The 576,716-nt window shown below is 36.0% G+C and overlaps 16 protein-coding genes, 4 long non-coding RNA genes and 14 pseudogenes across 50 annotated transcripts; 10 read left to right on the top strand and 24 right to left on the bottom strand.

Annotated features, from left to right (window-relative positions):
- Positions 1-3,349: 3,349 nt before the first annotated feature.
- Positions 3,350-4,688, bottom strand: LOC145187874 (dnaJ homolog subfamily C member 15-like). The gene is made up of 3 exons (XM_080064393.2): positions 4,528-4,688; positions 3,769-3,930; positions 3,350-3,593 (listed from the first exon to the last, which is right to left on the bottom strand). Exons 1-3 carry the CDS (start codon positions 4,562-4,564, stop codon positions 3,442-3,444), a joined length of 351 nt encoding a protein of 116 aa, XP_079920519.2. The 5' UTR covers positions 4,565-4,688; the 3' UTR covers positions 3,350-3,441.
- A 4,875-nt stretch (positions 4,689-9,563) lies between these two features.
- On the bottom strand, positions 9,564-10,094 carry LOC149892107 (uncharacterized). The gene has a single exon (XM_090078062.1). It carries the CDS (start codon positions 10,092-10,094, stop codon positions 9,564-9,566), a length of 531 nt encoding a protein of 176 aa, XP_089934188.1.
- Positions 10,095-13,062: 2,968 nt separating this feature from the next.
- On the top strand, positions 13,063-15,982 carry LOC149892106 (uncharacterized). Of its 2 annotated transcripts, XM_090079358.1 has the most exons (4): positions 13,063-13,341; positions 13,649-13,698; positions 14,101-14,999; positions 15,084-15,982. In XM_090079358.1, exons 2-4 carry the CDS (start codon positions 13,655-13,657, stop codon positions 15,962-15,964), a joined length of 1,824 nt encoding a protein of 607 aa, XP_089935484.1. In that variant the 5' UTR covers positions 13,063-13,341; positions 13,649-13,654; the 3' UTR covers positions 15,965-15,982. The 2 variants fall into 2 exon arrangements, with proteins under 2 accessions (XP_089935484.1, XP_089935483.1); XM_090079357.1 differs by lacking the exons at positions 13,063-13,341; positions 13,649-13,698 and adding an exon at positions 13,766-13,994.
- Positions 15,983-16,168: 186 nt separating this feature from the next.
- LOC149892105 (uncharacterized) lies at positions 16,169-22,797 on the top strand. 2 transcript variants are annotated; one of them, XM_090079359.1, is made up of 9 exons: positions 16,169-16,191; positions 16,375-16,626; positions 16,767-16,862; positions 16,962-17,121; positions 17,201-17,256; positions 17,389-17,561; positions 17,660-17,819; positions 18,044-18,198; positions 22,461-22,793. In XM_090079359.1, the coding sequence occupies exons 2-8, from the start codon at positions 16,413-16,415 to the stop codon at positions 18,070-18,072; spliced, it is 888 nt and encodes a 295-aa protein (XP_089935485.1). In that variant the 5' UTR covers positions 16,169-16,191; positions 16,375-16,412; the 3' UTR covers positions 18,073-18,198; positions 22,461-22,793. The 2 variants fall into 2 exon arrangements, with proteins under 2 accessions (XP_089935485.1, XP_089935486.1); XM_090079360.1 differs by lacking the exon at positions 16,169-16,191 and adding an exon at positions 21,999-22,117 and having other exon boundaries at positions 16,238-16,626; positions 22,461-22,797.
- A 114,398-nt stretch (positions 22,798-137,195) lies between these two features.
- On the bottom strand, positions 137,196-143,888 carry LOC149892104 (uncharacterized). 2 transcript variants are annotated; one of them, XR_016449720.1, is made up of 9 exons: positions 143,487-143,888; positions 143,251-143,346; positions 142,992-143,151; positions 142,857-142,912; positions 142,552-142,724; positions 142,294-142,453; positions 141,939-142,094; positions 137,991-138,109; positions 137,196-137,648 (listed from the first exon to the last, which is right to left on the bottom strand). XR_016449720.1 is itself a non-coding variant. In XM_090078228.1 (8 exons), the coding sequence occupies exons 1-7, from the start codon at positions 143,698-143,700 to the stop codon at positions 141,985-141,987; spliced, it is 969 nt and encodes a 322-aa protein (XP_089934354.1). In that variant the 5' UTR covers positions 143,701-143,887; the 3' UTR covers positions 137,196-137,648; positions 141,939-141,984. The 2 variants fall into 2 exon arrangements, 1 of the variants encoding a protein (XP_089934354.1); XM_090078228.1 differs by lacking the exon at positions 137,991-138,109 and having other exon boundaries at positions 143,487-143,887.
- On the bottom strand, positions 143,716-146,465 carry LOC149892103 (uncharacterized). Its single transcript, XM_090078227.1, has 4 exons — positions 146,390-146,465; positions 144,232-146,013; positions 143,922-143,996; positions 143,716-143,738 (listed from the first exon to the last, which is right to left on the bottom strand). Exon 2 carries the CDS (start codon positions 146,004-146,006, stop codon positions 144,957-144,959), a length of 1,050 nt encoding a protein of 349 aa, XP_089934353.1. The 5' UTR covers positions 146,007-146,013; positions 146,390-146,465; the 3' UTR covers positions 143,716-143,738; positions 143,922-143,996; positions 144,232-144,956.
- A 33,176-nt stretch (positions 146,466-179,641) lies between these two features.
- Positions 179,642-180,961, bottom strand: LOC149892102 (uncharacterized). The gene is made up of 2 exons (XR_016450028.1): positions 180,736-180,961; positions 179,642-179,984 (listed from the first exon to the last, which is right to left on the bottom strand). It is a non-coding gene; the product is annotated as an uncharacterized LOC149892102 (long non-coding RNA).
- Positions 180,962-181,554: 593 nt separating this feature from the next.
- LOC149892101 (uncharacterized) lies at positions 181,555-185,287 on the bottom strand. Its single transcript, XR_016449413.1, has 2 exons — positions 185,046-185,287; positions 181,555-184,122 (listed from the first exon to the last, which is right to left on the bottom strand). It is a non-coding gene; the product is annotated as an uncharacterized LOC149892101 (long non-coding RNA).
- Positions 185,288-188,945: 3,658 nt separating this feature from the next.
- LOC149892100 (uncharacterized) lies at positions 188,946-196,688 on the bottom strand (annotated as a pseudogene). The gene is made up of 3 exons (XR_016449679.1): positions 196,680-196,688; positions 189,932-191,714; positions 188,946-189,700 (listed from the first exon to the last, which is right to left on the bottom strand). The product of XR_016449679.1 is annotated as an uncharacterized LOC149892100 (transcript).
- A 112,692-nt stretch (positions 196,689-309,380) lies between these two features.
- LOC145182634 (serine/threonine-protein kinase Nek1-like) lies at positions 309,381-433,837 on the bottom strand. 10 transcript variants are annotated; one of them, XM_090080281.1, is made up of 37 exons: positions 433,637-433,837; positions 433,023-433,143; positions 424,158-424,193; positions 420,149-420,209; positions 412,595-412,636; positions 407,123-407,178; positions 405,980-406,063; positions 405,569-405,636; positions 401,437-401,523; positions 393,657-393,711; positions 388,165-388,208; positions 387,062-387,142; positions 379,364-379,436; positions 377,125-377,197; positions 374,989-375,037; positions 357,522-357,555; positions 356,552-356,689; positions 348,838-348,900; positions 347,951-348,039; positions 347,466-347,577; positions 347,324-347,363; positions 345,417-345,469; positions 342,584-342,730; positions 341,948-342,022; positions 341,252-341,280; positions 340,960-340,997; positions 335,271-335,350; positions 335,076-335,184; positions 326,879-327,253; positions 326,261-326,309; positions 321,070-321,124; positions 318,360-318,436; positions 314,528-314,673; positions 314,385-314,441; positions 314,157-314,278; positions 311,264-311,387; positions 309,381-309,621 (listed from the first exon to the last, which is right to left on the bottom strand). In XM_090080281.1, exons 2-37 carry the CDS (start codon positions 433,137-433,139, stop codon positions 309,590-309,592), a joined length of 2,970 nt encoding a protein of 989 aa, XP_089936407.1. In that variant the 5' UTR covers positions 433,140-433,143; positions 433,637-433,837; the 3' UTR covers positions 309,381-309,589. The 10 variants fall into 10 exon arrangements, 8 of the variants coding, with proteins under 8 accessions (XP_089936407.1, XP_089936409.1, XP_089936410.1 ...); XM_090080283.1 differs by having other exon boundaries at positions 347,984-348,039; positions 433,637-433,819; XM_090080284.1 differs by lacking the exon at positions 341,948-342,022 and having other exon boundaries at positions 433,637-433,819.
- LOC149892099 (uncharacterized) lies at positions 353,279-355,086 on the bottom strand (annotated as a pseudogene).
- On the bottom strand, positions 354,960-355,920 carry LOC149892098 (uncharacterized; annotated as a pseudogene).
- Positions 361,203-362,337, top strand: LOC149892097 (uncharacterized; annotated as a pseudogene).
- LOC149892084 (uncharacterized) lies at positions 367,517-544,037 on the bottom strand. The gene is made up of 2 exons (XM_090080299.1): positions 541,872-544,037; positions 367,517-368,166 (listed from the first exon to the last, which is right to left on the bottom strand). Exon 1 carries the CDS (start codon positions 543,174-543,176, stop codon positions 542,106-542,108), a length of 1,071 nt encoding a protein of 356 aa, XP_089936425.1. The 5' UTR covers positions 543,177-544,037; the 3' UTR covers positions 367,517-368,166; positions 541,872-542,105.
- LOC149892096 (uncharacterized) lies at positions 390,951-393,022 on the top strand (annotated as a pseudogene).
- On the bottom strand, positions 398,582-399,680 carry LOC149892095 (uncharacterized; annotated as a pseudogene). The gene is made up of 3 exons (XR_016450284.1): positions 399,554-399,680; positions 399,436-399,443; positions 398,582-399,336 (listed from the first exon to the last, which is right to left on the bottom strand). The product of XR_016450284.1 is annotated as an uncharacterized LOC149892095 (transcript).
- Positions 407,541-409,918, bottom strand: LOC145186444 (uncharacterized). The gene is made up of 2 exons (XM_090080293.1): positions 409,182-409,918; positions 407,541-409,068 (listed from the first exon to the last, which is right to left on the bottom strand). Exons 1-2 carry the CDS (start codon positions 409,774-409,776, stop codon positions 407,675-407,677), a joined length of 1,989 nt encoding a protein of 662 aa, XP_089936419.1. The 5' UTR covers positions 409,777-409,918; the 3' UTR covers positions 407,541-407,674.
- Positions 426,267-428,712, bottom strand: LOC149892094 (uncharacterized; annotated as a pseudogene). The gene has a single exon (XR_016450219.1). The product of XR_016450219.1 is annotated as an uncharacterized LOC149892094 (transcript).
- LOC149892093 (uncharacterized) lies at positions 435,715-439,674 on the top strand (annotated as a pseudogene). The gene is made up of 4 exons (XR_016450220.1): positions 435,715-435,975; positions 436,135-436,303; positions 437,987-439,388; positions 439,519-439,674. The product of XR_016450220.1 is annotated as an uncharacterized LOC149892093 (transcript).
- On the bottom strand, positions 440,846-442,559 carry LOC149892092 (uncharacterized). Its single transcript, XM_090080300.1, has 2 exons — positions 441,576-442,559; positions 440,846-441,442 (listed from the first exon to the last, which is right to left on the bottom strand). Exon 1 carries the CDS (start codon positions 442,557-442,559, stop codon positions 441,858-441,860), a length of 702 nt encoding a protein of 233 aa, XP_089936426.1. The 3' UTR covers positions 440,846-441,442; positions 441,576-441,857.
- On the bottom strand, positions 440,846-443,849 carry LOC145184933 (uncharacterized). Of its 2 annotated transcripts, XR_016450223.1 has the most exons (4): positions 443,290-443,532; positions 443,001-443,168; positions 441,247-442,769; positions 440,846-441,174 (listed from the first exon to the last, which is right to left on the bottom strand). XR_016450223.1 is itself a non-coding variant. In XM_090080303.1 (3 exons), exons 1-3 carry the CDS (start codon positions 443,388-443,390, stop codon positions 442,733-442,735), a joined length of 306 nt encoding a protein of 101 aa, XP_089936429.1. In that variant the 5' UTR covers positions 443,391-443,849; the 3' UTR covers positions 440,846-442,732. The 2 variants fall into 2 exon arrangements, 1 of the variants encoding a protein (XP_089936429.1); XM_090080303.1 differs by having other exon boundaries at positions 440,846-442,769; positions 443,290-443,849.
- Positions 446,571-447,875, top strand: LOC149892091 (uncharacterized; annotated as a pseudogene).
- On the bottom strand, positions 466,799-468,451 carry LOC149892090 (uncharacterized). Of its 3 annotated transcripts, none has more exons than XR_016449981.1 (4): positions 467,844-468,451; positions 467,291-467,349; positions 467,065-467,133; positions 466,799-466,974 (listed from the first exon to the last, which is right to left on the bottom strand). It is a non-coding gene; the product is annotated as an uncharacterized LOC149892090 (long non-coding RNA). The 3 variants fall into 3 exon arrangements; XR_016449982.1 differs by lacking the exon at positions 467,844-468,451 and adding an exon at positions 467,514-467,837; XR_016449980.1 differs by lacking the exon at positions 467,844-468,451 and having other exon boundaries at positions 467,291-467,470.
- LOC149892089 (uncharacterized) lies at positions 468,878-469,549 on the top strand. The gene is made up of 3 exons (XR_016450118.1): positions 468,878-469,057; positions 469,215-469,283; positions 469,374-469,549. It is a non-coding gene; the product is annotated as an uncharacterized LOC149892089 (long non-coding RNA).
- On the bottom strand, positions 478,120-478,719 carry LOC149892088 (uncharacterized). Its single transcript, XM_090078061.1, has one exon. It carries the CDS (start codon positions 478,717-478,719, stop codon positions 478,120-478,122), a length of 600 nt encoding a protein of 199 aa, XP_089934187.1.
- Positions 490,786-493,046, bottom strand: LOC149892087 (uncharacterized; annotated as a pseudogene).
- On the bottom strand, positions 498,187-528,318 carry LOC145189367 (NF-X1-type zinc finger protein NFXL1-like). 8 transcript variants are annotated; one of them, XR_016450218.1, is made up of 25 exons: positions 528,013-528,275; positions 527,588-527,846; positions 525,833-525,930; positions 520,138-520,268; positions 516,650-516,719; positions 515,799-515,907; positions 515,467-515,628; positions 515,063-515,163; positions 513,900-514,014; positions 513,480-513,604; positions 513,245-513,367; positions 513,064-513,154; positions 512,840-512,960; positions 512,163-512,193; positions 510,739-510,868; positions 509,760-510,360; positions 506,521-506,640; positions 501,617-501,705; positions 500,992-501,013; positions 500,470-500,601; positions 500,297-500,387; positions 500,004-500,079; positions 499,748-499,928; positions 499,481-499,618; positions 498,187-498,388 (listed from the first exon to the last, which is right to left on the bottom strand). XR_016450218.1 is itself a non-coding variant. In XM_090080291.1 (23 exons), the coding sequence occupies exons 2-23, from the start codon at positions 527,769-527,771 to the stop codon at positions 498,206-498,208; spliced, it is 2,493 nt and encodes an 830-aa protein (XP_089936417.1). In that variant the 5' UTR covers positions 527,772-527,846; positions 528,013-528,317; the 3' UTR covers positions 498,187-498,205. The 8 variants fall into 8 exon arrangements, 3 of the variants coding, with proteins under 3 accessions (XP_089936417.1, XP_089936416.1, XP_089936418.1); XR_016450216.1 differs by lacking the exon at positions 528,013-528,275 and having other exon boundaries at positions 527,588-528,008; XR_016450217.1 differs by lacking the exon at positions 528,013-528,275 and having other exon boundaries at positions 500,475-500,601; positions 527,588-528,008.
- Positions 502,182-505,288, top strand: LOC149892086 (uncharacterized; annotated as a pseudogene). The gene is made up of 3 exons (XR_016450283.1): positions 502,182-502,442; positions 502,809-503,012; positions 503,397-505,288. The product of XR_016450283.1 is annotated as an uncharacterized LOC149892086 (transcript).
- LOC149892085 (uncharacterized) lies at positions 528,260-532,479 on the top strand (annotated as a pseudogene). The gene is made up of 3 exons (XR_016450222.1): positions 528,260-528,527; positions 531,399-531,614; positions 532,432-532,479. The product of XR_016450222.1 is annotated as an uncharacterized LOC149892085 (transcript).
- Positions 544,038-546,764: 2,727 nt separating the features above from the next.
- On the bottom strand, positions 546,765-547,474 carry LOC149892083 (uncharacterized; the record flags this gene model as incomplete). The annotated part of the gene is made up of 1 exon (XM_090080304.1): positions 546,765-547,474. A coding segment is annotated over one exon (585 nt), but the record flags the coding sequence as incomplete, so codon positions are not given.
- A 201-nt stretch (positions 547,475-547,675) lies between these two features.
- LOC149892082 (uncharacterized) lies at positions 547,676-551,341 on the bottom strand (annotated as a pseudogene). Its single transcript, XR_016450212.1, has 3 exons — positions 551,162-551,341; positions 550,357-550,414; positions 547,676-550,285 (listed from the first exon to the last, which is right to left on the bottom strand). The product of XR_016450212.1 is annotated as an uncharacterized LOC149892082 (transcript).
- A 2,646-nt stretch (positions 551,342-553,987) lies between these two features.
- LOC145184205 (uncharacterized) lies at positions 553,988-556,704 on the top strand. The gene is made up of 2 exons (XM_080059825.2): positions 553,988-554,724; positions 554,838-556,704. The coding sequence occupies exons 1-2, from the start codon at positions 554,130-554,132 to the stop codon at positions 556,229-556,231; spliced, it is 1,989 nt and encodes a 662-aa protein (XP_079915951.2). The 5' UTR covers positions 553,988-554,129; the 3' UTR covers positions 556,232-556,704.
- A 4,361-nt stretch (positions 556,705-561,065) lies between these two features.
- LOC149892081 (uncharacterized) lies at positions 561,066-564,053 on the bottom strand (annotated as a pseudogene). Its single transcript, XR_016450213.1, has 2 exons — positions 563,661-564,053; positions 561,066-563,502 (listed from the first exon to the last, which is right to left on the bottom strand). The product of XR_016450213.1 is annotated as an uncharacterized LOC149892081 (transcript).
- A 4,674-nt stretch (positions 564,054-568,727) lies between these two features.
- LOC149892080 (CGG triplet repeat-binding protein 1-like) lies at positions 568,728-569,057 on the bottom strand. The gene has a single exon (XM_090078060.1). The coding sequence runs from the start codon at positions 569,055-569,057 to the stop codon at positions 568,728-568,730; it is 330 nt and encodes a 109-aa protein (XP_089934186.1).
- Positions 569,058-576,716: the final 7,659 nt, after the last annotated feature.

The raw sequence follows: 576,716 nt of genomic DNA, 5'->3' as shown, positions 1-576,716 counted from the left end.
TTGAAAATGGCTGTCATAAGATGATGTTGCAGAATGTTGATTTACTGCAAAATATAGTGTCTGCATTTCAGACTGTTGGCTTTTTGAGACATTTAGAGCTTTCAAGGAAGTTGTTTTGACATTCTTAGGCATAAACCTGAATCCCAACTTTTCTAGCAAAATTGAAAAATTTAAAGAATCTTATTTGAAACTTTTCATATCTGTTACTCCAAAAGCTCATGCTTTTGGATATGTTTTTCATCATCTCCATCAGTTTATTACAAAAAAGAAGACAAAGTCTTGGAGTGTACTAGGTCAGATATAATTTTAATTTCACACCCAGAATATGTAAATCAGCTTCTCTGATGTGTTATTGATTACAATGCCAAACACTTATGCTAACACAAACAAACAAAACCTCATTTATTTAGAATGATTCTTAATTTTTGATGTTGCAAATTGAAGAAAAGTTATTAAAATATTGTTAAAGTTACAGTTAGAATATCAAAATAACAATTCAATTGTTATTGATTTTGTAAAACTTATATATTTTATAAATTGAAAAAAAAAATATTAAAAAAATTCCTTACTCTGTGTTAACCACGAATTTCAGTGTAAATTTTTGAATCAACTTGTCTTCTCACTACGAATTTAATGCAAAAATTTACACTGAGATTATCTTCATAATTGTGAAGTTACAGAAAAAAAAAATTCATGAAATAATTTTTGTGTAGATACAAGTTATCTTTCTTATTTTATAAGACGTGAAAAAAATGTCATTTAGGTGGTCAAAAATGGAGAAAAAAATCCTGACGAAAATGGTGTTTTAACCATAAACTTTTGAGAGATAACTACTTGAAAAGATGAAATTAGCTGATTTAAATTTTTTGTCACCCAATGGTATCTAGTTTCATCCATCCAAAGGGTTTCTCCTGTGTATCCAAGTGAGATTAGAGATAATTATAAGTTCTATTTCTTAATAATTTAACTTATTTTCAAAAAACGATAACAAATTTTACACAATAATTGTTAGAGCAATTACGTTTAGGATTAACTTATTCCACTCAAACAAAAATGGCGTTCACACGCTTCTGATTCTGCAAGTGTCTTAATCAACGCGTTGCACAACTCAACTTTTGGATATTGGTTGAAAATAAATTTAGTGTGATGGATATAAATTTACTGTGATGGAAATAAGGACAAATATACTGTAATAACGTTCAGTGATTTATTACAGCTATTTAACAACGTTCAGTTATTTAATCATTTTGTTCCGCTATTTACAATTAAATTAAAATCATCTGTTTAGAATAAGGCAAAAAAATATAAAGCAATAAAAATTCAAAAGCCAAGTGTTTTAACTATTGTGTAGCATGAAATACACTGATTTAAAGTAAGTAATGTAGTGAAGTTAATTATAAAAACAAAAATATCATACATAGGTTACTTGGACTATTGTTGCACCTCGGCTGAACTCATAGTAATTTAAAAATTCAAAATCGAAATTCATATCAACAAGACAAAAAGAGCGCTCTGTTGGAATAGTTAAAACGCAACGAAAGTGTCGATTCAGAGATAAGAGTTTGGAAAATAAAAAAGACTTATCGAATATGTGTACATAGACTACCAAATAAAGATTTTGACTCGCGTTTTTTCAAAATTTGGTGGAGGAAGCATTGTCGAGCAGGGATTTTTTTTATCATCTGGTGTTGATTCTATTCACTAAATAACAGGCATTATGACAGCTGATACTTATATATACATACTTAAAGAAATAATACTTCTATACGCTGAGAATAACATGCCTTTGGAGCATGTTCTTTACAGTATATAGAAGTATTGTTTCTTAAGTATGAATCGAAATCTCAAGATTTAATCCGATAGATAATTTATGAAAAATTGTAACAGCTGAGGCAGCAAAGTAAAAGCATTGGAACAAAAAAGATCTGTTGGAAGTCGTAAAAACATTGTGTGTCTATCCGGTATCTACACGCTAATAAATGGTCAACAGCATTTTCCCAGAATGTTTATTTTCTTCTAATTGTCAATCGTTTAACCCTTTGGTTAAACAACATTCATTATTAATTTTGCTCAGTACAAAATTAAAAAAAAAAAATTTCTGTATTTAGTACTTTTTCCATTAACTCTCGACTTTATGTTCTACCGCTGTAACTTTTGTTGTTGTTGTAAAATAAAAAAGCATCAAATGAATCTGGTCCACTGCTTTTCTTTTGAAAATGCAAAAGACTGCAAACCACAATAGTTATCACAAACTTTTTCATTTGTAAAGGAAACGTTTGTGACAGCTATTGTGGTTGATATTTGGAGTGAGTTCCTTTAATGCTTTTTTGAACTGATGCAGGATGAAGGGATTGGGATGTTTCTGCCCATTTTTCTTAACTATGGTTGAGTGCAGTTCTCTAAAGGGCTATTTTGAGATTTAAGGTACTTTTAACACAACCAAACGTAAAATTCTTGTGGGCGGATACAGACTGTAGTTTTTTTATGTTGAATAAAAAGGATATTACGATAAATTATTACGTAATTAGTAAGGGTAGCAATTTCGTCGATTGCCAAAAACCAATTTACGTTAACATTTATTGAATGTTATGGTTAAAACTACTAAAACATCACAAATTGCAAATTATTTGTTAAGTATTCACTTTTAGTAGCATCCCAGGACAAAATGCTCTATTTCAAAAGTACGAATTATGTATGAAGCTTAAAGAAGTTATTTAGAACTCCTATAGAATCCCAACTCTTAAGACATTCTATATGATTAAGAACTTTTTGATCTTGGGTTGAATTTACAATTGATATCCTTGCAAGTTTTCTTGATCTTCTGGATGAGTGAGGGTTTTTTTTTCACATGTCCTGCTAAGGCTTACTACTGATAAGTTACGTTCTGGATTGTTCAGCAGGACTATCATCTAAAGCACGAGTCCAATCATGAATCAAAGCATGACTAAATCCGATCGAATAAATCTGGGAATAACTTGAGCAAAAAGTGAGAAAACATTCTGAAAAAAATATATATAGCACTCAGGAGAAACTACTCTTGGTATTAAAAGATCCATGACCAGGGCATTGCAGTCTATGTTTAAGGAATTTGTTTTGATTTTAAAACTAATTTAGACTTTAGTGGCAAGGGTTTCAAATAAAAACCTAAATTCTTTATTTCATTTTTATTAATTTTGACATCAAATCTGGTTTGCTAAAGAAATAAATACATATCTCTTTAAATATTTGTCTACTTTTATAAATATGAACTTTGTTAGGGTGATGAAGACTTTTATGACCTGATTGTATAATTAAATGATGTCTCAGAAAATTCATCACAACTATAAACACATGTTAAGATAATTATACATAACACAGAATAGATTTTAATTTAATGTCATACAGAATAATACAGTACTTTACAATTAAGGGTTTCTGCAACTTTCTTAAGGTTCACTTTAATTACTGAGCTTTTGTTTTTCCTTCTAATATATCCTTAGCTTCATTTATCTTTGATGCTAAATAAGGAGAACCTCCTTTATCAGGATGGTTTACAATCATAATTCGTCGATGAGAATCACGTATTCGTTGAAGATTAGCGCTTGGACTTACTCCTGTAAAAAATATTATATTTAGAATATAGCAAAGGGAAAAACGGAACTCTTTTTTTATCATCATATAGTTTATAAGAAATACAAACTTGAGTATAGCCAAAATACAAAATAATATAGGATTAAGCAATCTAAAATCCTATCTGTTTTTGTTAAGAAAAAAATAAAAAATTATTGCCTAAAATTAAAGATGCTTCGCGTTTGGACATTTTCTGTTCAAACCCTCCTCTATAATAAGCATTGATAGAAATATCTGTAATGGAAGGCATTGCTTTTTGTACTTGGTTCCAATTGACCTTTTTAGCAACATTCATTGCAAGTTTTCCAGCATATGCAACACCTAAAATGTAAATTAACAAAACTTTATACACTTGGAATATGATGGAAAAAATTGGATAAAAAACAGAAAATAAAATAACAAAGTATGAGCCAGTTGCAGGAAATGTTAAAATAATAAGTTAAATAGACACAGCATTCATTTACATTCTTTTAAATTGATTGCAAATTGGTTAGAAACAAAAGAAGACTAGATTTTTTTCCGGAACTATTTTATTTAATAAATTAAAAAGTTTGATTAATAAAAGGAGCTTTTTTTTGTGAAGATAATAAAGAAGCAAAACAAAGGTTGAACTTTATAAAAATATACTTAAAAAGAGGTTAAATATAAAAGAATCACACAGAAAAATTTCTTTAAAAAATTGTTTAAAGCTCACTTGCAGTAAATAATGGGTTGCACAGTTTTGCACAAAAAATTTCCCCGGAATTTTTAAAAATTCTTTAAAAATAGATACGTCAGTTTTATTTTCTTTTGTGTTCTCACGTGAAGATTGAATATAAATTTTTTCAAGTTAAGATTACCTGTCTAATATCAGTAACCATACTGAGCTACTAATTTTACAAAAAACAAATTATTAAATAATATTAAATTTTTACATACCTGCAATGCTTAGTCCCGCAACTATAAGACTAGTCATTTTGAAAGCTACTCTTTTAGAAAGTTTAAACAGTTAGTTGGTTATGACTGTAAACAGTTGGTTATGACTGTAACAGTTAGTTGGTTATGACTGTAAAGATCAAAATATTGAGTATTATTGACAAAGATAAATTTAAATATAAATTTAAAAATTCAACAATGTGAAAAAAAAACAAAAACTTTTTACAAAATATGCAAAATTTGCTTTAATGTAATTCCATGAAATTTAATCTTTTTTCTCGTTTGAGGTTTGTTCTTATAGGCAATACCGCTTTTTTTTTTTTTTAAAAAAAATTAAAATTTACGGTAAACATTTTTATGATAAATATTTGCGTCTGAGAATTTCGCTATTTTTGATACCGATACAAGCAACCTTGATTTTGTTTAAACTAAAAAAGAAACCTAAAATATTTCATCTTCTTAAAACGATATAATACGAAACGAAACGAGAAACAACGATACTAAACAGATTCTCTTTCCTAAGATTTAAAAACAAGAGTTGGCCACTACTTTTTCATGACTTTTAATACTAACTTAGAAAAATTTCTTTTCAGGCTCAAAATGAAACCTAGTGCTCTGGTGATTTAAGGCCAGTCTAAATTTTTATGGTAGTTCGTCCTACCTTCTATAACTTCTTTTAAAAAAAACTGTTTTTGAAAATTTGTTGTCTAAGCTGAATAATACTTAGCAAAAGTTAGGCTAAGTTGAAAAAAATATTATTGACAAAAATATGGTGGATGGCGTATATTGTCCTTAAACTTAAAGATAAATGTTTCAGAAAATAAGGTTTTAAATTGTTAAGCACAACTTTTCTAATTATCTACAAGCTAAAAGACATCGATATTGAATTACATTGTTTTTTCATACTTTGATTCAGAAGGTAGGGTAGAAAATCCGACGTTTAATTATTTCATTCAACAACGAACACTGAAGTGTCGAGAACTCGGTAATACTTAGCGATTTTGTTTTGAAAGGATTTTCGATGACCGCATAAACAGAATGGTTTCAGTGGAAGTTATTCGTAATAAACAAAATAGAGCGTGTGGTCATTATATATATATATATATATAAATGTAAATTTATTATTTTTAATGTTTAGAATTAAATAAGTTTGGTTAATAAGTTTGGTCATTTGTTTTTATAATTTTTTAAAAGGTACTTATTTTCATGTCTGCATTTAGAAATAAGTTCAGTTTTTTTTTATTTAGTAAATTTTCTTGATCTAAAAAAGTAATAATTTCAAACTTTTTTTGTTAACAAAATATACAATTTTGAGATATGCTATTATAGGTAGGCGCAGTTTTTAGAATAGACCAGTTTAATTTAAAGTTAATATTTTTTTCTTTTAGTTGCAAAATATACTTTGACAGCATAGTCTCTTTTGAGTACTTTTCATGATTTTTTTAATTTTTTAATGTTGTTGATGGAACTTCCTGGTCAAAGAAATTAATAACAATTTTACAATGCTTACTATCCCACCCAACATAAGACGACTTTAAGACGTATGTAACTTGTCTTTAACTCGTCTAGACGTCTACAACTAGTTAAAGACGTGTTTAAGACGGCTTTTCAACACCTCATTAAGACATCTTCCAACAACCAGTTTAAGATGTCCTTAAGACATCTTAACAAGACGTCTGTCGGAACAACAAGTTTAAGACATCCTTTAGACATCTTAATAAGACGTCTCTCGGAATAACCAGTTTAAGACGTCTTTCGGAATAACCAGCTTAAGATGTCTTTCAGAATAACCAGTTTAAGACATCCGTGAGACATCTTAACAAGACGTCTTTTGGAATAAGCAGCTTAAGATGTCTTTAATCGTGAAAGTATTAGAGATGGACGTGCAAAATTTTTGTTTTTTTGCAAACCATGCTAGTTGCGCATTCTTAAAAAACTATTGTTGTAAACAATAATATTTTAAGAAATAACGCGGATGATGAAAAAAAATTGAGATCATTTACTTGAATACATGTATAACTTGAGAGGTAATAGTTAATACGAAATATCAAGAAGTTTTGTAGCTACCTAGAGCACAATATTTCCATGTTTAGTGAACTGCTCCATCTACCATATTGCTGCAGTCTTCTGGTTTATGAATATTAATGAATTTTCTATTTGGGCTTGCTCCATTAGACACTATAGCCCTTAGTTTAAGTCCAATGGATTCTAACATCGTATATATATATATATATATATATATATATATATATATATATATATATATATATATATATATATATATATATATATACATGTTTAACAACAATAATATATACAGTTTAGGATAAATAACTTATACATAAAATGAATGTAAATACAAGAAAGAAAAAACAATTTGTCACAGTTTTAAAGAATTTAGCAAAACCAGTTTATGGCAAACCGCAAGAATAACTTAGTACTTAACATTAACATAACATGATTTACCAGCTATATATAAGCTAAGTTTTATTTGACAAAAACTAATGGGTTATTATGTGCTTTTTATAATAAATAAAATAATATATGAAGTATGAAAAACGAAAACATGAAATATCTGGCGCATTTTGCAAGATAATTATAAATTTGAATAACTTTTTAAAAGACTTTGCATTATCAAATAAGTTAAAAAATTCCCATTAGAAAATGCACCTACCAATAAACAACTCACAGTGGAACATATATTGGGGAGCTTATAGGGTAGTCGACGCAAAAAATGGCGGCACATGGGAATAAATCTTTAAAAATACATAAATTTAAGGCTGGTGAACGAAAGACCAAGGAGTTGAATGAAACCAGATCTTGACAAAAAATTATATTTAAGTTTTTTTATGTTTCGCTATACTTTTTTTAGTCATTTTAAAATTGTTTTTACAGGTCTATTTCATCATTGACAGACTTTGTTTACACGAAAAAACGTGTCCGAATTTAAAAATGTTTATCTTAAAAAAATGATAAAATCTGTTCGTGCCGACAACTAATTTCCTTTACCTTGGAGTAATTTGTTTAATAATTTGTCAACACGAGAAGTAGTTACTTTATCCTGAACAGACTTATTAAACAAATACTATGAAAGTTTAAACTAATACTAATAATTTAAACTATAATAATAAGTTGCACGTCCATCTCTTACACGTCCATGCTTTAATTCCTTCCTTAAACGAGTCTTTAATTACGTCTTTAATTCCAATTGCGGAAGAATGACAAGAATTGTATGGTTTAAAGTTATGCGGACAATTTTATCTGACAATAAAATCAGTTGTACACACTGTTAAAGTTTGAGCTTTTTTCTGTGATGCACCAGGAAGATCATTTTTAAAATTAACTGTTGCGCTCATACTGGATATTATTCTTGTGAAAGAGGCATTATCAAAGGTTCTTGGGAAGGAAGGGTAGTGTTTAATGAAGATCATAAATTTTGCAAGCGGACAGATTACGATTTGAGCTGCCAGTCGTATAAGCAACATCAGAAATATGTCTCCTCTTATAGCTGCTGGTTTTAAATGTGTTTTTTCGGATTTCTGCCTCGACAATATGCAAAAGACCAACTAATAATTCAAAAAAATTTTGAATTATTTTGTTAAGGTCCTATGGCTAGGTTATTACAAGCACATATTTTACAGATTTGTGAGAAACTAATCAAATTTAGAAATTAGATTGTTCACTAATGATTAATTTCAACATGGATCTACAGAGAGGCGGAAAGAGAAGTTTTAAAAAAACCCACCTTTTCAAATGTGTAATTGGTAAGTGTCTTCGAATGCTGCTTTCCAAAAAAACAATGATTTTCTTGACCAATTATTTTTTTTATTAATTTTCTCTTTTTAGCGACTGTTCGAGCGATATATCCAAAAGAATTGAAGAAGACTGTCCATAAATTTATACAAAACATGTTAAAAACCCACCAGCATTACGAAAATCTTATTAAAAATATATTCATGTACTCTTTTTTGTGGATGTTGTGAAATATTTCTATAGTAAATCATGTCTCTTTTTTTCATTTATTGCATTTTGATAGTTATTATTTTTCACACCTTCCTATATTCAGTCTCCACCTTCCAGTCTCTTTCTAACACAATATAAAAATATATATTTATATTGTACTGGAAAGAGACTGGAAGGTAATATATATATATATATATATATATATATATATATATATATATATATATATATATATATATATATATATATATATATATATATATATATATATATATATATATATATATATATATATATATATATATATATACACCTTGTACAGAAAGTTTAAACGCACTTGTTTTTTTGTATGTTATGGTAAATTTGGACTGGTGCAAAGAGAAAATCTGATGCAAGGTCTTCGTTTTTTGTTTTTTTTTTTTCTTAGCCAATTATTAATTAGGAAAAAAACGCAACTTTGAAAGAAAAAAACACAAAATCTTTTTTGAAATGTAATATCAAATAGAAATAATCAAAAAATTGATGAGAAGAAAGTGCAATAAAGTTTAAACACACTTATTAATTTTTTGTCATGGAAATATGTTAATATGGGATATGACCCCCGTTGATTTTGATACATGCTTGTAATCGCCTTGCCATTGATTCAATAAGATTTTCAATCATCTTGATTGGTATTTCAAGTCACAAATTTGTTAGTTCTTTTTTAAGCAGTTCATGACTAGTTATTTGCTTTTTGATAGTTGTTAATCCATCCAGCTCCAAAAATTTTTAATCGGGTTTAAGTCAGGTGATCGTGCTGGCCATGTCATGAGTCGAATATTATTTTCAACAAAATAATTGGTAATTGAATGTGCTGTATGACATGGAGAATTGTCTTGTTGAAATAACCAGTTTTGATCAGCCTGGAATAAATCGCAACTAGGGATAAGCGAGTTTTCCAAAATGTCGCGATACCCATATTGGTTCAATCTTCCTTCGTATATAAAATATAACCAAAGCCTGAGCCTTGATATGCATCCCTAAATGCCGACAGAGCCACCACTTTTTTGAATACAGATTTGTATGTGTTACTTCAATTATTTTTCCGTATTTTTGCGACAAACAAATCTCTTGTTTTTTCTGTTAATAATTTCAAAATTTGACTTATCGCTAAAGATACTCATTTTTGATTGTTCCACTGAATAATTTAAACGCTCTTTGCACCATTTTTTTCGTTTTAGACGATCGGTTAACGACAACATAGGCTTTCTTACAGCATGAAACGAATTTAATTCTTTTTTGCGTAATAACTTACTTATTGTCGTACGACTAACTGTTTTCTCCACAAGCGAACTATCAATTTCTGCACTCAAAGCTGATACTCCTGCTTTTGGGTTGCGTCTGCTAAGCGTGTAAAGCATGTTTTCATCGCGAGCAGACAGTTTTTTTGGGCGCCCAATTCGAGGTTTATCATTGACACTACCAGTCGATAAGTAATTTTTTATTGTTGTACGAACGCTAAATTCAGAAATATTCAAGTGTTTGCCGATTTCTCGATTGCTTATTTTCATTTTATGCATGCCAATGACTTGCCATTTATTTTTCGATGAGAAAGCTCTTTTACCCATGAAAATATGACCTTTTGATAAAGTTTTATCAGTTAAAAATTGCTGAAGGTTGAATCAAATTGTAGACTCAGTTTTTTTTGAAAAATAAAAAAAGAATAAAGATGCAAATACAATATGCTAACGAAAGCAGGCTGTTGAGTGATGAAAATGCGACTGCAAAAAAAAAAAATCAATCAATTAACAAGAGTTACAAGTTTTCCAATCAAAGTGCGTTTAAACTTTATTTCAAAAAATTGAAAAGGACTTAATTGCTCCGTTATTTTTCTGACCACTCTCCACCTCCTTTATGGTATTCTTACATTTTTTTTCTTCTCTAAATCATTAAATTAAACCATTAGTATAAATAAACATAAAAAATGTGGACCACATCTCATCGATTTATCGGGTTATCGTTTCTTAAAAAAACTATACACGTTAAAAAAACTAGTGCGTTTAAACTTTCTGTACAAGGTGTATATATATCTTCTCATTAGTTTTATATTTTTTTAACCTACGACATTTTTCGTTTGCATAAGCATTAGGTAGGTTTAGCAAACAACTCTTTATGTAATAATGAAATGGATATCATTGCTGTTGATTTTGTATTATAAATAGAGAATAATTAGTTGGAACCAAAGAATACAAGTTAATCACAGCGCAAAAGTTCTTAGGGGCGATTGAAAGTGAAATTAATCTTGTATATTCACTCGTGAGAATGTTTTTGATTTAGCGTCTATAAATTTAAAGTAAACTTAGCCTTTGGGATCTTTTATTTAGCAAAGAGGAAAGGAGGGGCAGGTGGAGGGGAGGGAGAGGAAGGGGATAAGGATGAGCAGTAGTAATTTTTTTTATATGAGATAAACAAAAATATTAACCTAAATTAATGAACAACATAAATAAAACTCACTGAAATATTTTTTAATTCAAAGCATCGTATGTTTACAAAATTATAATTTCACCTGTTAGTTATATTACCTATAATTATCATTTCACCTGCTTTACAGTCTGAAACATATAATTGTTATTTTCTTATAATGATGAGAAAATGTTACTAAACCAAACAAATAATTCCATTTAAATTTTATTTCAAAATAAGAAAAAAATCAGAAAACAACAACACAACTAAATGAAACTTTTTTAAACTATAAAATATATTTACAACTAGATCATTTAATGCAGATTCTTTGCCAGATGATGTTGCAACAGTGGTACATAAATTTTTTTAAAAAATATTGCACAGTATTATACAATTATGTTCAACCATATCCATTAAATAATAGTCTGATTTCATCATAATTACTTAAAGTTTTTCTGCAAACATGATCTTTAACTATTTGAAAAGTTAGAACAAAGAAATTGGCAAGAATTAGCTGATGGAAATTTAATCCACCCTAATCCAAACAAAAACAAAAAGAAACAAACAAAACAAAGCAAAAACAACTATATTTAAAGATAATCAATAATTACAACATTGAATAATAAAAAAGCATTCTAAAACACAAACAATTTTAAAAGTTTAACAAAAGCAATAACCATAAAAGTAATAATCAATTACAAAAATGGTAAGTGATTATTTTTACAAATACAAAAATAATTTACAAATTTACAGTTACAAAAATGATAAGATAAAAAGGATAAAGAAAATTGATATTATAACCATGTTAACTTAAAAGTATAACAAAGATAATAAACAACAACAATAATTAAAAATATATCAAAGTGAAATAGAAACCTTAACTAAGAACAACAGCAACAAAAGCCCTGTAACAACAAAAAAAAGCATAGTAACTGTATATTTGAAGAAGGAAAAAAAAAAAAAAAAAAAAATCTAATGATAAATGAAATTTTAAATACTGAAACAGATGATGAAAATAATACAGAAGAACAAGTAAAAATATCAAAAACAGAAAATTTAAAACTTGATAAAAATATTAGAAATAGTAAGTAACAAATAACAAAAATAAAAAGAACTTTAAGATATAACAATAATGAAGATACTAAGAAAATGTCAGAATCTTGTGGATCTCGGCCTTACATCTCTTGATGATGAAAAATATGCCAAATAAGCACATAACTATGTCTGATGTTTAAATTTGATCTCCAATTATTTTTTGTCCAATAACCAAAATATGTTGCAAAATTACCTTTTTTTTTTATTGTCCATTTTCAAGGAACATAAAAGTCAAGTATCTTACCAAACTTTGACCAGGTTTCAACAGTTATCATTAGATTGATTGTTAAAATAGAAACATTACGCTTAACTCCATTATGAAATGTCTCAAAGTGAAGATTTTTATAAACTCATCATATTATGTATTTCTAATGCCACTTAAAGATATTATGGTAGTTCTTTGAGTTGGACCAGCAGTTGGAATCTGAGATAAGGATACTCCCAGCCAAGGAAATGGAGCTTTTTTGGTCGATTTTTTCCTCCACATACTGTAACTGTTTCAAACTTTGGAGGCCAGTGTAACTCACGGATAACAGTGCTATTGTTAACAACTGAATTAGAGATTGGAATGGCTTTTATCCGTTTTTCACGCTCAACATTGTAATTTAAAATATGATGCACTGATACACTTTACTAGCTTCACTCGATACATCTATTTTGTTCATTTTGATAATTATTGTGACAGGCATACACACAACAGTTTTTTTGGCACGATATAAAAACTTAATCTGAAATCAAAAATATATGTATATCACTTGCTTTAAACGAATTCTAAAACTCCACGCTAAAATTATCCAAGTTCGTTTGCATTACATCATGCAACAGCAATTCACAACATATGATAAACAACATTGCATTTTCTCTTTTAAAACAAATCTAAACAAATAATTGTCTACAACCGTAAAAAAATAGGCCTGCACAAAAAATTCCAGTTGCACGACGAATAGGCCTGTTGTAAGAGGGGTGAGGGGGAGCGAGAGGGGTAAAGAAAGAGAGAGAGAGAGATAGTAAAATTTTTGCAAGACCCCCTCCCCTTTGGTCACGTGAATGTCGAAAATTGCTAGGTTTGTGCGGATCCAGCGTCTATAGAATGAAATTGGTACATTCACGTGGGCCGTTTCCTGGTGTGTTATTGGTTAAGGCAAACAATGAGCTTGGAAGTTCGCCTCTGCCACAAATGTCTATCCTCCCACAAGAGGTTTGTCCTAATGAGCCAATTATGGGAAATACACCTACGTTAATAGGTTTTGAAAATAGACATAAAAAGGGCTTCTGTGATACAAGTTTCAAAATCTGCAAATGCCAGGAGTAAACTGAGTAAGTTTTTGTTTTGATTTTTCGAGTTGTTTGGCTGTTTTACAGAGTTACTTTAGCTAGCTTGAATAACCGGGGGACAATAATTTTCTTTGACGTGCTAGTTTTACTTTGCAAAATTTTATTTTTTTACGTTTTATCGATTTTCTCACGGTGTTTGTGTTTGTTTTATGAAGGCGATTTGGAAATGTTGTGTTACTATTTAATAAGATAGAATTTTTAAAGTTGATAAATAAGAATGCTTCCTGCAGATCTTGAGCTTTTGCCTTCTCCCTCCCCGGTTTCTTATATAGTTGTTGTTTTTTTTTAGTCTTGAATGAAAAAAAGTTTCAAAATCTGCAAGTATCAGGAGGAAACTGTGTAAGTTTTTTGTTTTGCTTTTTTGAGTAAGTTTTTGTTTGGCTGTTTTACAGAGTTGCTTTAGCTAGCTGGAATGACCGGGGGACAAAATTGTTATTAGACATGCTGGCATCTCTTTGCAAAATTTATGTTATTTACGGTTTATCAATTTTCTCATGATGTTCGTGTTTATTTTATGAAAATGATTCGGTAATGTTGTGTTGCGTATTTAATGAAAGAGAGTTTTTAAATATAACGAATAAGAATGCCTTCTGCAGGTCTAGAGCTTTTACCATCTCTTCCTCCCCGGCTTTTTTGTAAGTTTAAAGTTTGCCTTGCGGACGCAATGTACACAAGATTTTGATACAAGTTTGTTTGTTTGTTGTTGTTTTTTTACTTTTACTATCATCGTTATGTTTATAGCACTGAAATGAACGAAAGAGCAAGAGTATACAGTAAAAAGTATAGGAGAATCCAGTCCGGGATTACCAAGATGCTAACTTCGACTGAGCCTTCTAGTGGTGATGTTGCAGTACCAGACAAACATGATCTTCACGTTGATGACGTTTTATCTTGCAGCGAAATTGTTAGCGATGTTAGCAGTGCTGATCGATCGAAGACATCACCTCTAAACATCGAATTAGCTAGGTGGGCAGTTAAGCACAATGTATCTCGTGAGTCCTTCAATGATCTGCTTTCAGTTCTCAATAGACATGGTTATGAGCATTTACAAAAGGATGCTAGAACGTTGTTAAAGACTCCCAGACGAATCTGTACTCAAGAAATCTGCGGTGGCTCCTATACTTACTCTGGAATTCAGGAAGGTTTGATTCAATGTTTAAAAGAAATGGATGTGATTGATGTTACTGAGATTAAGTTAAATGTCAGCATAGACGGTTTGCCTTTGTTTAAATCATCGCTTGTACAAATGTGGCCTATTTTGGGCATGTTTCACTCTAATGTTTTCATTGTTGCACTATACTGTGGGAAATCTAAGCCCCATCCTGTAGATGATTTTTTGAAGGACTTTGTTCTAGAAGTCAAGCACCTCTGTGTAGCTGGTATAACCTTCAACAAAACAAACTTAAAGTTTGGTCTTGGTGTTTTTATCTGTGATGCTCCAGCTAGAGCATTTTTGAAACAAGTTGTTGGACACACCTCAAAGCACGCTTGTGAGCGTTGTGAGATTGTTGGTGAGTATGTTGCTCATCGCGTGGTGTTCAAGCCCCAAAGTTCATATCTGTTAAGGTCTAATGCTTGTTTTGATCAGCTGTTGTATTTAAATGGTCATCAAGTTGGTGTATCCCCTCTCTCAAGTTTAGGTGCATCTTTGATCAATGATTTTGTTTTAGATTACATGCATTTAGTTTGTCTAGGAGCAACAAAAAGAATTTTGACTTTTTTAGTTCAGGGTCCAAGAGTATGCAGGCTGTCAAACTTTTTAATAAGCGATGTTTCTAACAGACTGTTATCTTTAAATGGCAAGTTACCTTCTGACTTTGCTCGCCAACCACGTTCATTGTCTGAGCTAGACAGATGGAAAGCCACAGAATTCAGGCAGTTTTTACTTTATACTGGTCCTCTGGTGTTGAAAGCTGTGCTTCAAAGCGACATGTATCAACATTTTCTTTTGCTGCATGTTTCTATTTCTATTTTGTTGAGTTCTAATAGTGAGTTCAGGCGTCATTACTTATCTTATGCTAGGGACTTGCTTAACTGTTTTGTAGAAAACGCTGCAACTTTTTATGGTGAAACCTTTGTGGTTTATAACATTCACAGTTTGGTTCATCTCTCAGACGATGTTGAAAATCAAGACTGTTCACTCAATGAAATGTCCGCTTTCCCTTTTGAAAATTTTCTGCAAACATTGAAGAAACAAGTTCGAAACTGCAACAACCCAATATCACAAGTTGCAAAGCGTCAGTTTGAATTGCAAAATGTCAGAACTGTATTTAAAACTTCAAAGCGTACAAACCTGTCTGTAAGTTTTCGAGATTCTTGTTTTCTACATCAGAACTATTTTTTTGTGATTGTTGAAAATCTTGCAGATGATAACTACTTGTGCAATCGTTTAAAGGTGAAATATACTAAAAGCTTTTATACCAGCCCAGTGGATTCTAAAGTCTTTGACATTGGTTTTGTTGAGAAGTTTGACGAAGTGGCATTTACATCCAAAAGGGTTCTGGTTCTCAAGACTGAACTTGTAAGAGTAAAGAAGGTTTCAGTATTGCCTTTCAATAATGGTTTTGTATATTTTCCTCTTTTGCATGAATCAGAGCAAAAATAATTTTTTTTTTGTGCATTAGTTGTTGTTGTTACTTTGTTTGTTTTTTATTTGTTTTAGTTTTCTTTGTTTTTTATTAGTTTAGTTTTTTTTTTTTTTTATTTAGTTTTTAACTGCAGAATTAAAGTTTTTCAAAATCAATTTGCTTATTTTAGCACAATGCAACATCCTTAACCAATTTCAACTTGCTCAATTTTTATTCTTCTTCAATATGGGAATTTAAGAATTAGGTTACATTGAAATGTTTTTCATAACAACAGTTTATTGATCATTTTAGTATTTCAAAAATGTTTTAGAATAGATTTATAGTATTTCTGAATTACATTAACAGTTGCATTACTTGTGATCATAATAATCAATTTAATATTGTCCTTTGTTTGGAGCTGTTCTCATCTTAAAATTGTTTTCTTTAGATTGATTAACAATACTTAGTAAAAAGGTTTGACGAAAGATGGAACCAGTACCAATGAAAAAGTGGGCTTGTGCGGTATGGCAAGAGAAGAGCAAAACAGAAATAGGAGTAGTTTTAAGAAAATGGATTGATACAGAAAAAAAGGTTGTTTATTGGCCAAGTGGTGTAGATGTATTACGGGCTGAGAGATACAATCTTTCACCAAGTTCACACTGGAAGCAGTTTAGACTTATAAAAATGAAATGTGAGGATGGTAGGTCTTTTTTCATTTTTTCAAGTTGCTATTACTTTTATTGTATTTGTGTGAGTAAGATTTTAAATCAGCTATGTGTTTGTTATTTTTTTTTGTTTTTGTTTTTTTTTTAAAAAAGTAAATGTCTACTTTTGTTAAAGATGACATTGAAGTGTGTAAACTATCAGACTTGTCTGCTTCAGAAGATGAGCATGGTTTTGTTGTTGACAATACATTGACCTCAAATGAAACATCAGGTTAGAAACTGCACCCTTTGTTGGATTTTTTATAATAGGTTTACATCAAATGCATGTCATTTAATAAAAATAAATGGTTTTTTTGTTTGTTTTTTTCAGACATTCCATTGATACCAGCTTCTGCTCCTCACAAAACCAAATTAACAGCATTTCCAACTCCACCATCTTCTTTTGTCCCTTCGTCCTCAAAAGTCAGTCAATCATCGCAAAGTTTCAGAGAAGCAACACGCTCTCGGTCTAGATCCCCTGTGACCAACAGGTAATTTAACTGAGTTTTATCACATTGAACTCTGCATGATTAAACAATGCAGTGATGTGATATTTTATTTCATGTTAAGGACACCTCAACCTGTTGCATGCAGCTCCTCCCAAGGTTTTCCTCTTGAAACTGCACGTAAGGAAAATTGTTTTGACTAAAGCGGTTTATTTTAAATATGATTGAGCTTGAGAGTTGCAATAAAGAATTGTTTGGAACATGTTCTGTTCAGGTGACTTCTACTCAATATTTTTCAATTTATTCTAACAGAGTTTCAAAAAGCTGTTCTTAACAATTTGGGAGAGATTGCAGTATTCATGAATGAGCTACGCGAAAGGAGAGCTGTCCATAATGACACCAAACAAATCTCAGCTCTTTTGAGCATAGAAGAGTTTGAGACAGTAGAAGAGCAACTGAAGGATGAAAACTACAGAAAAAATTTGGTAATTTCACCACTGTTGTTTTTTTAACAATTGTTGGACAGAAAATCTACTTTTTTTTTAAAGATAGTTCCTAATTTGCAGTTGGTCTTTGTATACAGGTAGAACAGCTCTCTCAAATTGGGGGTGTAGATGTCAAAGATGCAACTTCAAAAATCATTGACAGAATGTTTTCTGTGAAACTGCAATGTAAAATGAACATGAAAGGGAGTGGCGGAAAGTTAGCATTAGAAAAGTCTGGGTTATGGAGAGTTGTAATTGGTAAATATGCTTTTGTGTGTGTGTGTGTGTGTGTGTGTGTGTGTGTGTGTGTGTGTGTGTGTGTGTGTGTGTGTGTGTGTGTGTGTGTGTGTGTGTTTGTGAGAAACATCTAGAAAATTAGCTAATGCAGTATTTTGTGGGTAAATTCTTTACAGAAGTTAAAAGGAACTAAAACTTGTTTAGATATTTTGCTTTCTTTAATTGTTTATCTAATTTACTTAAAGATGCTGTGAGAATAACATTTCTGCTATGAAAGAGTCCAGTATGAGAGAACGTGTAATGGTTAAGCTAAAGAATGCGCCAGGTCGAAAAGATGGTACAAAAAACCAATAAAAGGTTTACTTCGATCAACGGTCTGATGTTGGGAGAATTGTAATTGGTAATTATACTTTTATTTAAGACTAAGAAACAACTGAAATGGTAGCTAATGCCATGCATAGTTTGTAATGTTTTTACCAAAGAAATAATGAACTGAATTAGTTGTTCTTTTAAAATTGCTTTTAATTTTGTTTTTTTTTATTATTGGATTTTTTTTTAATTGTTTATCATTTTTACTGTTTATTTTTAAACTCTTTTTTGTATTTATAATTGAAATGCTGCCTGCACAAACTGCATTAGTCACACTATTTTCATTTTGAGATGTAACCATTTTAAGATTACTTGTAATAAACTAAAATAAGTTCACTGCTTTGTTTATTTTTTAAACTTTCTTGTCAAGAAATTCACAAGTCTGTTTTGTTTTTCTAAAGATAGTAAAAAAGATATAAAAAGAGAAAATAACTTCAATTTTATTGTTTAAATATATAAAATAAATGGTTGATGAATTTAATAACTATAAAATCCATCATAAATTTTTTAATATGCAGAATTTCGTTGCAAGAACCAATAGTATTGATTGTTTATTTTAAAAAATAAATTATTAAACAAATACTTTTGTTCAAAAAAAAGAAAGGATAAGCACCAAAATATCATTTCTATATTTTAAGTATTAAAACTTTCAAAATGTTGAATTAAAAAGAAAAAAGAAAATATCTCGCAGTTTATTTTTAAAGAACAAAACAAGGATAACTTTGCATGGATTCTTTTTGTTACAAGATTTCATTATATTAACCCATTCATATGGTTTGCTTATTTCTCCACTTTTTTCTTCTTTTTTCAATTCTTGCAAAGCATCAGTTAATAAGTGTTATGAAATAGGGTAATTAATTATTATTCTTTGAAAAGCTCCATTGTACAAAGGTTAACCAAACAATACAAAAGATATATTTTGTTTTGACTGTAGCACTTCTAGGCAAACAGAGTTATCTTCTCGTTTCTATCATTCTTGTTTTCTTTAATATAATCATCTAAAAATGTTATTACTTCATTGGGTCCTTTATCTGCAGCATTTTCTACATTATAATAGAAGGTTGTTTTTTAAGAAACAAGGTTAATGATACCAAAATTGTGTACCCATGTGTCTTTTGTAATATACTCCACTAACATTAGTTGCTTACTTGTAGTTAGTTACTTTTTGATAATTCGTACATAATACAAGACTGCTGTTACTTTTTGATAATTCGTACATAATACAAGACTTGTTTGTCCAACTCATATTTTTTTGTTTCATCATAGAAAACCTGTGCTTTTCAGATATGCATATCATGTTGGAGTGTGAAGTTTTTTGCTAGAAGTATACCTCCTTTCAAAAGTTAGCATTAAAAAGAGTAATCTAAATATAAATTTGATAAAGTTATCATTAATTTATAACAAATTTGCTATTAACTTATACATTAAAAAAAATTTAAAATGCAACTTTATTACAACTTAGAGACTAAATTTAAAAAGCTAGACTAGACTAAACTGAAACATTATTAATTAATGATTTCTTTAAGGTAACTTAAAATATTACTTTAGTTTTATAATCATTACATGTAAACATACATTCAATATTTTTTTAATTGAAAATATGTCCTTAAAAATAGATGAACAAACTGAATTCCTAAATTGAAATTTTATTATATATCTATGAACTATTATATTTTACTTATTTACTTAAGTTAAAGTCATTTATAATGTATCTATAAGTAAATTAAACAGTAAATAGTATTTTCTATGCTAAAATGTTAATCTTTTTTCAAACATATTTCAAGTAAGGGATGAAATAGTTTGTAATTTAATAAAATTAACAATAATACCATGAAATATCATATAGTTATAATGACTGCTAATGGTAGTTACAACTTCAACAAAACAAATGTATAGGCATTACAAACACTAAAGATTAATAATGAAAGATTAATCAATAGCATGCTACAATTATCACAAGTGTTGATCCTTTGTTTAAACTTATTAATACAGTAGTATTGTTCCTTTTACCAATTAAGAGTTTCCATTATAACAACTGTTAATCATTATAATTGTAGAACAGATTTTCTTCACATTTTTTTTTAATCTTTTTATTTGTATTTCTGCACCAGTTTTCTTCAACTCTTTTTCTTCTTTTGGATGCCATGATAGCTTGTTTGTATTCGGCAAAAATATTAGATCTATTTGTCACTTGTAAAATCCCTTATTGAAATTGATTCTATTTTTTATGCAGCTCAGATATTTTTTTTGTTCAAAATAGCTGGTACACATGAAAGTTTATTAGTTCATTATTGAAGTGACATAGTTATCTCTGTTTTTTTTTTTTTTTTTTTTTTTTTTTTAATGGACTTAAGGAGTTTTTGCTGGCAGCACTTCATTTGCTATTGTTTATTGTTTTAATTGTTTATTGCTTTTGTTGCAATTTTATTTTCTTGTGTAGTTGTCGTTGTTATTTATTACCTGTACTCTCAAAGAAGTTAAGTTTTGTTTATAATTGTTATTGTTTGGTATTTTTATCACATTTTAAAATTAACTAGTTTATATTTTTAAGTTCTTTTTCTTACTTATTATTGCTATTGCTTGTTAACTTCATTTTTTATTGCTTTTGATATAATTTTAAAATCTTTGTATTAATGTTTTTGTTTTTAATCATTATTGTTAAGTTTTAAAGTTTTTTTTAACTACTTCTTTATTAATTATTGTTGTTGTTCTTTTTATTATATTTCTATGTTTTTTTAATATTTATTGCTTATTGTATTTACTCTTTAATAACTCTTATTGAATTTAAAAATAAATTTTGACTACTTTATATTGCTAATATTTGAGATTTTTTTTTTATTGTAAAAACCTTTCTTGCTGTTTATTATTGTCATTGCTTATCATTTTTGTGATGCTTTTTTGTATTAATTACTATTGTTGTTTATTACTTTTATCACATTTTAAAGCTCTTGCTATTATTTATAGTTGCTGTTGTTTGTTAGTTTAATTATCTTTGTATAGTTTTGATTTATATTTACAAGCTACACTTGATTGTTCCGTTATTTTGTTAATACATAGAGCTGCTGCAATTTTTTTATTTTTGTAGCAACAAAGCGCTGTTTTCAACTCCTCATTCAAATCAACAATCCCTTTCATCCAGATTATCCTCTCTCCTCCTCCCCTGCCTCCTTGCCAAAAATGAGGCCAGAATGATACATTTATTTTTCTCCTATGGAGCAAGATCCACAACATTCTGACACTTTTTTTATTATCTTAATTATTGTTTTATCTTAGAGTTTTTTTGTTTTTTTGTTTTCTATCTTTTATTACTTATCACTTCTCATTGCTAATGTTTTTATCAAGCTTAAATTTTTTTTTTTTAGTTGTTCTTCTATATTATTTTCATCATCTGTTTAAGTTTTTAAAGTGTCATTTTTTTAAAATTTCTGTTCCTTTATTCACATAGGCAAGTGCTATGCTTTTTTTTTTTTTTTTTTTTTTCAATCACCTAGATGCTAGTCTCAACTCCTAAATCAAATCAATAATCCCTCTCATCCAGATTAATCCCTCTCCTCCATCTCTGCCTTCATGTAAGGCTGGAAAGATACATTTATTTTCATTCTATGGACACGAGATCCACAACATTCTGACATTTTTTTGTTATCATTATTATTGTTTTAACTTTTTTTTTTTTACCATTTATCTTTTATTATTGTTAATAATTTCATCAAGCTTTAAATTTTTCTCTATAATTTTTAGTTTTTCTTCTGTATTATTTTCATAATCTGTTTCAGTTTTTAAAACTTAATTTATTTATTTATTTATTTTCTTTTATGTTTTTTTTTTTTTCAGGCAGGGTTTTTATTGTAGTTGTTGTTGTTGTTATTGCTGTGGTTGTTGTTGTTGTTGTTGTTGTTATGGTTGCTGGTGTTGTGGTTGTTGTTGTTGCTGTTGCTGTTGTTGTTGATGAGGTTAGTTAAGATTTCTATTATATTTTGCAACAACTTTAACTATTGTTGTTGTTTATTATCTTTGTTACACTTTTAAGTTAATGTTGTTATAATAAAAAATTCCTTTTATCCCTTATCATTTTTGTAATTGATTATTACTTTTATTGTTTATTGCTTTTGTTAAACTTTTTAAATTCTTTGTATTAGTATTGTTGTTGTTGGGTGTTTTTATTGTGTTTTTAAAATGCTTTTTATTATTCAATATTGTAACTATTAACTATCTTTAAATATAGTTGTTTAGTTTTTTTTTTATTATAGGTTTGAATTGTTCTTACTTACTAAAAATGTTTACGTATTTTTGCAGATGCTGTAAAAGTTTCCGTTATTAAAAGAGTCGTTATTGCACGTTCGAGCATTAGTTAAGCTAAAGAATATATCAATCCAAAAAGATGTTATGAACTGTATTTGAACGCATTACTTTGAGGAGTTTAATACGAATGTGGTTCGAACAAGTAGAAACTCCTAAAATTTTAACAATTCGTACTTATATTTTTCAGCCACTGTATTTGTAGGATAGAAGTAATATTTCTTGTTAATGTTTTAAATAAGTATGCTTGATATTTGTGCTTTTGCATTTCCATTTAAAAGTTTTATTTAAGAAACTCTATAATCTAACTGATATAAGAACAAATAAAGTTCCGTGTTAGTCCTATTTTTCTACTAATAATGAATAGTTAAAATAACACATTTCTCTTTGAATTTTAGTATGTATTACGGTTGTAAACTATTTGCATTTGAAAAATAAATATGTATGACATGAATAAATATGCGTTTTACTATTATTTTCCAAATAGATGATAACATTTACAAAGAATGTATTTTATGAAATATTCCTATGCATTAACTATTATTAACTTGATATTATTGAAAGACATTAAATTATAAAATTTATTATAAAATTCCTTTCCGTAATATTGAGTTAATAATAGTTATGAAAAGAGATCATAAAGAAAAAGGTTACAGGCAAGCTAAGAAAAAGAGCTCTAAAAAACGCAATAACAAGACCTCTTTAAGAAAACTTTCCGTAAGCGGCTTATCGTCTCACGTTTTAGACGTCTACGGAGACGATTTCAAAACCAAAAAAATGCCAATAAAAAATATCTTTTAAACGTCTTAGTGCCGGCTGGGCTGTTGATTGTCTTTGTCATTTTCGTGCTCAGCCTGACAGGATACAAGAAAATAGGGCCAAGGGATCCAAGAGGAGTCGGTGAAAGCCTCGAATTTGGCCACATTTGGCCCAAATTTCGACGTTTTGTATGGAAATTGAGCCAAAAACGGGGTTTTGTCGCCAAATCCGGTACTTGCCAGCCTCTCTGTTGATTGTCTTTGTCATTTTCGTGCTCAGCCTGATAGGTTACAACAGAATATGTCCAAAGGCTCCAAGAAATCTCGGTGAAAGGCTCCAATTTGACGAAATAATCACAGAATTGACATTACAAGCAAATTCTAAGCATTTCTGTGCATTTGTCGCAAAAATCGGTACTTACCACTGAATTGCTTGATGCCCTTGGGCATTTTTTTGCTCAGCCTGACATGATACAACAGAATATAGCAAAGGGATCCAATGGGAGTCGGTGAAAGCCTCGAATTTGGCCACATTTGGCCCAAATTTCGGCGTTTTGTATGGAAATTGAGCCAAAAACGGGGTTTTGTCGCCAAATCCGGTACTTGCCAGCCTCTCTGTTGATTGTCTTTGTCATTTTCGTGCTCAGCCTGACAGGATACAAGAAAATAGGGCCAAGGGATCCAAGAGGAGTCGGTGAAAGACTCGAATTTGGCCACATTTGGCCCAAATTTCGACGTTTTGTATGGAAATTGAGCCAAAAACGGGGTTTTGTCGCCAAATCCGGTACTTGCCAGCCTCTCTGTTGATTGTCTTTGTCATTTTCGTGCTCAGCCTGACAGGATACAAGAAAATAGGGCCAAGGGATCCAAGAGGAGTCGGTGAAAGCCTCGAATTTGGCCACATTTTGCCCAAATTTCGACGTTTTGTATGGAAATTGAGCCAAAAACGGGGTTTTGTCGCCAAATCCGCTACTTGCCAGCCTCTCTGTTGATTGTCTTTGTCATTTTCGTGCTCAGCCTGATAGGTTACAACAGAATATGTCCAAAGGCTCCAAGAAATCTCGGTGAAAGGCTCCAATTTGACGAAATAATCACAGAATTGACATTACAAGCAAATTCTAAGCATTTCTGTGCATTTGTCGCAAAAATCGGTACTTACCACTGAATTGCTTGATGCCCTTGAGCATTTTTTTGCTCAGCCTGACAGGATACAACAGAATATGGCCAAGGGATCCAATGGGAGTCGGTGAAAGCCTCGAATTTGGCCACATTTGGCCCAAATTTCGACGTTTTGTATGGAAATTGAGCCAAAAACGGGGTTTTGTCGCCAAATCCGGTACATGCCAGCCTCTCTGTTGATTGTCCTTGTCATTTTCGTGCTCAGCCTGACAGGATACAACAGAATATGGCCAATTGATCCAATGGGAGTCGGTGAAAGCCTCGAATTTGGCCACATTTGGCCCAAATTTCGACGTTTTGTATGGAAATTGAGCCAAAAACGGGGTTTTGTCGCCAAATCCGGTACTTGCCAGCCTCTCTGTTGATTGTCTTTGTCATTTTCGTGCTCAGCCTGATAGGTTACAACAGAATATGTCCAAAGGCTCCAAGAAATCTCGGTGAAAGGCTCCAATTTGACGAAATAATCACAGAATTGACATTACAAGCAAATTCTAAGCATTTTTGTGCATTTGTCACAAAAATCGGTACTTACCACTGAATTGCTTAATGCCCTTGGGCATTTTTTTGCTCAGCCTGACATGATACAACAGAATATGGCCAAGGGATCCAATGGGAGTCGGTGAAAACCTCGAATTTGGCCACATTTGGCCCAAATTTCGACGTTTTGTATGGAAATTGAGCCAAAAACTGGGTTTTGTCGCCAAATCCGGTACTTGCCAGCCTCTCTGTTGATTGTCTTTGTCATTTTCGTGCTCAGCCTGACAGGATACAAGAAAATAGGGCCAAGGGATCCAAGAGGAGTCGGTGAAAGCCTCGAATTTGGCCACATTTGGCCCAAATTTCGACGTTTTGTATGGAAATGGAGCCAAAAACGGGGTTTTGTCGCCAAATCCGGTACTTGCCAGCCTCTCTGTTGATTGTCTTTGTCATTTTCGTGCTCAGCCTGATAGGTTACAACAGAATATGTCCAAAGGCTCCAAGAAATCTCGGTGAAAGGCTCCAATTTGACGAAATAATCACAGAATTGACATTACAAGCAAATTCTAAGCATTTCTGTGCATTTGTCGCAAAAATCGGTACTTACCACTGAATTGCTTAATGCCCTTGGGCATTTTTTTGCTCAGCCTGACAGGATACAACAGAATATGGCCAAGGGATCCAATGGGAATTGGTGAAAGTCTCGAATTTGGCCACATTTGGCCCAAATTTCGACGTTTTGTATGGAAATTGAGCCAAAAACGGGGTTTTGTCGCCAAATCCGGTACTTGCCAGCCTCTCTGTTGATTGTCTTTGTCATTTTCGTGCTCAGCCTGATAGGTTACAACAGAATATGTCCAAAGGTTCCAAGAAATCTCGGTGAAAGGCTCCAATTTGACGAAATAATCACAGAATTGACATTACAAGCAAATTCTAAGCATTTCTGTGCATTTGTCGCAAAAATCGGTACTTACCACTGAATTGCTTGATGCCCTTGGGCATTTTTTTGCTCAGCCTGACAGGATACAACAGAATATGGCCAAGGGATCCAATGGGAGTCGGTGAAAGACTCGAATTTGGCCACATTTGGCCCAAATTTCGACGTTTTGTATGGAAATTGAGCCAAAAACGGGGTTTTGTCGCCAAATCCGTTACTTGCCAGCCTCTCTGTTGATTGTCTTTGTCATTTTCGTGCTCAGCCTGACAGGATACAAGAAAATAGGGCCAAGGGATTCAAGAGGAGTCGGTGAAAGCCTCGAATTTGGCCACATTTGGCCCAAATTTCGACGTTTTGTATGGAAATTGAGCCAAAAACGGGGTTTTGTCGCCAAATCCGGTACTTGCCAGCCTCTCTGTTGATTGTCTTTGTCATTTTCGTGCTCAGCCTGATAGGTTACAACAGAATATGTCCAAAGGCTCCAAGAAATCTCGGTGAAAGGCTCCAATTTGACGAAATAATCACAGAATTGACATTACAAGCAAATTCTAAGCATTTCTGTGCATTTGTCGCAAAAATCGGTACTTACCACTGAATTGCTTGATGCCCTTGGGCATTTTTTTGCTCAGCCTGACAGGATACAACAGAATATGGCCAATGGATCCAATGGGAGTCGGTGAAAGCCTCGAATTTGGCCACATTTGGCCCAAATTTCGACGTTTTGTATGGAAATTGAGCCAAAAACGGGGTTTTGTCGCCAAATCCGGTACATGCCAGCCTCTCTGTTGATTGTCCTTGTCATTTTCGTGCTCAACCTGACAGGATACAACAGAATATGGCCAATTGATCCAATGGGAGTCGGTGAAAGCCTCGAATTTGGCCACATTTGGCCCAAATTTCGACGTTTTGTATGGAAATTGAGCCAAAAACGGGGTTTTGTCGCCAAATCCGGTACTTGCCAGCCTCTCTGTTGATTGTCTTTGTCATTTTCGTGCTCAGCCTGATAGGTTACAACAGAATATGTCCAAAGGCTCCAAGAAATCTCGGTGAAAGGCTCCAATTTGACGAAATAAACACAGAATTGACATTACAAGCAAATTCTAAGCATTTCTGTGCATTTGTCGCAAAAATCGGTACTTACCACTGAATTGCTTGATGCCCTTGAGCATTTTTTTGCTCAGCCTGACAGGATACAACAGAATATGGCCAAGGGATCCAATGGGAGTCGGTGAAAGCCTCGAATTTGGCCACATTTGGCCCAAATTTCGACGTTTTGTATGGAAATTGAGCCAAAAACGGGGTTTTGTCGCCAAATCCGGTACTTGCCAGCCTCTCTGTTGATTGTCCTTGTCATTTTCGTGCTCAGCCTGACAGGATACAAGAAAATAGGGCCAAGGGATCCAAGAGGAGTCGGTGAAAGCCTCGAATTTGGCCACATTTGGCCCAAATTTCGACGTTTTGTATGGAAATTGAGCCAAAAACGGGGTTTTGTCGCCAAATCCGGTACTTGCCAGCCTCTCTGTTGATTGTCTTTGTCATTTTCGTGCTCAGCCTGATAGGTTACAACAGAATATGTCCAAAGGCTCCAAGAAATCTCGGTGAAAGGCTCCAATTTGACGAAATAATCACAGAATTGACATTACAAGCAAATTCTAAGCAATTCTGTGCATTTGTCGCAAAAATCGGTACTTACCACTGAATTGCTTGATGCCCTTGGGCATTTTTTTGCTCAGCCTGACAGGATACAACAGAATATGGCCAAGGGATCCAATGGGAGTCGGTGAAAGACTCGAATTTGGCCACATTTGGCCCAAATTTCGACGTTTTGTATGGAAATTGAGCCAAAAACGGGGTTTTGTTGCCAAATCCGGTACTTGCCAGCCTCTCTGTTGATTGTCCTTGTCATTTTCGTGCTCAGCCTGACAGGATACAAGAAAATAGGGCCAAGGGATCCAAGAGGAGTCGGTGAAAGTCTCGAATTTGGCCACATTTGGCCCAAATTTCGACGTTTTGTATGGAAATTGAGCCAAAAACGGGGTTTTGTCGCCAAATCCAGTACTTGCCAGCCTCTCTGTTGATTGTCTTTGTCATTTTCGTGCTCAGCCTGACAGGATACAAGAAAATAGGGCCAAGGGATCCAAGAGGAGTCGGTGAAAGCCTCGAATTTGGCCACATTTGGCCCAAATTTCGACGTTTTGTATGGAAATTGAGCCAAAAACGGGGTTTTGTCGCCAAATCCGGTACTTGCCAGCCTCTCTGTTGATTGTCTTTGTCATTTTCGTGCTCAGCTTGATAGGTTACAACAGAATATGTCCAAAGGCTCCAAGAAATCTCGGTGAAAGGCTCCAATTTGACGAAATAATCACAGAATTGACATTACAAGCAAATTCTAAGCATTTCTGTGCATTTGTCGCAAAAATCGGTACTTACCACTGAATTGCTTGATGCCCTTGGGCATTTTTTTGCTCAGCCTGACAGGATACAACAGAATATGGCCAAGAGATCCAATGGGAGTCGGTGAAAGCCTCGAATTTGGCCACATTTGGCCCAAATTTCGACGTTTTGTATGGAAATTGAGCCAAAAACGGGGTTTTGTCGCCAAATCCGGTACTTGCCAGCCTCTCTGTTGATTGTCTTTGTCATTTTCGTGCTCAGCCTGACAGGATACAAGAAAATAGGGCCAAGGGATCCAAGAGGAGTCGGTGAAAGCCTCGAATTTGGCCACATTTGGCCCAAATTTCGACGTTTTGTATGGAAATTGAGCCAAAAACGGGGTTTTGTCGCCAAATCCGGTACTTGCCAGCCTCTCTGTTGATTGTCTTTGTCATTTTCGTGCTCAGCCTGATAGGTTACAACAGAATATGGCCAAGGGATCCAATGGGAGTCGGTGAAAGTCTCGAATTTGGCCACATTTGGCCCAAATTTCGACGTTTTGTATGGAAATTGAGCCAAAAACGGGGTTTTGTCGCCAAATCCGGTACTTGCCAGCCTCTCTGTTGATTGTCTTTGTCATTTTCGTGCTCAGCCTGATAGGTTTCAACAGAATATGTCCAAAGGCTCCAAGAAATCTCGGTGAAAGGCTCCAATTTGACGAAATAATCACAGAATTGACATTACAAGCAAATTCTAAGCATTTCTGTGCATTTGTCGCAAAAATCGGTACTTACCACTGAATTGCTTGATGCCCTTGGGCATTTTTTTGCTCAGCCTGACAGGATACAGCAGAATATGGCCAAGGGATCCAATGGGAGTCGGTGAAAGCCTCGAATTCGGCCACATTTGGCCCAAATTTCGACGTTTTGTATGGAAAATGAGCCAAAAACGGGGTTTTGTCGCCAAATCCGGTATTTGCCAGCCTCTCTGTTGATTGTCTTTGTCATTTTCGTGCTCAGCCTGACAGGATACAAGAAAATAGGGCCAAGGGATCCAAGAGGAGTAGGTGAAAGCCTCGAATTTGGCCACATTTGGCCCAAATTTCGACGTTTTGTATGGAAATTGAGCCAAAAACGGGGTTTTGTCGCCAAATCCGGTACTTGCCAGCCTCTCTGTTGATTGTCTTTGTCATTTTCGTGCTCAGCCTGATAGGTTACAACAGAATATGTCCAAAGGCTCCAAGAAATCTCGGTGAAAGGCTCCAATTTGACGAAATAATCACAGAATTGACATTACAAGCAAATTCTAAGCATTTCTGTGCATTTGTCGCAAAAATCGGTACTTACCACTGAATTGCTTGATGCCCTTGGGCATTTTTTTGCTCAGCCTGACAGGATACAACAGAATATGGCCAAGGGATCCAATGGGAGTCGGTGAAAGCCTCGAATTTGGCCACATTTGGCCCAAATTTCGACGTTTTGTATGGAAATTGAGCCAAAAACGGGGTTTTGTCGCCAAATCCGGTACTTGCCAGCCTCTCTGTTGATTGTCTTTGTCATTTTCGTGCTCAGCCTGACAGGATACAAGAAAATAGGGCCAAGGGATCCAAGAGGAGTCGGTGAAAGCCTCGAATTTGGCCACATTTGGCCCAAATTTCAACGTTTTGTATGGAAATTGAGCCAAAAACGGGGTTTTGTCGCCAAATCCGGTACTTGCCAGCCTCTCTGTTGATTGTCCTTGTCATTTTCGTGCTCATCCTGACAGGATACAAGAAAATAGGGCCGAGGGATCCAAGAGGAGTCGGTGAAAGCCTCGAATTTGGCCACATTTGGCCCAAATTTCGACGTTTTGTATGGAAATTGAGCCAAAAATGGGGTTTTGTCGCCAAATCCGGTACTTGCCAGCCTCTCTGTTGATTGTCTTTGTCATTTTCGTGCTCAGCCTGATAGGTTACAACAGAATATGTCCAAAGGCTCCAAGAAATCTCGGTGAAAGGCTCCAATTTGACGAAATAATCACAGAATTGACATTACAAGCAAATTCTAAGCATTTCTGTGCATTTGTCGCAAAAATCGGTACTTATCAGTGAATTGCTTGATGCCCTTGGGCATTTTTTTGCTCAGCCTGACAGGATACAACAGAATATGGCCAAGGGATCCAATGGGAGTCGGTGAAAGCCTCGAATTTGGCCACATTTGGCCCAAATTTCGACGTTTTGTATGGAAATTGAGCCAAAAACGGGGTTTTGTCGCCAAATCCGGTACTTGCCAGCCTCTCTGTTGATTGTCTTTGTCATTTTCGTGCTCAGCCTGATAGGTTACAACAGAATATGTCCAAAGGCTCCAAGAAATCTCGGTGAAAGGCTCCAATTTGAGGAAATAATCACAGAATTGACATTACAAGCAAATTCTAAGCATTTCTGTGCATCTGTCGCAAAAATCGGTACTTACCACTGAATTTCTTGATGCCCTTGGGCATTTTTTTGCTCAGCCTGACAGGATACAACAGAATATGGCCAAGGGATCCAATGGGAGTCGGTGAAAGCCTCGAATTTGGCCACATTTGGCCCAAATTTCGACGTTTTGTATGGAAATTGAGCCAAAAACGGGGTTTTGTCGCCAAATCCGGTACTTGCCAGCCTCTCTATTGATTGTCCTTGTCATTTTCGTGCTCAGCCTGACAGGATACAAGAAAATAGGGCCAAGGGATCCAAGAGGAGTCGGTGAAAGCCTCGAATTTGGCCACATTTGGCCAAAATTTCGACGTTTTGTATGGAAATTGAGCCAAAAACGGGGTTTTGTCGCCAAATCCGGTACTTGCCAGCCTCTCTGTTGATTGTCTTTGTCATTTTCGTGCTCAGCCTGATAGGTTACAACAGAATATGTCCAAAGGCTCCAAGAAATCTCGGTGAAAGGCTCCAATTTGACGAAATAATCACAGAATTGACATTACAAGCAAATTCTAAGCATTTCTGTGCATTTTTCGCAAAAATCGGTACTTACCACTGAATTGCTTGATGCCCTTGGGCATTTTTTTGCTCAGCCTGACAGGATACAACAGAATATGGCCAAGGGATCCAATGGGAGTCGGTGAAAGCCTCGAATTTGGCCACATTTGGCCCAATTTTCGACGTTTTGTATGGAAATTGAGCCAAAAACGGGGTTTTGTCGCCAAATCCGGTACTTGCCAGCCTCTCTGTTGATTGTCTTTGTCATTTTCGTGCTCAGCCTGATAGGTTACAACAGAATATGTCCAAAGGCTCCAAGAAATCTCGGTGAAAGGCTCCAATTTGACGAAATAATCACAGAATTGACATTACAAGCAAATTCTAAGCATTTCTGTGCATTTGTCGCAAAAATCGGTACTTACCACTGAATTGCTTGATGCCCTTGGGCATTTTTTTGCTCAGCCTGACAGGATACAACAGAAAATGGCCAAGGGATCCAATGGGAGTCCGTGAAAGCCTCGAATTTGGCCACATTTGGCCCAAATTTCGACGTTTTGTATGGAAATTGAGCCAAAAACGGGGTTTTGTCGCCAAATCCGGTACTTGCCAGCCTCTCTGTTGATTGTCGTTGTCATTTTCGTGCTCAGCCTGACAGGATACAAGAAAATAGGGCCAAGGGATCCAAGAGGAGTCGGTGAAAGCCTCGAATTTGGCCACATTTGGCCCAAATTTCGACGTTTTGTATGGAAATTGAGCCAAAAACGGGGTTTTGTCGCCAAATCCGGTACTTGCCAGCCTCTCTGTTGATTGTCTTTGTCATTTTCGTGCTCAGCCTGATAGGTTACAACAGAATATGTCCAAAGGCTCCAAGAAATCTCGGTGAAAGGCTCCAATTTGACGAAATAATCACAGAATTAACATTACAAGCAAATTCTAAGCATTTCTGTGTATTTGTCGCAAAAATCGGTACTTACCACTGAATTGCTTAATGCCCTTGGGCATTTTTTTGCTCAGCCTGACAGGATACAACAGAATATGGCCAAGGGATCCAATGGGAGTCGGTGAAAGACTCGAATTTGGCCACATTTGGCCCAAATTTCGACGTTTTGTATGGAAATTGAGCCAAAAACGGGGTTTTGTCGCCAAATCCGGTACTTGCCAGCCTCTCTGTTGATTGTCCTTGTCATTTTCGTGCTCAGCCTGACAGGATACAAGAAAATAGGGCCAAGGGATCCAAGAGGAGTCGGTGAAAGCCTCGAATTTGGCCACATTTGGCCCAAATTTCGACGTTTTGTATGGAAATTGAGCCAAAAACGGGGTTTTGTCGCCAAATCCGGTACTTGCCAGCCTCTCTGTTGATTGTCTTTGTCATTTTCGTGCTCAGCCTGACAGGATACAAGAAAATAGGGCCAAGGGATCCAAGAGGAGTCGGTGAAAGCCTCGAATTTGGCCACATTTGGCCCAAATTTCGACGTTTTGTATGGAAATTGAGCCAAAAACGGGGTTTTGTCGCCAAATCCGGTACTTGCCAGCCTCTCTGTTGATTGTCTTTGTCATTTTCGTGCTCAGCCTGATAGGTTACAACAGAATATGTCCAAAGGCTCCAAGAAATCTCGGTGAAAGGCTCCAATTTGACGAAATAATCACAGAATTGACATTACAAGCAAATTCTAAGCATTTCTGTGCATTTGTCGCAAAAATCGGTACTTACCACTGAATTGCTTGATGCCCTTGGGCATTTTTTTGCTCAGCCTGACAGGATACAACAGAATATGGCCAAGGGATCCAATGGGAGTCGGTGAAAGCCTCGAATTTGGCCACATTTGGCCCAAATTTCGACGTTTTGTATGGAAATTGAGCAAAAAACGGGGTTTTGTCGCCAAATCCGGTACTTGCCAGCCTCTCTGTTGATTGTCCTTGTCATTTTCGTGCTCAGCGTGACAGGATACAACAGAATATGGCCAAGGGATCCAATGGGAGTCGGTGAAAGCCTCGAATTTGGCCACATTTGGCCCAAATTTCGACGTTTTGTATGGAAATTGAGCCAAAAACGGGGTTTTGTCGCCAAATCCGGTACTTGCCAGCCTCTCTGTTGATTGTCTTTGTCATTTTCGTGCTCAGCCTGATAGGTTACAACAGAATATGTCCAAAGGCTCCAAGAAATCTCGGTGAAAGGCTCCAATTTGACGAAATAATCACAGAATTGACATTACAAGCAAATTCTAAGCATTTCTGTGCATTTGTCGCAAAAATCGGTACTTACCACTGAATTGCTTGATGCCCTTGGGCATTTTTTTGCTCAGCCTGACAGGATACAACAGACAATGGCCAAGGGATCCAATGGGAGTCGGTGAAAGCCTCGAATTTGGCCACATTTGGCCCAAATTTCGACGTTTTGTATGGAAATTGAGCCAAAAACGGGGTTTTGTCGCCAAATCCGGTACTTGACAGCCTCTCTGTTGATTGTCTTTGTCATTTTCGTGCTCAGCCTGACAGGATACAAGAAAATAGGGCCAAGGGATTCAAGAGGAGTCGGTGAAAGCCTCGAATTTGGCCACATTTGGCCCAAATTTCGACGTTTTGTATGGAAATTGAGCCAAAAACGGGGTTTTGTCGCCAAATCCAGTACTTGCCAGCCTCTCTGTTGATTGTCTTTGTCATTTTCGTGCTCAGCCTGACAGGATACAAGAAAATAGGGCCAAGGGATCCAAGAGGAGTCGGTGAAAGCCTCGAATTTGGCCACATTTGGCCCAAATTTCGACGTTTTGTATGGAAATTGAGCCAAAAACGGGGTTTTGTCGCCAAATCCGGTACTTGCCAGCCTCTCTGTTGATTGTCTTTGTCATTTTCGTGCTCAGCCTGATAGGTTACAACAGAATATGTCCAAAGGCTCCAAGAAATCTTGGTGAAAGGCTCCATTTTGACGAAATAATCACAGAATTGACATTACAAGCAAATTCTAAGCATTTCTGTGCATTTGTCGCAAAAATCGGTACTTACCACTGAATTGCTTGATGCCCTTGGGCATTTTTTTGCTCAGCCTGACAGGATACAACAGAATATGGCCAAGGGATCCAATGGGAGTCGGTGAAAGACTCGAATTTGGCCACATTTGGCCCAAATTTCGACGTTTTGAATGGAAATTGAGCCAAAAACGGGGTTTTGTCGCCAAATCCGGTACTTGCCAGCCTCTCTGTTGATTGTCCTTGTCATTTTCGTGCTCAGCCTGACAGGATACAAGAAAATAGGGCCAAGGGATCCAAGAGGAGTCGGTGAAAGCCTCGAATTTGGCCACATTTGGCCCAAATTTCGACGTTTTGTATGGAAATTGAGCCAAAAACGGGGTTTTGTCGCCAAATCCGGTACTTGCCAGCCTCTCTGTTGATTGTCTTTGTCATTTTCGTGCTCAGCCTGATAGGTTACAACAGAATATGTCCAAAGGCTCCAAGAAATCTCGGTGAAAGGCTCCAATTTGACGAAATAATCACAGAATTGACATTACAAGCAAATTCTAAGCATTTCTGTGCATTTGTCGCAAAAATCGGTACTTACCACTGAATTGCTTGATGCCCTTGGGCATTTTTTTGCTCAGCCTGACAGGATACAACAGAATATGGCCAAGGGATCCAATGGGAGTCGGTGAAAGCCTTGAATTTGGCCGCATTTAGCCCAAATTTCGACGTTTTGTATGGAAATTGAGCCAAAAACGGGGTTTAGTCGCCAAATCCGGTACTTGCCAGCCTCTCTGTTGATTGTGCTTGTCATTTTCGTGCTCAGCCTGACAGGATACAAGAAAATAGGGCCAAGGGATCCAAGAGGAGTCGGTGAAAGCCTCGAATTTGGCCACATTTGGTCCAAATTTCGACGTTTTGTATGGAAATTGAGCCAAAAACGGGGTTTTGTCGCCAAATCCGGTACTTGCCAGCCTCTCTGTTGATTGTGCTTGTCATTTTCGTGCTCAGCCTGATAGGATACAAGAAAATAGGGCCAAGGGATCCAAAAGGAGTCGGTGAAAGCCTCGAATTTGGCCACATTTTGTCCAAATTTCGACGTTTTGTATGGAAATTGAGCCAAAAACGGGGTTTTGTCGCCAAATCCGGTACTTGCCAGCCTCTCTGTTGATTGTCTTTGTCATTTTCGTGCTCAGCTTGATAGGTTACAACGGAATATGTCCAAAGGCTCCAAGAAATCTCGGTGAAAGGCTCCAATTTGACGAAATAATCACAGAATTGACATTACAAGCAAATTCTAAGCATTTCTGTGCATTTGTCGCAAAAATCGGTACTTACCACTGAATTGCTTGATGCCCTTGGGCATTTTTTTGCTCAGCCTGACAGGATACAACAGAATATGGCCAATGGATCCAATGGGAGTCGGTGAAAGCCTCGAATTTGGCCACATTTGGCCCAAATTTCGACGTTTTGTATGGAAATTGAGCCAAAAACGGGGTTTTGTCGCCAAATCCGGTACTTGCCAGCCTCTCTGTTGATTGTTCTTGTCATTTTCGTGCTCAGCCTGACAGGATACAAGAAAAAAGGGCCAAGGGATCCAAGAGGAGTCGGTGAAAGTCTCGAATTTGGCCACATTTGGCCCAAATTTTGACGTTTTGTATGGAAATTGAGCCAAAAACAGGGTTTTGTCGCCAAATCCGGTACTTGCCAGCCTCTCTGTTGATTGTCTTTGTCATTTTCGTGCTCAGCCTGATAGGTTACAACAGAATATGTCCAAAGGCTCCAAGAAATCTCGGTGAAAGGCTCCAATTTGACGAAATAATCACAGAATTGACATTACAAGCAAATTCTAAGCATTTCTGTGCATTTGTCGCAAAAATCGGTACTTACCACTGAATTGCTTGATGCCCTTGCGCATTTTTTTGCTCAGCCTGACAGGATACAACAGAATATGGCCAAGGGATCCAATGGGAGTCGGTGAAAGCCTCGAATATGGCCGCATTCGGCCCAAATTTCGACGTTTTGTATGGAAATTGAGCCAAAAACGGGGTTTTGTCGCCAAATCCGGTACTTGCCAGCCTCTCTGTTGATTGTCTTTGTCATTTTCGTGCTCAGCCTGACAGGATACAAGAAAATAGGGCCAAGGGATCCAAGAGGAGTCGGTGAAAGCCTCGAATTTGGCCACATTTGGCCCAAATTTCGACGTTTTGTATGGAAATTGAGCCAAAAACGGGGTTTTGTCGCCAAATCCGGTACTTGCCAGCCTCTCTGTTGATTGTCTTTGTCATTTTCGTGCTCAGCCTGATAGGTTACAACAGAATATGTCCAAAGGCTCCAAGAAATCTTGGTGAAAGGCTCCATTTTGACGAAATAATCACAGAATTGACATTACAAGCAAATTCTAAACATTTCTGTGCATTTGTCGCAAAAATCGGTACTTACCACTGAATTGCTTGATGCCCTTGGGCATTTTTTTGCTCAGCCTGACAGGATACAACAGAATATGGCCAAGGGATCCAATGGGAGTCGGTGAAAGCCTCGAATTTGGCCACATTTGGCCCAAATTTCGACGTTTTGTATGGAAATTGAGCCAAAAACGGGGTTTTGTCGCCAAATCCGGTACTTGCCAGCCTCTCTGTTGATTGTCCTTGTCATTTTCGTGCTCAGCCTGACAGGATACAAGAAAATAGGGCCAAGGGATCCAAGAGGAGTCGGTGAAAGCCTCGAATTTGGCCACATTTGGCCCAAATTTCGACGTTTTGTATGGAAATTGAGCCAAAAACGGGGTTTTGTCGCCAAATCCGGTACTTGCCAGCCTCTCTGTTGATTGTCTTTGTCATTTTCGTGCTCAGCCTGATAGGTTACAACAGAATATGTCCAAAGGCTCCAAGAAATCTCGGTGAAAGGCTCCAATTTGACGAAATAATCACAGAATTGACATTACAAGCAAATTCTAAGCATTTCTGTGCATTTGTCGCAAAAATCGGTACTTACCACTGAATTGCTTGATGCCCTTGGGCATTTTTTTGCTCAGCCTGACAGGATACAACAGAATATGGCCAAGGGATCCAATGGGAGTTGGTGAAAGCCTCGAATTTGGCCACATTTGGCCCAAATTTCGACGTTTTGTATGGAAATTGAGCCAAAAACGGGGTTTTGTCGCCAAATCCGGTACTTGCCAGCCTCTCTGTTGATTGTCCTTGTCATTTTCGTGCTCAGCCTGACAGGATACAAAAAAATAGGGCCAAGGGTTCCAAGAGGAGTTGGTGAAAGCCTCGAATTTGGCCACATTTGGCCCAAATTTCGACGTTTTGTATGGAAATTGAGCCAAAAACGGGGTTTTGTCGCCAAATCCGGTACTTGCCAGCCTCTCTGTTGATTGTCTTTGTCATTTTCGTGCTCAGCCTGATAGGTTACAACAGAATATGTCCAAAGGCTCCAAGAAATCTCGGTGAAAGGCTCCAATTTGACGAAATAATCACAGAATTGACATTACAAGCAAATTCTAAGCATTTCTGTGCATTTGTCGCAAAAATCGGTACTTACCACTGAATTGCTTGATGCCCTTGGGCATTTTTTTGCTCACCTTGACAGGATACAACAGAATATGGCCAAGGGATCCAATGGGAGTCGGTGAAAGCCTCGAATTTGGCCACATTTGGCCCAAATTTCGACGTTTTTTATGGAAATTGAGCCAAAAACGGGGTTTTGTCGCCAAATCCGGTACTTGCCAGCCTCTCTGTTGATTGTCTTTGTCATTTTCGTGCTCAGCCTGACAGGATACAACAGAATATGTCCAAAGGCTCCAAGAAATCTCGGTGAAAGGCTCCAATTTGACGAAATAATCACAGAATTGACATTACAAGCAAATTCTAAGCATTTCTGTGCATTTGTCGCAAAAATCGGTACTTACCACTGAATTGCTTGATGCCCTTGGGCATTTTTTTGCTCAGCCTGACAGGATACAACAGAATATGGCCAAGGGATCCAATGGGAGTCGGTGAAAGACTCGAATTTGGCCACATTTGGCCCAAATTTCGACGTTTTGTATGGAAATTGAGCCAAAAACGGGGTTTTGTCGCCAAATCCGGTACTTGCCAGCCTCTCTGTTGATTGTCCTTGTCATTTTCGTGCTCAGCCTGACGGGATACAAGAAAATAGGGCCAAGGGATCCAAGAGGAGTCGGTGAAAGCCTCGAATTTGGTCACATTTGGCCCAAATTTCGACGTTTTGTATGGAAATTGAGCCAAAAACGGGGTTTTGTCGCCAAATCCGGAACTTGCCAGCCTCTCTGTTGATTGTCCTTGTCATTTTCGTGCTCAGCCTGACAGGATACAAGAAAATAGGGCCAAGGGATCCTAGAGGAGTCGGTGAAAGCCTCGAATTTGGCCACATTTGGCCCAAGTTTCGACGTTTTGTATGGAAATTGAGCCAAAAACGGGGTTTTGTCGCCAAATCCGGTACTTGCCAGCCTCTCTGTTGATTGTCTTTGTCATTTTCGTGCTCAGCCTGATAGGTTACAACAGAAAAAGTCCAAAGGCTCCAAGAAATCTCGGTGAAAGGCTCCAATTTGACGAAATAATCACAGAATTGTCATTACAAGCAAATTCTAAGCATTTCTGTGCATTTGTCGCAAAAATCGGTACTTACCACTGAATTGCTTGATGCCCTTGGGCATTTTTTTGCTCAGCCTGACAGGATACAACAGAATATGGCCAAGGGATCCAATCGGAGTCGGTGAAAGCCTCGAATTTGGCCACATTTGGCCCAAATTTCGACGTTTTGTATGGAAATTGAGCCAAAAACGGGGTTTTGTCGCCAAATCCGGTACTTGCCAGCCTCTCTGTAGATTGTCCTTGTCATTTTCGTGCTCAGTCTGACAGGATACAAGAAAATAGGGCCAAGGGATCCAAGAGGAGTCGGTGAAAGCCTCGAATTTGGCCACATTTGGCCCAAATTTCGACGTTTTGTATGGAAATTGAGCCAAAAACGGGGTTTTGTCGCCAAATCCGGTACTTGCCAGCCTCTCTGTTGATTGTCCTTGTCATTTTCGTGCTCAGCCTGATAGGTTACAACAGAATATGTCCAAAGGCTCCATGAAATCTCGGTGAAAGGCTCCAATTTGACGAAATAATCACAGAATTGACATTACAAGCAAATTCTAAGCATTTCTGTGCATTTGTCGCAAAAATCGGTACTTACCACTGAATTGCTTGATGCCCTTGGGCATTTTTTTGCTCAGCCTGACAGGATACAACAGAATATGGCCAAGAGATCCAATGGGAGTCGGTGAAAGCCTCGAATTTGGCCACATTTGGCCCAAATTTCGACGTTTTGTATGGAAATTGAGCCAAAAACGGGGTTTTGTCGCCAAATCCGGTACTTGCCAGCCTCTCTGTTGATTGTCTTTGTCATTTTCGTGCTCAGCCTGACAGGATACAAGAAAATAGGGCCAAGGGATCCAAGAGGAGTCGGTGAAAGCCTCGAATTTGGCCACATTTGGCCCAAATTTCGACGTTTTGTATGGAAATTGAGCCAAAAACGGGGTTTTGTCGCCAAATCCGGTACTTGCCAGCCTCTCTGTTGATTGTCTTTGTCATTTTCGTGCTCAGCCTGATAGGTTACAACAGAATATGTCCAAAGGCTCCAAGAAATCTCGGTGAAAGGCTCCAATTTGACGAAATAATCACAGAATTGACATTACAAGCAAATTCTAAGCATTTCTGTGCATTTGTCGCAAAAATCGGTACTTACCACTGAATTGCTTGATGCCCTTGGGCATTTTTTTGCTCAGCCTGACAGGATACAACAGAATATGGCCAAGGGATCCAATGGGAGTCGGTGAAAGCCTCGAATTTGGCCACATTTGGTCCAAATTTCGACGTTTTGTATGGAAATTGAGCCAAAAACGGGGTTTTGTCGCCAAATCCGGTACTTGCCAGCCTCTCTGTTGATTGTCCTTGTCATTTTCGTGCTCAGCCTGACAGGATACAAGAAAATAGGGCCAAGGGATCCAAGAGGAGTCGGTGAAAGCCTCGAATTTGGCCACATTTGGCCCAAATTTCGACGTTTTGTATGGAAATTGAGCCAAAAACGGGGTTTTGTCGCCAAATCCGGTACTTGCCAGCCTCTCTGTTGATTGTCTTTGTCATTTTCGTGCTCAGCCTGATAGGTTACAACAGAATATGTTCAAAGGCTCCAAGAAATCTCGGTGAAAGGCTCCAATTTGACGAAATAATCACAGAATTGACATTACAAGCAAATTCTAAGCATTTCTGTGCATTTGTTGCAAAAATCGGTACTTATCACTGAATTGCTTGATGCCCTTGGGCATTTTTTTGCTCAGCCTGACAGGATACAACAGAATATGGCCAAGGGATCCAATGGGAGTCGGTGAAAGCCTCGAATTTGGCCACATTTGGCCCAAATTTCGACGTTTTGTATGGAAATTGAGCCAAAAACGGGGTTTTGTCGCCAAATCCGGTACTTGCCAGCCTCTCTGTTGATTGTCTTTGTCATTTTCGTGCTCAGCCTGACAGGATACAAGAAAATAGGGCCAAGGGATCCAATGGGAGTCGGTGAAAGCCTCGAATTTGGCCACATTTGGTCCAAATTTCGACGTTTTGTATGGAAATTGAGCCAAAAACGGGGTTTTGTCGCCAAATCCGGTACTTGCCAGCCTCTCTGTTGATTGTCCTTGTCATTTTCGTGCTCAGCCTGACAGGATACAAGAAAATAGGGCCAAGGGATCCAAGAGGAGTCGGTGAAAGCCTCGAATTTGGCCACATTTGGCCCAAATTTCGACGTTTTGTATGGAAATTGAGCCAAAAACGGGGTTTTGTCGCCAAATCCGGTACTTGCCAGCCTCTCTGTTGATTGTGTTTGTCATTTTCGTGCTCAGCCTGACAGGATACAAGAAAATAGGGCCAAGGGATCCAAGAGGAGTCGGTGAAAGCCTCGAATTTGGCCACATTTGGCCCAAATTTCGACGTTTTGTATGGAAATTGAGCCAAAAACGGGGTTTTGTCGCCAAATCCGGTACTTACCAGCCTCTCTGTTGATTGTCTTTGTCATTTTCGTGCTCAGCCTGATAGGTTACAACAGAATATGTCCAAAGGCTCCAAGAAATCTCGGTGAAAGGCTCCAATTTGACGAAATAATCACAGAATTGACATAACAAGCAAATTCTAAGCATTTCTGTGCATTTGTCGCAAAAATCGGTACTTACCACTGAATTGCTTGATGCCCTTGGGCATTTTTTTGCTCAGCCTGACAGGATACAACAGAATATGGCCAAGGGATCCAATGGGAGTCGGTGAAAGCCTCGAATTTGGCCACATTTGGTCCAAATTTCGACGTTTTGTATGGAAATTGAGCCAAAAACTGGGTTTTGTCGCCAAATCCGGTACTTGCCAGCCTCTCTGTTGATTGTCCTTGTCATTTTCGTGCTCAGCCTGACAGGATACAAGAAAATAGGGCCAAGGGATCCAAGAGGAGTCGGTGAAAGCCTCGAATTTGGCCACATTTGGCCCAAATTTCGACGTTTTGTATGGAAATTGAGCCAAAAACGGGGTTTTGTCGCCAAATCCGGTACTTGCCAGCCTCTCTGTTGATTGTCTTTGTCATTTTCGTGCTCAGCCTGATAGGTTACAACAGAATATGTCCAAAGGCTCCAAGAAATCTCGGTGAAAGGCTCCAATTTGACGAAATAATCACAGAATTGACATTACAAGCAAATTCTAAGCATTTCTGTGCATTTGTTGCAAAAATCGGTACTTATCACTGAATTGCTTGATGCCCTTGGGCATTTTTTTGCTCAGCCTGACAGGATACAACAGAATATGGCCAAGGGATCCAATGGGAGTCGGTGAAAGCCTCGAATTTGGCCACATTTGGCCCAAATTTCGACGTTTTGTATGGAAATTGAGCCAAAAACGGGGTTTTGTCGCCAAATCCGGTACTTGCCAGCCTCTCTGTTGATTGTCTTTGTCATTTTCGTGCTCAGCCTGACAGGATACAAGAAAATAGGGCCAAGGGATCCAAGAGGAGTCGGTGAAAGCCTCGAATTTGGCCACATTTGGCCCAAATTTCGACGTTTTGTATGGAAATTGAGCCAAAAACGGGGTTTTGTCGCCAAATCCGGTACTTGCCAGCCTCTCTGTTGATTGTCTTTGTCATTTTCGTGCTCAGCCTGATAGGTTACAACAGAATATGTCCAAAGGCTCCAAGAAATCTCGGTGAAAGTCTCCAATTTGACGAAATAATCACAGAATTGACATTACAAGCAAATTCTAAGCATTTCTGTGCAATTGTCGCAAAAATCGGTATTTACCACTGAATTGCTTGATGCCCTTGGGCATTTTTTTGCTCAGCTTGACAGGATACAACAGAATATGGCCAAGGGATCCAATGGGAGTCGGTGAAAGCCTCGAATTTGGCCACATTTGGCCCAATTTTCGACGTTTTGTATGGAAATTGAGCCAAAAACGGGGTTTTGTCGCCAAATCCGGTACTTGCCAGCCTCTCTGTTGATTGTGCTTGTCATTTTCGTGCTCAGCCTGACAGGATACAAGAAAATAGGGCCAAGGGATCCAAGAGGAGTCGGTGAAAGCCTCGAATTTGGCCACATTTGGCCCAAATTTCGACGTTTTGTATGGAAATTGAGCCAAAAACGGGGTTTTGTCGCCAAATCCGGTACTTGCCAGCCTCTCTGTTGATTTTCTTTGTCATTTTCGTGCTCAGCCTGATAGGTTACAACAGAATATGTCCAAAGGCTCCAAGAAATCTCGGTGAAAGGCTCCAATTTGACGAAATAATCACAGAATTGACATTACAAGCAAATTCTAAGCATTTCTGTGCATTTGTCGCAAAAATCGGTACTTACCACTGAATTGCTTGATGCCCTTGGGCATTTTTTTGCTCAGCCTGACAGGATACAACAGAATATGGCCAAGGGATCCAATGGGAGTCGGTGAAAGCCTCGAATTTGGCCGAATTTGGCCCAAATTTCGACGTTTTGTATGGAATTTGAGCCAAAAACGGGGTTTTGTCGCCAAATCCGGTACTTGCCAGCCTCTCTGTTGATTGTCTTTGTCATTTTCGTGCTCAGCCTGATAGGTTACAACAGAATATGTCCAAAGGCTACAAGAAATCTCGGTGAAAGGCTCCAATTTGACGAAATAATCACAGAATTGACATTACAAGCAAATTCTAAGCATTTCTGTGCATTTGTCGCAAAAATCGGTACTTACCACTGAATTGCTTGATGCCCTTGGGCATTTTTTTGCTCAGCCTGACAGGATACAAAAGAATATGGCCAAGGGATCCAATGGGAGTCGATGAAAGCCTCGAATTTGGCCGCATTTGGCCCAAGTTTCGACGTTTTGTATGGAAATTGAGACAAAAACGGGGTTTTGTCGCCAAATCTGGTACTTGCCAGCCTCTCTGTTGATTGTGCTTGTCATTTTCGTGCTCAGCCTGACAGGATACAAGAAAATAGGGCCAAGGGATCCAAGAGGAGTCGGTGAAAGACTCGAATTTGGCCACATTTGGCCCAAATTTCGACAATTTGTATGGAAATTGAGCCAAAAACGGGGTTTTGTCGCCAAATCCGGTAATTGCCAGCCTCTCTGTTGATTGTCTTTGTCATTTTCGTGCTCAGCCTGACAGGATACAAGAAAATAGGGCCAAGGGATCCAAGAGGAGTCGGTGAAAGCCTCGAATTTGGCCACATTTGGTCCTAATTTCGACGTTTTGTATGGAAATTGAGCCAAAAACGGGGTTTTGTCGCCAAATCCGGTACTTGCCAGCCTCTCTGTTGATTGTCTTTGTCATTTTCGTGCTCAGCCTGATAGGTTACAACAGAATATGTCCAAAGGCTCCAAGAAATCTCGGTGAAAGGCTCCAATTTGACGAAATAATCACAGAATTGACATTACAAGCAAATTCTAAGCATTTCTGTGCATTTGTCGCAAAAATCGGTACTTACCACTGAATTGCTTGATGCCCTTGGGCATTTTTTTGCTCAGCCTGACAGGATACAACAGAATATGGCCAAGGGATCCAATGGGAGTCGGTGAAAGCCTCGAATTTGGCCGCAATTGGCCCAAATTTCGACGTTTTGTATGGAAATTGAGCCAAAAACGGCGTTTTGTCGCCAAATCCGGTACTTGCCAGCCTCTCTATTGATTGTCTTTGTCATTTTCGTGCTCAGCCTGACAGGATACAAGAAAATAGGGCCAAGGGATCCAAGAGGAGTTGGTGAAAGCCTCGAATTTGGCCACATTTGGCCCAAATTTCGACGTTTTGTATGGAAATTGAGCCAAAAACGGGGTTTTGTCGCCAAATCCGGTACTTGCCAGCCTCTCTGTTGATTGTCTTTGTCATTTTCGTGCTCAGCCTGATAGGTTACAACAGAATATGTCCAAAGGCTCCAAGAAATCTCGGTGAAAGGCTCCAATTTGACGAAATAATCACAGAATTGACATTACAAGCAAATTCTAAGCATTTCTGTGCATTTGTCGCAAAAATCGGTACTTACCACTGAATTGCTTGATGCCCTTGGTCATTTTTTTGCTCAGCCTGACAGGATACAACAGAATATGGCCAAGGGATCCAATGGGAGTCGGAGAAAGCCGCGAATTTGGCCACATTTGGCCCAAATTTCGACGTTTTGTATGGAAATTGAGCCAAAAACGGGGTTTTGTCGTCAAATCCGGTACTTGCCAGCCTCTCTGTTGATTGTGCTTGTCATTTTCGTGCTCAGCCTGACAGGATACAAGAAAATAGGGCCAAGGGATCCAAGAGGAGTCGGTGAAAGCCTCGAATTTGGCCACATTTGGCCCAAATTTCGACGTTTTGTATGGAAATTGAGCCAAAAACGGGGTTTTGTCGTCAAATCCGGTACTTGCCAGCCTCTCTGTTGATTGTCTTTGTCATTTTCGTGCTCAGCCTGATAGGTTACAACAGAATATGTCCAAAGGCTCCAAGAAATCTCGGTGAAAGGCTCCAATTTGACGAAATAATCACAGAATTGACATTACAAGCAAATTCTAAGCATTTCTGTGCATTTGTCGCAAAAATCGGTACTTACCACTGAATTGCTTGATGCCCTTGGGCATTTTTTTGCTCAGCCTGACAGGATACAACAGAATATGGCCAAGGGATCCAATGGGAGTCGGTGAAAGACTCGAATTTGGCCACATTTGGCCCAAATTTCGACGTTTTGTATGGAAATTGAGCCAAAAACGGGGTTTTGTCGCCAAATCCGGTACTTGCCAGCCTCTCTGTTGATTGTTCTTGTCATTTTCGTGCTCAGCCTGACAGGATACAAGAAAAAAGGGCCAAGGGATCCAAGAGGAGTTGGTGAAAGCCTCGAATTTGGCCACATTTGGCCCAAATTTCGACGTTTTGTATGGAAATTGAGCCAAAAACGGGGTTTTGTCGCCAAATCCGGTACTTGCCAGCCTCTCTGTTGATTGTCTTTGTCATTTTGGTGCTCAGCCTGATAGGTTACAACAGAATATGTCCAAAGGCTCCTAGAAATCTCGGTGAAAGGCTCCAATTTGACGAAATAATCACAGAATTGACATTACAAGCAAATTCTAAGCATTTCTGTGCATTTGTCGCAAAAATCGGTACTTACCACTGAATTGCTTGATGCCCTTGGGCATTTTTTTGCTCAGCCTGACAGGATACAACAGAATATGGCCAAGGGATCCAATGGGAGTCGGTGAAAGCCTCGAATTTGGCCGCATTTGGCCCAAATTTCGACGTTTTGTATGGAAATTGAGCCAAAAACGGGGTTTTGTCGTCAAATCCGGTACTTGCCAGCCTCTCTGTTGATTGTCCTTGTCATTTTCGTGCTCAGCCTGACAGGATACAAGAAAATAGGGCCAAGGGATCCAAGAGGAGTCGGTGAAAGCCTCGAATTTGGCCACATTTGGCCCAAATTTCGACGTTTTGTATGGAAATTGAGCCAAAAACGGGGTTTTGTCGCCAAATCCGGTACTTGCCAGCCTCTCTGTTGATTGTCTTTGTCATTTTCGTGCTCAGCCTGATAGGTTATAACAGAATATGTCCAAAGGCTCCAAGAAATCTCGGTGAAAGGCTCCAATTTGACGAAATAATCACAGAATTGACATTACAAGCAAATTCTAAGCATTTCTGTGCATTTGTCGCAAAAATCGGTACTTACCACTGAATTGCTTGATGCCATTGGGCATTTTTTTGCTCAGCTTGACAGGATACAACAGAATATGGCCAAGGGATCCAATGGGAGTCGGTGAAAGCCTCGAATTTGGCCACATTTGGCCCAAATTTCGACGTTTTGTATGGAAATTGAGCCAAAAACGGGGTTTTGTCGCCAAATCCGGTACTTGCCAGCCTCTCTGTTGATTGTGCTTGTCATTTTCGTGCTCAGCCTGACAGGATACAAGAAAATAGGGCCAAGGGATCCAAGAGGAGTCGGTGAAAGCCTCGAATTTGGCCACATTTGGCCCAAATTTCGACGTTTTGTATGGAAATTGAGCCAAAAACGGGGTTTTGTCGCCAAATCCGGTACTTGCCAGCCTCTCTGTTGATTGTCTTTGTCATTTTCGTGCTCAGCCTGATAGGTTACAACAGAATATGTCCAAAGGCTCCAAGAAATCTCGGTGAAAGGCTCCAATTTGACGAAATAATCACAGAATTGACATTACAAGCAAATTCTAAGCATTTCTGTGCATTTGTCGCAAAAATCGGAACTTACCACTGAATTGCTTGATGCCCTTGGGCATTTTTTTGCTCAGCCTGACAGGATACAACAGAATATGGCCAAAGGATCCAATGGGAGTCGGTGAAAGCCTCGAATTTGGCCGCATTTGGCCCAAATTTCGACGTTTTGTATGGAAATTGAGCCAAAAACGGGGTTTTGTCGCCAAATCCGGTACTTGCCAGCCTCTCTGTTGATTGTCCTTGTCATTTTCGTGCTCAGCCTGACAGGATACAAGAAAATAGGGCCAAGGGATCCAAGAGGAGTCGGTGAAAGCCTCGAATTTGGCAACATTTGGTCTAAATTTCGACGTTTTGTATGGAAATTGAGCCAAAAACGGGGTTTTGTCGCCAAATCTGGTACTTGCCAGCCTCTCTGTTGATTGTCTTTGTCATTTTCGTGCTCAGCCTGATAGGTTACAACAGAATATGTCCAAAGGCTCCAAGAAATCTCGGTGAAAGGCTCCAATTTGACGAAATAATCACAGAATTGACATTACAAGCAAATTCTAAGCATTTCTGTGCATTTGTCGCAAAAATCGGTACTTACCACTGAATTGCTTGATGCCCTTGGCCATTTTTTTGCTCAGCCTGACAGGATACAACAGAATATGGCCAAGGGATCCAATGGGAGTCGGTGAAAGCCTCGAATTTGGCCACATTTGGCCCAAATTTCGACGTTTTGTATGGAAATTGAGCCAAAAACGGGGTTTTGTCGCCAAATCCGGTACTTGCCAGCCTCTCTGTTGATTGTCTTTGTCATTTTCGTGCTCAGCCTGATAGGTTACAACAGAATATGTCCAAAGGCTCCAAGAAATCTCGGTGAAAGGCTCCAATTTGACGAAATAATCACAGAATTGACATTACAAGCAAATTCTAAGCATTTCTGTGCATTTGTCGCAAAAATCGGTACTTACCACTGAATTGCTTGATGCCCTTGGGCATTTTTTTGCTCAGCCTGACAGGATACAACAGAATATGGCCAAAGAATCCAATGGGAGTTGGTGAAAGCTTCGAATTTGGCCACATTTGGCTCAAATTTCGACGTTTTGTATGGAAATTGAGCCAAAAACGGGGTTTTGTCGCCAAATCCGGTACTTGCCAGCCTCTCTGTTGATTGTCTTTGTCATTTTCGTGCTCAGCCTGATAGGTTACAACAGAATATGTCCAAAGGCTCCAAGAAATCTCGGTGAAAGGCTCCAATTTGACGAAATAATCACAGAATTGACATTACAAGCAAATTCTAAGCATTTCTGTGCATTTGTCGCAAAAAAGGTACTTACCATTGAATTGCTTGATGCCCTCTGGCATTTTTTTGCTCAGCCTGACAGGATACAACAGAATATGGCCAAGGAATCCAATGGGAGTGGGTGAAAGCTTCGAATTTGGCCACATTTGGCCCAAATTTCGACGTTTTGTATGGAAATTGAGCCAAAAACGGGGTTTTGTCGCCAAATCCGGTACTTGCCAGCCTCTCTGTTGATTGTCTTTGTCATTTTCGTGCTCAGCCTGACAGGATACAAGAAAATAGGGCCAAGGGATCCAAGAGGAGTCGGTGAAAGCCTCGAATTTGGCCACATTTGGTCCAAATTTCGACGTTTTGTATGGAAATTGAGCCAAAAACGGGGTTTTGTCGCCAAATCCGGTACTTGCCAGCCTCTCTGTTGATTGTCTTTATCATTTTCGTGCTCAGCCTGATAGGTTACAACAGAATATGTCCAAAGGCTCCAAGAAATCTCGGTGAAAGGCTCCAATTTGACGAAGTAATCACAGAATTGACATTACAAGCAAATTTTAAGCATTTCTGTGCATTTGTCGCAAAAATCGGTACTTACCACTGAATTGCTTCATGCCCTTGGGCATTTTTTTGCTCAGCCTGACAGGATACAACAGAATATGGCCAAGGGATCCAATGAGAGTCGGTGAAAGCCTCGAATTTGGCCAAATTTGGCCCAAATTTCGACGTTTTGTATGGAAATTGAGCCAAAAACGGGGTTTTGTCGCCAAATCCGGTATTTGCCAGCCTCTCTGTTGATTGTCCTTGTCATTTTCGTGCTCAGCCTGACAGGATACAAGAAAATAGGGCCAAGGGATCCAAGAGGAGTCGGTGAAAGCCTCGAATTTGGCCACATTTGGCCCAAATTTCGACGTTTTGTATAAAAATTGAGCCAAAAAAGGGGTTTTGTCGCCAAATCCGGTACTTGCCAGCCTCTCTGTTGATTGTCTTTGTCATTTTCGTGCTCAGCCTGATAGGTTACAACAGAATATGTCCAAAGGCTCCAAGAAATCTCGGTGAAAGGCTCCAATTTGACGAAATAATCACAGAATTGACATTACAAGCAAATTCTAAGCATTTCTGTGCATTTGTCGCAAAAATCGGAACTTACCACTGAATTGCTTGATGCCCTTGGGCATTTTTTTGCTCAGCCTGACAGGATACAACAGAATATGGCCAAAGGATCCAATGGGAGTCGGTGAAAACCTCGAATTTGGCCGCATTTGGCCCAAATTTCGACGTTTTGTATGGAAATTGAGCCAAAAACGGGGTTTTGTCGCCAAATCCGGTACTTGCCAGCCTCTCTGTTGATTGTCCTTGTCATTTTCGTGCTCAGCCTGACAGGATACAAGAAAATAGGGCCAAGGGATCCAAGAGGAGTCGGTGAAAGCCTCGAATTTGGCCACATTTGGTCTAAATTTCGACGTTTTGTATGGAAATTGAGCCAAAAACGGGGTTTTGTCGCCAAATCCGGTACTTGCCAGCCTCTCTGTTGATTGTCTTTGTCATTTTCGTGCTCAGCCTGATAGGTTACAACAGAATATGTCCAAAGGCTCCAAGAAATCTCGGTGAAAGGCTCCAATTTGACGAAATAAACACAGAATTGACATTACAAGCAAATTCTAAGCATTTCTGTGCATTTGTCGCAAAAATCGGTACTTACCACTGAATTGCTTGATGCCCTTGGCCATTTTTTTGCTCAGCCTGACAGGATACAACAGAATATGGCCAAGGGATCCAATGGGAGTCGGTGAAAGCCTCGAATTTGGCCACATTTGGCCCAAATTTCGACGTTTTGTATGGAAATTGAGCCAAAAACGGGGTTTTGTCGCCAAATCCGGTACTTGCCAGCCTCTCTGTTGATTGTCTTTGTCATTTTCGTGCTCAGCCTGATAGGTTACAACAGAATATGTCCAAAGGCTCCAAGAAATCTCGGTGAAAGGCTCCAATTTGACGAAATAATCACAGAATTGACATTACAAGCAAATTCTAAGCATTTCTGTGCATTTGTCGCAAAAATCGGTACTTACCACTGAATTGCTTGATGCCCTTGGGCATTTTTTTGCTCAGCCTGACAGGATACAACAGAATATGGCCAAAGAATCCAATGGGAGTTGGTGAAAGCTTCGAATTTGGCCACATTTGGCTCAAATTTCGACGTTTTGTAAGGAAATTGAGCCAAAAACGGGGTTTTGTCGCCAAATCCGGTACTTGCCAGCCTCTCTGTTGATTGTCTTTGTCATTTTCGTGCTCAGCCTGATAGGTTACAACAGAATATGTCCAAAGGCTCCAAGAAATCTCGGTGAAAGGCTCCAATTTGACGAAATAATCACAGAATTGACATTACAAGCAAATTCTAAGCATTTCTGTGCATTTGTCGCAAAAAAGGTACTTACCATTGAATTGCTTGATGCCCTCTGGCATTTTTTTGCTCAGCCTGACAGGATACAACAGAATATGGCCAAGGAATCCAATGGGAGTGGGTGAAAGCTTCGAATTTGGCCACATTTGGCCCAAATTTCGACGTTTTGTATGGAAATTGAGCCAAAAACGGGGTTTTGTCGCCAAATCCGGTACTTGCCAGCCTCTCTGTTGATTGTCTTTGTCATTTTCGTGCTCAGCCTGACAGGATACAAGAAAATAGGGCCAAGGGATCCAAGAGGAGTCGGTGAAAGCCTCGAATTTGGCCACATTTGGTCCAAATTTCGACGTTTTGTATGGAAATTGAGCCAAAAACGGGGTTTTGTCGCCAAATCCGGTACTTGCCAGCCTCTCTGTTGATTGTCTTTATCATTTTCGTGCTCAGCCTGATAGGTTACAACAGAATATGTCCAAAGGCTCCAAGAAATCTCGGTGAAAGGCTCCAATTTGACGAAGTAATCACAGAATTGACATTACAAGCAAATTTTAAGCATTTCTGTGCATTTGTCGCAAAAATCGGTACTTACCACTGAATTGCTTCATGCCCTTGGGCATTTTTTTGCTCAGCCTGACAGGATACAACAGAATATGGCCAAGGGATCCAATGAGAGTCGGTGAAAGCCTCGAATTTGGCCAAATTTGGCCCAAATTTCGACGTTTTGTATGGAAATTGAGCCAAAAACGGGGTTTTGTCGCCAAATCCGGTATTTGCCAGCCTCTCTGTTGATTGTCCTTGTCATTTTCGTGCTCAGCCTGACAGGATACAAGAAAATAGGGCCAAGGGATCCAAGAGGAGTCGGTGAAAGCCTCGAATTTGGCCACATTTGGCCCAAATTTCGACGTTTTGTATGGAAATTGAGCCAAAAACGGGGTTGTGTCGCCAAATCCGGTACTTGCCAGCCTCTCTGTTGATTGTCTTTGTCATTTTCGTGCTCAGCTTGATAGGTTTCAACAGAATATGTCCAAAGGCTCCAAAAAATCTCGGTGAAAGGCTCCAATTTGACGAAATAATCACAGAATTGACATTACAAGCAAATTCTAAGCATTTCTGTGCATTTGTCGCAAAAATCGGTACTTACCACTGAATTGCTTGATGCCCTTGGGCATTTTTTTGCTCAGCCTGACAGGATACAACAGAATATGGCCAAGGGATCCAATGGGAGTCGGTGAAAGCCTCGAATTTGGCCGAATTTGGCCCAAATTTCGACGTTTTGTATGGAAATTGAGCCAAAAACGGGGATTTGTCGCCAAATCCGGTACTTGCCAGCCTCTCTGTTGATTGTGCTTGTCATTTTCGTGCTCAGCCTGACAGGATACAAGAAAATAGGGCCAAGGGATCCAAGAGGAGTCGGTGAAAGCCTCGAATTTGGCCACATTTGGCCCAAATTTCGACGTTTTGTATAAAAATTGAGCCAAAAAAGGGGTTTTGTCGCCAAATCCGGTACTTGCCAGCCTCTCTGTTGATTGTCTTTGTCATTTTCGTGCTCAGCCTGATAGGTTACAACAGAATATGTCCAAAGGCTCCAAGAAATCTCGGTGAAAGGCTCCAATTTGACGAAATAATCACAGAATTGACATTACAAGCAAATTCTAAGCATTTCTGTGCATTTGTCGCAAAAATCGGTACTTATCACTGAATTGCTTGATGCCCTTGGGCATTTTTTTGCTCAGCCTGACAGGATACAACAGAATATGGCCAAGGGATCCAATGGGAGTCGGTGAAAGCCTCGAATTTGGCCACATTTGGCCCAAATTTCGACGTTTTGTATGGAAATTGAGTAAAAAACGGGGTTTTGTCGCCAAATCCGGTACTTGCCAGCCTCTCTGTTGATTGTTCTTGTCATTTTCGTGCTCAGCCTTACAGGATACAAGAAATAGAGCCAAGGGATCCAAGAGGAGTCGGTGAAAGCCTCGAATTTGGCCACATTTGGCCCAAATTTCGACGTTTTGTATGGAAATTGAGCCAAAAACGGGGTTTTGTCGCCAAATCCGGTACTTGCCAGCCTCTCTGTTGATTGTCTTTGTCATTTTCGTGCTCAGCCTGATAGGTTACAACAGAATATGTCCAAAGGCTCCAAGAAATCTCGGTGAAAGGCTCCAATTTGACGAAATAATCACAGAATTGACATTACAAGCAAATTCTAAGCATTTCTGTGCATTTGTCGCAAAAATCGGTACTTACCACTGAATTGCTTGATGCCCTTGGGCATTTTTTTGCTCAGCCTGACAGGATACAACAGAATATGGCCAAGGGATCCAAGAGGAGTCGGTGAAAGCCTCGAATTTGGCCACATTTGGTCCAAATTTCGACGTTTTGTATGGAAATTGAGCCAAAAACGGGGTTTTGTCGCCAAATCCGGTACTTGCCAGCCTCTCTGTTGATTGTTCTTGTCATTTTCGTGCTCAGCCTGACAGGATACAAGAAAATAGGGCCAAGGGATCCAAGAGGAGTCGGTGAAAGCCTCGAATTTGGCCACATTTGGCCCAAATTTCGACGTTTTGTATGGAAATTGAGCCAAAAACGGGGTTTTGTCGCCAAATCCGGTACTTGCCAGCCTCTCTGTTGATTGTCTTTGTCATTTTCGTGCTCAGCCTGATAGGTTACAACAGAATATGTCCAAAGGCTCCAAGAAATCTCGGTGAAAGGCTCCAATTTGACGAAATAATCACAGAATTGACATTACAAGCAAATTCTAAGCATTTCTGTGCATTTGTCGCAAAAATCGGTACTTACCACTGAATTGCTTGATGCCCTTGGGCATTTTTTTGCTCAGCTTGACAGGATACAACAGAATATGGCCAAAGGATCCAATGGGAGTCGGTGAAAGCCTCGAATTTGGCCACATTTGGCTCAAATTTCGACGTTTTGTATGGAAATTGAGCCAAAAACGGGGTTTTGTCGCCAAATCCGGTACTTGCCAGCCTCTCTGTTGATTGTCTTTGTCATTTTCGTGCTCAGCCTGATAGGTTACAACAGAATATGTCCAAAGGCTCCAAGAAATCTCGGTGAAAGGCTCCAATTTGACGAAATAATCACAGAATTGACATTACAAGCAAATTCTAAGCATTTCTGTGCATTTGTCGCAAAAAAGGTACTTACCATTGAATTGCTTAATGCCCTCTGGCATTTTTTTGCTCAGCCTGACAGGATACAACAGAATATGGCCAACGAATCCAATGGGAGTCGGTGAAAGTTTCGAATTTGGCCACATTTGGCCCAAATTTCGACGTTTTGTATGGAAATTGAGCCAAAAACGGGGTTTTGTCGCCAAATCCGGTACTTGCCAGCCTCTCTGTTGATTGTCTTTGTCATTTTCATGCTCAGCCTGAAAGGATACAAGAAAATAGGGCCAAGGGATCCAAGAGGAGTCGGTGAAAGCCTCGAATTTGGCCACATTTGGTCCAAATTTCTACGTTTTGTATGGAAATTGAGCCAAAAACGGGGTTTTGTCGCCAAATCCGGTACTTGCCAGCCTCTCTGTTGATTGTCTTTGTCATTTTCGTGCTCAGCCTGATAGGTTACAACAGAATATGTCCAAAGGCTCCAAGAAATCTCGGTGAAAGGCTCCAATTTGACGAAATAAACACAGAATTGACATTACAAGCAAATTCTAAGCATTTCTGTGCATTTGTCGCAAAAATCGGTACTTACCACTGAATTGCTTGATGCCCTTGGGCATTTTTTTGCTCAGCCTGACAGGATACAACAGAAAATGGCCAAGGGATCCAATGGGAGTCGGTGAAAGCCTCGACTTTGGCCACATTTGGCCCAAATTTCGACGTTTTGTATGGAAATTGAGCCAAAAACGGGGTTTTGTCGCCAAATCCGGTACTTGCCAGCCTCTCTGTTGATTGTCCTTGTCAATTTCGTGCTCAGCCTGACAGGATACAAGAAAATAGGGCCAAGGGATCCAAGAGGAGTCGGTGAAAGCCTCGAATTTGGCCACATTTGGCCCAAATTTCGACGTTTTGTATGGAAATTGAGCCAAAAACGGGGTTTTGTCGCCAAATCCGGTACTTGCCAGCCTCTCTGTTGATTGTCTTTGTCATTTTCGTGCTCAGCCTGATAGGTTACAACAGAATATGTCCAAAGGCTCCAAGAAATCTCGGTGAAAGGCTCCAATTTGACGAAATAATCACAGAATTGACATTACAACCAAATTCTAAGCATTTCTGTGCATTTGTCGCAAAAATCGGTACTTACCACTGAATTGCTTGATGCCCTTGGGCATTTTTTTGCTCAGCCTGACAGGATACAACAGAATATGGCCAAGGGATCCAATGGGAGTCGGTGAAAGACTCGAATTTGGCCACATTTGGCCCAAATTTCGACGTTTTGTATGGAAATTGAGCCAAAAACGGGGTTTTGTCGCCAAATCCGGTACTTGCCAGCCTCTCTGTTGATTGTCTTTGTCATTTTCGTGCTCAGCCTGATAGGTTACAACAGAATATGTCCAAAGGCTCCAAGAAATCTCGGTGAAAGGCTCCAATTTGACGAAATAATCACAGAATTGACATTACAACCAAATTCTAAGCATTTCTGTGCATTTGTCGCAAAAATCGGTACTTACCACTGAATTGCTTGATGCCCTTGGGCATTTTTTTGCTCAGCCTGACAGGATACAACAGAATATGGCCAAGGGATCCAATGGGAGTCGGTGAAAGACTCGAATTTGGCCACATTTGGCCCAAATTTCGACGTTTTGTATGGAAATTGAGCCAAAAACGGGGTTTTGTCGCCAAATCCGGTACTTGCCAGCCTCTCTGTTGATTGTCTTTGTCATTTTCGTGCTCAGCATGACAGGATACAAGAAAATAGGGCCAAGGGATCCAAGAGGAGTCGGTGAAAGCCTCGAATTTGGCCACATTTGGCCCAAATTTCGACGTTTTGTATGGAAATTGAGCCAAAAACGGGGTTTTGTCGCCAAATCCGGTACTTGCCAGCCTCTCTGTTGATTGTCCTTGTCAATTTCGTGCTCAGCCTGACAGGATACAAGAAAATAGAGCCAAGGGATCCAAGAGGAGTCGGTGAAAGCCTCGAATTTGGCCACATTTGGCCCAAATTTCGACGTTTTGTATGGAAATTGAGCCAAAAACGGGGTTTTGTCGCCAAATCCGGTACTTGCCAGCCTCTCTGTTGATTGTCTTTGTCATTTTCGTGCTCAGCCTGATAGGTTACAACAGAATATGTCCAAAGGCTCCAAGAAATCTCGGTGAAAGGCTCCAATTTGACGAAATAATCACAGAATTGACATTACAAGCAAATTCTAAGCATTTCTGTGCATTTGTCGCAAAAATCGGTACTTACCACTGAATTGCTTGATGCCCTTGGGCATTTTTTTGCTCAGCCTGACAGGATACAACAGAATATGGCCAAGGGATCCAATGGGAGTCGGTGAAAGACTCGAATTTGGCCACATTTGGCCCAAATTTCGACGTTTTGTATGGAAATTGAGCCAAAAACGGGGTTTTGTCGCCAAATCCGGTACTTGCCAGCCTCTCTGTTGATTGTCTTTGTCATTTTCGTGCTCAGCCTGACAGGATACAAGAAAATAGGGCCAAGGGATCCAAGAGGAGTCGGTGAAAGCTTCGAATTTGGCCACATTTGGCCCAAATTTCGACGTTTTGTATGGAAATTGAGCCAAAAACGGGGTTTTGTCGCCAAATCCGGTACTTGCCAGCCTCTCTGTTGATTGTCTTTGTCATTTTCGTGCTCAGCCTGATAGGTTACAACAGAATATGTCCAAAGGCTCCAAGAAATCTCGGTGAAAGGCTCCAATTTGACGAAATAAACACAGAATTGACATTACAAGCAAATTCTAAGCATTTCTGTGCATTTGTCGCAAAAATCGGTACTTACCACTGAATTGCTTGATGCCCTTGGGCATTTTTTTGCTCAGCCTGACAGGATACAACAGAATATGGCCAAGGGATCCAATGGGAGTCGGTGAAAGCCGCGAATTTGGCCACATTTGGCCCAAATTTCGACGTTTTGTATGGAAATTGAGCCAAAAACGGGGTTTTGTCGCCAAATCCGGTACTTGCCAGCCTCTCTGTTGATTGTCCTTGTCATTTTCGTGCTCAGCCTGACAGGATACAAGAAAATAGGGCCAAGGGATCCAAGAGGAGTCGGTGAAAGCCTCGAATTTGGCCACATTTGGCCCAAATTTCGACGTTTTGTATGGAAATTGAGCCAAAAACGGGGTTTTGTCGCCAAATCCGGTACTTGCCAGCCTCTCTGTTGATTGTCTTTGTCATTTTCGTGCTCAGCCTGATAGGTTACAACAGAATATGTCCAAAGGCTCCAAGAAATCTCGGTGAAAGGCTCCAATTTGACGAAATAATCACAGAATTGACATTACAAGCAAATTCTAAGCATTTCTGTGCATTTGTCGCAAAAATCGGAACTTACCACTGAATTGCTTGATGCCCTTGGGCATTTTTTTGCTCAGCCTGACAGGATACAACAGAATATGGCCAAGGGATCCAATGGGAGTCGGTGAAAGACTCGAATTTGGCCACATTTGGCCCAAATTTCAACGTTTTGTATGGAAATTGAGCCAAAAACGGGGTTTTGTCGCCAAATCCGGTACTTGCCAGCCTCTCTGTTGATTGTCCTTGTCATTTTCGTGCTCAGCCTGACAGGATACAAGAAAATAGGGCCAAGGGATCCAAGAGGAGTCGGTGAAAGCTTCGAATTTGGCCACATTTGGCCCAAATTTCGACGTTTTGTATGGAAATTGAGCCAAAAACGGGGTTTTGTCGCCAAATCCGGTACTTGCCAGCCTCTCTGTTGATTGTCTTTGTCATTTTCGTGCTCAGCATGACAGGATACAAGAAAATAGGGCCAAGGGATCCAAGAGGAGTCGGTGAAAGCCTCGAATTTGGCCACATTTGGCCCAAATTTCGACGTTTTGTATGGAAATTGAGCCAAAAACGGGGTTTTGTCGCCAAATCCGGTACTTGCCAGCCTCTCTGTTGATTGTCTTTGTCATTTTCGTGCTCAGCCTGATAGGTTACAACAGAATATGTCCAAAGGCTCCAAGAAATCTCGGTGAAAGGCTCCAATTTGACGAAATAATCACAGAATTGACATTACAAGCAAATTCTAAGCATTTCTGTGCATTTGTCGCAAAAATCGGTACTTACCACTGAATTGCTTGATGCCCTTGGGCATTTTTTTGCTCAGCCTGACAGGATACAACAGAATATGGCCAAGAGATCCAATGGGAGTCGGTGAAAGCCTCGAATTTGGCCACATTTGGCCCAAATTTCGACGTTTTGTATGGAAATTGAGCCAAAAACGGGGTTTTGTCGCCAAATCCGGTACTTGCCAGCCTCTCTGTTGATTGTCTTTGTCATTTTCGTTCTCAGCCTGACAGGATACAAGAAAATAGGGCCAAGGGATCCAAGAGGAGTCGGTGAAAGCCTCGAATTTGGCCACATTTGGCCCAAATTTCGACGTTTTGTATGGAAATTGAGCCAAAAACGGGGTTTTGTCGCCAAATCCGGTACTTGCCAGCCTCTCTGTTGATTGTCTTTGTCATTTTCGTGCTCAGCCTGATAGGTTATAACAGAATATGGCCAAGGGATCCAATGGGAGTCGGTGAAAGCCTCGAATTTGGCCACATTTGGCCCAAATTTCGACGTTTTGTATGGAAATTGAGCCAAAAACGGGGTTTTGTCGCCAAATCCGGTACTTGCCAGCCTCTCTGTTGATTGTCTTTGTCATTTTCGTGCTCAGCCTGATAGGTTACAACAGAATATGTCCAAAGGCTCCATGAAATCTCGGTGAAAGGCTCCAATTTGACGAAATAATCACAGAATTGACATTACAAGCAAATTCTAAGCATTTCTGTGCATTTGTCGCAAAAATCGGTACTTACCACTGAATTGCTTAATGCCCTTGGGCATTTTTTTGCTCAGCCTGACAGGATACAACAGAATATGGCCAAGGGATCCAATGGGAGTCGGTGAAAGCCTCGAATTTGGCCACATTTGGCCCAAATTTCGACGTTTTGTATGGAAATTGAGCCAAAAACGGGGTTTTGTCGCCAAATCCGGTACTTGCCAGCCTCTCTGTTGATTGTCTTTGTCATTTTCGTGCTCAGCCTGACAGGATACAAGAAAATAGGGCCAAGGGATCCAAGAGGAGTCGGTGAAAGCCTCGAATTTGGCCACATTTGGCCCAAATTTCAACGTTTTGTATGGAAATTGAGCCAAAAACGGGGTTTTGTCGCCAAATCCGGTACTTGCCAGCCTTTCTGTTGATTGTCCTTGTCATTTTCGTGCTCATCCTGACAGGATACAAGAAAATAGGGCCAAGGGATCCAAGAGGAGTCGGTGAAAGCCTCGAATTTGGCCACATTTGGCCCAAATTTCGACGTTTTGTATGGAAATTGAGCCAAAAATGGGTTTTTGTCGCCAAATCCGGTACTTGCCAGCCTCTCTGTTGATTGTCTTTGTCATTTTCGTGCTCAGCCTGATAGGTTACAACAGAATATGTCCAAAGGCTCCAAGAAATCTCGGTGAAAGGCGCCAATTTGACGAAATAATCACAGAATTTACATTACAAGCAAATTCTAAGCATTTCTGTGCATTTGTCGCAAAAATCGGTACTTATCAGTGAATTGCTTGATGCCCTTGGGCATTTTTTTGCTCAGCCTGACAGGATACAAGAAAATAGGGCCAAGGGATCCAAGAGGAGTTGGTGAAAGCCTAGAATTTGGCCACATTTGGCCCAAATTTCGACGTTTTGTATGGAAATTGAGCCAAAAACGAGGTTTTGTCGCCAAATCCGGTACTTGCCAGCCTCTCTGTTGATTGTCTTTGTCATTTTCGTGCTCAGCCTGATAGGTTACAACAGAATATGTCCAAAGGCTCCAAGAAATCTCGGTGAAAGGCTCCAATTTGACGAAATAATCACAGAATTGACATTACAAGCAAATTTTAAGCATTTCTGTGCATTTGTCGCAAAAATCGGTACTTACCACTGAATTGCTTGATGCCCTTGGGCATTTTTTTGCTCAGCCTGACAGGATACAACAGAATATGGCCAAGGGATCCAATGGGAGTCGGTAAAACCCACGAATTTGGCCACATTTGGCCCAAATTTCGACGTTTTGTATGGAAATTGAGCCAAAAACGGGGTTTTGTCGCCAAATCCGGTACTTGCCAGCCTCTCTGTTGATTGTCCTTGTCATTTTCGTGCTCAGCCTGACATGATACAAGAAAATAGGGCCAAGGGATCCAAGAGGAGTCGGTGAAAGTCTCGAATTTGGCCACATTTGGCCCAAATTTCGACGTTTTTTATGGAAATTGAGCCAAAAACGGGGTTTTGTCGCCAAATCCGGTACTTGCCAGCCTCTCTGTTGATTGTCTTTGTCATTTTCGTGCTCAGCCTGATAGGTTACAACAGAATATGTCCAAAGGCTCCAAGAAATCTCGGTGAAAGGCTCCAATTTGACGAAATAATCACAGAATTGACATTACAAGCAAATTCTAAGCATTTCTGTGCATTTGTCGCAAAAATCGGTACTTACCACTGAATTGCTTGATGCCCTTGGGCATTTTTTTGCTCAGCCTGACATGATACAACAGAATATGGCCAAGGGATCCAATGGGAGTCGGTGAAAGCCTCGAATTTGGCCACATTTGGCCCAAATTTCGACGTTTTGTATGGAAATTGAGCCAAAAACGGGGTTTTGTCGCCAAATCCGGTACTTGCCAGCCTCTCTGTTGATTGTCCTTGTCATTTTCGTGCTCAGCCTGACAGGATACAAGAAAATAGGGCCAAGGGATCCAAGAGGAGTCGGTGAAAGCCTCGAATTTGGCCACATTTGGCCCAAATTTCGACGTTTTGTATGGAAACTGAGCGAAAAACGGGGTTTTGTCGCCAAATCCGGTACTTGCCAGCCTCTCTGTTGATTGTCTTTGTCATTTTCGTGCTCAGCCTGATAGGTTACAACAGAATATGTCCAAAGGCTCCAAGAAATCTCGGTGAAAGGCTCCAATTTGACGAAATAATCACAGAATTGACATTACAAGCAAATTCTAAGCATTTCTGTGCATTTGTCGCAAAAATCGGTACTTACCACTGAATTGCTTGATGCCCTTGGGCAATTTTTTGCTCAACCTGACAGGATACAACAGAATATGGCCAAGGGATCCATTGGGAGTCGGTGAAAGCCTCGAATTTGGCCACATTTGGCCCAAATTTCGACGTTTTGTATGGAAATTGAGCCAAAAACGGGGTTTTGTCGCCAAATCCGGTACTTGCCAGCCTCTCTGTTGATTGTCTTTGTCATTTTCGTGCTCAGCCTGATAGGTTACAACAGAATATGTCCAAAGGCTCCAAGAAATCTCGGTGAAAGGCTCCAATTTGACGAAATAATCACAGAATTGACATTACAAGCAAATTCTAAGCATTTCTGTGCATTTGTCGCAAAAATCGGTACTTACCACTGAATTGCTTGATGCCCTTGGGCATTTTCGTGCTCAGCCTGACAGGATACAAGAAAATAGGGCCAAGGGATCCAAGAGGAGTCGGTGAAAGCCTCGAATTTGGCCACATTTGGCCGAAATTTCGACGTTTTGTATGGAAATTGAGCCAAAAACGGGGTTTTGTCGCCAAATCCGATACTTGCCAGCCTCTCTGTTGATTGTCTTTGTCATTTTCGTGCTCAGCCTGACAGGATACAAGAAAATAGGGCCAAGGGATCCAAGAGGAGTTGGTGAAAGCCTCGAATTTGGCCACATTTGGTCCAAATTTCGACGTTTTGTATGGAAATTGAGCCAAAAACGGGGTTTTGTCGCCAAATCGTGTACTTGCCAGCCTCTCTGTTGATTGTCTTTGTCATTTTCGTGCTCAGCCTGATAGGTTTCAACAGAATATGTCCAAAGGCTCCAAGAAATCTCGGTGAAAGGCTCCAATTTGACGAAATAATCACAGAATTGACATTACAAGCAAATTCTAAGCATTTCTGTGCATTTGTCGCAAAAATCGGTACTTACCACTGAATTGCTTGATGCCCTTGGCCATTTTTTTGCTCAGCCTGACAGGATACAACAGAATATGGCCAAGGGATCCAATGGGAGTCGGTGAAAGCCTCGAATTTGGCCACATTTGGCCCAAATTTCGACGTTTTGTATGGAAATTGAGCCAAAAACGGGGTTTTGTCGCCAAATCCGGTACTTGCCAGCCTCTCTGTTGATTGTCTTTGTCATTTTCGTGCTCAGCCTGACAGGATACAAGAAAATAGGGCCAAGGGATCCAAGAGGAGTCGGTGAAAGCTTCGAATTTGGCCACATTTGGCCCAAATTTCGACTTTTTGTATGGAAATTGAGCCAAAAACGGGGTTTTGTCGCCATATCCGGTACTTGCCAGCCTCTCTGTTGATTGTCTTTGTCATTTTCGTGCTCAGATTGACAGGATACAAGAAAATAGGGCCAAGGGATCCAAGAGGAGTCGGTGAAAGCCTCGAATTTGGCCACATTTGGCCCAAATTTCGACGTTTTGTATGGAAATTGAGCCAAAAACGGGGTTTTGTCGCCAAATCCGGTTCTTGCCAGCCTCTCTGTTGATTGTCTTTGTCATTTTCGTGCTCAGCCTGATAGGTTACAACAGAATATGTCCAAAGGCTCCAAGAAATCTCGGTGAAAGGCTCCAATTTGACGAAATAATCACAGAATTGACATTACAAGCAAATTCTAAGCATTTCTGTGCATTTGTCGCAAAAATCGGTACTTACCACTGAATTGCTTGATGCCCTTGGGCATTTTTTTGCTCAGCCTGACAGGATACAACAGAATATGGCCAAGGGATCCAATGGGAGTCGGTGAAAGCCTCGAATTTGGCAACATTCTGCCCAAATTTCGACGTTTTGTATGGAAATTGAGCCAAAAACGGGGTTTTGTCGCCAAATCCGGTACTTGCCAGCCTCTCTGTTGATTGTCTTTGTCATTTTCGTGCTCAGCCTGATAGGTTACAACAGAATATGTCCAAAGGCTCCAAGAAATCTCGGTGAAAGGCTCCAATTTGACGAAATAATCACAGAATTGACATTACAAGCAAATTCTAAGCATTTCTGTGCATTTGTCGCAAAAATCGGTACTTACCACTGAATTGCTTGATGCCCTTGGGCATTTTTTTGCTCAGCCTGACAGGATACAACAGAATATGGCCAAGGGATCCAATGGGAGTCGGTGAAAGCCTCGAATTTGGCCACATTTGGCCCAAATTTCGACGTTTTGTATGGAAATTGAGCCAAAAACGGGGTTTTGTCGCCAAATCCGGTACTTGCCAGCCTCTCTGTTGATTGTCCTTGTCATTTTCGTGCTCAGCCTGACAGGATACAAGAAAATAGGGCCAAGGGATCCAAGAGGAGTTGGTGAAAGCCTCGAATTTGGCCACATTTGGCCCAAATTTCGACGTTTTGTATGGAAATTGACCCAAAAACGGGGTTTTGTCGCCAAATCCGGTACTTGCCAGCCTCTCTGTTGATTTTCTTTGTCATTTTCGTGCTCAGCCTGATAGGTTTCAACAGAATATGTCCAAAGGCTCCAAGAAATCTCAGTGAAAAGCTCCAATTTGACGAAATAATCACAGAATTGACATTACAAGCAAATTCTAAGCATTTCTGTGCATTTGTCGCAAAAATCGGTACTTACCACTGAATTGCTTGATGCCCTTGGGCATTTTTTTGCTCAGCCTGACAGGATACAACAGAATATGGCCAAGGGATCCAATGGGAGTCGGTGAAAGCCTCGAATTTGGCCACATTTGGCCCAAATTTCGACGTTTTGTATGGAAATTGAGCCAAAAACGGGGTTTTGTCGCCAAATCCGGTACTTGCCAGCCTCTGTGTTGATTGTCTTTGTCATTTTCGTGCTCAGCCTGACAGGATACAAGAAAATAGGGCCAAGGGATCCAAGAGGAGTCGGTGAAAGCTTCGAATTTGGCCACATTTGGCCCAAATTTCGACGTTTTGTATGGAAATTGAGCCAAAAACGGGGTTTTGTCGCCAAATCCGGTACTTGCCAGCCTCTCTGTTGATTTTCTTTGTCATTTTCGTGCTCAGCCTGATAGGTTACAACAGAATATGTCCAAAGGCTCCAAGAAATCTCGGTGAAAGGCTCCAATTTGACGAAATAATCACAGAATTGACATTACAAGCAAATTCTAAGCATTTCTGTGCATTTGTCGCAAAAATCGGTACTTACCACTGAATTGCTTGATGCCCTTGGGCATTTTTTTGCTCAGCCTGACAGGATACAACAGAATATGGCCAAGGGATCCAAGAGGAGTCGGTGAAAGCCTCGAATTTGGCCACATTTGGTCCAAATTTCGACGTTTTGTATGGAAATTGAGCCAAAAACGGGGTTTTGTCGCCAAATCCGGTACTTGCCAGCCTCTCTGTTGATTGTCTTTGTCATTTTCGTCCTCAGCCTGATAGGTTACAACAGAATATGTCCAAAGGCTCCAAGAAATCTCGGTGAAAGGCTCCAATTTGACGAAATAATCTAAGAATTGACATTACAAGCAAATTCTAAGCATTTCTGTGCATTTGTCGCAAAAATCGGTACTTACCACTGAATTGCTTGATGCCCTTGGGCATTTTTTTGCTCAGCCTGACAGGATACAACAGAATATGGCCAAGGGATCCAATGGGAGTCGGTGAAAGCCTCGAATTTGGCCACATTTGGCCCAAATTTCGACGTTTTGTATGGAAATTGAGCCAAAAACGGGCTTTTGTCGCCAAATCCGGTACTTGCCAGCCTCTCTGTTGATTGTCCTTGTCATTTTCGTGCTCAGCCTGACAGGATACAAGAAAATAGGGCCAAGGGATCCAAGAGGAGTCGGTGAAAGCCTCGAATTTGGCCACATTTGGCCCAAATTTCGACGTTTTGTATGGAATTTGAGCCAAAAACGGGGTTTTGTCGCCAAATCCGGTACTTGCCAGCCTCTCTGTTGATTGTCCTTGTCATTTTCGTGCTCAGCCTTATAGGTTACAACAGAATATGTCCAAAGGCTCCAAGAAATCTCGGTGAAAGGCTCCAATTTGACGAAATAATCACAGAATTGACATTACAAGCAAATTCTAAGCATTTCTGTGCATTTGTCGCAAAAATCGGTACTTACCACTGAATTGCTTGATGCCCTTGCGCATTTTTTTGCTCAGCCTGACAGGATACAACAGAATATGGCCAAGGGATCCAATGGGAGTCGGTGAAAGCCTCGAATTTGGCCACATTTGGCCCAAATTTCGACGTTTTGTATGGAAATTGAGCCAAAAACGGGGTTTTGTCGCCAAATCCGGTACTTGCCAGCCTCTCTGTTGATTGTTCTTGTCATTTTCGTGCTCAGCCTGACAGGATACAATAAAAAAGGGCCAAGGGATCCAAGAGGAGTCGGTGAAAGCCTCGAATTTGGCCACATTTGGCCCAAATTTCGACGTTTTGTATGGAAATTGAGCCAAAAACGGGGTTTTGTCGCCAAATCCGGTACTTGCCAGCCTCTCTGTTGATTGTCTTTGTCATTTTCGTGCTCAGCCTGATAGGTTACAACAGAATATGTCCAAAGGCTCCAAGAAATCTCGGTGAAAGGCTCCAATTTGACGAAATAATCACAGAATTGACATTACAAGCAAATTCTAAGCATTTCTGTGCATTTGTCGCAAAAATCGGTACTTACCACTGAATTGCTTGATGCCCTTGAGCATTTTTTTGCTCAGCCTGACAGGATACAACAGAATATGGCCAAGGGATCCAATGGGAGTCGGTGAAAGCCTCGAATTTGGCCGCATTTGGCCCAAATTTCGACGTTTTGTATGGAAATTGAGCCAAAAACGGGGTTTTGTCGTCAAATCCGGTACTTGCCAGCCTCTCTGTTGATTGTCCTTGTCATTTTCGTGCTCAGCCTGACAGGATACAAGAAAATAGGGCCAAGGGATCCAAGAGGAGTCGGTGAAAGCCTCGAATTTGGCCATATTTGGCCCAAATTTCGACGTTTTGTATGGAAATTGAGCCAAAAACGGGGTTTTGTCGCCAAATCCGGTACTTGCCAGCCTCTCTGTTGATTGTCTTTGTCAATTTCGTGCTCAGCCTGATAGGTTTCAACAGAATATGTCCAAAGGCTCCAAGAAATCTCGGTGAAAGGCTCCAATTTGACGAAATAATCACAGAATTGACATTACAAGCAAATTCTAAGCATTTCTGTGCATTTGTCGCAAAAATCGGTACTTACCACTGAATTGCTTAATGCCCTTGGGCATTTTTTTGCTCAGCTTGACAGGATACAACAGAATATGGCCAAGGGATCCAATGGGAGTCGGTGAAAGCCTCGAATTTGGCCACATTTGGCCCAAATTTCGACGTTTTGTATGGAAATTGAGCCAAAAACGGGGTTTTGTCGCCAAATCCAGTACTTGCCAGCCTCTCTGTTGATTGTGCTTGTCATTTTCGTGCTCAGCCTGACAGGATACAAGAAAATAGAGCCAAGGGATCCAAGAGGAGTCGGTGAAAGCTTCGAATTTGGCCACATTTGGTCCAAATTTCGACGTTTTGTTTGGAAATTGAGCCAAAAACGGGGTTTTGTCGCCAAAACCGGTACTTGCCAGCCTCTCTGTTGATTGTCCTTGTCATTTTCGTGCTCAGCCTGACAGGATACAAGAAAATAGGGCCAAGGGATCCAAGAGGAGTCGATGAAAGCCTCGAATTTGGCCAAATTTGGTCCAAATTTCGACGTTTTGTATGGAAATTGAGCCAAAAACGGGGTTTTGTCGCCAAATCCGGTACTTGCCAGCCTCTCTGTTCATTGTCTTTGTCATTTTCGTGCTCAGCCTGATAGGTTACAACAGAATATGTCCAAAGGCTCCAAGAAATCTCGGTGAAAGGCTCCAATTTCACGAAATAATCACAGAATTGACATTACAAGCAAATTCTAAGCATTTCTGTGCATTTGTTGCAAAAATCGGTACTTATCACTGAATTGCTTGATGCCCTTGGGCATTTTTTTGCTCAGCCTGACAGGATACAACAGAATATGGCCAAGGGATCCAATGGGAGTCGGTGAATACCTCGAATTTGGCCACATTTGGCCCAAATTTCGACGTTTTGTATGGAAATTGAGCCAAAAACGGGGTTTTGTCGCCAAATCCGGTACTTGCCAGCCTCTCTGTTGATTGTTCTTGTCATTTTCGTGCTCAGCCTGACAGGATACAAGAAAAAAGGGCCAAGGGATACAAGAGGAGTCGGTGAAAGCCTCGAATTTGGCCACATTTGGCCCAAATTTCGACGTTTTGTATGGAAATTGAGCCAAAAACGGGGTTTTGTCGCCAAATCCGGTACTTGCCAGCCTCTCTGTTGATTGTCTTTGTCATTTTCGTGCTCAGCCTGATAGGTTACAACAGAATATGTCCAAAGGCTCCAAGAAATCTCGGTGAAAGGCTCCAATTTGACGAAATAATCACAGAATTGACATTACAAGCAAATTCTAAGCATTTCTGTGCATTTGTCGCAAAAATCGGTACTTACCACTGAATTGCTTAATGCCCTTGGGCATTTTTTTGCTCAGCCTGACAGGATACAACAGAATATGGCCAAGGGATCCAATGGGTGTCGGTGAAAGCCTCGAATTTGGCCGCATTTGGCCCAAATTTCGACGTTTTGTATGGAAATTGAGCCAAAAACGGGGTTTTGTCGCCAAATCCGGTACTTGCCAGCCTCTCTGTTGATTGTCCTTGTCATTTTCGTGCTCAGCCTGACAAGATACAAGAAAATAGGGCCAAGGGATCCAAGAGGAGTCAGTGAAAGCCTCGAATTTGGCCACATTTGGTCCAAATTTCGACGTTTTGTATTGAAATTGAGCCAAAAACGGGGTTTTGTCGCCAAATCCGGTTTTTGCCAGCCTCTCTGTTGATTGTCTTTGTCATTTTCGTGCTCAGACTGACAGGATACAAGAAAATAGGGCCAAGGGATCCAAGAGGAGTCGGTGAAAGCCTCGAATTTGGCCACATTTGGTCCAAATTTCGACGTTTTGTATGGAAATTGAGCCAAAAACGGGGTTTTGTCGCCAAATCCGGTACTTGCCAGCCTCTCTGTTGATTGTCTTTGTCATTTTCGTGCTCAGCCTGATAGGTTACAACAGAATATGTCCAAAGGCTCCAAGAAATCTCGGTGAAAGGCTCCAATTTGACGAAATAATCACAGAATTGACATTACAAGCAAATTCTAAGCATTTCTGTGCATTTGTCGCAAAAATCGGTACTTACCACTGAATTGCTTGATGCCCTTGGGCATTTTTTTGCTCAGCCTGACAGGATACAACAGAATATGGCCAAGGGATCCAATGGGAGTCGGTGAAAGCCTCGAATTTGGCCACATTTGGCCCAAATTTCGACGTTTTGTATGGAAATTGAGCCAAAAACGGGGTTTTGTCGCCAAATCCGGTACTTGCCAGCCTCTCTGTTGATTGTGCTTGTCATTTTCGTGCTCAGCCTGACAGGATACAAGAAAATAGGGCCAAGGGATTCAAGAGGAGTCGGTGAAAGCCTCGAATTTGGCCAAATTTGGCCCAAATTTCGACGTTTTGTATGGAAATTGAGCCAAAAACGGGGTTTTGTCGCCAAATCCGGTACTTGCCAGCCTCTCTGTTGATTGTCTTTGTCATTTTCGTGCTCAGCCTGATAGGTTACAACAGAATATGTCCAAAGGCTCCAAGAAATCTCGGTGAAAGGCTCCAATTTGACGAAATAATCACAGAATTGACATTACAAGCAAATTCTAAGCATTTCTGTGCATTTGTCGCAAAAATCGGTACTTACCACTGAATTGCTTGATGCCCTTGGGCATTTTTTTGCTCAGTCTGACAGGATACAACAGAATATGGCCAAATGATCCAAAGGGAGTCGGTGAAAGCCTCGAATTTGGCCACATTTGGCCCAAATTTCGACGTTTTGTATGGAAATTGAGCCAAAAACGGGGTTTTGTCGCCAAATCCGGTACTTGCCAGCTTCTCTGTTGATTGTCCTTGTCATTTTCGTGCTCAGACTGACAGGATACAAGAAAATAGGGCCAAGGGATCCAAGAGGAGTCGGTGATAGCGTCGAATTTGGCCACATTTGGTCCAAATTTCGATGTTTTGTATGGAAATTGAGCCAAAAACGGGGTTTTGTCGCCAAATCCGGTACTTGCCAGCCTCTCTGTTGATTGTCTTTGTCATTTTCGTGCTCAGCCTGATAGGTTACAACAGAATATGTCCAAAGGCTCCAAGAAATCTCGGTGAAAGGCTCCAATTTGACGAAATAATCACAGAATTGACATTACAAGCAAATTCTAAGCATTTCTGCGCATTTGTCGCAAAAATCGGTACTTACCACTGAATTGCTTGATGCCCTTGGGCATTTTTTTGCTCAGCCTGACAGGATACAACAGAATATGGCCAAGGGATCCAATGGGAGTCGGTGAAAGCCTCGAATTTGGCCGCATTTGGCCCAAATTTCGACGTTTTGTATGGAAATTGAGCCAAAAACGGGGTTTTGTCGCCAAATCCGGTACTTGCCAGCCTCTCTGTTGATTGTCCTTGTCATTTTCGTGCTCAGCCTGACAGGATACAAGAAAATAGGGCCAAGGGATCCAAGAGGAGTCGGTGAAAGCCTCGAATTTGGCCACATTTGGCCCAAATTTCGACGTTTTGTATGGAAATTGAGCCAAAAACGGGGTTTTGTCGCCAAATCCGGTACTTGCCAGCCTCTCTGTTGATTGTCTTTGTCATTTTCGTGCTCAGCCTGATAGGTTACAACAGAATATGTCCAAAGGCTCCAAGAAATCTCGGTGAAAGGCTCCAATTTGACGAAATAATCACAGAATTGACATTACAAGCAAATTCTAAGCATTTCTGTGCATTTGTCGCAAAAATCGGTACATACCACTGAATTGCTTGATGCCCTTGAGCATTTTTTTGCTCAGCCTGACAGGATACAACAGAATATGGCCAAGGGATCCAATGGGAATTGGTGAAAGCCTCGAATTTGGCCGCATTTGGCCCAAATTTCGACGTTTTGTATGGAAATTGAGCCAAAAACGGGGTTTTGTCGCCAAATCCGGTACTTGCCAGCCTCTCTGTTGATTGTCCTTGTCATTTTCGTGCTCAGCCTGACAGGATACAAGAAAATATGGCCAAGGGATCCAAGAGGAGTTAGTGAAAGCCTCGAATTTGGCCACATTTTGCCCAAATTTCGACGTTTTGTATGGAAATTGAGCCAAAAACGGGGTTTTGTCGCCAAATCCGGTACTTGCCAGCCTCTCTGTTGATTGTCTTTGTCATTTTCGTGCTCAGCCTGATAGGTTACAACAGAATATGTCCAAAGGCTCCAAGAAATCTCGGTGAAAGGCTCCAATTTGACGAAATAATCACAGAATTGACATTACAAGCAAATTCTAAGCATTTCTGTGCATTTGTCGCAAAAATCGGTACTTACCACTGAATTGCTTGATGCCCTTGGGCATTTTTTTGCTCAGCCTGACAGGATACAACAGAATATGGCCAAGGGATCCAATGGGAGTCGGTGAAAGCCTCGAATTTGGCCGCATTTGGCCCAAATTTCGACGTTTTGTATGGAAATTGAGCCAAAAACGGGGTTTTGTCGCCAAATCCGGTACTTGCCAGCCTCTCTGTTGATTGTCCTTGTCATTTTCGTGCTCAGCTTGACAGGATACAAGAAAATAGAGCCAAGGGATCCAAGAGGAGTCGGTGAAAGCTTCGAATTTGGCCACATTTGGTCCAAATTTCGACGTTTTGTATGGAAATTGAGCCAAAAACGGGGTTTTGTCGCCAAATCCGGTACTTGCCAGCCTCTCTGTTGATTGTCTTTGTCATTTTCGTGCTCAGCCTGACAGGATACAAGAAAATAGGGCCAATGGATCCAAGAGGAGTCGGTGAAAGCCTCGAATTTGGCCACATTTGGTCCAAATTTCGACGTTTTGTATGGAAATTGAGCCAAAAACGGGGTTTTGTCGCCAAATCCGGTACTTGCCAGCCTCTCTGTTCATTTTCTTTGTCATTTTCGTGCTCAGCCTGATAGGTTACAACAGAATATGTCCAAAGGCTCCAAGAAATCTCGGTGAAAGGCTCCAATTTGACGAAATAATCACAGAATTGACATTACAAGCAAATTCTAAGCATTTCTGTGCATTTGTCGCAAAAATCGGTACTTACCACTGAATTGCTTGTTGCCCTTGGGCATTTTTTTGCTCAGCCTGACAGGATACAACAGAATATGGCCAAGGGATCCAATGGGAGTCGGTGAAAGCCTCGAATTTGGCCACATTTGGCCCAAATTTCGACGTTTTGTATGGAAATTGAGCCAAAAACGGGGTTTTGTCGCCAAATCCGGTACTTGCCAGCCTCTCTGTTGATTGTCTTTGTCATTTTCGTGCTCAGCCTGACAGGATACAAGAAAATAGGGCCAAGGGATCCAAGAGGAGTCGGTGAAAGCCTCGAATTTGGCCACATTTGGCCCAAATTTCGACGTTTTGTATGGAAATTGAGCCAAAAACGGGGTTTTGTCGCCAAATCCGGTACTTGCCAGCCTCTCTGTTGATTGTCTTTGTCATTTTCGTGCTCAGCCTGATAGGTTACAACAGAATATGTCCAAAGGCTCCAAGAAATCTCGGTGAAAGGCTCCAATTTGACGAAATAATCACAGAATTGACATTACAAGCAAATTCTAAGCATTTCTGTGCATTTGTCGCAAAAATCGGTACTTACCACTGAATTGCTTGATGCCCTTGGGCATTTTTTTGCTCAGCCTGACAGGATACAACATAATATGGCCAAGGGATCCAATGGGAGTCGGTGAAAGCCTCGAATTTGGCCACATTTGGCCCAAATTTTGACGTTTTGTATGGAAATTGAGCCAAAAACGGGGTTTTGTCGCCAAATCCGGTACTTGCCAGCCTCTCTGTTGATTGTCTTTGTCATTTTCGTGCTCAGCCTGACAGGATACAAGAAAATAGGGCCAAGGGATCCAAGAGGAGTTGGTGAAAGTCTCGAATTTGGCCACATTTGGTCCAAATTTCGACGTTTTGTATGGAAATTGAGCCAAAAACGGGGTTTTGTCGCCAAATCCGGTACTTGCCAGCCTCTCTGTTGATTGTCCTTGTCATTTTTTTGCTCAGCCTGACAGGATACAACAGAATATGGCCAAGGGATACAATGGGAGTCGGTGAAAGCCTCGAATTTGGCCACATTTGGCCCAAAATTCGACGTTTTGTATGGAAATTGAGCCAAAAACGGGGTTTTGTCGCCAAATCCGGTACTTGCCAGCCTCTCTGTTGATTGTCTTTGTCATTTTCGTGCTCAGCCTGATAGGTTACAACAGAATATGTCCAAAGGCTCCAAGAAATCTCGGTGAAAGGCTCCAATTTGACGAAATAATCACAGAATTGACATTACAAGCAAATTCTAAGCATTTCTGTGCATTTGTCGCAAAAATCGGTACTTACCACTGAATTGCTTGATGCCCTTGGGCATTTTTTTGCTCAGCCTGACAGGATACAACAGAATATGGCCAAGGGATCCAATGGGAGTTGGTGAAAGCCTCGAATTTGGCCACATTTGGCCCAAATTTCGACGTTTTGTATGGAAATTGAGCCAAAAACGGGGTTTTGTCGCCAAATCCGGTACTTGCCAGCCTCTCTGTTGATTGTCTTTGTCATTTTCGTGCTCAGCCTGATAGGTTACAACAGAATATGTCCAAAGGCTCCAAGAAATCTCGGTGAAAGGCTCCAATTTGACGAAATAATCACAGAATTGACATTACAAGCAAATTCTAAGCATTTCTGTGCATTTGTCGCAAAAATCGGTACTTACCACTGAATTGCTTGATGCCCTTGGGCATTTTTTTGCTCAGCCTGACAGGATACAACAGAATATGGCCAAGGGATCCAATGGGAGTCGGTGAAAGCCTCGAATTTGGCCACATTTGGCCCAAATTTCGACGTTTTGTATGGAAATTGAGCCAAAAACGGGGTTTTGTCGCCAAATCCGGTACTTGCCAGCCTCTCTGTTGATTGTGCTTGTCATTTTCGTGCTCAGCCTGACAGGATACAAGAAAAAAGGGCCAAGGGATCAAAGAGGAGTCGGTGAAAGCCTCGAATTTGGCCACATTTGGCCCAAATTTCGACGTTTTGTATGAAAATTGAGCCAAAAACGGGGTTTTGTCGCCAAATCCGGTACTTGCCAGCCTCTCTGTTGATTGTCTTTGTCATTTTCGTGCTCAGCCTGACAGGATACAAGAAAATAGGGCCAAGGGATCCAAGAGGAGTCGGTGAAAGGCTCCAATTTGACGAAATAATCACAGAATTGACATTACAAGCAAATTCTAAGCATTTCTGTGCATTTGTCGCAAAAATCGGTACTTACCACTGAATTGCTTGATGCCCTTGGGCATTTTTTTGCTCAGCCTGACAGGATACAACAGAATATGGCCAAGGGATCCAATGGGAGTCGGTGAAAGCCTCGAATTTGGCCGCATTTGGCCCAAATTTCGACGTTTTGTATGGAAATTGAGCCAAAAACGGGGTTTTGTCGCCAAATCCGGTACTTGCCAGCCTCTCTGTTGATTGTCCTTGTCATTTTCGTGCTCAGCCTGACAGGATACAAGAAAATAGGGCCAATGGATCCAAGAGGAGTCGGTGAAAGCCTCGAATTTGGCCACATTTGGTCCAAATTTCGACGTTTTGTATGGAAATTGAGCCAAAAACGGGGTTTTGTCGCCAAATCCGGTACTTGCCAGCCTCTCTGTTGATTGTGCTTGTCATTTTCGTGCTCAGCCTGACAGGATACAAGAAAATAGGGCCAAGGGATCCAAGAGGAGTCGGTGAAAGCCTCGAATTTGGCCACATTTGGTCCTAATTTCGACGTTTTTGTATGGAAATTGAGCCAAAAACGGGGTTTTGTCGCCAAATCCGGTACTTGCCAGCCTCTCTGTTAATTGTCTTTGTCATTTTCGTGCTCAGCCTGATAGGTTACAACAGAATATGTCCAAAGGCTCCAAGAAATCTCGGTGAAAGGCTCCAATTTGACGAAATAATCACAGAATTGACATTACAAGCAAATTCTAAGCATTTCTGTGCATTTGTCGCAAAAATCGGTACTTACCACTGAATTGCTTGATGCCCTTGGGCATTTTTTTGCTCAGCCTGACAGGATACAACAGAATATGGCCAAGGGATCCAATGGGAGTCGGTGAAAGCCTCGAATTTGGCCGAATTTGGCCCAAATTTCGACGTTTTGTATGGAAATTGAGCCAAAAACGGGGTTTTGTCGCCAAATCCGATACTTGCCAGCCTCTCTGTATATTGTCCTTGTCATTTTCGTGCTCAGCCTGACAGGATACAAAAAAATAGGGCCAAGTGATCCAAGAGGAGTTGGTGAAAGCCTCGAATTTGGCCACATTTGGTCCAAATTTCGACGTTTTGTATGGAAATTGAGCCAAAAACGGGGTTTTGTCGCCAAATCCGGTACTTGCCAGCCTCTCTGTTGATTGTCCTTGTCATTTTCGTGCTCAGCCTGACAGGATACAAGAAAATAGGGCCAAGGGATTCAAGAGGAGTCGGTGAAAGCCTCGAATTTGGCCACATTTGGTCCTAATTTCGACGTTTTGTATGGAAATTGAGCCAAAAACGGGGTTTTGTCGCCAAATCCGGTACTTGCCAGCCTCTCTGTTGATTGTCTTTGTCATTTTCGTGCTCAGCCTGATAGGTTACAACAGAATATGTCCAAAGGCTCCAAGAAATCTCGGTGAAAGGCTCCAATTTGACGAAATAATCACAGAATTGACATTACAAGCAAATTCTAAGCATTTCTGTGCATTTGTCGCAAAAATCGGTACTTACCACTGAATTGCTTGATGCCCTTGGGCATTTTTTTGCTCAGCCTGACAGGATACAACAGAATATGGCCAAGGGATCCAATGGGAGTCGGTGAAAGCCTCGAATTTGGCCACATTTGGACCAAATTTCGACGTTTTGTATGGAAATTGAGCCAAAAACGGGGTTTTGTCGCCAAATCCGGTACTTGCCAGCCTCTCTGTTGATTGTGCTTGTCATTTTCGTGCTCAGCCTGACAGGATACAAGAAATTAGGGCCAAGGGATCCAAGAGGAGTCGGTGAAAGCCTCGAATTTGGCCACATTTGGCCCAAATTTCGACGTTTTGTATGGAAATTGAGCCAAAAACGGGGTTTTGTCGCCAAATACGGTACTTGCCAGCCTCTCTGTTGATTGTCTTTGTCATTTTCGTGCTCAGCCTGATAGGTTACAACAGAATATGTCCAAAGGCTCCAAGAAATCTCGGTGAAAGGCTCCTATTTGACGAAATAATCACAGAATTGACATTACAAGCAAATTCTAAGCATTTCTGTGCATTTGTCGCAAAAATCGGTACTTACCACTGAATTGCTTGATGCCCTTGGGCATTTTTTTGCTCAGCCTGACAGGATACAACAGAATATGGCCAAGGGATCCAATGGGAGTCGGTGAAAGCCTCGAATTTGGCCACATTTGGCCCAAATTTCGACGTTTTGTATGGAAATTGAGCCAAAAACGGGGTTTTGTCGCCAAATCCGGTACTTGCCAGCCTCTCTGTTGATTGTCCTTGTCATTTTCGTGCTCAGCCTGATAGGTTACAACAGAATATGTCCAATGGCTCCAAGAAATCTCGGTGAAAGGCTCCAATTTGACGAAATAATCACAGAATTGACATTACAAGCAAATTCTAAGCATTTCTGTGCATTTGTCGCAAAAATCGGTACTTACCACTGAATTGCTTGATGCCCTTGGGCATTTTTTTGCTCAGCCTGACAGGATACAACAGAATATGGCCAAGGGATCCAATGGGAGTCGGTGAAAGCCTCGAATTTGGCCACATTTGGCCCAAATTTCGACGTTTTGTATGGAAATTGAGCCAAAAACGGGGTTTTGTCGCCAAATCCGGTACTTGCCAGCCTCTCTGTTGATTGTCCTTGTCATTTTCGTGCTCAGCCTGACAGGATACAAGAAAATAGGGCCAAGGGATCCAAGAGGAGTTGGTGAAAGCCTCGAATTTGGCCACATTTGGTCCAAATTTCGACGTTTTGTATGGAAATTGAGCCAAAAACGGGGTTTTGTCGCCAAATCCGGTACTTGCCAGCCTCTCTGTTGATTGTCTTTGTCATTTTCGTGCTCAGCGTGATAGGTTACAACAGAATATGTCCAAAGGCTCCAAGAAATCTCGGTGAAAGGCTCCAATTTGACGAAATAATCACAGAATTGACATTACAAGCAAATTCTAAGCATTTCTGTGCATTTGTCGCAAAAATCGGTACTTACCACTGAATTGCTTGATGCCCTTGCGCATTTTTTTGCTCAGCCTGACAGGATACAATAGAATATGGCCAAGGGATCCAATGGGAGTCGGTGAAAGCCTCGAATTTGGCCACATTTGGCCCAAATTTCGACGTTTTGTATGGAAATTGAGCCAAAAACGGGGTTTTGTCGCCAAATCCGGTACTTGCCAGCCTCTCTGTTGATTGTGCTTGTCATTTTCGTGCTCAGCCTGACAGGATACAAGAAAATAGGGCCAAGGGATCCAAGAGGAGTCGGTGAAAGCCTCGAATTTGGCCACATTTGGCCCAAATTTCGACGTTTTGTATGGAAATTGAGCCAAAAACGGGGTTTTGTCGCCAAATCCGGTACTTGCCAGCCTCTCTGTTGATTGTCTTTGTCATTTTCGTGCTCAGCCTGATAGGTTACAACAGAATATGTCCAAAGGCTCCAAGAAATCTCGGTGAAAGGCTCCAATTTGACGAAATAATCACAGAATTGACATTACAAGCAAATTCTAAGCATTTCTGTGCATTTGTCGCAAAAATCGGTACATACCACTGAATTGCTTGATGCCCTTGGGCATTTTTTTGCTCAGCCTGACAGGATACAACAGAATATGGCCAAGGGATCCAATGGGAGTCGGTGAAAGCCTCGATTTTGGCCGCATTTGGCCCAAATTTCGACGTTTTGTATGGAAATTGAGCCAAAAACGGGGTTTTGTCGCCAAATCCGGTACTTGCCAGCCTCTCTGTTGATTGTGCTTGTCATTTTCGTGCTCAGCCTGACAGGATACAAGAAAATAGGGCCAAGGGATCCAAGAGGAGTCGGTGAAAGCCTCGAATTTGGCCACATTTGGCCCAAAATTCGACGTTTTGTATGGAAATTGAGCCAAAAACGGGGTTTTGTCGCCAAATCCGGTACTTGCCAGCCTCTCTGTTGATTGTCTTTGTCATTTTCGTGCTCAGCCTGATAGGTTACAACAGAATATGTCCAAAGGCTCCAAGAAATCTCGGTGAAAGGCTCCAATTTGACGAAATAATCACAGAATTGACATTACAAGCAAATTCTAAGCATTTCTGTGCATTTGTCGCAAAAATCGGTACTTACCACTGAATTGCTTGATGCCCTTGGGCATTTTTTTGCTCAGCCTGACAGGATACAACAGAATATGGCCAAGGGATCCAATGGGTGTCGGTGAAAGCCTCGAATTTGGCCACATTTGGCCCAAATTTCGACGTTTTGTATGGAAATTGAGCCAAAAACGGGGTTTTGTCGCCAAATCCGGTACTTGCCAGCCTCTCTGTTGATTGTGCTTGTCATTTTCGTGCTCAGCCTGACAGGATACAAGAAAATAGGGCCAAGGGATCCAAGAGGAGTCGGTGAAAGCCTCGAATTTGGCCACATTTGGCCCAAATTTCGACGTTTTGTATGGAAATTAAGCCAAAAACGGGGTTTTGTCGCCAAATCCGGTACTTGCCAGCCTCTCTGTTGATTGTCTTTGTCATTTTCGTGCTCAGCCTGATAGGTTACAACAGAATATGTCCAAAGGCTCCAAGAAATCTCGGTGAAAGGCTCCAATTTGACGAAATAATCACAGAATTGACATTACAAGCAAATTCTAAGCATTTCTGTGCATTTGTCGCAAAAATCGGTACTTACCACTAAATTGCTTGATGCCCTTGGGCATTTTTTTGCTCAGCCTGACAGGATACAACAGAATATGGCCAAGGGATCCAATGGGAGTCGGTGAAAGCCTCGAATTTAACCACTTAGGCCCAAATTTCGACGTTTTGTATGGAAATTGAGCCAAAAACGGGGTTTTGTCGCCAAATCCGGTACTTGCCAGCCTCTCTGTTGATTGTCCTTGTCATTTTCGTGCTCAGCCTGACAGGATACAAGATAATAGGGCCAAGGGATCCAAGAGGAGTCGGTGAAAGCCTCGAATTTGGCCACATTTGGCCCAAATATCGACGTTTTGTATGGAAATTGAGCCAAAAACGGGGTTTTGTCGCCAAATCCGGTACTTGCCAGCCTCTCTGTTCATTGTCTTTGTCATTTTCGTGCTCAGCCTGATAGGTTACAACAGAATATGTCCAAAGGCTCCAAGAAATCTCGGTGAAAGGCTCCAATTTGACGAAATAATCACAGAATTGACATTACAAGCAAATTCTAAGCATTTCTGTGCATTTGTCGCAAAAATCGGTACTTACCACTGAATTGCTTGATGCCCTTGGGCATTTTTTTGCTCAGCCTGACAGGATACAACAGAATATGGCCAAGGGATCCAATGGGAGTCGGTGAAAGCCTCGAATTTGGCCGCATTTGGCCCAAATTTCGACGTTTTGTATGGAAATTGAGCCAAAAACGGGGTTTTGTCGCCAAATCCGGTACTTGCCAGCCTCTCTGTTGATTGTCCTTGTCATTTTCGTGCTCAGCCTGACAGGATACAAGAAAATAGGGCCAAGGGATCCAAGAGGAGTCGGTGAAAGCCTCGAATTTGGCCACATTTGGCCCAAACTTCGACGTTTTGTATGGAAATTGAGCCAAAAACGGGGTTTTGTCGCCAAATCAGCTACTTGCCAGCCTCTCTGTTGATTGTCTTTGTCATTTTCGTGCTCAGCCTGATAGGTTACAACAGAATATGTCCAAAGGCTCCAAGAAATCTCGGTGAAAGGCTCCAATTTGACGAAATAATCACAGAATTGACATTACAAGCAAATTCTAAGCATTTCTGTGCATTTGTCGCAAAAATCGGTACTTATCACTGAATTGCTTGATGCCCTTGGGCATTTTTTTGCTCAGCCTGACAGGATACAACAGAATATGGCCAAGGGATCCAATGGGAGTCGGTGAAAGCCTCGAATTTGGCCACATTTGGCCCTAATTTCGACGTTTTGTATGGAAATTGAGCCAAAAACGGGGTTTTGTCGCCAAATCCGGTACTTGTCAGCCTCTCTGTTGATTGTCTTTGTCATTTTCGTGCTCAGCCTGATAGGTTACAACCGAATATGTCCAAAGGCTCCAAGAAATCTCGGTGAAAGGCTCCAATTTGACGAAATAATCACAGAATTGACATTACAAGCAAATTCTAAGCATTTCTGTGCATTTGTCGCAAAAATCGGTACTTACCACTGAATTGCTTGATGCCCTTGGGCATTTTTTTGCTCAGCCTGACAGGATACAACAGAATATGGCCAAGGGATCCAATGGGAGTCGGTGAAAGCCTCGAATTTGGCCGCATTTGGCCCAAATTTCGACGTTTTGTATGGAAATTGAGCCAAAAACGGGGTTTTGTCGCCAAATCCGGTACTTGCCAGCCTCTCTGTTGATTGTGCTTGTCATTTTCGTGCTCAGCCTGACAGGATACAAGAAAATAGGGCCAAGGGATCCAAGAGGAGTCGGTGAAAGCCTCGAATTTGGCCACATTTGGCCCAAATTTCGACGTTTTGTATGGAAATTGAGCCAAAAACGGGGTTTTGTCGCCAAATCCGGTACTTGCCAGCCTCTCTGTTGATTGTGCTTGTCATTTTCGTGCTCAGACTGACAGGATACAAGAAAATAGATCCAAGGGATCCAAGAGGAGTCGGTGAAAGCCTCGAATTTGGCCACATTTGGTCCAAATTTCGACGTTTTGTATGGAAATTGAGCCAAAAACGGGGTTTTGTCGCCAAATCCGGTACTTGCCAGCCTCTCTGTTGATTGTCTTTGTCATTTTCGTGCTCAGCCTGATAGGTTACAACAGAATATGTCCAAAGGCTCCAAGAAATCTCGGTGAAAGGCTCCAATTTGACGAAATAATCACAGAATTGACATTACAAGCAAATTCTAAGCATTTCTGTGCATTTGTCGCAAAAATCGGTACTTACCACTGAATTGCTTGATGCCCTTGGGCATTTTTTTGCTCAGCCTGACAGGATACAACAGAATATGGCCAAGGGATCCAATGGGAGTCGGTGAAAGCCTCGAATTTGGCCGCATTTGGCCCAAATTTCGACGTTTTGTATGGAAATTGAGCCAAAAACGGGGTTTTGTCGCCAAATCCGGTACTTGCCAGCCTCTCTATTGATTGTGCTTGTAATTTTCGTGCTCAGCCTGACAGGATACAAGAAAATAGGGCCAAGGGATCCAAGAGGAGTCGGTGAAAGCCTCGAATTTGGCCACATTTGGTCCAAATTTCGACGTTTTGTATGGAAATTGAGCCAAAAACGGGGTTTTGTCGCAAAATCCGGTACTTGCCAGCCTCTCTGTTGATTGTCTTTGTCATTTTCGTGCTCAGCCTGATAGGTTACAACAGAATATGTCCAAAGGCTCCAAGAAATCTCGGTGAAAGGCTCCAATTTGACGAAATAATCACAGAATTGACATTACAAGCAAATTCTAAGCATTTCTGTGCATTTGTCGCAAAAATCGGTACTTACCACTGAATTGCTTAATGCCCTTGGGCATTTTTTTGCTCAGCCTGACAGGATACAACAGAATATGGCCAAGGGATCCAATGGGAGTCGGTGAAAGCCTCGAATTTGGCCACATTTGGCCCAAATTTCGACGTTTTGTATGGAAATTGAGCCAAAAACGGGGTTTTGTCGCCAAATCCGGTACTTGCCAGCCTCTCTGTTGATTGTGCTTGTCATTTTCGTGCTCAGCCTGACAGGATACAAGAAAATAGGGCCAAGGGATCCAAGAGGAGTCGGTGAAAGCCTCGAATTTGGCCACATTTGGTCCAAATTTCGACGTTTTGTATGGAAATTGAGCCAAAAACGGGGTTTTGTCGCCAAATCCGGTACTTGCCAGCCTCTCTGTTGATTGTCTTTGTCATTTTCGTGCTCAGCCTGATAGGTTACAACAGAATATGTCCAAAGGCTCCAAGAAATCTTGGTGAAAGGCTCCAATTTGACGAAATAATCACAGAATTGACATTACAAGCAAATTCTAAGCATTTCTGTGCATTTGTCGCAAAAATCGGTACTTACCACTGAATTGCTTGATGCCCTTGGGCATTTTTTTGCTCAGCCTGACAGGATACAACAGAATATGGCCAAGGGATCCAATGGGAGTCGGTGAAAGCCTCGAATTTGGCCACATTTGGCCCAAATTTCGACGTTTTGTATGGAAATTGAGCCAAAAACGGGGTTTTGTCGCCAAATCCGGTACTTGCCAGCCTCTCTGTTGATTGTTCTTGTCATTTTCGTGCTCAGCCTGACAGGATACAAGAAAAAAGGGCCAAGGGATCCAAGAGGAGTCGGTGAAAGCCTCGAATTTGGCCACATTTGGCCCAAATTTCGACGTTTTGTATGGAAATTGAGCCAAAAACGGGGTTTTGTCGCCAAATCCGGTACTTGCCAGCCTCTCTGTTGATTGTCTTTGTCATTTTCGTGCTCAGCCTGATAGGTTACAACAGAATATGTCCAAAGGCTCCAAGAAATCTCGGTGAAAGGCTCCAATTTGACGAAATAATCACAGAATTGACATTACAAGCAAATTCTAAGCATTTCTGTGCATTTGTCGCAAAAATCGGTACTTACCACTGAATTGCTTAATGCCCTTGGGCATTTTTTTGCTCAGCCTGACAGGATACAACAGAATATGGCCAAGGGATCCAATGGGTGTCGGTGAAAGCCTCGAATTTGGCCGCATTTGGCCCAAATTTCGACGTTTTGTATGGAAATTGAGCCAAAAACGGGGTTTTGTCGCCAAATCCGGTACTTGCCAGCCTCTCTGTTGATTGTCCTTGTCATTTTCGTGCTCAGCCTGACAGGATACAAGAAAATAGGGCCATGGGATCCAAGAGGAGTCGGTGAAAGCCTCGAATTTGGCCACATTTGGTCCAAATTTCGACGTTTTGTATGGAAATTGAGCCAAAAACGGGGTTTTGTCGCCAAATCCGGTACTTGCCAGCCTCTCTGTTGATTGTCTTTGTCATTTTCGTGCTCAGCCTGATAGGTTACAACAGAATATGTCCAAAGGCTCCAAGAAATCTCGGTGAAAGGCTCCAATTTGACGAAATAATCACAGAATTGACATTACAAGCAAATTCTAAGCATTTCTGTGCATTTGTCGCAAAAATCGGTACTTACCACTGAATTGCTTGATGCCCTTGGGCATTTTTTTGCTCAGCCTGACAGGATACAACAGAATATGGCCAAGGGATCTAATGGGAGTCGGTGAAAGCCTCGAATTTGGCCGCATTTGGCCCAAATTTCGACGTTTTGTATGGAAATTTAGCCAAAAACGGGGTTTTGTCGCCAAATCCGGTACTTGCCAGCCTCTCTGTTAATTGTCCTTGTCATTTTCGTGCTCAGCCTGACAGGATACAAGAAAATAGGGCCAAGGGATCCAAGAGGAGTCGGTGAAAGCCTCGAATTTTGCCACATTTGGCCTAAATTTTGACGTTTTGTATGGAAATTGAGCCAAAAACGGGGTTTTGTCGCCAAATCCGGTACTTGCCAGCCTCTCTGTTGATTGTCTTTGTCATTTTCGTGCTCAGCCTGATAGGTTACAACAGAATATGTCCAAAGGCACCAAGAAATCTCGGTGAAAGGCTGCAATTTGACGAAATAATCATAGAATTGACATTACAAGCAAATTCTAAGCATTTCTGTGCATTTGTCGCAAAAATCGGTACTTACCACTGAATTGCTTGATGCCGATGTGCATTTTTTTGCTCAGCCTGACAGGATACAAAAGAATATGGCCAAGGGATCCAATGGGAGTCGGTGAAAGCGTCGAATTTAGCCGCATTTGGCCCAAATATCGACGTTTTGTATGGAAATTGAGCCAAAAACGGGGTTTTGTCGCCAAATCCGGTACTTGCCAGCCTCTCTGTTGATTGTCCTTGTCATTTTCGTGCTCAGCCTGACAGGATACAAGAAAATAGGGCCAAGGGATCCAAGAGGAGTCGGTGAAAGCCTCGAATTTGGCCACATTTGGCCCAAATTTCGACGTTTTGTATGGAAATTGAGCCAAAAACGGGGTTTTGTCGCCAAATCCGGTACTTGCCAGCCTCTCTGTTGATTGTCTTTGTCATTTTCGTCCTCAGCCTGATAGGTTACAACAGAATATGTCCAAAGGCTCCAAGAAATCTCGGTGAAAGGCTCCAATTTGACGAAATAATCACAGAATTGACATTACAAGCAAATTCTAAGCATTTCTGTGCATTTGTCGCAAAAATCGGTACTTACCACTGAATTGCTTGATGCCCTTGGGCATTTTTTTGCTCAGCCTGACAGGATACAACAGAATATGGCCGAGGGATCCAATAGGAGTCGGTGAAAGCGTCGAATTTGGCCGCATTTGGCCAAAATTTCGACGTTTTGTATGGAAATTGAGCCAAAAATGGGGTTTTGTCGCCAAATCCGGTACTTGCCAGCCTCTCTGTTGATTGTCCTTGTCATTTTCGTGCTCAGCCTGACAGGATACAAGAAAATAGGGCCAAGGGATCCAAGAGGAGTCGGTGAAAGCCTCGAATTTGGCCACATTAGGTCCAAATTTCGACGTTTTGTATGGAAATTGAGCCAAAAACGGGGTTTTGTCGCCAAATCCGGTACTTGCCAGCCTCTCTGTTGATTGTGCTTGTCATTTTCGTGCTCAGCCTGACAGGATACAAGAAAATAGGGCCAAGGGATCCAAGAGGAGTCGGTGAAAGCCTCGAATTTGGCCACATTTGGTCCAAATTTCGACGTTTTGTTTGGAAATTGAGCCAAAAACGGGGTTTTGTCGCCAAATCCGGTACTTGCCAGCCTCTCTGTTGATTGTCTTTGTCATTTTCGTGCTCAGCCTGATAGGTTACAACAGAATATGTCCAAAGGCTCCAAGAAATCTCGGTGAAAGGCTCCAATTTGACGAAATAATCACAGAATTGACATTACAAGCAAATTCTAAGCATTTCTGTGCATTTGTCGCAAAAATCGGTACTTACCACTGAATTGCTTGATGCCCTTGGGCATTTTTTTGCTCAGCCTGACAGGATACAACAGAATATGGCCAAGGGATCCAATGGGAGTCGGTGAAAACCTCGAATTTGGCCACATTTGGCCCAAATTTCGACGTTTTGTATGGAAATTGAGCCAAAAACGGGGTTTTGTCGCCAAATCCGGTACTTGCCAGCCTCTCTGTTGATTGTCCTTGTCATTTTCGTGCTCAGCCTGACAGGATACAAGAAAATAGGGCCAAGGGATCCAAGAGGAGTCGGTGAAAGCCTCGAATTTGGCCACATTTGGCCCAAATTTCGACGTTTTGTATGGAAATTGAGCCAAAAACGGGGTTTTGTCGCCAAATCCGGTACTTGCCAGCCTCTCTGTTGATTGTCTTTGTCATTTTCGTGCTCAGCCTGACAAGATACAAGAAAATAGGGCCAAGGGATCCAAGAGGAGTCGGTGAAAGCCTCGAATTTGGCCACATTTGGCCCAAATTTCGACGTTTTGTATGGAAATTGAGCCAAAAACGGGGTTTTGTCGCCAAATCCGGTACTTGCCGGCCTCTCTGTTGATTGTCTTTGTCATTTTCGTGCTCAGCCTGATAGGTTACAACAGAATATGTCCAAAGGCTCCAAGAAATCTCGGTGAAAGGCTCCAATTTGACGAAATAATCACAGAATTGACATTACAAGCAAATTCTAAGCATTTCTGTGCATTTGTCGCAAAAATCGGTACTTACCACTGAATTGCTTGATGCCCTTGGGCATTTTTTTGCTCAGCCTGACAGGATACAACAGAATATGGCCAAGGGATCCAATGGGAGTTGGTGAAAGCCTCGAATTTGGCCGCATTTGGCCCAAATTTCGACGTTTTATATGGAAATTGAGCCAAAAACGGGGTTTTGTCGCCAAATCCGGTACTTGCCAGCCTCTCTGTTGATTGTCCTTGTCATTTTCGTGCTCAGCCTGACAGGATACAAGAAAATAGGGCCAAGGGATCCAAGAGGAGTTGGTGAAAGCCTCGAATTTGGCCACATTTGGTCCAAATTTCGACGTTTTGTATGGAAATTGAGCCAAAAACGGGGTTTTGTCGCCAAATCCGGTACTTGCCAGCCTCTCTGTTGATTGTCTTTGTCATTTTCGTGCTCAGCGTGATAGGTTACAACAGAATATGTCCAAAGGCTCCAAGAAATCTCGGTGAAAGGCTCCAATTTGACGAAATAATCACAGAATTGACATTACAAGCAAATTCTAAGCATTTCTGTGCATTTGTCGCAAAAATCGGTACTTACCACTGAATTGCTTGATGCCCTTGGGAATTTTTTTGCTCAGCCTGACAGGATACAACAGAATATGGCCAAGGGATCCAATGGGAGTCGGTGAAAGCCTCGAATTTGGCCACATTTGGCCCAAATTTCGACGTTTTGTATGGAAATTGAGCCAAAAACGGGGTTTTGTCGCCAAATCCGGTACTTGCCAGCCTCTCTGTTGATTGTTCTTGTCATTTTCGTGCTCAGCCTGACAGGATACAATAAAATAGGGCCAAGGGATCCAAGAGGAGTCGGTGAAAGCCTCGAATTTGGCCACATTTGGCCCAAATTTCGACGTTTTGTATGGAAATTGAGCCAAAAACGGGGTTTTGTCGCCAAATCCGGTACTTGCCAGCCTCTCTGTTGATTGTCTTTGTCATTTTCGTGCTCAGCCTGATAGGTTACAACAGAATATGTCCAAAGGCTCCAAGAAATCTCGGTGAAAGGCTCCAATTTGACGAAATAATCACAGAATTGACATTACAAGCAAATTCTAAGCATTTCTGTGCATTTGTCGCAAAAATCGGTACTTACCACTGAATTGCTTGATGCCCTTGGGCATTTTTTTGCTCAGCCTGACAGGATACAACAGAATATGGCCAAGGGATCCAATGGGAGTCGGTGAAAGCCTCGAATTTGGCCGCATTTGACCCAAATTTCGACGTTTTGTATGGAAATTGAGCCAAAAACGGGGTTTTGTCGCCAAATCCGGTACTTGCCAGCCTCTCTGTTGATTGTGCTTGTCATTTTCGTGCTCAGCCTGACAGGATACAAGAAAATAGGGCCAAGGGATCCAAGAGGAGTCGGTGAAAGCCTCGAATTTGGCCACATTTGGTCCAAATTTCGACGTTTTGTATGGAAATTGAGCCAAAAACGGGGTTTTGTCGCCAAATCCGGTACTTGCCAGCCTCTCTGTTGATTGTCTTTGTCATTTTCGTGCTCAGCTTGACAGGATACAAGAAAATAGGGCCAAGGGATCCAAGAGGAGTCGGTGAAAGCCTCGAATTTGGCCACATTTGGCCCAAATTTCGACGTTTTGTATGGAAATTGAGCCAAAAACGGGGTTTTGTCGCCAAATCCGGTACTTGCCAGCCTCTCTGTTGATTGTCTTTGTCATTTTCGTGCTCAGCGTGATAGGTTACAACAGAATATGTCCAAAGGCTCCAAGAAATCTCGGTGAAAGGCTCCAATTTGACGAAATAATCACAGAATTGACATTACAAGCAAATTCTAAGCATTTCTGTGCATTTGTCGCAAAAATCGGTACTTACCACTGAATTGCTTGATGCCCTTGGGCATTTTTTTGCTCAGCCTGACAGGATACAACAGAATATGGCCAAGGGATCCAATGGGAGTCGGTGAAAGCCTCGAATTTGGCCGCATTTGGCCCAAATTTCGACGTTTTGTATGGAAATTGAGCCAAAAACGGGGTTTTGTCGCCAAATCCGGTACTTGCCAGCCTCTCTGTTGATTGTGCTTGTCATTTTCGTGCTCAGCCTGACAGGATACAAAAAAAAAGGGCCAAGGGATCCAAGAGGAGTCGGTGAAATCCTCGAATTTGGCCACATTTGGTCCAAATTTCGACGTTTTGTATGGAAATTGAGCCAAAAACGGGGTTTTGTCGCCAAATCCGGTACTTGCCAGCCTCTCTGTTGATTGTCTTTGTCATTTTCGTGCTCAGCCTGATAGGTTACAACAGAATATGTCCAAAGTCTCCAAGAAATCTCGGTGAAAGACTCCAATTTGACGAAATAATCACAGAATTGACATTACAAGCAAATTCTAAGCATTTCTGTGCATTTGTCGCAAAAATCGGTACTTACCACTGAATTGCTTGATGCCCTTGGGAATTTTTTTGCTCAGCCTGACAGGATACAACAGAATATGGCCAAGGGATCCAATGGGAGTCGGTGAAAGCCTCGAATTTGGCCACATTTGGCCCAAATTTCGACGTTTTGTATGGAAATTGAGCCAAAAACGGGGTTTTGTCGCCAAATCCGGTACTTGCCAGCCTCTCTGTTGATTGTTCTTGTCATTTTCGTGCTCAGCCTGACAGGATACAATAAAATAGGGCCAAGGGATCCAAGAGGAGTCGGTGAAAGCCTCGAATTTGGCCACATTTGGCCCAAATTTCGACGTTTTGTATGGAAATTGAGCCAAAAACGGGGTTTTGTCGCCAAATCCGGTACTTGCCAGCCTCTCTGTTGATTGTCTTTGTCATTTTCGTGCTCAGCCTGATAGGTTACAACAGAATATGTCCAAAGGCTCCAAGAAATCTCGGTGAAAGGCTCCAATTTGACGAAATAATCACAGAATTGACATTACAAGCAAATTCTAAGCATTTCTGTGCATTTGTCGCAAAAATCGGTACTTACCACTGAATTGCTTGATGCCCTTGGGCATTTTTTTGCTCAGCCTGACAGGATACAACAGAATATGGCCAAGGGATCCAATGGGAGTCGGTGAAAGCCTCGAATTTGGCCGCATTTGACCCAAATTTCGACGTTTTGTATGGAAATTGAGCCAAAAACGGGGTTTTGTCGCCAAATCCGGTACTTGCCAGCCTCTCTGTTGATTGTGCTTGTCATTTTCGTGCTCAGCCTGACAGGATACAAGAAAATAGGGCCAAGGGATCCAAGAGGAGTCGGTGAAAGCCTCGAATTTGGCCACATTTGGTCCAAATTTCGACGTTTTGTATGGAAATTGAGCCAAAAACGGGGTTTTGTCGCCAAATCCGGTACTTGCCAGCCTCTCTGTTGATTGTCTTTGTCATTTTCGTGCTCAGCTTGACAGGATACAAGAAAATAGGGCCAAGGGATCCAAGAGGAGTCGGTGAAAGCCTCGAATTTGGCCACATTTGGCCCAAATTTCGACGTTTTGTTTGGAAATTGAGCCAAAAACGGGGTTTTGTCGCCAAATCCGGTACTTGCCAGCCTCTCTGTTGATTGTCTTTGTCATTTTCGTGCTCAGCCTGATAGGTTACAACAGAATATGTCCAAAGGCTCCAAGAAATCTCGGTGAAAGGCTCCAATTTGACGAAATAATCACAGAATTGACATTACAAGCAAATTCTAAGCATTTCTGTGCATTTGTCGCAAAAATCGGTACTTACCACTGAATTGCTTGATGCCGTTGGGCATTTTTTTGCTCAGCCTGACAGGATACAACAGAATATGGCCAAGGGATCCAATGGGAGTCGGTGAAAGCCTCGAATTTGGCCGCATTTGGCTCAAATTTCGACGTTTTGTATGGAAATTGAGCCAAAAACGGGGTTTTGTCGCCAAATCCGGTACTTGCCAGCCTCTCTGTTGATTGTGCTTGTCATTTTCGTGCTCAGTCTGACAGGATACAAGAAAATAGGGCCAAGGGATCCAAGAGGAGTTGGTGAAAGCCTCGAATTTGGCCACATTTGGCCCAAATTTCGACGTTTTGTATGGAAATTGAGCCAAAAACGGGGTTTTGTCGCCAAATCCGGTACTTGCCAGCCTCTCTGTTGATTGTCTTTGTCATTTTCGTGCTCAGCCTGATAGGTTTCAACAGAATATGTCCAAAGGCTCCAAGAAATCTCGGTGAAAGGCTCCAATTTGACGAAATAATCACAGAATTGACATTACAAGCAAATTCTAAGCATTTCTGTGCATTTGTCGCAAAAATCGGTACTTACCACTGAATTGCTTGATGCCCTTGGGCATTTTTTTGCTCAGCCTGACAGGATACAACAGAATATGGCCAAGGGATCCAATGGGAGTCGGTGAAAGCGTCGAATTTGGCCACATTTGGCCCAAATTTCGACGTTTTGTATGGAAATTGAGCCAAAAACGGGGTTTTGTCGCCAAATCCGGTACTTGCCAGCCTCTCTGTTGATTGTCCTTGTCATTTTCGTGCTCAGCCTGACAGGATACAAGAAAATAGGGCCAAGGGATCCAAGAGGAGTCGGTGAAAGCCTCGAATTTGGCCACATTTGGCCCAAATTTCGACGTTTTGTATGGAAATTGAGCCAAAAACGGGGTTTTGTCGCCAAATCCGGTACTTGCCAGCCTCTCTGTTGATTGTCTTTGTCATTTTCGTGCTCAGCCTGATAGGTTTCAACAGAATATGTCCAAAGGCTCCAAGAAATCTCGGTGAAAGGCTCCAATTTGACGAAATAATCACAGAATTGACATTACAAGCAAATTCTAAGCATTTCTGTGCATTTGTCGCAAAAATCGGTACTTACCACTGAATTGCTTGATGCCCTTGGGCATTTTTTTGCTCAGCCTGACAGGATACAACAGAATATGGCCAAGGGATCCAATGGGAGTCGGTGAAAGCCTCGAATTTGGCCACATTTGGCCCAAATTTCGACGTTTTGTATGGAAATTGAGCCAAAAACGGGGTTTTGTCGCCAAATCCGGTACTTGCCAGCCTCTTTGTTGATTGTGCTTGTCATTTTCGTGCTCAGCCTGACAGGATACAAGAAAATAGGGCCAAGGGATCCAAGAGGAGTCGGTGAAAGCCTCGAATTTGGCCACATTTGGCCCAAATTTCGACGTTTTGTATGGAAATTGAGCCAAAAACGGGGTTTTGTCGCCAAATCCGGTACTTGCCAGCCTCTCTGTTGATTGTCTTTGTCATTTTCGTGCTCAGCCTGATAGGTTACAACAGAATATGTCTAAAGGCTCCGAGAAATCTCGGTGAAAGGCTCCAATTTGACGAAATAATCACAGAATTGACATTACAAGCAAATTCTAAGCATTTCTGTGCATTTGTCGCAAAAATCGGTACTTACCACTGAATTGCTTGATGCCCTTGGGCATTTTTTTGCTCAGCCTGACAGGATACAACAGAATATGGCCAAGGGATCCAATGGGAGTCGGTGAAAGCCTCGAATTTGGCCGCATTTGGCCCAAATTTCGACGTTTTGTATGGAAATTGAGCCAAAAACGGGGTTTTGTCGCCAAATCCGGTACTTGCCAGCCTCTCTGTTGATTGTCCTTGTCATTTTCGTGCTCAGCCTGACAGGATACAAGAAAATAGGGCCAAGGGATCCAAGAGGAGTCGGTGAAAGCCTCGAATTTGGCCACATTTGGCCCAAATTTCGACGTTTTCTATGGAAATTGAGCCAAAAACGGGGTTTTGTCGCCAAATCCGGTACTTGCCAGCCTCTCTGTTGATTGTCCTTGTCATTTTCGTGCTCAGCCTGACAGGATACAAGAAAATAGGGCCAAGGGATCCAAGAGGAGTCGGTGAAAGCCTCGAATTTGGCCACATTTGGCCCAAATTTCGACGTTTTGTATGGAAATTGAGCCAAAAACGGGGTTTTGTCGCCAAATCCGGTACTTGCCAGCCTCTCTGTTGATTGTCTTTGTCATTTTCGTGCTCAGCCTGATAGGTTACAACAGAATATGTCCAAAGGCTCCAAGAAATCTCGGTGAAAGGCTCCAATTTGACGAAATAATCACAGAATTGACATTACAAGCAAATTCTAAGCATTTCTGTGCATTTGTCGCAAAAATCGGTACTTACCACTGAATTGCTTAATGCCCTTGGGCATTTTTTTGCTCAGCCTGACAGGATACAACAGAATATGGCCAAGGGATCCAATGGGAGTCGGTGAAAGCCTCGAATTTGGCCACATTTGGCCCAAATTTCGACGTTTTGTATGGAAATTGAGCCAAAAACGGGGTTTTGTCGCCAAATCCGGTACTTGCCAGCCTCTCTGTTGATTGTGCTTGTCATTTTCGTGCTCAGCCTGAAAGGATACAAGAAAATAGGGCCAAGGGATCCAAGAGGAGTCGGTGAAATCCTCGAATTTGGCCACATTTGGCCCAAATTTCGACGTTTTGTATGGAAATTGAGCCAAAAACGGGGTTTTGTCGCCAAATCCGGTACTTGCCAGCCTCTCTGTTGATTGTCTTTGTCATTTTCGTGCTCAGCCTGATAGGTTACAACAGAATATGTCCAAAGGCTCCAAGAAATCTCGGTGAAAGGCTCCAATTTGACGAAATAATCACAGAATTGACATTACAAGCAAATTCTAAGCATTTCTGTGCATTTGTCGCAAAAATCGGTACTTACCACTGAATTGCTTGATGCCCTTGGGCATTTTTTTGCTCAGCCTGACAGGATACAACAGAATATGGCCAAGGGATCCAATGGGAGTCGGTGAAAGCCTCGAATTTGGCCGCATTTGGCCCAAATTTCGACGTTTTGTATGGAAATTGAGCCAAAAACGGGGTTTTGTCGCCAAATCCGGTACTTGCCAGCCTCTCTGTTGATTGTTCTTGTCATTTTCGTGCTCAGCCTGACAGGATACAAGAAAATAGGGCCAAGGGATCCAAGAGGAGTCGGTGAAAGCCTCGAATTTGGCCTCATTTGGCCCAAATTTCGACGTTTTGTTTGGAAATTGAGCCAAAAACGGGGTTTTGTCGCCAAATCCGGTACTTGCCAGCCTCTCTGTTGATTGTCTTTGTCATTTCCGTGCTCAGCCTGATAGGTTACAACAGAATATGTCCAAAGGCTCCAAGAAATCTCGGTGAAAGGCTCCAATTTGACGAAATAATCACAGAATTGACATTACAAGCAAATTCTAAGCATTTCTGTGCATTTGTCGCAAAAATCTGTACTTACCACTGAATTGCTTGATGCCCTTGGGCATTTTTTAGCTCAGCCTGACAGGATACAACATAATATGGCCAAGGGATCCAATGGGAGTCGGTGAAAGCGTCGAATTTGGCCGCATTTGGCCCAAATTTCGACGTTTTGTATGGAAATTGAGCCAAAAACGGGGTTTTGTCGCCAAATCCGGTACTTGCCAGCCTCTCTGTTGATTGTCCTTGTCATTTTCGTGCTCAGCCTTACAGGGTACAAGAAAATAGGGCCAAGGGATCCAAGAGGAGTCGGTGAAAGCCTCGAATTTGGCCACATTTGGTCCAAATTTCGACGTTTTGTATGGAAATTGAGCCAAAAACGGGGTTTTGTCGCCAAATCCGGTACTTGCCAGCCTCTCTGTTGATTGTCTTTGTCATTTTCGTGCTCAGCCTGATAGGTTACAACAGAATATGTCCAAAGGCTCCAAGAAATCTCGGTGAAAGGCTCCAATTTGACGAAATAATCACAGAATTGACATTACAAGCAAATTCTAAGCATTTCTGTGCATTTGTCGCAAATATCGGTACTTACCACTGAATTGCTTGATGCCCTTGGGCATTTTTTTGCTCAGCCTGACAGGATACAACAGAATATGGCCAAGGGATCCAATGGGAGTCGGTGAAAGCCGCGAATTTGGCCACATTTGGCCCAAATTTCGACGTTTTGTATGGAAATTGAGCCAAAAACGGGGTTTTGTCGCCAAATCCGGTACTTGCCAGCCTCTCTGTTGATTGTGCTTGTCATTTTCGTGCTCAGCCTGACAGGATACAAGAAAATAGGGCCAAGGGATCCAAGAGGAGTCGGTGAAAGCCTCGAATTTGGCCACATTTGGCCCAAATTTCGACGTTTTGTATGGAAATTGAGCCAAAAACGGGGTTTTGTCGCCAAATCCGGTACTTGCCAGCCTCTCTGTTGATTGTCTTTGTCATTTTCGTGCTCAGCCTGATAGGTTACAACAGAATATGTCCAAAGGCTCCAAGAAATCTCGGTGAAAGGCTCCAATTTGACGAAATAATCACAGAATTGACATTACAAGCAAATTCTAAGCATTTCTGTGCATTTGTCGCAAAAATCGGTACTTACCACTGAATTGCTTGATGCCCTTGGGCATTTTTTTGCTCAGCCTGACAGGATACAACAGAATATGGCCAAGGGATCCAATGGGAGTCGGTGAAAGCCTCGAATTTGGCCACATTTGGCCCAAATTTCGACGTTTTGTATGGAAATTGAGCCAAAAACGGGGTTTTGTCGCCAAATCCGGTACTTGCCAGCCTCTCTGTTGATTGTGCTTGTCATTTTCGTGCTCAGCCTGACAGGATACAAGAAAATAGGGCCAAGGGATCCAAGAGGAGTCGGTGAAAGCCTCGAATTTGGCCACATTTGGCCCAAATTTCGACGTTTTGTATGGAAATTGAGCCAAAAACGGGGTTTTGTTGCCAAATCCGGTACTTGCCAGCCTCTCTGTTGATTGTCTTTGTCATTTTCGTGCTCAGCCTGATAGGTTACAACAGAATATGTTCAAAGGCTCCAAGAAATCTCGGTGAAAGGCTCCAATTTGACGAAATAATCACAGAATTGACATTACAAGCAAATTCTAAGCATTTCTGTGCATTTGTCGCAAAAATCGGTACTTACCACTGAATTGCTTGATGCCCTTGGGCATTTTTTTGCTCAGCCTGACAGGATACAACAGAATATGGCCAAGGGATCCAATGGGAGTCGGTGAAAGCCTCGAATTTGGCCACATTTGGCCCAAATTTCGATGTTTTGTATGGAAATTGAGCCAAAAACGGGGTTTTGTCGCCAAATCCGGTACTTGCCAGCCTCTCTGTTGATTGTCCTTGTCATTTTCGTACTCAGCCTGACAGGATAAAAGAAAATAGGGCCAAGGGATCCAAGAGGAGTCGGTGAAAGCCTCGAATTTGGCCACATTTGGCCCAAATTTCGACGTTTTGTATGGAAATTGAGCCAAAAACGGGATTTTGTCGCCAAATCCGGTACTTGCCAGCCTCTCTGTTGATTGTCTTTGTCATTTTCGTGCTCAGCCTGATAGGTTACAACAGAATATGTCCAAAGGCTCCAAGAAATCTCGGTGAAAGGCTCCAATTTGACGAAATAATCACAGAATTGACATTACAAGCAAATTCTAAGCATTTCTGTGCATTTGTCGCAAAAATCGGTACTTACCACTGAATTGCTTGATGCCCTTGGGCATTTTTTTGCTCAGCCTGACAGGATACAACAGAATATGGCCAAGGGATCCAATGGGAGTAGGTGAAAGCGTCGAATTTGGCCGCATTTGGCCCAAATTTCGACGTTTTGTATGGAAAATGAGCCAAAAACGGGGTTTTGTCGCCAAATCCGGTACTTGCCAGCCTCTCTGTTGATTGTCCTTGTCATTTTCGTGCTCAGCCTGACAGGATACAAGAAAATAGGGCCAAGGGATCCAAGAGGTGTCGGTGAAAGCCTCGAATTTGGCCACATTTGGCCCAAATTTCGACGTTTTGTATAGAAATTGAGCCAAAAACGGGGTTTTCTCGCCAAATCCGGTACTTGCCAGCCTCTCTGTTGATTGTCTTTGTCATTTTCGTGCTCAGCCTGATAGGTTACAACAGAATATGTCCAAAGGCTCCAAGAAATCTCGGTGAAAGGCTCCAATTTGACGAAATAATCACAGAATTGACATTACAAGCAAATTCTAAGCATTTCTGTTCATTTGTCGCAAAAATCGGTACTTACCACTGAATTGCTTGATGCCCTTGGGCATTTTTTTGCTCAGCCTGACAGGATACAACAGAATATGGCCAAGGGATCCAATGGGAGTCGGTGAAAGCCTCGAATTTGGCCGCATTTGGCCCAAATTTCGACGTTTTGTATGGAAATTGAGCCAAAAACGGGGTTTTGTCGCCAAATCCGGTACTTGCCAGCCTCTCTGTTGATTGTCTTTGTCATTTTCGTGCTCAGCCTGATAGGTTACAACAGAATATGTCCAAAGGCTCCAAGAAATCTCGGTAAAAGGCTCCAATTTGACGAAATAATCACAGAATTGATATTACAAGCAAATTCTAAGCATTTCTGTGCATTTGTCGAAAAAATCGGTACTTACCACTGAATTGCTTAATGCCCTTGGGCATTTTTTTGCTCAGCCTGACAGGATACAACAGAATATGGCCAAGGGATCCAATGGGAGTCGGTGAAAGCCGCGAATTTGGCCACATTTGGCCCAAATTTCGACGTTTTGTATGGAAATTGAGCCAAAAACGGGGTTTTTTCGCCAAATCCGGTACTTGCCAGCCTCTCTGTTGATTGTCTTTGTCATTTTCGTGCTCAGCCTGATAGGTTACAACAGAATATGTCCAAAGGCTCCAAGAAATCTCGGTGAAAGGCTCCAATTTGACGAAATAATCACAGAATTGACATTACAAGCAAATTCTAAGCATTTCTGTGCATTTGTCGCAAAAATCGGTACTTACCACTGAATTGCTTGATGCCCTTGGGCATTTTTTTGCTCAGCCTGACAGGATACAACAGAATATGGCCAAGGGATCCAATGGGAGTCGGTGAAAGCCTCGAATTTGGCCACATTTGGCCCAAATTTCGACGTTTTGTATGGAAATTGAGCCAAAAACGGGGTTTTGTCGCCAAATCCGGTACTTGCCAGCCTCTCTGTTGATTGTCTTTGTCATTTTCGTGCTCAGCCTGATAGGTTACAACAGAATATGTCCAAAGGCTCCAAGAAATCTCGGTGAAAGGCTCCAATTTGACGAAATAATCACAGAATTGACATTACAAGCAAATTCTAAGCATTTCTGTGCATTTGTCGCAAAAATCGGTACTTACCACTGAATTGCTTGATGTCCTTGGGCATTTTTTTGCTCAGCCTGACAGGATACAACAGAATATGGCCAAGGGATCCAATGGGAGTCGGTGAAAGCCTCGAATTTGGCCGCATTTGGCCCAAGTTTCGACGTTTTGTATGGAAATTGAGCCAAAAACGGGGTTTTGTCGCCAAATCCGGTATTTGCCAGCCTCTCTGTTGATTGTTCTTGTCATTTTCGTGCTCAGCCTGACAGGATACAAGAAAATAGGGCCAAGGGATCCAAGAGGAGTCGGTGAAAGCCTCGAATTTGGCCTCATTTGGCCCAAATTTCGACGTTTTGTATGGAAATTGAGCCAAAAACGGGGTTTTGTCGCCAAATCCGGTACTTGCCAGCCTCTCTGTTGATTGTCTTTGTCATTTTCGTGCTCAGCATGATAGGTTACAACAGAATATGTCCAAAGGCTCCAAGAAATCTCGGTGAAAGGCTCCAATTTGACGAAATAATCACAGAATTGACATTACAAGCAAATTCTAAGCATTTCTGTGCATTTGTCGCAAAAATCGGTACTTACCACTGAATTGCTTGATGCCCTTGGGCATTTTTTTGCTCAGCCTGACAGGATACAACAGAATATGGCCAAGAGATCCAATGGGAGTCGGTGAATCCCTCGAATTTGGCCGCATTTGGCCCAAATTTCGACGTTTTGTATGGAAATTGAGCCAAAAACGGGGTTTTGTCGCCAAATCCGGTACTTGCCAGCCTCTCTGTTGATTGTCCTTGTCATTTTCGTGCTCAGCCTTACAGGGTACAAGAAAATAGGGCCAAGGGATCCAAGAGGAGTCGGTGAAAGCCTCGAATTTGGCCACATTTGGTCCTAATTTCGACGTTTTGTATGGAAATTGAGCCAAAAACGGGGTTTTGTCGCCAAATCCGGTACTTGCCAGCCTCTCTGTTGATTGTGCTTGTCATTTTCGTGCTCAGCCTGACAGGATACAAGAAAATAGGGCCAAGGGATCCAAGAGGAGTCGGTGAAAGCCTCGAATTTTGCCACATTTGGTCCAAATTTCGACGTTTTGTATGGAAATTGAGCCAAAAACGGGGTTTTGTCGCCAAATCCGGTACTTGCCAGCCTCTCTGTTGATTGTGCTTGTCATTTTCGTGCTCAGCCTGACAGGATACAAGAAAATAGGGCCAAGGGTTCCAAGAGGAGTCGGTGAAAGCCTCGAATTTGGCCACATTTGGTCCAAATTTCGACGTTTTGTATGGAAATTGAGCCAAAAACGGGGTTTTGTCGCCAAATCCGGTACTTGCCAGCCTCTCTGTTGATTGTCTTTGTCATTTTCGTGCTCAGCCTGATAGGTTACAACAGAATATGTCCAAAGGCTCCAAGAAATCTCGGTGAAAGGCTCCAATTTGACGAAATAATCACAGAATTAACATTACAAGCAAATTCTAAGCATTTCTGTGCATTTGTCGCAAAAATCGGTACTTACCACTGAATTGCTTGATGCCCTTGGGCATTTTTTTGCTCAGTCTGACAGGATACAACAGAATATGGCCAAGGGATCCAATGGGAGTCGGTGATAGCGTCGAATTTGGCCGCATTTGGCCCAAATTTCGACGTTTTGTATGGAAATTGAGCCAAAAACGGGGTTTTGTTCCAAATCCGGTACTTGCCAGCCTCTCTGTTGATTGTGCTTGTCATTTTCGTGCTCAGCCTGAAAGGATACAAGAAAATAGGGCCAGGGGATCCAAGAGGAGTCGGTGAAAGCCTCGAATTTGGCCACATTTGGTCCAAATTTCGACGTTTTGTATGGAAATTGAGCCAAAAACGGGGTTTTGTCGCCAAATCCGGTACTTGCCAGCCTCTCTGTTGATTGTGCTTGTCATTTTCGTGCTCAGCCTGAAAGGATACAAGAAAATAGGGCCAAGGGATCCAAGAGGAGTCGGTGAAAGCCTCGAATTTGGCCACATTTGGTCCAAATTTCGACGTTTTGTATGGAAATTGAGCCAAAAACGGGGTTTTGTCGCCAAATCCGGTACTTGCCAGCCTCTCTGTTGATTGTCCTTGTCATTTTCGTGCTCAGCCTGACAGGATACAAGAAAATAGGGCCAAGGGATCCAAGAGGAGTCGGTGAAAGCCTCGAATTTGGCCACATTTGGTCCAAATTTCGACGTTTTGTATGGAAATTGAGCCAAAAACGGGGTTTTGTCGCCAAATCCGGTACTTGCCAGCCTCTCTGTTGATTGTGCTTGTCATTTTCGTGCTCAGCCTGAAAGGATACAAGAAAATAGGGCCAAGGGATCCAAGAGGAGTCGGTGAAAGCCTCGAATTTGGCCACATTTGGTCCAAATTTCGACGTTTTGTATGGAAATTGAGCCAAAAACGGGGTTTTGTCGCCAAATCCGGTACTTGCCAGCCTCTCTGTTGATTGTCCTTGTCATTTTCGTGCTCAGCCTGACAGGATACAAGAAAATAGGGCCAAGGGATCCAAGAGGAGTCGGTGAAAGCCTCGAATTTGGCCACATTTGGTCCAAATTTCGACGTTTTGTATGGAAATTGAGCCAAAAACGGGGTTTTGTCGCCAAATCCGGTACTTGCCAGCCTCTCTGTTGATTGTCCTTGTCATTTTCGTGCTCAGCCTGACAGGATACAAGAAAATAGGGCCAAGGGATCCAAGAGGAGTCGGTGAAAGCCTCGAATTTGGCCACATTTGGCCCAAATTTCGACGTTTTGTATGGAAATTGAGCCAAAAACGGGGTTTTGTCGCCAAATCCGGTACTTGCCAGCCTCTCTGTTGATTGTCCTTGTCATTTTCGTGCTCAGCCTGATAGGTTACAACAGAATATGTCCAAAGGCTCCAAGAAATCTCGGTGAAAGGCTCCAATTTGACGAAATAATCACAGAATTGACATTACAAGCAAATTCTAAGCATTTCTGTGCATTTGTCGCAAAAATCGGTACTTACCACTGAATTGCTTGATGCCCTTGGGCATTTTTTTGCTCAGCCTGACAGGATACAACAGAATATGGCCAAGGGATCCAATGGGAGTCGGTGAAAGCCTCGAATTTGGCCACATTTGGCCCAAATTTCGACGTTTTGTATGGAAATTGAGCCAAAAACGGGGTTTTGTCGCCAAATCCGGTACTTGCCAGCCTCTCTGTTGATTGTGCTTGTCATTTTCGTGCTCAGCCTGACAGGATACAAGAAAATAGGGCCAAGTGATCCAAGAGGAGTCGGTGAAAGCCTCGAATTTGGCCACATTTGGTCGAAATTTCGACGTTTTGTATGGAAATTGAGCCAAAAACGGGGTTTTGTCGCCAAATCCGGTACTTGCCAGCCTCTCTGTTGATTGTGCTTGTCATTTTCGTGCTCAGCTTGACAGGATACAAGAAAATAGGGCCAAGGGATCCAAGAGGAGTCGGTGAAAGCCTCGAATTTGGCCACATTTGGCCCAAATTTCGACGTTTTGTATGGAAATTGAACCAAAAACGGGGTTTTGTCGCCAAATCCGGTACTTGCCAGCCTCTCTGTTGATTGTCTTTGTCATTTTCGTGCTCAGCCTGATAGGTTACAACAGAATATGTCCAAAGGCTCCAAGAAATCTCGGTGAAAGGCTCCAAATTGACGAAATAATCACAGAATTGACATTACAAGCAAATTCTAAGCATTTCTGTGCATTTATCGCAAAAATCGGTACTTACCACTGAATTGCTTGATGCCGTTGGGCATTTTTTTGCTCAGCCTGACAGGATACAACAGAATATGGCCAAGGGATCCAATGGGAGTCGGTGAAAGCCTCGAATTTGGCCGCATTTGGCCCAAATTTCGACGTTTTGTATGGAAATTGAGCCAAAAACGGGGTTTTGTCGCCAAATCCGGTACTTGACAGCCTCTCTGTTGATTGTGCTTGTCATTTTCGTGCTCAGTCTGACAGGATACACGAAAATAGGGCCAAGGGATCCAAGAGGAGTTGGTGAAAGCCTCGAATTTGGCCACATTTGGCCCAAATTTCGACGTTTTGTATGGAAATTGAGCCAAAAACGGGGTTTTGTCGCCAAATCCGGTACTTGCCAGCCTCTCTGTTGATTGTGCTTGTCATTTTCGTGCTCAGCTGATAGGTTACAACAGAATATGTCCAAAGGCTCCAAGAAATCTCGGTGAAAGGCTCCAATTTGACGAAATAATCACAGAATTGACATTACAAGCAAATTCTAAGCATTTCTGTGCATTTGTCGCAAAAATCGGTACTTACCACTGAATTGCTTGATGCCCTTGGGCATTTTTTTGCTCAGCCTGACAGGATACAACAGAATATGGCCACGGGATCCAATGGGAGTCGGTGAAAGCTTCGAATTTGGCCACATTTGGTCCAAATTTCGACGTTTTGTATGGAAATTGAGCCAAAAACGGGGTTTTGTCGCCAAATCCGGTACTTGCCAGCCTCTCTGTTGATTGTCCTTGTCATTTTCGTGCTCAGCCTGACAGGATACAAGAAAATAGGGCCAAGGGATCCAAGAGGAGTCGGTGAAAGCCTCGAATTTGGCCACATTTGGCCCAAATTTCGACGTTTTGTATGGAAATTGAGCCAAAAACGGGGTTTTGTCGCCAAATCCGGTACTTGCCAGCCTCTCTGTTGATTGTCTTTGTCATTTTCGTGCTCAGCCTGATAGGTTACAACAGAATATGTCCAAAGACTCCAAGAAATCTCGGTGAAAGGCTCCAATTTGACGAAATAATCACAGAATTGACATTACAAGCAAATTCTAAGCATTTCTGTGCATTTGTCGCAAAAATCGGTACTTACCACTGAATTGCTTGATGCCCTTGGGCATTTTTTTGCTCAGCCTGACAGGATACAACAGAATATGGCCAAGGGATCCAATGGGAGTCGGTGAAAGCGTCGAATTTGGCCGCATTTGGCCCAAATTTCGACTTTTTGTATGGAAATTGAGCCAAAAACGGGGTTTTGTCGCCAAATCCGGTACTTGCCAGCCTCTCTGTTGATTGTCCTTGTCATTTTCGTGCTCAGCCTGACAGGATACAAGAAAATAGAGCCAAGGGATCCAAGAGGAGTCGGTGAAAGCCTCGAATTTTGCCACATTTGGCCCAAATTTCGACGTTTTGTATGGAAATTGAGCCAAAAACGGGGTTTTGTCGCCAAATCCGGTACTTGCCAGCCTCTCTGTTGATTGTCTTTGTCATTTTCGTGCTCAGCCTGATAGGTTACAACAGAATATGTCCAAAGGCTCCAAGAAATCTCGGTGAAAGGCTCCAATTTGACGAAATAATCACAGAATTGACATTACAAGCAAATTCTAAGCATTTCTGTGCATTTGTCGCAAAAATCGGTACTTACCACTGAATTGCTTGATGCCCTTGGGCATTTTTTTGCTCAGCCTGACAGGATACAACAGAATATGGCCAAGGGATCCAATGGGAGTCGGTGAAAGCCGCGAAATTGGCCACATTTGGCCCAAATTTCGACGTTTTGTATGGAAATTGAGCCAAAAACGGGGTTTTGTCGCCAAATCCGGTACTTGCCAGCCTCTCTGTTGATTGTGCTTGTCATTTTCGTGCTCAGCCTGACAGGATACAAGAAAATAGGGCCAAGGGATCCAAGAGGAGTCGGTGAAAGCCTCGAATTTGGCCACATTTGGCCCAAATTTCGACGTTTTGTATGGAAATTGAGCCAAAAACGGGGTTTTGTCGCCAAATCCGGTACTTGCCAGCCTCTCTGTTGATTGTCTTTGTCATTTTCGTGCTCAGCCTGATAGGTTACAACAGAATATGTCCAAAGGCTCCAAGAAATCTCGGTGAAAGGCTCCAATTTGACGAAATAATCACAGAATTGACATTACAAGCAAATTCTAAGCATTTCTGTGCATTTGTCGCAAAAATCGGTACTTACCACTGAATTGCTTGATGCCGTTGGGCATTTTTTTGCTCAGCCTGACAGGATACAACAGAATATGGCCAAGGGATCCAATGGGAGTTGGTGAAAGCCTCGAATTTGGCCGCATTTGGCCCAAATTTCGACGTTTTGTATGGAAATTGAGCCAAAAACGGGGTTTTGTCGCCAAATCCGGTACTTGCCAGCCTCTCTGTTGATTGTGTATGTCATTTTCGTGCTCAGTCTGACAGGATACAAGAAAATAGGGCCAAGGGATCCAAGAGGAGTTGGTGAAAGCCTCGAATTTGGCCACATTTGGCCCAAATTTCGACGTTTTGTATGGAAATTGAGCCAAAAACGAGGTTTTGTCGCCAAATCCGGTACTTGCCAGCCTCTCTGTTGATTGTCTTTGTCATTTTCGTGCTCAGCCTGATAGGTTACAACAGAATATGTCCAAAGGCTCCAAGAAATCTCGGTGAAAGGCTCCAATTTGACGAAATAATCACAGAATTGACATTACAAGCAAATTCTAAGCATTTCTGTGCATTTGTCGCAAAAATCGGTACTTGCCACTGAATTGCTTGATGACCTTGGGCATTTTTTTGCTCAGCCTGACAGGATACAACAGAATATGGCCAAGGGATCCAATGGGAGTCGGTGAAAGCCTCGAATTTGGCCACATTTGGCCCAAATTTCGACGTTTTGTATGGAAATTGAGCCAAAAACGGGGTTTTGTCGCCAAATCCGGTACTTGCCAGCCTCTCTGTTGATTGTGCTTGTCATTTTCGTGCTCAGCTTGACAGGATACAAGAAAATAGGGCCAAGGGATCCAAGAGGAGTCGGTGAAAGCCTCGAATTTGGCAACATTTGGCCCAAATTTCGACGTTTTGTATGGAAATTGAGCCAAAAACGGGGTTTTGTCGCCAAATCCGATACTTGCCAGCCTCTCTGTTGATTGTGCTTGTCATTTTCGTGCTCAGCCTGACAGGATACAAGAAAATAGGGCCAAGGGATCCAAGAGGAGTCGGTGAAAGCCTCGAATTTGGCCACATTTGGCCCAAATTTCGACGTTTTGTATGGAAATTGAGCCAAAAACGGGGTTTTGTCGCCAAATCCGGTACTTGCCAGCCTCTCTGTTGATTGTCTTTGTCATTTTCGTGCTCAGCCTGATAGGTTACAACAGAATATGTCCAAAGGCTCCAAGAAATCTCGGTGAAAGGCTCCAATTTGACGAAATAATCACAGAATTGACATTACAAGCAAATTCTAAGCATTTCTGTGCATTTGTCGCAAAAATCGGTACTTACCACTGAATTGCTTGATGCCCTTGGGCATTTTTTTGCTCAGCCTGACAGGATACAACAGAATATGGCCAAGGGATCCAATGGGAGTCGGTGAAAGCCTCGTATTTGGCCGCAATTGGCCCAAATTTCGACGTTTTGTATGGAAATTGAGCCAAAAACGGGGTTTTGTCGCGATATCCGGTACTTGCCAGCCTCTCTGTTGATTGTGCTTGTCATTTTCGTGCTCAGCCTGACAGGATACAAGAAAATAGGGCCAAGGGATCCAATGGGAGTCGGTGAAAGCCTCGAATTTGGCCACATTTGGCCCAAATTTCGACGTTTTGAATGGAAATTGAGCCAAAAACGGGGTTTTGTCGCCAAATCCGGTACTTGCCAGCCTCTCTGTTGATTGTCTTTGTCATTTTCGTGCTCAGCCTGACAGGATACAACAGAATATGTCCAAAGGCTCCAAGAAATCTCGGTGAAAGGCTCCAATTTGACGAAATAATCACAGAATTGACATTACAAGCAAATTCTAAGCATTTCTGTGCATTTGTCGCAAAAATCGGTACTTACCACTGAATTGCTTGATGCCCTTGGGCATTTTTTTGCTCAGCCTGACAGGATACAAGAAAATAGGGCCAAGGGATCCAAGAGGAGTCGGTGAAATTCTCGAATTTGGCCACATTTGGCCCAAATTTCGACGTTTTGTATGGAAATTGAGCCAAAAACGGGGTTTTGTCGCCAAATCCGGTACTTGCCAGCCTCTCTGTTGATTGCCTTTGTCATTTTCGTGCTCAGCTGATAGGTTACAACAGAATATGTCCAAAGGCTCCAAGAAATCTCGGTGAAAGGCTCCAATTTGACGAAATAATCACAGAATTGACATTACAAGCAAATTCTAAGCATTTCTGTGCATTTGTCGCAAAAATCGGTACTTACCATTGAATTGCTTGATGCCCTTGGGCATTTTTTTGCTCAGCCTGACAGGATACAACAGAATATGGCCAAGGGATCCAATGGGAGTCGGTGAAAGCCTCGAATTTGGCCGCATTTGGCCCTAATTTCGACGTTTTGTATGGAAATTGAGCCAAAAACGGGGTTTTGTCGCCAAATCCGGTACTTGCCAGCCTCTCTGTTGATTGTCCTTGTCATTTTCGTGCTCAGCCTGACAGGATACAAGAAAAAAGGGCCAAGGGATCCAAGAGGAGTCGGTGAAAGCCTCGAATTTGGCCACATTTGGTCCAAATTTCGACGTTTTGTATGGAAATTGAGCCAAAAACGGGGTTTTGTCGCCAAATCCGGTACTTGCCAGCCTCTCTGTTGATTGTGCTTGTCATTTTCATGCTCAGCCTGACAGGATACAAGAAAATAGGGCCAAAGGATCCAAGAGGAGTCGGTGAAAGCCTCGAATTTGGCCACATTTGGTCCAAATTTCGACGTTTTGTATGGAAATTGAGCCAAAAACGGGGTTTTGTCGCCAAATCCGGTACTTGCCAGCCTCTCTGTTGCTTGTGCTTGTCATTTTCGTGCTCAGCTTGACAGGATACAAGAAAATAGGGCCAAGGGATCCAAGAGGAGTCGGTGAAAGCCTCGAATTTGGCCACATTTGGCCCAAATTTCGACGTTTTGTATGGAAATTGAGCCAAAAACGGGGTTTTGTCGCCAAATCCGGTACTTGCCAGCCTCTCTGTTGATTGTCTTTGTCATTTTCGTTCTCAGCCTGATAGGTTACAGTAGAATATGTCCAAAGGCTCCAAGAAATCTCGGTGAAAGGCTCCAATTTGACGAAATAATCACAGAATTGACATTACAAGCAAATTCTAAGCATTTCTGTGCAATTGTCGCAAAAATCGGTACTTACCACTGAATTGCTTGATGCCCTTGGGCATTTTTTTGCTCAGCCTGACAGGATACAACAGAATATGGCCAAGGGATCCAATGGGAGTTGGTGAAAGTGTCGAATTTGGCCGCATTTGGCCCAAATTTCGACGTTTTGTATGGAAATTGAGCCAAAAACGGGGTTTTGTCGCCAAATCCGGTACTTGCCAACCTCTCTGTTGATTGTGTATGTCATTTTCGTGCTCAGTCTGACAGGATACAAGAAAATAGGGCCAAGGGATCCAAGAGGAGTTGGTGAAAGCCTCGAATTTGGCCACATTTGGCCCAAATTTCGACGTTTTGTATGGAAATTGAGCCAAAAACGGGGTTTTGTCGCCAAATCCGGTACTTGCCAGCCTCTCTGTTGATTGTCTTTGTCATTTTCGTGCTCAGCCTGATAGGTTACAACAGAATATGTCCAAAGGCTCCAAGAAATCTCGGTGAAAGGCTCCAATTTGACGAAATAATCACAGAATTGACATTACAAGCAAATTCTAAGCATTTCTGTGCATTTGTCGCAAAAATCGGTACTTACCACTGAATTGCTTGATGCCCTTGGGCATTTTTTTGCTCAGCCTGACAGGATACAACAGAATATGGCCACGGGATCCAATGGGAGTCGGTGAAAGCTTCGAATTTGGCCACATTTGGCCCAAATTTCGACGTTTTGTATGGAAATTGAGCCAAAAACGGGGTTTTGCCGCCAAATCCGGTACTTGCCAGCCTCTCTGTTGATTGTCTTTGTCATTTTCGTGCTCAGCCTGACAGGATAAAAGAAAATAAGGCCAAGGGATCCAAGAGGAGTCGGTGAAAGCTTCGAATTTGGCCACATTTGGTCCAAATTTCGACGTTTTGTATGGAAATTGAGCCAAAAACGGGGTTTTGTCGCCAAATCCGGTACTTGCCAGCCTCTCTGTTGATTGTCTTTGTCATTTTCGTGCTCAGCCTGATAGGTTACAACAGAATATGTCAAAGGCTCCAAGAAATCTCGGTGAAAGGCTCCAATTTGACGAAATAATCACAGAATTGACATTACAAGCAAATTCTAAGCATTTCTGTGCATTTGTCGCAAAAATCGGTACTTACCACTGAATTGCTTGATGCCCTTGGGCATTTTTTTGCTCAGCCTGACAGGATACAACAGAATATGGCCAAGGGATCCAATGGGAGTCGGTGAAAGCGTCGAATTTGGCCGCATTTGGCCCAAATTTCGACGTTTTGTATGGAAATTGAGCCAAAAACGGGGTTTTGTCGCCAAATCCGGTACTTGCCAGCCTCTCTGTTGATTGTCCTTGTCATTTTCGTGCTCAGCCTGACAGGATACAAGAAAATAGGGCCAAGGGATCCAAGAGGAGTCGGTGAAAGCCTCGAATTTGGCCACATTTGGCCCAAATTTCGACGTTTTGTATGGAAATTGAGCCAAAAACGGGGTTTTGTCGCCAAATCCGGTACTTGCCAGCCTCTCTGTTGATTGTGCTTGTCATTTTCGTGCTCAGCCTGATAGGTTACAACAGAATATGTCCAAAGGCTCCAAGAAATCTCGGTGAAAGGCTCCAATTTGACGAAATAATCACAGAATTGACATTACAAGCAAATTCTAAGCATTTCTGTGCATTTGTCGCAAAAATCGGTACTTACCACTGAATTGTTTGATGCCCTTGGGCATTTTTTTGCTCAGCCTGACAGGATACAACAGAATATGGCCAAGGGATCCAATGGGAGTTGGTGAAAGCCGCGAATTTGGCCACATTTGGCCCAAATTTCGACGTTTTGTATGGAAATTGAGCCAAAAACGGGGTTTTGTCGCCAAATCCGGTACTTGCCAGCCTCTCTGTTGATTGTGCTTGTCATTTTCGTGCTCAGCCTGAAAGGATACAAGAAAATAGGGCCAATGGATCCAAGAGGAGTCGGTGAAAGCCTCGAATTTGGCCACATTTGGCCCAAATTTCGACGTTTTGTATGGAAATTGAGCCAAAAACGGGGTTTTGTCGTCAAATCCGGTACTTGCCAGCCTCTCTGTTGATTGTCTTTGTCATTTTCGTGCTCAGCCTGATAGGTTACAACAGAATATGTCCAAAGGCTCCAAGAAATCTCGGTGAAAGGCTCCAATTTGACGAAATAATCACAGAATTGACATTACAAGCAAATTCTAAGCATTTCTGTGCATTTGTCGCAAAAATCGGTACTTACCACTGAATTGCTTGATGCCCTTGGGCATTTTTTTGCTCAGCCTGACAGGATACAACAGAATGTGGCCAAGGGATCCAATGGGAGTCGGTGAAAGCCTCGAATTTGGCCACATTTGGCCCAAATTTCGACGTTTTGTATGGAAATTGAGCCAAAAACGGGGTTTTGTCGCAAAATCCGGTACTTGCCAGCCTCTCTGTTGATTGTCTTTGTCATTTTCGTGCTCAGCCTGATAGGTTACAACAGAATATGTCCAAAGGCTCCAAGAAATCTCGGTGAAAGGCTCCAATTTGACGAAATAATCACAGAATTGACATTACAAGCAAATTCTAAGCATTTCTGTGCATTTGTCGCAAAAATCGGTACTTACCACTGAATTGCTTGATGCCCTTGGGCATTTTTTTGCTCAGCCTGACAGGATACAACAGAATATGGCCAAAGGATCCAATGGGATTCGGTGAAAGCGTCGAATTTGGCCGCATTTGGCCCAAATTTCGACGTTTTGTATGGAAATTGAGCCAAAAACGGGGTTTTGTCGCCAAATCCGGTACTTGCCAGCCTCTCTGTTGATTGTGTTTGTCATTTTCGTGCTCAGCCTGACAGGATACAAGAAAATAGGGCCAAGGGATCCAAGAGGAGTCGGTGAAAGCCTCGAATTTGGCCACATTTGGCCCAAATTTCGACGTTTTGTATGGAAATTGAGCCAAAAACGGGGTTTTGTCGCCAAATCCGGTACTTGCCAGCCTCTCTGTTGATTGTCTTTGTCATTTTCGTGCTCAGCCTGATAGGTTACAACAGAATATGTCCAAAGGCTCCAAGAAATCTCGGTGAAAGGCTCCAATTTGACGAAATAATCACAGAATTGACATTACAAGCAAATTCTAAGCATTTCTGTGCATTTGTCGCAAAAATCGGTACTTACCACTGAATTGCTTGATGCCCTTGGGCATTTTTTTGCTCAGCCTGACAGGATACAACAGAATATGGCCAAGGGATCCAATGGGAGTCGGTGAAAGCCTCGAATATGGCCGCATTTGGCCCAAATTTCGACGTTTTGTATGGAAATTGAGCCAAAAACGGGGTTTTGTCGCCAAATCCGGTACTTGCAACCCTCTCTGTTGATTGTGCTTGTCATTTTCGTGCTCAGCCTGACAGGATACAAGAAAATAGGGCCAAGGGATCCAAGAGGAGTCGGTGAAAGCCTCGAATTTGGCCACATTTGGTCCAAATTTCGACGTTTTGTATGGAAATTGAGCCAAAAACGGGGTTTTGTCGCCAAATCCGGTACTTGCCAGCCTCTCTGTTGATTGTCCTTGTCATTTTCGTGCTCAGCCTGACAGGATACAAGAAAATAGGGCCAAGGGATCCAAGAGGAGTCGGTGAAAGCCTCGAATTTGGCCACATTTGGTCCAAATTTCGACGTTTTGTTTGGAAATTGAGCCAAAAACGGGGTTTTGTCGCCAAATCCGGTACTTGCCAGCCTCTCTGTTGATTGTGCTTGTCATTTTCGTGCTCAGCCTGACAGGATAAAAGAAAATAGGGCCAAGGGATCCAAGAGGAGTCGGTGAAAGCCTCGAATTTGGCCACATTTGGTCCAAATTTCGACGTTTTGTATGGAAATTGAGCCAAAAACGGGGTTTTGTCGCCAAATCCGGTACTTGCCAGCCTCTCTGTTGATTGTCTTTGTCATTTTCGTGCTCAGCCTGATAGGTTACAACAGAATATGTCCAAAGGCTCCAAGAAATCTCGGTGAAAGGCTCCAATTTGACGAAATAATCACAGAATTGACATTACAAGCAAATTCTAAGCATTTCTGTGCATTTGTCGCAAAAATCGGTACTTACCACTGAATTGCTTGATGCCCTTGGGCATTTTTTTGCTCAGCCTGACAGGATACAACAGAATATGGCCAAGGGATCCAATGGGAGTCGGTGAAAGCCTCGAATTTGGCCACATTTGGCCCAAATTTCGACGTTTTGTATGGAAATTGAGCCAAAAACGGGGTTTTGTCGCCAAATCCGGTACTTGCCAGCCTCTCTGTTGATTGTCCTTGTCATTTTCGTGCTCAGCCTGACAGGATACAAGAAAATAGGGCCAAGGGATCCAAGAGGAGTCGGTGAAAGCCTCGAATTTGGCCACATTTGGCCCAAATTTCGACGTTTTGTATGGAAATTGAGCCAAAAACGGGGTTTTGTCGCCAAATCCGGTACTTGCCAGCCTCTCTGTTGATTGTCTTTGTCATTTTCGTGCTCAGCCTGATAGGTTACAACAGAATATGTCCAAAGGCTCCAAGAAATCTCGGTGAAAGGCTCCAATTTGACGAAATAATCACAGAATTGACATTACAATCAAATTCTAAGCATTTCTGTGCATTTGTCGCAAAAATCGGTACTTACCACTGAATTGCTTGATGCCCTTGGGCATTTTTTTGCTCAGCCTGACAGGATACAACAGAATATGGCCAAGGGATCCAATGGGAGTCGGTGAAAGCCTCGAATTTGGCCGCATTTGGCCCAAATTTCGACGTTTTGTATGGAAATTGAGCCAAAAACGGGGTTTTGTCGCCAAATCCGGTACTTGCCAGCCTCTCTGTTGATTGTGCTTGTCATTTTCGTGCTCAGCCTGACAGGATAAAAGAGAATAGGGCCAAGGGATCCAAGAGGAGTCGGTGAAAGCCTCGAATTTGGCCACATTTGGTCCAAATTTCGACGTTTTGTATGGAAATTGAGCCAAAAACGGGGTTTTGTCGCCAAATCCGGTACTTGCCAGCCTCTCTGTTGATTGTCTTTGTCATTTTCGTGCTCAGCCTGATAGGTTACAACAGAATATGTCCAAAGGCTCCAAGAAATCTCGGTGAAAGGCTCCAATTTGACGAAATAATCACAGAATTGACATTACAAGCAAATTCTAAGCATTTCTGTGCATTTGTCGCAAAATGCGGTACTTACCACTGAATTGCTTGATGCCCTTGGGCATTTTTTTGCTCAGCCTGACAGGATACAACAGAATATGGCCAAGGGATCCAATGGGAGTCGGTGAAAGCCTCGAATTTGGCCACATTTGGCCCAAATTTCGACGTTTTGTATGGAAATTGAGCCAAAAACGGGGTTTTGTCGCCAAATCCGGTACTTGCCAGCCTCTCTGTTGATTGTCCTTGTCATTTTCGTGCTCAGCCTGACAGGATACAAGAAAATAGGGCCAAGGGATCCAAGAGGAATCGGTGAAAGCCTCGAATTTGGCCACATTTGGCCCAAATTTCGACGTTTTGTATGGAAATTGAGCCAAAAACGGGGTTTTGTCGCCAAATCCGGTACTTGCCAGCCTCTCTGTTGATTGTCTTTGTCATTTTCGTGCTCAGCCTGACAGGATACAAGAAAATAGGGCCAAGGGATCCAAGAGGAGTCGGTGAAAGCCTCGAATTTGGCCACATTTGGCCCAAATTTCGACGTTTTGTATGGAAATTGAGCCAAAAACGGGGTTTTGTCGCCAAATCCGGTACTTGCCAGCCTCTCTGTTGATTGTCTTTGTCATTTTCGTGCTCAGCCTGATAGGTTACAACAGAATATGTCCAAAGGCTCCAAGAAATCTCGGTGAAAGGCTCCAATTTGACGAAATAATCACAGAATTGACATTACAAGCAAATTCTAAGCATTTCTGTGCATTTGTCGCAAAAATCGGTACTTACCACTGAATTGCTTGATGCCCTTGCGCATTTTTTTGCTCAGCCTGACAGGATACAACAGAATATGGCCAAGGGATCCAATGGGAGTCGGTGAAAGCCTCGAATTTGGCCGCATTTGGCCCAAATTTCGACGTTTTGTATGGAAATTGAGCCAAAAACGGGGTTTTGTCGCCAAATCCGGTACTTGCCAGCCTCTCTGTTGATTGTGCTTGTCATTTTCGTGCTCAGCCTGACAGGATACAAGAAAATAGGGCCAAGGGATCCAAGAGGAGTCGGTGAAAGCCTCGAATTTGGCCACATTTGGTCCAAATTTCGACGTTTTGTATGGAAATTGAGCCAAAAACGGGGTTTTGTCGCCAAATCCGGTACTTGCCAGCCTCTCTGTTGATTGTCTTTGTCATTTTCGTGCTCAGCCTGATAGGTTACAACAGAATATGTCCAAAGGCTCCAAGAAATCTCGGTGAAAGGCTCCAATTTGACGAAATAATCACAGAATTGACATTACAAGCAAATTCTAAGCATTTCTGTGCATTTGTCGCAAAAATCGGTACTTACCACTGAATTGCTTGATGCCCTTGGGCATTTTTTTGCTCAGCCTGACAGGATACAACAGAATATGGCCAAGGGATCCAATGGGAGTCGGTGAAAGCCTCGAATTTGGCCACATTTGGCCCAAATTTCGACGTTTTGTATGGAAATTGAGCCAAAAACGGGGTTTTGTCGCCAAATCCGGTACTTGCCAGCCTCTCTGTTGATTGTCTTTGTCATTTTCGTGCTCAGCCTGACAGGATACAAGAAAATAGGGCCAAGGGATCCAAGAGGAGTCGGTGAAAGCCTCGAATTTGGCCACATTTGGCCCAAATTTCGACGTTTTGTATGGAAATTGAGCCAAAAACGGGGTTTTGTCGCCAAATCCGGTACTTGCCAGCCTCTCTGTTGATTGTGCTTGTCATTTTCGTGCTCAGCCTGACAGGATACAAGAAAATAGGGCCAAGGGATCCAAGAGGAGTCGGTGAAAGCCTCGAATTTGGCCACATTTGGCCCAAATTTCGACGTTTTGTATGGAAATTGAGCCAAAAACGGGGTTTTGTCGCCAAATCCGGTACTTGCCAGCCTCTCTGTTGATTGTCTTTGTCATTTTCGTGCTCAGCCTGATAGGTTACAACAGAATATGTCCAAAGGCTCCAAGAAATCTCGGTGAAAGGCTCCAATTTGACGAAATAATCACAGAATTGACATTACAAGCAAATTCTAAGCATTTCTGTGCATTTGTCGCAAAAATCGGTACTTACCACTGAATTGCTTGATGCCCTTGGGCATTTTTTTGCTCAGCCTGACAGGATACAACAGAATATGGCCAAGGGATCCAATGGGAGTCGGTGAAAGCCTCGAATTTGGCCGCATTTGGCCCAAATTTCGACGTTTTGTATGGAAATTGAGCCAAAAACGGGGTTTTGTCGCCAAATCCGGTACTTGCCAGCCTCTCTGTTGATTGTGCTTGTCATTTTCGTGCTCAGCCTGACAGGATAAAAGAAAATAGGGCCAAGGGATCCAAGAGGAGTCGGTGAAAGCCTCGAATTTGGCCACATTTGGTCCAAATTTCGACGTTTTGTATGGAAATTGAGCCAAAAACGGGGTTTTGTCGCCAAATCCGGTACTTGCCAGCCTCTCTGTTGATTGTCTTTGTCATTTTCGTGCTCAGCCTGATAGGTTACAACAGAATATGTCCAAAGGCTCCAAGAAATCTCGGTGAAAGGCTCCAATTTGACGAAATAATCACAGAATTGACATTACAAGCAAATTCTAAGCATTTCTGTGCATTTGTCGCAAAATGCGGTACTTACCACTGAATTGCTTGATGCCCTTGGGCATTTTTTTGCTCAGCCTGACAGGATACAACAGAATATGGCCAAGGGATCCAATGGGAGTCGGTGAAAGCCTCGAATTTGGCCACATTTGGCCCAAATTTCGACGTTTTGTATGGAAATTGAGCCAAAAACGGGGTTTTGTCGCCAAATCCGGTACTTGCCAGCCTCTCTGTTGATTGTCCTTGTCATTTTCGTGCTCAGCCTGACAGGATACAAGAAAATAGGGCCAAGGGATCCAAGAGGAATCGGTGAAAGCCTCGAATTTGGCCACATTTGGCCCAAATTTCGACGTTTTGTATGGAAATTGAGCCAAAAACGGGGTTTTGTCGCCAAATCCGGTACTTGCCAGCCTCTCTGTTGATTGTCTTTGTCATTTTCGTGCTCAGCCTGACAGGATACAAGAAAATAGGGCCAAGGGATCCAAGAGGAGTCGGTGAAAGCCTCGAATTTGGCCACATTTGGTCCAAATTTCGACGTTTTGTATGGAAATTGAGCCAAAAACGGGGTTTTGTCGCCAAATCCGGTACTTGCCAGCCTCTCTGTTGATTGTCTTTGTCATTTTCGTGCTCAGCCTGACAGGATACAAGAAAATAGGGCCAAGGGATCCAAGAGGAGTCGGTGAAAGCCTCGAATTTGGCCACATTTGGCCCAAATTTCGACGTTTTGTATGGAAATTGAGCCAAAAACGGGGTTTTGTCGCCAAATCCGGTACTTGCCAGCCTCTCTGTTGATTGTCTTTGTCATTTTCGTGCTCAGCCTGATAGGTTACAACAGAATATGTCCAAAGGCTCCAAGAAATCTCGGTGAAAGGCTCCAATTTGACGAAATAATCACAGAATTGACATTACAAGCAAATTCTAAGCATTTCTGTGCATTTGTCGCAAAAATCGGTACTTACCACTGAATTGCTTGATGCCCTTGCGCATTTTTTTGCTCAGCCTGACAGGATACAACAGAATATGGCCAAGGGATCCAATGGGAGTCGGTGAAAGCCTCGATTTTGGCCGCATTTGGCCCAAATTTCGACGTTTTGTATGGAAATTGAGCCAAAAACGGGGTTTTGTCGCCAAATCCGGTACTTGCCAGCCTCTCTGTTGATTGTGCTTGTCATTTTCGTGCTCAGCCTGACAGGATACAAGAAAATAGGGCCAAGGGATCCAAGAGGAGTCGGTGAAAGCCTCGAATTTGGCCACATTTGGCCCAAATTTCGACGTTTTGTATGGAAATTGAGCCAAAAACGGGGTTTTGTCGCCAAATCCGGTACTTGCCAGCCTCTCTGTTGATTGTCTTTGTCATTTTCGTGCTCAGCCTGATAGGTTACAACAGAATATGTCCAAAGGCTCCAAGAAATCTCGGTGAAAGGCTCCAATTTGACGAAATAATCACAGAATTGACATTACAAGCAAATTCTAAGCATTTCTGTGCATTTGTCGCAAAAATCGGTACTTACCACTGAATTGCTTGATGCCCTTGGGCATTTTTTTGCTCAGCCTGACAGGATACAACAGAATATGGCCAAGGGATCCAATGGGAGTCGGTGAAAGCCTCGAATTTGGCCGCAATTGGCCCAAATTTCGACGTTTTGTATGGAAATTGAGCCAAAAACGGGGTTTTGTCGCCAAATCCGGTACTTGCCAGCCTCTCTGTTGATTGTCTTTGTCATTTTCGTGCTCAGCCTGACAGGATACAAGAAAATAGGGCCAAGGGATCCAAGAGGAGTCGGTGAAAGCGTCGAATTTGGCCACATTTGGCCCAAATTTCGACGTTTTGTATGGAAATTGAGCCAAAAACGGGGTTTTGTCGCCAAATCCGGTACTTGCCAGCCTCTCTGTTGATTGTCTTTGTCATTTTCGTGCTCAGCCTGATAGGTTACAACAGAATATGTCCAAAGGCTCCAAGAAATCTCGGTGAAAGGCTCCAATTTGACGAAATAATCACAGAATTGACATTACAAGCAAATTCTAAGCATTTCTGTGCATTTGTCGCAAAAATCGGTACTTACCACTGAATTGCTTGATGCCCTTGGGCATTTTTTTGCTCAGCCTGACAAGATACAACAGAATATGGCCAAGGGATCCAATGGGAGTCGGTGAAAGCCTCGAATTTGGCCGCAATTGGCCCAAATTTCGACGTTTTGTATGGAAATTGAGCCAAAAACGGGGTTTTGTCGCCAAATCCGGTACTTGCCAGCCTCTCTGTTGATTGTCTTTGTCATTTTCGTGCTCAGCCTGACAGGATACAAGAAAATAGGGCCAAGGGATCCAAGAGGAGTCGGTGAAAGCCTCGAATTTGGCCACATTTGGTCCAAATTTCGACGTTTTGTATGGAAATTGAGCCAAAAACGGGGTTTTGTCGCCAAATCCGGTACTTGCCAGCCTCTCTGTTGATTGTCTTTGTCATTTTCGTGCTCAGCCTGACAGGATACAAGAAAATAGGGCCAAGGGATCCAAGAGGAGTCGGTGAAAGCCTCGAATTTGGCCACATTTGGCCCAAATTTCGACGTTTTGTATGGAAATTGAGCCAAAAACGGGGTTTTGTCGCCAAATCCGGTACTTGCCAGCCTCTCTGTTGATTGTCTTTGTCATTTTCGTGCTCAGCCTGATAGGTTACAACAGAATATGTCCAAAGGCTCCAAGAAATCTCGGTGAAAGGCTCCAATTTGACGAAATAATCACAGAATTGACATTACAAGCAAATTCTAAGCATTTCTGTGCATTTGTCGCAAAAATCGGTACTTACCACTGAATTGCTTGATGCCCTTGGGCATTTTTTTGCTCAGCCTGACAGGATACAACAGAATATGGCCAAGGGATCCAATGGGAGTCGGTGAAAGCCTCGAATTTGGCCGCAATTGGCCCAAATTTCGACGTTTTGTATGGAAATTGAGCCAAAAACGGGGTTTTGTCGCCAAATCCGGTACTTGCCAGCCTCTCTGTTGATTGTCCTTGTCATTTTCGTGCTCAGCCTGACAGGATACAAGAAAATAAGGCCAAGGGATCAAAGAGGAGTCGGTGAAAGCCTCGAATTTGGCCACATTTGGTCCAAATTTCGACGTTTTGTATGGAAATTGAGCCAAAAACGGGGTTTTGTCGCCAAATCCGGTACTTGCCAGCCTCTCTGTTGATTGTCCTTGTCATTTTCGTGCTCAGCCTGACAGGATACAAGAAAATAGGGCCAAGGGATCCAAGAGGAGTCGGTGAAAGCCTCGAATTTGGCCACATTTGGTCCAAATTTCGACGTTTTGTATGGAAATTGAGCCAAAAACGGGGTTTTGTCGCCAAATCCGGTACTTGCCAGCCTCTCTGTTGATTGTCTTTGTCATTTTCGTGCTCAGCCTGATAGGTTACAACAGAATATGTCCAAAGGCTCCAAGAAATCTCGGTGAAAGGCTCCAATTTGACGAAATAATCACAGAATTGACATTACAAGCAAATTCTAAGCATTTCTGTGCATTTGTCGCAAAAATCGGTACTTACCACTGAATTGCTTGATGCCCTAGGGCGTTTTTTTGTCAGCCTGACAGGATACAACAGAATATGGCCAAGGGATCCAATGGGAGTCGGTGAAAGCGTCGAATTTGGCCGCATTTGGCCCAAATTTCGACGTTTTGTATGGAAATTGAGCCAAAAACGGGGTTTTGTCGCCAAATCCGGTACTTGCCAGCCTCTCTGTTGATTGTGCTTGTCATTTTCGTGCTCAGCCTGACAGGATACAAGAAAATAGGGCCAATGGATCCAAGAGGAGTTGGTGAAAGCCTCGAATTTGGCCACATTTGGCCCAAATTTCGACGTTTTGTATGGAAATTGAGCAAAAACGGGGTTTTGTCGCCAAATCCGGTACTTGCCAGCCTCTCTGTTGATTGTCTTTGTCATTTTCGTGCTCAGCCTGATAGGTTACAACAGAATATGTCCAAAGGCTCCAAGAAATCTTGGTGAAAGGCTCCAATTTGACGAAATAATCACAGAATTGACATTACAAGCAAATTCTAAGCATTTCTGTGCATTTGTCGCAAAAATCGGTACTTACCACTGAATTGCTTGATGCCCTTGGGCATTTTTTTGCTCAGCCTGACAGGATACAACAGAATATGGCCAAGGGATCCAATGGGAGTCGGTGAAAGCCTTGAATTTGGCCACATTTGGCCCAAATTTCGACGTTTTGTATGGAAATTGAGCCAAAAACGGGGTTTTGTCGCCAAATCCGGTACTTGCCAGCCTCTCTGTTGATTGTGCTTGTCATTTTCGTGCTCAGCCTGACAGGATACAAGAAAATAGGGCCAAGAGATCCAAGAGGAGTCGGTGAAAGCGTCGAATTTGGCCGCATTTGGCCCAAATTTCGACGTTTTGTATGGAAATTGAGCCAAAAACGGGGTTTTGTCGCCAAATCCGGTACTTGCCAGCCTCTCTGTTGATTGTCTTTGTCATTTTCGTGCTCAGCCTGATAGGTTACAACAGAATATGTCCAAAGGCTCCAAGAAATCTCGGTGAAAGGCTCCAATTTGACGAAATAATCAAAGAATTGACATTACAAGCAAATTCTAAGCATTTCTGTGCATTTGTCGCAAAAATCGGTACTTACCACTGAATTGCTTGATGCCCTTGGGCATTTTTTTGCTCAGCCTGACAGGATACAACAGAATATGGCCAAGGGATCCAATGGGAGTCGGTGAAAGCCTCGAATTTGGCCACATTTGGCCCAAATTTCGACGTTTTGTATGGAAATTGAGCCAAAAACGGGGTTTTGTCGCCAAATCCGGTACTTGCCAGCCTCTCTGTTGATTGTGCTTGTCATTTTCGTGCTCAGCCTGACAGGATACAAGAAAATAGGGCCATGGGATCCAAGAGGAGTCGGTGAAAGCCTCGAATTTGGCCACATTTGGCCCAAATTTCGACGTTTTGTATGGAAATTGAGCCAAAAACGGGGTTTTGTCGCCAAATCCGGTACTTGCCAGCCTCTCTGTTGATTGTCTTTGTCATTTTCGTGCTCAGCCTGATAGGTTACAACAGAATATGTCCAAAGGCTTCAAGAAATCTCGGTGAAAGGCTCTAATTTGACGAAATAATCACAGAATTGACATTACAAGCAAATTCTAAGCATTTCTGTGCATTTGTCGCAAAAATCGGTACTTCCCACTGAATTGCTTGATGCATTTGGGCATTTTTTTGCTCAACCTGACAGGATACAACAGAATATGGCCAAGGGATCCAATGGGAGTCGGTGAAAGCCGCGAATTTGGCCACATTTGGCCCAAATTTCGACGTTTTGTATGGAAATTGAGCCAAAAACGGGGTTTTGTCGCCAAATCCGGTACTTGCCAGCCTCTCTGTTGATTGTGCTTGTCATTTTCGTGCTCAGCCTGACAGGATACAAGAAAATAGGGCCATGGGATCCAAGAGGAGTCGGTGAAAGCCTCGAATTTGGCCACATTTGGCCCAAATTTCGACGTTTTGTATGGAAATTGAGCCAAAAACGGGGTTTTGTCGCCAAATCCGGTACTTGCCAGCCTCTCTGTTGATTGTCTTTGTCATTTTCGTGCTCAGCCTGATAGGTTACAACAGAATATGTCCAAAGGCTCCAAGAAATCTCGGTGAAAGGCTCCAATTTGACGAAATAATCACAGAATTGACATTACAAGCAAATTCTAAGCATTTCTGTGCATTTGTCGCAAAAATCGGTACTTACCACTGAATTGCTTGATGCCCTTGGGCATTTTTTTGCTCAGCCTGACAGGATACAACAGAATATGGCCAAGGGATCCAATGGGAGTCGGTGAAAGCGTCGAATTTGGCCGCATTTTGCCCAAATTTCGACGTTTTGTATGGAAATTGAGCCAAAAACGGGGTTTTGTCGCCAAATCCGGTACTTGCCAGCCTCTCTGTTGATTGTCCTTGTCATTTTCGTGCTCAGCCTGACAGGATACAAGAAAATAGGGCCAAGGGATCCAAGAGGAGTCGGTGAAAGCCTCGAATTTGGCCACATTTGGCCCAAATTTCGACGTTTTGTATGGAAATTGAGCCAAAAACGGGGTTTTGTCGCCAAATCCGGTACTTGCCAGCCTCTCTGTTGATTGTCTTTGTCATTTTCGTGCTCAGCCTGATAGGTTACAACAGAATATGTCCAAAGGCTCCAAGAAATCTCGGTGAAAGGCTCCAATTTGACGAAATAATCACAGAATTGACATTACAAGCAAATTCTAAGCATTTCTGTGCATTTGTCGCAAAAATCGGTACTTACCACTGAATTGCTTGATGCCCTTGGGCATTTTTTTGCTCAGCCTGACAGGATACAACAGAATATGGCCAAGGGATCCAATGGGAGTCGGTGAAAGCGTCGAATTTGGCCGCATTTGGCCCAAATTTCGACGTTTTGTATGGAAATTGAGCGAAAAACGGTGTTTTGTCGCCAAATCCGGTACATACAAGCCTCTCTGTTGATTGTCTTTGTCATTTTCGTGCTCAGCCTGATAGGTTACAACAGAATATGTCCAAAGGCTCCAAGAAATCTCGGTGAAAAACTCCAATTTGACGAAATAATCACAGAATTGACATTACAAGCAAATTCTAAGCATTTCTGTGCATTTGTCGCAAAAATCGGTACTTACCACTGAATTGCTTGATGCCCTTGGGCATTTTTTTGCTCAGCCTGACAGGATACAACAGAATATGGCCAAGGGATCCAATGGGAGTCGGTGAAAGCCTCGAATTTGGCCACATTTGGCCCAAATTTCGACGTTTTGTATGGAAATTGAGCCAAAAACGGGGTTTTGTCGCCAAATCCGGTACTTGCCAGCCTCTCTGTTGATTGTCTTTGTCATTTTCGTGCTCAGCCTGATAGGTTACAACAGAATATGTCCAAAGGCTCCAAGAAATCTCGGTGAAAGGCTCCAATTTGACGAAATAATCACAGAATTGACATTACAAGCAAATTCTAAGCATTTCTGTGCATTTGTCGCAAAAATCGGTACTTACCACTGAATTGCTTGATGCCCTTGGGCATTTTTTTGCTCAGCCTTACAGGATACAACAGAATATGGCCAAGGGATCCAATGGGAGTCGGTGAAAGCCTCGAATTTGGCCACATTTGGCCCAAATTTCGACGTTTTGTATGGAAATTGAGCCAAAAACGGGGTTTTGTCGCCAAATCCGGTACTTGCCAGCCTCTCTGTAGATTGTCTTTGTCATTTTCGTGCTCAGCTTGATAGGTTACAACAGAATATGTCCAAAGGCTCCAAGAAATCTCGGTGAAAGGCTCCAATTTGACGAAATAATCACAGAATTGACATTACAAGCAAATTCTAAGCATTTCTGTGCATTTGTCGCAAAAATCGGTACTTACCACTGAATTGCTTGATGCCGTTGGGCATTTTTTTGCTCAGCCTGACAGGATACAACAGAATATGGCCAAGGGATCCAATGGGAGTCGGTGAAAGCCTTGAATTTGGCCGCATTTGGCCCAAATTTCGACGTTTTGTATGGAAATTGAGCCAAAAACGGGGTTTTGTCGCCAAATCCGGTACTTGCCAGCCTCTCTGTTGATTGTGCTTGTCATTTTCGTGCTCAGCCTGACAGGATACAAGAAAATAGGGCCAAGGGATCCAAGAGGAGTCGGTGAAAGCCTCGAATTTGGCCACATTTATTCCAAATTTCGACGTTTTGTATGGAAATTGAGCCAAAAACGGGGTTTTGTCGCCAAATCCGGTACTTGCCAGCCTCTCTGTTGATTGTGCTTGTCATTTTCGTGCTCAGCCTGACAGGATAAAAGAAAATAGGGCCAAGGGATCCAAGAGGAGTCGGTGAAAGCCTCGAATTTGGCCACATTTGGTCCAAATTTCGACGTTTTGTATGGAAATTGAGCCAAAAACGGGGTTTTGTCGCCAAATCCGGTACTTGCCAGCCTCTCTGTTGATTGTCTTTGTCATTTTCGTGCTCAGCCTGATAGGTTACAACAGAATATGTCCAAAGGCTCCAAGAAATCTCGGTGAAAGGCTCCAATTTGACGAAATAATCACAGAATTGACATTACAAGCAAATTCTAAGCATTTCTGTGCATTTGTCGCAAAAATCGGTACTTACCACTGAATTGCTTGATGCCCTTGGGCATTTTTTTGCTCAGCCTGACAGGATACAACAGAATATGGCCAAGGGATCCAATGGGAGTCGGTGAAAGCCTCGAATTTGGCCACATTTGGCCCAAATTTCGACGTTTTGTATGGAAATTGAGCCAAAAACGGGGTTTTGTCGCCAAATCCGGTACTTGCCAGCCTCTCTGTTGATTGTGCTTGTCATTTTCGTGCTCAGCCTGACAGGATACAAGAAAATAGGGCCAAGGGATCCAAGAGGAGTCGGTGAAAGCCTCGAATTTGGCCACATTTGGTCCAAATTTCGATGTTTTGTATGGAAATTGAGCCAAAAACGGGGTTTTGTCGCCAAATCCGGTACTTGCCAGCCTCTCTGTAGATTGTCTTTGTCATTTTCGTGCTCAGCCTGATAGGTTACAACAGAATATGTCCAAAGGCTCCAAGAAATCTCGGTGAAAGGCTCCAATTTGACGAAATAATCACAGAATTGACATTACAAGCAAATTCTAAGCATTTCTGTGCATTTGTCGCAAAAATCGGTACTTACCACTGAATTGCTTGATGCCGTTGGGCATTTTTTTGCTCAGCCTGACAGGATACAACAGAATATGGCCAAGGGATCCAATGGGAGTCGGTGAAAGCCTCGAATTTGGCCGCATTTGGCCCAAATTTCGACGTTTTGTATGGAAATTGAGCCAAAAACGGGGTTTTGTCGCCAAATCCGGTACTTGCCAGCCTCTCTGTTGATTGTGCTTGTCATTTTCGTGCTCAGCCTGACAGGATACAAGAAAATAGGGCCAAGGGATCCAAGAGGAGTCGGTGAAAGCCTCGAATTTGGCCACATTTATTCCAAATTTCGACGTTTTGTATGGAAATTGAGCCAAAAACGGGGTTTTGTCGCCAAATCCGGTACTTGCCAGCCTCTCTGTTGATTGTGCTTGTCATTTTCGTGCTCAGCCTGACAGGATAAAAGAAAATAGGGCCATGGGATCCAAGAGGAGTCGGTGAAAGCCTCGAATTTGGCCACATTTGGTCCAAATTTCGACGTTTTGTATGGAAATTGAGCCAAAAACGGGGTTTTGTCGCCAAATCCGGTACTTGCCAGCCTCTCTGTTGATTGTCTTTGTCATTTTCGTGCTCAGCCTGATAGGTTACAACAGAATATGTCCAAAGGCTCCAAGAAATCTCGGTGAAAGGCTCCAATTTGACGAAATAATCACAGAATTGACATTACAAGCAAATTCTAAGCATTTCTGTGCATTTGTCGCAAAAATCGGTACTTACCACTGAATTGCTTGATGCCCTTGGGCATTTTTTTGCTCAGCCTGACAGGATACAACAGAATATGGCCAAGGGATCCAATGGGAGTCGGTGAAAGCCTCGAATTTGGCCACATTTGGCCCAAATTTCGACGTTTTGTATGGAAATTGAGCCAAAAACGGGGTTTTGTCGCCAAATCCGGTACTTGCCAGCCTCTCTGTTGATTGTGCTTGTCATTTTCGTGCTCAGCCTGACAGGATACAAGAAAATAGGGCCAAGGGATCCAAGAGGAGTCGGTGAAAGCCTCGAATTTGGCCACATTTGGCCCAAATTTCGACGTTTTGTATGGAAATTGAGCCAAAAACGGGGTTTTGTCGCCAAATCCGGTACTTGCCAGCCTCTCTGTTGATTGTCTTTGTCATTTTCGTGCTCAGCCTGATAGGTTACAACAGAATATGTCCAAAGGCTCCAAGAAATATCGGTGAAAGGCTCCAATTTGACGAAATAATCACAGAATTGACATTACAAGCAAATTCTAAGCATTTCTGTGCATTTGTCGCAAAAATCGGTACTTACCACTGAATTGCTTGATGCCCTTGGGCATTTTTTTGCTCAGCCTGACAGGATACAACAGAATATGGCGAAAAGATCCAATGGGAGTCGGTGAAAGCCTCGAATTTGGCCGCATTTGGCCCAAATTTCGACGTTTTGTATGGAAATTGAGCCAAAAACGGGGTTTTGTCGCCAAATCCGGTACTTGCCAGCCTCTCTGTTGATTGTCCTTGTCATTTTCGTGCTCAGCCTGACAGGATACAAGAAAATAGGGCCAAGGGATCCAAGAGGAGTCGGTGAAAGCCTCGAATTTGGCCACCTTTGGTCCAAATTTCGACGTTTTGTATGGAAATTGAGCCAAAAACGGGGTTTTGTCGCCAAATCCGGTACTTGCCAGCCTCTCTGTTGATTGTCTTTGTCATTTTCGTGCTCAGCCTGATAGGTTACAACAGAATATGTCCAAAGGCTCCAAGAAATCTCGGTGAAAGGCTCCAATTTGACGAAATAATCACAGAATTGACATTACAAGCAAATTCTAAGCATTTCTGTGCATTTGTCGCAAAAATCGGTACTTACCACTGAATTGCTTGATGCCCTTGGGCATTCTTTTACTCAGCCTGACAGGATACAACAGAATATGGCCAAGGGATCCAATGGGAGTCGGTGAAAGCGTCGAATTTGGCCGCATTTGGCCCAATTTTCGACGTTTTGTATGGAAATTGAGCCAAAAACGGGGTTTTGTCGCCAAATCCGGTACTTGCCAGCCTCTCTGTTGATTGTGCTTGTCATTTTCGTGCTCAGCCTGACAGGATACAAGAAAATAGGGCCAAGGGATCCAAGAGGAGTCGGTGAAAGCCTCGAATTTGGCCACATTTGGCCCAAATTTCGACGTTTTGTATGGAAATTGAGCCAAAAACGGGGTTTTGTCGCCAAATCCGGTACTTGCCAGCCTCTCTGTTGATTGTCTTTGTCATTTTCGTTCTCAGCCTGATAGGTTACAACAGAATATGTCCAAAGGCTCCAAGAAATCTCAGTGAAAGGCTCCGATTTGACGAAATAATCACAGAATTGACATTACAAGCAAATTCTAAGCATTTCTGTGCATTTGTCGCAAAAATCGGTACTTACCACTGAATTGCTTGATGCCCTTGGGCATTTTTTTGCTCAGCCTGACAGGATACAACAGAATATGGCCAAGGGATCCAATGGGAGTCGGTGAAAGCCTCGAATTTGGCCACATTTGGCCCAAATTTCGACGTTTTGTATGGAAATTGAGCCAAAAACGGGGTTTTGTCGCCAAATCCGGTACTTGCCAGCCTCTCTGTTGATTTTGCTTGTCATTTTCGTGCTCAACCTGACAGGATACAATAAAATAGGGCCATGAGATCCAAGAGGAGTTGGTGAAAGTGTCGAATTTGTCCGCATTTGGCCCAAATTTCGACGTTTTGTATGGAAATTGAGCCAAAAACGGGGTTTTGTCGCCAAATCCGGTACTTGCCAGCCTCTCTGTTGATTGTCTTTGTCATTTTCGTGCTCAGCCTGACAGGATACAAGAAAATAGGGCCAAGGGATCCAAGAGGAGTCGGTGAAAGCCTCGAATTTGGCCACATTTTGTCCAAATTTCGACGTTTTGTATGGAAATTGAGCCAAAAACGGGGTTTTGTTGCCAAATCCGGTACTTGCCAGCCTCTCTGTTGATTGTGCTTGTCATTTTCGTGCTCAGCTTGACAGGATACAAGAAAATAGGTTCAAGGGATCCAAAAGGAGTCGGTGAAAGCCTCGAATTTGGCCACATTTGGCCCAAATTTCGACGTTTTGTATGGAAATTGAGCCAAAAACGGGGTTTTGTCGCCAAATCCGGTACTTGCCAGCCTCTCTGTTGATTGTCTTTGTCATTTTCGTGCTCAGCCTGATAGGTTACAACAGAATATGTCCAAAGGCTCCAAGAAATCTCGGTGAAAGGCTCCAATTTGACGAAATAATCACAGAATTGACATTACAAGCAAATTCTAAGCATTTCTGTGCATTTGTCGCAAAAATCGGTACTTACCACTGAATTGCTTGATGCCCTTGGGCATTTTTTTGCTCAGCCTGACAGGATACAACAGAATATGGCCAAGATATCCAATGGGAGTCGGTGAAAGCCTCGAATTTGGCCGCATTTGGCCCAAATTTCGACGTTTTGTATGGAAATTGAGCCAAAAACGGGGTTTTGTCGCCAAATCCGGTACTTGCCAGCCTCTCTGTTGATTGTCCTTGTCATTTTCGTTCTCAGCCTGACAGGATACAAGAAAATAGGGCCAAGGGATCCAAGGGGAGTCGGTGAAAGTCTCGAATTTGGCCACATTTGGCCCAAATTTCGACGTTTTGTATGGGAATTGAGCCAAAAACGGGGTTTTGTCGCCAAATCCGGTACTTGCCAGCCTCTCTGTTGATTGTCTTTGTCATTTTCGTGCTCAGCCTGACAGGATACAAGAAAATAGGGCCAAGGGATCCAAGAGGAGTCGGTGAAAGCCTCGAATTTGGCCACATTTGGCCCAAATTTCGACGTTTTGTATGGAAATTGAGCCAAAAACGGGGTTTTGTCGCCAAATCCGGTACTTGCCAGCCTCTCTGTTGATTGTCTTTGTCATTTTCGTGCTCAGCCTGATAGGTTACAACAGAATATGTCCAAAGGCTCCAAGAAATCTCGGTGAAAGGCTCCAATTTGACGAAATAATCACAGAATTGACATTACAAGCAAATTCTAAGCATTTCTGTGCATTTGTCGCAAAAATCGGTACTTACCACTGAATTGCTTGATGCCCTTGGGCATTTTTTTGCTCAGCCTGACAGGATACAACAGAATATGGCTAAGGGATCCAATGGGAGTCGGTGAAAGCCTCGAATTTGGCTGCATTTGGCCCAAATTTTGACGTTTTGTATGGAAATTGAGCCAAAAACGGGGTTTTGTCGAAAAATCCGGTACTTGCCAGCCTCTCTGTTGATTGTGCTTGTCATTTTCGTGCTCAGCCTGACAGGATACAAGAAAATAGGGCCAAGGGATCCAAGAGGAGTTGGTGAAAGCCTCGAATTTGGCCACATTTGGTCCAAATTTCGACGTTTGGTATGGAAATTGAGCCAAAAACGGGGTTTTGTCGCCAAATCCGGTACTTGCCAGCCTCTCTGTTGATTGTGCTTGTCATTTTCGTGCTCAGCCTGACAGGATAAAAGAAAATAGGGCCAAGGGATCCATAAGGAGTCGGTGAAGGCCTCGAATTTGGCCACATTTGGTCCAAATTTCGACGTTTTGTATGGAAATTGAGCCAAAAACGGGGTTTTGTCGCCAAATCCGGTACTTGCCAGCCTCTCTGTTGATTGTCTTTGTCATTTTCGTGCTCAGCCTGATAGGTTACAACAGAATATGTCCAAAGGCTCCAAGAAATCTCGGTGAAAGGCTCCAATTTGACGAAATAATCACAGAATTGACATTACAAGCAAATTCTAAGCATTTCTGTGCATTTGTCGCAAAAATCGGTACTTACCACTGAATTGCTTGATGCCCTTGGGCATTTTTTTGCTCAGCCTGACAGGATACAACAGAATATGGCCAAGGGATCCAATGGGAGTCGGTGAAAACCTCGAATTTGGCCACATTTGGCCCAAATTTCGACGTTTTGTATGGAAATTGAGCCAAAAACGGGGTTTTGTCGCCAAATCCGGTACTTGCCAGCCTCTCTGTTGATTGTCCTTGTCATTTTCGTGCTCAGCCTGACAGGATACAAGAAAATAGGTCCAAGGGATCCAAGAGGAGTCGGTGAAAGCCTCGAATTTGGCCACATTTGGCCCAAATTTCGACGTTTTGTATGGAAATTGAGCCAAAAACGGGGTTTTGTCGCCAAATCCGGTACTTGCCAGCCTCTCTGTTGATTGTGCTTGTCATTTTCGTGCTCAGCCTGACAGGATACAAGAAAATAGGGCCAAGGGATCCAAGAGGAGTTGGTGAAAGCCTCGAATTTGGCCACATTTGGTCCAAATTTCGACGTTTGGTATGGAAATTGAGCCAAAAACGGGGTTTTGTCGCCAAATCCGGTACTTGCCAGCCTCTCTGTTGATTGTGCTTGTCATTTTCGTGCTCAGCTTGACAGGATACAAGAAAATAGGGCCAAGGGATCCAAGAGGAGTCGGTGAAAGCCTCGAATTTGGCCACATTTGGCCCAAATTTCGACGTTTTGTATGGAAATTGAGCCAAAAACGGGGTTTTGTCGCCAAATCCGGTACTTGCCAGCCTCTCTGTTGATTGTCTTTGTCATTTTCGTGCTCAGCCTGATAGGTTACAACAGAATATGTCCAAAGGCTCCTAGAAATCTCGTTGAAAGGCTCCAATTTGACGAAATAATCACAGAATTGACATTACAAGCAAATTCTAAGCATTTCTGTGCATTTGTCGCAAAAATCGGTACTTACCACTGAATTGCTTGATGCCGTTGGGCATTTTTTTGCTCAGCCTGACAGGATACAACAGAATATGGCCAAGGGATCCAATGGGAGTCGGTGAAAGCCTCGAATTTGGCCGCATTTGGCCCAAATTTCGACGTTTTGTATGGAAATTGAGCCAAAAACGGGGTTTTGTCGCCAAATCCGGTACTTGCCAGCCTCTCTGTTGATTGTGCTTGTCATTTTCGTGCTCAGTCTGACAGGATACAAGAAAATAGGGCCAAGGGATCTAAGAGGAGTTGGTGAAAGCCTCGAATTTGGCCACATTTGGCCCAAATTTCGACGTTTTGTATGGAAATTGAGCCAAAAACGGGGTTTTGTCGCCAAATCCGGTACTTGCCAGCCTCTCTGTTGATTGTCTTTGTCATTTTCGTGCTCAGCCTGATAGGTTACAACAGAATATGTCCAAAGGCTCCAAGAAATCTCGGTGAAAGGCTCCAATTTGACGAAATAATCACAGAATTGACATTACAAGCAAATTCTAAGCATTTCTGTGCATTTGTCGCAAAAATCGGTACTTACCACTGAATTGCTTGATGCCGTTGGGCATTTTTTTGCTCAGCCTGACAGGATACAACAGAATATGGCCAAGGGATCCAATGGGAGTCGGTGAAAGCCTCGAATTTGGCCGCATTTGGCCCAAATTTCGACGTTTTGTATGGAAATTGAGCCAAAAACGGGGTTTTGTCGCCAAATCCGGTACTTGCCAGCCTCTCTGTTGATTGTGCTTGTCATTTTCGTGCTCAGCCTGACAGGATACAAGAAAATAGGGCCAAGGGATCCAAGAGGAGTCGGTGAAAGCCTCGAATTTGGCCACATTTGGCCCAAATTTTGACGTTTTGTATGGAAATTGAGCCAAAAACGGGGTTTTGTCGCCAAATCCGGTACTTGCCAGCCTCTCTGTTGATTGTCTTTGTCATTTTCGTGCTCAGCCTGATAGGTTACAACAGAATATGTCCAAAGGCTCCTAGAAATCTCGGTGAAAGGCTCCAATTTGACGAAATAATCACAGAATTGACATTACAAGCAAATTCTAAGCATTTCTGTGCATTTGTCGCAAAAATCGGTACTTACCACTGAATTGCTTGATGCCCTTGGGCATTTTTTTGCTCAGCCTGACAGGATACAACAGAATATGGCCAAGGGATCCAATGGGAGTCGGTGAAAGCCTCGAATTTGGCCCCATTTGGCCCAAATTTCGACGTTTTGTATGGAAATTGAGCCAAAAACGGGGTTTTGTCGCCAAATCCGGTACTTGCCAGCCTCTCTGTTGATTGTCCTTGTCATTTTCGTGCTCAGCCTGACAGGATACAAGAAAATAGGGCCAAGGGATCCAAGAGGAGTCGGTGAAAGCCTCGAATTTGGCCACATTTGGTCCAAATTTCGACGTTTTGTATGGAAATTGAGCCAAAAACGGGGTTTTGTCGCCAAATCCGGTACTTGCCAGCCTCTCTGTTGATTGTCTTTGTCATTTTCGTGCTCAGCCTGATAGGTTACAACAGAATATGTCCAAAGGCTCCAAGAAATCTCGGTGAAAGGCTCCAATTTGACGAAATAATCACAGAATTGACATTACAAGCAAATTCTAAGCATTTCTGTGCATTTGTCGCAAAAATCGGTACTTACCACTGAATTGCTTGATGCCCTTGGGCATTTTTTTGCTCAGCCTGACAGGATACAACAGAATATGGCCAAGGGATCCAATGGGAGTCGGTGAAAGCCTCGATTTTGGCCACATTTGGCCCAAATTTCGACGTTTTGTAAGGAAATTGAGCCAAAAACGGGGTTTTGTCGCCAAATCCGGTACTTGCCAGCCTCTCTGTTGATTGTCCTTGTCATTTTCGTGCTCAGCCTGACAGGATACAAGAAAATAGGGCCAAGGGATCCAAGAGGAGTCGGTGAAAGCCTCGAATTTGGCCACATTTGGCCCAAATTTCGACGTTTTGTATGGAAATTGAGCCAAAAACGGGGTTTTGTCGCCAAATCCGGTACTTGCCAGCCTCTCTGTTGATTGTCCTTGTCATTTTCGTGCTCAGCCTGACAGGATACAAGAAAATAGGGCCAAGGGATCCAAGAGGAGTCGGTGAAAGCCTCGAATTTGGCCACATTTGGTCCAAATTTCGACGTTTTGTATGGAAATTGAGCCAAAAACGGGGTTTTGTCGCCAAATCCGGTACTTGCCAGCCTCTCTGTTGATTGTCTTTGTCATTTTCGTGCTCAGCCTGACAGGATACAAGAAAATAGGGCCAAGGGATCCAAGAGGAGTCGGTGAAAGCCTCGAATTTGGCCACATTTGGCCCAAATTTCGACGTTTTGTATGGAAATTGAGCCAAAAACGGGGTTTTGTCGCCAAATCCGGTACTTGCCAGCCTCTCTGTTGATTGTCTTTGTCATTTTCGTGCTCAGCCTGATAGGTTACAACAGAATATGTCCAAAGGCTCCAAGAAATCTCGGTGAAAGGCTCCAATTTGACGAAATAATCACAGAATTGACATTACAAGCAAATTCTAAGCATTTCTGTGCATTTGTCGCAAAAATCGGTACTTACCACTGAATTGCTTGATGCCCTTGGGCATTTTTTTGCTCAGCCTGACAGGATACAACAGAATATGGCCAAGGGATCCAATGGGAGTCGGTGAAAGCCTCGAATTTGGCCGCATTTGGCCCAAATTTCGACGTTTTGTATGGAAATTGAGCCAAAAACGGGGTTTTGTCGCCAAATCCGGTACTTGCCAGCCTCTCTGTTGATTGTCCTTGTCATTTTCGTGCTCAGCCTGACAGGATACAAGAAAATAGGGCCAAGGGATCCAAGAGGAGTCGGTGAAAGCCTCGAATTTGGCCACATTTGGCCCAAATTTCGACGTTTTGTATGGAAATTGAGCCAAAAACGGGGTTTTGTCGCCAAATCCGGTACTTGCCAGCCTCTCTGTTGATTGTCTTTGTCATTTTCGCTCTCAGCCTGATAGGTTACAACAGAATATGTCCAAAGGCTCCAAGAAATCTCGGTGAAAGGCTCCAATTTGACGAAATAATCACAGAATTGACATTACAAGCAAATTCTAAGCATTTCTGTGCATTTGTCGCAAAAATCGGTACTTACCACTGAATTGCTTGATGCCCTTGGGCATTTTTTTGCTCAGCCTGACAGGATACAACAGAATATGGCCAAGGGATCCAATGGGAGTCGGTGAAAGCCTCGAATTTGGCCACATTTGGCCCAAATTTCGACGTTTTGTATGGAAATTGAGCCAAAAACGGGGTTTTGTCGCCAAATCCGGTACTTGCCAGCCTCTCTGTTGATTGTGCTTGTCATTTTCGTGCTCAGCCTGACAGGATACAAGAAAATAGGGCCAAGGGATCCAAGAGAAGTCGGTGAAAGCCTCGAATTTGGCCACATTTGGCCCAAATTTCGACGTTTTGTATGGAAATTGAGCCAAAAACGGGGTTTTGTCGCCAAATCCGGTACTTGCCAGCCTCTCTGTTGATTGTGCTTGTCATTTTCGTGCTCAGACTGACAGGATACAAGAAAATAGGGCCAAGGGATCCAAGAGGAGTCGGTGAAAGCCTCGAATTTGGCCACATTTGGTCCAAATTTCGACGTTTTGTATGGAAATTGAGCCAAAAACGGGGTTTTGTCGCCAAATCCGGTACTTGCCAGCCTCTCTGTTGATTGTCTTTGTCATTTTCGTGCTCAGCCTGACAGGATACAAGAAAATAGGGCCAAGGGATCCAAGAGGAGTCGGTGAAAGCCTCGAATTTGGCCACATTTGGCCCAAATTTCGACGTTTTGTATGGAAATTGAGCCAAAAACGGGGTTTTGTCGCCAAATCCGGTACTTGCCAGCCTCTCTGTTGATTGTCTTTGTCATTTTCGTGCTCAGCCTGACAGGATACAAGAAAATAGGGCCAAGGGATCCAAGAGGAGTCGGTGAAAGCCTCGAATTTGGCTACATTTGGCCCAAATTTCGACTTTTTGTATGGAAATTGAGCCAAAAACGGGGTTTTGTCGCCAAATCCGGTACTTGCCAGCCTCTCTGTTGATTGTCTTTGTCATTTTCGTGCTCAGCCTGATAGGTTACAACAGAATATGTCCAAAGGCTCCAAGAAATCTCGGTGAAAGGCTCCAATTTGACGAAATAATCACAGAATTGACATTACAAGCAAATTCTAAGCATTTCTGTGCATTTGTCGCAAAAATCGGTACTTACCACTGAATTGCTTGATGCCGTTGGGCATTTTTTTGCTCAGCTTGACAGGATACAACAGAATATGGCCAAGGGATCCAATGGGAGTCGGTGAAAGCCTCGAATTTGGCCGCATTTGGCCCAAATTTCGACGTTTTGTATGGAAATTGAGCCAAAAACGGGGTTTTGTCGCCAAATCCGGTACTTGCCAGCCTCTCTGTTGCTTGTCTTTGTCATTTTCGTGCTCAGCCTGATAGGTTACAACAGAATATGTCCAAAGGCTCCAAGAAATCTCGGTGAAAGGCTCCAATTTGACGAAATAATCACAGAATTGACATTACAAGCAAATTCTAAGCATTTCTGTGCATTTGTCGCAAAAATCGGTACTTACCACTGAATTGCTTGATGCCCTTGGGCATTTTTTTGCTCAGCCTGACAGGATACAACAGAATATGGCCAAGGGATCCAATGGGAGTCGGTGAAAGCCTCGATTTTGGCCACATTTGGCCCAAATTTCGACGTTTTGTAAGGAAATTGAGCCAAAAACGGGGTTTTGTCGCCAAATCCGGTACTTGCCAGCCTCTCTGTTGATTGTCCTTGTCATTTTCGTGCTCAGCCTGACAGGATACAAGAAAATAGGGCCAAGGGATCCAAGAGGAGTCGGTGAAAGCCTCGAATTTGGCCACATTTGGCCCAAATTTCGACGTTTTGTATGGAAATTGAGCCAAAAACGGGGTTTTGTCGCCAAATCCGGTACTTGCCAGCCTCTCTGTTGATTGTCCTTGTCATTTTCGTGCTCAGCCTGACAGGATACAAGAAAATAGGGCCAAGGGATCCAAGAGGAGTCGGTGAAAGCCTCGAATTTGGCCACATTTGGTCCAAATTTCGACGTTTTGTATGGAAATTGAGCCAAAAACGGGGTTTTGTCGCCAAATCCGGTACTTGCCAGCCTCTCTGTTGATTGTCTTTGTCATTTTCGTGCTCAGCCTGACAGGATACAAGAAAATAGGGCCAAGGGATCCAAGAGGAGTCGGTGAAAGCCTCGAATTTGGCCACATTTGGCCCAAATTTCGACGTTTTGTATGGAAATTGAGCCAAAAACGGGGTTTTGTCGCCAAATCCGGTACTTGCCAGCCTCTCTGTTGATTGTCTTTGTCATTTTCGTGCTCAGCCTGATAGGTTACAACAGAATATGTCCAAAGGCTCCAAGAAATCTCGGTGAAAGGCTCCAATTTGACGAAATAATCACAGAATTGACATTACAAGCAAATTCTAAGCATTTCTGTGCATTTGTCGCAAAAATCGGTACTTACCACTGAATTGCTTGATGCCCTTGGGCATTTTTTTGCTCAGCCTGACAGGATACAACAGAATATGGCCAAGGGATCCAATGGGAGTCGGTGAAAGCCTCGAATTTGGCCGCATTTGGCCCAAATTTCGACGTTTTGTATGGAAATTGAGCCAAAAACGGGGTTTTGTCGCCAAATCCGGTACTTGCCAGCCTCTCTGTTGATTGTCCTTGTCATTTTCGTGCTCAGCCTGACAGGATACAAGAAAATAGGGCCAAGGGATCCAAGAGGAGTCGGTGAAAGCCTCGAATTTGGCCACATTTGGCCCAAATTTCGACGTTTTGTATGGAAATTGAGCCAAAAACGGGGTTTTGTCGCCAAATCCGGTACTTGCCAGCCTCTCTGTTGATTGTCTTTGTCATTTTCGCTCTCAGCCTGATAGGTTACAACAGAATATGTCCAAAGGCTCCAAGAAATCTCGGTGAAAGGCTCCAATTTGACGAAATAATCACAGAATTGACATTACAAGCAAATTCTAAGCATTTCTGTGCATTTGTCGCAAAAATCGGTACTTACCACTGAATTGCTTGATGCCCTTGGGCATTTTTTTGCTCAGCCTGACAGGATACAACAGAATATGGCCAAGGGATCCAATGGGAGTCGGTGAAAGCCTCGAATTTGGCCACATTTGGCCCAAATTTCGACGTTTTGTATGGAAATTGAGCCAAAAACGGGGTTTTGTCGCCAAATCCGGTACTTGCCAGCCTCTCTGTTGATTGTGCTTGTCATTTTCGTGCTCAGCCTGACAGGATACAAGAAAATAGGGCCAAGGGATCCAAGAGAAGTCGGTGAAAGCCTCGAATTTGGCCACATTTGGCCCAAATTTCGACGTTTTGTATGGAAATTGAGCCAAAAACGGGGTTTTGTCGCCAAATCCGGTACTTGCCAGCCTCTCTGTTGATTGTCCTTGTCATTTTCGTGCTCAGACTGACAGGATACAAGAAAATAGGGCCAAGGGATCCAAGAGGAGTCGGTGAAAGCCTCGAATTTGGCCACATTTGGTCCAAATTTCGACGTTTTGTATGGAAATTGAGCCAAAAACGGGGTTTTGTCGCCAAATCCGGTACTTGCCAGCCTCTCTGTTGATTGTCTTTGTCATTTTCGTGCTCAGCCTGACAGGATACAAGAAAATAGGGCCAAGGGATCCAAGAGGAGTCGGTGAAAGCCTCGAATTTGGCCACATTTGGCCCAAATTTCGACGTTTTGTATGGAAATTGAGCCAAAAACGGGGTTTTGTCGCCAAATCCGGTACTTGCCAGCCTCTCTGTTGATTGTCTTTGTCATTTTCGTGCTCAGCCTGACAGGATACAAGAAAATAGGGCCAAGGGATCCAAGAGGAGTCGGTGAAAGCCTCGAATTTGGCTACATTTGGCCCAAATTTCGACTTTTTGTATGGAAATTGAGCCAAAAACGGGGTTTTGTCGCCAAATCCGGTACTTGCCAGCCTCTCTGTTGATTGTCTTTGTCATTTTCGTGCTCAGCCTGATAGGTTACAACAGAATATGTCCAAAGGCTCCAAGAAATCTCGGTGAAAGGCTCCAATTTGACGAAATAATCACAGAATTGACATTACAAGCAAATTCTAAGCATTTCTGTGCATTTGTCGCAAAAATCGGTACTTACCACTGAATTGCTTGATGCCGTTGGGCATTTTTTTGCTCAGCTTGACAGGATACAACAGAATATGGCCAAGGGATCCAATGGGAGTCGGTGAAAGCCTCGAATTTGGCCGCATTTGGCCCAAATTTCGACGTTTTGTATGGAAATTGAGCCAAAAACGGGGTTTTGTCGCCAAATCCGGTACTTGCCAGCCTCTCTGTTGCTTGTCTTTGTCATTTTCGTGCTCAGCCTGATAGGTTACAACAGAATATGTCCAAAGGCTCCAAGAAATCTCGGTGAAAGGCTCCAATTTGACGAAATAATCACAGAATTGACATTACAAGCAAATTCTAAGCATTTCTGTGCATTTGTCGCAAAAATCGGTACTTACCACTGAATTGCTTGATGCCCTTGGGCATTTTTTTGCTCAGCCTGACAGGATACAACAAAATATGGCCAAGGGATCCAATGGGAGTCGGTGAAAGCGTCGAATTTGGCCGCATTTGGCCCAAATTTCGACGTTTTGTATGGAAATTGAGCCAAAAACGGGGTTTTGTCGCCAAATCCGGTACTTGCCAGCCTCTCTGTTGATTGTCCTTGTCATTTTCGTGCTCAGCCTGAAAGGATACAAGAAAATAGGGCCAATGGATCCAAGAGGAGTCGGTGAAAGCCTCGAATTTGGCCACATTTGGCCCAAATTTCGACGTTTTGTATGGAAATTGAGCCAAAAACGGGGTTTTGTCGCCAAATCCGGTACTTGCCAGCCTCTCTGTTGATTGTCTTTGTCATTTTCGTGCTCAGCCTGATAGGTTACAACAGAATATGTCCAAAGGCTCCAAGAAATCTCGGTGAAAGGCTCCAATTTGACGAAATAATCATAGAATTGACATTACAAGCAAATTCTAAGCATTTCTGTGCATTTGTCGCAAAAATCGGTACTTACCACTGAATTGCTTGATGCCCTTGGGCATTTTTTTGCTCAGCCTGACAGGATACAACAGAATATGGCCAAGGGATCCAATGGGAGTCGGTGAAAGCCTCGAATTTTTCCACATTTGGCCCAAATTTCGACGTTTTGTATGGAAATTGAGCCAAAAACGGGGTTTTGTCGCCAAATCCGGTACTTGCCAGCCTCTCTGTTGATTGTGCTTGTCATTTTCGTGCTCAGCCTGACAGGATACAAGAAAATAGGGCCAAGAGATCCAAGAGGAGTCGGTGAAAGCGTCGAATTTGGCCGCATTTGGCCCAAATTTCGACGTTTTGTATGGAAATTGAGCCAAAAACGGGGTTTTGTCGCCAAATCCGGTACTTGCCAGCCTCTCTGTTGATTGTCCTTGTCATTTTCGTGCTCAGCCTGACAGGATACAAGAAAATAGGGCCAAGGGATCCAAGAGGAGTCGGTGAAAGCTTCGAATTTGGCCACATTTGGTCCAAATTTCGACGTTTTGTATGGAAATTGAGCCAAAAACGGGGTTTTGTCGCCAAATCCGGTACTTGCCAGCCTCTCTGTTGATTGTGCTTGTCATTTTCGTGCTCAGCTTGACAGGATACAAGAAAATAGGGCCAAGGGATCTAAGAGGAGTCGGTGAAAGCCTCGAATTTGGCCACATTTGGCCCAAATTTCGATGTTTTGTATGGAAATTGAGCCAAAAACGGGGTTTTGTCGCCAAATCCGGTACTTGCCAGCCTCTCTGTTGATTGTCTTTGTCATTTTCGTGCTCAGCCTGATAGGTTACAACAGAATATGTCCAAAGGCTCCAAGAAATCTCGGTGAAAGGCTCCAATTTGACGAAATAATCACAGAATTGACATTACAAGCAAATTCTAAGCATTTCTGTGCATTTGTCGCAAAAATCGGTACTTACCACTGAATTGCTTGATGCCCTTGGGCATTTTTTTGCTCAGCCTGACAGGATACAACAGAATATGGCCAAGGGATCCAATGGGAGTCGGTGAAAGCCTCGAATTTGGCCGCATTTGGCCCAAATTTCGACGTTTTGTATGGAAATTGAGCCAAAAACGGGGTTTTGTCGCCAAATCCGGTACTTGCCAGCCTCTCTGTTGATTGTGCTTGTCATTTTCGTGCTCAGTCTGACAGGATACAAGAAAATAGGGCCAAGGGATCAAAGAGGAGTTGGTGAAAGCCTCGAATTTGGCCACATTTGGCCCAAATTTCGACGTTTTGTATGGAAATTGAGCCAAAAACGGGGTTTTGTCGCCAAATCCGGTACTTGCCAGCCTCTCTGTTGATTGTCTTTGTCATTTTCGTGCTCAGCCTGATAGGTTACAACAGAATATGTCCAAAGGCTCCAAGAAATCTCGGTGAAAGGCTCCAATTTGACGAAATAATCACAGAATTGACATTACAAGCAAATTCTAAGCATTTCTGTGCATTTGTCGCAAAAATCGGTACTTACCACTGAATTGCTTGATGTCCTTGGGCATTTTTTTGCTCAGCCTGACAGGATACAACAGAATATGGCCAAGGGATCCAATGGGAGTCGGTGAAAGCCTCGAATTTGGCCACATTTGGCCCAAATTTCGACGTTTTGTATGGAAATTGAGCAAAAAACGGGGTTTTGTCGCCAAATCCGGTACTTGCCAGCCTCTCTGTTGATTGTGCTTGTCATTTTCGTGCTCAGCCTGACAGGATACAAGAAAATAGGGCCAAGGGATCCAAGAGGAGTCGGTGAAAGCCTCGAATTTGGCCACATTTGGCCCAAATTTCGACGTTTTGTATGGAAATTGAGCCAAAAACGGGGTTTTGTCGCCAAATCCGGTACTTGCCAGCCTCTCTGTTGATTGTCTTTGTCATTTTCGTGCTCAGCCTGATAGGTTACAACAGAATATGTCCAAAGGCTCCAAGAAATCTCGGTGAAAGGCTCCAATTTGACGAAATAATCACAGAATTGACATTACAAGCAAATTCTAAGCATTTCTGTGCATTTGTCGCAAAAATCGCCCAGCTGGCACAAAGACGTTTAATAGATGTTTTTAATAGGCATATTTTTGGTTTTGAAATCGTCTCCGTAGACGTCTAAAACGTGAGACGATAAGACGCTTACGTAAAGCTTTCTTAAAGAGGTCTTGATATTGCGTCTTTTAGAGCTCTTTTTCTTAGCTTGCCTGTAACCTTTTTCTTTATGATCTCTTTTCATAACTATTATTAACTCAATATTACGGAAAGGAATTTTATAATAAATTTTATAATTAAATGTCCTTCAATAATATCAAGTTAATAATAGTTAATGCATAGGAATATTTCATAAAATACATTCTTTGTGAATGTTATCATCTATTTGGAAAATAATAGTAAAACGCATATTTATTCATGTCATACATATTTATTTTTCAAATGCAAATAGTTTACAACCGTAATACATACTAAAATTCAAAGAGAAATGTGTTATTTTAACTATTCATTATTAGTAGAAAAATAGGACTAACACGGAACTTTATTTGTTCTTATATCAGTTAGATTATAGAGTTTCTTAAATAAAACTTTTAAATGGAAATGCAAAAGCACAAATATCAAGCATACTTATTTAAAACATTAACAAGAAATATTACTTCTATCCTACAAATACAGTGGCTGAAAAATATAAGTACGAATTGTTAAAATTTTAGGAGTTTCTACTTGTTCGAACCACATTCGTATTAAACTCCTCAAAGTAATGCGTTCAAATACAGTTCATAACATCTTTTTGGATTGATAAATTCTTTAGCTTAACTAATGCTCGAACGTGCAATAACGACTCTTTTAATAACGGAAACTTTTACAGCATCTGCAAAAATACGTAAACATTTTTAGTAAGTAAGAACAATTCAAACCTATAATAAAAAAAAAACTAAACAACTATATTTAAAGATAGTTAATAGTTACAAGATTGAATAATAAAAAGCATTTTTAAACACAATAAAAACACCCAACAACAACAACACTAATACAAAGAATTTAAAAAGTTTAACAAAAGCAATAAACAATAAAAGTAATAATCAATTACAAAAATGATAAGGGATAAAAGGAATTTTTTATTATAACAACATTAACTTAAAAGTGTAACAAAGATAATAAACAGCAACAATAGTTAAAGTTGTTGCAAAATATAATAGAAATCTTAACTAACCTCATCAACAACAACAGCAACAGCAACAACAACAACCACAACACCAACAATCATAACAACAACAACAACAACAACAACCACAGCAATAACAACAACAACAACTACAATAAAAACCCTGCCTGAAAAAAAAAAAAAAACATAAAAGAAAATAAATAAATAAATGAAGTTTTAAAAACTGAAACAGATTATGAAAATAATACAGAAGAAAAACTAAAAATTATAGAGAAAAATTTAAAGCTTGATGAAATTATTAACAATAATAAAAGATAAATGGTAAAAAAAAAAAGTTAAAACAATAATAATGATAACAAAAAAATGTAAGAATGTTGTGGATCTCGTGTCCATAGAATGAAAATAAATGTATCTTTCCAGCCTTACATGAAGGCAGAGATGGAGGAGAGGGATTAATCTGGATGAGAGGGATTATTGATTTGATTTAGGAGTTGAGACTAGCATCTAGGTGATTGAAAAAAAAAAAAAAAAAAAAAAAGCATAGCACTTGCCTATGTGAATAAAGGAACAGAAATTTTAAAAAAATGACACTTTAAAAACTTAAACAGATGATGAAAATAATATAGAAGAACAACTAAAAAAAAAAAATTTAAGCTTGATAAAAACATTAGCAATGAGAAGTGATAAGTAATAAAAGATAGAAAACAAAAAAACAAAAAAACTTTAAGATAAAACAATAATTAAGATAATAAAAAAGTGTCAGAATGTTGTGGATCTTGCTCCATAGGAGAAAAATAAATGTATCATTCTGGCCTCATTTTTGGCAAGGAGGCAGGGGAGGAGGAGAGAGGATAATCTGGATGAAAGGGATTGTTGATTTGAATGAGGAGTTGAAAACAGCGCTTTGTTGCTACAAAAATAAAAAAATTGCAGCAGCTCTATGTATTAACAAAATAACGGAACAATCAAGTGTAGCTTATAAATATAAATCAAAACTATACAAATATAATTAAACTAACAAACAACAGCAACTATAAATAATAGCAAGAGCTTTAAAATGTGATAAAAGTAATAAACAATAATAATTATCACAAAAAAGCATCATAAAAATGATAAACAATGACAATAATAAACAGCAAGAAAGGTTTTTACAATAAAAAAAAAATCTCAAATATTAGCAATATAAAGTAGTCAAAATTTATTTTTAAATTCAATAAGAGTTATTAAAGAGTAAATACAATAAGCAATAAATATTAAAAAAACATAGAAATATAATAAAAAGAACAACAACAATAATTAATAAAGAAGTAGTTAAAAAAAACTTTAAAACTTAACAATAATGATTAAAAACAAAAACATTAATACAAAGATTTTAAAATTATATCAAAAGCAATAAAAAATGAAGTTAACAAGCAATAGCAATAATAAGTAAGAAAAAGAACTTAAAAATATAAACTAGTTAATTTTAAAATGTGATAAAAATACCAAACAATAACAATTATAAACAAAACTTAACTTCTTTGAGAGTACAGATAATAAATAACAACAACAACTACACAAGAAAATAAAATTGCAACAAAAGCAATAAACAATTAAAACAATAAACAATAGCAAATGAAGTGCTGCCAGCAAAAACTCCTTAAGTCCATTAAAAAAACAAAAACAAAAAACAAAAAACAGAGATAACTATGTCACTTCAATAATGAACTAATAAACTTTCATGTGTACCAGCTATTTTGAACAAAAAAAATATCTGAGCTGCATAAAAAATAGAATCAATTTCAATAAGGGATTTTACAAGTGACAAATAGATCTAATATTTTTGCCGAATACAAACAAGCTATCATGGCATCCAAAAGAAGAAAAAGAGTTGAAGAAAACTGGTGCAGAAATACAAATAAAAAGATAAAAAAAAAATGTGAAGAAAATCTGTTCTACAATTATAATGATTAACAGTTATTATAATGGAAACTCTTAATTGGTAAAAGGAACAATACTACTGTATTAATAAGTTTAAACAAAGGATCAACACTTGTGATAATTGTAGCATGCTATTGATTAATCTTTCATTATTAATCTTTAGTGTTTGTAATGCCTATACATTTGTTTTGTTGAAGTTGTAACTACCATTAGCAGTCATTATAACTATATGATATTTCATGGTATTATTGTTTATTTTATTAAATTACAAACTATTTCATCCCTTACTTGAAATATGTTTAATAAAATAAATATGTAAAATAAAAAAGATTAACATTTTAGCATAGAAATACTATTTACTGTTTAATTTACTTATAGATACATTACAAATGACTTTAACTTAAGTAAATAAGTAAAATATAATAGTTCATAGATATATAATAAAATTTCAATTTAGGAATTCAGTTTGTTCATCTATTTTTAAGGACATATTTTCAATTAAAAAAATATTGAATGTATGTTTACATGTAATGATTATAAAACTAAAGTAATATTTTAAGTTACCTCAAAGAAATCATTAATTAATAATGTTTCAGTTTAGTCTAGTCTAGCTTTTTAAATTTAGTCTCTAAGTTGTAATAAAGTTGCATTTTAAATTCTTTTTAATGTATAAGTTAATAGCAAATTTGTTATAAATTAATGATAACTTTATCAAATTTATATTTAGATTACTCTTTTTAAAGCTAACTTTTGAAAGGAGGTATACTTCTAGCAAAAAACTTCACACTCCAACATGATATGCATATCTGAAAAGCACAGGTTTTCTATGATGAAACAAAAAAATATGAGTTGGACAAACAAGTCTTGTATTATGTACGAATTATCAAAAAGTAACAGCAGTCTTGTATTATGTACGAATTATCAAAAAGTAACTAACTACAAGTAAGCAACTAATGTTAGTGGAGTATATTACAAAAGACACATGGGTACACAATTTTGGTATCATTAACCTTGTTTCTCTTTAAAAACAACCTTCTATTGTAATGTAGAAAATGCTGCAGATAAAGGACCCAATGAAGTAATAACATTTTTAGATGATTATATTAAAGAAAACAAGAATGATAGAAACGAGAAGATAACTCTGTTTGCCTAGAAGTGCTACAGTCAAAACAAAATATATCTTTTGTATTGTTTGGTTAACCTTTGTACAATGGAGCTTTTCAAAGAATAATAATTAATTACCCTATTTCATAACACTTATTAACTGATGCTTTGCAAGAATTGAAAAAAGAAGAAAAAAGTGGAGAAATAAGCAAACCATATGAATGGGTTAATATAATGAAATCTTGTAACAAAAAGAATCCATGCAAAGTTATCCTTGTTTTGTTCTTTAAAAATAAACTGTGAGATATTTTCTTTTTTCTTTTTAATTCAACATTTTGAAAGTTTTAATACTTAAAATATAGAAATGATATTTTGGTGCTTATCCTTTCTTTTTTTTGAACCGAAGAATATTTGAAAAAACATATTTGTTTAATAATTTATTTTTGAAAATAAACAATCAATACTATTGGTTCTTGCAACGAAATTCTGCATATTAAAAAATGCATGATGGATTTTATAGTTATTAAATTCATCAACCATTTATTTTATATATTTAAACAATAAAATTGAAGTTATTTTCTCTTTTTATATCTTTTTTACTATCTTTAGAAAAACAAAACAGACTTGTGAATTTCTTGACAAGAAAGTTTAAAAAATAAACAAAGCAGTGAACTTATTTTAGTTTATTACAAGTAATCTTAAAATGGTTACATCTCAAAATGAAAATAGTGTGACTAATGCAGTTTGTGCAGGCAGCATTTCAATTATAAATACAAAAAAGAGTTTAAAAATAAACAGTAAAAATGATAAACAATTAAAAAAAAATCCAATAATAAAAAAAACAAAATTAAAAGCAATTTTAAAAGAACAACTAATTCAGTTCATTATTTCTTTGGTAAAAACATTACAAACTATGCATGGCATTAGCTACCATTTCAGTTGTTTCTTAGTCTTAAATAAAAGTATAATTACCAATTACAATTCTCCCAACATCAGACCGTTGATCGGAGTAAACCTTTTATTGGTTTTTTGTACCATCTTTTCGACCTGGCGCATTCTTTAGCTTAACCATTACACGTTCTCTCATACTGGACTCTTTCATAGCAGGAAATGTTATTTTCACAGCATCTTTAAGTAAATTAGATAAACAATTAAAGAAAGCAAAATATCTAAACTAGTTTCAGTTCCTCTTAACTTCTGTAAAGAATTTACCCACAAAATACTGCATTAGCTAATTTTCTAGATGTTTCTCACAACACACACACACACACACACACACACACACACACACACACACACACACACACACACACAAAAGCATATTTACCAATTACAACTCTCCATAACCCAGACTTTTCTAATGCTAACTTTCCGCCACTCCCTTTCATGTTCATTTTACATTGCAGTTTCACAGAAAACATTCTGTCAATGATTTTTGAAGTTGCATCTTTGACATCTACACCCCCAATTTGAGAGAGCTGTTCTACCTGTATACAAAGACCAACTGCAAATTAGGAACTATCTTTAAAAAAAAAGTAGATTTTCTGTCCAATAATTGTTAAAAAAACAACAGTGGTGAAATTACCAAATTTTTTCTGTAGTTTTCATCCTTCAGTTGCTCTTCTACTGTCTCAAACTCTTCTATGCTCAAAAGAGCTGAGATTTGTTTGGTGTCATTATGGACAGCTCTCCTTTCGCGTAGCTCATTCATGAATACTGCAATCTCTCCCAAATTGTTAAGAACAGCTTTTTGAAACTCTGTTAGAATAAATTGAAAAATATTGAGTAGAAGTCACCTGAACAGAACATGTTCCAAACAATTCTTTATTGCAACTCTCAAGCTCAATCATATTTAAAATAAACCGCTTTAGTCAAAACAATTTTCCTTACGTGCAGTTTCAAGAGGAAAACCTTGGGAGGAGCTGCATGCAACAGGTTGAGGTGTCCTTAACATGAAATAAAATATCACATCACTGCATTGTTTAATCATGCAGAGTTCAATGTGATAAAACTCAGTTAAATTACCTGTTGGTCACAGGGGATCTAGACCGAGAGCGTGTTGCTTCTCTGAAACTTTGCGATGATTGACTGACTTTTGAGGACGAAGGGACAAAAGAAGATGGTGGAGTTGGAAATGCTGTTAATTTGGTTTTGTGAGGAGCAGAAGCTGGTATCAATGGAATGTCTGAAAAAAACAAACAAAAAAACCATTTATTTGTATTAAATGACATGCATTTGATGTAAACCTATTATAAAAAATCCAACAAAGGGTGCAGTTTCTAACCTGATGTTTCATTTGAGGTCAATGTATTGTCAACAACAAAACCATGCTCATCTTCTGAAGCAGACAAGTCTGATAGTTTACACACTTCAATGTCATCTTTAACAAAAGTAGACATTTACTTTTTTAAAAAAAAAACAAAAACAAAAAAAAATAACAAACACATAGCTGATTTAAAATCTTACTCACACAAATACAATAAAAGTAATAGCAACTTGAAAAAATGAAAAAAGACCTACCATCCTCACATTTCATTTTTATAAGTCTAAACTGCTTCCAGTGTGAACTTGGTGAAAGATTGTATCTCTCAGCCCGTAATACATCTACACCACTTGGCCAATAAACAACCTTTTTTTCTGTATCAATCCATTTTCTTAAAACTACTCCTATTTCTGTTTTGCTCTTCTCTTGCCATACTGCACAAGCCCACTTTTTCATTGGTACTGGTTCCATCTTTCGTCAAACCTTTTTACTAAGTATTGTTAATCAATCTAAAGAAAACAATTTTAAGATGAGAACAGCTCCAAACAAAGGACAATATTAAATTGATTATTATGATCACAAGTAATGCAACTGTTAATGTAATTCAGAAATACTATAAATCTATTCTAAAACATTTTTGAAATACTAAAATGATCAATAAACTGTTGTTATGAAAAACATTTCAATGTAACCTAATTCTTAAATTCCCATATTGAAGAAGAATAAAAATTGAGCAAGTTGAAATTGGTTAAGGATGTTGCATTGTGCTAAAATAAGCAAATTGATTTTGAAAAACTTTAATTCTGCAGTTAAAAACTAAATAAAAAAAAAAAAAAACTAAACTAATAAAAAACAAAGAAAACTAAACAAATAAAAAACAAACAAAGTAACAACAACAACTAATGCACAAAAAAAAAATTATTTTTGCTCTGATTCATGCAAAAGAGGAAAATATACAAAACCATTATTGAAAGGCAATACTGAAACCTTCTTTACTCTTACAAGTTCAGTCTTGAGAACCAGAACCCTTTTGGATGTAAATGCCACTTCGTCAAACTTCTCAACAAAACCAATGTCAAAGACTTTAGAATCCACTGGGCTGGTATAAAAGCTTTTAGTATATTTCACCTTTAAACGATTGCACAAGTAGTTATCATCTGCAAGATTTTCAACAATCACAAAAAAATAGTTCTGATGTAGAAAACATGAATCTCGAAAACTTACAGACAGGTTTGTACGCTTTGAAGTTTTAAATACAGTTCTGACATTTTGCAATTCAAACTGACGCTTTGCAACTTGTGATATTGGGTTGTTGCAGTTTCGAACTTGTTTCTTCAATGTTTGCAGAAAATTTTCAAAAGGGAAAGCGGACATTTCATTGAGTGAACAGTCTTGATTTTCAACATCGTCTGAGAGATGAACCAAACTGTGAATGTTATAAACCACAAAGGTTTCACCATAAAAAGTTGCAGCGTTTTCTACAAAACAGTTAAGCAAGTCCCTAGCATAAGATAAGTAATGACGCCTGAACTCACTATTAGAACTCAACAAAATAGAAATAGAAACATGCAGCAAAAGAAAATGTTGATACATGTCGCTTTGAAGCACAGCTTTCAACACCAGAGGACCAGTATAAAGTAAAAACTGCCTGAATTCTGTGGCTTTCCATCTGTCTAGCTCAGACAATGAACGTGGTTGGCGAGCAAAGTCAGAAGGTAACTTGCCATTTAAAGATAACGATGTCTGTTAGAAACATCGCTTATTAAAAAGTTTGACAGCCTGCATACTCTTGGACCCTGAACTAAAAAAGTCAAAATTCTTTTTGTTGCTCCTAGACAAACTAAATGCATGTAATCTAAAACAAAGTCATTGATCAAAGATGCACCTAAACTTGAGAGAGGGGATACACCAACTTGATGACCATTTAAATACAACAGCTGATCAAAACAAGCATTAGACCTTAACAGATATGAACTTTGGGGCTTGAACACCACGCGATGAGCAACATACTCACCAACAATCTCACAACGCTCACAAGCGTGCTTTGAGGTGTGTCCAACAACTTGTTTCAAAAATGCTCTAGCTGGAGCATCACAGATAAAAACACCAAGACCAAACTTTAAGTTTGTTTTGTTGAAGGTTATACCAGCTACACAGAGGTGCTTGACTTCTAGAACAAAGTCCTTCAAAAAATCATCTACAGGATGGGGCTTAGATTTCCCACAGTATAGTGCAACAATGAAAACATTAGAGTGAAACATGCCCAAAACAGGCCACATTTGTACAAGCGATGATTTAAACAAAGGCAAACCGTCTATGCTGACATTTAACTTAATCTCAGTAACATCAATCACATCCATTTCTTTTAAACGTTGAATCAAACCTTCCTGAATTCCAAAGTAAGTATAGGAGCCACCGCAGATTTCTTGAGTACAGATTCGTCTGGGAGTCTTTAACAACGTTCTAGCATCCTTTTGTAAATGCTCATAACCATGTCTATTGAGAACTGAAAGCAGATCATTGAAGGACTCACGAGATACATTGTGCTTAACTGCCCACCTAGCTAATTCGATGTTTAGAGGTGATGTCTTCGATCGATCAGCACTGCTAACATCGCTAACAATTTCGCTGCAAGCTAAAACGTCATCAACGTGAAGATCATGTTTGTCTGGTACTGCAACATCACCACTAGAAGGTTCAGTCGAAGTTAGCATCTTGGTAATCTCGGACTGGATTCTCCTATACTTTTTACTGTATACTCTTGCTCTTTCGTTCATTTCAGCGCTATAAACATAACGATGATAGTAAAAGTAAAAAAACAACAACAAACAAACAGACTTGTATCAAAATCTTGTATACATTGCGTCCGCAAGGCAAACTTTAAACTTACAAAAAAGCCGGGGAGGAAGAGATGGTAAAAGCTCTAGACCTGCAGAAGGCATTCTTATTCGTTATATTTAAAAACTCTCTTTCATTAAATACGCAACACAACATTACCGAATCATTTTCATAAAATAAACACGAACATCATGAGAAAATTGATAAGCCGTAAATAACATAAATTTTGCAAAGAGATGCCAGCATGTCTAATAACAATTTTGTCCCCCGGTCATTCAAGCTAGCTAAAGCAACTCTGTAAAACAGCCAAACAAAAACTTACTCAAAAAAGCAAAACAAAAAAATTACACAGTTTCCTCCTGATACTTGCAGATTTTGAAACTTTTTTTCATTCAAGACTAAAAAAAAACAACAACTATATAAGAAACCGGGGAGGGAGAAGGCAAAAGCTCAAGATCTGCAGGAAGCATTCTTATTTATCAACTTTAAAAATTCTATCTTATTAAATAGTAACACAACATTTCCAAATCGCCTTCATAAAACAAACACAAACACCGTGAGAAAATCGATAAAACGTAAAAAAATAAAATTTTGCAAAGTAAAACTAGCACGTCAAAGAAAATTATTGTCCCCCGGTTATTCAAGCTAGCTAAAGTAACTCTGTAAAACAGCCAAACAACTCGAAAAATCAAAACAAAAACTTACTCAGTTTACTCCTGGCATTTGCAGATTTTGAAACTTGTATCACAGAAGCCCTTTTTATGTCTATTTTCAAAACCTATTAACGTAGGTGTATTTCCCATAATTGGCTCATTAGGACAAACCTCTTGTGGGAGGATAGACATTTGTGGCAGAGGCGAACTTCCAAGCTCATTGTTTGCCTTAACCAATAACACACCAGGAAACGGCCCACGTGAATGTACCAATTTCATTCTATAGACGCTGGATCCGCACAAACCTAGCAATTTTCGACATTCACGTGACCAAAGGGGAGGGGGTTTTATCTTGCAAAAATTTTACTATCTCTCTCTCTCTTTCTTTACCCCTCTCGCTCCCCCTCACCCCTCTTACTACAGGCCTATTCGTCGTGCAACTGGAATTTTTTGTGCAGGCCTATTTTTTTACGGTTGTAGACAATTATTTGTTTAGATTTGTTTTAAAAGAGAAAATGCAATGTTGTTTATGACATGTTGTGAATTGCTGTTGCATGATGTAATGCAAACGAACTTGGATAGTTTTAGCGTGGAGTTTTAGAATTCGTTTAAAGCAAGTGATATACATATATTTTTAATTTCAGATGAAGTTTTTATATCGTGCCAAAAAAACTGTTGTGTGTATGCCTGTCACAATAATGATCAAAATGAACAAAATAGATGTATCGAGTGAAGCTAGTAAAGTGTATCAGTGCATCATATTTTAAATTACAATGTTGAGCGTGAAAAACGGATAAAAGCCATTCCAATCTCTAATTCAGTTGTTAACAGTAGCACTGTTATCTGTGAGTTACACTGGCCTCCAAAATTTGAAACAGTTACAGTATGTGGAGGAAAAAATCGACCAAAAAAAGCTCCATTTCCTTGGCTGGGAGTACCCTTATCTCAGATTCCAACTGCTGGTCCAACTCAAAGAACTAACATAATATCTTTAAGTGGCATTAGAAATACATAATATGATGAGTGTATGAAAATCTTCACTTTGAGACATTTCATAATGGAGTTAAGCGTAATGTTTCTATTTTAACAATCAATCTAATGATAACTGTTGAAACCTGGTCAAAGTTTGATAAGATACTTGACTTTTATGTTCCTTGAAAATGGACAATAAAAAAAAAAAAGGTAATTTTGCAACATATTTTGGTTATTGGACAAAAAATAATTGGAGATCAAATTTAAACATCAGACATAGTTATGTGCTTATTTGGCATATTTTTCATCATCAAGAGATATAAGGCCGAGATCCACAAGATTCTGACATTTTCTTAGTATCTTCATTATTGTTATATCTTAAAGTTCTTTTTATTTTTGTTATTTGTTACTTACTATTTCTAATATTTTTATCAAGTTTTAAGTTTTCTGTTTTTGATATTTTTACTTGTTCTTCTGTATTATTTTCATCATCTGTTTCAGTATTTAAAATTTCATTTATCATTAGATTTTTTTTTTTTTTTTTTTTTCCATCTTCAAATATACAGTTACTATGCTTTTTTTTTGTTGTTACAGGGCTTTTGTTGCTGTTGTTCTTAGTTAAGGTTTCTATTTCACTTTGATATATTTTTAATTATTGTTGTTGTTTATTATCTTTGTTATACTTTTAAATTAACATGGTTATAATATCAATTTTCTTTATCCTTTTTATCTTATCATTTTTGTAACTGTAAGTTTGTAAATTATTTTTGTAATTGTAAAAATAATCACTTACCATTTTTGTAATTGATTATTACTTTTATGGTTATTGCTTTTGTTAAACTTTTAAAATTGTTTGTGTTTTAGAATGCTTTTTTATTATTCAATGTTGTAATTATTGATTATCTTTAAATATAGTTGTTTTTGCTTTGTTTTGTTTGTTTCTTTTTGTTTTTGTTTGGTCTAGTTGTAAATATATTTTATAGTTTAAAAAAAGTTTCATTTCGTTGTGTTGTTGTTTTCTGATTTTTTTTCTTATTTTGAAATAAAATTTAAATGGAATTATTTGTTTGGTTTAGTAACATTTTCTCATCATTATAAGAAAATAACAATTATGTGTTTCAGACTGTAAAGCAGGTGAAATGATAATTATAGGTAATATAACTAACAGGTGAAATTATAATTTTGTAAACATACGATGCTTTGAATTAAAAAATATTTCAGTGAGTTTTATTTATGTTGTTCATTAATTTAGGTTAATATTTTTGTTTATCTCATATAAAAAAAATTACTACTGCTCATCCTTATCCCCTTCCTCTCCCTCCCCTCCCCCTGCCCCTCCTTTCCTCTTTGCTATATAAAAGATCCCAAAGGCTAAGTTTACTTCAAATTTATAGACGCTAAATCAAAAACATTCTCACGAGTGAATATACAAGATTAATTTCACTTTCAATCGCCCCTAAGATCTTTTGCGCTGTGATTAAGTTGTATTCTTTGGTTCCAACTAATTATTCTCTATTTATAATACAAAATCAACAGCAATGATATCCATTTCATTATTACATAAAGAGTTGTTTGCTAAACCTACCTAATGCTTATGCAAACGAAAAATATCGTAGGTTAAAAAAATATAAAACTAATGAGAAGATAAAACAGAAAAGATATACAAAATAAATGAACTTGTAAATAAAGAAAAAAAACCAAGCCCAAGTATAGCATCATTTAAAGCAATTAAGCTCATATCATTCTCAGAGCCAAAAACAAGATATCTTAAAAACGTATACAAAACGCAAATTAAAAACCAGTCTTCACGGAGACCAAATGGAGACCTCTATAAGAAGTCTAAAATGCGCTTGTGCCGGCAGGGCGGTACTTACCACTGAATTGCTTGATGCCCTTGGGCATTTTTTTGCTCAGCCTGACAGGATACAACAGAATATGGCCAAGGGATCCAATGGGAGTCGGTGAAAGCCTCGAATTTGGCCGCATTTGGCCCAAATTTCGACGTTTTGTATGGAAATTGAGCCAAAAACGGGGTTTTGTCGCCAAATCCGGTACTTGCCAGCCTCTCTGTTGATTGTGCTTGTCATTTTCGTGCTCAGCCTGACAGGATACAAGAAAATAGGGCCAAGGGATCCAAGAGGAGTCGGTGAAAGCCTCGAATTTGGCCACATTTGGTCCAAATTTCGACGTTTTGTATGGAAATTGAGCCAAAAACGGGGTTTTGTCGCCAAATCCGGTACTTGCCAGCCTCTCTGTTGATTGTCTTTGTCATTTTCGTGCTCAGCCTGATAGGTTACAACAGAATATGTCCAAAGGCTCCAAGAAATCTCGGTGAAAGGCTCCAATTTGACGAAATAATCACAGAATTGACATTACAAGCAAATTCTAAGCATTTCTGTGCATTTGTCGCAAAAATCGGTACTTACCACTGAATTGCTTGATGCCCTTGGGCATTTTTTTGCTCAGCCTGACAGGATACAACAGAATATGGCCAAGGGATCCAATGGGAGTCGGTGAAAGCCTCGAATTTGGCCACATTTGGCCCAAATTTCGACGTTTTGTATGGAAATTGAGCCAAAAACGGGGTTTTGTCGCCAAATCCGGTACTTGCCAGCCTCTCTGTTGATTGTGCTTGTCATTTTCGTGCTCAGCCTGACAGGATACAAGAAAATAGGGCCAAGGGATCCAAGAGGAGTTGGTGAAAGCCTCGAATTTGGCCACATTTGGCCCAAATTTCGACGTTTTGTATGGAAATTGAGCCAAAAACGGGGTTTTGTCGCCAAATCCGGTACTTGCCAGCCTCTCTGTTGATTGTCCTTGTCATTTTCGTGCTCAGCCTGACAGGATACAAGAAAATAGGGCCAAGGGATCCAAGAGGAGTCGGTGAAAGCCTCGAATTTGGCCACATTTGGTCCAAATTTCGACGTTTTGTATGGAAATTGAGCCAAAAACGGGGTTTTGTCGCCAAATCCGGTACTTGCCAGCCTCTCTGTTGATTGTCTTTGTCATTTTCGTGCTCAGCCTGACAGGATACAAGAAAATAGGGCCAAGGGATCCAAGAGGAGTCGGTGAAAGCCTCGAATTTGGCCACATTTGGCCCAAATTTCGACGTTTTGTATGGAAATTGAGCCAAAAACGGGGTTTTGTCGCCAAATCCGGTACTTGCCAGCCTCTCTGTTGATTGTCTTTGTCATTTTCGTGCTCAGCCTGATAGGTTACAACAGAATATGTCCAAAGGCTCCAAGAAATCTCGGTGAAAGGCTCCAATTTGACGAAATAATCACAGAATTGACATTACAAGCAAATTCTAAGCATTTCTGTGCATTTGTCGCAAAAATCGGTACTTACCACTAAATTGCTTGATGCCCTTGGGCATTTTTTTGCTCAGCCTGACAGGATACAACAGAATATGGCCAAGGGATCCAATGGGAGTCGGTGAAAGCCTCGAATTTGGCCGCATTTGGCCCAAATTTCGACGTTTTGTATGGAAATTGAGCCAAAAACGGGGTTTTGTCGCCAAATCCGGTACTTGCCAGCCTCTCTGTTGATTGTCCTTGTCATTTTCGTGCTCAGCCTGACAGGATACAAGAAAATAGGGCCAAGGGATCCAAGAGGAGTCGGTGAAAGCCTCGAATTTGGCCACATTTGGCCCAAATTTCGACGTTTTGTATGGAAATTGAGCCAAAAACGGGGTTTTGTCGCCAAATCCGGTACTTGCCAGCCTCTCTGTTGATTGTCTTTGTCATTTTCGTGCTCAGCGTGATAGGTTACAACAGAATATGTCCAAAGGCTCCAAGAAATCTCGGTGAAAGGCTCCAATTTGACGAAATAATCACAGAATTGACATTACAAGCAAATTCTAAGCATTTCTGTGCATTTGTCGCAAAAATCGGTACTTACCACTGAATTGCTTGATGCCCTTGGGCATTTTTTTGCTCAGCCTGACAGGATACAACAGAATATGGCCAAGGGATTCAATGGGAGTCGGTGAAAGCCTCGAATTTGGCCGCATTTGGCCCAAATTTCGACGTTTTGTATGGAAATTGAGCCAAAAACGGGGTTTTGTCGCCAAATCCGGTACTTGCCAGCCTCTCTGTTGATTGTGCTTGTCATTTTCGTGCTCAGCCTGACAGGATACAAGAAAATAGGGCCAAGGGATCCAAGAGGAGTCGGTGAAAGCCTCGAATTTGGCCACATTTGGCCCAAATTTCGACGTTTTGTATGGAAATTGAGCCAAAAACGGGGTTTTGTCGCCAAATCCGGTACTTGCCAGCCTCTCTGTTGATTGTCTTTGTCATTTTCGTGCTCAGCCTGATAGGTTACAACAGAATATGTCCAAAGGCTCCAAGAAATCTCGGTGAAAGGCTCCAATTTGACGAAATAATCACAGAATTGACATTACAAGCAAATTCTAAGCATTTCTGTGCATTTGTCGCAAAAATCGGTACTTACCACTGAATTGCTTGATGCCCTTGGGCATTTTTTTGCTCAGCCTGACAGGATACAACAGAATATGGCCAAGGGATCCAATGGGAGTCGGTGAAAGCCTCGAATTTGGCCGCATTTGGCCCAAATTTCGACGTTTTGTATGGAAATTGAGCCAAAAACGGGGTTTTGTCGCCAAATCCGGTACTTGCCAGCCTCTCTGTTGATTGTGCTTGTCATTTTCGTGCTCAGCCTGACAGGATACAAGAAAATAGGGCCAAGGGATCCAAGAGGAGTCGGTGAAAGCCTCGAATTTGGCCACATTTGGTCCAAATTTCGACGTTTTGTATGGAAATTGAGCCAAAAACGGGGTTTTGTCGCCAAATCCGGTACTTGCCAGCCTCTCTGTTGATTGTCTTTGTCATTTTCGTGCTCAGCCTGATAGGTTACAACAGAATATGTCCAAAGGCTCCAAGAAATCTCGGTGAAAGGCTCCAATTTGACGAAATAATCACAGAATTGACATTACAAGCAAATTCTAAGCATTTCTGTGCATTTGTCGCAAAAATCGGTACTTACCACTGAATTGCTTGATGCCCTTGGGCATTTTTTTGCTCAGCCTGACAGGATACAACAGAATATGGCCAAGGGATCCAATGGGAGTCGGTGAAAGCGTCGAATTTGGCCGCATTTGGCCCAAATTTCGACGTTTTGTATGGAAATTGAGCCAAAAACGGGGTTTTGTCGTCAAATCCGGTACTTGCCAGCCTCTCTGTTGATTGTCCTTGTCATTTTCGTGCTCAGCCTGACAGGATACAAGAAAATTGGGATAAAGGGATCCAAGAGGAGTCGGTGAAAGCCTCGAATTTGGCCACATTTGGCCCAAATTTCGACGTTTTGTATGGAAATTGAGCCAAAAACGGGGTTTTGTCGCCAAATCCGGTACTTGCCAGCCTCTCTGTTGATTGTCTTTGTCATTTTCGTGCTCAGTCTGATAGGTTACAACAGAATATGTCCAAAGGCTCCAAGAAATCTCGGTGAAAGGCTCCAATTTGACGAAATAATCACAGAATTGACATTACAAGCAAATTCTAAGCATTTCTGTGCATTTGTAGCAAAAATCGGTACTTACCACTGAATTGCTTGATGCCCTTGGGCATTTTGTTGCTCAGCCTGACAGGATACAACAGAATATGGCCAAGGGATCCAATGGGAGTCGGTGAAAGCCTCGAATTTGGCCACATTTGGCCCAAATTTCGACGTTTTGTATGGAAATTGAGCCAAAAACGGGGTTTTGTCGCCAAATCCGGTACTTGCCAGCCTCTCTGTTGATTGTGCTTGTCATTTTCGTGCTCAGCCTGACAGGATACAAGAAAATAGGGCCAAGAGATCCAAGAGGAGTCGGTGAAAGCGTCGAATTTGGCCGCATTTGGCCCAAATTTCGACGTTTTGTATGGAAATTGAGCCAAAAACGGGGTTTTGTCGCCAAATCCGGTACTTGCCAGCCTCTCTGTTGATTGTGCTTGTCATTTTCGTGCTCAGCCTGACAGGATACAAGAAAATAGGGCCAAGGGATCCAAGAGGAGTCGGTGAAAGCCTCGAATTTGGCCACATTTGGTCCAAATTTCGACGTTTTGTATGGAAATTGAGCCAAAAACGGGGTTTTGTCGCCAAATCCAATACTTGCCAGCCTCTCTGTTGATTGTGCTTGTCATTTTCGTGCTCAGCTTGACAGGATACAAGAAAATAGGGCCAAGGGATCCAAGAGGAGTCGGTGAAAGCCTCGAATTTGGCCACATTTGGCCCAAATTTCGACGTTTTGTATGGAAATTGAGCCAAAAACGGGGTTTTGTCGCCAAATCCGGTACTTGCCAGCCTCTCTGTTGATTGTCTTTGTCATTTTCGTGCTCAGCCTGATAGGTTACAACAGAATATGTCCAAAGGCTCCAAGAAATCTCGGTGAAAGGCTCCAATTTGACGAAATAATCACAGAATTGACATTACAAGCAAATTCTAAGCATTTCTGTGCATTTGTCGCAAAAATCGGTACTTACCACTGAATTGCTTGATGCCCTTGGGCATTTTTTTGCTCAGCCTGACAGGATACAACAGAATATGGCCAAGGGATCCAATGGGAGTCGGTGAAAGCCTCGAATTTGGCCGCATTTGGCCCAAATTTCGACGTTTTGTATGGAAATTGAGCCAAAAACGGGGATTTGTCGCCAAATCCGGTACTTGCCAGCCTCTCTGTTGATTGTGCTTGTCATTTTCGTGCTCAGCCTGACAGGATAAAAGAAAATAGGGCCAAGGGATCCAAGAGGAGTTGGTGAAAGCCTCGAATTTGGCCACATTTGGTCCAAATTTCGACGTTTTGTATGGAAATTGAGCCAAAAACGGGGTTTTGTCGCCAAATCCGGTACTTGCCAGCCTCTCTGTTGATTGTCTTTGTCATTTTCGTGCTCAGCCTGATAGGTTACAACAGAATATGTCCAAAGGCTCCAAGAAATCTCGGTGAAAGGCTCCAATTTGACGAAATAATCACAGAATTGACATTACAAGCAAATTCTAAGCATTTCTGTGCATTTGTCGCAAAAATCGGTACTTACCACTGAATTGCTTGATGCCCTTGGGCATTTTTTTGCTCAGCCTGACAGGATACAACAGAATATGGCCAAGGGATCCAATGGGAGTCGGTGAAAGCCTCGAATTTGGCCACATTTGGCCCAAATTTCGACGTTTTGTATGGAAATTGAGCCAAAAACGGGGTTTTGTCGCCAAATCCGGTACTTGCCAGCCTCTCTGTTGATTGTGCTTGTCATTTTCGTGCTCATCCTGACAGGATACAAGAAAATAGGGCCAAGGGATCCAAGAGGAGTCGGTGAAAGCCTCGAATTTGGCCACATTTGGCCCAAATTTCGACGTTTTGTATGGAAATTGAGCCAAAAACGGGGTTTTGTCACCAAATCCGGTACTTGCCAGCCTCTCTGTTGATTGTCTTTGTAATTTTCGTGCTCAGCGTGATAGGTTACAACAGAATATGTCCAAAGGCTCCAAGAAATCTCGGTGAAAGGCTCCAATTTGACGAAATAATCACAGAATTGACATTACAAGCAAATTCTAAGCATTTCTGTGCATTTGTCGCAAAAATCGGTACTTACCACTGAATTGCTTGATGCCCTTGGGCATTTTTTTGCTCAGCCTGACAGGATACAACAGAATATGGCCAAGGGATCCAATGGGAGTCGGTGAAAGCCTCGAATTTGGCCACATTTGGCCCAAATTTCGACGTTTTGTATGGAAATTGAGCCAAAAACGGGGTTTTGTCGCCAAATCCGGTACTTGCCAGCCTCTCTGTTGATTGTGCTTGTCATTTTCGTGATCAGCCTGACAGGATACAAGAAAATAGGGCCAAGGGATCCAAGAGAAGTCGGTGAAAGCCTCGAATTTGGCCACATTTGGCCCAAATTTCGACGTTTTGTATGGAAATTGAGCCAAAAACGGGGTTTTGTCGCCAAATCCGGTACTTGCCAGCCTCTCTGTTGATTGTCCTTGTCATTTTCGTGCTCAGCCTGACAGGATACAAGAAAATAGGGCCAAGGGATCCAAGAGGAGTCGGTGAAAGCCTCGAATTTGGCCACATTTGATCCAAATTTCGACGTTTTGTATGGAAATTGAGCCAAAAACGGGGTTTTGTCGCCAAATCCGGTACTTGCCAGCCTCTCTGTTGATTGTCTTTGTCATTTTCGTGCTCAGCCTGACAGGATACAAGAAAATAGGGCCAAGGGATCCAAGAGGAGTCGGTGAAAGCCTCGAATTTGGCCACATTTGGCCCAAATTTCGACGTTTTGTACGGAAATTGAGCCAAAAACGGGGTTTTGTCGCCAAATCCGGTACTTGCCAGCCTCTCTGTTGATTGTCCTTGTCATTTTCGTGCTCAGCCTGATAGGTTACAACAGAATATGTCCAAAGGCTCCAAGAAATCTCGGTGAAAGGCTCCAATTTGACGAAATAATCACAGAATTGACATTACAAGCAAATTCTAAGCATTTCTGTGCATTTGTCGCAAAAATCGGTACTTACCACTGAATTGCTTGATGCCCTTGGGCATTTTTTTGCTCAGCCTGACAGGATACAACAGAATATGGCCAAGGGATCCAATGGGAGTCGGTGAAAGCCTCGAATTTGGCCGCATTTGGCCCAAATTTCGACGTTTTGTATGGAAATTGAGCCAAAAACGGGGTTTTGTCGCCAAATCCGGTACTTGCCAGCCTCTCTGTTGATTGTCCTTGTCATTTTCTTGATCAGCCTGACAGGATACAAGAAAATAGGGCCAAGGGATCCAAGAGGAGTCGGTGAAAGCCTCGAATTTGGCCACATTTGGCCCAAATTTCGACGTTTTGTATGGAAATTGAGCCAAAAACGGGGTTTTGTCGCCAAATCCGGTACTTGCCAGCCTCTCTGTTGATTGTCTATGTCATTTTCGTGCTCAGTCTGATAGGTTACAACAGAATATGTCCAAAGGCTCCAAGAAATCTCGGTGAAAGGCTCCAATTTGACGAAATAATCACAGAATTGACATTACAAGCAAATTCTAAGCATTTCTGTGCATTTGTCGCAAAAATCGGTACTTACCACTGAATTGCTTGATGCCCTTGGGCATTTTTTTGCTCAGCCTGACAGGATACAACAGAATATGGCCAAGGGATCCAATGGGAGTCGGTGAAAGCCTCGAATTTGGCCGCATTTGGCCCAAATTTCGACGTTTTGTATGGAAATTGAGCCAAAAACGGGGTTTTGTCGCCAAATCCGGTACTTGCCAGCCTCTCTGTTGATTGTCCTTGTCATTTTCGTGCTCAGCCTGACAGGATACAAGAAAATAGGGCCAAGGGATCCAAGAGGAGTCGGTGAAAGCCTCGAATTTGGCCACATTTGGCCCAAATTTCGACGTTTTGTATGGAAATTGAGCCAAAAACGGGGTTTTGTCGCCAAATCTGGTACTTGCCAGCCTCTCTGTTGATTGTCTTTGTCATTTTCGTGCTCAGCCTGATAGGTTACAACAGAATATGTCCAAAGGCTCCAAGAAATCTCGGTGAAAGGCTCCAATTTGACGAAATAATCACAGAATTGACATTACAAGCAAATTCTAAGCATTTCTGTGCATTTGTCGCAAAAATCGGTACTTACCACTGAATTGCTTGATGCCCTTGGGCATTTTTTTGCTCAGCCTGACAGGATACAACAGAATATGGCCAAGGGATCCAATGGGAGTCGGTGAAAGCCTCGAATTTGGCCACATTTGGCCCAAATTTCGACGTTTTGTATGGAAATTGAGCCAAAAACGGGGTTTTGTCGCCAAATCCGGTACTTGCCAGCCTCTCTGTTGATTGTGCTTGTCATTTTCGTGCTCAGCCTGACAGGATACAAGAAAATAGGGCCAAGGGATCCAAGAGGAGTCGGTGAAAGCCTCGAATTTGGCCACATTTGGCCCAAATTTCGACGTTTTGTATGGAAATTGAGCCAAAAACGGGGTTTTGTCGCCAAATCCGGTACTTGCCAGCCTCTCTGTTGATTGTCCTTGTCATTTTCGTGCTCAGCCTGACAGGATACAAGAAAATAGGGCCAAGGGATCCAAGAGGAGTCGGTGAAAGCCTCGAATTTGGCCACATTTGGCCCAAATTTCGACGTTTTGTATGGAAATTGAGCCAAAAACGGGGTTTTGTCGCCAAATCCGGTACTTGCCAGCCTCTCTGTTGATTGTCTTTGTCATTTTCGTGCTCAGCCTGACAGGATACAAGAAAATAGGGCCAAGGGATCCAAGAGGAGTCGGTGAAAGCCTCGAATTTGGCCACATTTGGCCCAAATTTCGACGTTTTGTATGGAAATTGAGCCAAAAACGGGGTTTTGTCGCCAAATCCGGTACTTGCCAGCCTCTCTGTTGATTGTCTTTGTCATTTTCGTGCTTAGCCTGATAGGTTACAACAGAATATGTCCAAAGGCTCCAAGAAATCTCGGTGAAAGGCTCCAATTTGACGAAATAATCACAGAATTGACATTACAAGCAAATTCTAAGCATTTCTGTGCATTTGTCGCAAAAATCGGTACTTACCACTGAATTGCTTGATGCCCTTGGGCATTTTTTTGCTCAGCCTGACAGGATACAACAGAATATGGCCAAGGGATCCAATGGGAGTCGGTGAAAGCCTCGAATTTGGCCGCATTTGGCCCAAATTTCGACGTTTTGTATGGAAATTGAGCCAAAAACGGGGTTTTGTCGCCAAATCCGGTACTTGCCAGCCTCTCTGTTGATTGTCCTTGTCATTTTCGTGCTCAGCCTGACAGGATACAAGAAAATAGGGCCAAGGGATCCAAGAGGAGTCGGTGAAAGCCTCGAATTTGGCCACATTTGGTCCAAATTTCGACGTTTTGTATGGAAATTGAGCCAAAAACGGGGTTTTGTCGCCAAATCCGGTACTTGCCAGCCTCTCTGTTGATTGTCTTTGTCATTTTCGTGCTCAGCCTGATAGGTTACAACAGAATATGTCCAAAGGCTCCAAGAAATCTCGGTGAAAGGCTCCAATTTGACGAAATAATCACAGAATTGACATTACAAGCAAATTCTAAGCATTTCTGTGCATTTGTCGCAAAAATCGGTACTTACCACTGAATTGCTTGATGCCCTTGGGCATTTTTTTGCTCAGCCTGACAGGATACAACAGAATATGGCCAAGGGATCCAATGGGAGTCGGTGAAAGCCTCGAATTTGGCCGCATTTGGCCCAAATTTCGACGTTTTGTATGGAAATTGAGCCAAAAACGGGGTTTTGTCGCCAAATCCGGTACTTGCCAGCCTCTCTGTTGATTGTCCTTGTCATTTTCGTGCTCAGCCTGACAGGATACAAGAAAATAGGGCCAAGGGATCCAAGAGGAGTCGGTGAAAGCCTCGAGTTTGGCCACATTTGGCCCAAATTTCGACGTTTTGTATGGAAATTGAGCCAAAAACGGGGTTTTGTCGCCAAATCCGGTACTTGCCAGCCTCTCTATTGATTGTCTTTGTCATTTTCGTGCTCAGCCTGATAGGTTACAACAGAATATGTCCAAAGGCTCCAAGAAATCTCGGTGAAAGGCTCCAATTTGACGAAATAATCACAGAATTGACATTACAAGCAAATTCTAAGCATTTCTGTGCATTTGTCGCAAAAATCGGTACTTACCACTGAATTGCTTGATGCCCTTGGGCATTTTTTTGCTCAGCCTGACAGGATACAACAGAATATGGCCAAGGGATCCAATGGGAGTCGGTGAAAGCCTCGAATTTGGCCACATTTGGTCCAAATTTCGACGTTTTGTATGGAAATTGAGCCAAAAACGGGGTTTTGTCGCCAAATCCGGTACTTGCCAGCCTCTCTGTTGATTGTGCTTGTCATTTTCGTGCTCAGCCTGACAGGATACAAGAAAATAGGGCCAAGAGATCCAAGAGGAGTCGGTGAAAGCGTCGAATTTGGCCGCATTTGGCCCAAATTTCGACGTTTTGTATGGAAATTGAGCCAAAAACGGGGTTTTGTCGCCAAATCCGGTACTTGCCAGCCTCTCTGTTGATTGTGCTTGTCATTTTCGTGCTCAGCCTGACAGGATACAAGAAATTAGGGCCAAGGGATCCAAGAGGAGTCGGTGAAAGCCTCGAATTTTACCACATTTGGTCCAAATTTCGACGTTTTGTATGGAAATTGAGCCAAAAACGGGGTTTTGTCGCCAAATCCGGTACTTGCCAGCCTCTCTGTTGATTGTCTTTGTCATTTTCGTGCTCAGCCTGATAGGTTACAACAGAATATGTCCAAAGGCTCCAAGAAATCTCGGTGAAAGGCTCCAATTTGACGAAATAATCACAGAATTGACATTACAAGCAAATTCTAAGCATTTCTGTGCATTTGTCGCAAAAATCGGTACTTACCACTGAATTGCTTGATGCCCTTGGGCATTTTTTTGCTCAGCCTGACAGGATACAACAGAATATGGCCAAGGGATCCAATGGGAGTCGGTGAAAGCCTCGAATTTGGCCGCATTTGGCCCAAATTTCGACGTTTTGTATGGAAATTGAGCCAAAAACGGGGTTTTGTCGCCAAATCCGGTACTTGCCAGCCTCTCTGTTGATTGTCTTTGTCATTTTCGTGCTCAGCCTGATAGGTTACAACAGAATATGTCCAAAGGCTCCAAGAAATCTTGGTGAAAGGCTCCAATTTGACGAAATAATCACAGAATTGACATTACAAGCAAATTCTAAGCATTTCTGTGCATTTGTCGCAAAAATCGGTACTTACCACTGAATTGCTTGATGTCCTTGGGCATTTTTTTGCTCAGCCTGACAGGATACAACAGAATATGGCCAAGGGATCCAATGGGAGTCGGTGAAAGCCTCGAATTTGGCCACATTTGGCCCAAATTTCGACGTTTTGTATGGAAATTGAGCCAAAAACGGGGTTTTGTCGCCAAATCCGGTACTTGCCAGCCTCTCTGTTGATTGTCTTTGTCATTTTCGTGCTCAGCTTGACAGGATACAAGAAAATAGGGCCAAGGGATCCAAGAGGAGTCGGTGAAAGCCTCGAATTTGGCCACATTTGGCCCAAATTTCGACGTTTTGTATGGAAATTGAGCCAAAAACGGGGTTTTGTCGCCAAATCCGGTACTTGCCAGCCTCTCTGTTGATTGTCTTTGTCATTTTCGTGCTCAGCCTGATAGGTTACAACAGAATATGTCCAAAGGCTCCAAGAAATCTCGGTGAAAGGCTCCAATTTGACGAAATAATCACAGAATTGACATTACAAGCAAATTCTAAGCATTTCTGTGCATTTGTCGCAAAAATCGGTACTTACCACTGAATTGCTTAATGCCCTTGGGCATTTTTTTGCTCAGCCTGACAGGATACAACTGAATATGGCCAAGGGATCCAATGGGAGTCGGTGAAAGCCTCGAATTTGGCCGCATTTGGCCCAAATTTCGACGTTTTGTATGGAAATTGAGCCAAAAACGGGGTTTTGTCGCCAAATCCGGTACTTGCCAGCCTCTCTGTTGATTGTCTTTGTCATTTTCGTGCTCAGCCTGATAGGTTACAACAGAATATGTCCAAAGGCTCCAAGAAATCTTGGTGAAAGGCTCCAATTTGACGAAATAATCACAGAATTGACATTACAAGCAAATTCTAAGCATTTCTGTGCATTTGTCGCAAAAATCGGTACTTACCACTGAATTGCTTGATGTCCTTGGGCATTTTTTTGCTCAGCCTGACAGGATACAACAGAATATGGCCAAGGGATCCAATGGGAGTCGGTGAAAGCCTCGAATTTGGCCACATTTGGCCCAAATTTCGACGTTTTGTATGGAAATTGAGCCAAAAACGGGGTTTTGTCGCCAAATCCGGTACTTGCCAGCCTCTCTGTTAATTGTCCTTGTCATTTTCGTGCTCAGCCTGACAGGATACAACAAAATAGGGCCAAGGGATCCAAGAGGAGTCGGTGAAAGCGTCGAATTTGGCCACATTTGGCCCAAATTTCGACGTTTTGTATGGAAATTGAGCCAAAAACGGGGTTTTGTCGCCAAATCCGGTACTTGCCAGCCTCTCTGTTGATTGTCTTTGTCATTTTCGTGCTCAGCCTGACAGGATACAAGAAAATAGGGCCAAGGGATCCAAGAGGAGTCGGTGAAAGCCTCGAATTTGGCCACATTTGGCCCAAATTTCGACGTTTTGTATGGAAATTGAGCCAAAAACGGGGTTTTGTCGCCAAATCCGGTACTTGCCAGCCTCTCTGTTGATTGTCCTTGTCATTTTCGTGCTCAGCCTGACAGGATAAAAGAAAATAGGGCCAAGGGATCCAAGAGGAGTCGGTGAAAGCCTCGAGTTTGGCCACATTTGGCCCAAATTTCGACGTTTTGTATGGAAATTGAGCCAAAAACGGGGTTTTGTCGCCAAATCCGGTACTTGCCAGCCTCTCTGTTGATTGTCTTTGTCATTTTCGTGCTCAGCCTGATAGGTTACAACAGAATATGTCCAAAGGCTCCAAGAAATCTCGGTGAAAGGCTCCAATTTGACGAAATAATCACAGAATTGACATTACAAGCAAATTCTAAGCATTTCTGTGCATTTGTCGCAAAAATCGGTACTTACCACTGAATTGCTTGATGCCCTTGGGCATTTTTTTGCTCAGCCTGACAGGATACAACAGAATATGGCCAAGGGATCCAATGGGAGTCGGTGAAAGACTCGAATTTGGCCACATTTGGCCCAAATTTCGACGTTTTGTATGGAAATTGAGCCAAAAACGGGGTTTTGTCGCCAAATCCGGTACTTGCCAGCCTCTCTGTTGATTGTCCTTGTCATTTTCGTGCTCAGCCTGACAGGATACAAGAAAATAGGGCCAAGGGATCCAAGAGGAGTCGGTGAAAGCCTCGAATTTGGCCACATTTGGCCCAAATTTCGACGTTTTGTATGGAAATTGAGCCAAAAACGGGGTTTTGTCGCCAAATCCGGTACTTGCCAGCCTCTCTGTTGATTGTCTTTGTCATTTTCGTGCTCAGCCTGATAGGTTACAACAGAATATGTCCAAAGGCTCCAAGAAATCTCGGTGAAAGGCTCCAATTTGACGAAATAATCACAGAATTGACATTACAAGCTAATTCTAAGCATTTCTGTGCATTTGTCGCAAAAATCGGTACTTACCACTGAATTGCTTGTTGCCCTTGGGCATTTTTTTGCTCAGCCTTACAGGATACAACAGAATATGGCCAAGGGATCCAATGGGAGTCGGTGAAAGCCTCGAATTTGGCCGCATTTGGCCCAAATTTCGACGTTTTGTATGGAAATTGAGCCAAAAACGGGGTTTTGTCGCCAAATCCGGTACTTGCCAGCCTCTCTGTTGATTGTGCTTGTCATTTTCGTGCTCAGCCTGACAGGATACAAGAAAATAGGGCCAAGGGATCCAAGAGGAGTCGGTGAAAGCCTCGAATTTGGCCACATTTGGTCCAAATTTCGACGTTTTGTATGGAAATTGAGCCAAAAACGGGGTTTTGTCGCCAAATCCGGTACTTGCCAGCCTCTCTGTTGATTGTCTTTGTCATTTTCGTGCTCAGCCTGATAGGTTACAACAGAATATGTCCAAAGGCTCCAAGAAATCTCGGTGAAAGGCTCCAATTTGACGAAATAATCACAGAATTGACATTACAAGCAAATTCTAAGCATTTCTGTGCATTTGTCGCAAAAATCGGTACTTACCACTGAATTGCTTGATGCCCTTGGGCATTTTTTTGCTCAGCCTGACAGGATACAACAGAATATGGCCAAGGGATCCAATGGGAGTCGGTGAAAGCCTCGAATTTGGCCACATTTGGCCCAAATTTCGACGTTTTGTATGGAAATTGAGCCAAAAACGGGGTTTTGTCGCCAAATCCGGTACTTGCCAGCCTCTCTGTTGATTGTGCTTGTCATTTTCGTGCTCAGCCTGACAGGATACAAGAAAATAGGGCCAAGGGATCCAAGAGGAGTCGGTGAAAGCCTCGAATTTGGCCACATTTGGCCCAAATTTCGACGTTTTGTATTGAAATTGAGCCAAAAACGGGGTTTTGTCGCCAAATCCGGTACTTGCCAGCCTCTCTGTTGATTGTCCTTGTCATTTTCGTGCTCAGCCTGACAGGATACAAGAAAATAGGGCCAAGGGATCCAAGAGGAGTCGGTGAAAGCCTCGAATTTGGCCACATTTGGTCCAAATTTCGACGTTTTGTATGGAAATTGAGCCAAAAACGGGGTTTTGTCGCCAAATCCGGTACTTGCCAGCCTCTCTGTTGATTGTCTTTGTCATTTTCGTGCTCAGCCTGACAGGATAAAAGAAAATAGGGCCAAGGGATCCAAGAGGAGTCGGTGAAAGCCTCGAATTTGGCCACATTTGGCCCAAATTTCGACGTTTTGTATGGAAATTGAGCCAAAAACGGGGTTTTGTCGCCAAATCCGGTACTTGCCAGCCTCTCTGTTGATTGTCTTTGTCATTTTCGTGCTCAGCCTGATAGGTTACAACAGAATATGTCCAAAGGCTCCAAGAAATCTCGGTGAAAGGCTCCAATTTGACGAAATAATCACAGAATTGACATTACAAGCAAATTCTAAGCATTTCTGTGCATTTGTCGCAAAAATCGGTACTTACCACTGAATTGCTTGATGTCCTTGGGCATTTTTTTGCTCAGCCTGACAGGATACAACAGAATATGGCCAAGGGATCCAATGGGAGTCGGTGAAAGCCTCGAATTTGGCCACATTTGGCCCAAATTTCGACGTTTTGTATGGAAATTGAGCCAAAAACGGGGTTTTGTCGCCAAATCAGGTACTTGCCAGCCTCTCTGTTGATTGTGCTTGTCATTTTCGTGCTCAGCCTGACAGGATACAAGAAAATAGGGCCAAGGGATCCAAGAGGAGTCGGTGAAAGCCTCGAATTTGGCCACATTTGGCCCAAATTTCGACGTTTTGTATGGAAATTGAGCCAAAAACGGGGTTTTGTCGCCAAATCCGGTACTTGCCAGCCTCTCTGTTGATTGTCTTTGTCATTTTCGTGCTCAGCCTGATAGGTTACAACAGAATATGTCCAAAGGCTCCAAGAAATCTCGGTGAAAGGCTCCAATTTGACGAAATAATCACAGAATTGACATTACAAGCAAATTCTAAGCATTTCTGTGCATTTGTCGCAAAAATCGGTACTTACCATTGAATTGCTTGATGCCCTTGCGCATTTTTTTGCTCAGCCTGACAGGATACAACAGAATATGGCCAAGGGATCCAATGGGAGTCGGTGAAGGCCTTGAATTTGGCCGCATATGGCCCAAATTTCGACGTTTTGTATGGAAATTGAGCCAAAAACGGGGTTTTGTCGCCAAATCCGGTACTTGCCAACCTCTCTGTTGATTGTGCTTGTCATTTTCGTGCTCAGCCTGACAGGATACAAGAAAATAGGGCCAAGGGATCCAAGAGGAGTCGGTGAAAGCCTCGAATTTGGCCACATTTGGTCCAAATTTCGACGTTTTGTATGGAAATTGAGCCAAAAACGGGGTTTTGTCGCCAAATCCGGTTCTTGCCAGCCTCTCTGTTGATTGTGCTTGTCATTTTCGTGCTCAGCCTGACAGGATAAAAGAAAATAGGGCCAAGGGATCCAAGAGGAGTCGGTGAAAGCCTCGAATTTGGCCACATTTGGTCCAAATTTCGACGTTTTGTATGGAAATTGAGCCAAAAACGGGGTTTTGTCGCCAAATCCGATACTTGCCAGCCTCTCTGTTGATTGTCTTTGTCATTTTCGTGCTCAGCCTGACAGGATACAAGAAAATAGGGCCAAGGGATCCAAGAGGATTCGGTGAAAGCCTCGAATTTGGCCACATTTGGCCCAAATTTCGACGTTTTGTATGGAAATTGAGCCAAAAACGGGGTTTTGTCGCCAAATCCGGTACTTGCCAGCCTCTCTGTTGATTGTCTTTGTCATTTTCGTGCTCAGCCTGATAGGTTACAACAGAATATGTCCAAAGGCTCCAAGAAATCTCGGTGAAAGGCTCCAATTTGACGAAATAATCACAGAATTGACATTACAAGCAAATTCTAAGCATTTCTGTGCATTTGTCGCAAAAATCGGTACTTACCACTGAATTGCTTTATGCCCTTGGGCATTTTTTTGCTCAGCCTGACAGGATACAACAGAATATGGCCAAGGGATCCAATGGGAGTCGGTGAAAGCCTCGAATTTGGCCACATTTGGCCCAAATTTCGACGTTTTGTATGGAAATTGAGCCAAAAACGGGGTTTTGTCGCCAAATCCGGAACTTGCCAGCCTCTCTGTTGATTGTGCTTGTCATTTTCGTGCTCAGCCTGACAGGATACAAGAAAATAGGGCCAAGGGATCCAAGAGGAGTCGGTGAAAGCCTCGAATTTGGCCACATTTGGCCCAAATTTCGACGTTTTGTATGGAAATTGAGCCAAAAACGGGGTTTTGTCGCCAAATCCGGTACTTGCCAGCCTCTCTGTTGATTGTCCTTGTCATTTTCGTGCTCAGCCTGACAGGATACAAGAAAATAGGGCCAAGGGATCCAAGAGGAGTCGGTGAAAGCCTCGAATTTGGCCACATTTGGTCCAAATTTCGACGTTTTGTACGGAAATTGAGCCAAAAACGGGGTTTTGTCGCCAAATCCGGTACTTGCCAGCCTCTCTGTTGATTGTCTTTGTCATTTTCGTGCTCAGCCTGATAGGTTACAACAGAATATGTCCAAAGGCTCCAAGAAATCTCGGTGAAAGGCTCCAATTTGACGAAATAATCACAGAATTGACATTACAAGCAAATTCTAAGCATTTCTGTGCATTTGTCGCAAAAATCGGTACTTACCACTGAATTGCTTGATGCCCTTGGGCATTTTTTTGCTCAGCCTGACAGGATACAACAGAATATGGCCAAGGGATCCAATGGGAGTCGGTGAAAGCCTCGAATTTGGCCGCATTTGGCCCAAATTTCGACGTTTTGTATGGAAATTGAGCCAAAAACGGGGTTTTGTCGCCAAATCCGGTACTTGCCAGCCTCTCTGTTGATTGTGCTTGTCATTTTCGTGCTCAGCCTGACAGGATACAAGAAAATAGGGCCAAGGGATCCAAGAGGAGTCGGTGAAAGCCTCGAATTTGGCCACATTTGGCCCAAATTTCGACGTTTTGTATGGAAATTGAGCCAAAAACGGGGTTTTGTCGCCAAATCCGGTACTTGCCAGCCTCTCTGTTGATTGTCTTTGTCATTTTCGTGCTCAGCCTGATAGGTTACAACAGAATATGTCCAAAGGCTCCAAGAAATCTCGGTGAAAGGCTCCAATTTGACGAAATAATCACAGAATTGACATTACAAGCAAATTCTAAGCATTTCTGTGCATTTGTCGCAAAAATCGGTACTTACCACTGAATTGCTTGATGCCCTTGGGCATTTTTTTGCTCAGCCTGACAGGATACAACAGAATATGGCCAAGAGATCCAATGGGAGTCGGTGAAAGCCTCGAATTTGGCCACATTTGGCCCAAATTTCGACGTTTTGTATGGAAATTGAGCCAAAAACGGGGTTTTGTCGCCAAATCCGGTACTTGCCAGCCTCTCTGTTGATTGTGCTTGTCATTTTCGTGCTCAGCGTGACAGGATACAAGAAAATAGGGCCAAGGGATCCAAGAGGAGTCGGTGAAAGCCCCGAATTTGGCCACATTTGGCCCAAATTTCGACGTTTTGTATGGAAATTGAGCCAAAAACGGGGTTTTGTCGCCAAATCCGGTACTTGCCAGCCTCTCTGTTGATTGTCCTTGTCATTTTCGTGCTCAGCCTGACAGGATACAAGAAAATAGGGCCAAGGGATCCAAGAGGAGTCGGTGAAAGCCTCGAATTTGGCCATATTTGGTCCAAATTTCGACGTTTTGTATGGAAATTGAGCCAAAAACGGGGTTTTGTCGCCAAATCCGGTACTTGCCAGCCTCTCTGTTGATTGTCTTTGTCATTTTCGTGCTCAGCCTGACAGGATACAAGAAAATAGGGCCAAGGGATCCAAGAGGATTCGGTGAAAGCCTCGAATTTGGCCACATTTGGCCCAAATTTCGACGTTTTGTATGGAAATTGAGCCAAAAACGGGGTTTTGTCGCCAAATCCGGTACTTGCCAGCCTCTCTGTTGATTGTCTTTGTCATTTTCGTGCTCAGCCTGATAGGTTACAACAGAATATGTCCAAAGGCTCCAAGAAATCTCGGTGAAAGGCTCCAATTTGACGAAATAATCACAGAATTGACATTACAAGCAAATTCTAAGCATTTCTGTGCATTTGTCGCAAAAATCGGTACTTACCACTGAATTGCTTGATGCCCTTGGGCATTTTTTTGCTCAGCCTGACAGGATACAACAGAATATGGCCAAGGGATCCAATGGGAGTCGGTGAAAGCCTCGAATTTGGCCGCATTTGGCCCAAATTTCGACGTTTTGTATAGAAATTGAGCCAAAAACGGGGTTTTGTCGCCAAATCCGGTACTTGCCAGCCTCTCTGTTGATTGTGCTTGTCATTTTCGTGCTCAGCCTGACAGGATACAAGAAAATAGGGCCAAGTGATCCAAGAGGAGTCGGTGAAAGCCTCGAATTTGGCCACATTTGGTCCAAATTTCGACGTTTTGTATGGAAATTGAGCCAAAAACGGGGTTTTGTCGCCAAATCCGGTACTTGCCAGCCTCTCTGTTGATTGTCTTTGTCATTTTCGTGCTCAGCCTGATAGGTTACAACAGAATATGTCCAAAGGCTCCAAGAAATCTCGGTGAAAGGCTCCAATTTGACGAAATAATCACAGAATTGACATTACAAGCAAATTCTAAGCATTTCTGTGCATTTGTCGCAAAAATCGGTACTTACCACTGAATTGCTTGATGCCCTTGGGCATTTTTTTGCTCAGCCTGACAGGATACAACAGAATATGGCCAAGGGATCCAATGGGAGTCGGTGAAAGCCTCGAATTTGGCCGCATTTGGCCCAAATTTCGACGTTTTGTATGGAAATTGAGCCAAAAACGGGGTTTTGTCGCCAAATCCGGTACTTGCCAGCCTCTCTGTTGATTGTGCTTGTCATTTTCGTGCTCAGCCTGACAGGATACAAGAAAATAGGGCCAAGAGATCCAAGAGGAGTCGGTGAAAGCGTCGAATTTGGCCGCATTTGGCCCAAATTTCGACGTTTTGTATGGAAATTGAGCCAAAAACGGGGTTTTGTCGCCAAATCCGGTACTTGCCAGCCTCTCTGTTGATTGTGCTTGTCAATTTCGTGCTCAGCCTGACAGGATACAAGAAAATAGGGCCAAGGGATCCAAGAGGAGTCGGTGAAAGCCTCGAATTTTACCACATTTGGTCCAAATTTCGACGTTTTGTATGGAAATTGAGCCAAAAACGGGGTTTTGTCGCCAAATCCGGTACTTGCCAGCCTCTCTGTTGATTGTGCTTGTCATTTTCGTGCTCAGCTTGACAGGATACAAGAAAATAGGGCCAAGGGATCCAAGAGGAGTCGGTGAAAGCCTCGAATTTGGCCACATTTGGCCCAAATTTCGACGTTTTGTATGGAAATTGAGCCAAAAACGGGGTTTTGTCGCCAAATCCGGTACTTGCCAGCCTCTCTGTTGATTGTCTTTGTCATTTTCGTGCTCAGCCTGATAGGTTACAACAGAATATGTCCAAAGGCTCCAAGAAATCTCGGTGAAAGGCTCCAATTTGACGAAATAATCACAGAATTGACATTACAAGCAAATTCTAAGCATTTCTGTGCATTTGTCGCAAAAATCGGTACTTACCACTGAATTGCTTGATGCCCTTGGGCATTTTTTTGCTCAGCCTGACAGGATACAACAGAATATGGCCAAGGGATCCAATGGGAGTCGGTGAAAGCCTCGAATTTGGCCGCATTTGGCCCAAATTTCGACGTTTTGTATGGAAATTGAGCCAAAAACGGGGTTTTGTCGCCAAATCCGGTACTTGCCAGCCTCTCTGTTGATTGTGCTTGTCATTTTCGTGCTCAGTCTGACAGGATACAAGAAAATAGGGCCAAGGGATCCAAGAGGAGTTGGTGAAAGCCTCGAATTTGGCCACATTTGGCCCAAATTTCGACGTTTTGTATGGAAATTGAGCCTAAAACGGGGTTTTGTCGCCAAATCCGGTACTTGCCAGCCTCTCTGTTGATTGTCTTTGTCATTTTCGTGCTCAGCCTGATAGGTTACAACAGAATATGTCCAAAGGCTCCAAGAAATCTTGGTGAAAGGCTCCAATTTGACGAAATAATCACAGAATTGACATTACAAGCAAATTCTAAGCATTTCTGTGCATTTGTCGCAAAAATCGGTACTTACCACTGAATTGCTTGATGTCCTTGGGCATTTTTTTGCTCAGCCTGACAGGATACAACAGAATATGGCCAAGGGATCCAATGGGAGTCGGTGAAAGCCTCGAATTTGGCCACATTTGGCCCAAATTTCGACGTTTTGTATGGAAATTGAGCCAAAAACGGGGTTTTGTCGCCAAATCCGGTACTTGCCAGCCTCTCTGTTGATTGTGCTTGTCATTTTCGTGCTCAGCCTGACAGGATACAAGAAAATAGGGCCAAGGGATCCAAGAGGAGTCGGTGAAAGCCTCGAATTTGGCCACATTTGGCCCAAATTTCGACGTTTTGTATGGAAATTGAGCCAAAAACGGGGTTTTGTCGCCAAATCCGGTACTTGCCAGCCTCTCTGTTGATTGTCCTTGTCATTTTCGTGCTAAGCCTGATAGGTTACAACAGAATATGTCCAAAGGCTCCAAGAAATCTCGGTGAAAGGCTCCAATTTGACGAAATAATCACAGAATTGACATTACAAGCAAATTCTAAGCATTTCTGTGCATTTGTCGCAAAAATCGGTACTTACCACTGAATTGCTTGATGCCCTTGGGCATTTTTTTGCTCAGCCTGACAGGATACAACAGAATATGGCCAAGGGATCCAATGGGAGTCGGTGAAAGCCTCGAATTTGGCCGCATTTGGCCCAAATTTCGACGTTTTGTATGGAAATTGAGCCAAAAACGGGGTTTTGTCGCCAAATCCGGTACTTGCCAGCCTCTCTGTTGATTGTGCTTGTCATTTTCGTGCTCAGCCTGACAGGATACAAGAAAATAGGGCCAAGGGATCCAAGAGGAGTCGGTGAAAGCCTCGAATTTGGCCACATTTGGTCCAAATTTCGACGTTTTGTATGGAAATTGAGCCAAAAACGGGGTTTTGTCGCCAAATCCGGTACTTGCCTGCCTCTCTGTTGATTGTGCTTGTCATTTTCGTGCTCAGCCTGACAGGATAAAAGAAAATAGGGCCAAGGGATCCAAGAGGAGTCGGTGAAAGCCTCGAATTTGGCAACATTTGGTCCAAATTTCGACGTTTTGTATGGAAATTGAGCCAAAAACGGGGTTTTGTCGCCAAATCCGGTACTTGCCAGCCTCTCTGTTGATTGTCTTTGTCATTTTCGTGCTCAGCCTGATAGGTTACAACAGAATATTTCCAAAGGCTCCAAGAAATCTCGGTGAAAGGCTCCAATTTGACGAAATAATCACAGAATTGACATTACAAGCAAATTCTAAGCATTTCTGTGCATTTGTCGCAAAAATCGGTACTTACCACTGAATTGCTTGATGCCCTTGGGCATTTTTTTGCTCAGCCTGACAGGATACAACAGAATATGGCCAAGGGATACAATGGGAGTCGGTGAAAGCCTCGAATTTGGCCACATTTGGCCCAAATTTCGACGTTTTGTATGGAAATTGAGCCAAAAACGGGGTTTTGTCGCCAAATCCGGTACTTGCCAGCCTCTCTGTTGATTGTCCTTGTCATTTTCGTGCTCAGCCTGACAGGATACAAGAAAATAGGGCCAAGGGATCCAAGAGGAGTCGGTGAAAGCCTCGAATTTGGCCACATTTGGCCCAAATTTCGACGTTTTGTATGGAAATTGAGCCAAAAACGGGGTTTTGTCGCCAAATCCGGTACTTGCCAGCCTCTCTGTTGATTGTCTTTGTCATTTTCGTGCTCAGCCTGACAGGATACAAGAAAATAGGGCCAAGGGATCCAAGAGGAGTCGGTGAAAGCCTCGAATTTGGCCACATTTGGCCCAAATTTCGACGTTTTGTATGGAAATTGAGCCAAAAACGGGGTTTTGTCGCCAAATCCGGTACTTGCCAGCCTCTCTGTTGATTGTCTTTGTCATTTTCGTGCTCAGCCTGATAGGTTACAACAAAATATGTCCAAAGGCTCCAAGAAATCTCGGTGAAAGGCTCCAATTTGACGAAATAATCACAGAATTGACATTACAAGCAAATTCTAAGCATTTCTGTGCATTTGTCGCAAAAATCGGTACTTACCACTGAATTGCTTGATGCCCTTGGGCATTTTTTTGCTCAGCCTGACAGGATACAACAGAATATGGCCAAGGGATCCAATGGGAGTCGGTGAAAGCCTCGAATTTGGCCGCATTTGGCCCAAATTTCGACGTTTTGTATGGAAATTGAGCCAAAAACGGGGTTTTGTCGCCAAATCCGGTACTTGCCAGCCTCTCTGTTGATTGTCCTTGTCATTTTCGTGCTTAGCCTGACAGGATACAAGAAAATAGGGCCAAGGGATCCAAGAGGAGTCGGTGAAAGCCTCGAATTTGGCCACATTTGGCCCAAATTTCGACGTTTTGTATGGAAATTGAGCCAAAAACGGGGTTTTGTCGCCAAATCCGGTACTTGCCTGCCTCTCTGTTGATTGTCTTTGTCATTTTCGTGCTCAGCCTGATAGGTTACAACAGAATATGTCCAAAGGCTCCAAGAAATCTCGGTGAAAGGCTCCAATTTGACGAAATAATCACAGAATTGACATTACAAGCAAATTCTAAGCATTTCTGTGCATTTGTCGCAAAAATCGGTACTTACCACTGAATTGCTTGATGCCCTTGGGCATTTTTTTGCTCAGCCTGACAGGATACAACAGAATATGGCCAAGAGATCCAATGGGAGTCGGTGAAAGCCTCGAATTTGGCCACATTTGGCCCAAATTTCGACGTTTTGTATGGAAATTGAGCCAAAAACGGGGTTTTGTCGCCAAATCCGGTACTTGCCAGCCTCTCTGTTGATTGTGCTTGTCATTTTCGTGCTCAGCCTCACAGGATACAAGAAAATAGGGCCAAGGGATCCAAGAGGAGTCGGTGAAAGCCTCGAATTTGGCCACATTTGGCCCAAATTTCGACGTTTTGTATGGAAATTGAGCCAAAAACGGGGTTTTGTCGCCAAATCCGGTACTTGCCAGCCTCTCTGTTGATTGTCTTTGTCATTTTCGTGCTCAGCCTGACAGGATACAAGAAAATAGGGCCAAGGGATCCAAGAGGAGTCGGTGAAAGCCTCGAATTTGGCCATATTTGGTCCAAATTTCGACGTTTTGTATGGAAATTGAGCAAAAAACGGGGTTTTGTCGCCAAATCCGGTACTTGCCAGCCTCTCTGTTGATTGTCTTTGTCATTTTCGTGCTCAGCCTGACAGGATACAAGAAAATAGGGCCAAGGGATCCAAGAGGAGTCGGTGAAAGCCTCGAATTTGGCCACATTTGGCCCAAATTTCGACGTTTTGTATGGAAATTGAGCCAAAAACGGGGTTTTGTCGCCAAATCCGGTACTTGCCAGCCTCTCTGTTGATTGTCTTTGTCATTTTCGTGCTCAGCCTGATAGGTTACAACAGAATATGTCCAAAGGCTCCAAGAAATCTCGGTGAAAGGCTCCAATTTGACGAAATAATCACAGAATTGACATTACAAGCAAATTCTAAGCATTTCTGTGCATTTGTCGCAAAAATCGGTACTTACCACTGAATTGCTTGATGCCCTTGGGCATTTTTTTGCTCAGCCTGACAGGATACAACAGAATATGGCCAAGGGATCCAATGGGAGTCGGTGAAAGCCTCGAATTTGGCCGCATTTGGCCCAAATTTCGACGTTTTGTATGGAAATTGAGCCAAAAACGGGGTTTTGTCGCCAAATCCGGTACTTGCCAGCCTCTCTGTTGATTGTGCTTGTCATTTTCGTGCTCAGCCTGACAGGATACAAGAAAATAGGGCCAAGGGATCCAAGAGGAGTCGGTGAAAGCCTCGAATTTGGCCACATTTGGTCCAAATTTCGACGTTTTGTATGGAAATTGAGCCAAAAACGGGGTTTTGTCGCCAAATCCGGTACTTGCCAGCCTCTCTGTTGATTGTCTTTGTCATTTTCGTGCTCAGCCTGATAGGTTACAACAGAATATGTCCAAAGGCTCCAAGAAATCTCGGTGAAAGGCTCCAATTTGACGAAATAATCACAGAATTGACATTACAAGCAAATTCTAAGCATTTCTGTGCATTTGTCGCAAAAATCGGTACTTACCACTGAATTGCTTGATGCCCTTGGGCATTTTTTTGCTCAGCCTGACAGGATACAACAGAATATGGCCAAGGGATCCAATGGGAGTCGGTGAAAGCGTCGAATTTGGCCGCATTTGGCCCAAATTTCGACGTTTTGTATGGAAATTGAGCCAAAAACGGGGTTTTGTCGTCAAATCCGGTACTTGCCAGCCTCTCTGTTGATTGTCCTTGTCATTTTCGTGCTCAGCCTGACAGGATACAAGAAAATAGGGCCAAGGGATCCAAGAGGAGTCGGTGAAAGCCTCGAATTTGGCCACATTTGGCCCAAATTTCGACGTTTTGTATGGAAATTGAGCCAAAAACGGGGTTTTGTCGCCAAATCCGGTACTTGCCAGCCTCTCTGTTGATTGTCTTTGTCATTTTCGTGCTCAGTCTGATAGGTTACAACAGAATATGTCCAAAGGCTCCAAGAAATCTCGGTGAAAGGCTCCAATTTGACGAAATAATCACAGAATTGACATTACAAGCAAATTCTAAGCATTTCTGTGCATTTGTAGCAAAAATCGGTACTTACCACTGAATTGCTTGATGCCCTTGGGCATTTTTTTGCTCAGCCTGACAGGATACAACAGAATATGGCCAAGGGATCCAATGGGAGTCGGTGAAAGCCTCGAATTTGGCCACATTTGGCCCAAATTTCGACGTTTTGTATGGAAATTGAGCCAAAAACGGGGTTTTGTCGCCAAATCCGGTACTTGCCAGCCTCTCTGTTGATTGTGCTTGTCATTTTCGTGCTCAGCCTGACAGGATACAAGAAAATAGGGCCAAGAGATCCAAGAGGAGTCGGTGAAAGCGTCGAATTTGGCCGCATTTGGCCCAAATTTCGACGTTTTGTATGGAAATTGAGCCAAAAACGGGGTTTTGTCGCCAAATCCGGTACTTGCCAGCCTCTCTGTTGATTGTGCTTGTCATTTTCGTGCTCAGCTTGACAGGATACAAGAAAATAGGACCAAGGGATCCAAGAGGAGTCGGTGAAAGCCTCGAATTTGGCCACATTTGGCCCAAATTTCGACGTTTTGTATGGAAATTGAGCCAAAAACGGGGTTTTGTCGCCAAATCCGGTACTTGCCAGCCTCTCTGTTGATTGTCTTTGTCATTTTCGTGCTCAGCCTGATAGGTTACAACAGAATATGTCCAAATGCTCCAAGAAATCTCGGTGAAAGGCTCCAATTTGACGAAATAATCACAGAATTGACATTACAAGCAAATTCTAAGCATTTCTGTGCATTTGTCGCAAAAATCGGTACTTACCACTGAATTGCTTGATGCCCTTGGGCATTTTTTTGCTCAGCCTGACAGGATACAACAGAATATGGCCAAGGGATCCAATGGGAGTCGGTGAAAGCCTCGAATTTGGCCGCATTTGGCCCAAATTTCGACGTTTTGTATGGAAATTGAGCCAAAAACGGGGTTTTGTCGCCAAATCCGGTACTTGCCAGCCTCTCTGTTGATTGTCTTTGTCATTTTCGTGCTCAGCCTGATAGGTTACAACAGAATATGTCCAAAGGCTCCAAGAAATCTTGGTGAAAGGCTCCAATTTGACGAAATAATCACAGAATTGACATTACAAGCAAATTCTAAGCATTTCTGTGCATTTGTCGCAAAAATCGGTACTTACCACTGAATTGCTTGATGTCCTTGGGCATTTTTTTGCTCAGCCTGACAGGATACAACAAAATATGGCCAAGGGATCCAATGGGAGTCGGTGAAAGCCTCGAATTTGGCCACATTTGGCCCAAATTTCGACGTTTTGTATGGAAATTGAGCCAAAAACGGGGTTTTGTCGCCAAATCCGGTACTTGCCAGCCTCTCTGTTGATTGTCCTTGTCATTTTCGTGCTCAGCCTGACAGGATACAAGAAAATAGGGCCAAGGGATCCAAGAGGAGTCGGTGAAAGCCTCGAATTTGGCCACATTTGGCCCAAATTTCGACGTTTTGTATGGAAATTGAGCCAAAAACGGGGTTTTGTCGCCAAATCCGGTACTTGCCAGCCTCTCTGTTGATTGTCTTTGTCATTTTCGTGCTCAGCCTGATAGGTTACAACAGAATATGTCCAAAGGCTCCAAGAAATCTCGGTGAAAGGCTCCAATTTGACGAAATAATCACAGAATTGACATTACAAGCAAATTCTAAGCATTTCTGTGCATTTGTCGCAAAAATCGGTACTTACCACTGAATTGCTTGATGCCCTTGGGCATTTTTTTGCTCAGCCTGACAGGATACAACAGAATATGGCCAAGGGATCCAATGGGAGTCGGTGAAAGCCTCGAATTTGGCCACATTTGGCCCAAATTTCGACGTTTTGTATGGAAATTGAGCCAAAAACGGGGTTTTGTCGCCAAATCCGGTACTTGCCAGCCTCTCTGTTGATTGTGCTTGTCATTTTCGTGCTCAGCCTGACAGGATACAAGAAAATAGGGCCAAGGGATCCAAGAGGAGTCGGTGAAAGCCTCGAATTTGGCCACATTTGGCCCAAATTTCGACGTTTTGTATGGAAATTGAGCCAAAAACGGGGTTTTGTCGCCAAATCCGGTACTTGCCAGCCTCTCTGTTGATTGTGCTTGTCATTTTCGTACTCAGCCTGACAGGATACAAGAAAATAGGGCCAAGGGATCCAAGAGGAGTCGGTGAAAGCCTCTAATTTTACCACATTTGGTCCAAATTTCGACGTTTTGTATGGAAATTGAGCCAAAAACGGGGTTTTGTCGCCAAATCCGGTACTTGCCAGCCTCTCTGTTGATTGTGCTTGTCATTTTCGTGCTCAGCTTGACAGGATACAAGAAAATAGGGCCAAGGGATCCAAGAGGAGTCGGTGAAAGCCTCGAATTTGGCCACATTTGGCCCAAATTTCGACGTTTTGTATGGAAATTGAGCCAAAAACGGGGTTTTGTCGCCAAATCCGGTACTTGCGAGCCTCTCTGTTGATTGTCTTTGTCATTTTCGTGCTCAGCCTGATAGGTTACAACAGAATATGTCCAAAGGCTCCAAGAAATCTCGGTGAAAGGCTCCAATTTGACGAAATAATCACAGAATTGACATTACAAGCAAATTCTAAGCATTTCTGTGCATTTGTCGCAAAAATCGGTACTTACCACTGAATTGCTTGATGCCCTTGGGCATTTTTTTGCTCAGCCTGACAGGATACAACAGAATATGGCCAAGGGATCCAATGGGAGTCGGTGAAAGCCTCGAATTTGGCCGCATTTGGCCCAAATTTCGACGTTTTGTATGGAAATTGAGCCAAAAACGGGGTTTTGTCGCCAAATCCGGTACTTGCCAGCCTCTCTGTTGATTGTGCTTGTCATTTTCGTGCTCAGTCTGACAGGATACAAGAAAATAGGGCCAAGGGATCCAAGAGGAGTTGGTGAAAGCCTCGAATTTGGCCACATTTGGCCCAAATTTCGACGTTTTGTATGGAAATTGAGCCAAAAACGGGGTTTTGTCGCCAAATCCGGTACTTGCCAGCCTCTCTGTTGATTGTCTTTGTCATTTTCGTGCTCAGCCTGATAGGTTACAACAGAATATGTCCAAAGGCTCCAAGAAATCTTGGTGAAAGGCTCCAATTTGACGAAATAATCACAGAATTGACATTACAAGCAAATTCTAAGCATTTCTGTGCATTTGTCGCAAAAATCGGTACTTACCACTGAATTGCTTGATGTCCTTGGGCATTTTTTTGCTCAGCCTGACAGGATACAACAGAATATGGCCAAGGGATCCAATGGGAGTCGGTGAAAGCCTCGAATTTGGCCACATTTGGCCCAAATTTCGACGTTTTGTATGGAAATTGAGCCAAAAACGGGGTTTTGTCGCCAAATCCGGTACTTGCCAGCCTCTCTGTTGATTGTGCTTGTCATTTTTGTGCTCAGCCTGACAGGATACAAGAAAATAGGGCCAAGGGATCCAAGAGGAGTCGGTGAAAGCCTCGAATTTGGCCACATTTGGCCCAAATTTCGACGTTTTGTATGGAAATTGAGCCAAAAACGGGGTTTTGTCGCCAAATCCGGTACTTGCCAGCCTCTCTGTTGATTGTCCTTGTCATTTTCGTGCTCAGCCTGACAGGATACAAGAAAATAGGGCCAAGGGATCCAAGAGGAGTCGGTGAAAGCCTCGAATTTGGCCACATTTGGTCCAAATTTCGACGTTTTGTATGGAAATTGAGCCAAAAACGGGGTTTTGTCGCCAAATCCGGTACTTGCCAGCCTCTCTGTTTATTGTCTTTGTCATTTTCGTGCTCAGCCTGACAGGATACAAGAAAATAGGGCCAAGGGATCCAAGAGGAGTCGGTGAAAGCCTCGAATTTGGCCACATTTGGCCCAAATTTCGACGTTTTGTATGGAAATTGAGCCAAAAACGGGGTTTTGTCGCCAAATCCGGTACTTGCCAGCCTCTCTGTTGATTGTCTTTGTCATTTTCGTGCTCAGCCTGATAGGTTACAACAGAATATGTCCAAAGGCTCCAAGAAATCTCGGTGAAAGGCTCCAATTTGACGAAATAATCACAGAATTGACATTACAAGCAAATTCTAAGCATTTCTGTGCATTTGTCGCAAAAATCGGTACTTACCACTGAATTGCTTGATGCCCTTGGGCATTTTTTTGCTCAGCCTGACAGGATACAACAGAATATGGCCAAGGGATCCAATGGGAGTCGGTGAAAGCCTCGAATTTGGCCGCATTTGGCCCAAATTTCGACGTTTTGTATGGAAATTGAGCCAAAAACGGGGTTTTGTCGCCAAATCCGGTACTTGCCAGCCTCTCTGTTGATTGTCCTTGTCATTTTCGTGCTCAGCCTGACAGGATACAAGAAAATAGGGCCAAGGGATCCAAGAGGAGTCGGTGAAAGCGTCGAATTTGGCCACATTTGGCCCAAATTTCGACGTTTTGAATGGAATTTCTATTTTCGAATTATCGTTTCATTTGTTTTATCTTGAGGAATTAGTTTGTTTTGTTATTTCTATTCTTCGTATTTTGTTTTTGCGACCACATTTATTTTTTTGACAGATATATATGATAGACTGTATTTTTGCTTTAAAACTCTCTTTGTAGACCTTCAAAAGTTGAGACTGTTGTTCGGTTTTTTAAAGATGTCTTATGGAGGTCTGTTTTTTTTTCCTTTAATCTTTTCTGTCAATGCTTAAGTTAACCGATTTTCCTTAGGATCTTCTTTTATAACTATGATTAGCTCAATATTAGGGAAAGTAGTTTAATAAGATATTTATTTATTAACAGTCCTTCAATACTATCAAGCTAATTATAGTACTGTCATTGGATTATATTATACTAACTGTTCGTTTTGATTTTTATAAGATTAAAATATGTAGCTATACTGTCATCTATTTGGGTGATAATAGTAAAACACACATTTATTCGTGTCAAATATATATATATATATATATATATATATATATATATATATATATATATATATATATATATATATAAAATAGAAATAGTTTACACCCACAATACATATATTATTGAAAGAGAAATTTTCTATTCTAACTATTCATTATTGGTAGATAATAGGTTTGACACGGAACTGTTTTTACTCTTATATCAATTAGATTATAGATTATAGAGTTTCATAAATAAAACTGTTAAATAGAAATGCAAAAGCACAAACATCAAACATAGATATTCAAAACATTAAAAAGAAATATTACTTCCATCCTACAAATAGAGTGGACGAAAAATATAAGTATGTATGGCTAAAGTGTTAGGAGTGTCTACTAATTCAAACCACATTCGTATTAAACTCCTCAACGTCATGCGTTCAAATACAGTTCATATTCACACATTCTTTTTGAAGTCGTGTATTCTTTAGCTGAACTGATGCTCGAAATGCAATAACAACTCTTTTGATCATGGAAATCTTTACAGCATCTGCAAAAATACATGAGCACTTTTAGCAAGTAAGAAAAATTCAAACGTATAATAAGAAAAACAAAAAAGCAACAACAACTGTTTAAAGATAATCAATGATTACAACATTGAATAACATAAAAGTATTCTAAAACGCAATAAAAACAACTAATAACAACAACTTTAATACAAAGACTTTATAAAGTGTAAGGAAAGTGTAACAATAAAATATGATAATCAATTACAAAAATGAAATGTGATCAAAGGAATTTAATGATACAACCACATTAACTGTAAAGTATAACAAAGATAATAAACAACAACAATAATTACAAATATTACAAAATATATTAGAAATCTTAACTAACATTAGCAACAACAACAAAAACCCTGCCTGAAAAGCAGAATAGAAAGACAACATAGAAACATAGAAAACATAACAAAAAGAAAAAAGAAAAAAGACTTAAAAAAAAACTATTATGTCTAAATGCCGGGGAGGAAGATGGTGAAAGCTCTAGACTTGCAGAAGGCTTCCTTAATTATTACTTTTAAAAATTCTCTTTTATTAAATAGGCTGCACAGCATTACCGAATCATTTTCATAAAGTAAACACAAACACCGTGAGAAAATCGATAAGCCATAAACAACATAAACTTTGTAAAGAAATACTAGCACGTCTAAGGCAGATTTTGTACCCCGGTCATTCAAGCTAGCTAAAGCAACTCTGTAAAACAGCCAAACAAAAACTCAACGAATCAAAATCAAAACTTACTCAGTTTACTCCTGGTATTTGCAGATTTTGAAACTTGTATCACAGAAGCCCTTTTTATGTGTATTTTCAAAGCCTGCTAACGTAGGTGTATTTCCCATAAGTAGCTCATTAGGGCAGACCTATTGGTGGAGAATAGGCATTTGTGGCAGAGGCGAACTTCTAAGCTTATCGTTTGCCTTAACCAATAATACACTAGGAAACGGCCCACGTGAATGTACCAATTTCATTCTATAGACGCTGGATCCGCACAAACCTAGGAATTTTTGACATTCACGTGACCAAAGGGGAGGGGGTTTTATCATGGAAATATTTAACCACTTCTCTCTACCCCTCTCGCTCCCTCTTACCCCTCTTACTATAGGCCTATTCGTCGTGCAACCGGAATTTTTTGTGCAGGCCTATTTTTTTACGGTTGTAGACAATTATTTGTTTAGATTTGTTTTTAAAAGAAAATCCAATGTTGTCTATTATATATTGTGAATTATTCTTACATGATGTAATGAAAACAAACTTGCATAATTTAAACGTGGAGTTTTAGAATTCATTTAAAGCAAATAATATATATTTTTTAATTTTAGATTAAGTTTTTATACCGTGCCAAAAAAATGTTGTGTGTATGCTTGTCACAATATTTATCAAAATGAATGTGTATATATATATATATATATATATATATATATATATATATATATATATATATATATATATATATATATATATATATATATATATCGAGTAAAGCTAGTTAAGTATCAGTGCATCAATTTCCAAGTAATAATGTTGAGCGTGAATGATGGATAAAAGCCATTCCAATCTCTAATTTAGTTGTTACCAATAATACTGTTATCTGTGAGTTACACTGGCCTCCATGTTTTGAAACATTTACAGTATGTGAAGGAAAACGTCAATCAAAAAATTGCTCCATTTGTTTGGCTGGAAGTACCCTTGTCTCTAATTCCAACTGCTGTTCAAACTCAAAGAACTACCATAATATCTTTAAGTGGCATTAGAAATACATTATATGATGAGTATATAAAAATCTTAGCTTAGAAACATTTCATAATAGAATTAAGCGTAATGTTTCTATTTTAGCAATCAATCTATTGATAACTGTTGACACCTGGTCTAAGTTTGATAAGATACTTGACTTTTAAGTTAAAAATGGACAATAAAAAAGAAGCAATTTTGCAACATATTTCATTTATGGGACAAAAAAAATAATTGGAGATTAAATTTATACATCAAACATAGTTATATGCTTATTTTGCATATTTTTTATCATCAGGAGATAAAAGGCCAGAAGGATAACTTTAATTTCATTCTATGGACACAAGATCCACAACATTCTGACATTTTTTTAATATTGTCATTATTTTTATATCTTAAAGTTCATTTTAATTTTATTATTTATCACTTACTGTTGTTAATAGTTTTATCAAGCTCTAATTTTTTTTGTTGTTGTTTTTTTTACTTGTTCTTCTGTATTATTTTTTTCATCTGTTTCAGTTGTTAAAATTTCTTTTTTTTTTCATATATACAGTTACTATGCTTTTTTTTGTTGATACAGGGCTTTTGTTGGTGTTGGTGTTAGTTAAGGTTTCTATTTTACTTCGTAATATTTTAAATTATTGTTGTTGTTTATTATCTTTGTTATACTTTTAAGCTAATGTGGTTATGTTATTAAATTTCTCTTATCACTTATCATTTTTGTAATTTATTATTACTTTTCTTGTTTATTGCTTTTGTAAACTTTTTAAATTCTTTGTATTAGTGTTACTGTTATTTGTTTTTTTTATTGCGTTTTAGAATCCTTTTTTGTTATTCAATGTTGTAATTATTAATTATCTTTAAATATAGTTGTTGTTGTTGTTTTGTTTTTTTTTTTGTTTGGATTGTGGTGGATTAAAAATTCCAACAGATATTTCTTGCCAATAGACATTTTAAAGTTATTTTGTGAACATTTTTAAATTGAGCTTGCATTTTTTTGTAAATTTTTTTATTCAAGTTTGAGTGTTTTTCATCATAATTATAACTATCATGATAAAATCTACTTTATTGCTATTGCTTAACATTCTAAAATAATAATATATTATTTTAATAATAGTATGCTATCATTTAACAGTTTAGTTTTATTTTTTAATTTATTGATAATTTATTATGAAAAATTTTTATAACTGTTATGAGTGAATGAGGTATCAGATGGTACGAATTATATGATGCATCATGTGGTCATTTTTTTTAAAAAAAAAAGAAAAGTTTAGCATGTAAATAATATTTATGTTATGACAAAGTTGCTTATAATTATTATCAAATAGTATTTGTGTGCACTTTTTTCATCTTATCAAGCAATTCATGTGTATATGTTTGAAAAGGAAATAAGTAAGTGAATTATTTTTTAAAAAAAGGAAATTAAAGTAAACAACATTCTCTTATTAATTTTTAAATTCATTTTAAAAATAATTGCATTTAGCGCTTTGAGGTATCATGGGGCCCAAAAGAATATTTGTGTGTTTTGTGGTGCAGTAAAAAAATATCTAGCATCAAACTTTAAATTGCCTTCACAAATATACATAGACTGTAGAAATGGACATATACTGTTTATATTCATTAGCAATGATGAATCACACAACTCAATAAGCTTTAGGGCTTCAAGATTTGTAAAAGTCATATTAAACTTCTTGTTAGAGAATCAAAATATGGGCTTGCAATTTTTTAAGAGGTTCTAAACATTTTATTGACTTTTACAATGAGCCTTTCTTGTGTCAAATAACAGTATTGTCAGCAACACATTCATTTCAGTCAACCACAAATTCAAGAAACACTATTTCATCTTTGCCAGTTAACGCATCTCCTAAACATATAAGTGTTTTATCTTTATCTGATTCAAGACCACTATTCAGACTAAGAGCTGACCAGCTGTCTCCTAGAACAAGAGTCGTAAAATGACAGTTTAGTATTTTGGCAAATGATATTACTACCAAAATATGAAAGCATAGAGAGGATGTGAAGGTGTTAAGGGAAAATGTTAAACTAAGGGCAAGATTTAAACATCTCAATGAGGCTATTGCTCACAAAAACAAGATAATTAAAAGTTTGAGAAATAAATAAAAACATTTAAATTTATTCTAACATTTAAAGTTCGTTGTAAAAACACAGTATGCTGACATTTATTTTTCTTATTTTTATTGTGGTAATGTTTTTGTATTTCCTTGTTATAATATTGTTATTTTTACGCCTCAGTGTTGCTTCTGGAACTCCGAAATTTAAAGCAGCTTGGTTTCTGCTGCAAGCATTGGAATTGAATAGCTTGAGTCATGTTCTGCATTGTCCAATTTCCATTTGCACCTCTACTCGTAGTTCTGATATAGTTGCGAACCATTTTAATAACTGCAAATAACACAATAGTTTAGAATGGTACTGCCAATTTAAATAAATGACATGCAAATACATGTACCATATTAGAAATATACTTTACATATATATATATATATATATATATATATATATATATATATATATATATATATATATATATATATATATATATATATATATACAGTGGCGTATCTAGGGTAGGGCAGGCAGGGCACGTGCCATGGGCGCCAGCCTGAAAGGGGCGCAAAACAGGCTTGGTTGCGATACAATAAGCGAGAATTATATAAAATAAATTAAGAAATAATATATCATATAAAATAAATATATTATATAAAATAAAGTTTGTGTCATCATTTATTAAAAAATTGTAATTAAGCACTTTATGTGGGGGAAGAGGGGCGCGAGATCGGTGTTTGCCCCAGGCGCTATTTACCCTAGGTACGCCACTGTATATATATATATATATATATATATATATATATATATATATATATATGTATATATATATATATATATATATGTATATATATATATACATATATATATATACATATATATATACACATATATATACATGTGTGTGTGTGTGTGTGTGTGTGTGTGTGTGTGTGTGTGTGTGTGTGTGTGTGTGTGTGTGTGTGTGTGTGTGTAAAACAGATTAAATATAACCATAAAGTATAGTTACTAACCCTAATCATATTAGCTATGCTTATTTTACAAACAGATATATGCATAACTAAAATTGAAATATGCATAAATAATAATATTCACAACATAATTTTAAATAATTAACTTTAAAGTAACTTTAACTATTGCTCTAAATTATTTTATTATAATTGTGTTTATTGTTATAAGTTAAACAAAACAAGCGGCAGCGTTTATACAGTTTTTAGTAAAACATTTACTTCGGCAAAACGACGAACGAGTCATCTTACCCCGTTCATCTTGCCCCTAGACAACACAATCTTCAAAAATGATTCAGTATTGTACACAAATAAGTTATCATAGCTTAACACTAATCGTATGGCTTCCAAATTGAACAAGCTAAACGAAAAATTCTCGCTTACCTTAAGCTGGTGATGTAATGATGAAAAAAATCAAATGCAAGTGGATAATTTTTTTTTTCTTAATATCGGAAAAACCTTATTTTATACTTATCTTTCATCCCGAAAATAATATTTATAAAGAAAACATAAATAAATCAAGTAGATATAATCTACATCGCTCTTAGCTACAGTCTTAGCTACAGCTTTCATATTTAGTTGAGTTTTGAAGATAATGGTAGGTCGTCATCTTGCCCCATTCGTCATCTTACCCCATGCTCCCCTAATTCAATAGAGGAAGTGAAACTCTATTATAGAGAACCTTAATTTTTTTTTATAAGATGTTTATTACTCATTCTATACCAATGAATACAAAAAAGTTAATTGATAAGCTTGATTTTATTTTATTCATAAATTTAGACGCACAATCAAAAGTCTTTTATCTTGTTAATTGATAGTTAATTAGCAGTTTTTTTCCCATATTTCTCATTAATAGGCCTAAATTAATTGATTTTGTCAAAGAACCATATATTAATATGAGATACCTGGAATTAGTTAATCATTATTTAATAAATAAACAATAGTTAAGTTAGTTTTGCACTAAAAAGACGCGAAAAATAGGCGTATCACTCAAGGAGAAAGATGAAAAATTATTGCTTACATCAAAGAAGGAAACAAAAGTAATAGAGAAATCGCCAGGTCAATTGGAGTTTCTGAGAAATGCGTTCGGACAACAAAGCAAAACTTTCTTCACACTGATGGTGCCAGCGAGAAAACGAGGCCAGGTAGACCCTTGTCAACCACCAGAAAGCACGATAGTGCTTTTATAGAGCTATCAGAGCTAATCCAAGAATTAGTTCCAAAGAATTGACCACAGAATTCAATACAACGCGAAATACATCTATTTCTCAAAGCATAGTCCGCCGAATATTTATTAAATACAAGATTGGAGTCTACTCTGCTTTGAAGAAACCGGTCCTGCGTTCATATGATAAACGAAGGAGACTAAAATATTGTCGTGGAAGAAGGTATTGGACAATTGAACAATGGAAAAACACTATGTGGAGTGATGAGAGTAACTTTGAGCTTATCAATCGCAAATCTAACATAACGGTCAAAAGAATGATTCACGAAAAATATTACGCCAGGTACATTAGACCGACTGTACAAAGTGGAGGAGGCTCAATAGGAATCTGGTCATGCTTCAATTACAAAGGTGTTGGTATGTGCCAAAAATACACCGGAAGAATCAACTCCAAAATATACGTAAAAGTAATGGAAAAAAATCTAATACCTTTGACCTGCTTATGCTCAATGATAAACCATGGAAACTTCAACAAGATGGCGCAACTGCACATACTGCATACTTTACAAAGGAGTGGTTCAACGATAATAATATCAAGACAATACCGTGGCCTGCATACTCACCTGATTTAAACCTAATTAAAAACATTTGGGCTTGGATTGACCATGAATTGGCAAAGGTTCAAATTTCCACACTTGACCAGCTGAAGGACGTCCTTAAGGAGACCTGGTAAAGGGTTCCAGAAACGATGTGCAAAAATCTTGTTGAGTCTATGCCAAGAAGTGTTCTTAGTTGTATTAAAGCAAAAGCCAGATACACAAAATATTGATTGGTTCATAAATTACGCCTCCTAATGTTTCGTGTGTCTAAACTTATGAACAATTTTTTTTGTCTTATTTTTTTAATACCATCTAGTTGTACCTAATTATTACTTAGTATTTGTATTTTTTTTTTAAAATTTTTTTAAAATTTTGTATTCTGTAGGTATTTATCTAATAAATAAAAAAAAAACTAAACCGAAATCTTTTTCGTTATTGTTTTATCGTTGAAAAACTAAAAATTTCTATTCTCAAATATGAGTGCGTCTAAATTTATGAAAACCACTGTATTATTAGGAATCTTAACATATGTAAATTATATATGTTATAGTCAGGATTAACAATAATCATAGATATTTACAAAATATAACTGCATCATAATGATATAGCATCTTACTAAGATGTTATATTATTATATTTATTTTATATCAGATGATAATTTTCATATTATTAATATCACATAATAAAGCATCTTTACAATGTAACATAATATATATTACATTATATAACACCTTATAAAGATGTGATAATATTATATATATATATATATATATATATATATATATATATATATATATATATATATATATATATATATATATATATATATATGTAATATTATCACATCTTTATAATAACAGTTAATCGCCATTATTATAATATATTATATATTATAATAATGGCGATTAACTGTTATTATATATATTATAACGTTCATCTTTTATATATTATATATCCATATATTATAACGTACCTCTTCATCAGTTTTACATACTGCATGTACATATCACTCAAATATGAAAACAAAGTTTTAGATTTCTAATTTATTTTAATCAAATTATTAAAGCCTGCCATTTAAATGTTCCTTATTAATGGAATAGAGAAAATACCATTAAGTTAAATCACTCTTTTCGATTTGGAAGTTTGAAACAAAATAAATATAAATTCCTTCATCAAAATAAAACCAAATTCAACGAACAAATGCTATTTATAAATCTTATAAAGAAGAATTCGTTAATAAAAACAAACCATTTTGACTTAATTATTATATTATATATAACGTTAATTATTAATGTAATATATATGATATAAATTATGACACATTTGTAATATATAATATAAATTACTATATAAAAATACCAAAAAGATGTGATTTATATACATTTAAATTTCTTCAGAAATGTTTTATAAGGGGCTACCTATTTTACAATTTTTATTATTATTATTGATGAATTATGTCATCATCAAAATCCCTTTAAGAAACATTTAGAACTAAAATGTAAAGTCAATCCGTGTACATAATTTATGCCAGGTTGCAATTATAGCAACCATACTACCAACGATTGGTATTTAAAAATGTTCAAAGCTATTTATCTCAGCAGACTTTTTTATGGCTCTTTGTTTTCTGCCACCGTTATGCTAAGCAGCTCCTGCCAAATAATGAACAATTGCTTTTGAGGATGTCACTTTCGGATGCTCCTGTAAATATACATCATCCTTCGTAGTTGAATACAACACATTACTTGTTACTAAACAAATTAAGAACAAAATATACATTCTGCATGTTATCCGAAAATGTATAATACATATAAGTTTATATCTTTAAATGTTAATAATTTTCTCTTAAAATTTAGGAATAATCCCTTCTAGTTTAAGATATAAATGCATGTAAGAAGACCTTAAGTTTTTTCATAATGTATTTTAATAAATTTTTAAATAAAGAAACATTTAAATCATCTACTATACTTTTTTATTAATATTTTATACTGTTATACTTACTGTTATTTTTACTATTATTTGAGAATTCTGCACAAGCAATTAATAAATTACTATGTTGGCAGCTCCCAACAGTTGTAAGTTGGTTAGCAATTATCATTTTAGACCTATATAATAACTAGGTTTCTTTGGTCTAAATTTAAAACTTAAATACTTTTTCTTCACTATTTTACAAAATAAATTTAAACCAACCAAAAATATAAAAATTATACAGTCTTACTGAGAACTTGTACATTATTTTATCATATTTATTCTAAAAAACGAAAAATAGAAAAGGTAACATACAACAAATTATTGTAAGAATATATTTTATCAACCAAAAAATATATATTTACATTTGAAATTTATGTAAATATTTTTGCGAAAAAATGTTATGTTAAACAGAAAAACAGATTTTTATTTGAAGCTTATATATTTAACAATATTTGAACTCAAAATAAAACTTCATTACAATCAGTTTTATAATTTTCATATAAGCGCTCGTTTATTCCGTCGCCATCTTGAGAGTCCAAAACAGGCTTCAAAAAAACTGCCCTATATACTATTCAGTTATGTTTTAAGCGGTGGTCCAGTTGTGGATAACTGGCTCTGGCGTGCAATCTGTAATCGGCCCATTATTGGATATCCAGGACTGGAATGCCGCAAAAGGACCACATGACAGTTGCTATCTGGTAAACCAGCTCTGGTGAATCTTTTACGGTACAACAATAGTTCATATCGGCTCCGGCATGCCATTCATGGAACTTTAATGTCCCGTAAATGGATCGCCAGAACTAGCGTAGCCGGCACTGGCCCATACAAGCGTTGCTACTTGGGAAATTCTATAAAAAAATTTTCCATTTGAAAAAATTTTTTATTTCGGACTGGCCTTCTCAAAACTCAGATTTAAATCCATCAGAGCATCTTTGAGAATAATTCGATCCTCAATTGAAAGGCGAAAAACCGATCAATAAAAATGATTTATTCCAGGTGCTTTTGAATTGTTGGGCAAATAAAAATTGATCTCAAGTTAGTCACTTTTTTAAGAACCCGTACGCGGTCTGTAATATTGGCAGTTATTCCCTCACTTAAGTCAAACAACTAAGAAAAGATGAATGAAGAATCTCATCAAAATAGGGTCTTCCAGATATCTTACTAGATATCATATGCTGAAGAAGAAAAAAAAAGCTAAAGCATTAAAGAAAGTTAATATGCAAATAAAAAATTTTTAAAGCTGATAGAAACTGTTTAAACAATTTAACTAAATGCAGATTTATCAAATACTCACTACTTAAACCTAAAAACAAATTAAAGTAAAAATTTATAAGAAAGATAAAAAAACTGTTAAGATCTTCACAACTATTTTGCTTAATTTCAATAATTAATTACAGTATGGTTACCGTTTTGGATCATTCTTTGGTTAGATCAGCTCCAGCTTTATTATCAAAATGTACATAGAATGTTGATATAGAAAATAAAATAATAAAAAAAAAGCAGATCATCTTTTTTAAAAAGATGCTAACACAACAAACATGCTTTCTAGATTATCTTCATAATTTGTAAGAAAAAAAATTATGAAAACTTTATTGAAAAATCATTTTAAATGATAAGATTATAAGTTTGAGTTTCAAAAACAGTGTATTATTCAATATTGTTAAGAACTTTTTAAATGTTTAAAAAAAACTCTTTACCATTATCTTTTTTGGAATAAAATTGAATACTTCAGAAATTGCATCAATGCTTGTTATTTATAACTTATTGCTTTCAAACAGCCATGGGAAAAGTACTTCACACAAGATACATCAGATAAATTTTCTTTTACATATCTAATTTTATATTCTTAAATTTTTTAAAAAAACCCTGTGTTGTGATCAACATTTTCTGAAAAGTAACAAAAAGATTTTTATTTTCTCTATAAAGTAAAGTGCAAGTGAAAAAATGTGACAAATAACTTTTGCTCCATTTATAACTTTTAACCTCAACCTGGACTACATATAATGATAATTTTCAGCAAAATCTTCAAAAATTATTCATTTCTTTTGATGAAGATTTTCTTAGCAGTTTTTTTTAAGTAATTACTTTGTGTTTTTGTAATATATGATTTTGTGATAAGGGTTTCAATGATACTGCAAAAGAAGACATTAAAACTATTGAGTGGCAGTATTTGCAACACTAGTGTTGTATAGTCAGTGGTCTGCCATTGCTTGAATACTTTGAATAATTTTTCTTAGCTAATTGCCTATAAACTCTTGTACTAAACACCTGCTTGAATACCTGGGGATTGGTCAAATTGGTGCAGCATACAGCATTTTTAACAGAACAAACAATTACAGAAATAGAATCCTTTTAACTTTTATTCCAAATAATTGCATCCATGAGAAGTTTTGCATTTTAAAGATTTTTTGTATGCACTTATATTGAGACTAACTGAGACATTAGCTGAAATGCACCACTTTGGGTTTCAGATTGCAAAGTTTGACAAACTGACATTGACATTAGGATAGTCTTTTTTAGATGTGTTTTGTAAATGTGCAACATGTAATTCTTTAAGATTGAGTAGTAATAACATTTTTTGAATGTGTTGGGTTTTTTTAATACTAAGTCTTTTTTTCCCTGGCATCCTTCTTAGAAACTTATTTCTTTGATAAAAAATTATCACTAATTTGACTGTTTCTGGTATAATATGGTTTTTTAGATTTTTTCCTGGTAATGATAAAATCCTCTGCTCATGTTTATCTTTTTTAACTTTAGAAAAAGACAATCAGACAGTTCAAAGTAATTTGATATCTTTTTATATGTCCAAGAATTTGTTGCAAGTGTTAACATTTGCACCTTATAGTGTTAGGAGTCAATCAATTAATTATTTTTTTTGAATTCATACATTAAACTGTTTAGATCTTTATCTTTATGTTACTGTTTGAAATGGTGCTGTTTATTCGTGAAGTTAAAGAAACATCTCCAATATTATATGCTAACAAAACCTTTTCAGCAACTCTGTCTGATAATATCCTCACAATTTTGTTTTGCTGGTGAAATCCAAAGTAATTCATATAAAAGTATTAAACTTTAACATTTCTTACTTTGTGACTCCCACTCTTCCTGTCAAGTAAAATCTTCATCAGCTTCTACTGCTCTTATGTAATGTTTGCTGCATGTTTTCAAACCCAGGGTTATATTTAAATTCTTTTCTTATAAAAGCAAAAGTCAAGGGAATTCTTTAAGTTCCCTAAAAAAAAAAGCAAGTTTAGATAAGTTTTAAAAGCAACTGAAATCTTAACAACTATTATAAATCTTCACAAAACATTTTCCATTTTATTCCCATAAGAGATCTGCTGTAACTATAATAAATGTTAGATTAAATTTTACAGAAGTCTTTTTACTTTTCCTTTTGCATTTCAAAAGGATTGCAACACTTTTTAATTTTTCTATCAAAATATTTGCAATAGAGCTGCTAATGATAACCACATGAAATTCTTATTGAATATATTTTTCTTTCATATTTGCTTACCACATTATTTTCTTAACAGATTTTAATGTTATGTTTTACAATTTCATTTCTACAATTGTTAACTCAAATATATATTTCTTTAGAGAGAATAGAAATACAAAAAAATTAACAATATGCTTTTTCATAATACACTCCTTCATTTGCTTAAACTTTAAACAAAGGTGTCAACAGGACCAATTTCAGAGGAAGGGTGGGGGACAATTTTAAAAAGCTTAACTTAAACTGTCTAAAACACATTAGTGGCTTTTTTGAAACTTATCTAAGCATTTAATGACTTGGAATATTAAAAATGCATTCAAGAGCAACAAAACTATTTAAAACTTGAAACTTTATAGAAAAAATTTGAAAACTAAAATGTAAATTTAATTCACTCATTTTATAAAATGTATTTCAGATATATTTTGATAATTCAACTTAAATAAAACATATATATTGATAAAACAAAAAGGAAAATAATAACATTCATAATAACAAAAAATAAAAATTCAAAATAATAAAAAGTGTAATAAAAAAATTAGTAACAAAAAAAATGATAGCAAGAACAAATATAACAATAATAAAAAGAATGATAATTATTATAAAAAGAATGATAATTATTATAAAAATAATGACCAAACCAAAAAAACAAAAAGAATTTTAAAACAAAACAAGTATATAAAAATAAAAAAAAAAGTAAAAAAAGACGAAGAAACATGTAACAAAAATAAAGCAAATAACACAAAAACATAAATTAAAACAATAAGAATAATCAAAGTAAAGAAAATGATATCAACAAAAAAAAGAAAAACACAATTATAATAATATTAGCAAGAACAATAAATAAATAAAAAAAAACAATATAACTATTAAATATAACAAAAAAAAATAATGACAAAAATAATAAAAACAAAAATATGAATATTAATAATAATAAAAAAAGTAAAAATGATAATAGTAACAATAAAAAACAAAAAAAAAAAAATTAACAATAATAAAAGGAATAACAAAAAAAAAAATAATAAAAAACAATAATAATTATAATAAAAGTTAAAATAATAATAATAAAAATTCTAAAAAAATAATAATGAGATATAAGCAATATTTATAACATTGATGATGATAATATGAATAAAAGAAACAAAAAAAATAATAGAAAAAATAATAACAGCAATAAATATAATAATAAAAAGAATTTTAATATAGTAATGATAATAATAGTAATTAAAATGATGATGATAACATTAACATAATAAATAATATTATTACTAATAAAAACATTAATAACAATAAACAAAAAAGTAATAATAATAGAACTAATGATAACAGTAACTATCTAAAAGAAAAATTATAATTATACTAAAAGAATTAATAACAAAAACAAAAATAACGATAATAATAAAAACAATAAAAACAATAATAACACTAATATTAAAAGAAATCATAAGAAAAGTAATAATGATAACAATTAGAAAAATGTAAATATTTATAATAATAGAAATAGTTTTAAAAATTAAAATAATGATAATAGTACTACTAATAATAACAATGACAAAAGTAACAGTAATAATAACAGTAATAATAACAGAAATAGTAATAATAATAATGGTAATAATAATAATAATAATAATAATAATAATAATAATAATAATAATAATAATAATAATAATAATAATAATAATAGTAATAATAACAATAGTAATAACAAAAACAATAAAAACTAGCAAAAAGCAACCCGTAATACTGGTTATGGTCAGTCTGTAACTTAATTTATAGTGGCAGTTTTCCACAATTTAAAGTTGCAAAACCTTAACTATTACCATTTTAAAAAAGCACCTTCATATTGAAAAAATTTAACCATCTGTAAAATTAAAATAAAAAGTATGCAGAGGTAAAATATTTTACTAATTATTTAACATTATTTGAGTAATTTACAACTGACATAGGTCATATCAGTGAAAGGCAGAACTATTTTCCTCGACATTACTAAGTTCAAAACAATGTTTTTAGTTACTGACACAAAATAATAACACTTCATCATGCTTTAAATTGGCGAAAAAGTTAAGCTAAATTCTTGTTATATTTTTTATAACATGAACTTTAACTAATAAGATTAATATAAAGCGAACGTAAGTTGGACATGAGTTATTCATTTTTTGGTATCCCTTTTAAACATGTTTCTTTAAAAAAGGAAATTGACTTTAAAACGTTAAATGCACACAACTAAAAAAATTTCTTAAAAATAACTGAACATTTGACCATTACTATATCTGGCACTAATCTGACCATATTTATATATGGCCTCTTTGTTTCAATAGTTTTTAGTAAACGGTAATTTGCTACGATTTACTAAAAATTCCTTTTGTTACTTGAAATTTAATTTTCTTAAATATTTTTACACTAATAAAAGACCTCCCTTCTCCATTTTTGCCTTAATGGTGGTCAGGAGAATAGAGTTATTTTTATTAAGAGTAATCAAGTTTTTGATGAAGACCTTTTACCAGAATAATAAAATATAAAACAATGATTTACATGTATAATAATTTTTTCTTTTTAATATGTATAAGAATTTAACATATATAAGAATTTTTTCTTTCCTGAAAAGTGTTGCAAATGCAAACTAAGCTAATTAATTAGTTAAACACCTTATAAAATTTAAGTAACTCGATATTTGACAAATGCGCAAAACTACAATAATCACCACCCTCGTTAAAAAAGATTTAAAAAGAACTGACAAAAATTTACAATGAAAGGTAATCAGGTTTCATTTTATAAATCGTATAAATGCGTCATGCATAATTCTTAAAGAAAAAAAAAACGGAATTATGATACCATAACTACAACAACAACAACAACAAAAAACACCACATAAATACTGAAAATTGATTTACCTATTTATAGTAACCTATTTTGACATGGCAGTTAATATAAGTATTTATCGAAAATGTAACTATAAAATCTATTTCGAAGTACAAAAGGATTAACAATACTAAAAAGAAAAAAGAAAAAAAAAACAAAACAAAAAAAAACAAATTCAGATATAAATTGCATTTCTAGCATAATGCTATCTTGGCTTTTAGTAAATAGAAAAAGCAGTAAGTTCTAATAATGAAACTACCTATTATTCATTTTTAAAAATACTCACCGATGTGAAGGTGTCTATTGTTAAAAATGAATATCAACACAAAACATCACAACAATAACACATAACAATAGAATATTTACACCCTTGATCCTAAAATCAAGCGAAAATAACAAACCAAATTAAAATATGAATTAGAAAATCAATTTAAAGTTAACTATGATTATCTTTTTACTAAACATATAAATACATAAAAGTATATTTGTTTTTATGTTCAATATTAGTTATTCAATTACTTCAAATTTAGAACATTAAAACACCCTAGATTTAAAGATCAAGGTTGCATACTCTCATACACATTAAGCTAAACATTAACAGACATTATTATGTGTTTCTAGAATAATTAAAAAAGGCTAGACAACACAACCTAGCTCTAAAGCAGTAACATTGCCTGGCACTAAATGCTGCCAAGTCACACCTCTGCTACAAGTACATCGCTTGGCTGGCAAGGTTATCAATCTTGCTCAACATAATGCCAAGTCACACCACTTTGAAAACATGGAAACAACATAATTTAAACATATATACAACTATAAAAAAATATGGTTTTATATAAACACATATATAAACACATTTTATAACAATATTAAATGACAGATATATTTTTCAAAAACTATGAAAAAAAAAAATTAAACTAATAAATAAAGTTATACATACAAATTGTGCTCAGAACCTACAAACAGTAAGTTTTCGAAATGAAAAACTAAAGACTATAAATTAAGAACATTAGAAAATATAACATTATTTAAGTAACACTTTTCACCTACCATACCTTGAATGAGATGTTTATCAATTTTGAAAAACAAACTATTAAATGCTCTAGTTCTTGAACATGCAACATATAGTTGACCATGAGAGAAACACGGTTTTTTAAGATATACCCCAACTCTATCAAATGCTTGACCTTGACTTTTATTAATTGTCATTGAATAAGCCAATCATTGACAGGAAACTGATAACGTTTCAGAACAAAAGGTAAATTAGAATCTGATGGAGCCATCTGAATTGGAGAAACAAAAACCTGTTTACCACCAGAAACACCTGTCAAAACCTCTGCATCAATATTACTACTTTGAAGAGCACAAACTTTCATTCGAGTACTATTGCATAACCAAGCTTTGAGATCTAAATTTCTAAGTAGCATAAATACACAACCAATTTTCAATTTCAAACAATGAGGTGGCATACCTGAAGGAGTTAAGCTGTTCAAGAACTCAACAGGAAAGTTATTTCTTTCATTAAGGTCATCAGTATCAACTTGATCAGCACTTAAATAAATTTTGACCTCACCTGGCAGACATTCAAGCACTTCTTCATTGATTGATAATGAATCAACATTAGTTGGTGTTAAAATCACGCGTTTAATCATTTTGATCAGCATCTCCAAAAATCTTTTCAACAATCGATTCATTTTCTCTAATAATGCACTGATTTGTTATTTCAATGCATCCTTTAAAAGGATCCTCCTCTTTGACAGGTATTGTTTCATTCTCAAGTTTTAGTAGCCATTGGGAAAATTCACCTTCCCCATCTTGTACCCCCACATTTTTAGTTAATGCAAACTTCTGCACCCATTGCCAAGAACATTTTATACACGATTCTACTATTTCAGCTGGTTGTCCTCTTTTCACAACAGGAAGAATTTGCCTAAAGTCACCACCAAAAAGAAAGATTTTTCCTCTGAACGGAAAGTTGTTGTTGCAAATATCTTTTAACAACCTATCAATTGCATTTAAGGCATGTTTAGGTCTCATGGATTTTTCATCAAGCAAAAACAAACTAACTTGTCTTAAAAAATGCTCGTGTATAGAGTTAAGAGTTACATTACATGTGCTATTATCCAATATTGGAACAGGAATTTTAATAAGCCATGCAATGGCTTATTTTCTACTTTAAATCCTTTCTACTTTTTCTAATAAAAATTTAAATCCTTTCTACTTTATCTAATAGAAATATTTTATGAGTAAACTACTTGCATACTAAATCATAATGAAACAGACTTATTGTAATGGACTATGAAAAAAAAAAAAAAAAAAAAAGTCATCAAAAATCACCTGAAATTAGGGATCAGATGATAAACTAGCTGTTACCAAAAACAACAATAAAAATATACAAAATGTAAATGTAAACAACAACAAAAAAAAAGGAGTAGTAAGGATAAGAAGAATTATAAAAATAATGATAATAATAATACAATAAAAAACAAATATAAAAAAAAAAAATAACAAAAAGAGTAATAACAAAAAGAGTATTAATTAAAAATTAATAACAAAAAGAGTAAAAAAAATGATAACAAGGATAGTAACAATAAGAATAATAATGATACTAAAAAATAGAAAATAATGAAATGAATAATAACAAAAATAATGATGAAAATTTAAATAGTAATTGTAATAATGAAAATAGGAAAAACAATAATAACAGGAATAATGATAACGCAAATAATGATGATATATAAAATAACAACTATAACAAGAATTATTATAAAAACCATAAAAAGAAAATTAACAATTAAAAAATATACAACAAAAAAAAGAGGAACAAAAATAACAATAGGTATATTAACAGTAAGAGGAATATAAACAAAAGGACAAATAAAAAGAATAACAGTACGAACATATTTAATAAAAACAAAATAAAATTAAAAATAATTGTAACAAAAAAGAAAGATAATCATAACAATAATAATCATAATAACAACAAAAAGAAAAAAAAACAGTTACAAAATATAACCAAAAAAATGAGGAAGAATAATAATAAATATAATAACAACAATGAGAATAATAATAAGAAGAACAATAAAAAAGAATAACAATATGAAGAGCAAATTTAGTTAAAAAAAAATATGAAGAAAAAAAAAAGCAAAAATAAAAGTGATAATTATAATTACCATAATAACAAAATCAAAAAGAAAATTTAATTATAATTACAATTTTAAAAAAATGAAGAATAAAGACAATATAAAATCACTATTAATAAAAATAACAATAATAATAAAAGGAATAGTATTACAAATAACAATACAATAACAAAAATAATAAAAATAACAACTGTAAAAACATGAATATTAACAAAATATAAGAAGAAAAATAATTAAAATAATAGGAATAGTTTATATGAAAATATAAATATAAGTAATAAAATAAAATTAAAAGAAAATTAATAATAACAACGAATAATGAGAAAAATTTTAAAAATAGAAAAACAGAATAATAATAACAATAAGAATAGATATAACAATAAGAACAAGAATAACATTAACAAAAATAAGAATAAGAACAAAAATAATAATAATAATAATAAGAATAACAAAAAACAATAATAAAAAAAATATATATCATGTATAAAAAAGTAACAATAATAATAAAAAAGAGTAACAATTATAACAAAATTTATAAAAATAACAATGTTATTATAACAAGGAAATACAAAAACATTACCACAATAAAAATAAGAAAAATAAATGTCAGCATACTGTGTTTTTACAACGAACTTTAAATGTTAGAATAAATTTAAATGTTTTTATTTATTTCTCAAACTTTTAATTATCTTGTTTTTGTGAGCAATAGCCTCATTGAGATGTTTAAATCTTGCCCTTAGTTTAACATTTTCCCTTAACACCTTCACATCCTCTCTATGCTTTCATATTTTGGTAGTAATATCATTTGCCAAAATACTAAACTGTCATTTTACGACTCTTGTTCTAGGAGACAGCTGGTCAGCTCTTAGTCTGAATAGTGGTCTTGAATCAGATAAAGATAAAACACTTATATGTTTAGGAGATGCGTTAACTGGCAAAGATGAAATAGTGTTTCTTGAATTTGTGGTTGACTGAAATGAATGTGTTGCTGACAATACTGTTATTTGACACAAGAAAGGCTCATTGTAAAAGTCAATAAAATGTTTAGAACCTCTTAAAAAATTGCAAGCCCATATTTTGATTCTCTAACAAGAAGTTTAATATGACTTTTACAAATCTTGAAGCCCTAAAGCTTATTGAGTTGTGTGATTCATCATTGCTAATGAATATAAACAGTATATGTCCATTTCTACAGTCTATGTATATTTGTGAAGGCAATTTAAAGTTTGATGCTAGATATTTTTTTACTGCACCACAAAACACACAAATATTCTTTTGGGCCCCATGATACCTCAAAGCGCTAAATGCAATTATTTTTAAAATGAATTTAAAAATTAATAAGAGAATGTTGTTTACTTTAATTTCCTTTTTTTAAAAAATAATTCACTTACTTATTTCCTTTTCAAACATATACACATGAATTGCTTGATAAGATGAAAAAAGTGCACACAAATACTATTTGATAATAATTATAAGCAACTTTGTCATAACATAAATATTATTTACATGCTAAACTTTTCTTTTTTTTTTAAAAAAAATGACCACATGATGCATCATATAATTCGTACCATCTGATACCTCATTCACTCATAACAGTTATAAAAATTTTTCATAATAAATTATCAATAAATTAAAAAATAAAACTAAACTGTTAAATGATAGCATACTATTATTAAAATAATATATTATTATTTTAGAATGTTAAGCAATAGCAATAAAGTAGATTTTATCATGATAGTTATAATTATGATGAAAAACACTCAAACTTGAATAAAAAAATTTACAAAAAAATGCAAGCTCAATTTAAAAATGTTCACAAAATAACTTTAAAATGTCTATTGGCAAGAAATATCTGTTGGAATTTTTAATCCACCACAATCCAAACAAAAAAAAAAACAAAACAACAACAACAACTATATTTAAAGATAATTAATAATTACAACATTGAATAACAAAAAAGGATTCTAAAACGCAATAAAAAAAACAAATAACAGTAACACTAATACAAAGAATTTAAAAAGTTTACAAAAGCAATAAACAAGAAAAGTAATAATAAATTACAAAAATGATAAGTGATAAGAGAAATTTAATAACATAACCACATTAGCTTAAAAGTATAACAAAGATAATAAACAACAACAATAATTTAAAATATTACGAAGTAAAATAGAAACCTTAACTAACACCAACACCAACAAAAGCCCTGTATCAACAAAAAAAAGCATAGTAACTGTATATATGAAAAAAAAAAGAAATTTTAACAACTGAAACAGATGAAAAAAATAATACAGAAGAACAAGTAAAAAAAACAACAACAAAAAAAATTAGAGCTTGATAAAACTATTAACAACAGTAAGTGATAAATAATAAAATTAAAATGAACTTTAAGATATAAAAATAATGACAATATTAAAAAAATGTCAGAATGTTGTGGATCTTGTGTCCATAGAATGAAATTAAAGTTATCCTTCTGGCCTTTTATCTCCTGATGATAAAAAATATGCAAAATAAGCATATAACTATGTTTGATGTATAAATTTAATCTCCAATTATTTTTTTTGTCCCATAAATGAAATATGTTGCAAAATTGCTTCTTTTTTATTGTCCATTTTTAACTTAAAAGTCAAGTATCTTATCAAACTTAGACCAGGTGTCAACAGTTATCAATAGATTGATTGCTAAAATAGAAACATTACGCTTAATTCTATTATGAAATGTTTCTAAGCTAAGATTTTTATATACTCATCATATAATGTATTTCTAATGCCACTTAAAGATATTATGGTAGTTCTTTGAGTTTGAACAGCAGTTGGAATTAGAGACAAGGGTACTTCCAGCCAAACAAATGGAGCAATTTTTTGATTGACGTTTTCCTTCACATACTGTAAATGTTTCAAAACATGGAGGCCAGTGTAACTCACAGATAACAGTATTATTGGTAACAACTAAATTAGAGATTGGAATGGCTTTTATCCATCATTCACGCTCAACATTATTACTTGGAAATTGATGCACTGATACTTAACTAGCTTTACTCGATATATATATATATATATATATATATATATATATATATATATATATATATATATATATATATATATATATATATATATATATATATACACATTCATTTTGATAAATATTGTGACAAGCATACACACAACATTTTTTTGGCACGGTATAAAAACTTAATCTAAAATTAAAAAATATATATTATTTGCTTTAAATGAATTCTAAAACTCCACGTTTAAATTATGCAAGTTTGTTTTCATTACATCATGTAAGAATAATTCACAATATATAATAGACAACATTGGATTTTCTTTTAAAAACAAATCTAAACAAATAATTGTCTACAACCGTAAAAAAATAGGCCTGCACAAAAAATTCCGGTTGCACGACGAATAGGCCTATAGTAAGAGGGGTAAGAGGGAGCGAGAGGGGTAGAGAGAAGTGGTTAAATATTTCCATGATAAAACCCCCTCCCCTTTGGTCACGTGAATGTCAAAAATTCCTAGGTTTGTGCGGATCCAGCGTCTATAGAATGAAATTGGTACATTCACGTGGGCCGTTTCCTAGTGTATTATTGGTTAAGGCAAACGATAAGCTTAGAAGTTCGCCTCTGCCACAAATGCCTATTCTCCACCAATAGGTCTGCCCTAATGAGCTACTTATGGGAAATACACCTACGTTAGCAGGCTTTGAAAATACACATAAAAAGGGCTTCTGTGATACAAGTTTCAAAATCTGCAAATACCAGGAGTAAACTGAGTAAGTTTTGATTTTGATTCGTTGAGTTTTTGTTTGGCTGTTTTACAGAGTTGCTTTAGCTAGCTTGAATGACCGGGGTACAAAATCTGCCTTAGACGTGCTAGTATTTCTTTACAAAGTTTATGTTGTTTATGGCTTATCGATTTTCTCACGGTGTTTGTGTTTACTTTATGAAAATGATTCGGTAATGCTGTGCAGCCTATTTAATAAAAGAGAATTTTTAAAAGTAATAATTAAGGAAGCCTTCTGCAAGTCTAGAGCTTTCACCATCTTCCTCCCCGGCATTTAGACATAATAGTTTTTTTTTAAGTCTTTTTTCTTTTTTCTTTTTGTTATGTTTTCTATGTTTCTATGTTGTCTTTCTATTCTGCTTTTCAGGCAGGGTTTTTGTTGTTGTTGCTAATGTTAGTTAAGATTTCTAATATATTTTGTAATATTTGTAATTATTGTTGTTGTTTATTATCTTTGTTATACTTTACAGTTAATGTGGTTGTATCATTAAATTCCTTTGATCACATTTCATTTTTGTAATTGATTATCATATTTTATTGTTACACTTTCCTTACACTTTATAAAGTCTTTGTATTAAAGTTGTTGTTATTAGTTGTTTTTATTGCGTTTTAGAATACTTTTATGTTATTCAATGTTGTAATCATTGATTATCTTTAAACAGTTGTTGTTGCTTTTTTGTTTTTCTTATTATACGTTTGAATTTTTCTTACTTGCTAAAAGTGCTCATGTATTTTTGCAGATGCTGTAAAGATTTCCATGATCAAAAGAGTTGTTATTGCATTTCGAGCATCAGTTCAGCTAAAGAATACACGACTTCAAAAAGAATGTGTGAATATGAACTGTATTTGAACGCATGACGTTGAGGAGTTTAATACGAATGTGGTTTGAATTAGTAGACACTCCTAACACTTTAGCCATACATACTTATATTTTTCGTCCACTCTATTTGTAGGATGGAAGTAATATTTCTTTTTAATGTTTTGAATATCTATGTTTGATGTTTGTGCTTTTGCATTTCTATTTAACAGTTTTATTTATGAAACTCTATAATCTATAATCTAATTGATATAAGAGTAAAAACAGTTCCGTGTCAAACCTATTATCTACCAATAATGAATAGTTAGAATAGAAAATTTCTCTTTCAATAATATATGTATTGTGGGTGTAAACTATTTCTATTTTATATATATATATATATATATATATATATATATATATATATATATATATATATATATATATATATATATACATATATTTGACACGAATAAATGTGTGTTTTACTATTATCACCCAAATAGATGACAGTATAGCTACATATTTTAATCTTATAAAAATCAAAACGAACAGTTAGTATAATATAATCCAATGACAGTACTATAATTAGCTTGATAGTATTGAAGGACTGTTAATAAATAAATATCTTATTAAACTACTTTCCCTAATATTGAGCTAATCATAGTTATAAAAGAAGATCCTAAGGAAAATCGGTTAACTTAAGCATTGACAGAAAAGATTAAAGGAAAAAAAAACAGACCTCCATAAGACATCTTTAAAAAACCGAACAACAGTCTCAACTTTTGAAGGTCTACAAAGAGAGTTTTAAAGCAAAAATACAGTCTATCATATATATCTGTCAAAAAAATAAATGTGGTCGCAAAAACAAAATACGAAGAATAGAAATAACAAAACAAACTAATTCCTCAAGATAAAACAAATGAAACGATAATTCGAAAATAGAAATTCCATACAAAACGTCGAAATTTGGGCCAAATGTGGCCAAATTCGAGGCTTTCACCGACTCCTCTTGGATCCCTTGGCCCTATTTTCTTGTATCCTGTCAGGCTGAGCACGAAAATGACAAGGACAATCAACAGAGAGGCTGGCAAGTACCGGATTTGGCGACAAAACCCCGTTTTTGGCTCAATTTCCATACAAAACGTCGAAATTTGGGCCAAATGCGGCCAAATTCGAGGCTTTCACCGACTCCCATTGGATCCCTTGGCCATATTCTGTTGTATCCTGTCAGGCTGAGCAAAAAAATGCCCAAGGGCATCAAGCAATTCAGTGGTAAGTACCGATTTTTGCGACAAATGCACAGAAATGCTTAGAATTTGCTTGTAATGTCAATTCTGTGATTATTTCGTCAAATTGGAGCCTTTCACCGAGATTTCTTGGAGCCTTTGGACATATTCTGTTGTAACCTATCAGGCTGAGCACGAAAATGACAAAGACAATCAACAGAGAGGCTGGCAAGTACCGGATTTGGCGACAAAACCCCGTTTTTGGCTCAATTTCCATACAAAACGTCGAAATTTGGGCCAAATGTGGCCAAATTCGAGGCTTTCACCGACTCCTCTTGGATCCCTTGGCCCTATTTTCTTGTATCCTGTCAGGCTGAGCACGAAAATGACAAAGACAATAAACAGAGAGGCTGGCAAGTACCGGATTTGGCGACAAAACCCCGTTTTTGGCTCAATTTCCATACAAAACGTCGAAATTTGGACCAAATGTGGCCAAATTCGAGGCTTTCACCGACTCCTCTTGGATCCCTTGGCCCTATTTTCTTGTATCCTGTCAGGCTGAGCACGAAAATGACAAGGACAATCAACAGAGAGGCTGGCAAGTACCGGATTTGGCGACAAAACCCCGTTTTTGGCTCAATTTCCATACAAAACGTCGAAATTTGGGCCAAATGTGGCCAAATTCGAGGCTTTCACCGACTCCTCTTGGATCCCTTGGCCCTATTTTCTTGTATCCTGTCAGGCTGAGCACGAAAATGACAAGCACAATCAACAGAGAGGCTGGCAAGTACCGGATTTGGCGACAAAACCCCGTTTTTGGCTCAATTTCCATACAAAACGTCGAAATTTGGGCCAAATGTGGCCAAATTCGACGCTTTCACCGACTCCCATTGGATCCCTTGGCCATATTCTGTTGTATCCTGTCAGGCTGAGCAAAAAAATGCCCAAGGGCATCAAGCAATTCAGTGGTAAGTACCTATTTTTGCGACAAATGTACAGAAATGCTTAGAATTTGCTTGTAATGTCAATTCTGTGATTATTTCGTCAAATTGGAGCCTTTCACCGAGATTTCTTGGAGCCTTTGGACATATTCTGTTGTAACCTATCAGGCTGAGCACGAAAATGACAAAGACAATCAACAGAGAGGCTGGCAAGTACCGGATTTGGCGACAAAACCCCGTTTTTGGCTCAATTTCCATACAAAACGTCGAAATTTGGGCCAAATGTGGCCAAATTCGAGGCTTTCACCGACTCCCATTGGATCCCTTGGCCATATTCTGTTGTATCCTGTCAGGCTGAGCAAAAAAATGCCCAAGGGCATCAAGCAATTCAGTGGTAAGTACCGATTTTTTCGACAAATGCACAGAAATGCTTAGAATTTGCTTGTAATGTCAATTCTGTGATTATTTCGTCAAATTGGAGCCTTTCACCGAGATTTCTTGGAGCCTTTGGACATATTCTGTTGTAACCTATCAGGCTGAGCACGAAAATGACAAAGACAATCAACAGAGAGGCTGGCAAGTACCGGATTTGGCGACAAAACCCCGTTTTTGGCTCAATTTCCATACAAAACGTCGAAATTTGGGCCAAATGTGGCCAAATTCGAGGCTTTCACCGACTCCTCTTGGATCCCTTGGCCCTATTTTCTTGTATCCTGTCAGGCTGAGCACGAAAATGACAAGGACAATCAACAGAGAGGCTGGCAAGTACCGGATTTGGCGACAAAACCCCGTTTTTGGCTCAATTTCCATACAAAACGTCGAAATTTGGGCCAAATGCGGCCAAATTCGAGGCTTTCACCGACTCCCATTGGATCCCTTGGCCATATTCTGTTGTATCCTGTCAGGCTGAGCAAAAAAATGCCCAAGGGCATCAAGCAATTCAGTGATAAGTACCGATTTTTGCGACAAATGCACAGAAATGCTTAGAATTTGCTTGTAATGTCAATTCTGTGATTATTTCGTCAAATTGGAGCCTTTCACCGAGATTTCTTGGAGCCTTTGGACATATTCTGTTGTAACCTATCAGGCTGAGCACGAAAATGACAAAGACAATCAACAGAGAGGCTGGCAAGTACCGGATTTGGCGACAAAACCCCGTTTTTGGCTCAATTTCCATACAAAACGTCGAAATTTGGACCAAATGTGGCCAAATTCGAGGCTTTCACCAACTTCTCTAGGATCCCTTGGCCCTATTTTCTTGTATCCTGTCAAGCTGAGCACGAAAATGACAAGGACAATCAACAGAGAGGCTGGCAAGTACCGGATTTGGCGACAAAACCCCGTTTTTGGCTCAATTTCCATACAAAACGTCGAAATTTGGGCCAAATGTGGCCAAATTCGACGCTTTCACCGACTCCCATTGGATCCCTTGGCCATATTCTGTTGTATCCTGTCAGGCTGAGCAAAAAAATGCCCAAGGGCATCAAGCAATTCAGTGGTAAGTACCTATTTTTGCGACAAATGTACAGAAATGCTTAGAATTTGCTTGTAATGTCAATTCTGTGATTATTTCGTCAAATTGGAGCCTTTCACCGAGATTTCTTGGAGCCTTTGGACATATTCTGTTGTAACCTATCAGGCTGAGCACGAAAATGACAAAGACAATCAACAGAGAGGCTGGCAAGTACCGGATTTGGCGACAAAACCCCGTTTTTGGCTCAATTTCCATACAAAACGTCGAAATTTGGGCCAAATGTGGCCAAATTCGAGGCTTTCACCGACTCCCATTGGATCCCTTGGCCATATTCTGTTGTATCCTGTCAGGCTGAGCAAAAAAATGCCCAAGGGCATCAAGCAATTCAGTGGTAAGTACCGATTTTTTCGACAAATGCACAGAAATGCTTAGAATTTGCTTGTAATGTCAATTCTGTGATTATTTCGTCAAATTGGAGCCTTTCACCGAGATTTCTTGGAGCCTTTGGACATATTCTGTTGTAACCTATCAGGCTGAGCACGAAAATGACAAAGACAATCAACAGAGAGGCTGGCAAGTACCGGATTTGGCGACAAAACCCCGTTTTTGGCTCAATTTCCATACAAAACGTCGAAATTTGGGCCAAATGTGGCCAAATTCGAGGCTTTCACCGACTCCTCTTGGATCCCTTGGCCCTATTTTCTTGTATCCTGTCAGGCTGAGCACGAAAATGACAAGGACAATCAACAGAGAGGCTGGCAAGTACCGGATTTGGCGACAAAACCCCGTTTTTGGCTCAATTTCCATACAAAACGTCGAAATTTGGGCCAAATGCGGCCAAATTCGAGGCTTTCACCGACTCCCATTGGATCCCTTGGCCATATTCTGTTGTATCCTGTCAGGCTGAGCAAAAAAATGCCCAAGGGCATCAAGCAATTCAGTGATAAGTACCGATTTTTGCGACAAATGCACAGAAATGCTTAGAATTTGCTTGTAATGTCAATTCTGTGATTATTTCGTCAAATTGGAGCCTTTCACCGAGATTTCTTGGAGCCTTTGGACATATTCTGTTGTAACCTATCAGGCTGAGCACGAAAATGACAAAGACAATCAACAGAGAGGCTGGCAAGTACCGGATTTGGCGACAAAACCCCGTTTTTGGCTCAATTTCCATACAAAACGTCGAAATTTGGACCAAATGTGGCCAAATTCGAGGCTTTCACCAACTTCTCTAGGATCCCTTGGCCCTATTTTCTTGTATCCTGTCAAGCTGAGCACGAAAATGACAAGGACAATCAACAGAGAGGCTGGCAAGTACCGGATTTGGCGACAAAACCCCGTTTTTGGCTCAATTTCCATACAAAACGTCGAAATTTGGACCAAATGTGGCCAAATTCGAGGCTTTCACCGACTCCTCTTGGATCCCTTGGCCCTATTTTCTTGCATCCTGTCAGGCTGAGCACGAAAATGACAAGCACAATCAACAGAGAGGCTGGCAAGTACCGGATTTGGCGACAAAACCCCGTTTTTGGCTCAATTTCCATACAAAACGTCGAAATTTGGGCCAAATGCGGCCAAATTCGAGGCTTTCACCGACTCCCATTGGATCCCTTGGCCATATTCTTTTGTATCCTGTCAGGCTGAGCAAAAAAATGCCCAAGGGCATCAAGCAATTCAGTGGTAAGTACCGATTTTTGCGACAAATGCACAGAAATGCTTAGAATTTGCTTGTAATGTCAATTCTGTGATTATTTCGTCAAATTGGGGCCTTTCACCGAGATTTCTTGGAGCCTTTGGACATATTCTGTTGTAACCTATCAGGCTGAGCACGAAAATGACAAAGACAATCAACAGAGAGGCTGGCAAGTACCGGATTTGGCGACAAAACCCCGTTTTTGGCTCAATTTCCATACAAAACGTCGAAATTTGGGCCAAATGTGGCCAAATTCGAGGCTTTCACCGACTCCTCTTGGATCCCTTGACCCTATTTTCTTGTATCCTGTCAGGCTGAGCACGAAAATGACAAGCACAATCAACAGAGAGGCTGGCAAGTACCGGATTTGGCGACAAAACCCCGTTTTTGGCTCAATTTCCATACAAAACGTCGAAATTTGGGCCAAATGTGGCCAAATTCGAGGCTTTCACCGACTCCCATTGGATCCTTTGGCCATATTCTGTTGTATCCTGTCAGGCTGAGCAAAAAAATGCCCAAGGGCATCAAGCAATTCAGTGGTAAGTACCGATTTTTGCGACAAATGCACAGAAATGCTTAGAATTTGCTTGTAATGTCAATTCTGTGATTATTTCGTCAAATTGGAGCCTTTCACCGAGATTTCTTGGAGCCTTTGGACATATTCTGTTGTAACCTATCAGGCTGAGCACGAAAATGACAAAGACAATCAACAGAGAGGCTGGCAAGTACCGGATTTGGCGACAAAACCCCGTTTTTGGCTCAATTTCCATACAAAACGTCGAAATTTGGGCCAAATGTGGCCAAATTCGAGGCTTTCACCGACTCCTCTTGGATCCCTTGGCCCTATTTTCTTGTATCCTGTCAGGCTGAGCACGAAAATGACAAAGACAATCAACAGAGAGGCTGGCAAGTACCGGATTTGGCGACAAAACCCCGTTTTTGGCTCAATTTCCATACAAAACGTCGAAATTTGGGCCAAATGCGGCCAAATTCGAGGCTTTCACCGACTCCCATTGGATCCCTTGGCCATATTCTGTTGTATCCTGTCAGGCTGAGCAAAAAAATGCCCAAGGGCATCAAGCAATTCAGTGGTAAGTACCGATTTTTGCGACAAATGCACAGAAATGCTTAGAATTTGCTTGTAATGTCAATTCTGTGATTATTTCGTCAAATTGGAGCCTTTCACCTAGATTTCTTGGAGCCTTTGGACATATTCTGTTGTAACCTATCAGGCTGAGCACGAAAATGACAAAGACAATCAACAGAGAGGCTGGCAAGTACTGGATTTTGCGACAAAACCCCGTTTTTGGCTCAATTTCCATACAAAACGTCGAAATTTGGGCCAAATGTGGCCAAATTCGAGGCTTTCACCGAATCCTCTTGGATCCCTTGGCCCTATTTTCTTGTATCCTGTCAGGCTGAGCACGAAAATGACAAGCACAATCAACAGAGAGGCTGGCAAGTACCGGATTTGGCGACAAAACCCCGTTTTTGGCTCAATTTCCATACAAAACGTCGAAATTTGGGCCAAATGTGGCCAAATTCGAGGCTTTCACCGGCTCCCATTGGATCCCTTGGCCATATTCTGTTGTATCCTGTCAGGCTGAGCAAAAAAATGCCCAAGGGCATCAAGCAATTCAGTGGTAAGTACCGATTTTTGCGACAAATGCACAGAAATGCTTAGAATTTGCTTGTAATGTCAATTCTGTGATTATTTCGTCAAATTGGAGCCTTTCACCGAGATTTCTTGGAGCCTTTGGACATATTCTGTTGTAACCTATCAGGCTGAGCACGAAAATGACAAAGACAATCAACAGAGAGGCTGGCAAGTACCGGATTTGGCGACAAAACCCCGTTTTTGGCTCAATTTCCATACAAAACGTCGAAATTTGGGCCAAATGTGGCCAAATTCGAGGCTTTCACCGACTCCTCTTGGATCCCTTGGCCCTATTTTCTTGTATCCTGTCAGGCTGAGCACGAAAATGACAAGGACAATCAACAGAGAGGCTGGCAAGTACCGGATTTGGCGACAAAACCCCGTTTTTGGCTCAATTTCCATACAAAACGTCGAAATTTGGGCCAAATGTGGCCAAATTCGAGGCTTTCACCGACTCCTCTTGGATCCCTTGGCCCTATTTTCTTGTATCCTGTCAGGCTGAGCACGAAAATGACATAGACAATCAACAGAGAGGCTGGCAAGTACCGGATTTGGCGACAAAACCCCGTTTTTGGCTCAATTTCCATACAAAACGTCGAAGTTTGGGCCAAATGCGGCCAAATTCGAGACTTTCACCGACTCCCATTGGATCCCTTGGCCATATTCTGTTGTATCCTGTCAGGCTGAGCAAAAAAATGCCCAAGGGCATCAAGCAATTCAGTGGTAAGTACCGATTTTTGCGACGAATGCACAGAAATGCTTAGAATTTGCTTGTAATGTCAATTCTGTGATTATTTCGTCAAATTGGAGCCTTTCACCGAGATTTCTTGGAGCCTTTGGACATATTCTGTTGTAACCTATCAGGCTGAGCACGAAAATGACAAAGACAATTAACAGAGAGGCTGGCAAGTACCGGATTTGGCGACAAAACCCCGTTTTTGGCTCAATTTCCATACAAAACGTCGAAATTTTGACCAAATGTGGCCAAATTCGAGGCTTTCACCGACTCCCATTGGATCCCTTGGCCATATTCTGTTGTATCCTGTCAGGCTGAGCAAAAAAATGCCCAAGGGCATCAAGCAATTCAGTGGTAAGTACCGATTTTTGCGACAAATGCACAGAAATGCTTAGAATTTGCTTGTAATGTCAATTCTGTGAGTATTTCGTCAAATTGGAGCATTTCACCGAGATTTCTTGGAGCCTTTGGACATATTCTGTTGTAACCTATCAGGATGAGCACGAAAATGACAAAGACAATCAACAGAGAGGCTGGCAAGTACCGGATTTGGCGACAAAACCCCGTTTTTGGCTCAATTTCCATACAAAACGTCGAAATTTGGGCCAAATGTGGCCAAATTCGAGGCTTTCACCGACTCCTCTTGGATCCCTTGGCCCTATTTTCTTGTATCCTGTCAGGCTGAGCACGAAAATGACAAGGACAATCAACAGAGAGGCTGGCAAGTACCGGATTTGGCGACAAAACCCCGTTTTTGGCTCAATTTCCATACAAAACGTCGAAATTTGGGCCAAATGTGGCCAAATTCGAGGCTTTCACCGACTCCCATTGGATCCCTTGGCGATATTCTGTTGTATCCTGTCAGGCTGAGCAAAAAAATGCCCAAGGGCATCAAGCAATTCAGTGATAAGTACCGATTTTTGCGACAAATGCACAGAAATGCTAAGAATTTGCTTGTAATGTCAATTCTGTGATTATTTCGTCAAATTGGAGCCTTTCACCGAGATTTCTTGGAGCCTTTGGACATATTCTGTTGTAACCTATCAGGCTGAGCACGAAAATGACAAAGACAATCAACAGAGAGGCTGGCAAGTACCGGATTTGGCGACAAAACCCCGTTTTTGGCTCAATTTCCATACAAAACGTCGAAATTTGGGCCAAATGTGGCCAAATTCGAAACTTTCACCGACTCCTCTTGGATCCCTTGGCCCTATTTTCTTGTATCCTGTCAGGCTGAGCACGAAAATGACAAGGACAATCAACAGAGAGGCCGGCAAGTACCGGATTTGGCGACAAAACCCCGTTTTTGGCTCAATTTCCATACAAAACGTCGAAATTTGGGCAAAATGTGGCCTAATTCGAAGCTTTCACCGACTCCTCTTGGATCCCTTGGCCCTTTTTTCTTGTATCCTGTCAGGCTGAGCACGAAAATGACAAGAACAATCAACAGAGAGGCTGGCAAGTACCGGATTTGGCGACAAAACCCCGTTTTTGGCTCAATTTCCATACAAAACGTCGAAATTTGGGCCAAATGTGGCCAAATTCGAGGCTTTCACCGACTCCCATTGGATCCCTTGGCCATATTCTGTTGTATCCTGTCAGGCTGAGCAAAAAAATGCCCAAGGGCATCAAGCAATTCAGTGATAAGTACCGATTTTTGCGACAAATGCACAGAAATGCTTAGAATTTGCTTGTAATGTCAATTCTATGATTATTTCGTCAAATTGGAGCCTTTCACCAAGATTTCTTGGAGCCTTTGGACATATTCTGTTGTAACCTATCAGGCTGAGAACGAAAATGACAAAGACAATCAACAGAGAGGCTGGCAAGTACCGGATTTGGCGACAAAACCCCGTTTTTGGCACAATTTTTATACAAAACGTCGAAATTTGGACCAAATGTGGCCAAATTCGAGGCTTTCACCGACTCCTCTTGGATCCCTTGGCCCTATTTTCTTGTATCCTGTCAAGCTGAGCACGAAAATGACAAGGACAATCAACAGAGAGGCTGGCAAGTACCGGATTTGGCGACAAAACCCCGTTTTTGGCTCAATTTCCATACAAAACGTCGAAATTTGGACCAAATGTGGCCAAATTCGAGGCTTTCACCGACTCCTCTTGGATCCCTTGGCCCTATTTTCTTGTATCCTGTCAGGCTGAGCACGAAAATGACAAAGACAATCAACAGAGAGGGTGGCAAGTACCGGATTTGGCGACAAAACCCCGTTTTTGGCTCAATTTCCATACAAAACGTCGAAATTTGGGCCAAATGCGGCCAAATTCGAGGCTTTCACCGACTCCCATTGGATCCCTTGGCCATATTCTGTTGTATCCTGTCAGGCTGAGCAAAAAAATGCCCAAGGGCATCAAGCAATTAAGTTGTAAGTACCGATTTTTGCGACAAATGCACAGAAATGCTTAGAATTTGCTTGTAATGTCAATTCTGTGATTATTTCGTCAAATTGGAGCCTTTCACCGAGATTTCTTGGAGCCTTTGGACATATTCTGTTGTAACCTATCAGGCTGAGCACGAAAATGACAAAGACAATCAACAGAGAGGCTGGCAAGTACCGGATTTGGCGACAAAACCCCGTTTTTGGCTCAATTTCCATACAAAACGTCGAAATTTGGGCCAAATATGGCCAAATTCGAGGCTTTCACCGACTCCTCTTGGATCCCTTGGCCCTATTTTCTTGTATCCTGTCAAGCTGAGCACGAAAATGACAAGGACAATCAACAGAGAGGCTGGCAAGTACCGGATTTGGCGACAAAACCCCGTTTTTGGCTCAATTTCCATACAAAACGTCGAAATTTGGGCCAAATGTGGCCAAATTCGAGGCTTTCACCGACTCCTCTTGGATCCCTTGGCCCTATTTTCTTGTATCCTGTCAGGCTGAGCACGAAAATGACAAGCACAATCAACAGAGAGGCTGGCAAGTACCGGATTTGGCGACAAAACCCCGTTTTTGGCTCAATTTCCATACAAAACGTCGAAATTTGGGCCAAATGTGGCCAAATTCGAGGTATTCACCGACTCCTCTTGGATCCCTTGGCCCTATTTTTATGTATCCTGTCAGGCTGAGCACGAAAATGACAAAGACAATCAACAGAGAGGCTGGCAAGTATCGGATTTGGCGACAAAACCCCGTTTTTGGCTCAATTTCCATACAAAACGTCGAAATTTGGGCCAAATGTGGCCAAATTCGAGGCTTTCACCGACTCCTCTTGGATCCCTCGGCCCTATTTTCTTGTATCCTGTCAGGCTGAGCACGAAAATGACAAGGACAATCAACAGAGAGGCTGGCAAACACCGGATTTGGCGACAAAACCCCGTTTTTGGCTCAATTTTCATACAAAACGTCGAAATTTGGGCCAAATGTGGCCAAATTCGAGGCTTTCACCAACTCCCATTGGATCCTTTGGCCATATTCTGTTGTATCCTGTCAGGCTGAGAAAAAAAATGCCAGAGGGCATCAAGCAATTCAATGGTAAGTACCGATTTTTGCGACAAATGCACAGAAATGCTTAGAATTTGCTTGTAATGTCAATTCTGTGATTATTTCGTCAAATTGGAGCCTTTCACCGAGATTTCTTGGAGCCTTTGGACATATTCTGTTATAACCTATCAGGCTGAGCACGAAAATGACAAAGACAATCAACAGAGAGGCTGGCAAGTACCGGATTTGGCGACAAAACCCCGTTTTTGGCTCAATTTCCATACAAAACGTCAAAATTTGGGCCAAATGTGGCCAAATTCGAGGCTTTCACCGACTCCTCTTGGATCCCTTGGCCCTATTTTCTTGTATCCTGTCAGGCTGAGCACGAAAATGACAAGGACAATCAACAGAGAGGCTGGCAAGTACCGGATTTGGCGACAAAACCCCGTTTTTGGCTCAATTTCCATACAAAACGTCGAAATTTGGGCCAAATGTGGCCAAATTCGAGGCTTTCACCGACTCCCATTGGATCCCTTGGCCATATTCTGTTGTATCCTGTCAGGCTGAGCAAAAAAATGCCCAAGGGCATCAAGCAATTCAGTGGTAAGTACCGATTTTTGCGACAAATGCACAGAAATGCTTAGAATTTGCTTGTAATGTCAATTCTGTGATTATTTCGTCAAATTGGAGCCTTTCACCGAGATTTCTTGGAGCCTTTGGACATATTCTGTTGTAACCTATCAGGCTGAGCTCGAAAATGACAAAGACAATCAACAGAGAGGCTGGCAAGTACCGGATTTGGCGACAAAACCCCGTTTTTGGCTCAATTTCCATACAAAACGTCGAAATTTGGGCCAAATGTGGCCAAATTCGAGGCTTTCACCGACTCCTCTTGGATCCCTTGGCCCTATTTTCTTGTATCCTGTCAGGCTGAGCACGAAAATGACAAGGACAATCAACAGAGAGGCTGGCAAGTACCGGATTTGGCGACAAAACCCCGTTTTTGGCTCAATTTCCATACAAAACGTCGAAATTTGGGCCAAATGTGGCCAAATTCGAGGCTTTCACCGACTCCCATTGGATCCCTTGGCCATATTCTGTTGTATCCTGTCAGGCTGAGCAAAAAAATGCCCAAGGGCATCAAGCAATTCAGTGGTAAGTACCGATTTTTGCGACAAATGCACAGAAATGCTTAGAATTTGCTTGTAATGTCAATTCTGTGATTATTTCGTCAAATTGGAGCCTTTCACCGAGATTTCTTGGAGCCTTTGGACATATTCTGTTGTAACCTATCAGGCTGAGCACGAAAATGACAAAGACAATCAACAGAGAGGCTGGCAAGTACCGGATTTGGCGACAAAACCCCGTTTTTGGCTCAATTTCCATACAAAACGTCGAAATTTGGGCCAAATGTGGCCAAATTCGAGGCTTTCACCAACTCCTCTTGGATCCCTTGGCCCTATTTTCTTGTATCCTGTCAGACTGAGCACGAAAATGACAAGCACAATCAACAGAGAGGCTGGCAAGTACCGGATTTGGCGACAAAACCCCGTTTTTGGCTCAATTTCCATACAAAACGTCGAAATTTGGGCCAAATGCGGCCAAATTCGAGGCTTTCACCGACTCCCATTGGATCCCTTCGCCATATTCTGTTGTATCCTGTCAGGCTGAGCAAAAAAATGCCCAACGGCATCAAGCAATTCAGTGGTAAGTACCGATTTTTGCGACAAATGAAAAGAAATGCTTAGAATTTGCTTGTAATGTCAATTCTGTGATTATTTCATCAAATTGGAGCCTTTCACCGAGATTTCTTGGAGCCTTTGGACATATTCTGTTGTAACCTATCAGGCTGAGCACGAAAATGACAAAGACAATCAACAGAGAGGCTGGCAAGTACCGGATTTGGCGACAAAACCCCGTTTTTGGCTCAATTTCCATACAAAACGTCGAAATTTGGGCCAAATGTGGCCAAATTCGAGGCTTTCACCGACTCCTCTTGGATCACTTGGCCCTATTTTGTTGTATCCTGTCAAGCTGAGCACGAAAATGACAAGCACAATCAACAGAGAGGCTGGCAAGTACCGGATTTGGCGACAAAACCCCGTTTTTGGCTCAATTTCCATACAAAACGTCGAAATTTGGACCAAATGGGGCCAAGTTCGAGGCTTTCACCGACTCCTCTTGGATCCCTTGGCCCTATTTTCTTGTATCCTGTCAGGCTGAGCACGAAAATGACAAGCACAATCAACAGAGAGGCTGGCAAGTACCGGATTTGGCGACAAAACCCCGTTTTTGGCTCAATTTCCATACAAAACGTCGAAATTTGGGCCAAATGCGGCCAAATTCGACGCTTTCACCGACTCCTCTTGGATCTCTTGGCCCTATTTTCTTGTATCCTGTCAGGCTGAGCACGAAAATGACAAGCACAATCAACAGAGAGGCTGGCAAGTACCGGATTTGGCGACAAAACCCCGTTTTTGGCTCAATTTCCATACAAAACGTCGAAATTTGGGCCAAATGTGGCCAAATTCGAGGCTTTTACCGAATCCCATTGGATCCCTTGGCCATATTCTGTTGTATCCTGTCAGGCTGAGCAAAAAAATGCCCAAGGGCATCAAGCAATTCAGTGGTAAGTACCGATTTTTGCGACAAATGCACAGAAATGCTTAGAATTTGCTTGTAATGTCAATTCTGTGATTATTTCGTCAAATTGGAGCCTTTCACCGAGATTTCTTGGAGCCATTGGACATATTCTGTTGTAACCTATCAGGCTGAGCTCGAAAATGACAAAGACAATCAACAGAGAGGCTGGCAAGTACCGGATTTGGCGACAAAACCCCGTTTTTGGCTCAATTTCCATACAAAACGTCGAAATTTGGGCCAAATGTGGCCAAATTCGAGGCTTTCACCGACTCCTCTTGGATCCCTTGGCCCTATTTTCTTGTATCCTGTCAGGCTGAGCACGAAAATGACAAGGACAATCAACAGAGAGGCTGGCAAGTACCGGATTTGGCGACAAAACCCCGTTTTTGGCTCAATTTCCATACAAAACGTCGAAATTTGGGCCAAATGCGGCCAAATTCGAGGCTTTCACCGACTCCCATTGGATCCCTTGGCGATATTCTGTTGTATCCTGTCAGGCTGAGCAAAAAAATGCCCAAGGGCATCAAGCAATTTAGTGGTAAGTACCGATTTTTGCGACAAATGCACAGAAATGCTTAGAATTTGCTTGTAATGTCAATTCTGTGATTATTTCGTCAAATTGGAGCCTTTCACCGAGATTTCTTGGAGCCTTTGGACATATTCTGTTGTAACCTATCAGGCTGAGCACGAAAATGACAAAGACAATCAACAGAGAGGCTGGCAAGTACCGGATTTGGCGACAAAACCCCGTTTTTGGCTCAATTTCCATACAAAACGTCGAAATTTGGGCCAAATGTGGCCAAATTCGAGGCTTTCACCGACTCCTCTTGGATCCCTTGGCCCTATTTTCTTGTATCCTGTCAGGCTGAGCACGAAAATGACAAGGACAATCAACAGAGAGGCTGGCAAGTACCGGATTTGGCGACAAAACCCCGTTTTTGGCTCAATTTCCATACAAAACGTCGAAATTTGGGCCAAATGTGGCCAAATTCGAGGCTTTCACCAACTCCCATTGGATCCCATGGCCATATTCTGTTGTATCCTGTCAGGCTGAGCAAAAAAATGTCCAAGGGCATCAAGCAATTCAGTGGTAAGTACCGATTTTTGCGACAAATGCACAGAAATGCTTAGAATTTGCTTGTAATGTCAATTCTGTGATTATTTCGTCAAATTGGAGCCTTTCACCGAGATTTCTTGGAGCCTTTGGACATATTCTGTTGTAACCTATCAGGCTGAGCACGAAAATGACAAAGACAATCAACAGAGAGGCTGGCAAGTACCGGATTTGGCGACAAAACCCCGTTTTTGGCTCAATTTCCATACAAAACGTCGAAATTTGGGCCAAATGTGGCCAAATTCGACGCTTTCACCGACTCCTCTTGGATCCCTTGGCCCTATTTTCTTGTATCCTGTCAGACTGAGCACGAAAATGACAAGCACAATCAACAGAGAGGCTGGCAAGTACCGGATTTGGCGACAAAACCCCGTTTTTGGCTCAATTTCCATACAAAACGTCGAAATTTGGGCCAAATGCGGCCAAATTCGAAGCTTTCACCAACTCCCATTGGATCCCTTGGCCATATTCTGTTGTATCCTGTCAGGCTGAGCAAAAAAATGCCCAAGGGCATCAAGCAATTCAGTGGTAAGTACCGATTTTTGCGACAAATGCACAGAAATGCTTAGAAATTGCTTGTAATGTCAATTCTGTGATTATTTCGTCAAATTGAAGCCTTTCACCGAGATTTCTTGGAGCCTTTGGACATATTCTGTTGTAACCTATCAGGCTGAGCACGAAAATGACAAAGACAATCAACAGAGAGGCTGGCAAGTACCGGATTTGGCGACAAAACCCCGTTTTTGGCTCAATTTCCATACAAAACGTCGAAATTTGGGCCAAATGTGGCCAAATTCGAGGCTTTCACCAACTCCTCTTGGATCCCTTGGCCCTATTTTCTTGTATCCTGTCAGGCTGAGCACGAAAATGACAAGCACAATCAACAGAGAGGCTGGCAAGTACCGGATTTGCCGACAAAACCCCGTTTTTGGCTCAATTTCCATACAAAACGTCGAAATTTGGGCCAAATGTGGCCAAATTCGAGGCTTTCACCGACTCCTCTTGGATCCCTTGGCCCTATTTTCTTGCATCCTGTCAGGCTGAGCACGAAAATGACAAGCACAATCAACAGAGAGGCTGGCAAGTACCGGATTTGGCGACAAAACCCCGTTTTTGGCTCAATTTCCATACAAAACGTCGAAATTTGGGCCAAATGCGGCCAAATTCGAGGCTTTCACCGACTCCCATTGGATCCCTTGGCCATATTCTTTTGTATCCTGTCAGGCTGAGCAAAAAAATGCCCAAGGGCATCAAGCAATTCAGTGGTAAGTACCGATTTTTGCGACAAATGCACAGAAATGCTTAGAATTTGCTTGTAATGTCAATTCTGTGATTATTTCGTCAAATTGGGGCCTTTCACCGAGATTTCTTGGAGCCTTTGGACATATTCTGTTGTAACCTATCAGGCTGAGCACGAAAATGACAAAGACAATCAACAGAGAGGCTGGCAAGTACCGGATTTGGCGACAAAACCCCGTTTTTGGCTCAATTTCCATACAAAACGTCGAAATTTGGGCCAAATGTGGCCAAATTCGAGGCTTTCACCGACTCCTCTTGGATCCCTTGACCCTATTTTCTTGTATCCTGTCAGGCTGAGCACGAAAATGACAAGCACAATCAACAGAGAGGCTGGCAAGTACCGGATTTGGCGACAAAACCCCGTTTTTGGCTCAATTTCCATACAAAACGTCGAAATTTGGGCCAAATGTGGCCAAATTCGAGGCTTTCACCGACTCCCATTGGATCCTTTGGCCATATTCTGTTGTATCCTGTCAGGCTGAGCAAAAAAATGCCCAAGGGCATCAAGCAATTCAGTGGTAAGTACCGATTTTTGCGACAAATGCACAGAAATGCTTAGAATTTGCTTGTAATGTCAATTCTGTGATTATTTCGTCAAATTGGAGCCTTTCACCGAGATTTCTTGGAGCCTTTGGACATATTCTGTTGTAACCTATCAGGCTGAGCACGAAAATGACAAAGACAATCAACAGAGAGGCTGGCAAGTACCGGATTTGGCGACAAAACCCCGTTTTTGGCTCAATTTCCATACAAAACGTCGAAATTTGGGCCAAATGTGGCCAAATTCGAGGCTTTCACCGACTCCTCTTGGATCCCTTGGCCCTATTTTCTTGTATCCTGTCAGGCTGAGCACGAAAATGACAAAGACAATCAACAGAGAGGCTGGCAAGTACCGGATTTGGCGACAAAACCCCGTTTTTGGCTCAATTTCCATACAAAACGTCGAAATTTGGGCCAAATGCGGCCAAATTCGAGGCTTTCACCGACTCCCATTGGATCCCTTGGCCATATTCTGTTGTATCCTGTCAGGCTGAGCAAAAAAATGCCCAAGGGCATCAAGCAATTCAGTGGTAAGTACCGATTTTTGCGACAAATGCACAGAAATGCTTAGAATTTGCTTGTAATGTCAATTCTGTGATTATTTCGTCAAATTGGAGCCTTTCACCTAGATTTCTTGGAGCCTTTGGACATATTCTGTTGTAACCTATCAGGCTGAGCACGAAAATGACAAAGACAATCAACAGAGAGGCTGGCAAGTACCGGATTTGGCGACAAAACCCCGTTTTTGGCTCAATTTCCATACAAAACGTCGAAATTTGGGCCAAATGTGGCCAAATTCGAGGCTTTCACCGACTCCTCTTGGATCCCTTGGCCCTATTTTCTTGTATCCTGTCAGGCTGAGCACGAAAATGACAAGGACAATCAACAGAGAGGCTGGCAAGTACCGGATTTGGCGACAAAACCCCGTTTTTGGCTCAATTTCCATACAAAACGTCGAAATTTGGGCCAAATGTGGCCAAATTCGAGGCTTTCACCAACTCCCATTGGATCCCATGGCCATATTCTGTTGTATCCTGTCAGGCTGAGCAAAAAAATGTCCAAGGGCATCAAGCAATTCAGTGGTAAGTACCGATTTTTGCGACAAATGCACAGAAATGCTTAGAATTTGCTTGTAATGTCAATTCTGTGATTATTTCGTCAAATTGGAGCCTTTCACCGAGATTTCTTGGAGCCTTTGGACATATTCTGTTGTAACCTATCAGGCTGAGCACGAAAATGACAAAGACAATCAACAGAGAGGCTGGCAAGTACCGGATTTGGCGACAAAACCCCGTTTTTGGCTCAATTTCCATACAAAACGTCGAAATTTGGGCCAAATGTGGCCAAATTCGACGCTTTCACCGACTCCTCTTGGATCCCTTGGCCCTATTTTCTTGTATCCTGTCAGACTGAGCACGAAAATGACAAGCACAATCAACAGAGAGGCTGGCAAGTACCGGATTTGGCGACAAAACCCCGTTTTTGGCTCAATTTCCATACAAAACGTCGAAATTTGGGCCAAATGCGGCCAAATTCGAGGCTTTCACCGACTCCCATTGGATCCCTTGGCCATATTCTGTTGTATCCTGTCAGGCTGAGCAAAAAAATGCCCATCGGCATCAAGCAATTCAGTGGTAAGTACCGATTTTTGCGACAAATGCACAGAAATGCTTAGAATTTGCTTGTAATGTCAATTCTGTGATTATTTCGTCAAATTGGAGCCTTTCACCGAGATTTCTTGGAGCCTTTGGACATATTCTGTTGTAACCTATCAGGCTGAGCACGAAAATGACAAAGACAATCAACAGAGAGGCTGGCAAGTACCGGATTTGGCGACAAAACCCCGTTTTTGGCTCAATTTCCATACAAAACGTCGAAATTTGGGCCAAATGTGGCCAAATTCGAGGCTTTCACCAACTCCTCTTGGATCCCTTGGCCCTATTTTCTTGTATCCTGTCAGGCTGAGCACGAAAATGACAAAGACAATCAACAGAGAGGCTGGCAAGTACCGGATTTGGCGACAAAACCCCGTTTTTGGCTCAATTTCCATACAAAACGTCGAAATTTGGGCCAAATGTGGCCAAATTCGAGGCTTTCACCGACTCCTCTTGGATCCCTTGGCCCTATTTTCTTGTATCCTGTCAGACTGAGCACGAAAATGACAAGCACAATCAACAGAGAGGCTGGCAAGTACCGGATTTGGCGACAAAACCCCGTTTTTGGCTCAATTTCCATACAAAACGTCGAAATTTGGGCCAAATGCGGCCAAATTCGAAGCTTTCACCAACTCCCATTGGATCCCTTGGCCATATTCTGTTGTATCCTGTCAGGCTGAGCAAAAAAATGCCCAAGGGCATCAAGCAATTCAGTGGTAAGTACCGATTTTTGCGACAAATGCACAGAAATGCTTAGAAATTGCTTGTAATGTCAATTCTGTGATTATTTCGTCAAATTGAAGCCTTTCACCGAGATTTCTTGGAGCCTTTGGACATATTCTGTTGTAACCTATCAGGCTGAGCACGAAAATGACAAAGACAATCAACAGAGAGGCTGGCAAGTACCGGATTTGGCGACAAAACCCCGTTTTTGGCTCAATTTCCATACAAAACGTCGAAATTTGGGCCAAATGTGGCCAAATTCGAGGCTTTCACCAACTCCTCTTGGATCCCTTGGCCCTATTTTCTTGTATCCTGTCAGGCTGAGCACGAAAATGACAAGCACAATCAACAGAGAGGCTGGCAAGTACCGGATTTGCCGACAAAACCCCGTTTTTGGCTCAATTTCCATACAAAACGTCGAAATTTGGGCCAAATGTGGCCAAATTCGAGGCTTTCACCGACTCCCATTGGATCCTTTGGCCATATTCTGTTGTATCCTGTCAGGCTGAGCAAAAAAATGTCCAAGGGCATCAAGCAATTCAGTGGTAAGTACCGATTTTTGCGACAAATGCACAGAAATGCTTAGAATTTGCTTGTAATGTCAATTCTGTGATTATTTCGTCAAATTGGAGCCTTTCAACGAGATTTCTTGGAGCCTTTGGACATATTCTGTTGTAACCTATCAGGCTGAGCACGAAAATGACAAAGACAATCAACAGAGAGGCTGGCAAGTACCGGATTTGGCGACAAAACCCCGTTTTTGGCTCAATTTCCATACAAAACGTCGAAATTTGGGCCAAATGCGGTCTTATTCGACGCTTTCACCGACTCCTCTTGGATCTCTTGGCCCTATTTTCTTGTATCCTGTCAGGCTGAGCACGAAAATGACAAGCACAATCAACAGAGAGGCTGGCAAGTACCGGATTTGCCGACAAAACCCCGTTTTTGGCTCAATTTCCATACAAAACGTCGAAATTTGGGCCAAATGTGGCCAAATTCGAGGCTTTCACCAACTCCTCTTGGATCCCTTGGCCCTATTTTCTTGTATCCTGTCAGGCTGAGCACGAAAATGACAAGCACAATCAACAGAGAGGCTGGCAAGTACCGGATTTGCCGACAAAACCCCGTTTTTGGCTCAATTTCCATACAAAACGTCGAAATTTGGGCCAAATGTGGCCAAATTCGAGGCTTTCACCGACTCCCATTGGATCCCTTGGCCATATTCTGTTGTATCCTGTCAGGCTGAGCAAAAAAATGTCCAAGGGCATCAAGCAATTCAGTGGTAAGTACCGATTTTTGCGACAAATGCACAGAAATGCTTAGAATTTGCTTGTAATGTCAATTCTGTGATTATTTCGTCAAATTGGAGCCTTTCAACGAGATTTCTTGGAGCCTTTGGACATATTCTGTTGTAACCTATCAGGCTGAGCACGAAAATGACAAAGACAATCAACAGAGAGGCTGGCAAGTACCGGATTTGGCGACAAAACCCCGTTTTTGGCTCAATTTCCATACAAAACGTCGAAATTTGGACCAAATGTGGCCAAATTCGAGGCTTTCACCGACTCCTCTTGGATCCCTTGGCCCTATTTTCTTGTATCCTGTCAGGCTGAGCACGAAAATGACAAGGACAATCAACAGAGAGGCTGGCAAGTACCGGATTTGGCGACAAAACCCCGATTTTGGCTCAATTTCCATACAAAACGTCGAAATTTGGGCCAAATGCGGCCAAATTCGAGGCTTTCACCGACTCCCATTGGATCCCTTGGCCATATTCTGTTGTATCCTGTCAGGCTGAGCAAAAAAATGTCCAAGGGCATCAAGCAATTCAGTGGTAAGTACCGATTTTTGCGACAAATGCACAGAAATGCTTAGAATTTGCTTGTAATGTCAATTCTGTGATTATTTCGTCAAATTCGAGGCTTTCACCAACTTCTCTAGGATCCCTTGGCCCTATTTTCTTGTATCCTGTCAGGCTGAGCACGAAAATGACAAGGACAATCAACAGAGAGGCTGGCAAGTACCGGATTTGGCGACAAAACCCCGTTTTTGGCTCAATTTCCATACAAAACGTCGAAATTTGGACCAAATGTGGCCAAATTCGAGGCTTTCACCGACTCCTCTTGGATCCCTTGGCCCTATTTTCTTGCATCCTGTCAGGCTGAGCACGAAAATGACAAGCACAATCAACAGAGAGGCTGGCAAGTACCGGATTTGGCGACAAAACCCCGTTTTTGGCTCAATTTCCATACAAAACGTCGAAATTTGGGCCAAATGCGGCCAAATTCGAGGCTTTCACCGACTCCCATTGGATCCCTTGGCCATATTCTGTTGTATCCTGTCAGGCTGAGCAAAAAAATGCCCAAGGGCATCAAGCAATTCAGTGATAAGTACCGATTTTTGCGACAAATGCACAGAAATGCTTAGAATTTGCTTGTAATGTCAATTCTGTGATTATTTCGTCAAATTGGAGCCTTTCACCGAGATTTCTTGGAGCCTTTGGACATATTCTGTTGTAACCTATCAGGCTGAGCACGAAAATGACAAAGACAATCAACAGAGAGGCTGGCAAGTACCGGATTTGGCGACAAAACCCCGTTTTTGGCTCAATTTCCATACAAAACGTCGAAATTTGGGCCAAATGTGGCCAAATTCGAGGCTTTCACCGACTCCTCTTGGATCCCTTGGCCCTATTTTCTTGTATCCTGTCAGGCTGAGCACGAAAATGACAAGGACAATCAACAGAGAGGCTGGCAAGTACCGGATTTGGCGACAAAACCCCGTTTTTGGCTCAATTTCCATACAAAACGTCGAAATTTGGGCCAAATGTGGCCAAATTCGAGGCTTTCACCGACTCCCATTGGATCCTTTGGCCATATTCTGTTGTATCCTGTCAGGCTGAGCAAAAAAATGCCCAAGGGCATCAAGCAATTCAGTGGTAAGTACCGATTTTTGCGACAAATGCACAGAAATGCTTAGAATTTGCTTGTAATGTCAATTCTGTGATTATTTCGTCAAATTGGAGCCTTTCACCGAGATTTCTTGGAGCCTTTGGACATATTCTGTTGTAACCTATCAGGCTGAGCACGAAAATGACAAAGACAATCAACAGAGAGGCTGGCAAGTACCGGATTTGGCGACAAAACCCCGTTTTTGGCTCAATTTCCATACAAAACGTCGAAATTTGGGCCAAATGTGGCCAAATTCGAGGCTTTCACCGACTCCTCTTGGATCCCTTGGCCCTATTTTCTTGTATCCTGTCAGGCTGAGCACGAAAATGACAAGCACAATCAACAGAGAGGCTGGCAAGTACCGGATTTGGCGACAAAACCCCGTTTTTGGCTCAATTTCCATACAAAACGTCGAAATTTGGGCCAAATGTGGCCAAATTCGAGGCTTTCACCGACTCCCATTAAATCCCTTGGCCATATTTTGTTGTATCCTGTCAGGCTGAGCAAAAAAATGCCCAAGGGCATCAAGCAATTCAGTGGTAAGTACCGATTTTTGCGACAAATGCACAGAAATGCTTAGAATTTGCTTGTAATGTCAATTCTGTGATTATTTCGTCAAATTGGAGCCTTTCACCGAGATTTCTTGGAGCCTTTGGACATATTCTGTTGTAACCTATCAGGCTGAGCACGAAAATGACAAAGACAATCAACAGAGAGGCTGGCAAGTACCGGATTTGGCGACAAAACCCCGTTTTTGGCTCAATTTCCATACAAAACGTCGAAATTTGGGCCAAATGTGGCCAAATTCGAGGCTTTCACCAACTCCTCTTGGATCCCTTGGCCCTATTTTCTTGTATCCTGTCAGGCTGAGTACGAAAATGACAAAGACAATCAACAGAGAGGCTGGCAAGTACCGGATTTGGCGACAAAACCCCGTTTTTGGCTCAATTTCCATACAAAACGTCGAAATTTGGGCCAAATGTGGCCAAATTCGAGGCTTTCAACGACTCCTCTTAGATCCCTTGGCCCTATTTTCTTGTATCCTGTCAGGCTGAGCACGAAAATGACATAGACAATCAACAGAGAGGCTGGCAAGTACCGGATTTGGCGATAAAACCCCGTTTTTGGCTCAATTTCCATACAAAACGTCGAAGTTTGGGCCAAATGCGGCCAAATTCGAGACTTTCACCGACTCCCATTGGATCCCTTGGCCATATTCTGTTGTATCCTGTCAGGCTGAGCAAAAAAAAGCCCAAGGGCATCAAGCAATTCAGTGGTAAGTACCGATTTTTGCGACAAATGCACAGAAATGCTTAGAATTTGCTTGTAATGTCAATTCTGTGATTATTTCGTCAAATTGGAGCCTTTCACCGAGATTTCTTGGAGCCTTTGGACATATTCTGTTGTAACCTATCAGGCTGAGCACGAAAATGACAAAGACAATCAACAGAGAGGCTGGCAAGTACCGGATTTGACGACAAAACCCCGTTTTTGGCTCAATTTCCATACAAAACGTCGAAATTTTGACCAAATGTGGCCAAATTCGAGGCTTTCACCGACTCCCATTGGATCCCTTGGCCATATTCTGTTGTATCCTGTCAGGCTGAGCAAAAAAATGCCCAAGGGCATCATGCAATTCAGTGGTAAGTACCGATTTTTGCGACAAATGCACAGAAATGCTTAGAATTTGCTTGTAATGTCAATTCTGTGATTATTTCGTCAAATTGAAGCCCTTCACCGAGATTTCTTGGAGCCTTTGGACATATTCTGTTGTAACCTATCAGGCTGAGCACGAAAATGACAAAGACAATCAACAGAGAGGCTGGCAAGTACCGGATTTGGCGACAAAACCCCGTTTTTGGCTCAATTTCCATACAAAACGTCGAAATTTGGACCAAATGTGGCCAAATTCGAGGCTTTCACCGAATCCTCTTGGATCCCTTGGCCCTATTTTCTTGTATCCTGTCAGGCTGAGCACGAAAATGACAAGGACAATCAACAGAGAGGCTGGCAAGTACCGGATTTGGCGACAAAACCCCGTTTTTGGCTCAATTTCCATACAAAACGTCGAAATTTGGGCCAAATGTGGCCAAATTCGAGGCTTTCACCGACTCCCATTGGATCCCTTGGCCATATTCTGTTGTATCCTGTCAGGCTGAGCAAAAAAATGCCCAAGGGCATCAAGCAATTCAGTGGTAAGTACCGATTTTTGCGACAAATGCACAGAAATGCTTCGAATTTGCTTGTAATGTCAATTCTGTGAGTATTTCGTCAAATTGGAGCCTTTCACCGAGATTTCTTGGAGCCTTTGGACCTATTCTGTTGTAACCTATCAGGATGAGCACGAAAATGATAAAGACAATCAACAGAGAGGCTGGCAAGTACCGGATTTGGCGACAAAACCCCGTTTTTGGCTCAATTTCCATACAAAACGTCGAAATTTGGGCCAAATGTGGCCAAATTCGAGGCTTTCACCGACTCCTCTTGGATCCCTTGGCCCTATTTTCTTGTATCCTGTCAGGCTGAGCACGAAAATGACAAGGACAATCAACAGAGAGGCTGGCAAGTACCGGATTTGGCGACAAAACCCCGTTTTTGGCTCAATTTTTATACAAAACGTCGAAATTTGGGCCAAATGTGGCCAAATTCGAGGCTTTCACCGACTCCCATTGGATCCCTTGGCGATATTCTGTTGTATCCTGTCAGGCTGAGCAAAAAAATGCCCAAGGGCATCAAGCAATTCAGTGATAAGTACCGATTTTTGCGACAAATGCACAGAAATGCTAAGAATTTGCTTGTAATGTCAATTCTGTGATTATTTCGTCAAATTGGAGCCTTTCACCGAGATTTCTTGGAGCCTTTGGACATATTCTGTTGTAACCTATCAGGCTGAGCACGAAAATGACAAAGACAATCAACAGAGAGGCTGGCAAGTACCGGATTTGGCGACAAAACCCCGTTTTTGGCTCAATTTCCATACAAAACGTCGAAATTTGGGCCAAATGTGGCCAAATTCTAAGCTTTCACCGACTCCTCTTGGATCCCTTGGCCCTATTTTCTTTTATCCTGTCAGGCTGAGCACGAAAATGACAAGGACAATCAACAGAGAGGCTGGCAAGTACCGGATTTGGCGACAAAACCCCGTTTTTGGCTCAATTTCCATACAAAACGTCGAAATTTGGGCCAAATGTGGCCAAATTCGAGGCTTTCACCGACTCCTCTTGGATCCTTTGGCCCTATTTTCTTGTATCCTGTCAGGCTGAGCACGAAAATGACAAGGACAATCAACAGAGAGGCTGGCAAGTACCGGATTTGGCGACAAAACCCCGTTTTTGGCTCAATTTCCATACAAAACGTCGAAATTTGGGCCAAATGCGGCCAAATTCGAAGCTTTCACCGACTCCCATTGGATCCCTTGGCCATATTCTGTTGTATCCTGTCAGGCTGAGCAAAAAAATGCCCAAGGGCATCAAGCAATTCAGTAGTAAGTACCGATTTTTGCGACAAATGCACAGAAATGCTTAGAATTTGCTTGTAATGTCAATTCTGTGATTATTTCGTCAAATTGGAGCCTTTCACCGAGATTTCTTGGAGCCTTTGGACATATTCTGTTGTAACCTATCAGGCTGAGCACGAAAATGACAAAGACAATCAACAGAGAGGCTGGCAAGTACCGGATTTGGCGACAAAACCCCGTTTTTGGCTCAATTTCCATACAAAACGTCAAAATTTGGGCCAAATGTGGCCAAATTCGAGGCTTTCACCAACTCCTCTTGGATCCCTTGGCCCTATTTTCTTGTATCCTGTCAGGCTGAGCACGAAAATGACAAGCACAATCAACAGAGAGGCTGGCAAGTACCGGATTTGGCGACAAAACCCCGTTTTTGGCTCAATTTCCATACAAAACGTCGAAATTTGGGCCAAATGTGGTCAAATTCGAGGCATTCACCGACTCCCATTGGATCCCTTGGCCATATTCTGTTGTATCCTGTCAGGCTGAGCAAAAAAATGCCCAAGGGCATCAAGCAATTCAGTGGTAAGTACCGATTTTTGCGACAAATGCACAGAAATGCTTAGAATTTGCTTGTAATGTCAATTCTGTGATTATTTCGTCAAATTGGAGCCTTTCACCGAGATTTCTTGGAGCCTTTGGACATATTCTGTTGTAACCTATCAGGCTGAGCACGAAAATGACAAAGACAATCAACAGAGAGGCTGGCAAGTACCGGATTTGGCGACAAAACCCCGTTTTTGGCTCAATTTCCATACAAAACGTCGAAATTTGGGCCAAATGTGGCCAAATTCGAGGCTTTCACCGACTCCTCTTGGATCCCTTGGCCCTATTTTCTTGTATCCTGTCAGGCTGAGCACGAAAATGACAAAGACAATCAACAGAGAGGCTGGCAAGTACCGGATTTGGCGACAAAACCCCGTTTTTGGCTCAATTTCCATACAAAACGTCGAAATTTGGGCCAAATGTGGCCAAATTCGAGGCTTTCACCGACTCCCATTGGATCCCTTGGCCATATTCTGTTGTATCCTGTCAAGCTGAGCAAAAAAATGCCCAAGGGCATCAAGCAATTCAGTGGTAAGTACCGATTTTTGCGACAAATGCACAGAAATGCTTAGAATTTGCTTGTAATGTCAATTCTGTGATTATTTCGTCAAATTGGAGTCTTTCACCGAGATTTCTTGGAGCCTTTGGACATATTCTGTTGTAACCTATCAGGCTGAGCACGAAAATGACAAAGACAATCAACAGAGAGGCTGGCAAGTACCGGATTTGGCGACAAAACCCCGTTTTTGGCTCAATTTCCATACAAAACGTCAAAATTTGGGCCAAATGTGGCCAAATTCGAGGCTTTCACCGACTCCTCTTGGATCCCTTGGCCCTATTTTCTTGTATCCTGTCAGGCTGAGCACGAAAATGACAAGCACAATCAACAGAGAGGCTGGTAAGTACCGGATTTGGCGACAAAACCCCGTTTTTGGCTCAATTTCCATACAAAACGTCGAAATTTGGGCCAAATGTGGCCAAATTCGAGGCTTTCACCGACTCCCATTGGATCCCTTGGCCATATTCTGTTGTATCCTGTCAGGCTGAGCAAAAAAATGCCCAAGGGCATCAAGCAATTCAGTGGTAAGTACCGATTTTTGCGACAAATGCACAGAAATGCTTAGAATTTGCTTGTAATGTCAATTCTGTGATTATTTCGTCAAATTGGAGCCTTTCACCGAGATTTCTTGAAGCCTTTGGACATATTCTGTTGTAACCTATCAGGCTGAGCACGAAAATGACAAAGACAATCAACAGAGAGGCTGGCAAGTACCGGATTTGGCGACAAAACCCCGTTTTTGGCTCAATTTCCATACAAAACGTCGAAATTTGGGCCAAATGTGGCCAAATTCGAGGCTTTCACCAACTCCTCTTGGATCCCTTGGCCCTATTTTCTTGTATCCTGTCAGGCTGAGCACGAAAATGACAAGCACAATCAACAGAGAGGCTGGCAAGTACCGGATTTGGCGACAAAACCCCGTTTTTGGCTCAATTTCCATACAAAACGTCGAAATTTGGGCCAAATGCGGCCAAATTCGAGGCTTTCACCGACTCCCATTGGATCCCTTGGCCATATTCTGTTGTATCCTGTCAGGCTGAGCAAAAAAATACCCAACGGCATCAAGCAATTCAGTGGTAAGTACCGATTTTTGCGACAAATGCACAGAAATGCTTAGAATTTGCTTGTAATGTCAATTCTGTGATTATTTCGTCAAATTGGAGCCTTTCACCGAGATTTCTTGGAGCCTTTGGACATATTATGTTGTAACCTATCAGGCTGAGCACGAAAATGACAAAGACAATCAACAGAGAGGCTGGCAAGTACCGGATTTGGCGACAAAACCCCGTTTTTGGCTCAATTTCCATACAAAACGTCGAAATTTGGGCCAAATGTGGCCAAATTCGAGGCTTTCACCGACTCCTCTTGGGTCCCTTGGCCCTATTTTCATGTATCCTGTCAAGCTGAGCACGAAAATGACAAGCACAATCAACAGAGAGGCTGGCAAGTACCGGATTTGGCGACAAAACCCCGTTTTTGGCTCAATTTCCATACAAAACGTCGAAATTTGGACCAAATGTGGCCAAATTCGAGGCTTTCACCGATTCCTCTTGGATCCCTTGGCCCTATTTTCTTGTATCCTGTCAGGCTGAGCACGAAAATGACAAGCACAATCAACAGAGAGGCTGGCAAGTACCGGATTTGGCGACAAAACCCCGTTTTTGGCTCAATTTCCATACAAAACGTCGAAATTTGGGCCAAATGCGGCCAAATTCGACGCTTTCACCAACTCCTCTTGGATCTCTTGGCCCTATTTTATTGTATCCTGTCAGGCTGAGCACGAAAATGACAAAGACAATCAACAGAGAGGCTGGCAAGTACCGGATTTGGCGACAAAACCCCGTTTTTGGCTCAATTTCCATACAAAACGTCGAAATTTGGGCCAAATGTGGCCAAATTCGAGGCTTTCACCGACTCCCATTGGATCCCTTGGCCATATTCTGTTGTATCCTGTCAGGCTGAGCAAAAAAATGCCCAAGGGCATCAAGCAATTCAGTGGTAAGTACCGATTTTTGCGACAAATGCACAGAAATGCTTAGAATTTGCTTGTAATGTCAATTCTGTGATTATTTCGTCAAATTGGAGCCTTTCACCGAGATTTCTTGGAGCCTTTGGACATATTCTGTTGTAACCTATCAGGCTGAGCACGAAAATGACAAAGACAATCAACAGAGAGGCTGGCAAGTACCGGATTTGGCGACAAAACCCCGTTTATGGCTCAATTTCCATACAAAACGTCGAAATTTGGGCCAAATGTGGCCAAATTCGACGCTTTCACCAACTCCTCTTGGATCCCTTGGCCCTATTTTCTTGTATCCTGTCAGACTGAGCACGAAAATGACAAGCACAATCAACAGAGAGGCTGGCAAGTACCGGATTTGGCGACAAAACCCCGTTTTTGGCTCAATTTCCATACAAAACGTCGAAATTTGGGCCAAATGCGGCCAAATTCGAGGCTTTCACCGACTCCCATTGGATCCCTTCGCCATATTCTGTTGTATCCTGTCAGGCTGAGCAAAAAAATACCCAACGGCATCAAGCAATTCAGTGGTAAGTACCGATTTTTGCGACAAATGCACAGAAATGCTTAGAATTTGCTTGTAATGTCAATTCTGTGATTATTTCGTCAAATTGGAGCCTTTCACCGAGATTTCTTGGAGCCTTTGGACATATTCTGTTGTAACCTATCAGGCTGAGCACGAAAATGACAAAGACAATCAACAGAGAGGCTGGCAAGTACCGGATTTGGCGACAAAACCCCGTTTTTGGCTCAATTTCCATACAAAACGTCGAAATTTGGGCCAAATGTGGCCAAATTCGAGGCTTTCACCGACTCCTCTTGGATCCCTTGGCCCTATTTTCTTGTATCCTGTCAAGCTGAGCACGAAAATGACAAGCACAATCAACAGAGAGGCTGGCAAGTACCGGATTTGGCGACAAAACCCCGTTTTTGGCTCAATTTCCATACAAAACGTCGAAATTTGGACCAAATGTGGCCAAATTCGAGGCTTTCACCGACTCCTCTTGGATCCCTTGGCCCTATTTTCTTGTATCCTGTCAGGCTGAGCACGAAAATGACAAGCACAATCAACAGAGAGGCTGGCAAGTACCGGATTTGGCGACAAAACCCCGTTTTTGGCTCAATTTCCATACAAAACGTCGAAATTTGGGCCAAATGCGAACAAATTCGACGCTTTCACCAACTCCTCTTGGATCTCTTGGCCCTATTTTCTTGTATCTTGTCAGGCTGAGCACGAAAATGACAAGCACAATCAACAGAGAGGCTGGCAAGTACCGGATTTGGCGACAAAACCCCGTTTTTGGCTCAATTTCCATACAAAACGTCGAAATTTGGGCCAAATGTGGCCAAATTCGAGGCTTTCACCGACTCCCATTGGATCCCTTGGCCATATTCTGTTGTATCCTGTCAGGCTGAGCAAAAAAATGCCCAAGGGCATCAAGCAATTCAGTGGTAAGTACCGATTTTTGCGACAAATGCACAGAAATGCTTAGAATTTGCTTGTAATGTCAATTCTGTGATTATTTCGTCAAATTGGAGCCTTTCACCGAGATTTCTTGGAGCCTTTGGACATATTCTGTTGTAACCTATCAGGCTGAGCACGAAAATGACAAAGACAATCAACAGAGAGGCTGGCAAGTACCGGATTTGGCGACAAAACCCCGTTTTTGGCTCAATTTCCATACAAAACGTCGAAATTTGGGCAATATGTGGCCAAATTCGAGGCTTTCACCGACTCCTCTTGGATCCCTTGGCCCTATTTTCTTGTATCCTGTCAAGCTGAGCACGAAAATGACAAGCACAATCAACAGAGAGGCTGGCAAGTACCGGATTTGGCGACAAAACCCCGTTTTTGGCTCAATTTCCATACAAAACGTCGAAATTTGGACCAAATGTGGCCAAATTCGAGGCTTTCACCGACTCCTCTTGGATCCCTTGGCCCTATTTTCTTGTATCCTGTCAGGCTGAGCACGAAAATGACAAGGACAATCAACAGAGAGGCTGGCAAGTACCGGATTTGGCGACAAAACCCCGTTTTTGGCTCAATTTCCATACAAAACGTCGAAATTTGGGCCAAATGTGGCCAAATTCGAGGCTTTCACCAACTCCTCTTGGATCCCTTGGCCCTATTTTCTTGTATCTTGTCAGGCTGAGCACGAAAATGACAAGCACAATCAACAGAGAGGCTGGCAAGTACCGGATTTGGCGACAAAACCCCGTTTTTGGCTCAATTTCCATACAAAACGTCGAAATTTGGGCCAAATGTGGCCAAATTCGAGGCTTTCACCGACTCCCATTGGATCCCTTGGCCATATTCTGTTGTATCCTGTCAGGCTGAGCAAAAAAATGCCCAAGGGCATCAAGCAATTCAGTGGTAAGTACCGATTTTTGCGACAAATGCACAGAAATGCTTAGAATTTGCTTGTAATGTCAATTCTGTGATTATTTCGTCAAATTGGAGCCTTTCACAGAGATTTCTTGGAGCCTTTGGACATATTCTGTTGTAACCTATCAGGCTGAGCACGAAAATGACAAAGACAATCAACAGAGAGGCTGGCAAGTACCGGATTTGGCGACAAAACCCCGTTTTTGGCTCAATTTCCATACAAAACGTCGAAATTTGGGCCAAATGTGGCCAAATTCGAGGCTTTCACCGACTCCTCTTGGATCCCTTGGCCCTATTTTCTTGTATCCTGTCAGGCTGAGCACGAAAATGACAAGCACAATCAACAGAGAGGCTGGCAAGTACCGGATTTGGCGACAAAACCCCGTTTTTGGCTCAATTTCCATACAAAACGTCGAAATTTGGACCAAATGTGGCCAAATTCGAGGCTTTCACCGACTCCTCTTGGATCCCTTGGCCCTATTTTCTTGTATCCTGTCAGGCTGAGCACGAAAATGACAAGCACAATCAACAGAGAGGCTGGCAAGTACCGGATTTGGCGACAAAACCCCGTTTTTGGCTCAATTTCCATACAAAACGTCGAAATTTGGGCCAAATGCGGCCAAATTCGAGGCTTTAACCGACTCCCATTGGATCCCTTGGCCATATTCTGTTGTATCCTGTCAGGCTGAGCAAAAAAATGCCCAAGGGCATCAAGCAATTCAGTGGTAAGTACCGATTTTTGCGACAAATGCACAGAAATGCTTAGAATTTGCTTGTAATGTCAATTCTGTGATTATTTCGTCAAATTGGAGCCTTTCACCGAGATTTCTTGGAGCCTTTGGACATATTCTGTTGTAACCTATCAGGCTGAGCACGAAAATGACAAAGACAATCAACAGAGAGGCTGGCAAGTACCGGAATTTGGCGACAAAACCCCGTTTTTGGCTCAATTTCCATACAAAACGTCGAAATTTGGGCCAAATGTGGCCAAATTCGAGGCTTTCACCGACTCCTCTTGGATCCCTTGGCCCTATTTTCTTGTATCCTGTCAAGCTGAGCACGAAAATGACAAGCACAATCAACAGAGAGGCTGGCAAGTACCGGATTTGGCGACAAAACCCTGTTTTTGGCTCAATTTCCATACAAAACGTCGAAATTTGGGCCAAATGTGGCCAAATTCGAGGCTTTCACCGACTCCCATTGGATCCCTTGGCCATATTCTGTTGTATCCTGTCAGGCTGAGCAAAAAAATGCCCAAGGACATCAAGCAATTTAGTGGTAAGTACCGATTTTTGCGACAAATGCACAGAAATGCTTAGAATTTGCTTGTAATGTCAATTCTGTGATTATTTCGTCAAATTGGAGCATTTCACCGAGATTTCTTGGAGCCTTTGGACATATTCTGTTGTAACCTATCAGGCTGAGCACGAAAATGACAAAGACAATCAACAGAGAGGCTGGCAAGTACCGGATTTGGCGACAAAACCCCGTTTTTGGCTCAATTTCCATACAAAACGTCGAAATTTGGGCCAAATGTGGCCAAATTCGAGGCTTTCACCGACTCCTCTTGGATCCCTTGGCCCTATTTTCTTGTATCCTGTCAGACTGAGCACGAAAATGACAAGCACAATCAACAGAGAGGCTGGCAAGTACCGGATTTGGCGACAAAACCCCGTTTTTGGCTCAATTTCCATACAAAACGTCGAAATTTGGGCCAAATGTGGCCAAATTCGAGGCTTTCACCGACTCCCATTGGATCCCTTGGCGATATTCTGTTGTATCCTGTCAGGCTGAGCAAAAAAATGCCCAAGGGCATCAAGCAATTCAGTGATAAGTACCGATTTTTGCGACAAATGCACAGAAATGCTAAGAATTTGCTTGTAATGTCAATTCTGTGATTATTTCGTCAAATTGGAGCCTTTCACCGAGATTTCTTGGAGCCTTTGGACATATTCTGTTGTAACCTATCAGGCTGAGCACGAAAATGACAAAGACAATCAACAGAGAGGCTGGCAAGTACCGGATTTGGCGACAAAACCCCGTTTTTGGCTCAATTTCCATACAAAACGTCGAAATTTGGGCCAAATGTGGCCAAATTCGAAACTTTCACCGACTCCTCTTGGATCCCTTGGCCCTATTTTCTTGTATCCTGTCAGGCTGAGCACGAAAATGACAAGGACAATCAACAGAGAGGCCGGCAAGTACCGGATTTGGCGACAAAACCCCGTTTTTGGCTCAATTTCCATACAAAACGTCGAAATTTGGGCAAAATGTGGCCTAATTCGAAGCTTTCACCGACTCCTCTTGGATCCCTTGGCCCTTTTTTCTTGTATCCTGTCAGGCTGAGCACGAAAATGACAAGAACAATCAACAGAGAGGCTGGCAAGTACCGGATTTGGCGACAAAACCCCGTTTTTGGCTCAATTTCCATACAAAACGTCGAAATTTGGGCCAAATGTGGCCAAATTCGAGGCTTTCACCGACTCCCATTGGATCCCTTGGCCATATTCTGTTGTATCCTGTCAGGCTGAGCAAAAAAATGCCCAAGGGCATCAAGCAATTCAGTGATAAGTACCGATTTTTGCGACAAATGCACAGAAATGCTTAGAATTTGCTTGTAATGTCAATTCTATGATTATTTCGTCAAATTGGAGCCTTTCACCAAGATTTCTTGGAGCCTTTGGACATATTCTGTTGTAACCTATCAGGCTGAGAACGAAAATGACAAAGACAATCAACAGAGAGGCTGGCAAGTACCGGATTTGGCGACAAAACCCCGTTTTTGGCACAATTTTTATACAAAACGTCGAAATTTGGACCAAATGTGGCCAAATTCGAGGCTTTCACCGACTCCTCTTGGATCCCTTGGCCCTATTTTCTTGTATCCTGTCAAGCTGAGCACGAAAATGACAAGGACAATCAACAGAGAGGCTGGCAAGTACCGGATTTGGCGACAAAACCCCGTTTTTGGCTCAATTTCCATACAAAACGTCGAAATTTGGACCAAATGTGGCCAAATTCGAGGCTTTCACCGACTCCTCTTGGATCCCTTGGCCCTATTTTCTTGTATCCTGTCAGGCTGAGCACGAAAATGACAAAGACAATCAACAGAGAGGGTGGCAAGTACCGGATTTGGCGACAAAACCCCGTTTTTGGCTCAATTTCCATACAAAACGTCGAAATTTGGGCCAAATGCGGCCAAATTCGAGGCTTTCACCGACTCCCATTGGATCCCTTGGCCATATTCTGTTGTATCCTGTCAGGCTGAGCAAAAAAATGCCCAAGGGCATCAAGCAATTAAGTTGTAAGTACCGATTTTTGCGACAAATGCACAGAAATGCTTAGAATTTGCTTGTAATGTCAATTCTGTGATTATTTCGTCAAATTGGAGCCTTTCACCGAGATTTCTTGGAGCCTTTGGACATATTCTGTTGTAACCTATCAGGCTGAGCACGAAAATGACAAAGACAATCAACAGAGAGGCTGGCAAGTACCGGATTTGGCGACAAAACCCCGTTTTTGGCTCAATTTCCATACAAAACGTCGAAATTTGGGCCAAATATGGCCAAATTCGAGGCTTTCACCGACTCCTCTTGGATCCCTTGGCCCTATTTTCTTGTATCCTGTCAAGCTGAGCACGAAAATGACAAGGACAATCAACAGAGAGGCTGGCAAGTACCGGATTTGGCGACAAAACCCCGTTTTTGGCTCAATTTCCATACAAAACGTCGAAATTTGGGCCAAATGTGGCCAAATTCGAGGCTTTCACCGACTCCTCTTGGATCCCTTGGCCCTATTTTCTTGTATCCTGTCAGGCTGAGCACGAAAATGACAAGCACAATCAACAGAGAGGCTGGCAAGTACCGGATTTGGCGACAAAACCCCGTTTTTGGCTCAATTTCCATACAAAACGTCGAAATTTGGGCCAAATGTGGCCAAATTCGAGGTATTCACCGACTCCTCTTGGATCCCTTGGCCCTATTTTTATGTATCCTGTCAGGCTGAGCACGAAAATGACAAAGACAATCAACAGAGAGGCTGGCAAGTATCGGATTTGGCGACAAAACCCCGTTTTTGGCTCAATTTCCATACAAAACGTCGAAATTTGGGCCAAATGTGGCCAAATTCGAGGCTTTCACCGACTCCTCTTGGATCCCTCGGCCCTATTTTCTTGTATCCTGTCAGGCTGAGCACGAAAATGACAAGGACAATCAACAGAGAGGCTGGCAAACACCGGATTTGGCGACAAAACCCCGTTTTTGGCTCAATTTTCATACAAAACGTCGAAATTTGGGCCAAATGTGGCCAAATTCGAGGCTTTCACCAACTCCCATTGGATCCTTTGGCCATATTCTGTTGTATCCTGTCAGGCTGAGAAAAAAAATGCCAGAGGGCATCAAGCAATTCAATGGTAAGTACCGATTTTTGCGACAAATGCACAGAAATGCTTAGAATTTGCTTGTAATGTCAATTCTGTGATTATTTCGTCAAATTGGAGCCTTTCACCGAGATTTCTTGGAGCCTTTGGACATATTCTGTTATAACCTATCAGGCTGAGCACGAAAATGACAAAGACAATCAACAGAGAGGCTGGCAAGTACCGGATTTGGCGACAAAACCCCGTTTTTGGCTCAATTTCCATACAAAACGTCAAAATTTGGGCCAAATGTGGCCAAATTCGAGGCTTTCACCGACTCCTCTTGGATCCCTTGGCCCTATTTTCTTGTATCCTGTCAGGCTGAGCACGAAAATGACAAGGACAATCAACAGAGAGGCTGGCAAGTACCGGATTTGGCGACAAAACCCCGTTTTTGGCTCAATTTCCATACAAAACGTCGAAATTTGGGCCAAATGTGGCCAAATTCGAGGCTTTCACCGACTCCCATTGGATCCCTTGGCCATATTCTGTTGTATCCTGTCAGGCTGAGCAAAAAAATGCCCAAGGGCATCAAGCAATTCAGTGGTAAGTACCGATTTTTGCGACAAATGCACAGAAATGCTTAGAATTTGCTTGTAATGTCAATTCTGTGATTATTTCGTCAAATTGGAGCCTTTCACCGAGATTTCTTGGAGCCTTTGGACATATTCTGTTGTAACCTATCAGGCTGAGCTCGAAAATGACAAAGACAATCAACAGAGAGGCTGGCAAGTACCGGATTTGGCGACAAAACCCCGTTTTTGGCTCAATTTCCATACAAAACGTCGAAATTTGGGCCAAATGTGGCCAAATTCGAGGCTTTCACCGACTCCTCTTGGATCCCTTGGCCCTATTTTCTTGTATCCTGTCAGGCTGAGCACGAAAATGACAAGGACAATCAACAGAGAGGCTGGCAAGTACCGGATTTGGCGACAAAACCCCGTTTTTGGCTCAATTTCCATACAAAACGTCGAAATTTGGGCCAAATGTGGCCAAATTCGAGGCTTTCACCGACTCCCATTGGATCCCTTGGCCATATTCTGTTGTATCCTGTCAGGCTGAGCAAAAAAATGCCCAAGGGCATCAAGCAATTCAGTGGTAAGTACCGATTTTTGCGACAAATGCACAGAAATGCTTAGAATTTGCTTGTAATGTCAATTCTGTGATTATTTCGTCAAATTGGAGCCTTTCACCGAGATTTCTTGGAGCCTTTGGACATATTCTGTTGTAACCTATCAGGCTGAGCACGAAAATGACAAAGACAATCAACAGAGAGGCTGGCAAGTACCGGATTTGGCGACAAAACCCCGTTTTTGGCTCAATTTCCATACAAAACGTCGAAATTTGGGCCAAATGTGGCCAAATTCGAGGCTTTCACCAACTCCTCTTGGATCCCTTGGCCCTATTTTCTTGTATCCTGTCAGACTGAGCACGAAAATGACAAGCACAATCAACAGAGAGGCTGGCAAGTACCGGATTTGGCGACAAAACCCCGTTTTTGGCTCAATTTCCATACAAAACGTCGAAATTTGGGCCAAATGCGGCCAAATTCGAGGCTTTCACCGACTCCCATTGGATCCCTTCGCCATATTCTGTTGTATCCTGTCAGGCTGAGCAAAAAAATGCCCAACGGCATCAAGCAATTCAGTGGTAAGTACCGATTTTTGCGACAAATGAAAAGAAATGCTTAGAATTTGCTTGTAATGTCAATTCTGTGATTATTTCATCAAATTGGAGCCTTTCACCGAGATTTCTTGGAGCCTTTGGACATATTCTGTTGTAACCTATCAGGCTGAGCACGAAAATGACAAAGACAATCAACAGAGAGGCTGGCAAGTACCGGATTTGGCGACAAAACCCCGTTTTTGGCTCAATTTCCATACAAAACGTCGAAATTTGGGCCAAATGTGGCCAAATTCGAGGCTTTCACCGACTCCTCTTGGATCACTTGGCCCTATTTTGTTGTATCCTGTCAAGCTGAGCACGAAAATGACAAGCACAATCAACAGAGAGGCTGGCAAGTACCGGATTTGGCAACAAAACCCCGTTTTTGGCTCAATTTCCATACAAAACGTCGAAATTTGGACCAAATGGGGCCAAGTTCGAGGCTTTCACCGACTCCTCTTGGATCCCTTGGCCCTATTTTCTTGTATCCTGTCAGGCTGAGCACGAAAATGACAAGCACAATCAACAGAGAGGCTGGCAAGTACCGGATTTGGCGACAAAACCCCGTTTTTGGCTCAATTTCCATACAAAACGTCGAAATTTGGGCCAAATGCGGCCAAATTCGACGCTTTCACCGACTCCTCTTGGATCTCTTGGCCCTATTTTCTTGTATCCTGTCAGGCTGAGCACGAAAATGACAAGCACAATCAACAGAGAGGCTGGCAAGTACCGGATTTGGCGACAAAACCCCGTTTTTGGCTCAATTTCCATACAAAACGTCGAAATTTGGGCCAAATGTGGCCAAATTCGAGGCTTTTACCGAATCCCATTGGATCCCTTGGCCATATTCTGTTGTATCCTGTCAGGCTGAGCAAAAAAATGCCCAAGGGCATCAAGCAATTCAGTGGTAAGTACCGATTTTTGCGACAAATGCACAGAAATGCTTAGAATTTGCTTGTAATGTCAATTCTGTGATTATTTCGTCAAATTGGAGCCTTTCACCGAGATTTCTTGGAGCCATTGGACATATTCTGTTGTAACCTATCAGGCTGAGCTCGAAAATGACAAAGACAATCAACAGAGAGGCTGGCAAGTACCGGATTTGGCGACAAAACCCCGTTTTTGGCTCAATTTCCATACAAAACGTCGAAATTTGGGCCAAATGTGGCCAAATTCGAGGCTTTCACCGACTCCTCTTGGATCCCTTGGCCCTATTTTCTTGTATCCTGTCAGGCTGAGCACGAAAATGACAAGGACAATCAACAGAGAGGCTGGCAAGTACCGGATTTGGCGACAAAACCCCGTTTTTGGCTCAATTTCCATACAAAACGTCGAAATTTGGGCCAAATGCGGCCAAATTCGAGGCTTTCACCGACTCCCATTGGATCCCTTGGCGATATTCTGTTGTATCCTGTCAGGCTGAGCAAAAAAATGCCCAAGGGCATCAAGCAATTTAGTGGTAAGTACCGATTTTTGCGACAAATGCACAGAAATGCTTAGAATTTGCTTGTAATGTCAATTCTGTGATTATTTCGTCAAATTGGAGCCTTTCACCGAGATTTCTTGGAGCCTTTGGACATATTCTGTTGTAACCTATCAGGCTGAGCACGAAAATGACAAAGACAATCAACAGAGAGGCTGGCAAGTACCGGATTTGGCGACAAAACCCCGTTTTTGGCTCAATTTCCATACAAAACGTCGAAATTTGGGCCAAATGTGGCCAAATTCGAGGCTTTCACCGACTCCTCTTGGATCACTTGGCCCTATTTTGTTGTATCCTGTCAAGCTGAGCACGAAAATGACAAGCACAATCAACAGAGAGGCTGGCAAGTACCGGATTTGGCAACAAAACCCCGTTTTTGGCTCAATTTCCATACAAAACGTCGAAATTTGGACCAAATGGGGCCAAGTTCGAGGCTTTCACCGACTCCTCTTGGATCCCTTGGCCCTATTTTCTTGTATCCTGTCAGGCTGAGCACGAAAATGACAAGCACAATCAACAGAGAGGCTGGCAAGTACCGGATTTGGCGACAAAACCCCGTTTTTGGCTCAATTTCCATACAAAACGTCGAAATTTGGGCCAAATGCGGCCAAATTCGACGCTTTCACCGACTCCTCTTGGATCTCTTGGCCCTATTTTCTTGTATCCTGTCAGGCTGAGCACGAAAATGACAAGCACAATCAACAGAGAGGCTGGCAAGTACCGGATTTGGCGACAAAACCCCGTTTTTGGCTCAATTTCCATACAAAACGTCGAAATTTGGGCCAAATGTGGCCAAATTCGAGGCTTTTACCGAATCCCATTGGATCCCTTGGCCATATTCTGTTGTATCCTGTCAGGCTGAGCAAAAAAATGCCCAAGGGCATCAAGCAATTCAGTGGTAAGTACCGATTTTTGCGACAAATGCACAGAAATGCTTAGAATTTGCTTGTAATGTCAATTCTGTGATTATTTCGTCAAATTGGAGCCTTTCACCGAGATTTCTTGGAGCCATTGGACATATTCTGTTGTAACCTATCAGGCTGAGCTCGAAAATGACAAAGACAATCAACAGAGAGGCTGGCAAGTACCGGATTTGGCGACAAAACCCCGTTTTTGGCTCAATTTCCATACAAAACGTCGAAATTTGGGCCAAATGTGGCCAAATTCGAGGCTTTCACCGACTCCTCTTGGATCCCTTGGCCCTATTTTCTTGTATCCTGTCAGGCTGAGCACGAAAATGACAAGGACAATCAACAGAGAGGCTGGCAAGTACCGGATTTGGCGACAAAACCCCGTTTTTGGCTCAATTTCCATACAAAACGTCGAAATTTGGGCCAAATGCGGCCAAATTCGAGGCTTTCACCGACTCCCATTGGATCCCTTGGCGATATTCTGTTGTATCCTGTCAGGCTGAGCAAAAAAATGCCCAAGGGCATCAAGCAATTTAGTGGTAAGTACCGATTTTTGCGACAAATGCACAGAAATGCTTAGAATTTGCTTGTAATGTCAATTCTGTGATTATTTCGTCAAATTGGAGCCTTTCACCGAGATTTCTTGGAGCCTTTGGACATATTCTGTTGTAACCTATCAGGCTGAGCACGAAAATGACAAAGACAATCAACAGAGAGGCTGGCAAGTACCGGATTTGGCGACAAAACCCCGTTTTTGGCTCAATTTCCATACAAAACGTCGAAATTTGGGCCAAATGTGGCCAAATTCGAGGCTTTCACCGACTCCTCTTGGATCCCTTGGCCCTATTTTCTTGTATCCTGTCAGGCTGAGCACGAAAATGACAAGGACAATCAACAGAGAGGCTGGCAAGTACCGGATTTGGCGACAAAACCCCGTTTTTGGCTCAATTTCCATACAAAACGTCGAAATTTGGGCCAAATGTGGCCAAATTCGAGGCTTTCACCAACTCCCATTGGATCCCATGGCCATATTCTGTTGTATCCTGTCAGGCTGAGCAAAAAAATGTCCAAGGGCATCAAGCAATTCAGTGGTAAGTACCGATTTTTGCGACAAATGCACAGAAATGCTTAGAATTTGCTTGTAATGTCAATTCTGTGATTATTTCGTCAAATTGGAGCCTTTCACCGAGATTTCTTGGAGCCTTTGGACATATTCTGTTGTAACCTATCAGGCTGAGCACGAAAATGACAAAGACAATCAACAGAGAGGCTGGCAAGTACCGGATTTGGCGACAAAACCCCGTTTTTGGCTCAATTTCCATACAAAACGTCGAAATTTGGGCCAAATGTGGCCAAATTCGACGCTTTCACCGACTCCTCTTGGATCCCTTGGCCCTATTTTCTTGTATCCTGTCAGACTGAGCACGAAAATGACAAGCACAATCAACAGAGAGGCTGGCAAGTACCGGATTTGGCGACAAAACCCCGTTTTTGGCTCAATTTCCATACAAAACGTCGAAATTTGGGCCAAATGCGGCCAAATTCGAGGCTTTCACCGACTCCCATTGGATCCCTTGGCCATATTCTGTTGTATCCTGTCAGGCTGAGCAAAAAAATGCCCATCGGCATCAAGCAATTCAGTGGTAAGTACCGATTTTTGCGACAAATGCACAGAAATGCTTAGAATTTGCTTGTAATGTCAATTCTGTGATTATTTCGTCAAATTGGAGCCTTTCACCGAGATTTCTTGGAGCCTTTGGACATATTCTGTTGTAACCTATCAGGCTGAGCACGAAAATGACAAAGACAATCAACAGAGAGGCTGGCAAGTACCGGATTTGGCGACAAAACCCCGTTTTTGGCTCAATTTCCATACAAAACGTCGAAATTTGGGCCAAATGCGGCCAAATTCGAGGCTTTCACCGACTCCCATTGGATCCCTTGGCCATATTCTGTTGTATCCTGTCAGGCTGAGCAAAAAAATGCCCATCGGCATCAAGCAATTCAGTGGTAAGTACCGATTTTTGCGACAAATGCACAGAAATGCTTAGAATTTGCTTGTAATGTCAATTCTGTGATTATTTCGTCAAATTGGAGCCTTTCACCGAGATTTCTTGGAGCCTTTGGACATATTCTGTTGTAACCTATCAGGCTGAGCACGAAAATGACAAAGACAATCAACAGAGAGGCTGGCAAGTACCGGATTTGGCGACAAAACCCCGTTTTTGGCTCAATTTCCATACAAAACGTCGAAATTTGGGCCAAATGTGGCCAAATTCGAGGCTTTCACCAACTCCTCTTGGATCCCTTGGCCCTATTTTCTTGTATCCTGTCAGGCTGAGCACGAAAATGACAAAGACAATCAACAGAGAGGCTGGCAAGTACCGGATTTGGCGACAAAACCCCGTTTTTGGCTCAATTTCCATACAAAACGTCGAAATTTGGGCCAAATGTGGCCAAATTCGAGGCTTTCACCGACTCCTCTTGGATCCCTTGGCCCTATTTTCTTGTATCCTGTCAGACTGAGCACGAAAATGACAAGCACAATCAACAGAGAGGCTGGCAAGTACCGGATTTGGCGACAAAACCCCGTTTTTGGCTCAATTTCCATACAAAACGTCGAAATTTGGGCCAAATGCGGCCAAATTCGAAGCTTTCACCAACTCCCATTGGATCCCTTGGCCATATTCTGTTGTATCCTGTCAGGCTGAGCAAAAAAATGCCCAAGGGCATCAAGCAATTCAGTGGTAAGTACCGATTTTTGCGACAAATGCACAGAAATGCTTAGAAATTGCTTGTAATGTCAATTCTGTGATTATTTCGTCAAATTGAAGCCTTTCACCGAGATTTCTTGGAGCCTTTGGACATATTCTGTTGTAACCTATCAGGCTGAGCACGAAAATGACAAAGACAATCAACAGAGAGGCTGGCAAGTACCGGATTTGGCGACAAAACCCCGTTTTTGGCTCAATTTCCATACAAAACGTCGAAATTTGGGCCAAATGTGGCCAAATTCGAGGCTTTCACCAACTCCTCTTGGATCCCTTGGCCCTATTTTCTTGTATCCTGTCAGGCTGAGCACGAAAATGACAAGCACAATCAACAGAGAGGCTGGCAAGTACCGGATTTGCCGACAAAACCCCGTTTTTGGCTCAATTTCCATACAAAACGTCGAAATTTGGGCCAAATGTGGCCAAATTCGAGGCTTTCACCGACTCCCATTGGATCCTTTGGCCATATTCTGTTGTATCCTGTCAGGCTGAGCAAAAAAATGTCCAAGGGCATCAAGCAATTCAGTGGTAAGTACCGATTTTTGCGACAAATGCACAGAAATGCTTAGAATTTGCTTGTAATGTCAATTCTGTGATTATTTCGTCAAATTGGAGCCTTTCAACGAGATTTCTTGGAGCCTTTGGACATATTCTGTTGTAACCTATCAGGCTGAGCACGAAAATGACAAAGACAATCAACAGAGAGGCTGGCAAGTACCGGATTTGGCGACAAAACCCCGTTTTTGGCTCAATTTCCATACAAAACGTCGAAATTTGGGCCAAATGCGGCCTTATTCGACGCTTTCACCGACTCCTCTTGGATCTCTTGGCCCTATTTTCTTGTATCCTGTCAGGCTGAGCACGAAAATGACAAGCACAATCAACAGAGAGGCTGGCAAGTACCGGATTTGCCGACAAAACCCCGTTTTTGGCTCAATTTCCATACAAAACGTCGAAATTTGGGCCAAATGTGGCCAAATTCGAGGCTTTCACCAACTCCTCTTGGATCCCTTGGCCCTATTTTCTTGTATCCTGTCAGGCTGAGCACGAAAATGACAAGCACAATCAACAGAGAGGCTGGCAAGTACCGGATTTGCCGACAAAACCCCGTTTTTGGCTCAATTTCCATACAAAACGTCGAAATTTGGGCCAAATGTGGCCAAATTCGAGGCTTTCACCGACTCCCATTGGATCCCTTGGCCATATTCTGTTGTATCCTGTCAGGCTGAGCAAAAAAATGTCCAAGGGCATCAAGCAATTCAGTGGTAAGTACCGATTTTTGCGACAAATGCACAGAAATGCTTAGAATTTGCTTGTAATGTCAATTCTGTGATTATTTCGTCAAATTGGAGCCTTTCAACGAGATTTCTTGGAGCCTTTGGACATATTCTGTTGTAACCTATCAGGCTGAGCACGAAAATGACAAAGACAATCAACAGAGAGGCTGGCAAGTACCGGATTTGGCGACAAAACCCCGTTTTTGGCTCAATTTCCATACAAAACGTCGAAATTTGGACCAAATGTGGCCAAATTCGAGGCTTTCACCGACTCCTCTTGGATCCCTTGGCCCTATTTTCTTGTATCCTGTCAGGCTGAGCACGAAAATGACAAGGACAATCAACAGAGAGGCTGGCAAGTACCGGATTTGGCGACAAAACCCCGATTTTGGCTCAATTTCCATACAAAACGTCGAAATTTGGGCCAAATGCGGCCAAATTCGAGGCTTTCACCGACTCCCATTGGATCCCTTGGCCATATTCTGTTGTATCCTGTCAGGCTGAGCAAAAAAATGTCCAAGGGCATCAAGCAATTCAGTGGTAAGTACCGATTTTTGCGACAAATGCACAGAAATGCTTAGAATTTGCTTGTAATGTCAATTCTGTGATTATTTCGTCAAATTCGAGGCTTTCACCAACTTCTCTAGGATCCCTTGGCCCTATTTTCTTGTATCCTGTCAGGCTGAGCACGAAAATGACAAGGACAATCAACAGAGAGGCTGGCAAGTACCGGATTTGGCGACAAAACCCCGTTTTTGGCTCAATTTCCATACAAAACGTCGAAATTTGGACCAAATGTGGCCAAATTCGAGGCTTTCACCGACTCCTCTTGGATCCCTTGGCCCTATTTTCTTGCATCCTGTCAGGCTGAGCACGAAAATGACAAGCACAATCAACAGAGAGGCTGGCAAGTACCGGATTTGGCGACAAAACCCCGTTTTTGGCTCAATTTCCATACAAAACGTCGAAATTTGGGCCAAATGCGGCCAAATTCGAGGCTTTCACCGACTCCCATTGGATCCCTTGGCCATATTCTGTTGTATCCTGTCAGGCTGAGCAAAAAAATGCCCAAGGGCATCAAGCAATTCAGTGATAAGTACCGATTTTTGCGACAAATGCACAGAAATGCTTAGAATTTGCTTGTAATGTCAATTCTGTGATTATTTCGTCAAATTGGAGCCTTTCACCGAGATTTCTTGGAGCCTTTGGACATATTCTGTTGTAACCTATCAGGCTGAGCACGAAAATGACAAAGACAATCAACAGAGAGGCTGGCAAGTACCGGATTTGGCGACAAAACCCCGTTTTTGGCTCAATTTCCATACAAAACGTCGAAATTTGGGCCAAATGTGGCCAAATTCGAGGCTTTCACCGACTCCTCTTGGATCCCTTGGCCCTATTTTCTTGTATCCTGTCAGGCTGAGCACGAAAATGACAAGGACAATCAACAGAGAGGCTGGCAAGTACCGGATTTGGCGACAAAACCCCGTTTTTGGCTCAATTTCCATACAAAACGTCGAAATTTGGGCCAAATGTGGCCAAATTCGAGGCTTTCACCGACTCCCATTGGATCCTTTGGCCATATTCTGTTGTATCCTGTCAGGCTGAGCAAAAAAATGCCCAAGGGCATCAAGCAATTCAGTGGTAAGTACCGATTTTTGCGACAAATGCACAGAAATGCTTAGAATTTGCTTGTAATGTCAATTCTGTGATTATTTCGTCAAATTGGAGCCTTTCACCGAGATTTCTTGGAGCCTTTGGACATATTCTGTTGTAACCTATCAGGCTGAGCACGAAAATGACAAAGACAATCAACAGAGAGGCTGGCAAGTACCGGATTTGGCGACAAAACCCCGTTTTTGGCTCAATTTCCATACAAAACGTCGAAATTTGGGCCAAATGTGGCCAAATTCGAGGCTTTCACCGACTCCTCTTGGATCCCTTGGCCCTATTTTCTTGTATCCTGTCAGGCTGAGCACGAAAATGACAAGCACAATCAACAGAGAGGCTGGCAAGTACCGGATTTGGCGACAAAACCCCGTTTTTGGCTCAATTTCCATACAAAACGTCGAAATTTGGGCCAAATGTGGCCAAATTCGAGGCTTTCACCGACTCCCATTAAATCCCTTGGCCATATTTTGTTGTATCCTGTCAGGCTGAGCAAAAAAATGCCCAAGGGCATCAAGCAATTCAGTGGTAAGTACCGATTTTTGCGACAAATGCACAGAAATGCTTAGAATTTGCTTGTAATGTCAATTCTGTGATTATTTCGTCAAATTGGAGCCTTTCACCGAGATTTCTTGGAGCCTTTGGACATATTCTGTTGTAACCTATCAGGCTGAGCACGAAAATGACAAAGACAATCAACAGAGAGGCTGGCAAGTACCGGATTTGGCGACAAAACCCCGTTTTTGGCTCAATTTCCATACAAAACGTCGAAATTTGGGCCAAATGTGGCCAAATTCGAGGCTTTCACCAACTCCTCTTGGATCCCTTGGCCCTATTTTCTTGTATCCTGTCAGGCTGAGTACGAAAATGACAAAGACAATCAACAGAGAGGCTGGCAAGTACCGGATTTGGCGACAAAACCCCGTTTTTGGCTCAATTTCCATACAAAACGTCGAAATTTGGGCCAAATGTGGCCAAATTCGAGGCTTTCAACGACTCCTCTTAGATCCCTTGGCCCTATTTTCTTGTATCCTGTCAGGCTGAGCACGAAAATGACATAGACAATCAACAGAGAGGCTGGCAAGTACCGGATTTGGCGATAAAACCCCGTTTTTGGCTCAATTTCCATACAAAACGTCGAAGTTTGGGCCAAATGCGGCCAAATTCGAGACTTTCACCGACTCCCATTGGATCCCTTGGCCATATTCTGTTGTATCCTGTCAGGCTGAGCAAAAAAAAGCCCAAGGGCATCAAGCAATTCAGTGGTAAGTACCGATTTTTGCGACAAATGCACAGAAATGCTTAGAATTTGCTTGTAATGTCAATTCTGTGATTATTTCGTCAAATTGGAGCCTTTCACCGAGATTTCTTGGAGCCTTTGGACATATTCTGTTGTAACCTATCAGGCTGAGCACGAAAATGACAAAGACAATCAACAGAGAGGCTGGCAAGTACCGGATTTGACGACAAAACCCCGTTTTTGGCTCAATTTCCATACAAAACGTCGAAATTTTGACCAAATGTGGCCAAATTCGAGGCTTTCACCGACTCCCATTGGATCCCTTGGCCATATTCTGTTGTATCCTGTCAGGCTGAGCAAAAAAATGCCCAAGGGCATCATGCAATTCAGTGGTAAGTACCGATTTTTGCGACAAATGCACAGAAATGCTTAGAATTTGCTTGTAATGTCAATTCTGTGATTATTTCGTCAAATTGAAGCCCTTCACCGAGATTTCTTGGAGCCTTTGGACATATTCTGTTGTAACCTATCAGGCTGAGCACGAAAATGACAAAGACAATCAACAGAGAGGCTGGCAAGTACCGGATTTGGCGACAAAACCCCGTTTTTGGCTCAATTTCCATACAAAACGTCGAAATTTGGACCAAATGTGGCCAAATTCGAGGCTTTCACCGAATCCTCTTGGATCCCTTGGCCCTATTTTCTTGTATCCTGTCAGGCTGAGCACGAAAATGACAAGGACAATCAACAGAGAGGCTGGCAAGTACCGGATTTGGCGACAAAACCCCGTTTTTGGCTCAATTTCCATACAAAACGTCGAAATTTGGGCCAAATGTGGCCAAATTCGAGGCTTTCACCGACTCCCATTGGATCCCTTGGCCATATTCTGTTGTATCCTGTCAGGCTGAGCAAAAAAATGCCCAAGGGCATCAAGCAATTCAGTGGTAAGTACCGATTTTTGCGACAAATGCACAGAAATGCTTCGAATTTGCTTGTAATGTCAATTCTGTGAGTATTTCGTCAAATTGGAGCCTTTCACCGAGATTTCTTGGAGCCTTTGGACCTATTCTGTTGTAACCTATCAGGATGAGCACGAAAATGATAAAGACAATCAACAGAGAGGCTGGCAAGTACCGGATTTGGCGACAAAACCCCGTTTTTGGCTCAATTTCCATACAAAACGTCGAAATTTGGGCCAAATGTCGCCAAATTCGAGGCTTTCACCGACTCCTCTTGGATCCCTTGGCCCTATTTTCTTGTATCCTGTCAGGCTGAGCACGAAAATGACAAGGACAATCAACAGAGAGGCTGGCAAGTACCGGATTTGGCGACAAAACCCCGTTTTTGGCTCAATTTTTATACAAAACGTCGAAATTTGGGCCAAATGTGGCCAAATTCGAGGCTTTCACCGACTCCCATTGGATCCCTTGGCGATATTCTGTTGTATCCTGTCAGGCTGAGCAAAAAAATGCCCAAGGGCATCAAGCAATTCAGTGATAAGTACCGATTTTTGCGACAAATGCACAGAAATGCTAAGAATTTGCTTGTAATGTCAATTCTGTGATTATTTCGTCAAATTGGAGCCTTTCACCGAGATTTCTTGGAGCCTTTGGACATATTCTGTTGTAACCTATCAGGCTGAGCACGAAAATGACAAAGACAATCAACAGAGAGGCTGGCAAGTACCGGATTTGGCGACAAAACCCCGTTTTTGGCTCAATTTCCATACAAAACGTCGAAATTTGGGCCAAATGTGGCCAAATTCTAAGCTTTCACCGACTCCTCTTGGATCCCTTGGCCCTATTTTCTTTTATCCTGTCAGGCTGAGCACGAAAATGACAAGGACAATCAACAGAGAGGCTGGCAAGTACCGGATTTGGCGACAAAACCCCGTTTTTGGCTCAATTTCCATACAAAACGTCGAAATTTGGGCCAAATGTGGCCAAATTCGAGGCTTTCACCGACTCCTCTTGGATCCTTTGGCCCTATTTTCTTGTATCCTGTCAGGCTGAGCACGAAAATGACAAGGACAATCAACAGAGAGGCTGGCAAGTACCGGATTTGGCGACAAAACCCCGTTTTTGGCTCAATTTCCATACAAAACGTCGAAATTTGGGCCAAATGCGGCCAAATTCGAAGCTTTCACCGACTCCCATTGGATCCCTTGGCCATATTCTGTTGTATCCTGTCAGGCTGAGCAAAAAAATGCCCAAGGGCATCAAGCAATTCAGTAGTAAGTACCGATTTTTGCGACAAATGCACAGAAATGCTTAGAATTTGCTTGTAATGTCAATTCTGTGATTATTTCGTCAAATTGGAGCCTTTCACCGAGATTTCTTGGAGCCTTTGGACATATTCTGTTGTAACCTATCAGGCTGAGCACGAAAATGACAAAGACAATCAACAGAGAGGCTGGCAAGTACCGGATTTGGCGACAAAACCCCGTTTTTGGCTCAATTTCCATACAAAACGTCAAAATTTGGGCCAAATGTGGCCAAATTCGAGGCTTTCACCAACTCCTCTTGGATCCCTTGGCCCTATTTTCTTGTATCCTGTCAGGCTGAGCACGAAAATGACAAGCACAATCAACAGAGAGGCTGGCAAGTACCGGATTTGGCGACAAAACCCCGTTTTTGGCTCAATTTCCATACAAAACGTCGAAATTTGGGCCAAATGTGGTCAAATTCGAGGCATTCACCGACTCCCATTGGATCCCTTGGCCATATTCTGTTGTATCCTGTCAGGCTGAGCAAAAAAATGCCCAAGGGCATCAAGCAATTCAGTGGTAAGTACCGATTTTTGCGACAAATGCACAGAAATGCTTAGAATTTGCTTGTAATGTCAATTCTGTGATTATTTCGTCAAATTGGAGCCTTTCACCGAGATTTCTTGGAGCCTTTGGACATATTCTGTTGTAACCTATCAGGCTGAGCACGAAAATGACAAAGACAATCAACAGAGAGGCTGGCAAGTACCGGATTTGGCGACAAAACCCCGTTTTTGGCTCAATTTCCATACAAAACGTCGAAATTTGGGCCAAATGTGGCCAAATTCGAGGCTTTCACCGACTCCTCTTGGATCCCTTGGCCCTATTTTCTTGTATCCTGTCAGGCTGAGCACGAAAATGACAAAGACAATCAACAGAGAGGCTGGCAAGTACCGGATTTGGCGACAAAACCCCGTTTTTGGCTCAATTTCCATACAAAACGTCGAAATTTGGGCCAAATGTGGCCAAATTCGAGGCTTTCACCGACTCCCATTGGATCCCTTGGCCATATTCTGTTGTATCCTGTCAAGCTGAGCAAAAAAATGCCCAAGGGCATCAAGCAATTCAGTGGTAAGTACCGATTTTTGCGACAAATGCACAGAAATGCTTAGAATTTGCTTGTAATGTCAATTCTGTGATTATTTCGTCAAATTGGAGTCTTTCACCGAGATTTCTTGGAGCCTTTGGACATATTCTGTTGTAACCTATCAGGCTGAGCACGAAAATGACAAAGACAATCAACAGAGAGGCTGGCAAGTACCGGATTTGGCGACAAAACCCCGTTTTTGGCTCAATTTCCATACAAAACGTCAAAATTTGGGCCAAATGTGGCCAAATTCGAGGCTTTCACCGACTCCTCTTGGATCCCTTGGCCCTATTTTCTTGTATCCTGTCAGGCTGAGCACGAAAATGACAAGCACAATCAACAGAGAGGCTGGTAAGTACCGGATTTGGCGACAAAACCCCGTTTTTGGCTCAATTTCCATACAAAACGTCGAAATTTGGGCCAAATGTGGCCAAATTCGAGGCTTTCACCGACTCCCATTGGATCCCTTGGCCATATTCTGTTGTATCCTGTCAGGCTGAGCAAAAAAATGCCCAAGGGCATCAAGCAATTCAGTGGTAAGTACCGATTTTTGCGACAAATGCACAGAAATGCTTAGAATTTGCTTGTAATGTCAATTCTGTGATTATTTCGTCAAATTGGAGCCTTTCACCGAGATTTCTTGAAGCCTTTGGACATATTCTGTTGTAACCTATCAGGCTGAGCACGAAAATGACAAAGACAATCAACAGAGAGGCTGGCAAGTACCGGATTTGGCGACAAAACCCCGTTTTTGGCTCAATTTCCATACAAAACGTCGAAATTTGGGCCAAATGTGGCCAAATTCGAGGCTTTCACCAACTCCTCTTGGATCCCTTGGCCCTATTTTCTTGTATCCTGTCAGGCTGAGCACGAAAATGACAAGCACAATCAACAGAGAGGCTGGCAAGTACCGGATTTGGCGACAAAACCCCGTTTTTGGCTCAATTTCCATACAAAACGTCGAAATTTGGGCCAAATGCGGCCAAATTCGAGGCTTTCACCGACTCCCATTGGATCCCTTGGCCATATTCTGTTGTATCCTGTCAGGCTGAGCAAAAAAATACCCAACGGCATCAAGCAATTCAGTGGTAAGTACCGATTTTTGCGACAAATGCACAGAAATGCTTAGAATTTGCTTGTAATGTCAATTCTGTGATTATTTCGTCAAATTGGAGCCTTTCACCGAGATTTCTTGGAGCCTTTGGACATATTATGTTGTAACCTATCAGGCTGAGCACGAAAATGACAAAGACAATCAACAGAGAGGCTGGCAAGTACCGGATTTGGCGACAAAACCCCGTTTTTGGCTCAATTTCCATACAAAACGTCGAAATTTGGGCCAAATGTGGCCAAATTCGAGGCTTTCACCGACTCCTCTTGGGTCCCTTGGCCCTATTTTCATGTATCCTGTCAAGCTGAGCACGAAAATGACAAGCACAATCAACAGAGAGGCTGGCAAGTACCGGATTTGGCGACAAAACCCCGTTTTTGGCTCAATTTCCATACAAAACGTCGAAATTTGGACCAAATGTGGCCAAATTCGAGGCTTTCACCGATTCCTCTTGGATCCCTTGGCCCTATTTTCTTGTATCCTGTCAGGCTGAGCACGAAAATGACAAGCACAATCAACAGAGAGGCTGGCAAGTACCGGATTTGGCGACAAAACCCCGTTTTTGGCTCAATTTCCATACAAAACGTCGAAATTTGGGCCAAATGCGGCCAAATTCGACGCTTTCACCAACTCCTCTTGGATCTCTTGGCCCTATTTTATTGTATCCTGTCAGGCTGAGCACGAAAATGACAAAGACAATCAACAGAGAGGCTGGCAAGTACCGGATTTGGCGACAAAACCCCGTTTTTGGCTCAATTTCCATACAAAACGTCGAAATTTGGGCCAAATGTGGCCAAATTCGAGGCTTTCACCGACTCCCATTGGATCCCTTGGCCATATTCTGTTGTATCCTGTCAGGCTGAGCAAAAAAATGCCCAAGGGCATCAAGCAATTCAGTGGTAAGTACCGATTTTTGCGACAAATGCACAGAAATGCTTAGAATTTGCTTGTAATGTCAATTCTGTGATTATTTCGTCAAATTGGAGCCTTTCACCGAGATTTCTTGGAGCCTTTGGACATATTCTGTTGTAACCTATCAGGCTGAGCACGAAAATGACAAAGACAATCAACAGAGAGGCTGGCAAGTACCGGATTTGGCGACAAAACCCCGTTTATGGCTCAATTTCCATACAAAACGTCGAAATTTGGGCCAAATGTGGCCAAATTCGACGCTTTCACCAACTCCTCTTGGATCCCTTGGCCCTATTTTCTTGTATCCTGTCAGACTGAGCACGAAAATGACAAGCACAATCAACAGAGAGGCTGGCAAGTACCGGATTTGGCGACAAAACCCCGTTTTTGGCTCAATTTCCATACAAAACGTCGAAATTTGGGCCAAATGCGGCCAAATTCGAGGCTTTCACCGACTCCCATTGGATCCCTTCGCCATATTCTGTTGTATCCTGTCAGGCTGAGCAAAAAAATACCCAACGGCATCAAGCAATTCAGTGGTAAGTACCGATTTTTGCGACAAATGCACAGAAATGCTTAGAATTTGCTTGTAATGTCAATTCTGTGATTATTTCGTCAAATTGGAGCCTTTCACCGAGATTTCTTGGAGCCTTTGGACATATTCTGTTGTAACCTATCAGGCTGAGCACGAAAATGACAAAGACAATCAACAGAGAGGCTGGCAAGTACCGGATTTGGCGACAAAACCCCGTTTTTGGCTCAATTTCCATACAAAACGTCGAAATTTGGGCCAAATGTGGCCAAATTCGAGGCTTTCACCGACTCCTCTTGGATCCCTTGGCCCTATTTTCTTGTATCCTGTCAAGCTGAGCACGAAAATGACAAGCACAATCAACAGAGAGGCTGGCAAGTACCGGATTTGGCGACAAAACCCCGTTTTTGGCTCAATTTCCATACAAAACGTCGAAATTTGGACCAAATGTGGCCAAATTCGAGGCTTTCACCGACTCCTCTTGGATCCCTTGGCCCTATTTTCTTGTATCCTGTCAGGCTGAGCACGAAAATGACAAGCACAATCAACAGAGAGGCTGGCAAGTACCGGATTTGGCGACAATACCCCGTTTTTGGCTCAATTTCCATACAAAACGTCGAAATTTGGGCCAAATGCGAACAAATTCGACGCTTTCACCAACTCCTCTTGGATCTCTTGGCCCTATTTTCTTGTATCTTGTCAGGCTGAGCACGAAAATGACAAGCACAATCAACAGAGAGGCTGGCAAGTACCGGATTTGGCGACAAAACCCCGTTTTTGGCTCAATTTCCATACAAAACGTCGAAATTTGGGCCAAATGTGGCCAAATTCGAGGCTTTCACCGACTCCCATTGGATCCCTTGGCCATATTCTGTTGTATCCTGTCAGGCTGAGCAAAAAAATGCCCAAGGGCATCAAGCAATTCAGTGGTAAGTACCGATTTTTGCGACAAATGCACAGAAATGCTTAGAATTTGCTTGTAATGTCAATTCTGTGATTATTTCGTCAAATTGGAGCCTTTCACCGAGATTTCTTGGAGCCTTTGGACATATTCTGTTGTAACCTATCAGGCTGAGCACGAAAATGACAAAGACAATTAACAGAGAGGCTGGCAAGTACCGGATTTGGCGACAAAACCCCGTTTTTGGCTCAATTTCCATACAAAACGTCGAAATTTGGGCCAAATGTGGCCAAATTCGAGGCTTTCACCGACTCCTCTTGGATCCCTTGGCCCTATTTTCTTGTATCCTGTCAGGCTGAGCACGAAAATGACAAGCACAATCAACAGAGAGGCTGGCAAGTACCGGATTTGGCGACAAAACCCCGTTTTTGGCTCAATTTCCATACAAAACGTCGAAATTTGGGCCAAATGTGGCCAAATTCGAGGCTTTCACCGACTCCCATTGGATCCCTTGGCCATATTCTGTTGTATCCTGTCAGGCTGAGCAAAAAAATGCCCAAGGACATCAAGCAATTCAGTGGTAAGTACCGATTTTTGCGACAAATGCACAGAAATGCTTAGAATTTGCTTGTAATGTCAATTCTGTGATTATTTCGTCAAATTGGAGCCTTTCACCGAGATTTCTTGGAGCCTTTGGACATATTCTGTTGTAACCTATCAGGCTGAGCACGAAAATGACAAAGACAATCAACAGAGAGGCTGGCAAGTACCGGATTTGGCGACAAAACCCCGTTTTTGGCTCAATTTCCATACAAAACGTCGAAATTTGGGCCAAATGTGGCCAAATTCGAGGCTTTCACCGACTCCTCTTGGATCCCTTGGCCCTATTTTCTTGTATCCTATCAAGCTGAGCACGAAAATGACAAGCACAATCAACAGAGAGGCTGGCAAGTACCGGATTTGGCGACAAAACCCCGTTTTTGGCTCAATTTCCATACAAAACGTCGAAATTTGGACCAAATGGGGCCAAATTCGAGGCTTTCACCGACTCCTCTTGGATCCCTTGGCCCTATTTTCTTGTATCCTGTCAGGCTGAGCACGAAAATGACAAGCACAATCAACAGAGAGGCTGGCAAGTACCGGATTTGGCGACAAAACCCCGTTTTTGGCTCAATTTCCATACAAAACGTCGAAATTTGGGCCAAATGCGGCCAAATTCGACGCTTTCACCGACTCCTCTTGGATCTCTTGGCCCTATTTTCTTGTATCCTGTCAGGCTGAGCACGAAAATGACAAGCACAATCAACAGAGAGGCTGGCAAGTACCGGATTTGGCGACAAAACCCCGTTTTTGGCTCAATTTCCATACAAAACGTCGAAATTTGGGCCAAATGCGGCCAAATTCGACGCTTTCACCGACTCCCATTGGATCCTTTGGCCATATTCTGTTGTATCCTGTCAGGCTGAGCAAAAAAATGCCCAAGGGCATCAAGCAATTCAGTGGTAAGTACCGATTTTTGCGACAAATGCACAGAAATGCTTAGAATTTGCTTGTAATGTCAATTCTGTGATTATTTCGTCAAATTGGAGCCTTTCACCGAGATTTCTTGGAGCCTTTGGACATATTCTGTTGTAACCTATCAGGCTGAGCACGAAAATGACAAAGACAATCAACAGAGAGGCAGGCAAGTACCGGATTTGGCGACAAAACCCCGTTTTTGGCTCAATTTCCATACAAAACGTCGAAATTTGGACCAAATGTGGCCAAATTCGAGGCTTTAACCGACTCCTCTTGGATCCCTTGGCCCTATTTTCTTGTATCCTGTCAGGCTGAGCACGAAAATGACAAGGACAATCAACAGAGAGGCTGGCAAGTACCGGATTTGGCGACAAAACCCCGTTTTTGGCTCAATTTCCATACAAAACGTCGAAATTTGGGCCAAATGCGGCCAAATTCGAGGCTTTCACCGACTCCCATTGGATCCCTTGGCCATATTCTGTTGTATCCTGTCAGGCTGAGCAAAAGAATGCCCAAGGGTATCAAGCAATTCAGTGGTAAGTACCGATTTTTGCGACAAATGCACAGAAATGCTTAGAATTTGCTTGTAATGTCAATTCTGTGATTATTTCGTCAAATTGGAGCCTTTCACCGAGATTTCTTGGAGCCTTTGGACATATTCTGTTGTAACCTATCAGGCTGAGCACGAAAATGACAAAGACAATCAACAGAGAGGCTGGCAAGTACCGGATTTGGCGACAAAACCCCGTTTTTGGCTCAATTTCCATACAAAACGTCGAAATTTGGGCCAAATGTGGCCAAATTCGAGGCTTTCACCGACTCCTCTTGGATCCCTTAGCCCTATTTTCTTGTATCCTGTCAGGCTGAGCACGAAAATGACAAAGACAATTAACAGAGAGGCTAGCAAGTACCGGATTTGGCGACAAAACCCCGTTTTTGGCTCAATTTCCATACAAAACGTCGAAATTTGGACCAAATGTGGCCAAATTCGAGGCTTTCACCGACTCCTCTTGGATCCCTTGGCCCTATTTTCTTGTATCCTGTCAGGCTGAGCACGAAAATGACAAGCACAATCAACAGAGAGGCTGGCAAGTACCGGATTTGGCGACAAAACCCCGTTTTTGGCTCAATTTCCATACAAAACGTCGAAAGTTGGGCCAAATGCGGCCAAATTCGACGCTTTCACCGACTCCTCTTGGATCTCTTGGCCCTATTTTCTTGTATCCTGTCAGGCTGAGCACGAAAATGACAAGCACAATCAACAGAGAGGGTGGCAAGTACCGGATTTGGCGACAAAACCCCGTTTTTGGCTCAATTTCCATACAAAACGTCGAAATTTGGGCCAAATGTGGCCAAATTCGAGGTTTTCACCGACTCCCATTGGATCCCTTGGCCATATTCTGTTGTATCCTGTCAGGCTGAGCAAAAAAATGCCCAAGGGCATCAAGCAATTCAGTGGTAAGTACCGATTTTTGCGACAAATGCACAGAAATGCTTAGAATTTGCTTGTAATGTCAATTCTGTGATTATTTCGTCAAATTGGAGCCTTTCACCGAGATTTCTAGGAGCCTTTGGACATATTCTGTTGTAACCTATCAGGCTGAGCACGAAAATGACAAAGACAATCAACAGAGAGGCTGGCAAGTACCGGATTTGGCGACAAAACCCCGTTTTTGGCTCAATTTCCATACAAAACGTCGAAATTTGGGCCAAATGTGGCCAAATTCGAGGCTTTCACCAACTCCTCTTGGATCTCTTGGCCCTATTTTCTTGTATCCTGTCAGGCTGAGCACGAAAATGACAAGGACAATCAACAGAGAGGCTGGCAAGTACCGGATTTGGCGACAAAACCCCGTTTTTGGCTCAATTTCCATACAAAACGTCGAAATTTGGGCCAAATGCGGCCAAATTCGACGCTTTCACCGACTCCCATTGGATCCCTTGGCCATATTCTGTTGTATCCTGTCAGGCTGAGCAAAAAAATGCCCAAGGGCATCAAGCAATTCAGTGGTAAGTACCGATTTTTGCGACAAATGCACAGAAATGCTTAGAATTTGCTTGTAATGTCAATTCTGTGATTATTTCGTCAAATTGGAGCCTTTCACCGAGATTTCTTGGAGCCTTTGGACATATTCTGTTGTAACCTATCAGGCTGAGCACGAAAATGACAAAGACAATCAACAGAGAGGCTGGCAAGTACCGGATTTGGCGACAAAACCCCGTTTTTGGCTCAATTTCCATACAAAACGTCGAAATTTGGGCAATATGTGGCCAAATTCGAGGCTTTCACCGACTCCTCTTGGATCCCTTGGCCCTATTTTCTTGTATCCTGTCAAGCTGAGCACGAAAATGACAAGCACAATCAACAGAGAGGCTGGCAAGTACCGGATTTGGCGACAAAACCCCGTTTTTGGCTCAATTTCCATACAAAACGTCGAAATTTGGACCAAATGTGGCCAAATTCGAGGCTTTCACCGACTCCTCTTGGATCCCTTGGCCCTATTTTCTTGTATCCTGTCAGGCTGAGCACGAAAATGACAAGGACAATCAACAGAGAGGCTGGCAAGTACCGGATTTGGCGACAAAACCCCGTTTTTGGCTCAATTTCCATACAAAACGTCGAAATTTGGGCCAAATGTGGCCAAATTCGACGCTTTCACCAACTCCTCTTGGATCCCTTGGCCCTATTTTCTTGTATCTTGTCAGGCTGAGCACGAAAATGACAAGCACAATCAACAGAGAGGCTGGCAAGTACCGGATTTGGCGACAAAACCCCGTTTTTGGCTCAATTTCCATACAAAACGTCGAAATTTGGGCCAAATGTGGCCAAATTCGAGGCTTTCACCGACTCCCATTGGATCCCTTGGCCATATTCTGTTGTATCCTGTCAGGCTGAGCAAAAAAATGCCCAAGGGCATCAAGCAATTCAGTGGTAAGTACCGATTTTTGCGACAAATGCACAGAAATGCTTAGAATTTGCTTGTAATGTCAATTCTGTGATTATTTCGTCAAATTGGAGCCTTTCACCGAGATTTCTTGGAGCCTTTGGACATATTCTGTTGTAACCTATCAGGCTGAGCACGAAAATGACAAAGACAATCAACAGAGAGGCTGGCAAGTACCGGATTTGGCGACAAAACCCCGTTTTTGGCTCAATTTCCATACAAAACGTCGAAATTTGGGCCAAATGTGGCCAAATTCGAGGCTTTCACCGACTCCTCTTGGATCCCTTGGCCCTATTTTCTTGTATCCTGTCAGGCTGAGCACGAAAATGACAAGCACAATCAACAGAGAGGCTGGCAAGTACCGGATTTGGCGACAAAACCCCGTTTTTGGCTCAATTTCCATACAAAACGTCGAAATTTGGACCAAATGTGGCCAAATTCGAGGCTTTCACCGACTCCTCTTGGATCCCTTGGCCCTATTTTCTTGTATCCTGTCAGGCTGAGCACGAAAATGACAAGCACAATCAACAGAGAGGCTGGCAAGTACCGGATTTGGCGACAAAACCCCGTTTTTGGCTCAATTTCCATACAAAACGTCGAAATTTGGGCCAAATGCGGCCAAATTCGAGGCTTTAACCGACTCCCATTGGATCCCTTGGCCATATTCTGTTGTATCCTGTCAGGCTGAGCAAAAAAATGCCCAAGGGCATCAAGCAATTCAGTGGTAAGTACCGATTTTTGCGACAAATGCACAGAAATGCTTAGAATTTGCTTGTAATGTCAATTCTGTGATTATTTCGTCAAATTGGAGCCTTTCACCGAGATTTCTTGGAGCCTTTGGACATATTCTGTTGTAACCTATCAGGCTGAGCACGAAAATGACAAAGACAATCAACAGAGAGGCTGGCAAGTACCGGAATTTGGCGACAAAACCCCGTTTTTGGCTCAATTTCCATACAAAACGTCGAAATTTGGGCCAAATGTGGCCAAATTCGAGGCTTTCACCGACTCCTCTTGGATCCCTTGGCCCTATTTTCTTGTATCCTGTCAAGCTGAGCACGAAAATGACAAGCACAATCAACAGAGAGGCTGGCAAGTACCGGATTTGGCGACAAAACCCTGTTTTTGGCTCAATTTCCATACAAAACGTCGAAATTTGGGCCAAATGTGGCCAAATTCGAGGCTTTCACCGACTCCCATTGGATCCCTTGGCCATATTCTGTTGTATCCTGTCAGGCTGAGCAAAAAAATGCCCAAGGACATCAAGCAATTTAGTGGTAAGTACCGATTTTTGCGACAAATGCACAGAAATGCTTAGAATTTGCTTGTAATGTCAATTCTGTGATTATTTCGTCAAATTGGAGCATTTCACCGAGATTTCTTGGAGCCTTTGGACATATTCTGTTGTAACCTATCAGGCTGAGCACGAAAATGACAAAGACAATCAACAGAGAGGCTGGCAAGTACCGGATTTGGCGACAAAACCCCGTTTTTGGCTCAATTTCCATACAAAACGTCGAAATTTGGGCCAAATGTGGCCAAATTCGAGGCTTTCACCGACTCCTCTTGGATCCCTTGGCCCTATTTTCTTGTATCCTGTCAGACTGAGCACGAAAATGACAAGCACAATCAACAGAGAGGCTGGCAAGTACCGGATTTGGCGACAAAACCCCGTTTTTGGCTCAATTTCCATACAAAACGTCTAACTTTGGGCCAAATGCGGCCAAATTCGAGGCTTTCACCGACTCCCATTGGATCCCTTGGCCATATTCTGTTGTATCCTGTCAGGCTGAGCAAAAAAATGCCCAAGGGCATCAAGCAATTCAGTGGTAAGTACCGATTTTTGCGACAAATGCACAGAAATGCTTAGAATTTGCTTGTAATGTCAATTCTGTGATTATTTCGTCAAATTGGAGCCTTTCACCGAGATTTCATGGAGCCTTTGGACATATTCTGTTGTAACCTATCAGGCTGAGCACGAAAATGACAAAGACAATCAACAGAGAGGCTGGCAAGTACCGGATTTGGCGACAAAACCCCGTTTTTGGCTCAATTTCCATACAAAACGTCGAAATTTGGGCCAAATGTGGCCAAATTCGAGGCTTTCACCGACTCCTCTTGGATCCCTTGGCCCTATTTTCTTGTATCCTGTCAGGCTGAGCACGAAAATGACAAGCACAATCAACAGAGAGGCTGGCAAGTACCGGATTTGGCGACAAAACCCCGTTTTTGGCTCAATTTCCATACAAAACGTCGAAATTTGGGCCAAATGTGGCCAAATTCGAGGCTTTCACCGACTCCCATTGGATCCCTTGGCCATATTCTGTTGTATCCTGTCAGGCTGAGCAAAAAAATGCCCAAGGGCATCAAGCAATTCAGTGGTAAGTACCGATTTTTGCGACAAATGCACAGAAATGCTTAGAATTTGCTTTAATGTCAATTCTGTGATTATTTCGTCAAATTGGAGCCTTTCACCGAGATTTCTTGGAGCCTTTGGACATATTCTGTTGTAACCTATCAGGCTGAGCACGAAAATGACAAAGACAATCAACAGAGAGGCTAGCAAGTACCGGATTTGGCGACAAAACCCCGTTTTTGGCTCAATTTCCATACAAAACGTCGAAATTTGGGCCAAATGTGGCCAAATTCGAGGCTTTCACCGACTCCTCTTGGATCCCTTGGCCCTATTTTCTTGTATCCTGTCAGGCTGAGCACGAAAATGACAAGGACAATCAACAGAGAGGCTGGCAAGTACCGGATTTGGCGACAAAACCCCGTTTTTGGCTCAATTTCCATACAAAACGTCGAAATTTGGGCCAAATGTGGCCAAATTCGAGGCTTTTACCGACTCCTCTTGGATCCCTTGGCCCTATTTTCTTGTATCCTGTCAGGCTGAGCACGAAAATGACATAGACAATCAACAGAGAGGCTGGCAAGTACCGGATTTGGCGACAAAACCCCGTTTTTGGCTCAATTTCCATACAAAACGTCGAAGTTTGGGCCAAATGCGGCCAAATTCGAGACTTTCACCGACTCCCATTGGATCCCTTGGCCATATTCTGTTGTATCCTGTCAGGCTGAGCAAAAAAATGCCCAAGGGCATCAAGCAATTCAGTGGTAAGTACCGATTTTTGCGACAAATGCACAGAAATGCTTAGAATTTGCTTGTAATGTCAATTCTGTGATTATTTCGTCAAATTCGAGCCTTTCACCGAGATTTCTTGGAGCCTTTGGACATATTCTGTTGTAACCTATCAGGCTGAGCACGAAAATGACAAAGAAAATCAACAGAGAGGCTGGCAAGTACCGGATTTGGCGACAAAACCCCGTTTTTGGCTCAATTTCCATACAAAACGTCGAAATTTTGACCAAATGTGGCCAAATTCGAGGCTTTCACCGACTCCCATTGGATCCCTTGGCCATATTCTGTTGTATCCTGTCAGGCTGAGCAAAAAAATGCCCAAGGGCATCAAGCAATTCAGTGATAAGTACCGATTTTTGCGACAAATGCACAGAAATGCTTAGAATTTGCTTGTAATGTCAATTCTATGATTATTTCGTCAAATTGGAGCCTTTCACCAAGATTTCTTGGAGCCTTTGGACATATTCTGTTGTAACCTATCAGGCTGAGCACGAAAATGACAAAGACAATCAACAGAGAGGCTGGCAAGTACCGGATTTGGCGACAAAACCCCGTTTTTGGCTCAATTTCCATACAAAACGTCAAAATTTGGACCAAATGTGGCCAAATTCGAGGCTTTCACCGACTCCTCTAGGATCCCTTGGCCCTATTTTCTTGTATCCTGTCAAGCTGAGCACGAAAATGACAAGGACAATCAACAGAGAGGCTGGCAAGTACCGGATTTGGCGACAAAACCCCGTTTTTGGCTCAATTTCCATACAAAACGTCGAAATTTGGTCCAAATGTGGCCGAATTCGAGGCTTTCACCGACTCCTCTTGGATCCCTTGGCCCTATTTTCTTGTATCCTGTCAGGCTGAGCACGAAAATGACAAGGACAATCAACAGAGAGGGTGGCAAGTACCGGATTTGGCGACAAAACCCCGTTTTTGGCTCAATTTCCATACAAAACGACGAAATTTGGGCCAAATGCGGCCAAATTCGAGGCTTTCACCGACTCCCATTGGATCCCTTGGCCATATTCTGTTGTATCCTGTCAGGCTGAGCAAAAAAATGCCCAAGGGCATCAAGCAATTCAGTGGTAAGTACCGATTTTTGCGACAAATGCACAGAAATGCTTAGAATTTGCTTGTAATGTCAATTCTGTGATTATTTCGTCAAATTGGAGCCTTTCACCGAGATTTCTTGGAGCCTTTGGACATATTCTGTTGTAACCTATCAGGCTGAGCACGAAAATGACAAAGACAATCAACAGAGAGGCTGGCAAGTACCGGATTTGGCGACAAAACCCCGTTTTTGGCTCAATTTCCATACAAAACGTCGAAATTTGGGCCAAATATGGCCAAATTCGAGGCTTTCACCAACTCCTCTTGGATCCCTTGGCCCTATTTTCTTGTATCCTGTCAGGCTGAGCACGAAAATGACAAGGACAATCAACAGAGAGGCTGGCAAGTACCGGATTTGGCGACAAAACCCCGTTTTTGGCTCAATTTCCATACAAAACGTCGAAATTTGGGCCAAATGTGGCCAAATTCGAGGATTTCACCGACTCCCATTGGATCCCTTGCCCATATTCTGTTGTATCCTGTCAGGCTGAGCAAAAAAATGCCCAAGGGCATCAAGCAATTCAGTGATAAGTACCGATTATTGCGACAAATGCACAGAAATGCTTAGAATTTGCTTGTAATGTCAATTCTGTGATTATTTCGTCAAATTGGAGCCTTTCACCGAGATTTCTTGGAGCCTTTGGACATATTCTGTTGTAACCTATCAGGCTGAGCACGAAAATGACAAGCACAATCAACAGAGAGGCTGGCAAGTACCGGATTTGGCGACAAAACCCCGTTTTTGGCTCAATTTCCATACAAAACTTCGAAATTTGGACCAAATGTGGCCAAATTCGAGGCTTTCACCGACTCCTCTTGGATCCCTTGGCCCTATTTTCTTGTATCCTGTCAGACTGAGCACGAAAATGACAAGCACAATCAACAGAGAGGCTGGCAAGTACCGGATTTGGCGACAAAACCCCGTTTTTGGCTCAATTTCCATACAAAACGTCGAAATTTGGACCAAATGTGGCCAAATTCGAGGCTTTCACCGACTCCTCTTGGATCCCTTGGCCCTATTTTCTTGTATCCTCTCAGGCTGAGCACGAAAATGACAAGGACAATCAACAGAGAGGCTGGCAAGTACCGGATTTGGCGACAAAACCCCGTTTTTGGCTCAATTTCCATACAAAACGTCGAAATTTGGGCCAAATGTGGCCAAATTCGAGGCTTTCACCGACTCCCATTGGATCCCTTGGCCATATTCTGTTGTATCCTGTCAGGCTGAGCAAAAAAATGCTCAAGGGCATCAAGCAATTCAATGGTAAGTACCGATTTTTGCGACAAATGCACAGAAATGCTTAGAATTTGCTTGTAATGTCAATTCTGTGATTATTTCGTCAAATTGGAGCCTTTCACCGAGATTTCTTGGAGCCTTTGGACATATTCTGTTATAACCTATCAGGCTGAGCACGAAAATGACAAAGACAATCAACAGAGAGGCTGGCAAGTACCGGATTTGGCGACAAAACCCCGTTTTTGGCTCAATTTCCATACAAAACGTCGAAATTTGGGCCAAATGTGGCCAAATTCGAGGCTTTCACCGACTCCTCTTGGATCCCTCGGCCCTATTTTCTTGTATCCTGTCAGGCTGAGCACGAAAATGACAAAGACAATCAACAGAGAGGCTGGCAAGTACCGGATTTGGCGACAAAACCCCGTTTTTGGCTCAATTTCCATACAAAACGTCGAAATTTGGGCCAAATGTGGCCAAATTCGAGGCTTTTACCGACTCCCATTGGATCCCTTGGCCATATTCTGTTGTATCCTGTCAGGCTGAGCAAAAAAATGCCCAAGGGCATCAAGCAATTCAGTGGTAAGTACCGATTTTTGCGACAAATGCACAGAAATGCTTAGAATTTGCTTGTAATGTCAATTCTGTGATTATTTCGTCAAATTGGAGCCTTTCACCGAGATTTCTTGGAGCCTTTGGACATATTCTGTTGTAACCTATCAGGCTGAGCACGAAAATGACAAAGACAATCAACAGAGAGGCTGGCAAGTACCGGATATGGCGACAAAACCCTGTTTTTGGCTCAATTTCCATTCAAAACGTCGAAATTTGGGCCAAATGTGGCCAAATTCGACGCTTTCACCAACTCCTCTTGGATCCCTTGGCCCTATTTTCTTGTATCCTGTCAGACTGAGCACGAAAATGACAAGCACAATCAACAGAGAGGCTGGCAAGTACCGGATTTGGCGACAAAACCCCGTTTTTGGCTCAATTTCCATACAAAACGTCAAAATTTGGACCAAATGTGGCCAAATTCGAGGCTTTCACCGACTCCTCTAGGATCCCTTGGCCCTATTTTCTTGTATCCTGTCAAGCTGAGCACGAAAATGACAAGGACAATCAACAGAGAGGCTGGCAAGTACCGGATTTGGCGACAAAACCCCGTTTTTGGCTCAATTTCCATACAAAACGTCGAAATTTGGTCCAAATGTGGCCGAATTCGAGGCTTTCACCGACTCCTCTTGGATCCCTTGGCCCTATTTTCTTGTATCCTGTCAGGCTGAGCACGAAAATGACAAGGACAATCAACAGAGAGGGTGGCAAGTACCGGATTTGGCGACAAAACCCCGTTTTTGGCTCAATTTCCATACAAAACGACGAAATTTGGGCCAAATGCGGCCAAATTCGAGGCTTTCACCGACTCCCATTGGATCCCTTGGCCATATTCTGTTGTATCCTGTCAGGCTGAGCAAAAAAATGCCCAAGGGCATCAAGCAATTCAGTGGTAAGTACCGATTTTTGCGACAAATGCACAGAAATGCTTAGAATTTGCTTGTAATGTCAATTCTGTGATTATTTCGTCAAATTGGAGCCTTTCACCGAGATTTCTTGGAGCCTTTGGACATATTCTGTTGTAACCTATCAGGCTGAGCACGAAAATGACAAAGACAATCAACAGAGAGGCTGGCAAGTACCGGATTTGGCGACAAAACCCCGTTTTTGGCTCAATTTCCATACAAAACGTCGAAATTTGGGCCAAATATGGCCAAATTCGAGGCTTTCACCGACTCCTCTTGGATCCCTTGGCCCTATTTTCTTGTATCCTGTCAGGCTGAGCACGAAAATGACAAGGACAATCAACAGAGAGGCTGGCAAGTACCGGATTTGGCGACAAAACCCCGTTTTTGGCTCAATTTCCATACAAAACGTCGAAATTTGGGCCAAATGTGGCCAAATTCGAGGATTTCACCGACTCCCATTGGATCCCTTGCCCATATTCTGTTGTATCCTGTCAGGCTGAGCAAAAAAATGCCCAAGGGCATCAAGCAATTCAGTGATAAGTACCGATTATTGCGACAAATGCACAGAAATGCTTAGAATTTGCTTGTAATGTCAATTCTGTGATTATTTCGTCAAATTGGAGCCTTTCACCGAGATTTCTTGGAGCCTTTGGACATATTCTGTTGTAACCTATCAGGCTGAGCACGAAAATGACAAGCACAATCAACAGAGAGGCTGGCAAGTACCGGATTTGGCGACAAAACCCCGTTTTTGGCTCAATTTCCATACAAAACTTCGAAATTTGGACCAAATGTGGCCAAATTCGAGGCTTTCACCGACTCCTCTTGGATCCCTTGGCCCTATTTTCTTGTATCCTGTCAGACTGAGCACGAAAATGACAAGCACAATCAACAGAGAGGCTGGCAAGTACCGGATTTGGCGACAAAACCCCGTTTTTGGCTCAATTTCCATACAAAACGTCGAAATTTGGACCAAATGTGGCCAAATTCGAGGCTTTCACCGACTCCTCTTGGATCCCTTGGCCCTATTTTCTTGTATCCTCTCAGGCTGAGCACGAAAATGACAAGGACAATCAACAGAGAGGCTGGCAAGTACCGGATTTGGCGACAAAACCCCGTTTTTGGCTCAATTTCCATACAAAACGTCGAAATTTGGGCCAAATGTGGCCAAATTCGAGGCTTTCACCGACTCCCATTGGATCCCTTGGCCATATTCTGTTGTATCCTGTCAGGCTGAGCAAAAAAATGCTCAAGGGCATCAAGCAATTCAATGGTAAGTACCGATTTTTGCGACAAATGCACAGAAATGCTTAGAATTTGCTTGTAATGTCAATTCTGTGATTATTTCGTCAAATTGGAGCCTTTCACCGAGATTTCTTGGAGCCTTTGGACATATTCTGTTATAACCTATCAGGCTGAGCACGAAAATGACAAAGACAATCAACAGAGAGGCTGGCAAGTACCGGATTTGGCGACAAAACCCCGTTTTTGGCTCAATTTCCATACAAAACGTCGAAATTTGGGCCAAATGTGGCCAAATTCGAGGCTTTCACCGACTCCTCTTGGATCCCTCGGCCCTATTTTCTTGTATCCTGTCAGGCTGAGCACGAAAATGACAAAGACAATCAACAGAGAGGCTGGCAAGTACCGGATTTGGCGACAAAACCCCGTTTTTGGCTCAATTTCCATACAAAACGTCGAAATTTGGGCCAAATGTGGCCAAATTCGAGGCTTTTACCGACTCCCATTGGATCCCTTGGCCATATTCTGTTGTATCCTGTCAGGCTGAGCAAAAAAATGCCCAAGGGCATCAAGCAATTCAGTGGTAAGTACCGATTTTTGCGACAAATGCACAGAAATGCTTAGAATTTGCTTGTAATGTCAATTCTGTGATTATTTCGTCAAATTGGAGCCTTTCACCGAGATTTCTTGGAGCCTTTGGACATATTCTGTTGTAACCTATCAGGCTGAGCACGAAAATGACAAAGACAATCAACAGAGAGGCTGGCAAGTACCGGATATGGCGACAAAACCCTGTTTTTGGCTCAATTTCCATTCAAAACGTCGAAATTTGGGCCAAATGTGGCCAAATTCGACGCTTTCACCAACTCCTCTTGGATCCCTTGGCCCTATTTTCTTGTATCCTGTCAGACTGAGCACGAAAATGACAAGCACAATCAACAGAGAGGCTGGCAAGTACCGGATTTGGCGACAAAACCCCGTTTTTGGCTCAATTTCCATACAAAACGTCGAAATTTGGGCCAAATGCGGCCAATTTCGAGGCTTTCACCGACTCCCATTGGATCCCTTGGCCATATTCTGTTGTATCCTGTCAGGCTGAGCAAAAAAATGCCCATCGGCATCAAGCAATTCAGTGGTAAGTACCGATTTTTGCGACAAATGCACAGAAATGCTTAGAATTTGCTTGTAATGTCAATTCTGTGATTATTTCGTCAAATTGGAGCCTTTCACCGAGATTTCTTGGAGCCTTTGGACATATTCTGTTGTAACCTATCAGGCTGAGCACGAAAATGACAAAGACAATCAACAGAGAGGCTGGCAAGTACCGGATTTGGCGACAAAACCCCGTTTTTGGCTCAATTTCCATACAAAACGTCGAAATTTGGGCCAAATGTGGCCAAATTCGAGGCTTTCACCGACTCCTCTTGGATCCCTTGGCCCTATTTTCTTGTATCCTGTCAAGCTGAGCACGAAAATGACAAGCTCAATCAACAGAGAGGCTGGCAAGTACCGGATTTGGCGACAAAACCCCGTTTTTGGCTCAATTTCCATACAAAACGTCGAAATTTGGACCAAATGTGGCCAAATTCGAGGCTTTCACCGACTCCTCTTGGATCCCTTGGCCCTATTTTCTTGTATCCTGTCAGGCTGAGCACGAAAATGACAAGCACAATCAACAGAGAGGCTGGCAAGTACCGGATTTGGCGACAAAACCCCGTTTTTGGCTCAATTTCCATACAAAACGTCGAAATTTGGGCCAAATGTGGCCAAATTCGACGCTTTCACCGACTCCCATTGGATCCCTTGGCCATATTCTGTTGTATCCTGTCAGGCTGAGCAAAAAAAAGCCCAAGGGCATCAAGCAATTCAGTGGTAAGTACCGATTTTTGCGACAAATGCACAGAAATGCTTAGAATTTGCTTGTAATGTCAATTCTGTGATTATTTCGTCAAATTGGAGCCTTTCACCGAGATTTCCTGGAGCCTTTGGACATATTCTGTTGTAACCTATCAGGCTGAGCACGAAAATGACAAAGACAATCAACAGAGAGGCTGGCAAGTACCGGATTTGGCGACAAAACCCCGTTTTTGGCTCAATTTCCATACAAAACGTCGAAATTTGGGCCAAATGTGGCCAAATTCGAGGCTTTCACCGACTCCCCTTGGATCCCTTGGCCCTATTTTCTTGAATCCTGTCAGGCTGAGCACGAAAATGACAAGGACAATCAACAGAGAGGCTGGCAAGTACCGGATTTGGCGACAAAACCCCGTTTTTGGCTCAATTTCCATACAAAACGTCGAAATTTGGTCCAAATGTGGCCAAATTCGAGGCTTTCACCGACTCCTCTTGGATCCCTTGGCCCTATTTTCTTGTATCCTGTCAGGCTGAGCACGAAAATGACAAGGACAATCAACAGAGAGGCTGGCAAGTACCGGATTTGGCGACAAAACCCCGTTTTTGGCTCAATTTCCATACAAAACGTCGAAATTTGGGCCAAATGTGGCCAAATTCGAGGCTTTCACCGACTCCCATTGGATCCCTTGGCCATATTCTGTTGTATCCTGTCAAGCTGAGCAAAAAAATGCCCAAGGGCATCAAGCAATTCAGTGGTAAGTACCGATTTTTGCGACAAATGCACAGAAATGCTTAGAATTTGCTTGTAATGTCAATTCTGTGATTATTTCGTCAAATTGGAGTCTTTCACCGAGATTTCTTGGAGCCTTTGGACATATTCTGTTGTAACCTATCAGGCTGAGCACGAAAATGACAAAGACAATCAACAGAGAGGCTGGCAAGTACCGGATTTGGCGACAAAACCCCGTTTTTGGCTCAATTTCCATACAAAACGTCGAAATTTGGGCCATATGTGGCCAAATTCGACGCTTTCACCAACTCCTCTTGGATCCCTTGGCCCTATTTTCTTGTATCCTGTCAGACTGAGCACGAAAATGACAAAGACAATCAACAGAGAGGCTGGCAAGTACCGGATTTGGCGACAAAACCCCGTTTTTGGCTCAATTTCCATACAAAACGTCGAAATTTGGGCCAAATGTGGCCAAATTCGAGGCTTTCACCCACTCCCATTGGATCCCTTGGCCATATTCTGTTGTATCCTGTCAGACTGAGCAAAAAAATGCCCATCGGCATCAAGTAATTCAGTGGTAAGTACCGATTTTTGCGACAAATGCACAGAAATGCTTAGAATTTGCTTGTAATGTCAATTGTGTGATTATTTCGTCAAATTGGAGCCTTTCACCGAGATTTCTTGGAGCCTTTGGACATATTCTGTTGTAACCTATCAGGCTGAGCACGAAAATGACAAAGACAATCAACAGAGAGGCTGGCAAGTACCGGATTTGGCGACAAAACCCCGTTTTTGGCTCAATTTCCATACAAAACGTCGAAATTTGGGCCAAATGTGGCCAAATTCGAGGCTTTCACCGACTCCTCTTGGATCCCTTGGCCCTATTTTCTTGTATCCTGTCAAGTTGAGCACGAAAATGACAAGCACAATCAACAGAGAGGCTGGCAAGTACCGGATTTGGCGACAAAACCCCGTTTTTGGCTCAATTTCCATACAAATCATCGAAATTTGGACCAAATGTGGCCAAATTCGAGGCTTTCTCCGACTCCTCTTGGATCCCTTGGCCCTATTTTCTTGTATCCTGTCAGGCTGAGCACGAAAATGACAAGCACAATCAACAGAGAGGCTGGCAAGTACCGGATTTGGCGACAAAACCCCGTTTTTGGCTCAATTTCCATACAAAACGTCGAAATTTGGGCCAAATGCGGCCAAATTCGACGGTTTCACCGACTCCTCTTGGATCTCTTGGCCCTATTTTCTTGTATCCTGTCAGGCTGAGCACGAAAATGACAAGCACAATCAACAGAGAGGCTGGCAAGTACCGGATTTGGCGACAAAACCCCGTTTTTGGCTCAATTTCCATACAAAACGTCGAAATTTGGGCCAAATGCGGCCAAATTCGAGGCTTTCACCGACTCCCATTGGATCCCTTGGCCATATTCTGTTGTATCCTGTCAGGCTGAGCAAAAAAATGCCCAAGGGCATCAAGCAATTCAGTGGTAAGTACCGATTTTTGCGACAAATGCACAGAAATGCTTAGAATTTGCTTGTAATGTCAATTCTGTGATTATTTCGTCAAATTGGAGCCTTTCACCGAGATTTCTTGGAGCCTTTGACATATTCTGTTGTAACCTATCAGGCTGAGCACGAAAATGACAAAGACAATCAACAGAGAGGCTGGCAAGTACCGGATTTGGCGACAAAACCCCGTTTTTGGCTCAATTTCCATACAAAACGTCGAAATTTGGGCCAAATGTGGCCAAATTCGAGGCTTTCACCGACTCCTCTTGGATCCCTTGGCCCTATTTTCTTGTATCCTGTCAGGCTGAGCACGAAAATGACAAGGACAATCAACAGAGAGGCTGGCAAGTACCGGATTTGGCGACAAAACCCCGTTTTTGGCTCAATTTCCATACAAAACGTCGAAATTTGGGCCAAATGCGGCCAAATTCGAGGCTTTCACCGACTCCCATTGGATCCCTTGGCCATATTCTGTTGTATCCTGTCAGGCTGAGCAAAAAAATGCCCAAGGGCATCAAGCAATTCAGTGGTAAGTACCGATTTTTGCGACAAATGCACAGAAATGCTTAGAATTTGCTTGTAATGTCAATTCTGTGATTATTTCGTCAAATTGGAGCCTTTCACCGAGATTTCTTGGAGCCTTTGGACATATTCTGTTGTAACCTATCAGGCTGAGCACGAAAATGACAAAGACAATCAACAGAGAGGCTGGCAAGTACCGGATTTTGCGACAAAACCCCGTTTTTGGCTCAATTTCCATACAAAACGTCGAAATTTGGGCCAAATGTGGCCAAATTCGAGGCTTTCACCGACTCCTCTTGGATCCCTTGGCCCTATTTTCTTGTATCCTGTCAGGCTGAGCACGAAAATGACAAGCACAATCAACAGAGAGGCTGGCAAGTACCGGATTTGGCGACAAAACCCCGTTTTTGGCTCAATTTCCATACAAAACGTCGAAATTTGGGCCAAATGTGGCCAAATTCGAGGCTTTCACCGACTCCCATTGGATCCCTTGGCCATATTCTGTTGTATCCTGTCAGGCTGAGCAAAAAAATGCCCAAGGGCATAAAGCAATTTAGTGGTAAGTACCGATTTTTGCGACAAATGCACAGAAATGCTTAGAATTTGCTTGTAATGTCAATTCTGTGATTATTTCGTCAAATTGGAGCCTTTCACCGAGATTTCTTGGAGCCTTTGGACATATTCTGTTGTAACCTATCAGGCTGAGCACGAAAATGACAAAGACAATCAACAGAGAGGCTGGCAAGTACCGGATTTGGCGACAAAACCCCGTTTTTGGCTCAATTTCCATACAAAACGTCGAAATTTGAACCAAATGAGGCCAAATTCGAGGCTTTCACCGACTCCTCTTGGATCCCTTGGCCCTATTTTTTTGTATCCTGTCAGGCTGAGCACGAAAATGACAAGGACAATCAACAGAGAGGCTGGCAAGTACCGGATTTGGCGACAAAACCCCGTTTTTGGCTCAATTTCCATACAAAACGTCGAAATTTGGACCAAATGTGGCCAAATTCGAGGCTTTCACCGACTCCCATTGGATCCCTTGGCCATATTCTGTTGTATCCTGTCAGGCTGAGCAAAAAAATGCTCAAGGACATCAAGCAATTCAGTGGTAAGTACCGATTTTTGCGACAAATGCACAGAAATGCTTAGAATTTGCTTGTAATGTCAATTCTGTGATTATTTCGTCAAATTGGAGCCTTTCACCGAGATTTCTTGGAGCCTTTGGACATATTCTGTTGTAACCTATCAGGCTGAGCACGAAAATGACAAAGACAATCAACAGAGAGGCTGGCAAGTACCGGATTTGGCGACAAAACCCCGTTTTTGGCTCAATTTCCATACAAAACGTCGAAATTTGGGCCAAATGTGGCCAAATTCGAGGCTTTCACCGACTCCTCTTGGATCCCTTGGCCCTATTTTCTTTTATCCTGTCAGGCTGAGCACGAAAATGACAAAGACAATCAACAGAGAGGCTGGCAAGTACCGGATTTGGCGACAAAACCCCGTTTTTGGCTCAATTTCCATACAAAACATCGAAATTTGGACCAAATGTGGCCAAACTCGAGGCTTTCACCGACTCCTCTTGGATCCCTTGGCCCTATTTTCTTGTATCCTGTCAGGCTAAGCACGAAAATGACAAGCACAATCAACAGAGAGGCTGGCAAGTACCGGATTTGGCGACAAAACCCCGTTTTTGGCTCAATTTCCATACAAAACGTCGAAATTTGGGCCAAATGCGGCCAAATTCGAGGCTTTCACCGACTCCCATTGGATCCCTTGGCCATATTCTGTTGTATCCTGTCAGGCTGAGCAAAAAAATGCCCAAGGGCATCAAGCAATTCAGTGGTAAGTACCGATTTTTGCGACAAATGCACAGAAATGCTTAGAATTTGCTTGTAATGTCAATTCTGTGATTATTTCGTCAAATTGGAGCCTTTCACCGAGATTTCTTGGAGCCTTTGGACATATTCTGTTGTAACCTATCAGGCTGAGCACGAAAATGACAAAGACAATCAACAGAGAGGCTGGCAAGTACCGGATTTGGCGACAAAACCCCGTTTTTGGCTCAATTTCCATACAAAACGTCGAAATTTGGGCCAAATGTGGCCAAATTCGAGGCTTTCACCGACTCCTCTTGGATCCCTTGGCCCTATTTTCTTGTATCCTGTCAGACTGAGCACGAAAATGACAAGCACAATCAACAGAGAGGCTGGCAAGTACCGGATTTGGCGACAAAACCCCGTTTTTGGCTCAATTTCCATACAAAACGTCGAAATTTGGGCCAAATGCGGCCAAATTCGAGGCTTTCACCGACTCCCATTGGATCCCTTGGCCATATTCTGTTGTATCCTGTCAGGCTGAGCAAAAAAATGCCCAAGGGCATCAAGCAATTCAGTGGTAAGTACCGATTTTTGCGACAAATGCACAGAAATGCTTAGAATTTGCTTGTAATGTCAATTCTGTGATTATTTCGTCAAATTGGAGCCTTTCACCGAGATTTCTTGGATCCCTTGGCCCTATTTTCTTTTATCCTGTCAGGCTGAGCACGAAAATGACAAGGACAATCAACAGAGAGGCTGGCAAGTACCGGATTTGGCGACAAAACCCCGTTTTTGGCTCAATTTCCATACAAAACGTCGAAATTTGGGCCAAATGTGGCCAAATTCGAGGCTTTCACCGACTCCTCTTGGATCCCTTGGCCCTATTTTCTTTTATCCTGTCAGGCTGAGCACGAAAATGACAAGGACAATCAACAGAGAGGCTGGCAAGTACCGGATTTGGCGACAAAACCCCGTTTTTGGCTCAATTTCTATACAAAACGTCGAAATTTGGGCCAAATGTGGCCAAATTCGAGGCTTTCACCGACTTCCATTGGATCCCTTGGCCATATTCTGTTGTATCCTGTCAGGCTGAGCAAAAAAATTCCCAAGGGCATCAAGCAATTCAGTGGTAAGTACCGATTTTTGCGACAAATGCACAGAAATGCTTAGAATTTGCTTGTAATGTCAATTCTGTGATTATTTCGTCAAATTGGAGCCTTTCACCGAGATTTCTTGGAGCCTTTGGACATATTCTGTTGTAACCTATCAGGCTGAGCACGAAAATGACAAAGACAATCAACAGAGAGGCTGGCAAGTACCGGATTTGGCGACAAAACCCCGTTTTTGGCTCAATTTCCATACAAAACGTCGAAATTTGGGCCAAATGTGGCCAAATTCGAGGCTTTCACCGACTCCTCTTGTATCCCTTGGCCCTATTTTCTTGTATCCTGTCAGGCTGAGCACGAAAATGACAAGCACAATCAACAGAGAGGCTGGCAAGTACCGGATTTGGCGACAAAACCCCGTTTTTGGCTCAATTTCCATACAAAACGTCGAAATTTGAGCCAAATGTGGCCAAATTCGCGGCTTTCACCGACTCCCATTGGATCCCTTGGCCATATTCTGTTGTATCCTGTCAGGCTGAGCAAAAAAATGCCCAAGGGCATCAAGCAATTCAGTGGTAAGTACCGATTTTTGCGAAAAATGCACAGAAATGCTTAGAATTTGCTTGTAATGTCAATTCTGTGATTATTTCGTCAAATTGGAGCCTTTCACCGAGATTTCTTGGAGCCTTTGGACATATTCTGTTGTAACCTATCAGGCTGAGCACGAAAATGACAAAGACAATCAACAGAGAGGCTGGCAAGTACCGGATTTGGCGACAAAACCCCGTTTTTGGCTCAATTTCCATACAAAACGTCGAAATTTGGGCCAAATGTGGCCAAATTCGAGGCTTTCACCGACTCCTCTTGGATCCCTTGGCCCTATTTTCTTGTATCCTGTCAGGCTGAGCACGAAAATGACAAAGACAATCAACTGAGAGGCTGGCAAGTACCGGATTTGGCGACAAAACCCCGTTTTTGGCTCAATTTCCATACAAAACGTCGAAATTTGGACCAAATGTGGCCAAATTCGAGGCTTTCACCGACTCCTCTTGGATCCCTTGGCCCTATTTTCTTGTATCCTGTCAGGCTGAGCACGAAAATGACAAGGACAATCAACAGAGAGGCTGGCAAGTACCGGATTTGGCGACAAAACCCCGTTTTTGGCTCAATTTCCATACAAAACGTCGAAATTTGGGCCAAATGTGGCCAAATTCGAGGCTTTCACCGACTCCTCTTGGATCCCTTGGCCCTATTTTCTTGTATCCTGTCAGGTTGAGCACGAAAATGACAAGCACAATCAACAGAGAGGCTGGCAAGTACCGGATTTGGCGACAAAACCCCGTTTTTGGCTCAATTTCCATTCAAAACGTCGAAATTTGGGCCAAATGTGGCCAAATTCGAGGCTTTCACCGACTCCCATTGGATCCCTTGGCCATATTCTGTTGTATCCTGTCAGGCTGAGCAAAAAAATGCCCAAGGGCATCAAGCAATTCAGTGGTAAGTACCGATTTTTGCGACAAATGCACAGAAATGCTTAGAATTTGCTTGTAATGTCAATTCTGTGATTATTTCGTCTAATTTGAGTTTTTCACCGAGATTTCTTGGAGCCTTTGGACATATTCTGTTGTAACCTATCAGGCTGAGCACGAAAATGACAAAGACAATCAACAGAGAGGCTGGCAAGTACCGGATTTGGCGACAAAACCCCGTTTTTGGCTCAATTTCCATACAAAACGTCGAAATATGGGCCAAATGTGGCCAAATTCGAGGCTTTCACCGACTCCTATTAGATCCCTTGGCCCTATTTTCTTGTATCCTGTCAGGCTGAGCACGAAAATGACAAGGACAATCAACAGAGAGGCTGGCAAGTACCGGATTTGGCGACAAAACCCCGTTTTTGGCTCAATTTCCATACAAAACGTCGAAATTTGGGCCAAATGTGGCCAAATTCGAGGCTTTCACCGACTCCCATTGGATCCCTTGGCCATATTCTGTTGTATCCTGTCAGGCTGAGCAAAAAAATGCCCAAGGGCATCAAGCAATTCAGTGGTAAGTACCGATTTTTGCGACAAATGCACAGAAATGCTTAGAATTTGCTTGTAATGTCAATTCTGTGATTATTTCGTCAAATTGGAGCCTTTCACCGAGATTTCTTGGAGCCTTTGGACATATTCTGTTGTAACCTATCAGGCTGAGCACGAAAATGACAAAGACAATCAACAGAGAGGCTGGCAAGTACCGGATTTGGCGACAAAACCCCGTTTTTGGCTCAATTTCCATACAAAACGTCGAAATTTGGACCAAATGTGGCCAAATTCGAGGCTTTCACCGACTCCTCTTGGATCCCTTGGCCCTATTTTCTTTTATCCTGTCAGGCTGAGCACGAAAATGACAAGCACAATCAACAGAGAGGCTGGCAAGTACCGGATTTGGCGACAAAACCCCGTTTTTGGCTCAATTTCCATACAAAACGTCGAAATTTGGACCAAATGTGGCCAAATTCGAGGCTTTCACCGACTCCTCTTGGATCCCTTGGCCCTATTTTCTTGTATCCTGTTAGGCTGAGCACGAAAACGACAAGCACAATCAACAGAGAGGCTGGCAAGTACCGGATTTGGCGACAAAACCCCGTTTTTGGCTCAATTTCCATACAAAACGTCGAAATTTGGGCCAAATGTGGCCAAATTCGAGGCTTTCACCGACTCCCATTGGATCCCTTGGCCATATTCTGTTGTATCCTGTCAGGCTGAGCAAAAAAATGCCCAAGGGCATCAAGCAATTCAGTGGTAAGTACCGATTTTTGCGACAAATGCACAGAAATGCTTAGAATTTGCTTGTAATGTCAATTCTGTGATTATTTCGTCAAATTAGAGCCTTTCACCGAGATTTCTTGGAGCCTTTGGACATATTCTGTTGTAACCTATCAGGCTGAGCACGAAAATGACAAAGACAATCAACAGAGAGGCTGGCAAGTACCGGATTTGGCGACAAAACCCCGTTTTTGGCTTAATTTCCATACAAAACGTCGAAATTTGGGCCAAATGTGGCCAAATTCGAGGCTTTCACCGACTCCTCTTGGATCCCTTGGCCCTATTTTCTTGTATCCTGTCAGGCTGAGCACGAAAATGACAAGCACAATCAACAGAGAGGCTGGCAAGTACCGGATTTGGCGACAAAACCCCGTTTTTGGCTCAATTTCCATACAAAACGTCAAAATTTGGGCCAAATGCGGCCAAATTCGAAGCTTTCACCGACTCCCATTGGATTCTTTGGCCATATTCTGTTGTATCCTGTCAGGCTGAGCAAAAAAATGCCCAAGGGCATCAAGCAATTCAGTGGTAAGTACCGATTTTTGCGACAAATGCACAGAAATGCTTAGAATTTGCTTGTAATGTCAATTCTGTGATTATTTCGTCAAATTGGAGCCTTTCACCGAGATTTCTTGGAGCCTTTGGACATATTCTGTTGTAACCTATCAGGCTGAGCACGAAAATGACAAAGACAATCAACAGAGAGGCTGGCAAGTACCGGATTTGGCGACAAAACCCCGTTTTTGGCTCAATTTCCATACAAAACGTCGAAATTTGGGCCAAATGTGGCCAAATTCGAGGCTTTCACCGACTCCTCTTGGATCACTTGGCCCTATTTTAATGTATCCTGTCAGGCTGAGCACGAAAATGACAAAGACAATCAACAGAGAGGCCGGCAAGTACCGGATTTGGCGACAAAACCCCGTTTTTGGCTCAATTTCCATACAAAACGTCGAAATTTGGGCCAAATGTGGCCAAATTCGAGGCTTTCACCGACTCCCATTGGATCCCTTGGCCATATTCTGTTGTATCCTGTCAGGCTGAGCAAAAAAATGCCCAAGGACATCAAGCAATTCAGTGGTAAGTACCGATTTTTGCGACAAATGCACAGAAATGCTTAGAATTTGCTTGTAATGTCAATTCTGTGATTATTTCGTCAAATTGGAGCCTTTCACCGAGATTTCTTGGAGCCTTTGGACATATTCTGTTGTAACCTATCAGGCTGAGCACGAAAATGACAAAGACAATCAACAGAGAGGCTGGCAAGTACCGGATTTGGCGACAAAACCCCGTTTTTGGCTCAATTTCCATACAAAACGTCGAAATTTGGGCCAAATGTGGCCAAATTCGAGGCTTTCACCGACTCCTCTTGGATCCCTTGGCCCTATTTTCTTGTATCCTGTCAGGCTGAGCACGAAAATGACAAAGACAATCAACAGAGAGGCTGGCAAGTACCGGATTTGGCGACAAAACCCCGTTTTTGGCTCAATTTCCATACAAAACGTCGAAATTTGGGCCAAATGTGGCGAAATTCGCCGCTTTCACCGACTCCCATTGGATCCCTTGGCCATATTCTGTTGTATCCTGTCAGGCTGAGCAAAAAAATGCCCAAGGGCATCAAGCAATTCAGTGGTAAGTACCGATTTTTGCGACAAATGCACAGAAATGCTTAGAATTTGCTTGTAATGTCAATTCTGTGATTATTTCGTCAAATTCGAGCCTTTCACCGAGATTTCTTGGAGCCTTTGGACATATTCTGTTGTAACCTATCAGGCTGAGCACGAAAATGACAAAGACAATCAACAGAGAGGCTGGCAAGTTCCGGATTTGGCGACAAAACCCCGTTTTTGGCTCAATTTCCATACAAAACGTCGAAATTTGGGCCAAATGTGGCCAAATTCGAGGCTTTCACCGACTCCCATTGGATCCCTTGGCCATATTCTGTTATATCCTGTCAGGCTGAGCAAAAAAATGCCCAAGGGCATCAAGCAATTCAGTGGTAAGTACCGATTTTTGCGACAAATGCACAGAAATGCTTAGAATTTGCTTGTAATGTCAATTCTGTGATTATTTCGTCAAATTGGAGCCTTTCACCGAGATTTCTTGGAGCCTTTGGACATATTCTGTTGTAACCTATCAGGCTGAGCACGAAAATGACAAAGACAATCAACAGAGAGGCTGGCAAATACCGGATTTGGCGACAAAACCCCGTTTTTGGCTCAATTTCCATACAAAACGTCGAAATTTGGACCAAATGTGGCCAAATTCGAGGCTTTCACCGACTCCTCTTGGATCCCTTGGCCCTATTTTCTTTTATCCTGTCAGGCTGAGCACGAAAATGACAAGCACAATCAACAGAGAGGCTGGCAAGTACCGGATTTGGCGACAAAACCCCGTTTTTGGCTCAATTTCCATACAAAACGTCGAAATTTGGACCAAGTGTGGCCAAATTCGAGGCTTTCACCGACTCCTCTTGGATCCCTTGGCCCTATTTTCTTGTATCCTGTCAGGCTGAGCACGAAAATGACAAGCACAATCAACAGAGAGGCTGGCAAGTACCGGATTTGGCGACAAAACCCCGTTTTTGGCTCAATTTCCATACAAAACGTCGAAATTTGGGCCAAATGCGGCCAAATTCGACGCTTTCACCGACTCCCATTGGATCCCTTGGCCATATTCTGTTGTATCCTGTCAGGCTGAGCAAAAAAATGCCCAAGGGCATCAAGCAATTCAGTGGTAAGTACCGATTTTTGCGACAAATGCACAGAAATGCTTAGAATTTGCTTGTAATGTCAATTCTGTGATTATTTCGTCAAATTGGAGCCTTTCACCGAGATTTCTTGGAGCCTTTGGACATATTCTGTTGTAACCTATCAGGCTGAGCACGAAAATGACAAAGACAATCAACAGAGAGGCTGGCAAGTACCGGATTTGGCGACAAAACCCCGTTTTTGGCTCAATTTCCATACAAAACGTCGAAATTTGGGCCAAATGTGGCCAAATTCGAGGCTTTCACCAACTCCTCTTGGATCCCTTGGCCCTATTTTCTTGTATCCTGTCAGGCTGAGCACGAAAATGACAAGGACAATCAACAGAGAGGCTGGCAAGTACCGGATTTGGCGACAAAACCCCGTTTTTGGCTCAATTTCCATACAAAACGTCGAAATTTGGGCCAAATGTAGCCAAATTCGAAGCTTTCACCGACTCCTCTTGGATCCCTTGGCCCTATTTTCTTGTATCCTGTCAGGCTGAGCACGAAAATGACAAGGACAATCAACAGAGAGGCTGGCAAGTACCGGATTTGGCGACAAAACCCCGTTTTTGGCTCAATTTCCATACAAAACGTCGAAATTTGGGCCAAATGCGGCCAAATTCGAGGCTTTCACCGACTCCCATTGGATCCCTTGGCCATATTCTGTTGTATCCTGTCAGGCTGAGCAAAAAAATGCCCAACGGCATCAAGCAATTCAGTGGTAAGTACCGATTTTTGCGACAAATGCACAGAAATGCTTAGAATTTGCTTGTAATGTCAATTCTGTGATTATTTCGTCAAATTGGAGCCTTTCACCGAGATTTCTTGGAGCCTTTGGACATATTCTGTTGTAACCTATCAGGCTGACACGAAAATGACAAAGACAATCAACAGAGAGGCTGGCAAGTACCGGATTTGGCGACAAAACCCCGTTTTTGGCTCAATTTCCATACAAAACGTCGAAATTTGGGCCAAATGTGGCCAAATTCGAGGCTTTCACCGACTCCTCTTGGATCCCTTGGCCCTATTTTCTTGTATCCTGTCAAGCTGAGCACGAAAATGACAAGCACAATCAACAGAGAGGCTGGCAAGTACCGGATTTGGCGACAAAACCCCGTTTTTGGCTCAATTTCCATACAAAACGTCGAAATTTGGACCAAATGTGGCCAAATTCGAGGCTTTCACCGACTCCTCTTGGATCCCTTGGCCCTATTTTCTTGTATCCTGTCAGGCTGAGCACGAAAATGACAAGCACAATCAGCAGAGAGGCTGGCAAGTACCGGATTTGGCGACAAAACCCCGTTTTTGGCTCAATTTCCATACAAAACGTCGAAATTTGGGCCAAATGCGGCCAAATTCGACGCTTTCACCAACTCCTCTTGGATCTCTTGGCCCTATTTTCTTGTATCCTGTCAGGCTGAGCACGAAAATGACAAGCACAATCAACAGAGAGGCTGGCAAGTACCGGATTTGGCGACAAAACCCCGTTTTTGGCTCAATTTCCATACAAAACGTCGAAATTTGGGCCAAATGTGGCCAAATTCGAGGCTTTCACCGACTCCCATTGGATCCCTTGGCCATATTCTGTTGTATCCTGTCAGGCTGAGCAAAAAAATGCCCAAGGGCATCAAGCAATTCAGTGGTAAGTACCGATTTTTGCGACAAATGCACAGAAATGCTTAGAATTTGCTTGTAATGTCAATTCTGTGATTATTTCGTCAAATTGGAGCCTTTCACCGAGATTTCTTGGAGCCTTTGGACATATTCTGTTGTAACCTATCAGGCTGAGCACGAAAATGACAAAGACAATCAACAGAGAGGCTGGCAAGTACCGGATTTGGCGACAAAACCCCGTTTTTGGCTCAATTTCCATACAAAACGTCGAAATTTGGGCCAAATGTGGCCAAATTCGAGGCTTTCACCGACTCCTCTTGGATCCCTTGGCCCTATTTTCTTGTATCCTGTCAGGCTGAGCACGAAAATGACAAGGACAACCAACAGAGAGGCTGGCAAGTACCGGATTTGGCGACAAAACCCCGTTTTTGGCTCAATTTCCATACAAAACGTCGAAATTTGGGCCAAATGCGGCCAAATTCGAGGCTTTCACCAACTCCCATTGGATCCCTTGGCCATATTCTGTTGTATCCTGTCAGGCTGAGCAAAAAAATGCCCAAGGGCATCAAGCAATTCAGTGGTAAGTACCGATTTTTGCGACAAATGCACAGAAATGCTTAGAATTTGCTTGTAATGTCAATTCTGTGATTATTTCGTCAAATTGGAGCCTTTCACCGAGATTTCTTGGAGCCTTTGGACATATTCTGTTGTAACCTATCAGGCTGAGCACGAAAATGACAAAGACAATCAACAGAGAGGCTGGCAAGTACCGGATTTGGCGACAAAACCCCGTTTTTGGCTCAATTTCCATACAAAACGTCGAAATTTGGACCAAATGTGGCCAAATTCGAGGCTTTCACCGACTCCTCTTGGATCCCTTGGCCCTATTTTCTTGTATCCTGTCAGGCTGAGAACGAAAATGACAAGGACAATCAACAGAGAGGCTGGCAAGTACCGGATTTGGCGACAAAACCCCGTTTTTGGCTCAATTTCCATACAAAACGTCGAAATTTGGGCCAAATGCGGCCAAATTCGAGGCTTTCACCGACTCCCATTGGATCCCTTGGCCATATTCTGTTGTATCCTGTCAGGCTGAGCAAAAAAATGCCCAAGGGCATCAAGCAATTCAGTGGTAAGTACCGATTTTTGCGACAAATGCACAGAAATGCTTAGAATTTGCTTGTAATGTCAATTCTGTGATTATTTCGTCAAATTGGAGCCTTTCACCGAGATTTCTTGGAGCCTTTGGACATATTCTGTTGTAACCTATCAGGCTGAGCACGAAAATGACAAAGACAATTAACAGAGAGGCTGGCAAGTACCGGATTTGGCGACAAAACCCCGTTTTTGGCTCAATTTCCATACAAAACGTCGAAATTTGGGCCAAATGTGGCCAAATTCGAGGCTTTCACCGACTCCTCTTGGATCCCTTGGCCCTATTTTCTTGTATCCTGTCAGGCTGAGCACGAAAATGACAAGCACAATCAACAGAGAGGCTGGCAAGTACCGGATTTGGCGACAAAACCCCGTTTTTGGCTCAATTTCCATACAAAACGTCGAAATTTGGGCCAAATGCGGCCAAATTCGAGGCTTTCACCGACTCCCATTGGATCCCTTGGCCATATTCTGTTGTATCCTGTCAGGCTGAGCAAAAAAATGCCCAAGGGCATCAAGCAATTCAGTGGTAGGTACCGATTTTTGCGACAAATGCACAGAAATGCTTAGAATTTGCTTGTAATGTCAATTCTGTGATTATTTCGTCAAATTGGAGCCTTTCACCGAGATTTCTTGGAGCCTTTGGACATATTCTGTTGTAACCTATCAGGCTGAGCACGAAAATGACAAAGACAATCAACAGAGAGGCTGGCAAGTACCGGATTTGGCGACAAAACCCCGTTTTTGGCTCAATTTCCATACAAAACGTCGAAATTTGGGCCAAATGTGGCCAAATTCGAGGCTTTCACCGACTCCTCTTGGATCCCTTGGCCCTATTTTCTTGTATTCTGTCAAGCTGAGCACGAAAATGACAAGCACAATCAACAGAGAGGCTGGCAAGTACCGGATTTGGCGACAAAACCCCGTTTTTGGCTCAATTTCCATACAAAACGTCGAAATTTGGACCAAATGTGGCCAAATTCGAGGCTTTCACCGACTCCTCTTGGATCCCTTGGCCCTATTTTCTTGTATCCTGTCAGACTGAGCACGAAAATGACAAGCACAATCAACAGAGAGGCTGGCAAGTACCGGATTTGGCGACAAAACCCCGTTTTTGGCTCAATTTCCATACAAAACGTCGAAATTTGGGCCAAATGCGGCCAAATTCGAGGCTTTCACCGACTCCCATTGGATCCCTTGGCCATATTCTGTTGTATCCTGTCAGGCTGAGCAAAAAAATGCCCAAGGGCATCAAGCAATTCAGTGGTAAGTACCGATTTTTGCGACAAATGCACAGAAATGCTTAGAATTTGCTTGTAATGTCAATTCTGTGATTATTTCGTCAAATTGGAGCCTTTCACCGAGATTTCTTGGAGCCTTTGGACATATTCTGTTGTAACCTATCAGGCTGAGCACGAAAATGACAAAGACAATCAACAGAGAGGCTGGCAAGTACCGGATTTGGCGACAAAACCCCGTTTTTGGCTCAATTTCCATACAAAACGTCGAAATTTGGGCCAAATGTGGCCAAATTCGAGGCTTTCACCGACTCCTCTTGGATCCCTTGGCCCTATTTTCTTGTATTCTGTCAAGCTGAGCACGAAAATGACAAGCACAATCAACAGAGAGGCTGGCAAGTACCGGATTTGGCGACAAAACCCCGTTTTTGGCTCAATTTCCATACAAAACGTCGAAATTTGGACCAAATGTGGCCAAATTCGAGGCTTTCACCGACTCCTCTTGGATCCCTTGGCCCTATTTTCTTGTATCCTGTCAAGCTGAGCACGAAAATGACAAGCACAATCAACAGAGAGGCTGGCAAGTACCGGATTTGGCGACAAAACCCCGTTTTTGGCTCAATTTCCATACAAAACGTCGAAATTTGGGCCAAATGTGGCCAAATTCGAGGCTTTCACCGCTTCCTCTTGGATCCCTTGGCCCTATTTTCTTGTATCCTGTCAGACTGAGCACGAAAATGACAAGCACAATCAACAGAGAGGCTGGCAAGTACCGGATTTGGCGACAAAACCCCGTTTTTGGCTCAATTTCCATACAAAACGTCGAAATTTGGGCCAAATGCGGCCAAATTCGAGGCTTTCACCGACTCCCATTGGATCCCTTGGCCATATTCTGTTGTATCCTGTCAGGCTGAGCAAAAAAATGCCCAAGGGCATCAAGCAATTCAGTGGTAAGTACCGATTTTTGCGACAAATGCACAGAAATGCTTAGAATTTGCTTGTAATGTCAATTCTGTGATTATTTCGTCAAATTGGAGTCTTTCACCGAGATTTCTTGGAGCCTTTGGACATATTCTGTTGTAACCTATCAGGCTGAGCACGAAAATGACAAAGACAATCAACAGAGAGGCTGGCAAGTACCGGATTTGGCGACAAAACCCCGTTTTTGGCTCAATTTCCATACAAAACGTCGAAATTTGGGCCAAATGTGGCCAAATTCGAGGCTTTCACCGACTCCTCTTGGATCCCTTGGCCCTATTTTCTTGTATCCTGTCAAGCTGAGCACGAAAATGACAAGCACAATCAACAGAGAGGCTGGCAAGTACCGGATTTGGCGACAAAACCCCGTTTTTGGCTCAATTTCCATACAAAACGTCGAAATTTGGACCAAATGAGGCCAAATTCGAGGCTTTCACCGACTCCTCTTGGATCCCTTGGCCCTATTTTCTTGTATCCTGTCAGGCTGAGCACGAAAATGACAAGCACAATCAACAGAGAGGCTGGCAAGTACCGGATTTGGCGACAAAACCCCGTTTTTGGCTCAATTTCCATACAAAACGTCGAAATTTGGGCCAAATGCGGCCAAATTCGACGCTTTCACCGACTCCTCTTGGATCTCTTGGCCCTATTTTCTTGTATCCTGTCAGGCTGAGCACGAAAATGACAAGCACAATCAACAGAGAAGGTGGCAAGTACCGGATTTGGCGACAAAACCCCGTTTTTGGCTCAATTTCCATACAAAACGTCGAAATTTGGGCCAAATGTGGCTAAATTCGAGGCTTTCACCGACTCCCATTGGATCCCTTGGCCATATTCTGTTGTATCCTGTCAGGCTGAGCAAAAAAATGCCCAAGGGCATCAAGCAATTCAGTGGTAAGTACCGATTTTTGCGACAAATGCACAGAAATGCTTAGAATTTGCTTGTAATGTCAATTCTGTGATTATTTCGTCAAATTGGAGCCTTTCACCGAGATTTCTTGGAGCCTTTGGACATATTCTGTTGTAACCTATCAGGCTGAGCACGAAAATGACAAAGACAATCAACAGAGAGGCTGGCAAGTACCGGATTTGGCGACAAAACCCCGTTTTTGGCTCAATTTCCATACAAAACGTCGAAATTTGGGCCAAATGTGGCCAAAATCGAGGCTTTCACCGACTCCTCTTGGATCCCTTGGCCCTATTTTCTTGTATCCTGTCAGGCTGAGCACGAAAATGACAAGCACAATCAACAGAGAGGCTGGCAAGTACCGGATTTGGCGACAAAACCCCGTTTTTGGCTCAATTTCCATACAAAACGTCGAAATTTGGGCCAAATGCGGCCAAATTCGACGCTTTCACCGACTCCTCTTGGATCTCTTGGCCCTATTTTCTTGTATCCTGTCAGGCTGAGCACGAAAATGACAAGCACAATCAACAGAGAGGCTGGCAAGTACCGGATTTGGCGACAAAACCCCGTTTTTGGCTCAATTTCCATACAAAACGTCGAAATTTGGGCCAAATGTGGCCAAATTCGAGGCTTTCACCGACTCCCATTGGATCCCTTGGCCATATTCTGTTGTATCCTGTCAGGCTGAGCAAAAAAATGCCCAAGGGCATCAAGCAATTCAGTGGTAAGTACCGATTTTTGCGACAAATGCACAGAAATGCTTAGAATTTGCTTGTAATGTCAATTCTGTGATTATTTCGTCAAATTGGAGCCTTTCACCGAGATTTCTTGGAGCCTTTGGACATATTCTGTTGTAACCTATCAGGCTGAGCACGAAAATGACAAAGACAATCAACAGAGAGGCTGGCAAGTACCGGATTTGGCGACAAAACCCCGTTTTTGGCTCAATTTCCATACAAAACGTCGAAATTTGGGCCAAATGTGGCCAAATTCGAGGCTTTCACCGACTCCTCTTGGATCCCTTGGCCCTATTTTCTTGTATCCTGTCAGGCTGAGCACGAAAATGACAAGCACAATCAACAGAGAGGCTGGCAAGTACCGGATTTGGCGACAAAACCCCGTTTTTCGCTCAATTTCCATACAAAACGTCGAAATTTGGGCCAAATGCGGCCAAATTCGAGGCTTTCACCGACTCCCATTGGATCCCTTGGCCATATTCTGTTGTATCCTGTCAGGCTGAGCAAAAAAATGACCAAGGGCATCAAGCAATTCAGTGGTAAGTACCGATTTTTGCGACAAATGCACAGAAATGCTTAGAATTTGCTTGTAATGTCAATTCTGTGATTATTTCGTCAAATTGGAGCCTTTCACCGAGATTTCTTGGAGCCTTTGGACATATTCTGTTGTAACCTATCAGGCTGAGCACGAAAATGACAAAGACAATCAACAGAGAGGCTGGCAAGTACCGGATTTGGCGACAAAACCCCGTTTTTGGCTCAATTTCCATACAAAACGTCGAAATTTGGACCAAATGTGGCCAAATTCGAGGCTTTCACCGACTCCTCTTGGATCCCTTGGCCCTATTTTCTTGTATCCTGTCAGGCTGAGCACGAAAATGACAAGGACAATCAACAGAGAGGCTGGCAAGTACCGGATTTGGCGACAAAACCCCGTTTTTGGCTCAATTTCCATACAAAACGTCGAAATTTGGGCCAAATGCGGCCAAATTCGAGGCTTTCACCGACTCCCATTGGATCCCTTGGCCATATTCTGTTGTATCCTGTCAGGCTGAGCAAAAAAATGCCCAAGGGCATCAAGCAATTCAGTGGTAAGTACCGATTTTTGCGACAAATGCACAGAAATGCTTAGAATTTGCTTGTAATGTCAATTCTGTGATTATTTCGTCAAATTGGAGCCTTTCACCGAGATTTCTTGGAGCCTTTGGACATATTCTGTTGTAACCTATCAGGCTGAGCACGAAAATGACAAAGACAATCAACAGAGAGGCTGGCAAGTACCGGATTTGGCGACAAAACCCCGTTTTTGGCTCAATTTCCATACAAAACGTCGAAATTTGGGCCAAATGTGGCCAAATTCGAGGCTTTCACCGACTCCTCTTGGATCCCTTGGCCCTATTTTCTTGTATCCTGTCAGGCTGAGCACGAAAATGACAAAGACAATCAACAGAGAGGCTGGCAAGTACCGGATTTGGCGACAAAACCCCGTTTTTGGCTCAATTTCCATACAAAACGTCGAAATTTGGACCAAATGTGGCCAAATTCGAGGCTTTCACCGACTCCTCTTGGATCCCTTGGCCCTATTTTCTTGTATCCTGTCAGGCTGAGCACGAAAATGACAAGCACAATCAACAGAGAGGCTGGCAAGTACCGGATTTGGCGACAAAACCCCGTTTTTGGCTCAATTTCCATACAAAACGTCGAAATTTGGGCCAAATGTGGCCAAATTCGAGGCTTTCACCAAATCCCATTGGATCCCTTGGCCATATTCTGTTGTATCATGTCAGGCTGAGCAAAAAAATGCCCAAGGGCATCAAGCAATTCAGTGGTAAGTACCGATTTTTGCGACAAATGCACAGAAATGCTTAGAATTTGCTTGTAATGTCAATTCTGTGATTATTTCGTCAAATTGGAGCCTTTCACCGAGATTTCTTGGAGCCTTTGGACATATTCTGTTGTAACCTATCAGGCTGAGCACGAAAATGACAAAGACAATCAACAGAGAGGCTGGCAAGTACCGGATTTGGCGACAAAACCCTGTTTTTGGCTCAATTTCCATACAAAACGTCGAAATTTGGGCCAAATGTGGCCAAATTCGAGGCTTTCACCGACTCCTCTTGGATCCCTTGGCCCTATTTTCTTGTATCCTGTCAGGCTGAGCACGAAAATGACAAGCACAATCAACAGAGAGGCTGGCAAGTACCGGATTTGGCGACAAAACCCCGTTTTTGGCTCAATTTCCATACAAAACGTCGAAATTTGGGCCAAATGTGGCCAAATTCGAGGCTTTCACCGACTCCCATTGGATCCCTTGGCCATATTCTGTTGTATCCTGTCAGGCTGAGCAAAAAAATGCCCAAGGACATCAAGCAATTTAGTGGTAAGTACCGATTTTTGCGACAAATGCACAGAAATGCTTAGAATTTGCTTGTAATGTCAATTCTGTGATTATTTCGTCAAATTGGAGCCTTTCACCGAGATTTCTTGGAGCCTTTGGACATATTCTGTTGTAACCTATCAGGCTGAGCACGAAAATGACAAAGACAATCAACAGAGAGGCTGGCAAGTACCGGATTTGGCGACAAAACCCCGTTTTTGGCTCAATTTCCATACAAAACGTCGAAATTTGGGCCAAATGTGGCCAAATTCGAGGCTTTCACCAACTCCTCTTGGATCCCTTGGCCCTATTTTCTTGTATCCTGTCAGACTGAGCACGAAAATGACAAGCACAATCAACAGAGAGGCTGGCAAGTACCGGATTTGGCGACAAAACCCCGTTTTTGGCTCAATTTCCATACAAAACGTCGAAATTTGGGCCAAATGCGGCCAAATTCGAGGCTTTCACCGACTCCCATTGGATCCCTTGGCCATATTCTGTTGTATCCTGTCAGGCTGAGCAAAAAAATGCCCAACGGCATCAAGCAATTCAGTGGTAAGTACCGATTTTTGCGACAAATGCACAGAAATGCTTAGAATTTGCTTGTAATGTCAATTCTGTGATTATTTCGTCAAATTGGAGCCTTTCACCGAGATTTCTTGGAGCCTTTGGACATATTCTGTTGTAACCTATCAGGCTGAGCACGAAAATGACAAAGACAATCAACAGAGAGGCTGGCAAGTACCGGATTTGGCGACAAAACCCCGTTTTTGGCTCAATTTCCATACAAAACGTCGAAATTTGGGCCAAATGCGGCCAAATTCGACGCTTTCACCGACTCCTCTTGGATCTCTTGGCCCTATTTTCTTGTATCCTGTCAGGCTGAGCACGAAAATGACAAGCACAATCAACAGAGAGGCTGGCAAGTACCGGATTTGGCGACAAAACCCCGTTTTTGGCTCAATTTCCATACAAAACGTCGAAATTTGGGCCAAATGTGGCCAAATTCGAGGCTTTCACCGACTCCTCTTGGATCCCTTGGCCCTATTTTCTTGTATCCTGTCAGGCTGAGCACGAAAATGACAAGGACAATCAACAGAGAGGCTGGCAAGTACCGGATTTGGCGACAAAACCCCGTTTTTGGCTCAATTTCCATACAAAACGTCGAAATTTGGGCCAAATGCGGCCAAATTCGACGCTTTCACCGACTCCCATTGGATCCCTTGGCCATATTCTGTTGTATCCTGTCAGGCTGAGCAAAAAAATGCCCAAGGGCATCAAGCAATTCAGTGGTAAGTACCGATTTTTGCGACAAATGCACAGAAATGCTTAGAATTTGCTTGTAATGTCAATTCTGTGATTATTTCGTCAAATTGGAGCCTTTCACCGAGATTTCTTGGAGCCTTTGGACATATTCTGTTGTAACCTATCAGGCTGAGCACGAAAATGACAAAGACAATCAACAGAGAGGCTGGCAAGTACCGGATTTGGCGACAAAACCCCGTTTTTGGCTCAATTTCCATACAAAACCTCGAAATTTGGACCAAATGTGGCCAAATTCGAGGCTTTCACCGACTCCTCTTGGATCCCTTGGCCCTATTTTCTTGTATCCTGTCAGGCTGAGCACGAAAATGACAAGGACAATCAACAGAGAGGCTGGCAAGTACCGGATTTGGCGACAAAACCCCGTTTTTGGCTCAATTTCCATACAAAACGTCGAAATTTGGGCCAAATGCGGCCAAATTCGAGGCTTTCACCGACTCCCATTGGATCCCTTGGCCATATTCTGTTGTATCCTGTCAGGCTGAGCAAAAAAATGCCCAAGGGCATCAAGCAATTCAGTGGTAAGTACCGATTTTTGCGACAAATGCACAGAAATGCTTAGAATTTGCTTGTAATGTCAATTCTGTGATTATTTCGTCAAATTGGAGCCTTTCACCGAGATTTCTTGGAGCCTTTGGACATATTCTGTTGTAACCTATCAGGCTGAGCACGAAAATGACAAAGACAATCAACAGAGAGGCTGGCAAGTACCGGATTTGGCGACAAAACCCCGTTTTTGGCTCAATTTCCATACAAAACGTCGAAATTTGGGCCAAATGTGGCCAAATTCGAGGCTTTCACCGACTCCTCTTGGATCCCTTGGCCCTATTTTCTTGTATCCTGTCAGGCTGAGCACGAAAATGACAAGCACAATCAACAGAGAGGCTGGCAAGTACCGGATTTGGCGACAAAACCCCGTTTTTGGCTCAATTTCCATACGAAACGTCGAAATTTGGGCCAAATGTTGCCAAATTCGAGGCTTTCACCGACTCCCATTGGATCCCTTGGCCATATTCTGTTGTATCCTGTCAGGTTGAGCAAAAAAATGCCCAAGGGCATCAAGCAATTCAGTGGTAAGTACCGATTTTTGCGACAAATGCACAGAAATGCTTAGAATTTGCTTGTAATGTCAATTCTGTGATTATTTCGTCAAATTGGAGCCTTTCACCGAGATTTCTTGGAGCCTTTGGACATATTCTGTTGTAACCTATCAGGCTGAGCACGAAAATGACAAAGACAATCAACAGAGAGGCTGGCAAGTACCGGATTTGGCGACAAAACCCCGTTTTTGGCTCAAATTCCATACAAAACGTCGAAATTTGGGCCAAATGTGGCCAAATTCGAGGCTTTCACCGACTCCTCTTGGATCCCTTGGCCCTATTTTCTTGTATCCTGTCAGGCTGAGCACGAAAATGACAAAGACAATCAACAGAGAGGCTTGCAAGTACCGGATTTGGCGACAAAACCCCGTTTTTGGCTCAATTTCCATACAAAACGTCGAAATTTGGGCCAAATGTGGCCAAATTCGAGGCTTTCACCGACTCCTCTTGGATCCCTTGGCCCTATTTTCTTGTATCCTGTCAGGCTGAGCACGAAAATGACAAAGACAATCAACAGAGAGGCTGGCAAGTACCGGATTTGGCGACAAAACCCCGTTTTTGGCTCAATTTCCATACAAAACGTCGAAATTTGGGCCAAATGTGGCCAAATTCGAGGCTTTCACCGACTCCCATTGGATCCCTTGGCCATATTCTGTTGTATCCTGTCAGGCTGAGCAAAAAAATGCCAGAGGGCATCAAGCAATTCAATGGTAAGTACCGATTTTTGCGACAAATGCACAGAAATGCTTAGAATTTGCTTGTAATGTCAATTCTGTGATTATTTCGTCAAATTGGAGCCTTTCACCGAGATTTCTTGGAGCCTTTGGACATATTCTGTTGTAACCTATCAGGCTGAGCACGAAAATGACAAAGACAATCAACAGAGAGGCTGGCAAGTACCGGATTTGGCGACAAAACCCCGTTTTTGGCTCAATTTCCATACAAAACGTCGAAATTTGGGCCAAATGTGGCCAAATTCGAGGCTTTCACCGACTCCTCTTGGATCCCTTGGCCCTATTTTCTTGTATCCTGTCAGGCTGAGCACGAAAATGACAAGGACAATCAACAGAGAGGCTGGCAAGTACCGGATTTGGCGACAAAACCCCGTTTTTCGCTCAATTTCCATACAAAACGTCGAAATTTGGGCCAAATGTGGCCAAATTCGAGGCTTTCACCGACTCCCATTGGATCCCTTGGCCATATTCTGTTGTATCCTGTCAGGCTGAGCAAAAAAATGCCCAAGGGCATCAAGCAATTCAGTGGTAAGTACCGATTTTTGCGACAAATGCACAGAAATGCTTAGAATTTGCTTGTAATGTCAATTCTGTGATTATTTCGTCAAATTGGAGCCTTTCACCGAGATTTCTTGGAGCCTTTGGACATATTCTGTTGTAACCTATCAGGCTGAGCACGAAAATGACAAAGACAATCAACAGAGAGGCTGGCAAGTACCGGATTTGGCGACAAAACCCCGTTTTTGGCTCAATTTCCATACAAAACGTCGAAATTTGGGCCAAATGTGGCCAAATTCGAGGCTTTCACCGACTCCTCTTGGATCCCTTGGCCCTATTTTCTTGTATCCTGTCAGGCTGAGCACGAAAATGACAAAGACAATCAACAGAGAGGCTGGCAAGTACCGGATTTGGCGACAAAACCCCGTTTTTGGCTCAATTTCCATACAAAACGTCGAAATTTGGGCCAAATGTGGCCAAATTCGAGGCTTTCACCGACTCCTCTTGGATCCCTTGGCCCTATTTTCTTGTATCCTGTCAGGCTGAGCACGAAAATGACAAGGACAATCAACAGAGAGGCTGGCAAGTACCGGATTTGGCGACAAAACCCCGTTTTTGGCTCAATTTCAATACAAAACGTCGAAATTTGGGCCAAATGCGGCCAAATTCGAGGCTTTCACCGACTCCCATTGGATCCCTTGGCCATATTCTGTTGTATCCTGTCAGGCTGAGAAAAAAAATGCCAGAGGGCATCAAGCAATTCAATGGTAAGTACCGATTTTTGCGACAAATGCACAGAAATGCTTAGAATTTGCTTGTAATGTCAATTCTGTGATTATTTCGTCAAATTGGAGCCTTTCACCGAGATTTCTTGGAGCCTTTGGACATATTCTGTTGTAACCTATCAGGCTGAGCACGAAAATGACAAAGACAATCAACAGAGAGGCTGGCAAGTACCGGATTTGGCGACAAAACCCCGTTTTTGGCTCAATTTCCATAAAAAACGTCGAAATTTGGGCCAAATGTGGCCAAATTCGAGGCTTTCACCGACTCCTCTTGGATCCCTTGGCCATATTTTCTTGTATACCGTCAGGCTGAGCACGAAAATGACAAGGACAATCAACAGAGAGGCTGGCAAGTACCGGATTTGGCGACAAAACCCCGTTTTTGGCTCAATTTCCATACAAAACGTCGAAATTTGGGCCAAATGTGGCCAAATTCGAGGCTTTCACCAACTCCCATTGGATCCCTTGGCCATATTCTGTTGTATCCTGTCAGGCTGAGCAAAAAAATGCCCAAGGGCATCAAGCAATTCAGTGGTAAGTACCGATTTTTGCGACAAATGCACAGAAATGCTTAGAATTTGCTTGTAATGTCAATTCTGTGATTATTTCGTCAAATTGGAGCCTTTCACCGAGATTTCTTGGAGCCTTTGGACATATTCTGTTGTAACCTATCAGGCTGAGCACGAAAATGACAAAGACAATCAACAGAGAGGCTGGCAAGTACCGGATTTGGCGACAAAACCCCGTTTTTGGCTCAATTTCCATACAAAACGTCGAAATTTGGGCCAAATGTGGCCAAATTCGAGGCTTTCACCGACTCCTCTTATATCCCTTGGCCCTATTTTCTTGTATCCTGTCAGGCTGAGCACGAAAATGACAAAGACAATCAACAGAGAGGCTGGCAAGTACCGGATTTGGCGACAAAACCCCGTTTTTGGCTCAATTTCCATACAAAACGTCGAAATTTGGGCCAAATGCGGCCAAATTCGAGGCTTTCACCGACTCCCATTGGATCCCTTGGCCATATTCTGTTGTATCCTGTCAGGCTGAGAAAAAAAATGCCAGAGGGCATCAAGCAATTTAATGGTAAGTACCGATTTTTGCGACAAATGCACAGAAATGCTTAGAATTTGCTTGTAATGTCAATTCTGTGATTATTTCGTCAAATTGGAGCCTTTCACCGAGATTTCTTGGAGCCTTTGGACATATTCTGTTGTAACCTATCAGGCTGAGCACGAAAATGACAAAGACAATCAACAGAGAGGCTGGCAAGTACCGGATTTGGCGACAAAACCCCGTTTTTGGCTCAATTTCCATACAAAACGTCGAAATTTGGGCCAAATGTGGCCAAATTCGAGGCTTTCACCGACTCCTCTTGGATCCCTTGGCCCTATTTTCTTGTATACCGTCAGGCTGAGCACGAAAATGACAAGGACAATCAACAGAGAGGCTGGCAAGTACCGGATTTGGCGACAAAACCCCGTTTTTGGCTCAATTTCCATACAAAACGTCGAAATTTGGGCCAAATGTGGCCAAATTCGAGGCTTTCACCAACTCCCATTGGATCCCTTGGCCATATTCTGTTGTATCCTGTCAGGCTGAGCAAAAAAATGCCAGAGAGCATCAAGCAATTCAATGGTAAGTACCGATTTTTGCGACAAATGCACAGAAGTGCTTAGAATTTGCTTGTAATGTCAATTCTGTGATTATTTCGTCAAATTGGAGCCTTTCACCGAGATTTATTGGAGCCTTTGGACATATTCTGTTGTAACCTATCAGGCTGAGCACGAAAATGACAAAGACAATCAACAGAGAGGCTGGCAAGTACCGGATTTGGCGACAAAACCCCGTTTTTGGCTCAATTTCCATACAAAACGTCGAAATTTGGGCCAAATGTGGCCAAATTCGAGGCTTTCACCGACTCCTCTTGGATCCCTTGGCCCTATTTTCTTGTATCCTGTCACGCTGAGCACGAAAATGACAAAGACAATCAACAGAGAGGCTGGCAAGTACCGGATTTGGCAACAAAACCCCGTTTTTGGCTCAATTTCCATACAAAACGTCGAAGTTTGGGCCAAATGCGGCCAAATTCGAGGCTTTCACCGACTCCCATTGGATCCCTTGGCCTTATTCTGTTGTATCCTGTCAGACTGAGCAAAAAAATGCCAGAGGGCATCAAGCAATTCAATGGTAAGTACCGATTTTTGCGACAAATGCACAGAAATGCTTAGAATTTGCTTGTAATGTCAATTCTGTGATTATTTCGTCAAATTGGAGCCTTTCACCAAGATTTATTGGAGCCTTTGGACATATTCTGTTGTAACCTATCAGGCTGAGCACGAAAATGACAAAGACAATCAACAGAGAGGCTGGCAAGTACCGGATTTGGCGACAAAACCCCGTTTTTGGCTCAATTTCCATACAAAACGTCGAAATTTGGGCCAAATGTGGCCAAATTCGAGGCTTTCACCGACTCCTCTTGGATCCCTTGGCCCTATTTTCTTGTATCCTGTCAGGCTGAGCACGAAAATGACAAGGACAATCAACAGAGAGGCTGGCAAGTACCGGATTTGGCGACAAAACCCCGTTTTTGGCTCAATTTCCATACAAAACGTCGAAATTTGGGCCAAATGTGGCCAAATTCGAGGCTTTCACCGACTCCCATTGGATCCCTTGGCCATATTCTGTTGTATCCTGTCAGACTGAGCAAAAAAATGCCCAAGGGCATCAAGCAATTCAGTGGTAAGTACCGATTTTTGCGACAAATGCACAGAAATGCTTAGAATTTGCTTGTAATGTCAATTCTGTGATTATTTCGTCAAATTGGAGCCTTTCACCGAGATTTCTTGGAGCCTTTGGACATATTCTGTTGTAACCTATCAGGCTGAGCACGAAAATGACAAAGACAATCAACAGAGAGGCTGGCAAGTACCGGATTTGGCGACAAAACCCCGTTTTTGGCTCAATTTCCATACAAAACGTCGAAATTTGGGCCAAATGTGGCCAAATTCGAGGCTTTCACAGACTCCTCTTGGATCCCTTGGCCCTATTTTCTTGTATCCTGTCAGGCTGAGCACGAAAATGACAAAGACAATCAACAGAGAGGCTGGCAAGTACCGGATTTGGCGACAAAACCCCGTTTTTGGCTCAATTTCCATACAAAACGTCGAAATTTGGGCCAAATGTGGCCAAATTCGAGGCTTTCACCGACTCCTCTTGGATCCCTTGGCCCTATTTTCTTGTATCCTGTCAGGCTGAGCACGAAAATGACAAAGACAATCAACAGAGAGGCTGGCAAGTACCGGATTTGGCGACAAAACCCCGTTTTTGGCTCAATTTCCATACAAAACGTCGAAATTTGGGCCAAATGTGGCCAAATTCGAGGCTTTCACCGACTCCCATTGGATCCCTTGGCCATATTCTGTTGTATCCTGTCAGGCTGAGCAAAAAAATGCCCAAGGGCATCAAGCAATTCAGTGGTAAGTACCGATTTTTGCGACAAATGCACAGAAATGCTTAGAATTTGCTTGTAATGTCAATTCTGTGATTATTTCGTCAAATTGGAGCCTTTCACCGAGATTTCTTGGAGCCTTTGGACATATTCTGTTGTAACCTATCAGGCTGAGCACGAAAATGACAAAGACAATCAACAGAGAGGCTGGCAAGTACCGGATTTGGCGACAAAACCCCGTTTTTGGCTCAATTTCCATACAAAACGTCGAAATTTGGACCAAATGTGGCCAAATTCGAGGCTTTCACCGACTCCTCTTGGATCCCTTGGCCCTATTTTCTTGTATCCCGTCAGGCTGAGCACGAAAATGACAAGGACAATCAACAGAGAGGCTGGCAAGTACCGGATTTGGCGACAAAACCCCGTTTTTGGCTCAATTTCCATACAAAACGTCGAAATTTGGGCCAAATGTGGCCAAATTCGAGGCTTTCACCGACTCCCATTGGATCCCTTGGCCATATTCTGTTGTATCCTGTCAGGCTGAGCAAAAAAATGCCCAAGGGCATCAAGCAATTCAGTGGTAAGTACCGATTTTTGCGACAAATGCACAGAAATGCTTAGAATTTGCTTGTAATGTCAATTCTGTGATTATTTCGTCAAATTGGAGCCTTTCACCGAGATTTCTTGGAGCCTTTGGACATATTCTGTTGTAACCTATCATGCTGAGCACGAAAATGACAAAGACAATCAACAGAGAGGCTGGCAAGTACCGGATTTGGCGACAAAACCCCGTTTTTGGCTCAATTTCCATACAAAACGTCGAAATTTGGGCCAAATGTGGCCAAATTCGAGGCTTTCACCGACTCCTCTTGGATCCCTTGGCCCTATTTTCTTGTATCCTGTCAGGCTGAGCACGAAAATGACAAAGACAATCAACAGAGAGGCTGGCAAGTACCGGATTTGGCGACAAAACCCCGTTTTTGGCTCAATTTCCATACAAAACGTCGAAATTTGGGCCAAATGTGGCCAAATTCGAGACTTTCACCGACTCCTCTTGGATCCCTTGGCCCTATTTTCTTGTATCCTGTCAGGCTGAGCACGAAAATGACAAGGACAATCAACAGAGAGGCTGGCAAGTACCGGATTTGGCGACAAAACCCCGTTTTTGACTCAATTTCCATACAAAACGTCGAAATTTGGGCCAAATGTGGCCAAATTCGAGGCTTTCACCGACTCCCATTGGATCCCTTGGCCATATTCTGTTGTATCCTGTCAGGCTGAGCAAAAAAATGCCCAAGGGCATCAAGCAATTCAGTGGTAAGTACCGATTTTTGCGACAAATGCATAGAAATGCTTAGAATTTGCTTGTAATGTCAATTCTGTGATTATTTCGTCAAATTGGAGCCTTTCACCGAGATTTCTTGGAGCCTTTGGACATATTCTGTTGTAACCTATCAGGCTGAGCACGAAAATGACAAAGACAATCAACAGAGAGGCTGGCAAGTACCGGATTTGGCGACAAAACCCCGTTTTTGGCTCAATTTCCATACAAAACGTCGAAATTTGGGCCAAATGTGGCCAAATTCGAGGCTTTCACCGACTCCTCTTGGATCCCTTGGCCCTATTTTCTTGTATCCTGTCAGGCTGAGCACGAAAATGACAAGGACAATCAACAGAGAGGCTGGCAAGTACCGGATTTGGCGACAAAACCCCGTTTTTGGCTCAATTTCCATACAAAACGTCGAAATTTGGGCCAAATGTGGCCAAATTCGAGGCTTTCACCGACTCCCATTGGATCCCTTGGCCATATTCTGTTGTATCCTGTCAGGATGAGCAAAAAAATGCGCAAGGGCATCAAGCAATTCAGTGGTAAGTACCGATTTTTGCGACAAATGCACAGAAATGCTTAGAATTTGCTTGTAATGTCAATTCTGTGATTATTTCGTCAAATTGGAGCCTTTCACCGAGATTTCTTGGAGCCTTTGGACATATTCTGTTGTAACCTATCACGCTGAGCACGAAAATGACAAAGACAATCAACAGAGAGGCTGGCAAGTACCGGATTTGGCGACAAAACCTCGTTTTTGGCTCAATTTCCATACAAAACGTCGAAATTTGGGCCAAATGTGGCCAAATTCGAGGCTTTCACCGACTCCTCTTGGATCCCTTGGCCCTATTTTCTTGTATCCTGTCAGACTGAGCACGAAAATGACAAAGACAATCAACAGAGAGGCTGGCAAGTACCGGATTTGGCGACAAAACCCCGTTTTTGGCTCAATTTCCATACAAAACGTCGAAATTTGGGCCAAATGTGGCCAAATTCGAGGCTTTCACCGACTCCCATTGGATCCCTTGGCCATATTCTGTTGTATCCTGTCAGGCTGAGCAAAAAAATGCCCAAGGGCATCAAGCAATTCAGTGGTAAGTACCGATTTTTGCGACAAATGCACAGAAATGCTTAGAATTTGCTTGTAATGTCAATTCTGTGATTATTTCGTCAAATTGGAGCCTTTCACCGAGATTTCTTGGAGCCTTTGGACATATTCTGTTGTAACCTATCAGGCTGAGCACGAAAATGACAAAGACAATCAACAGAGAGGCTGGCAAGTACCGGATTTGGCGACAAAACCCCGTTTTTGGCTCAATTTCCATACAAAACGTCGAAATTTGGACCAAATGTGGCCAAATTCGAGGCTTTCACCGACTCCTCTTGGATCCCTTGGCCCTATTTTCTTGTATCCCGTCAGGCTGAGCACGAAAATGACAAGGACAATCAACAGAGAGGCTGGCAAGTACCGGATTTGGCGACAAAACCCCGTTTTTGGCTCAATTTCCATACAAAACGTCGAAATTTGGGCCAAATGTGGCCAAATTCGAGGCTTTCACCGACTCCCATTGGATCCCTTGGCCATATTCTGTTGTATCCTGTCAGGCTGAGCAAAAAAATGCCCAAGGGCATCAAGCAATTCAGTGGTAAGTACCGATTTTTGCGACAAATGCACAGAAATGCTTAGAATTTGCTTGTAATGTCAATTCTGTGATTATTTCGTCAAATTGGAGCCTTTCACCGAGATTTCTTGGAGCCTTTGGACATATTCTGTTGTAACCTATCAGGCTGAGCACGAAAATGACAAAGACAATCAACAGAGAGGCTGGCAAGTACCGGATTTGGCGACAAAACCCCGTTTTTGGCTCAATTTCCATACAAAACGTCGAAATTTGGGCCAAATGTGGCCAAATTCGAGGCTTTCACCGACTCCTCTTGGATCCCTTGGCCCTATTTTCTTGTATCCTGTCAGGCTGAGCACGAAAATGACAAGGACAATCAACAGAGAGGCTGGCAAGTACCGGATTTGGCGACAAAACCCCGTTTTTGGCTCAATTTCCATACAAAACGTCGAAATTTGGGCCAAATGTGGCCAAATTCGAGGCTTTCACCGACTCCCATTGGATCCCTTGGCCATATTCTGTTGTATCCTGTCAGGATGAGCAAAAAAATGCGCAAGGGCATCAAGCAATTCAGTGGTAAGTACCGTCTTTTGCGACAAATGCACAGAAATGCTTAGAATTTGCTTGTAATGTCAATTCTGTGATTATTTCGTCAAATTGGAGCCTTTCACCGAGATTTCTTGGAGCCTTTGGACATATTCTGTTGTAACCTATCAGGCTGAGCACGAAAATGACAAAGACAATCAACAGAGAGGCTGGCAAGTCCCGGATTTGGCGACAAAACCCCGTTTTTGGCTCAATTTCCATACAAAACGTCGAAATTTGGGCCAAATGTGGCCAAATTCGAGGCTTTCACCGACTCCTCTTGGATCCCTTGGCCCTATTTTCTTGTATCCTGTCAGGCTGAGCACGAAAATGACAAGGACAATCAACAGAGAGGCTGGCAAGTACCGGATTTGGCGACAAAACCCCGTTTTGGCTCAATTTCCATACAAAACGTCGAAATTTGGGCCAAATGTGGCCAAATTCGAGGCTTTCACCGACTCCCATTGGATCCCTTGGCCATATTCTGTTGTATCCTGTCAGGCTGAGCAAAAAAATGCCCAAGGGCATCAAGCAATTCAGTGGTAAGTACCGATTTTTGCGACAAATGCACAGAAATGCTTAGAATTTGCTTGTAATGTCAATTCTGTGATTATTTCGTCAAATTGGAGCCTTTCACCGAGATTTCTTGGAGCCTTTGGACATATTCTGTTGTAACCTATCAGGCTGAGCACGAAAATGACAAAGACAATCAACAGAGAGGCTGGCAAGTACCGGATTTGGCGACAAAACCCCGTTTTTGGCTCAATTTCCATACAAAACGTCGAAATTTGGGCCAAATGTGGCCAAATTCGAGGCTTTCAACGACTCCTCTTGGATCCCTTGGCCCTATTTTCTTGTATCCTGTCAGGCTGAGCACGAAAATGACAAGGACAATCAACAGAGAGGCTGGCAAGTACCGGATTTGGCGACAAAACCCCGTTTTTGGCTCAATTTCCATACAAAACGTCGAAATTTGGGCCAAATGTGGCCAAATTCGAGGCTTTCACTGACTCCCATTGGATCCCTTGGCCATATTCTGTTGTATCCTGTCAGGCTGAGCAAAAAAATGCCAGAGGGCATCAAGCAAGTGAATGGTAAGTACCTTTTTTGCGACAAATGCACAGAAATGCTTAGAATTTGCTTGTAATGTCAATTCTGTGATTATTTCGTCAAATTGGAGCCTTTCACCGAGATTTCTTGGAGCCTTTGGACATATTCTGTTGTAACCTATCAGGCTGAGCACGAAAATGACAAAGACAATCAACAGAGAGGCTGGCAAGTACCGGATTTGGCGACAAAACCCCGTTTTTAGCTCAATTTCCATATAAAACGTCGAAATTTGGGCCAAATGTGGCCAAATTCGAGTCTTTCACCGACTCCTCTTGGATCCCTTGGCCCTATTTTCTTATATCCTGTCAGGCTGAGCACGAAAATGACAAAGACAATCAACAGAGAGGCTGGCAAGTACCGGATTTGGCGACAAAACCCCGTTTTTGGCTCAATTTCCATACAAAACGTCGAAATTTGGGCCAAATGTGGCCAAATTCGAGGCTTTCACCGACTCCTCTTGGATCCCTTGGCCCTATTTTCTTGTATCCTGTCAGGCTGAGCACGAAAATGACAAAGACAGTTAACAGAGAGGCTGGCAAGTACCGGATTTGGCGACAAAACCCCGTTTTTGGCTCAATTTCCATACAAAACGTCGAAATTTGGGCCAAATGTGGCCAAATTCGAGGCTTTCACCGACTCCCATTGGATCCCTTGGCCATATTCTGTTGTATCCTGTCAGGCTGAGCAAAAAAATGCCCAAGGGCATCAAGCAATTCAGTGGTAAGTACCGATATTTGCGACAAATGCACAGAAATGCTTAGAATTTGCTTGTAATGTCAATTCTGTGATTATTTCGTCAAATTGGAGCCTTTCACCGAGATTTCTTGGAGCCTTTGGACATATTCTGTTGTAACCTATCAGGCTGAGCACGAAAATGACAAAGACAATCAACAGAGAGGCTGGCAAGTACCGGATTTGGCGACAAAACCCCGTTTTTGGCTCAATTTCCATACAAAACGTCGAAATTTGGGCCAAATGTGGCCAAATTCGAGGCTTTCACCGACTCCTCTTGGATCCCTTGGCCCTATTTTCTTGTATCCTGTCAGGCTGAGCACGAAAATGACAAAGACAGTTAACAGAGAGGCTGGCAAGTACTGGATTTGGCGACAAAACCCCGTTTTTGGCTCAATTTCCATACAAAACGTCGAAATTTGGGCCAAATGTGGCCAAATTCGAGGCTTTCACCGACTCCCATTGGATCCCTTGGCCATATTCTGTTGTATCCTGTCAGGCTGAGCAAAAAAATGCCCAAGGGCATCAAGCAATTCAGTGGTAAGTACCGATTTTTGCGACAAATGCACAGAAATGCTTAGAATTTGCTTGTAATGTCAATTCTGTGATTATTTCGTCAAATTGGAGCCTTTTACCGACTCCTCTTGGATCCCTTGGCCCTATTTTTTTGTATCCTGTCAGGCTGAGCACGAAAATGACAAAGACAATCAACAGAGAGGCTGGCAAGTACCGGATTTGGCGACAAAACCCCGTTTTTGGCTCAATTTCCATACAAAACGTCGAAATTTGGGCCAAATGTGGCCAAATTCGAGGCTTTCACCGACTCCTCTTGGATCCCTTGGCCCTATTTTCTTGTATCCTGTCAGGCTGAGCACGAAAATGACAAGGACAATCAACAGAGAGGCTGGCAAGTACCGGATTTGGCGACAAAACCCCGTTTTTGGCTCAATTTCCATACAAAACGTCGAAATTTGGGCCAAATGTGGCCAAATTCGAGGCTTTCACCGACTCCCATTGGATCCCTTGGCCATATTCTGTTGTATCCTGTCAGGCTGAGCAAAAAAATGCCCAAGGGCATCAAGCAATTCAGTGGTAAGTACCGATTTTTGCGACAAATGCACAGAAATGCTTAGAATTTGCTTGTAATGTCAATTCTGTGATTATTTCGTCAAATTGGAGCCTTTCACCGAGATTTCTTGGAGCCTTTGGACATATTCTGTTGTAACCTATCAGGCTGAGCACGAAAATGACAAAGACAATCAACAGAGAGGCTGGCAAGTACCGGATTTGGCGACAAAACCCCGTTTTTGGCTCAATTTCCATACAAAACGTCGAAATTTGGGCCAAATGTGGCCAAATTCGAGGCTTTCACCGACTCCTCTAGGATCCCTCAGTCATTTTTTGCTGTATCCTATCAGGCTGAGCAAAAAAATGGCCAAGGGCATCAAGGAATTCGGTGATAAGTACCGAAATTGTCGACAAATGCACAGAAATGCTTACTATTTGCTTGTAATGTTAATTCTGTGATTATTTCGTCAAATTGGAGCATTTCACCGAGATTTCCTTGAGTCTTTGGACATTTTTTGTTGTAACCTATCAGGCTGAGCACAAAAACGACAGAGACAACCAACAGAGAGGCTGGCAAGTACCGGAATTGGCGACAAAACTCCGTTTATTGATCCATTTCCATACAAAACGTCAAAATTTGGGCCAAATGTGGCCAAATTCGAGACTTTCACCAACTCCTCTTGGATCCCTCGGTCATTTTTTGCTGTATCCTATCAGACTGAGCAAAAAAATGGCCAAGGGCATCAAGGAATTCGGTGATAAGTACCGAAATTGGCGACAAATGCTCAGAAATGCTTACAATTTGCTTGTAATGTCAATTCTGTAATTATTTCGTCAAATTGGAGCCTTTTACCGAGATTTCTTTGAGCCTTTGGACATTTTTTGTTGTAACCTATCAGGCTGAGCACAAAAACGACAGAGACAACCAACAGAGAGGCTGGCAAGTACCGGAATTGGCGACAAAACCCCGTTTTTTGGTCCATTTCCATACAAAACGTCGAAGTTTGGGCCAAATGTGGCCAAATTCGAGACTTTCACCGACTCCTCTTGGATCCCTCTGTCATTTTTTGCTGTATCCTATCAGGCTGAGGAAAAAAATGGCCAAGGGCATCAAAGAATTCGGTGGTATGTACCGAAATTGGCGACAAATGCACAGAAATGCTTACAATTTGCTTGTAATGTCAATTCTGTGATTATTTCGTCAAAATGGAGCCTTTCACCGAGATTTATTTGAGCTTTTGGACATTTTTTGTTGTAACCTATCAGGCTGAGCACAAAAACGACAGAGACAATCAGCAGAGAAGCTAGTAAGTATCGGAAGCGGCCTGACAATCCTGTTTTTGTATATATACAGTTATATTTATATTTATAATAGATGTTTATATTTACATGTGTATATATATATATATATATATATATATATATATATATATATATATATATATATATATATATATATATATAATTATATTATTATATAATTATATATATATATATTATAATTATATATATATATATATAATTTATTTAGCTTTTGTAACTTTTTAGCACCTATCTGAAGTTTTTATGCATAAAATTTGTTTTATCTTCAAATGAAACTTAGCTGCCTACCATGCATTTGTTTTACCAACCTTCTAATAAACAACATTAGGCAGTTAAGAACTAAGAAGTACATAAATTATATCGCAAACAATGCATAATTATACAGCTATTCACGAAAGTTTGAACGATTGCAGAACTTTTATCAAGTATATTTGATTTTTGTTTAATAAAAAAAAACTGTAAAATGATATCGAATTAATTTTTTTTATTTATTAAAGAAAAAGTAATTAGCTTTAAAATGAGTATCAACATATTATAAAAATTTTAATATTTAGTTTGAAAAAAACAATTACAAAAAATCACATAGGAAAAATAAGAAGCACGAAAGTTTAAACGAATTGCAACATTCAAACAAAAAATTAAAAAAAAAAGCAAAATTAATATTTAAAGTGTCCTCCTTTGTTTTTATAGCAAAGATAAACTCGTTTATGCATTGATTCAACTAATTTCATGCACATCACGCGATGTACCTTCAGCCAGTACTCATTCAAAAGTTGTTTCAAATGCTGAGTTGATTGAACTTCATAGTATGTCATTTGATTGTTGATCCAAGACCAAATATTTTCAATTTAAGATCTGGTGATCTAGGGCACCAGGGTATCACATTGAACTTTTTTTTCAAAAATATTTTTTGATTGAGTGAGCTGTGTGAGCTGAAGCCCCGTCTTGTTGAAAGATGAATTGCTTGCTTTTGCCATACAAGTGTCTGATTGATGGATTTAAACACGTCTCCATTGCGTTCTTGTAATTGTATTGATTAATTCGGCCTTTGTACAGCTCACAGAAGCCTATACCTTTGTGAGAAAAACATCCCCAGATGCCAACCGAACCTCCACCGCCTTGTCGACGATGTTGCAAAAACCTGTCTGAATATTTCTCAGTTGCAAATCTTTTCACATTTTTCCCTTGCGGTTTACGACTTGAAAATAAGTTTCATCACTCCAAATAACATTTGCCCACTGTTCTACAGACCAGTCCAGCCTTTCTTTGGACCACACTCGTCGTTTACGTTTATTCGTGATTGAAAGAATATGTTTTTTATAGCAGATGTTTACGTTCCATTACCTTTGTCCAAAAATGTTCGTCTCACGACCTCTCTGCTAACTTTTGGATTATTTTTTGAGTTGTTGAAGATTTGTGCAAGCTTTTTGTAGCTGAGTCTGGGGTTTTCTCCGCTCATTCTGAATATACCACTTTTGTCACGGTTGCTGAGTTTGGATGGTCTCCCAGTACGCTGCATTTCGGAGATGCCCTTGGTAAGTTCCCAGGTTTTGATGATTTTTCGAACGCAAGATTCAGAAACGTGAAGTATTTTTCCTATTTGAAAGTTTGTGTGATTTTTTGTCCTCGCCATACCAATAACTTGCCACTTGATCTCACTAGAAACTGCTTTGCAACCCATTTGCACGCAATCGAAAATAATTTGAAATTTACAATATTTCAAGTTGATTTTTTAAAATTTAAAAGCTGCCTGATGATGTTGCGATATATTTTTTGATTGTTATTGACTTATTTTGACTTTATTTAAAAATAAAAAAAATTTTCGCCCCGGATTTATCAATTAATTAGCAAATAATTGATCCTAAATAATACCGTTTAAACTTTTTTGACACCTCTTAATTTGTATCACCTACCTTTTCATGAAATTTCTGAGTAAACAGTGATGAGTCGAAACCTACTTTTTTTAATTTTATTAACAAATAACCTATATACCAAATTAGAAAAAAAACTATTTTGAAATCTTTTTCCGTTAGGTTTTTATTCAAGAAAAACTGAAGATTAAATCCTAAAATTCTGTAATCGTTTAAACTTTCGTGAATAGCTGTATAAATACATTATATAAATGCTATAAATTATATAAATATATTTGAAATTTGATATTTCTGCATAAGCAAACAATTACTTTTTCTTCACTATTATTAAACGACTACTTTGAAGCAAAATAAATTTAAAACTCGTCTTTAGTTTTTCTGAGAATTTGTATAATTTTTTATTATATTATTTCTAAAAAACTAAAAACAGAAAGTTAATATACTTCAAGTTATTGTAAGAATATGTTTTTTAAGTTAAAAATTATTCATATTTCAAATTTACTTGAATGTTATTTCGTATTTATTTTCGTTATGTTATTTATGTAGAATCCGTTATTTTTATGAAAAAAATCTTAAACAAAATAATGTTAAACAAAAAAATAGAATTTTATTTGAAATTTTTATATTTATTAATACTTGAGCTAAAGATATAAATCTTAAATATTATCAGGTTCTTAACGTGATATAGCTGTTCGTCAATTCCACCGCCATCTTGGGAAGCCAAAACTGGCTTCAAAAAATTTCCCCTATATGCTATACAGTTACTTTTTTGAGATCATTGCATTCGATCAAGAGTTTCAGAATATTATCAGATAAAAAACAAGTTTAGGGAGCATCAATCGATTTAATATTTGTTTTCAGATTTCAAAAAAGCTGACTTTTTAAATGCGTATCACCACTTCAAAAAAACCCACTAAAAGATTATCCGAAATAATTACGAACTATTTTGTTATGGAATCTCGAGGCAACTTAAGGTGTTGAAAAGAATTTAGCTATGATATAATAGAATTTTAATACTTTACTTCTCATGCTTTCCGCCACCGATAAAGAAATAGAGGCAATAAAAAAGGTTTTACTTAACAAGCTTTCTCATTAAATTCTTATTATGAAGAAATAAAATACTTTTTACTTAACTTTACACAAAGCGTTACAAATTTCACCCAACTATAAGCTGATTACAAAAAAAATAACTACAGAAATCCGAAAAAAAAGACTTTACAATCACTTATTTCAAAGATATCGATTTTTACTTTTACGATTAAATCGTTTCAGGAGGGATTTAAAGGGATTCTGGGGGCGATCCATCGTTTCCTTTAAAGAAAAAGAAATGTTATGAACACTTTAAACAAAAGTATAACATCCAATCAACGATCAAATTTAATTCAAATCTAATAATCATATTTAATTTAGACTCTAAAGCAAGTTCATAATTGAAGGGCTCTTGATAAAATTATATATCTATTTTTTTATAAAGATTCTTAAAACCTTTTCGCAATAATTTAATTGTACGGAACACAAAAACAAAAAAATTTCATAAAGAGCTTCTTTGAAAAATAATTAATTTTTAACACCAGACATGAGACTGTTACATTATAAAACTGTACATTTTTTTAACAAAGTTTTATTAACATAACATATAACTAAATTGAAAAAACAATATAATTAAAGACAAATTAGTTATTTTAAATTCAACCGAAAATATTAAGTTTTTTTCAGTGCCATCTTATAAATTGAATTTATTTCTCATTAACTCTTTATACATAATGGATCTTTAAGGCACAATGTACGTAACGCTGCATTCTTTAAATCAATTTTTAGAGTTTGTGACTTACTTAAGAAGGCATTGCAAATCTTGCAAACTATATTACCATTATCAACATATTATCTTAAATTCTTAATATGAGTTATTTATTCTTTAGCTGTTTTTTATAACATAAACCAGCTTTCCATTTTAATAATTTTATGTTTTTTATTTTATTAGTAGTACACTTTTTTATTTTTCAAATAAAATTTTCTGGGTGCGCCGATCAAAACTTGTAAACAAATACGTTACTAAAATATGTCAGTAAAATGTTTAGAACTTAGACAAGGCATTTAGACTCTTATGGTAAATTCTAAGTAGAAAACTCGCAATTATTGTATCACAAAGATTAGAGTATATATTAGGAATCGCTAGTGAACGGTCAACTAAAAATTTAGTGTACAGTTTACTGTAAAGTATACCGTAAAGTATACTGTAAAGTATAACGTAAAATAAACTTTTTACTTATTGATTTTTTTGATAATTGTTATTATCAATTTATTTCAGATCAGAGAAATCTATAGAACAAACAATCTTAAAACGGTGAAGAGCAGCACAAACAGCCTGGTGTAAAAATATAACAACTTAACAAATTAAAGTTTTTACTAAGTAAATCTAAGAAACAAAAATTGATTTAAAAAAAACAAACACTTTAATCATGATTAGTCAAATACTAGACATGGTCCAGTAATTTAATTGATTAAGAAAATATAATTATTAAATTATCAAGCCAGTCCAAAAATACTTCACAAATAAAAGTAAACAGGTATACTAATCTGTATACTAACTTTTAGTATAACAAGTATACCGTAAAGTATACCGTAAAGTTAGTATACCGTATACTGAAACCGGCGATCCCTAGTATGTGTTACGCCAAATGCAGCTTCGTATTTGTTTATTTTTTTAATGCGATATTATAATAGAAAAGAAAAGAAAAGAAAAGAAAAGAAAAGAAAAACAGCGAACTATAACATTTACAACTCGCCCATGTATTTAATTTTCAAAGCATACATTTAACTCGAAAAAAAAGACTTAATCCATAAAATCAAGATAAGGCAAAATAACGGACCACAGATAAACCTAACCCAAGTATATTAAAACTAACTTAGCTTATTTAAAAGGATTAACAAGAATTAAAAATAAAAACTTAACCTTCACAGTAAATTGCATCAGCAATAACCAGGTACAAAATTTTGTTATACAGGCGAACTTTATCTCCTAACAGTTTACTTAACTGCTCATCTAACTCAAATATTTTATTGTCATCTTGCATTAGCTAAAAGAAAAAAATATAAAAATTAAATAGAATTTACAACCATAACATTTTGTTACTGAAACTTATGAATGAATTTTTAGCGATTTTTAAACATTTTCCTACAACTTTTGCTTACTTTCTTATGCTAAATTACATACCAATATATATAGTGGAGTGGCCTGTGGTCAAATAAAGGATTCAGCCAATTGCCTTTTATCTAAAATTTCTTTTACAACCTTTAAATTGTTAAGACTCCTTAGGTCTGTAAAATGGTTTTGGTAATTAAAATCTATATTTTTGTTATTAAGAAGTAGGAAAACAGAATTTACTCTATTTTCCTACTTCTAATGAAACAATCAAATAAAACAATGAAACAATCATCCAAATTTTATAAATATTCAGTGAAAACAAAAGTTTTCGTTTGCAGCCTAATAACTTAGAACCAACCAATCAATCAAAAGTACTAAACATACAGTATCTCAGCCCAAAATTAATTTGAGTATCTGCCAGCTTCAACTTTGGGGACCAAACAATGAGCTATGGGGAATAAAATTGAGTTATGGGGAAAGAAAATGAGTTATGGAGTTAACCTGCAATATCATCTCATCTCTTTAACTTAAAGTCAAAAGCATATTAAAATTTTTAAAGCAATTTGTGCTACAAGTTGCACAAATCTACTTCTTTTTTTTTTTTTTTTACTTTTGGTGAATGGAATTTTAAAAAATCATCAAAAGCCCTTTGAAATATCTGTTGTCATTAACTTGATAAAAATTAGTTTTTTAGCACATGAGTTTTAGGTATAGGAACTTAAAAGAATTTCTTTTTTTCTAGGAAGAGTCACAACATATTAACGAAGTAATCTAACATAAACAGGTAACAGTCTAAGATCTAAAAAGATTTTTAGATCTTTAGACTGTTACCTGTTTATGTTGTATGCATTTTTCAATTACATACAATTCGATTACAATTAGATTGTACTGAAGCTACTTTCATAAATCTTTTTTTTTCACTGAAATGCCAGAGAAAAACTCATCAAGACTGTTAGCAATCATAATGCTTCCTTTGTTGTTAAAAGTGTGACAAACTACTGATGCCATCAAGGAAAGATTACTAGCTCATTTTTAGAAAATCTATAGATTTCAATGATGATAGAGTAAGACATATGTAATTCCTTCTGATCAATACTATAAAAACATGACAAGGAAGACAGAAACTTGCCTCTTCCCAAGCTGCATGACTATAACAATAATATCATTGGACCACAGATCCTTGTGATTGTTTAATTTGTCAAGATAGCTAACTAAAAGGAAATTCTACAAAGCTGAGATTTTTAATAAACCAAAATCAAAAGAATCACCAAGCTCAAATTGTCTTAGTGTTGTCAAAAAATATTACAGAGGTAGCAATTTTTTCAGCAGTTTTGCAATTGACTACTATGATTATCTTTACCTTATCAAACTAGGTGGCTTAAAATCATGTGTTGAAAGTTTATTCAAAGTTTTCATAATCTCACTTGTGAGGCCATCAACAAAAGCTGATTATTTGATATAGGCTGTTCACTACAAAAATTTTGGGGATTTTATTAGCAAAATTCTTAAAGCTAAAAACGATACTTCACCACCTATCAAACTGGGTATTGATTGTAGAGGTTTTTCCTCAAGTTCAGCTTGAATCTTATCTCCAATTCAGATGATAGTTTTAAGCAGACCCAGTTTTAAGCAGACCCAGACAAAAGAAGGATCCATTTAGTACACACTAATGTGAAGTCTAATGACTCCATATCCACTAATCATGTCATATTACTAAATTAGTTATTTGAATTTTTGTAATGCATAAAAACTACAAAAAGCTTCAATCTTTTAGACATTTTTTCAAGGATGAGGTTCTTTATTTCTTATCTTTGCACAATAAAAAATATTTTGATTTTGTTTTTTTTTTTTCTGAAAGCTACATGTCAAGGCTTCATTCTATTAAATTTTGAATCTTCCATAATCAATTATAAGAACAGAATATAAATATAAGTTTTCTATTACCACCTTCTGAAGAGTCTTATAGCGTCATACTCTATATTTTTAGGTCCCTGTATACAAACCACAGGTGCTAAAGAGCTGATATTTTATCAAGTTATAGTCAACACGTATTTCTAAATTCCTTTTGATAATTTTTAAAGTTCTATCTATACCAAATATGAAAAGTAGAATAATAGATTTGTGCTATCTATAATGCAAAATACTTTAAGAATTTAATTGCCTCTTCTCTGGTTCTATTGGATAGAGAATCCAATAAGGTCATTTTTTTTTAATAAGAACCTCAAAATCAGTCTAGAACATAGTTTTTATAATAGTTATGATAAAAAACAGGAGTTGCCATGAACCATGTATAAATCTCTATTCTATTATCACATGACATGCTATTATAGCCCTAAACATTATTATCATAAATATTTAGAGCTGTAATTACTGCATATGATTAAGGTAAGAAAATAAGATTTCTTTTGACTTTTATTGCAAAATTTTGTGTCTTTTCTTTCTAACATCAAAAAAACACCAAGAAGTATACATTGAATTGTATAGGCGCTTAAAAAATACAGTTGTTTTGTGGTAGGACTTCCAGTATTTTATTGTAGATTTGAGTTTGCATTGTTTGCATTGTGTCAGCTTTTCAGAGGTTTCCATGTGTTGGCTTTGGAGTTTCTTAAGATTTCTTGAGGCCATAAATTTGTCAGCTTTAGTAAGGGATTCTGCTTCAAAGTAATTCTACTGTACTAGAGTTGAAAAAGTAATAAAATACCTGAATAAGTTTGTAAACTTTAACAAACAACTCAAATCCAAGTTCATTTTCTAGTTCAATTCGCAGTTCTTCAATATTAGAGTAAACACTTTCTGTAAGAAAAGCACTTTTTTCTTCACCATCTGAAAGAGTATTATTGCATTGTAAATAAATTTGTGTTGTGAGTTTGGAATTTGGAAAAAGTAAAATTATACACAATGACTAAATAAGTGTTTATTTATTGTTTACCAGAAAGCCATTCTGTTTCAAATAACTCTAAAGCCATATCTTTCTTCAATTTCGGTTCTTTGAAACAAAAATACATAAAATTTAACTTATTGTAACTTCTTACTAACATATCTTATAATTCAATTAAGATCATATCAAACAACCTTTCATAGTATTTAGTACACTTCTCATAGACTGCAACAAATGCTCAAACTCATATTCATCTATATCTTCTTCAGTAACATGCTCAGATTGCTGTGAATTATCAAGTGTACTAATATTTTTATCACACTTTAAGTATGAAGTACTTCTAAAAAAAACTAGTTTGATTAAGTAAATTAAAGTAAGATCACTAAATAGTTTTGTACACCTTCAAGACAAGAAAACATGCAAGCTAATTTTAATTAATAGTTACTATATTCTTGTGACAAATTTAATAACACATATATATAAATAGAATACGTGGCTGATTTTGCTTAAATATTTCTATTAATGTTATTTTAAAATGTCCTCAAAACAGAAAGCATAAAGAAAGAGAACTTAGGAGCTTTACTTATAATCATTTCTAAATCGCAATTTAAAATAGAAAAGGTTAATTAACAATAATTGAGATAAAATCTAAACACTAAAGAGCACAGGCTAGAAGTTGAGTTGTCAAAATTAACGCTAAACCTCTAAAAAAATGTTTGATCATAATCGTGTAGTTTGGACTAGGCGAGGCATTCAAAAAACTTAATTGCTTCCAATCATAGATTGTCAAAATCTATGATTAAATTACTATTCAGCAAAGAAAAGGAAATCAGATCAAAGTCTTTGGAAGAGAAACATTATAAAGATTGCCAGAATAAAAGGTGAAGAATATGAAAATAGAATAGAAAACTATAATCTTTCCTTTGGAAGGCCGCAAGTTGACATATGCTGCACTTGCGAAGAACTCAATATAAAGTTAAGGAGTCCTCGCCTCTATGAGGCAGAAAAAAGGTGTGCTCAATCTGAACTTGATGCACATAAATGCAAATCAAAAAAGTTTTATGATCGAATATGAAAAGACGTCAATGACAAGAACAATAGTCAAATTTTATCATTGTGTTTTGACTTTATGCAGAACATACAGATCCCAAAAATACCAGTACAAGAAACCTTCTATCTGAGACAATTTTCAGTTAATGTTTTTTGTATTCATAACAATAAAAGTAACAAAGCACAGATTTTTGTTTACCACCAAGGCACAGCAGGCAAGGGTCCAGATGAAGTGTGTTCCCTTCTATTTAACTATTTAATGAAAGTAGAGCAGCAGTTTAATGAACTCCACTTGTTCTCAGATAATTGTTGGGGCCAAAATAAAAACCATTCATTATCTAGGCTACTCTTAGCCATGACTGATTTAAAGAAATTTGAAAAGGTTGAGCAATTCTACCCAATAAGAGGGCACTCCTTCCTACCATGTGATAGGGATTTTAGCATAATAAAGCGAGAACTAAACCAACACGATAGACTGTACACAGTAGACCAAGTATGTGACCTTATTAAAGCATCCTCCAAAAATGATAAATTTATGGTACAAAAAGTTCAATCTTCAGAAATTTTAGACTTCAAGACGTGGTGGCCGCAGTTTTATAAAAAAAGTTGTGTTTCCGATGAAACCAAAGGTAAGCAAGTCAAAAAGGACAAAAAGCAGTACTTTTCAATAAGCAAGTTCATGCACTGCACATATGATGTAAAATTTCCTTCTAAGGTTATTGACCGACCTTTCATTGATTCTATAATGAATCACAGCTTTTCTTTTAGAGCAACGGGTTTCCCAAACTTATGCTTTCCAAGTAAAGAAGCTTACCCTGCAGGAAAAGTATCAATAAAGATTGAAAAAATGGCAGACATAAAAAACTACAACCCTATATTCCAGTGGAGTTTGAAGACTTTTATGCTAAAATTTATATGTGGCCAACAACAGAAGTAGTTGAAGTTGAAAACGATGACTAAGCTGTCATTGCTCGTATTGCTTATGTCAGACTAAAGAGATTTATTTGAAGATAGTATATATTTACGAAATTAGTTATTTAAAAATGAGTAAATGTAAATATTGGTTTCTTGGTGTTTTTAGTAAATAACATTGTTTTAAAACACATTTATCTGTCTATTTATTCAAATTATGCTAAAAGGGGATAAGTCAAGCAACTTTAATGATTTTTTTTCATATGAAAGCATTGTAAATGTCATTAATCAAGTATGTTTCATAATAACTGGGGTAGTAAAGAATTCATATACAAAAAATTACATCTTTTTGGTCAATAATGAATAGAATGCAAAGTTTTATTTAGTTTTCTCAAAACTATGCGTTGTTGACTAATCCCCTTTTAGCATGAGCCGATTCAATTATAGATTACAGAGTAAAATAAAAAAAGATAAGATAATGAATTAGAAAATAGCTTGTCTCTGTACTCTTACACTGTTCATTATTGTCCTGGTCAATATAACAGTGGCCCAGATACATTCACTCAATTTCAGTGTGCACCAATAATCCCAGTCTCATGTGCTTTGCATGCTGTACTTAGCCTACTACTGGAGATATTCACCTCCATTATCTTATTCAATCAAGAAACCTCCCTTATTAACTAGAAAATGTAAAATATGCATACAGAGATTGCTGGATATGTCAAAAAGTAAAACCAAAGAACTACTGCCAAAATCCTATACACTTAATTAAAGAAACTCGCCCATTTGAGCATGTATTTATTGTTGTCAAAGGGGCTTCTACAAACAAATTACCTTCTACAACCCTTGAATAGAGTATGTTAGCAGTTATTGATGAATACTCACATTTCCCTTTTGCCTAACCTGTAAAGGGTATTACCACTAAAACAGTAATTACTCTTTAGATGATCTTTTTTCAATGTTTGGTATGCTAGCTATGCCCATTCAAATCATTCTTAACTTCTTATGAATTAAAGGAATGGTTCTTTACTAAAGAAAACCACTAGAAATCAAATTGCCCCATACAAGTCAAAAGATATAATGGTATTATTAGGCAATATTAACTCTTAAAGTTCAAAATCTTCCTACATTGTCTTATTTTAAATGCTACAAGATCTCATTATGTACCTCTATTAATTGTAGTCCAAATGAGAACTTTTACAAGATCTCATTATGTACCTCTATTAATTGTAGTCCAAATGAGAACTAACTTTCAAATGGTCATGGATATGAAGCTTCATCATTTGGGACTTAAGAATGCAAGAATTAAAACTGCGCATATTGTTACACCGCAGTTATATGCTGTGTGTCTTTCTTTTTAAGTTTATTTTTTTCAAAAATAAACTTAAAAAGAAAGACACATAGCATATAACTGCGGTATAACAATATGCGCAGGCTGCATTTTAGTATTTCTTGATGAGCAACATTGTTCAGAATCAGATTCAATTTTGATTTCTCCTACTCAGTTGGATACTTTTTCTAAAGTCATTTGCCTCAACTAGTGTATTATTTTTAAGATTTTCCATGTACTTCAGTCTTTAACTTTCTATTCTCCTGTCTAGTGAATAATGTTTCCAGATGACAATTGATACTTAACCATAGCCAGAAACAGATGACAATAAAAAATTTAAAAAATTTCAAACTATTTAATATCTAAAATTCCCACAAACTGTTTTCAATGACCTAAAAATGATACAAATTTTAGCAAACAGTGACTTTTTTTAGTCTGTATGCGTTCTCTTTTTACAAAAAAAAAATAAAGGTACTGAGAGATAATTTTAAGTGACTAGCTGAAAAGTTTTACTTGTTTTCCATATTGATTTTTTAAAAAAAATTTTTATTTATTAAATTAAGTTTAAACTCTAACTTTAATTAAAGTTATCCATTTAAACAAGTTAAAAGAGCACTATATATTTAAGAATATACAGTGCTCTTTTAACTTGTTTAAATGGATAACTTTAAGCATATTAATGCTGCTACCAAATCCAAACTGTTTGTTATGAAGGTAGAGAAATAAAAAGTTACTTGTTTTCTAGAATCAAATTATCTTCAGATAAAGAATTTCTTCTGATCAGATCAGGCAATGAGCAGGTTCGCAGAAGCTAAAAATGATAACTAAGAATTACAAAAAAATAAAGAAGTTAACTGGTTGTCAAATTTATTCTAATCAAAACTACATTTTATAAATCAAAATTAATAAAGCCTAAAAGTTCTTTTTTTTTCTTTGTCCTTTTAATTTTTAAGGCATTTAAATGGACAACAAGAAAAACAGAACAAAAAAACTTTGATATTTGATACAGAACAAAACGACTAAAGAACTTTTACCATTTGTCAGTCATTTCTACAAAAATGATATGGTTATTGTGAGATTGTAGCATCATATTAATTTAGTGACAGTTATTTGTTAAGAAAATATTCCCCAACACTCTGTCTTTTTTGAAAAATATTTAATTGCAACATTAATAGAAATGCTACAAGAAGCTAAAATTCATTTCAAAAGCTATGTAATAGCTTATACTTTAGTAAGGGAAATTGCATTTTCCTAATATCAAACTTTATCACTGCTGCAATACCTATGACTGTTAGCAGAGAAATTTTCTAAACAAGTTAGAGGTAATATTTACTAGTAATAAAAACTTATAACTTAAAATATGTTTACAGTGATTAAAAAGCAGAACTTCTTATTACACCTGTAGCACCATAAAAAAGTAAATACATACAATAGATATAAAATTCATTTATTTTTGCGTGAAAAAAAAAACGACTCTTAAACCTGATAAATGATTCTGAAGTCCTATACTTTTGCTGAACAAATCATTTTGACTCTTTTTTTTCTTTAGGTGTCAGCAACTGACTGTTGACCACAAAGTGACCATAAATCTTTGTAATATATTTTGTAGGATAGAAGTATATTAAGCGATCCCACAAATCTGATGAATAAAAATTATGACACTATTTTAATTATAAGACAAGCCGTGTTGGTATGATAATCAGATGAAAATCGTCTTTTGCATAAACTTGAAGAAATGGAGCACGTGTAAAATAAACAATTTTTTTAGATAACTCTTTTCTGCAAATCAATTCTTGTTTATTTAAATATAGTCTGGCTGATAAATTCTCTTTTAACATATGGCCATTATTTTTTGATATAAGACATGAGCCTAATGAGTTAATTCAAAGTCTTTATTGATTTGTTTTTTACATTAAAGGCATTTAGATCATTGTTAAAATCTTTTTTGCTAAGTAAAACTCCATTAAATTGGTGAATCTGTACAGCAGCTATAGCACATTTATAAGGGATTTTTTTTCCCTTCTTTCTTTACAGATGTACCAGGGCTTTGATTTACTCTAACAGATTCAAGTTCAACTCTGATAACTTCTAAAGAGGTGGTCTCACTAATTGCTGATAAAAACTGATGGCACTAGCTTAACTGCCAGAGAAGCTGAAAAAAATTACATAACCACACAATAATCCTAAATCCATTACAAAATCTTTCAATATATTCTTTTATTTTTTAAACCATTTCATTCTCTTTTAGGATAGACAATTGGTTTTTTGAAATCTTTCACTGACCTTATAATGGAAGTAATTTCAAAACCCCACTTTTGCACCCTAAAATCACAATTGCATACTAATGAAGATAAATAATTCTTTAAATATTTCTTGTTCTTTTACTTATTCTAATTCCATTAGAATAAAGGCAATTAAGTAAAGCATCAAATACTTTATTGACTTTGATGCCAACAAGACCTAAAATAATCATTAATGAATTCATTCCATTATTTTTTTATACAGCTTTGAATGTACATTTTAAGTATACACTGATAGTGTAGACCAAATTCAACACCATTCAATTCTTGCAGATTACTTTTCATTTTAAAATTATTAAATAATAATTTGAAATTAACTTTCATGAAGCATGATGTCCAGCAATTTCTTTTTCTTACTAATCTTAACTGTGGTTTTCTATCTTCATAATAAAATATTTAATTATTGGAAACTTCCTTAGATATCCAACTTGGCCAACACAAATAATGGTTATACTGTAAATTCTATTGCTACTGTTTCTTCTATCGCAAGCTCAAAAGAAGCTAAAAGCTTTTTTTCGTTTTCAGATTTCTTTACATTCTCAAACTTAAATTTATATTTCAAATCTAAATAAACTATGAAACACTTTACATGCAACACTACAAACAACAACATTTTAAAGTTATATTTTATTATTCAACTTTTATTTTAGCATTAAATAAAAAAATTTACAGGAAAATTGCAGGAACAATTTTACCAGCAGAATAAAGGTACTATTTGTGCACATTTTGATTTAACTCCAACTTTCATAACTTTTTAGATTTTAATTGATGCAAGTAGTTAGGCTATAGACAGTTTTCCCTTTGTGAAAAAAGTTATACAAACAAAAAAAAGCAGCATAAAATATTCTACAAAAAATGTATTTAGTTACTTCCAGTTTTAAAAATTTTCAACAAAAATGCGTGTAACTTCTTCCATTTTTAAAAAATTAATTTTTTTCAACACACAAAAAAAAACTTTTAACACTTGTTCAATTCTCCCAGCAATTATGTTAAGAAAATTAGCAAATGCTCCTTAAAGTTACTTTAAAAAGATAAAAAAATATAAACTTAACACTTAACAGCTCTTTATAGTAACAGTCCAATATTATCTCCTCTACACTTTTTATAGTTATGCCATAAATTGCTTTAACTAAATCATATTTACCTTTGTTTGTGTATCATAGGTACCTGCAGCCAAGTTAAAAGTAAGTCTTGAAAAACTAAATTTTGAAAAAGACAAACCCACAGTAAAACCGTTTATAAAACAATAGTATACAAAACTGATGCAATAGAAAAATCATTTCCCTAAAGCTATCTTTTTAAAAAATTACTTTTGTTTCAAAAATTTAAATATATAAACATAAGTAATTATATATATTTTCTTCTAAAAAAAATTAAGCATTACTTATTATCAATTACTGAATCAATTCTTTAAAATCACTATGCTGTATTTTTCTAATAATAGTGAATAAAGTTTAAAAATTTAAAAATAATAAGTAAATATAATAAATACAAAGTACTTATTAATAGCTTTGACCATTTATAACTGTGGAATTTGAATTTTAAAGTTAAAAAATTACTTGTTTAGCTAAACAAAATAGTATTTGGATATTGAAATTAATGGTTTTGAGCTGCCAGTGTCTAATACTATCCTGTTTTCAAACAGGATATTATCAGAAACTGGTATAGACACACACTAGTTTGGACAAAACTGCAAATGTTTAAAAAAATTAATATCAGTAATAGGAATACCCTCTACAGTTATAGTTACACATTTAATAATTAAGTTAGTAAAATTTAGTTTTCATTTATTGCTTTATAAATGACTTAAAAAAAAGGCTGATTATAGATAGAAGATAATAAAATAGACAATAGAGACTAACATTTAAAATGTATCAATTTACAGCAGATTTATGTTACAAACCATACTGTCCATACTGTCATGAACATACTGTCCAGCAAATAATTGTGCTATTTTCAGGAGACTAACCATTGTTTTCTGTTTAGGAGAAAATTTGAAATTATTCTTGTTGCAAATTTAATATATCCATCTTCCTGGTTTATTATTATTGTTATTGTTATTGTTATTGTTATTACTACTACTACCACTACTACCACCACTACCACCACTACCACCACTACCACCACTACCACCACTACCACCACTACCACCACTACCACCACTACCACCACTACCACCACTACCACCACTACCACCACTACCACCACTACCACCACTACCACCACTACCACCACTACCACCACTACCACCACTACCACCACTACCACCACTACCACCACTACCACCACTACCACCACTACCACCACTACCACCACTACCACCACTACCACCACTACCACCACTACCACCACTACCACCACTACCACCACTACCACCACTACCACCACTACCACCACTACCACCACTACCACCACTACCACCACTACCACCACTACCACCACTACCACCACTACTACCACTACTACCACTACTACTACTACTACTACTACTACTACTACTACTACTACTACTACTACTACTACTACTACTACTACTACTACTACTACTACTACTACTACTACTACTACTACTACTACTACTACTACTACTACTACTACTACTACTACTACTACTACTACTACTACTACTACTACTACTACTACTACTACTACTACTACTACTACTACTACTACTACTACTACTACTACTACTACTACTACTACTACTACTACTACTACTACTACTACTACTACTACTACTACTACTACTACTACTACTACTACTACTACTACTACTACTACTACTACTACTACTACTACCACTACTACTACTACTACTACTACCACTACTACTACTACTACTACTACTACTACTACTACTACTACTACTACTACTACTACTACTACTATTATTATTATTATTATTATTATCATTATTATATTATTATTATTATTATTATTGTTATTATTATTATTATTATTATTATCATTATTATATTATTATTATTATTATTATTATTATTATTATTATTATTATTATTATTATTATCATTATTATTATTATTATTATTATTATTATTATTATTATTATTATTATTATTATTATTATTATTATTATTATTATTATTATTATTATCATTATCATTATTATTATTATTATTATTATTATCATTATTATTATTATCATTATTATTATTATTGTTATTATTATTATTAATTACATTAAATGAATATGAGATTTAAAAAACTCAATTCCTAGTGAATTTTTCCCATTATTGGCTATAAACTTTCACCTGAAAAGCCAAACTGCATATAAAATTTTATACATCTGCTTCTTTTGCACCTCTCTTAATTTTAACTAATCCTTTTGCTTTAAACATTTGTTTCAAAATTTAATATTTAAAAGTTTTAGGTCAAAATGGTAGCAGAAAAATGAGAGACCAGATCTATTAATAATTATTAGAAATAACTTATGTACTAATTAAATGCGCTGAAAACCAGAATAGAATGAATTCTACCCAGAACATATCATTCAATATTCATTGATGCAAAGTAAAGGGCCATTTATTTGTATTCAGAATAGTGACACGAACATCTTTGCAATTGGTGATGTAATCCAGCCTTCCAGAATGCATTTCTGACAACAGCAATCACAGGCTGCATGTTTCACAGAAAGATTTTTAAAATGTTGTAAAAATGAATCTCATTTTATGCTTCACCCCAAATATCTTCTAGCTCTTGAGTTTTTATACCTGAGCATGATAATTTGTTTGAGTATTAAAGTTAAAATCCAGCTTAACATTTTTAAATTTATGAAAGATAAGTTTATTGTAAGGCAAAGAATAGAGCCTCCAAGATTTCCAATTCTATTGAGCAGCCAGTATTATTAAGTAATAGACAACTTGTCTCACAATTATAAGCCAATTAAGGGATGGTACAACAAGTTGTAACAAGAACAACACAGCTATCAACTTCTTCATTACAACAATAGAACAAGGAAAAACAAGTCGGAAAAAAAGGAAAGTATCTATATGAATTAACTAATTGCAGCAGATAAAAGCAAGAAACTACAATTAACAAGATTAACATATTAAATATTATAAGTTACTTTATACATTTTCTTTATTTGTTCTTTATATACTTTGTTCCATTTTATAAATTTTTAAATTTTTTAAACTTTTTACTGTAGGTTTTAGACTTAATTTTCTATAATTTAAACAGTTATTTTTAGTATTTGTTTTTTAAAAAGTATTTTATTCACTACCATTTAGTCCTCATACCATTTTCATTGCTACTATTTTTTCTGCAACAACTTTGTCTTTTTTCATTTTATCCTTGTGTCAATTTGCCTGACACTGATGTCTGCTTAGATTTTATCCTGTAATAGTTCAAGATTTCAATTATTTGTTAATAACTCACTATCTATTATAAATTTTAATATTTAGGCATGTCATAAACGAACTGAAAAATATACTTAAGATAGGAGCAAAGTTTTGAAAATAATAAAAACTATTTTCTTCTTGATAATTAAAATGAGGTTATTTTCTAAAGCCTAATGTTTTTTAGTATAGTTCTTTTCAAAGGCTTTTTCACCAATTTTCTATTAAAATCTATTACTTGGAATATAAGCTTTTCTACTTGAGTAAGGGACATACTAAAATCAGTTGCCATTTTCACTGCACATTCAGTGCAACCACTAAAAATACGTAATGATAAAAATATCTTTTTGGGTTGTTTGTAATTTTCTAGTTGTTATCATACTTCAGGATCACGAGGTCTTCACATAAAGGGTTACAACTAAAAAATGGGACAAAGTTTGAAAGCTCATAACTCTTTCAATTTTTAAGTTAAAACCAAAGTTTACAGAGTCTTTTAAAGGCTTCATTATAGTTTATTTCAAAATATTTATCTAGTTTTGTTGACATCTCTTTACCTTACAGTATCAGGTCTTGACTTGACTGATAAAAAAAGCTGTTGTGCTAGATTCCTATGCAATTTATTTAGACAATACTGTATCCTTTGGTAGAGTTGCTTCGCAATAGCTCAAAAGTTTTCTATTCGGCAAAATTCTGAAACAATTACAGAATTATCATTTTCACGAACAAAATTTACGTCATTTTTTCCAAGTAGTTAATCACATTTTTAGCGTAATGAGCACTTGCTTGATCTGGCCAAAATATGTAACTATTATCTGCATGATATTGTCTGAATGAAATCACTTTTTTTTAAATAAATGACATCACTATTTTTTGTATATGTTCCTTTAAGTAGTTATACTGATTTTTTAAAATTTCCTTATTTAAAAAATAAGGTTTTGAAAAACCCTTTCTTAGAATTTGCTGTATCCATTACTAATACTATTGCTTACTGCAAAGATAGATTCATCATTCATAATCCAATGTATGTTTTTGAAATTTTGATACAATATACATATCTATTCCTTGCTTCAACTTTTTGTTCCTTTGATCAAATTGAAATTACAGTTTTTTTCTTTTTCTTATACTTATGTAGTGTAAAAACATATTTCTATTTAAACAACAATTTTACATGTTCTGATAAAATAGTATAAGATCTTATAGCAAATTAAACATGTTTTGCTTATCGTAAAAAAGTTTAAACTTTAGTAGAATAAAATAATTCAATACTTTATGAATACATGTATGTCTAAACATAATGGGACTACTGTATGTTGAAATGTTATATTTACACTTTGATATTTAGAAAAAGTAAAAGTTTGCTGGTAAACCTGAAAAAAAGAATTCATGGCTTTACAATTTTGAAATTTATTGCAATATTTTTAAGATAAGTTTTCATGCGAAGAGCTCTTTGACCATCAATAATTAACTAGCTGATAATAAAAAAAACCAATGAAAAAAGGTTAACCTAAAAAGCTCTAAAAGAAAATATTTAAAAATTTTGAAAGGTTTTGAAGAGTTTTATAAGGGTAGTCACAAAACTTTTTTTTAGAATAAATGATGTTCTTGTTAGTTAAAATAAAGTCTTAGGCATTGTTTCACATATGTTAAATTCAATTACGATTTAATTGCTTGATTAAAAAAGAAAGTTTAATTTTTGTTTAATTGATTGTCACCTTAACAAAAAAAAAAATCACAACATAATATAGAGAGTGTAACACTTAAAATAGTGTGACAAAAGTTATTTTAAACCTTATAGTTAAAAATAACAAAACTAGAACTAACTTTTATTGACTTTTTGCAACCTTGTATAATTAGAAAAAACTGATTGCAAATTAATTTGTCATAAAATTAGGATAATAAAATAAGTACATAAACTTGAATTAAAAGATTTAAAACAATAGAATTAATAACTATAAAGAAAAAGTTTAGTACTTTTACCTGTCAGAATCTTTTTCAAAAATTTTATCTGTATAAAGTTGCTTTTGATCTGTATTAAAACAAAAAACATGATTGAATATAATCTTTATCTGTAGTAGATATAGATTATCTTACTATAATAATTATATTATCAAAGAAAGGATATACTTTAAAACTACAAAGGGTATACTTTAAAATTTTCAACCATTTGTGGCTGTATTTGGCAAGTATCTCTGCAAGGGTCTTAGCAAATTTTTAAATTAACTGAAAAGTTTGATGTTTTTAAAAATAAAGTTACTTAACCTTATAGTTAAATGGCAATTCTTGGCTAATAATCTTGAATCATGGGTTAAAATTATCTAAGTATTGATGTTTTGTGATGAAGTTGATATTTTTAAGTATTCTTTAAAATTTCTAGGAATTTTTATATACTTTTATTATCTTCATTTTGAATAATAAAACACTTTTTATAAAAAAAAAGATGGTAGGAAATTACAAAACTTATATCCCAGAAAAAAACCTATCTTTAAAGTAAACTGAGTTTTTCCTAAAATGGACTTGGGAAAAACAAAAATGCTATGAAAAATAAAATGAAAATGCTAATAAAAATAAAATCTAGACAACAGTATTTAACTATACCACTTGATTTAAAAAAGGTTGCAATAGGATTTTCCTTTATCTTTTCAGCTATCAAGATATCAGATTTATAACTTCCTTTTGCTTTTCCTTCATCATTTTCATTTTTAATATCATCTTTTGCACATTCTTGCACATACTCCATTGTTGGAAAAAGATCATTTTTTTCAGTAGTGTTTATCTTGAATTGTTGTTCATTGTTTTGAGAATTAAGTTGTTCATCATTAAAAACTAAACTGGTATTTTCCATAACAGATGTATTAACTGTTTTACTGAATTCACGCTTGTGTAATGCTGATAGAAGATCTGTTTTTCCTTCTGCTATCCAACAATTTCTTTTGACAAAGTGAATTGGATTAATATGGGGATGCGATGACTCTATAAAATGCAAATAATTATTTACTTTTGAGTCCTATTTATTTTCCTAATTTGAATTTTTAAGAAAAAGCCAATAATGCTGACTTAGTAACACATAGTTAATTTTAGTAAGAAGGCTGCTTAACTACTTTAAATTTTTTGTTTACTGTTTTATTCACTCAGCAACTTGTTTAAATTTAGAATTCCCTTAGAATTTAACTTGTTTAAATTTACAGTGTCTCAAAAAGTTATCTGAACAAACAAGTTTTTCCCAAAAAAAAATGTTTACGCTCTAAATTATACTAAAAACAAGGAATAGCGATACTTACTTTGTCTGTCATTTTAATTCTATTGGGAATAGTATGTTATTTAGCATTCGTATTTTTTGATTCATGCTTCAGTTGGTTTATTATTTGTCCTAAAAGAAACTTGGTATTGAATAGGCTTGTAAAAAAACTATCTGACCAATCGATATTTAGGTAAGTTTAACTAATTTTATGTGAAGTTTGTTGAAATACTTTAGCTAACTTTTATACAATTAATGAAATTGCATAACAAAAACTGTTTTTTTGTACTAAAAAAAAAAAAGTTTTGTATAAAAAAAGGTTTTATGTTTTTTTAAGTAAAATGGTTGGAGGTAAACGACACTGGACTGTTTCTCAGAGAAATTTAGCTGTTGATCTAGTCAATCAGGGTAAAATCAATCGTCAGGTGCAGCAAGAGACTGGAATGCCTTATAATACAATATCCAACATAATGAAGAAGTATAACTTGATCGAAACAACAGCCACAAAAGAACAGCAGGGTCACAAAAAAAAGACTTCTAAGAGTTTTGATAGAAACTTGATTATACAACTCAAGAAAAATCACTTCATTTCTGCTCAAAAACTGGCTGAGCAAGCTGAAGAGAATTATGGAATCTAATTATCCCATCAGACAATCAGAAATTGTATCTGAGACCAGGGATTTTAAGGATGACTTGTGTGTAATAAACCATATTTGAGTAAGAAACACATGAAAACAAGATTAGAGTTTGCTAAGAAGTTCAAAAACATGCCATTAAGTTTCTGGAAAAAGATCCTGTGGAGTGATGAATCGAAATTCAACTTAAAGTCATTTGATGGAGCCCAAAAAGTTTGGAGAAAAGCTGGAGAAGCCCACAAATTAAGCTGCGTGAGAGGAACTGTCAAGTATGGTGGCACAAACGTGATGGTATGGGGTTCAATGGCTTGGAAGGGTGTCGGAAAACTCCAATTTATTGATACTATAATGCATCAGATGCAATACAGAAACATATTAAAGCAAATTTTGAAGTCATCTGCTCCAAAACTTCTGCTAGGATCTGATTTTACATTTCAGCAAGATAACAATCCCAAGCAAAACTAAAACCAAGGAGTGGTTTGCTGAAAATAATGTTGAGGTCTTGGAATAGCCCATACAACCACCGAACCTTAATCCTATTGGACATTTGTGGGAAATTTTAGACCGAAAAGTTGGAGATTGGTCATTTTCCAAAAAAGATAACCTCAAAGTGGCAATTGAAGAAGCCTGGGAAAAGATTCAACCAGAAGAAACAAAATCTTTAGTCGAATCAATGCCTAGACGTCTAGAAGCTGCAATGCAAGCAAAGGGAGGCCCAACAAAGTATTAAAATAATTTTTTTGTTGTATAATAATTTATTATAAAACAAATAATATGTTTGGTTGAATAATTTTTTGACAATAAAAAAACGACCTAAGTTCCTTTATTTTAAGACTGAAAACTTTGTGATTCATATTTTAAACTGAAGTAATTAAAAATCGAATTAAAAACATGTTCTTTTATTTTTATTAATCTTGAGTTTACCAAAAGTCTAAATTTACAAAAATACAGCACTTTTTTTAGGAAAAATATTTTCAAAAAGGTTTGGTTGGATAATTTTTTAAGACACTGTAGAATATCCTTGCACACTTTTTTGTATGCAAGGGAATTCTAAATTTAAACAAGTTGTTGATTAATTATTAAGAAACTTTTTTCGTTCATTTTACTTAATTTATTAGTCTATATCAAATTACTGTATTGCAACATGTCCCTTTATTTTGATTTCACATGGTTTTTTCCATATGAAATCAATTAATACACCTCTACATAAAATCCACTACTAAATGTATTTTTCAATTATAGCTTAGTATTTGCATATAACATAGATTTACATACTTCAAAACATACTCTTAGTAATAATAAGTGAAATATGGAACAAAATTAAAGCACAAAGATTTCATTTTTACCATATGAGCATATGGAGGATAAAAAGTAGATTTTAATCTTTTCCAGACTGCATAAACTTATGTGAAATAAACAATCCAATAGATTTTCTACATATCATACAATCAAATACAGTACAATTTGCTGCAAGCATTTAAGTATTTTTTTTAAGTCAAGTTAAAACTAAATAATTATTTACAAACAATGGGTAATGCAAAAAGATTGGTACATTTTAATTTTTTATGTATACCACTCAACTTATAATAATATAGGTCAACAATTTATTTTAAAAGATTTGCCTTTTTTTTTTTCTAGAAGAAATTTACTTTCATTAATGCAAATAGTTTTTGTTTTTCTTAGAAATGCAAAGCAATCTATTTGTCCAACACACACAACTTGGTTATTTTTCTAATCTAACTCGTTTCACTGCAAGCTTCAATTTAGCAATTAACTTCTATCATATTTTGTTCCAGTTTATTAGGTGAATTAATTCATCCCAAACAAAGTAATCCTATGGCTTAAGGAATTTGGCAGCCAATAGTTTTTATAAATAAAAAATTTCATTTTTAACAAACTTTTTGTTTTTTCCCATTAAATTTAGTATGCAAATAAATAAATAAAACTAAATATAAAAATTATTAGTTGATTGTGGTGTTTCAAATGGTTGTCACACTCATTAAGTAGCAACCACTACATTGAAATCCATGTACAGTAGTAATTGCTAATCATATTTGAAAAAATAATAATGTAAAAGGGAATTTAACAACAATCAATAACATTTGAGTTGATTACACTTCTACAAATCTGATTTATTGTCATTTTAAAATTAAAAAAAAGAAAGAGTTGGGAACTGAATGTTTTTTTTTGACTCCCCTTCCCTAGTTTTCTGTATAACATAACAGAACATAACCAACATGACTGTTAGAGCATTGGATTACAAATTTCTTATAGGGTTCAAAAAATGATAAAACATTTAGTGGTCAGTTAATTAAAATTTTACAACTCAAGGCATCAGGTTGAGTAATAAAACTTTCAAAAGCCTGATGAAATTGGTGCCAATGGGTAATACTCTATCATGCAAAAAGTTTTTTATTCTTATGGGCATCCTGATACCTGCTTAAGCTGTGTCAGGACAAGTGCATTAATGATCAGTAGCTTATAGTAAAACATGAAAAAGACACAATTTTAGCACTTGTCTAAATTTAACAAGATTAATACATAATTTATATATTTATATATATATATATATATATATATATATATATATATATATATATATATATATATATATATATATATATATTAGGGATATGACTTTTTTGCAACCTACTAGGCCTGTATCGTAATTCAATGAACTTTTATGTAAAAAGAACGAATAGATGTTTCATTTTGACATATTTTGAAAAAAGGTCACCCCAAAACCAAAAAATCGAATTTTCAATAGGTACACTTTCGTACAGTAAATGAATATTAAAGGCTGAAGATGTTGTAAGAGTCATACTCCTGTTGTTATTTTATTTATTTATGCAACATGTACTGTGATATAACAAAAAACATTATGTGATATATAATTATACATGTATTACAAAATTAACAGTATCAAAGCGTCTAGTACAACAATATACATAACTGTCTGTGTCTATAGGCCTACTGTGTTTAGTACAGGGGTCACATGATGCTCACGTCTCATAAAGAGTCTAGCGCTTATTACTTAGAATGAATCGAAGTTGCAGTTTGTCTTTCTTTCTGCAGGAAGCATACAGGTCTTGCATCACCTTGATTGCACGTTCAGCTATCTGATTACTTCGTGGTATGTCGATGACGGATGGCTCTTTCTTCCAGTGATTTTTGAATGACTGCAATGCCTTTTTGTAAGGCTTCAATACATCAGATAAATTCTTGAAGTCATTGTCATTGTACTTTTGACTACTAAACCAATGTTCTGCCCACTCATATGAAATGAACCTGCAAACCTTCTCCAAATTCTTTCTCGCTTCAGGCATAAGAATGAACGCCAGAATGGCGAGAATGGCTCTTGAGTTCCATCTGGCATTGCTCATATTAGGAATGTTCTGAAAGTGAATCAGAGGGAAGTTTCTTTGTTCTTCATAGAACCTAAACACTCTTGTTAAATGGTACAAAAACTTCATATCGTCTCTCCACCCTGATTTATCAAGAATTTCTACAGTTCCATTCACAAACTTATCCTTCAGTTCATCATACTTATTCAACAGTTCAGACACAAATGGGTATTCAATGTTTGGAGATTTGGTATCACCCCCAAGTTCTTCGTCCATCACCAGACGGAGAATCCTGTCTAGTACGTGATGCTGACAACCGATAAATTGTGGTATTGTGACACCCTTTAATTTAAACATACGTTGCAACTTCACAACAACTCCATTTCTCTTCCCAGTATTGACGTTTGTTGTATCAGTAATGATCATCTTAATTGAATTCCACAAATTGTATTCATCAATAAGTTTGGCAATTTTTTCAGCAACAGTTTCAGCTTTGCCATCTTTTAAACGCAGTGCATCAAGTTTCACGTCAGTTCTTTCATTCTGAAGTACAACTACCTGATATTCCTTATCATCTATTCGTTTGCCGTCAAAGTGTAAGGACCACTGTTCCATTTTAAGTTGTTGTATCATTTCTTTTTTTAATTTACCTGCCTCTTTGAATGTGGACTTGTAAATTGCTGATTGACTTGGAGTTGGAATATCAATACCTTGTTGTGATAATACATTGCATATTTTAGCAGCTTTCTTTGTGGAAACTCCACTTGATGTAACCATACTTACAGCAAATTTACTTTTGTAGTGCTTTCTAGTTTTTTTCTGAGTGTCCTCATCATCGTCTTTATCACCGTCGTCGTCGTCTTCATCATCTTCACTCTTACTTTTGCAGTTTTCAGATTCAGTACCACTGTCTGTGGTAGACAGGACTTGTGATGTGGAAGGTATTGCTGTTCCAGACTGGACTTTCCTTCTCTTGGAAGGGTGAATGGTTTCTTTACTTGCCACTTGTCCTGTTGAGTACCCCACCTGTCCTTTACTTTCTTTTTGTAGGTGGTATAGACGTTTATCTTCCGAGGATAACCACTGGCCATTCACTTTCGTGATGTCAAATAATGCATTGAGAACATCATATTTTCCACACTTGACACATTCATCATAGACCTTCAGCACCTTCATAAGCTTTGCTCTTATCACTTGATCAGACACATGTGGAAAATTCAGTTTATTGTCCCACAATTTTGTAATTTCCTTAGAAATTTGGTCTATTCGTTCTTTTCTTCCTTTAACATATGCTCCGAGAAACTGGTATCTTCCTACGATCTGCAATTGAAGTGGTATTCTGGATTTTTCATCGAGTGAATGTTCTTCTACAGCCACGCTTCCTCTTCTTCTGTGTGACTCTTGAAATCTCACCAAATTTTTAGTCCAAGTCTTCTTGTTCTTTGTTACTGTAGTATGACTTTTCTTGTGAGACATCATATAATATTGTTACGACTTTACGGATAGCTGAGCGTAAATATCCGTTTAATAAAGTCGTTTAATTAATAAAATACTTTAACTGTATAGTAATCCAATTATAGTTCAATAATCCAGTCAATGTTGATAACAGTTCGATAATCCAGTCCGTATCCTAACGATAATGCTACAACTACTTATACTTCGTACACTTACAGCGTCTTTAGTTCGCTACAGTAGTTCCTTATTAGCTCAGTTACACGCAGAGTACTTCATAGAACTATTCACATTATCAACACTTAGCTCACATTAGCAACACTGAGAATTAAGCTGAGAATTAAGCTTAAGATTAAAACATCGGTCAAAAATGAATGTATAAAAATGGTAAATCAAATTTTTATTTTGGGGGTGACCTTTTTTTGTTGCAGAAAGCTATTTGGGCCTTTTTTCATGATTTTAGGTAAAAGTTCATCGATTTATGATACAGGAAACATTTTATTTGAAAAAAAATTAAAAAGTCATATCCCTAATATATATACATATACAGTGGGGTGCAAAAAAAAAGCCACAATGACATTTTTTTTTAATTTTAAGTATAAAATGTATAATCAAGCAAAAAAGAAAAATTGGATGTGGCAGTCAAAAATTCAGGAAAGAAGAAGTATGTATATATATACACTAACATTTATATAACAAAAATCTTTAAAAATACGGAATAATATGGGCACATTTAACATTTTAGAAAACAACACACGGATATAGAAATTGGACAAATTATTGAAGCTGCTGACCAAGGAGAGTCTCCTAGAAGCATTGGAAAGCATTTTAAACGGCAAAACTCCACTATTAGCAGATTGGTGAAGAAATATAAACAAACTGGTACAATTGATAGGTCTATTGGATCAGGAAGAAAACCTAAAACTTCAAAAAAGGAAAATCGCTACATTAACACCGTCAAAAAAGATCATAAAATCACATGTAGTGATATAAAACTAGATTTAAACCTTACTAATATCTCAAAGTGGACAATATCTTGTCAAATAAAAGCATCAGGTGAATTTTTTTTCTGGAAACCAAATTAAAAAAACCATTTGTTAGTGAAATCAATCGCAAAAAAAGATTAAAGTGGTGCATTGAGCACAAAGATTGGACATGTGAACAATGGGCTAAAGTTATTTGGAGCGACGAGTCTCCTTTTATCTTGTTTTATAATGGTTGATCTCACTGTTGAAAATTAATTGGGGAAAAATTCAATCCCCAAACATGCAACACAACCATTCAACATGACAAAAAAGGTTAATGTGTGGGGTTGTTTTAGTGCACACAAAGTTGGACAACTTTACCGAGTGAAAGGGACCATGGACCAGCATTTATATCACAAAATCTTAGTTCATTAACTTGGACTAAGTATAAAAGAACTTTTTCCTAATGGTGACTACATCTTTCAACAGGATAACGATCCCAAACATACAGCACGGTTGAATAAAAGATATCTAGAATCTAAACTGATACCAGTTATGTCTTGGCCAGCACAGTCTCCTGATTTAAATCCAATAGAAAACCTATGGTCTATATTGGATAAAAAATTGAAAGATCGTAGGGCAACAAATGAGGATGAACTGTTCCAAACTCTTCTTGTTGGTTGGAATGCTTTGCCAAATGACTTATTAAAAAGACTTGTAGATAGTATGCCTTCTAGATGCGCAGAAGTCATAAAAAACAAAGGGTGGCCAATTAAGTACTAATACAACTAAAACTTGAAAAATACTTCACAAATCCTAATTTCTTTTTATTATATGTAATATACAATAATATCAAAAGCATTTCTATCAAAATTGTCTTATATTACTTTTATTATATGAGTTTAAGATATTTTTTATTGCTTTTTTTATTAAACAATTGAGTGTGGCTTTTTTTTTGCACCCCACTGTATATATATATATATATATATATATATATATATATATATATATATATATATATATATATATATATATATATATATATATATATATATATATATATATATATATATATATATATATATATATATAAATATATATATAAACATATAATATAAACACTTATATACATAATTTATATTATGAATATAATACTATTACCTTGCTCAAATGATTTGGAACATTCTAGAGCATTTAAGTGCAAAGAAGTAGGAGAATTCCAGTGTTTTCTATTAATTTTTTCTACTTTTTTCATAAACTTAATGTCACCCTAGAACAAACACAATAATTTAAGGCTACTGCCATATCATATACTATCAAAGTAGATCCAAAAGTGAATAAAGGACATACGATTACCTCTGAACAAGTTCGATTAAACTTTGGAATAACTTCAAAATTTCTCACAATATCCAAATGTGTATTAGAAAAATCAGTGCCTAAGATGCAATATAAATTTTAATATATTTTATAGAACTGAAAAAGAATACTTAAAATTTAAATATATTGATCTAGAGCATCTTTCCTTTTTTTTTTTTTTTTGCACTCAATACCATCCACTATTTATGTATCTAAAAAGATACAAAAGAGTTTCTTCATTTTGTTTGTTACTAAGTTACCATTGTTAAAGAAAGATTTTAATGAATAATCATTTCCTAGTTATCTAACAAATGTAAGAATTACAGTTTCAAATATGTGTCAACTTTAATTTGCATTTTAGAAAAAAAATCACAATGGAATCCTATTTATAAAAATAACACTGATACCCTCATGTTACAATTATTACTCATAATTTACTACAGAGAAAGTAATTGGTTAAAACTTTAAATGTGATTTTAAAGTAAACTAATTAAAGCGTTCAACAAACAAATTGTTCAATATGTGCAGCACAAACTACAATATGCTCAGAATGTAATAAACATACATTTTTAAATACAAACTTTCCAGGTTACACATATTATTCTCAAAAATATACATCTTGTAATTCGAGTAGTAAAAAGTCAAATTGCCAAAATAATTTATAAACTCAATTGAACAAAGATATAACACTTTAAAGTCATTTTGCAATACTGAAAGAGAAAACCATAATCCTATTATAAATGATAATACCATTATAAACTCTATTTGTATCTTGTATCTACCATTTGTATTTACTCTTTTGTCACTGAACTCAAAACTCGTGTCACAAAGAATCTATAATTGTCAAGTTACTTGTGTATAATATACATAGATATAAATATACATTATAGATATATTTATAATGCATATTGATACAAATGTACATAAACATGTTTAATCTTAGTCTACTGCTTAGCAATAAAAATCCCTACACATAATACATCAGTGATTAGGAAGATAGCTAATGTTACTTATCATTCAATATAATAAAGTTACTTAAAATTTACAATAGAGCGGTTCTTTTTAAAAAAATCTTGAACTTTTTAAATATGAACCACCTTATTGTACACTTTTTGCAAAATTTAGGCTGACCATTTTTTTATTTTTGATGTATTTCTAGCTTCAGGTTTCTTGCTGTTCTTTTATTTATTTATTCATTTAATTTGTTTTGAATCTCCTTATCTTTTCTCATTTCTAGGATTTTCCGCATTGCAAATCTTCTTTCTCCATCATCTGAACTACAAAGCATAGTCTAAATAATGGTTTCACAGTGTGAGTTCCAGGTAGAGAAGCAGACATATGGCAATACAATAACTTATGCAGTAAAATTTTGGATAAAGTAAAAAATCAAATTATTTTAAGAAAAAGAAAATTTATTTAATGAAATTTGAATAATAAAGAAACACTAAACTTTAAAAATATTACATTATTTGACACCATATCTTCTTATGGCATCAATTCTTGAGTGAGCCTTAAAAGCTCTTAAACACTCTCCTTGTTGATTTTTTTTTTATGTATGTTAAATTTTTTTTTTTAACTGATTGATTTTTTTTGCAATACAGCTGTGTTTCTATACATTTCTTTTTAAAATTGACCAGTAATCTTTGATTGGACATGCTTTTGATAAGTTGGCAGGATTGTTCTTTTTTTAACATATGGTTTTTTTTATTTCCAAAGCCAAACTTGGACCATATTTGAATTGTGAGAAGAAACAAAATCTGAAAAATGTGTATTTACCACTTCTGTTGTTTTTTGATAAATGGAAGAAGTATATTTCCTAAACATTCTTTTTTACAAATATGTTTGTTGACCCCTTGACCGGTGGGCATTATAAAAGCAGGTGTCATTCTTTTTGGTCAAATTGCTATCCATAGCAATACTTTTTTATTCATAAATTACCTTTGTTATAATAATTTACATCAATTGATGTTCTAGAAACATAATTTGAATAGAAGCTATTATTGCCAGTTAATTTAGAGTTAGCTAAATTACAACTCATTTTTGATTTTATAATTATTAACCACTTCTCTTCTTTTGCCACATTGGTTTTTCTTGTTCAACATCATCAAAATTTTTATAAAAAGATAATCCTTCTACCTGAAAATGTTTCCAAATAAAGAAACCATCTTGGCTATTTTTAATGCTGCAGTACCTATTGATTTAGGGTTTTTAGGAAATTTTGTGAATGTTTAATGAATAATTATTGTCTTTATTCTTTATTATACCTACATTTACCTGTGATAACAAAACTGAGACCTGTAAAATCCCATTTCTATAACTCTTTGATTTATTTTTCTTTCTTTCTTGAGATCACTTCTGTCTTACAGTCTCTTTTCTATCAACCAATCCCATTTGCATTTCACTTTTACAACAAGTTTTATCCCTTTAAAATTTCATTAACTGAAGTTCAATAACAGGAATTTTGCTTTCCTTTTAACATTTTCATGAAGTATGAAGATTCACAAAGCAGCTAACAGTTTGACTCTTTGCAGGATATGATTGAACACTTTTCTATGTCAAACAATTTATCTAAAATCACATTACCATTAGAGACCTGTTAGATTTTTTTTTTCTGATCATTTATAATTTTGTTGCTTCTACTTTTATCAGGGATAATTGCTATTAGTGGATTATTTTCTCAAAAGTTTGCTTTAAATTTGTCATTTTTTTAATTACACTGGTCTGCGTCAAAATTGTTCCTAGGGTTTTCTTAGGTGATTCTCTTTCTAAATCCGAATCTAGGATTCAAATTTGTCAATCAGGTCTAGTTTTTAAGATACAGACTTAGGGCTCTATACCGCATATAACAGCTGAGTGTCCATTTTGTTGCAATTCCCAGGTGACAGTTGTGTATTGATATATCTTTAAACAGTATCTAAAGTATATTTATAAAGTTTTATTTACAATTGTCAATTTTTTTACAGGCTAATGTATGAGATAAATAAAATTTATTTCATAAAAATGAACAGAAAATGTAAAAACAGTCCCTACAAATTCTGCTATGCGTGTGGAAAGGTAACTTTTAGTGATCAGCAATGCACCATAACTACGTTAGTAAAGTCCCTTTACATTGCATATTTTGGAATAAGGTTTGGCAATCAAGATAAAAGCTTTGCCCCACATATATGCTGCAAAGCCTGTGTCGTAGCCTTTAGTCGCTGGAATGAGGGCACAGCAAACTGTATGTCATTTGGTGTACTGATGGTATGGAGAGAAGGCCAGGACCATACTACATACTATTTTTGTACAACCAACCTTCAAGGTAAGATAATTTCTTAAAAGAACAATATTTAACAAATCCAAACATATTTATTTCTTTTATAGTATAATTAAATTTGAATTGTTTATAGAAATTGTGTTGAAATTCAACAAAAAAATTCTTTAAATTGTATTGAAAAGTGCATTAAAATCTGATAATAAATATATGAATTTTTTCAGGTGTCAATGAGAAAAACAAACACATGGTGGTCTATCCTGATATTTCTTTTGCCATTAAGCCTGTACCACATGGTCCAGGAGTTCTCTTCTAGTTTGCCTTCTCCACCTGAGAAAGGCGAACTAGAAGAGGATATGCAAGGTATAAAAGTGGAAGACACTGACATATCTGTGACATATGAGCCAACGTCTAGCATGACTTTGCCAAGACCACTCACTCAAAGTCAATTAAATGACTTGACCAGAGATCTTGGTCTTTCTAAAAAGAATGCACAACTTCTTAGTTCCCGTATTAGTAAGAGCAATCTCCTCTCCAAAGAAACTACCTTCTATTGGTATAGAAACAGAGAAGAAATGTTTTGAAGGTTCTTTGAAGTTGATTTTTCTAGCTCGTTGGCATATTGCAATGATGTAAAAGGCTTAATAGAGGCACTTGGCGTTCCTTACCAACCAAGAGAATGGAGGCTATTTATTCCTTTAGCAGAAGCCTAAAGGCAGTACTCCTACACATTGGCAATAAAATGGCATCTGTACCTATTGGACATTCAGTTCAGTTGACAGAAAGCTACAAGAACATGAAATATTGATTGATGCAATCAAGTTCTCTAACCACAATTGGCTAATATGTGGTGACCTACTTAATAAAATGCTTATTAAGTTTTCTTGTCAATATAAAGCTTTCCTTTGAAAATACTTTAGCACCTGTGGGTAATTTTTTAGAAAGAAATAGAAATATATTTTAACTTACTAAGATTTGATTTTCTATGAATAAATCTTTTCTTTTCAAGTTGTGTGCTTTCTACTTGGGCTGCAAGGGGGGTACACAAAATACCCTTGCTTATTATGCCTATGGGATAGTTATTTCAATAACCTGACCTGATTGAGCAAAATGAATGTTATATTCGGGTTTAGGAGGCCAATTTCATTAGGAATTACCTTAAAAACCCCCAGGAACAGAAAATTTTTTTTCAAATGCAGCCCTGTGTTATCATAAGAAAAGATCATGTGTTAAAACATTTCTTAGAGTTGGCAGTTTTGATTTTAAGAACTTGCTTGCTACAGTGCCAATTAGTTTCATTAATTTACATATAACTTTATCACAAGTTTTGTAATCCATGCTTGAAAATTATTTACGAATTTCAATAGAATGTGGATTGCACTATTACATTTTGCAATAATATTAAAATAAATAATAAAATCATCTCTTATAATTCAATTTCAATTAATATAAACAAATAAACTATGGAATGAAGCGTATATATTAACAACTTAAAATTCAATTATGATTGTTTATGGTTATGGTTGATGACCATTAGCTATGCCTATTTATGGTCTAATTTTGACATCAGAGGTCAAATTAGGTACATTTAGGAACAGAGATTTAGACTAGTTTTAAGATGATAAGATTAACAAAAGTTTCATAAAATATACTTTAGAAAAAATTCTTAATTTGAGGCTCAAAATTACCTGATTAAAGATTCAATATTAAAATAAAGAGAACCAGTTATCAGCATTATATGATCAAAAATATAAGGAAAATGGTCAGCCAAACCTCAATTCAAAAACTTTTGAAAAAAGACCCACCCAAATGTACAACTGACAGTATTAATTGTAAAACACTTCTATAAACTAACATAACTACAATTTGTATTTCCAATACATCTTAAGTGTACATGAGCTCACTAAGATTTATTTAATCATAAAACTAAATATTTTTTACCAGTAGTTCAACCATTTTTACATACAAAATATCTTTATCTCTCCTATAAACTGGCATATTTATTTCTCCTATAAAGTGACACATATTGCACTATAAATTGTGCCTTTAGTAGGCCAATTTGGTAAATTCTGAATATCAGGAATGTCTCATTTTAAATCACTTCAAGATACAAATTGTATGTTTTATATCTTCTTAAACTGAGAGATGTTTGGCCGAATTCTTGAGTTCTTAAAAATTTGATTGTAAAAAATTATAGAATACTTTTTTGTAACAGTTTTAAATCAAAACTCTTTATCTATTCTAAATCTTTGTTTCAAATTTATATAAATATTTGTACAAAAACTTTTGGTACAAAAATACCACTGTTGGTACAAAAATAGCTAAAAATAGCTAAAATACCACGTTTGGTACACGTACACGTTTGGTAGCTAAAAAATGATACAAGAAGAATCCTAAAATATATTTGCTCTATACATCACACAAAAAACTTCTTACTTTGCACTTCGGAATCCTTTAATCTTTCAACATGTAATCTATAAGTATAATATATTCATATTGAAAGTTTACCATTGCTACTGCATTTACTACTTTGAATAGTACTTTAACAAACAACTTTTTAGAATCATCTTTATGATTCTAAAAAATTGTCTGTTAAGTTAATTTGTGGAGTTTGAAAAGCTTTAAAACTTTTATTCAATGGGAAACTAAATAACTTTATCAACATGCGAAATAAAACCTAATATTTAAACTGTCAAAAGTTCAGAGCTAGAGATAGTTACACATTTACCCAGAATTTTTTGATGTTTGACTTTCTACCTAAAAAAATAGAAGTACATTTAACTAAGTAATTATTAAAATATAGTTATTTTTTTAAATCTCTACACCAAATTTTAATTTTTATTAAGACTTTCCTGTCAAAAAGCAAGCTTTTTATATATAATAAAAAATGATCTACAAGTAAATAAATTAATGTTAATTATTTAATGATGTTATTTACTTAATGATGATAATGTCATTTTCCATATAATGTAAATTAATAAACAATTTTAATACAAGATTATTAAAAGGTTTAATTACTAATCAACACATACACCAAGTGCAGAATGTTCTTAGATTTTTGTGTGATGGCCCACAAGAGCTTGTGCATTATCAATAGAATGATAAATTCTAAGAATACTGTCATACACTAATATATCAAAAAAAATTTTGCATAGGGCAGTCTTTTGTATAAAAATGACAGCTACCCTAGGTTGTCCTAAGACAACTATCTTTTGATATATTAAACTCTTCTATGTTTCACTTCAGTTTTCATGAAATCAATTACCTACTATACTATAAAAATTAAATTTAACTTTTATTATTTATAATAAACATATATTATTTATTTGTTTCACATTTATTCATTAAAATATGAAGTATTACTTTGTTAATACATTTTTATTGCCTGTTACTGATTGTAAAATAAAATAATGATAAAAATCACCAATTGTTTTGATAACTTTTTTTGCTCATTCTTACAATTTTCTTGCAACCATGGTGTCTCATCAAAAACTTGTAGCTGAAAAACAATTTTTATTTACATGTTTTATTAGAAAAATATTCCTTGATTTTTTTTTGTAACAAATTAATATATAATTAATAAAAACAAAAGCAGCATAAAATAGTGATTAGACCTTTGCTTGATCATCAATTGTATATCAAAAATGTGTTCAAGAGTATCAACAATTGTTTTAAGAATCTTTTAGGATTCTTTAAATTTTTTAAATGATGCAATAAAATAATTACTTCAAAAATCAGTCAAATAAGTAAGGTCAAATACCAAACTATGTTCTGATGTTATTGTAATGAGCTCTACCATGGCCACATTATTAGTCTTAACATGCAACATTTTACATGTATTATAAGTTAGTAAATTGATAAATTTTAAGGAACTTTTAATAATTCTGAGCATAAAATATCCACAAAAACTAAAGGAATTTATTAAAATTTACAAAAACATTCAATACATTACATACTATTTTGATCTCAATTGGAAAGTTAATTTTTATTGGAACATCCTCACTCTCTCTTATCTTTTTATTTACAATAAAATGGAAAAAAAACTAAAGAACAAACCTACTTTTAATGCCTCAATCTTTTTTTTTCTGAAGCCAGCAGCTTGATATGGATTCAAATCTGATGATATCTCTTTAGCAGGTGCATTTAAGATTTGTTTTCTTTCAAAAAAGTTTTGCTTGCGAATCTCTTCTAACTGCTGCAGATATACCTTAAAAAAAAACATTACTGTAAATAATTTTTAAAATAGAAAAAAATGGAGAATAATTAAGTATAATTTCTGTTTCAAAACATGGTACAAAGTTAGCAAAACTCATAAAAATATTTAACTACAATTAGTGTTCTACTGAGGCCTTAAATGAGTTTGTAGCCTCAGTAGAACACTAAATTGTGAAAATGCTGAAATCTAAATACATATTCAAAAACTTTTAAATCAGTTAGTGGAATTAGTTAACTATACATCTGCTAAAGGGTAAAACAAAATCATAGGAACACCAGCTTAAAAAAAGAAAAACTTTCAAATGTCTATAAAATCTTCAAAGTTAAGAATTTTTTGTGGCTTATTAGTTAATTATTCATGTAATTTATCATGTTGTTCTAAAATCTTTGTTTATTTTCAAATATCATAAGTAAGAAATAAAAAAAAATTAGTATAGTCTGACAGAATTGTCAGATTTCAAAAGAGGACAAATTTTGGTGCTTGTATGGCAGACCCTAGTAACAAACAGCAGAATTGTATGGAGTTTCAAAAAGCACTGTCTTAAGAACAATATCTGCATTTGAACAGGAGAAAAATATCTACTCCTTAGCAAAACTCTAGAAGATAGGCCAAGTATTCTAAAAGGGACACTAATACGTATTGTGAAATCAAATCATCAAAATACAGCTCCTAAAATTGCAGCAGGACTCAATGATCAATCCAGTGTCTATCAAATCAATGCACATGAGTTACCAAAAGCTGGTTTTTATAGAAGGGCTGCAATAAGAAAACGTTTGCTTTTGAAAAAATGTCGCAAAGTGTCTGGAGTGGTGAAAAAAACTTCAAGATTGGTTAATTGAGCAATAAAAGATAAAAGATAAAAATAGTTTATCTTCATGGAAGAATAAAAAAAACACAATTTTTCAAGATGATAGTGCTCTAATTCATACTGCAAAAGTGATCAACCAGTGCTATTTTTCAAAATCATCTGGAATAAAGGTGATTTTATGTTACTGTTAAAAGGAAAAAGATGGACTCCAAACATCTCTTCCTCCTCTTCCTGCTCAATAGGGTGTCAGGCTAAAATTTTAGTTATGACACTAATGCTGCAAAATTTTCAACATTTTCCATGATGAGACAGCTAGACGCTTTCTATCCCAGTGCAATTTATACAAATAAACTATGCATGAGTCTCTAAACCTTGGCTACTCTCTATGTCATTACTAATTGATTTTTCACTACTTTCTAGAACTGATCAATTGTTGCTGTTTGATAATTTATAGCACTTTCTTATTGTCTTTTGAAATTTATTTTGCTGCTTATGCTTGCAGTTTTCTATTAGATATAATTTTGTGCCAATGAATAATAGAAAATCTTTACTTTATAAAATTTAATGCCTTTAAAAAAAAAATAATTTCATAATAATGAATAAATTTTTAAATATAGCAGTAAACCACTTAACTTGTGTAAGAGTTCTATACTTTTTTAAATAAACATCATTTAAAATGTATTTCTCAGTTAATGGAAGACTAGTTTTTAACCCAAAAGTTAGAAAATCCTCTTTTGTAAAAGTATTGCATTTTTCTGGCATTTTCCTTACATTATGTTACATTATTGTATTCATACATAAAATATGATAAAAATTGTTTATTACATGGTGAATATGCACCAGTAATTCTTTTTGAATAGGCACCTTTTAACAGAATACTTTTCTAGTTGCTCCTATAAACTAAATACCTCACTGCTATTTATATGAATTCAAAACTAAAAATTATTAAAATATTACATGAAGTGTTTATTTTATTGTAAATGGCTTTCTGCAATCAAAACTAAATATACCAGAATGCTTTTAATTTGGTAGATTACTGTCAAAACGGATAGCAATATCTAAATTTTGAAGTATGTCACTTTTGAATTTTAACATGTAATACCTACAAATTAACTAAATAGATTCAAAATTTAATCATTTTTGGCATGAAACATTGACACTTTTAATTCAGTTAGTTTGTTTATAACAAAAAAAATTTCTAACTGTTTGAGCGAGCCCTAAATATCAACCAAACCATTTAAAACTTTTAGAAAATCATTACAAACTAAGTGTAATTAAAAAAATACTAACAAATGCATTACAAGAATAAAAATTTTCTACCTATTTTCTGGGTACCTAATTTCCCACATACACTTACCTTTCAATTTTCTCTTTTTTTTTTTCCTTAAACTATCTATCCTCTTCTGGTTTTTATAATGTGTAAGAATAACTGTAATTTGCAACAAATTTTTCACCATAATACTGAAATTTTTAATAACTTTTTCATTTTTCTTTCTACAGTTAAAAAGCAGTAGAAATCAGTCTGCTTTTATTCTAAATTTATATGCACTATATAAACTATATCAACAGTAAGAAACTACATTTTAAACTTTAAACTTTCAATATTTGAGAAAAAAAGATAAAAAGTAGTTCAAGTAGAAATTTTGTTAACTGTGAAGAAGTTTTTGTATGAAAAAATTAATGTGCCATCAAGTTAAATAAATTAATGTGTTGATTAATGATGATAACAGAATTGCATAGGCTTGAAAAATTGAAAAATGCATAGGCTTTTAATCGAATCTTTTATTATTTTATAAGTAGACATTATTACAAATGTAGTAAGACTCATACTATTATAAATAATGAATTTTAATGAAAATTAAAACTTACCACCTCTTGCTTGTTCCCAGCAAATAAAGGAACATAAGCTTCTTGTTTATACACTATGAAAATAGAAGTTCATAATTATAACTATTTTAAAAATTGTTCAAAACTTAATCTCTACTACTAAAGCTCTTTAAAAAATTATTGACATGATAAATAATTTAAATGAAATTTCAAACAAATAACAGCAAAACTCTGCTATTAACTGGATCATCACTACAGTAAGCTAGGTTATTTAAGTTATTTTACTATTAGTATTTTAAAGTTATTATTACTATTATAAAGCTACTGTTACCAGAAAGAAATATTCTTTCCATAGAAAATTATAAACATATCATTATTAAATTAATAACAAAATTATCTTTTGATATTTTTACATTTGAAGCCTTTATAGACTATTGATACTTTTACAACTTAAGCCTTTTACAACTGCAGTCAAACTTAAGCCTAGGTTTAAGTTGTTACCTATAATAGTTTAAAATTGAAAAGATTTGTTCAGTCATGGACACAATTTCAGAGCCTAAACTTAAAGCTACTTCTATTCATGAGTGTGTCACGGACAAAAAATTCAGTAATACAAAAAAATATATATTTCCTAAAAAAATTGATTTTTTCATATTATCTTTTTCATTTATCATAAAACTGCCCAGTTCAGCCCAATTAAAATATCAGATAATTATTTTTGTCTGGAATTTGGGTAGCACTAAAGTTACAAGTCAATAACAACTGAGTTTTTCAATGAAAAAAATTTTTGAAATATTTAAAAATATATAATCTATTCATAAAATAAAATTTGTAAGTATTATTTAACAATATTTAACAATCCAATATTTGATTTTTGTGTTTTGGTTAACAACTTTCACTAAGTACTTAGAGTTACTTTTATTTATCTTTTATTCTATGAAATAAATGGCTTTTAAAAGATATTTATGCTAGTAATAGTATAGTAAAATTGCAGTTGTAACTAATTAAGTAAACAAAAAAATTAACTTGTAAATTAATATGTAAACATGTATTATGATCTTTATTCTATATTTGTTACACAACTTTTAATGTATCATGTTTATGAGCATCATTTACAACTTCATAATGCTTCTTAATTTCAAAGTGTTTAAATATACATAAAAATATATTGTTTTAATTTAAACTCCATGTTAAAATAGGACTATGAAACAAAATTTTGCCATATTATAACTTAACATAAATAACATTAGCATAAAATTTGTTTACAGTTTTGACAGATAAAATGTATAACTTAGTTAAAATATTTTATAACAATAGGGTTGATCTATTTTGAATATTTATTCAATAAAAATAACTAAAAAAACATTTTTTATAATAATATAACTTAACTGCTGGATATCATTTATGTGAGCTCATAATCGAGATTTATTTTTAGGAATAAGATTAAAAACAACAACAATAGGTAGGTAAGTGATCAGAAAAAACTTGCATTTTACATGCAGAGTGATTGCTACCATGAAAATACCAACATTCCAAATTTATGAAGTCAACACAGCAACAGGCATTAAATGATATCTTTCACATCACTACAATTTCAATAGCTATACAACACTTATTTGTAATTCAAAATTTATTCATTTTGAATATGAAATTTTGGGTGTAAAATAAAAAAATAGTTCTAAAGCAAATCTAAACTTAAAACAATAATATCTTTAAAAACATTTAGATTATTCATAATCTGTATTATTCTTTGATCATTATTAAATCAGTAAGGTTTGTTAAATCTGTATTTGATATATGTTTTGTATTAAAAACAGAGTGGCAGTTATTGCATAAGCAATAATTAATCAGAAATTACAATATAACATTTATCAATTGATTAAATTTTAATTTATGCAAAATAAATTTTAATTTACAAAAATTCATTAAAATTTAACAAAACACCATACTTTGTTCATTATGGAATTTTAACAGTGGAGTTTCATCTTTCTAAAAAAAAAAACTAATTATAAACTAATTTTTTTTTTTTTGTTAGATGCTTTATTTTCTAACAACAACAAAGAACTTTATTTTTAGAATAGAAAAATATACCATAATCAAATTATCTTGGTTGTTCCTATACTTATAAACACTTGCATCTTGTTTTCTTTTTAAGAAGTCATCAACTAGCACTCTTTGATCAATATCGTAATGCTTTTTTCTTCTGAAGAAATGAAATTAAAAGGTTTGTTTTGTATTATTTATCATACAATTTTTTTCCTGGGGGTTGTTGTTATGTTATACCTATTTTTTACTTATATCAAAATGCATGCAATACCACATTTGTATTTGAAGAGTCTGATAAAAGTTTAATCTAAAGTTTAATTGAACTTTACAAATTTAATTTTTTTTATGAATGAAAAAATAAAATATCAATATAGTTTTTTTTTCACTGTAAGAAGCACTAAACTTTTGTGAAAGGTTTAGATAATAACTTAATAAAAAAATTACTTAAAAAATTTAACTTTATGAGACTCTAAAAAGAACATACATAAAGTATTTTTATACTTTACACATGTGCTTTTGAGGTTATTAACCTGTTCTTGTTAACTTTACTTCCTTGTTCTAACCTTTTCTCTTCTTTTTGAATAAAACCATTGTTAAAAACACCATACTTTTCTTCATCCTAAACACAATATCTATTACTAGTTAACTGTAAATTAAAACAACAACTTGCGCTTAATACTTTGTTTAAATACAAAGTGAGTAATTTTCAGATAAAAAGTATCATAAGTTTCATATGAAAAACTTGATAATTTTAGTTATTTTCTATCAAAAATAACTAAAATTATCAAGTTTTTCATATGAAACTAAACAAAACAACATTAATGATAAATTCTGATAAATATAAATTAATTTTGATAAAACTCTTAAACTTTGGAATAATAAGTTGTTATTTTTTTTGTATTCTTTTAGCTTTATACAATTTTATTTTAACAAATGCAATCCGGATTTTTGCCTTAACTTTTTTTTGTTCTTGTTTTTATTTTTCAGTTTGTTTTCAGTACTTTTATTCTATTAGAAAATCTAACAGTAGAGAAGAGATACAAAATAGTTATGAAGTTTAAAATAAAAACTAAATTGCAAAAAAGTGTTATCTTTCTAAATAGACTTTGCAAACTATTTAGTCTAGTTTAACATAACAGCTTTTATGAGTCTAGACAAATAGATAAGTTTATATGAGCAATAGAAGATAAGTAATTCTAAACATGCAATCAATTATTACTTAGTTCTTAACTAAATATAATAACTTAATATGTTTATTTCCCTTAATCATTATAAAAACTTAAAAAACATCATAGGAAACAGATAAATAGCATTAAAAAAATCAAATAATGCAAACAAATTATTAGAATCTTAAGAGTTTTAGATTATATCATAAAAGTGCTACAAAAAAAAAAAACTTTGGTGATATAAAAACAACCCTTTTATTTATGCCAAGTACATTTTTCCAGCCTTCTTCACGAGCTTTTAAAATTTGACCAGCCTATTGAAAAAAATTTGTAATAATATTAAATTGTTTGATGTATGTATGTATTTTAGTATGTATGTATGCATGTATTTTAGTATGTATGTATTTTAGTATGTATGTATTTAAGTATGTATGTATTTTAGTATGTATGTATGTATGTATGTATGTATGTATGTATGTATGTATGTATGTATGCATGCATGTATGTATGTATGTATGTATGTATGTATGCATGTATATATGTATGCATGTATGTATGTATTTTATTTACCTAATAATTATATATATATATATATATATATATATATATATATATATATATATATATATATATATATATATATATATATATATATATATGATTATAAATATACATAGGTAAATAAAAGCTACAAAAAATTTTAAGTGAAGCCCAGCTTATGTTCTTGGGAAACCATAATTTAGTATAGAGATTTTTTTTTGGGTCTTTTAAAAGCTCTGTAGGAGCTGAATAGGTAAAATTTCACTCAAATTTGTAACATTTTTAGGCTGATTTTAAACAGTTGCTACTGTTGTAGACAGTATTAACTGTTTGTGGATTCCTTAAATTTTAACAAATTAATATTATAGTATTAAATTTTTTACTTATTGCCATCTGGTTCATGATATAAGGTGGCTCTTTTATCTAAGAAAGTATTTAATTAACAAAAAGATGTAAAATATTTGCAGTATCAACCATTTTTTTAATTTTCTTCAAAAAGGTATGCAACTTTTTAACTTTACTACAGATACAAAATAAAATTCCAATGAAATTAACCCTGCAATATACAAAATATAACTTTAATTCATATAATCATATTATTACGTATTGTGATTTTATCAGAGGTTAATTGTGAATTCAGCATGCAATTGTACCTTCATAAAATGTTATTAAAATTTTTTTTCACATAATAAATAATATGCCCCTACTCCAAAAAGGAACTAATGATCAGCTTAGTTAGGAGTATAAATTTCAGTATATTTGCTTTGACACAACATGCTCAAATATAAGCCTCAAATACAGGCATGTTGAATGGTGTCTGCATGAGAACTATTGCTTTTTGTAGACACCATATGGTTCACATCTGGAAGCTCTATCCTAACAGAATAATTCAGGAGCAGACAGCAAATTGTTTAAATTTTTAAAGAATACATGGAATAGTTTGGATATTTAAATTGCAAATCTTACAAAAATAAGAATACCTTCCTGGTTCTGAGGTTGATGAACAAAAACTAGCTACTATTCAGTTCTGCAACAACTGAGTTCATTTTTAGTTTAATTATGCATATGATACACTTTAATTCTTTTGTTTCTCTAAACATTTACTTATCATAAAAAGTGCAGCTTGTAGATTTTCTGAGAAAGGCCACTATCCCTTTTGTGTTTTTTTCAAAAGTTTGCTTGACAGTTTTGACACTTAAAAAGTCTTCCTAGGTGTTTGGAATTATTAACATTGTTATGGGTAGTTTAATTGTTGTTCAAGCAATAGCTGATAAATAAGGTGAATGGAATTTATTTAAATTAACTATTGTATTTATTTTTGTGTCTGAAAAGCCTATTTGCATAACTACCTGGGTAAGCAAAAGACATCTTTGTGATTTAATTCTTTTAAGATAAATTTTTGTCAAGGTAGAGATCAATATATTTCTAAGTGTGATCACGAGTTTTTGCCTTGATTTTGTCATTAAAGATGTTAATTGGCAAAAATATAATATTACCAAAACATTTTCTTCAACGTTAATAAATAGCAAACCAGAGGGGCTTCTCATAAAAGCAATATAGTTATTTTAACAATGTTAAAAATATTAACAATATGTATATTTATAAGCATATGCCTTAAATTTTATCTCTGGGAAAACATTTAGCCATATTGTTAGTTCCAACAATATCGTAAAACTAAATTTAGCATGACTAAAAGCATAAGCAAATTAATACAATATTTTTGGAATAATGACTACATAAATGAAGTGATCAGGACAACAAATCTTGTAAACTTGTTTTAGATAAAAAGATAGTGGCTGGGAATATTCAAATTGTTATGCAGCAAGTGATGAAAAGATGCCACTCTGTTAAAGCAGAGTATTATAAAAGACTTAATTTGAACAAGTGTACCATGGATTGACATTGTCGCCTAAATAAACTTTGGCTGACTGAAAACACACTATACAAAACTGTCATTTCTTCCGACCTTCCAAACTATTTAGATAAATTATATATAGGCATAAGTGAACCACCTTTTAAGTTATGATATGCAAATCACAGTCATAAAATGACTCTGGGTAAAAAAGAAGAGAGAACAGAGAAGATTGAAACAGAGAAGATTGAATATATATATATATATATATATATATATATATATATATATATATATATATATATATATATATATAAAATATATATATATATATATATATAAATATATATATATATATATATATATATATATATATATATATATATATATATATATATATATATATATATATATATATATATATATATATATATATATATATTAAATGACAACATCTTGTATGAGAGTTGAATAAATTTAATATATGAACTTCAATAAATACGAATTCTCTCAATACTAATTTTTTATTTTATCTAAGAAATTTTCGCTAGATTATTGATACTAGCATCTTCAGCTTTAATTACAAATTATTTATTAAATTAAATTACAAACAAAATTTTATGATAACAAAACAAAACTACCATCAAATAGCCATCCCGGAGTATACCTAATAGAATGTGAGTGTAAACAAAAATACATTGGCGAAACAAAAATGAAAATAGCAACAAGAACAAAACAACACCAAAAAAATGTTTTTGAAGAAAAATTAGAACAATCTGCAATTGGCCATCATAAAATTAGATGTTCATGTAATATAAAATGGGATCAAGTAAAGACGCTAAAAGTAGAACCCAAAAAATTTGAAAGAAAAGTTCGAGAGGCAATCAAAATTCAGTTCAACAAATGCGAACCTAAAAATGGAGGTATGAATTTAGATGACGGTCAATATGTAAAAACGCAATTCTGGACGCCCTACTTTTTATACCTACGTAATATTAAAGAAGCCCAATTAAAGCGAAGTTTAAAGAAGCCATTAAAAAGTGACATTACCGTTAAAGTTTGTTTGTAATTTAATTTAATAAATAATTTGTAATTAAAGCTGAAGATGCTAGTATCAATAATCTAGCGAAAATTTCTTAGATAAAATAAAAAATTAGTATTGAGAGAATTCGTATTTATTGAAGTTCATATATTAAATATATATATATATATATATATATATATATATATATATATATATATATATATATATATATATATATATATATATATATATATATATATAATATAATATAAAGAAAAAGTGTATTTAGGACTTAGCGAAACATCTTTCAAAGTTTAGTATGCTAACCACTTAAAATCCTTTAATGCAGTTAGGTACAAGAACGATACAGAGCTATCAAAGGAGGTATGGAAATTAAAAGAAAAAAACTTCACACCTTTTGTCTGATGGAAAATTATTAAAAAATGCAAACCATATAACCCAGTATCAAGAGTTTTGTAACCTTTGTTTGAACGAGAAGTTTCAAATTTTGTTGTATAAAGGAGATAACCTACTTAATACAAGGAGTGAAATGGTCTCGAAGTGCAGGCACAAGAATAAGTTCCTTATCTCCTCATTTGATACCGAAGATTGATCCTATTTGGTTCACTTTACGTTTACGTCATGTTATACTTTTAAAGTTTTGTTTCCATGGATTTATTAGAACTCACGCCACCGTAATTATAAATGTAATTTTAACGTTTAATTTTTAATTTTGTAATATATGGCTGATGATTGCCATTAGGCATGAAACTTAAAGTTCCATAACAAAAGTTTTTTCTTTATCATTTTTAATTATAATTATAAATCGCTCTGTTTTGAAATTTATATATAATCAAAATAAATTTCCTAAACATCGAGCACTTTTCAACAAACAAGAGCTTTGTATTATTTTAATACAACACTACATCAAACGATATATATATATATATATATATATATATATATATATATATATATATATATATATTAGGGTAGGTCGATTTTACCTCGGCCCATTGCGTAATGTTGCAGTAGTTGGAGGTAGTTGAAATGAGATACCTCAAAAAATTTCAGCGATTTTTAATAAGAAATAGTTGGTGGATTTAATTTTAAAGATTAATGCGATTTTACAAAAAACACTATAAAAAGCGCGATAAGCAGAAATTAAAATTTTCATTTGTGAGAATATATTAAAAAGTTTTCTAAACATTTTTTTTATAATTTATGATTTTAAATTTATAAAAAGTTGTTTATCTAAATTAGTAACTTTTTGAATTTATTCAAAAATATCATCATATGAATGGGAAAAATATCCTTTTGACATATATGCTTGACGCATCTTTCTGCTAAGCAATTTTGTCAAGATGCAACTGTGTCGATTCTCAAACCCGTAAACGTAATGGGATGCTTTCGATACTAGTTTAACAGTTCGCTCTACACTCAGGGAGTGAAATGGAAAGTCCGGAATATCTGGCTTAACAGAATTGTCTATGAAGTATTGAATTTCTTGAATTGTAAATTATTGCGAAGTAGGAGGCTCCATAATGTCTGGAGGAGTGAGGTCTATCAACTCATACTAGTGATTGGCATTAAAATTTATTACAGGAATTTTTTTCAATTCATTTTGAAAACTGATCAAGTTCATTCTGTAAATATAAAATTGTGATCAATACTGCGCTACGATTGTGTTTAAAAGAATAATAAGATAATTTTTTTTAGTTACTAAGTATATTAAATAATTTAAAAAGATACCTTTGTCTAAGAGTCAGTATTGATTGAAAACCATGGTTTAGGATCTTATTGTCGTCATCTTTAATCATGGCATAGAGAATATTTTCAGGTCTTAGGCAGAAAGCGCTATTTTTAATGTTCTGCTTCTCAATATGTACCACATCATTAAATGGGAGAATATTTAGTTGAACATTAGCAGAAAAAAGAAGACAAGGAGAGTCGTGCAGCTTGGATGATGTCCTTATTTCAAACCATGCTGGAGCATAAACTTGAACAATAAAGTAGACTAGTTTTTTTAAAGACTGGTTTGGTTGATTGTCTCTTGTATATAAACAGAGAATGCAAATAGCTAGAGTTAACCACCTTGCATGGTTAAGTGGACCAATTTTATAAGCAGCCCATTTATCAGCAACTTTACCTGACCCTAGTCCTTTGCAATACTCAAATAAAAGTCTTTGATCACTACTAAGGTTTTTCAGTACTTCTTTTGGAATATACCCATCAACTATAGGATTTGTGTCAGGTTCAAACAAAACCTGATGTGAATCCTGAATATTTTTAGCACATCTTTTGTCAAGAAGGCCACTAAAGCTTCCTGGTCCAGTTGTTACACCATCTAGTTTTTTAAAAGAATGCTTAAAGGAAGTTCGTTTTGATGTAGTGCGCACCCAATGAGGTGCAGTTTTTGTTTTAACAACTCTTCAAGTTCTACCACTAAACCACTTATTGGGCCAGTATTGGTAGCAGTGTTATCAAGAAGAACTGCCTGAATACTTTCAACACTGTTAAATTCTTGTAAAACACTGAACGTCTCTTTTGCAAGTCCTAAGCCAGTTGCGCCAATAATAGGAATTGTTCTATGAGTCAAATAGGTTCCAGTAGATTTTCCATCTTCATAAGTAAATGTGAGGTGATGTTCAGGTTCAATTGATTTTTTGAGGAATTCTCCTTCAGGTGAGTTTATTATGCAAGAAGTTTGAGTGGTCTGATCAAGTTTGCTATCCCCACACCAAGGTAAACTAACTGTTTTTTTTCTAGGTCTTTACCTTTACTGACTATCTTTACTTGTGCTTTAGCCCTATCTAATTTGCACTTGTCAATCAAGATGTGATTGATATCAACATCTTTTCTCAAAATATGTTTAATGTCATGTAGTAAAGCACTTGCAAGAGCTGCACCTAAGTTTGACGAACACTCATTTTTGACTAATTCCATAGCAAACCTAAGAAGTTTAATTAAGTTGTAGTCTCCAGGAATTTTCTTTATTGGTTGCCATTCAGCTTCTTCCTGAAAGAAATTGCAGCATACAAAATTTGCGTGTACTTAAAACATATCAATAAAGTTACAATAAGTTTACCTCAGTTTCAGTTGAACAGATAGCTTCTTCAGATGACATTGTTTGTTGTATGAGAGATTCTGCTTTATCAACTACCCTTTGAGATAGTTGTTGTCGGTCATTATCAATCCTCTTGCTTCTTTTGAAAGCTACTTTATCAACTGAAAAAAGTTGATAAGCTCCTTTTGGACCAGTTTTCTGCCTCTGATCTCAAAGATAAACTCTATCTTCAAGAGGTAAATTTGCATTTTGAGGGCAAATACATATAATATGTTCTTCTGAGCAATTTGCTTTATTGCATGATACTTTTCTATCACTGCAAGGTAGCATAACCAATGAGCAAGAACAAGCAGAAATATCGAAAAGCTTATCCAAATTTGCATCAAGATTTCGTTTGGTATTTGCTCTACCATGCTTGCGATTAATGTTTTTCACTAGAATGAGAAGATCCTTTACCTTTCTAGCAATAGATTTGTCAGTTATTAGAGGTAGATAAGGATTCACTGCAGCCCAAAATGATTTTTAAATTATTTTTAATATGTTCAGTAACTTGTATGATATCTGCAGTTGGCTTCACATGAATAAGATAGTAGTAGTATTGAATAACATGTCTATAAGTACTTGGCTCCGTCATTAATAGTTCACATGGACCACCACCATACTTCTTTCCACTTGTTTTTCGTGTAATAGGTGTAACTATAATTTTCGGCATTTTTTTATTGTTGATAATATTTGTAATTCTTGTTGAAGCTTTTGTTTACTATTTTATATTTACCTATTTATTCATTTAGCAATCGCCAGGTGCGATAAATTTTATTGGCTGCTATAACTTAACAAATATTTTTATTGATTGCATTATATAGTCAAAACAAGATATTTTGAAACGAGATACTTGTTTGGAATTTAAAATTTCAAAGATTGAAATTCCAAATATTTTAGAAACTTACAAATTTAGGCATAATTGAAAACTTTAAATACAAATCCGCAAGCCATTTTTAATATAGTATCCTGAAATTTGGTGAAGTTGTTTTTATACCCTAGTTACAGCAACTGCAACATTGGGTTTTGATTTTTGTTATATTACTCTCTGAAAAAGAAAATATTACTCTATGAAGCAATAATGCTGTTGTCTCCTTATATTTAAAACTATAAAAAAGAAAAAACCAAATCGCAATTCAATCATGTCTAGTTTTTTATTTTATAATTCAAAAAATCAAAAATATATAGGAAATTTCAAGTTTTAACTGGGATGCAGAAAAATTTGAAAAGGACAGCATGTTATACATGGTTGATTTTTTTATTTATTTTGTATTTTATATTTAAACAAATCAACAAGATCTAAAACCTAACATAATGCAAACTTAATCACCTAACTCAGGTACTTAATATTGTTTTAAAAAGTTAAGTTTTAAGCAGAAATATTTGGAAAAAAAACAACAACTTCAAAGCTAATAGAAACTAAATACTTTATGACAAATTTACTTGTATATTTTGCCATCTTTGATTACGTATTTTCTCCATATATTGTTGGTATAGATTCTCTTGGTGGATTATTTCTATTCGCTTTCTTTCACGAACATTAAGACCTTTTAGCTTTGGTGAAGCATTCTTTATATTGCGCTATTGAAATAAATTTAAAAACTTTCAGCAAGATAAAATGAATGTTAGTGATTAAAGTATAAAAAAATACTTTAAAGTAAAACATGAACATTACTTATATGAAATGTTAGCATCTGTTAAGATAATGACCCCAGTTTTTTTATACGCTGTCAACTTTACTAGCCACATCTTTCCTTTGCTTTGTCTCAAAAACTATAAACCTTTGTTTTACAAAGGTTTGTTTATTTTACTGAATGTTTAAAAGTTAGCAAATAAAACAAAATAATTAAAAAAATTGCTTTATAAAAATGTGAGCATTTTCAAAACACATCTCATTCTGACCAAATTCTTTTTATTTAGAAATCTATATGATTGTTGCCATTGAGTTCTTGATCATATTTCAGAACTTCAAGAGAGAATAGATGAGAATGACAAGTGTGTGTGTGTGTGTGTGTGTGTGTGTGTATAGGTCAAGATTAGCCTATAGGTCGAGATTAGCCTATATCAAATGAAAAATCAAAATAACTAAAGATAGATTAAAATGGTTTCCCAGTGTAATTCAGAAAATGACTTCATTTTTGAAAGGGTGACAAAAACTTTTTTCAGATAACTCAAGTTTGGTTATTAAGGAGACTTTTTATGGGTGTCATTGGCTCATAGACCTTTAAAAGAAAATCCTAGTATCTACTGTCAAGAAATTTTTACAACTATTTAATTTTGTATTCAAAATCAAACTATGACTGGTAAAACTTCAGACTATAATGCTAATCAATCACAAAGTAAATCATAAACAATAAAAAAATTTGAAAAGTTGCTACAATAAATGTAAAAGCAAAAGGATTCATTGCTTCACCTTCTCAAGATGCTTTTTGTCTGGATAAACTTTCCTAAAAAATCAACAAAATTTCAAAAATTAATTCTAAATCAATAGCTGTTACAAATCTATTATAAAAACTTCCAAAAACACAATTATTAGCTCCTTTGTCCCAAAATACTGATCCAATTTCATAAAAAGACAAAATAGAAATAGGAATAGGTTTTTTTAGGAAAGAAGGAGTACTTGGTCAAAAAAAAGTTTTTGCTTGATTTATTCTTTTCTTATTACTGTTTTATCATAACATTTTTAATGCAGTGAAAATATTAGAACAAATTTGAGAGAACTTGAAACAATCTCATATGGACACAGTTTAATGCAAAAATAGTACAAAAAATATTGGTGTTGAATATCTATATCTTCAAAATAATATAATAAACACTTCCTGAAAATTTGAAGTAATTTGCTTTACTACTTCACAAGATAACACCATGTTTTGAAAAAAATCAAAATATTGAATATCTAAATGCAATACTATGCTTGGTACATATTTTAATGTAATATAGTAATACAGTAATAAATTTATGCATAGGTCCATCAGAATTAGCACACTGTTGAAATTTTTATATTTAGAGACAGCTCGTGACTTTTTCATTAAAAAAAATAGCTTTTTTGATAAGGTTGTTCAGCAAAAAAAATTTACTACATGTACATTAAGGTATAATTCAGTTAAAAAAAAAATTGCCACATGCACATTAAGGTACAATTCAATTAAAAAAAGTCTCACACCAAGTAAAATTAATTTTTTGAATAATTTTTATTTAAAATTAAGTACATTAAGCAAATTTAAAATATATCAGTTGAAATAAGCTTAATGGGATATCCAAAATAGATTTGTGCCTGTTGTAAGACATTGAAAAGTAATTAATATCTCCAATGCAATTTAATTTTTCCAGCAATTTATTAAATCTTCTCTAGCATTTGGTTTGAAATCCAAGCTTCCTACCATTCATTTGAGATAAAGTCTTGGTAACTCCAGTGCCATTCCCACTGTGGACCAGAAAGCCCTCTAGATTTGGAGTGTCACCTGGGATTTTTTATTCATAATCCATTGCTTTCATTATAGTAACATGATTTAAAAAAGTAAAAATCAATTTCATTTGCTAAAACAGTAAAATTGTCAGAACTGTCACTAAAATGTACAAATGAGTTAGTAAAAAAAAAAACTCTGTTCTTCAATTTACCTGGAAGAACTATTTAAACTGTCAAACAATCATTCAAACTTAAATTAAAACTCACATGAAAAAAAAAATTGTCACAAATTTAGTATACTAGACAACAAATTGCACAATTTCAATAAACTAAAACATTAAAGATTGCTCCTCCATTAATGAAAATAATGTTTTGAAATTAACTGGATGTTATTCTTAGCTTAATAATAATAAATATTTACTAAATAAAAGTATAATAGCAAATATATATTATGTATGGCAACAGTTTTTTATGTGATTCAGTTTGTTCAGTGTGTTGGGTTAAAAAATGTGCCAGATCTAAGTCGCTATCAGAAGTCACCACTCAAATACCAGATATTATCAAACTTTAACAGTTTAGAAAAAGTAAGTTTTATTAAACTGAAACATAAATTCCAGTTATTTTTTTTTACATTTAGATTTTAAACTATCACTGTTTGAATAATTATTTGTTAAGTTATAGTAGCAGTATCTATTATAACAGTTTCTAATATATAAAGCCTAAAGTTTGTATGTGTATAGATGTTTGATCCGATCCTCACCAAATTTTGCACAGGCCCCTCATTTTACCAAAAGTAAAGTTGTACGCTATTTTTTGTCCTAGAACTTTGACTCTAGGGGGTACCTTATTTACTAGGGTCACCCTAATTTACTATGCAGGGTACCCCAAGAAGGCAGCTTTACCAAAAAACCTTCACCAAAAAGTCTTTACCACCACAGTGGGTTTGTGTAAAAAAATTTTCACAGTATTGTGCTCACACCCTAGGATGCCCTAATTTTACCCCAATTCTGCTCTGATTTACTGCACATGGTACCAAAGTGAGGCAAAATCTCACAGTGTCTTTAGCAAAAATTATTTACCATGGTTGGTTTGTATAACAAAATTTTCACAATTTTGTGGTCTCATACTAGGGTACCCAGATTTTGCCGATTCTACCCTGACTCACAAGGTATCCCAAGGAGGCAGAATTTCAAAATGCCTTAAGAAAAAGTTGTTCCCTGTAGTGGGTTTGTTAAACAAAATTTTAAAACTTTATTATATTAATCAGAAATGCATTGTAGCTATGTAGTCATATTTTTGAGTACTAAACCACACTATGGGAACTCAATTTTATTTGCTGGGAACTAAATATATAAAATTTAAAATTTTACTATTTTGATCAAAAATTGATTTTGCAGCTATGTTGTCAAGTTTCATACCAATTTTCAAAGAGTTAATACATAGCCTTTTTTTAGCTCTTAAAAAGCATATTGTTTTTAAAAAAATGCCTCCTAAAAAAGATCCCTACTAGGAAGATCCAATTCAAGAAGGATGTCTGCTTCTACAGCAACAGAAACAGATGAAGATAGAGCAAAGAGGTTAGCAGGAAAGAGGGATCATGCTTCAAAAATAAGGACAAGTAAAACTGTTTCAGAAAGGGATACCAGGATCACAGGAATGAGGGATCTTGCTTCAGCATTAAGGGGAATTGAAACTGTTTCAAAAAAGAGATGGCAGACTTTAAGGAATGAGGGATCATGCTTCAACAGCCAGAGCAAATGAGACTTTTGAAAAGAGGCAATCTAGGCTTACAGCTGTCAAAAAAAAGACTGTTTTGAGAAAATTACTTTCAAATCAAAGCAACCTAAAAAATATTGCTTTTTCATATGACCCATCTCAATCTTACTACAAAAGTTCAAAATTTCAGATTGGATAAAGCATTGCTCTTTGTGCTCACTGTGGAGCTTTAAAGTTTAATGGTGAGCCTTCTGGTTTTTGATAAAATCTTTTTGCAAATGTTATTTGATTGTTACCAATCAAAAGGATAAGGAAAAAACATAACTGTGACTTATCTATAAAATCTTTTTAAGCATACTTTGGAGATTTTCATTTTTATCCCAGGCAGCACTGGGTACTGACCAGCTTTTACAATAAAAATTATAATTACTACTAAAAGTACAACAAAAATTCAAAGTGTACAGTCAAATTTAGAAAAATTTGACTCTATTTTTAATTTGTATTGCCTCTATATGCTTGCATGCAGATTTAAACTAATACATATTATGCATAAATGTATGTATATTTATAACATAAAAGTTTAATTTTGAAATGTTTTAGATTGATTAAACCAACAAAAGGCATTCTTCAGATCCATTTCTGGGTGTCACTATTCCAAAATTTACTGAACTAAAAGTATTTGAAAATACATGCAGTAGTTACTTTCTTGTTATTGGACAAGAAATTTCTCATCAGTGTACACAAGCTATTGCTGTAGACAATTTAATTGGTCACTGCTAACAATTGTAAATATTAGGAGAATATTTAGAACTAAGCTAGTGCACTAATTAAAAAAAAAAGATGAAGAGCAAATGTATAAAGAAAGGGACATTTTTAAAATAAAAAACACAAGGAATATCTATCCCTATTAGAGTTGGTGCTCCCAATTTAACGTTTAACAGAAGTTGTAAATAACTTCCTCTTCAAACAGTCATGGAACTGCAAGTCTCACTTGAACTTTTTGACAATGCAACAAAAAAACTTTGTTTTACAACTAGAACTGGATTAAATGGAAGAGACTCTGCAGAAGGAAGTATACTTCAAAAACTGAATAATCTCAAAGAACAACTTTATATAATTCAACTTGCTTAACAATATTTAAATCGTGTTAAGCAAGTTCAATTTATTTCTAACCAGAATGAAGTTATCATCAGAGATAAAACATATATTAAAAACCCTTCTGAATTAATCTTTCATATTATTAGAGAAAGAGGTATAAAACCATGTGTAGGTTCTTTAAGAGTTTCTTTAGATAGTGGAGGAGGCTTCCTAAAAATTGTTTTTGCTTTTGAAGAAGAAAAAGAACCTGAAAACAAACTTAAGAATAGTAGAGTTCAAAGAGTTCTTATTATAGTCATTGTCAAAGATATTCCTGAGAAATATGAAAACCTTATGTTGGTGCATGAGAATCTTTAGGATCTTAACTATTACATTGCTTTTGATATTTAATGTGCTAATATATTATTCAGTCTTTCATCATATGCAGGTAAAAAAGCTTGCTTGTGTTGTTTAGTAATGAATGTACACTTATTATAGGAAGTCTTAGAACTATTGGTGATCTTGATTTCTGTTATGAAGCATAAAAAAAATGGACCAATCAGATCTTCCATGAAAGTATTTGTTAATATTGTGAACAAACATCTAATATATAAATGTCTAATATATTAACACTGATAAAAATACTTTGCTGGAAAATTTTGTTGGTCTGCCTGAGCTACATTTTTTCATTGGAGCAGTAGATAGAATAGCAGGATTGCTACTGCTCCAATGAAAAAATGGAGTGGGATGGTTTTGAGTTATGGTTCAAAGTGCACTATAAAATAAAAAAAGGATATTGTTGAGTCGGATGGGACAGTAATTATGCAAATAAAATTTTAAAATTGATTGATAAACTTCAGCTTGAAGTGCAACTTAAACTACCTTATCTACTTCCTGTAGCCCAAAGTTTTAAATTTCTAAAAGAGGCTTGTTTCGGAAGAAAACCTGATTGAAAAAAGTTGAAGAATAATATTTATGTTTAGAGATGCTTTTCTATGTCTACAACAAACAGCTTCTTCTCTTGGACTGACACTAACAATATCATGGAAAATCCACATTATATGTTGACATGTTTATCCTTTTATAAAGCATGCAAGATATGACTTGTCAAAGTATGCAGAACAGTGTTGAGAAGCAATTCATGCTAAGTTTAAGTATACATGGCAAAGATATAAATGTAGTATGAACCACAAAGTTTATTGATATAGATTGAAAATTGCTGTTGTTGATTTTGGAATTAAAAGATTATAATACTATATGTTATATAGAAATTACATTTTGTAAAACTTTTGAATTTTAATATATTGTACAATTCACTCATTTCTGTGGGGGGATCAGAGCTTTGTTTTTTTCTTTTTTTTTACTCTTAGCAAGTGTAACTAATTTCAACTATCATTAAATCTAAAAATTAAAATTAGTAAAAAAAACTCTAGCTAACACTCCATCAAAACTAATGGACTCTTTGGTCCACAGTGTTCTCTGTTAAGGAATGAGAAAGTAATAAATAAGAGCAAATATGGCCCATAAGTTCTATCTAGCATTGTGAACTTCACCCAGCATTGTTCAGAGTTGGTAGCTTATGCCATTTAAATAGAAATGGTACCATTTCCTTTAAAGAAATGAAATGCTCTACACAAGTCAAAAAGAAGTTAAAATTATCTCTAAAATCTGGATTTTTAACAACTTACATTTCGGTTTCTGGATTGTAAGATTTTAAAGCATTATCTAAAAATTTACAGCTGAGAGGGGGTTTTCTTGATAAAGTTGGATTGAAAAAGTCCAATAGATGCTCTATGATTTTATCATAAGTATGATGCTAGCAACCATCTAGGCCTCTTTATCTAAGCCTCTATTAATCATTGTGCTTTTTGCAGAATTGATTAGATTTTAAGCTTTGAACTACTTCATATAACTGCTTGCCAAACAACTGATTTTGATGGTGTTGGAACATTTATTCCATGTTCAACTAGGTCATACAAATGCAACTTTGTAATTTGAAAGTGATTTTTTCATCACTTTAACTGCAAGTAATTTTAGAAAATCACAAAACTGCTTTCACATGCAGCTGATGCTAGGTAGTGTCACATTCTTCTGATCCAGACTCTGCATGAGTTACTGTTATACCACTTTTTATATCTGCTGATGATGTTACTTTCATTATTAGGAAAACCACATTTGGTCTAGCTTGTGAAGTACTTGGCTTTCAGATAGAGGATTTGAAAGCAGCTTTGTTGGTTACATAATCAACTTTATGTTGAGATTTAACTTGTAAATTATAAAGTTCTTTTTCTACTTGGCACAGCCACTCTCCTTCTGCTTAGTTTATGTCAAGAAGGTTTGATTTTTTTACTTGAAATGAATCTTTTATCCTCTTTTTATTTTTTCAAATCCTTTAATCAAATTCAATAGGTTCAACATTAAAATTTGCTTTATAAAAAATTGGAAAGCTATAATTTTTAAAATGTTAATATTTCTTGACTGATTGTGGATTAATACTTTAAAAACAACTTTAAATGTAAATACACATACAAACTCTTAAAGGTATGTATTAAAAATTGAAATAGATTGGTAGAAGTAGTAGAAAATTGCAGGTCCTAGCTCAGCCTATTTTGACCATGTCATTAACCTTTACCACATGGTCAAATTAGTGTTAGAAATTTGTGAATAGTCCTTACATGTTTAACGCAATTTAAACCATAAGTGTAACTAAATTTTAACTGCAGAGTTAAAATGTTTCATTATTTTACTCAAAGCTATGTTTAAAATTAACCTGAAAAAGTCCAAATATGCATCAGTCATTTCCAACCATCAACATATGGTCAACTTTCAACCATTTGTAAAAAGTGGGCCTGAAATTATAAGCACATACATCACAACAATTAAAAAACCGTCTACACATGGTCAAACTTCAATCATTGTAGAATAGAGAAAAATCATTAAAAAAAATTTCTGTTGTATAATAAAATGGAAAGAAAAGTTTGTATAAGGTTTAAGTAGAATAAAGAGATTATTTAATGTAAATAATACATAGTTGATTTTTTTAAATAAAAATTGGATCACAATCCATTAAATAGCTAGCACAAAATGCTTTATGTGTTTTTATTAGATCTGCAGGAATAATAAATCTTTGTTAAAGTGCAAATAGTTAATTGATCAAAAAATCCTGAGTACAACCAGTAGATAAGTGTACAATAAAACTATTTAATTGATTTCCATTAAACCGTGCTGAGTTAGCCAGCATTCCACCAGGAACATTCCAACCAAAAGATACACATCTCCATTTGCTCAGAGCTCCTGAATCTGCTTTAGCTTTGTATTTAACTACTGGTGCACCATTACATTTAGTACCTTTTCCAATAGATTTTGATCCAGTACCATTAGTTCCTGAAATCATAAAATCTCTTTGTGGACTAAAACAAACCAACTTATCCCATCCTCCATTATCATTGCATTTGCATTACATATCTTTAATTGATAAACTACAAATATATAAACTAAATCATCTCCATCAGAAGGTGGGCTTAGACTTGTATATAAAAATCTTTGAGAATAAGTTCCATTTAATTGTAAGTAATATTCTCTTACTATTCTTATCTGTAGACAGTAGGTTGATTTGCAGAATTGGATTATACAGCATTCAAGGCACTAAGTGTTCTATTAAAAAGTATAGTTTAAGTAAATTTTAATAATTCCCATAATTAACAGATCAGTCATTTACTACCAGATTTTTTACAAACAACGTATTGTTATCAACATAATTTTTAGTAGCACCATCTTGTGTACTGTTTGGATCTGTAACATTATTTTATGATTATTAATACTCAACTCTCCTATCATAGTATCACTATAATTTTTAATAAAGTTTTGCTCTATGTATGATAGTGATATACCACTGTCACTTGAATTTGTTGCCCATCAACAGTCATTTTTTATTAGTAAAAAATTATAGATCTATTTTTATACTTATTAGATTCTTGCTTATTTATCTGTTTACATAAAACATTGTTATATACTGTTATTATAGATTTATGTTTGTAGCTAAGTACACTGCAACCATTTTCTATAGACGCATGTAAAATTTAGCAGATTTACAGTGTTACAGTGGTAATAAAATTGTTCTAACGGTACTTTTGAATAAGTATATGTAAGAAAACAATGATCCATTATGCATCTGATTATTAATTGTCTTTATTGTATTAAAATAATTCAATTTTTAATATTCACGTGGCAATTTTCTATAGATGCAATAAAGTTTTTACGAGTTTTGTCGCAGATTTCTTATATTCTGTAGTATTTTTTATTTTGTGAGTCAAAATTAAGTTGAACTTAACCAAATGCCAAAAGGAAAGGTCCTTATCAATATTGAAAAAGGTCAAATATTGGCTTATCATTGAGAAAAAGTTCCAAATCGAGAAATTGCTAGAAGATTGAGGAGATCAGATCACGTTATCCGTAATTTCTTGAAAAATCCAACAGATTATGCAATAATCAAGAGGAAACCAAAGAAATCTAAGGTTTCAGGCCGTGAAAAACGTAGAGTTATTCAACTCGCATCAAATTCATCAAAAAGTTTTAAAAAAATTTAAGTCAGATTTGGGTTTAAATGTTTGGAAGGAGACGATTAAGAAAGTTCTTAAAGACAGCCCACACATTGTAAGATCAAAAATGAATAAAGCACCAAATTTGAAGCCCATTCACAAACAGAAACGGATGATATTCGCCCGCGAAAACATGGCACGCGATTGGGAACAAGTAAGAAATTTTAGATTAAATTCTCATGAATATGTAAGATGTCTAAATAGCTGAATATTTTTGTTTTCAATACCAAATGATTTTTTTGGACGAGAAAAAGTTTAATCTTGATGGGCCTGATGGTTTTAGTGGCTACTGGCGTGATATGAGGAGAGAACCCAAATATATTTCGACAAGGAATTTTTGTGGTGGATCTTTGATGGTTTGGCTTGGGTTTTGTGCAACAGGAAAGTTAAATTTAGCATTTACATCTTGCAAAATGAAAAGTTCTGAATACATTAATGTGCTAAATTTATGTTTGATTCCATTTAAAAACAAATATCGACACAAAAAGTTTGTTTTTCAACAAGATAACGCCAGCATTCACACTAGTAACAAGACTAAAGCTTGGTTTGAAGCTAAAAAAATTGAGCAAATGTGATGACCTGCTCACAGTCCAGATTTGAATCCTGTTAAAAACATGTGGGGAATCATTGTAAGACATATCTATGCTGACCAGAAGCAATATAACTATGTGGGAGAGCTAAAAGTAGCGGTATTAGAATGCTGGGAGGATATGGAGCAAAAAGTGCTGGAAAACTTGGTGGGAAGTATGTCTAAATAAATTTATCAAGTAATTGAGCGCAAAGGTGGTCCAATTGTGTACTAAAAATGTGATAAAAACATTTTTTTGGATAGTTTTGTTAAAAAATGTGAACTGCGTCTATAGAAAATAGTCAGCTATCTTTTGAATTTAATTCATTTATGATTGAGCTCTTTTCAAATTTTATATCATTTTTTTGATAATTTTCATTATTTTTTTATACTTTATTTATAATTTATTGAAATACACTTTAAAAATAAAGTTAAGTACGTTTTTAAGACATAATCCACATGCGCCTATAGAAAATGGTCGCAGTGTAGTAGCTGAATTCCATCTTACTAAGTTTTACCTGCAGAGCATAAATGTCTCACTATTTTACTTAAAGCTTTATGCTCATTAGCGACTTGAAAGTTTTGTCTATTATTATGTTATTATTTTTGTCTATTATTATGTTAATATTTATTGAATCAACATCTTCGAATTCAACTTTTTAAATCATTAAATAATTTAAAAATCCCTTTTGACACCTCATAATGTAAAATGTCATGGATATTTTTTCTCCTCTCAGATTTAAAAAGTTTTCATCTAGCTCAGCCATTCTTATTCCTAAACCATTGATTAGATATTGGAAGACTAGAAAAAAGATTAGGCATGATGAAGTTTCAACAATTTTATATTTAAGTGATACATTTGGGAAGAAGGATATTTGATGTTGAACATAAGATCCTAAATAATATCCATATGAATTTTAATATTATTTCTTTATCAGATACAAACAGGATTTTCAGACTCTTGATAAGTTTGTGTGCTTTTGATATTGTTAAAACTTAAAATTGATAGAATGGATCTTGTGTTTAAAATAATTCTATTTTAATAGGGCTGCCAATTCGAATTTTATTTTAGAAGTTTGAACTTGAACATGTTCAAACTATTTGGGAAAAAAGTTCGAACATTTTTGAACTTTTTTTAATGCACTAAAACACGCAAAATAAAAGAGTATAAGTCAAAAACAAAACCGTTTATTTATCTATTAATAAAACTGTTTATTTATAAAAACAAACCTGTTTATTATTGAGACCCGCTTCTCATTTTCGCTACATTTAACTTGAAAAAATTGTTTATCTTAGAATAAACAACATCACTCAGTATTTTTAAGTGTTTGTTTTAAAAATGTTAATGCATCTAATGTATCATCCCATAATGAGCTCCTTATTTTTGTTGCAAATAACCTTAGGCTAGAGAAATCCCTTTCAGCCTCCACAGATGTCGGAGGAATAGTTTTAAGAGCATTAAAAAGCATTTCTAAATTTTTGGGCCTTAATTTGCTGGCTTCAAATAGAGCCATTTCCTTTTTAATGAGATTAGATCCAAGTTCACCTTTATCTACTGTCATTTGAAAATCAGATGCTTTAATGAAACATTTAAGTTCTTGAGCTAAAATCAATTTAATGTTAGTATTTTCATATCATCAGTTATATCACTGTTATTGACTTCTCCATCAGCATCAGAGTCTTCCTCATTAGACTAGAATATCTTTGAATAAGATTAGTAGCGAAATTTGCTATAAAGTTTCTTTTTATCATATTCCCAAATAAAATAACTGATGTGTACTTGTCAAATGTTAGACTAAACTTGCCATTAGTTAAAATGACTTTTTGTAATGAAGCAATTACTTGTTTCTTGATTATTTCAAAGTATTTTATCACTAAACAGTTTGATGTCTTTTGGGCAAATTATATCCTTGAGCACAAAATGCTGATCGCAAAACTTGACTATTAGCAATGGTTGTAAAACTTACTCCATCAATAGCAGTCAATCCGCTCAAGATTTCAGGTAAAGTTTTAATCCCAGAACTAAAAAAGTTTTCAATTCTCGGTATTTCAGGAACATGACTAATTTCGACAGCCTCAGAGGCCGATTACATTTAATAATGCCAATTTTATGTTTTGTTTATAAGTGTCTTGTAATAGTGCTTGTTGTTGAGCCAGGAGTTTTTAATAAAACTTTACATTTGGCTTGTTGCAGCTCTTGGCAAAATTCAAAAAAATCCCAAACCTCACATCTTCTGGATGTGCTAATGTCTTTGAAAGTAGCAATGTTTTATTTTTACTTAATGCTTTAATTTTTTTTTTCTTCTGAAAGTTCGAACTTTTAAGTAGGCACCGCCGATTCGATTCGTAAAATCCGCAAATAGCCAATTCGACTTATTTTGCGGATTAAAACAGTCAGTTCGTAAAAATTTTTCGGATTAATAATCCGAAAACTAATTTACGAACCACTAACAAATTTTTTTTTTGCGGATTCACTTTGTTGTTCGGATTAATAATCCGAAAAATTTTTACGAACCAATTTAACTTTAATTCGCTTAGCGAATTATACGAATCACAATCCGTTCGCGTCACCATTAAATGGTGTGGTCCAAACAAATTTCATTTTTATTATGTGCGCGTCCTATAAATAGTGGATTTCTTTTTTATTTTCAATCAGTCCTATTTGGAAATCTTAACCTACAACAATTCGTTCAACAGATCAAGTCTACTATTCTTCACTTACATTTATTACGGAAAGCCATTATTATATTATTTTTATTTAAAAGTTAAGAATATTTCAAACTGAATTTTTACGGTTTTTTTGTTTTTTTTTGTGGATCGAATTCCTTTGCGAATTATTTCGCTTTGCGGATTGCTTCAATTAAAGGATTGGCCCGATAAAATTTAAATTGTTATATTTCTTCTACTTAAATATTAACAGAAATAAAAATAGAAATAGAGATAAAAACTAGTTTGAAAAATTGTTACGTTCATTTCAACAATTAAGGCAAACAACCTTTAAATAATTATTTCTTTTATTGAAAGCTTTTTGCATGCCTCAAAATTATCACTTTTTGTTAAGACAAGTATAAAGGAAAAACTCAAATAATCTGATTTATTCCATTTTTATGTTATTTCATTTTTTTTCTACTTTTCAGGTGCCTAAGCTATCTAATATTTGAGAATTCTTCAACAAGGTGAAGGAAAACAAGGAAAATGTAAGGCCTGTGTCAAGCCAAAAATCGAGGTGTCATTAGAGCTTGCTCACTAATTCAATGAAGATCTTAACAAAAGATTCAAAGGGGAACTAATGAATATTGAATTTTCTATAGCTCTTTTTTTTAAATCCTAACAGGAAGGGCATGTGCTTTGTGGGTGAGGGGAGAAAATTTGAAGTAGTCAAAACTGCAGTAAAGAAAGCGATGGAAGAACTGTCAAAAAAAGAAATTTTGGCTAGCCAAAGCCCTTCAATGTTGGATGATGAATACTTTGATTTCACTGAACAACTGAGGAAAAAAGTGTTTGGTGCAGGTTAAGCAACTCAGTAAAATTCAAGACATTGTGTGGCCAGGAAATGAATTTGGAAAATGATTAACTTTCAGTGTGATTTTGCCTTTTTTTATTTCTTAACAAGGAAATCATTTCGTTTCATTGTATATTTGATTATTATTAACAAATAAAAATGAATCTTATTTCAAAAGCATTTTTTATTCTGAATCCGTATAAATCCGTAAAAATAATATCGATTCGATACTTTCGGATCGGATTGCAATTCGAATAATATTTTTCGAATTGCAATCCGATCCGAAAGTATCGAATCGGATTGCAATCCGAAAAAATAATCCGAAAAAATTTTAACGAATTTTTTTCCGATACATTTTTTTCGGATCAAACCAATCCGTAAGTAATTTGAACCGTTTAGCAAAGATAATTCGGTGCACAATCCGCAAACCGATAAACAGTAACGGATCGGCGGTCTCTACTTTTAAGTGAAAAAAGTTCGACCTTGAACGGTAAAATTTTGGTGTAAAGTTTGAACATTTGAACTAGAACACATTCGAGCTAGTAGCCCTAGTATTTGCAATCCACGTTGCTGTATCATCCATAAGTATAATAAGCCTCACATTTATTCTGCTTCTCTAATAATACATTGTCAAAAATGACAAGATTTTTATTTTCTGATAATAATTCTCTAGAATTCGAAACACCTGATCCTGACTCATAAATATTCAATATCCCATAGACGCCTATTTTCTTATGCTGTTCCCTCAATAAGTGAAGAAACAGATACACCTGTTTGCACTATTGCTTTATCATTATCAAAAAAATCTAGATATTGTTTCCTCAGGTAACTCCTCCTCAAAGGCTTTATTTACAATGTGATAATCTGTCTGTAAAAGACTTTTTCCAAAAAACTGTCAACCTGTTAGCCATCCTGGATTAATGAAAGATTAAGTAACAGTGTTGTCTTACCACATTCAGATTTACTAATAATTACACCCCTAATACTTTTTGGTAATAATGGAGTATTTTGACGTTTGTGTAAAGAGTCATTCCATGAATATTTTTTAATGTTCATTTTACATATACAGAAAAATTTAAGTTTACATAAAATGAAAAAATAAAAATTGGTGAATTTATATTTGATAACCAATATCTAACACTGATCTTATAAAAACAGCTAAAGATCTAAATGTAAAAAACTTAAGAGATGTATATCTATGAGATGTTACCAAAAAAAGCCTGGAAAAGCAGAATCTTTAACTTTGACTCTGTGAAAATAGTTGAACACATTAGGTTGCTCAGTATAAAAAGCAAAAAGAAAAGTATTATTTTGATTGCTATGGTTTTCCAACTTCTAAGGAGCTACAAAAATACTTAAACTATCCAAATTACTACAACACAGATCAAATCCAAAGCGGCGATCAAGTATTTTGTTGACATTTGTGTTAACATTTTAAAAGATGAGGGAAGGAACTATACTAGATATAATTATGGTTATAATTACAATTAAATAAGGAACTATACTAGTTATAATAATAGATGGAATAAATGGAAGAATGATTTAGTGCTAACAAATAATTGTGCCAGAAATTTTTGTAAATTTATTTATAACTTATATTGATGAAACCAGGTAAAAATTCCCAGGATTCTCATGTAATTAATTTAAGAATTATTAGGTTTAAATTAACTGACCTTAAAATTTTGACACATTTATGATGATTTTTCAAAGTCTCATGACTTGAATCAGCAATGTTATAAAGATACATCAACAGCATCATCATTAGATTTTCTTGAATTTTTAGGAATTAGATGTAAAATAATAAGAACGACCTTGAGTTATGCTGAAAGACTTTATGTCTTTCAGCATAACTCAAGGTCATTCTTATTATTTTAAATCTAATTCCTAAAAATTCAAGAAAATCTAATGATGATGCTGTTGTGAAAAAAAATGCAGCAGCTGTTGAAAAAGTAACACTTGATAGAATTTATTGGTGGAGACCAGTGAGTGACAACTTCATTGGAAGGAAATTTTAAACTTTTAAAAACAATAGAGTCAAAAGTAGTCTTACTTATACTTACAAAGAAAAAGTAATGATAGACTTGCTCAGAGATAAAAATTTGTTGAACTTGTAATAAAACAAGAAATATCTTCAAGAAAGTCCAACAAAATCTTACGCATGGTTGGGTGATGCAAAAAAAAAATCCAAGAGCTGACTCATTAAAGTCTGCAAAAACTGGAGAATTTACTTTTCCTAGCTTTTACAAAATATCTCAATTTCTAGGATCTTGAACAATATTTTTCTGGGATGATCATGTTTGGGATAATAAATATGCAATTAAGATTTAAAAAGTTTAAAGTTTCATTTATTATATTAAATTGAAATAATTAGATTTTCTGTAACATAAAAAAGTAATATTTGCACAATCAAAAATACCAACATTAAAAGAATTGCTGTAAAGAGTTTAGACTAAACTAGTTATTCAAAACTAATAAAGGCTAAGTTGATTACATTAACAGATGATTATTGTAGTGCTGTGTACATTGGTTAATTTGGGACAAGTGCTCCACTTAATGGACTATTTGGAGCTGCAAAAAAATAAAAAATGCATAAACATGTTAATAAATTGCCAACATTTAAGGAATTGAAAAGTGTGGCTTAAAATCTATGCCTAAGAAAGGCTTTGGTATAAAAATTAAACATATTCAAAGAGGAATAAATTTGAGCAAAGTCCATGGCTAAAAAATTATACAGGTAAATTTATGCCTAATCACCCAAAAAGTATCCAAACCAGATGCAATAAAAAGGCTTATGGTATTTTCAAGCATTAAGAAAAAGTCTTTATTCAAAATATTTAATGGAAAGGTAGAAAAGGTAAATCTGTAAAAAAGCTAGTAATTCAAAATAGTATTACATTTGAAGACTATGAAAACTTCTTCTTAAAGAAGTAAAATATAATGAAATCCATGAATGTTATTTGTAGTTATAAACATGAAGTATATATTGAAGAAGTAAACAAGTTGGCTTTAACTTCTTAAAATGATAGATATATAATTTTGGATGATGGCAAATATATGTTGACATATAAACATAAATTTTTAAAAAATTGTATATAAAATATATTGAATGAAATTCAGAAAAGTTTTGGAATCAGATGATGAAGAATTCACCCTTTCTAAAAATGGTTGTAACATGAAATGAGGAAGATCTAAAGTATGTAGTACTACAAAAACTAAACTTGCTGAAAGAATTCATGATAAAAAAGGCTAATTAATATTAAATTATGTTATTAACAACCTAACCTTGAGATGCATCTACCTACTTATGTATTTACTGGTCCTGATACAAAACTAGATTAAAGACTTAATAAGGATCTTACACTTAGAGAATTGAGCAAATCTATGAATATAGTTGACAATGATGCATACATATGCTATCTATTGAATAAGGATAAATCAATTAGAAATAACATGTGACAAACAAATGTTGAAAGAAATGGATGGTATTGATAACTTTACATTAAGAGAAAAGTTAGATAAACCAATTGTTGAAAAGATTATTGAAACAAAGATGAAAATTGGGATGGGATTGTCAAGTGAACAAGACCACTTGAATATCTGGTTCTTCAAAACAAAAAAACAAAAAAAGCCAGTAACCATTGCACAAAGTGTTAAAAAAGCCATAAGAAGTGTAAATACTTATCACCACATGCCATGCCATCTCTAGTGCTAGATCTTTTTCAATAAACTGCATAGACAAGTAAAAAGAAAATATGCAAAAAGAAAAGTCATTGTTAATGGTGCAGATGAATTGGGCTGTTGATCATTGTTAGTGGTATAAATGGGCTGCTGATCTCATTGCATTCTCCAAATTTAACAAAGATGTAAAGCACTTACTAGCAATCATTAATATTTTTTCCAAATATGTCTGGTTAATTTGTGTAAAAGATAAAACTGGTAAGACTGTAGCAAAAACATTTAAAACTTTATTCAATTAAAGAAAATCAACTAAAATTTTGTTGATAAAAGTAAATAATTTTATAATAAAAATGTACAGCCTGACTGAACTTTACTCTGCAGAAAATAAGGAAAAGTTGAGTGTAGTAGAAAGATGGAACTGTAAAATCAAAGGAAAACATGGAATAAATTTATTGCCAATTCAACTCATGTATAAATAAACATTTTGGATGATCTAATCATAGAATATAATAGTACTATTCATTCTTCAATAAAGATGACACCTTTTAAAGCTAGCTTGAAGAAGAACAAAAATATAGAACAATTTAAAGTATCAGAACAAAAAAGTAAGAATAAACAAGAAAAAGTCCATCATTGAAAAGGATTACACAACTAGATGTTCTCAAGAAGTTTTTAAAGTATCTGCAGCGCATAATAGAACTCTTGTGGTATAAGATTAAAGGTTATAATAATGAAGAAATAGCTGGAAGATTTTGCAAAGAAGAAATGTAAAAGATAAAACTTTTAGGATTGAAAAGATCTCAAGAAAAATCAAAAAAATCATTAGCAAAATGGATTAGCTATCCAGATTTATTTAATTCATGGATAGATAATAAAATTTTTTTTGATATTCCATGCTTACAAACAGTGATATGTTATCTAGTAAAAATACTATATCACAATTAAATTTTCTTAACATGTTATTCCCTACTTAGCTATCGATTTCTTTATTCTTCTTGCATCTTACATAAATTTTTCTTTCCATTTTATTATACAACAGAAACTTTTATAAATTTTTGTTTTCTGTTCTGCAATGGCTGAGATTCAACCATGATTAAAGTTGATGGTTGAGCATATCATTAAAGATGGTTGATGCATATTGGGACTTTTTCAGGTTAATTTTAATGTTTAATGGTAAACCTATAGTCAAAATTGACTTAAACATGTAAGGATTATTCAAAAATTTCTAACACTAATTTGACCATGTATTAAAGGTTAAAGACATGGTTAAAATGGGCTGAGCCAGGACCCACAATTTTCTACTACTGGTGCAGAACTAAGCTGAAATCAAGATACCTTAATGCCTTTGCCCCATAAACAGAAAGTGGTTGAATTGTTGGCTTAACTAAAAATAAAGAATATTTTACATAGTAAAGCTTTTAACACATTTAACATATTATGTACTGTAAACCCAGGCTATATGGACATCTTGGGGCAATTATTGTTTTTAAAAACAACATTCCTGGAGAACATTTTCTCTATTTATAATAAATTACCCATGCGTCTTGTATCTAATACAAAAAGATATAGAGCTTTGTATGATTGTGAGCATATTTTAAACTTTTTCCATATGTATTCAGAATGCCCTAAAGGAGATGGATAACTTTCTACAAGGGTTTGCATTACCAATATTTTTAGACTTGGCAACCTTGCCAAGATTACTGAGCTGGTCTTGCCAACTATTATTTTCAAAAAGCAAGGTTGAGTGTCAACTACATTGGCAATTCACAGAAGCAGGAGCAACTAATATCTAATGAAAATAAACTTGTATCTAATAAAATGCATCAACTTTTTGCATTGTTGTCTATTTTACATAATTGCCGACTTGTGACAAAATAACATTCAGCAAGATCAGCTCTGTAATCAGCAAGTCTAAAAAATTCAGTAATGCAGACCTTTAATTTATTATATACAACTACTACAAAACAAACTTTAATGATGATCCAGTTTAAAAGCAGTCCCACAACAAATACTTATTTCAGTATTTTGTTTTTTCTAAGGAATATTATTTTCTCCATCATTGTCATTTGATACCGATTTAGATATCAATATGTTGTTTCGTAGCTTCAAATGATTAATCATAGCAGTAGTTGAACTTCTCCATCCTATGTTTGTGTTGCACCTACCACATTTGGCTTCACCAATATTTTTTTCGTCTTTCTTAAAAAAACTCCCAAACCTTGGATTTTTTTGACATGGCTAAAAAAACCAGAGATGAATTATCTAAGAAAATCTAAAAAATTTTAACTTACCACTTCAAATTATGCAACCACAAATTGTAATTATATTATATTTATTTAACTGAATATTATATTTATTTATTTGCAAAATATTAAAAATTATCATTATTAAGATTATTATTAAGATTTTTTTTTTATGGAACAAATATGTATTTATATTTTTAAGCAATCTAAATAAACGACTGTTTTCTAAAAGCAAACAAAAATAATGTCACACAAAATAAAAACCATACAAAAATGCAATTTAAGTTTTCCACTTCAAGGTTATATGAAAATGCTAAGAATTTTTTCCGTTTGCAAAAAGAGAAATATTTTTTTCGCTTGCAAAAAGAGAAATTAACAGTACTTTTTTAAAAGCTTACTCTGCCTTTACATTTTTGAAATTATTCGAATATTGGAGAAAATATTCGAATATCAAATAGTAAAAAAACATGCAAATATATTCGAATATCAAGTATTCTAATACTCAAATTGGATGGTCTACATACATACAAACTTAGGTGTTGTAATATGATATTGCTATTAAATTTAAACTTACTTGAGACCTAAAGATTCATTAAATGAATTTTGATTTTGTAAAAAATGTTATTAAGGTGTCCAAATAGCCTTGGTTAACAACAAAAGTTGACACCTTACATTTCAAGATAAAAACATACAATAATTTTAAGTGTGAAAAAGAAAAAAACTTTAAATAAAAACATCTGGTGGATAACAAATTCTACACTAAACAAAATAATATTCATTACTCTAAATCACTTGTATCCCATAAGCTGACTATTTTACCAAACTGCATATTAGTAATATTTTGTGCCATCATAAGTTTACAAAAGAACAAAAAAAAGTATATTTTCTTATCTCATATATTTAGGCTTAATTAGACTAAAAATGATAGCATAAACTTAAGCATTTTTAGATTTAAAAAGGAAAAATAACACTAAAGCCCTAACATTAAAAAAATAATAATGTATGAAAATTTATAATTTCTAAAAATAAAAGTTGTTTAGAAAAATTATTAATGTTTTCTGTTTTATAATTTGATGTATAATTCATGGTCAGTTTGTACAACTCAATAAGTGATTGACTTATACACTAGCAATAGTATTATATATATTCCATAAAAATATTGCTTTTAGTGAAAAAAAAAAATAATAAAACTATAATAAAAATGAAAAACGATAATGAGTATCATTACCATTAACTTCTTTTTCAAATGAATGCAATCCAGTCTTATCAACTTGAAGTATGTTGAATTCTTCTTTGTAGAACTAATTAACCAAAAATAACAAAAAATTAAAAAAAATTAAATGACAATGAAGTAACATCCACACATTTTTTTACACAAACAAGTTACAGAGTTATTAATAATCTTTAAAGAGTTCAAAACAATAAGAAGGTAATCACGAGTTAAAAATCAAATAAACTTTGATACAGTTTAATATATTCAATACAAAGTTCTGAGAATATTTGTTAATATTATCTGCATATATAGTATAATCCACTTTTTGTTTTCCTATGCAAACATTTATAAAAAATCCTCTAAAATTTTTATAGACTAAAGGACATATTTCTATAGAAGCTTTATAGAACTTATTAAAGAATCATACAGAACTCATATAAACTTTTGAAACATTAAAGAGCCTTTTGTTCTGGGATGTTACTAAACTTACATGTTTCAGAGTCAGTACATTTACATTTACAAGTTAGTATATGTTCACTATCCACCAAAACTAAAGGAACACAATGAAATTTATAAAAACATTATGGTATGTTATCTGCTATTTCAATTTCAATAGAAAAAAATATTGATTTAGATAAACTATAGTCTAAGCATCTACTTAATGATAGATGGTAGACATTATCACAGCAATATAATAAAAAATAATTGCATCAAGTAAAATTATATTATTATTATTTCAACTTGAAAACTAAAGGAACTTTTGAGAATATATTATCAAAAGCATATCAAACTAGTGATTAGTGACATATCCATTATTTTTAACAACTTCAGTACATCTATAAGACAGACTTGATAGATTTGTCAATTTGAACTAGTTTTATTTGTTACTAGACATTTTGAGGTTCTTGATGCAATTCTTCAGCACTTCTGAACCTACAATGCAAATACATTTTTTTATCAAGTTGTTTACATAAATTCTTAACAGGTTTTAGGTCAGGAGAATGTGCAGGCCATTGGATTACAGTAAATTTAATTGTATTGAGCCTTTTTTAACAAGCTCTAATATTTGTTTGGGATAATTGTCCTGTTGAATGTTCATAATAGAGGCATTTTTTCCTCTACAAAAGCTATCATTTGATTCTCTAAAACTGAATTATATATGTATTTGTCCATTACACCTTCTATGCAATAGCGTGGTCCTAATCCAGAAAAACCTGAAAAGCAACCTCAAACCATCAAACCTTTGCCACGATTCTTAGAGTGTAAATTGGTTTTAATCAAAACCAACTTGTCTTTCACATTTCATTTATCACTTGAACCTTTCAGTTTTTTCTGTTATTTCTGTGGAATTTTGCAAACATGTTTTTGGTTCTTTGGCAAAGAGAAAAGTTTTTTTATTGCTCAACAACTATACAACCCTGCATCATCCAAAAATCACCATACTGTCATTATTCAACTTTGTTGTTCCAGAATTATAATAATTGATGATTTTTTGTTTGAAAATACTATTATAATCATTACATGCCATTTTGTCATCTTTTAGCTAATTTGACTGTTAGTTCCTATTAAACAACAATTGTAGTGTTTGATGTGACATAAATACTATCTATAAAACTATTATGTCTTCTTTAATGTTATTTAAAACCCCTATCAAGCCCTTAACTAAAACCCATATTCCAAAATGAACAATTTATGATTATATTGCAATACCTATATGTACTTTTTTATGTTCTTTTATACTGTTTTGTTTTCATATACAAAAAATTTTAAAACAGAGTGAAGTGTGAATAAAACAAGAGTGTATTACACACTTATTAGAAAAAAGCATATCTTATAAAAGCTTTTCAGTTAAAATTGTTTTACAATTACTTTAAATATTTTTGTTTCCTGGAAAAAAAATTTTGTTTAAGAGTTCCCTTAGTTTTGGAGGACAGTGTAGAAACAGTACTGCAAAAGTGTTTCTGATAGCAAAAAGAAAAAACCATTTTATTATTAATTTATTATCATTTTTTAATGGATATTTTTGCAATCATAGGATCCCAACAGCTTTATCTTTTTATTTTCATTGAATTAAGGAAACATATTGGAGAACATGACAATTTATACAACCTTAATAGGAGCATAGAAAAGTAAAATGCAGTTTCTGTAAACTGTTAGTTAGCAATTTAAAATTGGATTAATCTCAGATTAATATTAACTTAAAATAAGCAGTGAAAAGTTCTAATTAGTAAAAAAACTTAATATTAGGACATACTTTAGTTAAATACTTTGAAATCCGATTTTGAATGATAGTTTTCTGTAAAAGTGTGTTAACAGAAGGACGCTCACTAAAAAAAAAAAAAGCTATTTATAATTGTATTATCTATCAAAAATTTTCTACTAATTTACTATTTATTAATTCTCACTTTTCTCAGATAAAAAATTACAATTAATTATGCAAGCAAGAGGTAATGTTTGTACTAATTGAAATGAAAAAAACTGACAATAATATCAGTCACCCCAATAAAATGTTAAAGCTTTGACCTTTCTCAAGTATTTTTATGATATTTTAACTGCTAACTTTACTTATACAATCTTTACAATTAATAAAGCAATAATAAAAAGAATGGGGTTTTGAATAAGGTTTTTTAAATTAAACTTGCCAATACTACTATTAAAAAAAAAGGCTGAATGCATAAATGCTTAATAAAATGTCAGATTTATCTGTTCAAATTGATTGCAGTCGATTCCTTAACACCCAATTATTCCCAATTCGATTTGATGAAATGTCAGATTGCCATTTTGACCCCCACCCACCCAACACAATATTGTAACTCAAAAACTGAACATTTTACAAGTTTTTTAAAATCATTATTTTTGCAAGATTTGATGATATAAATAGGTGATCAATAAAAAATTATTTTTTTGATACTCAGTTTGATCTAAAAAATTTTTTAAGCATCTAGGAACATAATAATATACCTTATACTGACATAAAGTTACGACATTTTGAATAATGGCTTGATATATCTTTCTTTTCTGAAAATGGAGGGTGCTACATTAACATCATTAAGAGATGGTTATATCTAATGGAGTAACTGCAGCAAATATAATATGAACATTGAAAGCAGTCCAATATGCAGGCTTTCTTGAAGACGCGTGTAATAATGTACTTACTGCTGTAAAAAATAAGAATGGTACCCTTTGAGCTGATCCAAATGTCCCGCCTACTTGGAGTGAAAGCAGATAAATTCTGTTGTCCAGAAATACATATTTTAAATTCCAACTATGATGTCAGCAGAAACAAATTGACTTTGAAGTTGTTAAAACTACTGCTTTTATGCCTTAGAATGTATGTTAAAAAAATGCTCATTAAATCTGACTTAATGGAGACATCCGTCTGAAAATTGTTTAACTTGTCCCTATATTTAAAATTAGTTAAAATATCATGCAAATATCTTGCATAGTTGTTAATTTATTGATACTTTAATGTTCATTTTTATCTCATTTTAACATATTTTGTTTAAAAGAATTTCTACTGGATAGCTACTATCAAGATTATTAGCCCCAAATTAATTTTAATAACCCTTGGGCACCTTAGAAGCAATTTTTATTTATATTAGTTTTTACCCAGACATGCCAGCTGATGTTCATACAACAAAAATTCTGATGGCAATAAGGCTGACAGTGAATCACTATAGTAGTTCACAAGACAAACTCAAAGTTTAAAGACTTTCTATCAGTAAATAATTATCAAAAAAAATATTTTCTAAAGTTGGCAAATTAGATTTCTTATAGAGATACTTTTACTGTTTTTTTTTACATGATAATTTGCTTGATAGTTTACTAAAAATTGCAGTAGGGTTTCATTACAGGTTTCCAGAATTAATAGTTCTTTAAGTGCATATTTCATAAGGAATCTAAAACATGAGAAATTTTAATAATTCTGAAAAAAAGCTTATTTTCATAAACATTTATTTAAACACATGCAAGGTTTCTTGGTAATAATCTTAAAAATAAGAAATAACTTCTAGTAATAAATAAGTTTCAGCAACAAAAACAAATTTCTAGTCAAAAATTATCTTTCTTCACTAAATTGATCAATCATACTTTTCAATTACATTTAAAAGGATAGGTAATCTGGTTTTCTAAGGATGTTTGCTACAATACAGCTGACCAATCCTTGTGCATACTCTTGATATCTTATTGATTTTTTGTACCTTCCATCTAGTGATGATGAAAACTTTGATGTGATTCTTCAACCACTTGTTCACTGAACAGCTCTAAAGGCATAATATTTGTGACAGTTAAAGTATTTCTGACGAAAGACAGCATGGACTTTAGTAGTCACTTCCATTTGACATTACAAGATACTTTAAACTAACCAATCTATTCCAATATATCATCTTTAAGGTTAAAGCCAAAATATGCACTCACAAATTGGTTGAACTTCCGTAGGATTTTAATGACCCCAAACCTTCTCTCAAGTTGATCAGTTTTTGACACTCATTCCTCTCAAATTGTACATCACGGTAAGAACTCTGTTAAATATTTAGAAGAGCTGTTGGTCATTGATCACCATTTACTCAATACTTTTCAGATCTTAAACAAATTATTTACACCCAACCAAAATGTCTAACTCCAATAGAGGAATGATGTCTAGAATTTAGGTGTCATCAGATCTAGTAAGTATTGGCATAAGAACATTATTCCCAGACAGTTGAGGTTTAGCTAAAACACTTCCAGAATTTGCTGAATATTTACATGAGTCTGTTCTCTACAATATCAACTATTATTTGATGTTAGACACATTTGTCTTAAGCTATTCTTTGAATCAAAAGTTGATTTAGATTTATCTAAAGCTTCATAAAAAATTTAAAAAAAAAAAATGGGTGGAACCAATTTTGCACTGAATGATTAATAATTAGTCCTGATCAAATCCTTCAACCTGACGTTAGACTATTCATGTTGAGCTGAACATATATGAGATTGAACTAGGTGATTTCATATAAAATAACCCAAGGGCAAAAAATACAGTCATTTTTAAAAAATTGATTGTTTAACAGGCTGCTGCAAGTGTTCAATTAACTTTTAATGAATAAGTATTATTATATTAGCAGTATTTAGCAATTAACAATATTTAAAAACTTTGAGGCACAATAACTCCAAAATTTTTTGAAAACCGTCAAAAACAACTGCAAAATGGATTATTTGGGTGAAAAACGGACTATACAAAACATCAGGTGATCACCTTTTTTACATACAAAGTTATGAAAATCAGAAAAATCTACTGTAAACTCCAGATACTCAATTTTTACTTACATTGATCAATATAGATTCAATCATAACTTTTGAAAAGCTTTATCAATCAAGCTGAAACTTTCAGGGTTATGTTTTCTGCATAAGATCTTTAGGCGGTCATATAAATGACTCAGTCTGTCCACAGACTTTTGCTCTGATATTTTTTGAGATGAAGTTAAACAACACTGGAAACAACACTCCATTTGTTTCTGCTGATATCATAGTTGGATTTTAAAATATGTATTTCTGGACAACAGAATGTGTCTGCTTTTACCCCAAGTTGGTGGGACATTTGGGTCAGCTCAAAGGGCACTATTCCTACTTTTGACAGCAGTGAGTACATTATAAGACAGAAACTTTATTATGAAAGAGATCAGTAACACATAATTTATCAGTAACAAATAAGATCTAATATCTGTGTAAGAAAAAAAGACTTTCAAATATTGGAAAATTTGTTATGCAGAAAGCTAGAAATATGTAAAGGGGTTATTACGACTAAAGATACATAGATGTTAAAGATACGCAGATGTTAAAGATACATATATGTTAATACAAAGATGTTAAATTAGAAATGTAACATAGAAATTAATTAAAGAACAATTTATTAATTAAATTCATTAGTTTTTTTTCATGTAACTTAAAGCATATATAATAGAGCATATATTTCAAGTGAGTTTCTTATCAAATTTTTCCACTCATTTTTACATAAAATAATGAGCACTTTGAAAAGTAGCTTTACATATTTGGCATGTTCAATAAGACTTTTTATTAATACTAACACAAAAAAGTGTGTTATTTCCATATAAAGTAGTTTCCATTACACCTTACAACATCTTTAAAATATTCATACAAAAGTTTTATTCCAAATCAATCAGCTGGTTGTGACCTGAGCCACAGCAGCACAGCCTTCTTAATTTCTCTTCTGCAGATATAAAATCATAAAAAATCAATTGACAACATTTCACATTGATCAGTTAATCAGGCTATATATTTAAACCAATGTCACTCCTACCTGATTGTTTTGAAATGGAACTAAAATATTTGTATGACTATTGTAAAGATGTTGTAAGGTGTTTTGGCTACATTACATTGAAATAACACACTTTCTTTTGTTATTATGTAATAAAAATTATTAGTGAATTCCAAAGAATTTTTGAACATGTCAAATATTGGGGTGCTTCTTTTGCAACATTTAAATATATCTTGGGGCACATTATTATTTGGTTCTTAGTAATAAAAAAAGCAACTATGTAAAAATATTATAAATATCTGGCAACATTTAGAGGTCACTACCTAAATGTAAAGTTTTGAGTTAAAAGCTTTTATTTTCTACAGGATTGTTTTGCATAATTACAGTGGCTTTCAAAAATATATAAGGTCATTTAACTGCTTTTAACAACTATTTAATAATCTCTAATGATATATTACATTTATCAACCTATTTACTCTTTCTGAGTCATTTAATAGTAAATTAAAGCAACCCTATTAATTACTTATCAAAAAATGTGTCAAAATTATAAGGTCAATTAATTTAAACTTAATAACTATTAAATTAATTATATGAGAATACTGGAAATCCTCGCTTTGACTAATATTTATAAATAAATTTGAAAAAATCAATTTCTAACTAGTATTTCAAGAGATACTTTAATTGGTAAATTCTTGGCACACCAAGCAGAAAAATGGGCAGAAAATCAGTATCATAAGAATTTGAAAGGCAAATAGTCTATTCAAAGACAGTACAAAAAGTTAATGGGAAATAGCAAGTATATGTGGTGCTTCACCATGCTGCATCTAAACAAAGCTAAAAAACTATTGACTTTCAAATAATGTAAAAGATTCACCAAGAGTTGGTAGGCAGTCAAAACTTAATTCTACAGATCAAAGCTTATTGTAATAAAGGTAGATTCTAAAATTAACTACCAAAAACTGTCAGAAGAGTTTAGCAAAAAGGCTGGTTTTATTAGTGTCATAGCATAGTTAGGTGTTTAAAAAAAAAGGTATTAATTGTTATACTGCTGCCAAAAAACTACTTTTAAGGCAACATATTACTCTTCAACCCTGACTAGTAAAATTGCCAGATCTATACCCCATCAAAATTATTTGGTCATGGATAGGACAAGAAATTATAAAGAAAAAATGTGGAAAGCATTACACAATTGAAACTTGCACTAGAAAAAATTCTGAAGGACTAATCTATGCATCTGATTGAATCTATGTCAAAACATATTCAAGCCTGTGCAAAAGCATGTGGTGATCATGCAAAATACTGAATTAAAGCATGACCTTATACTTTAGATAATTTTTTTTTATTATAATCTTTTGAACTGATTATCTTTTGTGATTGATTTTGGTACCAAAATGTTTTTTTTTTTTTTTAATATTTTTTTTAATTTTGGTTATACAATGTATTCCAAATAAAAATTTAAAAAATTATCTTTTCTTTTTTTATCTTTTTAAAAAGCATGGAAGTATTGTAGCAATCACTAAAAATCTAAGTGACCTTATATTTTTGAAAACCACTGTAAGATAGAAAACTAACTTCAGTAAAAATTATAACATAAGTAACTCCTATCAATAACACAGGAAAGAATATTTACATTACAACCTTATTTATCTTTAATGGTAATAATCATTTTTATTTGCTTTCATAACCACTTTTTTTTTAGATTTGGGTATTGTTCAAGTGCAATATACTTATCTGTATTTGATTTGTAAATCAAACATAGACAAACTTCTAACTAAATAAGAGAAAAAATCTTTAAGAACAAAAAAAAAATTACAAAGAAGAAGAAATACAAAACATAAGGAAATAAGACAAAGTCTAGATTGTAATATCAATTCAGTTTTATTTATCAAGAGCTAATAATAAGCTGTGAAGAATTCTAAAGAGTTTAAAATGAATGGCATTAAAAAAATGGCATTCCTCAAATCATTCATTGAGATGAAAAGTTGCTTTAGGATAATGATGGTAGGGAAACTATTGACCACTTGGCAATTTTGGTATCCAGAGAAGGTGTTCACCAACTGCTTGGTGATTCCAAGCTGCTGCCAGGCACATGAGAGGTAACAGTTGCAGCTGTGCACAATTCTTTGTTGCAGAAAGGGATCTGCGACAAAATAAAATGCATAGATTTTCATACAACAGTATAAAAAACTGGACCAAGAAATAGTGCATGAATGTTAATATAAATAAATTGATATGAATAAAAGATGTAGAAAAATTTACTTGGTTTCCTTCTTGAATCACATACTTGAGAATTAATTATAAGCTGTTATTCTACACTTGTTTGGCATTTCGAAAGGGCCTGAGATCATCATCTAGAGCTTTCAGAAAGCCTAGATGATCATTTCAGGGAACCTGACAGACCTCAATGAGCTAGATGGATGACAAAGATCATTTATGCCATAAAAATATGGATGTATATATGATATATGATATACATATAATAAATGATATATGTATGTATGTATGCATGCATGCATGCATGTATGTATGTATGCATGCATGTATGTATGTATGTATGTGTGTTTGTATGTATGTATGTATGTATGTATGTATGTATGTATGTATGTATGTATGTATGTATGTATGTATGTATGTATGTATGTATGTATGTATGTATGTATGTATGTATTTATGTATGTATGTATGTATGTATGTATGTATGTATGTATGTATGTATGTATGTATGTATGTATGTATGTATGTATGTATGTATGTATGTATGTATGTATGTATGTATGTATGTAAGTATGTATGTATGTATGTATGTATGAATGCATGTATATATATATATATATATATATATATATATATATATATATATATATATATATATATATATATATATATATAAGCTGGAATACCTGGTGCAATGTGCTAGGTTTTCCAGCTATTAGTAGTTATGAATTTGTAGTTATGTAGTCATGTTTTTGGGGACTAAACCACACAGCAGTAATGTAGCTTTTTTGCAACAAACATATCAATAAATAACAATCTTCTCACCAAACAAAAACCTGTCTTTAAAAATTTTCTTGCTCATTTATACCATATACTTTTCCAAAAATATCCCTCAAAAATTGTCATAAAAAACTGCTAACACATATTTTCAATTTTTAGGTTTTCACTGGAAAAACTATTAAAATATCATATTAATAATTTATATATGTAAGACCAACAATTATAATATTAATATAACTATATCATATAATTATATCATATAAATATTATAATTGTTGCCCTTATATATAATGTAATCATATACTATTATCATCATTTACGTTATTATCTAAATAAATTTACTTAAGTAATTTGGTTTTAATAATTTTGCGGTTAGTGTTTGTAAATTTTGCAGTTAGTGTTTGTAAACTGTTTAGTTTATCTATTTTTAACTTTATTTTGTTCTCTTTTTTAAGTTTCCTTGAAGGAATATTTTCTTTATACCACCTTTAAATAGTTTGAAAGTAAACTATACATGATACAATAATATACATGATAAAATAACACAATTTATGGAAAAGTAAATTGAACATGAATGTTGGTGCAATTTAGTCCCTTGAACTGGTGATACTAAAATTATGACATGCTTACACTCCTTTGCAAGAATGTTTAAATCAATTCTAGTTTTTGTATGTCTTCTGAAACTAAAAAAAAAACAAACTTTAATACCTTGGATTTCTTTTCAAACAATGTGCAACTAATGATTTTAACTCCATGGAATAATCACTTGGAAGTGCAGGATAAGAACCTCTAGAAAGTAAAACTATTACACAAGAAATTATGTATAATGTAAACTTGTATTTATTTTTATCTTAAATTAAAATCACATAGCTATATAAAATTGAAAAAAAAAATTATAATAACATTTTCTAGTTTAAATGCTACATAATCTCTGTATGCCCTTCACCCAACCCATTTTTTTTCCAGATTATAAAAGATTTTTGTCTAAAATGAAGGAATGTTATTGTATACATTAATACTGATAGTAATAATGTAATAACTGATATTAAATGTAGTTTCAATATTCTGAAAAAAGAACTCCAAAACCAAATTAGATAGGATCATTCCACATTAAAAGAAAAACCTAGAGGTACTTCGCAAATGAGTAAATTATATATATATATATATATTATATATATATATATATATATATATATATATATATATATATATATATATATATATATATATATATATATATATATATATGTATATAACTGAATTTAAAATATTCAAGTATAAATAGCATTTAAAATATTCAAGTAAATTAACTATTAAATATATATATATTTTTTAAATGCTATTCTCTCAATTAAGATATGAAGATCAATATATGTATAATCTTGATTGGTGCATCTAAAAAGTGAAGTTAGACAACAAAATCTATTTATTAGAAAATGCCATTTTAGGATTACACTGTTACCTTAAAAATTTTCAGAAACATTTATTTTGTTAAGAAGTTTATTTAGTATGAAATCTATAAATATTCAGCACTTTAGAGCACTTCCAGGATAGCCTGAAAACTCTTTTATATAAGTTTATATTGTCCATCATTTTTTTTATAGAGAAAACAGTAAGAATCAAAATTGTCTGTCTCATTTGATGGTGAGACCCAAAAATGCAATTTTGATCCTAGCATGGCCTTGTCACAATACTGGTGGCAAGAAAACTGGTACCAAAAAGAGAAATATAGCAATTAGCAAAATTAGCAAATTTTCAATGAAAAGCATTCACAATAACTTATAAAATGATTATTAAAGCAAAATCAGTACCTGATAATCTTCATTACCAACATTTTCATGTTTTCAGCTTCAAACTAAATATTTCAAAATTAAGTTTATCTTTAAATTGTCTAGAAAAAAGGATAAAATAAAAAGCACACTATACTGAATCACTGAAACACAAACTAGATTTACAAAAGCAATTTAGCAGATTTAAGGATTCCAAACACTTTCATAAAGACAAGGGTTTATAACTAAAGTAAAAGTTTATAATCTGGATAAAAAAAAGTTTATAATCTGGATAAAAAAAAGTTTATAATCTGGATAAAAAAAAGTTTATAAATATATTAAAAAGTATACTGTAGTTTCTTTTTGATTGCAGCTAACATATTAACATTATCATTACTTCTATGAGTGAAAAAGTTATGTTCTTAAAACTCACACTATTAAGTTAAAAAAGAATTGTAAAAAGTTAAATTTCTGACATAAATCAATAGGACAAATCTTCATAATGTTTCAAGAACCATATCTGCTTACTAGCATTTTCGAAAGAAAAATAAAAACTTAAATAGTTGAGAACAATTCCTTTAATAATAACTGTTGCATAATACATTAAAGATAGCTTTTAAGTTAAACATTCAAGACAAAATTTTAAAAACAAAACTACAAAATCTTTTAAAGTTGTCTTTTAAGTGTTTTTATAGTCTGAACTTTTATGAAAAGACATTTAGCTGTTTTCTTTTTTTTTAAATTATGACCATTGTGAATGATAAGAATAAGTATAAACTGTAAGAATATGATACAATTAAGATATTTTAGTTGTAATCATGCAAAATGTTCATTTAACTTCCTCTTGCAAATTTAAACTAGACCAAAAAAAATTTATGAGGCTGAAAAGCTGTTTGCATTATATATCCCCTGTAGGGATTGAAAATGCAGGGTTTTTTTATTATTATTATTATCATTAAAATGAATAGTTTAGTTTTTTTAATTTTACACCTTTTCATGAAACGTGTTAACATAACTGAAATGTAAAAACATAAAGAGCATATTTGTATTGTAATAAATGTTATAAACATTTAATCTGAATAGTTCTATTATTTCTTTGTTTTCAGAAATAAACTCTGTATCTAGTTTTTCATGGTCAAACTTTTCAGGAACATCATATCATAGCAGTCATTGCTAACTTCTTTTCATACCATCAATAAATACATCAATGTCTTCAAGATTTAGTATGACTAGATTGAGTATGACTAGTAGTGTAATATTAAGTATGTCACTCTTTAGCTTGCAACTGTGAGGAGGGAAGATGAAGAAAATTGTAAACATTATCTTCAAGTTTTACCCGACTCAAACACGCTACATTCGAACAAGGAAAAGAGCGAGTCAACCAAAAACACACCAGGTGGACACTAATGTCTAATGACATGAAAAATGAATGAGTCCCATCATTAATGATTAAAACTGTTTTTGCAAACAAGACTTGAAACACAATGGTATGATTTTAATTAGTAAAGTTCTAGAAAGTTCTGTAGCTATTCTGATATAAAGACTAATAAAAAGAAAACTAGTAAATCTTGTTTTAAAGAATACCATGACTCAGCAGTTGAAACTAAAGTACTAAATGAACTTGAAAAAGAAAAGAAATCTATTGTCAGGACAAGAATTCAAAATACCTGCGGACAGATAGAAAAGGAACGGTTGAGAAAACTTTCAGATTTTTTTTGACATTTTTTTGAAAGAGAGATTTTGGTAGATTTTTTTGAGCCCTCTCTTTGGAGAGATGTTTTCGGGAAGATTTTGATGAGTGTTTTTATTTTAAAGAGAGTTTTGAAGATGTATTAAGAAGAGAATGGAATATAAAAGAACTTTAAGAGATTTTAAAAGAGGATTTTATGAGAAAAGGATTTTTGAAGATTTAAAGAGAGTTTAATGAAAAGAATTTATGAACAATTTAAAGAGGAACTTATAAGAAGGATTTGGTAAGGAAATGTATATGACTAACTTTCAACTTGCGTTACTATAAGTATTAATATATGGTTATTTGTAAGAGTTAATATTAAAAGAATATATATATTGATGAGAAATAATTGAGAATATCAATTAAGAAAAATAAGTAAGAGTAGAAAAATCAGTCAATAGTATTTTAAATTTTGTTTGCATTTTGAGTAAGGAAATATTATTATTAGTATTTTTATTTTTGATTTGAGTTAACAATTGTTATTAAAAAGTCTGATGCTCGTATCGCGCTTCTACCATATCTGCGTTACACACTGACAGTCCTACCTTGCATTCTATCACACTCTATATTTGCGCTACCATTACACTTACATAGATCCAACCACCACAGTTATCATAATTTGCAACTAGCTACCTGAATCACTTAAATAAATAAAATAAATATTAAGAAAATCCACCGTCCTCACACAACTAATGCTGTTGAAAGAAGATTTATATTTGGTATATTAGAAGATTTGGTATATTAGAAGAATTGGTATATTAGAAGATTTATATCTAATATACTCTCACTGAGAATAAATTATGTGCCCTCTAAGAAAAATAAATAAACCCGTCATTTCGAAAAGGGCACAAGTTACACTTTTTTCGAACTTCACTTTTTTGAGTTATTTTATTTATTGAAATGTTTTACATACTTCATTTGAAAAAGGAACATTGCCATATACCAGAAGTCAACTTTTAAGGCAAATGAAAATTTAAGTCTGTTTGAAAATGGCACCAGTCCTGGACTTATGCCGCTTTCACGTGAAACGAAGCGCAACTGTCAAATGTAACATCACTTTATGGAGATTATATGGATAAGCTTTAACATCACTAAAATGGAGAATCGTGAGCTTGCCAAAAATGCTTACAAATCTATGAAAAGAGTGTCTGGTATAATAAACAGTGAAAAATATAAACATACTAATATAAAAAAAGCTAAAATTGCTGGAGAAGCTCATAAAAACCACAAAGGGAATGATGTGGCACCAAGGCATACAGGAGCTTCTTGCAGATTAGTTTTTCCATCTTGTTATTTTGTTTATTTGCTCATGATTTTTTACCACCAATAATTAGCAGTAAATGAATACCTTAAGATAATAGTATAGCTCTTATACTATTACCTCAAGATAATGTTTATTGTTTTCTTTGTTTATAGATGCAATTCAAAATGTATGGAGCTTAAATCTGAAGATGCTATAAAAAGTACTATACAGTTTGTTAAGAAATTTGGTAGCAAAAACGCCTTGACACATACTTGCAGTCATTAATTGAAAAAAAGGATATACAGAGAAAACGTCCTAGATCTGAAGAACCTAAGAAAAAAGAATTTACCTTTATTTATCACATTAAGATAAACGGTGTTAGAAAAAAAGTGTGCAAGAAAGCATTTTGCAGTATGCATGGAATTTCTATGAAACAAGTTAGACATTTATGTGTTTTCTTAAAAAGAAATGAGAAGCCCATAGATCACAGAGGTAAATCTGAGGGATCATGAAGCAACCCATTGCCTGGTGATACATTAATTAAAATACAAGAGCATATTGAGTCATTTCCTGTTAAGCATGTGCACTACTATAATAAAGATGCATCATCTTATTATTTAGATGAAAAACTGAATGTGAAAATTATGCACACATTATACAAACAAAAATATCCAGATTATCCTCCCAGCAAGCACCCAATGTTGAAACAACGTTGTAATAACATTGATCAATGTCTATCAACGTTATTTCAACATTGTGTGCTTGCTGGGCTGTTAAATAAATGTAAATTTTACTTTAAATATTTTCAGGAAAATTTTAGCTTATCATTTGGTAGAAAACAAATTGATGTCTGTGGACTGTGTTTTGAATTAAACTAAAAAATCCACATATTAATAAAAACGCAAAAAGAATCTATCAAGCAGGTATTGAGATGCATAAAAGATAAGCAAATAAGTTTTACAAAAAAATACAGGAAGTAAAAACTAAGTGCAAGAATGATCTGAATGTGTATGGGGTTGCATTTGATTTTTTGTAAAATTTGCCACTTCCACATATCCCTGTCCAGGAGATTTTTATCTACGTCAATTATGACTATATGAGTTTTGCATACATGATCTTAAAACAGGTAAATCAGTATTTTATTCTTATTGTGAAGGAGTTGCTAACAAAAGTTCCAATGAAGTATGTACTTTTGTGCTGGATTATATTTAAAAATATATTGGCAACAATGCCAAAGAACTGCACCTATTTTCTGATGGTTGTGCTGGCCAAAATCGGAATCATGCCATGGTCCAGGTTCTTTTATCACTGGTAGCTGAACTAGGTAGCAATATAAATGAGATACAATATTACATACCCAAGTGAGGTCACTCATTCCTGCCAAATGATAGAATGTTTGGGACAGCGAAAAGACATATTCAAAAAAATGACAGGATTTACACACCAACTGAGTATGAAAATCTTATAGCTGGGGCCAACAAAAACTTTGAAATAAGAAGACCTAAAACTGAAGATACTACTGACATAAAAAAAATGGTGGCCAAAAATGGTGATATCTGTGGATTCCTATGGCAAAGGAATACCCAAGGACAAAAAAGTAACTTTTAGTATTTCTAAAGTGTCACATTTTACCTTCTCTAAAACCACACCTGGTCTAGTGACAACACTTGAATCAATAGATTGCTTAGTTAGTCTTGATTTCCAACTCTTACAAAGGATGGGTACCAAGCTGTCCTTACCATTAAGTAAAACTCATGCCTATGCTGGCAAAGTGCCAATCAATGAAAAAAAAATATCAGATTTGAAAAAAATAAAAAATATATATTCCATATTCAATAGTAGAGTATCAAAACTTCTATACAGAAGTTTTTGCATGGCCAACAATTTCAACAAACAATGAATATCAAGAAATAAAAGATGATTAACTAAAGATTTTTCTGAAAATCTTTGGATTTGTATGTACAAAAAAGAATTCATTTTGAAAAGGGCATTAGTCCAGAAGTTTATGTTAAAAATATCTGTATAATTTATTCATTTTTTTTAACAAATAAAGTTCACAAAAATTACATATGCTTTTTATTTATCTACTCCTATATTTAGTTTTATAAGCACCATAGACTTTTTTGATAAGAAACATATTTTTGTTGATCCTGAAAAGTGTTAATTAAGGGACTTGTGTCCTTTTTGAAATGACGAGTTCAATTAGTGGGTACTTCATAAAAATAATATGTAACAGAGCACATTTCATTAAATAACATTTTTTTCTTTTTTTTAATTAGCTGGAAAAAGTATTTAGTTTTAACTCACATAAGATAGTTCATTAAACTTAAAAGATACTATTGAAACTTTTAAAGAATTTTGATTTTAATCTTATGAGCTGACTTAGTGATATGTTAAATCATGACACATCTAGAGAGAGCTTTTGACTAGAAGTTAATTGTTTAGCCTTTTTTAGGAAGATTAAATATTAGTAAACTATTTATTTAAACATCAGGGTTCACAAAAACAATTATTTATATCAAAATCCAATACTAAAAAAATGATTTCAATATAACTTACAGCATGTTTAAGAGTAATTAATTCATATAAGACACATCCAAGACTCCAAATGTCACTGAAAAAAATTAAATTTAAAAAATAAAAACAAAGTTATAAAACAAAACACTGACTTCCTAAAATATTTGCTTTTTTGAACAGTTAGAGGGAGTAAAAAAGGGACTTTTAAGATTTTATGTTTAAACCTTTCTGTTTAATTTCAAGTTGCACAATATTATCTCTTAAAAGTAAAATATAATAAAGATAAGATTTAAATATGTCAATGACATATATACATATATACACATGTATACATCTGTCTGTCTGTTTGTCTGTCTGTCTGTCTGTCTCTCTCTCTCTCTCTCTCTCTCTCTCTCTCTCTCCCTGTATATATATATATATATTTATATAAATATATATATATATATATATATATGTTTATATATATATATATATATATATATATATATATATATATATATATATATATATGCATATATATGTACATATATATGCATATATGTACATATATATACATGTATATATGTGTGTATATGTATTTACTTACTTGTTTATACATATATATGGGTGTATTAAACATATATATATATATGTATGAATTTCCCTTTATACATATATATGTATAATTTTCCTTATCCATCACAAAAGAAACTTTTTCATGTGAATTGCATTAAATGTTGAATTTTGTTAACAATGTTAACATTCCCTTCCAATTTGTTTTAGATAGGTGATAAAAATTTAACTCACTAAAGGTCATAAAATTTCTAGTGATTAGATATCACTTGCTAGATAGCACTTGTACATGGATAATTTGAAAAACCTCTATTTTGTTTTTGACTTTTCAGTATTAATGTGCTAAACATAAACAATATTTTAAAGTTTAAGTAAATAATATAATATGCAAGTAAATGTTTTAAGAAAATGTATCAGGAGATGTTTAAATAACCAAAATAACCATTCTAAAGAGAATTTAAAATTTTAAAAAATTCTTTATGGTTTTTTTTTATTACTTAATTACTCTTTAAAACTAACTTTTTTTTTTTCTATTTCTAATTGCATAAAATAAAGTAATTAGGTAGACAAATAAATATCATTTTCTATGAGTCTTACAAATTGAATTCTTTTGTAATTATTGTTATTTTTAACAATAAGTTTACTTTAGTTATAGTAAAGTTGTGTTGATGTTACATAGTATATCATTCAAAATGAACAAATTAAATGATGCCCCCCTACCAATTCACTCCAACACAAGTATGTCTGCTACTCATTTAAAAGTTTACAACATTTTGTTTGACATCTGATAAGAAATTGTCAACAAGACCATCTTCAACAATATTTGGTCATGGCAGCAGAAAAACAAAAGAAGACTCAAATAAAACTGGCTCATACTTACCAAAATTTTACAAGTATCATGCTGCTTGATCTACTATCTTAGTAAAGGTGCTCATGGAAATCATACCTGATGGGATGCTGAGAAACAACTATTATTAAAGATACCTGTTTTTTATGAAAATGCAAGCATTCCAATGATAACTTATTAATCACAAAAAGACAATTTGAAAATGCAACCATTCCAATGATATTAATTATAAAAATGCCAAGGCATTTTGTGATAAATTATTCTCTCAAACATTTTCTCTACAGGCCTCTATTGTAAAACAATAAAAATTCAGATGATGCATGCTTTCTACAATCAATCAAACAGTTAATAGTTTGATAACATCTGGTGCACACAAAAAATTGCTGCCTTAAAAAGTATAACTGTTAGAGAAATGCTTTAGCAACCATAGTTAAATCTTTTTTAAATGCAGATAAATGAAGATTGATAAAACCCGAGCAATCATAGTACATGAACAATGGGTTGTTCCAAAACTTGCCAATTCTTTATTGAAATTCTTAGCTAGTGCTATTACTTTCAAATCAAATTATGTCAGAAAAATGTCTAACTATGATTGTTGGAAATGCACTTGAACTGAAACATTTTGGAAATCCTTCATAAAAACTAGAAAATATCAAAAATCTGTCAATATTTTTAGCAATTATCAGATATAGAATAAATTACTTGTTAAGCCAAAAACTAGCATGGATGAGGCAATTCATTCACATTTCAATTCAAGTTCATTCAGTACAGCTGCACAAAGTGTCACTGACAGTTGTAGAGTAAGCCTTGCCCACTCAAAGCTATCAATCCAACAGATGATTGCCTAGAATTTGTTGAACTTTTTTAACTCAATTTAAAGTTGGTGAGAAACCTACAATTCATTTGCAGATGTCTGATACAAATATCCACCTAGCATTATTCAATTGTAGTATGCCAATTTAATTTAATTTATTGATGATAAACTGCTGGCTTTGAGCATAAAAATCTATTGATAAACCTAAATTTCCAGCAGCAAACAAACATGCACAATTTACAGAAATTCACAGACAAAAAAAAAATGAAAAATTTCAAGTAACTCAATTACCATCTTTGAAAACTGTATTATAATATTATCATTACAGGGATCTTAGACTTAGAGTTGATTTTCAAAACATTTCCTAACCTTATATAGCTTCTAGTCCATTTGGTGAATTTTTAGCTAATGTAATAAAGATAATTTTAATATTGCATGCAATTTTATTTACATTCAATTTTTTTTTTTGTTTTAAAATAGTTTGTTTAGAAATAGAAAAATCATCAATCCTTCCATAACTGTTACTTAAGAGAAGAAAGAAACTTATTTCGTGTTATAATGCAATAGGAGCCAAGTTTTTTCCAATATTTCGTGGAACAAAAAGAGAATTAGCATCAGATGTAATTTTTTTACAAGGCCGGAGATATTCTTCATCTTTTTATCATTACAAATATCTGAACATTTTGTTTTCCCTTTAATTTCTCAGTAATCAATTGTTTCTCTTTTCTAATTGACTTTTTATTCTTCACAACTCAATTTTTATTGAATTGTAAAAAATCTTGCTTTGTTCTTAACCATGTTCTGCAAAATTTTGTGATTGGCAAACGCATTTTGAGCACACAATTTATTAATCAAAAATTCAACAAACTCTCATGTGGTTTTTATATCTTTTGTTTTATCTTTTATGATGATACTTTCTCAACTTCATTGACTTCATTGACTTCATTAAATATCTCCTTAAGAGACTTTGAGAAAGTTTCTCTTTTTTAAACTATATTTTAAATTCAACAGTTTTTGTGTTTGTTAAAATCCATTCTCTTTTTCAAATCAACAACTTTGTTTATAAATGGTAAATTGAAAGTAAAAAAATTCATTAAAATAAATACAAGGAAAAACTTATGTACCTTAAAAATTTATTTTATGTAAAGTATTTGCATGAATCAACAATTAACAAGTATTTTTCTATATTGTAATAAACATCTAATATGCAAATTAATATTGACTTGCACATGGAAAAGGTTTGGGAAAAAGCAGAGATTCTCTTTGTTAATATTAACAAAGAGAATCTCTGCTTTTTCCCAAACCTTTTCCATGTGATAAAGGACACATGCTAAAATTTTGTGGGACATTCTCCTACTTTGGTATATTGAGCAGTAAAAAAATCAACAAATGATTTATTTTAGGCTTGACTGCTAGCAATCAATCTGCAAGAGCACAACATTCTTCTGTTGGAACTTCACTACTAAAGAGAGCAAACATTCAATCAATACCAAAGATGCAAATTAAAAACCTTATATGTACTCATTGATACTATTTTATTTACGGCTTCATACACCAAAAGTGATTAATTTAATTGTAATTCATTCCATGGTGCATCTACTGCTGAATTGCATCTCATTCCCCAAGAACTATAGATTAGAATGCTAAAGTTAACAAAGTCCCTCACCTTTAAGACTTGTTTTATGAGTTTATGGTACCTCTGAGGGTAATTTCTGAGTTTGATGCTCAAGCAAACAAATTTTAATTGAGTAGATAAACTCAGCCATCCATCCTACTTTGAGCATGGTTTCTGATTTAAATGTGAATAACTGTCCTGCTTTATAGAGCTAAACTTTAAAAGTCCTTAAGTTCAAGAACAGATCTACAGCTGTCAACAAAACTGGAATTTCACTAAAAGAAAATGAAAAATTAAAACAAACTACTGGTTCTACAGTACTCCTGGGTTGAAAAAGTTCAAAGTTCTTTTTGAATCTATAAAATAAAGTCACATATCAAGAGATCTTGAAGTATCAATTTATAGATTGTGATGCAATTCTTTGCCAAACTTTTCCTGGATGGTAATGTATGCTGCTGTTACAAGACACATGTTAGAGACTGTTGTAACGGGTGGAAAAAAGACAAAAAGTTAAATAAATTTTCCTCATATGAAGATGTTTAGTTTAACATAATTTACAATCAACTATGTGGCTAACTAAATATAACTAAAAAACATTTTTTAAAAATGAGGTTAAACATTTTCAGGAGAGAAAATCTTTGAGAAAGTATTAAAAATTTAATTGTAAAAAATCCAAAAATGAAATACCGTTGACATAATAAAGTTCAAGTTTTTGATATCTCAATTTATAAGAGCGAATTTATACTATTAAATAATGAATTTGAATTCTTGCTTTTTGATAATATTGTAGAATAATAAATAAACTTTCAGTTTTTACCTATTTTAGGCGTGAATACATTAAAAAAAGTCTTAGTTTAAGCTGTAATGTAGTTCGAGGTGATGACAAAAAAAAAAGTACTATAATTTTGTTTGGAATAAAAGAGTCCTAATAAGTATAAAAGAAAGTCCTAATGTTTAGTATTATATATTTCTTGAATATTAAAATGACTAATACACTAAAGACATTATTTTTCTGACAGAGATTTATTAATTCTACACATAATACAAAATCAAAAATTCCTTTCCATTATTCAACTTATAATTTTACTTAGTTTTAGACTTTTTAGCCAAATTCGCTTTCTTTGCTGTTTCTCAGACTCTTTTTCAGCTTTTTTTTCTCTTTCTTTCTTGCTTTTTCTCAGTTCTCTGTCTTTCTAATTCTTCTATAGCTCTCTTTTGCTCCTTTAAACTAGCAATATATTCATCAGATGTAATGACTGATGAAACTTTTGTTGCTTGTTTTTGTACTTTTTTACTCTGAAATTCTTCTGGACTAACAAATATTGACTCAAAAATATTGTCATTTGCTTGCAAAGGTCCTTGAACTGGTGCTAAAACTGTCTCATTAACTTCAATTGTTGATTCTGGTTGTGTTAAGTTCTCATTACTTACTGGAATTTCCTCTAATGGTGTTTCTAGAAGCATGTTATTTTCTGGAGTTTTGGGATCCACACCCTCTATTTTGTCCATTTTCTTCTGCCAGTAATAAAACAAGGCTTCTTGTTCTTTTGTACCTGTCCAATACATAAGATTACAATGGTTTCTAAAAGATTTTAATTGGTCATGTGTCATATCAGTCTCTAAATCATTTTTGGTCATTATTGGACTTAACAGCTCGGCTATAACTGGAATTTCAGCGGATTCTTTGGGAATCCTTTGAGTTTCATTTTCCTGTACACAAGACTTTTGGAAGATCCAAATTTTCTAGTAAAAAAGGACACAAACCGCAGCATTTAAATCCATTTGGTATTAAAGTTGGATTTTCCTGTAATTTTTCAATTGCAGTCTGGAGCAGGGGCACAAATGTCCTTTTTGGTAAAAAAAACTCCAAGGTTTTGTATTCTCCATTCTTTGACTATGTTGGTCTAAATATCTTTTGCAACATAAAAGTAAACTTGGTCCAATGGTTGTGCAAAATGTGTGCAATTAGGTGGTAAGCAAATGATGACAATACCATTTTCTCTGCAAAATTGTGGCCATATAAAAAACAATTATTAGCAATTGGACATTATTTTTCTTTAAAAAATCAACGAAAGATATATAAGCATAAAATGTTTGGGACATCTGGTAACCTTTGGCTGATTTGCCCATAACCCAATCTTTAGGAAAGTCAGCTGCAGTTTCTGGTGGAATTTGCCATTCATATGGATACAAAACCAAATGTGGTGCAAATAAATTACTTGCATTTACTGTTATCATAACTGAGAAACTTTCTTTATCACTATTTGCAGTGATGATATACAATCATTTGTTTTTTTTGTCAAATTGTATTTTTAATAGATGGACACAGATCAAAGATGACTCATCAAATTTAGTCAAAAGTTGGTAAGCCATTTTTATGAGAGAAAAAAAAAGATATTGTGATCCATGATGAAAAATATTTATCTAACAGCATGGAAATGCCTAGAAATGCTGGATTTTATACCAATAACATCGATATGTGTCCAGAAAACTTCAAATATGCAGGAAATAAAAAATTCTCTTCAAAAGTTCTCATATGGGTAGCAATTTCAATTGCAGGTATATCAACTCCCCTTATTCTTAAAATAAAGTTATGCTCCATCAAATCTGAGCTATATATTGAGGAATGCTTAATGAAAAGACTTCTTCCATTTCTTCATAAGCATTATCCCAAATTTCAGAACATATTTTGGCCCAATTTAGCAAGTGCCCATTATTCAAATGCAACTGTTGCATTGATGGACAAAAACTTGAACTATGTTGGCAAGGAGATTAATCTGCTAAATGTGCCACAAGCAGGGCTGATCGAAAAGTGTTTGGGTTGTTTAGCACAAAACGTTTATGAGAATGGCAAAGAAGAAAAAATAACCAATCAGTTGGTCAAAAGAATCAAAAAAAAAAAATCGAAAGAATTTGATTTAAAGTATTTACAGCCCATAATGAAGGGAGTCAAGGCAAAATTAAGAAATACAGCAGATCATGGTGTTTTTTATAATTTAAAAAAGTGAAAACTTACAAATGAATAAATATAGTTTTTGAGATATTTAATTTTAAACTTTGTCTCTTAACTTTTTTGCCACCCATTATTGAATACCATTTTGATAAATAAATCCATAAAATTTTATTAAGGAGTTCAAATGTAGTACCAACAATGATGACGCCAAACTTGCAATCCATTTAAGGTTTACATGCTTGAATACCTAGAAGTTTGAGTTGCAAGTTTTGCTAAACAGTCAGACTTCATTTAACATAGAGAACTCATACCTTCTGGATTCTTGTTGAGTTGTCCTGATTTTTTGCCCAAATAGAAAATATATAGGGTAACTTCCATCTTCTTGAAAATGTCTGGGTAACAAGTCTTCCATCAAATGTAGATTAATACCACTGTCTTATTAAGACACTGGTATTAATCTAAATTTGTTTTGTATTTTCACCTAGGAACTTAATGATCTTTTCACAAGCTTTATGATCATTAAATCATTAGCTTTTTGTAAAATATTTTAACTTTTTTTTAAAAGAAATTTTCCATATTCCTATGTATGTATGTATGTATGTATGTATGTATGTATGTATGTATGTATGTATGTATGTATGTATGTATGTATGTATGTATGTATGTATGTATGTATGTATGTATGTATGTATGTATGTATGTATGTATGTATGTATGTATGTATGTATGTATGTATGTATGTATGTATGTATGTATGTATGTATGCATGTATGTGTGTGTGTTTCTGTCTGTCTGTCTGTTTGTCTGTCTGTCTATCTGTCTGTCTGTATGTGTGTGTTTGTACTCATAATTTAATAAAACTACTATAGAAAACTTTTAAATATATATTTTATAAAGTTTCTAAATCAATTATCTTAATTCTGAAGCAAAACCTGTTAATTAAATACAACTATTGCATTATTTGAATAACACTTATTCTTATCTAGATTGATTAGCTGGACTTATTTTATAAAGCACAAGTACAATAAAAAGTCATGATACCTTTTATTATTATATGGTCTGCCTTCAACTATTTCTGGTGACAAATAATAAGGAGTTCCTATACAAGTGTGAGCTAACTCCATGGTGCTGAATAGAATAAAAATGTTGTTTAAAAATTACTTTCAGATGAACATTTTTTGCAATAAAAGATTTAGAAGATAATTAGCATTGTTTTATATATAAACTTTTGTGTTAATTTTTTTTCATCCCTTAACTATGACAAATTTTGTAAATTTATAAGTTTAAAATGTTTAATTCATTAAAAAAAAAAAAAAAAGCTTTTTTAAGACTGTCAGGGGAGTAAGTGTTAATAACAAATGGTCACAACAAGTTATATATCAAGTAGCAAAAAACAGAAGTAAAAATAGTAATTTATAGTGATTTATTAAAAGAAAAAATTTTGTCAATAAAAGTTTTTAAGATCAGAATAAAACTTAATAACTTGAGCAAGTTGTTATACCACCAGCTCTTTACTTTATTCTCTTTCAAAGAAAATTTAAATAATGAAAGCTACTAAGTTATATACACATTATCATGTTTGTCAAATTATTACAAAATTGTAAAAGATTATTTTAACTATTTTTTTTCATAAATTTTAATTTTTTTTTTTTTGTATTTTTTCAATTGACCATTTTTTAAGAATATTTTCAAAACGCTAAAAAAATGAAAATATTAAAGCCTTTTTTTTATTAGTTTTTTTTATTAATAATAAGTAAAAAATATAAGCTCATTGAAATGTTTTTAATTTCTTTTCATTTCATATATCAATTTATAGATGTGCTAGTTTGTATTAGTATTTTAGCAGGACTTAATTAAGTTATTAAAAAAACATAAAAAATAATAATCATAAAACCCTTCTCAATAGCTGTAGTTTATTTAATACATTTCTACTTTCAGATAAGTTCTTTTAGCTTTAATGAGCTAAGTTATAAAATTGATTGCAAAGCATCAGAAAAAAGTCCTTCATAACTTTACCACCGTTCACAACAAGTATTTATCAGTGAACTGTGCTGTAGTAAACAAAACATTGAACAAAGTATACAACAAAAAATATCTTCAGAGGTTTTAAGTTGAAACAAAAAATACTTGGTATATTTTAAAAAACAGAAAAATGTAATGATTTAGGCCTTTCGTTTTGTTTCATGAATTATCAAAAACAATTGATTATATCAGAAAGAATTATTTCTATATGATATGAAAATTTGAAGTAATTAAACTGCCATATAAAAAATCTTTGTAAAACAAGAAGTTAGACAGTGGATAAAAAGAATGCTAAGGTCTTTACTTGCCTAAAAGTGGTTCTTAGCAACAATTATGGTTGGTATATCTACTAACATGGGATGTAAGAATAAATTAGCCATTTTTAATGAGAAAAGATATGTACTAGAAAAAATCTGTGCGTGTTCTGATGTATTGTTTACAGAAACTGTGCATCATTTTAAATAGCTAATTGTTTTCAAATATCATTGTATTAATGTTATTCAAAATTTAAACAACTCTGTTATTAAAACAATTAGTTTTAATTGAAATGTCATCAAATCAAGATAAGAAACGAGAAAAAATTTTGCATTTTCTCATTGAAAATCCTGGTGTATCAAACAAAACAACTTCTAAAGAGCTGCAAGAGATTGCTTTGAGAACAGTGCAGAGCGTTGTGAAACAATTTAACAACACTGGTACAATCAAAAGAAAATCAGGAAGTGGAAGAAACAAATGTTTTGTTAGATGAGATCTTGGTAAAAAACTGAAAGATGTCTTAGACAGAAAACCGGAGATTTCTGTTTGAACTTTAGCAAATAAATTTAAGACAAGTGCTTCCACTATACAAAGAGTAAAGAGAAATTGTGGTTATAAATTTTATAAAAAGAAAAAAATTCCTAGTCAAGAAGAAAAGCAAGAAAATGTCGCAATTTAATGTTCAAAGCTGCTCTATAAAAAATTATGTGCTAAAAAATCTTGTTTTATTATTGATGATGAAACTTATTGTGCTGCATATCTCTTCCAGGACACCAACATTTTTCAGCAATTAGTTGCTAGAAACTGAATTCCAATTATAAATGCATTGGAATACAAAAATTCGCTAAAAAATTCATAGTTTGGCAAGCAATATGTGAATGTGGTGAAAGAAGCTCTTGTTTTGTGACAACGGGAACAATTAACACCAAATTATCTATCAAAGAATGCCTCAAGAAACATCTTTTGCCATTTTTAAGAACACACGGGTAACTCATCATTTTGGCCCAATTTAGCATCATGTCACTACTCTAAGACAACTTTAAACTGGCTTAGAGAACATAAAGTAGATTTCGGTGAAAACACTACAATCTACCAAATTGTTCCAAAATACATCCTATCGAAAGATATTGGGCTCTTGTCAAAAAAAAAATTAAGGTTCCATGTAAAAGAAGGTAAAAAAACAGTAATGACTTCAAAAATAAATGGATTAGAGCTACCAAGAAAGTCCAGCCAAAGACTGTGCAAAGGCTTATGCTGAGTGTAAAACGCAAAGTGCGTGCGTTCTTACGTACAAAACTTCACAAACTTTCTTAAGTGAAATTTAATAATATTAATATGTACTTTCAAAATATTGTGAGGAGGGAAGATGAAGAAAATTGTAAACATTATCTTCAAGTTTTACCCGACTCAAACACGCTACATTCGAACAAGGAAAAGAGCGAGTCAACCAAAAACACACCAGGTGGACACACATGTCGTATAACATGAAAAATGAATAAGTCACACCATAAATGATTAAAACTGTTTTGCAAACACGACTTGAAACACAATGATATGATTTTAATTAGTAAAGTTCTAGAAAGTTCTGTAGCCACTCTGATATAAAGACTAATAAAAAGAAAACTAGTAAATCTTGTTTTAAAGAATACCATGACTCAGCAGTTGAAACTAAAGTACTGAACGAACTTGAAGAAAAAGAAATCTATTGTCTGGACAAGAATTCAAAATAACACCTGCAGACAGATAGAAAAGGAACGGTTGAGTAAATCTTTTAGATTTTATGGGGAGATTTTTTTTTTTTTTTGATTTGTTTGAGATTTTAGTAGATTTTCTTGAGGCCTCTCTTTAGAGAGATGTTTTCGGGAAAATTTTGATGAAGTGTTTTAAAAAGAGTTTTTGAAGATGTATTAAGAAAGAGTTATGAAAGAATTTAAAAGAATTTTAAGAGAAAGAAAAAGTTTTAAGAGATTATATGAGAAAAGAATTTAAAAGAATTTTAAGAGATTTTGAAAGAGGATTTTATGAGAAAAGAATTGTAAGAGATTTTAAAAGAGGATTTTATGAGAAAAGGATTTTTGAAGATTTAAAGAGAATCTAATGAAAAGAATTTATGAACAATTTAAAGAGGAACTTGTGAGAAGGATTTGGTAAGGAAATGTATTTGAGTAACTTTCAATTTGCGTTACTATAAGTATTAATGTATTGTTATTTGTATGAGTTAATATTAAGAGAATATATATATATTGATGAGAAATAATTGAGAATATTGATTAAGAAAAATAAGTCAGAGAAGAAAAATCAGTCGTAAGTATTTTTACTTTTGTTTTCATTTTAAGTAAGGCAATATTATTATTATTAATATATTATTGCTTTATTTGAGTTAACAATTGTTATTAAAAAAGTCTGATGCTCCTATCGCGCTTTTACCACATCTGCGTTACACACTGACAGTCCTACCTCACATTCTATCACTCTCTATATTTGCGCTACCATTACACTTACATAGAACCAACTACCACAGTCACATTTAAGAATCACATCCTTAACATAGAAAAAAATTAATAAAATCCGCCGCTCTTACAATATATATAACATTCAATATCAAAATACAATAGTTAAATAAATATCCTTTCTAATGTCCACGCAGATTTTTTCTGGTGTCTTATTAGCTAAAATTAATTTGGCTATCTAATTAACTGAGACAAGTAAGAAAGGGTTTCTTAAACAAATTAAGACTAATTTTGAGAGGAAAAGTTTAACCAAATAAACCTGTTAATTTCAATATTGACGAAGTATTTATAAAAATTATTACTACTTTAGAAAACTTTTGTCCCTTCTAAAGATTAAATTTAGTTTACAGTAAAAATCTAAAGTATTAGAAAATAAAAACAACTACCTTTTGAGTATACGAGCAATACCAAAATCCCCAAGTTTTACTATACCATTCATTGTTAAAAAGATATTCTAAAAAAAAGACTTATTTTTTACCGTAATGCAATAAAAATTTGGACCAATCTGCATTATCTAGAACAAACTTTGTGATCTTATGTCAAAAATTAGAATAGTTATCTATTTCTATAAAAAATAATAATAATTTTTACAAAAAAACACTATCAACTTTTTCAAAAGTACAGTGGACTAAAAAAAAATCTTAATATTTGATCTGCATGAGAGCACAAACTCTGAATTTCTATGAAAAAAATCATTTATGACTTTAATTTTATTGAATAATTTTTAAAAAGAGACAGCAAAATGGTAAGTAACAAATGCTTTTTCATTCTTTTGTCTTGAAAATAGTTTTTTATACCTGTGTTTTAATATCTCTATGAAGAATTTTTCTATCATGGATATGTTTGACAGCCAAACAGCATTGCACAAATATATCTAAAACCTATGCAAACTCATCAAAATAAATAAAATTAAAATATAACTTTATACAAATATGAAAACTAAATTTACTATAGTCATCATTAACATACATGCAACATCAACATTTTCTACTGAGTTTGAAATTTTGTAGTTGTATATATTTTTGAACTATGAAGCTACCTTCATTATTTTTCAGATAGGTTTTTAAGCAGTGTAACTAAACCTCCTTATTTAAAAAATTGTCAGTGTACAACAAAACTGTTTTACAATATTTTTATTTTGTTATATCAAGAGGACTTAGAGTGATTTATTACTTAGTAAACATTTTAAGTGGAAAACATGCTTGTCCTAATAGTAGTACAAATTCTTTTTTTAATTTTTATTTTGAGCTAGTACTCAGAATAAAAATTAAAAAAAGAAGATGTACTGGTAATTAGTTTATCTTTCACATTTACTTAACTAGCTCATTTTCCTCAAAAGAAATCAAAGTATTTTTTAGAGAAGTTTATTACCATTATACAAAACCTAGAAAAATTAAGTTTCATTTAAATTGCAAAAAATATTTATACATAATCTTGATTGTATTAAATTTTATAACCAGTCAAGATTAAGTATATATATTTCACAAAGTCTAACCATAATTTTTCACACAAAATGAAATGCAGCAATTTAATGGAATTTTTTAAAATGCACTCCTTTTTTAACTGTTAAACAAAGGGCATGTTTATATGTTAGTTGCACTTTTTTGGTTTTTGGTGTATTTCTGTGTTCTTTAAAACTTCCACAAGTTTAACTTAAAATAGAGTTAAGTTCTTAATATGATATGACAAAATAGAAGTTACACACCTTACATGAGGATTGTGATAAAATAGCAACTTAAACCAAAAGAATATGTAAATTGTCTTTATGCATAACAGATTTTTTAAAAACAACTTTAACTAAAACTTAGACATTAAATGTAAACATGAAATGTAAACAAATACAAATGAAATTATTTGGAAAAAAAACTTCATACAATGTTTTAGGACAATATAAATGCACTAGAGAGCATATACTCTTTAAAAAATTAGAGAATTCTAACCTTTGTCTCCTCAATTTTCATGCCTTTTTGATTAACAATCATTTGATACAAGTCACCTAAATAAAAACAGCACTATCACTGTGTCACGAAATGACTTTTAATTCGAACCTCTTGTCCCGAGAAAACCCTTTGGAGGTTTGAGAGTACACATGTGTAGAATAACACTAGAGTTGGTTTTGAAATCTTTCATCATCGTCCGAGAAAGAAAAATCAGTTTAAAGTTTTTAATTTTATTGCTCAGAATAAAAATTTTACAAAAAAATAATTTCTTTAAAAAAATCTTGTTCTCTATTATAACATATAAATTTCTTCAACATATAATGTGTTTGCAACTCTAAACAAAGCAAAACCAAAAAAAATACATACAAACTATTCTTGAAAGACAAACAGTTTTCTACTTTCAGCTTTGAAATTCAAGCTGTGAAAAACATTAATGATTCTAGATACTTATACAAAATTATTCTACTCAATTGATTAAGAAGCAAGCCTTTATTAAACTCTTACATAGCATATGTAATTAATAACTGTAAATGTCTCTTCCACAAATAGAAATCAAAATAAATGTTTACTGTTATACTCGATTAAACAGTTTCGAAGATTCCTGGGATAATCCCGATGGATGGCTGGCCTCTTGAAACGTTGCCAATGAAGACTGAAGTTGTGGTGAAGTGACTCTGTGGCTTGCTCAGAAAAGATGCCCAGAGAGTGGTTGTGGCGATCAATAAACTGTGTCACATGGAAGAAAACAGCATGTGCTTTGGGGGTAACACTTGTGTTTGAAAGGTTGAGATAGGAAGCTTTAAACTCTTCAATAAGCTCACAGTAGTTCTGTTGGAGTGTATTCCCAAAGCAGGCATGAACAACAGCATCAAATTTTCTAAGGGTTTCAATAAATGGAAATGCCAAAAAGCAAGCATGCTTCTCTGCAAGTTGTTGAAGTGAGTCAACATTTCTCAAAAGCTTTCTACACTCATTGCCAGCAAATTGTCCTCCATGAAAAGGTTGTTGTTGAATGTTGATCATCTTTGGCCACTCATCTGCATTTTGCCAAACCTGACAGAGGTTCTTAAAGAGGTGGTTCACAACACCAATAAGAAGGTGAAGTTTCATAGGAGGAATAAAATCTAGGACAAGAGTATCATCAGAAAGTCTTATTATTGGCTGGTGAACAACATTTTGAAAGTCCCTTGCCTTTTTTGTTTGGGCACCGGCTGCTTGGAAGCCTTCAAAATGAGAACGAATGGAGCCAAATGTTCGAAGCTCACCACTGTGATGAAGATTCTTTGACTCAATGTCACACCAGGTGCAAGGGTGTGCACTAGAGTGAGATTGCAAGCCACAAATTATGTTAGCAAGCTTCATGTCGCATGACAACACAAAAGACATTCTCTCTAAACACAGTTTATCCAGGATTTGTTTGACATTGTCATAGTTTTCAGAGACATTTTCTGCAATGGCCACCAAAAGTTGACGCTTCACTCCTGAGTCTTTGAAATTTTTAAAGAGAGGTTTCTTTGATGGAGGAGAAGTATCTGGTGTTTCTAAGCTCATAATACCAAAAGAAACTTTCACGAACCCGCCTCCACCATCTATCCCCACCTTAATAAGCTGGTCTGACTGAGGGCCTCTGACTTCAGCAACAGTGTTTCTTAATGACTCCATTTCATTGCAGTACACCAATAAATGTTTAGACTCTTGGCTAGTGCTTTTGGATGTATCAGTAATTTCTGAGGTGACAAAGAGGTCAGAAAGTTGCTTTCCAAGAGATTCAAACTTTTCTCTGAAATTTTTCTCCACAACACGCTGTGGAACTACTTTGTTTAGAGTTGAAGCAAGCATATTCATTCCTCTATTTGAAAGACCAATCTGGTTTTGAACTTGTACTAGATGTTGTGCAGTCAAGGTGGGTGTAGATGAAGGAAATAATTCTCTTTGTCGCGATGGACCTGCAAAAAATCACAGAAAGTTACCATTGTATCATTTCCGAAATTCATAGTGTATATTTTATTGCTATGCCCTTTGACAAAAGTTTTTTTTGTTTAAAAAGTACAGTTTTTACCTGGAGTTACTGGAAAGGGTCTTCCTACTCCTTGATTGAGACGGACAGTGCCATGGGGGGAAGGAACTTTGTTGGCAATTACAGAAACAGCCACTCTTTCTGCTGCTTTTTTGCCCTTTTCTGCAACTTCGAGTAAGTTCTGTCGTAACATTGCTTTAGTACAGACATGAGGGATGCCTCTTCCTATCAATGAAAAGCATGCTGAACATCTTTTCTCAACAATTGGCTGTTTTATAAGCTGACTGGCAGTGTTTGTTGCTCCACTTATCTGAGGGCTTCTGAATTTTGCTTTTCCCACACTACAAATCAAGCAATCACATGCTGATTCTCTTGTTGCAGGACGGATCTTTATGTTTTGATAGTCTGGCAAGGAAGGAAGTTGGACATCTCTCCCTTCACCTTTTCTTCTGAGACTTACTCGACAGTTTTCACAGATTCCAATTGGTACTCTTTGGTCTTCAAAGTTGATTCTTTGGCCCAAAATTTCTTGACTGCGTTTAATCATAAAATCAGTCAGCTGCCTGTTAGCTTTGTTCATAGAGAGAAAACAGACAGTTTTCCTGTTGTCTTCATGAGTTTTTGCTTGGTTAGGCATTTTGAAAAATGACGCACACCTTGTTCTTTTAAAACGGTTTCTAAACTGTTTGCAGGTTTTTCCCAGAATTTTTTAGTTAATTATTTTTTTGCTAAAATATTTTGTATGTACTATTTGTAAAACAAATAACCAAAATAGACAGTTTTTTTGAGAAAGAAAAAAAAACTCTTAGTTTATTGACCTTATTAAATAAGCATAAAATTAGAAACTTTAAACTGATTTTTCTTTCTCAGACAATGATGAAAGATTTCAAAACCAACTTTAGTGTAATTCTACACATGTGTACTCTCAAACCTCCAAAGGGTTTTCTTGGGACAAGAGGTTCGAATTAATAGTCATTTCGTGACACAGTGCTATGTTATGAAAACAAACTTTATAATGCTCATAGCATTTTAAATATTTGACAATATTGTAGATATTTTTATAACTTAGTTCTCCATGATGTTTTATTAAAAGCTTCCAATAAGTTTAACCATGATTAACCATTATTGGAATTTATTTTTAGCTTGACAGCACAATAGAAGTTTCTACAAATTATTCATTACCCATAAACTCATACTTAGCCAAGTCTGTTTAAGATTTGTACTTCATATGAGCTAAGTTAACTTCTACAACAAGCTTAGATAGGCATGGAATATGACAGATATTTTTTTAAATTAGTCTTTAATTTTGTAAAACTTTTAACCAAAAATCAAAACAAAATTTTTTTTATTAACTAAGCCAGGTTTTATTATCAGGTAGATTTTTTACAGCATTTTTTGATAGTGGTGTTAGTCTTTAGCATTAATTTTACAGGGTGAGGCAAAATGAACTCCCCTATTTGAAAGAGCTGCTATTTTTTATTTTGATATTAACTGTCATTATTTTTTTTTACAGCTGTAAACTAGAATAGCACATAATTAATTATGAATCGATTCAATCCACAACAACGTGCAGAAATCATGACTATTTTTAATAAAAAAAATAAGTCAGTTGTGTTAACTCAACAAGAATATCGAAAAAGACATCGTAATCAATCAGCACCTGATAAGAAAACAATTCATGCTTTATCAAACTGATTTGAACAGTATGGAGCAACTTTAGACTCTCACCATTCAGGAAGACCAAGAACTGCCCACTCTGAAGAAAATATTGCTCATGTTCGTGAAAGTGTTGCAGATTCACCAAAAACATCAACAAGAAGACGTGCTCAACAATTAAACATTTCTCAGCGCTCTCTTTGATGAATTTTGAATAAAGATTTACACTTTTTCCCTTTCAAAATCCAATTAGTACAAAAGCTATTGCCCAGAGACTATAATCAGCGTTTGAAGTACAGTAATGTCATTTTGAATCTTGCAAGAGAAATTGATAATTTTAGTGAAAAAATGAAAATGAGTGATGAAGCACATTTTCATCTCAGTGGCTATGTCAATAAACAAATTTCTTGATTCTGGGGAAGTGAAATCCCACAAATCATTCATGAAACATAATTGAATCCACAAAAAGTAACAGTTTGGTGCGCTATTCATGCCAAAAATGTCTTTGGACCTTATTTTTTTGAAGACAAAAATGGACAAACAACAACTGTTACTGGTGATAATTATCAACAAATGATCCGAGACTTTTTAATGCCACAAATGGAAAAACAAAATCTGGACAATAAGTGGTTTCAACAGGACAGTGCCACACCACATACAGCCAAAGAAACAACACGGATTTTGAAAGACCTTTTTCCAGGTCAATTAATTTCTCGTTTTGGTGATTTGCATTGGCCTGCAAGATCACCTGATTTAACAGTTCCAGATTTCTTTTTATGGGGTTATTTTAAAAAAAAGCTGTATGTGAATAAACCACAAACTCTTGATCAACTGAAAAACACTATTCGACAAGAAATAGAAAACATACCAGTTGAAATACTCAAAAAAGTAATGAAAAATTCAGTAAAAAGAGTAGATTTGTGTAGAACCACTAAAGGCGGACATTTAGTTGATATCATTTTTGAAAATTGACAAACAAAAAATTTAAATGCTAAATAAACATATTATTTGAAAAAAAACAAAAATCTTTCATTTATTTAAAAATTGTAAGCAAACCAAATGGGGTAGTTAAGTTTGCCTCACCCTGTATGATCAAAATTAATGATAAGGGGTAAAACTTGCACAAGACATTCATTGATTAGGAATGTTGTCAGATAGGGTTGCCTTAAATATATTTGAATTATAAAGTTTATGCTTTACAGCCCCAACACCATTTTTTATCTTTATAGATATAAATTAATAACCATTATTTTTAAAAAATTATTAAATTTAAAAAAAGTTCTTTTAGCGCTTGGCAAGTAATGCACTAATAAAGTATTCAAAATATGGGTATCAACACTTGCAACAAAACTTAATGTTTTAGGATTTAATACACAGTATTTAAAAAACAGATATTGAATGACTGATAAACTATAAAAAAATAATTTATTTTTATATATATAAAAAAAAAATATTGATTATCTTTTAAAATTAGAGAAAAAGATTCTATTGAGTTGTTAATAAACATATTTTAAAGGTTTAAGGAGTTCATTGTATTCAAAATTATCATTTATACACATTCTATTTATACTTGCAGTACTTTTTGCCCAAACCAAGGTAAGAAATGTAAGTAGCCTTTGGTAAAATCAAATTAAAAAGATGATTGCTGCCACTGGTTAAATCAAATTAACAGTTACTTTAAATTTAATTCTTATTACAAACTAGAAAACTTTTATTTTTTGAAACACTTATAAAAATCACATATTTCTAAAGTTTTTCCATTTAAAATTTAACCAGCACTAACTAAGAAATAAAATTACCTGATTCGCAGTAGTCCATCACAATGTATAAGTTTCCATTACCTATGCAATAGTTTTAACTTTTAATATATTCAAATAGATATGTAAAAGCTTGATACAGTATCCATCAAAATTAATCATATAGCCACTGTGCATTCAATTGAGTTTCATTAAATTTACAAACCACTGACCCATTTTTTAACTGTGTCATTTAATAGAATATTAGTGGAGTACAGAACTTGTTTTAATTAGCTATTTAAAGCATTGTTTCAAAATTTCAGTATAAGATTTTAAAATAAAATCACATAGTTCATTGTTCAAAATTAGCTATAAGATTTTATTTATGTAAAAAAAAAAAAAAAAAAAAATTCACAAAAATTTGAAAAATATTTAAAATTAATGTATACTTAACTATTAAACATTGTACAAAGTATTAAAAGAATAACAGATGTAAAAGATGTAACAGTTCTATTCCTTGGTTTGAGGTCAATAACCTCTAGTTTATCAATAGAATCACAACACAGGTGTTTATAATTTGGGGTCTTGCAAAAAAAAACTTCTAAGATTTAGTAAGAAAATTGGGACTAGGACAAAGATATATGTTAAAAGAAGATAATGATCTAAAGCATAATAGGTGATACATAAGTTATGGGACAAATTTGCATTTAAGTTTTCTAGCTAATTAAACAATTATGTGGTATATTGTGTTGGTGCAGAGTGTGCATAATCTATTTATGAGATCCTGTCTTCTATGATTTTTTTGTAATCAGTTAAAAAAAAAGAAATCTCATTTATTAGTATCAGGTTGGTTAAAGCCTTAGCGAATGCTTTCCTATTAATCAAATAGGAAGCTTGTAGTGCTTTTTTATCATATAGCAATGCAGTTTTATCCTTTTCACAGCTGTATTTTGAAATGGCAGTAATTCAAAGACTGAAAAATTATTCATTTTAACTTTGCTCACTGAAAATTATTATTTTATATCATTCCATTATTATAACCACAACATTATTCTTCATCATTAAATAGTGTTGCAGTTAGTTTTTATTAAATAGTATCGCAGCAATATATCTGTATTTTTCTATTATCTGTAAATTATTAAATCTGTACAATACAGCTACAGCTGCTATCTCCAAATGAATACTAATTCATTTGGAGGTGGCAACCCTAGCTGTACCATACAGATTTGGTAATTTTTAAAAAACTATAATGAAAAAGTTGTTGTATTCAAAAAATATTGTTTTAAAATGTCAAGCTACAAAAATTAAAAGTAATAAAAGTTATTAACACTTTGCACACGAATTCAATTGTTTAGTTATAACTGATAATACAAGGAATACACGACCAGTTAGAACACTTTTCACATGCAACTAATTTGCTGCTTGTAGCTTTGTCCCAAAGGCTCCCGCAGGAAATACAAAGACAATTGATATGGTAGAGATTACAGCCGGCAGCAGGAAGACACTCAATATTTTGACTAGTAGACATCTTTGTTGTTTTTTTATATTTCTGAGACCATTTTCAGGGTTTTTTAAGTTTTAAAAGCTTTTTTTCTTTTTATCTAAACTTTTGTTCTTTGAGAATTGCTGAGCCCAATTTTTTTTTTTCTTTTTTCTCTAATACCTTTTCTGGCTTCTTTTTCATCTAGTTTTCTTTTTTTAGCAGCTTGTGTTGCTTCATCCTGAGCCATTGCAGATAGTTCAGCCATGTTATAACTTGTTGTTCTTTCAACTATTGTTTCCTTTTCTTTACTACTGGAAAGCTTTAATCTATCTCTAAGCACACTGAGCACTGAGTTATTAATATCAAAAGATGCTTGTTTAACGGCCTTTTTGATGCTATCTAATTCTTTGAGCAATACTTCTTTTGTTGAAAGTCTATTCATAGAGCTTTTTGAATTTATATTATTAGTTTTACCAAGTGAAACTTGTAAATCGGTAGACTTTCCAGAAAAAAGCGCTGTTTGCAGTTTTATTTGGAGTTCTTTTTGAGTGATTGAATGGAAATATGCCTGTATTTTCAAAACTACTACGTGCAGTTTCCACTTTAAAGCCTCTATAAGGTCTTTTATCATGGCTAGAAACTGCCAGTTACTTAAACTTAAATAAGAATTTCTAACCAAGTAAACTTCAACAATTAGCTTCCATTTCGCCTTAAATGTTTTAAAAACTCCAACATCTAGCGGTTACAAAAAATGACTTGTATGAGCTGGCAATCGGAATAAAATTATGTTGCTTGATTCAGTTAATCATTTTAATTCAAAATTAATGTGAGATGCATGGCCATCCTAAAATAGAATTTTAGATCCTTGAAGTTTGTTTGCGTGAACTTAAAAAATTGAACAAAACAATTCTGTGAAATTTTCGCTTTCCATCCAACCTGATTTGCTGAAGAATAATAAACATCAGAAGCACCACCTTGAAGCCAAGCTTTCATCAAATTTCAACCTTAGTAAACAACTTGATGAGGTAGGAAATTTCCAAAAGCAAGTTGTTTTGGATTTTTTTATTCCTTTTTAACAAACAATGTTGACTTTACCTTGATCGAATTTCAATCCACTTTCATCATAGTTGAACACATGAAACGGCTTTTCATTTGAATTATGCTCTCGATAAACAGTGTCAACTTGGCTGAACCATTCATCAAAAATTGCTGGTTGCGAGGACACCGCTCTTACAGCTTGCATGCTAGTAGCCTTTCATTCACATACTTTTCACATATTTTTTTAATGAAATTATTGTACCACTTTTGAGTAGGTTTACTGGTCTTGAATAAATAAGTTTATTTAGGTTCCTTCAAATAGTTTTTGACCACAGGTAAAATATCATTTCTTTTTAAACTGAAGCTAATGTCACTCATAAACTGTACAAGTTCAACTATAAGCCTCTTTGTTACTTGGCTTATTGCTCTGGGCCTACCAACACCAGCAGCTCCATTTATTCCTTTTAGCTTGCAAAAAATAGTTGTTTTAGGAATGTTATAACATAAAGCGGCTTCTGAATATGACATCTTATTATTGATAGCCTCAATACAGAGTTTATTTTTTCTTTCATGATCTTCATTTTTTTTAAAATTTTACATTTTTTTTTTTTATTGATAAACGTTAAGATAAACAAGATGTTTTGAATTCAATAAAAAAGTTAAAAGCAATTATTAGTTTCTAAGTTAATGCCATTAAAATACTATTGTTAAATATTGTTGTTAATTACTTGCATGTAAAAACGTTAATTTTTGCAAAAAAAAGTGCATTCCAAAATCTGTTCAGAATTTAGGAAACGTTTTAATTATGCAGAAAAGTACTGTTTTTAAGATATCTTACAAAGTATTGCTAATTTTTGACTTTTTTTTTCAGATAAATAATCACCATCAAATTCTACATTTTTTTTTTAAGTCGGTTTTAAAATGTTGGTTTTTCAGGGTTTTAAAGTGTTTTGCTTGCAATTAAAAAATTTAATGATATCAATATATATTTTGAAAATATTTTTTCATATTCTCATTACCCTAGTCATCCAATTTATTAATAAGTTTTCCTTTTAAAAATCCCACAAAAATAAAAGATGTAACATTAAGTGAACAAAAGCTGTTGTAATTAGGGACTGTTCGGAATTAGGGAAATCTATGGTATGATACACATGTAAAAAAATCTATGAAATGTTTATTTTATTATTTAAAACATATTTATTTAAAATGAGATTAAATGCAGCAGAACCAGAATCTCTTAAAAAATGTCTCAAAATTTATTTTGTAAAAAACCCTTATATAAAAAATAGTAAAATCAAAACTCATTTCGAAACAGAAGGTATAGCTCAAAATACAATCTATGATTACTTAAAAAAACTTAAAACTGGTCAGTCTTTCTGATAAAAAGCAGTCTGAACTAGAGAAAAGAAAACCAAGCTAAAGAGACTTTAACTATTTATTTTAGCAAGTTCAAGATTTAGCAAGCTCTTATTACTCTAAAGAATCTCTAAATTGGATAGACAAATATAACAATTATGATGATAAAGAATCCAACCCACCAAATGCAATTCAAGCATGACCAAATGAGAACTTTTGGGGACATTTAGATAAAAAGGTTTACGAGGGAGGTTGGTAAGCTTCAACAGAGCAACTCTTGATTGATCACATCAAAATAAAACTAAAGTAAATTGATTCTAGATTTTTAAAGCTGCTTATGAAAGGTGTCAAAGCAAAGCTGAGATGTTTTGCAGATTATTGAGATTTTTCATATGAGAAATAACTAACTTTTGTTCAAAAATAAATATTTTATTTGAGAAAAAAACTTATAATTGTCTTTTTTCTTTACTTACAAATAAGATATTAAAGGTTTTACTTTGTCTGATAACTTATGCATAACTCATTAATGAAGGGATCATTATAAATTATCATAAGATAAACAAAATAAACAGACTTTACTGGCCACCTTAATCTCCCAATATGAATCCCATCGAATATCTTTTGAACTCTATCGATTCAAAAGAATCTTCTAATAAAAAAAGATTTCAGAAGCTTGGAACAACATGACTCCAGAAGCTACCAAGAATTTAATCAATAATCAAATGTGTGCCTTAATTGCTGCTAATGTTAGACTAACAAAATATTCTATGAAACTTTAAGTACCATACTTAGTTGTTGTTTCTTCGTTTTAAATATATATATATATATATATATATATATATATATATATATATATATATATATATATATATATATATATATATATATATATATATATATATATATATTTAAAACGAAGAAACAACAACTAAGTATGGTACTTAAAGTTTCATGCCTAACGGCAATCATCAGCCATGAAATACAAATCAAAAATATAAAAACCGTTAAAAAATTACAAAAAAGTACTGTGGCGTGTGCTCTGACGTCATGATAGAAAGAGGGGGGGGAAAGGGAATAAAAAGAAAGAAAGGAAATGAATAAAGAAACAAAGAAATAAAATAAAGGAAATAAAGAAAGAAAAAAATGAAGAAAAAGGAAAAAGGAAAAAAGGAAGAAAGAAAGATAGAATGAAATAAAGAAGGAAATAAAGAAGTAAAGAAATGAAAGAAAGCAATAGAGAAATAAGGAAAAGACAGAAAGAAAGAAAGAAAGAAAGAAAGAAAGAAAGAAAAGAAAATAAAGAAAGAAATAATGAAAGAAAGAAAACATTTAGGCCTAGTCGCCAGTATCAAATTTTGAAAGAAGAAATTTGTTTCTATGCCTGCATTTTGAAACCATTTCGTTCTTCTTATTCAATAAGATACCTTCTTGAAACATTATAATCATGTACTTCTCATACAGGCATAGCATGCAACATTTTGCGGCCAGGTTGTACGGTTTGCAATGTTTGATGATCTTCCAATTAACAATGGGTGTGAAATTTTTTCCTTTTATTTTCCATATTTCTTTCGATAGTTCCGTATCATTCTTGTACTTTTCAAAGTTAAAGGACTTTTGGTGGTTTGCGTACCTTAGTTTAAAAGGTGTTTCGCTGATGCCGATATATATATATATATATATATATATATATATATATATATATATATATATATATATATATATATATATATATATATATATATATATATATATATATATATTTATAATATGGATATTTATGATAAATATATCTGTGAATAATTTCTTCTAATTTTTTTTAAATATTTAACAAAAAAATATATAATTGTATGATTGATTTTAACATAAAAACTAAATTGCTATTAATATAAAGTAGTGATACTTAACTTTTAATAAACAAAATTATTTTTACACAAGTAATGCTTTATTTAATGTTTTTTCAAATGGCACACAATTTTTAAATTGGTCAATTACTTACAAAGTGTTGAGACTCAACCAAATGCATGCTGGCTGTATTTTGTATTAAAATCTATTGTATACCCAATTAAACAATAATTTGAAGTTAAAAATTCCATAGATTTGAAAAGTATTATATGTATAAAAGTATAGTTTGAGAAAATTTAATCTTAAAGAAAAAACTTTTTTAACCAATTACCGTTAAATTTTCTGAGAAAAAACTAATAAGTAAATTTGTTATAAGTAAATTTGTTATAAGTAAATAAGTAAATAAGTAAAATTTTCATGATAATATTTCATTTTTAATGAAATTTTAACAGATTATGAACTTTTAAAATTAATCACAAAATAATAGAGATATGTTTTTTACAAAGTTTAACTTATGCAATAAAATGAATATATATATATATATATATATATATATATATATATATATATATATATATATATATATATATATATATATATATATATATATATATATATATATATGTATATATATATATGTATATATATATATATATATCGCAGAATTAGATTTTCAAAATTGTTATTGAAGCACATTTTTAATAGCGAAATTGTAGTACAACACTAGTTTTGTATGTATTTAAAAAATATTAAACTTGAAGGTAAACAAAACTTCATTACACAGAATGAAAAACCAAATGTTTTTAACATAATTTGTTGAAAAGTTTAGCATAATAGCTAATAAATAGACCAACATCACCAATAAAAGGTATGTAAATGTAACCCTTTACAAAAGAGTTGTGTATAGTTAAAGTTATGTATAGTTAAAGTTATGTATAGTTAAAGTTTTGTGATAACTTTTCCTTTGGTGCTTTTACAATCAATGAACTAGTGAAACAAAAGTCAGCAGATTTTGTTTAAATAATCATATTGACTTATGATGGTGCTGTAGTAATTTAAAAATATGAGTGGATAAAACTTGTAGAGAGTCAACTTAGTCAAATTACGGTATCTGTCTTACAGTAACTTTGAATTTCAGGGATATTTTTGACAATTTCATACAGAAAAATACTCACAAAAGAAGTAACAGAATTTTTTAACAAAATTTCAAATTTATGTTAAAGAAATAACTGAAAAAGGTTTTCCAGTTATTAAAACTTAATGCTAAAACTCAGTAGAACTCTTGGTTCCCATGATAGAATGTTTGCTGAAATTAAAACAATTTACTCAAAAAGCACATTTTCACATTTGAAAAAATAATTTTTATGTGGAGGATTTGGAGGATATTTTTAAAGTGTAGATATTTGCAAAACTCAATTTCAAGCATGGATCAAGGTCAACAATAACTTAGTATGTTAAAAATGCAATACAAATTTACTTTGCTAACATATCTGTTTATGTTGAATTATCCAATGAAAAAGTAGCTGAAGAAACTCATTATAATCAAACTGTAAAGCTGCAACAAACTATGATATAGATGGTTCTGTTCCAACCCAACTATATTGTTTAATGTTCCAAAATATACATATTTTGGAGCATTAAACAATTTAGTTCCGAATATTTTGGTTAAATTTTTAAGATATTCTACAAATTAAATACCAAAAACCTGGATAAGAATATTCCAGTATTTTGGAATCTTTAGTTAGAACCTGAGCACAAAATACAGGTGCTTACATCTCAATTTAAGTTAGAATTCATTTTTAAAATTAACTTATAAAGTGGTATCATACAAAAACTTGATAACATTTTCTAGTAGAAAAGCTAAAATTAAACTATTTCTAAAATCTAACTTATCTTACCTTGAAATGATTCTGAATATCTAACAATATTAGGATGCTCGAGTTGGGACAATACTAAAACCTAATAAAATCATTTGAGTCAAATGAAAAAAAATTCAAATTAGAAAGTTTTAGTAAACCATAATATATTTTATAAAAATTAGGCAAAATAAAACCAGGATTAAACTCTAAATGTTGAAATATGAGCTGTGTTTTGCACCATAAACTGCATACATATACCATTATAATTCTGAAGTTTACATATAGCGTTGTAATTTCTGAAATATGTACTGAAATGTTGAATATCACTGCTCCACAAAATCTCAAGATACTACTTTGAGCTGTGCCAAGAAAATGACTTACATAGGCTGAAAGCCCTATGCAACCAGACTTCGAAAATGTAAAAATTGAAATCCACCTACTTTCTCTGTTGGAAAAAATTAGGTTTTAGTTTTTACCTACTTTGCACAATATGAAGAAATGACAGCCTTTCAAAATTTTGCCTTTTTACAGCACCAAAAACTACATTGAAATATTCCAGAAACATACAAACCTGACCTGCAGACTTTTAAGAGTAAGAATAATAATAATAAACAATGATATGTTACAATTATTGCTGCTGAAGATACAGATAAGTAAGCCCTATAAACCTGTAAATATTATTAAAAATTCATGCTTACTTGTAGTTTTTGACCCAATTTTTACCCAAACCTCAAACCCATTTACATCATAATTATTGCAAATTTGCAAAAGCACAGGTTATTTTACGAAAAACCTTTATTTGTTTTGAAATGTGCGGCTGTAGCAGGATCTTTTTTAATTGTCAAAATGCCTAACAAAGCAAAAGATAGTGAAGATTGCAGGAAAACCGTTTGTTTTATGTGCGTGAAGAAGGCTACTAGAGAGCTGACTCAGTTTCAAGCGGACAGAGTGAAAAAAATTCTTGAAGAAAATCTCAACTTCCAAGACCCAAGAGTGCCCAGAGGCATTTGTTCAGCATGCCAGATTACTCTTTTGAGAAAAGAACAAGGAAAATATGTTGAGCTTCCCTCCCTTTTCAACTTCAAGTCTATCAATATGAGAATGGCAACCAGAGAACAAGAATGTCACTGCATAATATACCAGATAGGTCACTCAAAGCTGTTTAAAAGAAGTCCATTAGAATTAAAAGAAATGAAAGATTGTCAGCCACAAAAACATTGCTTTACCTGCCTGAGCCTTATTGGCAAAGGTTTGACACACAACTGCAATCAGTGTCAGTACCAACAGAATTTGAAACAACTTGCATCTGAAGACCCAAAAGCAGCAGAGCAAATTGCCTCACAAGTGATCACAACCAAAGATGCAACTCCTGGTGGATCAGTCAAAATCTCTCAACCTCAAGGAAGTCGACAACTTTGTGTAAGAGCAGGTAACATAATGAAGATCTGATTTTCAAATTGAAAATACTTTGACTTTGTGCTCAATCATTATTTTTCTTTTCTAAATGGTAGTAAAATATTTTTTATGCTTAAGGACCATCCAGTGCAAAGAGATTATTCCATGAGCCCAGCATGACAACAGAAGATCTTGTTCAAGTTCAGCTTAATACTAGGCTATCAAACAATGGAATGGAAAAGCTTGCCTCAACCATTAATCAAGTTGCTAAATCAAGGATTGTTGAACCCAACTTTCGAGCCTAGTTTCAGCTAAAGTCAAAGCTTTTGTCTGACTTTTTCACTCAGACAACATTTTCATCACAACCAGAAAACAGTACTGAACAGACAGAGAACCTTGTTGTTCATTGCAAAAGCTTGGAAGAGCTAATTGATGAGGTTCTCTTGTCAAGAAAAGTTTTCTCTGATCATTTGATTTAGGTTGGGATTGATGGAGGTGGTGGATTTTTGAAAGTTTGCCTTGGAATCATTGAAATGGGCTAGAGAGAGGATGTCAGCTCTCCACCTTCAAAGCAACTCTTGACTCAGAGAATAGCCAAGGACAGTGGTGTCAAACAACAGTTGATTTATGCCATTGCTGAAGAATTACCAGAAAACTATCTGAATGTCAAGCACATTATGTCACTGATTCAAGCAAATTCATCAAAGTTCATCATTTCATTTGATTTGAAGTTGGCTAACATCATGTGTGGGCTGCAAAACCATGCAAGCTCACATCCTTGCACATGGTGTGATGTAGATTCAAAATGCCTTTCAAGCTGTGGCTTACTTAGGACACTTGGATGATTGATGAACTGCTACCAAGCATTTAAACGATCTGGAGGTGATGTAATAGTGGCAAAATCTTTTGGCAATGTGATTCATAAGCCAATTATCACTGGTTCTTCTGACTCATTGATTTTAGAGCTGATACCTCCAATGGAGCTCCATCTTCTGCTTGGTGTGGTAAATCACCTGTACAAATCTTTAAAGAATGTTTGGCCCAAAGCCAGCCAATGGCCTGCTGCTCTTCATATTGATGAAGAACCTTTCCATGGAGGACACTTTGCAGGCAATCAATGCTACAAACTCCTCAACAATCTGGACTTGCTTCAGCATCTTGCAGAGAAAGATTCTGCCTTCAAGGTTTTAGGTTTTGTGGAAACCATGAGAAAATTTCAAATGGTTGTATCTTCTTGTTTTAACAGAAAACTTGGATCAGATTACTCAGAAAGCATCAACCAGTTCAGAGCCTCTTTCTTGGCACTGCCAATGTGTAGTGTTACTCCAAAGGTGCATGCTGTATTTTTTCACATCAAACAATTTGTTGAAATGAAGAGAGCACCTCTTGGCATTTTTGGTGAACAAGCAACAGAAGCAATTCATCACCAATTTAGTGCCCATTGGCAGAGGTAAAAGTGATCTCCTGGTCATCCTGACTATGGCCAAAAGCTTTTGGCCTGCATTAATGACTACAACAGTAAGCACTTGTGAATAGAACTCGAGAATATGAGAACTAAAGATTTTCAGAATAACAAGAACATGATCTAATTTAAAATTTTAAGATTATTTATTTCAATGTAAAAATATTCTGTATTTTAGCCTTAAGTAACAACAAATTATGTTGCATTATGTTTCAACTGCTTTTTACAGAAATGGAATTGTTTTGAATGCTGTAAAAATGCAAAACTTTGAAAAACTGTCATTTCATAACTATGTGCTAAAGGTAATAAAATTTGAAATTTGATTTTCTCTTGTGGACAAAAAAGATGGATTTCAATTCTTACATTTTTGGAGTCTGGATGCACAGGGCTTTCAGCCAATATAAGTCATTTTCTTGGCACAGCTCAAAGTAGTATCTTGTGATTTTGTGAAGCAGTGATGTAGGTACATGACCAACTTTTTTGTGTAGAGAGTCAAATGTCACATTAATACATATCCAAAAGTATATGTATTTTATATTTAAAATATTTTTGAATATAAATAAATGTCAATAAATGTCAATTTTATATAAATTTGTATTTCTAAATGGAGGAATTCACATTGTGGCAAATTAGGGATCTTTTTTTTTTGATTTTATGACTTCAATATTGGTGACCAAAAATAAGAAGTCTTAATTAGATTACCTCACATATTTTAAATAGTTTGTGTTATATTTTTTCTTTACCAATAAAATGCAAGAAAGTAAGAAATCACAAAGTTTAGCAATATATGCAGAATTAGAAATATTGATTGTGAGACAAACATTTTGTTTTGCAAATAGTATTTGAGAGGAGGTTCAACAAATGTTTTAACTCTTCTAAAAATCGTTTAAAATGAAAAAGCTAATTTTATGTAAACATCTGAAAACTAATCAAAGAATCAAAACAAGATTAATTAAATACAACTGACAAAGTATTAAAAGAAGCAACTATAGATTTAGTTTTATAATAATGGTGAGTACAGCAGATTAATGCCTGATATAAAAGATTGTGTTAGCAAAATGGCTAAAACTTAAATATCTTTTTGAAATAACCATGATGAAACAGCCAATGTGTGTGTGTTTATTGCAGAACAGTCAGGTTTGATAGCAAATATTGAGTATTAACTAAAGCTGTTATAATTTAATTATGTACCTCCTTATGAGCTTCAGCTTGTTCTTTAACAGACATCTAAATAGATAAAAAAAATAATAAAGCATAATTAAATATTTTTAAACTGTTCTCTTAAAATTTAACACTGATGTATATAAGGGTGGAGTGATTTTCATAGCAAAAAAAAAAAAGTTTTCAATTCAAATTGCCTGAGGTGCAGATAGTTGTATATTAAAAAGATTAGGAAAGTAATTTTTTCCTTCAGGTTTTCATGACTTCTTCAGGCTCCTCCATGGGATTGGATTAAAAAAAAATTGATTTACTTTAATGTCCATATTCTTTTTAGTTTAATAAAGTTTTCATGCAATTTAATTTCTTAGAAAATTGACTGCTAAAAGTAAAATTCACAATAAAACACAAAATAAATGTTACTTTTTACAAAAAAAGAAAGAAAATATGAGAAAGATTGATTTCTACTTTCATGGTACACGTTGCTAAGGACATTAACGCTAATTAATTGCTTATAGCAACAGCATATTTATTATATATGCTTGAATTACAGCAAATAGCACAATAAACTGCAAAAATATTTATGATACTGAGAAATAATGAAACCAAGAACAGTATTTATTAAAACTTCCATGTTGGGTGAGCCAAACAATCAATAGGAAAGGGGGGCCTCATCCAATATCTAATCTATGCTTGCTAATGCATGCTTTCGATAAATTTGTTTAAGGTTTTACTTTATTTTAATTTGTACTATTATTGATTTTAGGGTCGAATCATTATATTTCAACCAATGGCCTGTGGGGTACCATCTCTGATTTTCCTAGTTTTTACATATCATTATCTACACAATGTAAATAGGTTAAATGTGCAATTTCAGAGTTCCAAGTGCAACGGTTTAGAAATTATAGCCTTACAAACACTCTCAGGTAGCCCCCCTTGGTTCCTCGAATGGTAAAAACAGACAACTTTAAGGCCTTATAACTTTTTTCTAGCTTTCAACAAGTGGCTCATTTTTTCTAGAACTATTTTCTAGATAGTTCTGTCTTAAAAATAATGATTTTCATTAGCTTGTATCATGTTAGAAAAAAATTACAGCCTCCTCAACTTTGGAAAAATTCTGAAAAATGCTAAAAAAACGCAAAATAAAGTTAACCGTAGTATTTTTCTATTCATCAACAAGTCCTTACATGTTAGTTTTCTGATTAGCTACAATTGTCTGCAACAAGTGGGCAAAATATAAGCAGCTTGTTACACTTTAGAAATCAGTTTTATCTAAAAATATATAGTCCATTTGGGGATAGCTCGTAAATTTTTCTAACACTTTGTATTGATCTGATATTAACAGCAAATAAGGCCATTAGATCTAACTATATAAAAATGTAAACATCACAAACTTGTCATGTTCACAACAAAAATGGCAGCATTTTTTAACAACCCTATTTTTCAATTATCAGGGTTGAATAGCATTATTGGAAACCAGTGCCCCTCCAACCTGCCTCCTGGCCCATGTGAGAGATGTAACCCACTGTCTGTTATTTGTTTTAAAAAATTCTATATAATTGTTATAAAAAACATTTCTAGCCCAACATTGTTATTTATGTCAAAAGCATAGTTATCTTTTTTTCAATATTCTTGTATACTCCCTTAATAATGGCAATACATAATCATGTAGTTGAAAACAATTATATGTGATAATTCATTTCATCTTTTTTTTAATAAGATAAGAGTAAAACCCTCTAGTGTTTTTGAGCTCAGGCTCATGTAATGTGGCAATAATGTCACTAACTGGATACCAATGCATATATGTGGTTGTTGGATACTTGAAATAATTGCCTGCTTTTTGTAAACAGCTAACACAAACTGTGTCACCTTTAAGATCAGTTATCTTGCCAGGAAAGAATTCACCAAAATAATTCACTAATACCCAATCATTAATATTAATATCAGTATTTATCGATTTTTGTGTGTTAACCCAAGTATCTTCCAGCATGTGAAAAGAGTCAAATGTACTGCTCATTGATGTTACATAAGCTTTTATACAGCATGATTGAGGTGAAAAATAATATGAGCAAGTTCCTTTAATAGCAGGAACATTCTCAAACCGTTTAGCAAGCACTTCTTGTGTAATAGCAGCTGTTTTGGCTTCAGAAATGTAGATAAATCTGAAAAAAAGTTAACATAAATCATAATACTTTTTCCAATTACCTATTCTAAACAAACTGAAAACAGTTTGTTTAGAATAGGTAACTGTTATCAAATTTTTTTTTAAATATTGTGATAAAATTTTAACCTATTTTTATACTGGCTGCTTGCACCATCAGTGAAATAATTGATCCTCTGAACTTGTGGATATTCCTCTTTCAGAATTGGTATGATTTTGGAAATGTAACTGAAAACTGCCTCAGTATTGTGAATTAGATTGTCAGAGATAACACAATAACATTTACTTTCTGGTGATTGGTTTCCGTTTAAAGATTGCACATATATGACAAATGGATGGAGAGTTGCTTGATTTTTGGAAAAATAAGATGACTGAACTTCATCTTGTGTAATAAATGAAAAATATTCAGCAAAATCCATTTGCATAATACATTCATTTGGGTTCATGTTTTCTTTGAGCTGCTTTGAAAAGCATGTTTGGGATTTGCTGACATAATGATGTTTTGTGAGGTTATATAACTTGTTTGTTAACTCTTCTAGAAACTCATCAGGACTTTTAACTATAGTTTCTAAGGAGCATCTATCAGTTTTCAACCGATTGCTTATAAGTTATTTCATTTGCTGAGTCCCCTAACAGTTCATTTAACTTTTTTTCAATTCTCTTTTTTCCAGGACACTTCTCACACTCATGAAACATACATGGTTTATTTTCTATTGAACATACAGCTAAGGTCATCAGATCTTTTGACTTTAATTCATTTTTTAATAATTTAACCATAAGATTTGGATTTTGATGGTCAATACAAACACAGACTGTGTGCGTGCCAGATTTTCCTGCAACAATACAATGTTGTGGCCTTAAAAGAGCAAATGATGTCAGTCCCACCTTTACTATACCATTGGATTTTGATTCTTCTAACCAATTCTGGTAAAGTTCTGAAAGATTGCATAGTATGAGTCGCTTTTGAATGTGTTGTCTACCATCGACTGTCTTTATGCTAATGTTATCCTTTGCTCCTGGCAATAACCTGCTGTTACTATCATCCTCATAAAAGTTGACAATTTGATTTACAACTTTAGTAGTCAACTTTTTATGATTTTTAATGTCTGTTGATCTCTCACTAAGGATTCCTTTAACATCCCGCAAAGCTCTTGCTTGCTTCACCATATATTGTGTTGTCTTAAATTCATTTATTGTTTCCTGAATAGTCCAATGGACTGGAACTAAAGTGAGCAATTTTATTTTTTGTGAAATATTGATCTCATTATGAAACTTTTGTTTAAGCTGTTCTACAATGAAATCTAAAGAGGAACTTTTGAGCATACTAATTTGTAGTTCATCTTGTTCAGATGCATTTAAAGATTCATTTAGCAACTTAACTTTCTTTTTTATTTTATTGTCTATTTGTAGCATTCTCATGCTGGATGATCTTTTAATAGGAGACACACCAAATTTAATAAGACAAGGATTTATAGTATCAATTTGGATGACAGAGTTATCAGGTGATATATAATCTGGGTCATGTCTCTTGTCAACTTCTTCAACACTCTTGATTTTTCTTACACAACCAAAACATATCTCTTTCCCAGGAATTAAATTAGAATTCAGTTGATTATGCTCCAGAGTGACGGTTGTCAGGTTTCCTTTAACAATCTTTGAATGAATTGAGAAAGGGTCACAACATGATTTATGGTATGTTAAATAGTAATTAATAAATTGATTGATTCTACATACATACATACATACATACATACATACATACATACATACATACATACATACATACATACATATATACATACATACATACATACATACATACATACATACATACATACATACATACATACATACATACATACATACATACATACATACATACATACATACATACATATATAAGATCCAACAATTAATAACAAAGTTTATAAAACAGAAAAATATCAAGGTAAGTAATTTTGAGTTATAAATGATTATATATTTACATTTGCAAAAGGGTATATTATATAGAATCATTGGATTTTTAGATAAATAGTTAAAATTAACTAATAAAATTGAAACTCATACTTTGTAAAAAAAATTTATTTATTTAAACAAAACATCAAATCAATATTATAATGGCTTGATTAGTCTTGTTCTGCTTCTTATTGCCAGTAATGTATGAACCCACTGTCCTACTTTTGCCTTAAGTTATTAGCAATTCAATCAACTGTAAAAAAATCAACATAATAAAGATTAAATTGCAATTTATGATTAACTAAATTTTTTGTTGAGTATCACCTTTGAACAATAATGCAGGCTCTATATAGTTATTACCCCTTTAGTTGTGCTCCTATCCAGTATAAAGTCCAGATTAGGGAGAAAGTAACCAACCATATCTTTTTTTTTTTAGGAAATGACTTATGATAGGTTATATCTTTCATGGGCCAGGAGGCAAGTTGAAGGGGCACTGGTTTCCAATAACGCTATTCAACCCTGATAATTGAAAAATAGGGTTATTAAAAAATGCTGCCATTTCTGTTGTGAACATGACAAGTTTGTGATGTTTACATTTTTATATAGTTAGATCTAATGGCCTTATTTGCTGTTAATATCAGATCAATACAAAGTGTTAGAAAAATTTACGAGCTATCCCCAAATGGACTATATATTTTTAGATAAAACTGATTTCTAAAGTGTAACAAGCTGCTTATATTTTGCCCACTTGTTGCAGACAATTGTAGCTAATCAGAAAACTAACATGTAAGGACTTGTTGATGAATAGAAAAATACTACGGTTAACTTTATTTTGCGTTTTTTTAGCATTTTTCAGAATTTTTCCAAAGTTGAGGAGGCTGTAATTTTTTTCTAACATGATACAAGCTAATGAAAATCATTATTTTTAAGACAGAACTATCTAGAAAATAGTTCTAGAAAAAATGAGCCACTTGTTGAAAGCTAGAAAAAAGTTATAAGGCCTTAAAGTTGTCTGTTTTTACCATTCGAGGAACCAAGGGGGGCTACCTGAGAGTGTTTGTAAGGCTATAATTTCTAAACCGTTGCACTTGGAACTCTGAAATTGCACATTTAACCTATTTAAATTGTGTAGATAACCAGGAACATTTAACCTATTTACATTATGTAAAAATCAGGAAAATCAGAGATGGTACCCCACAAAGTTTTCTTGAAATTGGTTGAAATATAATGATCTGACCCTTTACTATTTCTTTCAATGTTGATATGGAATAAAAAAAATTACGTTAATTATAAGGAAAAATAAAATTGTTGGTAAAACTGAATGTTGACTGCAGAAATATATCAATATGGTATAATTTAAAATTGTTTGGTTTTAAAAACTTTTATTTGATTATTAAAATGTTTTTTTATATTTCAACCAATAAAAAATGAAATGAAATAGTTTTTAAAATTACTAGCAGGGTTGCTAACAGGGAAACTAGAGGTAAAACTGCTGTAACTTTGTCATAGAAAACTTATATATTATATAAGTTTTTTATGGGTCCTAATTTATAGTTCACTTAAATAAAGTTAAAGTTCTAAAAGTTTTTGTTAAAAAAAAGTTCAGGACTTTTTTATTTTAAAAATCTATTAAAAAACTAAAGAACTGAGGTTCCCATTAGCCCATAAACTCAAGCGTATACTTTAACATATAACCTTAAAATTCAGTTGGCTGTTGTCAACCAACAGAATTTTAAGGTTATATGTTAAAGTATACGCTGCCAGCTAGTTTGAAATAAAAAAGAAACCAACTTGTATATATGGATCCAATCATTTTTTTGGAATGATAAAAAAATCTCATTACTTATCCAACAAACTTAAGAATATTGTTGATCCAGTATTATAAAGAAATGCCTATTTTTGTCACCTTGAAAATATTTTGTTGGCTATATAAGTGGATAAAAGAATGCATATTAGAGAATTAGGTTTAAGGGAAATTATCAAATGTAGGGAATCCTATGATAATTAGATGTCTATTTGACTGTTTTAAGTGCCCAATCTGAATTTAAATGCTGGAGATTATGTAGACATAATTAATTGGCAAAATGTTAATGTTACTGAGCCTCCTTCAACTAGGCAGATCTCAAATGATAATTTTAAAAAAGTTTTTTCTTTCATTTCTGATGCAATTGATATTGTAAAGATATTTTGCCACACTCAAGCACTTGAACAATCCATAAAGATTGCATCAAATACTTCTACATCAGTTTGTGTTAATAAAGCAAAAAATGGAGTCATTCAAGCTAAGCTAACATCTCAATGTGACTTACCAACATTTGAAAATAAAAAACACTTCATAAATTCATTAAAATAAATATAAATTCTCTCTGAAGGGTTTTTAAACGAAATGTTTGTTTTTCTTTGTTACCTTTTTTGTTATGCTTTAACTCTCTAGTTCCACATTTGGATGGTTTGGTAGTTTACATAATGCCATTTTCTTATTTAAATAGGACATTATGGAAGAGTTGTAACAGCTTTTTAAAACCGGATGCCCTTCATGGCATTAACTTGCTTTGTTCAGGATTGCATCAATATGAGTTTTTGTTACTGAGAGATCCTGGAAAGATTTTGCAAAATCTTTCCAGGATCTCTCAGTAACAAAAAGATTGATATATCACCTCTTGAAATTCCATTACAAATGTCAAAAAGATATTTCTGATCAGTACTTAATTCTTTTGGATCAATATTTGGAAGTTCCACTTCAAAGGTTCAAATGAAACAACAGATAGTTCCTCACAATTTTCTAACATTTTTCCAATAGCACCTTTAAATTCTGTAGGATGATTTGCTTTCATATCTAGATGCTACATTAGATGGCAGAGAGCCAACTCATTAGTGTGTAATAAACATATAAGCTATTGTACAGGGCGGCCGAGAAATAATTCTAATTGAGTGATAATATTTTTCTATCCTGTATTTGTGACAGTACTATCACATCTAATAGCCTTTACTTGCTCTAATATGAAACTTTTATCTAAAAAGATTTTATTACTTGATGCAATACTGATTGTAGCTTCAGTTGATGGCATCACATGACAGAGACATTTTGATCCAGGTTCAGAAACTAAAACAATATGCTCCTCTGTAATATATTTTTGGTAATACTTTGTTCCTTTTTTATCCTGATTAAAAGCTACATCCTTCTTTCTATCAAAAATAGTCCTTGAACTTCAAAATGATCATTTCTTACACATTCTTGAAGCTATAATCTCCTATTTTTTCATTCTCTTATTTTACTTTAAAAAATTATTCTTGATGGATTTTCTTTTGTTACAATATGAAAACAGCATTAACTAATAATGAAGCAGATTGATTTGAAACTCCTATTCAATCACAGGCTAGGGCTAGATTATACAATTTAAATCTTTTTTCAGAAGTACAAGTATAGTAAGATTCTGGTGATGTGTTGATATCAGAAGTCTTAATTTTAAACAATTCTTCAAAAATTATTACCTGAGTTTTTTCAATTTCTATTTTACATCCACTGCATCATCTCCATAAAAACAGTTTTCCAATTGTGATGATTGTATTGCTTTTCTTTTCATATTATTATAAAGAAGTTATGTAACTTTTTTATCAACATTACCAATTGCCGTTTTCTGAACTGTTCTCTAATCCACAAGAAAATACCTTTCCCTAATAGGAACTTTAACTTTGCAATGATAGTCAATAAAATTTTTACACTTACAGATACATATATCAAACATAGTTATTTCACATATTTTTTTAAACATAGTCACCTTGTCTTGTAACTTAAGAAGATTTTTTTTTACAGACTTATTCTCTCTGTTTATGTTATACCTTTCAAATCATTTGAAATTCAAGCAGTCTCCTTTAATAACAGCCTACAAAATAGTTAATGTTTCACAAGAACTGCTTTTGTAGGAAGAACATTCTTATTGAATTCACTAAACCAAACACTATACAAAATGATTCCTTACAAGTTTTAGGCATCTCTATCTGATATTTATATTTTAAAATCTGTTAAAGGAACAAATGTTAATAACAGATAAATTAAAATGGGGATAAATTAGCAGAAAATATTTACATTTTTAACATATTTGACTTGCGTGCGCATATTTTCACAATAAACAACGCTTAAGTCTATTTTGGGTTAAAATGTCATTTTTAAGGGCAAAGAGGAACCTGAAGATTAAATTTTTTAAAAAAAAGTAAGGTTTTTTTTTATTATTATTATTAGACATTGATTTGTAACATAGGTGAATCTAACTTTAAAATTTTTAAAAATTGCTCCACCCTAATGTATACAGATATTTACTTTTTCAGTTTTTATTGCTTTAGATGAACTGAAAAAAATAAATTAGGTTTTTAAAGAGAGAACTAAAATAAAGTGAATGCAGCACCTTCAACAGATGGCAAGGCTGAAACTCTTACTAGAAGAATTACTAAAACTCTTTATGAACTCAACATATGAAGTGTAACAAGAATGAATATTGCTGAAACAATTTTTACAAACAGTGTGACTATGAGTAGAGTTGTGCTAAACAAGGTCAAAAAACATCAACCATTAATTTGTTTCAATTGGTGCAGTGTAAGAAACCAAAAATACATTTCAAAGTTGGAGAGACTTATGATTAAAATCAAAAAGAAGACCTTTATGTTTAAGATAGTAAGAAGTAAGTAATTAGTGTATCAATTAGTGTAAGTAAGTAATTAGTGTATCAATCTTTTTAAATATCAAGAACATTCTCTATAAAACCAATTAGTTGTTTAAAAAATACCTTAGAAATACATATCTCTTTTATCACATATTGCTTTCCATCAGTTTTTTTCTTAACTAAAATTGCTTTTCCAAAAGAACCCTCTCCAATTACTCGAATTTGGATATAATTTTCCATTTTGCTAAATCAAAAATATACATACATATACATACATACATACATACATACATACATACATACATACATACATACATACATACATACATACATACATACATACATACATACATACATACATACATACATACATACATACATACATACATACATACATACATACATACATACATACATACATACATACATACATACATACATACATACATACATACATACATACATACATACATACATACATACATACATACATACATACATACATACATACATACATACATACATACATACATACATACATACATACATACATACATACATACATACATACATACATACATACATACATACATACATACATACATACATACATACATACATACATACATACATACATACATACATACATACATACATACATACATACATACATACATACATACATACATACATACATACATAAAGACACGTAATGTAAATGAAGCTTGATTTCTTACTTAAACTCTTTTTTTTTTGTTTACAGTTTATAAGGTGCGTTTCACACTTTGCATAAGTTAAAGGCGAACATACTTGTTGAATGCACCTTATACCAGGTTTACACGAGCGACATTTTGTGAAACAAAATATTCTTTAAAATGATCTTCGCAGCGTTCATACGTAAAATCGGCTTTACGGTGCATAACACGGCGATCTTTCGTATAAAGATTTTCCTAATATCTTTGGATCTGGAAATTACCAAATCGTCGCGTTGGTTTGACAAGGTTCTAACTGATCCATGAGTAGTTTTGAGAAAATCAATGTTAAAAATTGTTATGTTCCTACCACCAAAAATTATTAAAATCCATCGATAATATTTTTTACTCATGATAACATAAGCATTTGCTATAAGTATTACTACTTTTGATTAAAAAATGTTTAACTCTTCATAGAAAAATGAATACCCCCAAAATGCAGTTAGAACCTTGTCATAGTGAAATAATCATATTCTCACTATGACAAGGTTCTAACTGCTGTTTAATGGTAGTTAGAACCATGTTAGTGACTTTTAAATTTCGTGAATGAGGCAGTTAGTTACTTTAAATTTTGTATCTGAAACAATGATATAGGGTAATTCCATGTCAATTGAGCCAGGCCATGTCACCATACATCTCAGATTTTGCTGATTTTTATACAGTGGAGAGTACTTAGTAAAACAAGAAGTTCTTGAAAATTTTAGCTTCTAGCTCCAAGAGGATCCTGATATATGATCATTTTACTTTCAACTGATCTTGGCCAGGCCCCTCTTGACCTCTCAAAATCGAGACCTTTGTTTAAAGGTTCCAAGTCACATAGCTTTAAATATATTTGATGTTTTGACTTAAAAATTTGTACCTGGCTATTTTCAGGGTTGAAGAATCCAATGAAATAATCAATATTATAAAAATATATTTTTAAGTACCTGTAATTATCAATTTAAATGAATTTAGGCAATTTTTTATATACGTGATTTTGATGCTCAAGAAACCCGCGTGGCCTTGATGATATCAAAAAAAAATATTTTACACATTATTCTAAATTTTATGATCTTTCAGAAAACATAAGAATTTTGATCTGCAAGTATATGGATTTCCATATATGAATAACGGGGCACAGGCCCCACCTTTTTGTAGCGGAATCTTGCAATACATTTTCCACTACCTTTCAGACTAGCTAGAGCTATCAAAATTTCTGTATTTATATAGTGTCAATAAACTAGCATTTTAAAGTTAAAAAAGGGCCCAAGACACTAGGGGAGGGAGCTGGGGGCATGTGCCCCACTTTTTTGAGCAGAATCTTGAGATGGATTTTTCACTATCTTCAATACAAGCTGCAGCTCTGAAACTTTCAGCATTTGTGTAGTCCTGATGAACATGCGTTAAAATTGTTTCAGATCAGACGACCGGATGGTCCATGGGGATGGGGCACCTGGGACCATGCCCCACTTTTTTTCTCAAAAAAAATTTTTTTTTTTTTTAAACTTATTTAAGATAACTTCAAAACTAGCCTTCAAGTTTTTTTCTTAGATTTTCATTTATAAACATTTCTTTGATAACATTGCTTCTCAAATTTTTGTGATTTATATTTGTTCCATTTGGTTTTGATCATTCTATGATCAATAATCTTTCTTAAAATGTTTTAAGAAACTTAATGTTTATAAGAATTTTGATTTGCATGTATAACATTAAAAACAGTCTAAAATAATGATTTTAACAGAAGTTTATTTTGTATAATTTAAAATTTGAATTAAAAAAGATTAATATATTTTGCTAATTCTAAAATGGTAACAGCAAGTTGTTAACAGAAACAAAAAACATCCTGTCATTACACTAATATAGAAGAAACTTGTTTCCTATTAAAGTCATCATTAACATTTTTAACATTAAAGAATTGAGTATAATTAAACTTTGTGAAAAGGAAACTTTCTTTTTGTCAAAGTAAGATAAAAGAAATCAATCACTATTTAGTTTTTTATTACCATGGCGATTGCTTAAGTTGCTTTCATTAAATTAATTACTATTGGTTTCTCATTTTAAATTAATCTCAGATTGTTTTAAGAATGGATTCATGTGATTTTGGAAAAAAGTTAATGATACTTGTCATAAACTAAGTTATTGTAGAAAGATTGATTTAAAGAAATAAGATTGCTATAGAGAAGATGCCAGAGAAGAATTTATTTGGAGATCTGGAATAACAGATGATAAAATTTTAACAATCTGCCTTCATCATGCAAAGATTTTTGGTACACACTTTGAAAAGAAGCACACAAAATGTTGTAATTTATTGGACAAGCATAAATCAAAAAGAAAAGCAATCAAAGGTAGATATTGTTGATAAAAAGTTATTGTAAAATCTTTTTTAAATAATGAAATTAAAAAATGAAATTAAATTCTGGTTATGCATTATATATTGAAATAAGTGCAAATAATTTTCATATTGATAGGTAATTACTAAAATCAAATTGTTCTTTTTATTTCAGGGAGTCATGTAATAACATTAGACATGGCAAAACAATTGAGAACTAATTTTCCAAATGTTGTGCCTGGATATCAACTTTGTCGGGGCTGCTTTGATGCTATAATCAGTAAATTTTATGAACAAGATTATTGTGAACTTGAAGAATCTATTTCATGTGGTACTTCTGAAAAGTCACGAGAGGCATTAAATGTTAGTTTGGAAGCAATAGGTGTATCCAGGGGCGTGTCTAGGGGATGTCTGCTACGTCGCTGGACATACCCAAAATATGTATATATACATATTTTTTCACAACTTCAATATTTCGTTAAGTAAATATGATGCGTCGGTAGATAAAAGCAAACAGAGCGAATAATTATAATAAACTAAAGCAATAATTAAGCAAACTATACAAGGTTAACTGTTCGAACGGATGGTAAGAAGTTATTAATCCGGGATAACAGTTAGATTTACGGTTTAGTATTTTATTATACGCCAAGTTAGAATTATTTTGTTCTATCTCCAAGTTTAAATGTTGGGAGAAAGTTTTTGATTTTTTTCTTAAAGTAATAATTATTTAAAAACTTAGTCTTAATTTTTAAAGAAATAATAACTTATGCTTTAAATAATTTATTTTTAAACAAATTAGAAAAAAACTTGTAAAATAGAGCGCATTTTAGAAGTAATCATTACTTACTAAAATTAATAACTCATTTTCTCCCAACTTTTAAAATAGGAGATAGAATTAAATAATTCTAACCTCGCGCATAGTGCTTGTCAAATCGAGAACGGTCTAAAGTTTATTAAAAAAAAAAAAAAACGATTTATATATTTAAACGGAGGTTGTTTTAATTTTTGACTTAAACAAATTAATAAGAAACTTGAATGGACATACCTTTTTTTATTAAGTTATAAGGTACTTCATTTTTTAAATATTTTCTTTTGTTAATTTAAAAAAAATAAAAGTAATTATTTCTTAGAGAACAAATTCCGGACTTCCCTTTTCAATTACACCCTGAGTAAAGTTTTAGTCAAATTCTATTGATATTTATCATCAGGAGGAGAAGACTGTAATTAACAACAAGCATATATTAAAATATATCAATGGACATCCCCAACTATTTTATACAAAGCTGTGTATCTTTTTAATTACTTGCATTTTAAAAAATATAAAAAGAAAGAAAGGGTTTTAAACATTAAAAATAAAATTTGGACTTCCCTTAGTACATACACCCTGTTTAGTGAGTATTTATTAAACATTTCTTAAACATAAAGTTTAGACAGTTTTTCAACAATTTTTTTTTGCTTCATATAAGAATAGGTCGTGTGTAATTGTTAAGCGTTGGTGCTGACTATGGTTATCATCATTTTCTTCTAAAAATAGATAGCGTGCGAAGCGATGATGTTTGATAATGGTTAGCATCATGTGCGATAAAATATCGGGCGATTGCTAAGCCGTCTTACCTCATATATGCGTTTGTGAATGAGGAAGGGGGGGGGGGAGGGGGATGCTAAAATTTAACTTTTTTTTTTTTTTTTTGGGGGGGGGGGGTTAAAACTGCGACTTACCCAAAAAAATTCCTGTACACGCCCCTGGTATCCCCCATAAAACTTCATGGCATTCCAAAGCATCAACGGTTATCTGTTGCTAAAAGAAAAGTTATGAAGACAATTTCAAAGTATGAAGAGCATATTTCAAAAGTATATAATGTTAGGGAAGAAGAACTGAAACATAAAATTCCTCATACGAAAATTATTGGCAAAAGTAAATGCGATGATCTAGACACACTAACAGCAGAAATAAAATAAAAGTTAATTGTTTCTGACCAAAAAACTAAAATTCAGTTGTTAACATTTACACCCGAGTCTTGGTCAAGAAATTTTGCTTCAAGATATTTCAACGTCACTATATACCAAATTAAAGAAGCGCGCAAACTAAAGAAAATAAGTGGGATTTTTTCAGTTCCAGGCACTAAGAAAGGGAAAATATTTTCAGAAATAACATTAAATAGAGTCAACAATGTATACCATGATGACGAATTTACTAGACAAATGCCTGGTAAAAAAGATTACGTAAGTATTGGTAGAAAACAACACATGCAAAAGCGCCTTATTTTATGTAATCTTAAAGAACTTTACGTTTCTTTTAAAACTAAATATCCTCAAGAAGTTATTGGATTTTCTAAGTTTTGCAGTTTAAGACCAAAATGGTGTATAACTGCTGGAGCATCAGGTGCTCATTCTGTTTGTGTATGTACCCTCCATCAAAATGCAATACTTTTTTGTCATCAGATCTTTGTAAGTACAAATAAAATGTACTTACAAAGATCTGATGACAAAAGATGTTTGTGACAAGTAACGACAAGTAACGAGTGCATGGTTCATCTATGTCCGAACTGTCCAGGTGTAGTTTCTTTAAAGAAGTTTCTGGATGCACAACTAATTGACAATGACGAGAGGTGTCAATCAATCAGTGGCAGAAAACAGACAGAACAACATTGATCTATCAGACAACAACAATGGAAGAATACAAATTGATGTTATCAGAGGCAATAAACAAGTTAACAGCTCATTCCTATATTGCAAAATGTCAAGCAAGATACCTAAAGCAACAAAATGAAAATTTAGCAAAAGACTGCTGTATTGTCTTAGGTGACTTTGCAGAAAACTTCACTTTTGTGATTCAAGATGAAATCCAAAGTTATCATTGGTGCAAAAGTCAATGCACATTGCACCCTGTTGCCCTCTATTTATTAAACAAAAATGACCAACTTGAAGAAAAATCGTTTTGCTTCATGTCAGAAAATAATGAGCATGACAATGGTTTTGTGTATGAAGTTCAAACACAAATAGTTAACTATTTAAAAGAATACCATCCTAAAATATCAAAGTTTCTTTATTTTTCTGATGGTTGTACTGCACAGTATAAAAATCACAAAAACCTTTACAATATCTGTCTCCATAAAAATGATTTTGACATTGATGCAGAGTGGACATTTTTTGCTACAAGTCATGGTAAGTCACCATGTGATGGTATTGGTGGCACTGTAAAACGATTAACTACAAATGCAAGTCTACAAAGGCACATAAATGACCAGATATTGAATTGTAACAAAATGTTTGACTACTGTACTAACAATATTAAAGGGGTTATTTTTTTCAAGATTGAAAAAGAAAGACTGACAGAATTGCGCACCATTTTGAAAACACGTTTTGAGTTAAGTAGAACAATTCCTGGAACTAGGAGCTATCATCAATTTAAACCAGAGTCTGTAGATACTATTAGCTTTAAACGAACAAGTGAAGATGTTCATATAACAGGCATTTTTTCTTTTTCTGGTATTCAAATTTCTCAAAATGATCAGCAAATTAACATTGATGCCTTGAAATTGGGTGAATTCATTATGTGTAAATATAATGCGTTTGATTGGATTGGTATGATCAATGAAATTGATAATATAGAGCAAGATGTTATGGTAACATTTATGCACCCGCATGGTCCTTTTAATAAACTTTTCTGGCCATCTAGAGTAGATGAGTGTTGGGTGCCAATTACCAACATAACTTGTATAATTGATGCACCTGTAACAACAAATGGACGTTTTTACACTTTGACCGTCGATGCATCTAAGCTAATCTTAACATTATCTTAAATTTCTTTTTTTTGTATTTTATTTTGTAAATAATGAAGTAAAACGGAACAAGTATAAAGCAATAAAAATTTTTGAATACAATATTATCAAAGTTATCTTAAGTTTAAGACACATTTATGTGTTTAAAAAAAAAAAAATTTTTTTGAGAAAAAAAGTGGGGTATGGTCCCAGGTGCTTCATCCCCATGGACCATCCGGTCGTCTGATCTGAAACAATTTTAACGCATGTTCATCAGGACTACACAAATGCTGAAAGTTTCAGAGCTGCAGCTTGTATTGAAGATAGTGAAAAATCCATCTCAAGATTCTGCTCAAAAAAGTGGGGCACATGCCCCCAGCTCCCTCCCCTAGTGTCTTGGGCCCTTTTTTAACTTTAAAATGCTAGTTTATTGACACTATATAAATACAGAAATTTTGATAGCTCTAGCTAGTCTGAAAGGTAGTGGAAAATGTATTGCAAGATTCCGCTACAAAAAGGTGGGGCCTGTGCCCCGTTATTCATATATGGAAATCCATATACTTGCAGATCAAAATTCTTATGTTTTCTGAAAGATCATAAAATTTAGAATAATGTGTAAAATATTTTTTTTTGATATCATCAAGGCCACGCGGGTTTCTTGAGCATCAAAATCACGTATATAAAAAATTGCCTAAATTCATTTAAATTGATAATTACAGGTACTTAAAAATATATTTTTATAATATTGATTATTTCATTGGATTCTTCAACCCTGAAAATAGCCAGGTACAAATTTTTAAGTCAAAACATCAAATATATTTAAAGCTATGTGACTTGGAACCTTTAAACAAAGGTCTCGATTTTGAGAGGTCAAGAGGGGCCTGGCCAAGATCAGTTGAAAGTAAAATGATCATATATCAGGATCCTCTTGGAGCTAGAAGCTAAAATTTTCAAGAACTTCTTGTTTTACTAAGTACTCTCCACTGTATAAAAATCAGCAAAATCTGAGATGTATGGTGACATTTTTGAAATTTTCTGGCCCAATTGACATGGAATTACCCTATAACAAAAAGCTAATTTTAATAAATTAGATTATTGTTTCAGTCACAAAACAAGGTTACAACATTTTGTTTATTCATTTTTTTTTTTTTTTTGTACTACATTTTTTGGTACATTTTAAAATCATTACATTAAGTGCAACCCTAAAAAGTTTTTCATGTTTATTTTATAGGTGAAGAACAACTCGATAGTAATCTCTGTCCTCGACAGGCATAAACGGAAATGCAGCTTTAATATCTTTTTTTTTTAAGTCTGCAAGTTCCTTTGTACAATTTTGAATCTTTGGTTTTACATTCAAAACAGTGGAAGTTGATGGACTTGTTGCTGCATTCTTTCTGTTAGGTTTTTAATTGAACTTGACATTCGCACAGTTCATAGGTTCATTGCGATCATGGCTAGATTTAAAATGTATAATGTGAGATGTTTGAGTAAATTTTAGAACAGCAACGTTAGAAAAAGGAACTGACTTGTAATTAATCAGCTTTGCTGTTACTGAATACTCCTTGAAGTCATATGGTTTCATTTGAATGATACGATAAGGATTTTTTCTGTTCACTTGTTTCAACATCCTTATCAATCCAATTGGACTATAAAAATCAGTTTTCCTCATGAGCTTTTCAATTTCGCTATGGGCATGATCCACCTCTTGGACGCATGAATGACCTGGAAGGGAATATTTCATAGTGATTGAGTTAATGTTAGGATTGTCTCTTTAAAAATGTAACACAGCATTTGATAATATACTACTCCGATTTTGAGGAACGCAGGAGTCAGACCAAGTAATTAAGTCACTTACGTTGTTTTCCTCTGCCACATCACTCAAAATTTTGCAAAAGGCACTGGCTAGATCATTGCCGCTTCTTCCCGCCATTGATTCATTCCATAATGCACAGTACACTTTTTTGGTTGTTGAAAAAAAAGCTGTCAAATTATACACGCTTAGCTTTCTCAGATAAAAAAGGGAACTAATTTCTGCATGCAGAGTCAAAATAACATTTTGAAGGTCAAATAGTAAAACCGGAATATTTTTATCTTTTTTTTCTTCAGCACGTATATTTCTCATTTCTTTTTTAAAAACTTAATGCCTTTCAAAGTCTTCTCTCAATTTTTCAGACATAGTATCAGTGTTTTCAGCAACTTTAAACTTCTCGCAAAGGTCGCATCTATCCTTTTTGGGAATGTGAAAACCAAGATTGAATTCGGTGGAGAAAATATGGTTGTACATAGATTTTTTTAATGGCTCAACATTTTCGTTTATACATTTCTCTTTGTAAAGATTATACATTTTTGAAACATTAAGGTGTGACTCAAGGTATTCTCTATTGGTACTTACACGACAATAATGTGACTCAACTGTTGGAAAAGATTTTATGTGATCCCTAGCTGAGTTGGCATCACTGTGCGGTGTATGTTTGCCTTTCATTATTTTACCTCGTAGATCTTGTGCTGGAGTATTTGTTTTAACATCTTTGGTATTGTGAGCTGTGTAAACTGGCTTTTGTGAAATTGACAGTGTAGTTAGGTAAAATGTTTTGCAAACACGAACTTTTTCTCCTTTTACATGAAAAAAATATCTATAGGCGTACTTCCTTTTTGAAAAAATTTGTTTTTCAGCGTGGTCATCAGTTTCTTTATTTGCATTTTCACTATCATTATTTTCCTCATGGTTTCTTTTTGGTCTAGCAGTGGTTGTGCGATCAGTTGAAGTAATAAAGTAATGCCTCTTTTCAGTAGCTGAATTTAAGGCATAAAATGATAAAAAAAATATCGTTTCGCTCATCTTCTGATATTTTCTTAGTACATTCGTACTTACAGTTTGCCAGACAGTTTTTTTTTGTTTGAATGATCTTATTCGGTACTTGTTTTTCTCTTCGACTTGTATAATTTTTACCAGCTTGGTATGCCTTTTTTTTTTTTATTACATCCCCAGGTTTCAGGTTTAGATATTCGTTTTCAGACTTTTTTTTTAATCGTTTGTTGAACGTGATCCCTAGAAGAGTAATATTACTGAGTTAATAATAATATCTCTAGCATATTATTATAAAATGATTGAATCATTCTTAAGTGGTTAAAAATAGTTCACTTTGTATACAATAGTAGACTTTAATATCAAAATCACTTTTTAGATGAAACTTTTATGATAAAAACAAACCATAAATATATTTAAAAATATTTATGATTTAGAGGATGATCGAGGGGGAACACTACATATTTCGCTCACTTGTTTGTCACTAATTCAGCATCATTCGTAGGTTGCACATTCATGTCTATCTCAAAATTACTTTCAGCCTGTGCTACATAAACATTGGCATTGTTTCCAGAAGCTTCTTCTACAATATTTCCTTTAGAATCTTGTGCAGTTCTGGTTAAATTAAAACCCCTCTTCTTCCTGTTTGAACATGTTAAAAAAAAAAATCTTTTTAAAAACTTTTCCGAAGCTTATAAATATAGTTATTTTAATATGTAAATGCATGGGCAGTCACACAAAAAAGTTATATTAGGTTACTAACCGTGTACTTAATTCACAACAGCCTTCGCCGCTTTCACTGGTTGGAGCAACAAACTCGTCACTATCATAACTGCTTTTGATATCAAATACTACTCCTTCCATTTTCTGTTGATATTTTGCTTAAAACAAAAATTAATACTTTTCAAATTGTCTTTTTTTTTATTTTCAAATTTTCGAAAAAAACTTTCAGAAAAATTATTTTCAAATCATTTTTTAAATCTTTTTTTAATTACGCAGCCTGGTTTTTATTATTGCTACAAAAACGTTTTATTACAAGTTGTTTAAATTTTAATATTACTGATTTTTTTGATTTAACAAGTTAAAATAAGTTACTTTGTAAGATCAACGTTCCAAAGTGCACATATATCGACTGATCGTTGTAGATAAGTAAAAAAAAATGAAGAAGTATTGACTTAATTTTTGGGGTAGGTACTGCAAAATATAGTTAGATCGACTTACCGTAAGGGAATGGCGCGGCGAATTGTACTTACATTGACTGCGGTAAGTTTGTAAATTTATTAATGCAAAAACATCATTACTTTAAAATAAAAAGATAACTTTAGCTCAAAAATCCCCTTTTATTTTGAATTATAACAGTTATTTCTATGCTAATCGAAACCAGTATTTTGTTTCGTAATGTGACAGGACCTGTCACATTGGCACATGGTGTCAATTTGAGTAACGTTATAAAAAAAAATTTTTTTTTAATTTTCAAATAATACCTTTAATGGTATTTTATTCTACATCGGTATCAAATTAGAACACTTTTTGTTGATTTTCAGGCTTATTTTTTATATGATTTTTGATGGGTATAAAATTCTCCATTATAATAATTAGTTAATAAAAACCAGCAAGAGATTATGCAGTTATTGTTAGTTAGAACCTTGTCATACTAAATATTAGTTAAATTAAGTTACAGATAGAACTTTGGCACTTTAGCAGTTTGTTTGTTATGCGCTATGTAGTTGTAAATTTCAGTTTATTTTGTTCATCATGATTTAAATAGTCTAATAAAATGATAAAATCAATTTTGGCAAAAATGTCAGTTAGAACCTTGTCAAACCAACGCGACGAAATAGTTAAACAACTCCATGTAACCTATTTAAAATGTTTTATACAATGCGAATTCACTTAACTTTGTAAACAAAAACTTGTGCGTTATACAGTCAGAACGTTGTTCTTTTGTTTTCAAAAAAAAAAAATGTTGTTTTGACGAAACCATGCAAATAAAATTCACTTTTAAGATTATCGACGTTCGGGGGCAGATTACCGACGTTCGGGGGCATTTAAAAATACACACAAAAGAACAAAGGAATTTTGATTTTTTTTTTTTGACAATTAGGAAAAATAAGACCTGTTTTATTAAGAAAAGTAGAAAGAGTAAGGTTTGTTATTTTTGTTATGTAAAATTTACTATTTAAAAAATCAGTCTTTTTTTAGGACTTTTAACCGAATGCGTCAAGAGATTTCAGGTCTGCAAAATTATTTAACTTTAAAGAAATAATCGCGTATCTGTATTTTGTTCAAATAAATAACGAAAAAATTTCTTTCTGTATTTTGTTTCGTTTTATAAAACTTGGTGTTTTTACTGTTTCTTTCTTTAATCTGAAGTAAATTTCTGGCGATATCACGCCAGAAAATGATCAGACTCAAATCGCAAACGAAGTTTACAAAAATGAAATTATTTTCTATAATTTCAAAGTAAGTGAAGAGAAAATAAGGTTATGGTTCTTTAAGCTGTAACAGTATAGCTGGAATTAATTAACTAATAGTAATTAATAGTTCTTCTTGTTTAGATGAAAAAGTTATTATGAGATAGTGTAGTGAATATTGGAGTATCTGTTGAAGAATTTTATTCAGGGTTTTATAAATGCGGCGCTACTGCAGTTTCTCCCCCCCCCCCCCCCTTTTTTTTAATTTTTGATTATGATAGAGAATTTTATGCTGATTCAGAAAAATATAAAAACATGGACCTGAAAATCAACGGAAAGTGCTCTATTTCGAAGTCAAAGTTGAAAAAAATCCCACTAAAAACCCAAATATTCGCCATTTTGAGAATATTAAGTTAATGATTTTTTAGCTGACAAAAGCAATACATTTATAGCATGGTTTTTACATTAAAAAAAGTCGTTAAAGTATGTTTATCTCGCGCAATTTTCGTGGCAATGAAAATAGCCGTTTTTTGATTTATTAGAGAATAAACTATATTGCAAGTAATGTACTTTTGTAATGAACTTTAAAAAAGAATTCAGCAGTTTTGTTTCCTAAAAGAAGAACTTTTGAAACTTAGTTCATAGTTGTTTTATCACATGTAAAATTTAGAAAATGTCATCTTTAAACCGTTTTTTTTAATAAAAAAACCAGCGTACAATACAATAATAATTATTCATCAGTTTGTCTACATTCCCACACTCTACGTTCAACTTTTATTTGAAATCTTCCATTAATTTCATTTCGTTTATTACACTTTCGTTATAACACTTTAAAATAGTAATGCGAAGGCTGATGGAAACCAGGTCTTTTTATTGCGCAATGTAACGGTAATTAACTTTCGTTAAAAATAAAAGCGTTTTGAAAAAAAATGGCGAATATTAGGGTTTTTAGTGGGATTTTTTTCAACTTTGACTTCGAAATAGAGCACTTTCCGTTGATTTTCAGGTCCATGTTTTTATATTTTTCTGAATCAGCATAAAATTCTCTATCATAATCAAAAATAAAAAAAGGGGGGGGGGGAGAAACTGCAGTTGCGCCATAAATGCAATAAAGGCTACAGTGCACTCCGGAAAATTATAACTGAAAGTGATCAGTTTGATTGTTTTTGCAATGTTTTAGAGTCAGGAAATGGTGAGCCAATGTTTGAATGCGTTTTAAAAAATGGTGAAGATAAAATTGGTATGTCTTTGTCTGTGAATCCGAGGATCGCAAGTTATGGATTAAAAAACTTACAAATGCAAACTTTGTGTTTACAGTTTATAAGCGAATTTGTGCTCAGCACTAGCCTAAAGATGCAAAATCAAAAAAAGGTGGTAGTTTTGTTCCAGTGCATCCTCCATCAGTCATTAAAGGTATACCAGTGTCTTGTATTCCAATAGTGTCTAGAAAATGAGATGTCACTGGGTTAATGTGCTCTGAAAGAAATAGTTTACCTGATGAGTTCGAAAACTTTAAAAAAATGGAAGCTATTCAATTTAATTCAATTGTAAAAAATTTGAAGTCAATGATAAATAACTGTGAAGAAAAATTTTATTTTATTGAAAAAGAAAAAAATATATTTTTAATATCATATGAACATTGTGGACCAGTACCTAAGTTTTCAATATATATAACTTTAGAAGATTCTGGAGATATTTATTTTCTTTTTTAAACAAAGGAATTATTAAATATTATTCTCAACTGGAGAATACTTTTAGTTATGTTATTAATAATGAAACAGATTCTAAGCGAGCAAGTTATACTAGGCATCAAGTCACCAAAACCAATTGAATGACAAAATTATGGATTAGCTCTCAAAGTTTTTTGTGATGAAACAGTTGCAGCATTACGTGTAAAAATTCCTGAAGCTAAAGATACTGCACTTTTTATTGAAACAGTTGTCAAGTGATAGCTTATTGTCAACAGTAAAGCAAAAGGTCTATATATTAGATTAAATGATATTCAAAGAAAGCCTATTACTTCAGTCAATGATTAGCAAATAGATTTCTTAGAGAACTATATTCCTTATTTTGCTGAAAACTTGAAACACGTAAATTCAAAATTAAGAGAGAAAAAGTTAACAATGGATACTGTGAGTGCTTTGCAAAAAACTTTTATAAGATTAGCAAGCTGTGCAAGTATTTGTTGAATTGCAGTGTATCTTATGTATTGCTAGGACAAATGCAATCAGATGCACTAGAAAAACAGTTTAGGAAATATCAGCAAGGGTCAGGTGGCACATATCTAATAACTGTGCAAAATGTTATTCAAAAATTTAGAATCGACAAAATTTGTAATTTGATAGACGAGCAAGCAGATTTTACAATATTTCCTCCTGCTCACCACCATTGTGATAACTGTGAACTTGATGTGTAGTTTGATATGTCAATATGTGAAAATTGTGAGGTTCAGTTGCCTAATGAATGCAAACAAGGGCTTTTATATACTGCAGGTTTTATTGCTTTCAAACTTCAGGAATTACATTCAATTTTAGAAGAAATAGACACCTTTGATATGTTTCAAGAATATGGAACTTTGATTATTTCTTTGAATAGGGAAAGACTAAGAGAACCTTCTGACAATTTAGTCTACTTTGTTATTTATTGTTTTTTTATATTTGAAGTGACACTTGTGAATAAAGTTTCACCATTGCTGTGCAAGAGAGGATTAATTGACATTTTTATTAACTGCAATAGTAAATTTCAATTGCTTGTTCGAAGTGTTAAAAAAGTTTGCTGCATTTTAGCAAACATTTCTTTAAACAATTATTGTAAAAAACACTCTGAAGATTTTAGGAAGGAATCTTTAATAAAACAAGCAAAACTTTCAACTTCAAAATAAAGTAATTTTAGTTAAAAAATGTCAAAATAATTTTAATAAAATAAAGTTAACATATTTGTTTGTTTTTATCAAAAAGTTTATTATTTGTATTACAAGTGTTAAACAGCTAAAATAAACATATATTTATAAAAATGAGATTTAGTCATTTTTAGCTAAACTCTTTAAATTTTTATTGTAATTAACTTATTTATAAACGTAAAAAAAAAATTTCTACAATATTTGCTTCCGAAATTTAATCGAAATGTTTTGTCCTAATAAAGCTCTTTATTTGTTTCTGAAGTTTGTTTACAAAAGCAAGGATAAAAAATAATTTTTACCGTAAAAAAGTCGGCCTTCGCTAATTTTACGGAAAATGAGCTGTTGTGGCCTGTTTGAGAAGGCCTTGAAAATACGGAATGAAAAATCTTATAAAAATAAGACCGAATGATAAAACACGGACGATCTCGAAAAATTTACTTATAAGTCAAATAGAAGATCGCCGTGTAAAAGGAATATCGCTCAAATAATCGTTAACTTGTGTTAATAGAATTAAATCGTTATGATACAGCAATTTTCCCTAAAGCAAAATAAAGTTATGCTATAATAAAAATTAGCGTCAAACAGTTTTGCATATAACTTTTTAATAATAGTCTACGAGAGGTAAAACTAAATGCCCATAACTCGGAGGGTCCGCAAGTACAAAGATGGCCATAAATACCCGTTTTATAAAAAGCTAATACAAAAGCGTTTTTTTTTTTTGGGGGGGGGGGGGGGAGAGGGGGTGTTATCTTTTTCGGCCTATGTTGGCCTATGTGCTCCTAAATTTTAGTACATATTGTTTTCCACCAACCTGAGTTAAAGCTAGCCAACTCTAAGCTTTGTTAGATAAGAAATAAAAATTAAGCTTTTTGCTTAGGTACAAAGATTATGGTGGTTAGAAATGTAATACTTCAAATGTCCAAGATATGCCAACATTAAACTTGTCAACCCCCCCCCCCCCCCCACCCCAATCCAAAAAAATAAAATAATAATAATAATAGTAATTAATAAAGAAATAAAACCTATTTGGGTCGTGCTTTTTTAAAAAAACCCAGGATTTTTTCCTACCCTGTGCAGGCTACTTATTGCATTAGGAGAAAAGAGGATACAATGAATTTGGAAAACTGGAAACATAGGCGCTGGGAGTAAATTTTACAGACATGCAGTTTTAGGAATAAATTAGTTATTAATCTTGATTTTTAGATGGCAGTTGTAGGAAAATGCCAGTTCTAGCGCATTGATACTTTTTCTATACTTAAGCGTGCTAAGTTTTTGATTCGTGCTAATTTTTGATATTCGTGTTACCTTTTAGAGAGTTGCCGGTTCTGACGCATTGATGTACATTTTTGTCTTATTTAAAGGCAACGACTAAATTTTTCAATAATTAGAAAAATTGATTTAAATAAAATAATTTTTAAGATAAAAAAATGTTTCTAGCGAGAACAAAGCATGCAAGCGAGTTGAAAGCTTTATTCGATCTTTTGTTTTATAATATGAAGATGGTGAGTTTGAATATCAGCAAAAAAGGGATTCATTTAAAAGCAAAGACGACTATTAATCTAATGTTTGAAGTTGATCTTTTAGCTGATCAGTTTGAAGAGTACGTGTTTAATTTTGAGGAGCCATTGTATATCGGCATTGAGAGTTACATTAGCAAGGCTTTTAAAACGATGAAAGGTGAGAGCATGGTGACTTTATCGATTTTTAGTCCAGGAAGTTTGACAATTGATGTAAAATCTTCTGAAAATTTTGAGTACAGCATTAAGGTGTTAACAGAGAGTGTTCAAAATGTGTTTTTTCTTGATTTTTCGTAATATGAAGAGTCTAAAAGAAGAACTTCAGTTTCGAGATTTAGAGACATGTGTAGGATGATTAAGCCTTCTTCTAAATTTAGCGTTACAAGGGAAAACGGTTGTTTATTTTTTCAATGAACACTCAAGATATTTTTTCAGAGAGTTTTAAATTTGGAGTAGAGGATTTGTTAGATGAGATGAAAGTTCACAGCGTGTATCGTTTAGAGCAGTTGTATCGAATTTCAAAGATTGTTTTATTTTCGAGCGTGTTGGATGTTTTTGTGGAGAAGGATAATCCGCTTATGTTTTTGTCTACTGGTAAAATTGGAGTAGTAAAAGTGTATTTTCTTTAAAAACATTAAAAAACGTTTTAAAAGAAGTTTATAAAATTGCTCCTAAGAATGGAATGCTTGAGAAGGATGAATTAGGTCCAAGCAGCAAACCAGAGCCAATAGGTTCATATCCTTTTCCTTTTTTAATAAAGAGCCCATCTCCGTAAATGGGTTTGTTTTTAGTCCAAGGTCTTAAGTATAAACCAGAACCGGCAGCAGCGAGTTTTACTCCTTTTCCATTTTTGCTCATGTATACAATTCCTCGTCCTGCGATTTTGTCAACCATAGCTGAACCAGCAGAAGAGCCAACACCTGCAAGCAGACCAGTGGCAAGAGCTGGAACGACTCTTGTGGCGATGGTACTTCCAATCATTCCTAATAAGGGAAGTAATGCACCGATAAATCCTCCTTCCACTTTAGAGTTGTATGCAATTTGTCTTTTGCTGAGTTTAAATGTGACTCCTTTTCCATTGCTGTATGCTTTTTTAAATTTGTTGAGTTGAGACGTTGTGACAGCCAGAACAAGATCTCCATTTAAGTCTTGATGAGTGAGTTTAATGCTAGCGTCAGTTTTATCTTGAACGGGTTTTTTAATTTTATCAGCTTGACCCTGTGAGATGTTAATTTTGATATTTTGATAACTGCTCATTTTTTAAAAGAAAAGAAAAAAAACTTCATATGTATAATTTATCGATCGACAGCGCTGCTTGTATATAGATCTTGCAATACAGAAGATATTCGTTCTCTGACATGAAATCGAATAATGATATCTTCTCCTCTAAAGTCGATTAAATCTCCATGTTGATCAATAAGTTGCGTTTCCATTCTTGAAATTTTGTTTACGACAATAGGCAAGTAGATGAGATGAAAAGGTTTTTCACTAATTTTGTATCCAGGAGGAGCGTCAGGGTAAAAAGAGTAAATATCGTTTGTCGTTTTTCCATCTAAATAGGAAGAGCCAATAATGTCATTGGTGACTCTAATGACTGCAAGTTCTTCAATTCTTACAATGCTTTCAGATTCGTAGTAGTCAATAACACTAGTGACTTTATTAGGGTCAACAGGATCTTCTTTTTTCTCAACGTAAGTATATTCTTTTTTATCAAATCCAAGAAGTGAGGCTATGCTGTTATTAACGTTAAAGTCGACCCAATATTGAGTGTTCGTTCCAGGTTTTCCAAAAGTAAGAGTAGACCTTGAAGTAGTATCACTTGTTCCAAGAATGATTCCGTCTGCTCTGTATAAAGTTCCAACTTGTTTTTTCATTTCTTTTTGCAAGTAATCGTTGATTTCATTGATTTCGTAAGCTCCTTCTTCGATGTAAATGGTGTAACTGGTTGATCCTAAATTAGGGCTATATCTGAAAACGTTATTTTTTGAGGTGATGTTGGGGTAGCTGCGATAAGTCTCAAGCCCGACTAAGGCCATTTCGTATTTTTGTCAATGTCAAGGTCGGTAGGTACGTCAAAGTAGGTTCTGATGACGCTGCATCCACCGTTGAAGTTTCTTTTTTAGATTTAACAATAAAATAAAATCCGGACATGTTTTTTATACGTTTGGAAAATAAAAATCGCTAAACCCGCTTCGGTATTTTCCCTGGTTCTTTTTAGAAGAAAAATCAATGACAGCAAACCCATAAGGTTGAGACCAGCAGTACTTGCAGAACATTTTAAATTCATCCTTATTCATGTCTACAGCAGCATGGTCTCTGTAAATGTGATCGACGTTTTTAGAGTCTTGAGGAAAGAGACAAATAAAAATAGCATTTTCTCTGATGGTTTGTCTAGGGAGCATGAAATAATTTTGAGCGAGATAAAAGCAGTCAACGTTAGTGTGTCTTCCTCGGATGTAAAATTTTTCACACTTGTTTTGTTTGGTTAATTGCAAATCATCAAAGATCATTAAATTGTTTTTGGTAGAGTCTAAGGATTCATGTTCAGGAACGTCTTCTTCAGTTTCAAAGAATTGACATTCTATATCTGTTTTTACTTCCCAATTTTTAGAAATTTCTTCAATGACACATTCAGGACTGGAGTTTAATTCTTCAATTTTGTTTTGAATGTTGAAAAGTTTGAGTATGACTTCTTTTGGTAATTTTTTTTCTTTTCTTTTAAAAAATGAGCAGTTATCAAAATATCAAAATTAACATCTCACAGGGTCAAGCTGATAAAATTAAAAAACCCGTTCAAGATAAAACTGACGCTAGCATTAAACTCACTCATCAAGATTTAAATGGAGATCTTGTTCTGGCTGTCACAACGTCTCAACTCAACAAATTTAAAAAAGCATACAGCAATGGAAAAGGAGTCACACTTAAACTCAGCAAAAGACAAATTGCATACAACTCTAAAGTGGAAGGAGGATTTATCGGTGATATATAGGGAAAAGGCGGTTCCAGGACATCGACCCCTTCCCATACTTAAGGATGCATAAAAAAATGGTGAACACTTCATATCATGTTCTTGGACAAAACCAATACTTAAGAGTCGTCTTTAAAAATCAAGAAGAAGTATAAAAATAATCATGTTATTTCTATACCAGTTCTTCAAGATGCCTGTTCTTCTTTATTGCCTTGTTTTGTAATGTCCGATGGCCAAGGTGTGAATTCCGTCTTCTAAGATGAATCTTTTGTCGTCGTTAGCGCTGAGTGCTACTTTGTTGATTTCTTCGGTGTAGACATCGTGATGACGTGATCGGAAGACGTTCATGGTGGTGAGTTTTTCTGTCTTGTTCATTAAGCAGTCGTAGTAGTCTGTAGTCGTATTAAGCAGTCGTAGTAGTCGTAGTAGCCTGTTCTTCTTTATTGCCTTGTTTTGTAATGTCCGATGGCCAAGGTGTGAATTCCGTCTTCTAAGATGAATCTTTTGTCGTCATTAGCGCTGAGTGCTACTTTGTTGATTTCTTCGGTGTAGACATCGTGATGACGTGATCGGAAGACGTTCATGGTGGTGAGTTTTTCTGTCTTGTTCATTAAGCAGTCGTAGTAGTCTTGATGAGTGATGTGATTTTTAACAATGCACTTCTTAACACCTTTGCATTTTTTATGTTCTTGATCATCTATTTCTTCAGGGATGTAGTAAGAGTAGAGTTTAGGTCGAAGACCAACAAACTGCGTGATTTGCTTTCCACCGGTTTCATCTTTGAACTTGCCAATGATCTTTTTATTTTCGCCTACTTTGAATCCAGCGTTTTGAATGGCGGGATGATCTTTAGGAAAGTCGCTCGTGTCAAATTTTTCAAGTACGTCATCAGCAATGTCTTGATAAAAATCATCTGTTTTGATTTCGTAAATGAGCAAGTCAGTGTCGGTCATGAGTAGTTTTGCACGATCGTCGTATTTAGGCTTGATGTAGTCATAGTGGTGTTCAAACATGAGTGTTTTGCTGATGTCAAGGATGCTCATTCCCAAGTAAACGGGTTTGTCGTAAGTGACTTGTGTTTTCTTCATATGAATTGCGATGAGTTTTTCATCAAAAATGGTGTACCGATCATATCGAGGGCTTTTGGATAATTTTAAGGCTTCTTTTTTAGTGGTGATCAGTTTAATATCGACATGCTTTAGAATATTTTCCATGGTTTTTCCAAACACGGAGTTGTTCATGAGTTTAAAGAATTCTTTTTCAAAGTCGTTTTTAGCGACTTTTCTTTTATTGGTGTTGAGGTCAATGTATGATTTCATGAAAGGTTCTTCCTCAAAGGTGATTCCTCGATGAATTTTGGTGATGGCTAAACCCAATCGTTCATAGAGTTTTAGGTTTTCGTGATGAACGACGTATTTTTCTTTGTTGTTTAAATTGGGAACGAGCTTATCCACTTTTCCAATGGTTAGTCTTTCAGGAGCCAAAGGATAGTCGTTGTGTAAATCGTGAAGCTCTTCAGGATAATCTAAATCAACTTCGAGAATGCAAGGCATGGATTTCCAATTTAAAAGTTCCTCTTCAGTCATCCATCTGAATTCTCTAACAGGAAGAGGTTTGCTCATGGCCCACCCATAAAGGTTATTAGCGTCTAAGTACTGAATGAATTTCGATGGTTGTGAAGGATCATAGTTTTTCATGTATTTGTTATTAGCGTTTCCAAGTCGGTTTGAGATCATGCATATTCCACCGCGTATCCCTCTTTGAACCATGAGAAGCATATCAATATCGGTTATTAAGTCCAATTTAATTTTAGTTTCCTTTAACATAGCGTCCCAAGCCAAACCAGGAGAGGTGTAATACCAAAGAGGGTCTAGACCATAATTTTCTATGCAAGTGTCTCTGAAATTTTCAAAGACATCAGCTAAAATGAGCACGTCTGAGATGTTGTACAGCTCGTGATAATCTTTAAAGGTTTTGCATCCAAATACGTTCCAAACGTTTTGCGCATGCGCGTAGTCTTCATCGCTGATGTGTTTATCGTCTAGTTTAGAGTAAAAGGCTTCTTTGGGTGGCAATTGTGTTTCAGAGAATTTTTTTATGGAGTCCACCCATTCGTAAGGGTAAACACCTTTTCTTAATAGCAAATCTCGTTTTGCTCCGCTGTGGAATGAATTTAAGTTTTTGCACATGATGTCTCCTTTTTTAGATCTTCTATTAGCGCAATCTTCACAATTGTCTTTACATTTGCATTTTTTACCTTTCTTAACCATACAGTCCTTTTTGCATGTTTTTGGATGTAATTTTGAGCACTCCTCACACAAATCTTTAACAAGGTTGTCAGTTAAATCTTTTAAAGGGCTTGACATGAACCTGTAGCTGTCAACGAACCGTAAATCTCTATACACTATTTTTGGTTTACCTTTCTTATCAATAGAATCTCTCACTTTGATGCTTTTTGAGAAGCTGATGTATTTTTCTTCGTTATTAGGTATACAAGTGATCTTTCCTTTTTTTCCACCTAATCTCTTGATGAACAAATGGCTGTCATAGCCAGACAAGTTATGAAAGACAACGGGAATAAATTTTGGAATTTTATAATCTAAGTTGCATTTCTTATGAGCAGCACCACGGTACTTTCCAGTCAAATGGCAGTGATCCCATACTTTATCACCGTTAAGATCTTTTTTGCAAATATGACATTCGGTTGCCTCTTTAAATTTCTTTTCATCTTCATCAGTGATTATTTTCTTTTTTTCCTATTGTTTTTGTAGTAAATCGCTATCGTTCCAAATCTTTATAAAGTTAGCTTCAAGCATGGTAACAAATTTTTGAGCAACGTCATCCTCATCGCTTTCTGCTGTATACGTTTCAAGCTTTCCCTTGTAAATGGTTTCGTCGTAGCATTTGATATAATAGATGATGGAGCTTGGAACATGCTTTTGACATTTTTTGGTATATGACTCTTTATTATTATACTCAGTGTTGTCATCGATAGGTTTGATGAAACTTTCAAAGTCGGCATAGACGCAGTACGGAACTCTCATACTATTGTTGTAGTTTTTAAACTCAAGGGTCGACCCTTCTTTTGGAAGATCGATTCTCATAGGCGCGTTATCATAGCAGTATTCTCGATGTTTTTGAAGCTTTTCTTCTTGGTCATAGCCATGCATGCACCTTCTGCAAAAATATCTTTTATGTTGATGTTTTGATGCTGAAGAACGAGCAAACCGACTGAAATTTTTAATGAGGCAATAATGGCTGTTTTCTTCGTTTGAAATATACAACAAATCAACACAGTGCTTTCGATCATGAAATTTGGATATTTGCATAGGTTGAGGTTTATTCATTTCGTAGTGAAAGACGTTCACGCTGATGTCAGGATTATTTTTCTCAAACTTTTCGACTTGAGTCACCTTTAAAGGAAACTCCATCCCATCCCAATTCAGCTCTTCTGATTTTAGAACCAAGTCTTCATCAATTCGTTCGTTATGCGTATTTTTCATGTTAAGCGCCCTAGTGACACTCCACATAAAGCATTGGTTGTCCTTGTTTACCATGTTGATGATCGCCTTTTTGTCTTTTAGCTCTTTAGACAGCTCCATGTAGGAAGAACCCTTGAAAGGTTCATAATCGATAAATCTGATATCCATTCTTAAAATCTTTGACAAGACGCAATTGGATTCCATCTTGTTGTAATTAGCGCTTCGCTCCAAGATTTTTTCTTCCATTTGACTCACAACCGTTCTTACATCTGTACCCTCCAATATAATTTTCAAGTTGGATGAAAAGTGAGCCATTTGAGTAGTCTCTTCACCTGTTAAGATGCTTACGCGAGTCATTTCACAGATTAAAACAATTCTTACCTTTGTGTTTCTTTCTCCTTCCATGGTTTGAATGGCAGACTCTCTCACAAAGTTTAAAAAAGGAACAATTTCTTGGTATCGAGAAGAAGGTGTGTAAGAAAATAGTCTAGCAGCACGCTCTGCAGAATGTTCAGTCATATTAAACTTTACTGTAAAAGGCTTTGACTCGGGATGTTTATACACTGTTTTTAATACAAGTGATTTGATAGAATTTATCTTTTCATCGATTTGTTCCACTGATTCGCTTACCTTCTTCTTGATTACTTCAGGAACGTAAGGATCTATCCATTCTTTAATATCATTAAACTTATTTGCAACATAGGACGTCACACTTTTTGCAACTGCCGTCAGACTTGAAAAAAATGAAGGTCTTGGTGGAATGACTGGTTTTGGTGTCATGACAGGTGATGAATCTGAAACAGGCTCATTAAGGATGTGAATTGGTCTTTGCAAATGAATTGGTTTCGGGGCAATAGGAGGTTTTACAACAGCAGGTCTTGGTGGAATGATCGCTGGTTTCGGAGCAGGCAACGGTCTTGCCTCAGTCGTTCGTCTACGAGGAGCAGGACCATACCCAATGATGGGTCTTTTTGTTTTAACAGCCTCAACAAGCTCTTCCCTAGTCATTCTGGTATAGCCTTTTATAGCTCTTTCTTTAGCATCCCTTCTTAATGATGCCATTGATACTTTTCGATCTTTCACAGTTTTACTTTCGATTTTTATTACGGAAAGATTTTTCTTTATACCACTTTCAATTTTTCGCTCTTTAGCGGTAGTTTTTGCTTTTTGCTTTTTAGCATCAGTTTTATCACCCATTTTAATAATGGAAAGATTTTTTTCGATGCATTCAAGTTTTCGCTCTTTAGCAATTAATTCTGGTTTTGAAGAATAGATACTCATTTTATTTCCGTCATGATTTTCTTTAAGTCAATTCAATTTTTTTAAATCTTGGCACACTTTCAACATATTTTTTTCTTCGAAAAGTTTTTACCGTTTTTTAATTTCCCGCGAAAAGAATTAAAAAATTATTTAGAAACACGTGAATACATATTTTTAATATCTCTAATATGTTCAGTGATTTTACGACAATTATTACGTCCGCTAGCATTTAGTTTCCAATTTGTTCCGATCAGGAATTTATTACGCAGATAAATGTCTTCTTTTGTAATTCTGATCACTTCTTCAAAAGGTGCTACTTCAACCATTTCTTTGAAAATGATTCGATGTTCCTTTGGAAGTTTTCTTATGTTTTTTAGAAATTTTAGCAAACTTTTTGATTTAGTCGTATCAGAAGTTGACTCAAAGCTATCATCAAGGGCATTTAAAAGATCATCCTTTTGCATGCTTTCCATCTTTTTATTTATGCCAAGAATTTTATTTAAGTCAATTTTTTAACATGACAAAAGTTAAAAAATCAATTTTGCTGCTTTTTACGTTTTTCAAGCTTTTCAGAATTTAAAAATTCAATCTTGATTCCATTATCCACCTTTCCATCTCGACGCTCTAAATATCTCCATCCACGTCCAATATCTGCCATCGCTTTGTAAAGAGACTTGTATTCTACCACCTCACCCGTTTCAATGTTGGTTATTCTCACAATGATGGGTTTTTTCTTAACTAAACTAAGCCATTCCCATTTTGGATCAACAGGTTTTTTTTCTTTTGGAGGAGGCTTTACTTTTTTTTCTTTTGCTCTTTCTAAAATCTCATCTTTACTGATCAAATTATTTTCAACCGCAAGCATCATCAACGTTGTTAAATCATCTGCTGTTTTACTAACGCCGTTTTCATTCAACAAATTTTTCAAATACGATGTTGTATATCTCATTTTATTATACCAAGATTTTTTTTTAAGTCAATTCAAAAAATCATGATTCTTTAGAATGTTCACCAATGACTGGTCTTGTGTTTTTTATTGCTTTCACAAGCTCGTCCTTTTTCATTTCCGAGTAACCCTTTATCGCATGGCTTTTACCTAATTCACGCAATTCTTTTACCGTTTTGCTATCCATTTTTTTATTCAGATTAAAAACTAATAAACAGCAGTCATGTTGGTTCCGTCTGAAACAAATTTAAGCAATTTATCAGAAATAACCACTGCAAAAATAACGGTATTTGCAATAGTTGAAGTTCCAAATTTAAGGTTTACCACTAATTCTGTTTCCGACGTCATTCTTTCTTTTTGCTTGCTGATATCCACAAAGAACAACGGATATAGTTTTATATATTCAAGTAAGCTTAACCCAGATTGACAAACAAGTTCATTTGTGCCGTAATATTTTTCATCAAAAGAGAACGCATCTGAATAAGCCATAACCACTCTCTTTTCTCCAAAATTCAAGTCGTAATTGTAATTTGGATACTTTATTCCATTAACAGTCACGTAAAAATTGCTAACATCACAATGGTCGAATAGTGATGGATTAACTGTTTGACTAGAATTTCTGTTTGTCTGAAGTCCGAACAAGATAAATCTTGGAATGCTTTTGTCAGTGACTCTTCCAAGCGACCAGGTAAATTCTGTTTGCCCGGCTGGAATAAGCTGTCTTTCACATTTGTTTGATTTATAAGCCACTTGAATGGGAATTTTTTGAGCTATTAAATTCATGAAATCAGTCTTTTTCAAAATATCTAATTCAACGCGAGGCATATAAAGTCTGAATTTTTTAAGGTTGATCATTCCTGCACTAACGCTCTCCGCTCTATAAATCGCATCATCACATTCTTTCTTTGTAAAGGTGATGGTATGCCTAAACCCATAAACAACTTTGTCATAGGTTTCGCAAAATCCAAAAATGTGCTTCAACGGAATTTTAAACGAAAAAGCTCCAACGGATGTAGTGTCTGCAAACAAGTGGTCTCGTCTAACATTGAATCCTGAATTTCCAACAAGATTTGACTTATCCATATACCACATCTGTTTTAATCCATCAGCAAACTGAAATCCATAAGGATATTTCATCAATCCAAGTATGGTGGTGGCTGGCCCTGGATACATCACTCTTTCCACTTGCTCTCCCGACAAGTCATAAGTCACATCATTAAACAAATACATCAAAGCGTTGTTCACCAGTGCAATGTTGTCTTTAGCATCATAAAAGGTTCCATCGCTCTTTTTCAACACTCCTTCAATAAGAATGTAAGCCTCTGATGGTACTGTTTGAAACGATTGGCAGTCAATCTCAAAAGTAATCGTACCTGAAGAATTTAAATCGAGATTGGTTGGAAGGTACTCAAAAAAATCAACTTTTTCAATACCAATATCATACTCTGGGTTCTCAGTAACTCTTAAACGCTCAGTACTTATCATTTTTTATATAATAAAAATTTTTTTAATTCATTTCAATGTCTTTTATCGCAAGTCATCGCAAGTTTATAACAAGCCATCGCAACAGAATGCTATCTTCATGCTATTTTCATGCCTTGCCCCATTTTCACCAGGTCTTGAATTCGAATCGCGTTCTTTTTAGACATTTTCTTACTTTGAATAGATGAACCAGTCTTTAATTTCTCAATGGTCTTTTTACCTTTATCAATAGCTACATCTCTAGCAGTGGAAATGGCTGAAAGGGCTAACTCTGTCCCAGCAGATTTTGCAGCTGTAATCGCTTCTTGTCCAATTTTACTTGTAGCAGCATTTTTAAGCAAATTCACTGTTGCTTTTGACACACTTGACGCAGCTGCTCTTTTTATGAAATTTTTAATCATGTCTACAATACCACCTCCACCAACAACGTTCTTTTTCACATATCTTCTTTTGTTCACAATGAGCATTTTTTTAAATAAAACAATTTTTTTAAATAATTTTATCAATAGTCCTCATTAACGATTTATATTCCTCTTTATTAATCTCCCCTTGTCTCAACAGCTCATCGCAAATAGCAACAGCCTCATTTCTTGATCCTGTATTCCCAGCATGCCATGCAGCAATACTTAATTCAAGCTTTTCCACCAACGCATTAGGATCGCCTGGAAGAATAATGACACCACGACCTTTTTTACCTTTTTCAATACGCATCATTTTTTCCCAAATAGGAGCAATAAGTTGCTGATACTTTGGTCTTCTTGATGATTTCGGTTTATGCGGTTGCGAATCAGATCTTATAGCATCACTATTCATTAAAATTTTTTCATAATTTTGCAAATCTTCATCGGTATAACTCTTTGGTATTGTTAAATCACTCATCAGTTCCCAAAGACCTTTTGTTCCTTCATACCTTTCACCACCAACAATGATATCATTTCCATCTATTTCAACCTCCATTTTTCCAATGTACATTTTATTTCCAACTTTGTTCACTTCGAAAGGCCTTTTCTTTTTTTGATCGACTGACAGGCTTTTGATCATCTTTTCATTGCTCTCGATGATCGGCTTGAACAACTTGCTCACATCAGCTTGAAAATTCGTATCTGAAATGTTGTCATTCACGCTGTTCTGATAAATCCTCTTTCGTCTGTCATTAATTTCTTTCACAATTTCATCATTTTTATTCAGGTCTTGTATTTTAAAGAAAAACATCTTTTTAAAATACGTGGAAAAAAAACATAAATTGGTTTTACGACTACGTTGATCCTTTCTTAAACAAATTGTTAAACGTTTGAATCGCGTCTTCTCGTCCTTTTTGGATTAAGTTTTCTTTAGTAACTTCATCTAATCCCTTTTTGGTTTTGGTTCGTATTTCCTCCGTCAAGGATTTAAATTTTTGAAGCTCACCAAGAATCAATTGAAACTCTGAATCGCTTATTTTCCCGTCCATCAACGCTTTGGAAATGTGCTCGCTGATCGTGTTCAATTTCGACTCGGCTAACACTTTTATCTTTTCATGCTTCTCCGCTTTTAATGCTAGTTTTTTGTTAACTTGCCCTCCGACAATGGATAAAAAACCCATGCCAATAGCCACACCTTCACACGCAATCGCTGCAGGACTGGCAATAATGGTTGATAAAAGACCAATTCCAGTCGCACCCAAAGCAATGCATAAGGCTTGCATTGTATTATCCACATTAGAAATGATCCTAAACACGCGATGATACTTTTTGCTCAGATGAACTCGCTTTGCTTTTTCACTCTCTATCTCTTTCTGAATCTCGCTTATTTTCTGAAGACGGTAAGCATGCCCTCCTTCATCTGCAGGAGCTGATGGAAGAACTGGATAAAGTTTTTCATTCAATATTTCCATTTTTTATTAAGAAAAAACTATTTTAAATCAATGTAATTAATCTTACAAAGTTTTTCTCCTTTTTTAACAATCACGTCCTGTTTGCTGTTACTATTCACGTCCATAATAACATCATCTACAGACTCTGAAAAAATAACTTCGTTTTTTCTATAATTCAATTGATCAGTAATTTTATTCATTAATGTTATCACTGCAACACCTTTCTCCAAATTCAGCCCAATGGATAAAGCTATCATTGTATGTGAGAGAGCAGCAAATTTAATGTCTTTCTGAGCAAAAATCTCATATTGTTCGTTAACGTTGAAATAAGGTGGATGATCTAACGTTTTCGTAGACACAATAATGTTGTTTGGTCTTCTTTCCTCCAACTCTCTAACCCTCTCTTCCAAAATTTTTAATTGCAAATCCAAACTGTGGACTTCTGCTGAGGCAACATTTCTAAAAAACTTGTGAGGAGCATGCATTTTACATATTAAAAATAAATTTTTAGATCATTTTTGCAAACTTAACAATTCATTATTATCTACCCATGAATTAAACGAGTCTGGATATCCCAACCATTTGACTAACGACTTGCTCTTGGTTTTGCGAATGATTTTTTCAATTCTGAATATGTCTTGATGTGTCTTTTGCATCTCCTGCTCGTAAAAGGTGCCTTGAATTTCTTCACCGTTAGCGTCAGAGATTTTATACGTGGGCGGATTCGTATACTGAACTTTTGACACTGTAAAAACCTCTTCAGTCCATCTAGGTGTATACCCCTTTTCAAAATGAGACTTCTTTTTTGCAATCCGCACTTGATCACCCATTAAGAATTTTGGTTTTGCTGGTAATGTTTGATCCTTTCCATACAGATTCCACCATACCCTACCTTTATTCTTTTCATCGCTAGCTTCCACTGGTGTCATTTTGATAGAAGAGTGCTTTGTGTTGTTGTAACTTTTCACCATCTCATTCAATACGTCAATGTATTTATTGGTATTGTTGGCTGAAAAATATTTAAACATTCTCTCTTTCATTGTTCTATTCCATCGCTCGACAACACAACTTTTTTCCTCGTTTTCAGTAGAATACAATTGCACACCTAAAGCTCTCACATGCCTGTTGTAAAATTCTTTTCCTTTATCCACCCACAATTTAATGCATTTTCTTTCTGTAAAAATCTTTTTCATCGCTTCAGCCACTTCAAGACCTGTTTTGCTTTTTAACGGAACGATCCATCCATACTTTGAAAACACGTCAATCACCATGAGTAAATATTTTACGCCGTTGTTGAATTTTGAAAACGATTGCATATCAACCAAATCAGCAGCCCATATTTCATCAATGTCATTCACAGACACTTTTCTTTTTTTAAAATGATGAATCACCGGTTTATGAAGTTCCTCTGCAAGCTGATCCGTCCATTTCAAATCACTCACACCAAATCCTTTTGTTTCTGAAGATGATCCTTTGAGCGTATGTGATGAAACAAACTTGCATTTGGTTATCCCACAAGAGTCGCAAGTTCCTTTCAACATAGGTCTGTTGTTTTTTGTGATCTCGTTTTTCAAGTGAATGGTTTCAGTCTCTCTTCTACACTTAACGCAGTACATTTTAACATATATAAAAAAGTTTATATAAAAAATGGAAGTGATGAATTTGTCGTGTAAAATTGGGAAAACCAAAAGAAACAACAGCGCGCTTTTACCAAGAAGTATACGTGGAATCATCGTTGGAAAGTCCGGTTGCGGAAAAACAACGTTGCTCTTAAATTTACTTTTAAGACCTGGGTGGCTAGATTACAACCGCTTGCAAGTCTTTGGCAAATCACTATTTCAACCTGAATACAAAATACTCAAAAGATCCTTCGAAAATAAACTTCCTAAAAAGGATATTGTTGATTTGTTAACGGATGATGTACAAGACGAAATGGAAAAATTGAATTTAAACCCTGAAGATGTTATTGAGGAAATTTCAAAAAAATATTCCGACAATGATGATATGGAGTGTCAATTCTTTGAAACGGTTGATGATGTGTCTGAACCTGAATCCTTAGACTCAACCAAAAACAATTTGATGATCTTTGACGATTTTCAATTAACCAATCAAAACAAGTGCGAAAAATATTACATCCGAGGAAGACACTCTAACGTCGACTGCTTTTACCTCGCTCAAAACTATTTTGAGATTCCAAGACATACCATCCGAGAAAATGCCAACTTTATTTGCCTCTTTAAACAAGACCAAAAAAGCGTTAATCACATTTATCAAGATCACGTTTCCTGCGATATGAAAATAGAAGAATTTAAAACCTTTTGCAATCATTGCTGGAATGGACCTCACGGATTTGCCGTCATCGATCTCTCTTCTAAAAAGAACGAGGGAAAGTACCGAAGCGGATTTGACGATTTTTTATTTTTCTAAAACAATTTAAAAAATAATTCTTATTTAAAAAATGTCAGGTATAATCATCGATGTAGATGGAAAATCAAGTGTTATCACCACTGATTTTTTGGATAAAATCGTTTTTGACGAAGGAAAAAGTTATGAAATGGCTTTTCTCGGTCTTGAGACTTACAACAGCATTCCAAATGTAAGCAGTAAAAACAATTCTTTCAAATACAGCATGAACAATGGAGCTCATTAGGAGAACATTATCATTCTATCAGGAAGCTATGACATTAAAGACATCAATGAGTATTTGCAAAAGTCTATTTTAAACACAATAAAAACAGCTCAACGTGGAAGTTATATTATTGCAAATAAAATTAATTACTCTCCAAACAACCTTCAAATTGGAATCAATCTTAATACTTTAAAATCAACCATTAAACTTGGCTTGAATTATTTGATTGACTTTAACGTGGAGAACAGCATCTCTTCAGTTTTAGGGTTTACTAAAAGAAAATTAAACTCCAATTCCGAATACGAGTCGGATCATATCGTTAGAATTTCAAGCATTAACACCATCAGAATCGTTAACAACGTGATCAGATCATCCTATATTAATGGAACCCAATTAAATTGCATTTACTCGTTTTATCCAAATGTTAGTCCAGGCTATAAAATCATCGAGAGACCAATGCATTTGATTTATCTTCCTGTTAAACTGTTTGAAATTTCAACAATGGTTACTCGCCTCATTGATCAGAATGGAGATTTGGTTGATTTTCGTGGAGAGGATATTACAATACGATATCATATTCGAGAAGTGAAATAAATAATTTTTTAATACATAAAAAATGAGCAATTATCAAAACATCAAAATTAACGTCTCGCAGGGTCAAGCTGATAAAATTAAAAAAGCCATTCAAGACAAAACCGATACTAGCATTAAACTTTCTCATCAAGACTTGAACGGTAAACATGTTCTCGCTATCACTAATGCGCAATTGAACAAAATTAGAAAAGCGTATGAAACTGGAAAAGGGGTCACTCTTAAATTGAGCAAAAGACAAATTGCATACAACTCGAAAGTCGAAGGCGGATTCATCGGAGCTCTTTTACCGTTATTAGGAACTCTAGCCACAAAGGTTGTTCCTGCTCTTGCCACTGGTCTGCTTTCAGGTGTTGGAGCCTCTGCCGGATCTGCCATGGTGGATGGAATCGCTGGGCGAGGTCTTTTTTACCTGAGCAAAAATGGAAAAGGAATGAAGATAAAAACTTTAGGTGGAGGTGGATTGTTTATCACCCCATGGACTAAAAATGTTCACGGTGATGGACTCTTCATTAAAACTGGAAAAGGTTATAAATATGCTGGTTCTGGTTTATTACTCGGACCTAACTCACCCTTCTCAAGCATTCCTTTTTTAGGTACTATTCTATGAAAATCGCTTGTTAAAAAATTCGGATAAACTTTTTAAGAAATTAAAAAAATGATCGACTTTCAATGGATTGACGTAGAAGGAATTGTTTTACCTAATAAAGCTTTGACTAACTTTCAGTTGATAAAGGCTGCTAAACAGTTAAAATTAAAAAACTTTCAAGGTGTGTTTGTGAGGAATGATTTACCAAAAAAGACAATGAAAAAAGAATGTGGAATCGTGAATACGGGAGATTCTAGCACTAGTGGATTTCATTGTATCTGTTGGTATAAAGACGGTGACAAAAAATATAGTTTTGACTCTTATGCTCAACCTCCTCTTGTAGAGCTCATTGATTATTTAAAAAGTCCGGTTTATTATAACAGCGAGAGAGTGCAATTTGGTAACACTTCTTATTGTGGCCATTTGTGTCTTTACGTCTTGAAAAAATTGAATGAAGGTCTTGACTTTCAAGACGTTATCAATACCTTGTGGTGACTGCTTAATGAACAAGACAGAAAAACTCATCACCATGAACGTCTTCCGATCACGTCATCACGATGTCTACACCGAAGAAATCAACAAAGTAGCACTCAGCGCTAACGATGACAAAAGATTCATCTTAGAAGACGGAATTCACACCTTGGCCATCGGACATTACAAAACAAGGCAATAAAGAAGAACAGGCATCTTGAAGAACTGGTATAGAAATAACATGATTATTTTTATACTTCTTCTTGATTTTTAAAGACGACTCTTAAGTATTGGTTTTGTCCAAGAACATGATATGAAGTGTTCACCATTTTTTTATGCATCCTTAAGTATGGGAAGGGGTCGATGTCCTGAAACCGCCTTTTCCCTATATATTCGGTGCATTACTTCCCTTATTAGGAATGATTGGAAGTACCATCGCCACAAGAGTCGTTCCAGCTCTTGCCACTGGTCTGCTTGCAGGTGTTGGCTCTTCTGCTGGTTCAGCTATGGTTGACAAAATTTTACCCAGCTAGCACACATACGTTGGACCAACGTCGGGCCGACGTCGAAAAATTGGTTGGCCGATGGTCGGTAACCGACGTTGGCTTAACGTCGATTTGGTAGTCGGCGCGACGTCGAAACCAACCGTTGGGCCAACGTTGGCCCAACGTCGGATTTCGACGTTGGGCGAGCGTCGCATTCTGACGTTGGCCCAACGTAATATTTTAATAATAATAATTACTAAAATATTACGTTAAATATTACTATTAATAGTTTTAATTTGTTTGCAAAATCATTGCTTTTGATTCAAAAGATGTGCACACCTTTTGAATCAATAGTTTTTTCAAACAAGTTAAAACTAATTCTTTAATTAGTAAACTATTTCTTTAACTAAGGTGGAACTATTTCTTTAGAGAAAACGCAGCTATTTCTTTAAATAAAGTGCAACTATTAATTTAAATAAAGCGCAACTATTTCTTCTAATGTTTGTTAAAATGTCCAAAAAAGTTAAAATAAAATTTGGCGCTAAGAAACAAAAGTAAACATTGATGCTGATTAATGAACCAACTTTAATTTAATAATTACACAAAGAAAATCAAAATTTGTTATAATAATCATTATAATTAAGTTAAAATAATCGTATAAATTATACACATATCTAAACACAATAATGTTCTTTCTAACTGCTTGGCATCCTAACGAATCTTGCATCTTTACTTCGCTTGAGAGCAACTACAACATTCGAATGCTCCTCGTTATACAATTTGATAGTCTTTGATAATCTTTAATTTGATAATCTTTGATTTTGTATCTTTCATTTGATGAGCTTTAGGCATTGCCATAACTACTGTTAAAATTATAAGTATTATGTTATATATATTTGTGTGAGTGTAAAATGCACATAAATAAAAATATAATAATTTTTTTTATGTATTACCTGGACAAAAATGGTGAAAAAACATAAGGTTCATTTGTTGATATTGCATTCATTTTTTCAAGTCATGGTCTATACAGAAAATTTTCGAATAATAGATTCAGTATTTCACTGCAATAATTAGAGACAACAAGCTTCAAAACTCTACTATAAAATTACTAAAAGAATTCCAATTACCATTAAAATGCCACAAATATATATAATTAATACACTACCAAATAATTGTTACCTTCTCCCTCTTTAACAGCTGCCAAATGAATTAAAAAATAAACGCCCCTTTAAACATAACTGAAAAAAAGAACAATTTAAACAAAAGCTTCATTCAGTAAATAATTATAAATGTCAAAAAATAATAATGAAACAATAAATAATAAAAACATAAAATACAAAAATTATACAGAAACAAGAAGTTATATAATATATCATAACTTTAGGACATTTTAACAACATACAATTATAATGCAGATAAGAATTATAATACAGGAATGAGGTACACGTATATTTACTACCAATATCTTATCTTCGTAAAACACATGCATTTACTAACATCTTTGTAAAACAAAACCATCTACTAAAAATATGTTATCTTTGTTAAACACATGGATTTACTAATAAATAAATACTTAACATTAATGCTGATCAAAGAAGCATCTTTAACTTTGTAACACAGAGAAAAATCAAAATTTGTTGTAACAATAATTATAATTATATTAAAATATTTGTACAAATTATACACATATTCAAACATAATAATGTTCATTCTAACAGCTTAGCATTCTTACAAATCTTGCATATTGATTTCGCTTGAGAGCAACTTTAACGTTTGAATGCTCCTCATTATACAACTTTATATAAACATTTGAACTTGCATCTTTCATTTGATGAGCCTTAGACATAACTACTGTTAAAATTATAGGTAATAGGTTATATATATTTGTGTTTGTAGATAACAGTAACATAATTTACATATTTTTATATTCAATAAATAATCTATATCAAAGTAAAAATCTATATTTGAAGTAAAAAAGTAGTTAATGACAAACACATGCAAAAAATATTTAGTTTATACAAATAAAATGCATATAAAACATAATAAAATAATTTTTTCAATCTACCTGCATAAACATGGCAAAAAAATGTGATTTAAAAAATACTAATCAGTACATTTGTTGGCATTGCATTCATTTTGTAGAATACCACAAATGCATATAACAAAATGCAACACTAAATTGGTAACACTTATTAAGTATTACCAAATAATGAACTACTAAAGACTTAAGTGGTTAATAACTATTTAGACTGTATAGACTGTATAGTTATTAACTACTTAAGTCTTTAGTAATTAATAACTCTTTAATTGTATGTAACATACTATATGATACTGACTGTATCATATTTTAAGATACAGACTGTATCATACAGTGTTTGACATGCAGTAGTTGTCTATATAATATAGACAGTGTTATGCTTTTTATGTACTACATACATTATGTTTATGTACTACATACACTATTATTTATAATGTGTGTACTACATGTATTAGTACTGTATGTGGTACATACATTATTAATTAGATATTATTCAACTAGATAAATTAACTAGATAAAACTGAGGGATGATACAATTAACTACATTGTAGTTGATTATATCATACGTAAACAACATACAATTATAATGCAGATAAGAATTATAATACAGGAATGAGGTACACGTATATTGGTAAATATACGTGTACCTCATTCCTGTATTATAATTCTTATCTGCATTATAATTGTATGTTGTTAAAATGTCCTAAAGTTATGATATATTATATAACTTCTTGTTTCTGTATAATTTTTGTATTTTATGTTTTTATTATTTATTGTTTCATTATTATTTTTTGACATTTATAATTATTTACTGAATGAAGCTTTTGTTTAAATTGTTCTTTTTTTCAGTTATGTTTAAAGGGGCGTTTATTTTTTAATTCATTTGGCAGCTGTTAAAGAGGGAGAAGGTAACAATTATTTGGTAGTGTATTAATTATATATATTTGTGGCATTTTAATGGTAATTGGAATTCTTTTAGTAATTTTATAGTAGAGTTTTGAAGCTTGTTGTCTCTAATTATTGCAGTGAAATACTGAATCTATTATTCGAAAATTTTCTGTATAGACCATGACTTGAAAAAATGAATGCAATATCAACAAATGAACCTTATGTTTTTTCACCATTTTTGTCCAGGTAATACATAAAAAAAATTATTATATTTTTATTTATGTGCATTTTACACTCACACAAATATATATAACATAATACTTATAATTTTAACAGTAGTTATGGCAATGCCTAAAGCTCATCAAATGAAAGATACAAAATCAAAGATTATCAAATTAAAGATTATCAAAGACTATCAAATTGTATAACGAGGAGCATTCGAATGTTGTAGTTGCTCTCAAGCGAAGTAAAGATGCAAGATTCGTTAGGATGCCAAGCAGTTAGAAAGAACATTATTGTGTTTAGATATGTGTATAATTTATACGATTATTTTAACTTAATTATAATGATTATTATAACAAATTTTGATTTTCTTTGTGTAATTATTAAATTAAAGTTGGTTCATTAATCAGCATCAATGTTTACTTTTGTTTCTTAGCGCCAAATTTTATTTTAACTTTTTTGGACATTTTAACAAACATTAGAAGAAATAGTTGCGCTTTATTTAAATTAATAGTTGCACTTTATTTAAAGAAATAGCTGCGTTTTCTCTAAAGAAATAGTTCCACCTTAGTTAAAGAAATAGTTTACTAATTAAAGAATTAGTTTTAACTTGTTTGAAAAAACTATTGATTCAAAAGGTGTGCACATCTTTTGAATCAAAAGCAATGATTTTGCAAACAAATTAAAACTATTAATAGTAATATTTAACGTAATATTTTAGTAATTATTATTATTAAAATATTACGTTGGGCCAACGTCAGAATGCGACGCTCGCCCAACGTCGAAATCCGACGTTGGGCCAACGTTGGCCCAACGGTTGGTTTCGACGTCGCGCCGACTACCAAATCGACGTTAAGCCAACGTCGGTTACCGACCATCGGCCAACCAATTTTTCGACGTCGGCCCGACGTTGGTCCAACGTATGTGTGCTAGCTGGGTAATGTCTCAAACGCCGATTTTTCAGTATTCAAGGATGATATTGATTGTTTTTCACTTTTAAAAAGCGTGTATCCTTTTAAAAATCTTTTGATCTGAGTGCAATGATTATCACAAGGTGTTAAGCCTTGTTTTGTAGTGTCCAATGGCCAAGGTGCTGTGATCATTGAGTAGTATTCTTTTGTCATCGTTAGCGCTGAGTGCGACTTTGTTAATTTCTTCAGCGTAGATGTCGTGAAGATGAGATCGGAAAACGTTCATGGTCGCAAGCTTTTCTTGTTTACCCTTCAAGCAGTCGTAGTAGTCTAGATGAGTGAGGTGATTTTTAACCACGTTCTTTTTGACACCTTTGCATTTTTTGTGCTCTTCTTTTTTTCTATGTAGTGTCCAATGGTCAAGATGCCTGCCTGCCAGCCTGCTTTCATGTTTATCCATTTTTGCCTGAGCGCGGGTGGTTTGTTGGTTTGTTATTCTTAAAAACTTTATTTTTAAGAATGTTACCACAAGGTGTTAATAATGCTTTGAAAGTCAAGACCTTCATTCAATTTTTTCAGAACGTAAAGACACAAGTGACCGCAATAAGAAGTATTACCAAACTGAACTCTTTCGCTGTTATAATAAACTGGACTTTTTAAATAGTCAACCAGTTCGACAAGAGGAGGTTGAGCATATGAATCAAAGCTGTATTTCTTATCACCGTCTTTGTACCAGCACACCCAATGAAATCCTCCAGTGCTTGAATCACCAGTGTTTGCAATTCCACATTCTTTACTTCTTGGTTTTTTCGGTAACTCGTCTCTTACAAGAACACCTCTAAAGTTTTTTAATTTTAACTGTTTAGCAGCCTTTATCAGTTGAAAGTTGGTTAAGGCTTCGTTGGGTAAAACAATTCCTTCAACGTTAATCATTTTTTAAATTTGTTAAAAAGTTTAAATTAGAGAATGGAGCCTAAAATGGGTATGCTATTGAAGGGTGAATTGGGACCGAGAAGTAAACCAGAACCAGAAATAAGAGTGCTTGCAAGCGTACCGAGCAAGGGGAGTAGAGCACCGATGAATCCTCCTGTTATTTCATGTCCTTTTCCAGTTTTAACAAAAAGTCCTTTTCCAGTTTTAACAAAGAGTCCATCAAATTGAGTGTTTCCAATCCAAGGTTTTAAGAATAAGCCAGATCCAAATTTGGTTATTTTTATGCCTTTTCCATCTTTGCTCAAGTAAAATGTTTTGGGTTTATTAGTTTTAGCTGAGCTTGTATGATCGACACCTCGTCCAGCGATAGAATCAACCATAGCTGAACCGGCAGATGAAGCAAGTCCGCCCAATAAACCTTTTGCTAGTACTGGAGCTGCACGAGAGGCAAGCGTTCCTAATAAAGGTAAAAGAGCACCGATGAATCCTCCTTCAACTTTTGCGTTGTGCATGAGTTGTTTTTTGCTGAGTTTAAGCGTGACACCTTTTCCAGCTTCGTAGGCCTTTCTAATTTAATTGAGTTGTGTGCTAGTGACAGCAAGAACATGTTCACCGTTCAAGTCTTGATGAGTGAGTTTTATGCTAGCAGCAGTTTTGTCTTGAATGGCTTTTTTAATTTTGTCAGCTTGTCCTTTTGAAATGTTGAGTTTGATGTTTTGATACATTTTATAGAGTTAAGAAATTTATTTATTTCACTTCTCGAATGTGATAACGGATCGTAATGTCCTCACCGCGAAAATCGATTAAATCTCCATTTTGATCAATGATGCGAGTAACCATTGTTGAAATTTCGAGAAGCTTAACAAGAAGATAAATTAAATGCATAGGTCTTTCGATGATTTTGTAACCAAGGTTAACATTAGGATAAAAGGAGTAGATGCAATTGAGTTGAGTTCCATTAATGTAGGATGATCCGATAACGTTGTTAACAATTCTGATGGTGTTGCAGCTTAAAATTTTAGCAATATGATCAGACTCGTATTCGGAATTGGAATTTAATTTTCTTTTAGTAAATCCTAAAACTGAGGCGATGCTGTTCTCCACGTCAAAGTCAATCAGATAATTCATACCAAGTTTAATGCTTGATTTTAAAGTATTAATGTTGATTCCAATTTGAAGGTTGTTTGAAGAGTAGTTAATTTTATTTGCAATGATATAGCTTCCACGTTGAGCTGTTTTTATCGTGTTTAAAATTGTCTTTTGCAGATAGTCGTTGATGTCTTTAATTTCATAGCTTCCATCAGGAACGATAATGGTTTCCCAATGAGCACCATTGTTCATGCTGTATTTGAACGAATTGTTTTTACTGTTTATGTTTGGAATGCTATTGTACGTTTCCAAGCCTAGAAAAGCAATTTCATAACTTTTTCCTTTCTCGAAAACAATTTTGTCTAAAAATTCAGTCGTGATAACACTTGATTTACCATCCACATCGATTATAATACCAGGCATTTTTATGTTATGTAAATTTTTTTAGATCATCTCATGATCAGTGGAAAAAGGCAAAATCGTCCAACCCGCTTCTGTATTTTCCATTATCTTTTTCAGAGGAGAGATCAATGACGGCAAATCCACGATGTTTAGACCAGCAATCTCTACAAAACTTTCTAAATTCTTTTATGTCCATATCACATGAGGCGTGTCTTTTATAAATTTCACCAACAGTTCCATCGTCTTGAGGAAATAGGCAAATAAAGTTGGCATTAGTTCTAATCGCATGTCCGTCAAGATCGAAAAAATTTTGAGCGAGGTAAAACATGTCAACGTTGTCCGTCAAGATCCAAAAAATTTTTAAGGTAAAACATGCCTTCCTAAAAACATGCAAGGTAAAACATGCCTTCCTTGGGTGTAATATTTTTAACACATGCTTTGCTTTTCTCCTTTTAAATTGTCAAAGATCGTCAAATTGTTTTTTGTTCGATCAAGTTCGGAAGGGTCAGGCACATCATCTTCACTTTCGAAAAAATGACACTCTATACACTCGTTTTCAGAATAATTTTTCGATCCTTGGAAATAATTTTTTGAAAGTTCATCAATCACATCTTTAGGGTTTAAATTCAATTTTTTCATCTTGTTTTTATTAAGCAATTGGAAAATGAGTTCTTTTGGAAGGTTATTTTCAAAGCCTTTTTTGAGTATTTGATATTCAGGTTGAAAAAGGGATTTGCCAAAGACTTGCAAGTGGTTACAATCCAGCCATCCAGGTCTTAATAACAGGTTTAACATCAATGTTGTTTTTCCACAGCCAGATTTTCCAACGATGAGTCCTCGAATGTCTCTTGGAAAGAAGTTGTTATGATTTCTTGTGCTTTCTTTATCATATGACAAATCAACAATGTCCATTTTTATGTTAAAAAACTTATTTATATATATTAAAATGTACTGCGTTAAATGCAAAAGAGAAACTGAAACCATTCATTTGAAAAAGGATATGACAAAAAACAATAGACCTATGTTGAAAGGAACTTGTGACTCTTGCGGAACGACCAAATGCAAGTTTATTGCTAAAGAAACAAAAGGAGGTGACTTGGTAGAGTCAATCAATAAGCTGTCAAAAAAAATAAAGCTTCCATGGGCTAAATTTCCAGGAGAAATGCATATTCCTGGGATGAACTTTGCAGGGCCTGGAACCAATTTGGATAAGAGACTGACTTCAACAGACATGTATTAAGATTGGAGCAAGCCGGTAGACAGAGTGGACAATGCAGCGTATCACCATGATTTGGCGTATAAATATTTTAACGACCGACAAAACAGGAATGTGGCAGATCAGATGATGCTTGAAGAGATGAATTCGATTCCCAATCCCACTCAAAGAGAGATTAACGATAGAAAGCTCATTACTCCTGTGATCAAAGCCAAAGCTAAATTTGGATTGGGTGTGAGTGATTTGAAATGGACGGATCAGCTTGCAGAGGAGCTTCATAAACCGGTTATTCACCATTTTAAAAGAAGAAGGGTGATTGTGAACGACATGGATGAGATATGGGCTGCAGATTTGGTGGACATGCAATCGTTTTCAAAGTTTAACAATGGCGTGAAATATTTGCTCATGGTGATTGACGTGTTTTCAAAGTATGGATGGATCGTTCCGTTAAAAAGCAAAACAGGCTTTGAAGTAGCTGAAGCGCTGAAAAAGATTTTTTAAGAAAGAAAATGCGTCAAATTGTGGGTGGATAAAGGAAAAGAATTTTACAACAAGCATGTGAAAGAGTTGGGTGTGCAATTGTACTCCACTGAAAACGAGGAAAAAAGTTGCGTTGTTGAGCGATGGAACAGAACAATGAAAGAGAGAATGTTTAAATATTTTTCAGCCAACAATACTAATAAATACATTGACATTTTGGATGAGATGGTGAAAAATTACAACAACACAAAGCACTCTTCCATCAAAATGACTCCAGTGGAAGCCAGTGATGAAGAGAATAAAGGTAGGGTATGGTAGAATCTGTATGGAAAGGATCAAGCATTACCAGCAAAACCAAAACTTTCCATGGGTGATCAAGTGCGAATCGTAAAAAAGAAGTCTCATTTTGAAAAAGGGTATACGCCAAGATGGACTGAAGAGGTTTTTACCGTGTCAAATGTTCAGCATACGGATCCTCCCACGTATAAAATCGCTGATGCTAACGGTGAAGAAATTCAAGGTACTTTTTATCAGCAGGAGATGCAAAAGACGCATCAGGACATATTCAGGATTGAAAAAATCGTTCGAAAGACGAATAAAAAATCATTGGTCAAATGGTTAGGGTATCCAGACTCGTTTAATTCGTGGGTGAACAACGATGAATTAATCCGTTTGCAAGACACGGATCCAAAAGGATCTAAAAAATTTTAAATATTTTAAAAATGCATGCTCCTCACAAGTTTTTTAGAAATGTTGCTTCAGCAGAAGTTCACAGTTTGGAATTGCAACTAAAATTTTTAGAAGAGAGGATCAGAGAGTTGGAGGAAAGAAAACCAAGTAACATTATTATGTATGCGAAAACGTTGGATCATCCGCCCTATTATAACTTTAACGAACAGTATGAGATTTTTGCTCAGAAAGATATTAAATTTGCTGCTCTCTCCCATACAACGATAGCTTTATCCATTGGGTTGAAGTTTGAGAAAGGTGTTGCAGTGGTGACATTAATGAATAAAATCACTGAGCAGTTGAATTATAGAAAGAACGAAGTTATTATTTCAGAGTCTGTAGATAACGTTATTATGGACGTGAACAGCAACAGCAAAGAGGACGTGATTGTTAAAAAGGGTGAAAAGCTCTGCACGATTACGCACATTGATTTAAAATAATCTTTCTTAATGAAAAAATGGAGATATTGAATGAAAAACTTTATCCAGCTCTTCCATCAGCTCCTACAGAAAATCGTCTTCACACGATCAGCGAGATTCAGAAAGAGATAGACAACGAGAGGAAAAGGCGAGTTCATCTCAGTAAAAAGTACCATCGCGTTTTCAGGATCATTTCGAATGTGGACAATACGATGCAAGGTTTATGCATAGCATTGGGTGCGACTGGAATAGGGCTTTTGTCAACGATTATTGCAAGTCCAGTAGCAATTGCGTTTGAAGGTGCAGCTATTGGAATGGGTTTTTTATCGATTGTTGGAGGCCAAGTGAATAAAAAGATAGCATTGAATGTGGAAAAGCATGAAAAGATAAAAGTGCTGGCCGAGTCAAAGTTGAACACGATCAGCGAGCACATTTAAAAGGCGTTGGTGGATGGAAGAATAAGCGATTCAGAGTTTCAGTTGATTCTTGGTGAGCTTCAAAAGTTTAAGACCATGACGGAGGAAATACGAACCAAAACCAAAAACGGAATAGATGAAGTGACTAAAGAGACACTGATCCAAAAAGGTCGAGATGACGCGATTCAAGCGTTCAACAATATGTTTAAAAAAAATTAAGGATTTTTTCCATGGATTCAAAGAATCTAAGAAAGGATGATGATTTCCCAGGATTCGAAGAATCTAAAAAGGGATAACATTAATGTGAAAACTGATTTAGGATTTTTTGTCAACGTATTTTAAAAAGATGTTTTTCTTTAAAATACAAGACCCTAATAAAAGAGATGAAATTGTGAGAGAAGTGAATGAGAGAAGAAAGAGGATTTACCAAGGTAGCATCAACGACAACATTTTAGATGCTGATTTTCAAGCTAATGCGAGCAAGCTGTTTAAGCCGCTCATCGAAAGCAACGAGAAGATGCTCAACGGATCTAAAGGATCTTTCCATGGATCTAAAAAATTTGTATCCAAAATGCCTTTTGAAGTGAATAAAGTTGAAGATAAAATGTTCATTGGCAAAATGGAGGTTGAAATGGATGGAGATGACATTATTGTTGGCGATGAAAGGTATGAAAGAACAAAAGGTCTTTGGGATCTCATGACAAAGTTTGAAATACCGAGCGAGTATACGGATGAAGATTTGCAAAATTATGAAAAAATTTTAATGGACAGTGATGCTATACGATCTGATACGAAGCCGAATAAACCGAAAGCTTCAAGAAGACCAAAGTATCAGCAACTTATTGCTCCTATTTGGGAAAAAATGATGCGTATTGAAAAAGGGAAAAAAGGTCGTGGAGTGATTATTCTTCCGAGCGATCCTAATGCGTTGGTGGAAAAGCTTGAATTGAGTATTGCTTCCTGGCATGCTGGAAATACGGGATCAAGAAATGCAGCTGTAAGCATTTGTGATGAGCTGTTGAGACAAAGGGAGATTAATAGAGCGGAATACAAATCGTTAATGAAGACGATTGATAAAATTTAATAATCATGAGATGATCTAAAAAGAAAATGTTTATTTAAAAATGCTCATTGTGAACAAAAGAAGATATGTGAAAAAGAACGTTGTTGGAGGAGGTGGTATTCTAGACTTGATTAAAAATTTCATCAAAAGAGCAGCTGCTTCAAGTATGTCAAAAGCAACAATGACTATGCTTAAAAATGCTGCATCAAGCAAAATTGGGCAAGAAGCGATTACAGCTGCAAAATCTGCTGGTACTGAGTTGGCTCTTTCTGCCATTTCTGCTGCTAAAGATGTGGCTGTTGATAAAGGTAAAAAGGCCATTGTGAAATTAAAGACTGGCTCATCCATTCAAACTATGAAAATGTCGAAACAGAATGCGATTCGAATCCAAGATCTAGTGAAGATGGGAAGAGGACTGAAGATCGCATAATTTTAAGTGGTCGCTTGAAGGATGAGTGTGAAATGATCTAAAAAAAAATTTTTTTTCTATAAAATGATAACTACTGATCGATTAAGACTGACTGATAAACCAGAGTATGACACTGGCATTGAAAAATTGGATTTTTTCGAGTACCTTCCAACCAATCTTGATTTAAATTCTTCAGGCACGATCACTTTTGAAATTGACTGTCAATCCATTAAAACACTTCCATCAGAGGCTTACATTCTTATTGAAGGAGTGTTGAAAAAGAGTGATGGAACTTTTTATGATGCCACAGACAAGATCGCCTTGGTGAATAATGCTTTGATGTATTTATTTAACGACGTGACTTATGACTTGTCTGGAGAGCAAGTGGAAAGAGTTATTTATCCAGGTCATGCCACTACCATTCTTGGAATGGTGAAATACCCTCACGGATTTCAGATGACAGATGGTATGAAGCAAATGTGGTTCATGGACACATCAAATCTTGTTGAAAATGAAGGATTTAAAGTTAGACGAGACCATTTTGTTGTTTTACGTGAGAGTGGTATTGTAAAATGAGTTCATTTATTTATTTTAAATATTAATATACAATATAATTAAACACAAAGAAGAGATTGTAGATCACAGCAAGTGATAGAAGAGTTGCTCGAGTCCGTTGTTGTTTCTTCAAGAGAGCGAGGTTTCGAAGATCACGCTATTTATACATATTCCCGAGGGGAAAATAATTGTTTATATAATATTAACCAATCCAAACACAATACGCTTTACGATTTGATTAGCGCAACAATAATTGCTTGTTGGAAAATCTATTTTTTAATATATTCAAAGCTACTGAATAGTTTTCATTGGATAAGGTTAATCCTGTAATTGCAGATAAGGCCTGACCTCTAACTAAATTTCTAAGATAAGTCATTTTTTGTATATCAGACAATTCCGTATTCTTATTTATAGCGCAATCAAAATTTTCATAAAAGGTTTGCCAATTTTCTTGTTTACCGTCAAAGATTTCTAATTTAAGAGCGGGAAGCTTAACTGTCTTGCTGGTAAACTTATTAGAACTTATATTATCTACATTATTTTTGTTAATAAAATCTTCTATACCTAAAATAGATCGCTTATAAAAAATGGTAAACTCTGTACTCGTAATTTCTTCATGTTCTAACTCCTCATCCACCTCAATCAAAGATGATATATCGCAATCAAACTGTGTGATTTTCAAATATTTATCGATGGCTGTATTTTTCAGACTCGCCAACTCATTCAAGCAACCCTCGTACAAACCCCCAACCATAAGATTGTTAGCTTGATCGAAAATCCGCCTGACTGAATTGACGGTCACCGTCCGTGCTCTACGTTTATTGGCAAGATTAGACATAATGAGATTAAGAAAGAATTAACAATTATATATATATGGTATATGGCTTTAATTACAACTTTATGGCCTTTTCAAATTGAGATCTCGATCAATGACTTAATAAAACCTCGTATCAACAAAATGTTCGGTCGAACTGAACCCTCGTGGGTAAAAATAATGATAAATAATAATAGTGCCTTTGACCACAACTTTCTGTATTGACTTAAATAACTTTGTGTACGATTTTACTTAATAAATGAATCTTATGAACCTCAGTTCTTTATAATATCTTAAATGATTTTCTATTATATTCTTAACTCAATTCCTTAAATATCTTAAATAAATTTCTTAATTGATAATCATGAAATAAATGCTTCAAAACAACAATAAAATGCAATTATCACCTAAACAACTATAATAAGGAATAATAATTTGTAGTTAACGACCGACAAACGATCCAAAAAGTTGAAATTCAGTTTTAAATAAATCTAAACGTATATCTTAAAAAAAATTCTCATTAACAAATAACAAATTCACTTAGCTGATTAATTGATCACAACTCTTTCTTTATATTCTTTCCGTATTCTTCGTGGGCTCCATGTTGTTTTACGTGAGAGTGGTATTGTAAAACGAGTTCATTTATTTATTTTAAATATTAATATACAATATAATTAAACACAAAGAAGAGATTGTAGATCACAGCAAGTGATAGAAGAGTTGCTCGAGTCCGTTGTTGTTTCCTCAAGAGAGCGAGGTTTCGAAGATCACGCTATTTATACATATTCCCAAGGGGAAAATAATTGTTTATATAATATTAACCAATCCAAACACAATACGTTTTACGATTTGATTAGCGCAACACATTTGTTTGCAGACACTACATCCGTTGGCGCTTTTTCGTTCAGGATACCTTTGAAGCATATTTTTGGCTTTTGTGAAACCTATGATAAAGTTGTTTATGGGTTCAGACACACCATCACCTTTACAAAGAAAGAATGCGATGATGCGATTTACAGAGCGGAGAGCGCTAGTATAGGAATGATTGATCTTAAAAAATTCAGGCTTTATATGCCACGCGCTGAATTGAGTGTTTCGAGAAATGCTGAATTCATGAGTTTAATAGCTCAAAAGATACCTATCGAAGTACCTTATAAATCAAACAAATGCGAAAGACAGCTTATTCCTGCTGGTCAAACGGAATTTACCTGGTCGCTCGGAAGAATCACCGACAAAAGCGTTCCGATGTTTGTTTTGTTTGGACTTCAGACGAACAGACCCTCTAGTCAAACTGTTAATCCGTCACTATTTGACCATTGCGATATTAGCAATTTTTACGTAACCGTCAATGGAATAAAGTACCCAAATTATAATTACGACTTGAATTTTAGCGAAGAGAAAGTGACCATGGCTTATGCAGATACGTTTTCTTTTGATGAAAAATATTACAGCACAAACGAACTTGTTTATCAATCTGGGTTGTCCTTGTTTCATTATATAAAACTGTATCCCTTGTTCTTTGTGGATATCAGCAAGCAAAAAGAAAGAGTGGCTTCAGAAACAGCTGAATTGGTGATCAACCTTAAATTTCGAACTTCAACTGTTGCAAATACCGTTATCTTTGCTGTGGTGATCTCTGACAAGCTGCTTAATTTTGTTTCAAATGGAACTCACATGACTGCTGTTTATTAGATTCTTTGGCTTCGTATGGATCTAAATCATGAAAATGATTTTTTTAACTTTTACCGTGTTAAAAAAATTGAATTGATCTAAAAAAAATCACGGCAGAAATAAAATGTATTGCACAAAAAAGTTTTTAAAAGAGTTGCTGGTTAAAAATGGTGTTACTAAAACAGCTAAAAATATGCCAACGTTGTTGATGCTTGCGATTGAAAATAACTTGATCAGTAAAGATGATATTTTGGAAAGAGCTAAAGAAAAGAGAAAACGTCGTGAACCGAAAGAAAAGAATGATGATCCAAAATGGGACTGGCTTCGTTCAGTTAAGAAAAATCCAATCACTGTGAGATTGACTAACGTTGAAACAGGTGAGGTGACTGAATACAAGTCTCTTTACAAAGCGGAGAAAGCAACTGGTCATGGATGGAGATATTTAAAGCGTCGAGATGGAAAGGTGGAAAATGGATTTAAAATTGAATATTTACATCCTTTGGATTCATGAAAAGCTTGAAAAATTCAAAGAATCTAAAAGTTCGAAGAATTTCCACGGATCCAAAGGATCTAAAAAAAATGAATTCGCTTAAAAAAGTTTCTTTTCTTAATAAAATGAGATATACAACATCGTATTTGAAAAATTTGCTGAGGGAAAATGGAGTCACCAAAACCTCAAACAATTTATTTGGTCTGATGATGCTTGCGGTTGAAAATAACTTGATCAGTAAAGATGATAATTTGGAAAGTGTGAAAGAATACAAGCCAGTAGGTCGACCAAGAATACATGAGCCTAGAAAAAAGAATGATGATCCAAAATGGAACTGGCTTCGTTCAGTTAGAAAAAATCCAATCACTGTGAGAATGACTAACGTTGAAACAGGTGAGGTGACTGAATACAAGTCTTTTTACAAGGCGATGAAAGGAACTGGTCATAGATGTGAATATTTTGATCGTCGAGATGGAAAGGTGGTTAATGGAATCAAGATTGAAAAGCTTCATCAATGATTTTTTCAATTCTTTTTGAAGAATTGAAAAATGAACTCGAGATTTGCAGCGATTGAAAAAAGATGTTTGAAGAAGCAGATGATGAGGCTGAAGAAATGGAAAGAGAGTTGGAAGATATTGAAGAAGAATTTGCTTCATTTGATTGCATGGGAAGCCTGCTGCTTAGTTTCCGTATGGATTTTTTAAAGTTTGCTGAAAAAAATTGAATTCGAGTAATATCATTGACAACGATTAAAAAAGATGAGTGATAAAGAAGAAATGATGAGAGAGTTTGAAAATAAGATGAAAGAGGTATATGATGAAAGAAAAAAGCTGACTCAAATGAGAAAAGAGTTGACAGAGGAAAGAAAAATGAAATTCCCGCACAAAATCAAAACGTGGGATGAAGAAAAAAAAGAGATTTTAGAAGATCTTGAATTGTCTGAGTTGAAGAAAAAAGCAAGTTCGCCCGAAGAGAAAAAAAAGGTGGCTCAAAGAAGAAAAGAGTTAAAAGAGAAAAGAAAAATTCCGATGAGTGAAGAGATGAAAGCTGAAAAGAAAAATCTTTTAAAAAAAATAAAAGAGCTGAATAATGAGGTTAGAAAGTTGGTTGAAATAGACAAAGATTTAGAAACTAAATATATAGAGATTAGAGGATATTAAAAGATAATTTTTGATTCTTTTTTAAGAATTAAAAAATTGAACTTGCTTTAAAAAAATCGCAGCATTAAAAAAGATGGAAAGGAAGTATGTGCTTGAATTTGATGAAATGGGCCGTGCGCACTTGTTTGATGAAGACAAAGAAATTCATGCGGCTGGATGTGAATTTACTGCACATGACGAGTGTGGAAGAAAGTACACAATTAGATTTGATGAAATGGGTCAAGCGCATGTATACGATTCAATAAGCGAAATTTTTGCCAATTATCTTGTTTCATAAGATCCTGGAAAATTCTCTGAATTTTTTAATTCTTAAAAAAGAATTGAAAAAAATTTTTACGGTTGTCATGGTTACCATCATAATTTTTTGCGGAAGACTTTTCGAAGAAGAAAACATGCCGACAGTGTGCCAAGATTTTAAAAAAATTGAATTGACTTAAGGAAAATCACGGCGGAAATAAAATGAGTCGCCAATCTTCAGAAAAATTTATCGCGAAAGAGCGAAGAGATGAAAGCATCGAAAATTTTTTTCTTCCGTTAATAAAAATGGAAGATAAATCATTGAAAAAAGTCTCAATGGCATCATTACGAAGAGATGCTAAAGAAAGGGCTATCAAAGGCCATACCAAAATGACTAGGGAACAGCTCGTTGAAGCTATAAGAACAACAAAACCTGTCATTGCTGTCAAAGAGCCTGTTAATGATCGAAAAGATCGAAATAAAATGACTGTGAAAGAATTAAGAGAGATGGCTAAATGTCGTGGTGATATCAAAGGTATCTATAAAATGAGAAAAGCTGATCTCATTGAAGCTATAGGACCCATCATTGGAAGTGGTTCACGTATACGCACGACTGAGGCGAGACCTTTGCCTGCACCTGTTCCCATTGCTCCTGTTCCGGCGCCTGTTGCTGATCCCATTACTGCTCCAGCACCTGTTCCTGCATCAAGAGCTGGCTGGTTTTCAAGATTGATAACATCTGTCTCTAACGGTTTTAACCAACTTAATGCTCTCGTTGATCCATACGTTCCAACTGCGGTAAAAAATGCAGTGAGCAGCGTAAAAAGCGGAGTTGAAAAAACAATCAAGTCGTTCAAAGACGCTGTTACAACACCGTCTGATACAAGTCCTGCTGAAAAGCTGCCTATTGCTCCTAAACCGCGTGAAAAACCTTACACCATAAAGTTTAATATGACAAAGCATTCAGCAGAGCGCTCCACCAGACTATTTTCATATGAGCCGTCTTCTCGACACCAAGACATTGTTCCTTTTTTCAACTTGGTGAGGGAGTCTGCTATTCAAACCATGGAAGGAGAAAGAAACACAAAGGTAAGGATTATCTTAACCTGCGAAATGACTCGTGTAAGCATCTTAACAGGTGAGAAAACTACTCAGACAGCTAACTTTTCATCCAATGCAAAAAGATTATTAGAGCTTGATGATGTGAGAGCGCTCATGACCGAAATGGAAGAAAAAATCTTGGAACGTAGTGCTAATTACAACAAGATGGGATCCAATTGCGTCTTGTCAAAGATTATAAGAATGGATATCAGCTTTGTTGATTATGAACCTTTCAAGGGTTCTTCCTACATTGAGCTGCCTCTAAAGTTGAGAAACAAAAAAGCCATCATCAACATGGAAAACAAAGACGATCAATGTTTCAAGTGGTGTGTTACCAGAGCTCTGAACATGAAAAATAGAGACAACGAAAGAATTGATGAAGACTTGATTGAAAAATCTAAAGAGCTCCATTGGGAGGGAATGGAATTTCCTGTAAAGGTGACTGATGTCGAAAAGTTTGAGAAAAATAATCTGGATATTAGCGTGAACGTCTTTCACTATGAAATGAATAAACCTCAACCTATGCGAATATCCAAATTTCATGATCGAAAGCACTGTGTTGATTTGCTGTGTATTTCAAACAAAGACAACAGCCATTACTGTCTCATTAACAATTTCAGTCGGTTTGCTAGCTCCTCAACAACAAAAGGAAAAAGAAAACTTCATTTTTGCAGAAATTGTATGCATGGTTATGACCTAGAAGAAAAGCTTAAAATCCACAGAGAATACTGCTACGATAACGCTCCAATGAGAATTGATCTTCCTAAAGAAGGATCAACCCTTGAGTTTAAAAACTACAACAATAGTATGAGAGTTCCGTACTGTGTCTATGCCGACTTTGAAAGTTTCATCAAGCCCATCGATGACAGCACTGAATATGATAATAAAGAATTGTACACCAAACAATACCAAAAGCATGTTCCAAGCTCCTTCTGTTATTACATCGTAGGACCTGATGGTTTTAAAAGTAAATCTGTCGAGTACACAGCAGAAAGCGATGAGGACGACGTAGGTAAAAAGTTTGTTACCAGTGTTGAAGCTGACTTTATAAAGATTTCTGACAATAGTTATTCGTTAAAACAACAGTGGAAGGAAAAGAAACTCAAGACTGATGAGGATGAAAAGAAGTTTGAAGATGCAACTGAATGTCACATTTGCAAAAAGGATCTTAACGGTGATAAAGTATGGGATCACTGCCATTTGACTGGAAAGTACCGTGGAGCTGCTCACAATGCCTGCAATAAAAAATATCGAATTCCAAAATTTATTCCTGTTGTCTTTCATAACTTGTCTGGATATGACAGCCATTTGTTCATCAAGAGATTAGGCGGAAAAAACGGGAAACTCAATTGCATACCCAACAGCGAAGAAAAATACATCAGCTTCTCAAAAAGCATCAAAGTGAGAGATTCGATTGATAAGAAAGGCAAACCGAAAAAAGTGTATAGAGATTTGAGGTTCGTTGACAGCTTTAGGTTCATGGCAAGCTCGTTAGAAGATTTGACTGACAATCTTGTAAAAGATTTGTGTGAGGAGTGCTCCAAATTAGACCCTAAGACATGCAAAAAGGACTGTCTTTATAAGAAAGGAAAAAAATGCAAGTGCAAAGCCAATTGTAAAGATTGCGCTTCTAGAAGATTTAAAAAAGGAGACATCATGTGCAAACATCTAAATTCATTCTACAGCAGAGAACAAAGAGATTTGCTACTAAGAAAAGGAGTTTACCCCTATGAATGGGTGGACTCGATTAAAAAATTCTCTGAAACTCATTTGCCGTCCAAAGAAGCCTTTTATTCCAGACTAGACAATAAGCACATCAGCGATGAAGACTACGCGCATGCGCAAAACGTTTGGAACGTATTTGGATGCAAAACCTTTAGAGATTACCACAAGCTGTACAACAAGTCCGACGTGCTGAATCTTGCCGATGTCTTTGAAAATTTTAGAGACACTTGCATAGAATATTATGTTCTTGACCCTCTTTGGTATTACACCTCTCCTGGTTTGGCTTGGGATGCTATGTTAAAAGAAACTAAAATTAAATTGGATTTGATAACCGATATTGATATGCTCAACATGATCCAAAGAGGAATACGCGGTGGAATCTGCATGATCTCAAAACGACTTGGCACTGCTAATAACAAATACATGCCAGACTATGACCCTTCAAAACCATCTACATTCATTCAGTATTTAGACGCTAACAATTTGTATGGATGGGCTATGAGCAAAGCTCTTCCTGTTAGAGGATTCAGATGGATGACTGATATTCAAAATTGGCGCAACATGCCATGCTTTCTCGAAGTTGACTTGAGCTATCCTGAAGAGCTTCACGATTTACACAATGACTACCCTTTGGCTCCTGAAAGATTAACCATTGGAAAATAGCCAAGCTGGTTCCCAATTTAAACAATAAAGAAAAATATGTCGTTCACCATGAAAACTTAAAACTCTATGAACGATTAGGTCTAGTCATCACCAAAATTCATCGAGGGATCACCTTTGAGGAAGAACCTTTCATGAAATCATACATCGATGGCAACACCAATAAAAGAAAAGGCGCTAAAAACAACTTTGAAAAAGAATTTTTTAAACTCATGAACAACTCCGTCTTTGGAAAAACCATGGAAAATATTCTAAAGCACGTTGATATTAAACTTGTCACCACAAGAAAAGAAGTCTTAAAATTATCCAAAAATCCTCGTTATGATCGAAACACCATTTTTGATGAAAAACTAGTAGCGATTCATATGAAGAAAACACAAGTCACTTACGACAAACCTGTTTACTTGGGAATGAGCATCCTTGACATCAGCAAGACTTTGATGTTTGAACACCATTACGACTACATGAAACCAAAATACGGTGATAAAGCCAAGCTGCTCATGACCGATACCGACTCGCTCATTTACGAAATCGAAACGGAAGATTTCTATAAAGACATTGCCGATGATGTACTTGAAAAATTTGACACGAGCGACTTTCCAAAAGATCATCCTGCCATTGAAAACGTTGGCTTCAAAGTGGGTGAAAATAAAAAGGTTATTGGCAAGTTCAAAGATGAGACCGGTGGTAAGCAAATCACACAATTTGTTGTACTTCGACCCAAGCTCTACTCTTATTACATCCCTGAAGAAAATGAAAAAGAAGATCAAGAGCACAAAAAATGCAAAGGTGTCAAAAAGAACGTGGTTAAAAATCACCTCACTCATCAAGACTACTACGACTGCTTAAAGGGTAAACAAGAAAAGCTTGCGACCATGAACGTTTTCCGATCTCATCTTCACGACATCTGCGCTGAAGAAATTAACAAAGTCGCACTCAGCGCTAACGATGACAAAAGAATACTACTCAATGATCACAGCACCTTGGCCATTGGACACTACAAAACACGGCTTAACACCTTGTGATAATCATTGCACTCAGATCAAAAGATTTTTAAAAGGATACACGCTTTTTAAAAGTGAAAAACAATCAATATCATCCTTGAATACTGAAAAATCGGCGTTTGAGACATTATTTCCATAAAAAATTGAAGCGTTTATTTTGCGTTTTGCATCGGTGTTCATGCTCATGCGCCAGAACCCGCTTTTCCTTATATATTACTATGCAGCTTCCAGAATTGGTTATAGGCCTGATAAATATCATAAAGTAAATACCTCAATTTTGTTATTTTATACAAGCATGTTCGTATTTTTAAAACAGGGTGACTTTGAACACGGGAGTCGGGGTGACTTTCAACATGTCATAATGTTTTTATTTCTTAGATGATGGACAGACAAACATATTGTAAGGGGAGAAAAATACTGTTAAAAATCAAACAGATAACAGAAAGTGTATTTTAATATGTTGTAGAACTCATATGAAAAAATTACAAAAAAAAGTTTAAAACCTAGTTAGTAGCACAATACCAATCACTATCTTTGATATTTTGCTCTTTTTAACTTAATGGTGACTCATCTAAACAAAGAACTCTTTTTCCTGGTTCAACCTTTGAACCGCATGTTTTTCGTTTTGCAATTGGATTTGCGCCTAAGCCTAGATTGTTCTTTAGAATCTCTAAAACACATTTGTTAAGAACCATTACAGAGTCTTCACCACCAGGGTTTTTATTTTTTCCATGAAGATGTTTTATCTCCTCTGTTTTCTTCATAGGGTAGATTCCTGTTGCTCGAAATCCGGAAATTAAAGCATCTGGTTGCAAGGTGTTTACTAACTTGTTTATAAGCGTAGGCATGTTTTTTGGAATAGCCCCTTTAATAAGACTTTCTATTCTCCACTTTGAAAGTACAGTCCTCGACGACTGCTTTAATCCTCTAAATACTGCAACATCTACTGGTTGGCAGAGATGGCTTGCATTAGGTGGCATTGTTACAAACTGGCTTCAATAACTACAGGAGAAAAATGGGAACCCCGATTATCACCAATCAGCAATGTTGCTCCGGTTTTTAAAACAGGTATAGGCAAGAATATCTCCATGAACCATCTGGTAAATGTTCTACCATCAAACCACCCATTAGTGGTGATATCGTAAACGGTTTTAGGTGGTCCACCATGAGTCCAACCCTGGTAGAGATTCTTTGCTTTATAAACAACCATAGGCGGCAAAAATTCTCCAACAGCGTTACCAGCAAACATTTTAGTAGTTGATTGCTTTGAATGTTCCTGTTTGTTTTCAACACGGTGTCCATGTCCACGACGAACAATAACAACTTTGGATCCTGGATTATCTATTATATTGGTCTCGTCATAATTATATATGTTTTCTGAAGGTATACTTTTTAACTCTTGATATAAGTTGTTAAAATAACGGTTAAGGGTTTCTTCATTGACTAAAGCCCTACTGTGCTTTACATTGTCAGCAACCCTTTTCGTCAAACAATGCCTTTTTATGAAAGACTGAACCCAATCTACACCAGGCATATTATTTTTAAATATAAAGTCTGTTATTTTCCTTTTATCACAATAACATTTAACTAAAAGTCGAATGTCCAAAGAATTAAGAGGTACCCTCCAATCTGTCATATAAGTAATTGTTTGAACAATTAAATTTCCTGTGGAACTGTCAAGTCTGGTTTGTCCACCATGCTTTTTTGGAACTAGCTTTCCAAGTTTTACATTTTTATGGAGAGTTCCTAGCGGAATGTTATAAGCTTTAGCTGCTTTCCTGATAGTAAATCCGTGGTTTTTCACTTTATTTACTGTTGCTTGTAAGATTTTTTGAGTGTAATTTGTTTTGTAACCTCGGCTACTTTCCTTTCTTTTGTAATTTCGAAGCATAGTTCCTTAAATTGATAAAAAAAAAACTTGAATTCTTGATTTAAAAAAATGTCATTTTTAAATAAGCAAATAATCATTTTCTGACAAGTTACACCCTCAATGTTAAATTCATTAGAAAAATATGTACCTGAACTTGATGTGTAGCAACTTTTATAGAGTTTTGATGCGAGTTTCTTAAGATATAGCTTGATAAGTCAAGTAACTGCCAGAACAATGTAACTCATGCTGTTGATATGCAATAAAGAAAATCCGAAAAAGGAAAATATTTTGCTTAGCCTAAAATTAGGTTTTAAATATTATATTTAATGCAACTGGATCAAAATGACACACAATTTAGATCTGTTGTGTGTGTTGTTTCACCTTTTAGTTAACTTGGTACTGATGTTCATAGTCACCCCGCAATTCATAGTCACCCCCGTTGACGGTATTTTGGTGAAGCCACAAATGAGATCTGGTGGTTGTGATTGCCTTTTGTGTTAAGCTGGAAAACTGAAATTGAAAGAAGTACACCCGTTGTCAAGAGCACAATCATCAGAATGCTGATCTAACAATACTCAAAAACAGACAAACACAACTGATAAAAGATGATACAAATGTTACATTTAAATAGAAAGAAGACTAAGTCATCAGTGCACAGAGAAAACTTGCTATGATAACTTAAAAATATTGGCATGAATAGCTTCAGAACAATTTGCATCATCATTGATTGCAAATAAAGAAGTATCAGGGCATGTTTTTATCACCGTAAATATTAAATTGAGCCAGGGTAAAGTAAGAAAACATTCTCTTACTATGGGACCAGCGCTATGACTTCTTTTTAAAGATTATAAACTTACAATAGAAAAGCTCTAGAACTTTTGAAGAGAATTCTTTTCTTTTCTTTCCTCTAAGCCAATAATTTTTTTATGTAATATTTGAGCAAGCTTACACTGTTTTGTCAATAAAACAAGAATAAAAGTAATTGAAAAGCTGAAACTTGTTGTATACACTGCAGACCGAAAGTTTCCGGACACTTGGATTTTGTTTAATTTTTTAATTAAAACTCCCATAACTATTTCAATAAAATTCAAATATCATATTTATTTTGTAAAAGATACATATAGTTACTAATTAAGAAAAAAAAGACAAAAAATGAAATAAAAAAAATACTAACAACACTATTATTATCAAACTGTCTTTTCGTCAAAAAATAACCCACGAGTTTTTATCACTTTTTTTGCGATCCGTGGCATCCTATTTATTAATTTATTTATTATTTCGGGTGTAATTGATAACCAGGATTCTTCTAATATCTGCCGCAGGTGCTCTTTGGATGTTGGACATTTTTGTCTGACCTTTTTGTCCAATTCTTCCTACAGTAACTCTATTGGGTTCAAATCTGGTGATTGGGCCGGCCAGGTCATGTTTTTGAGGACACCAATATTCTCTTGTTCCTTTATATAGTTCTTACATAATTTTGAGGTGTGTTTAGGGTAATTGTCCTGCATAAAAACAAAACCACGACCAATTGTTCTTTAACCAGAAGGTATAGCATTGTTTTCTAGAATTGTTTTATATTGTTCTTTTTTCATAATACCCTCAATTTTAACTAGGTCACCTACACCAGCTGAAGAAAAACATCCTTATACCATAATTGACCCACCATCATGCTTGATTATCGGCACTAAACACTCTGGTATCATTTTTTCTTTTGTTCTTCTTCTGATGTAAATTCTACATATTTGCCCAAACAGTTCAAATTTGGACTCGTCGGTTCATCGTACTTTTCTCCAGTCTTCTGTCCAATTTTGGTGGTCTATAGCGCACGGTTTGAAGATTTTGACTATTTTGCCGACTAAATATCCCAAATTGTTGATTCCATATTATTGGGGACTCCAAAACAATAAATTTTAAAAACCTGGATTAAAATCCAAGGGAGACATTTACCTTCGAAAATACCGAATTTTCTCACTTACTTACTCAAATACTTTGTTTTGGAATTGTAAAGCCTAAACTACCTCAAACAATTTAAATGTATATTTTATTATATTTCTATAAAAAAAAATAAATAGATAACAATAAAAAAATACACAATAAATATGTAAAACTATTATTCACAGCATCTCTAAATTTAATTATCACAAATATCTTCGTTGTACCCTTTTCTGCTTCTTAGAACTTTTTGCTATTGTAATCAACAACAAAATTCAACAGCTGTTTGGAATAATCTGGATGAGACATAATCCTTTTTAATCTGTGCCAATGAGACTTGAAATTTGAATGAAGTGCCTCTGTTGCTTGCTCAATGTAAATTCCAAGACCGGTTTTTTTGGTGCTTTAGAAATTGTGGAACATTGTAAAAGACAGCATGAACTTTTGGTGTAACAAAAAAAGTCAACTTTAGATAATTGCTCTCAAACTCTTGAATCTTTTTTTCGAAGTCTGGAGAGAGTGAGCATCCCAAACAAGAATTAACAACCTGGAGAAACAAATGTATGTTTAGAGTGTCAATTTTTTTCAGCAACTTCGTGCAATCATTGCCATTGAAGTGACCGCCATGATACGGCTGTAATGGTATATGTATTAAAGTCAACCATTCTTTTGTTTTCGGCAAAACTTGAACCAAGTACTTAATAAGATGGTTAACAACGCTGTTATATTTCTTGACAGATCCAAAGAAAAGTTCGATTTCAGTAAAGCTTTTATTTTTAATTCAGTAATACCAATACAATACAAAAATTATCACAAACTTAGTATTTATAGTAAAATAGAAAGTTCCTAGAAAGATACAGAATATTCTGGAACGTTATTATATATCTAGAGGGTTCTATGGAAGATTCTCGAATGTTCTGTTGTATCTAGAAAGTTCTAGAATGGACCATAACAAACGCCAAGAAGCAAATGAAGTTCTATTGGAGGAATAGCTTCTAAGATTAGCTTTTCATCTGGCAATCGAAGTATTGGTGGATAAACAGCATTTTCGAATTCTTTTGGTTTCTTTAGATCAGCACCAGATAAAATAAACTTTTGATGTTGCTCTCTGATTGTTCCAAATGTTCTGAGTTGGCCACAGTTGTTCAAATTTGTCAACTCAATGTTGCACCAGCAGCAAGGATACTTGCTACAGTGAGACGGAATTCCACAGATAATATTTGCAAGCTTCATGTCACATGACAGAATCAATTTGTCAATTAATTCATTAACTTGCATTAGGTCTAAAATTAGCTTGATATTGCCAAATGTTTCAAGGGTGTTTTCAGAGATTGCTACCATTAGTTGCTTTTTGACACCTGGGCTTTTAAAACTTTCACTTGAAGCCAACTTAATTGACTTCTTTACTGGACTTTGTTGTTCTGTTTGGTGTTCAGAAGTTAGGCTCAAACTAGCTTTGAAAAAGGACCCTTCATCATTAAGGCCCAGTTTCAAAGTGTCCGAGCTCATCAAATCTTTTTAAGCTGCGATGTTTTCCTTCAGGATTTTTAAATTGATACAATGAACAATGTCACAAACCTCATTAGAATCTGGCAATTTTACATTGGTTGCAATGAAAAAACCTTTTCGACTAGATCCTGCTGATACAAATTTCTGTTGAAAATTTGGCTCAAGAAGGCAAGCTGGACTAATTTGGTTTAGAAAAGATTCTTTCTGATTTTGTTGTTTGAAAGCTCAGTACTCTGCTGAATATCAACCATATTTTTTGTTGTCAAATGGCCTTGAAAGAGTGAATGTGCTGCAGATGTTCCTTAAGAAAGAAAACTAAATCAGCTACTTCACTTACAAATTGTATTGCTCAGAATGTACAGAATAATAAAGTAACTAACATTCTCTTATAGAATGAGGTTTGCCATGAGCTTGACTAAGACGAATTGTTCCGCCCGGAGATGCTTCTTTCGATACAATGACAGATTATGCAACTTGCTCTGCGCCCACAGAATCTTCCAATGCAAATTGATATAAGTTTGCACGGCGAGTTGTATAACTGCAATTGTGAGAAATTCCACGAGCAATGATACGATTTCAACTATCTTTCAATGCAATGAAACGATTTCAACTAACTTTCTTTCTCTTGCGAAGATTTTGATGCAAGACCCTTTTCAAATGGATGCTTTTCTTTGCCTTTCACCTTCGTAATTTGAAAAATAATGCAATCACAACATTTTGTAAGTCTTGTTAATGGCTTCACAACAATGGAATCAAAACTGTAGAATTATATTGCCTATTAGGCATTAGTTCCATCACCCAATTTTTTCAGGTTGCAACGGCATGTAACACAAATTCCAAGTGGAACTCTTTCATCCTGAAAATTCACACCTGATTAAATCAAGCGATGAATCTCAGAAATGAAATGTTTTGAAATTTCTCTATAATTTTTCTTTATACAAATAACACACTAATCTTCTGCAATCATCATGCTCTTTGAAAAATGTAGGCATTTTTATTTTTTCTAAAAATAGCTAAAAATAACAATTATTTCAATACCTATGCATTATTATTTCTATTTAGTTTCTAAGTGTAGCGTAATATAAAGAAAGTCATGTTGATATTTTTAATTATTATTTACGTATATATATCTAATATTTTAAAATTAATTATATACTGTTAAACTGTTTATAGTTTCTCGTATCATGACTATCATAAGTTTAGGGGCTACATCTTTTTACTTCGTTTATGTGCAAATTCTTTGCGATGAATTTGTCTCCGAGGAAATAGTTTTGCAATCAATTATGATTGTCTGAAGAGAGTGTGATAAATATTGGTCCGAAGGGAATTACTTGTGTAGCAATTACTAATGATTATATAAAGAGAATATTCTAAATAACTGTCCAAAGGGAATTGGTTGTGTCGCAATCGTTAGAGTATGGTAAAAAAACAATCTTTTTTTGCTAACAAATATTTGTAGAGTATCCAAAAAAAAAAAATGCAAAGCTAAATATCTCCCTTGGATTTTAATCCAGGATTTTAAAATTTATTGTTTTGTAGTCCCCAATATATATAGAATCAACCCTCAAAAGGGCAATTTTGGGATATTTAGTCGACAAAAAAGTCGAAATTTTCAAACCATGTAGCCCATTTTAACCTTTTCTTTTTATTTCCAATCCGTAGCAACGGTTTCCTGACCGCTATACGGCCACAAAGTCCTGCTTGTTTAGGACGTCGTTTCGTAGTGGTTAATGAAATAGGTTTTGAATAACTCCTATTAAAGCCTGAAGTTATTTCCGGGGCCGTAAGTCTTCAATTTCTTTTACTCATCAATATTATACTATTATCTAGGTATGTGCGTATCTGTGATTTACGGCACCGATTTTAAAGATAAAATCTGTGACCATTTTTTTACCGTGTGCTCGAGGTAGGTGTTGTAAGGATGGATTTTTCTCGTCTTTTTTTTAGAACTTTATATTGACTTAGATGATATTTTAAAAGTACAGTGTTGTAAGTTATTTGTAAATTGTTTTTTTTTTTTTGCAGTTACAAACGTTTTTAGTGATTTCATTGCTATTGAAAACTTCATTCCTATTCTGGAAGTGAATTGACATTGAAGGGATGATGGGTTTTTTTTCTAACTTTTGAATCAATTTTATATATCTATTTTCTATGTACCTGCCAAATTTCATTAAAAAATAATGATTACTAAACAATGAAGTTCTATTCACGATTACTAAACAATGAAGTTCTATTACAAAACCACCGTAAGCCGAACGCTAATTTTTTAAGTTGGTTGCAGTTTTCTTAAGCATTCCATATAATGAATTTTAGTCACTTAAATGGGCATAACTTTTAGTAGAATCATTAGTTTTTTATGAAATTTTCACCACCATAATACTTATTTAAAGCTCTTTACAATGATGTATAATAAATATTTGAATAGCTTAAAAAATTTTTTTTCTTAAAAAATGCCTGTTTCTTTCCATCGTTTGATGGTATCTTGTACAGTACTTCTGGCAACTTTTAACTTTTTGCAAATTTTACGAACTGAATAACTTTCTTTATGTAATGTAATCATTTCAGAACGTTTTGCAACCGTTAAAGAAGGTTTTTTACCCATATTTTTAATTAAATAGTTGAGTTATAAAATTAAAAAATTTTTTTGAAGACTTTTTAATGCAACCCTCATTAATGCCAAATGAAAACTAAACAAAACTAAATAATCTTAATCATTTTAGTTGACTATCATTAAATTATAAATATTTACTTCATGTTTCAACAAATAAATAACTTTAACAAGACCAAACTCTTAAGAGTAATGTAATGCTATATATCAAGTTAAAACAAACAATTAAAAAACAAACTTATTTATGTAAGTTTGAGGTCAGTAATACCCAATTACTGACCTCAAACTTACATAAACACTTAAAATTAGTAAGTTTAAGTATTATAGATTAACATTATTGATTAATTTAATGATACAGGATAGATTTTAGCTTTTTACATAAAAATATCAAGTGTCTGGAAAACTTCGATAAATCTTTTGGGCATGCTGTTGACCAATTTATGGCATGTTGATAGTGGAATAGCGTACCATGATGTTTTCACAGCTTCCCACAGATCCCTTTTGTTCCGAGGCTTTTGTTTTGCAACCTTATTCTTTACAATTTTCCATAAATTTTCTATTGGATTTAAATCTGGTGATTGTACTGGTCAATCCAATTGTCTTATACCATTATTTTGGAACCATCTCTTTGTGTATGTTTTGGATCGTTATCTTGTTGAAATATCCAGAGCAGCGGCAGGTTATCCTCAGCATAAGAAAGCATTATTTCTTCAAGGATATTAGTATAAACATCAGCTGTCATAGTGTCTGTTATTAAATAGATAGGACCAATACCAGATGACGAGAAACATCCCCACACCATAATGCTTCCACCACCAAATTTAAGTGTTTTTTTAGTGTAATTGGGTCAAACACTTTTTATTTTGTGTTCTGCGGACAAGCTGGTTACCATCTGATCCAAAGATATTAAATTTAGTTTCATCTGTCTAAAAAACTGTGTCCCAATTCTTATTTGTCCATGCAGAATATTTATGACATTACACTTTTCTAGCTTTTATATGTCGTTTATTCAATAAAGGCACACTTCTAGGTGATCTTGAAAAACAAATTAGCTTCAAATAAACGTCCTCTAATTGACTGTGCTGTTACATTTAACTCTAATTTTTTTTTAAATGGTGTTGCTGGAGATAAATGGATCTTTTTTATCTTCACGAAAAATTAATTTATCTTCTCGCTAATTTGTTATTATTTTTATTCAGTAGCGTAGGAAGGTCATATCAGTTTGAGGGAGAGTGACTAAAACAGCCAGGTTTGCCAATTTGAAGGGGAAGGGAAAGGGAAGTGACCCTCTTCTTAAATAAATATAGAAGAGAAGAGGCTATTACCCCCTCCAAATCCTCTTCCTACGAGGTATTAATAATAACCGGAGTCAAACGCATATTTGAAAAGTAATAACAGTTGAAAATTAAAGAAAACAAAAAGATTATTCATTACTGTATTTATTATTTTTTCCACTAAATTTCCGCCTACTTTAAACAAAATTGTTAGTAACATGAGAAAAATTGAAAAATAATTCATTATTTTTCTAAAAATATAGTTTTTTACAATAATGTTTATAAAAACATAAAAATTAATATCAGTTAACATCAATTGCTGTGAATAAAAAGCATTTTTCTAAATGTTATATATATATATATATATATATATATATATATATATATATATATATATATATATATATATATATATATATACACACAACACAATGATACTAAGTTGAGTAATTTTCTCCTATAATTATTATGTGACAGCAAATATAATGTAGTTATGCAAGGGTGGGCCAATAATATTTGGACTCACTGTATGTGTAATCAAACACAAGGATGAAACTGAATATTTATATAAATTTTTAAGGACGGGTGCCACCGGAATGATACTTGTAAAGGCTTTTATAAAAATGCACCCCGTAAAACTTCAAATTTTACACTAAAAGTTAAATATTTTTTCGCTCATCTGTTATCATCTTTTAAAACATTCACTCATGTATTTCAAACCATCTATAATTGAAAAGTTTAAATATTTTTTCCGCATTTTTCCGCTTTTTAATATTCTATTCTTTTTTGAAAGTAGAAACTAAACAGGCAAAATGTACACTAAAAATTGCCCGTTTAAAAATCAAGCCAAAAAAAATGCAAAAATGTTATTTTTTACAGCATTTTTTCAAAATTATTAGAAAGCTTTAAAGATTCAAATAAAGTGATAATTTTTAGCCAACTTTTAACCAAGTTTTTTTTTTTTTTTTAAATCTTGTCCTCTTTTTTAACTTACCAGTTAATTTTTATTTTAAAAATTCGAATTGCGCGTTTTTTAGATTTTCTGACCACTATGCCCTCCCTCTAATATTATGATTATGATAGAAAATTTTATGCTGATTAAGAATTGTATAAAAACTTAGGTCTCTAAATCAATGGAAGGTGCTCTAATCTGAAGATGAAAGTACAAAAATATGTAACAAATCGTTAATATTCGTCCTCTTGAGTTAACTTTACGGTTGATGTTGTTTTCAACCGCGAAACATTGCTAGCCTTGTCTCTACCATAAAAAATGTTTTTTGGTTTATTATACACACAAAAGTTCTTTCGAGGGTAGTTAGACAGACAAACAAGCTATAAAACATGTTGTTCTGGTAAAACGTGATTGCTTCATGAAAATTTTGATTTACTACTGAATTTTTTACTGTTTTTATTAAAATTCTTTATTATTATTAAAGAAAAAAAGTATTTGAAAAGAAGAACTTTAATCGATTAGTAAAAATGGAATTCCTTAATGTTCTTTGTATAAATGAAACTTTTCTGAAACATGACAGATGCAATAAAACAAAGTTTTTACGGGGGTTTAACTTGAAGTTTTAAAAGAAAGTTAATGGATTAAAATGTATATATTTTTGATATAAACAGTTTCAGTTGTTATAAAGTTAATTGCAGCCTATAATCAATTAAAGAATTTTTCAACTTCTTTCATGAAAATTTCTAAGATATTTTAAGTAAGAAAATCCAGCTAGACAAACTAGCGTGATAGTAATTAAACGCGATGAATTCCCATGTTTTATTACTCGAAATTTTATTATAAAACATAAAACCAGGTTGGTAGTACTTTTAAAAGATATTTTTTACAACAACAACAAAAAAATCATTTTTCAAGATGGCGAATATTAGCGTTTTGTTGTATATTTTTATACTCTCAACTTCAGATTAGAGCACTTTCCAATAGTACATACATAGTACATACAAAGAACTGCGAGATGCCTTCAAATTTTTGAGCTCCATCATTTAGCTAATCTTTTGTGATCACGTATCTTACTGTGTCTATATTAAAACTGAAAATATCTTTTTGTGAGATTCTACTAAACCTCCAAAATTCGGTAATCTATTAAACCGTAGAGATGGTGAATGAAAGCTATTAGGGCAATATAACTTGAAAGGTTGGGTAATACTAATACATTTATTTTTGTTAAGTAATATAATTAATTTATAATGTAAAAGAGTAATTGAAAAAACAACAGCGAAAAAAAAAAAAACCCAACATAAAGAGAGCAAATGAAAGTTAAATTATTAATAGTGACATAGTAATGATACAAAGACAAAAAACAAAAAATAACCACAAAACTCTGCATAAATATGATTGTTTAAAGGAAAAAGACACGTCTAAATTATCAGGAAAACAGGTTTGGTGTTTATGACTGCGCTTGCGTCCTTTTTTCCGGTTCTCATACAACTTTAATTCATCCTAAAATAATAAAAATGTTACAGAGATTATGAAAAATGCATCAATTAAAACTTCCCTTATTTGTAAAATTCAGTTCTCTAAATGTTCTTGTGAAAAAAAAAACAAACAAAAAAAAAACAACAAAAGCAGCAACAACAAAAACGCTGCGGACTAAAATCTATTTAAGCTACAACATTTATACAATTTGCATTTGAATTTTCATAAGCCGGAAAAATATTTTACTAAAACAGAAATTCTGAGTCTAAAAAATTTTCTATCACAAAAAATGTACATTTTTCCTAACTGTAGATAATAAATTAATGATGTCTTCGCAAATTCACTTATTAGTTAACGAAACTCTTGGCTTCACAAACTTCAAGAAGCCAATAAGTGAACAAGAGCTATTTCGACAACCATTCCTCAAATATTTGTTTTAAAAAGACTTTCAGATGTGCTATGCGAGAGGTATAGCACATGTAAAAACTCGCTGATTGTTGACTATCGCAAATTTTCTTTTAAGAGAAAAATACAGAAAACAGATTCAATATGCAAATATTTATTGTATATTGCATTTGAAGGGCAACCAGAAAGCAACTTAGCATCAGAATCTAACCCAGAAATTGAAGTCACAAGCACAAATGAGAACAAATTTGAATTGTTTTAACGAGAAAAACCAAATAAATATCAGGAAACTCCTAGAAGATAAATTACATAAAGAGACTGTTGTTAGATCGTAAAGAAAACAGCTATACGTTTGTAATTTGTACCTTTTTGTTATTGTTAAATTAGGTAAATATTTCATGCACTTCCCTGAATTGTAAAAATTAAAAATCCTTAGTTCTTTTCACTTCATTTTATAGATAATTTGGCATTTTTTTACACATTTTTAGACACTATCGCTTAGTTTCAAAAGTTCGGAGGTGATTTTTTATGACCAGTGTATTATGTAATGTACCATGTGACCAGAACACACACAAGTTTTCAATCTTAGCTTTTTAACAAGTTGGATACATTAAAACAAACATTTTGCTATTAACAAGTGTCATTGACCGAGATGTTATTCAAGTTAATATGGGATAGAAATCTTTTATTCATAAGCAGCATCATAATTACCTGGTCTCTTTTAATTTGAGCTAATTTATTTGCTATTATCTTTGCTTCATCAACTTGCTGTTTCTTCATTTTTAAATCAATACACTGTTCATCACATTCCAACTCCATACCACAAGATACATCTGCACACAGTAAAACCTGTTGTAACAGTTGTATTAATACAGGAAACTTTATCTTTTTGAATCACACTGTTATTTTACTTTCAAAAAACTAATTAATAGAATGAAAAAAAAAAAAATAGTAACAAATATTAGAATAGACATTGACCTTCTTTCTTCTACCACATGAACAGGAAAGATGAGATTTTTCAGCACAAGATAATGAATCTGAACAATTTCCATTGTGACAGAGTTTTTTGCAAAAATGACCACATTGAAGAACTTTAGTACAGCGAGACTTACAAGAAAGCAGTTCTTCCTTTTGATGATCATTAGCAAGAGTAAATTCTCTAAATAAAATCATATGAAAACATATCAATTTCAAATAGCCTCAAAGTTTCTTGAAAGACAATTAAAAAACTTACTGGCATTTTATATAAAGTTTGACTAAGTGACAATGACAATCTAATTTTAAATATTCATCACATGGTGGACACTCTCCTGCAAATAAAAAAAAGTTTTATCTGAGCATCCCATACTTTGAGAAAAACAAAAAAACATCAAACTGATAAACTCAATCACACCTAAATATATACTTTATATATCTATCATATACAATAATTATTATCTTATCCATATAAAAATATTTTGTTGCAGTAATAAAGTTAATATTTTAATTAAATATTAACATTTTAATTAAATATTAAAAAAGATATACCAGGATGGCAAGCCAGTTTACAATTGTGTACACAACCAGTTGTTCTTGATTTAAGACAAACCTCTTTACAGCTCATGCAGTTTTTACCAGCCTTAAAATTAAACAACCCCATAATTAAAAAAATTTCATCTCTAAAATTCTAAAACAAATCCTAAACTAAAAACCAGTAGTACTTTGCCTTGGGGTGGGTTCCCTTTAACAAGATGGCATTTTCTTTTACAAACATGATTTCCACATGAAATTAACCTTCCACAAAAAAACTTGCATGAGTAAGCCTTTACTTTAGAGCAAGGAAAACTCTCAACCTTAATGAAAGTTATTAATTTATCAAGTATTAAAACCAGAAATAGAAGAATGTTTTTTAAAATTATTTTTAAATTCATGTACTTTTAAGTGACAAAAACTACTAGTTAATAAAAAAAGAAAAAGAGCACATGGTAAATGTTGTTAAAAATCTTTGGAAAGGAGAGGATACCCCCCCCAAAAAAAAAAAAAAAAAAAAAAAAAATTTTCATAGCCCTGAACAAATAGAAATAAGAAAAAAAAGAAAAAAAAAAAGGAATCTAAAGAACTCAAAAAATAAAAAACAAAAACTTTTTCAGCTGTTTTTATGCCAGCAAGAACTTAAAGCAACAATTTTCTAGGAATAATATTACAACAATTAAATTAACAACCAACAAAAAATTGATACTCACACAATGCTCGCCTACACAAAACCTAAAACAAAAATGTTATTTTCATAATATTCATGAAAATCAAAGCCTTCTAAATCTTTGTGCTGAGTTTAATCAACCATAATTTCTTAACATCCTTAGCAAATAAAAGTATGTAAATTTTTTTGATTAAATCTCAATTTTTATACTGCTATATTTGATCAAGATTAACTTTCTTGAGATCCAGCTTTATCTTATTGGGAAATTAAGTTTTTCTGCTCTATACATTGTTTATTTTAGCATGGCCCAAAGATCTTTGACTGAATATCAATCAAGAAGATTTTAAATGCTATTTGGTTTTACCACAAAACTGACAAGTTTCTTTCAGAGGAATGAAACCTCTATTTGAGTAATTTATTTTTGTAGTTAAATTTTCCACCAGTTAGTCTAGTTGAAACTGAAAAATAATGATGGAATATTTCTTTTAGAGGAGAAACCTGAAATTGTTACACTTATCTGAGTTAAAGACAGAATTTGTTAAGAAAATTAATAGTAAAAAAAACAAACAAACAAAAAAATAATAACAAAAATATTTTTATCTAAGTTAAAAGTTAACATTGCTAGCAAAACAGAATAAAACCCTAAAAATAAATGGATTTTAACTAACTTTTCCACTAAGTAAGAACATGGTGGGCATGGCACACAAGGACTCCTTTTTGAGATCAAACCATCTGTATTTTTAGTTTGGAATTTTTCCTAAATTAAAAAAATTACACATATATTGTATTTACAAGTGTCACTGTAGTTTAGTATTAGTTTATATTGATCTTATAATGATAATTAAAAGCCTTGAATAAATGCTTAAAAAAGCTGCTAAAAAATCGGTTAAAAAAAGTCTTCGTAATGACGACATAAATTGTGGGTAATGAAAAGCGTAAGTCTTATGCAAGAATAAAAAAAAAACGGGTGTCTTCTATCAAGTGATACAAATAGCTTTTACTTACACTTATTTAAGAACCAGATACTTTGAAATCAATTTTAAAAAAAATCAAAAAAAAGTAAGAAAGAAAAATAACTTTTTCTAAAGATTGCATTTTAAATTACATTTTTCTCAAAATTACATATTTTTTATAAAACCATGTCATTTGAAACAAGACACCCGTATTTTTTTTTTGGATTTAATTAATGTTTTTAATTAAATCCAAAAAAAAACACGAGTGTCTTGTAAGAAAATGGCTGTTGCTAGCTCATTGACTGTTGTCTTTGAACGAAATGACTTTTGCTGCTGCTGGGAATTATTTGGAGCGAGGTCCAAGTCTTTATACCTTGTAAATTCAACAATAGAAGATCTGATGAAGCTGTATATATATCCTGGGTATTCCCTTGAAATTTGTAATTACCCAACTGTAGTTTGCTCTAGTTGTAGAAGAGACCTTTACTTGATAAAGTCGGGAAATACACCCAGAGGCTCATGGGGAGAGAGAGTATCAAAGGTAATTCTCATATTTAAAAAATAAAAATATTTTCTAAACTCATTAACTTTATTAAAGTGTTATTATAAAGTAAGCCTATTAATCTCTAAAAAATTTGGTTTTTTTTTTACCTTTTTATTTACCTTTTTATTTCTATTTTATTTACCACTATTTATATTAAATCATTCATTGTAATGAAACATTTATCTTTATATCATTAAGTATTTAAATACCACTTTTGAAGGTTGAGTGGAAAATGCTGACCAGGAATTCAGCTTCAATGCTCCAAAGTAGTGAAACATAAACCAATCATATCTTCTTCACCAGTTAACTTTATCAACTGGTGGAAACCCATTGGTTGTAACTGTTTGATGTTCTGCCAACAAGGCAAATCGAAGAACAGTAAAACAAGTATCTTTACAGGTTATAAAAGAACTTCAAGTAATATTGGAACTTTCTATTAACAATACCAAACAGTTGATATCTTCTCTTCGGAAAGGATTAGGGAATAAGACTGCTGTAGAACCTAATAATTTTGGCAAATTGAATGATCTTGAGGAATCCATATCACATTTTTATAATGTAGAAAAGGTAATTTATAAGTATTAATCACAAAAGTGCACTTTTAGAATCTTCTAACATTTTGTATGAATATATTTTATATGTAAAGAGAAAGAGATCCTCCACCATGAATTTGTGATGGCTACACATACAAATATTGTAACTATGTAATGTGTAACCATTGTAAATTAAGTAATTTTTTTTGTAAAATTAAGTGCAGCTAATATTAAATTGACTAATATATAAATTAGAAATTATTGTTATCTTTTTTGTGTAATATACATTTAATTTTTTTGTGTTAAAGCTTTAATCCCTAAGTTTTCCCAATCTGGAGATGCTTCAAAAAGTCGTTGAATGTGAAGGCTATTTTTTTGTGTATAAATAAATAATGACATTATTTAAATATTTTTACAGATAGGTTTCCTAGACAGTGAAGATGGAAAAGTTTCAAAGGATCTTGTGTATGTTCAAGAGACATCATCTTTCATACTGGATTTGATAAAACAACGTGCTCTAGACTTTCATTCAGCATTTGTACGAATTTCTATGGATGGTGGAGGATCTTTTTTGAAAGTTATAATCAATGTCTTTGATGCAAATGAAAGTACAAAGTCTGCAATCTACATGAATAGTGGTGTTCAGCGTTGTCAAATTCTTGCAATAGTTGAATATATTCCTGATACAAACCATAACTTAAGAATAATATTAGAAAAACTCAATTTGCAAGATGTCAAGTTTTTTTGCAGCATTTGATTTAAAGTATGCCAACGCTGTGTTTGGTCTGTCAGGCCATTCAGGAAAAAGAGCTTGCCTGTGGTGTGAAGGGTTGAGAAATGAAGAATGTGGAAAACTAAGAACTCTTGGGAGTCTAGATTATTGGTATGAAAAATATGTTGTGGAAAATAACTCCAAGAAATCTAACATGCAACATTATATGAATGTGATATATCCAAGGATTCTCTACCTAGAGGAGAATCCAGATACTCTAATCCAGCATTTAGTACTACCTCCTGAATTGCATCTTTTGATTGGAGTTGTATCTACTTTAGGATGTCTGCTTATGGAGACTTGGCATGAATTTGATGACTGGCTAAAAACTAAAAATGTTCTTCAGAGAGGGTACCAAGGTAGAGGTTGGGATGGAAATAATTCCAACAAGATCTTGAAAAACCTGTATGATCTTGATAAAGTTGCTACATCTCAGGTTCCTCAACTTAGACCTATAGTTCAGTGCATGAAAGACTTTAAAAAAGTAAAGGATTCTTGTTTTGGTCGAACTCTTGAGTCAGATTATAAGTTAGCATTTGCTAAATTAAAAAACTCCTTCCTATCTACCCAAGATCTTGCACAGGTTCCTGTCAAAACGGCTACTTTCTTAGCCACAAAAATTTTTAAAAACATTACAAATGGCTTGTTTTATAATATCTCAAGAGCTCTAATTCACAAGAACAACTTTCATTTTAGGCATGTATGTTTTTATAGTATGCCACAAGGTTCAGCGAAAAGTTAGGGCAGCGGGAAAAAAAAAAATCAATTTGCTTCTATTACATGTTTGAAAAGCTTTTTCAAATCCAATTGAAAAGTTTGCCAATAGTAATACCTACAATAGAATCTTGAAATAGTTTAGAAATCAGAAATGATTTTAATGGAAGAAGTGTTTAATTTGGTTTTGATAATTATACGTGATAAATATGTATATAGAAACTTAAAAATTGTTTTTTCCAACCTTAGCACGTAAACCAGATTTTAAAAATATTTTTAATTAACCATATACATTAATACTAAACTAAAAATAAAGGTTTGGATCGAGTGACATGACATAAAACCTGGCGGTCTCTCTGGTTCACAGTGGTGTATTATATACAAATTCACATATAAAGGTATTTCAAAATATATCAAAAACCCTATTTAAAAAGATTTTAAAAGAAATTACACTTTATGATCTTTTAAATAGGGTTTAAAGTTTTTTTTAAAACTTTAATATGTTACATATGCAGATACTAATATTAAAAAGTATAAAATGTTTCATTTTTAAAGAAAATTTTTATTTTTTGATGGTTTTAAATGTTATTTACATTAATGTAATTCTTATTTGTACAGAAAAATTTTAATCACTAAAATTTATTACTGACAAAGCAATTTTAAATAATTTTTTTTACTGTTTTTTTTGTAACAAAGTTTTTTTGCATACAAATTGTTTACTGAGCTTTGATTTTCAACAAATGCAAAAAGTTACATTCTCCTGCCTGTTCTGGAAAAAATCATTAGAATTGGTGCATTCAAAAAATACTAAGGATCCATAAAAAAAAAAAGTCAAGTTAGTTATAATTTTGGATTAAGGATAGAATTCATTTTGTCTAAACAGCATTCAGTTGAAGGTGGACCAAATTTTAGTAGCTGATCTTTTGATTACTTTTTAACAGACCCAATAAACATCAAAATTGCATTCATTTATTACAAATTTTACAGACAGCCAAATTAAGATTATGATGTTAATACAATTTAAATTCTTATAACTGCTATAATTTTTTTACTGCTTATTGATAATAATTTTTATTTTCAGAGAAACAAATTAAAATCAAAATGTTGATCAGAATTGGTAAAACTGTAGAGATCTAAACATTCCTGTCATTTGTTAGATAATAATGAGAGATTATTGATATTGTTTAACTCAAAAGCAAGACAAAAGCTGGTTTTAGGTTTCATGTCTCTTTGGAATGAGAGGAACAGGTTATTGAAGAAAAAAAAGTGAAAATGATCCTGGTGAAAAATATGGTAACTTCTTGGTTAAGCTGGATTTTTTTTTTATGTTGGGTAACCTGATGTCTTATAGGAAATCAGAAAAATCAGAATTCCACCAGCTTAAAAGAAGTATGATGGTGTAACATTCTATTTAGATCAAAAAGAAGACAGAAAAAAATCATTGAGAGTCAGTTTTTGAAATTAAAGCAAACATAGAAGTAAAATATAATCAAAAAGTTAATACAGAATATCATATAGATATCTTGAGGCATCAGTCAGTAAATTCTGAAATGTAACTATAAGTTACATTTTATTACAATTTTATTGTAACAAGACAATTATACCAAAGATTGCTTTAGAGAAGCAAAAAAATATTTACAAGTAATCAGGAAGGAGATCTTTAAGTGATGAACTGGCCACCCCATAGCTGGTACTTGTATATAATTGAGCACTTGAATATTATCATAATTGTCAAAGTATTTATGGTACTAAAGAGTATTCAAAATTTATTTATCAAGCCAAAGTGAACTAAAACATATTTACAGTACTGTAAAAAAAAATGTAACATCATTTTAAAATTTACAGTCAAAGTAAATATTTCTGTAGAGCTATATAATTAAATTAGATAATGCATATAAAAATAAAATCTAGAATATACTTTTAAATGTAAAAATAAGCAAAGTTTGTAATCCTGCAACTAATGAAAGTTTGGAAATGTGATTCTGATAATTTCTTAGTTTTGAAAACAGAGGTTTGTACATATTATTAAATTTAAATGAGTTATTAAAATTCTAACCCCAATATTTTCCTTAAGCACTTCATCATGGCACTTGACTTGACAGTGGTGTGAACATGGCAATTCCTTATTACAAACTTCACTGCATAGTGGACAATCACCAAAGTGACACTGATGAGCCTTGAGAAAAAAAATAATACTTATTGGCCGAACAAATTTTCTTAAATTTCTTATTTTATTTACAGTGAATCTCTGTATAGCTATATTATAAGTAAACTTAAAAACAAATTGCTGTGAAATTAAGAATACTATAAATTTGAGGGATCATACACATTAGCTTAGACAAAAATTTAAGATAAGTATTCTAAAAAGTTTTTATTTTCAAACTAATAAACAAACTCAAACAACTTTTAAATCAAATTAGAAAATAACTTAATCAATTTCAAAGAATAGATGCTTCCTACATTTCTATTTTACAAAAATATTTTTTATCTTTTTTTTTAAATATATATATGAATAAAAAGGATGTGTAGAATTGCACCAACTTTAACAAAAAAAATACAATTTGATATCGAATTAAGCAATACAAAATATACACAGTTATCATGGAAACCAATAGTGCCAACCTAGCTGACCCGAGAACGCCATCTATATGGGGTGATAGCTGACACATTCAGGTATCCTGTGATGCAAATTTTGAAATCAATTAATTACATATTTCGGAAGAAAATTCAGTTTTAATGCAAAAATTTTGTGTTTTTTGCCCCTTTTGAGAACTGTGGAAAATCTGCTATAAAATCAGAACCACTCAGGAAAAATCAATGAAAATTTTTCCACTTATAGACCATTGCCTTAACTATGTTCATGTAAAATTTCAGCCAGTTTCATGCTCTAGTTTAAGATTTATAGTCATTTAAAGTTCAAATTTTACCATTTTTTGGTACTTTCGCCACTTATCTTTTATTATTTTAGAACACTTAAAATGTGACAATACTAATGGTTTTGTAATATTTGAACTCCTCAGGGTGAGGGCAACAACTTTTGTAAAAATGGTTTTTTTTGATTGTCATTATCATTTTCGAACTATGAGGCAAAACGTATTCCTGCAAACCAAAGTCTATATATATATGTAGGCCTTATAAGAGGCTCTGATATAAAAAGACCAATTTTAAATTTCAAGACAAGAAATGTAGTCAGAAACTTTAAAAATAAGCATTCTGTAAATAATTAGCTGAAGTTAGTGTAGATTTAATGATATTTTACTCCCCACCACCTTTTTCTCTTATTTTCATTTCAAAATAATGGAGAAGCTTTTTCTATTTAATGCTTAATGACATAACCTAACTGCAGACAAAATAAATAAGCTACAGAATATTCATGAGTTCTTTATTTACAAATAAAAACTGTTCAGAGACAAAAATAATGTCTGAAAAACCTTTTGAAACAGTTTTCTCTCAAACTGTTTTCAGAGATGTTATCACATAACATAAATATGAATTTTGATTTCTTCCTCAAAGTTCATTTTTTTCAAAAATATTTTAGATAATTTCTGTCACATAACTACTATATTGTAGTTTCTAGCATGACATATATGAAGGACTCTAATGGCAACAGGTTTCATAAAAGGAAAGCAATTTACCTCTGAAAATTTCGTATAAATAGTGTTTATTCACAACAGTGAAAAAAAAATTTAACTCTGAAAACTTCTCATAAATAGTTTTTGTGAACAACTCTTTAAAGATGCTTACTATTCAGATCAATCAAGCAGTTCAACAATTTTTCCTTGTACTCCGGATGATTTTTGTCTCTCTTATATCTGGACCAATGCTGGTGAAAATCTTGATGCGCTGTTTCAACTGATTGCTCACTATAGGGTCCCAAGGGGGATCCTTTGCAACTTATGAAATCCGTAATGTGGTGGAAGACCGTGTGAACTTTGGGAGTCACACTTGCACCAGGTATCATGAGCTCCTCTTGAAGGCTTCAATTTTTTCATCAAAATCCGGCTGAAGGATGAAACCAAAGCAAGCTTCCACAACCAGGTTGAAACATTTGAATGCTTCAATAATACTGAAGGTTTGATAAACTGAATTTGTCTCAACCAGTTGGTGCAGAATGTCCACATTTTTCAGAAGCTTTCTGCATTCATTGCCCTCAAACTGACTCCCATGATAAGGACTTGGTTGAATGTGGAGTGCAGCAGGCCACTTATTGGCGTCAGACCATGCAGTTTTGAGCATCTTGAACAAATAGTTCACAATGCCTAAGAGGAGATGCAACTCCATTGGCGGGATGATTTCTAGAATGAGAGAGGTGTCAGGTCCACTGATTATCGGTTTTCTGATGACATTGCCGAATGATTTTGCATTGGCAACAACCCCACCTGATCGCTCAAAAGACTGCAGGTTTAATTTGATTGAACCGAGTGTTCACAAGTTTCCAGTGTGGACAAGACTTTTTGAATCAATGTCACAAAATGCGCATGGGTGCATGCTTGAATGGGTTTGCAGACCACAAACAATATTTGCAACTTTCATGTCACAAGCCAAAAGGAGCTGAAGTCCACCTGCATTGATCATAGACCAGACTTTTTCAATATTGTCATGGGTTTCTGGAAGATCCTCTGATACTGCAACAAGAATCTGTCTCTTGACCCCAGTGTCTTTGCCAGTCCTTTCAGTGAGAAGTTGTTTTTGTGCCAACAGGCTTGCTTCATTCCTTGCCGGAGTTTCAACAATGTTGAGACAAAACTTAAGGGATCCTTTCCCGCCGTCGATGCCTAGCTTGACAAAATAACCACCAGAAACCTTGCGGGCCTTAAGTACATGATTAACAAGACTTGGCAAATCTTTACAGTGTGCCACAACCCGAACTGTACCAGAATCTGCCTTTCCATCTTGAATTTTCAAGGCAGTGCAGGTGAAGAAATCTTGCAATTCTCGGCCGGCTTTCTGAAAATTCATGTAAAAGTTTGGCTCCACCATCTTGGCATCAGATGTTTGATTCACAGTTCGGACAAGTTTCTTCAATCCGTTGTTTGATAGCCCAGTATTTAACTGGACATTCACCAAAGCCTGAGTAGTCAACATTGATGTGCTCAATGTAGGTTTGGCACCACTTGGACCTGAATTCATTAGAGCAATGGGCTTTATTTCTTTTAATATTTTCAGTGTTGAAATTGTGCTCTAACCTTAGAGAAGTGAGAAAAATTCATACTGCAAGTTACCTAGACTCCTTTTAACGAGCTGAGTTTTAAACTAATAAACTATGTAAAAATTTAATGAAGTTAAAATATTTACCCGGTTTGATAGAGAGTGGAGGCCCTCCACCTGCTTTAGCAAGTTTGACTGTTCCTCTTGGGGATGATTCCTTGTTGGCAATAACTTGAGAAGCTATCTGTTCTGCTGCCTTGGAGTCTTTTGCTGCCAAAAACTGCAGATTTTGTCGAAACTGCAACTGAGAACATTGATGTTGCAGTCCCTTTCCAAGTGGACTGAGGCACTCATGACATCTCACACTTGGCTCTTTCTCACCAGCATTTTGTTTTTCAAGAGGGTGTTTATCTTGCAGCTTTGAACGTGCAATCTGACAAAGAAGACAATCACACACTTGACTACGAGTTTCTGCTCTCAACCGTATTGAGCTGAAGTCAAACAAGGAAGGAAGCGTGACTTCTTTTCCCTCCTCTTTCCGGCGCAAAGCAGTTCTGCAAGATTTGCAGAGTCCTTGCGGTACCCGGGAATCACAAACATCAAGATTGGTGCTGTACAACTCACAAATACGTTGTGCCTGGAAAGCTGTGAGTGGCCTAGAACTTTTTTTGAGGCAGAGCAGGCACACACATTTACGGTTTTCTTCATGACTTTTGGCATGGATTGGCAGTGTCACAATTTCTTTTAACTGTAAAAAAGAAAAGACAAGAGAGTGCCACTAGAGAACTTTTTAATTTTGCCTTTTACTTACAGATTATCAAAAGGTTTAAATTAGATACAAGGCACCATACAAATCATAAAAAGAAATGAAAAACACAATCAAATGCAGCCTTTCATGTCACAGGCAATTTGTATGCATACTTTCTAATTTGTAATCTATTGAAAAAATCTACATTTAAAATTACCTTGATGAACCATGTCTATCTCTTTTTATATTTCAAAAGTAAGCTTTCTCAAATCCAACAAACCAACATTTATTAAATAGAAAAAAGCTTTAACTAAAGAAAACTAAGTAATGGTCTCTTTAAGGTTATTGGAACTTTTTAAAAATACTCAAAAAATGTACCTGACAGATAAAAGTTGAAGTATTGATGAACCCTGATGTTCTGTTGGCGAATCCTAATGAATCTCCATTGATAAATTTTGAAGATCCGCAATTGATGAATTCTAATGACTTACTGATGATGAGTTCTGATCTACATAAAGCAAATAGTTTCTTATTTTATAAGAAGAAAAAGGTTTTTGAACATCATGTACACAAAAAAAAAATAAGTAAGGGATTTTGGCTACACAACATAGGCCATCAAAAAATCCATTTTTACCTTTTGCCTATGATTGTTTGAATGCTTCAAACAAAATCCTTTAAAAATGGTCTTTGAGACTTTAGTAGGGAGAAATGTTTAATGCAATACTGCTTAATTCTAATTACTCCCTGATTTGAATTAAAGGAGTCTCTTTTCTACAAAGGGAAAGTTTTGTTTTTGGTAGCCTTTCAAATATAAGTATATTAAATAGGAAAAAAAATACTTACTGTGAATTAAAGAATGTTATGAATGCTTTTCTTCTTTTCAAAAGAAAATTATTCTTTGGAGCACTTATTACACATAAAAAAACGTTTGCACTATGCAAGAAAAGGTTTTAAAATGATATTTCAAAACAAATACATGCTAATCCCTAACTATTTAAGGTGGTAGCAATAATCCATTTTTGTACTATATTTTAAAAACACATTCAAAGCAAAAATATATACAAAAATTTAATTTTTTAGATAATTGTTTAAGTTATACTCCTCTTTAAAAGTTTCTGACTACATTTCTTGTCTTGAAATTTAAAATTGGTCTTTTTATATCAGAGCCTCTTATAAGGCCTACATATATATATAGACTTTGGTTTGCAGGAATACGTTTTGCCTCATAGTTCGAAAATGATAATGACAATCAAAAAAAACCATTTTTACAAAAGTTGTTGCCCTCACCCTGAGGAGTTCAAATATTACAAAACCATTAGTATTGTCACATTTTAAGTGTTCTAAAATAATAAAAGATAAGTGGCGAAAGTACCAAAAAATGGTAAAATTTGAACTTTAAATGACTATAAATCTTAAACTAGAGCATGAAACTGGCTGAAATTTTACATGAACATAGTTAAGGCAATGGTCTATAAGTGGAAAAATTTTCATTGATTTTTCCTGAGTGGTTCTGATTTTATAGCAGATTTTCCACAGTTCTCAAAAGGGGCAAAAAACACAAAATTTTTGCATTAAAACTGAATTTTCTTCCGAAATATGTAATTAATTGATTTCAAAATTTGCATCACAGGATACCTGAATGTGTCACCCCATATCACCCCATATAGGTGGCGTTCTCGGGTCAGCTAGGTTGGCACTATTGGTTTCCGTGATAACTGTGTATAAATTTATAGGAACTTTTTCATGAAAAAAGAATGTTAACAAAAACTTATCAATAAAAAAATGTCAACAAAAAAACTTACTTGTACTTTGTGATGACAAGCTGAAGGAATCCTAAAATTAAAAATCACAACATCTATATTAATACCATAATCTAAATCTCAAAGTCTAAAAATGTTCAACTTATCAGAAACATACTGAGTTTATATAAATTAATGTTTTTATGTATCTTGAAAGATGAAAGAAACCATTTAATTTAAAACATAAACTTAATTAAAATAGGATATTTTTCCTTAAACAAGCTTAAATCAAAACTGCTATTGTAAAATCAAAATACTGGAGAAAAGAAAAAGTTTCATTAAAAATATTTTCATAAATTCAAGAAATTTATAGATGTTTTTCTTTCAACATTGTTAAAGATTTTTAATTCTAGCATCATTTTCAAAGATAACTTATTGCTTATGTTTATACTCACTGTTCAATTAGTTTAGATTTTTGTTACAAATAAAATTTCTACTAAAAACATTTTCTCTTTATCTACTTTTTTAGAAGCTAAAAAATTGGATACTATTCAAACTATAATTTGTTCATAATGTTTTATCCATTAATGTATTTGCTCAAGACTTTTTCCTTTACTGTATTTGACATATTCTAAGTTGAAGATAATTTAACACTTGTAAAAAAAAATACAAATTATATTTTATATTGTAAGGAGTTTACAGATCACAGTTTTTTTTATTAAAAAACTTTGATTACACACCTGCATAGCTCTTTACAATTTGGTGGTTTAACAGATTTTTCTTTTCCACAAGGCACTAGTATTGAAGTATTTCCACAAAAACAAGAAACTTTTTTGCTTATTGGGCATGGATAACATATACCTAAAGTGAAAATGTGAATTTAAAAGAAAAAAAAATAACCTCAGAGCAAATTAATGGTAATTTAAGATACTGTAAATCTAAATAAATCAAATAACATTTCTACCCGAATGGCATGGAGAAGGACATTTATGATTATTGCAATTCAGTATTCTATTGCAAACTTGTTCACACGGTGGGCAATTGCCATTACAACACTATTAATAGTATACATATCATCATTAATCACCATTGCTGCTGTCACCTTTATCAAATAGTTTAAATTACTTTTCTTTTATCAAAAATACCTTTTTTTTACAAGCATGCCTTCCACATTTTCTCAGTTTTAGGCACTTGAACTCACACATTAATGCTTGATTACAAGGTACCTCTTTAACCTTATGCTGACATTTACATACCTTTCGCACAACCTTAAAGTAGAATTTTGAACAATATATTTTAAAATAACTTAAAAGTAACACACTAGAGAACTTTAGAACTTTATTAACAAATAAAATACTAATTTTTTTACAATTAAAATACCTGAATGCATGTTTCACAAGGTCCATAATGACATCGCTTAGCACATTGATGACTTCCACAACTCAATAGCTTTAAACATGTATCTTCACAAGTACTGACATCATCAACACAAGGCAAAGAAAAAGCTGAAGAGAAAAGTCTCATTTTAAATTAAATCAACAACTTAATAATGATTTCGCTGATCAGCTTGCATGAAAGATAAGTAAACATAGGTTTATTGCATTTTATGAAGTATTTTACTCAAATAATTGCTTGTTAAGCATCTTTGAAGATATTTCAAATTAACTAGTACTAATATTTATCAAAATAGTCAAGTGAGTTATATCAATGCAAAGAATCCTTTTTCATTTAACAAATCTGTTTAAAATAAAAAAACTTGAAGAGAAAAGGCAACTTAATTAGAATATAAAGAAATCATACATGTTTTTCCACAAGGGCACTTTCTGGATCCAAATCTTGGACATTCTCCACACGGAGATGCATGACATTCTTTTTCACATAGGTGATGTCCACATGAAAGTACTTTATGACAAACCTTAAAAAAAATAATGTCTATGTAAACTATTTTGATTAAAATAGTTAAAAAAAAAACTCTAACTTTTAATGTAACTTTACATTTTCTCCTTTTATCAGTAAATGTTTATAATTTAAAACAATGATTTTATCTTAACTATTCCATTAGTTAACAAATTCTTAATAGCTTAAATTCTTGTTTGAACAAGATACTTTTAACACTACATTTTTCCCCCATTATCACATTTTCATATAATTCTTTTGAAAATTATTGTTAATTGGAAACCATTTTTGTGTTCTCTTGTAAAATTTGCCTGCACTTCCAGATCTTGCTTGTTTCAGGATCTTGCTTTTCTTATACATCTTGGTTCATTTTTGAATATTGGTCTTGGCAAAACAAAATTAAAAGAATAAATTAAAACAAGATTTAGTGAGATTTTTTTAAAAAACCTTTTCACTTTCTCTAACCTGGGTCAACTCTAGTGTAGACAATGACTGCTGAGTCAGAGATTATTTTGGATTTTTTGAGTTGCTTTTACAACCTGTCATCATACTCACATTGAATTCTATTGATCTATTAGAGTGGTCATATCTTCAAAAAAAAAAAAAAAAATGTAAAAAACCTTTTACAAGTTGTTCAAATTATCAAAATTATGAACTTTAAAAGAACATATGGAAAGAGTTGTTAGAGAGAAAAACCAAAAGATTCCACTGCAAATATATCTCAGCCAAAAAGGATCAACACATATTTCAATGAGAAGTTCAAACTATTGTAAAACTAATTGCAAACATCTAAGTTCTTCTGATCTCATTTTGGAAATTTTTTAAAAGCTAAGATTCTGGAAGTAAAGGTTTTATGCAACCATCAAGATGGATATTTCATAAAGAACATCTTTATCTTTTAAATATAGTTTTCAAAAAGAAAAAAAAAACTCAATAAAATGTGTCACGAAATAAATAAATTTCAAATAACACATTAGAAGGTTGTTTTTTTATTAACAATTTTTTATTATGGAAATGTTTTTTTCTTTTACATCACAAATATTTTAAAATCTAAAGTCAAATATAACCTGTGAACAACTCCAATTTCTTTTTGCACATGGTTGCATATCTTCCACTTTTTTACATAAGCAAAAATGTTTTCCCATTTTTGAACAAGGTGAACAGTCTCCTAAAAGTAAATAAACATAATCATACATGGAAAACCATTAAATTAATCATCACCAAAACCATGATAATTAGTCATCTGGAGAAAATGGCTAATCAACAAGTCTTATAATGACTATCAAAATAGTTAATGTGTTAACAATCAAAATATATATATATATATATATACAAAAAAAAAAAAAAAAAAAAAAAAAGGGAAAAATTGTACATTTCTCCTCTCTTAATTTTTTTAGCAAGAAAAAAACCTAACAAGAACATTGGGCTGGTGATATACTTGCAGATATTGTTAACAAATATAAAAGAATACCTGAGTGACAAAAATCTTCACAATAATGAATCCCACATGAGGAAAGTTTACCACAAGGCTGTCCACATGACCAACCTTTTTTACTGCATCGCTGCAATTGAGGATTAGAATTTTCACAATAACATCTTGACAATATGGTCTTTGGACATGGAGGGCAAGGTCCTTTTAAAAAATCAAATTCATTACATTACACAATAATAACAATAACAATAATAATAATAATAATAATAATAATAATAATAATAATAATAATAATAATAATAATAATAATAATAATAATAATAATAATAATAATCATAGAAAAAAAAAAATTATTTAAACTAATTTAATACCTGGGTGGCAAAGCAAAATGCATTCATGTCCACAATTAGGACGAAGAGATTTTGAGCAAGTCTGACCACAAGAATGGGGAACAATCCATGGATCAAAGCATGGATCATTCTAGAAAAAGATTATTGCAAAAACCAATGTGCCTTGCAGCATTTTTCTGTATTCAAACCTAAAATCTAAAATTTTAACACATATACTTAAACAATTCTTTGAACATTTTAGAGCTTCATTTTTGATGTCACATCCAAAAGCATTCAATTTACTCAACTTGTGTTAAGGATTAACAACAAGATTAATTATCAAATAAACTAATAATAAATCTGGAAAAGTCTTTCCTTATTTTCTTTTCTTAAATCTTTTTTGAAAAAAAAAAAATAATAAAAAAATCTTTTGATGCTTGTTAGTTGGTGTAGCACCAAAAATCACATTATTTAGATTTGCCTGCTGCATCCAAAAACTGAAATGTATAACATTAGGTTACTAATGTTTTAGTTCATTAAAAAGGATAGTTATTTTCTCATTAAATATTATTAATAAAGTGTAATTTTATCTTATTTGATGATCAAAACTTTATAAGCTTTTGCCACAGCAAAATACTCAATACTCAAGTGCTTTTTAACACATCATTAAAGTAGAGCATAGATAATATTCAAATCGTGGGTATAATGCAGCAAAACTCAAATCTTTGAGTTTTAATCCATGCAGAATGCAGCAACCATTTACAGTATTATAAACAAACAAATTTATAACAATAGAATCAAAATATTAATTAATAACTCATTAACTTAGTAAAAAAAAGGCATAAAATGGTAAAATTTGAAAATGAAGAAAATAAAGTTTGTTTACTACATACCTCTTTGCCACAAAAGCATGTGTACTTTACTAAACATTCCATACCTTTGTATTCAAAACGACATTTCGGGCTGAATTGTTTAAAAATAAATAAACTTTAACTTGAGAAGGGCTTTTATTTCACAAATGTTAATAAAAAACATTATTAGCCAATTTGAAAAATTAATCTAAATGACTCAAGTAATGAGTATCAAAAAAGTTAAAAAGCAAAATTTAAAATCAGATCTCAAAGAGTAATAAAAGAAAAAAAAACGATTTTTTGCACTGATCTGCTGTAATTCTTAATTTTGTCTTGATTCCCTTCATTATGGACTAAAAATACTCTGAGTCAATTTCTTTCAATTTTGTTTTGATTCTTTCGACCAAGTGATGGTTATTTTTGATTCCCAGCCATTTTTGTAAACTTTTTGTGCTAGACAACCCCAAAAATGTTTGATTGGCCTTTTTTGTAGAACATTTGGTAGAACATCAGACCAAAATATGTACTGAAATTCAGGAAAACCCTTATAAAGAAATGGAAAAATCTTTTCATTAAGCATTCCTAAATAAATAGCTTAGATTTGATGGAACATGACTAGGTTTTAAGAACACAATATCTTTTTTTTTTCTCATAAAGATGGCTTCAAATTTTGATTTTTTGGCTCTAAAAGTTTATGATAAGAAATTTGCATTTTTGACCATTGGTATGAAATATCTTGATGGCTTTTTCTAAATTTCTGGCCCATTTTCATTGAATCACTCGATAACTATTGTTTATTAGTTGCTTGAATTGAGCTCACTTAGCCAGTGTCCATGAAGATGGCTGTCTTGTTTTTTTCTTGTCTTTAATTGGTCAATCAGTTTGCAACTTATTTGAGACCTTATACAAGGAGTTATATCCTTTCCAATTTCTGATTTTTTCATTCTTGTATATTTTACATTGAAATTTTTTGATCTTTCTCAAAGACTTTCCCTCCTGGAAACATTTAACCTCATTTTAAAAAAATACTCTTTCATAATATTTTAGACACACAGTAGATGGTAAATTATATAAAACTAAACATCTTCATATCAATTTTTATGAGAAAAATTAATTTAACTTTAGTCTCTTAACTTTTATGCCACCCATTAGAGCCCACTTTAACTAATAATCTTAAGAATTGTTAAAAATCATTTAAATAAAGCACATTCTAAAGTTGATTTTATTACTAATTTAAAAATATAATACTAAATTAAAAAAGTAAATTTTCAAATTTTAATCTACATAAAACAATATTAAAGTCATTAAAATCACTGCGGTTTAATAAAACTCACAGTGGTTTAATAAATACTCACTTTGTTTAAACAAATTTTAATAAACAACAAAATTTTAAAGTAACTTTAATAAAATATTTAATTAACAAACATTTAGTATTTTAGCATAGAAACAATCTTTAAAAAGCTTCTGTTTTAACATTTTAAAAGTATTTTGTAGCAATAAATATGTTCTTGACTGAAAAATAGCTCCAAATATGCACTAATTATGGCAAACTTGGAATTGCTAAATCTATACTATTAGTCATTTTAATGTTGAGTTTGAAAAAGCATTTTGTTTCGTTATTGTCTTCTGTGTGAATTTAAAGAAACCAATCTAGCACAACCAATAATAAATACTTTATTTTAAATAATCTTGCTCAACCATAATTGTGACTTGAAATTCTGAAATTCTGAAAAATGACTTTTCTACATTTATCATTGATCATGTCATTATACCTGATTGGTTCTGACTGAACAGCAAATGTTTTTTCTCCAGAATAGACAATGGTGCAGTCATCATCATTCATGAAGTCAAAAAAAAAAAAAACACTAGTTTTTTGCCTCTTCACGGCTCTGGGTAAGACACTGATCAGTTGTCCTTGTCTTCACAAGACTTTTCACTAAAACATCTTCAAAAAGTTTAGCATCACTGGCAAATCCTGGAATAACATGTGGGCCAAAAGTTTTGAAACAAAATATTTGGCTAAATAAAGAAATCTAGACATGCAACAAAATCATTTATTTTTATACTGCTTTGTAGCCCATATAATTATTTTTCTAGATACAATAAAAATTTTTTAATTATCACTCCACACTTGATAAAACAAGTTGATTTTTGAAAACATGTCTATGCTTTGGTTGGACAAATGAGTAAAACCCATTTAGAAAAATATTTTCAAGTTGAAAATATCCCACATGCAACAATTTATCATCAAGTGCTTTAATGATAGTTCACCATGTGCAAAGAAAAGGTCCAAAAAATTAAAATTTTTAAGGAAAATTTGGTTGGCATGAGCCAAAGAAAACTGTTTCTAAGTTCAATGCCTTACAATTTTGTATTTATCAAAATTTTAAAGAACTGAGCTTAAAATATTATGAGAGATAATACACGCCAAAGTACAGTCAACAGCAACTTGAACAAATGCTCAAAAGAAATTAGGCTAAGAAAGAAAAATTTTTTGTAATTGAATATGTAAAATACCTTACATTTTCAGAAAACAACATGCCTGAAATGCTTGATTTTATTCATGCAACAAACAAACCAGTCCAACAGATGTTAGATTTGAATTTAGGGAGAATTTTACAGAAAAGATGCTTGAATGCTTAGTGTTATCCAGTAAAATTGTTTCTGTGCTATACATAGGGAAGACCAATTGTCCAGCAATCAATACAGATGTGTATCTTCAAAACTGTTTGCCAAATTTCCAAACTGATTTTTATCCCATCAAGAACTATAGTCCATTTTGTGTGATATGGTTTATAAGAAAGGTTGGGTAGCAACAAATGCAGAACAGTTGGCAAACAGGATTAAATGAATACTAAAAAAGATTGATATGAATGATATGCCCTGGCCAAATGTCCCTGTTCTTCAACTTTTTGTAATTTACTGCCTAAGCAGTAAATTATAAAAATTTTTTTAATATTCTGCACAGTTATTGTTTTCATCGCTTTTTCATGTCATGTCATTAAAATAATCAGATTGTAAAAGAGAAAGGTGACATAGAAACAATTGTTCAAATTTTATCTCAAAATTTTTGCCCCATCCGTTAGTTCTGGTAGAATTTTGTTACAGAACAGATATTTTCAGTTTCTTAATCCTGAAAGAATTCTTCCAGCCAATCTTAAAAACTAGATCCACCATTTTCTAAGCTTTTCAGAGAATTAAAAATATTAGATCAGTTCAATTAATTGCACACAAGTCAGGACAATCTTGAACTAGGGGTAATTTTAATTACCATAAAATGAAAATTTAGTCAATAGTTTGATCAGTTTTCTTTTTTTGGAAATATGAATTAAAATAAAACTCTTATCAAATTCTCTAATGATAATTTAGATATTCTTTTACATGCAATTTTTCTCACATTACCATTTTTTTAAACTAATTATAAACAGAAATGTGGATATTTTTGCTATATCTATTTGTCAAACTCTAACCTTGATTTATCCCAATACATTAATGACTAACCTACCTTACAAAAAATAAAAACAGTTTACCAGTTCCAGATACTATCTTCTTTGTCAAATTTCCCTTGACTACTAAATTGTTGTTGATTAGCTCCTTCTCTTGCCCACTTCTGAATGCAAGGTAGATGAAGGATACAATAACAGTTAACACAGTTCCAAATCTGGTAAGAAAAAAAGAAACCTAGGTAAAAATCATAAAAACAGTTACTTACATTAAATGCTTTATCTACATACTTCCTTTAACTAGGAAAATCACATAAATGCAAAAATAAATGTATGAAGCATTTGATATTATAATATTGTCCTGATTGTAAAAACAGAATCTTAGATAGACACACAAATTTGCTAAATGAGTCGCTCAGTTCCTAATTTTCCTTCAAAGAAAATATAAATTTCCATTGTCCAGAAAATCATCTTCAAGTATGGCAAAAAAAAACATTCAATCATGTATCAAATACTCATCAAACACTCATCAAACATTCATCAAACTTATGATCAAATATTAATTTTTATTTGCCAGAAAGGCACTTTACGCAACAACAACGGGAAAGCTTTAGGACAGAATTCTCTGCAAATGTTTGTTGTGGAAAACCCTATTTCACGTTCTGATTTTTTTAATCGACTTTAAATTTCTATTTTTGAAGTTGCCTCCGCAACATGAGCTTTTTTTTAAAAACATGGCATCCAGTAGTCAAAGTTGTGTTGGAAAAAAACGAATGAAAAAAACCTGTTTAGTTTTAATTTAACTATTTCGATATTTTCATAAAAAAACTTTTTAAAAATAATAATATGTATCATTTTTACAAAGTTTATCTTGAATTTGAATAATAATGAAAATATTAATTTTCTACTTTATGTTATTATTTTTTTTTTGTAGAGCACCCTTTGTGTGGACAGATGCTCATGATAATTTTTAATTAGAGAAACATTAGTAATTGAACCATACAAGTGTTAACGTGGTTCTACAAAGAGAGGTGATGCCTGGACTAAAATTTCAGACAATTTAAATTCAATAGAAAATCCTAAATTCAGAGTAAATCAACATGCTGTTAGAGATACGTTCAATTTGCTGGAAAAATCTTTAAAAAAAAAATGTCAGACGAAGAAAAGTTAATTGGCATTAGTCCTCCTGATCTAACTGATACTGAAATTGGTATTCAAGAAATAATTGATAAAGCTAATGTTGTTGAAAATGATGATGCTGTAAAGAACAACATTGAAAAAGTTAAAGCAGAGGAAATAAGACATCAATGTTTGGAATCTTTTGCTGAAACAAGTCTTTGTATGATGGCAATTCAAAAAAACCAAAAGTATGAGGTAGAGGCTCAGATACAATATCATTTCTTATGCAACAATCCGAAACCAATGCACAGTTGAAAAAAGATAAATTGAAAATCTAGGTGTCTGCTTTAGAACTTCAAAGAAAACAAATGGAGAATCACTCTTTGTTAGTGACCCAACAATAAAGAATTTATTTTGCTATGATGGAACAGTTGCAGAAAGAGACTTTAATGCAGCATCAAAATCAGCAGCAACCAATGTTACTTTTAATACAAACACAACAACAGACTCAACTGTTTTCTGTGTTGATTGAAAAACTAAATAATTAGATAAGTATTTATGTATGTATGTATGTATGTATGTATGTATGTATGTATGTATGTATGTATGTATGTATGTATGTATGTATGTATGTATGTATGTATGTATGTATGTATGTATGTATGTATGTATGTATGTATGTATGTATGTATGTATGTATGTATGTTTGTATGTATGTAGACACACACACACACACACACACACACACACACACACACACACACACACACACACACACACACACACACACACACACACACACACACTAGGGTTATGATTTTTTTAACTTTTGTTGCAGTTTTATTTGGCCATAGTTTTAAAACCTGAGAAATTGATAGTTAACATTAAAATTTCATAGTAATATTGAATATAGTTTTAAAATGTTCCCCACCCACCCATAATTAAGTTATGCTGTAAAAATATTGTTGTTTTTATGACTATTATGGAAGTATTTGATTTTAAATTCGCTATAAAGCAAAAAACACACCTAAGTAAAAACTATTTTATGTGCTTGTGTAATATGTTGGTCTTAACTGAATTATTACACAAATACAGAAAATAGTTAATACTAATGCATTTTATGTTTTACTCATTTCTTTTGTCTTTACCCATTTCAATGTCTTTTTTAATTAATTTTATATTTATACAGTAAATTTTTAAAGAAAAGTATTTTTATTAAAATAATATTTAAACATAGAAAATTACTAACATATATTATCCATGCATTTTAGATTTTTCTAATATGTCAAATAAATATAGCAAAACTGTTGTTGACAAATATTCAAGAGTATGGACAAAAAATTTAGCTTCGTTTGAAAAACGTTTAACATCAAGAATTGGTCTAGCCTTTATTGAAAAACCATTGGATTCATTTAATAGAATGCTAAAAAAAACTTTTATTATTGGACATTACAACTACCTGGCATCAATTGAAAAAAGCAGAAAAGAAAGAGTAAAGTTAATTGCTGTCGAAATAAGTAAATTATGGAATAAACTCAACTTTCCAAGAATTTCTAAAAAATCAGTTGGAAGAAAAATTGAAAAGGTTATAGAAAAAAATGACAAGTATTTTAAAAAGCCTGGCAAAAAGGAAGAATGCTCTGTTTTTGGAGATCTTTTTGATATTACCAATATTAAGGGCAATGGCTTAGTCTGGAAGATAAAAAATTTTATAACATACAATTATTAAGTTCAGGAGAAGTTGGTCACAGTACTAACACACAAGTGTCATTACATCCTTCAAAAGTCAGAGTTTGTAATGCAAAAGATACAAATTCTACAAGCAAAGCAAATAATTGTCCAGCTAGCAGTTCAACTGCATCAGAAGAAAGTGGTTCAGATCTAGATTCACAAGACAATTATGAACCAGTGGAATTAAAAAAATCAAGAAAGAGAGTACATAATATAACAAAGTTAGCATCTAATTTTGTGATAACTGAATCTTTAAGTACAAATAAATCAGCTAGAATCTGTAAAAAGTTATTTGAAAAAGGTTTTGAAATAGAAACTCCAAGTCAGACAGGAATATGAAGATCAAATATAAGATAAGGGGAAAGCATGAAGAAATTTGTTGCTAAAGTGGTACAAGAAGAACAATTCTGCCTACATTTTGATGGAAAGAAAATAAACAAGACTGAATACCAAGCTGTGATACTTCAAAATGAGAAAAGGAAAATTAACTTAGAAATTGTTAAATGTGAAAGTGGAAAATCCAATGATATTTTTGAAGCTTTTAAAAAATTGCTAAATGATTTTGATGCATGGAAATGTATTTCAATGATTATATGTGACACAAAAGCAGTAAACACAGGAAGATTAAATGGTATAGTTGTAAAAATACAAAATGAAATGGAAAACAGAGGCTTTACTAAACCACAATAATTAGGATGTCAGCATCATATACTAGATCTCCTTTTAAAACACGTTTTGGATCATTTGGTAAATTGTAAATCAACAACTCCTGGTTTTGATTATAAATTTGTGAAGGACTTAACCAAAAATTATGAAAATCTTCAAACAAATTGTACATATAAAGCTGAGCCTAATCATTACATAAACTTGGGATGGCAAGATGACTTCAAATTTCTTTATGAGTTATGTGAAGCTTTTAGTTATTTCAAGAATCATAAAAAATTACCAAAAATTAATTGGCACAAGCTTCCTCCATTGCACAGTGCTAGATGGAACTTTAGAGCATCATATGTTCTTCTTGCCTATTTTCTTATACCAACATGGAGGTGTGAACTTGAAATTGCAGCAACTTTTATTGCAAATCAATGGAAAAAACTTGGGTTAAGCAAACAATTATTTGATGATAAATCATATGACTATATACTTGATGCATTGACTGAAATTAAGTGTACAGCTGCTTTAAAGTGCTTTATGAAACACTGGAGCAAAGAAGATAGTGTAGTTCATATTCCAAGAACAATCATCATTGCTGAACGAGGTGTTAAATTGATGGAAGATCTTCTTCAAAATTAAAAAAAATGGGAATATACAAATGTGAAATTTATTGGAAAGAATGACCTGTGAAGCGTTAAAATTAACTTGCTGAAAATAATTACTTTTATTGATCCACTTCAATGATATGTAGTTTGTAAATACTAAATATAATTTAAAATTAGTTTTATTTATTTTTGTGGCTGTTCATAAATGGGTTGGAAATAAGCTTTACGTGTCCTCATGTAATATTGACTCATTGCTTTATTGTAGGCTAACTGATCTGCCATTAACCCTGCAGCATTGTTCCTAAATGGTGACTGCAAATGGATTCTTAAAGGATAAGCAGGATCACCATATATGCAAAGTGGCTCACCATTTTGTGAAAAAGAAAACATGTTCAGCTTGTTTAGCTTTCCAGACTCAGCTAGTATTCCGCTGTTGTGTTTTCTATCTTCATAGGGTCCATCTAAAAAGACTATTAATCCATTTGGAGTAATAGCCGATTGAAATTTAATAGCATGTACCCTTTTATGACGATCATAAATTAATCGCTGATTTTCTTGTGGTTGACAAAATAGGCAAATGGTGCCATCAATAAATTCCCAACAGTTCAGTAATGGTGCTCCTTTGTTAGTAATAGTGTTGCTAAATATTGATAGCTGAGCAGGTGCTAACCAAGCTTGATTAAAACCTTTTAATAAATATCTAAAGTTGCCAAATATATATGACATTAAGTTTGTTGACATACATATTTGAGGTACAGGTCTTGCAAACCAGGGAATCATATCAGAATACCAACATGGATAAGAAAAATGTTTAAGAAACATACATTATGCTTCTATCCCATCAGTTTTTACACGGTTATAGCAGACAATATCTTCTTGTATTCTTAACACTTCTTGAAGTTTATAAATGTCATTTTTATAAAATTGAAATTCACTCAAGCATTCATCATCACAAAGATAATCAATTTCAAATCTATTTTAATTTTGATAAGGAAGATTTAGGTTATTACTGCAATTAATACTGTATATCATTGCAAAAGTGTCTTTGTCAATAATATTGGTGGAAAATGCTGCTATCGCAAGTTCTCTCGCTTGGCGAAATGTAACAACCATATTGTTTGTTTACTAATTTGAACACCATAGTATGCAGCAAAATGCATAAAATCATTATTTTTTACAAACTGGACAAAATCCAACAGTTATGCAAAAACCGTTGCAAAGCTCTCCTGTAGTTGTTGCATAAAGTGCCTACTTACAAAATTTAAAACTTTTAAAAATTTAATCAGATTTTATGGGTCTTCATGCTGTTTTCAAGTTAGAAGGAAGAACAGCTTATATATTTACAAAAAGATAAGTATTTCTAAAAGTGGTTTAGTTTGTAAAAAAAAAAGAACTTCTAATATTAGCAGACTTTTTTCTATTTGTATAACTTGAAGCAATACTTTAGCCAGCTAAAAAATTTTTTAAGACTTAATGTATAGTTTTTTCAAAAATTTCTCTAAACTAATTTATTTTTGACCGTTATGTAGAAAAAAAACTAGTTCTTTAAAGAATATTAAATACCATTTGGAGTAATATCTTTATTTTCAGACAAATATTTTTTTATCACTATTTAGCATACCTTCAAATAACTCTTAGAAACAAAAGTACTAACCAAAAAAATTATCACTTACAGCATCAAGCCTTTTGACATTGTCAATGCAAATTAAACAGGTTATTGCCCCAGTCTGAAGAATATCAATCAACAGTTGATTTCCTCTGGTTTCCATTTCTTAAAAATAAATGTTACAAATAAAAGTTCTTCAAATTTATTATTTTTTACATTTGAAATTTCTTTATTGAGAACCTTTAGGTACTTAATAAAGAAATGATGCCTCTGCAATAGACAAAAAGTATTTTAAAATATATTTTAGGCACAAATACTTCAAGATGTTTCATAGAACAATCTATGATCTTAAATTCTAATTATATTTCTCTACACTTTGGGACGTTTTGTTTTGAAACAAATGTAAAAAGGATATGATTATCAACTTATTAATAATAACCTTATAACAAAGGCTACCAAAAAATAAAACATTTTTACTAAAAATAGTAAAAATGTTTTACTTTTAGTTTAAATAAAACATTTTTACTATTTTTACTTTTCTAATATTTTTATAGAAGCAGTATGGTGCTGCGGCATAATCTTTTTTATGAAAGATCTTTGGGAAGAACTTCCCCAGATAAGTAAATTTCTGCAGATAGTATGTCCATTTTACTTACAATTAGCAGATATTAGGTCCATTTCAAAATAGTCCCTATTTTGAAATGGACCTAATATAGTGGTTTCTTTATGTTCCTGCTGAGTTACATCAAATTTATTAAACTAATCTAAATTAGGTTTTCTTTTCATTACTAGTATTTTTAACTTAATTTTTATTTAAATATTGCCACAATTTTACACAAAGTGGAAACAAAATTTGAAAAAAAAAATGTTTGAGTTTTTGTTTTTTTCCCCCCATTTTTATACTTAAAATAAAAAGTTAAAATTTGAAGAAAAAGTCTATTTCTAAGGTTTTACAAGTTCTGCCTTCAATAATTTGGGGAATTTTTAAACTGCCTATGTTTGGGTCTTTTCTTTATATAACTTTGTTAACTGATATAATCTAAATTATATAATAAGTTAATGATAAGAGCTTTCTTAAGAATTTAGAAAATATATACTTAAAAAGACTATTGCATATTTAAAATAAATTAATTTTTTATTTTAGATTCCAGCATAGAAGTTACTACCAATTTGTAATTTGATTATTATTTTTACAAAGCTATAGACTTGATTCTTAGGTGGTTTGTTTTAAACCATTTTAGCTATTAGTGCATCTGTATTAACACTTTTTGATTTTCAGCATTTCTCATTATTCCTAATACTTTTAGGATTGTTGTTATTCTTACACCTATTTTCTTGTTGATCTTTACATGTTTATTTTGATTTTTATATCATTACAACTAAACCTCCCAAGACATTTGCTTCATCTCTTTGTCTATAATATTTAAAACTTAGTGGGTTTCATTTCTAACCTTACAACAGTTAATTTCACTACAGAATGTTGCTAAGGTTTGACTATGTTGATTTGTTGTTCAAACTATACTGACTAAAAAGAAGTAATCTTTTTTGTTTTTATAAAAAATTTGTTTCTACTTGGTGTAACATTGCTTTTTGGCTACTTTAGAGAAACCTAATATTTTTTGCAACATTTCTGTACTAAAAAGAATTTTTTTAGTATAGGTTTTTTTCTCATAACTTTTAGCTGAAAATTTTGGTTGAGATAAGTTTTCTAATTCTATAAATTCTAATGCAAAGAATAAAAATCACACAATATCAAAAAAAGGTGGAATAAAGAGTAAAGATTCTTTTTTAAACTAAAAAGGTTTTTACACAATAAACATACCATCAGACATTTCTTGGTAGTGAAATAATGTTTTAGAGAAAATCTCTTTATCATGAATCTCTTCATCTTCAGAAGAACCTTCATCTACATTAACTGCCATATCAACCATTTTATGAAAAAAAAGATTATGGGTACCATAAGCAGTGGTATTTTTGTAACAAATACAGTTGCTACATCTGAACATACAGATAGGTCTGTAGAAGATGATCTAGATCTTTTGTTTAATCTACTACAAGATCCAGCTATTATTCCCCTGGTACTAAATTAAAATAAAAGTAAAGTAAATTACCTATTACGTTACAAAATTGTATAAACATAATATTATGATGAGAAGAAATTTTAAAAGCAAATGTTTTTTGTTGAATGAAGTTTTAAATGGCTGCCCTGCTTATAATGCAACGTCGCTGCAACGTAAAAACATTTACCTTCCGCAATAAAACGGAGATTATCGAATAGTATTTGGAGCTACGTAGCAGAACCATAGGTCTAAACCAAAGCCTAAAGCTGGGTGCTTACCTAGCACTCGTAAGTTATTTTGTATTAATAATTGCTAGCGACATCTTAGTTAATTTTTTTAATAAATTATAATCATTGGTAATTGTTCAGTTAATTAACGAAAAATAAACATTTCTTGTGCTTTCAGGAGTAGGTACAAACGGCGGGGCGGGGCGGATCAGCGGAGCGGATCATTCAAGTGACACGGCACTTTTAATAGTTAAATTTCTGCAAACGAATTCAACCTGAACAAACATATTGCTAAATATTTTTAAGATGACTTTTTAGTAAATGGCTGTGCCTGTTTTGATAGGTTGCATAAAGCACCTTAAAATAGAGGTTTTTGCAAATCTTATCGCCAAGAGCAATAATGAAGATAGAACAACTACACTCAACAATCCTAAGGCAGGCGAAGTTTATGTCATACAAGTGAATCATGGAAAAGGTTAGGCAGCAATATTTCAGTGCACTTGTATAGTATTTGTATTTTTTAAATATATTTGTATACTAAAATAGTATAATGTAGTAAATAGCATAGTTTTTGGATTATACTAGTAAAAATCAATTACGATGCCTAAAGTAAAGTTAGACTTTAAACACATTTAAAGAAGTTATACCTGTAATCTACAATGTAGACTGTAGCCTACATGTAGTCTACAAGACTGTATATAGCTTTGTTTCTTTTAATATGTTTAAAGTAAAATCTAACATTACTTAGGCATAGTTTATCCTTTACTTAAGGCTATGCTATAGTAAAGCAAGATATCTTATTAATAAGTATGAAAGGACTTCTAAATGTCATTTAATATTATATTGAATATTTTCAAGATGTCATTTAATATGCAATATTTTTTTGAAGCTAAAAATTGTCTTTCCTATTATAATTTATTTGAAGATTTATTTATTATTGTAAAATGGCTCCATAACAAACTTACATGCTTGTGTCTATTTTATATTGTGTCAGTGTAAGACATGCTATAGAAAATAATCTGCAGGTTTTTAAATGACCTTTTTTATACATGCTGTTTAAAAGTATCTGTGTTATGATTTTAAAATGTGAGCACCAATGTGCTTTCATTGTACTTGCCTAAAAACAATCATAAATTATAACAATATAGTAACTGCTATATTATTAAAAGTATTATTATAATTTAGTAGTAGTATATAAAATGTTTATTATAATTATAATTATAATTTATTAGTAGTATATATAATTTAGTAGTAGTATATAAAATATAATTTAGTAGTAGTATATAAAGTGAGTTTCTAATTCACTCGCTGTTAACACATAGCTATGTGTTAACAGCGAGTGAATTAGAAACTCACTTTGACAACTCACTTTTGATAATATAGGTATATATTAATAAAAAGAATAAAAAATTTAAACAAAAACTACTTAGAAGACTTAAGACCAAAAGTAATTTTTTTTTAAATTTTTTATACTTTTTATTAGTATTAAAAATTTTTGTTACTATTAAAACTCATTAAGTTAATTTTTTTAATGCTAAATATTTGTCTAATTTGTTCTTGAAACTGTTTACATTTGTTGACTTGTGGCAATGTTGGGGTGTTAGCCAGGAATATATTTTATGATAAACAGGAATATATCTATAATCCCGGTTCGAAGCCCTCATGTAATCCAAACTTCTAGCCCTAAAATGGGTGAGACATATTTTCAAAGTTATAACTTTTCAAAACTTTTTTATAAAATTAACCTTATAATTTTGCAATGAAAATAAAATTATAATATTTTTTCTTTTTTTGATAGAGAATTATCTCTAACTCAGATAAGACTAAATTTTTTTCGGGGAATCCTTATTGCAAAAATCTAGACCTTCCTATATTTATGAACAGTAATGTACTGAATGAGTCATCTACCCTTTGACTTCTAGGATCAAATCTTATTTCTGATCTTAACCATCTGCTAAGGTTGTATCTCTTTACCATGCTTGCTACTTTGTTACTCCTGATTCTATTCTTTATCTCTGTAAATCTCTATTAGTTATAGTACCAAAAAAACATAGAACTTACATCAATGAGGACCTCAAAGGTATTATTAATTAGTATGATTAGTCAACAAAAAGTTCAATAATATTGTTGGTTTAACAATAAACACAGATTAATTACTACCTAGGTAGCAATAAATTTGTGTTTATTGCTGATAATAAAGTTAGATTAAGGTATTAGTTAACTTTATTATCAATCTTAATTAATTAATATATTGTCAATATCATTATTCAATTTATTTTAGATATTATTACATATATGTTCAACATAAATATTATTTATTAATATGTTATCGTTCTAACTATATTATCAATCTAAATTTATTACTATATCAATCTTAATCGCTCCACTAATACATCAAACTTTGCCATGTTTAAATTGACTATTTGCTTGCTTAATCGTTTATCTTAAAATAAATAAGTTTTATGACAAATGCCCTGATGTTACTATGTAGCTTAACATGAGTGCAGTTTTTGCCCTCATGCTATGCACATTTTGTGACATAAGGGCAGATTCATAAGATGAGAACATTCTGTGTAACTTAATATTGTTATGCAGGCAAAATATTGTAACATGAGGGCAAAATTTGTAGCGCCAGAGCTAGGCAAATCATAAAATGAGGCCAACTAAGATTACTACTACTACTACTATACTACTACTACTACTACCATACTACTACTACTACTACCACTACTACTACCACTACCACTACCACTACCACTACTACTACTACTAAAAAAAAAAAAAGAGGCATTGAATTTTGGAAACTTTAAACCCATTGGGAATTCTACAGTATACTCGGTGCCATTTGGCTAATGATTAGGCTAGCTAACACCCTGAATATGTTCCATAAATTTTCTGTTTTGTTTATAAGGAATTTGTAGCTTGGTATAAACTTGGTTTGTTCTCACCTGTATTTTTTATTATTACCTCTGCATGTTTTGAACTTTGTTTGTTTGCTTATATTTTTGCTCTTTTTACTCAACAATTTTGCTTGTCCTTATTACTGTCACTTAATTTATATGATGTGAAGTTGTTCTCCATGTATAAAGCAATTCCAATAATTCCAGCAAATTCCACCTTTTTGCCTGCCATATCTATTTTTATTTTATACTGTGGAACCTACTAACTATACAATTGATGAGTTGTTAAATCATGTTCTTTTTAGTTCACACAAAAATTTAAATTCTCCTTATTTGTTACCAAGTAATGTTGCATGTAAATATTGTGGTTGTTTATTGTATATGCAATGTATATGTGTGTGTATATATAAATATATATTATTATTATTATTATTATTTTTTTTTAGATGATTGACGGGCAGATGGGTATAGGTGGAAGCAAAATGGGTCCAGTAAAATTCCTCGGGCTTTGCCACTTTACACAAAGATCCATTTTGCCACAGTTACACCAACAGGAATTTCAAATGATTTCCAGAAGTTTGTGTACTGTGATCTGAGTCGGACAGATCTTGTTGTTATCCATTACATCGGTAACCACAACCTTGCAGTTTTAGTTCCTCATGGTAAATATATCTTGCATTTTGATAATGGTTTTTTTTTTCTTTTAAAAGTTTTACGTAAGTTTACTACTAAATAAAACCTACTTTAAATAAAATCTTTTAATAATATATTTAATTAAAATTCATGTTGTGTAGCCCCCTCTCTTTTTCATTCCAAACTTTGCTTTGAGTTTTTTTTACACTGTCAAGTAACATTTTGTCTTTAAGCAATAAACATTCACTCTTGCCGATGACAACAGTAGGCGGATTACCTGATATAAATCGGCGGATCACGTTTTTTTTTGTAGAACAATCATTAAACTTTACAGAGTTTCACCAACTCTTCACATAAATAAGTGATAAAGCGTTAGAAGAAAAGTTAAATACAACTGAGAAAAGATGTAAATGCGAAGACTCGTAAATGATAAAGCGATAATAAGAAAAGTTAAAAACAACGATCAGAAAAGACACATACAAGATGACTCGTCCACTCTTCACATCAATAAATGATAAACCAAAAAGAATTAAGTTAAAAACAACAACTGAGAAAAGACGTAAACATGAAGACTCATCAACCTGCCATATAAATAAATGAAAAGATAACGCAACTGGAAAACAAGCAAAAACTATAAAAGCTCAAAAAAAAGTAAGAATCTAGGAAGTTGGAGTTTTTGTGAGAAGAAGAGATTTAAAGAGGATTTTAAGAGAAAAGAATTTTTAAGAGATTTAAAGAGGATTTTTTAGAAGAGAAAGAATTTTGTGATAAGAAGGGTATTTTGATGAATAAGCAGTTTAATAAGCAGTTGAATAAAAGAATTTCAAGTAAGATTTTGTTTTTAAGCAATAAACATTCACTCTGGCCGATGACAACAGTAGGCGGATCACCTGATATAAATCGGCGAATCACGTTTTTTTTTTGTAGAACAATCATTAAACTTTACAGAGTTTCATTTAAACAATCAAAATATTAGGCGAATCACTTAATATAAATTGGCGGATCACTTTGTTTTTTGGTAGAACTATCATTAAAACTTATAGAGTTAGACTTAAGCAATCAAAATATTAGGCGTATCACTTCATAAAGTTTGGCGGATCTCTTGATATAATTTGGCGGATCACCTTGTTTTTTTGTAAAACAATCGTTAAAATTGAAAGAGTTCGATTCAAATAATCAAAATATTAGGCGGATCTCTTGATATAAATTGGCGGATCACCTTGTTTTTTTGTGAAACAATCGTTAAAATTGAAGGAGTTCGATTCAAACAATAAAAATATTAGGCGGATCACTTGATATAAATTGGCGGATCACTTGATACAAATTGGCGGATCACGTTGTTTTTTGAGTTCATAAAATTTATAAAATATTATAAACTTATATACTTTTTTTTGTCGTTTAATAAAATTGTAATATGCAAATTCCTTCTAAATATTATATCGTTAGTGAATTTAAACTATATCTGAATCGTTTTTTTTAATGAAATATAACTCGCTTTAGTACCGTTTAAATGATCCGCCCCGCCGTTTGTACCGTTTAAATGATCCGCCCCGCTGATCCGCTCCGCCCCGCCGTTTGTACCTACTCTGCTTTCAGACGTAAACGGAAGAGATTTTATCATGAAATAAAGCAAATGAAGCATAACTTGACAATCCACCGTTCCTAGCTCGACGTCACGAAATAATTAAGAGTTGTTTTGATTTCAATTCTGCCATTATGGATGACAACTAAGTTACCCGAACTAATATACTTATTATTATATTCATAGTTTTTTCAAAAAATATACTATAAAATTTAATGTTTTTATTAACAAAGTTAGAAAATATAAATCTTAATCTGTTTTTTTTTTATTTATTGTTATTGTATTTTATTTATTTATTGTTATATATTTATTTTAAAATTTAAGTTAAATATATAAATATCCAAACATTGTTATAGAAAAAAAATATATAATATGGCCAACTTTTGTGCTGTATTTGTTCGAATTGCAATGAGCTTATGGAATCAATGCCTTTAAGCTTCAGAATAAATTTTGAAACAAAAGTGGTTGTAGTAATTGATTGCTTTGAAATATTCATAAATAAACCATCTAATCTATGCGCAAGAACAAAAACTTGATCACAGCACAAACATCACAATACTGTTAAATTCTTAATAGGTGTAAGCCCACAAGGTGTGAAAACATTTGTTTCTAAAGCTTAGGGAGGACACGTTAGCGATAAATACCTAACAGAGCATTGTTCAATTTTGAAAAACATCCTTCCTGGAGATTGTTGTTTTAGCAGATAGAAGCTTTAACATTGCTGATAGTGTTGGTTTTTATTGTGGGGAACTAAAGATTCCAGGATTTATGAAAGGAAAGTTACAACTAACTTGTTTAGAAACAACCCGGAAAATTGCCTCTGGGTACACGTTGAGAGGGTTATTGGATTGTTATGCAACAAGTATAAAGTTCTACAAAGTATTATGCCATTAGATTACTTATATACTAAATATTCTGGATTATGGTTAATAGAGAAAATTGTTATTGTTTGTTCTTCTTTGATAAATATATGTTATTCAATTATTCCTGTGAAATAGTTTTTTTTAAAATTTAACAGGATTGAATAATTAGTGAAACTAAAATTTGCAACAAAAAATAAACAGAATAAAATATTTTTATTAAAAAACTACATTTTTATTTCAATTTTATGTAATAATCGTGATCAATAAAAACTTTGTTTTCTTTTTTAAAGTAGTTGTGTTCTTTTAGTATGAATTTATTTTTATCCCATATTTCTTTCATAAAATGATTTCTATGGCTGTAAAATTTGTCAATTAGTTCAGGTAAAATACATTCTTCAAAAAATTGTTTACATTTTATTATATTTCTGTCCATAAATTCCAAATATTCGCTTTATGTTGACATAGCCGATCTATTTGTTTACGTTTGTTTGTCCTCCATGATGGCGGTATAGTTTAGTTCCCTATAATTAGAATAAATTAATGACGAGGTAGAAACGATGGAAAGCATCGCATAATTAATTTAAGATCAATAAAATTTGAGTAAATCAATTGCGGCGGTAAATACCGCTGTTGCGTTAAAAAAGTTAGTCATAAAAAAAGTTTATTAAATGTGAAATCTGCGCATGCGCAAAATCATTAAAACTTTTTTAACGCCTTACGGTGTTGCGTTAAAAAAGTCGTTAAAAAAGTTAATAACAGTTTTGCGCATGCGTTACGCATGCGCAGTATGGTCAAAGGAGTGTTCGTTAGGGAATGACATTAGACGTTAAAAAAGTTGCATTGTTTCATTAGGGTATGTAAAATAATAAAAATTAGTGTATACTTTGTATTAAAAATGGCTGTCCATGTTTACTCAGTTGATGAAATTATTTTATACTTTATGTTAAAAATGGCTGTCCATGTTTACTCAGTTGCTGAATTTATAAGCTTTACTACTGATATATGGACCAGTAGTTCAAATGAAAGCTTCATGAGCCTGACAGGTCACTGTTTAGACAATACATTTAATCAGAAAACTGTTGTACTTAGAGTAGTTCCATTTCCTGAGAGGCATACAGCAGCAAATATTGCTGAATAGATTGAAGATATTATGGCTGAATTTAAAATATCACCTTCAAAAATTCATTTAATAGCTAGAGATAATGGTACAAATATTGTTAAGGCTATTATTAAGATAGCCCATATAAATAGTATGGCTTGTTTTTACACACACTGCAACTAGTAATTAATGAGTGTATTTTTGAACAAACAGTTGTCAAGAATGTCATTGAAAACTGGCATTCAATTGTTGGGCATTTTAGCCATTCTCCCCAAGCCTGCCCCTAAACTTAAAGCTCTTCAAGAAGCAAACAATGTTCATAAGCACAAAGTTATTCAAAATGTTCCAACAAGGTGGAATAGTACCTGTCATATGTTAGAACAAATTTTAGAACAAAGGAAACCTCTAACCATATATGCACTTGAAAATGGTAAGCTTCCTTTATTAAATGCAAACAAATGGATGATTATTGGACAGTTTTGTGTTTTGCTAAAAGATTTCCACAAAACAAGAGTTTGCTTGAGTGAAAGAAATTCTATTGTCTCAGATATTATACCACAGATACAGTTTTTGAAACATTTCATTAATAAAGCTTTAATTGATGACAACTAATTCAATGGAGAATAGTTTCAAACAATATACTGATAACTATAACATCATCTTGTCAATATTTCTTGATCCCAGATTCAAATTATAAATGTTCAAAAATGAAAGCACCTTTTCAGCTGCTAAAACAAGTACTGAGAACATAACCATTCAACTTATTAAAACCCATGAAAATATAAAAAACATCAGTTACTGAAAATGATCCGTCTGCAGCTTGTGATATTGAAAATATTGACTCAGAATATAAAAATAATGGTGTAGTACTAAATGAATAGAAAGATATAGTAGAAATGGGTTTTGACAATTGCTTCGAAGAACTTGTAGGATTTAATTCTAAATAAATCGGTCAACCACAAACTTTAATTTCAAATGAAACTTTATTAAACAAAATTCAACATTACTCAAATGAAGACTTTATTGACAAAGAAAGCAATCTTTTGTTGTGGTGGAAATCACAGAAAACCAAAATGCGACTATTAGCAAAGCTTGCTTTAAAGTATTTAAGCTGCCCATTGTCTTCTGTGGAGAGTGAAAGACTTTTTAGTATAGGTGGAAATGTATATACTGCAAAGAGATATAGCTTAACAGGAGCTCATGGTGAAATGTTAATATTTCTGAGAATATAATATGAGAATTTAAAAATATTTGATTTTGTATATATTACTATAATTAGTATAGTATAATTCTTTTAGAAGTGAGTATCTATGTTCTATTTTTTCATGAAATATAATTTATTTAGGAGTTTAAAAGCTTTGATACTATGAGGAGGTCAAATGAAAAAGAAAATGTCATGAAAATTGTATAACTTTGTAGAATTAGAATTACAGGGAAAAAAAATTTGGAAAAAATAATTGAAACTCTCTTTGAGAGCTTTTACTCAAAAATAAAAAAAGAATGCCTCCCAATGCCTTAATCAAAATTTCAAAGCATATTCTGTTGTGGATTTGAGGGTTGCACAAATTAAAGAGTATCGTTAGCCAGGGTAACTTTGGTCAGTTTTGGGAGTTTTTCTTAAACATCTCTGAATCTTATTAATTTTTTACAGTTTTCTCTTGTGGTAATAACATTATAGGTCTTGGCTATAGGCCTCTATATTTATTTTTTTAATTTTTTTATTACAAATACTTATTTTTAAATGCCGAAAAGTGACCAATGTTACCCCAGGTTTTTATCATGTTTGATCAATAATACCCCTGCTATGGGGTAACATTGGTCACTTTTTGGAGTTTTAAAAAATCATCAGTCCTTAAACACTTAGAGAAACATGAAAAGAACATTTAAATGGACAAAATATTTTGCAACTAGCTCCCTGTTATTGTGCAAAAGTCATTAAAAGTCATTTTCTAGTAGGTCATTATCGTCATCTGAGGATGATGAAACTTGTTCAACTCTTGCCCTTTTCTTGTTATTCTTGGTGTTATTGTTATTCTTTGATGTGGTAGGAGTTGTGTTATTCACTAGATCTTGCGGTGTTATCCCTTTGCCAGGTGTGATCTTTTTCCCTCTGGTGCGATTTGTTTTCCCATCCTGTCCACAATGTTTCACTAATAGACCTTCTATATCTTCATTGAATGCTTCCTTAACAGTACTACCGGTACCTCCTCCAATGTCTTTGTTAACCTGTGGCAAACGCTTCATGACCATTTCTTTATCGAAGGGAAATATTCCACATTTTTTGGTATTGATTCTTTGATGCGCGTTTCTATCTTTAGCGGACGGAAAACAGCAACGTCCAGCGGTTGAAGCAAATGGGAAGCGTATATTCCGAACTGTCGACTAGCCTTTCTCACGCTTATTCTCCCAGTTAAACATTCTTTTATAGCATTGGACAACGTTTCTTGACTGTATGAAGTTGCATACGCTCTTGAACCACGCTTTCGCTTATATTTCCTCGGCATTTTCACCGGCTAAGAATTCAAATGGTTCAATAAATGTATCAGAAGTGTCAAAAAATGCCAAAATAAACTCAATGTAGTCTACGAAGTAACTGTGCTATATTCACAAAAACTGTTGATATACCAAAATTGTTGATATAATAGTCGATATATATTGTTGGTATCTCTAAGAAAATTAAAACATGTTATCTTTGTTAAATTTTAGGAATTAAAAAAAAAAATCAACAATTGACCCCGGTCAACAAAGTCACCCCGGCGACCAAAGTTACCCCGGTTGACGGTACCATTTTGAATTTTTTTTTAATGGGAAAACTTTTAACGCCGTTGTTGCGTTAAAAAAGTTTGTCGTTAAAAAAGTTTATTAAATGTGAAATCTGCGCATGCGCAAAATCGTTAAAACTTTTTTAACGCCTTACGCACTGATCTCTATAATAGCTGGATAGCGCAACTCCGAGCAAAACTTTATATTTTTTGACGCCAAAATCGCCATATTGGAAAGCCCCAAAAATTTTAATCCCGTAAGCTTTAAGTTCTGTTTTTCGGCTTATCGCTTTATCGCACATATCAGATTTCATTGTTCTGGGGCTTTCCAATATGGCGATTTTGGCGTCAATTTTGATATTAGAGTTGCGCTATCCAGTTATTATAGAGATCAGTGGCCTTACGGCGTTAAAAAAGTTTGCCCGTTAAAAAAGTATTCAAAATGGTACCGTCAACCGGAGTAACTTAAGTCGCCGGGGTGACTTTGTTGACCGGGGTCAATTGTTGATTTTTTTTTTAAATTCCTAAAACTTAACAAAGATAACATGTTTTAATTTTCTTAGAGATACCAACAATATATATCGACTATTATATCAACAATTTTGGTATATCAACAGTTTTTGTGAATATAGCACAGCTACTTCGTAGACTACATTGAGTTTATTTTGGCATTTTTTGACACTTCTGATACATTTATTGAACCATTTGAATTCTTAGCCGGTGAAAATGCCGAGGAAATATAAGCGAAAGCGTGGTTCAAGAGCGTATGCAACTTCATACAGTCAAGAAACGTTGTCCAATGCTATAAAAGAATGTTTAACTGGGAGAATAAGCGTGAGAAAGGCTAGTCGACAGTTCGGAATATACGCTTCCCATTTGCTTCAACCGCTGGACGTTGCTGTTTTCCGTCCGCTAAAGATAGAAACGCGCATCAAAGAATCAATACCAAAAAATGTGGAATATTTCCCTTCGATAAAGAAATGGTCATGAAGCGTTTGCCACAGGTTAACAAAGACATTGGAGGAGGTACCGGTAGTACTGTTAAGGAAGCATTCAATGAAGATATAGAAGGTCTATTAGTGAAACATTGTGGACAGGATGGGAAAACAAATCGCACCAGAGGGAAAAAGATCACACCTGGCAAAGGGATAACACCGCAAGATCTAGTGAATAACACAACTCCTACCACATCAAAGAATAACAATAACACCAAGAATAACAAGAAAAGGGCAAGAGTTGAACAAGTTTCATCATCCTCAGATGACGATAATGACCTACTAGAAAATGACTTTTAATGACTTTTGCACAATAACAGGGAGCTAGTTGCAAAATATTTTGTCCATTTAAATGTTCTTTTCATGTTTCTCTAAGTGTTTAAGGACTGATGATTTTTTAAAACTCCAAAAAGTGACCAATGTTACCCCATAGCAGGGGTATTATTGATCAAACATGATAAAAACCTGGGGTAACATTGGTCACTTTTCGGCGTTTAAAAATAAGTATTTGTAATAAAAAAATTAAAAAAATAAATATAGAGGCCTATAGCCAAGACCTATAATGTTATTACCACAAGAGAAAACTGTAAAAAATTAATAAGATTCAGAGATGTTTAAGAAAAACTCCCAAAACTGACCAAAGTTACCCTGGCTAACGATACTCTTTAATTTGTGCAACCCTCAAATCCACAACAGAATATGCTTTGAAATTTTGATTAAGGCATTGGGAGGCATTCTTTTTTTATTTTTGAGTAAAAGCTCTCAAAGAGAGTTTCAATTATTTTTTCCAAATTTTTTTTCCCTGTAATTCTAATTCTACAAAGTTATACAATTTTCATGACATTTTCTTTTTCATTTGACCTCCTCATAGTATCAAAGCTTTTAAACTCCTAAATAAATTATATTTCATGAAAAAATAGAACATAGATACTCACTTCTAAAAGAATTATACTATACTAATTATAGTAATATATACAAAATCAAATATTTTTAAATTCTCATATTATATTCTCAGAAATATTAACATTTCACCATGAGCTCCTGTTAAGCTATATCTCTTTGCAGTATATACATTTCCACCTATACTAAAAAGTCTTTCACTCTCCACAGAAGACAATGGGCAGCTTAAATACTTTAAAGCAAGCTTTGCTAATAGTCGCATTTTGGTTTTCTGTGATTTCCACCACAACAAAAGATTGCTTTCTTTGTCAATAAAGTCTTCATTTGAGTAATGTTGAATTTTGTTTAATAAAGTTTCATTTGAAATTAAAGTTTGTGGTTGACCGATTTATTTAGAATTAAATCCTACAAGTTCTTCGAAGCAATTGTCAAAACCCATTTCTACTATATCTTTCTATTCATTTAGTACTACACCATTATTTTTATATTCTGAGTCAATATTTTCAATATCACAAGCTGCAGACGGATCATTTTCAGTAACTGATGTTTTTTATATTTTCATGGGTTTTAATAAGTTGAATGGTTATGTTCTCAGTACTTGTTTTAGCAGCTGAAAAGGTGCTTTCATTTTTGAACATTTATAATTTGAATCTGGGATCAAGAAATATTGACAAGATGATGTTATAGTTATCAGTATATTGTTTGAAACTATTCTCCATTGAATTAGTTGTCATCAATTAAAGCTTTATTAATGAAATGTTTCAAAAACTGTATCTGTGGTATAATATCTGAGACAATAGAATTTCTTTCACTCAAGCAAACTCTTGTTTTGTGGAAATCTTTTAGCAAAACACAAAACTGTCCAATAATCATCCATTTGTTTGCATTTAATAAAGGAAGCTTACCATTTTCAAGTGCATATATGGTTAGAGGTTTCCTTTGTTCTAAAATTTGTTCTAACATATGACAGGTACTATTCCACCTTGTTGGAACATTTTGAATAACTTTGTGCTTATGAACATTGTTTGCTTCTTGAAGAGCTTTAAGTTTAGGGGCAGGCTTGGGGAGAATGGCTAAAATGCCCAACAATTGAATGCCAGTTTTCAATGACATTCTTGACAACTGTTTGTTCAAAAATACACTCATTAATTACTAGTTGCAGTGTGTGTAAAAACAAGCCATACTATTTATATGGGCTATCTTAATAATAGCCTTAACAATATTTGTACCATTATCTCTAGCTATTAAATGAATTTTTGAAGGTGATATTTTAAATTCAGCCATAATATCTTCAATCTATTCAGCAATATTTGCTGCTGTATGCCTCTCAGGAAATGGAACTACTCTAAGTACAACAGTTTTCTGATTAAATGTATTGTCTAAACAGTGACCTGTCAGGCTCATGAAGCTTTCATTTGAACTACTGGTCCATATATCAGTAGTAAAGCTTATAAATTCAGCAACTGAGTAAACATGGACAGCCATTTTTAACATAAAGTATAAAATAATTTCATCAACTGAGTAAACATGGACAGCCATTTTTAATACAAAGTATACACTAATTTTTATTATTTTACATACCCTAATGAAACAATGCAACTTTTTTAACGTCTAATGTCATTCCCTAACGAACACTCCTTTGACCATACTGCGCATGCGTAACGCATGCGCAAAACTGTTATTAACTTTTTTAACGACTAACTTTTTTAACGCAACAACGGGCTAATTATTTAACGTAACAACGCACAGTGGGCCAGAAGGTGGACAAAATGGGAAAAATTTTAGTTGTCTAATCTTGAAAACTTATTTATTTTAGTATCTATATATATTTGGAGAAATTTATTGATAACTTATTTATATTAAATCCCTTAGTTACCAGGACTCTAAGCATTTGAATATTGAAATTAAAAAAAAAAAAAATAATTTTAAATAAGTAATTAACGATGATATCAACGTTGTGGTAAATTTCAATTACATCTACGTTTTTGAAAAAAAAAATTAGTACATGTTATTCTAGAGTATATAGAGATAAGAAAAACCAAATGTGTGAAATAAATTTGTCATAGCATGTTATCTCAGTTATACTTTGAAAACACAATGTAACAAAAAAAAAAAAAATTTCTGTTTATCAAAGTTTTTTGATGTTTCTTAATTAATTTGAGTATGCTGAGTCTGAATATGACATTGGATTTTTTATTGCATCAATCGTTTGGTCGTAAAAAAAAAAAAAATCAATTAAACATATAATTAATATAAATCGTTTTGCAATCATGTTACATTATATTGTATTGTAACAGTCTCTCACAATCTCAAAAAACACTAAAAGTGAACAGTAGAACGAGGTTTTCTTTTATGAAGTTTCTCGTCATCGCGTATCAAACACCAGATGTAGTCACCCATCATAGCTGCATCCCATCTGCCCTGGTATCTTTTCTCCATTGCAAGAATATCCTGATGGAAACGTTCCCCGTGCTCTTCACTCACATCACCCAATTTTGGTCTGAAAAATTCCAAGTGTGAATGCAGGTAATGCAGCTTTATTGACATTCTGCATTTCATATCTGCGTACCGTACAATTAAGTTTTCCACTATCTCTTTGTAGTTATCACTCTTATTGTTGCCTAAAAAGCTATGAACAACATGTCTAAATGCAGTCCATGCTTCTTTTTCAACAGCAGACATTTTGTCCTCAAGCTCCTTACATGCCAACATAACTTTAATCTGTGGACCAACGAATATACCTGCTGAAATTTTTGCATCTGACACCTTTGGAAACATCTGCCGAATATGCTGGAATGCTGCACTATCTGGGTTTAATGCTTTGACAAATTGTTTGATAAGACCAAGTTTAATGTGAAGGGGTGGTAGTAAGATCTTTTCAACAGGTATCAGAGATTGATTAATAACATTGTGCGAACCAGGCTGTAAATGTTCTCTCACTGGCCACTCACGTCTTGTGAAGTGCTGGTTTGCAGCCCTGCTATCCCATAAACAAAGAAAACACGAGTACTTTGTGTATCCTCCTTGCAGACCGAGAAGAAATGCTAGCATCTTAAAGTCTCCACATACATCCCACTTGTAACTGTCGTAGTTGATTTTCTCAAGCAACAACTTCACGTTCTTATAGTCTTCCTTTAGATGAACGGAATGAGCTACTGGAATCGAAGGAAATCGGTTTCCGTTATGGAGCAAAACTGCCTTTAGACTTCTTGTTGAGCTGTCAATGAATAATCTCCACTCTTCAGGATTGTGAACAATGCCAATGTCATTGAAAAGACCACGAACGTCATGACAATAGCACAGTGATTCTGATACTACATAAAAGTATGCGAATGTTTCATGTCTTTTCGGTATTTCGAGGTTCTGCAGCTTGGATCTAATAAATTCCATTCTTTCAAACGTGATGTCAGAAGTTCTGCATTTGATTTAGTGAGACCTAAATCTCGTACTAAGTCATCAAGTTCTTGTTGGATAGGGAAATGAGGTGAATCATTCGGTTCCCTGAAATCACAGTCATCATTGAGTTCATCCGGTGAGTCTACTTCAGAATGATATGCAGCTGCTTCTTCGGATTGAGGTGGAGTAGGAACAGGCAATTCATCACTGTGTGGAACTGGTCCAATAGAAGATGGTGTACTTGGATAAACTAGAGTCAGCCTATCTTTCGGTTTTTTATACTTTGAAATGTCAACAATGCAGAAAAAGCAGTCATCATGATGGTTCGTCGGTTCTCTCCATATTCTCGGAATCGCAAAGGGCATTGACTTTCGGATTCCACGCAGCCATCCTTCCAGAGTTGATCTGCAGCTACCACAACTGTAGTGTGGTGCCCACGATTTGTCCTGATCTCCCATAGCCATGCCAAAATAAGCATGATATGCAGTAAAGAATTTTGTACCACTGACAATCTTATGTTTAGCTTGTGTTGGACTAATATAGTAACCACAAACATAACAGAATGAGTCAGGACAAAGCTTGCAGGATCTACTAGACATATTCACCACTTCATGTAACAGTTGTAATTAGTTAAACTGAAAATAAACACACGAATATAGTTAAAATCAGCATATATATATAATGTTTTAATTGCATTACACATATACGAAAACTCCGAAATATACTTTATGCTTTTTCTCAGGAAATCTTGATGATAGAGAAAAACCAATGGTACCACTGAAATCAGCATACAAAAATTATGTAAGAAACATTAAAAAATTAACATAAACAAAAATGTTGTTACATGGTGAAATCACAGATTAAAAAAAAAAATTCCTTAAGAAATTTGTTTTTTGCCGCACTATAACTAATAATTACCACAATTTGCCATGTGCTTTAAAGCGTGAAGAATCATTATTTATTACTTGTCTAGTACCAAAGTGAATTCTGGCCCACTGTGCAACGGTCGTTTGTTAGAGGAAAGTTATTATACGCATGCGCAGTAGAGTTATAAATAATTTAAAATTTTAAAAATGGCTACGGATGCAAAACTGAATCGAGTGTAGGGGAGAAATTGAATTATAAAAAAACCCGTATCCGCGTCCCGCATTGCGCATAAATCTGTGATAATTTTACATAAGTTATTTTTGTAAACAACATGCGTAATTTATTCAATGATATATTAAGATTAATTTTATTCTTATTATATCATTTATTTAAAATATTTTTCAAAATATAGCCTAAACCATAATAGTTTTTTAATTATAAAAAATATCCACATTTCATATTGGATATTTTATTGAGGAGATTTTTTAGAATTAAAAAAAAAAAATGCAAAAAAACTTTTTTCCTCTATTTTTTTGTAGAATTTTTTTTTATAAGAGATTATTTTTTCTTTAGGCAAAAGTTTTGTTTATTTGTTTGTTAGAAGGGGCGGATAGGGGGGAGATAGGGGCGAACGTAATACCGTGGATACTCTACTTTTTGTAAATCTATAGAAGAGAGTGGTCTAAAACGGGCCTCTCGGTTGAGACAGGCCCCCACCTCATCTAATCTTATGCTTAGCCAAATATTATTAAAATTTAACATTAGTATGTTGTTCAGCTAACCATAAGAAAACTATCCCCGGAAAGAAAAAAGCCCTGTTTCACCCTCACTTTTAAAATCTTTTTTAACCCATTCTTTTATAAGCAATATTGAAAATACTGTCTTTAACAAAATGTTGATCAGATATTATAAAAAGGTAACAATTAGAGGAGTACCGGATATGATATCCGACCGGATAATCCGGTCAAAATGCCGAATATTTGTATATCATATATTTGGCCGGATAAATCACTATAATATCCAACCGGATTTATCATATATCTTAGATAATCTCTCATCCCACCTGTACACATATTGTTATGCTGTAGTAGTTTCTATCACTCAGTTACAGAAGAGATTTGAGCACATTCTGTCTCAATTGAGTTTACTTCGAGTGTCAAAATTCTAATATGGTTAAGGAACAGATGATTATTTATTACTAAAGTATAAGTAACTGTCAGTTCTTGATTAAAACTCGGGTTTTATACATTTATTAAATAAGGAACCCATTTTAGGCTAACACTAGGGTGAAATGGGCCCCTGGCATCTCTCTTTTTATCGGTTGCTTTTTAACGTAAGGCATAAATGCATCTTTAATTTTCAGATAACAAATTGTAGAGCATAAATTGAATATCCTTTAAAAAATTTGTTTTTAGGTTTGTTTGTACGAGGCTAGTTGATTGTATCATTTTTTGAAAAGGGGGATATTTTAGACCACTCTCCCCAAATATTTAACAAATCACGTTGTTTAAAAACTGAAACAAATTAGGCCTATTAAACAGGCTATTTAAAAATGATATGATATTTTATTAAATTTGTTAAGTTATTGTCTGATTTAAAACTTAAAAAACAACTAGAATTAGACAGGTTCGTACCGAGCCAACTTAGCGCTTCGGGAAAGCAAGAAAAATTGTGCTCCCTTCCTCTTAAAAAAATTAAATGTTATTGTCTTTAACTCTGACATAACTTTTATTTAAAGAGAAGGGGGCGCAATTTATCTCATTTACAGAACAAAAGAGCGCTCTTTTGTTCACTAAATGAGCTTTTATTAATTAGAGTTTATATAAGGAGGCGCATTTTTAGCACAAGTTAAGATTAAAAAAAAAAGATTTCCCTTAAAATTTCCTTTATTTTTTTCTTAATTATAATTAATTCACGCCCTTAGCACGGCCCTGTAATTAGAATAGAATGGAACTAGATTTTTCATGTCATTTAATGTTTTTAAAACGATTTGTGGCTATGAAAATAGCCGTTTTTTAAACTTGATAGGGTTGTATCATTGACATTGGAAAGTATCACTGAACCCGCATCTTTGATTGAAATGTGGGCACACTCGCAATGATACCATTGTGGCCATTTTGTGCATTGCACCCAATCGTTCTTTTTAGAGGATGTGTTCTTGCAAATCTGTAATAATAAAATATTAAAGGTCATCCTTGTAATCACTACTACAATATCTATTACTCCATCAATTTCTCAAATTTCATAGACAGCTATAATTTAGATATAACTGTAAACAACTCAAAGAAACAAGGAAACATATGTTTATAAGGATAGGACCTAAAATGTAACAACGGTATATATTTATTTTTCGCCAACCAAATCGCATTTAATTCAAAGTGGACGAACAAAATAGTAAAGGAACAGGTTATTCCCTAATACAATATTGGAATAAAAATTTCAGCTTATTATTATGTTAAAATAAAATAAACACTTGCCCTGCAAATATCGTACAGACGTTCAAAACCACTTTCAAGGTTCTTTAAACACCTACCGTATAAAGTATCGTATATATATTTACGAAATTGTACTTCATTAAATGGATCATTGATATTTTTTTCTGAAAACACAATTTTAAAGAAAGTTAAATAAAATAGAAAATAAAAAAGTCGTGTAATGATGCATTTTTAAATAGTCGCAGACAAATTATAAGTTATGCAAACTATAATTAATAATTATAATTTATTGAACAAATAATTAAATTTATAGTTAATAATGCATAAATGAATTTATATATGCAATTAATTAAATATAAGCAACATAATAAAAAATTAGTTATAAAATCGACAACTAAAAAAATACTAATATATAAATATTGCACAAGATGCACTCTGTATGCAGAATGCATATTGTGTAAAAATAATGATACCTTCACAAAGTTGTAATGCATAATAGCATATGTAAACACCGCAGTTGTAACTATCCTTCTGTAAACAATGACTTGGGGCTGAAATGACGGTTGGGTTTAAAATGTTAAACTTTAGTCGAAAAAGGTCTTTAGCAACAGCAATGGATTTATTGTGTGATAAATTATTTGGCATAATATTGCAATGGAGTGGATCAAGTACAGTTATTTCTTTTGTTATAACTTTTAGATGTATTAAAATCCAATGAGAATTAGTTGGGTTAAAAGGAATAAGGACTTGTTCTATAACTTTAGTATCAACATCTCTCCATAAAAGCCATAAACTTTTTGAACAGCTTAAAGCTAATGCTTCAGTTGGACCCAAATATTTCATTGAAGGGTATCTTTTTTCTAAGCAATGTAGAAAACTTCCTATGACTTCATCTTGAAGCCAGCCTTTTTGAAAACCTGGAGTGCTTTTTTTTAAATTAAAGGAAATGTCAGATGGTATATTGTTTTCTAATGTCAAAAGGGAAATAAAAGATATTTAATGAGAGCCATGTCTAAATATATCAATAAATTAAATATATATATATATATATATATATATATATATATATATATATATATATATACACATATATATACACATATATATATATATATATATTTATATATATAAACAAACACACATATATATGAATAATTTATATTTTACACAAAAATATAACTAATATACTGAAGGAAATATAGTTTATTGTTTTATTTACTGTCTAATATATTATCCATTACATCAAATTAACTTGAATAAGCAAATTTATTTAAAAGCTAAGATATTCATAGAAAATATGAATAGTAGCAAGTATTTGAAAATGTATTTAAATATCTTACGTAATGAGAGTGTTGGTGAAATCACAAGTTTCAATCTTATCGCATATTATTGTACTTTGTTTATCATGAATTAGATCAACATGTTGCTGAGACAATTTCAGAACTATCTCTTCTTTTTGGTTTTGTGCAGGATATTGATTTGGTTTTGTGCAGGATATTGATATGGTTTTGTTTCCTTTTTCCTATTTTCTTTTCTTGTTCTCTTAAATTTATTGGGCTGCCATTGATTATCCAACTTCTTATTTGGTTCAAAATTTAAAAGGTTATTGTGTGGCTTTACAGGTATCTCAATTGAATTCATATTTTTTATGGCTTCAGCTTGACTGATCATGTCTTCCAGTTGTCTGTTCATTGAAGGAAGTTGCAAATTTATTATCATGGGATGAGAAATTAATGTAGATAATTCATCAATATTTTTTTGAAACCTTTCAGTCTCATTTATAAATGTTTGTGATTTTTGCTTCACTTGATTATTACCAGTATTAACAGCTAAAGATACTTTTGTGTAGTTTTTTTCTTGAGTTCTTAAGAGATGATCGTAACTTATGAACATGCTTGCAAAGGATTATGATGTCATTACAATTACACCTATATAAATGCTGACACAAACCCTTACAGGCAGGATTTAGACATGATTCTGAACACAAACTTTCCTTACATGTGTCGGTTAGAATGTCAACATTGTATGTTACATCTTTTGATTGACTCTTAACTGTGTACTGAGTTAATGAACATTTAATAATACATTTATCTGAAATCAACATTCCTTTTTCATGTCTCTTTTTGTACTTTTTTGGGAGAGATACTGTTCCAAGATAAATGTTGTCTCTTTTGTGGCGCCAATAACTATCTTCCTCAATTGTTAAAAGTAAATTGATTAAATCGTCTAACCTTTTATTAGGTCGTCTTTCCATATAAACTGTTTTCAATTTGTTATGAAATGACTCACATAACATATTAGTATCAGTGTCAGCATGTTGAAAGTTGCGAAAGCAAGAAGCCCATTTTATATGTCGAGGAGCATAGTATGTAACAAAGTAACTAATGAAGTTAGGACATTTATGTTCATATGCCTTTACAAAACCATTCATAGTTGATAAAAAAACATCAGGGTTTTTTTCGTCAATGATTGTCTCTAAGATCCTATAAACTTCTTCTTGTAAATTAGATGGACCGACTAAAGGAAGTTTATTGCGCCATGCCCGTTTTACATGCCATTTGCATAGCAAGTGGCGCACATCTCCGAAAACATTATTGAAAGAATTCCAGCCTGACAAATCATCATCTGTCATAACAGCATTAACTTTTACAGAATGATTGCATCTCCTTTTTATTTCCTCTAAGAATGGTGTTATGGTTTGTTCATCTGCATGGTTAGAAATAAGAAAAGCTACTGGATAACCCCTTTTAAAATCATCTCGAACTAGTAAAGTTACAAGAGGAAATGCATACTGATTGGTGCAGTGTGTAGCATCAATACAAACAATTTGTGATGAATGCTTTTTAAACATTGATAGTTGATGCTTTGTTTGTATACCAACCACAAAGGAATCCTTATTAAGGTCAATGTCGTCATACACTTTTGGGCCGATAACAGTTTGTTGTCCTTGTGGCTTATAAACCAGAATGCTATTAAAATCTTCAGACTTCAACTTTTGAACAAGTAAAAAAGTTGAAATGCTATCATCAGGGTGAAGCCAACATCCCTTTTTTACTGCTCTGTTGATATCAGAAATATTCTTTTTTGTAAGAAGATGTGATTTAGTTAAAACAGCATCTTCATCATTTCTATTTTGTCTGTCTCCAAAACTTTCCCTAAGATCACAATAAACCATATTTACAGGTACACCTAATGATAATTTAGTAGAAATATTTTTTTTAATATTACCTGGGATAGGTTGGTACATGGTATTTGTAATACTAACACTGTGGTTATGAGTTTTGATATACTGCACATTTGTGACACCATTTTTGTTTACTGTGACAATCATTCTGGCAGGGCAGAAGGCACCTGATTTAACACTCCCTCTGTAGTACCTTTTATTAGTTTTTCTTGCTGGTTCACTAACAGAGCGATGCGGTTTAGAATGACCATCATTTTGACAAATAAAATAACTTTTTTTTTACATCTTTTTTTATATTTTTTCCAGTGAAAAAACTACCAGTTTGTTTACTGAAAAAAACATAACTATTAAGTTCCTCCTTTTCCTTCCATGCTAAGAATTCAGATTCTGATAAAAAATTGTAGGATTCTTTGGAAAATATACCTTCATGACATTCCTCTATGTGTTTAATAAGTTTGACTTTTTGAAAAAATACTTGGCCGCAGTCTTGATAGTGACATGGAGTTCTTTTATCTTTGGATTGATCATCTCTAAAAATGGTTTTATGTACCTGTAAAGCATGTCTTTTCATATTATCTTTTCTTGTAAATGACATCATACAAGCAGAACAGATAAAACTAAAAACAAAAATTTTTAATTAAGTCTTTATATACTTTAGTTACTTATTGACATCAATTAAGTATTTTACCCGGGTTTTTTTAACTGAATTTCTGTTAAACTATTCAATGGATTGATTGATGACGATGCTGAAAAAAAAAAATGTCATTTTTGTTTATAATTCACTACAGAAAACCACTAAAAAGTTTCATATTATCAACAAAATGGTTCTTTTAACTATTTAATTTTTGAAAAGGGGGGATTTACTCTCATATGAAAAAAAATCCTTGAAAGAGGAGATTTATTGTTTAAAAAAAACTTGACAAAAGTAAAACTTACTCTTATAACAAAAACTTTAAAAAGGGGAGAATTACTCTCATATGAAAAAAATCATTAAGAGAGGAGATTTATTCTTTCAAATAAAACTTGACAAAACTAAATATTACTCTTACAACAAAAACTTTAAAAAGGGGAGAATTACTCTTACCACAGAACACCACCAAAAAGGTTCATTTTATCAATGCAATTGTTCTTTTTAACTATTTAATTTTGAAAAGGGGAGAATTACTCTCATATGAAAAAAATCCTTAAAATATGAGATTTATTGTTTCAAAAAAAACTTGACAAAAGTAAAACTTACACTTTTAACAAAAATTTTAAAAAGGGGAGAATTACTCTTCCACAAAACACCACCAAAAAAGTTCATTTTATCATTAAAATGGTTCTTTTTAATAATTTAGTTTTGAAAAGGGGATAAATACTCTCATATAAAAAAATCCTTAATTTAAGAATTTTTTTATATGAGTTTTAAAGCTTATAAGAGGAGATTTACTTTTTTATGGGACTTACTCCCACTATCGATATTACATAACAACTCAAAAAACTAAAAACCCTACCTTCATAAGGATTTATTTCTGCAGTATTAACAAATGATAATTTATCACTAAGCTTGTTAAACATTTCTTTGTTTAATTTCACAATAAGGTTATTTACTTTAACAACACCAGGAATTCAAAAACTTTACTATTCACGACAAATTTTCACGACTAAAACATGCGACAAACTTTATGCAGGTTAATTTACGGGCTAATGTTTACGTCGGGAGTATTTCTCCCCTACGTAAAATTCTGCAAAACTTATCATTGACAACGAGTAACTTGTTTAATTTTAGATAATTAAATAGGCTTTTAACTATTTTTTTAATGAAATTATTGTGAAAATAACTTTCACCTGTACTAAGAAATGTTTTAGATAAAATACAAAACCTCTGAATGTGAATAAAATCTACTTTCAGCTAAAGCTACTTTTACTGTTTTTGTTTATAATCTTTAAACCTTTTTTAAAAAAATTTTGAGCGTAGAAGTTTTTAAATTTTTATTTATTCAGCAAGATGAACCTTTTATCTTTTTTTCATTTTTTGCTTATATGAGGATTCAATTTATAAAGAGAAATAGAGAAAGAGATTTCGAAAAGAGTATAAATATATAGGAATTGGTTGATAAATATGAATGAATTACTAGGATTTGTAAAAAAAAAAATTATGTAATTGTATATATATACCATTTTTTAAATAGTCTAATATTAGATAAAATGGAACTTCACAACAAAAATATTAAACTCCTTTGCAGAGTTTGTGGACGGTTACTTGGTAAAAAGCATTATTTTATAGGAGAAATTCTTAAAGTAAAATTAGAGGAGCTGTTTCATGTTGAAATGACAGATTTGGAATTTGTCCATCCTCCAAAAATGTGTAAGAAATGTTTTTGTACAATAAACAATGTGCTTTTAAGAAAAACATCAACTGCCCTTTGTCTCTGTACTAAATGTTAGCCTATTCTAACACGCTTTCTGCTTCCATCATTTAGTTTCTAGGCATAAATAAATAAAAAATCAATTTTATACTAATTTAATACATCAACATTTATGCGGATATTGCAAATTCTTATTTCTATCATTAGAACAATCAAACTACCCTATAACTTTCAGATATTTACATTTGTCATTTGCACTACACTGGGTGACATTAACCAGGGTCAAGTCGTCATGTAGTGGGCCAAAGACATTTTTTGAGCGCACTCAAAAAAGGTTTAAACGTTTAAGGTTCCGAAACAAGAAAGAATCCAAAAATGATAATTTAAAATCAGTGCATGTTTAGGTAAAATACCTTAAGCAATATACTGCTATGCAAACGGTTACAGAATTTAAAAAAGTAAGGATTTTACCTGCTCCTACCGGAGCGCTCTTTCTATATGTTATAAATGTTACAAAGATACAAATAAAGCTATAGACCTCAGTTTACATTATTATAATCTGAATATAATTTGTTAATTAATATTTTTGTGAAGAATAAGACCACTGCCTCAAATATATATATATATATATATATATATATATATATATATATATATATATATATATATATATATATATATATATATAACATTGTTCACCTCCCCAAGGCCGAGGGGGTTACTACAGTCGAGGAGGCTACTCTTTTTTGTGTTTTTTATTTTTTGTTCTTATTTGTGGTACAACCCCCTCTCAACTCTTTAACTCCGAAACACGAACCTTGACAAGCAAGGCCACTGCGCGGAGAAACTAAGTTGGTATATATATTTAATTAATATCTTTTTAACACATTAAATAAATTTATTCATTCTAACTTTTAAAGGTCACATTTCTAAATATTACTCGCATTTTCTTTCAAAATGTCAATTTTCATATTATATCTAAATAAAAACACAAACAAGTTTTGAACTTAAAGCATAACTTTGATAAATTATTTAATTTTTCGATATAAAGCTATAAAGTTTGTAATATTTGTAATAATGCAATAGAGACAAAATGAAGAAAAAGCAACATTGGTATAATTTAAAAAATATAAATTTATTTTATGCATCAAATAAATATCAATCAACACAAAATAAAAGATCAAAATACAATTGAAATGAAAATATAAATATCTTTTATGCATTAAATACATTTTTCATTCCTTCAATCTTTATGTAAAAAGTATTCTAAATATATTCATATTGATTTTAACAGTCTCAAGCAAAAAAACATTTAAAAATAAAAAAATTTAAACACCAAATACAAAAAATATTTATATCGAGTTCCAAGAAAAGGTCTTTCTGCTTTAGTTTACTTTTCCCTTCTTTACAACAGGTAAGTTTCCCCTTCAAGACGCGAATATGGTTGGAATACTAAAAAAAAGTATACTATAATATTGGTTTGTTTTGAATCAATTTTTATCATAATTTATTAATTTTGAATCAATATGTACAAAACCAGACTGATGATTCAATCGATAAAATCAAAAACATAACCAATGATATTGCTTTGATGCAGGCAATACAGTTGATTTATTAGACGTTATTGACTAAATCGAAAGCCTGGAATAATAACATTCAAAATTTTGATCATACTTAAGAGTGTACATAAATATATGATGTATGTATGTGTATGTATATATATATTAGGACCTTGCGAATTGCTTCGATTCGATTCGCAACACTGTGTCACGAAATGACTATTAATTCAAACCTCTTGTCCCGATAAAACCCTTTGGAGGTTTGAGAGTACACATGTGTAGAATTACACTAAAGTTGGTTTTGAAATCTTTCATCATTGTCCGAGAAAGAAAAATCAGTTTAAAGTTTCTAATTTTATGCTTATTTAATAAGGTCAATAAACTAAGAGTTTTTTTTTCTTTCTCAAAAAAACTGTCTATTTTGGTTATTTGTTTTACAAATAGTACATACAAAATATTTTAGCAAAAAAATAATTAACTAAAAAATTCTGGGAAAAACCTGCAAACAGTTTAGAAACCGTTTTAAAAGAACAAGGTGTGCGTCATTTTTCAAAATGCCTAACCAAGCAAAAACTCATGAAGACAACAGGAAAACTGTCTGTTTTCTCTCTATGAACAAAGCTAACAGGCAGCTGACTGATTTTATGATTAAACGCAGTCAAGAAATTTTGGGCCAAAGAATCAACTTTGAAGACCAAAGAGTACCAATTGGAATCTGTGAAAACTGTCGAGTAAGTCTCAGAAGAAAAGGTGAAGGGAGAGATGTCCAACTTCCTTCCTTGCCAGACTATCAAAACATAAAGATCCGTCCTGCAACAAGAGAATCAGCATGTGATTGCTTGATTTGTAGTGTGGGAAAAGCAAAATTCAGAAGCCCTCAGATAAGTGGAGCAACAAACACTGCCAGTCAGCTTATAAAACAGCCAATTGTTGAGAAAAGATGTTCAGCATGCTTTTCATTGATAGGAAGAGGCATCCCTCATGTCTGTACTAAAGCAATGTTACGACAGAACTTACTCGAAGTTGCAGAAAAGGGCAAAAAAGCAGCAGAAAGAGTGGCTGTTTCTGTAATTGCCAACAAAGTTCCTTCCCCCCATGGCACTGTCCGTCTCAATCAAGGAGTAGGAAGACCCTTTCCAGTAACTCCAGGTAAAAACTGTACTTTTTAAACAAAAAAAACTTTTGTCAAAGGGCATAGCAATAAAATATACACTATGAATTTCGGAAATGATACAATGGTAACTTTCTGTGATTTTTTGCAGGTCCATCGCGACAAAGAGAATTATTTCCTTCATCTACACCCACCTTGACTGCACAACATCTAGTACAAGTTCAAAACCAGATTGGTCTTTCAAATAGAGGAATGAATATGCTTGCTTCAACTCTAAACAAAGTAGTTCCACAGCGTGTTGTGGAGAAAAATTTCAGAGAAAAGTTTGAATCTCTTGGAAAGCAACTTTCTGACCTCTTTGTCACCTCAGAAATTACTGATACATCCAAAAGCACTAGCCAAGAGTCTAAACATTTATTGGTGTACTGCAATGAAATGGAGTCATTAAGAAACACTGTTGCTGAAGTCAGAGGCCCTCAGTCAGACCAGCTTATTAAGGTGGGGATAGATGGTGGAGGCGGGTTCGTGAAAGTTTCTTTTGGTATTATGAGCTTAGAAACACCAGATACTTCTCCTCCATCAAAGAAACCTCTCTTTAAAAATTTCAAAGACTCAGGAGTGAAGCGTCAACTTTTGGTGGCCATTGCAGAAAATGTCTCTGAAAACTATGACAATGTCAAACAAATCCTGGATAAACTGTGTTTAGAGAGAATGTCTTTTGTGTTGTCATGCGACATGAAGCTTGCTAACATAATTTGTGGCTTGCAATCTCACTCTAGTGCACACCCTTGCACCTGGTGTGACATTGAGTCAAAGAATCTTCATCACAGTGGTGAGCTTCGAACATTTGGCTCCATTCGTTCTCATTTTGAAGGCTTCCAAGCAGCCGGTGCCCAAACAAAAAAGGCAAGGGACTTTCAAAATGTTGTTCACCAGCCAATAATAAGACTTTCTGATGATACTCTTGTCCTAGATTTTATTCCTCCTATGAAACTTCACCTTCTTATTGGTGTTGTGAACCACCTCTTTAAGAACCTCTGTCAGGTTTGGCAAAATGCAGATGAGTGGCCAAAGATGATCAACATTCAACAACAACCTTTTCATGGAGGACAATTTGCTGGCAATGAGTGTAGAAAGCTTTTGAGAAATGTTGACTCACTTCAACAACTTGCAGAGAAGCATGCTTGCTTTTTGGCATTTCCATTTATTGAAACCCTTAGAAAATTTGATGCTGTTGTTCATGCCTGCTTTGGGAATACACTCCAACAGAACTACTGTGAGCTTATTGAAGAGTTTAAAGCTTCCTATCTCAACCTTTCAAACACAAGTGTTACCCCCAAAGCACATGCTGTTTTCTTCCATGTGACACAGTTTATTGATCGCCACAACCACTCTCTGGGCATCTTTTCTGAGCAAGCCACAGAGTCACTTCACCACAACTTCAGTCTTCATTGGCAACGTTTCAAGAGGCCAGCCATCCATCGGGATTATCCCAGGAATCTTCGAAACTGTTTAATCGAGTATAACAGTAAACATTTATTTTGATTTCTATTTGTGGAAGAGACATTTACAGTTATTAATTACATATGCTATGTAAGAGTTTAATAAAGGCTTGCTTCTTAATCAATTGAGTAGAATAATTTTGTATAAGTATCTAGAATCATTAATGTTTTTCACAGCTTGAATTTCAAAGCTGAAAGTAGAAAACTGTTTGTCTTTCAAGAATAGTTTGTATGTATTTTTTTTGGTTTTGCTTTGTTTAGAGTTGCAAACACATTATATGTTGAAGAAATTTATATGTTATAATAGAGAACAAGATTTTTTTAAAGAAATTATTTTTTTGTAAAATTTTTATTCTGAGCAATAAAATTAAAAACTTTAAACTGATTTTTCTTTCTCGGACGATGATGAAAGATTTCAAAACCAACTCTAGTGTTATTCTACACATGTGTACTCTCAAACCTCCAAAGGGTTTTCTCGGGACAAGAGGTTCGAATTAAAAGTCATTTCGTGACACAGTGGCAAATCAAGTGTCGCTTCGATTCGAGTCGAAAAAAAAAAGATTTAAGTTTTTTTGAATCATATTTTATTTTGCGAATGTTGCTATTTTTTTAGATTTCTAAAGCTGAAATGTAATTGAAATGGGTTTTTTATCCTGGGTGGAGTAAGAGTAAATGAAAACAGGTTTGAATATCACTTTTAAACAAACGTCAAAAATATAATCTGGGGAAAAAGAATTTGTTCAAAGAAATATTTTTATCTTTTTGGAAAAAAAAAAAAGCTTAAAACAAAAAATGTCAATTTGCAGGGCCCTAAAATATATATATATATATATATATATATATATATATATATATATATATATATATATATATATATATATATATATATATATATATATATATATATATACTAACATATAACAATATTATGCTCTCTTCTTTAAGAATGTTGAGCACTCTATTTGTCGAATACACTAACATTGTTAGTGTATTTTACAAATAGAGTGCTCAATATTCTTAAAGAAGAGAGCAGTAATAAAAGAGTCAAACATTTATCTAGTTTTTTGTTCTTTGACAGTCTGTTCAACTCCTTCAGAAGGTTTAAAAAAAATAGATAAGTGTTTATACTATATATACATATATATATATATATATATATATATATATATATATATATATATATATATATATATATATATATATATATATATATATATATATATATATATATATATATATATATATATATATATATATATATACAGTGTCCTCAAAAAAAATGGGACAGCATGACTTTTTTGTTAAAAGTCATAAAAATCATTGTTGTATCAATTATTTTAAATTTTTTTTTCTTAATTATAAAATTAGAACAAATAATGAACTATACTATTTAATAAAAAAACAAAAATAATTGATTTAACTTTTGTAATTCAACTAAACTGCAGAATTGTTAGAAATCTAACATAAATGAAAAAATTGTATACATTTTTTATAATAAAGTAAAGTTGATTGTACCATTAAATGTTTAAAAATTTTTGGTTTTCAATGTTAGATACTTAATATATTTACACTATTTTAATATTTAAAATGAAAAGAAATTGAAAAAAAAGGAGGTGGGCCCTCAAATTAACAACAGGTAAAAAAGGGTATCTTTAACATTGTATTTTATATTTCCGATTAAAGCTTTCCTCATTATAAAGTGTTACATGTAATTTTATATTGTTTTTTTGCAAAGTAAAGTTCTTTTTAACTTTTCAAAATGACATTTTGACTCAAAAAAGTTTATATTATTTTATTTAAATTAATTTTTTTAACAATTTTATATAATTAGAAAATATAATTAAATGGCAGCAATGGCAAAGTTAAATGCTTTTGATTCTACTACTACAAAAATTCAATCATTAAATAGGTATAAGACATTCATACTTATAGTATTTTGGTATTTAGTTGGAACTATATCATTTGTTTATCAGTTAAAATTCATATTTACCAACTTAGGAAAAAACACGTTTCAGACTTTGATAAAGGAAGATAATTTGATAATTCAAATGCACAATGCAGATTGGCCTTTGCGTAAAATTTCCAAACAAGTTGGATGTGATAAATCTACAGTTCAAAGAGTTGTGTCCAGATTTATTTCTCAAAATTCAATTAGCAGAAAGTCAGGGTCAGGAAGAAAGCGAAAAACGACAGAAAGAGAAGATCGATTGATTGTTAGGGAAGTGATGAAGAATCGTAGGATATCAGTGAGTCAGATAAAACAAAATTTAAACCTTAAACACTTATGTAACAATACAATTGTTGCAAGAATAAAGAAAGGTGAAGCATGGCCTACTATATAACACGGCCGGATTTGTTGCCTTGAACGCAAAAAATTAGTGGGCCGATTTTAGGTTTTTAGCTTTTGAATCAAAACCTGAAGGTAATTCTATAAAGACATTAATAATATTTAAATAATTTGCTCTTAGCTATAATTATTACTATTACCAAAATTCTTAACCTTCAAACACTAAAACAGTTAGCTAATAATAAATCATGATTGCATTAAGCCGAATGAACTATTTATTTTAGCCATCAATTTTAATCTACAAAATCTTAGTCTTAAAATTATTGGTTCAAACAACTAAAATTAACAAAAATGTTAGTAAAACTAGCATAATTTTTAAATGTACACATTTACTGAAAGCATTTACATATATTACAAAAAGATTAATCAAGTCAAGTTTCTTTTGTTTCTCAAAAAAACAATATACATATACTATGTTGTTATGGGTTTATTCATTTGTCTTTTTTGGTTTGTCGAACTTTAAAGGCAGCAACTTCATTTTTTCTAATGTTTCCATTTTTAATTTGTTGCTCATTGTTAAAATATATGTTGGTAATAATTGTGTTTACCAAATGCCTTCCCCATTCCTCATGTTCTATACACATAAAATCACTATCGCTTGGTTGATATTTTTCTAGCGCTAGCAAGGATGCATTTTTATATCATGGGAATACTTTAATAACATTTTCTTTACAGTGTCCAGAATTATAAACCCATTACAAACATAGTTAGCTAATTCTTTGGAAGGTTTTGTTAAACCACCACGTGAAAGAATTTCCAGATATTCTGTTGAGACTTTATTGAAACTTAATGATTTCAGACAGTTAGAACAGTTATATTTATCCCCAATCTTTTTCGTGATGTAACCAGATATATTGATTGCAACTTCGTAAGAGTCATGACAAAGCTCATTCTCTTGAATTTCATTGCTATATTTTTCCAATTTTACTAAAAGTTCATTTTTGTCAATTTTTGTATCAAGTTTAAGATTGCTCGTCCAACAATTGATATTGGCTTTAATTAAGGATTTCATGCATAATATCTTTTCAGAGCTTTGAACTTCACGTAAACTGACTAAAAATCTTCCACCGCTCATTTGTCGATATTTACTGAAATGTCTTTCTAATGGATCAGTTTGAAACCTGCTAGTTAAAACATATTTATATCCTTCTGAAAATAAATCTTCAATCAGACTTGCAGTACCCTTCAGTGTTGTAATTAATGCATTAGTTGTTTGAGCAGATAAAGTATACTTATTACATCTTTGAAACTGCAAGTTTTTCCATTCATTAATCCATGTTGCAAAAACTCGAAAAAATTGTGACTTTTTGTCACCTGGAATAGCTGCATTACCAATCCTATTGTTTGTATTAAACATTACCTTTGAATTAGAAATAGTCCACCAAGTATTAATAAGCCTTAGAAATCCAGCAGCTGCAGTTTCGTTTGGAAAATAGCTGATGATTGCAGCAGAGGTGGTTTCATCAAAAATATTTAAAGCTAAAGGAACTCTTTGTTTGTTGTTTCCTGGATGTAAAGTTTGGGCAGACAATTTGAAAGCTTTTTTTAAGTTAGCACGTAACAATTCATCTTTCTCATAAACATGCAATAAACTCCAAGAAATTTCTCCAGCTTCAACATGAATAATATCAAACTCAATAAAATCAAAAGGTGGAAATACAAACCGTTTTGAATTTAATAAATTATTTCTAATGTTTTTCAGTAAATGAACACTGTCATATAAATTGTAAACCCGGTGTCCCGTAAAAGTAAAATATATTTCATTATCTTGTTCACGGGGTATTCCATGAGAAAGTGGGACAAATATTCTAGACATGTAACCCACCATCTCAGATTTTCTTCATACTTTGTCAAAATGATCACCAACATCTCATAGATTACCTTGTAAAATTTCAGCATTGTAATCAAATTGGTTTTCGAGATATCGTTATTTCAAAACCACCTATTTTGGAGGATTTTTTCATTTAGCGGCCATCTTGGTTTTCGTGTTGTTTTTGTTTTGCATGTTATTGTAAAACCATACATGTGTTCAAACTGAAATTTTGCACCTTAATAGTTTTGAAGATGAGGAATCATAATATAATGTTTATTTTATGTAAAAGCAATGGAAACTAAGTCAAATTGAGGATTTTTTTTCTTTTACAATTTATCTCTAAAATTGTAATAGACCAAGAAAAGAGGTCGTTAACCAAGGTAGCCCATTTCTTTTGTCATTTTTTTTTTCTGTTGTCAAAATACATGTTCTAAAGAATACTTTTGTAAAAAACTGAGATGTGGTTTTTTGTGGATTTGTTATAAAAATATAGGAAAATTATGTGAAAAAACGATTGAAAGTATTGTGGGTATGTGTTGGTCATAATAAGTAAAAATAAGATTTGTATTTCACCTATTGTCTATCTGGAAAAATTTAATTGACCAAGAAGGGGAGCCTGGGAACTAAGATAGCATTATAATTTTATCAATTTGTTTTATTATTTTTTTAAATACATATTTTAATGAGCCTTTTGTTGAAAAAATAAGAGGTGGGTACTTTGAGTTTTTTTTATAAACAATGAAACAGATTTGAGTAATAAAATAAGTTTGGATGTTAGATAAATACTTCTTTAGAAATTCTTGAATCTTATCCATTATCAATGATGTACTACTACTATGGCTGAGTTAAATTAAAGAATGGACCTTAGGCAAATCTTCTGCGTCTATCTGGTATTTGTGGCTTGTTGTTGAAAATGACAGTGTTTTTAGCATAATTAGGATATGAGGTTTAAGAACCCAATAACAATCATCTCTGCTGGGCCAATTGAAAAAAGTGTTGGGTAAATGAGGATGCATGAACTTTAAAAGGGCATCTTCATTATTTTCATCAACTTCTAATACCAAGCCGACCCACTGAAGCATATCGTATTTGCAGATATAATATTTTCCTGCTCTAATTTCTTGAAGATATTGTATTGAGCCTGTAAGGTTGAATGTTAAATTAAATTCCTCCTGCTCAGAGACTCTTTTGACACTTATGTTTGTTGCATCCTGTGGAATAAATTGATGGAAACTTCTTGTACCAGGTAAAGTCTTTGCATTACTGAATCGGGGAGTCAAAGATTTACGAACTGAGCAAATATCTTCAACCTTTAAAAAAATAAAGTGGATGCCAGATATGTTGTCTTTAGAAAAGTTAAACATTTCTTCAGCATTCTGAATTTGTAACCCAGTTGGAAGTTGAAGACTTGCATTGGAAACAAGTCTTTTAACCGTCCCACCAATGCCATCACATGGTGACTTTCCATGTGATGTCGCAAAGAAATTCCATTCACATTGCACCCCAAAATCTTTAGCATGATAACATAAATTTAAGAAATGCTTGCAATTTTTGTACTGGCCAGCACAACCATCAGAAAAATAGTGGATTTTTTTTGTATTGGGGAACATTTCTTGTACAAATGTGACAGTTCTTTTTATGACACAATAAACAAATCCAACATCATGTGCTAAGTCATCAGATATAATACATAAAGATGTTGGTTGACTTTCAGTAGCACCCTTATCATGTTTTGTATAAATAACTACAGGGTGTAGTGTGCATTGTTGTTGGTTCCAGTGGTAACTCTGGATTTCGTCTTGTATGACAAATTTAAATTTTCTGCAAAGTCAACTAAAACAATAATTTCATTTGGTGGTATCGATGACTTTAATTTATTCAAATATTTACCTTGTGCTTTAGCAATATAAGTGGGATGTTATAATATCAAGCTTCTCACAAAGACTTTCTATAAATTCACCTAATGTACATGTGTAACTTAAAAGCTCTGCTCTATCTGTTGTAGTCTACTGTTTATACTCAATTTTTTTATCTTCATAAACTTCGACATTCTCTTCAAGTTGTCTTTCATTTTGTAAAAACTTTGAGGTTACATAATTGATAGCACTCTGAATTCCAGGGCAAATATTGCATCGATGAACCATGCATTCCCTTGACTCTCTACTACAAACAATGTTCTCAATAAACTCATGGTAGCTTTTCTCCAGTTTAACTGCACTAAGCATAAGCTTTAGGTTCTGGTGTATCGTACAGACGCATACAGCATGGGTACCTTTTTGCCCAGCATAGATACACCATTTTGGCTTTAACTGAGCAAATTTGGAAAATCCTATTTTGGACTGAGGGTTTTGTAGTTTAAACTCAGCATATAATTCTTTAATATTGCAAAGAAGTAATCGTTTTGATACATGTTTCTTTTTGGATATACTTACAAAATCCATTTTACCTGGCAATTGCCGACTGAACTGATCATTGCAGTAAAAGCTTTCCACTTTACCTATGACATCTGGGTTAATTCTAACAATATTAGTTTTTTCTGGAAGTGCTAATATCCCCTTTTCAGCTTTAAGTTTCCTTGCTTTAGTTATGGTTGACTTTGATGTATTAAATACTTCAGCTGCTTTATTTAAAGGCCATGAATCAGGGATCAAAGTCAAAACTTGAATCTTTTCCCTTCTGTTTGCAGTTTTTAGTTTTTCTTGCATTGAAAATATTAACTTATCAAGATCATCAGCTTTCTTCTGATATTCAACATTGGGTACTTCAGTAACTTCACTTCTCAAGTCTGCTGTATTAACATTAAGAATAACTGATAGCTTTTTTGACATGACTTCATGAGCTTGCATTAATTTTCTTTTGCCTAGGGAAATCTTTGCATGTTGTGGGATCCCATGTAATTTTACTGGTGATATTTCTAAAATATCAAAACTGCTGTTTATAAATTCTTTTTCTTGTGAAACTTCAATCTCTTTGTTAAAAAAAGTTTGTTCCAGAGAGTCAACTTCACCATTGTGGTCCTGTAATGCGGACCAATCATCTATTTTTTGTACCACTTCTTTTCGACAGGAAGGACAAATTTTAAAACCAGGTGTTGTTACCACACCAATTGAACACATATCTTTTGCCAGTTGAATATTGATTTCTCTCAAACCACCTATAATTATTAAGAGTAAAAAAGGTCTACAAAAGTAAGAAGTATGATTTAGGAACTGACAAAAGGACATTAAAAAATTGTTAAACTATTTAAAAGCATATTGTATGTGCTCTTTGTAAAAAGTAGTTTCATAATTAGTTAAAAACAAATGATTTTACCTTTTATATTGGTTTTATGCCTTTTAAACGGGTCAAAACATTTCTTTTGGGAATTAGCAAATCTGTTAAGTAAAAGTTGTTCATGATGAAAACAGACTTTAACATTAACATTTAATATTGATAAACCAGATCGCCATAATAATAAATTTCTCTCTCTCTCTCTGAATAACTTGAAATATCTATCAATCCAGTTGATTTAGTGTATACCATTTTATGGCATTGATCATTTGATAAAATACCAACTGTACAAAAGTCCTTGCTCATTTTAGATACTCTTTTTTATGAGTAAACTGTAAATAAACACAAAATAACACTGATTGATACACAGTGTCATTATCATTAACATTTTTATATATTGAATATGTTTTTCAATTTTTATTGAAAGGCTTATTTTGTAATTTAACAGTTAACTAGGGGAAAAAAACAACAGCTGGTCAGATGACTAATGATCTGACTAATCCTAAGTCTTTCAGTTTAAATGTTCATTATTTTATTTGATTTAATAAAAAACTAACTGACTAAGTATGTCAGTAGTATCTAAAAAGGAAGCAAAAATTTGATGATTTGAATAAAAATAGGTGAATATAGTTCTAATAGGAATAGGTGAAATAAGTTTCACCAACTTTTCTTTTGTAAAAGTCTTCTGATTTGATTAAGAAAAAGGAATGACCAACACATACCCACAATACTTTCAATCGTTTTTTCACATAATTTTCCTATATTTTTATAACAAATCCACAAAAAACCACATCTCAGTTTTTTACAAAAGTATTCTTTAGAACATGTATTTTGACAACAGAAAAAAAAAATGACAAAAGAAATGGGCTACCTTGGTTAACGACCTCTTTTCTTGGTCTATTACAATTTTAGAGATAAATTGTAAAAGAAAAAAAATCCTCAATTTGACTTAGTTTCCATTGCTTTTACATAAAATAAACATTATATTATGATTCCTCATCTTCAAAACTATTAAGGTGCAAAATTTCAGTTTGAACACATGTATGGTTTTACAATAACATGCAAAACAAAAACAACACGAAAACCAAGATGGCCGCTAAATGAAAAAATCCTCCAAAATAGGTGGTTTTGAAATAACGATATCTCGAAAACCAATTTGATTACAATGCTGAAATTTTACAAGGTAATCTATGAGATGTTGGTGATCATTTTGACAAAGTATGAAGAAAATCTGAGATGGTGGGTTACATGCCTGTCCCACTTTCTCATGGAATACCCCTCACCAAACTTTAAACGTAGAATTTTAAATGCTGAAACATTTGTTGCATGATTGTCAGTTATTATAGCTCGTACATTAAAAGATGCTTTATATAAAGTATCTAACGTTTCTTCTATATGTGAACTAATCATAGAACCAGAAATTTGAAATTCTGGACAGGCCTTAATTACAAAGGGGATAGATTCTTTCAAGCTAACCACCATGAACACAATATACCAGAATAGAAATTACCATCATCATCAGCACCAATTAAACTTCCTCCATGATATTGGACACCTTTTTGTAAATACATCTCATCAATTAAAACAACACAGTCAGCACTAATACTACCATTTTCCAAAAGTAATAATAATCCTGATAATGGATCAATGCCACCCTTTGAAAGTGATTTTAAATAAGACAACGAAGGAAGTGGAAACTCTTCTAATAGCAAAGTATAAGCCTATTTTGATGTATATCTGTGCATTAGAGAAAATCTAATGATTTCATTTGTGTAGATTGGACGTCCTTGTGGTTTATAAAGAGATAATTTATATAAATCTGATAATACACTTTTTGATACGTTCTTTGCAACTTCATGCATATAAGAAACAAAATTAACAAGCATACTGGCACTGGTCAATTTACAAACACTGCCTTCTCTAAACCATTTAGGCAATGGAACTGGGATACCTTTCATATGTAGCTTTACATGTAAGTCTTTATCAATAGTAATACTGTCAATGTTAGGAGTAACATCCCCGTCGTCGAAATAAATTCGAAGAAATAACACACGGTTATCAACTAGTTTAAATGAAAATCCTGCTGGACAAAAACTTTCATTAAGATCTATAATGCTTTTAATTGTATCATGTTTTCTAAAATCGTATGTTTCATCGAGAAAAGGATGAGAATATATACGAACTGCAGGGGGCTTACGTAAAGCTGAGGTTGATTGAATTAAAGATGGCTTTGATAGGATGTTTTGGTTGGTAATAATTGTTGGTATAGGATTTTCGCAATAATTCAATGTTATACGTTTACCTCTTTTCAAATATTTATCTTCAAAATGATCGATACATATAACTGAGTTTTCTGTGGGGCTTCAATCAGCTCGGTTGACAAACTTAATCCAACAATTTCGAAGATCTAATTGATTGCTATCAGGAAAACTAAACACAGTTTTGTATGTTACGTGGTTGCTGTTACTGGAACATTCTTCAATCTTTCGCTTATAATTACTTCTACAACCAACAACACAACACTTTTTTGGCATTGCAAAATAAAGTATTACTTGAATTAAAAAAAGTTTAATTTAAGATTGTTAAATCGGTTCATTGTAAACTTCAAACTCGTGTTTTTTCGGCCCACTAATTTTTTGCGTTCAAGGCAACAAATCCGGCCGTGTTATATAGTAGGCCATGGGTGAAGAGTTTACTTCAGGGTGGCAAACAAAAAAGCCTTTTATAAACGAGAAAAATCGTGTTAAGAGATTAAAACGGTGTAGAGATCATTTAAGCTGGACTTCAGATCAATGGAAACGTGTCATATGGACAGATGAATCACCTTTTGTGCTACAATATGGTAATCGAGGAAGAATTTGGAAAAAAAAAGGTGAACCATATAATCCAGAGTGCACACATGCCACAGTAAAGCATGACAAAAAAATCATGGTTTGGGGTGCATTTGCTGCTCATGGTGTGGGAAACTTGTACAGAGTTGAAGGAATTATGGATCAACATAAGTACCATTATATTTTAGTTAACCAATTAAAACCTAGTATAACACATCTATTTCCAGATGGAAACTATATATTTCAGCAAGACAATGACCCAAAGCATACAGCAAAAAAAAATAAAAGACATATACAAAAGGCTGGTATACCTACCTTTGAGTGGCCAGCACAATCACCTGATCTTAATCCAATTGAGAACCTGTGGTCTATATTAGATTCTAAACTAAAAGACAGAAAACCTTGTAATGAAGATGAATTATTTTTGACACTTTTAAAAGGTTGGAACTCACTGGAAGTTAGCTTGTTAACAAAACTAGTTGAAAGCATGCCCCATAGATGCCAAGCGGTTATTGATGCAAAAGGTTATGCAACCAAGTATTAAAAATGAATATTATGCTTAAAACTGATTTAATTTCTATTCAGTTGTATCAAGGGAAAATGTAATTGCATAAAGCATTCTATGTTAAACAACATAGATGTAGAAAATTAGAAAACATACTCAATTTTACCATTCTTTTTTAAAAAAGTTGAATTTTCCTATTTTAGTTGATTTTTACTAATTCCGTTGTTTTGTTATAAGTCTAACTGTTTTATTGACTTTTTTTTGTTTTTAATGAAAAATATTGTGTAATAGAAGTAATTATTTGACATATTTTAAAAAAAGTTAAAAAATATTTGACAAAAATTTAATTTTTTTTGCTTTTTTTAAAAAAATCATGCTGTCCCATTTTTTATTGAGGACACTGTATATATATATAGTCACATTGGAAAAGAGTACCATAGCAACAGGTTACAAAAGTTCAATGATTAAGATTTTCTTTTAACCCTGCAAAAAAAATTGAATCCTCATATAAGCAAAAAATACAAAAAAGATAAAAGGTTCATCTTGCTGAATAAATTTAAATTAAAAAATTTCTACGCTCAAAAATATTTTTAAAAAGGTTTAAAAATTGTAAACAAAAACACTAAAGTTGCTTTAGCTGAAAGTAGATATTATTCACATTCAGAGGTCTTGTATTTTATTTGAAAAATTTTTTCGTACAGCTGCAAGTTATTTTCAAAATAATTTCATGAAAAAACTAGTATAAAACCTATTTAATTATCTAAAATTAAACAAGTTACACGTTGTCGATGATAAGTTTTGCATCCGTAGCCATTTTTAAAATTTTAAATTATTTTTAACTCTACTGCGCTTGCGTATAATAACTTTCCATTTATTTCTAAAGTCTAAACGACCGTGTTTTCAAGACAAACTTTTTAAAACTTAAAAGTAATTAAAATATCGCTTTTTTTACAATAAAATTAAAAAAAAAAAAATACTTTTTATAGTAACATTGACTTTGGCGCCCCTTTAAGCTTAAACGCGCGGGGTAATTCCCCCCGGCGTCCCCCAAGCTACCCTACTGCATAACTAGGGACAGGCGAAAAAAAAAAGGTAAAAAAGTGCGAAAAACACGGCGTACTTTAAATAAAAATCGCAAAAAACACGGTAAAAACACGGAAAAAACAGGGCATTAAAATGCCACATTTTTATTCATAGTGAAATAACTTCAATAAGCAAAAACTGTGTTTTAAAACTAAGATTTTATGAAAACTTCAACTTTGTTGCTGAAGTCTCTAAATTGAAAATATTCACTTAGCTCTTAGCTAACTGAATTAAAAACATTACACGACAAATGAATACAGTGGGGGAGTATCCCTTGGAGATTTCTCATAGTCTTCGTCATGTAACTGGCATTGTCTGTAACAAATGCACTGACTTTATTGAAGTTAACGTTGAACTTGTTCAGGGTCTTAATAATTGCCTGACTGACTGTCGTTGAATTAACGTTTTGTAAGTAGACCAGGTTAACTGCTACCGCCTTCATCTGCGTTTCATCAGAACTTGTTACTGGTAGTATAAACAGTATATAAAGAACGAAACAATCTTGGGAATCGCTGGCCTCATCAGTGGCTACAACAACTTAAGATGCTGCTTCAACACGGGCTTTCAATTCATCATGAGTAACATCAAAAACTTTCGGTAGATAATCGCGCTGTAGGTGACTTGCACATGGTAGTGCCCTAAGGTTCTTCACATTCGTCTGTAAATATTTCTTTAGCTTGGATGATCAAGTTAGTTTAGCGGTATATTAGCTGCAGTAAATGCCTCCACTAATTCAAACAGAGCAAGATTTCGTGCATTACGTGACTCAGATACCGCCTTAAATGCACCTATTATTGTAGCTTGCTTCTTCGCACGAGTGTCATTTGTTTCGTTGAGACTTTTACGTTTTTGAGTGTGCATAGGTGTTAGCAAGTGTCTATCAATCGTACCTTTTCTCGTATGATCTAGTGTAAAGTTACAACTTGTACAAAAGAGACGGCCATCGTCGGCGTGCAAAGTTCCCTTGGGATACTGTTTTGCGCGCTTGGCACAAGAAACATTCACGGCGTTCTTCAACATAATTAAATGTAAGATGTTTATTGATTGACACGCAACTCGTTTACGAAAAAATGGTAGTTACTAACCGGAAATGACAGATGAGTTGACGTCAAGCAATTACCACTAACAACAAGTAAGTAAGAGAATAGAGCGAGTTAATTTTAAAAAAAAACAGAAAATCACGGTAAATCTGACAAAAACAAGGAAAACACGGCAAATGACGAAAAACACGGAAAACACGGCTTCCGTGTTTTCGTGTTTTTCGCCTGTCCCTATGCATAACTAATCAATAAAACACCAAAATATTGTTAACTACATTCTTATGAATGAAATTACAAAACAAAATATTTTCGTCCACCTAGCTTCTATGAAGCTATACACTGTGCGATGGTACTAACTTAATCAAGACTTAAAAGCCTTGATTAAGTTAGTACTACCATAATTGTAAACATCACCATATTCATTGGCAAGCCCAAAGCTTTGGGCTTGCCAATGTTATGATCCAATACGAAATAATGTCAGAGAAACCGTCTATCCGAAGAGTGAGGCTGCACCCAACTTTAATAAAAATGATATCGTGGAAATGCCAGCGAGATCCTGGGAAAGGATCATACAGCGGCTGGAAAAGTTTGTAAAAGAAGATTCTGGCTGGCACCTAAATTGCTGCACTTCTCGATACAATGGCCCTCCCGTGAACCGCCCTTTCCGCGGGAAGATCTACGTGAAGACATCTTCCTACATCCCCAAGCGCTCCGTCATCACGTGAAAAATATGAATAACAGGTGCCTCGAGTAGCCCATCCTCTCCGCAAAATATCGAGCGGGCTCCAACACCGATTGCCCGACTAAGTACAATCAACATCTAAGGCAGCTCGACTTCACAGGGATTGATTTCCTGGTGAAGGTCACGAAAGTTAGAAAATTTGAGTGTCTGAACCCCAGGCACACCTGTCGTTGATGTCTACTAGGGAGGGTCAAACGCCCCTTATTTTCGAAAATCAAAAGGCAATGTTTCCTTGAGCTGTGGGTGTAATCAGTGATTAATAAAAAACAAAATTTAACTCATTTACACAACTTTTAGACCCTGCTCAATAGGCTTAAAGATCAAATTTTTACCTCAAAAAATCACATTATAACCGGTTAAATAACTTTAAAAATGGATATCTTTGAGGCACTGTTTTTTATCCGAATTTGTAGGTCTATATGATCATTTTAGGCCCAATCTTATAGTTATTGAATAAACTTTAGACTGTGCTCAAGCGTTTTGGACCCTGAGTTTTGACCCGGTTTCTTAAAAAATTGACCGGTTTTTACAATGCCTTCAATTTGCCGGTGTGTTTATTTCATAAAGGTCGCAAATATTTATGACGCTTTTAAGCTTTATAAAAGCATAGTCATAAAATACATCTGTTATTGTGACTATGATAAAAGTAGAGAAATTGATTTTTTCGCATAGAGAAAAATCAAAAATAATTTTAATTTTTATCATTTTCCTGTTTTATGTCTTATTTTAGCGGAAAAAATAATATATCTACATTAACATTAGAAAGAAGTATAATGTAATATTCAAAATAAAATGGGAAAAGATACAAGATCGAAACATCAAGTTTTTTTGATCAGTGGTACCATTGAGATACTACCATCATCTCAATTGCCTACTGGAGAGCAAGTTCTGCAATATTTATATGGCAAACTAATTAAAGCGAGAAAAGAAAAATTACAATATAAACTCATGGATATAGTTTCTTGCAAATTTCCCCATGGGAGTTTTGAAATTGGTTGCAATAACCCTGGAGGGTGTAATTTTCTTAAAAGCACTTGTGTTGTTTCGTCACTGAAGAAAATCTGGAACAGAAGTTCAATTCCAATAGTAGCTGACCAATATATTAGGTGCCACAACCAACCCTGAAAAGAGCCGACTCTTATCAAAGCAAGTCCCATTTAGCTATTGCTATGTGAAGGTGCAGAGTGATGGACAAACTAAGGGTCCATCTTATACAGGGTGAGGGTGTGGTTGAGCACTTCTTGGCTAGCCTCAAAACTGAGCTGGCTAAGATCACTGGATTCTTTGAAGGTAAAGATAAAAAGATGAGCTCGCGAGATCAGTACTTCTATCGGAAAGAGAAAAAATGTTCCATCTGTGACAAGTTACTTGATGAGGACAAGGTTTCCTACCACAGTTACATGAGCGGGAGGTACAGGGGAGCCTCCCATCATAAGTGTGGCATCAGGAAGTATGCTAGTGAACGAAAGAAAATAAAGCTCCCGATTGTGTTTCACAACCTGAGTGGATATAACGGACATATCATCATGCAGGCTCTTGGTAAAGATATGGAAAACAAGGAAATAACCTGCATTCCAAACAACATGGAGAAGTATATGACATTCTCTATCGGTCGGCTGACCTTCATCAACTCCATGCAGTTTATGAATGACTTCCTAAATAATCTATCGCAGAGTTTGAATCAGAAGGATCTGAGGATTACGAGTGAAGGAGTAATAGAAGCAGAGTTGAGTCTTCTGAGGCGAAAGTAAGTCTACCCCTACGATTACGTCGACAGCCATCGGTTGCTAAGACTTGTATGCCACCGAAAGAGGCATTCTAATCTAAGCTGAAAATGAGCGGGATAAGGGACAAAGACTATGCCCATGCGCATAATGTCTGGAGCACCCTCAAATGTAAGAACTTTGGCAACTATCATAATGTCTACCTGAAGACCAACGTAACGCTGTTGGCTGACATCTTTGAGGAATTTAGGAAGACATCGATGAACCACTGTGATCTTGACCCGGCCCATTACTTCAGCGCCGCGGGGATGTCTTGGGACACTATGTTGAAAAGGACCGGAGTTGAGCTCGAGCTGCTAACAGATATCGATATGCATCCGTTCTTCAAGAAGGCTCTCCCTGGAGCTATTGCTATGGTGCCGAAACATTTTGCGATTGCGAACAACCCGGGCTGTCATGAAAATGACAGCTCAAATTCAAGCAGCTACATAACCTATCAAGATGCTAACTGTTGTTTTACGTAAGAGTCGTATTGTAAAACGAGTTCAATTTGTTACTATATTATAAGAGTATTGTTATACAAATATGCGATAAACTTAAAGAAGAGATCGTATATCACAACTAGTGGTAGAAGAGTTGCTCAAGTCCTTTGTTGTTTGACAGGTTACTCCAAGAGAGCGAGGCTTCGATAATCACGCTATTTATACATTTTCTCCAGGAGGACATTACTTGTTTTATACAAGCAGCCAATCCCAACAATTTATGTTTATGACAATTTGATTACCGCTGCATTTATACATATTCCCCAGGGGGGACTTTAATTGTTTTATACAAGCAGCCAATCCAAACGATTTAAGTCAATGACAATATGATTAGCGCAACACTAACAACTTGTACCGTTGGGCTGTGATATTGGCCGCACCTTGCTGACGGTTTTGAGTGGGTCCAGCTAGAACTGACGATGTCTTAGGGATAGCTGATGACGCGCCGGAAGGCTATGTCATCAAGGTAGGCATTGAGTACCAAGAATCTCAAGTGGTCTCACAAGAGAGGCTAAGGGAATATCAGAAAAATTTTGGCTGAGAAGCTCCAGTGTGTGTATAAGGGCTGCACCAAGCTCGTACCAAACCTCAGGAGTAAGGAGAGGAATGTCGTACACTACCGCAACCTCAAGCTGTCTGAGTCGCTCGGTATGATGGTAACAAAAGTATATAGGTTAATAAAATTTAGGCAGAAGCCTTCGATGACTCCATTTATAGAGATAAACACGGAGCTGAGGCGAGAAGCCAACACCAAGTTTAAAGAAGCCCGCTAAAAGATAAAAGAAGATACCTAAGAGTCTAAAAAAGTTAGCTTAGTCTGAAGTGGCCGACTTGAAGTTCCAAAAAAACTTCTTCAAGTTAGTGAACAACAGCGTATTCGGAAAAACTATGGAGAACATCAATAAACGCATACGTGTTGATCTTGTACACGCCAGAGAGACGAACCGATTGCGAAGGCTCGTCACCGACCCGACCTACCTATCGCACAGAGTATTTGATGGCGGTATGGAGGCCATTAACAGTACAAAAACAATTCTGAAGCTGAACAAACCAATCTATGTCGGACAAACTATCATAGACCTGTCAAAAAGCCAAATGTTTGACTTCTGAAAAATTGATTCAGCGTGTTAGTGCAGGGGTGCACCTTCTCATAGTTAGAAACAATCGCCTCATTCACAGCTTTGGCTTTATCTGTATCCCATTCTACATCGACATTAAGGTTTATGGCTGTCATACCTCTTATGTGAGTTATCGTTTTTAATGAGATCGATGAGAGGTTATGGTCAGCTGGCTTCTCGGCTTTCCCTTTGTGAAGGAAAGGCACGTACTCACATGTTTCCAGCTGGTATGACGCTATTTAGACGTTTTTTAGGCTACGCTTCAACCCCGGTAACATATTGGTCAAACTCCTCTCTATTCTCATTAATCAGGTCAAACAGTTCACCTGGCGGGGTTTTTTTGAGTTTTTCTTAGAAAGACATCGTCATACACGCTGTATGTAAACTCTCTGTATAAAAGATAAATATTTCTCTAAATAGAAATGAAATAAAAATTGAGGTTAAGGGAACCTCATTGCTCAATCGTGTCACAGACGCTCATAAGATTGTAGAGAGTTTTCTGAAGTATGGGATACTCATGATAACCCTCAACATAGTATCTACAGCTGAGATGACTCTTTGCTGCGCGGTAAACATCATCATGTCAACCATCGTGTCGGCTTTCCTTACTAAAGAATAGGGGATTTTTTTGCCAGAAAGTCTCTCGATCTTTATACATTGAAGGAGGTAGCATCTTCTCCATTGCTGGACCTATGTTCTTCAGAGCTTGGTTTAGGCGCTTGTATGGACTTGTCATTCTATTACACTGCAAATCTAAAGGGTTCTTGAAGGTTCTGCGGCTGTTCTTCAAAGAACCTAAAGGTTCTTAGAGTCGACTTAAAGAACCCGTGGGTTCTTCACGTACCTAAATGGTTCTTTGTAGAACCGGCTACTTTTTTAATGCAAGTTTAAAGAACCTTTAAGGTTCTTCGCATTAATTGTTAGAGTAAATATCTTAAGTTTCTTCTAAAGGTTCTTCAGAAACTTTTTCCATCTTTTTTAAGACGCCATTTTGTTTTTTTACTTAGCGTGAAAAACCCGTATAAAGGGTTCTTTGAAGAACCTCTACGGGTGCTCCCTCAGCACCAACGTCAAGAACACTCAAAGGTTCTTCAGAGAACCATTCGGTTTTAGAGTGTAGAATCCGTGAAGCCTTGATATTAACTTAAAAGAAATTCTCTTCTGAAGCTTTATCACGGCAACAGCCGTGATAAAGCTTCAGAAGAGAATTTCTTTTAGGCAGCATACAGATTAATCCCATGCGCAATTGCAGTCAGCCGTAACCACGCGCCTATGACAGATCAACTCACTCTTCGTATCAGTAAGTCAAGTCGTAGCACAGAAACTCTCTAGAAACGAGACCGAGGATAAGATAAAGCGGCACAACAAAGCCATGGAGGCTCTCATTAAGGTGCAGCAAGATTACACAAAAAACCTTGATAAAATCAACGCTTACCTCGCAGCTGAGGGTGCTTCCAAGTCTCGACTTGACGACTATGTGATAGCGAGCCGTCTCTACCGCGATATGATGAAATTCCCAGTCTTTCAAAAAGGCCGAGTTCTCAGATTGCTATACGCTTAGCAATGATGAGAGGATGCGAGACTACGGATACGTTGCCGCAGCTGTAGTTGCCGGGGGTCTTGCTGGGTGGTACTTCACGTCAAGCGCGAAATATAAAAAAGAAAAAAGAAAAAGAAAAACGGACCAGCTCAGCCAGAGACTTTCCCGATTGGTCCGCTAACATTTTTGAGTTTTTTTTTTTTACTTCTCAAGGCCGGTTGATCATCGGATCATGGAAGCTGCTAGTCCGCAAATTCCTAAGGATGATGAGACCAGTGCATAGTTGCGGATCAGGATAATCTCGTCTGGCACGCCATAGGTGAACACAGATTCAGAAAGTGGTGATATTAGGTTTGCATCGGCACTGGCACCCAGAGCGTTTCTGTATGCCTGAATTGCGATAGCTAAGTCTACATAATTTTCGTGCTGGTTCCCAGTGAAAGCAGCCGCACTCGCGATGGCGCTGAATAGAGCCATCCCAATAGCAGCCGCCATTAGCATGTTATATGTCTCGCGTCAATTTTTCAGTTGCCTTGAGAGAGGCTGGCAGGGATTCATATTTTGTCTACCATCATTTGCCGAGCCCGTTCGCTAAACATCAGATAGCCGATCAACATCCCAGTGTCTCGCATGTCAAATCTTAGCTCAGTTCTCAACACAAATTGTGTTTTTTCCAAGCTGTAAGAGATGACCAGGGCTTCAACGCCGGGAGCTGTGCTATGATAACCAACAACAGCAGCTACTTTCTTGTAGTCAGGGTCGGGAGTAGACATCTCGCTAGCAATAGCATAGCTATTATTGTTGATACAACACGATTTGGAATGGTAAATCCGATAGAAGGTCATCTTAGGTAAAACACAGGTAAGACAGAGCTATATATCCAGAGCTATGCTTCCGTCTGCTTGATCGCCGGCCGGACGCCATAAAAATTCTGATACGTCCAACGCTAGAGTGGAATAGGACTTACCTTACCTCCAAGCTGATGCGTGATAAAAATTTTCTCATTCTAAAGCCAAAAATCATAGAGCACCTCAGTGTCCAGAAAATTCTCAAGGTTCTTACTGAAAAAATGGCTGGAGAAGACGCTGACGAGACTAGCAGTGATGACACCGGTCATGAGACCAGTCTTATCAGAGATAGCTACGCAGACCGTTAGCCGTTTGGCGGTGTTTTTTCACCTTTTTGATAGTAATCCGTAATCTTCAGAGAGCTTTTATATTTTATATATCTACTTGAGGACCATCTGGAATCTCAGGGCAGACCTATCTGCAGCCGATAGTAGGCATTCACCGAACCCCCCATGTTTAAACTTTTACCAAATATAAAATAAATCTGAAACTTTTACCAAAAATAATGTTTTTATGTATTTTATTTTACAATATTTAGTATGGTTGTTTTTAAAACAGGTATAGTCTATATTGTTTTACATTATTTAGTATAACTATCTTTAATACCTACCTTCCTCCTCTATTCTAATCTTAACTAATCCATTGGTAAACATACAATTTAAATAAAAATTGTGCCATATGTGGTGATACCTGTTTTTGGCATTTTCCAGAAGAAAAAAAATTTCAAGTTGCATAGAGTTTATTAAATAAAAAATTTCATTTCATTATATTATGGACAGTTAGGTGTTATGTCATATCAGAATATTTCCAATTGCTGATTTTATAAAAACCATTCCTTTTAATCAGTTCTTTAAATCCCTTAAATCTAAAATCGTAAAATATTTGCAAAGCTGTAAAGTAATTGAAATCAAGAAAGTGGTACAATATTGGATTACAATGGTACAATTAAGGATCTAGTTTCCTTAATTGTACTCTTAGCGCTATTTTTTTAATTTGATTCTTCGAGACTTAACGCTTTTTAAATTTTGAGTTTTTTAAACGTCTTTACAACAAACAATCCCTAAATTATGGAATTCAATTGAAAATCCATGTTTTCACTCAGTAGATTAGCAACATTTTTTAGTT

The sequence above is a fragment of the Hydra viridissima genome, unplaced genomic scaffold (genome assembly GCF_058129835.1).
Source record: "Hydra viridissima isolate aposymbiotic clone 2 unplaced genomic scaffold, HvirCarnegie_v1 scaffold_2, whole genome shotgun sequence".
Classification (NCBI taxonomy): Eukaryota; Metazoa; Cnidaria; class Hydrozoa; order Anthoathecata; family Hydridae; genus Hydra; species Hydra viridissima.
Note: the sequence above shows the minus strand (reverse complement) of the source record. Positions and strands in the feature narration are given on the sequence as shown.

What these genes read in the sequence shown, in the direction of transcription:
- LOC145187874 (XM_080064393.2), bottom strand. Translation starts at nt 4,564, where the DNA reads ATGACTAGTCTTATAGTTGCGGGACTAAGCATTGCAG. An exon ending in TGCGGGACTAAGCATTGCAG is followed by an intron (nt 3,931 to 4,527) that starts GTATGTAAAAAT and finishes TTTACATTTTAG; the next exon opens with GTGTTGCATATGCTGGAAAA. An exon ending in CGAAGCATCTTTAATTTTAG is followed by an intron (nt 3,594 to 3,768) that starts GCAATAATTTTT and finishes TATTTTTTACAG; the next exon opens with GAGTAAGTCCAAGCGCTAAT.
- LOC149892107 (XM_090078062.1), bottom strand. Translation starts at nt 10,094, where the DNA reads ATGGGTAAAAGAGCTTTCTCATCGAAAAATAAATGGCAAGTCATTGGC.
- LOC149892106 (XM_090079357.1), top strand. Translation starts at nt 13,891, where the DNA reads ATGTTGTGTTGCGTATTTAATGAAAGAGAGTTTTTAAATATAACGAAT. An exon ending in TCTTCCTCCCCGGCTTTTTT is followed by an intron (nt 13,995 to 14,100) that starts GTAAGTTTAAAG and finishes TTATGTTTATAG; the next exon opens with CACTGAAATGAACGAAAGAG. An exon ending in ATCCCCTCTCTCAAGTTTAG is followed by an intron (nt 15,000 to 15,083) that starts GTGCATCTTTGA and finishes TGACTTTTTTAG; the next exon opens with TTCAGGGTCCAAGAGTATGC.
- LOC149892105 (XM_090079360.1), top strand. Translation starts at nt 16,413, where the DNA reads ATGGAACCAGTACCAATGAAAAAGTGGGCTTGTGCGGTATGGCAAGAG. An exon ending in AGATCCCCTGTGACCAACAG is followed by an intron (nt 17,122 to 17,200) that starts GTAATTTAACTG and finishes TTTCATGTTAAG; the next exon opens with GACACCTCAACCTGTTGCAT. An exon ending in AAAACTACAGAAAAAATTTG is followed by an intron (nt 17,562 to 17,659) that starts GTAATTTCACCA and finishes CTTTGTATACAG; the next exon opens with GTAGAACAGCTCTCTCAAAT.
- LOC149892104 (XM_090078228.1), bottom strand. Translation starts at nt 143,700, where the DNA reads ATGGAACCAGTACCAATGAAAAAGTGGGCTTGTGCAGTATGGCAAGAG. An exon ending in AGATCCCCTGTGACCAACAG is followed by an intron (nt 142,913 to 142,991) that starts GTAATTTAACTG and finishes TTTCATGTTAAG; the next exon opens with GACACCTCAACCTGTTGCAT. An exon ending in GTTATGGAGAGTTGTAATTG is followed by an intron (nt 142,095 to 142,293) that starts GTAAATATGCTT and finishes ATTTACTTAAAG; the next exon opens with ATGCTGTGAAAATAACATTT.
- LOC149892103 (XM_090078227.1), bottom strand. Translation starts at nt 146,006, where the DNA reads ATGAACGAAAGAGCAAGAGTATACAGTAAAAAGTATAGGAGAATCCAG.
- LOC145186444 (XM_090080293.1), bottom strand. Translation starts at nt 409,776, where the DNA reads ATGCCTAACCAAGCAAAAACTCATGAAGACAACAGGAAAACTGTCTGT. An exon ending in ACCCTTTCCAGTAACTCCAG is followed by an intron (nt 409,069 to 409,181) that starts GTAAAAACTGTA and finishes GATTTTTTGCAG; the next exon opens with GTCCATCGCGACAAAGAGAA.
- LOC145182634 (XM_090080281.1), bottom strand. Translation starts at nt 433,139, where the DNA reads ATGGAAAATTATATCCAAATTCGAGTAATTGGAGAGGGTTCTTTTGGA. An exon ending in AAAAGTTATCAAAACAATTG is followed by an intron (nt 341,281 to 341,947) that starts GTGATTTTTATC and finishes CTATTTTTTTAG; the next exon opens with GTAGAAAGTCAAACATCAAA. An exon ending in AAGTTTACAAACTTATTCAG is followed by an intron (nt 311,388 to 314,156) that starts GTATTTTATTAC and finishes TTTTTCTTTTAG; the next exon opens with CTAATGCAAGATGACAATAA.
- LOC149892092 (XM_090080300.1), bottom strand. Translation starts at nt 442,559, where the DNA reads ATGAGCGAAACGATATTTTTTTTATCATTTTATGCCTTAAATTCAGCT.
- LOC145184933 (XM_090080303.1), bottom strand. Translation starts at nt 443,390, where the DNA reads ATGGAAGGAGTAGTATTTGATATCAAAAGCAGTTATGATAGTGACGAG. An exon ending in TGTTGTGAATTAAGTACACG is followed by an intron (nt 443,169 to 443,289) that starts GTTAGTAACCTA and finishes ATGTTCAAACAG; the next exon opens with GAAGAAGAGGGGTTTTAATT. An exon ending in GCTGAATTAGTGACAAACAA is followed by an intron (nt 442,770 to 443,000) that starts GTGAGCGAAATA and finishes TTACTCTTCTAG; the next exon opens with GGATCACGTTCAACAAACGA.
- LOC149892088 (XM_090078061.1), bottom strand. Translation starts at nt 478,719, where the DNA reads ATGTCTAATCTTGCCAATAAACGTAGAGCACGGACGGTGACCGTCAAT.
- LOC145189367 (XM_090080291.1), bottom strand. Translation starts at nt 527,771, where the DNA reads ATGTTCAGATGTAGCAACTGTATTTGTTACAAAAATACCACTGCTTAT. An exon ending in TGAAGATTTTTGTCACTCAG is followed by an intron (nt 515,164 to 515,466) that starts GTATTCTTTTAT and finishes ATTTACTTTTAG; the next exon opens with GAGACTGTTCACCTTGTTCA. An exon ending in TTTGTGTAGGCGAGCATTGT is followed by an intron (nt 500,602 to 500,991) that starts GTGAGTATCAAT and finishes ACTTTCATTAAG; the next exon opens with GTTGAGAGTTTTCCTTGCTC.
- LOC149892084 (XM_090080299.1), bottom strand. Translation starts at nt 543,176, where the DNA reads ATGGAATTTATTAGATCCAAGCTGCAGAACCTCGAAATACCGAAAAGA.
- LOC145184205 (XM_080059825.2), top strand. Translation starts at nt 554,130, where the DNA reads ATGCCTAACCAAGCAAAAACTCATGAAGACAACAGGAAAACTGTCTGT. An exon ending in ACCCTTTCCAGTAACTCCAG is followed by an intron (nt 554,725 to 554,837) that starts GTAAAAACTGTA and finishes GATTTTTTGCAG; the next exon opens with GTCCATCGCGACAAAGAGAA.
- LOC149892080 (XM_090078060.1), bottom strand. Translation starts at nt 569,057, where the DNA reads ATGTTGAAGAACGCCGTGAATGTTTCTTGTGCCAAGCGCGCAAAACAG.